The sequence below is a fragment of the Vidua macroura genome, chromosome 14 (genome assembly GCF_024509145.1).
Source record: "Vidua macroura isolate BioBank_ID:100142 chromosome 14, ASM2450914v1, whole genome shotgun sequence".
In the NCBI taxonomy this organism is placed as follows: domain Eukaryota; kingdom Metazoa; phylum Chordata; class Aves; order Passeriformes; family Viduidae; genus Vidua; species Vidua macroura.
In genome coordinates, this window is record NC_071584.1 from 11,991,064 (window position 1) to 12,513,571 (window position 522,508).

At 42.7% G+C, this 522,508-nt stretch overlaps 23 protein-coding genes, 1 long non-coding RNA gene and 1 other non-coding gene across 57 annotated transcripts; 13 read left to right on the forward strand and 12 right to left on the reverse strand.

The window, feature by feature from the left end:
* Positions 1-188,423: 188,423 nt before the first annotated feature.
* On the forward strand, positions 188,424-190,448 carry C1GALT1C1 (C1GALT1 specific chaperone 1). 3 transcript variants are annotated; one of them, XM_053990151.1, is made up of 2 exons: positions 188,424-188,468; positions 189,064-190,448. In XM_053990151.1, the coding sequence occupies exon 2, from the start codon at positions 189,069-189,071 to the stop codon at positions 190,023-190,025; it is 957 nt and encodes a 318-aa protein (XP_053846126.1). In that variant the 5' UTR covers positions 188,424-188,468; positions 189,064-189,068; the 3' UTR covers positions 190,026-190,448. The 3 variants fall into 3 exon arrangements, with proteins under 3 accessions (XP_053846126.1, XP_053846123.1, XP_053846124.1); XM_053990148.1 differs by lacking the exon at positions 188,424-188,468 and adding an exon at positions 188,583-188,637; XM_053990149.1 differs by lacking the exon at positions 188,424-188,468 and adding an exon at positions 188,748-188,946.
* Positions 190,449-192,808: 2,360 nt separating this feature from the next.
* On the reverse strand, positions 192,809-199,192 carry MCTS1 (MCTS1 re-initiation and release factor). The gene is made up of 6 exons (XM_053990152.1): positions 199,065-199,192; positions 198,292-198,444; positions 197,495-197,592; positions 196,308-196,441; positions 195,223-195,290; positions 192,809-193,257 (listed from the first exon to the last, which is right to left on the reverse strand). Exons 1-6 carry the CDS (start codon positions 199,073-199,075, stop codon positions 193,176-193,178), a joined length of 546 nt encoding a protein of 181 aa, XP_053846127.1. The 5' UTR covers positions 199,076-199,192; the 3' UTR covers positions 192,809-193,175.
* A 3,590-nt stretch (positions 199,193-202,782) lies between these two features.
* Positions 202,783-228,138, forward strand: CUL4B (cullin 4B). 3 transcript variants are annotated; one of them, XM_053990288.1, is made up of 20 exons: positions 202,788-203,745; positions 206,395-206,510; positions 211,007-211,125; positions 212,032-212,086; positions 212,579-212,652; positions 213,657-213,819; positions 213,920-214,009; positions 214,289-214,371; positions 215,539-215,606; positions 216,717-216,835; positions 217,678-217,870; positions 218,921-219,025; positions 219,326-219,436; positions 220,175-220,260; positions 220,805-220,912; positions 221,162-221,275; positions 222,237-222,342; positions 222,417-222,589; positions 223,127-223,279; positions 224,402-228,138. In XM_053990288.1, the coding sequence occupies exons 1-20, from the start codon at positions 203,214-203,216 to the stop codon at positions 224,495-224,497; spliced, it is 2,664 nt and encodes an 887-aa protein (XP_053846263.1). In that variant the 5' UTR covers positions 202,788-203,213; the 3' UTR covers positions 224,498-228,138. The 3 variants fall into 3 exon arrangements, 2 of the variants coding, with proteins under 2 accessions (XP_053846263.1, XP_053846262.1); XM_053990287.1 differs by having other exon boundaries at positions 211,007-211,110; positions 212,017-212,086; XR_008439380.1 differs by lacking the exons at positions 223,127-223,279; positions 224,402-228,138 and having other exon boundaries at positions 202,783-203,745; positions 211,007-211,110; positions 212,017-212,086; ... (1 more) ...; positions 222,247-222,342; positions 222,417-222,503.
* An 8,342-nt stretch (positions 228,139-236,480) lies between these two features.
* LAMP2 (lysosomal associated membrane protein 2) lies at positions 236,481-250,318 on the forward strand. Of its 4 annotated transcripts, none has more exons than XM_053990289.1 (9): positions 236,481-236,667; positions 237,685-237,803; positions 238,314-238,527; positions 239,153-239,314; positions 239,975-240,192; positions 240,713-240,832; positions 241,106-241,184; positions 241,969-242,136; positions 247,956-250,318. In XM_053990289.1, the coding sequence occupies exons 1-9, from the start codon at positions 236,496-236,498 to the stop codon at positions 248,096-248,098; spliced, it is 1,395 nt and encodes a 464-aa protein (XP_053846264.1). In that variant the 5' UTR covers positions 236,481-236,495; the 3' UTR covers positions 248,099-250,318. The 4 variants fall into 4 exon arrangements, with proteins under 4 accessions (XP_053846264.1, XP_053846265.1, XP_053846266.1 ...); XM_053990290.1 differs by lacking the exon at positions 247,956-250,318 and adding an exon at positions 243,317-247,391 and having other exon boundaries at positions 241,969-242,130; XM_053990291.1 differs by lacking the exon at positions 236,481-236,667 and adding an exon at positions 237,007-237,160.
* A 669-nt stretch (positions 250,319-250,987) lies between these two features.
* On the reverse strand, positions 250,988-261,406 carry ATP1B4 (ATPase Na+/K+ transporting family member beta 4). The gene is made up of 8 exons (XM_053990195.1): positions 261,329-261,406; positions 258,562-258,724; positions 255,783-255,911; positions 254,808-254,912; positions 254,366-254,562; positions 253,662-253,718; positions 252,904-252,999; positions 250,988-252,380 (listed from the first exon to the last, which is right to left on the reverse strand). The coding sequence occupies exons 1-8, from the start codon at positions 261,389-261,391 to the stop codon at positions 252,219-252,221; spliced, it is 972 nt and encodes a 323-aa protein (XP_053846170.1). The 5' UTR covers positions 261,392-261,406; the 3' UTR covers positions 250,988-252,218.
* A 2,203-nt stretch (positions 261,407-263,609) lies between these two features.
* TMEM255A (transmembrane protein 255A) lies at positions 263,610-289,313 on the forward strand. 3 transcript variants are annotated; one of them, XM_053989955.1, is made up of 9 exons: positions 263,610-263,731; positions 267,616-267,758; positions 272,322-272,384; positions 276,945-277,034; positions 278,792-278,854; positions 279,848-279,936; positions 283,126-283,288; positions 284,531-284,674; positions 286,657-289,313. In XM_053989955.1, the coding sequence occupies exons 1-9, from the start codon at positions 263,674-263,676 to the stop codon at positions 286,813-286,815; spliced, it is 972 nt and encodes a 323-aa protein (XP_053845930.1). In that variant the 5' UTR covers positions 263,610-263,673; the 3' UTR covers positions 286,816-289,313. The 3 variants fall into 3 exon arrangements, with proteins under 3 accessions (XP_053845930.1, XP_053845931.1, XP_053845932.1); XM_053989956.1 differs by having other exon boundaries at positions 283,129-283,288; XM_053989957.1 differs by lacking the exons at positions 263,610-263,731; positions 267,616-267,758 and adding an exon at positions 268,121-268,139.
* Positions 289,314-290,306: 993 nt separating this feature from the next.
* ZBTB33 (zinc finger and BTB domain containing 33) lies at positions 290,307-300,280 on the reverse strand. 2 transcript variants are annotated; one of them, XM_053989953.1, is made up of 2 exons: positions 300,214-300,280; positions 290,307-295,304 (listed from the first exon to the last, which is right to left on the reverse strand). In XM_053989953.1, the coding sequence occupies exons 1-2, from the start codon at positions 300,239-300,241 to the stop codon at positions 293,263-293,265; spliced, it is 2,070 nt and encodes a 689-aa protein (XP_053845928.1). In that variant the 5' UTR covers positions 300,242-300,280; the 3' UTR covers positions 290,307-293,262. The 2 variants fall into 2 exon arrangements, with proteins under 2 accessions (XP_053845928.1, XP_053845929.1); XM_053989954.1 differs by lacking the exon at positions 300,214-300,280 and adding an exon at positions 296,023-296,041.
* A 102-nt stretch (positions 300,281-300,382) lies between these two features.
* Positions 300,383-306,545, forward strand: NKAP (NFKB activating protein). Its single transcript, XM_053990342.1, has 9 exons — positions 300,383-300,662; positions 301,042-301,122; positions 301,490-301,563; positions 301,777-301,896; positions 302,659-302,704; positions 302,980-303,095; positions 303,245-303,320; positions 303,783-303,932; positions 305,228-306,545. The coding sequence occupies exons 1-9, from the start codon at positions 300,421-300,423 to the stop codon at positions 305,400-305,402; spliced, it is 1,080 nt and encodes a 359-aa protein (XP_053846317.1). The 5' UTR covers positions 300,383-300,420; the 3' UTR covers positions 305,403-306,545.
* A 223-nt stretch (positions 306,546-306,768) lies between these two features.
* On the reverse strand, positions 306,769-309,150 carry AKAP14 (A-kinase anchoring protein 14). The gene is made up of 6 exons (XM_053990344.1): positions 308,993-309,150; positions 308,745-308,865; positions 308,581-308,672; positions 308,245-308,424; positions 307,267-307,319; positions 306,769-306,924 (listed from the first exon to the last, which is right to left on the reverse strand). The coding sequence occupies exons 2-6, from the start codon at positions 308,854-308,856 to the stop codon at positions 306,837-306,839; spliced, it is 525 nt and encodes a 174-aa protein (XP_053846319.1). The 5' UTR covers positions 308,857-308,865; positions 308,993-309,150; the 3' UTR covers positions 306,769-306,836.
* A 1,206-nt stretch (positions 309,151-310,356) lies between these two features.
* NDUFA1 (NADH:ubiquinone oxidoreductase subunit A1) lies at positions 310,357-311,263 on the reverse strand. Its single transcript, XM_053990129.1, has 3 exons — positions 311,018-311,263; positions 310,742-310,831; positions 310,357-310,453 (listed from the first exon to the last, which is right to left on the reverse strand). The coding sequence occupies exons 1-3, from the start codon at positions 311,117-311,119 to the stop codon at positions 310,433-310,435; spliced, it is 213 nt and encodes a 70-aa protein (XP_053846104.1). The 5' UTR covers positions 311,120-311,263; the 3' UTR covers positions 310,357-310,432.
* A 17-nt stretch (positions 311,264-311,280) lies between these two features.
* UPF3B (UPF3B regulator of nonsense mediated mRNA decay) lies at positions 311,281-318,597 on the forward strand. Its single transcript, XM_053990128.1, has 10 exons — positions 311,281-311,720; positions 311,951-312,057; positions 312,170-312,276; positions 313,009-313,107; positions 313,446-313,556; positions 314,207-314,250; positions 314,830-315,018; positions 315,513-315,664; positions 316,374-316,686; positions 317,512-318,597. Exons 1-10 carry the CDS (start codon positions 311,541-311,543, stop codon positions 317,656-317,658), a joined length of 1,449 nt encoding a protein of 482 aa, XP_053846103.1. The 5' UTR covers positions 311,281-311,540; the 3' UTR covers positions 317,659-318,597.
* RPL39 (ribosomal protein L39) lies at positions 318,015-320,643 on the forward strand. Its single transcript, XM_053990517.1, has 4 exons — positions 318,015-318,029; positions 318,556-318,741; positions 318,958-319,061; positions 320,340-320,643. The coding sequence occupies exons 1-4, from the start codon at positions 318,015-318,017 to the stop codon at positions 320,386-320,388; spliced, it is 354 nt and encodes a 117-aa protein (XP_053846492.1). The 3' UTR covers positions 320,389-320,643.
* LOC128814655 (small nucleolar RNA SNORA69) lies at positions 320,092-320,223 on the forward strand. Its single transcript, XR_008439448.1, has one exon. It is a non-coding gene; the product is annotated as a small nucleolar RNA SNORA69 (small nucleolar RNA).
* A 3,463-nt stretch (positions 320,644-324,106) lies between the features above and the next one.
* Positions 324,107-326,025, reverse strand: SOWAHD (sosondowah ankyrin repeat domain family member D). Its single transcript, XM_053990208.1, has one exon. It carries the CDS (start codon positions 325,999-326,001, stop codon positions 324,991-324,993), a length of 1,011 nt encoding a protein of 336 aa, XP_053846183.1. The 5' UTR covers positions 326,002-326,025; the 3' UTR covers positions 324,107-324,990.
* A 2,833-nt stretch (positions 326,026-328,858) lies between these two features.
* On the forward strand, positions 328,859-355,688 carry SEPTIN6 (septin 6). Of its 5 annotated transcripts, none has more exons than XM_053989969.1 (11): positions 328,859-328,932; positions 335,104-335,218; positions 342,079-342,274; positions 343,411-343,597; positions 343,829-343,990; positions 346,311-346,407; positions 346,673-346,841; positions 347,741-347,873; positions 348,426-348,616; positions 350,526-350,569; positions 353,361-353,467. In XM_053989969.1, the coding sequence occupies exons 1-10, from the start codon at positions 328,906-328,908 to the stop codon at positions 350,527-350,529; spliced, it is 1,281 nt and encodes a 426-aa protein (XP_053845944.1). In that variant the 5' UTR covers positions 328,859-328,905; the 3' UTR covers positions 350,530-350,569; positions 353,361-353,467. The 5 variants fall into 5 exon arrangements, with proteins under 5 accessions (XP_053845944.1, XP_053845943.1, XP_053845942.1 ...); XM_053989968.1 differs by lacking the exon at positions 353,361-353,467 and adding an exon at positions 352,299-353,321; XM_053989967.1 differs by lacking the exons at positions 350,526-350,569; positions 353,361-353,467 and adding an exon at positions 354,808-355,688.
* A 566-nt stretch (positions 355,689-356,254) lies between these two features.
* NKRF (NFKB repressing factor) lies at positions 356,255-366,044 on the forward strand. The gene is made up of 3 exons (XM_053990306.1): positions 356,255-356,695; positions 361,041-361,162; positions 363,208-366,044. The coding sequence occupies exons 1-3, from the start codon at positions 356,493-356,495 to the stop codon at positions 365,193-365,195; spliced, it is 2,313 nt and encodes a 770-aa protein (XP_053846281.1). The 5' UTR covers positions 356,255-356,492; the 3' UTR covers positions 365,196-366,044.
* Positions 366,045-367,804: 1,760 nt separating this feature from the next.
* UBE2A (ubiquitin conjugating enzyme E2 A) lies at positions 367,805-376,605 on the reverse strand. Its single transcript, XM_053990232.1, has 6 exons — positions 376,399-376,605; positions 376,028-376,108; positions 375,893-375,918; positions 370,773-370,862; positions 369,647-369,735; positions 367,805-369,256 (listed from the first exon to the last, which is right to left on the reverse strand). The coding sequence occupies exons 1-6, from the start codon at positions 376,440-376,442 to the stop codon at positions 369,128-369,130; spliced, it is 459 nt and encodes a 152-aa protein (XP_053846207.1). The 5' UTR covers positions 376,443-376,605; the 3' UTR covers positions 367,805-369,127.
* Positions 376,606-377,710: 1,105 nt separating this feature from the next.
* STEEP1 (STING1 ER exit protein 1) lies at positions 377,711-380,613 on the forward strand. Its single transcript, XM_053990549.1, has 7 exons — positions 377,711-377,875; positions 378,062-378,179; positions 378,310-378,351; positions 378,463-378,601; positions 379,128-379,217; positions 379,345-379,437; positions 380,143-380,613. The coding sequence occupies exons 1-7, from the start codon at positions 377,752-377,754 to the stop codon at positions 380,203-380,205; spliced, it is 669 nt and encodes a 222-aa protein (XP_053846524.1). The 5' UTR covers positions 377,711-377,751; the 3' UTR covers positions 380,206-380,613.
* Positions 380,614-386,505: 5,892 nt separating this feature from the next.
* SLC25A5 (solute carrier family 25 member 5) lies at positions 386,506-388,546 on the reverse strand. The gene is made up of 4 exons (XM_053990039.1): positions 388,367-388,546; positions 387,764-388,250; positions 387,508-387,648; positions 386,506-386,901 (listed from the first exon to the last, which is right to left on the reverse strand). The coding sequence occupies exons 1-4, from the start codon at positions 388,475-388,477 to the stop codon at positions 386,744-386,746; spliced, it is 897 nt and encodes a 298-aa protein (XP_053846014.1). The 5' UTR covers positions 388,478-388,546; the 3' UTR covers positions 386,506-386,743.
* Positions 388,547-389,550: 1,004 nt separating this feature from the next.
* Positions 389,551-408,566, reverse strand: SLC25A43 (solute carrier family 25 member 43). Its single transcript, XM_053990037.1, has 5 exons — positions 408,228-408,566; positions 405,590-405,831; positions 404,465-404,637; positions 392,766-392,900; positions 389,551-391,727 (listed from the first exon to the last, which is right to left on the reverse strand). Exons 1-5 carry the CDS (start codon positions 408,497-408,499, stop codon positions 391,551-391,553), a joined length of 999 nt encoding a protein of 332 aa, XP_053846012.1. The 5' UTR covers positions 408,500-408,566; the 3' UTR covers positions 389,551-391,550.
* Positions 408,567-410,153: 1,587 nt separating this feature from the next.
* Positions 410,154-421,185, forward strand: LOC128814360 (A-kinase anchor protein 17B-like). 7 transcript variants are annotated; one of them, XM_053990138.1, is made up of 8 exons: positions 410,587-410,941; positions 411,525-411,621; positions 414,359-414,485; positions 415,994-416,064; positions 416,245-416,481; positions 417,323-418,332; positions 418,668-418,832; positions 419,353-421,185. In XM_053990138.1, exons 5-7 carry the CDS (start codon positions 416,392-416,394, stop codon positions 418,720-418,722), a joined length of 1,155 nt encoding a protein of 384 aa, XP_053846113.1. In that variant the 5' UTR covers positions 410,587-410,941; positions 411,525-411,621; positions 414,359-414,485; positions 415,994-416,064; positions 416,245-416,391; the 3' UTR covers positions 418,723-418,832; positions 419,353-421,185. The 7 variants fall into 7 exon arrangements, 5 of the variants coding, with proteins under 5 accessions (XP_053846109.1, XP_053846112.1, XP_053846113.1 ...); XM_053990137.1 differs by having other exon boundaries at positions 410,586-410,941; positions 417,323-418,885; XR_008439356.1 differs by lacking the exons at positions 411,525-411,621; positions 414,359-414,485; positions 415,994-416,064 and having other exon boundaries at positions 410,606-410,941; positions 417,323-417,449.
* Positions 421,186-423,270: 2,085 nt separating this feature from the next.
* On the reverse strand, positions 423,271-428,774 carry PGRMC1 (progesterone receptor membrane component 1). The gene is made up of 3 exons (XM_053990139.1): positions 428,374-428,774; positions 426,354-426,509; positions 423,271-425,223 (listed from the first exon to the last, which is right to left on the reverse strand). Exons 1-3 carry the CDS (start codon positions 428,693-428,695, stop codon positions 425,123-425,125), a joined length of 579 nt encoding a protein of 192 aa, XP_053846114.1. The 5' UTR covers positions 428,696-428,774; the 3' UTR covers positions 423,271-425,122.
* An 89-nt stretch (positions 428,775-428,863) lies between these two features.
* On the forward strand, positions 428,864-486,386 carry KIAA1210 (KIAA1210 ortholog). 7 transcript variants are annotated; one of them, XM_053990392.1, is made up of 12 exons: positions 428,864-429,314; positions 463,793-463,869; positions 468,765-468,933; positions 471,828-471,957; positions 474,388-474,546; positions 475,115-475,180; positions 476,636-476,848; positions 477,450-477,552; positions 478,314-479,912; positions 480,670-480,818; positions 481,294-481,393; positions 484,149-486,386. In XM_053990392.1, exons 2-12 carry the CDS (start codon positions 463,803-463,805, stop codon positions 484,319-484,321), a joined length of 2,928 nt encoding a protein of 975 aa, XP_053846367.1. In that variant the 5' UTR covers positions 428,864-429,314; positions 463,793-463,802; the 3' UTR covers positions 484,322-486,386. The 7 variants fall into 7 exon arrangements, 4 of the variants coding, with proteins under 4 accessions (XP_053846367.1, XP_053846368.1, XP_053846365.1 ...); XM_053990393.1 differs by lacking the exon at positions 428,864-429,314 and adding an exon at positions 433,942-434,025; XM_053990390.1 differs by lacking the exon at positions 428,864-429,314 and adding an exon at positions 448,224-448,286.
* LOC128814506 (uncharacterized) lies at positions 432,093-433,826 on the reverse strand. The gene is made up of 4 exons (XR_008439399.1): positions 433,460-433,826; positions 432,994-433,089; positions 432,741-432,871; positions 432,093-432,628 (listed from the first exon to the last, which is right to left on the reverse strand). It is a non-coding gene; the product is annotated as an uncharacterized LOC128814506 (long non-coding RNA).
* A 15,382-nt stretch (positions 486,387-501,768) lies between the features above and the next one.
* Positions 501,769-521,922, reverse strand: LONRF3 (LON peptidase N-terminal domain and ring finger 3). 7 transcript variants are annotated; one of them, XM_053989870.1, is made up of 13 exons: positions 521,292-521,922; positions 519,937-520,055; positions 519,268-519,390; positions 516,945-517,100; positions 515,322-515,565; positions 514,593-514,683; positions 511,337-511,451; positions 510,821-510,942; positions 509,982-510,140; positions 508,814-508,976; positions 507,837-507,986; positions 506,690-506,850; positions 501,769-504,240 (listed from the first exon to the last, which is right to left on the reverse strand). In XM_053989870.1, the coding sequence occupies exons 1-12, from the start codon at positions 521,911-521,913 to the stop codon at positions 506,692-506,694; spliced, it is 2,223 nt and encodes a 740-aa protein (XP_053845845.1). In that variant the 5' UTR covers positions 521,914-521,922; the 3' UTR covers positions 501,769-504,240; positions 506,690-506,691. The 7 variants fall into 7 exon arrangements, 6 of the variants coding, with proteins under 6 accessions (XP_053845845.1, XP_053845844.1, XP_053845847.1 ...); XM_053989869.1 differs by having other exon boundaries at positions 501,769-506,602; XR_008439313.1 differs by lacking the exon at positions 508,814-508,976.
* Between the last annotated feature and the right edge of the window lie 586 nt (positions 521,923-522,508).

Genomic DNA, 522,508 nt, shown 5'->3' on the forward strand with positions numbered 1-522,508 from the left:
GTGACTTTATGTGGCCCACAGATAGATGCTTCCATGATATGCTAGCATTACTCAAAAGCAGAATTATATACCTCTTCATGTTTATTCCTTATTTCACCTGTACCAAAAAGACAGGCATTCTTGTTGTTCATGCAATAGCCTCCAAATCTTTAACAAGCTCAGCCACAATCGGCTTCCTGTCAAAACCACTAGTTTTTACCTCAAGTTGTTTAGACTTCTTCTTTTTTCCCATTCATAACCCACCAGTTTCTGCCTCCCAGATGTATCTGGTGCAGTACCTTTTAGCTCCAGCCCTGGACTATAGGGTAGCCATAAATTTAGGCTTTGTACAAGAGCAGTAATATTATCTTAACTTTAACAAAACCCTTTGCAAATACTCTTCTTCTTGTCAGGATAAGTAATGACATTCCAAAATAAACCCCAACACAAACAAGTCAAACATATTTCAACTTTCTTATTGCTCAGACATACTTTATTGGCTAGGTACTAAAAGTTCCAGTCAGAGACTAAAAACTGCAATGGGAATTATCTCAGTGTGCATTGATTATAATCTAAAAATACATGTCTGTTTTCACTCTGTTTAATAATTCTAAAAGACAATTTCTAAGTAATGGATTTTATTACTATGAACCTCCATTCCTCATTATTCTATTCTGTGAGCATCTTCAGTCACATCTGAGTTGTTGAACCACTGATCCACATTTCTTAAGACTTTTGTCAACAGCAGAGGCCCACCCAGGGTAGGGCACGTGCTGAAATCAGCACATACAGATGAAATGCACTGCTTGTGCAGGACTGCAATCCATCATGCAAGCTGTGGCACCCTTAAACTCCTAAACTCACAAATGCAACAGAATTTGTATTTTAATCTTCTGAGTATTAGTAAATCAGTATCTGTTACAGTATCTGCTGACCTGCTGCACTATCCCAATTACACACAGCTACTCCTCACCTGAAGGGAGCATTCTTATCTCCTGCCAACACAACATTAATTCCACCTCTAGACAATAACCCTCTGTCAGAAGCATATTTTCCAGACTGAAATTTCTAGGGATTCAAATATTTTATTAAAGGCTTCACAGTCTAAATGCCAACAGTGCTAATTCTCTTCTCTGTTGAGGACCCCCAGGGAGGAATAAAAGAGTCAATTTAGCTGCCTGGCCTTTGTTTTCAGAAGCTGACGATATCAAAAAGAGCTTTTAGATAGAGCTATAATCCTACAATATTCGATTTTTTGATGTTCAGCTCAAAGTGAAGTGGATGCCAAAGTTACTAGTATACATAATAGTGGCCCCTTGAAACGAACTATGTAATTAATACAGAAATATGAACACATTAAGTTAAACGTTAAGTAGCACCAGCATAAAGCTTAATATCAATGTTGCTTTCATTAAACATCAAGAGGAAGAAAAAACATATAGCAAACCTTTGATTCTCTTTAACTGCTATAACTGCTATTATTCTCTTAGTGTCTCACAGGAGAGACATATGTTATTATGGAGTACTAACATATATGATCTGCTACACAATGCATTCACTATCCTTGTGTTATACACTTTAATATATTTCTATTAATATGATAAGCATCTGATTTGTTTCCAGTACCTTTGTAAATAGTAATACTGTTTGATAGATCCAAAGATATAGAAGAAATTATCTCAAACTGCATGAATTATCTTGCAATATACAGGCAAAGCCACACCCTATATGCAAATGTCTTGCAAATCCCATCTGAAAACACTCTGAAAATAGAAATTTATGTTTTATTACAAGGCTTTTCAATTTAATAAGTTCCCTTGCCTAATTAATCAAAAGATGTCTTATCCAACATCTTGAAATTAACCCCTTAGAGAATTTGAACAATTCACCAAGACCCAAAATGAAAATCTACTTGGATGCCAAACTTTGCATATTCAGGTTTGTGAAGAGAAATAGATTCGCGGGTGAAAGATCATTTCTCATTAAGAATGCCCTGAGAGAAGAATGAACCTTTTCTGAGCATCATTCATTATTCTCTACATGGGGTTGGCAGCACCAGCAGCCTAACTAGATTCACATCAGAACCTAAATTCATGGCACCTCTGCACAGAAATCTAGGGAGAAGCCAATGGGATGGCAATCAGGACTAGCTTTTGTGTATTAAATTTCAGGACAGAGTACCTAAAACTACAAAAAATAAAAGACAAGTCAGATGGCTATCTGCCCTGCTCCAGCCACCAGGTCAGTACAGTGCAAAAGGGGCATCTGCAAAACACAAGGGACACATCCAGGCATCTTCAATCTTGGCATCTCCATCCCGAGGATGAAGGATGTCACTGAAGATGAGTCTGGCAGAGGTAGACTTTTTTATTCCATCAGGATTGTCAAGGGTCTGTGAATTTTTAGCAGAATCTTTGAAAACTCAGACAATAAAGGCAAAAAAAAATCTAAAAATCTATCAGATATATAAAATATTGAATTACACTTATACGTAAATCTAAATACAATATATAAAATATAATATGTAAGCAGCCACCCATTACAGCATGGTGGGTGAGAACTCCAGTCAGAGAGCCCTTGGAGGTGGGCAGCAGGACTGGAACGTAATAAACAGGCAGACAGACTCATTTGGAAGAACAGAGGAGGAAGGATCTGCCTCTAATACACCAGTTTGATGAAATCACTACACTGAAGTTATTGTGCTGGCAGGCTCAACTCTGACAGTGGAGTAGCACTAACTGAGAACCAGTGAGTCATGAGGAAGCATCACCAAGAAGAGTCATTACATCTTCCAGGGCTCTAGAGATCCTTGTTTATTAAATTTCTTCCAAAATCTTACACTAAAGCAACTTTACAAAAATTAACACAGTAAATTTAAAACCTGCAACTTTTAAAGTGATTGTATTAAATGTCAAAAACAATGACTGAATTTAAATGCACAGATGTTTAATTAGACTTACATCTTTTAAGGTAGCATCTGCTAGTCTCTATCAACAGTATTTTATCTACTTCAGAGAACTCAGCAAAACCCATTTTCTTATTTTTACAGTAATAAGAAATATATTTTCTCTGTACGTCTAAGTGCAAACACTGGGCATTTATTTACCCTACCGTGCATTCCCTTCTCTTACAATTAGTCCTTTACTAGTAATTAGCAACTACTTTGCTCAGTTATGGAGCACTTGTATACTAAAGGAAACAAGGACTAGAACTCCATATTATATACTTCTACTGTATAGAATAATTAAAATATCAGACATAAAGTTTTCCTTTTGATTTATCTATTTACTAATACCGTGAATGATAGAGCAAGGAAACAACTCTTGCTTATTTCTGCTGTGTGCAAGGTGTTGTCATCCTGAAGTGCTGTCGTTAACACATTTCATAACACAGTATCTCATGGGATGAAACAGTTTCCCAAAATTAAAAAGGGAGGGGTGATTGTTTTAATTAACCTTCTGCTACTAAAAATCTAGGGATATTAATTCCACATTTCTAAATAGGTGTGAGATAAAATTTTTCTTGTTAACAGAAGAATTGTTCTTGATTTCCATTTTTAGGATGTATTCTTTGCCCACAGGACAGTTACAATCCTTTAATATAAGCAGACAGCTTTTCACAAAAATTCAGTCCCATAAATAAAATCAATGCAGCAAAACAAACAGAAACATTCAGACTGTTGCTTTCTTTCAATTAAAATAGAACAAAAGCCGTGCAACTTTAAAACACTGTGCAAAAGGGAAAAGCAGAGGAAGAGAAAATACACTGTTCATCTTGAAATGACCAGGTACCTGAGGGAAGTAGAAGAGTGAAAAATACATGATGCTCTATGTTCATGTGCTGACTTCAGAGAATGGGCACAGAGCCAATTTCAAAGTGAAAAACAGCTCTATGAAATTATTTAATCTATTCATCTAGATCTCTAAAACATCCAAAAGTGATCCTGCACATTCTCAGTTATAGAAAACTCCCAACTAATTTCAAATATTTAGCACAGCAAAGTCATGTCTTGAGAATGGTTAGGAAATTATTTTTTAAATGGTCTAGGATTTCAACTAAGAAGGTTTTTAAAAGTCAAATCCAGAAGGAGCTGGCATGCTTGCACCTGGAAGCTTGCAAAGCACCAGCCAATATAACACAGCTGTAACAAAAATTATTAATCTTTCACTTTTAAGAACACCAATTTAAGAGAAAACTTCTTAGTGAAAGGGAATTTAATATGCAACCCAGGATTTAAACAATATATAACCCACTCACTTTTTAGCTGTCTACAAGGAGACCTTTAACCCACTGTTTAAAAAGGAAGATAACAGATATATGCTGTAACACTAGATACCATAAATTACAGCTATGTACCATGAGTAACGTCTAATTTTACTCATTCTCTACTTGCAGCTTCTAGAGATGAATTCCAGCATGGCTGGGAACCTTGTCAGAAGAAGACAAAGATTTGACACGTCAGAGCTTGGGGATGGAATCAGCCAATTCAGTGAAAATGTGCAGCTCCAAAGGACGTGTAAAACACGAGGCACTTCCTGCTGAAGCTGAAGGACCACGCAGGAGCAGGGTTGAATATCAAATAGCCAGTTTTTGACTTTCTAACCTAATTTTTTTTCCTGATGTTCTTTGCCTTCCTTCTTGAAGTCTATTATAATGAAGCATTTTTAACCTGTTTCTTCAAGAAATGAGGCATATGTGGCTGCATTGCCTGGCCATCTGTCAGTTTGCTATTTTCCCTCAAGCACATTTTGAACCTGTTGAACAATTTCAGCCAATTTGACAGAAGACTAAAGGTTTCAGACATAGAAATTTTGGCATATTTCATCAAAAATCAAAGCTAAAGGAAGAGAAAAATCCAGTGTATTGCTGTGTATGTGGCTGGCAAGGTGGGTGGCACAGCACACAACACTTGGGGGTGGACAGGGAGGCTGGGGAGATGGAGCTGAGCTCCACTCATGCAATTCCATTGGAAACTGCTTCCTCAGCAGAGCTTTACATCAACCAATTACGACAGTGGTGTCTGCAGGTTTCAGCCAAAAATCAGGTAATATTACCAGAATAATATTTTGTTCTTTTGGTTTTGTTCACCTTTTTCCTCCAAGTAGCTTTCAAGCCAAGAAAACCACCAGAGGAATGGGGTATGTCAGTGAGAGAAATGGCAAGAAAGCCAGAGGTGGTGTGATCATTCCATATGCACGTACTGGAAATGAACACGTGTGACCAGGATGGTCAGGGTGTTGGAAATAATATAACTTCTAATTTTTTTAAAATTATTTCTCTAGTCAGGGTTGGTTTGCCCTTGCCTTGGGGAAAGAATTTTAAGGTTTTTTTAGAGGGATGTTGCACCACTCAACAGAGATGAGTTAAACCACACAACAGACTGGGAGTAGCCCAAAAGACAACCAAAAAGATAACAACCATCAGCAGATCATCAACAGCCATCAGCAAACATCAACAAACATCTACCCCTGACGTGGCTGGAGACACCTGCTCCAGAAAAAACTGATAAGGAAATCAAGGAGTGAGGACCTAATAAACAACAGAGGTGAAGAAATCCAGACCCAATAGGAAAACAAATACTAAGAATTATGCGACTTGGGACCAATGAACATTGAACCAATGGATTTCTATGGGGTTTGGATTGTATAAAGCTTGGGAAAAATCTAGTAAAACTCATGTGTGTATGGAATATTTTCTGTGGCACATCCTGGCCAGAATAAAGTAATGCCTGATTATCTATGACTTCAAATACAGTATTACAGGGTTTCTCTTTTCTTCCTGGATTTTGATGGCAAGAGGCCCAGAATAACCAGACACAGAATTTTCCATCCAGCTCATATAATCTCTGGGTTTGGTCCACAAACACTGGAGATTCTGAATTATTCAACAGCACATAAAAATCTGATAACGATCTTTAGTTATTACATGCTTGTGTCTCCAGGCTAGGCCTGAACAAATATTAGTTTGGTCTTAACTGTCTCCAGCTGTGACCAGGAGGGAAGGAGTATAAAACAAAAGGGAGTGATACTTCCATTGATGTCCATACTCATAGCTCCCAGGTATCAACAAATTAGGTTTTCCTGAGGCAAATAGCATCTGTTTCCAAGTAATCACATTTAATTATCATTGCTGTGTCTGTTCTCTAGCAAACTAATTTTTTTTATATCTATTTATGGTTTTAAAATCTTCCAGCAATAATGAATTATGCATGTGAGTATATACAAAAAACCCACCTTTTCATTTATTTAAATGTGCTTAACATCTTAAGAAACTTCAATTTTTTTTGTAATGGGAAATAGTACATATTTGTTATGTACCTGCCAGCTTCACATCATTTGTGATTTTATAGATTCCCATCATCTATTCCCTCAATCATCTCCCTTTCTAGATGGATGAATTCCAGTCCATTTAGTATCTTTTCCCTGAGAAACCTTTTAGAGCTTTTGACCATACTTGACCATCCATGTTACCGTTTTCCACGTATTTCCAATGCTGGGCATATCCTCCCTGAAAGGGCAGAGCCAGAACTGCACATTCAGCATGTGGACAAACAGGGAGTAAGTGATGGTGAAACAATGTCCTTAGCTGTGTTCTCATTTCCTTTACTAATAATGCTTCAGATTCTATTTTATTGCTAAGAAACAGATTAATTCTTTAGAGATGTCCAGAATGACTAAGATCTACTCCCTGAACAACAATAGAGGATTTAAGAGTTCATGTTTTAAATCTGTAGCTGTTTATTTTTTTCTTGTACATTAGTTTTTGGAACACTAAATTTTATATCATTTTTCTTTCACCCAGTCAGTATTAGGTTTCTGTTATTATTTCCCTCTTCTTTCCACTCCCCCATTTTTAACATCTGCATCTTATAAATCTTCTCTATTTCAAATTCCAAAGTATATAACCTTATCTTTATGTCTTTGTGACTTGCACCTACAGGTTCTACCAGCAATATAAAATAGATCATAACAGTGAAACTAGTTTGACATTACCAAGGAAAATGTTAAATGAGCTCTAATAAGATATATTTAAAGTCAAATTAACTTTGTAGATTTTCCTATTTAAGCATTCAATAACATTGTCGGTGCTTTCATCCACATCCCTCTACAGATTCTGGTGAGGGTTTTGTGTATCTCATAGATACAGGCAGAAATATATAGAGAGAGATATATATAGTGTCTATGTCTTTACATAATGTATATTTTTAAAAGACTTTCTGAAGTCTATGGCTCACTCTCAGCCATTCTCAGTAGAATTATCAACATTATTTGCAATGTGATTAGGAAGTCTTAAATACTGTTTTGTGCAATGAAGATACACTATGACAATATTTGAGGGGATTTGATGAGTCACCCAGAGTTTGATTTCATAAAGCAGGACTGCATAACAAAGTGTGAGGCAGCATCTCATCGGCAGTGCAGTCACACACCACTTCCCTCATTGAGAATTCACTCACGTGCCATTATGCTACTTTTTATACAATATGATATCTGCCTATTCTTAGCAAGCATTGCCTTGAATGCAAGTGGAATAAAGTATAGCATGACTGCCCCTTGTGCTATTTTAAACAAATACAGAGTGAAAGCCAAAGTGTTTTCACAGACAATGGGCTTAGGCAGAAGGGTATTACATTAGGATTCATAAGTACTCCACTTAACCTAGGCTGCATAGTTACCTAACAATGCAATAACCAGAGGTGCTCTGTTTAGTGATGCACATTTTTTCCATCCAGGAAAAAAAAAAAAAAAAAAAAAAAAAAAAAAAAAAAAAAAAAAAAAAGAGAAAAAGTCTATTTTTCAGCTCTTGATTGCAGCTTTTTTAGTGTCGGAGTTTTTGCTTCTGTGTTTTGCAAGACAGCTGACAATACTAATGTGGTTGAAAGAATTCTGACAAGTTGCAAGACATTATAGTAACTAATTTCACTAAAAGGCTATTTTAAAGGACTGGGAATGTACTGTCATGATCAATTAAAAAAAATTACTATATTTCTTAGAAGCAAATACTGTCTACATCGATGGAGTTATGCCTGGCAATATTTTAAGGATTTTGGGTGGAAGAAAAGACCATTCTTTACTTCAGTCCTAACAGTAATAAAAAGTTAGCATACAAAAGAATCCCTGTCTCTGCAGCACTTCAATAGAATACCCACTACCTTTATCTCTGAAGAGCTCCAATCCCCATCTGCAGGGGAAAAAAAAAAAGATATGGATCTGATACTTTGTGAAGGCAAGAGAAGTTGCATCTGTTTACCCAGTTATCAATTTAAAAAAATGATAGGGTTAGAAGGGATTCTTGGAGGTCATGAAGTCCATCTCCTTGCCTCAAAGAAGTTCAAATGCCTCTTATCCCACCTGACAGATGGTTGTTTAGGATGTCCAGAGATGAATATGGCATTAATTCTTAAGGAAATTTATTTCAGTGCTGGCACTAAAAATGGTTCTACAGGAATGTTTCTGAGTCAAAAAAATATCAAAGGAAGCTGGCAGGAGTAGAACATACAGTTCAAGATAACAATTCTCCCTGGAGGGAAATTATAACAGCTCTGTATCCTCCCACAAAGCATAGGACAAATATCAAAAAAATTCAAGTAGAAGCATCAAATAAAAATTGTAACAAAGTCCTAAAAATAAGCAATAAAAACAAATATATATACAAGCTTTTTACTAAAGAAAGTCCAGAATAAAACTTGATAAATAAATAAAATATGTCAAGGAGGAACAGAAACACTATCGACTGCAGCTCCAGTCATTGGTAACAAAATTGACTTTTATAGAAAGTATATATTACTGATTTACCAGAAAGGTGACAATGTCTGTTAAAAGCTTCTTTAAGGACAAAAACATTACAATAATGGAAGACTTCAACAGCACTCACATACCCTGGGTAGGTGTCAGTGTAGGTGATACTGAGACAAAGTCTTTGCAAAACATAAACATTTGGTTTTTGGAAAAATTTTTTAGGTACCAAAAGAAAAATCCTATCTTTTGACTTTGCACAAAAGGTGCCCTAATTCAGGATATTTGCTTTCAAAGGCAACTGTTTCTCCACACAACCAAATCATAAAATAGAGAGGAAAGGAAAGCATAGGTACAGGAACAAACCTGTCATATTAAAAACGAGTGAACACAGTTCTCATAGAGGTAAGTCACAGCACTGCAACTTGTTAGAATTATCTGTAGGGTAAGGACAAGGCAGTTTATAGGCTGTGCTTGAATTTTCTAAAGGCTTACAGGAAGATTTCTTAACCAAAAGATCATAAAATGTCATGGGAATGTCTTCCTATGGATCCATAACAGATTAAAAGGATAGGGAAGTAAAGTAGGAATAAACAGTAGGACTTCAAATGAAGCATTGGGCCTGAGGCTTCTGCTGTTTAGTATTTTTGCAAATGATCTGGAAAATGGGTGGTAGGGTAGCAACATTTGCTACTGGTGACAAATTATTCAGGGCAGTAAAAAGGCAAGCAAGCTGCAAAGACTTGCATAGGAATTTCATGATTCAAAAAGATTGGGCAATAAACGTAGAGAAAAAACTCAGTATAAATAAATGTAAAGTAACACACATGGAAAGGGAACTTTAACTGTAGATACTCAGTGACTGAGCCTAAAGTAGCTATTATCTTTCAGGAAAGCTATCTCACAATTATAACAGATAGCACCATGAAAACATCATCTTCATACCCAGGAGCCCTTAAAAAGTCAAATAAAACATTAGGAATTTTTAGAAAGGAAGAGAAAATGAGAGAGAAAACATGATTGTGCCATTTTATAGATCCAAAGCAAGACTGCTGCTGCATGAAATCCAATTTCCCCATCTTGGAAAGCATCAAAGACTAGAGAAGGTAGAGAGAGCTGCAGCAAGAGTGATCCAAACTCTACAGCACTCAGAGACAACAAGAGAGGAAATTCTGACATTTCAGGATCCCCATAAAGTGGAAATCTTAGGTTAGAGGCGAAACTCATTTTTGAAATGTCAGCATATGTTGATTCTGAAACACAATATGCTTCTGGGGGCTCTGACAGCTGTTGCTGGAATTACAGCTGAACTGCTGAAGTTTCAAGGCTCAAACACACTGAGGGCAGCCCTGTTACTCAGGGGATCTTAGTCCCTGAGAGCAAGAATTACTGCAGTCCTTTGTTCATAGCCTGCACAGCAGCCCCAGCCCTGGCTACCCTGGATGGATGTGATCTGTTCTGTGCAGAAGCCTGAGCCTAAAAAATCCCACTAAAGACTTGAATCAAGGTCCTGGAGAGCTCTCCACCTTGTTCTGGGGCTTCCAGAAATCCCACACTCTGGGACTTGGCTAGGAGAACTTATGGAAGCTCTCCTTGAAACTCAGACACTCATTTGTCAAGCAATTGTCATAAAAGAATTAAAGCTTCAAAATTATTATTGCCAACAAAATGGACAGTCTGAAAGATAAGACTACACAGAAACATGTAAGGTAGAAGTGCTCATGTATGCACAGCTAAGGACAGATTTAGAAAAGAAATTGAAGACCAGCTTCAAGTCTTTTCTACCATCTGAGAAGTATGTTTAAAGTAGGTAATATTGCTTAAGGTTTGAAAAAACACCAGCAGTACTGTTGGCCAGTCTTCCTGAGTCAACAAATGTGGTGATAGACAACTTCCCAGCTACACATGTTCCATTTCTCAAGTGTCTCTCCAAGGAAATTCAGAAGAAATTTTTAGTTGCAAAGACTCAGAGAAAATGAAAACCATTTTGTTCTACAATAAACTTTACAGTAATAACGTGACCTCAGTCCAGCAGATAAAGACAGGATAGGTTCCAAAATCAGACCAGAAGCATTTTTCACAGTGAGATTAGATACACTTGGTAGCAGCTCACCAAGAAGTCTTTAATAACTTTATATCCCCATTTCCTAGAAGACATGTTCTACTCAAACAGAAACTAGTACTGTAACCTGTGGTACACCAGAGCTCAGGCTGGACATTCCCAGTCCTCTCTTCTGCTTTTATAATCTCTGAAACTGCAAATGCCACAGAAAATATCTAATAAATTTCAAAGCAGTTTGTTAAAAAATATATATATTTTTATATATATCTCCCAAATTCTCATGGCTAATACACCACAACTCTAGACACTCAGTCTTTGCATAATTGTTTTTGTATCTTTTCAAATACATTAAATTCATGACTATGATCAATAACTTAACAAGCAAGACCATACAGGTAGAGAAACCTATAACTTTAATTTTTAAAAGTTTACAATTAATATGCTGCACTTATGTATCTTCTCATCTTTCATACATTTGCTTCCTTACCAATCCTTCAATTGAAATTAAAGGTTAATATGTACATCCTGCTTTTCTGAGAAGGAATAGAAGACATTGGCTCCTTATTTACTCTGCCATTTCTTTCTCTCACATATGCCTGTATCATAGCTTCACGATTTCATGCATTTCCAAAACAATGCCATTTCTGACCTTCTCAACACTCCTTTTGTTATAAAGAAAGCAAAACAACAATTTAGGAACTGTTATTGACAGGCAGCCACAGTAGCAATAGCATGGGATTTACTGGATGGAGATGTCTCAGCTTGAAAGAATCCAGGCAAAATTTCATTCAGTATCAGCTAACAGCTATCCTTTCTAGCTTTAATCAGTCTCAGATTGGAACAAGAAATTCAGCTGAAGCCATCAAGATCCTCCCATTTTGATCAAAGTCATTATGTATCTCATGGTTTCCAACCAAAGTCTCAACCAACCTGGCACTCTCAAAATTTATAAATTCCTTCTTTTATTTCTACCCTATTTTACTGAGATTAAGTAAATCAGCCTTAAATTTTACAGATTTCATGAAATGCTCACACAGCTTTAGAACAGATAGAGGCCAATTTGAAGCCCAGACTAACACAGCACTTCTTTGGACTGATCCCTAACCCTCAACATGCTGTGGCACAAGTTTGAAAAACTAGTATTTATAGCTGGTAAATTACTTACTGCAGTTGAAACTTCAGCCCATTTGAATTCAATGGGAATGCTGCCATGAGCTCAATTTGGACTACAGTTTCACCATTTTGGTGATATTGCATCAAAAGTTTAATATTTTTACAATTAAAAAAGCATTTTTTATTATTTATGTGGGTTAAATCTCTGTGTATATATATTAAAAACAACCTATTAAACATTTTTGAAGTAAAAACTCAAAGGAATAACTTTATCATGGGTACAGTAAACCATCCTTTTATATATAATTTGTAGCCACATTACTCTAAAGTTCAGAGCCCATCAATTAGTAATTATTTCAGTGTGTTACAGTCATTGGAGGAACAGAGAAGGCCCAAAAGCACAGCTGTTCTTCCTCTCCCTTAATTTGATTCAGTCAGGGGCTTGCCAATGAATCTGCTGCAGCTGGGTCTGTACACTCAGTTCTAGGTATATTTAACATATGGGAGAACAATTCATAGAGGCATACAGGACATGAACAACCAGCCCCTTACTCATAGGAATGACTGCTCAAGTGAGCTAGACACATGGAATAAACCTACCCACTCCCATAATCATCTTTTGATGATCAGAAATAATCTGAAGTTTCATAGATTAGTTTTTATAATCAGTTTTTAATATTCTGTTAAATGTAATGACTCAATCATTTTTGTTGCTATTGATGGGGAAAATTTCAAAGTACTCAGGTTAACCTTTTGTATGGGTACAAATTCAGACAAGTACACATATATTTCTTGAAAGAAAAGCTAAAAAGAATTGCAGAAGATTCTAGACAAACATACAAAGTAAACATGCCAGGGCTATAGGAGACATGTGATGACTCAAGATATCATGTGTGTAACTAAAAGCGTTATAACCATAATGAGTAATTTAAAGATGCATCATCAATGCTTATTTCTTGAGCAGCCAACAAGGATGGGTGTAGATGGGTGGCCATGGGGGCTGACAGATTTCAGTCAGTTCTTGACAAGTCTCTTGCCTATCTGCAATTGCAGTATTTGAGTGAACTTTCTGCTGTGCCAGCAGTAACCCAGGCATATAATTACAACATCTTTGAAAAAGCTCATCTGAGAAACAAATAAGCTTGCTTAAAAAAAAAAAAAATCATATTGCCCTGACTCATAAATCTATGATGCACTTAATTAAATTCAATAGGCAATTTTAGGGAGAGATAAACACATTAAAGAACCTCTACTAAATGACAGAAAGTTCCAAATAAACATAACCCATTTTGCATTTTAATTCCAGAGTTGTTTGTCGTTGTCAGGGCTGATACCTGCCTTATAAATACTCTTGAAAAGAGTTCTCACATAATGATATTAAAGAAACCTACAAAAAAATACTTTTTAAAATCAGATAACTCACTCCATCTTCCATGGACACATAAGAGAAAGCTGAAAAAGACAATGGCAATTTTTTTTATTATGCCAAGAAACTCTTCTTTAAAGATTCTTCTCCTCCTAAGTCCTCTGGAGAGCAGCAATTAGCATGCTGTTTGTCCAGATTCATCAACAATGGCATGTACAAAGCTGTAAATATGCCACGCATGTGTCAGATTTATTATGGTTCCCTCTGGTCTGACAGATTTATTCACTGTCTTTTTCTTGTAAAAGGTAGAACTGCTGTAGAAACAAAGAAAATAATTTGCAACCAGCAGTCATCAGCTATGTGTAAGAACCCATCTGAGTCTATCCAGACTCCATCACCTTGGAATCCCCATTTCCTGCACTCAGCTTCTCTCTCACCACCCCTAGAGAAGACCATGCCCTACTGTCATGTCTCACCATATGTGTTTGTCAGCTCCAGAATCCCGTTTAATGTACAATCAGGGAACAGAGAGCAGTGCAGGCAGAAGTTGTGAATTCTGCTCAGGAGAGATCTTTTCCATCTAGGTGTCATGGAAAGTTTTGTCTGGGCAGACTCAACCAGCCCTCAAGTCTCTCAAGCCTGAGAATCAGCAGACAGTTCCTACCTCCCCTTTTCCCCTGCCCACGTTGTTCTTCACAGATTGTTCTACCAAGCACCAAAAAGCCAAGTTCTGTCACTCCTGTCCCTGTCCCACTGCTGAGCACTGCAGACAAAGGTGTTCTGTGGGCAGGGGGGGATCTCTGTCAGGAAGTGCTACCCCAGGCCGTGCCTGTTCACTGTGGCTGCTGGGGGAGGCCAGGGCTGGGCAGAGAGAGACAGCAACAAATGACAGAGAGCATTTGTTTTCAAAAACTGAAAAAGTAACAGCAAAAAAACATCTAGAGGAACTGACAGGTGGTAAATCATGAAATGTTTCATATGGAATTTTTAAAGGATATAGGAAAGCACCATGTGTTGCTCCCACACACAGTTTTTTAATATATGTGTGTCTATCGATGAAACAGGGAGCAGAGAAGGTGTGCTCACTGCAGAGATGTTATATGAATGCTTCTCAGCTCCTTGTCACTGGGCTTCTTTCACTCCACCTACCCAACCTGGAATAGCATCCCAATTTCTCTAAGTCTGGCATCTTCCCTGTTCCTCTCCTCCCTTTATTCAGCTCATAGTCAACCACTCTTAATTTCTCAGCTTTTTGTTCTGCTCCTATTCAGGGGCTCTGTCTCCTCTAGAGACCCGGGGTAGTTTAAGACCCAATTAAACCCTGTACTAAGTAATTACTTCACACCCTCTTTCACGCTTTTTTTCATTAACTTCCTAGTTTGACTACATTTTGCACAGATTAAAACTTTCTTGATGCCTGTGACATAAGGTAGCTGAAAACAGAAATTATGGATATTTATAAATAATAATTTTGTTAAGTAAGGACAGGGCCTGCAATGTTTAAGAGGAAAGTCTATTTCTTGTTTAAATTGTGCATTTTCCAAAGTCTTTAAAACTCACAAGTGTGGATTTATATTTTCAATCAATTAGATCATTCCAAAGTGTCCGAATGTAAAACTGCTGCCTCCTGACACGCATGATGAACAGGAAGTTATAAGACTAGGCTGTGTTATTCATTAGACAATATGTTGCATTGTCAACCAACTGGAGCCCTTGCATTGTCATTTGAGCTACTGAAATTGCTCCTTCCCAAGGACATTTTGGTCATTTTTAGATACTTCATGGTGAACAGGTATTTCTCACACTTGAATTTAGCACTTGGATTTAGTAGCTGTTTTTTCATATAATAGGAGCTCAGGCTCTGCTGTTGCAAGGATCTTGGTGACTGTGAGATGCAAAGCTAAATGTCAGACATATAATATTTATCAGAAGCAGCAAAAGAAAAGGTTGCAGTCACCCTGTGTGAAATTCTGAACTGAATGAAAAGCACCATATCTCCCAGCGGCCAAAACGTCAATGTTACTTACTATAAAATTATAAATAAAATCCTTTAAAATACAAGAAATCCAGAACCTGGCTATGAAGGAGTTAAATTCCAAAGCTCCAAAGAGAATTAATAACTTCAGGCTGTTATTTGAGGATTCAGATAAACAATGCAGAGTGAAGTACAGCAAAACATCTACAAGAGCAGCACTGAGATGCTTCCTGCTTCCCAAACCAGGAATATCAGATCTACATCCTCTTCCATTGTGTTCTGCAGTAAAGGAAAATATAAAGGAAGGGAATCACAATTGTGATGAAAGTTAAGTGGCACCATGGGGTACATTTCATATTCCTGAACAACCCCCGTAACCCTCACGAGAGACCTACTGCAACAACACGACTGGATTGTGGCAGTGCAAAATAACCCAGCACCACACAGCTGCTACAAGGTCTCTAGGAGCGTCTGGAAGCCTTGAAAATGTATTTCATTCACTCCCAACGACGGTAAATCAGTGTTTGAATTAATGTTACAGAAATTTTGCAAATATTTTAGCACAAGTTATCCAGACCAGTAAAACTGATCCCTCCTTTTATTGTTTTCCATTCACAGTCAAAATTTTTGCGGCGTCTGATTAAGTTATTCGTATGTCCACATTTCACCTTGAAATGTCAGAGATGAAATTTTAAAAATTTAAATCAAAGATCCTTATTGTTGAGTGGAAAACTACTTTGAATTCTGCATTACTCTGCCTTCTGTTCCTTAGAATAACTTATTCTGTACAGTAATTGCTGCATGTGTGAAAAATAAATTTATCTCCCAAATGCACATATTTCCAATGATCGTAAAGAACAGTGATTCAGACAGATTAAAATATTCAGCAGCAGTAATACAGCAGTGATTGGGTAAAAATCCTATAGAATTCTGCTAAAAGCAGAAATATGTGGAACAATAATTGAATGCAAACAGTCCTTCCCATGTGAAGCATGCAGAAAGCTATTAGTGATGGAGAGAAATTTGCAGTGCATTTAGGTTCATTTAGGAAGCTTGCCAAAATAATTAGAAGAAATCCTACAAATTTTTCAACCCAGGTGGAATCCTTTCATTTAATGAGTTAAAGGAATGACAAATATCTTGAAGAATGTGAATACTAGACAGGTACTGTCTAGTACCTGCTCAAAGCCAGGACCCTCTTCTTGTGTGTGGTATCAAATTCCAAGCATCACACTGCCATTCCCACAGTAACCAACGGACCACCAAAATTTCAGGGAGCAAACAAACTACATACTCCTACTTGCACTAAGAAAGATAACTTTTTATTCCCACATTACAGTGGCATTGTGACAAAGCTGATGTGAAACACAGCCACTGCCATGTCCAAATGTTAAATAAATTCAAGACAACCACTAAGATCAATCATCCCTCGTAGAAAACATTGCTCTAGTTGGCAGTGGAGGCAGTATGTCTGGGAACACTGAGCTGGGAGACAAATAGCTTCTAAGAGTATTTTTAGCTATATTTGGAGCCTTAAATCAAGAGTCCAGAACAAGCAGGAGACAACCCTAACTGGTGAAGCTATAGCCCCGGTTACTCACTGGAGCAGGGCCATTTGCCTAGGTCCTTTCTTTGGCCCTCCATAGTTGCAGGCAGCATCTTTCTAGAGGCAGAACAACACTCATGTCAGAACTGCAGCTGAGGAGGAAATGTGAGGTAAAGTTACCCATATGTGTAATGCAGCAAAAGGTTTTTCCTCTAAAGAATGAATACTTATGCTAAATTTCATAAAAGACAATATAATGCTCATGACTGCTCTCAAGCAGCTGCCACTTGTGGGTCTGTTCTGTCTCTCCATAGGAATGGATCAGAGCTTTAAATGAGTTCAATCCCGAGGACTTAGTAACAAATCAGAGTTCACTATCAACAAGCATGAGTCAACCTTTCTGACTGACCAGGTAACCTACCCTGCCAAGATAGAGCTGTATCCCAGCCTGAACACCAGCAATGATGCCTGAGTACAGCAAATAGACTAAAGCTCTTATCTACGCCTCTAAATCCATTTATATTCTCACTTTATATTCTCATTTATATTCTCATATGACTTATGTTGGTTTCAGTGGGTGGCAATTCTACTTCTCTGACAGCATTTTATAATAAGAAATTTATCCAAAGTAAAGAGGGAAATACATTCTGATTCCAACAGTGCACTCAGGATGGAAGCAGACTTTCAGCTGAAGACATACTTGTAGATTTTATTAGTTTAATAGAGCATCAACAGTAAAATATGTGGAATTTATCAATTAACTTACATAAGCATAAGACAAATATTTAGCACCTCATGACAGGCTGCAGTGGCTGCTTCACCTGCAGTGCTGTTGGATGCACTCTACCAGCTCTACTAGCTCTTTTCCAGCAATTTTCATTTTTGTGACTGTAAATAGTTTTATTTTTTATTCTTATGTGAAAAGACTTTTAAGTGAGCAAAAGAAAAAACACATCTGGAAGTGATTGCATTATATCTCTATTTTTATAGCTTTTCCTTGTAATGCCAAAGTATGACACGTTTATTTGCTTTGACCTAATTAAGGGATACATGAAAACCTACTTTGTTAAAGTTCACTAATGCCAGCCAGCCACTGCAGCAAATGACAAACACAAGGACTTACTGGGCTACTGCTGCACACTGAAATGTAATCAAAGGCTGAAATGCAAAAACATACAATAAAAAATGCAACTGTCTTCGAAAAAGAATTCACTGCTAGTGAGGATTTATTCTATATTCCTCTAAATAAAAGCACAACATATTCTCTTGAGAAATTGTAAAAGGTAATGAGCTAAGTTACATAAATTCTTATACAATGAGGTTACATTGCTAATGTACAAGCCTTGGGAAAGGTATCTTAGAGTACTGACAGTAGAGTAGAAATTAGCAGAAACAATGAAACTATAATAGCAGCACCTAAACTATAATAGCAGGACCAAAGAGTAGCAATTGGCAGAAACAATGAAACTATTATAGCAGGGCCAACACCCAAATTCTGGTTAGCAGCATCAATGAATGTCTAAGGGCATCAATGAGAAAACTGCTGCTTTGTGGCTAGAAATTCATTCTGGAAAAGCCTCTCTTCCATTCCCTATTCTTTTTCACTATTTCTTGCTAGAAGACTGGCAAATAGAATATATATTCGTGGCACTTTAACATCTTTCTGTATAATTCACAGGTGCCATAAAGCTCATGTCCAAAAAACAGATGCAGCTGCATTTACCTGCATTTGTAAAATTGAAGCATGCATGGCAAACTGCTTACTTCCACACAAGTAAGCAGCTCTCTAAGCACCTTCTCTAAATGTCCTGTGCTGTGTCAACCCATGCCAAGCTCCACATTTGCTTTAGTTCTGTTCCTTTGCTCTCAGTTCAAAGGATGGTGCTAGGAGTGATTATGCTTGGTAACATGGGACACACAGTGACTCTGTCAACAGAGAAAATGCTAAACAGCACTGGAGAAGAAAAAAAAAAAAAAATTAGCTTGAAATAAACTACAAGACAATCAATCCTAATAGAACCAACCTATACTTTAGCCTTAGCTGTGTTTGTGCTGGAGATAAGCACAAATATCCCTTGCTAATGGCAACGGAAGACTTCCTGCTGTGTGAGCAGTGTGCTGGTGGTGGCAGGATGGGATGTTGAGCTGGAGTACTGCCCCTTATACCCCATCTCTCTGTTTGGCCAGCATAAAGAACACAGTCAAAAGACAAGGATCATCCCAGAGCATGGGATGCCAGAGCCCATTTTCACAAGAAGCTGTGGTTTGCTGCAGAGAACTGCACTTACCAAAATAGCCACAAAGAACTGCAAATACCATTATAGGAGCTACAGCTCTGGATGGGCTTTCATGTTTGAGCACAGTCTCATGGTCAGTCCCCTACAGCTCCCCAAAGGCATGAGACTGATACATTGCAACACTCCAGCAAAAACACAGTATTAAGAAACACAGCCTTAAGTTTGTTGTTCCTTCCCTTTCAAACGCTTAAACAGTTTAAGTAAAACTTGGGCTACTCTCTTCTGCTTCGCTTGAAATTCTTTGTCAGAAGCATAAACCACATGAGATAAAACAACCACCATATCTGGAGGAGTAGCTCTTGGCTTTCCAGCTCCAGCACAGAAGGTAAGGATAATATAGGCAAAGGCTACAAACAGGCTTTTGAGACTGTGAGTACTTCAACTTAAAATGGGATTAGTGCCTCTCTGTTCTCATCTCCTTTGTGTACATGTGGATTCATCACTTCTGAGGCCATACCCACTATCCAGCTGCTCCTGCTGTTCATGACAGAGTGGAAGTCAGTTCAGAGAAATATCTCAGAAGTTCTTCACAAATTGGTGGGGTCTTCCCAGGGGATATTAGGATACTACAGCATGATTGCTACAAAGCACCAGGGAGGTGCTCAGTGCTTTGCTTTCCCCAAAGGGCTTAGTCATACAGGATTGCAGGGAAGGAGAGCCCCGAGCCAGCCTCAGCTTGCTGAGTGTGCTACTTTGCTAATTGGGGTTGATGAAGATGAACTAGATGCTCTCTCTCTGTTGGTCAGCAGCAATGCTGTGGCCAACACACAGGAGCAGATATTGTGCATGCAACCCTACAGGTCACCTTTCTCTCCAAAGACACCCCAGACATTCATGCTGGAAGCTGTTTCTTTCACTATTCTAATTTTTGCTGCCTGCCTTTCAAAGCACCTCTAGGGATTGCTGAAATGAGTCACTGCTCTTGCACAGCAGCAAGAGTAACTAAAAACCCTAGAGGCAGCTCCCCACAAGAGTATCCATGCTGGGCTCCTGAGAAAGGATCCAACAAGAAGCAGTCAGATTGTGTGGTCCATGCAAACGTGTGGCCTCAGAGGGGAGGCATCCAGGTAAAATGATGCTTTCTTGGGCATACAGGAGAAAATTCTGGTTACTTGGATGTTTTTAGGTATTAGTGTCTAGGGAATTTTACTTCTGAGACAAGTGTGGTCAAACAATGTTTTTATAACTTCTCCTTGTAATGTCAAAGTTCCACACATTTATTTGGCTTGACTTAATTAAGAAATATATGAAAACCTACTGGGGTCACTCTATTCTTGAGCTCCTAAGGAATTACAAAGAGAGATTCCTGCACTTCTGAAAACATTTCAATCTTATTTTGGATGTTGTCATCATAGCAAAATTAGAGACTCTGACAAGTATTATCCATTTTTTCATCTCTATTTCTCTTTGTACTGGCATTCACATAGAAAATGTGCAATGACATTATACCCTTGTCTTCAGCTGAAAATCAACAAACACTTCACAGATATACAGCTGTCATTTTGTTCCTAGGATGCATGGCATATATTGAAACGGCATTACAGACTTTCAGAATTTTGAGTTTGATATATGTAAATATTTTTAAAGTTTTACTGACAAGGGAACTTCATTCTGAGGACTATACATCACTAAACTGATGTCAGAGAACATGATATTAACTTTCACTCATTTTGGCAGTCATCTTCTAGTGATGCAACAAAGAACTTGGGTAAGCAATCAAGCAGCTTCCACTTTAATTTACAACAGGTCCTTTGACACCACACCAAACTGAGCACATCCCAGTTAAAAAATAGTGCATGGAAGTTCATTTCTCAGTAACTTCAGTAACTTACAGGAGCACTAAAGAGCTGGTTTCCCAGTTCTGCTCTGGAATACATGTATAGATAAATTTCAATAGAAACAGTTTTGGGGAAGAAATTCAAAACCGCATATCCATGATCTACTTTTAGATTTGTTTAAAATGTGAGTCCTCACTTATTAACCTTTATATGACAGCACATCTTACTATTCTTCTCTGGCATAATAATCTTGTCAGCTGTGCAAATTTGAATACCTATCTTCAAGTGGCAGCTATATCAAAATTCACTATTTTCATCACCAAAACTAAAAGTCAGTAATTTCAGTCAATCTTTGCATTGTTCAAAGGCACACTGACCAATTACATGGCAGAGCTTTGTCCAGTGCTGATTAGAACTTTGTGTCTTCATTATGCAAAGTGGATCATTCAATAGTCATCAGTCACTTCTTTCCTGCTTCCCAATCCTCTCCTGAATGGTGTTAGGCAATTACCCTCCCATCATGCTTGCATTGTCTGACAGCGAAGCTTAAGTTCCAGTAGGTAAAAATGATAAAAAGCATCATTGCCTGGACCACATTTACAACTCTTTATAAATCCCCATGAAGAACAAATCACTGTCAACCAGAAGTGGAGCTGCTGTTTCCAGCTTCCACAGTGCTGCAGGACAAAAGCACACACACCCCTCCACAGCTCAGGCTGGAGCAGTAGGAAGAGACCTTCCCCTCTTCGAGTACTATCAGCATCATGGGAATAACTTCAGAGACTGACATCATGATGAAAACAGCTCAGTTTACATCAAGAGTTACACTCACCAAATCCAAACCTAAAATTAAAAGAAGCTTTTTTATGTGCTCTATGTACTTTAAAATCACTGTTCGGGAAACCAAACCCACTGCAAAATACAGTCTAAGTTTCAGAGAGATCTTTGGCAAAGCATCGGTAAATTTGAGGTAGGACATAAGCCCATTAGTGGGCCAGTTTCACACACACACTTAGATTTTTAGGCTGTAAATGTCACACAGCTCATGCAGTCATTAGTCATCCCTGTGCACAATACATACATACCGAGGCAAAATGAATGTGGTTGCTGACTTACAGCACAGAGTTCTTATGAACACCTATCTTGAATATAAATATTGATAAGAGTAACATGAATAATATGGGATAGCACAGTAAATTGGTTTCAGTATATAAAAGAACCTCTCAAACTTTTTCCTGTAGCTGGAGTAGAACCTCTGCTGGCATTTAAATAAATCCAACTCTTGTTGGTTTTTTTTTTGTTTGTTTTTTTTTTTTTTTATATCTTGGCAATTTCTCTTGAGTCTATACTTAAAGAGTCCGGATAAGCTGAAATATTTAGAGAAAAGCAACTAACATAAGGTTTCCAGCCCCAGGCTGAAGAAAGAAAAGGGCTGGAGAAGCTGATTAGGACCCAGAGTAATTCTATGCCCAAATATGTGAATGCAGTTCCACTGGGTGGAGTCCATTCCTGCAGCTGCTGATCCAAACTGAATCCATTCTCCTACAGTCTAGTGCAGAAAAGGCCTGACAGTACCTTGTGGTTGCTTTTACAAGCTCATAGCTAGAATGAGATAAAAGACCACACCAGAAACCTTCACATTCTGGTTTGTCTCCACAGTCAAATCTGCACTGGTCACTGCTACCTCTGTCTGCCATATCATATCATGTCCTCTCCCACAGTTCGTGCCTATTTGCCACGCTTTAAATGACTCATCTACTTCTCCATCAGGAGAGAACATCTCCTTCTTTGTATTCTTTTGAGGAGGGCTAATCAACTGCCTGAGTCATCACCATTTCTCACATGGTCTGGTCTCAATGTTTCAATACTCCAATTTAGACAATATCCACTTGGAGGAGTTCTTTGCTCAGCAGCAGGAAAGAAAATAACTTGACTCCCTAATGAAAAGCTCGAAAACATCCCAACTACTAAAGGGTAATGAGACATGGCCCTGATTGATTGCCTAATAACCTTTATCTAGATACTAATGAATGTAATAAATTGTGGGATTTATGGGCAGCCCCTGCTCAGAGACCATCTTTTAAAGTACATACTTGAAGAATGCTAAGTTGTGACATGACTTCCAGCTTCAGTTTCATCAGGGAAAAAAGGCCCGTGTAATGTGAAGATTTGAACTGACAATCAATCAGTTGAGATGCTAAAGTGAAATAGTCTAGGAGAATAAATTAGTATTAAGTAAAATTTGAATATTATTGAAAAAAAAACCCTGCAATAATAAGTTCAGGCACACTTTGGAGGTCACAAGGGCCAACCTGAATATTATTATTTTATCATTATGGTTATTTCTTACAATATTTAATAATTAATTAATATCTTGAAATCAAGTCCCAGTCAGAAAAATCCCTATAGCAGGCTAGATTGTAACATTTGCCAAAAAAAAACCTCAAAGCAACTTGGGATATTAAACCCCAGCTCCAAAAGTTACAATTTCATATACCCATATTTCAAAGATATTTACATATCTATCTCATACAAATCAATGTTCTGACTATAAGTCCTTGACATCAAAAGTGTTTTCAATAACACTCAGGATTTGGACTCTCAGGCTCACTAATTTTTGTTTGCCATTTAAACTCCCTCCCCTTGTACTTCTGTTTTAAAGGAGGAAAAATGAGTAAGAGATGAGGATAAAAGCAGCCTAAGACAGACTGGAGATTCCATTTGGATTGTCAGCTCTCATATTTGAGGGCAGAAAATGCCTTGTGATTTTTGGTGTTACTTGGCATTTCCAAGTCTATTTTGTTCCTCCACATCTTTTGAGCATGAACCTGTGGCCAGTTTCAAAGGGGTTTTTGTAGCTAGAGGAGTGCTGCTGGATCCAGGCATTCCTCCAGGGCAGGTAGTACAGGCAAATCTCAGTGTTGAACTGCAGCTGATATCACACATGTGCCAGGAATGTACAAAGAGTTCTGGCCCTTTCCCCTCCAGCTCAAGGACACTGGCCATGCCAGAGGAGCACCTGGCAGCTCCCCCCAGGCAATGGGCTCTGCTCCAGTCTCATTAAGAAAACCAGCGGGTAGGATGAATCCAGCAGGGCAGAACTGGGTCTAAAATGCTTGGGGGTAGACCAATGGTAGCAGAGCATCTCTCCGTGAGACAGAGCACAGCCCATAGCTCTTGGACACACCAAGAGTAAGCATTAGCCCATGATTGCTGTGAATAGATCCTCTGCATTTTGAGGAACAGTTTGAACATTAGCTACTTCCAAAAGAAAATGTTAACACTCAGGATGTTCATTGCAAAATCGTTGCAAAATTTTTCCTTGCTCTTTAGAAACCTAAGGGCTCTCAGTAAACTGAAACATCTCATAAGAAGGGAAGAACAGCAACATCAATAAAGCCTATTTACAACAGCACTTATGAATCATCAGTGCTTCATGCTCATTTTGATAGTGCAAATATTAAGAAGCCTTTTACTTCTCTTTATGCTAGCATTGCTTGCTACCCAAAAATCAATGTCAGTACAAATAGCAGTGTAGCAGAAAAAGTTCCAAAACTGTCTCCACTTAAAGATTTCAATGCTGACTTCCAACTTTCAGAAAGATTCAATATAAATTGGTAGTAACTTTGTGGCAATATTGATGCCCATGATTACAAATTTTCATTAAAAATTTGTAAGAGATAAAGCTTTATTTTCCCAAAGAAAATTGTCTCTCTTGTAGAATTTACTGATCTGTACTACAGACCATTTATTTTTATTCTTTGAGACAGAACATTTAACTCTTACCAGGCAATGGTCTCTGCATCACTACACATTCCCTGCATTGGGAAGAGCAGTGTTTCAGATACTTTGTGTGGTGTTAACAAACAAGGTCTGCTCAAGGCTGCAGGGAAAGCCGCAGTCGCTCTGCAGCGATGATTTATGAGCAATGTGCAGCCGCGCAGCCTCATCACAAAGCAGCTCCCAGCGTGCAGCTCTGGGACTTTTAGAAACACCTGTGCTCACACCCTGGTTTTCCTGGTGCCTAAAGAACTTAACCTACAACTACTCCTGGGCTCAGGTGCTGCCAGTGCAGATGCACCTCCAGGACAGGGCCCACAGGTGAGGCTGGCCCTGGCAGGATGGGAGAAACCCCAATGCAAGTGCCTGTCAGCAGAGTTACAAAGGAGAGCTTGCTGAGGAAGGCAAACCTCATTTATCACTTCTTTTAGCAAGCTGTCCCCAAAGGTTTAATTCTCTCCAACTTCCTTTTTCTTTTGAAATCTTGAATAGCAAATAATCTGCAAGCCCTGCAAAGTATGAAAATGTTTCCAAGAAGGAATCTCAGATACTAGTCAAAGTGAAAAATATTTTTGTTTTTTAAATCCCACATTAACAACTATTTCCAGAACACGAAACCTGAGGGGCTTGACAGGTTTATTTTCTGGAGACATGCATAAAGTACAAATTAAACAAGCATAGAACTTACATAAAATTTTCACTTGTAAAAACAGAGCTAAATTTCAATTGTTAAGACACACATACTGCCTTCTCAACACTGTATCATTCCAAAGTACAAAACTATATTGTAATTTTCTCACTATACAGAGGGGAAAGAAATAAGAAACCCATTTTGCATTTTATGGCATCTAAACACATGCTCCTCCTTCTAAACACAGATCATAAACATAAATGTACCACACACTATGATTTCAATTACATTGCAGCTCTGTGAAACAACAGAGCTTTAAAATAGTGACATAACTACCAGAATGTGCTCTAAATCACCATGAAATCCTATCATAAATACTATCTGCTTCATCTTCACTCACCTTGTTTGTTACATTTGACCACTATACTCAAAGCATATTCCACAATGTCACTTTCTAAGCTCAGGGCTTTGCCTTTCATTTCTCTTCAAAAATTCACTGACCAGGAAATTAAAATTATAATAGAAAACATAAAGAGGTATCACATTAACTAATTAGATAGTAAATCAACTGTTAGTAAGGGCATGGTGAATTTATTTTTATGTTGTTGCTAAATATCAGACAAACAGAACTACTAAAAATCTCTGCATTGCCATTAGTTAATGCTCTGGGAGCAAGGAGAGATAAAGGAAGTTACCCTGGTATCCTGGTATACAAATAAACTAAAGTTTGGCCTTTCTGCCTTCTAATACTTAAAATGATTGATATAACCTTAACAGCAACCACTAAAGACTGGGAAAGTGTTACAGCAACAAGGGAGATACATGTGGGTGCCACCAGTCCAGCAATAGCATGTGCCCTGTGTAAGTAATAGGCTCTGAGCTAGATTCTTCAAAGGGACCATAGAAAGGTGTCTTGAAAGGAAGAGAGGGAAAATGAATTTGATGAATCATCTAAGTGGCAGCCTACATCTTGAGGGAACAGTTCTACTGCCTGTGAGTGTGTTACGTACAGAGTTTCATTGGGAAATGCTGGAGAAAAGAGTTTAGAAACAACCTCCTGGTGGGCACAGCACTGGGGTGGCTTCAATGCAGGACCCATGAACTCTTCTGAACCAGGCTGCAGGGGCACCAGTGGGACTGAGACTCCCACAGTCTCCTCTGCAAGGCATCATCTCAGAGAAGGAAGTAAATCCAGGGCTACAGATGCTGTTTATAAGGGTTATTATTTTGCCCCAAAGCTCCTGTTGATCCCAGGTCAAAATGCAGCAGACAGTCCTTTGTGTAATTTATGGAAACTCTTTGCAGCTTCTTTCCCACTCAAATCTATAGGACAGTTAAGCATTTTCATTTTTGGACTAAAACTCACTGAATAATTTAGAGAACCAATGTCATGCAATATTTGTGAAAAATATGGTACTAGGCCAGTTAATACAAATGCTGACTGGACACAAGTTCATCTCTCTTTTTCCTCTTTCTTTGGAGGGAGGAAGAGAGTGGAAAAGAGCTGCAGTCTGCCATCCATCCCATAAGAACAATTCTTTCACTACCCAGGCTGGCTACCAGAGCCCACCATCTCCCTCTTTTTCAGCAGGCCCAGGCCTCCTTCAAGTACCAGTGCAGGTGCACAGCAGGTGGGTCTCTGCATCCACAGTCAGGTCCCACCTGGAGAAAGGAGCTAAAATTCACTCCCAGATCCTCCCCATTTAGGATTAGCCCATGGCCATTCACATTGAGAAAGTTATTTGGAAGCTCAAGAGCCACTGAGAGGCAGATGCAAAACCATCACATCACCGATTGCATCATATGATCAGCAAACGACACAGAGTGAGTCCCTGCTACAGATTGCAAAGCTGATCATTTATAAGCAACTCACAGGCTCAGTTGTAATTACATAGGCATTCACTGAATAATTTTAAATTAACGAACATGCTTAAAGCCCTTTCACAGATCATTCACACACAAAAAGGGCTTCAGAAGCCCCACAAGAACTTTTGGGAAAGAGGCTTTCACTGTGAATCTGATTTATAAGTTTAAATTCTCATTGATGCTATGTTAAATTGAGAGAAGGAAAGTTTCTCAGCTAGATTTAGGTTGCACATTATGCTAGATTATCAGAGGGTCTAAATGCAGCTCATGCTATTGGATTCAACAGAAGAAAACCCTGTTAGATACATTTAGCATCTAGCTCAGTAGTGTGAGCCATCTTCTCTAACACAGAGTCTCAGCTCTTAGGGGAAAAGGGTTTACAACCACCTCTCTCCACAAAACCCTGCTTAAGCAGCAGCAGCTGTTTTAGAAAACCATGTTCCATTTTGCCCTAACACTGCAGCTTAAAATGAGTTGGGACAAAACCAATTACCAATGAAGCCTAAATAGCATTTCAGGAACAGCCTTTGGCCTTGCAGCCATCTTATATTCTTTGCTGAGGTAGAAAATTAAATTCATTAGATATATCACAACCTTTTTCCACCACCAAACCTCTTCTTTCTGCTACCTGGCTGGAAGGCTCTGCCCCATGTTGTTAGATAAGCACCTAGTCAAAGAAATTTAATAATATGTAGTTTCTGGAATTGATTACGGCCAAGCGTTACAAGTGTTCCACTAAACAAGAAAAACTAAAGCTGTAGCTGGTGCCAAGACAGGAAATAGAAGCTCTGTCACTTTTATACTTCCTTCTATCCTCCAGCTATCCATGGGGAAGAACAATTTGAAGTCTTAAAAGAACTCTGAAACACTTTCAAAGCCCTCTCAGGTGTTTCCAGAGGCCACTTCTCTTTCAAATTGTGAAGCAGAGTTAGGCAGCATTAGAAAGGATCTTCCAGGTAATTAACTTTCTGACAGCAAAGGAACAATAGAAGTGCATACAAATTCACAGATCACAAGGCTTCAGCAAGTAGTTTTTTGAAGAATCAGAAGACAGGAAATAGGATGGCCAACATTTTTAAGAATGTCTTCATATCCATCTCAGGAAATTTGCATGCAGTAAATTTTAAGGCTGTACAAGTATTTAATTGCAGATAGTTCATAGCCTGCACAATGCATTGGAGGTTTGACAGATCATAGAGATTTTCCATGGGTAAAATAGTGGCTGCTGAAACCACAAGTGCAGCAGCTTTAATTTTCAACCATACATTTTTTCTCTTTAACCTGAACATCCCCTTTTAGTGCAAAATAAAAATATACTCTAAAACATAGTTGACCTATTTTTTATCATACTTTAGTGGGATATCTATCCAGTCTATGATGATTTACATTGGTTTGAAAAAAAAAAAAAAACCCAGAAGTTGAATTTGGACTTCCAGGGAAGAATACACTGTCTTGTAATACAACAAAATAGAAGACAAAACTATTTTTCAAAAAACATAGATGGCAGTATTTAGGATATACAAGAGATATTTGGTGAACCTAGCACTAAGTAAAACCAACAAGCTTAGCAAAATACAAATAAAAAATAAATATTTGTGTCATCATATATTCAACTATGTCACCTAAAACTGATTTAGCCAATATCTCTAAATTAATCACTTTGGCTTTGTTCACATTCAATATACTTTCCACATAAGAATACATTGCCCAAGGTTTCATAGGAATCACAAGCTGATCAACTGCTATCCCGGGTGTCTACAGAGGGCTGACAGAATTCCTGATTCACATTCGAGAATATTGCTAGATCAGGTCTAAGTTTACATTACAAAGAGATCCATGAGAACTGTAGTGTGAATCAGTGATAAGTAAATGGAAAAAGAAATTACATTTATCAGCACTTCTAAAAATAATAATGAAAAAAACATCTCAGAAGACAGTGACTATTTTAGCTTCCTTTCTTCAATTTTCCCTTTAAGCTGTTAACCCATCCCAACCTAGATGATGATATGCAAGCCCTACAAAAAAACTTAAGTATGGAAGGTGACAGCACTGTTCCATCTGGGGTAGAATTTCTCTCTGTGAGAGGCAGAGCAGGGGCAGCAGCTCACCTGGCTGACCTGATTATGCAGATGTGGTGGCTGCTGCCTTCTGCCTGCCACATGACTTGGAGCAGGAACATACCTAGGAACATTAACAAGGTGAGGGAAGGGGATCACATCCATGTTTCCTTCAGATATCTGTTTTGAGGCTCAGCAGGAGTGTTTACAAGGAGTCTTAAGACTTAACTGTTAGAGAGCAGTTTAGCTACATCCAGAAATAACCCCTGACCTGCAGGCTGGAGAGCCAGGTCCCTTTGGAATTCAATACCTTTGGATCCAAGCACTATGAAACATAGACTGCTGCCCAGCAGTAACCTTTCAATATCACAGAAAGAACAGAGAGAAAACATGCAATCACCTTTTCCACTTAAAATTCTTCTACAAGCTGTAATTTTGTTAGGAAAAATTACATATTTTTGGAAGCCGGGAAGAAAGCAGAAGAAAACCTATTACATAGATCCCATGATAACTACTCTCCAGTCATTTGGGAAACACAAGAACACTTGTCATATTTTTCCTTTTCATTTTACTGATCTTAGAGTACATAGGAAGAGAAACACCTGCAAAACCAAATGCAAGTGTGATTGCACATTCAGAAACAGTTATGTTTTGCCATCCAGCAAAATTGCTGATGAAAATTTCCAGCAGGAGGTTAGGCAGTGACAGCCACTGCTGTCGGATGGGCAGAGCCACTATTTCTGTAACACAGCAGAGACAGCTACACCTCTCAGACTAGAACTGACCACATCCTACAAATTCACCATATAATTTGGTAAATTAATCTTCTTGACTTCATATCCCTTGAAAAGGTGCCCTGAATCCCCCTTCACACATTCCTCTGTACAAATTTACTGTGTCCTCTCTGTGCTCTTCAAATCCCATCTTGGGGATGATTTGGTGGTGATGGTGAGAGAATGGCTTTAGAACACATCTCATCCTTGGCATACAGATGGGTACATAGATACAGTGATCAACTGATGTCTCAGCCCACACCCCTAAGCAAGGCCTTGATATGTCAAGAAAAAAAACGGGGAAAGAAAACGTAGTAACTTTACCTTCATACTAGCAAAATCCTATTCTAGAATTGCAAAAACTAATCAAAGAAGGTAAGCAATTTTGCAAAGCTCATATCCAATTCTATCATGTCTCCCTGGAAAAAGTGGCAGTAACTGTGCAGTCTGAATTTAAATGCTAAGCTCTTTTTGGAGCAAGTAACAATAACTGGCAAAACTTGATGTGTTTTAACAGGAAGACAAAGACAATAATTGAACAGCATCTAAATGTTCTTTAACATCTGTACAAATCTGTACATATCTGTACATATACATTATGTCTGTTACTTCCTCCTTCTTTAATTTTTTTACACCTATAAAGTAAGTCTTTCCAAGTCTTTTTGCTTTGCATTAGCTGAATTTATTTGTAAGTGCTGACAAGTCTTAGTCTCTCAGCTCATTAGTGAAATGCATCAAAAGAGTTAAGTAGACAACTGACATTTTATCATTTTTTACCTTTAAGCTTATTTTAATGAGAACAGATCCATTTTTTTAGTAAATTCATAAATAACTTTCCTCATAATGAATTGACTCTCCATAAAATTCTAAGATGGATTTGAATTTGCTAGGAGAAGGATGATTTCCTTCATAATTAACTAATGTATCAAAAGGGATCATTTATAATATCTGTGGTCAATCAGAGCTCTTACACAGCAGCACACTAAGGCATGACTAACAAGTACATGAGGGAATCAAAACTGATAGACAGAAGAGTCATAAATCTTTAGCTGACATCCTGAAATTCACATTTGAAATGGGCAGTTTTTATCAAAATGTGGTTTGTGGACCAGCTACAAGGTCGAAGTCAGTGTCAAATCTAGAATATGTAGCCAGCCTTTCCTCTCTTCAGAAAGTGGCTAGAGAACTGAGCAGTGGCTCAGTATCCTTAGGCACCCATGTGGACAGAAAGACACCAGAACCTAATAGACTTCCATCAGCAGATTTTCTAAAATGTTACGTTTCTCATGAGTGCCTCTGCAAATGGAAACATTGATTATGGAATAAAGAGGTGGGTACTCTATAAATACCTATGATCAATAGCATTCTTATCCTCCTATCCTGGACATCAACAGTCTGCATCTCCACTCTAAATAGTGACTCCCCTCATCTGAGCTTCTCTGTCTAACCCAATTTGTTCCACCCCAGAAACTTTTTTACCCAGTCCAAAACCAGTCTCAAAATAAGGCTGCTTGAGCACCCATCACTTATTCCTATGAAAGTCCCAGCAACTCCTCTCAGGGTCTCCCAGTCCTTCTGTGAATAGTTATGAACAGATTGTGTTATCCCTTGGAAAAGAAACTTTGCAGTGTTTGCTCATTTTTTAAACTTTAGTTCAAGGAAGTTTTGTTTAAACCTTTGGTCAGTGCTCTAGAGGATGTTGGCCTGAAAGATCATATCTGCCTTTATGACTATTCAATATAAAGCATTGGGAGAAGCATAATAGTCAGAAGAGGTGGGGTCAGACCTAAGGAGAGGCAAAAACAGTGACAGATTTGGTCTCATGTTGAAATCAAACCAAATAATTTTTTAAGGCCCAACTTCTCATGTGAGTTAGGTCTGAGGAAGTTCTACTGCACTGATTTTGTTTCTATGACAGAAAAGGACTATAAATTAATACAAGTACTGTAAAATCATCTCCACTATAATTCTTTATTGAATTTTCTTTCTAATATTTCTTTATCCTTGATCCAACCTGCCTACTCATTTCTGGTTTTTCAGTCTTGGCAGATAAAATTCACACTCAATATTACTATTAATAATAGTGTGATAATTTGTGTCTTTCTGGCATAAAGGCTTTCTCCAGGACCACATGGTGCTAGGCCTAACCTACAGCTCTAGAGGCAGGACAGAAATGCTCACAGTTTTGCACACCATATGGAAAGAGCAAAAAATAACCAGGAAGCACACAAAGGGACTGGGAACGTGCCAGTATTTAGCAAAAGCATTCCCTCAAGTTTGAGGTATGCAGCAGCTGAAGGAGAAAGGATATTTGGGTCAAGGCCTACTGTACTTTACAGCAAAGGTTCATTTTGGGGCTCCTTGCCTTAGAGGTAAAATCTTGATTATCAGCTGCCACTTTGTGTTTAAAAAGCAATCGTTCAAATTTGATTTCTACACAGGGATAGCTCACCCAACTAGAGAGTTAAATAAGACCTGTGATACAAGAATTCCACTTTGTCAGTGTCAGGAGAGCACCCTTAGTATTATAGCAAGGATTTACTCCTAATGAGAGCAACTTGTGTATACGTCAACATGCTGCACTTATGAAGCTCTTTCACAAATGTCCTCAATGGTTCCAAGCTGGGAACACTCTAACAGAAATGTATTCTACAATCTACATGCTAAATCATTCTTCTGAAGGTCATGTTTTTCCACCTCATTGTGTTTGAGTCAGCTCCTGGTAGACAGCCATATTTCCTGAGATGCAATGCCATAGAGAGCAAAATAAGGGAAACATTTTGGCCTCTATGCAGAACATTTTTGCTTTCAGGGATTTAAATGCTCTAATAGTTACTTGGAGTCTTGTATAGGGCAAGAAATAATGAGGTTTGTAAGGAGCAGTCAAATAAAGAAAAATAAAACCAGCTATATTTGTTGCATTACTCTTCAGTAGAAGACTTTTTCTACCTAGAATTTTTGGTAATGTGACGACTAGTTCAAGAACCACATTTTGAAGAAGTATATCTGTTTTTTCTATATCATCTTTATGAGCCTGCTGAGACACAAATAAGAAGGTGTTTTAAGTTCTTGCACTCAATACTCATTTCAGGACACGATACTTGAATATTCTGTACTTCAAAATCAAATATATGTCATCTTGGGTTTAAAATACCAGATTTTCATTTACAATGTCTGTATTTTTCACTGTATGATCTTTATAATCTGTTTACTATTGTCTCCAGAAGTATATAAAACTTTGTGTGGAAGACCAAAAAGACACACTGAGGCATTTTGGGGTTGTTTTTTTGTTGGGGTTTGTTTGTTTCTCTTTTTTGTTTTTTCATGTCTAAACACAATAGTGTTACATTAAAGCCAATTCAAAACCTCTGGTAATCAATAAATACTCCCTATTTATAATTAAATCAAATATAACTATTCACAAATCACAATTCACAAAACTGATCTGTTTCAATCTAAATCCAGACATCAATTTTTTAAAGTAAAAATATTATTTCTAGTAATTTCAAAAAGCAGCATTTCTTTTATTATGTATCAAAATTAGGTGATATTTAAGGTCCTTTCCAACCCAAACCATTCTATAATTCTATAAAATGAAGCCTACATTAAATTCTAGTGGGTTTTTCTATTAGCATTTTTTTCTGTATTTTAATCATTTTGCAAGCCAAACTATCAGTTGCTCAAGCAGCTCAGGGTACATCTTATCCTACACAAGCCCAAAAGAAAGATGTCATACTTCCCATGAGATAATGTCTCCTCCCAGAACCATAAGTACACGTGCATATGAATGTGTGATCACTAAATCTAACACAATCTGACTTAATCAATTCAGACAGCACCTAATACCATTCACTTCCACTCTGCTGAGCAATTATTCAAATTGTACATTAGAAAACATGCTCTCACAACCATGGAAATTTTGATTTGGCTGGGACCCTTGGAGGTCCACTCATCATGCCAGGAGTATCTGACAGACTGGCTCTCTTTAAATAAGATCTGAAAAATAATAACTGCCTGTGGAAAAATGCTCAACTCCCACATGGCATGGAAACTGGATCCTAAATAATTGTACTTAAAGGCTAAATTCGGTCAAACACCACTTCTGCCCACATGTACCTCCTGCTCTATTTGTCAATACATTTCTCTATGTATTTATCTACATATTTTTTAAACCCCAGCAATTATTCCAGTCTTTGCAGTGCAATAAATAATTGTCACTGCATTAATTATCATACTACAGCTCCTTAACCCTACACAAAGAGGGTTATCTGAGAAATCCACTCACACAAGCAAGAGGAGCTTAGTGATCTGTCAGGCTCTATCTCTAGGAACCATCCTTACCCCACCAGCCACCTGGGGATCTCCACTGAGCAGCAGCCTGCTCACTGCAACGAGGTGAACCACAGAGCCCAGCTGACCTTGGTCCAAAGCAGAGACAACAGTGAGGACAGCAAAGGGAGGTTACTACAAAAGGCTGCTAGGGAAACCTTGCTGTGAATGCAAAGCTCAGGAGAAGCATTTGTGTCACTGCAGAACAGTGTTCTGAAGGCACTCAGCTTCAGGACATATCTGTCCATTTTCCACTTTTGAGTGAGGATGCCATTCAGCATCTAATGGAATTCAGTGCCAGGATCCTGTCCTGGCAGGTTTTGTGTCATTCATATCATGGTGTTCCCTGCTCTGGAGAACCCATGGAACCTCAGGTGTGCCCTTAGTGCACCTGGACACACACACACCTCCCACTGACAGGGTAAGAGCAACACAGGCAAACTACATTTTGAGTAAAGACTACAATCTGTTATTACTACTAAATGTCCTACTTTTTCATTTCAAGAATTGTCATAAGCATTTTAGAGAAAAGTGCCTCCTGAAATCCATAAACAAATGACAAAATTTTGCACTCATCTCCAAAGTAATTTTACAATTCTGTTGCTAAGCTCTTTAATTGCAATTGATTATGTCCAATTTTCCCTGTGAATTTAATCCTACTATTCAGCTCAGTTACTCCATTTTGACTGACCTTGACTACATGAAATGTAACACATATTGTTGAAATGGAACAAAATTGGATCCCTCTTTTGAATGTTTGGAAAGATTAAGTGTGAAATTATGGATTGAATATCAACCAGAGTAATACCAAGGTCACACAAGTTAAATCAGTTGCATCTGAGCACTCAGGATGAAATTGCACATCAAAGGCTTTTTACTGTGTTTGCTTTGATGCACTAAGCACTTGACTTTTCTGAAGAAGAGGGGAACAGCACAGGGGTAGCAACACAAGCTGCATGAAGCTGTTAAGGCTACTCAATAACTGCAAACTGCCAAACATTCATGCCATAGATTAAAAACTAGTTAAAGAAAGTTGACCCTTCTTATGGCCAAACTGCTAGTTCTGATTAAAAAAAAAAAAAAAAAAAAAAGAAAATTATCACTCAGTAACAGCATAGGCAACAGCAGGAGCCAAATCCAAAACCTGCATTGCTGAGGCATGCTTTCACATGCACGTAACAGAGTTACAGTGGGGCACAGGGAAACAAAGGCATTTAAGGGATTAGCACAGAGGAAACCATAACCTTCACTTCAACACAGACATACCCATCAGCCTGTAAATTAACTAGTTGTGCCAGAGAAGCAATCTGATCACTGCAGCACAGAGCTGAGGGGAGCTGCTGCTTCACTCTGCCTTTTCAAGCCCTAAAGTCAAAAGGATTCAGGATAGGATGAGGATAGACTGTGCACAGAGCCCTTACACTGCCACACAACTTTTCTTGGATTTGGTCCTCCTGCATGTCAAGCTTTTTCCTACTACAACTGGCATCCTATTGATCTGTTTCTTTGCATGTTGAGTAAATCAAGGTTAAGACCACCTGTGAATCCCTAACCAGTGCAGTGCACGTCCTAAATCCTGTCCCTGTTTGCCCAAGTAACCCGCATGTCTTTCAAGCCTCACTGACAAAAGCACAGAGGTACAAAATAAAGAATTCTCCAAGGCACCACCTTTTTCATTCACCTTCCCTGAACATTAAATCCTCACCACCTGCCTCCTTTGCAGGTTTCCTGCAGTCTGCTGTTGTGTTTTATTTTGGGGAACTTCTTGAGCAGGATCCTTGAGCAGTGGGCCAGGGAGGTTTCCTGGTTGCCATGACAGTGAGTTTACAGCCACATCCTCAGTCAGGGGAGCATATGCTCTCTGTGGAAAGAAATCTAACCAGCTGCACCTTGCCTTTTCTTTCCTCACAAAAAAAATTCGGGGGGGGGAAGCTCCAAGGAAGGCAGGGCCACCTCTCCCATGCAGCTCTTGGGGGTGGTGGTGGCTCCGTGTCCCCCGAGCTGTCCCTCTGCCTTCAGCCAGGCTTGGCTGAATCAGCCTGTGTCGCTGTCCAAACTAACACATTCAAAATGCTAAACACTGGGAAAGTACTACACAGCTCAACTCAGAGATGTGCTTTGATAGCAAATAAAGCTTCTGCATTATCTGGATCAATAAAAGCAATACCAAAACACATAACTGATTTGTGCATCTCAATACTCTCAAGATTTATATTTTATGAAGTTCAAAATTTCCTGCTAGGTTTGTTCTTGCTTCTGACACTTTCTTCTTTCTCCCATCAAAACTGTAATGTAAAGCTCTATGGCTACTAACCCTGATACCAAAGAACATAAAGCTGGAAAAATTGCTCTGAAATCAATAACATTTGGTAAGGAATTGTAATCCTTCTTAAAGGCAATACAAATAGAGTGCAGCACTCTCCGTTTCTTCAGGTTTCTGCAGTTATTTAATCAAAGTCTTCTTACATTTAATTTCCACTACAGAATTTCTTGTACGACACAGTTCCATCAGTGTACATTCTGTCATTGGCAAACATAATTTCATTTTTGTAAATAGATTCTGTCTCATGTCCTTATAATTCTTCAACTCAAGCAATCCTATTCTGAAAATACAGATGGGTTATACTTTCAAAACTCAAAGACTACCAATATGTTCAGATGACAAGGCAAAAATGCTTGCATTTGCATATCACCCAGCTGATATCTTAATATTAAGGGCTGAAATTCCCAGCTGATGGACACTGGCAATTACATGGGGTTTGCCACCAAAATTCCTGAGCTGATCACTATCTTCATATATCTGTCCTCACAGTTAGCAATAAACTCTGGAGTCCTTGGGCCCCTCTTTACATCACTGCAACCTCATTGACTTAACTGAGCACCAACAAAGGAATTCAGCACAAAGTTTGGCATTACGAAGTTCAGCTGTGCTTTCAGTGCCAGGTAACCCTCTAAAAGTAGAGCCAACAATCCCACTAAGATATATTAAACATATTAAGAGGGGGGAAAAACTCTGACACATTTACTTACTACAACTTGTAGACCAAAAGGAGTTTCCAGAAATGACATGTGTATACAGATGATGTACAGAAAGAATTTGTTCAAGATATTTGTCTGACAAACACACTACTTTCTCTTAACCCTGATAAAATACCATCAGAAACAGAATTCTAAGCAACTCCTCCAAAACAAAGATTGTCTATTACAAATAGATCATATCCAGAAAGTGGACCAGGCTTTGTCTTTTTATTAATGAAAAATGCCAGTATGAAAAATATGGATTTCCAGGTAGACCAATTACTTAAAATACAAATAAAGGGTACTATTAAAGTGTTTATTATAGATCATCTATAGTGACTTTCAAAAAAGTTTTGAAAATTAGTATAAAAATTTGGTAATTTATATTTATTTATATATGCACACATACCTAGTTTTACTAGTTGGGGTTTTTCAATTTTTTTCTAATTAAAACTACATACAATATTTGTTAAAAGGAATATTACTTCATTTTTATAAACTCCTAGTAATTCTTTATTGGTATGTTCCTGTGTTAGGTTTTATGAATTACTAGCAATTTCCTTCTTGATCTCTTTAATTCAGCATGAGAAACACTCAGTTTCTGTAAAGACATTTTGACTCAAATTTATGTAAAGTAGTTCCTGTTTACTGGTTTAATGTTTTTATTTCATATCATTTATACTCTAATTAGATTTTTCCCCCTTTTGAAGAGGGTTTATGAATTCATCACAAGGACCAAGTTGTGATAACCGCCTTAAGATATGGGTTAATTAATATACACAGGTTAATTACCATTATAGACAAGCAAACAAGTATCAGAATATTTTCCACCTTCATCATGCTTGCTGAGAATTCAAATCTGACAGGTCACACGCTGGATTCTCCTTCTACCTAAACACTAGCTTTGAATTCTGGCAAAATTTAAACCCCAGAAGGAAAAAAGAGTCTTTCTTTGCCATATTGTCCTACAGCAAAGAATCAAGAAACAGCAAAACTCCTGCTACAACTCACTGCCCTGTTTGTTCTACATCACTGCAGTGTTTTATATAAGTGAACTGCCATTGAACAGGCTTGATATGAGTGCAACAGCTGAAATCAATGATATTAATGTCTGATTCTTATCAGGTAGCAGCCAGAGGGAAATTAACCTTGTAGCTGAGAAGTGCACGTAAATCTGATTTCCAAAACTTTACACTTGATGGACTACCTTGGGGGGAAATTTAGGTGGGTAAATGTACAACGTTTCCATTGCAAGTTTCCACTGACTTTAGCAGTACTGCACATAAAACATCTGCATAGAAATTAATCATGAATACAGATGTTGTAAATTAAACTCCCTCAGAGATTTTATTAGACAAACCAATGAATGATTTTCCCAGTATTCTTCAATAAAGCTCTAATTAGGAGTATATATCCCAAAAGATTTTCAGTGAAATGCCAGATAATGTGAAAATAGGAATCCAAGTTTTTTGAAAACATGGTAAGTACAGATTTCTTTCAGTAAAATCTTTTGCTAACTCTGAAAACTTCTTACCATCCAATATATTTGAGATCAATCGTGTTGGTGTGGATGACTAAAGAGAACTGGAAAATAAAAAATCACTAAGATTAGTGAAACTTTCACCCTGTTTTATGGTCATTGGCTGAAAGGAACTACTGCAATTATCCTTTACTGGTTCTCACATTTATAGGTGACTACGGTAGTTTTTCAGAGGAACTTTCCATAAAAGGAACTTTCTTTTATGACAGAATCAATAAAAAGGCCTTTTCATTCATAGCTAGAAAAAAGGATTTGGAATACAGCAATTTTGCCTGACTGCCATTTTGAAATGGAAAGCTCTTAGAGGGGCAGTTGTTGCATCCAATAATGAAACAGGCACACCACAATGTCTTTTATTCAATCTGCTAAAACTGGGCTGATGACTGTAATATGCTAGCACATGTTCAAATTCATTCCTGAGCACCATAAGTAAAGGAGAAAGTCAGAAGGAAGGCCATAAGTAACTGTATAAATTCCATTTCATATGGAGACTAAAATGTAAATTCTTCATTGTGCTACCTGTAATTCTAATAAAGACTATAGTTTCTTTAACTTCAAAGGTGCTTCAATGCTTCTTAGTACATTGCATTTTAATTTTTAGCATTTCAGAAAAAAAAACCTGTTTGGGTTAAAAATATTCAAGTTGGATTAGAAAGTCTTGAAGGAAAATGTCCAAATTTCTTCTCAGCTGTAAATAATTTTTACTAGGTTCCTTAAAAAATTAGACTTATTGTGTCTTGGTATTGCTAAATCTGCACTGAACTCTTAGCTGAAAGAATTTCTTTGGAAAGAAGAAGCAAATATTAATCTATACTGATAATTGAGAAAATCAAGAACAAAAATTTCTACTCAACATTTTACTTTTAAATTGATTAAAATATTGAATTATTTTTCTTTTAATTCAACTCAAGGTTGTATTTTCATTATTTTGATGAATATGTGGTCTCTACAACACAAGTGACCATCAGCCAAGTGACTTAAAACAGAAATCCAATTTCACTGCTTGTTGTCATTAGCTAAGAACATGAGTACATACTAAAATGCTTGGATGAATAAAAAATATTCTTGAATTCCCTACTAACTCAAAGCTCTAAAAGTAAAATCCTAACTGAAATAACAGAGATAACCTTTTTTCTCTTGTCAGTACTGGACAGTTGGACTACAGACATTGCTTCCTTGATATTTGGCATTTTAAAAAAGAAAACACAGAATAATTAACTATCATCTACCATAGGAAATAGTGGCAACTGTTTTTGCATTTCAACAAAAACATTCCAACTTGAAAGAAAACATTTAAAGGATTTTAAAATTATTTTTTTAACTAAGCAGGGGTTGCAGGGGTCACCCTGAGCGGCGCAGGCAAACATTGTATTGGCATTCAGGGCATTCATCACTGGTGCCATCAGACCATGACACAAACAGAACCTGCCCACCAGAGTGGGCTGAGCTCATGCTGATCACTGGAGAAATTGTAATTGGGAGTATAGATTTTCAGCAATACACACTCTCACTGTGAGAAGGTGACTGCATGCTTCATCACACTGACCTTTAGGAAAGGAAAGGCTTGGAAGGCTTATGGGAATAGTCCTGGGTCTGGTATTTAACTCCTCTAAACACATTCTTGTTAAGACATAATGACTTTAGATAAATTCATGGTGAGATTCCCTGGTTTCTAGTAGTGCCTATTCATTTCCTCTGCCTTGCTTTCATCTGTTATCATTCAGTGCTCTACTCATCTGATACTGTTGTTTTGCTTTTTCTACTGCCTTCTCTGACTTTTTGCACTTTTTTTAATGGTTTTCAGTAGCATAACCTTGAAGAGTCTCTTCATATTTAAGTTAACTAAAAATATTTTTCACACCCAGTAAGCAAGATGTGACTCCATATTATGTGTGCTTAATGGAAGAAATATGCTTTACATGCTTCATTAAGTTATTTGCGAAATTGCATTAGTGCCATTCCATTAGTGTACCTCTTTCAGCTACATCTGTGGTCTGCTTTTGACAGACAAATTACCAGTTTCATAAGTCTATTTTGCTTTAGTAATGATCTTCTAATATGTTGAAAAATATCCATCTTAATAGCAATGGGAAAAGAAAATAATAATGTATTTTTCAATATAACAGGAACAAAATTATCTGCTATGGGACAAAATAATTATCAAATTTCTTAAAACAAGCAATTACAGGTTATTTTGGATATTTCATTAAAATTACAACCTTACACAATAGAGGAACATTAACCTTGAAATAAGATGTCATAATGAAGTCAATATTGATTTGAAGAAGTGAAAGTGTTTACTGCATCAAAATATTTTCAGACACCTACAGAATTTTAAAACAATAAAAATGATGTTGCATTGACTATGCACTAAATTGTGAGAACATTTTGACTCCTTTTAAATCTGCACAGTAAAAATTCCTTTAGGAGAAGTAAAACATTACTGACCCTGGGTATGGGCATCAGTTAGAAGTTGGGATTTAACAAAGAGTGATTATTTTTTACTTTTTATCCACTGTTTCCTAGTGAGATCCTATTTTAAATCATACCGAGCTAGGTGTCTAAGTCACGAGATGCTATTTTACAGCTTCCAAGATTAATGACAATTTCCTGTTTGTTTTCAATTAGCTGTTCACTTAAGATCAAGGTCTCATTATGTTAAGCACCATAAACACAAGAAGTTACAGCCCCTGGCCTGCAGAACTTACAGTTAAAGAATTGTGAAAGAATTTGGACTGTACTCATCATGCTGTGCTCATCTGCTGTGCTGGTGTGGAAGTAATGATGCATAATAGGTATTTCAGAAGTGTTATTAAACAGGCCACATGTGGCCACAACCTGCCAGAGTGAACAGGGAAAAGAGGATGAGGACAGCTGGAAAACTCCTTTAATGTTCCTTTTGATAGCTCTTTATCAACAGATGATCAGGTGATGATGATTCTGATATAGTAACAGATACCTACATTAATCATTGCTCTGTCTAACATATTGACTATTCCTGTCTTTCCTCTTCTCTGGTTGGTGACCTTCTAAATTAACTTGGGACCTCATGTCAGGATCTAATTCAGTTATATTATGTGTGCTAAGATAGTGAGTAGATAGTAACTGTCTCACTACACTAACAAAAATAACCTGAAGGGGAAAAAGAACCTAAATTAATATTTATTAGAGTCATTCATAGTTGTACAATAAATCTGTATACCAAAACCCAAGTTTAGGAGCAGAAGTATGCTATGTCAATTTCCTGAGGGTATTCTGATATTCAGGGAATGTATACTGAGTGGAAAACATTCTACAGGGAAAAGTATCAATGACTGAGAAAACATGAACAATTACAGCATCAGTTGAAGGCAGCTGTCTCTAAACATGTTGATTTTACTCCAAAATGAAAGACTTGGCAGGATTCTATCAATAACAAAAATACAACAAGCTAGATAGCTGGATTAGAGCACTAAATAGCAAAGTAGGGCAATTAGGCACACCACAATTTAAATTGAATACTAAATAGGTCAGGCTTGTTTCACAGCTTCTCTGGACACTCTGCCTTTCAATGTCTAGTCGTACATGAAGCTGAGAAGCCTTTTAAGTTGATCAACTCACAACTCTGATTGTTCACTTACTAAATCTTGTTGCCATCATAGAAGAGCACAACATGTCTCACGTGGAGGAAAGAATATAAATAGTCTTGTTAAACTGAGCCTCTATATTTAAAATAATCTCATTTTAGCTCCCCATATGACAACTAGGACATCTGCATTTGGTATCATAAGGTTTCCAGACTCTGAAGCAAATCAGGCTGATCTACAATTTTGCACCCCCACCAGAAGGAGTTTCAGCTTTTGATTGCCTTGAGATATGTGGTACATATATATATGCATAATAAAAGCCAAGCAGTTTTTATGTGTGCCTGTAATACAAAACCTCCCTGTGCTCTACAATTCTTGCCAATATCTGACACCTCCTGTTCTTCAGCTTTTGCTACAAGTGCTGGACCCCAAGTGCTGTGAGAGCAGCCCCATTATAAAGGCATGAGTTCAGAATTCCTGCCATTCCCTAGTTTTACTCCTTGAACACTTTGTAACCTTTCATTAACTGACTTACTCTGAACTTATGGTCACTTACTTTTACTCATAAAATTAAAGACCGACACCTCAAATGGTATATATGAAATGCCTCAGTTATTTAGAGGTGTGAACCACATTCCTGATACATTCATGCAGCTTGGGCAGCTTTAAAGGGTTTCAGGTAAAGGCAGTGCCACTGAGAATTTCCTCATGAGAAGCCATATGTCAAGTTCATTAGTATATTTGCTTCTGCCATTTATAAGCACAACTGTAAATTGCATTCTTCCTGCCCTCATAGATTTTAGAGAATATTGACACAGGAGATTGTCTGGCCCAATAGCAGCTCACAAAAGTCAAAGCTACAAGACTCATAAACACCTGGGACAAATGAACCACAGGGAAAGAAAAGCGCCATTCAGGGAAGGCTGGAAATGACTATTAATAGCTACAGACTCGTGGCACTAGAAGAGCAGCACACATGGGTAGACAACAGTGCCCTACATTCACTAAAAGGTTACAGAGAGCACCAGCAGGCAATGAATCACACTCACAAATAGAAGAGCTGCTTCACAAATAAGTGGGTTTGGGGTTTTGCCTTTTTATTTTATTTCTTTGTGATAAAAATGCTGCTATTCTCTTCAACTATTGAACCTCAGAGTACTAAATGTTGCATCAGTAACACAGAAGCATAGAAATGTATAAAATTCAATATTTAAATGAGATACTGACTTACAGACAGTATATAAACTTTCATTCTCTTCTTGAATCTTACAGACAACTCCTCCATGAAATATGTTCATTTTTGTAATACAGGGTAAGATTTTATGTTTTAAAGAACAAACATTACTCATGACACTTGGGATGTGAACAAAAAGACATATGAAGGTGGGTGAAGAGGTGAGTCTGGCAAGGCAGTGTGGGGGTGACACCTGAAAATAGATACTCTTCTCCTTGCCTCTGTCTTCTTCAAGTCAGAACTATTCCTTATGTCACCCCCATAAAGGGTCCTCTGAAAAGCCTCCTAAGGACAGTAGGATCTGAAATGTAATTGTTTTTTACATAATAGAGTGCTTTTCAGTTTTGTGGATAGCTTTTTTCCTTCAAAGACTGAAGTAGACTTCAGTCAGAGAAGCAGGAATCACCCCACTGTTAATGTACAACATATTTTAATGCTCTGGCTCCACTCAGGTACTAGAATAATTATGTGTATTTATAGAAGCACTTATAAGAACCAGAGATTTGGATTTTGGCATGTGAGGAAAGTAATCCAATAAGAAGTGTTAAGGCCAGAATTTCTTGACCTTTATATTTGTCAAAGTTGTTGGTTCAATAAAGGTCAAGATGTGTGACAAAATTCAAGCCTGTCTAAGCCAATTAATGACAAGTAACCATACCATTAAAAATCTCATTTATGCTGAGCAGTCAAGTGGGTTATGTGAGGGCAGTCTGTACCTTAGATAGTCTAACACTTGGTTACAGGCTTGCTATAGGATAATAAAGGACAGAAGGCAGCAGAATGAGAGAATAGTTAAAATTTTAAGATTAATAGGATAATCTATCCAGCTTGCCCAGCAGAAAATCACAATTAAATAAAATAGTAACACTTCCTTATTTAATTGGAAATATTGGTACTTCACAAGAAAATTATGAGAACAAAAGTTGAACACTAAGAATTTGTGGAAATACTGCATTGATAAAATGCAGGGGAATAAACTCTTCAACACAGCTATATGCAGTCCATAAGAATAAGTGGTATGCACAAAGATACTAAAGAAATACTTTGAAAGCACTAAACTGCTCAGGGATCTCTTTCAAAGAGAGAGAACTGAACAAATAAAGTACATATTCTGGTTTTCTCTAGGATACAGTTCACTTTCTTTTTAGTAGCTGCTATCATGCTGTGTTTTGGGTTTAGTATGAGAACAATGTTGGTAACACACTGATGCTTTAGCTGTTGCTCAGTAGTGCTCACTCAGTCAAGGACTTCTCAGTGTCTCATGCTCTGCAGGGAGCAGGTGCACAGGGAGCCAGGAGAGAGCATGGCCAGGACAGCTGACCCAAACTGGCCAAGGATATTTGAAACCAGAGGACAAAATAACAAGCACATTTCTTTTAGACACTCTGAATTTTTCCATAGCAGCAAAATGGTTTCACTGGTTCAGACATCAGTTTCTCCTGCTAGTAGCAGCAATCTTCAGTTCATAAAAACATAATGTCTTGGGTTACAATGTAAGATGTAACCAAAATTACGTATTCTCTTACCATCTTCATAAGCTGTTAAAACAGGTGGGGCAGGGTTCTTTATCTTCTCCATGAGTCAGCCCTGATAACTCACCCCAGGGGCCCATCTTCACTAATGGAGCACCAAGGTCTCACAGCATGACTCACAGAATTACAGCATCCCATTGGGAGATGCCCCGCTCGAGGAGAGGAACCAAGTATTCCTACCTGTGTATAATCTGAATTTTGGAACACCAGGGCAGCACCTACCACTGGATTACCAGAGGACAAGAGCTAAAGAACCATCACTGGAGAAGGATCAGATCTTTCTACAGACTCACCACTTTGATAGAGCTACAACCATCACTCCAACAGGACTGCAGCCACCATTTAATCAGACTGCTACCACCACCCTGACCAACAGGGTGTCAGGTCATATTCTGACTGTCAGTTTAAGCCAGTGTTTCTGTATCATTGCCTTTATTTTAATTTTACTATTAAATTGTAGTTCTGACTTGGAATCTCTCACTGGTTTGCTTACAAACTAGCACAAATAAGAAATCCTGCTTTGCTAGACAAGGTGTGATGCTGGCGAAAGGAATATGTCCAATAATAAAAGCCAGCTTGTACATATTTTCTGTTAAATAGGGTCATATAAACTATGGCTTTTATTTCAACTTGCACATAACTCTGTTAAAACCAGCACTAAATACTGCGAAGTATCAGTTGTATTTTTAGTAAGATTGTGTTCCAAATGGGTATAATAAAAATTCCTTCCACCACCACCTCTGCAGGTAAACTCCTGCACTGCACTCCTGCTGTCCGTGAAGAGGGAGAATCTGTGTTGTGACACTCACAATCAAACAAAGCTGCCCTGGCAAGGACAGACTGCCATTATGTCCATACTGGCTGCACAGACATCAAACATGGCCTTAAACGCAGGCAGGACAGAGCATCTGCCAGGGGGCTGAGCTGCAGAGCTGGGAGAACAGCCAAGACATGCCACAGGGCTATGGGAGGCTTTGGGATGGAGGGCAAAGGATGGCTGGAGCCCACAGAAACCTCAATCCAAGGAGCTGCAGCCCCAGGTCAGCCCCTGCCCAAGCTCCACAATAGAGCAGGAGATAACCTCATGTTGGGATAAACAAAGCACCTGCCCACAGCAGCACAGCCCCTGGCAGCAAGGAAAGGCTCTGGAACAGAAAAGAGGCATCAGCGTTCTCTCACCCTCAAACACCAAAAAAGGACACATTAGCAGCATTTGGAAAAAAAAGGAAAAAAAAAAAAAAAAAGAAGCATTTTTTTCTCAAAGTTGCTTAAATTATCTGACAGTGCCCTTTTAATGGGTCATCATTACATCCCTGAAGGCATTTCATTAGCTCAGTAAATTCCAGATTGCAGTGCATTATTTTAAAGCAGACTGACAGACACCTTCACAGTAGGGTAAGTAGCTTTCAAGTTTCATACAGCAAACAAGTTTTCTGTTGGTAATTGAACACTCTGGATCACATCTGCAGTGCTTCTGTGACCAGAGGCAGCAGGGGTGGCAGGGCCGTGCCCCAGCCCCATGGAATTCATACATGGAACACAGGGTGCTGCATTGTCTTAGGCTTCAAATCCATTCATTTACTACTTCTCACACACAGAAACTTAAGCACATATGACTGTGCCTAATAAGTAAATATAATTATATATAATTCAATATGCAATTCAAATGTATAATGCTCAGTGCACTGGATGAGCAGCTACTGGTGTTGGGGCCAGGGATATGTCATAGCCTCCAGCTCTGGCACTTTCTGGAAAAGCCTGGCAAACAAAACTTAAAGGCACCTCCACATGAAGCAGATACTTACCTCACTTTCCTTCTTTCTTCTGGTCCCACACATCTCCACATAGCTGTTTTAGTGCTAAATCAGTAGCTCTTCTCCCTTCCCAGTGTGTTCCCTTCAATGTAAAATTTAGACCCGTTCCTCACCCACATCCTTGCAGCCTCTCCTCAGCCATGGCCAGCCCTTGCTGGCCCTTTTCTGTCCTGCTGCCTCCTCTCCCCCTTCTCCTCAGCTTTCTCTCATTAATAAAATAAGGAAGAATATTCTTTATGTATTTTTCCCTCTTTGCTAAAGCTGAATAAGTGGGATTTTAATCCTTGAAAATATTTGTCTCCCAATATTTGTAAGATTTATAAATTAGTGCTACACTTGCTATTTTGTGGTGGATACAATAGTTTTTTATCCTGCCTTCCATCTGTGACAGTAAAGCAATTCTTCACTAAGGAAAATACAGTCACCAAAACACGGGAATTTGAAATAAACACATGAAACTGTTCCTTTACAGCTGTTATTTTTGTGAGTGTTGCCAGACATGATACACCAAAACATGATATCTTTTCATGGCCTTCTGCCACACTTCCACTTTCCTTCAAATGAGACCCAGAGAGGAGAGTACATATAAATGCCCCCCAAGAATAAGATGCAATTCTGGAGTGAACTATTCTTTCACTTCTGCCTCTACCAGGAAAGCTGCGAGCAAATAATCAGCCCAAACTACTTACAGTGTTTCAGGGGTTTGGGAGGGAGGGCATTTCTTTTGTTGATTGGTTGGTAGGTGGGTGTGGTTTCTTGGTAGTAACACGTGGCAGCAATTACACTTGCAGGCTCTGAAAGTTAATTCTACAAAATCTCACGTCTGCTTTTTACAAGGCAGAGTTAGCCACAATCATGAACATACTTATGCCAATGAGATACTATTGGAAGAGAACATCTCAGAGTTAAAGAAAAATTAAGGGTTCTGAGCATGTTCCAAACTCCCCACACAACCCAACAGCTTCCTATTCACAAGATGCAAAATATATTTCTAGGGATGAAACAGAAATGAATTTATAGTGTAGAAAAGCCCTCGATAATTTCAAACTCTAGATAGCAGAGTTAAAATTCCATTTGGTAGGAGTTTTTTTCTAATCTGGAGAATCATAATGACAATACAACAATGCAATTTTTTTTTTTTTTTTTTTTTTTAACCCAGAAGACACGTTAAGTACTGGAGACTGCAACATCCAAAACAGAAGTTCTGCAGAATACCAGTCTATTCATAAAAACCTGATTTGCACATTCTCAGCACTTGGCTTCCTTTGAATGGTATGACTAAAGAAACTAAAAACTCTCTATTAGTATTTCTGTAATGCAATTTAATACATGACTCCTCTCTGCTTTTACAGGGATTAGATGGCACAATCTCTTTTCACAGTGCATGGAGCTGAAGCTCCTGCTTCACAAATAGATACAACCCTGAGCTTCCCAAAATGGAAGGTAATAATGTATTTGTATTTCTTTCCAAACTTAATTCTTTTACTCATCTAACTTCAGAATGATTGAGGAACAAACAAGCTGCAGGAAAGCTGGCAGTTTTTCAGATTAGAAGTGAATTGCACTTTTTGTATTCTTCACCTTACCTGGCATTTTATTTTGCTGACAGTTTCCTTTAACAGAATGCAACTTAATTATACTCAGCATTTCCTGATCAGCAGGAGTTTGCTTCTTTGAAACTTTTTTTTGTCCATTAAATGTATGAATTAAATCTGGCCCATAGCTACCTTTCCAGTCTGCAATGCTTAATTTAACAGCCCATATTACATTATGTTCATACTCAAAAGAAATGTAATCTCAAAATGATTCATAGATGCTCACAGTTGCCTACATAATGAGCACTCAGAAGACTAACAAAAATTGATTGTGCCCTGGGAATCAGTGTACAACATATAAACGATCTGTACAGCCTGAGTCAGAGCAAACTCCATACTTATGGCACAGCTCACCCTTTCCATTCCTTATTCTGAACCACTCTTCAAAAGATTTATAGGACAGGATCAACACAGAATGAACAGCTTTGAGTGTCTCTGTTGCAGCAGACACACACCTGGATCATCTCTCATCATAAGTAAATCTGTTTTCTGCTTAAAATTTGAGTTCTGTGTGGGATGGCAACTAAAACAAAGACCACCTGGCCAAAGAACTCATGAGAAGGGACAAGAGTAGATAGAAGAGAATGCCACAGGAACAAAGAAATAAAGCATTATAAATCAGCAGTCTCTTGGTACAAAGTTAAGCTGACTTGCAGCAAAAAGAGTCAGGCAAGACTCCGGTGCCTGAAGAAACACTGCACAAAAAGAAAGGAATGTTCCTGACCTTTCAGGGGACTTTGCCCTCAGTCTGGATGCTCCTGAAGAGTGGGGAGATCAAGGCAGCTCAATGCCCTGAATTGTCTCAAGCATTGCTGCTCTCTGTGTTCCCCAGAGCAGGAAGTAATTTGCTGTAGAATCTCTTTTTGACTAGCACTGCTTCAAAGCCAACAAGAGTTATTCCCAGAGCATGGATTTGAGCAGACTGTCAAACAGAGGCTAGCATTCCACTAAAGCCATAGCAGGGGTACAGGCTCACACAAGGAGGTAGGAAGGATCACAGAAGGAGGCAGGGAAGTTCAGAGCCTCCCTGTGCCCTCTTCACAGGAACACAGCACTCAGGTGGGACATGGTGAACTGGTTTCAGTTCCACCTCCTGATGCCAAGTCAGACATGCCTGCCTGCCTTCCAGAAAACACCTTTAATTGGAAGGTGGGACCTAAAGAACTCCTAAACTGTGTAGTCAGCCTTGTCATTTTGACCTTGATTTTATGCTTTGAAGAATCTCCCCATCACCTTCATTTTCCAAGCCCACCTTCCCACTGTGGGGCTGTAGCATATGATGGTGACATTTGCTTTGTGTTCCTTCTCTCAAAGCTGTTCCACTTTGTAGACCAGTTTTCAGAAGGAGAGAGAGCAGCATGGGGCACAGCTCTGCAGGCCTACAGCAGTAAGCACAGAGGGCTGTACTTTCCACACCCCACTCCAAGGCCACTTACAAATATCATACACTAAATTATATTTGGACAAAATAACATTTTCTCATATCTTAGAACAGAGCCATAATTGGCTCTAGAACTTTACCAAGCCCTGCAGGTCCTACCAGAGTATCAATTATAATAATAATGCCAGTAGTGGCTTCACAACTTCCAGTTCAGCCAAGCAGCATACACTTACAGCTTCCCAACACTCTTCTGAGGATTCCAGCTCCAGTGTGCATCAATTAAATTCCAGGCAGGATTGTGGTAGACAGTTCCAGATTCTCTTTCTAATAATTAAATCAAGATATGGTATTTTGCTGTTCTTGAGTATGTCAGACTTACTGGGAGTAGTTTCATCCAGGCTGCAGTAATGCTCTTGATTTCTTGCTAATCTGCCTCAAAGGACACATACCCATAATACCAGTGACTTCAGCATGCTCATATTAGAGCAGAGTTTAAGCATCTACTTATGTGGGAAGAGTTTCTTAAATCAGGGCCATATCTTTTATGATAAACATAGATTGAAGTCCTATTTCTGATAATGATTATGTCCTAAGCATGGAGGATTTAACTGCACATCAGAGTACTGCTGTGCTCAGAGGGAGTTTGTTTTCAGACATCATGTCCAGCAGTCCATACTCAGGAACAGAGCCACAGGTATAAGAGAAATCAGCCATCCTTTCCACAGGCTGCTGTACCATGTGCACAAACTCAATCCCACCACATCTGCCACACTCTGAGTATAATTGCTACAAATTGAAAATAACAGCATTTCCTTTCTACATTGTTTCAGCCTCAATAGCTGCACAGACACCCGAGATTGAAATCAAGAGTTGTAGATGAGAAATTTAGATATAATTGAGCGTGAAGCATCTCATTTCAGACAAATTGTTTTGCTTTAATACATACAAGTGTACTGGTAAAAGATGCTTTGAATTGCAAAATCCAATCAATGAAAGAGTAAAAGAAATTAGTTACATTTTGCAAAACACATAGGAAAAATGTTTTCTATTGAAGTAAAAAGAACATTTCCCCTCTCATGAAGAAGGAGATTTTTTTAGTAACTATTCTACAGTACATAAATCACGTTCAGGCTGAAAGTACATGTACTACAAGAAAGAATTTCAGTAGCCAGTAGAGCTCAAGAAGTTCTTACCTTTGCTGAATAGCTAATTAGAGCACTCATTTTTCATTCAAAAAGTCTCAGAAAAAGGATGAAAAGGGAGAAGAACAAAAGAAACAATAAATACATGTGGTGGTGAGACAGCTGAATAAGCTATATCCTCCCTTGAATTTAGTAAGTCTCAAAATTTAATGCCAAGGGAAACAGTGAAAAGACATTGCAGGGAGGTTCTGCAGTGTGGCTCAGGAGGTGCAGGCAGTCACTTGGGAGCTCATAAGCAGCCACTGTGCAAAAAGGCAGTCATTTCACTGAGTTTTACCTCTGCCATATTGAGACTGGCAGGATTTTGTGATAAGCTGATTAAATTAATGGACTGTTTTACCCAGGGCTCATTTCTTCTTGGACAACTATCCACTTAAAAGAAGAGCTCTATAACTGTTTGCAACAGTGGGGTTTTATAGAACTTACAGAAAGGCATATTCCTGTACAATCCTTTACTGAAAACTTAGAGAGTTGCTATGCCTAAAGTACAACACCCAATCCACAAGTGTTTATTGGTTTGAATCATCAAACCATCAGTGCCTTCACCTTCCCTTCTAGATTTTTCTGTAAGAAACATTGCCCAGAGAATCTTTTGGGGGAATTCGTTGTGCAAGATGCTCCAGTTTTGGTAGATAATAAAAATCAGTCAGTTCATAAAAACACATCTTTGAGATGCTCTAATCTCTCTGTAAAAGTCTACATAGAAGAAAGTGGTCAGAAGAAGCAGGAGGGAAGGAGTCAACACTGAAAAAATTCAGAGTCCTGGAGCAAGTAAATAAATAGAAATGAACTGAAAAGCAGAGAAGCTCATGAGCAACTGCCCCATTCCATTTTCTGATAAACTGTTCTGGTGGTGACACTGCTGGAGAGCACTGATCAAATCTGCAGGATTTGCAGGGCAGCCTGGCAAATTGTTCTCTGTAATAGAATCCATTAGAAAAAATATGTGCTCCTAAACATAAAATTCTGGCTATAACCAACAATCTTATATAGAAAAAAGTAGCATTGAGAATTTATTAACTAAAATAAGTAGCATACACACCTGCAAGCTGCTACAGCTACATAATCTATTGCACTGTAACTGAGGACTGTACAACAAGTGCTTGTTATCTCAAGCCATGTAAGTACTACAAATTCAAGACCCAAACCAGCCATTTGTATGGTATCAACATATTAAACTCAGGGCTGCTTCTGGAAATCCTTATTATAGAAAGACTGATTTATCTGGTGTGTAAGCAACAACTCAGTATAATGGCAAGCATAAAGCTAGCATATATTTTGCAAGATTCACTGTATGTATGACATGATATAGTTTTTAAACATGCTCACTACATTGTGGCTGCAACATAAAATTTAGACGATGGGTTGATTTTGTGAATGCAAAAATCTCCAGTTTTTCCCTTTCTTTTTCCTTTAAAAAGGCCAGATAACTTGTTAGCCAGTCACATCTCTAGGGAAAAAAGCTCTTGATTCATAAAACCTCTACCGATAATTGGATATCGTTTAGCAATTTCTGCTTATTGAAGGTGAATTAATTCACAAAGTACATGAATTACAACACTTGTTACTTGACCAGCAAATGTGCCCACACAATCACTACTGAGGTCACTGAAGGGACACTAACAGTGCCTACAAGTTATTCGTTTGTGCAAAAAAAATTGCCACCTCAGTTTCTTTAAGCCCCTGAGTGTAAGTATCTGAAATATATGGAAATAAAAAACAAATGTAAAATAAAATTATCAAGATGTAATGTCCCTAACTTTTCAGAAGTGAGGAGACAGTTAGTTTTGACTGAAAATAGAATTATTTTAGGGCATTATTCAATATGGAAGTTTTATTACTTTTTAGATGCACAAATACCCATGACTGTGGTATGGACCAAGTTTTCGAATGTCTCCCTCTAAACTATGAAGTTCTCTTGTCTCCTATCTCCTCCTTGATAAATTTCTGATTCCGATTCACAATATCCATGGAAAAATCATATTTGTGATGAAGGACTTTATCTTTCATATAACAATAGGATAAGGCAGACAACAGTGTCCCTTTAGAAAATGGCACTTAAGCACAAATTCCCTTCTATTGGTGTACACTTCAATTTTTTTTCTGTTAAAAACTTAGCACAAGTGATTTAACACTGCTTTTGATTACTTTAATTACTAAACTGTAAAATAAATTTATTTTGCACTTTTGTCCGAGCCTAACCTTCCCCACACATGGCAAACCTGCAAATTCTCTTTAGTTTATTTTTTAGTTCTAGATAGCTGTTACATCAATGAAAAATGACACTGTGAACTGAAAAGATTTTTGTTACTTTATAATAAACTATTCTTCTGTCTATAATGTGTTGCCTTTACAGCTACAGATTAGCACCTACTCATATCCACCCACATGCCAGGATGAAAAGGGAAGGAGAACAATGGATATTTTGGGTATTTGCCAACAATGGATATATTGCCAGCTAAGAAAATGTCATGAGCAGAAGGCAGAGCAGGAATCTCTCCTCCCATGTGAGGTTTGAGGCAAGATCAATCTGCTTCTTGAAGTACTGAGGCCTTTTGCAGAAATGAAAAAACAACATCAGCACACATCCCAGGAAAATTCCAGATAAAACCTCCCCACAGCATGGCAATGCTTAACACATCCTCAGCTGAAACAACTATTACATTGTGTCCCCGAGGCAACAAGAAGTCAGCAAAGATAAAACAATTCTTTTGTACACTGTATAGTTTTGCTGTGGGCTTGAGGATCCATCTGCCTAGAAGGTGTGTGAAAAATGAAAGGTGTTGTCTTGTTTTTAATTGTTATGAATGTTTTTGATCAAGCAGTTATTGAAGAAACACAGCTATTATCCTACAACACTAACACACAAAATACTCTCTTTTTTTAAGAATTTTAAAAGAAATATTTAAACCAAATGAGATGCAAAATTTCTCTGTTTAGTGCAAGCCCCCAGTTTCATATTGAAATGCATCAATTGTGGTGCACCAGGCACTAACTACCCTTTTCTTTAACAGCATCAACAGCAAAAACATGAGAAACATGCTCAAGTCTGGAGTGTTATAACTCAACAGCAAGCAATGTACCTTGGGCTGATACCATCAGGGGAGGTCATGGACTGGAAAGAATATTTTAAATAATCAATCCTCTAGGCAAGTTCAAGAGTGTAAGGCGAGTAATGTAAGAGCTTTAAAGTCTCCTAGATCTATAATGTTTGTGTAGTGAAGTGAAAGGGCAGGAAGGTAGATTAGGAGCCACAGAAGGGGAGTTTTATTTGGTTAAGAATTACCAAAATACTCCGTGTGAAAAGTATTGAGAATCTTAGCCAAGGAGCTAAAAAAAGCAAGGCAGCCATCACTCGATTTTTGGAGAGAGCTTCTCAAACTCTGAAGGGCAAGCAAGTCACCAGGTAAAGACAAAGCACAGCCATGACAATAGGCATTAAGTAAAGCTTACAATTGGATGGGGACTCAAAGGTGCCACAACCAGGCTCCCCCATTTTGTGCCCTACTACAAGGAGGTGTAGCAATACTGAGATTCTGCTGTCTCTCTAAAACCAGTTGAGCTGTCAGACACTGAGGGCCAAGGGGCTGGTACTCAAACATTCATTTCCCTTCCCTCACTGCAGCTGACCTGTGCTACACTTCCTTTTGTTTTACATCCCTTTCTGCCTGTCTGTTGGCAGATGAGGATTCCCTGTATCTGGAAAGACTCATCCACCATGTTAACACTAATAGGAACACCACTGATTTAAATCATGTCCTGTACAGAATATGATGCCTTAAGATTTCAGCCTTTATATTTTTAAATCCTGTACTGCATTAGTGCATAACTCTAAACTCCATATGAAGTGTTAGTTAACTGTCTTCACATTTTGGTCAGACAAAACAATCCCTCTGGGCCTGAGATCCAAGGACACCCTATAGCCTCAGGCCCTAAAATATATAAACAAAAGTGAATTGGGGAGGAGCAAGCTGGGGGTTTATGACTTCATTACCTGAAACCATAATTGAAGGATTAATGCCTGATATGTAAATAGACCAAACTTTTTTCAGACCATCTGTCTGAAAAACTCATGACCACTGTCCAGCTTGGGTGTAGCCTCTGAGACTTCTGACTGCCCAAGGTGTACCTTTTGAAGGCCTTTAATAAATATCTATGTTTATTCTCTTCACCTTGTCTAGCTTCTGTTCTAGGCAGCCACTCCAAGGCATCAAATGCACTCCCAGGCCTTGTGTTACACATCTCCATTTGGGGATATTTCTCCCTCTGTTTCCAACGCCTGGTGACAAAGAGGCCATTTAGAGCAAAGGCACAGGTGAGTATGGGGGGTTAATATACATATAAAATATTAGATCAAAATCTTTGAGATATATGACAAAAAAATTGTTGGGGAGCCTTTACTGTTCTTGATGCAATTCCTGCTACATTACTTGTTTTATTTATTTAAATAAAACAACACCTAGAGGGCAAATGAAATCATTTCCAGTCTTTATAGTGGAAGGTTTCTCCTCCATCTTTAATTCATGGGGTTTTATTCAGCATTGACTGTAACTTGAATCACTGCTCTCCATCATGTTACTTGGTGATCATCCACTCTCTACAACATGCAGGTACAATGGAGTAAGTCAAAGCCCAGGGACAGCCTCAATATGCTCTCACATTATTTCTCAGATTTTTTTTACCTCCATCTTTTTAACCCCAAATAAATGCTTCTCATGTGCACACTAAAGCACATAGCTCACCCTGACCACTTAATAAACCTCAGCAAAGCCCTATTGCTTTAGTGCTAAGAGATCCATACAGATTTAAAGCAGGTTTTTCTGAGCTTGTTTAATGACAAAGAGCCCACAGTAATCAGTTGGCCACAACAGCTACTCTGCACTCCACCCTCTTCCTATAGGTTGTGTTTTACCCTCAGTTTTGAGTTTGGAAATCCCCACCACACTAGGGAAGGGTTGTGGGAAAGCAAAGAGTTCCACTTAAAATATTAGAGGCAGATTGCCTTCAGTGCAGCACACCATTAGCAAGTTTTTAAAACCCAGATGTAGCCTCCTTTTAAGCAAATTAGACCTTCAGCAAGAGCAGGAGGAGATTATGATCCTCTTCATCTAAGTTTTGTGCCAGCCTTAAATATTATAAAAGAAATGTTGCTCTGATTATTTCACTCATTTTTTACCATTATACTTTTCTCCCCTTTCAGGAAAGGGTTTCAGTTTGTTGATTACATTTCTGTGCTGAGTTCCTGGAAATGTTTAATCTAAAATGACATTTTGACTAAATACAGTGGCTGCCATTTTATTTAGCCACAGGAGAGATGAAAAGTCAGTCTGCTGCTTCACCTTGTGAAATGGATAATGTAACTCAGAGAATAAACACATAACATTTTCTGTTTTTTCTGTCCACCAGTCTATGCTTTCATTTTACAGTTTTATCTGCTATCTAAAAGCTAGTTGTTTACCAAGTCACCCTTATCTTTCTTCTTTCTGAAGCTTCACTGCAATAAATAAAATGCCTTCTGTTTGCTATGCCTCCAGATAATTTTGATTTCAAACACACTCAAGATTTCATTTTGATTGCCCTTCCAAAAAATATATTTCATGTTATGTCATAACATCAAAATATTCCAATAGAGAATACTATTTCCAGGTTGGGATTTTTTTCCTGTTTGTTTCCCAAACAAAATTAAATAGGCCTACCTTACAAAATTTTCAGGGCATCTTCACTGAATTAAAATGAACTAGAATTTATGGAGCTGCAGAGGGTAGTTCCAAAAGTAAATAGAAAGATGACCATAAACTATGGTGACTACCAATAACTTCCTATAAGAGAAACTATTGTATTGATCAATCCACTAGTGAGACAGGTCTTAGAAAGATTATTTTCACTGTTCACTAAACCTCATACAATATTTAGATGAGCTCAGAACTTCAGCTGACAAATACACTGATAGCAATGAGAGAAGTTTTAGTCTGATACAATGATTCTAGAAATAAAAATTAAGAAGTTTGTCTATCATAGTGTTAGAAATTAGCTCCTTTGCATGAACCTAGGAATATAATTTAGCTTTTTCCATTCACATGCAAATAACACTATTCCTAGTGCACAAAAGATATCCCAGGGAAGAAATTAAAACATTATAGAATCTAATAGCAGGGTTATTACATGTCAACCAAGTTCTGTGCTATGCTTTGTTTCGGGTTCTGTGTGATATGACAGCTGCTTCTATTCAGATGTTATTTTAAAGGAAACATTTTCTGTAATTTCAGCTGACTCATTCAAACTAGCAATACTCCATTTTAAAATACCATTGAGAAAATGCAAAGCATTTCTTCACTGGAGACAACATTCACTGTTCTAATCTAATGCAAATGTTAGTTAGAATCAACAAGCTTGCACAAATGCCAAATCGCTTGTCCCCCTTTAGATGATTTCACACCTAACACAGCAACAGACAATTTGCCAGAAAACACATTAAAAAGCATTTTAAAATGTATCACTTTGTATTATCTCTATGGTAAATAACACAGTAAGTCCCAAATGGCTGTTCTAAACAAAGAAAAAATACAAAACCAATCCTGAAACACAACAAGGTCTGTGATACAAATTCAGCTGGGACTAATATTGCAAACCCTAATAGAGACAGCACTCTGACACGAATAAAAGTGTTTTTCTAGTAAGGGACAGCCAACAGATTGTCAAAGATGTCTTCCAAAGAGAAAAATGTTAATTTAAGTAGTAAGACTACATTTTCCAGCTACCCCTGCCTATGTCCCAGCCTATTTCACTACACAGAAGAGACATGTATGATAAAATTATTTATGTAAAAATGAGGAATACACAGATGTCTGAGGAAAGGACACAGTGCCAAGATCACTTTGCCTTGTCAGAAGTTGCTCCAGCCATATCCCCAGACAGGGCAAATAGCACTGTGTCAGTGAGAAACAGGCAGAAAAGCTTGTGGGCTCAGCAGTGCCAGAACTGTGGATGAGGCACTTAGGGCTGAGCCATATGGTGATAACAAAGTGGCAGCCATTTAGGTGGCCATAGGAGGATTATTTGTTTTGTGGGCAGTGATCAAAGCTAAAACAAAAAAAAGCAGGAAGACTGGGGAAAGCACCTGGTGCTGCCAACTGGAACAGCTGATGCCATAAACCAGGTTGGTGATTATGCAGATAGAATCCTTTATAAATCTGTCCCAGCATATGGTTGACAGGAGAACAAAGATGGCCAAAATACTGGAGTTTCTATCAGCACTCCTGGAAATATCCAAGAGCTGTGAAGGAGTAAGACCAGACATGACTCTAAAACTGGTGAATGTTCCTTCAAGATGAGGATGAGGAAGATCAAAACTGTTGCTCTCAGTGGGATACTGTTTATAAGACAGCAAACAAAAAGGAAAAATACCAATACCAAACTGAAGATCTACATTCATGTTAAGATGTGAGCCTGGGTACTGATGGGATTGTTTTCAGTTCCTCACAGCCAGGAAGGCCCCTCTCCATGCACTGGGCTTTGCACACCAATTTGACCCAGCTGAGACACATAAACCAGAATTGCACACAGCAAATACTGACATCACAGTCCTGGCACTTGTTTTCACCTAAGCTTCAGTACACCTTTCATCCCAGCATCCCCTGAGCCTTTTATTTTAACATGGCACTGCCCCTTGCCCTTTCATCCCTCCTGCCTACTTACAGGAATGTGACCCCAGCTGTTAACCCTCAATCCAGCTTTGTGCACTCCCCAGGCTCTCCTTCCACAAAACCACCCATCCTTTATTCATCTTGAGGCTCAGGACAGGTGCTGCAGCAAGAATGGCAAACTGCTAGCTCAGGAAGGTGAGCCCCCAATATACATGGCATGTCCTGGCCCGTCCCAGTGTCAGCTCTTTCTCCATCTAGCAGCAGAGATGCTGTGTGTCACACTGTCAAATACTGATCACATTAACCAAACTAGAACTTCCCAGCACATCAGCAGGTTACCAACCAGCACTTGGATGGCACTGAACTGAAGACACTCCTTGGGAAATCTTGCCTGAATTAAGTTTGCTTTGTTGGCTTCTACTTGTAATGTTTACCTTGTTTTATACTGTGCATAACTGTGCTTCCTAAAAGCATCAGGGTTTGTATTCTAGCCTTCCTAGAATAAACAAAAGCCAGTGTACCCAATAGGAACAAAAAACTTACTGACATGTGCCTGAACTTTCTGCACAGAGCAGATCATCAGTATGCACAGCAGTTAATACTGCAGGACACAAAAACACACTCCCAAGGCTGTGTCAAATCCATCACTGGCTCTGCTAATTGATAAAAGAATGTTTGAGGCTGAAAGCCAGTTCAGGTTCATGTCACATACCCCTCCCAGATGGCACTGAAACATGATACTGGGGCTTGGAGGAGCAACAGCACCATTCTCCTCAAAGACCTGTTGCCATCTGTTGCCAAACCACATCTGAAGGGGATGACAAGAACCTTTAGTCCATCACCCTCTCATGTGCTAAGCAGAGAGACAGAAAGCAGCCAAGACATTCACATACTGTCAGAAATTTCAGGAACAGATTAATTGAAGCTGGCAGAATGTGATTTGCTGATACAGACTGACTGGAGTGAAATTAGTCAAGATTTGGCCAATTCAAGTACATGCAATTTTCATAGAATGTTTTTGTAAGAACTTTTCATTGAGTTTTAATTATCCCAAAGAGATGAGATGGGTAAGGAAACAGGCAGAGAGGTAAAGCTACACACATAACACCAGTTTTGTGATATGTGCAGACCCTAAAGCAGAACCCAGGACATGAGTTCTGTGCCCTTTTCTCCAGGCTGGGACGTAAGAGATTCTTCCTCAAGTGAGCTCAGCACTCTAACATATTTCACAAGGAAACAAAAATCCATTAAGGACTATCCTTGGAGAGGAGAATGTCACTGTTTAATTCCACATTCTCATTATATTTTCTTCCACATCAGTTGATTTTTTTGTCATTTTTTCAGGTCTTAATAGAGCATAAAAGTTACAACTTGCCTCCAGTTTGATTTTTTTTCTACTCTATTATAAATATTTATCAGGCAAAAAAATACAAAGTAGTGAGAATGAAAAGAGGTAGTATTAAAGTACAGGATAAATCATTATGTCAAAAAGCTCACAAAAATAATCGAGTATTCAATTACTCCAGATGTCTGTTTGTCCCTTCTGACAACAGAGTTGCTTGACAGGCCTACATTTATAACAGGCACAAATTTAAGTGAGAAACACAAAAACAACTTCTGCAAGTGTTCAGATTATGGCTGGCCAAAAGCAGAAACACTCACTGGAGTTTCCGTCACATGACACTGAAAATTGATTACCAGAGCCATTACCACACCAAACAGTGCCTGTTAGATTGAAAACAAAAGCCAAAATGTAAAATCTTTATCCCGTCTCATTAAATGGCTATTAAATGACAGAAATGTGCCAGTAAGTATTTCAGAATGACATTCACAAATAATAAAGCACATAAGACAAGGCAGATTTTTTTCCCAAGTGTATTACTGTAACACAGAGATGGTTTTAGAAAGGGTCTAAGGGGCAACAGCAGGTCACTCCCAGAATCATGGGTTTTGCTATTTCTTACAGCTCCACTTTACATGGTTACTCTTCATACATGTTGTCACTCCAGACAAGAGTGACAGAGTGCCCAGACACAGATAACATCACACATTTACAGCCATAGAGCAGAAGGTCACCAACCAAATAGCTTCTGTCATTGCTGAAATGACCACCACCATATCTGCCCCAGTGTCCAGAGGCAGACTGGACATGGTGGTGGACACTGCTATCCCCTAGAAAGCACAAAATCCAGCAGATACTTAAGCAACTAGTAAGGAGGGTCACTCTGGGTGAGCTGTGCTGGGAAGCCCATCCAATCACATCTCTGGCATCTTTTCCCACATGAAGCTATTTTGAAGCAGCCCAGTTCACACATCCCAATCCAAGGCCACCTCCTCAGAGCCAGCTGCCCACCCCACCAGCAGCACCTCCCATAGGAGAGAAAAGGTGTACCAGCCAGATTAGAAATGAAGCCAGCTAGGAAACGAAAGGGAGAAGGCAGTAGATTGCAGAGGGGCCAAAGAGGCTTCTGCATCAAAACCAGCCCAGGAGCAGCAACAATCAAGGCAGGAAAATCAGCAGCTTCAGCCATTAGAGTTTTCTTGCCAGCACATGTGCTCTGGAAGCCACTCAACATTGCATGTCTGAGAGGCACCGAGCATTGTCCCCTATTCATTTATCCCAGGTGAATGAAACTTACTGAACATAGGGAAAATTCCCTCAGCTGAGAGAGTCCTTGGAGCAATGAAACAGAGATGCAGAACACTTGGGCCATGCTGCTGTGGCATTCCCTGCTGCTGTAGATGAACCTGCAGCAGTGCATTTCTGGGCTTTGCAGAGTGCCTGCCTGCTGAAGGCTTTGTTATCAGCTTGTAGTGAATGGCTCTTGTTAAACAGTGAGATATTTCCCTTTGTATTTGCAGCCGAACTGATACAAAGGAATGCAAGAAACAATACAGCACCACCAAAGCGAGCAAGGAAGTAAGCAGATGTGCCTCAGCAGCATACAAGCTTCCTGGCCATTTATTGTTTTCATTTACATGATGTTTTCAGCTACAGCTGAAAGCATGGAGAGCTTGAGTGTGTCGTTGCTTTGCAAATTAACTATGGCCCATTTTCCTTTGTATGATTTCTCTGGAATCACTCCCTCACTTGCTGCATCTCTAAAGACTGCCTTTGCTGAGCAAGCAGTATGAAGATTTTACTTGAGCATTCATACATGACTGAATTACTTCTTGGTCCTTGTCCCAAACACCATTTGCACTAACAGTTATGACACAAGGATTATCTGCAGAGGCTGAGATCTCTCCATGCATTGCCTTCCACTCAGCTTTATCCAGTGCCATAAAGCATTTCAGAATAGTAGGCTCATCACAGTCATCTTTCTGCAATAACCCTGGACCACCTCAGACCTCTTGGGCTCAGACTGCACAGAGAAACACCTGATCTCTGAGAAACAGCAGTATCTGACATTCAGCAGACACTAAACAGATGCAGATGCGCATGTACAGTGCCATGAGGTGTTGCTTCTCATGAATTACTTCCCAGATACTTGGCTGATCTGTTTTCTCTACAGCTATGCTACCTAGTTGATTCATTTTTCTTACTGGGTCCAATTCCAGAAGAGGCTAAAGCATGTCAGGACAGACAGAGCTTGAAGTCACATATGAGCTCATGAAGCTCTGGCTGATGGTTTAGCATCAACTCTGCCTTTGTTGTTGAGAGTGGTATGATGAGCTGGAAGCAACAGGGAGGGCTCCTGTTTGAACAATTTAGCAATTAAGAAACCAAAAGACACTCTGAAATATGCTCTGTATATAGATGTTTTCCACAGATTGTTGTTGCTGTCTTGTCTTGGAAGAAATGTGTCACAAAATTAGAATTATTTCCTTTTTCACTGTGGCATAGCCATCATTTGATATTTGTATCAGCAAGCAAAGCAAATACTTCATAAAAGCCTTTAACAGTGTAATTCAGCTAACAGTGGCAACAGTAATCAGCGGCTTGCTTCAGACACTGAGCAATCTGACAGCTTTGATTGCATCTCAATATTTTGCTAAAAGCAGGGGTTGGTGTAAAGGGGTGGATTCAAAGAGCAGCATGAGTGAACAGGTGTGTACAGGGGATGATCACAATCTCTATGAAGTATTCATACTGTGCAAGAGAAAACAAATGGGAAAGAAAAGGAAGAAAAATGAGGCTCTTCAAATGTTGTCCATATTAAATGAATATCAATTGCACCCACTTCAGTGAATAAGTTCTGCCAGTAAGTAGATTTATGTATGTATGCTTTGAGATGGTACTGAATAATCTTCTCATTAACAAAAATAGCTCAAACATTACAGACTTAACTTCTGGTTTAGGCACCACTAACCATAGTTTGCAGGTTTAGAAAATCAAACACATACATACTGGCTCTAACAGAGGAGGATATTTTAAAAAATAAAGTTAACAAAGTCAGGAGTAGCATTATTTATTCATTCATACTTTTAAAGGCAAACTGAGCAGTAAGTTGTTTTTCCACTTAGTTATCCCTCCTCTGGATTTAGCAAGGCATAACCCTAAAATATTTTCACAAAATATCTCCTGTGTTTTCCTAACCTAAAGCTTCACCAGTTCTGTAACACCCCTTAACTGTAATTATACTTCCTCTGGAATTGCACCCTAAATAGAAATTGAACTATTCATGCTGCAAATTGAAACTCTTCAATGCGAAGCCATACAAATAACTTGCATTAGCATTAACCTCCTCCCAAAATTTGATAAGATCACTCCTGTTTCTCAGAAAGATCCTACTAATCCCTGTTATTTTTATTAAGTCCAGGCAAACACATTCAAACCAACAAGTAAATGCTTGAATGACCCAGAAAAACTTCCCTTTAAGCTTTACAGTTAGTGGGTGACCTCGTGTGAAGACCCAGCAATCCACAGGCAGAGGTGCTGTCTGTATTTGGGAGCCCACAGAGTGAGAGCAGGCAGCATTTCACATGTTACAATCAGGGTTTGCACTTACAGAACAAAACAAAACACTTTGGGGATTGTACAGCAAACGAGGAAGAAACACACAAGGTACAAAGCCCACAGAGCAGTGATGCTAAGCTGCAATCCTGCTGCCTGGCTCCAGCCCTCTCGGAGCCCCTGACATGGGCTCACCCCTCACATGGGGCAGCTCCCCAGGAAGGGCTCCACCACCACCTGCCCCAGCCTCTCTGACAGCTTAGCCTTTATTAAAGGACACAGTTAATTGCTGTTTCATCCCCACTGTTTGTCTCTTATCTTCTGGTCTCTTGTGCCCTCCCTTCCACTTTTCTGCTAGCCCATGACACTGTAACTCATTAAATGACCCCTTGGGTTAGGCTCAGATCTTCCTCATCATCACAGCTACAACAGACATCTGTAGTAGTAATAATAGGAAAAAATACTAGATTCCCCTTTTCACCTAGAAAATATGACTGCTGTATGTTAATTAATTATTATTTTTCCTAAATACTGGTATCAACAGCAGATTTTGCTGGTCAGATGCTCAACTTATTGCCATGGGTGCTCAGGCAGCAGGACATGCAGAGACAGGACATGGTCCTTCTGCATTTCCATGCCCATTGGAATTTCCACAGGGAAGACACGCTCTCCCATCCCACTGCTCATCTAAGCCAGAGTAAGGAGAATTACCAATTCTTTGCTTGTTATGCTTAACATTATTGCTGATTATCTATGAAAGAAATCATCACTCAACAAAATGAAAACCTCTGATTTAAGTAGTGTCAGATTCTAATGCACTCTGTACAAAATAAATAGGAAAACTCCTTTGCAGTAAGAAAAACCAGCATATATTTTTAGAAGAACCAATCCTGCAAGGGAAAGGAGTGAGGTGCAGGAATAAGCACACACTTTTCACCTCTAACTTCTACAATTTCATTACAGAAAACTTTGGGATATTTACTTGGTGTAAATGTGTTGTTTCTGTGAACCAGCAGGGCTAGAATTAAATTATTTCAACAGAAAAATTGTATTAACATTTGTTCTTGAAATGCAGCACTATGATAACACACTTTACACTGGGAACATTTCTACAAACATTTTTTTTTTAAATAACAGTGCCAGTTCTCCTCCTCCTGAACAGGCTATTAATATCCTCAGGTAATTCATTACCAAGGGAGTCCAACTAATTAATTGTTGCAGGCCTAGTTACACTGTTATATTTGTTAAAGGGACATGGTCATGATAACATTCACTAACCAAATTCACATTGTTCATCTCTAGAAAGTGGTAGTTTTACAACAGAACCAATTTTAGCCTGAAAAAGAAAATCCAAAGAGATACCAATATGGTCTTACATCAGGGACATAATTTACTTCCTAAGCTAGGAGCAGAGTTGTCATCCATGAAATGGCTGGAAATGCCTTTCCTTGGCCAAGGAAGAAGACACAACCACTCTATAACTCCTTCTGAATATTTCTCAACCACAGAGCTTGATAATTAGGGATTATTTACATGTAAATTGTACGTGTTCATGGTATGCCTCTTAAAACCCAGCAACACATCTGCCACACATCGAGGTGTGGAGCCAGGTCTCTCCTACTTTATAAGGGACTCACTCATAGGGTCAGCAGGGCAAGGTGACTCCTGACATCAGCCCCAGGCAGGCAAGTGAGGCAGCTAGCAGTTGTACTGGCTGAAGAAAGGCAATTCATTTTGTCCTGCTTTGTGAGGGTGCTTTTGTTGTTTGAAACAATAAACAGGGCCTAGATGAAGAGCCTGAAAAGTGATCTGAGCATGTTGTTTAATCATTCCTGCCTGTTTCCCTAGCAGTCTATGCAAATCATGCCCAGCCCCATCTGAAATCTCAAGCACACAACTACCTGCCTGCCTTACTTCTATTTATTAGCTAAAACAGCCATCTGCAAAAAGATGGATCCTAACAGTACTGCACATAAGCCTAGGACAGAGCAGTACTCATACAGACATTTTGGGGTTAAATTCGAGCTATTTAATTAAGCAAAACACAAATAAGGAGAAGAACAAAAGGCTGTACCAAGTGTCTGTGGAATCAGCTCACGCTACCTTTCCTGCCAGTTGTACAGCTGAATTTTAATAGCTCATCCTGCTATTCTCTCTGCTCCAGTTCCAAAACCACATTACAGGCAAGTACAGTGTAAGGTTAGCATCTTCAAGAGTCCTTTACAACTTGTTTTTCAAGAAACAGCACCTGTGAATGTGATTGTTATCTAACCCCTTGTGTTACTCTACATCAGCTGTGAGACTGCTTATGCTGATTGGCAATAACAACATTTCCCTGCAGATTTGTGAGCCCAAACTCCACAGGCTGCCAATGGACCCTTCACACCCAGTCTTTTTTGTGAGCTATTTCATACAAAGGCATGAGAGCAGCAAGAGGACCCTAAAAGTAATCTCCATAAACTCCTATGCAGCAACACTGGGAAACTTTGCTTGTTTGAAGTGCACACTACTAATACCATTTGGAAAGAGAAAAATATCTGAAACATCCTTAACTGGGCTGAAGTATTCACTTGCTCAGAAACTGAGGTATGAAAAGAGTAATTTCCACTTATAATGATGTTACATGAGTTAAGATTTGAATGCAAGCCATGGGGAGTGAACATCTCTTATATAAAAGGAACTTAGAGGGATCTCTTTCACATCTTCAGGTAATCCAATTGAGGAAAACAGAATATTTCTATCACCATTTAAACTACGTTTTTTCCTTGCTCTGGCAACAACCCTACATGTCTGGATTCACACAACGTTAGAGAACACCCAGATAACTACAGTTCTACAACTGGTACCAAAAAACAGTGTTGGGAGGAAGATGAGCATCTTTGCAGAAGCTGCCTGGGTTAAAGTCACCCCACAGTGAATAGCAACTGAGATGAAACTTTAATGGGGGACAGATTGTTCTCACCTAATTCTTAAGAACAGCTCCTCATCTAAATGAAGGGGGCAAGTGCAGTTTGCTCCAAGGGCTGGAGAGCAATCCCAGCCTCCTGGCTCCCTCCAGCACAACAGGGAACCTGAGGCAGTGACCCAGTTTTTCAGACCTCTCCCCTCACTCTTCCTGCCCCACTTCTGCTTCCAACCCTCAGGCTAAGGCAGGAAAATATGGTTTTCCCTGCTCTGCTGAGATGCCTTGTACCAGTCTGAGAAACCTTACAGAGTTTTTGCACCTTGAGTTGCAACTTCTGGGCTATTTACTCAGTTTGTCAATGTGTGAGCAAAATGCCCAAGCAATAGACAGCCAAGGCTCCAGGACAGTGTAACTCAGCAGGTGGCTGGGCTAGGGATGGTCTGCACTGGCCTTTTGGGCTGCTAAACACACACTTGGGAAAATCAAGTCCTTAGCAACAAAACTCTGTCCCAGCTACTACCACAGCACAAAGTAATCAAATCCTCAGCACGTAAACAACTGGTTCTGAGACCCAATGGGTGCCCAGACTCCCCTGCCTGACCTGCATCTAGTCCTCACCTGTCCCCTGAGTAGATGGGACAGAAATCAGCCACAGAAGCTACAGAACAGACATCACTGGGGACAAAACTGGCCACCTCAATTCACCCAGCAATTTCATTGTGGAAAGCTGTGTTTCAGTACCAGAACCAATTTCTGCAATATAATCTGAACACACATTTCAGCCAAAGTAATGATGCCTCAAGAACAAAAAGAACAATTATCATTGAAAAGTAGTGGTTTATAACTGGGCTATAGAAGTTACTGGCCTCTTTTAATGGTGTGTTATACCATCTTATTTTTTCTTTTTTTATTAAAAGAAATAATTTTTGTTGCTTGTGTGTTTATAAAAGGATAAACAGGAATGGATTATTCAACATTTTCAGAGAATCACTGCACTGATAACATAGTATTGTGAAGCAGCAACTAAAAAGTTGTAACTAGGTGAATTTAGTCTTTTCTCTTTGCCCAGGTGTCAAAAAGACAATATTATGCCTTTTTTCTTCTCTTGGTTAATTATCATTGCCATCAACCCAGTGGATGGGGGTGTACTATAGATTTTATTCAAAGTGCCATTAGGCTATTAAATACATATACTCTATGACAAGTAATAATTTAAATTCACTTGAAGGCTTTTTTGTTTTTCACATAAGTTAATTCAGTTGTGAAAACAAATATGTAAAAATGTTGCCAGTGAACATTAACTACATGTCTCTGCTATTTTGTATTTTACCAGGTTGTCAAGCAACAGATTTACAACAGAATGCAAAAAATGAACACTTCTGATGTCCAAACATGTTTAGATAGTACTTTATCTGACACAAATAAGAAATGGTTCATAATTTGCATTTATAAGGCTCAGTGGGAGCAACGAAGACTTTATATGAATTTATATGCATCAAAAGCCTATTTTAGTATTTTGTGTGAGAAGCACTGTTTCATTACTGACAATTCCCTGGGTTTAATGGGTTCTTATACTCTATAAAAATGCATGTTCTGAATTTAATGGGAAAATGCACTACAGGATATGAATGTATCAACAGGAATACATCACTGTAAATTATTCTTAAATCAATCAGCACAACATTCTGGCTTTAGCCAGCCGCAGCAAAAAGGACAAGGATCGCCAGCAGCACACCTCAGTCAGCACCATGGCCAGTGCCTGGGGCTGCCTGGTCGCCGCGGGTGCTCGGACGGGGCAGCTCATCGCTGGCTGTGCCACATCTCCGTGTCACTGGGTGAATGCCACAGGCGGTTTGATTTTATTCTTCTTTAGAATAAAATTACTCTTCTTTGTGTTGTTATACAGTGTTTTCTGTGTCTGAACTCTACGGCTTGTCCTCTGTCTCATTCCCATGGGTGGTTTGCAGTTTTATTACAATCCCACTCTTTGGAATAATCTATATTAATTAGGAAATTAACACATTGCCAGTCCTCAAACTACTGTGATGACACATGACAACATAAGGACAAACAATGACTTCAGTTGAGTTTGTAGAAAATGAAAGTCAGTCAATGAAATTTTAAAGTTATGATCAAGTCATAAGTAAGAATGTGTTTTTAAAAAGGATTCCACTTTTTTCTGTATCACAAAATTATGATGGCAATATGTGCTAAAAAAAAAAAAAGAAAAGAAACAAAAAAAAAAATATCCCAGAGTAGTCAATTTCATATTGACATAAATTACTTTTAAGGCAAGAATTAGGTCTTAGTATGTATTTTCATGAAACATCTAGAACTGTTTGAAATATCTAATGAAAGGAAATCCAACAGAACAGAAGATCACTTTTTCTTCAGATTATTAAGTGTGCAAACAGGTTTATTGTCTTTTGAGGCAAAAATTAATGTATAGAGGGAAACACCAGCAGTTTGTTATTACAGGGACCTTCTGAAAGGAACAGAGTTACATATGGGCTGTATTCTGAAAATTGAGAGATATACTGTACTAAAACAAGATGTTTACCTTGGGTAACATGAATTTACAATACAGAGCACAGAGATGATTTAAAAGTTCTCCTCAGTGGCTTCATAAGCAGATATTCTACTACAACACTGGTCCAATGCTTCCTCTGGCAGGCCAATAAAAAACAAAAAGTGCAAAGTAAGCCTGAGTATTGGATGCTGAACATGCAGATGAGGTACTGAGAACTACACTGCAGAAATACAACAGTCCAACAGTGCTTAGAGAGCAAATTTATAAACAACCTTTATTGCTCTCCCCTGCTTCATTCTACACAATATATCACTACAGTACATCCTAACATCTGTGACCAACGTTCCTCAGAGAGCTCAGACAAGCATAACAAGGACAGATCTACCTGTACCAGTGAGAAAACAGCTACAGGTTCAGGTTGAGGTGTCAAAAAAAACCTGATATATTACTTAAATATCTCTTCCTACCTTTAAAAAGTCTTAGAGAATTGCATCACTGTGAACTATTTTCAGAGTCAATTCTTTCCCAGATATTTTCTCAGTGTAAGGAAATGAGCTCAAGACAGCAGGTGGATAGAAGGAGAACAGTTCAGGGCAATATGACCCATAATGTGCTCTGCAAGAAAAGAAATCAAAGTGTTTCACATAACACATCACAGCAGTCCCTCTGAAGGTCTGATCTTTCCATGTGCTAGAAAATCTCACTTCCCAAAACCTACAAGACAGAGAACACTAGTACTTCTACATGGAGCCCTTAGCATTTAAGGAGTTACAGGAAGGGGAAAAAATCCAGCTCTCCTAAACATGGCCTTCAAAGAGACAAAGTGGGAAGAAAAAGGCCATTCCTTATGGAAAACCTTAATGCAGTAGGGCAATAAATTCAAGCATCTGGTGTAGGATGTGCCAAGTGAGGGAGAAAAATTCCAGTGCAGGGAGCTCTGACCTGGCAGGTGGGTAGGATGGGACACAGAGTGAGCAGGAGCTGACCCAGAGAGTTCAAGCTTTGCCTTGTCTTGCAGGAAAGCAGGCATGGCCATCCCCATTTTAGTTGTGCAGAAAGAGATGGAGCACAATGCTTCTAGAAGCAACTAGGTCTGGCACAGAAGGAATTGCAAGAGGAAAGAATAAAACCACAAATCTTCTAGTGTGCAGCTTCAGTGAGAGGTTCCTGCTCATGGTAACAGCTGTCCCTTATCCCACTGAACTGGGTTATTTGAAAAATGCTGCTTTTTTTTTTTTTTTTTTTTAATTTCTTTTCCCAATAGAAAATAACTCAATTTGCTCTCCACATCACAACAAAACATGAACAACACTTTAGCAATCACTAGAGAAAAATGTCCTCCAAAATTAGCTCTGTATAAACCAAAAGTAGCTCTTGTTATGCATGAAGGAAGCCTAGATTTGGAAAAAACAAATCTCTGCTCCCTAAGCATTTAAAGTTACTCCCTTTTTCTTAAGGAACTGAAACATTTTTTCTCTAGGTTTTTCCTGAAAACCCCCATGCCTGCAAAGGAATGCCCATGGTAACTCTTTAAGCACAGCTCTGCAGTAAACCCTCACTGCCACCTTTCAGATTTTGATCACTTCTTAGCTCTGCAGCAAAGCTGCGGCACACACAGGTACCTCTCATGGTAATGGGTCCCTCTGGAAATGGCCATGCCAGGGAAATGAAAAGAAAACAGAGCAGGATTTACTACACAAACCCATTATCTGCTTCCTTGACTGACCTCCCCTTCAGTATGTGCTATTTTCCAGCCTCTGCAGCATCCAAAGCCCAAATATTGAAGGACCAGCCTCTCCTGCAAACAAAGGGAGACCAGATGGAGCAAGCTCCCATAACCCAAATGTGGTTTCTAGACAGAACTCTAGTGTTCCTGGCTCTGTGATGTATCACCTGAATGACCCCAGCTGCCAGGACTGAGGAAGGGCAGTTCTGACCCCACCAATGCCTGTGACCTGCAGCCCTCAGCTTCCCTCTGGCCCCCATGCCCCAGCACCGAGTTCCTGCCTTGGCAAGGGCAGGGAGGTGAGGGAACTTGAAGGTGAAAAAGGACATTGACATAGAGAGGGGATGAGGAAGGTATCATGAAGAAAGTGAAGTGAAATTACTAAAGCCAGAAATTCAACTTGCTACGTTTTGAATTCAGCTTGGTCTCAGTGTTTTCTTAAATCATGGTCCTTAAAAAAAACACTTAAATTCAGCTGACCTTTCCTGGTTGCACTCTCAGAATTTTTTTTTCAAACATAAACCAGTTTTTTCCACTTAGTAACCATCCAGGCACTTAATAACTAAACATTGCCTTTGCACTCTCTCTGACCCAACTTTTTAAGCCACCAAGAAGATATGCTATGTACACAGCACAGCATTTTGCAGCTTGACAGATATACTTATAGCACTTCTTCCCTCTCATTAGCAGAAAAATTGAGACTGTATCAGGGAGCTTTGAATGAAAACTGGAACTCAGTTCTTCCAGCGCTTTCTCTGTCTCCTCCTGCTGTGAGGGCAAAAGCACATGTTGTGACAGAAAGCCCAGAACAAGAAAGGGACATGAAGGAAGATGAAAAGGGACCAGGCTCCTTTTGGCAGGATGCAGAGCTGGAGTGGTGGATTTTCCTCCACCTTCACTTAAGGCCAGACCTGACAATCACACACTTTCCAGGCTTGCTTGTCCTTCTCAATGACAGCCATCTCAAGGAACCAATGGGTGAGATGTCTCAAACTCTTCCTGGATATTCTAAGCTAACCAATTGTAGAAACCAGCAACTCTGCCACATCATCTTGCTGGCAGAACGGTCTGTGTAAAGTCTTCATTAATATTCCTGCTTAGAGATTTTATACCTGGGTTTGATACCAACTCCCACAAATACTGAATAGGTGCCTTGTATTTCTCAAAGTGGTTCATACTCACACTTTTGGGTTTACATCTGCTCCACAGCTCTCCTTGGCTGCAGGCTTAGGGAAAAATAAGACAGAAAGAGCTCCCGCATTTTGCCCAGTGTGTTCTGTGTATTTTCTTGCAACATCTGAACTGCTGCACATGTTTTATTGGCAAAGGCAGATGGTCAAACTGGAGACATGAAAAATCTCCCAAATGCAATTACCTCAGTGTCCCTGAGCCACTGGGAAAAACTGAAGTGAAATCTCTGATCAAATCAGGGAAACCTCTAAATTCAACCAACTGTAAACTGCTTGTGCAGACTTTTGCAAAAAGAGACCAGTAAAAACTTCCCAGCATCATTCAAAGTCACCATGATACCCCCAGGCCTCTTTCATCCTTCAACTATTCTTTAATATGCTGAGAAATTTTTCAGTTGTTCCATTTTCTTCTTGCCCTCATTAGGCTGCAAGAGGAAACTGAATTTGTTTCTTTCAGGATGTACAGAACTTGAGCAGAGGGGGGTATGGGGGTGGTAAGGTAATCAGAGGATTAGATGTATTTCACCTCTTACCTCCCTAACAGATGGGCAGCTATTCTTCTACCCACAAATCTCTGTCTCCAAATGCAAATATGAGCCAAAGCCCTGAGGGAAATGGGCTTGAGGCATTGAGAGGGTTTTTTCCATATGTTTTTTGTGAGCTCAGGTAGAGGGAGAATAAACTTCTGTCTCCATGCATTCAACCACAACTTTGAATACAAATGCCCTGAAATAATTTCAAAAGTAGATGCTAAAAAAAAATCTTTTCTTACTCTGCACCAGCACAGGATTCCTCCCTGCCTGTCACAGAGATGTGGCTCTCTCTGGGATGGACACCCTTCTTTCAGGAGAGCCCTGAACCACAGGCTATGCTGACAGCTCCATCCTGCCAGTCACTTACAAGTTTTTGTCCATGTTTCCTCCCATTTCCTAGTCCTCAATGAGCCTTCAGGGAAAAATAATCAGGACTCCCCTTTTTAGCAAAAGACAGATATCACAGAAGAGCACTGTCTCCTGGCTGCCATAGTTGGAAGACAAGAGAAAGGATAAGCTCAAAGTCCTTAGGCTGCAGGAATGGTCCTACCCACAAATTCAGCTCTCCATCTGCCAAACTGGCCACAGGTCCAGCCAAATGGACAAAGATATTAATTTACCATGTTAAGCCTTAATCATGCCTGTCTCTTCCACCTCCATTTTGACTGCATAAAGACAGAAGTCAGGATCCTTACATTGGGAAATTATAAAGAACAGCACTTCAATATATATATATATATATATAAAATCCTTTTCCATCCACTGTTACAAATTGCAGCAGGGCACGAGCTGTTGTTCACACAAGAGAACAGCTCCTACCAACAGTGCTGCCATTAGGCTGAAGGGAACAAATATTACTCTTCTTTCAAAAAGAAACAGGCCAAGGTCAAAGCTTATGTCATCACAAACGCAAAACATGAGAAACCTACCCATTGCTTTCAGCAGGAGTACATTTTGCTGACATGCAGTTTTCTATTCATTTAGGACATTTCCATCTAAAATTAAAAGCCAGAGGGTACAGTCTGTGCTGACCTTCTTCTAACAATTAAATAGAACACAAAATCTTCAGGCTTGAGGGGAAAAATTGATGCCAATTTAGTCTTAGATAACACAGCATCAATGAGCCCAATCAATAGTGCACACAAGATAGTCAGCAATTTAGGCATCTTGTTCCATTTCTTTTTTGGAGGCATGCATACTAGCAAAGGAAAAAATTGCTATAAGGATTAAAGCATAGTAGACAAAAGCTGATAATTGACTACAATTGCAGCTCAGTATTACATTTCTAAAAAGATACTACCAGAGCAATTCACAGCATTCTCTGAGACTCATTTCCTCCACCAAGATCTTGAAAAAGTATTCTTCTTTTTTGGTTGGCTATTAATTGTACTGGGAACTTATTTATACTAAAGAATAGCCAATCCAGCACAAAAAGAGTTTATTGAATATTTTCATCTGAATAAAAAAAAAAACCATGGTTCTGTCTGGGAGCAGAGCTATGCTGGCTGCATTACATTATTCTCAAAGTCAAATTCAAAACATCAGTTTTCCAAGACTGTAAAAAATAAAGGGACAGAAATTGAAAGTACATTTAAGATCCTATAAAGTATGATTTATAAGGCAAATGCACATGATTACCCTGTATTAGAGCCATTTTATTTTATTATGTTTCATTTTCAGTAGATTTAGATTTTATTTTTCCTCTCCAGTAGGGGAAGTTCTGATTCATCACAATTTATGTGACTATTCTGACTGTTGCTTTATGGCTGCCTGACCCAGCTGTGTCTTGATGGAGGGTCAGCAGAGTTCTAGAATTTGGCTCTTTTGCTCTTTTATGCAGAGGGTCCCCAGTGTCAAGAAAATTCAGTGTCAGACCACAGTGGAAGCACCTGAAACACCTCTCCCATTACATCTAAATTACTTTTTTTTTGGAAGAGCTCTAGCTGACCAAATTTTCAAACCCTGGTTTGTCTTTTCTGAAAGCACCGGCCCCCACTAAATTTCTTTTAAGCAAATTGAAAGTTATCATACCAGGCCTTGAGCTACACTTTATTCTAAAACAAAACTTTCAAGCCAAGGCCTTTCAGTGCCAGGCACATGTGACAAAGCCTTAAAAAAGGACTGCAGCAGCTATAACAAATAACTCAAAACAAGCTGTTTAACAGGGAAGATGCAGCAGCAATCCTAGTGTCCACAGCCGAAAATGGCCAGGATGAGATCTAAAGCAGAACACAGACAGTCCAGGACTGGTATTCCAGTGTTAACCATTTAGACTCCTAGGTCCTAGGACTGAGACTTTAGCCTCTATGCAGGTGCTAACCCCACACAGTCCTGTAAGTCTAGAGGACTTCACAAACTGGATCCAAAGAAGGTTTCCTGAGAACAGGCACCTACTGTTTTTGTAAGTGAGGTGTCTCAAAATGTGTCTACCAGTACAGAATATATATTATCAAAGAGAGATAACAAATTCATCTAACCTGCTAATGAAGTTCTAGGTCCACACCTCAGGGTGTTCCTGTGCCCTCTGAAATAGGACATCACTTAAGTGGGCAGACACAGACCATTATTACAAGTTCCTGTTCCTGACAGCCCAGATAGGAAAAGAAGTATTTTGAGATCAAAACAGCTACCTCATTTCCCCAAGAAATGAGAGGCTTCACCTCTGAGTTGCTGCTTTGGTGGACTTAGGTGAGTAACAGGAAAGTGCAATCCCACAGAAACAAGATGTTGGCAAAACATGATGAACACAAATTTGTGTCCATCTTCCCTGCTTGTGCACCTGCAACATTTAATAAGAATTCTGCTTGCATTATGTACATTACATACATGCAAGAATAGTTCATTTTTTAAACATTTTAAAGTTACTGTCAAGGAATCAAATTAGGAAAAGTTACTAATTAAGAGACATTAATGTTGTCTAGTAGTTCTTTCTGGAAAGGTTATAACACAAACTAAAGCAAGCTGTCCCTGAAGTACAGAGTATTACTTAACATGGAGTAGCATCTCCTTGTTATTTAACATGGAGAAAGACAAGCTTATGACCTCAATTAAAAAAAAAAAAAAAAAAAAAAAAAAAAACACATGAGAGATATCTCTGACTACCTACTTGAGAAACAATTGAGAACTGGATCAGTAAGATCAGACTCCTTCCACATGTTTCAAGTATACATTGATTGGAAATGTCAAAGAATCAAAATCTCGTTAACAGGAATTTGTCCTGCATTGATCTGACCCTCCTTCCAGTCAGCAAAAGTGTTGGGTTGTGTTTCTGCAATGGAGAAATACCATAAATGGATGGTTAAGCAAAAGAGAAAAAATATATTAAGCAGGAAGATAAGACACGTTTTTAGCCTCAGACAATGCAACTGATCTATGATTATTTCATTATTGAAAGTTTAATTATCCAAACAGGTTGTGGGGTTGTTTGGGGGTTTTTTTAAGCTAAGAAGATGATTTATTAATCCTGTTACATTGTTCCCATCACAAACTGAAGAGCTATTGAGCCTGAGTCTACTCCCACTCAGACCTGGCAAAAAACTGAGGTGAAGATGAAAAGAAACAGGCTTTCAAATTACACCAGTCACATACTTGCCTCCAGTGGGAACACTATACATGGTAGCTCACCAACAGGTGAGGAGTTTAGGAGGCTGCAAAGCCCAGAGGCAGTCTTTAAACACTTCAAAAATAAAGAGCAGCTTATGCAAATCTACATAGCTCCCAATATCACCTCATGCCAATGGGAAATGTCACTAACTTTTTCTAAAAAGAAATGTATATTGAATAGCCAAACAAAATTGCAGACTGCAGTTAAAAGGAAAGTTTCTATTTCCCAAAACAGATGATTTAAATAATTTGCTGATATGAAAAAGAAGTAAAGCATAGAATTTCTTGACAGTCAGTTTAGGCACAGCCTGGTAATAGATATTGCCACAAGTATCGTGCCCTCCTTTGTCTAAGGAAGCAAATCTTTGTTGTTTTCTCCTGATCTCTACCACAGGCATCCCCAGCTGATGGGCTCAAGCCTCTCCAAAGAGCCCCTTTTCTTTTCTATTGAAAGGAAGCATCTGTACTGAAATTTGCTCCCCTGAAATATTGTCTCAGTCATGACTTCCCTGCGTGTCTCTAGGTGCTGCCTTTTTCCTGCTGCAACATCTCCCCGCCCCTTCCTTTTTAGCACACACACTTCTCAACCTAGACCATCTCTCAAAATCCCACACAGCCACATTTCCTGCTACTCATTTCTTATTCATTCCTCTGCTCCACCATCTTTTCTTCCAGGTTATTTTCTCCATCTTGTAAAGCTATCTGTTTTACATCTTTCAGCAGACAGTGTGTGTGCCTGATCTGAAGTTATTTAGTTATTTTACTAGAATACCACCCAGGTACTACCCCAAGCTCCCTGACTCTCATGAGCTGCAACTGCTGGAGCCAAAATCATCATTCACTTTGTTGGATGTGTCCATTTTTAAAATACTTCCACTAAAATTTTGTTGCTCTTGTTTCTAATGTGGCTCCTGCATCTGCATTGGGAGACTATTATAACCTTCCATTTCCTAATTTTTCTCCTCCTCCCATCTTGAATAATTATTTCCTGCTTGATGCTCATACCTTTAAGATACTTGTCTGATTATATCAAAGACCCATCATTGTCACTTAGCTAACTCATATGTCAGATTCTTCTTCCTTCCTGGTGTGAACTGTATTCCCAAGTGAGTTTATTTCTGAGATGGTCACTGTCTAGGAATGAATGCCACAGAAAGACTTTAATTGGGGGTTATGATAGTGCAATCACTAAAAAACATCTATGGCCACCCCTAGCAGTTAAAAATTATACAAGTCAAAAGGTTTATTTTCAGTCTTCAGAGCAAACCTGGTGTCTAGTTAACTCAGGCAGCCCGAATTCATGACCCACAGAGAGAGAAATATTTCCACACTCTCAACCTGCTGCTCTCTAGAATTTCTGCTAATGTTTGTTGCCAAGCACTGACTGACTGCTGCTCTGCTGTTTCCTTGTTTGTCAGTGCCTCCTAAGTCAGAAAGCTTATAAAACATTTAAATGCATGTTAGTGTGTCAAAAGTTTTACAGCATAAATAAGATAGTACACACAGAGTCAGAAGTCAAAGCCCACCCCTCATCCTTATAAACAGCTGTGGAGTCCCACTTTGCAGAAGATGCTACAATGACACAACCTGGAGTCCAACCACTTGCTCCATAACTTGATGGATTTGTCATTGACATTTGCCACCGACACTTATGCAATCACAGACAACACCAAAAGACTTGTTGCAAATTAATTTCCTAGTAATAAACAAAAGATAACAGGACTTCCTTCTTTCACAAGGGTTTAGAGAGTGTAACTACCTTGATGATGACAAGGTGCTCAAAAACTGTGGCAGTGGGCCAATATAAATGGCCAATATCACTGAAAATAGTGATACCATAAGGGGATATTCATTTTGCAAATGTGATCTTTTGTCATCAATCCTTCTTAAGCTAGAAAAGGCAGATCAGGATTTTTCAATTTACAAGCTTGAAAATTGCAGATTGGAAAGAATTCACTTCTGCCCTCTACTGTGAGACAACCAAGTATGAGTGACAAGAAAACATGTTCCAATTTTATTTTCCTTTGAAAGCCACATGCAAAAACTCCTGTTCTCTACAATTCTTACGGTGAATCACTGAGGTAGAAGACAAGCTCTCAATAGTGATATGAAGATGATGAGTAGACATGCATTGCCATCAAACACATTCTTCAAATATGGCATTTTGTAACAAAGCAATTGTTTAGTGATTTTCCAAGTTAATGAGCTAAAACAGAATAATTAATGTCAATGGTAGATGATGAACCCTTAGAGGTAGTAGGAAACTAGTTGCCATTAGCACACACTATTGCATCTAATGATTTTGATTTTAAAAAGCTCCTGTAAAGAAACCGCATGACCACAAGTAATTACTTGCATTTTCTACATAGCAAGAAACAATCAGTGACAAGACCTTTTATTCAGTGTATTTGATTTCTGACAGAATTAATGTTGTGGAATTGATGTTCAGTTCCATATACTTCTTTCTTTGATTTTCAAACTCACAAGCATTACTGCTTTTCAGGTTATGAAATACAGCTGGGTCTGACAGTGCAGGTTTAAATACTGTGGAAATATCAAATAGTCCTCCAACAATATTTTAGCAACTAGGATCCTACAGAACAATGCATATTTTCTCATAAACAATGGAAAATATTGTCTTGCCATGGACTCTACCCTAATTAGTGTGATCTAAACTTAGGCATAAATCACACTTTAGTGTATAAACTGACCTGTACTCAAAAGACAAACTTTAAAACCATCAAAGCTAAAATTCACTGTGGAGCTACAAGGCCCACATGCTCTCCCCACCCATCCCTACTCCATTGTTTATCTCACATTAAATCTTCCAAAACTAGTTCCTTTCTCAGTACTCCTACAAAGTGTTCAAGGTAGATCCTGTTATGCGCTCACAGACACATTGTTCTGTGGTGAAATTCTACCTTTCTTTAGTCTGAATTGAGATAAAATGGAAACATTCTCCCTGCTGCCAACTAGGTATGGAAATACCCATGGATGCTGCCTGTTTTCCTGACACAGTAAGTCATTCTTCATTACCTGACTGCACACAGCACTGTACAGAGACACCCAAGAGAGCTTCCGAAAGCCACAGGTCAGCTCAACATAGTGTCAAGTCAGGTACCATAAATACCACTATGTTCCTTCCTGTACCATTGCTGGCACAATGGGCACATATTCATTCATGGGGACCAAACCTACCAGCCATTGTCAACATAACAAATTTTACTCAGCAGACATAGAGACTCTGTGGTGAAAAATACATGAGGCAACTAAAATCCAGCTTTGCTCCTGGGACATCAGAAAGAAACAGCAAAGACAGGACTTCCCAACCATTCTGCAATTCTGTGACTTTTTTCCTAAAGTACAGGGATAAGTTTCACACTTGTTCTTGGAAAGTTCAGAATATATTATATGTTTTTGCTCAGTTACAGGCATCAGGTAGAGAGTAAAAGTTCACACGCACATTAAGTGGTACATCAGGCTACATTCAATAATTCAAAGTGCTCATGTGTCTAATATGCATGTTTCTGAAAAAAAATAGCAGCTGTTTGACTGTAATTAGCTGTAGGACTTTCAATAAATTGAAGATTAAGTGCAAGGGCAGAGAGAACAAATCTTCTGTAGGTCATTAGCAAGATCAAGCACAAAACTGTCAGCATTTATGCACTCAAGGTGTACAGGGAAAAATAACAGACTTTAGCAAATGGCAGCATTATCATTACTAAGGTCACTTCTTAAAAAGGACATCCTCACACAAACCCAGGACATTTCCCAGATAAATGCTACCCAGACCAGGTTAGGACAGTTGTATCAAGACAGATGTTCACAACTCCTCCACCTCCTTTCCACTCTTCACACCCAGGTTACAGGACAGGATGAGCAGGTCTCCCTACCTTTGCTGCAGAAAACTCCTAGGAAAGCCCAACTGGTACAAGACAGCAAATTTCAGCTTGCACCCCAAGATGTCCCAAGGCCACATAGACTGGACACAATGCTCATGTTTTGCACCCTTTTTTTAGCCATACTACATGGAACCCAACAGAAGCTCTCACAAGTCTACAGAGCACACAGCCTGAATTCACACAGTGCCAGAACTTGGATCCTCAACAAGGGCACAGTACCAATGTGCCAAGCAAGGGCAGCAGAGCAGGGCTGTGATGGCTGCAGGGATCACCAGAGGCAGGTCAGCAGGGCAAGCCAACAAATCAAGTCAGCAAGACAAGGTCAGGACCAGCAAGGCACCTGACAGGGCACAGGAATACCTACAGCACTGCTCAGACCAGAGCCAAAGGCAAGGTGTTTGAGCTGACAGACACCTCCTGATCCCTTTCATCTGATTCAATCTTTGTGCACGCATTGATCCCCCTAGCTTTGCATCCTGCAAATATCTTGACACACCCACACTCAAAGCATTCTCATTTGAGATTCTTAACCTTTCCAAAGAACAAATACCCTCCTGATATATTCATGTTGCATTCAACTCATTAATCTCCCTACTTGCCAAGGGCACTCAGAATTGAGCAATAGCACCAAAACCATCCATCCTTTTGTCATGAACTACCCCCTGGGATCAGCATAAATACCCACTCACAGCAAGAGGCCAAACCAGTGTTCACAGAAAACAGACCTGTGTGCTCCCAACACACCTACTTCTAACCTTTTTTGCAGAAATACAACAGGGAAATTGGCAGAAGAGATGCCCTTTGTATATTTCTATTCATTTTGGGGGAAACTGGCCGGTTGTTCTGTCTCCATTCATCTCTTCGTGCTCTTTTAAGTCTATAGAGGGAGATAATCTTTTTTCAGTGGGAACTGTAGCAGCATCTTATTTTTATGCTATCGATCATTGCAATGTCTGTGTGGAACACCTAATGTAACATAATTCAGTCTTGGAAAATATGAGGACTGTCAATCAATGGAGTCTCTGAAAGTTTTGATAGGAGCTTTGCCCCACAAAAGTAAGAAGAAAACAGTAAAAAAGGAGAAGCAAGGAGGAAATTTGAGCATTTTCAAATATGTGTCCTAGCTGCTTCCTAAAGACCTTGCAAAAGGCCAGGAGAAGGGAAGCAGTAAATGACAGGCAGGAGTAACCTTGCAAACAACGATGGCTCTTTCTGCAGCTAATTTCAATAGCAGACATGGCACTGGTCTGGGATTCAAGTGGCAGAAGTCTTTCCAAAACTACAGATCTCCCTGATGTTCTCAATCAAGTCCCTTTATCTCAATTCTTCTTCCCATCCTTGCCTGTTCTTTCCTTTCAAAATGAAAGCTTTTAAAAACAACAACAACAAAAAAGCTTTGAGAGCAAAGACTTGTTCACTACTCTTCATGTAACTACATCTTCAACTGAAGTAATAGCTTCAACATGTTACCACAACATATTTACTCAAAACATATGATAGTGGAGAAAATTAAAACTGAAGCTATTGTGACCACTAGAAGATCTGTTCAGTTATAACAGGAATTCCAGTATTCCTCATCTACCACTGTCTCCATGAAGAGCTCGAGAGAAGGGCAGCCTGCCAAAAGGCAGGCACCTCTCCTCTTCCGTGACAAAATCAATTTCTCACATCCCATGTGAGGTGTCATCTCTATAACACTTGGGGAAGCTCTCCTGGCAGGAAGATGCTATACAGGCAGAGTTGCTGCTAAGGCAAAATTGAGAGCAGTGTCTACACTACTGTCACTGCTGTGGTGACACCTAAGGCACTTCTGCTTGTAGGTACACATCCAGCCTAGGAAAGTAGCCCCAGTATCATGGAAAACTGATGTGACTTTAGTTTAAGACTGGCTTCTATGCATTTTTTGTCAATAAATGAAAAAAAAAATAGACTGTAAAAGCAAATAAGTATTTAGGGCTTGTTTGAGGAATTTTTAAAAATTCTTTTCTTCTACATCCTAGGTTCAAGAATAGCCTAAGAAATGTTCTTTAAAATTGTTTCAAGACTGATTAAAGCTGACAAGAAACTTCAGGTAGAGGAAATAATCCTAAACTCAGAAGTTAGTCAAAGGCTGTGTACATTGTATTTGAAATCAATAATCCTGCACAATTTGCAGCCTGAGCTCCCTCCTCTTCTCTCACAGCAACAAAATCACATTTGGGAGAATACTGTCAAGATCTATCCAGCATAACCAATAATAGCAGAACCCTGAGACAACTCCAGCTTTTGCAGATGCTTACAAACAGAGAACATACCATAATAAGCACTGACACCAAGCAGTCACCAGTGCTGGTGGGGTTGGCTGTCCTACTGAAGGCCAAGTTCACTCCAAGAACAGCTCATGTACCCAAACCACACCTACAGAGCTGCTTTCTTGCTCTCTTGGAAATTTGCTATCTTCTCCACCACTTCTGACCAAAACAGGCATTTGAGAATCTCAAATCCAGCCTTAGATGATACAAGGTGAACCTTGAGCCTTCCATGTCAAAAGATCTGTACTGCTTCAGTCAAGTGCTACATCTCTAGTCAGGTTACTTATGCTCAGTCAAGATGCAAAACTGCTGTTGCTAAGACTTGTCTGTCTCTTTGCTCCTTTCTTTGACAAATAAAATGCTTTTGGAATTATCTATTTTCATTTACATATCTATCTAACACATTTAGTGTTTGCATTCAGAAGAATACAAAAATGGAAAAGGTTCTGTGGATTTCTATGACACTATCACCTCACAATAAAAGTCTATAGAATATGAAAAGCCATATATTTTCCATTTCTTACTAGGGTACTTAGTAAAATAAGATGTTTTTAAATCTAAAATGATGCAAAAGTAACCCAAATAAACGTAAAAGAGTTTGTGGTGGTTTTACTTCTTATTTGACTAACTTGCTTCTAGCAGTTTCTGACCAAAGCCTTCTAAGTTTTCACAAAAGCAAAAACAAAGGTGAAGGATAAGACTGTCCCATGAACTGACGTTTGCACTCACACATAGACGTATTTAATTTAATTTCCAACTTCAGAAATTAATGACAGCATCTATTAAATTCACCTCATCAGAAAAACACAGTTAAGCAGAATAAAACTAGCAGATTCTAAAATATTTTACAAGTAACCCAATTTCAAGCTGGAATGAATTCAGGATCAAAATAGCAAGTGAAGTGGCAGCACAGAGCTGGACACTAGATCAAAGGCTTCTCTGCCTCCAGACCCATTTGAGATATATTTGCATTGCTACCAGCCAGACAACCATTTACTTGTCATTATTGTCACCAGGTCATAAAAGAAATTATTATCTTAACTGTAATACATATTATTTAGTAGGAGTCCTTGTGTGATTCTCTCACAATAATTCATGCTTAAATTTATGGGAGGCATAAAATTCCTGTGGCAGAGTGCCTGTAAGGGAACTAATGTATCTTGTATGACAGTTATTGACAGCAAAAAGGACTCTTAACTTGCAATACTTCCTTGTTAATTGCTACCTTTGGTCTCAAAGAAGACACATTAAATAAATGTTTTTCAGTAATTTCCCTTTGTTTGAAATCTACAGTGAAGTTGACAGTGATGTCATTTGGACTTCATCATCAGCTTTCTATAACAGATTCCTTTAATCTGCACTGGGTAGATTAGAATAGACTTTAGAAAAGATCACTTACGAAGTAGCATCTCCAAGCTTCCAGAGTCATTCAAAAATCAAATTTCTGCAGGTGCTCACTGTGGATTGAAGGTGGCTTCTTCTCTACATCTACATACAGGAACATGAAGGTAGAGCAGGAATAAACAATTTGACAATAAGAACATTGCCTTCACAAAGGAACCTGTAAGAACAAACAAATACGAAACCACTGCTGTGACTCATTATAGTGTCAGTCTAAGGGCGAAAGGAGAGAGTAATGTTTTTCTCTACTAGATTTGTGCAAGTCTTTTTACTCACAAATGCCAACTTCCATAAATGGAGATCCTGAATGATATGTTACAGAGACTACCGGAATCTTCTGCCCACATGCAGGTATATATTCAGTGGTGCTCCCTAGAGCCAGGGAAGACACACTAGATATGGTTAAGCACTGCGTTGACTTGGCTGGTTTTTGGTAGCAGGGGGGGCCACAGAAGTGGCTTCTGTGAGGAGCTGCTGGAAGCTTCCACCACGTCTGACAGAGCCGATCTCTGCTGGCTCTGAAGATGGACATGCTGCTGGCCCAGTTAGAGAGGTTGGTAACACCTCTGTGATGACACATTTAAGAGGAAAATCAAAAGAGCACACGGCAGTTTTTGTCCGGGCTGGCGAGGTGCCCCCGCCGGGGCCATCCCGGCCCAGCCCCGGCGATGTGCCGCCGCAGCCGCCGCCATCTCGGTGCGGCCTGCAGCGAGCCCTGCCTGCACGGCCGCCCCAGGCAGCCCCGCTGCGGGCACAAGGGCCGGGGCGGCAGCGGCTTCTCCTTCCCGGTGCCCTGCCCCGAGAGAGGCCTTAAACAGCGCCAGCGCCGCGGCCGCCACCGCCCACACCACGGCAGCGGGGCCACCTGGGCAGCAGGGAAAACATGGCCGGTGACTCCCCAACACCCAACCTAAACGAGATCAACCTCTCGGTGCTGCGGGGTCCTGTAGGAATCTTGGAATTGGTGGAACTGTCTCCTGTGGGAGGGACCCCACAGCACAGCAGAGGAAAGACTCCTCTCCCTGAGCAAACAGGAGGTCTCAGGTGATGAACTGACCAAAACCCCCATGCCCCATCTCCCTGCACTGTTGGTAGGAAAGAGGATGGGGCTGATGGGAAAAAAAGGTGTTTTAAAGGCTTATTTTATTTCTCATTATCCTCTTCTGACTCTATTAATAATAAATCTACTTTATCTCTTTAAATTTGAACCTGTTTTGCCCTTAGAGTGTTTTCTCCCAGTCCTCATCTCAACTCATGAGCCCTTTGTTAATATTTTTCCATCTCCTCTGCCCCACTGAGAGTGGGAGGGTGAGCGAATGGCTTTTGTGGGTACCTGGCATTTGGCCATTGTCAAAACATGACAAGCACATACAAAAATCTTTGCAGGATCAAGGAAACTGTTTAGTCTGTGTCAGTAAGTGCAACTTAATGTTTCCCAAATGTACATATAACATTTCCCTTAACATCTTGAGGAAGAATTAAGAGAAAACACAAAAATAGGCAGAAACCAAGTGAAGAACAACGGCTGGAAGCTGCAGACGCAACCTGAGTTTAGCATATCCACTTTGATATCTATAGTCACAACTTCCATTTCTGCAAAAGTTGAGGAACATGGTGTTCAGGCATGGGCCTCAGGAATACAGTGAAACTTGAAGCAAGATTTGGGCAAGATGAATGTGCAACTAGGGAGAAGAGGCCTGACTCCCTCTAGGAGAGAATGGCAGGAAAGGCATTTGTCCAGAGAAATGATGTGCAGCAAAGGCTGCAGTTTCAGTCCTGGAAAATGGTGATACCCATCCATCCAAGTATATCCACCTCTTTTTTTTTGTGTGTGTGTGCCAACATTTTATGCAAAAGTCACTTGGTGCTGACTTGAACCAGGAATTCCACAGACCTACTGAAGCCTCAAAGGCAGTGATAAAACTCAGCACCCTACAGGTGCTGGAAAGCTGAGCACAGAGCTGACAGCAAAGGGTGCTCAGAGTGGCCCCAAGGCCTTCTTTATGAACTCAGTGTTTGGCAACACGATCTAAAAAAGAAACAAACCACCCCAGCCAGCAACTATTTGGCCAATAGTTGCTTTATACCAATTGGTATAAAGTAGTTCTTTGAGAGCCATGAGTTTCCCAAGGAAGAGAACTCCCTTGTGCTGCAATCACTCCTCTGCATAGGTACAGAGATGCCATTGAAAGATGTGGTGAGAGCAACAGCCCCAGCTGACAAAGTTACAGCAGGAAAAACTGAAGACTAAAAAAACTCAAGCCTTAAAAGTGGATGTGGGCTCTAGACCTTTCTTCACCTACTTTAATAGAAAAGAAAAATTAAAGTGTGAAATAGAGATACTACACATAGGCTCAGATCCCATTCTGGACAAGGACTTATAGCCTTATTCCCCCCAGGCAGCTCCTTGAGGACTGGTGTGTTCTTCCCCTTGCTGTGGGGCCAAAGGCTTCCAATACCTCAGGGGGGAGCAGGCAGATGACATCTCACATGGGAAGTTTTAAAACTGGTGACAAAAAATAAAGAAGATGACCTAATAAAGCTTCACCCTCTGAGCTGGGTCTCACAGGGACTGAGGCAGATGTTAGAGACCACACAGTGTATCTGAGAAAGGACAAATGTAAAATAGGATAATCTGGCATTTCTGCTGAAGATCAGAAAAGTACCCTGTTCCAAGCACAGAAAGAGCTCTTACATTTTTAGGAAACATACCATTAGATCACTATAATATACATTATTATGCACTGCCTGCTATGAAAGGGCAAAGAATATGTGATTTGGCATAAAACTGGGACAGTGGAGAGAGACAAACCTTGAACTTGCACAAACCCCATCACTCTCATTTAAACCAGCAAAGCACTTAGAAGCAACAAAGTCACTGTGAATTGATGCTGAACCCACACACCTGTAGCACTTCTCAAATGGCTGCAACTTCAGAGAAGCTGGATTTATTGTACTATAAACCATACAGAACTAAAAGCTTATATAATGCATTGATATCCAAGGTTTGCACTTAACCAATCAACATTTGCAGGCTTTGGATTAACCTGTAACTAAACTGAAAGGAGTAATATCCCCAGGTCCCCTTCTGCTCATATACTGGTAGCCACATGTTATTCACACCTGTCCTTTCAGGACAGTCACAGCTGAGACACGTTTTCCTATCTTTGCATGATCTGCACCATGTATCAGAACTCTTCCCTTTCTTTAACTCACAAATGTTCTACAAACAGATCCTGGCTTTCAAGAGCTCCCTCATTACAGATGCAACTCTGATACCCTTTTGTACAAATTAAAAGAAAAAAACTTTTCAAAAGGATGAAGTCACTCCTAGTGGGAATACCTCAGAAATCTACACAAGTGTCCATGCTGCTTTTGTCTTCTGTGTTTTGTTCTTGTGAATAAGAATTAGCTGAACCAGATGTTCATAAGTGATTAAAATCTTAGGCAAGAGCAGCAAATCAAATCAGCAGGTTTTACAGGAATATTTGCAATACTTTATTGCTATATTCACTCAACTCCAATCTGATCTTCTTTGGCTCTACTTCCTTCTTCCACCAGCTACTTCTCTTGATAGCTTTTAACAGATTTGTTGAAATTTCACTCCTGCTGCAAGTCTCTGTTAAATCTAGTTCTGTGTTAACTGCATATTGAACATTTTCAAAGAAAATTCCTTTACACTTTAATCTTAATGTGTGTCTTAAGCACCCTTTACCTTCTGTAGCCAAATACTAGAAGTTCTGTCACCCAGTTCTCATTCTTTTCCCCTGCTATATTTTCAAACAAAACTGACTTCAGAAATGGGGGCTACAACATGGTGAAAAATATTAGCCAATGTGGAAACACAATACTTTTATCTCTGTATGAATCATCCAACAGAAGAAAACAAGGACACTAATTAGGATTTTTGTGATGTGAAGCAGGGTGAATGTTCTGCAGGTTACATCTAATGAGGATACAATTTCTCAATAGGCCCATTCTTTCCTGAGCACCTGGGTAATGTCAGTCAGGTGCTCAGCTGAGGGGATTGTGTGAACTTTACAACATAAATCAATGAAACAACACAGGATAGTGACTATGTAATGCTGCACTGCAGTATAGGCAGTGCCACCAAATTCACTGGTTTATTTTTGTGTGATAAATGGCTCTTGCTTCTGTCCCTGAGGAAAAATGACTCACTGGCTTCTTAGCTTCCTGCAGAGAAGTTTGCATTCTGCTCTGCTTCACACCCTTTGCTACTACGTTGTTTTCTTTAGGCTTCAGCTGTTGTCCAATATAAGCCTTCGGGAATAACATAAAACAGCAGGTTTTTTGTTATCCTTGAGCTATTTACGTCCTAAATCAAGGTGGGGTTTGTTTGTTTCTAAGTAAACCACCACAGCCCAGTATCTTCTCCAAGTCACAGCAGAAGGAAAAGCAAAGCCATAGTAATACTTGTGCAACTCTAGTGGCTTTTAGGTCACCAGATATGATGCAACATTTTGGGGAGAGACTTATACAAGAAGGGAGTGACAGAGAAAGAGAAAAATGGCTTGAAACAAGGTTGGCAGCCTGGTGATTTTTATATCAGCATTTTCTACAATAGCAGACTCCAAAGAAGAGTGTAAGAATGGGAAGACACAGGAAGGAGTGAGGAGAAAAAACTCAAAATATTTTATTCCTAACACACTCCCCCAGTCATTGATGGAGTATTTTCAAGCAGAATCCTCCTGACAGCTTGTAGTTTAACCCCACCTGGTAACTCAGCCCCACACAGACACTCCCTCCCCTCCCAGCAGGATCAGGGAGAGAAAAAGAAGAGTAAACATAAGAAAGCTTGTTGAGATAAAGACAGTTTAAGAAGTAAGAGATGAACAGACAAGCAAAGCAGAAAAAGGAATTCATTCCCCACTTCCCCAGGGCAGGCAGGTGTTCTGCATCCCTAGGACAGCAGGAATAACGGTGACTTGGGGAGACAAACACCATCACTCCAAATGCCCCCCCTTCCTCCTTCTCCCCCACTTTCCTGTGCTGAGGATGAGGCCCGATGGTCTGGGACATCCTCGGCTCAGTTGGGGTCAGCTGTCCTGGCTGGGTCCCCTCCCAGCTCCTTGCGCACCCCCAGCCTCTCGCTGCTGGGGTGGGCTGAGGAGCAGAGAAGGCCTCGGCTCAGGGTTAACCCTGCTCAGCAGTGACAAAAACATCTCTCAGTTATCAGCAGTTTCCAGTATAAATCCAAACTTCAGCCCCACACCAGCTACTGAGAAGAAAATTAACTTTTATCCAGAATTAGCACGCAGCCTCTTTCCAATAAGAGTGACCACAGGAGTAGCTCTTGGATGTTTGCAAGGTGCTCTAGCTCAAATGACTTAACATGTCAAGGTCTCCTGAGTATTGTTTATTTTTTAAAGACAATTTTCTAAAGGTTTTATTTGCAGCTTAAGGTTAAGAAACACTGAAAACTAATGATTTGCAACCAAAATGAAATACATGTCTCCTATTGATTTTGTTTTATTTACTTGGAAACAATATTGATTCCCAAGAGATACATCTAAACACGAAGGCTGAGGCCCAAAGAATTTCCATACCATTGATTAATAGATGCTATCTGTCACTTTCACTTTTAATGAGACGTTTTCTCTTCTATGAGATACTGTATTCTATCGAAAGGTCAAATGTGCATTCTGTACAAGAGAGAAACAACTCACAAATAGCCACAACTCCAGAACAGCTGATTGCTTTGCTTCTTTAATTAAATCAGGAATAATTGTTTTCCTTTCTATACCCAAAAGTTTTTTTTTGTTAATATGCTTTGTTCTTTTGATATTCAGTTCTGTTAACATTTAACCTATGCTTTGGTTGGAATTAGTTTAAAACTAAGACTTCTTTTGCCCTGTGGGTTTTATAGTACACAATAAAAGCCTGATTCATTACCAGGTCAGTGCATTACAAATAATAAAAAACCTCATTAAAGAAATCCCCATTACTTTTTGAGGCATCTTTCCTTTGGGCCAAATGCCATTATCTGTGCAATGCTCTTAAACAAAACCAGCAAAACCAAAAGTGTCAGTCGATACACAGACATTCAGAAAGGAAGATGATTTGCAACGATATCCACCAGCCCATTGGGAAACACATACCACTAGGAATTCAGTAGGTGATACAAGTGCTTATTATGTATTCAGCTTGGTAAATTATGAGAAAATTTCATCCAGGCCTCAGAGAGAACAGCTTTGAATAAATCCTTACAGATTACCAATACTTCCAGTAGTACTTGGCTGCACGAAGACAGAATGTACAAGTTATAACAGGAAGGCTGAAAAATAGGGAATTTTCATCCACAGAAGTTCAGGGTGACTGGGTAGCAGGGCCCAGACATTATCAGCTGGATGCAAACTCACAGACAGGAGCAGCAGAGCTTTATAACTACTGAAAGGAGAACCAGGCTGAAATAATTCAGATTGGGATGGTCCTTGGGAGGGCTCTACCCCAAAGACCTGCTGCCTCTTGCCCTTCAAGGAGCACCTCCAAGGTCCTGTTTCAAACTCCTCTGAGCCATCCCTTTGGGTGGCTGATTTTAGATTCTCCCCACCCCCTTGGGGGCCAACATCCCTCAGCAGACGCTCTACCGTGTGTCCAACAATTGTTGTTCCTGGAGCACCCCAACAAAAAGAAGTGACCTCAGTAAACATCAGCTCTGCTACACAGCAGGGGACTTGACATCTGCCTAACATTTATGCATGCATAAATGCCCCAATTTATGAGGAGGGAAATTTGATGCTCTGCATCAAACGGGAGATGAGCAAATCCTGACTGGAAACTGGCGAACTAATGACCAGCATTAACCAATTCAAGGGATTCTCCCACACCCCAACAATGATTAAGAGAAGCTGGTTTTATTTAAAAATATTTCAGTCTAAAATACACATTTTTTTTTCATAGTAAGCAATTTCAATATTTTATGAAAACATTCAACATCTAAAGTTACTGGACTTCTGAAGCAAAGTAACAAATTAAATGTTATCATGTCATAAATCAGTCCTGAGAGAATAAGTATATGTTTTCTAAATAGTATATCAGGTCAACTATCAGCAAAAAAATAAAAAGCGTGATAGTGACATGAACAATTGTATCTTGGCTGGGAAGACAAAGAATACAAGGCATCTCTTTAATTGTATCTTGGCAGTTCCATTCACACTGATATAATCAGGTTGCATCAGCAATTGGATCACGATCTCCCTTTAGAGGTTTATGATCAAAAAAGGCTTTCTAGCACTAATACGTGATATTTGAGGTGCACATTACCAGCCTTCCTGTTTGTGCAGTGAGAAGAATCACTGAACATTCAAAATCCCAGGCTCCCCTTGCTATTACATGCTTGCAGTTTTTTTTTCTCCTGTGCAGTTCTTTTACAGCACTACAAATGCAGGGAAGAGCTGGAAAGAGAAAATCATTGACTGGGCAGCAGCAGCCAATCCACCTGCAAAGCCCAGCTCACTCCCACAGGCACAAGGAAGCAGGGCTCCACCACATCAGCTGAGCCCGGGTTTAGAGCCCTGGTCTCAGCTGTTTGTAGGTGAGCACTTTACTAACAGGAGCCCAAAAAAATCCAATTACTCTCAAACTCTTAGGATGGGAATCATTACATACTTTTATAATGGTTATTATGGGTTTAGGGTAACTGTTAATCTAAATAAGGTACCACAGATCAAAACAAATGGGTTTCCAGGCATGGTGTTGAAAATAAATACTTTAATTAAATTCTCCTTGAAAGCAGTTTACCTTTAAAAGCTCATTCTTAAAGTTCTCCCTTAATTCATGCACCTGCCACATATCCCATGGTTTCTGCTGCCAACTCCTGTAATGTCATGGGCTAGATCCACTAGAATACAGGGCAAGTTACAAGGTACTCACAAAAGTTAACTGGACAAATCCCTGCTACCAAACAAAAACAAAGGAAAATGTTTTCCCTCTTATGTACAGACACACCAGAAAATTTGTCTTTAAAGAACAAAATGTTAATGACAAAATGCTATTATCAGACAGATTAAGCAATTGATATCAACCAACTAAAAATCATCATGTGCTATTAGAAAGGTAATTAAAGCCCAAGTTCCATCTCTGTATTGCAGAAATATACAGTGAAGGGAACCACCTGGAACCTGGGAATGACAGGAAATATTCCAGGCATACTTATCTGGAAGAAAAACTGAATAAACAGCTTATCTTACAAAGAAATTAGATGTTCTTACAGAGTCTTTCAAGACACAAATGCTCAAAATGTCTCCTCTAAAATCACATACTCTAGGAGCAAAAATTTATAGAAAACTTGTTTCAGAGCAGTTTTAGATAAAGGGTACTTAGCACTGCTGAAAAAACACCAATGGCATGAACTTTAATTTTCTCACAAATCCAAAAACTCATGCAAAACTTATAAGCCATTTAAATTGCTGTTTTGTGGAATTGTTTCCATGGATTAATTCAGATTTATACAGGACAGAGGCTGGTTAAGCAAGCTTAACACACAGACATTTCAGCATTCGTATTCTGTCAAGTACACAGAGGTTTTTAGAAGATTTTTCTTTCTCACTTAAAAAGAGACAAGAGGGGGCTTTGAGATATTTTTCTATTCAGATCATTAGGTTTGTCCCAGTTGGCAGGGCTTTTCTTATATCCAGAGGTCATCAGGATGCTAGGATACCTGAAGAGAGACACAAATGCATATGTGACCCTAATTCCAGAGTGTTAAGTGAAGTGCTTAAGATGTTATCAACCTGCATTTTGCTTCAGTTTCTATGGGTAACCAGGCAACTTCTCCAAAAGAATCAGATTAGGTATTCATACATGTTGTAGTTCTGCTACCTACCACACAGCTTGTATTTTGGCAAAAATTAGAAATACAGAAAAGACAAGAAATATTAGATATCTACAAGGGGGATTATGAAACAGTCCCTAGCCCTAATGTTACCTGGCACTCAGCCATTAACTGCTGAGGGACAGCCCACTGTCCTACCAACCTTGCCTTTTTGCAGTGACAGTAAGAAGTTTCAGCCATTTAAAACTTCAGCAGAATGAAGAAAGGAGAACAGACAGTTTCCAGTTACCTTCCCTGTAGTATGGGTGATATTGCCAAAAAGAAGGAAAAATGAATGCTGAAAAGACAGGTTAATTACCCTTTTAAAAGGGTGAGATATTTATGGCAGTCTTTATCCTCATGTCTGGAAAAATACATCTGCCATCAGATGGAACAAATGGCTTCCATTTGCTTAAGGGATATTGGTTGAAGTTAGACCTCTCCCCATATTATTTACTCTGTGTATGACTGTGAATCTCAGAGTTTCCAAAGGAAAACCTTGTGCTTGTTTATGCTTTTGCTCTTCTGTGGAAGCTGGTCATTAACAAAACACACACAGACATTTAATGTGATGCTTATCTCAGAAGGGTTTGCCAAGTGTCTTATATTTGCTTATATCAGGTTGGTTTGTTGGGTTTTTTTAGAGTGTGATCATAGCAAACTAAACTTTATACATTTTACCAACATTTACACCATATTTCTCTTAGCTTTCAATGTGCAAAGCCAAATTGCTCTGTTTTAAATATTCAGGAAGACACACAGAACAGCTACTGGACTGATGCCAAGAATGTTTCAATGCTTTTAGTTTATATTGTGATTCAGTTAGGAATTTCTAAAAAACAGGGGAGCAAGGATAGACAGTACTGGAGATCAGGGTTACACCCAACCATGGGCACAAAATGGGGATAGAGAGATGAGGAAAGGGAGACGTGGCCATGGCTGTCCCAGTAACGTCCTTTACCAGAGTCATCCTCCTCTGGAGAATGCCACAGGAGAGACCAGCTATTGCAGCCTAGGGACAGCTGTTAACAACCCTCAGAAAATGAGATACAAAGAGAGCAAAGGTAAGGCCTTCATCTTCTAATAACCTGCCTTGTTATTTTAACACTTTTTTTTAACCTTTATTCCACAAAAATTGGGGGTTGTATGCATCACCTCTATATTTGTTAGTGTACCCCAGTCCACCTTGGATCATCAAACCAAGGTACAGGAACCCATTTACAGTAACCAGCTCAGAAATTGTCCTCAGCACCCAAAGATGAGAGAGTGCACTCTGTAAGCTTCACAAATTCATCTGAGAGTTGTAAGGCACTATCTGGAATTGTATTTAGGGGCTGGTGCCCGTGCTTGGTGCTGCAGAACCTTGCAGAGCACCATGCAGGCTGCTCTGCTCACAGAAAACCAGAGCAATGAAGTCAGATGCAGCAGGAACCACTTAACCCTGCCTAGCATGAAAACATTCAGGTCCAGCTTGCTGGGTGTGCAACAAGTGTCTGGAGAGAGAGCATTGCATAACTACCAGCTCTCCTTGCTTCCAGAAAAGGCCTCCTCTGTGAGAATGAGTTGTGCTCTGACACTGAACTGGAGTGCAGCTCCCATCTAAAGAAATAGGCCTGTCCAAGGTTATCCATAGTGCTGCTCCTCTGCTACCAGAGGAAAAACATTAAAGATGCTCTGAAAAAAGGTGTTTGGATATAAGCTCTGCCTTGAAGTCTTCTACAGCTCCCATAGCACTAATGCAAGCCTGAAAAAGTCAGTAGTTTCCCACTGACTTTGATGGTATCTGGGCTTGGTCTTTGATGGGAAGAAAAACACAGTAATCAGCTTTTTAAAAGACCTCCAGTAAATACAGCTATTGCTACATTAAAGGACAAGTAAACAAAATCATTACAGGTAATTCATCCCTCTCCAAGAGAACTTCCCTTTAAGAACTACAGATCTGTGACAGAAAAAGAACATTATTATCCATTTCATTCCAGATCTTGGGAGAAGGAAATATGCCAGAAAAAGACAATTTATTTCCACTGGAAAAATGAAAGAATGACTCATCAAATGGCTGCTCTGAATAAAAAGTTCATGTTCACAGTAAAGGGGAAAAGTCCTACCCTGGGCTTAGGTGTCATATGGTGAAAAAAGACATTTACAGATATCCTTAATAAACTGATGAGTTACATCAGAGAAATATGAAATCCTAGTCAAAGATTTAAGTAAAAACAGATTTGAGAAAGGAATTCATGTTGTTTAAGGACTTTTGTTTGACTTTTAAATGCTTTCACACTTTTTAATACCCAAAAACTCATGACTCTTGTCAAGATAAAACCTCCAAAGCTTCCTTTTATAGAAGAGCCCTGTCCTTGATGTGCTCAGCGCTGCAAAGCCATTTGAGCACAGCACTCATTTCCACCTGCAGGAAGCAGAGCTCTACAGACTCTAAACAGCAACGGATTTCACAGACGTGAGGTATGAGAGAGGAGACACGTAAATATTGCTAAAACAACATCTCATCATTTTTATCTTCCTAAACAGCACTCTGACATGATGGATGTGCTTCTGACACCCAGTGCTATATTGGTTGCCACTTCTAAAGATCGTGTTTTAAATCTAAAGTGCAGATACAGCTACATTGTAGGTACTAATAAATAAAGGGCTTTTTGACAGTTATGGAAAGGGAGAAGTTAGACACATACTGTCAAGTTAAATTATACTCAAAATTCAAGGCTCATAACAAGTTGTAGCAAAAGCTAAGACAATCAAAAAGCTTCCAGGACATTATTTCTTTCATTTTAATGAAATCAGTGAACAAGCAGTTCTCTCAACATGCAAGTCCTGGATCTCTGGTCTACCAAGAACATCACTAAAAGTGGTGCTGCAGAAACAGGCCAGTGTTTTATATACAGCTGGTACTGAGGACAGGCTGGGTGAACTGTGCCATTTACCACAGACAGAATAAACCAAAACTTCAAGATTTTCACAGAAGTACCCAAGATTCCCATCTCAGCCATTGTGTACAATCATATCATCACTACCCTGGACCAGATTCAAAGGCAAGTATTGGGTTCCAAATGCCATAAACATGTCCCAATTCACATTGCTTTTCTCTGTTACAATAATTTACTGTTCATGCTCAGAATTTAACTGGATGGAATTTATAGGTTGGGAGAGGATGAATGCCTGTAGTACTTCCTAGAGTTATATATTTATACTAAAAATTGAAATACATTGGAAAACCTGCTTTGTTAAACAATATTTTGTGATGGGGCACATTTGACAGGCAGAACATTCAAATACTTATGCAGCAGTAGTTGAGGGCTGTTTAGATGGACAAAAAATATAAAGAGCATGAGTCAAGGCCATAAATTTTGATTTATAAGGGGATGTCATTGTATTAGCAAAAAGAAATTCAGTCAATATCCAGGAAACTTTGAACTAAATGTAACTTACAACTAAATAAGAACAGGCTGTGAAATTTTATGTACTCTGCCACTGAAAATCATAGAACAAAGCAACCATTCTTACAAGTGACATGATACAATAACTGAATGGTTAAATGGTTAATTCAGAGATGGGTTACAAATGCATATTGCTAAATACTGCTATCTCTGCTTATTCTTTCCACAGTGAACATATAAATTCTTTTCCCCAAAAACAATAACTTTGTCAGTACCAAGGAGCAGTGCAGAACTTGATGTGCACAGCTCAGGGACAGCAGCAGTCCAGCTCACAGGATGGGCATGACTGGAAAGCACAGAGACACAAAGCAAACACTTTCAAGAACAGTAGCTTTCTAAAGCTTCACAAGGCAGGAAAGCACCTCGGTGCAAGAAGCTAAGCTATAACAATATGATTTCACACAATTATCTATCACCATTAGAACTTTCCTGAATTCCTTGCAGGATGGGACTTTCCAGTACCATCTGATTAACCTACCTCTTGAATCTCCCTTCACTGTAGCAAGGCAGACTTGGTGACAGCAACACCTGCTGCCTCTGCCCTCTCCTTTTGTGCCTCCTCCTTCCCTGACACACAGCAAGTGTGGGCAGAGCCACACACTGCAGGAGCTGCAGCAGCCACCATCACCCTGCTGGAATAGTGACATGCTGGGGCTGAAAATGGGAATGAGGGCACATCTGCTGGAGCCCAAAGGCTCCAGCACCACAAGTCCATTCATCACAGCAGTACAGGGCAGCATCCCTGGACTGCAGCATGCTTCACTCCTCACATGGGGCTCTGTGCCTTGAGACTGACCTGCAGCAAACAAGGACTGAGCATCACCATCATGACATGAGCCACAGGTCTAGCTGTAAACTGCAATTAATTATTCTGGGGCCTCATAGCTGACACAGAATTAGCCACAGATACTAATATGATTCATGCTCTTGGGCATCTCATCCTATTCCTCCAAGTAAACAAATTCCTACTTTACAGACAGCAATATCACCTTGCAAACACGATCTAAAAAAAAAAAAAAAAAAATAAAAAAAAAAGTTATACAAATATGCCTGTTACTCTCTTTACTCTCTTCCAGGAGTGCCAATCCTTGACTTTGCAGCAAAGAGGATGTTGAAAATCCAGCCAGGCATCAAGAGTTATGGAGCTGCTTGTAATTTGTGTTTAACAGAAGCTGCAGCAGCACATGACAGATGGAGCCCAGAGGAACAAAGGAGGCGCAGGTTCTGCTCCTACATCTGCTGCTGGCCCATTAGGTGACCTTGAGCTAGTCCAGAAACTTCACATGTGTACAAAGCTAAGCCAGCACCTGATCTCCCTCAAGGTGTTCTTTGAGCCACACCCATGAAGAGCTCTGTGCAAGAGCACAGGAGTGTCTCGTTATTACTGCACAGACACATTGGCTCACACAGGCAGAGGAAAACAGCTCAAGCCAGCCCTACTGAAGGGACACTGTCAGAGCAGTTACAGAAGAAATGCCAGGTCTCTGAACCCAGGAGCCCAGAGCACTGGGCAGGGTTTGAAAGGACTCCGAGAGCAACTTCAGCACAGGCTCTATAGGAACAACAGTGGCAGTGTCATGAGATGAGCAGGATTTGATTTTCTGGGTTTTGAGCAGTGCAGAACCATCTTAGAGATCTTTGCCAACGTTAAGAATTTAATGACCAGTCTGACCAAAACGTTTCCAAGGGAAGTCCAAGAGAGCAATTAAGAGGTACCTATACCCACATAAGGTTTCACAGCACTGGCCAAGGCCAGGGTCCTGCCATTTGCCACACACACACAAGCTACACCTGCCCTTGAAAACAGAGCCAAGGAGCAAAGCACTCCCCAGGACTTTTCTTCACTTGGAGGTACAAGAAAGGCTTAAAGAAAGCCTAACTAAAACTTTGCATATTTCCACAGTATTAGAAATCATCACATTGAAAATTGCACAGGGAGAGGAAAAGTGTAGCGGGCTGAAGAAGTGACACCCCTGCAAGTGTCTTAGCTCAGTTACAAATCCTACATAACACACCCAAATCCATGGGCTTAGGGAGAACACACACTGCTGGAGGCTGCCCAGGGACAGGGTACCTGTTCCCTCCACTGCCATGGTCTGCTGCAAATATTCACTTTCAAGCTCAGGGCAAGGGGGGAATGCTACACCAGACAGCACCTTGGTCTCACCAGTGTATTTCTTCTTCTGGCTCTATACTCCCTTCAGCCCTAGAAAAGGGGTTCAAAGCAAGGTTTTGCAAACTAGATTAGAATATGTGAAGAAACTTGCTTACTTATGGAAAACTACATCCTTGGTTTCACTTTGACAGGAATCAGAATCCAGGGTAGGAGATCATTTTTGGAGGGAAATGCTCCCACACCACCTTGCCTCCCTCTGCAGCTGCTGATGCACCTGCACAGGCAGCCTGGAGGGTTGGCCTCCCACACAACCCTGACACTGCAACAGGGGCTTTGCACAGAAGTGAGCTTAAGAAAAAAAGCACTACTAAAGCTCCCTGATAAAGAACTACAGCAAAAACAGGATTCCTGGGTGCTTCTACATCCATTTGTGGATTTTTTATAAAAGATTGGGGAAAAAAAAAACTGTTGAGAACTTTTTGTATTAAAACCTGCTCAGCAGATATCAATTTAATTTGATGTTGTAACCAACTGCTTTTACTAACCGTAGGAAGAGACAAGTGTGAAAATTACAGTTATTTATATTCAGACAAACAGCTGACAAGACTGCACAACAGCCCAGTAGCACAACAATGGCTCAGAGTGAAACAAATTAGCCAGGCATTTTTAATTTAAAAAAATTTTCCCCTTCCTGGAATGCATCAATTTTCATCTCTTCCTCCATACCACACATTAACACAGTATCTTTAATTGCTTTTATGCAACAAACTATTCACATATTAAATGCAGAAAAATATTTAAATTAGTTGTTTTATCTGCAGAGGCTTTTCTTTGACATACATGCTGTAATTGAAATTTTGAATGTTGCATGCTACAATAAATTGAAGGGTGGGGAAGCTTGAAGCAGCCTTTGACAGGTAAATTGGGGGAGGTTGTTTCTTTTTCATTATTTTTAGAGTCTAGGTAGTCTAACTCACTTAGACCTCACTCTGCATTTCAGATAATGTTATGTTATTCCCTTACCAAGTTGTTTGGGTGCTGCATGATGAAATACTTGCAATGTGATAAAATGCTGCTAACTTGTGACCTCTGTTATTTTTCTTCAAGTTCCTGAGAGATTCTCAAGTTCCAGTTTGCTTTAAGAGTCCTTTCAGCTTTGGTGGCTTCAGAAAAAGGAGTTAACCATTAAGCAGTCCAAAACTGGAAAACAATCTTAAAATTTTGAGGACTCCCTTAAAACCTAAGCCAATGTTATAATTTTCTCAGTGCCTCATGCAGGAGTTTGCAATATTGCTACAAGTCCCAAAACATAAGAGTGCAGCGACTTTCTGAGCTTATCACAGTAATAACATCTTAATAAATACTAGAAAGTCTCATTCTTTGCAAAATTACAGTTGTCATCTGCCACAAATGAATCAATTATTTCTCAGTTTAGGGAAATTCTCACCTGCCATTTCTGTCCACTTTTGTTTAAACACAGGCCTCAGGGGATTTAATAAATTGAGGTAGCTCCATACTGAAACTCAACACATTCAGGTTGAGTTGGTGGGGAACAAAATTGTGCAGAAGCACAGTTCTCCTCTGGGAAAGTAAGCAATTTTTCTACATCTAACTCAACTTCCTGTCCTGAAAAAATATTATGAACATGCTGGTATTTCTATTTCTCATAGCCTATACAAAAACCCACACAAACTAAGGAAACTGTGCATTATCTTCCTTCCTCCCCATTTTAGCAGGGATCTGAGTATTTTTGGGTGTGAAAATTAAAGCACACATGTTGGGAAATATAGAACTTACTTGCTCTGAGACTGAACAAACAAAACGATTACTTAAATTGAGCTTAATTATTCCACTTTAATTCACTTTAAAAAAATATAGGATGTGTTGGCCTTTTTCTATCCCAAGAGAACAACAGAGATTTCTAACCTTCCACATCATCAAAATTAATTAAATATCATGCAGGATATCCCTGAGTACAGAATTATGCAGACTGGGAGGGACTTTCCATGCCTTTCAGCCCAGAACACACCTGAGGGGCTGTATGACACAAGGAACCTTAGCAAATACAGACAGAAAGCACCTGCACTTCCCAGTGCTCATGGATAAGCACACAAAACAGGGTGATGGACAGGGAAGGGAAAATTAAACAGAAAAAAAATACATACAGAAAAGCTATTTTTTCTTGTAAGGAGAATGCAAATCCACCATGGCAGTATTGCACAAACCAGTCCCACATGCATTTGAACATCTCCGAAAATTTAGCCAGTCCTTTGATTAAGAAATGTTGATCAAGTATATCCCTCCTGCAAGCTGGTGGAATGCACAAGGTTGCAACCTCTGCTGGCACTGACACAGGTTTGCTACTGGTGACTGGCCTTTCTTCTCAGGCAAGTTGTGGCTGCAAACTAAAGGCTGCAAAGTTTCTTATTAGCTGAGGAATTAGGCACTGGAACACTTTTTGGCATTTAGCATACTATCAAACCATCTATGAAATGTTTTCATGGAGCTGCACCAATTGTCTGATCCACTTAGTCCCCCCATTAATTTTTTATTAAATTTTGATATTATACAATGATAATGATATTACTGATTTTGATATTACACAATAAATTATGAACATTTTTTCTTACTGAGGCTTAATGCACAAAACTATCAAGTACAAATGAAATAAAGCAGTACAAATAAACATATCAAACACACATTGAGCTCTAACTCAAACATATCTACACATGATTTAAAGTGAGCCATGCTCACTCACTGCTCATGAATGGAGCAACTTTCCTTAAATCAAGCACTTCATCCTAATGAAAGCAGAGGAGAAGGAATAGAAGAAGGTCATATTTTTTTATCTCATTTGATACCATAAACACAAATTATTTTTATTTTTCTTACTGAGCAGCACTGTTACTTTAATATTACTTGGATCCTTTAATACTGTATTTCCACACTTTGAAGCATTAAGATTTCCTTTGACAGAAAATTATTTTTGATATGTAGTACTTGTATGGGGGATAACTAATGCTCCTCACTGAGAATTTTTTGCTCTTAAACAGCTACAAGCATGTCAGCCTTAACTCCATCTCACCACAGGGGTTTTATGTAACTGTGAGCAAAAACATTCAATTGAGTCCTCTGTTCTGATTTTTTTCTAGCAGGATTATTTTGATGAGGGTATTTGTTACTGAATTTTGGAACCATCAACAGTGGAATTTTTTTTTTTTTTTTTTTGGCATTGTCAATACCATGTTTTTGACTACAAAACATGAGGTTTTTTTTTTGTTTTTTTTTTTTTAATAGATGACAAGGAAACCAGGCATCGGCTGGAAAGGTAACATATCTTCAAGTTCAGAGCACTAATGAGTCCCAATTGTCCTGCAACACCATTCTGCTTGTTAGTCTTACCATTAAACAGTCTTGCTGGAAAGCCTGAATATTTGCTTCCAATTATCAACAGCATATGAAAAATATGCTCATATCCTTTTCATTATCTTCCAAGACACTGCTTCTCCACCAGCATCCCACACACAAGCTGAAGGATGGGGCAGACCCGAGGCAGAACCCTGCTCATTGACCAGTCCAGAGCATGACAAAACATCACACATCTCACCCCTTGAAATCTGAAGGTTTGTAGGAAACCTGGTGTTAATCATTTGCAGATGAACTGACTCTGCAACCCTTGTCCTGCCAGGAGAAGCTCAGACAGCTGAGCTCATTAAGCCTGGAAAACAGCTGCTCCAGATGTCAGTCCCTCATCCTCACACCAAGGTTGTTAAAGACATGAGCCAAGTTCTTCCAACACTATGTGCCTTTAGCAGTGCCTGAGATTGCATCATTAATTACCTCCATAAAAATAATCAACTTCATAAAAGTGTACCAACAGATTGTTCAGAGAACTGTACTTATAAATACCCCAGATAAGCAGACATGGCACAGGCCATGCCCAAAGTGTACGAGGGACAAAAACAGGGACAACAGTATTTAACTGCAGGCAATTTAGAGGCAGAGAAACAAGATGCCTTCAAGATCACAGCAGTGATTAACCAGGCTTAAGTATCACCAAGACTGCTGACATCTCCCCTGGTGCACTTCAGCACCCTCTTTCCTCAGTTGAGCACAGCTAGGAGATATTCCTAACAAACAGTATAAACCAGGCCACATTACTGGGCAAAAGAGAGGGAAGAGAAAATGTGTGCTGCTCTGTGCCATTTGATCTTAGTGCTAGAGAGTGGCCAATTTTATTTGCCATTACACCTGCTTTGCTTACTCCCCTGGGTCCAGGTTATCCACCAGCTCATCCAGCCTTTAAGTTCTGAGCATACTTTCTTCTCTACCCTGCTATCATAATTTTTTCTGCAGTGATTAGAGGAAGAATTATTGAAAGATACCTACAAATTAATTCAGTGAGCACATAAGATAGTAACACAACAATATTTAGTTTCCTCCCTACAATGAAGTTGTATTGCTTGCTGCTAATCTTCTGCAAACCTTGCTCACCATCCTCCAGTTAAATGCAAATCTTGGCTAACTTTTGTTTATAAAGAATTTGCTTTTACAAGAACTTTGCTATAATTCATATAGTGAAGTCTACATCACGATTTGCATGCAAGGCTCATAAGAACAGCATAACCTAGCTCTCGATGTCATTTTATCTCCTGAATCCAGCCTTCAACCTAACTCATGTTAGATGAAAACAAATCTTAAAATATTCCACCCAGTGCCAGCACAGCATCTTCAAGCAGCACCACATTTCTATCACACCTTATTTCTCTTTTCATTTAAGGTAGTACTGTCAGTAGTCATTCCAAATTTTCCTTTATTCCATCCTTTAAAAACAAACAAACAAACAAACAAACAACCACCAGCAAATTAAATAGAAGCAGAGTTGCCAGAAAAGAAGCAAAACAGCAAGTTTGACAAATAAATCATTATGTACTTAATCGAATGAAAACTACTTAGCTAATTCTGATAACCTTCATTTTATGCATGCTGGGTCACATTACAGCAAATTAAAACCTCTATATGGCAATATTAATGCAGTTACATCTATGTGAAAGATGAAGAGAGCAGTAGCTGTACAAATTAGAGATGGGTAAAGTAAAAACTTATACAGAACTCTCCAAAATGCATCTGAAGTCACAATAAAGAGAAAAATGTCTTGATGTTCCCAGTGTTCAATCCAAATAGTCTGAAAGCAGCACCAGTGATTGGTTTCACACAGAGGTGGGCCCAGATGGCAAACTGCCAGTTTGAATGTGGGTGTACTTGAATTCATAGCTTTGGCTTATGTTAATAAGCATTTTAACACTTAGACCTCCTGTCAGGAAAGGAAAAAGAAAATAACAGGCTGAGCTATTGCAGGAGAAAGAGGAACAAAGAAAGTAAGAACAGCAAAACTAAACAAATCTCAAAGAATGTTAGGGATGGGTTCAGCTGAGCTCCAAGCAGGGATGATAGTTTTTGCTATCCTCACACAGATTGTCTTCCTGGAGAGCTTAATGATGCCTTTACTAATTTGAGAAGGATCACCACTGAACTGACTCTTAGACCGAATACTAAGAGAAAAGCAAAAGCATCTTTATAAGTTGCCAGTTACCTATCAGAAAAACAGAAGCTGGATTTTTTTTTTTAATATTTTGCAACAATAAATTAAAGGCTTAAAATATTGAAAATATTCCCATATACAAGGTAGAGAGAGGAGGGGGGGAAAAAAAGGAGTTTATATTAACATCCGAACTCAGATGAGGATTGATAGCACCTTTGATTCTAGGAAGGATTAAGAAAGGAAGTCATATTCTGTTAAGAATGGCCTTAAACTGACTTTGTGTGCAGGCAAGTGACAGCAGCACAAGTAGTCAGGAACAAAGTATCACAGTTTGATTAATATGCAAACCTTTAGATCTTCTTTATCTTACATTCAAGGTTTCAGTTCACTCTGGGGTGGTTTCTATTAATTTATCTCCATTTGAAGTAAAACCAAATAATTTTTCATACTGACATGTCTTTGCCTTTGAAAATTACACCTGATTCAGCAAGAGGTACAAACAAATGTGAGTCCCATCCATACATTCCAAAATTGCATTTCTGCTCAGTTCATTTCTCTTGCAGAATTCTGGTGCTCTGTCCCACTAATTATGGACTACAGTGTCACAGAAAAAAAGCAGATGAGAATCACACTGACAAGAAAGATTTTTATGTGCAGAGATGAAGATATTTAACCCTTCTTTAGGAAGCCATTCCTTCTTTAGTCCACCAATTTGTCAAAGCTCTCATTCAATCATCTACCAAGTTTTTTTTCCAGTGTAAATTTGGACAAATGCATGTTTGTCAATCTCATAGTGCTCAGCAATACCTGCCCAGTCACTTCCACAGCTCTTCCCTCTTCTGAAAAGCATCTGATTTTTTTTTCCTTAGATGACTCCTGCATCTATTATAGTGGAGCCTCCTTGCTAAGGCCTCTATAACTTGCAGTTTTGTCTCAGGGCCCCCTCCCCCAGTAACTCTATCCATCATGTGCAATCACCTAGAAAACAATTTGATATGGCAATATTTAATCATTAAGCAATATATGAAACTTCAGTTTCATCAACAGTGAGTTTTCAACTTGTTTGTATATTTTATTCTTAATTTTTAATTGGTCTTAAGCATGTAGCACTGGTGATACCCTTTAAAATCTCAGGATCATTCACCTTTCTCTTCCTTTCCCCTTGCTCTCTTCTAACATCCCTTTACCTGCATCTGATGGCATTAACTGTACTCATCCAGCACAGGACATCAGGGAAAAAAATATTTGACTTATATTCCACATCACTGACAATCTTCAGTCCAAGAGTTAGGCTAAGCCTTTAACAAAAGGCTACAAACACAGCAAAAGATAAATAGCCATTTCTTATAAGCCACTTTTCCCTGCAAGATCCCTATCATCATTCTCCACCAGCAATAAATTTCTGTGAGAATTAAACATCTCTCACACTATGACATTGAGCAGTATAACAGGCAGATGCTGCTAAGTTCTGCCTCAAGGGAGAGTTCTGTATTTCCAAGGTCCTGTTATCACCAGGAACTGAAAAACCCTGCATTTCCAAGCAAGAGTGAACTTTGAGAAGAGCCACTGTGCCTCAGAGCCATATTATTTTACACTATATTAAAAGCAGCAATAGTTAATCTTCTTTTCTCTCAGTGCCTTTTTCTCCCCTTCCTATTACCTTGTGCACTTCACTATATATTAAACATTTTCAGACAGTTAATAGTCCAAGAAAGGTTTTTACCCCTCAAACACCAGAAAATCTAGACATGCTCTCTCAGTCTGGCAGCCTCTCTGATCTTTTAATACACTGAATTCAATAACTGACTTATCAGATCAGAGACCTCGGGGTTTTTTCATCATCATCCTAAAAATCCCATTTCTCTTCTCATAGGTCAGAGAGAGGTGCCCTGCATGGGAATTTCTGCCACCCAAATTTCAGTTCACTTTTTGCCATTTTACACCATGAAAAAATCTTGGCAAATCCTTTCTGACAATGACTGGATTTTCTTTGGGTTTTAATTTCGTTTTGGAGAACAGTTGTAGTCAGATACCCTCATTTCAAAGACTAGTGCAGATAATTAAAGAAAGGGCTCATTTACTCCTAAGTAGCTTGCAGAAAACTTTCTTCTCAATATGTGGCCTTTCTCTGCTTCCCCTCCTTTCTTCCATAATCACTATTTGTGATTTGTTATATGTGCCTAATTAAACGTGGGATGAAACAGATCTTAAGACTTAAATTTCAGCCTATCTTGGTATTTGTACAAGATGTTCTCATTTTATAAATTAACTGACCTAAAATATGGAGAAGATTATAAATCTTCTGCTGGTTAGTACAGCCTAATATAACTACTGTAGTATTCACTGTATTATAAGAGTATTTTCATTTAATAGCCATACTTCTAACATATGCCAGAGTGGGAAAAAAATAAATGACATGTTTGCCTCCCAAGCCACCAGGTAAGCCTAAGGTTAAAAGGCTTAGAGTGAAAAAAAAACCTAGCAAAATGAGATGAGAAACAGTATAACCATGGCTGCTTTGCCTGTTAAATGTTGTCTGCAGGGTGAACAAAAGGCAAGGAAAAAAAAAGAATGTTCCTGTTGTTTGTCTCTTCTGTACAACTTCCTTGTATCAGTTATGAAACACAAAATAGCTTCATATATAAAGGGCTGTTTTTCCAAAATTTTCAACATTTCATTGAAATGAAAAAGGGGAAACAAAAGATATTTAGTAGCAGCAGATTATTTAAAACGAGGCTCTCTTTAGGAACACACTGGCCTATAAAAGACAAGGAAGGTGTTGGGGCTGCCTCCCTCAAGCCTCCACACCCAGCAGCCAAGGAGCAGAGGATGGGCTGGTGAAACACTTGAGGAATGAGGTGATATTTTATAAATTGCTGTGTTAGACTTTAGCACCTATACTTGGTCCAAAAGGAAAAAAAAACAAACCCAAGTTTGTCTTTTTATGGATCTTGGGCTATAGTTTCTGAATTGAAAAGCCAGGCCTAAGAAGTGAGCTGTGCCTGCAGCACCAGCCTTGAAGTGTCTCTCTCAGCCAGCCTGAAGAAAGCATCGGTGCCCCTTGTGAGATGATCCATCGGTCTGGTGGCACCACACACCCTGAAGAATGGAGAGGCTGGAAAAGCCAAGCTAGACACGAAAGGGAAATAGACAAGTCTAGAGTCTACCCCCAAGCTGATGAGCTGACTGGCTTTGGAACAGCAGTGATTACTCCCTGGCTGTCCCTGAATACCCTCAGAGTTCCTGTGGTCTGGTGCCTGATTAGAAAGAGGAGGAAACCCCTCCATCCTGCAGCATAAATGTCAGGGCAGCAACTCCCACCGCTCAGTCACACGCTATTGTTTTATCAGATGCAAGGTTATTTCATCAGGGCAAAAGCATGCTCTGGCTGCTAGACAAAGTAACCCAGAGCTTTGCTGCACTTGCTGATAAATCCATAAGAAGTCTGTGCTGGGGAGGGGGAGCAGAGAGCAGGTGTAACAGCTCTGGATCGTCACCTATCCAACAACACCCTGCACTCTACAAGGAGTGGGAATGCTAACTCAGGGAAACACAATGTCTCAAATACATTAGCTGTAAAGGGCATACAGCAGGGAGGCAAATCAAATTAGAAATCGTTTTCTCCTCAAATTTCAGCCAGAACACTTGAAATCATTTTGAAAGATGATTCCCATTCAGATTTGCTTCACAGTCAGATTTGCTTTTGAATTCTACATACTGTGAAGTACCTGGAGTTTCTAACACTGGATTTAGCAGTTACAGACTTCATGGCAATAGATGCCAATATAAACAAATGATAATTTGGGAACCAACACAACACACCTACTTTGGAATAATATGTGAAATGGTATTTTGTCACACTTTAAGTCAATGATGAAGGTCTCACAGGCTGCAATAATGGGTCAACGACTTGCAAGCACACTCCGGTAAAAGCTATTATTGTTTTATAATTTAATAATATATTACAACATTGAAGACTACTCAGAAGCTTTAACAAATACACAGAGTAGTTATCTACTTATCTATTAGAAACACAAGAATTATTACAGTTACCCCCTGAAGTTTTCCCTACCTTACAATTTTCTACCAAGTGCTGTTCAGAGAGATAATTTTTATGCTTAAAATTCCCTCTGATTTGGTATAGATTCCTGGGGGACAAGAACGAATGTAATATGACCTCCTATAAGGGAATAATATATTCAGAAATTTTATTAATCCTGCATCTTTCTGGCCTTATTTTACTCCTTTTTACTTATTAAGGCAGGAGGCAACACTGTCCATCCAGCCCCACAGGGACATTGGCATTTCATTCACTTTCTCCCCCACTGAAATGCAGCAGCTAAAATGTAATTAAACTATAGGCAAGACTTTAGTTTTTGTCTAAGAAAAAAAAAAAAGAGGGGGAGAAAAATACTGCTGTGCATTCTTGTTGTAACCTTGCATTATCTCCTGCATTAGCAGAAAGGAAATCCTATTTGAACCATGAACTTACCAACTTTTAACAGGCAGACACAGGTTATCAGACTACATTAACTGTATTATTTTGGAGGTAAGTTTATGTAACAGAACTATTCCTGCCAAAACTAGCAGAGGAGCTGGTGAGCACTGTTGATTAAAGAGATTTTCAGCAGGATCTTTTCCCTGTTTGCAGCTGCCAAAAATAATTTCTGCTCTCTAGTCTGACTTACTTCTTTTGAACCTGTTTGATGTAGAGACTTAAAATGACCATTTTATTCATTATCCTCATGCCCTGGCAGCACAGACTGAGCTGAGCTGGGACAGCAGCAGTGTTGCATTGAAATCAGGACTCTAGGGGGAAAAAAGAAGTGATCAATTTTGGTTTTATCTTTCTATGATAATCTGTGAAGACAGACAAGATATCTTTATGACTGAAATCTAATTTTCCCCTCTAAAAGTAATGTCATGCATTTCATCTAGCAAGAAAAACCATATGCCTGTTAACAGATCTTGTAAATCCTGGTTCTAAGGAAGAATTCATCAAGTTATTGCCCCAACATAGCTGCACTAAAAGGCCAAACTGTCCACCAGCAACTACTCAAAGGAAGAAAAAAACCCCAAAGTTTTACCTAGATGCTTTGGCATCAGATTTAAATTCTGCTTCTGTCTGTATTGTTTCTCTTATTGTTCCACCTACAGTTATCAGTATAAATCTGCAGCAGCTCTAGCAGGAAGCTACAGCTAATAAAGCAATTCAGTTACAGAGTATCAGGAGTCCCCCTAAAACTTAATCATTCAGGACTGCATCAAAACTCAGTTCCTGCGCGGAACATATTCCCATATTGGTTCCCAAACAAGAAAAAGAAGCTTGTTGCTATGGTCTTGTGAGAGGAAGGAGAAACAGAATAATCCTCTGTGAGTCTAAAGAAATATGACCCAAGGTTCTCTCAGACCATGGTGTTTCAACAGATCAGATCTTCACAGCTGCCTGTCAGAAGTGCAGACCAGCAAGAACAAAGAAGCACCTGAACAGAAGAAATTACACCTGTTCTGTCATTCCTCCCATATTTAAATCAAATTAATTTAAGCAGTTTCATATTTTAGTTTAAGATGTTGAAATTCTTAGTAATTAAAAGATGCATTCAATCAATTATTCCCTGGCTGCAAGCAGAGATAAACATATTTAGATTCTGCTTTCCTGAATGGTGACAGGCACCATTCTCCAGACTTGTTACGTGCTCCCAGAATGCCTGTGCCCAGACCCCACAGCAGGAATCCCAAACGGGTTATCACTAATCCCAGGCAAAATGCACAGAGGACAATGGAAACTTCTGGAGAATAGGAACAGAACGTGTTAAAACTGGGAAGAAACCTGAGCATGAAAGGATACATTCTGGCTTCTTGCAGTAGGAATACTTGTTTTTTTTCAAAAAAAAAGTGCCAACCAGAAAGGGAACTGATGCCAGACAGGCATTGTTGTGCTCCTAAGCACTGATTTTCACAGGCCTGAGGATAACAAAACACCTGGGCAGAACTGGGATGCAAAGCTGATATGGTGCCACAATTTCACTTCGCATATTTTAAACATGTTTGCTTAGGCAAGATTTAGTTATTTCCAGGTTCTAAAATACAGTAAATCAATGGGAGGCAAGAGACTAATATTAAAAATAGAAACCCCAATAATACTCAAAATCAAAAGTAGTCTTATTCCTTTACATATAAATGTAAAGGCTACATATATAAATGTAAGAGGTACTGTTATGTTTCACCTTTGACAATTTCCCATCTTCCTTGGTCTTTAGGCATCTTCTTTCTGCTTTATTAACTGGGAAAGAGTCCAGAAGTACATTTTGTTGGGCACATTAAAAACTGAGCTATTTAAAGTATTAATTCAAAATTATTTAACTATGCAACCTTGTGGAAATGGTGTAAAACTTGGAAGTGTAAAACACATAGGGGAAAAATGATCATCCAGGTTCATTTGATTTAAAACCATTTCTTACTTCTCCAGAAGAAATTTATCATTGCAGTAATTTAATTTATTAAGGCAACACCTCTACTTGTAGAGTTTTTTCCAAAAAAAAAAAAAAAAAACCACAGGAAACACTCAGCATAAAAAAAATTAAGATTTCACTCATAATGGCAACCCATAGCCTGAATCTATAATGACTTTATTAATTATACATTGTTCTCAATGCATAATTATGTAAAGTGTAACAAATTTAGTCTGATTTAGTTTTCCCTTATGTAGCAAGAGTACATCCATATTTAATAAGACCACTGTAGCAAAAGTGAAAGTCTAAACATTCTGCACTGTCCACAGTTATGAAGACAGTAAATTAGAGCTCCAGCATGGGTCCTTTGAGAAAACGCAATAATTAAAAACTGTACCCAAAAATTACTTTTTCTAGTAGAGAAATAAAAATACTAAACACCACACTCCAACATTTTTGCTACAAAGCCAGTGATATTTTCAAATTTACATCAATGCCATTTATTATATATTACCTTTCAGGTAAAACACTAAAAACATAATATTGTTTCAATCTGCCTGCAATAGGCCATTCACTTTTTAAAGTATTCTACCCAATGCTTACAAGCATCCTTTCTAATGGCATTTCAGCTCCCTTCTCCCTGACATTTTAAACCACATCCAGATTTCTCCAGAACCTCTTTATTTAGACCCTCAGTTTGTCAGTTGTAGAGCTTTAGTCATTGTTTTTAGATAGAAAATCTAGAAGCCCGACACAAGGATAACAAAAAACAGCTCTGTAGGAAGGAAGCCCAGAAGCACAGCACTTCATAGCAGTTATTTTTTTCCATGATATCCAGTTTCCACAGATTTCCATTTTGAGTAGGCCCCAGAATAGGAGCAGAACAGAGAAGGACTCTGGTGGCTGATTTCTACTGGGCTCGCTGAGCAACAGCTGAGGTGGTCTAAGCTCCCACATGTAATATTCCTGTAATACTTGGGTTTTTCTGGATCCCTTCCACATTTTCTATATCCAATATCTTCATGAAAGCAAGTCTAGCAATAACAGACTCATGAGAATACAAATCTGTGCATTTGATTAAAGTCAGCCTGAGTACGTGAAAACAAACCAGAAATAACTCAGTCTGCTTCTGGTAAATGAGGCTTTGAAGCCATATTCCACCCATGCTTTTCTCTGCAACTTTCCAAACTAAAAGTTTATTCCTCTACCGCATGAAAAGTAAAATCCACTGTAGATTTTCTTCTCTTAAGATATTTCTCATTTTAAGCACTGCTGAGTGCATGAAATTTGGCACATGAAATATCTGAGTGCAAAATAGTCCTCAAGGCCCTCAGTATAAAAATCAAATCTAATATTTATAGCTGAAAAAAAATGGAGATGATGCATAAGGAAAACTCAGAAGAAACCTGAAAGTCTCAAAAATATTAAATTAAAACCATTTATCTGAAGCAGAAGATAAGTTGAATGAGTTTACAAAAGGAGGGAAAGCCGACAGTGATGAATATAGCAATTTGGAAACTGAGAAAGAAAGAAAAGCATGAGGAGGAAAAGTTATGGAGGAGGGAAGCAGGGAGGACTAATAAAATGAGAGACTTCAGAGGAAGGAAAGGAAACTCTGGGTAGCCTTGTATGCATCAAATTGCTTTCCATGGAAGTAAAACAGAAATGAGCAACCTCATCCCCCGTCTGACTTTAGTGACCTCACTAGAGCTAAAATGATAAAACAGGCTGCAAAATATTAAGCTGAAGTCTCTGCTCTAAAACCCTCTCAAACCACTGCACAAAAATAGCTCATCTCCCTCACAGAATTTTCTGTTCCATTATCTAAACACAGTTGACATACTTACATTTGATACTGAGGCAACAATCTGGATTGTTTAGGAAAGCCATGGGCTTCCAGGGACTGCAAGGTTGCAGTGGAGTTGGAGATGTCTTTCTCTTGTTTTCTCCTACTGCAGCATTTGATATACAGCATGTGAGACTTTTTGGTCTTTGTACTAAACAACCTCATTATTTTAATAAACATAGAAGTCATTTAATGATCGGCTTGCAGTGGCTTAGGAGACATTTAAGATGAATAGACATTACTGTGAAATTCTCTGAATTCAACATCTGCTCTATAGCTGCCTGTGACTGCAGCAGAATGCAGTCAACAATCCATGTGCTCCCTGGCTATTCTGTGGTTTCAGTCATTTCTTTCCTGCTGCAAGGTACAGAAAATGTAGACCTCAGACAGCAAAGAAACAAGATGCACAAAGCGCATGTTGAAGAATTTCTTCACAGCCCAAGGTTCTTTATTATCACAGGAAGTTTCTCAAAATCAGAAATTAATTGCTTAACAATGGCAATTACTGATAGAACAGATGTTAATGTTCATTACCATATTAAAAAACTGGCTAGACAGTTAAACAAGCTGGAAGCCATATGAACATTACCCCACAAAAATAATTTTAATTCAACTAAAATGTTCTTGAGTACTTGGGTTGCATCTTTGGAGTGCTGACAGTTGTGTCCAGCCTCCAGCCCATCTAATCAATACACTTTTTCCTGACAATTTATAGATGAGTTGGCTATTTACCCCAAGATTCCTTGGAAAATGGCAAAAGCAAGGCACTGTTGGAAGTATTTAACTTTGCAATTGGCTGAAGGACATCAAAGTGCTTTGCAAATTATCCTATTCAAATTTCTAGAGCTACAACTCTGGTTTTTTAATAACCTTGAATAGCACAATGAATTTGTTTCTTCACCCAACAGCTTCTCTGTACTGCTTATCCTGCACACTTCTACAAAAGCCACCCCCCACCTTCTTTCATCCTGGCCCATATACACCATGTGTTCTAGCTGAGTGTTTAAATAGAACCTTTTCATGCCACCAAACTGACCAAGGATACCTTCAAAAATGCAAAGACAAGTGCAATCCAAACCAGCAGTGCTCTGTCCCCATGGTTTTTCCAGTTGCTGGAGAAATCAGACAGAGCCTCAGCTGAAAACACAAGAACTGAGGCATACAATTGTAAGAGAATACATCATTTTTCTGCTGCTCTATATTCATAAATTAAGTTTTTTCACCTCCCTCCTTGGCTGTTTGGGGGTCATTTGTCATGGAGGAGGGTCAGGGTAGGCTTTTTGTTTCTGTACCTCCTATATTGTGCTCTCTTCACTTGGAGGGGTTCAATGCTTATCTCTACTTCCCTCTTATACACTGATTCTTCTCATGCTTTTCAATATTAACAGCAATGACCTGCAAAAACAAGTGGCTAACTTCTAGTTATATCATCTCAGTAAAATATTTTGTGCCAGACCAGATAACGGAAGTGATTATCCAGCACTTGGGAAACAGCACTGTTGGATTAGCCACCTCAGTCCTGGTCCCAGCAGACAAAAGGCTCCTTTGCAACTGCCATGAAACATGGGAACAATCAGGAGAATTTTAACCCATCCATCTTCTTACAGCCAAGCACAGACTGGAGATTCCTCTGTATGTAAAGTGAAAAGATCAGCATATAAAACTTATGAAAACTTTTACTTCCTTTTGTACCAAGGGCATTTATATAAGAACTCTGACTTCAAGCACATTCCAAATTCACCAGACACTTTGACCACATGCTGCTTCCTGCAAGCTCTGCTGGCTGGGGCAAAACACGTTCTTTTCCTTCCAGCCAAATTAATGCTGCATTTTGGATCCTTGGCTGAACAAAGAGTTGACACAGTGTCAACATGAAGATGCCAATTAGCACATTTTACCATGACAGCCACTACATCTTCCAAAGAACCTAGGGATGCTTAAACATCTTTTCTGGGAATTGAGGTGTTAGCAAATCCTGTGGGTTCATGTTCCTCTCAAGAAAAGCTAAATACTCTTCCACACCAGAGATGCAAAAGGGTGGAATCAGAAATGGGTCACAAAGCTATTTTAACACTAGGGTGAAACAAAAATTAGAAATGAGCAGAGAGCAAATTAAGTCCTTGTTGGAAATCAGCTCATTAATGAACACACAGAGTTTGCTGCTGTCATTTTTCTTTTTGGAGGATTTGGAACATGCTTGATGCAATCTACTTGTGACTGACAGACACCTATGCATGATTTGCACCTTTATGAGGAGGAAGAATAGCAACAATCCAGTAAAAAGCAGAGCAATGTGTCACTCTTTCCAACAGACATTCCACCAGGGACATTGCAAAGGATGATCTTAAAGTAGACTGTCACCAATCATTTGAGCAACTTGTTTTCTAGTTCACCAAGGTTTATAAACCCTAGGTCTAGAATGGAGGACAATATCTGGGAAAAGACAGGTATCACTTACATCTTCATCATAAAGTTACAGCATGGGGCTGAATGGCTTAAGAGAAAATAAAACAGAAATTTTCCTGCAGAGTTTTCTTAAAATCATTGAAAACATTCTGTCTTGGGGCATCCAAGCCAAGACAAACTGAAGGGCAAGCACCTTCTGTCTACTTTGAACCTGAGGCAACTCCACCAGGAGCTCCTGTGCTCAGCTACAGACATGCAGAACCTCTGTCCAGCTCATGGGGATTCCTGCAGTCTTGGGCTTTCCTTGGAGTAGTGCAAAAATTCATTCTGACACTTCAAGCGTACAATAAAAGAGAATAACGATGAGAAGATGTTACCATCTAACCAATCAGCAAATGGACTTTTCCATACTGCCAACTATAAACTCCTTTTCCAGGATTCAGTAGGACATAGAGAAACATCTCCAGAATCTTACAGGCAGTAAGAACTAGCAGCTATTGTTAAGCATCTATTAAATTCTGTATGTTTTCCTATAAGGGCTATGCTGTTTTGAGCTGAGTGGCTTGAGTTTAATTTTATCAGTCAGCCTGAGGCCACAGGAGTGCAAGAGCAATCTATTATGTGTCTAGAAGTCATTATAGGAACTGTTACCAATTTTTGAGCAGTTTTATTTAATGGCATCCATCACAGCCCTGCATCCCCTCATCAGTCCTGCCTCAGCACAGCCCTCTCTCAGGCAGGCTAACCAAGCCTTCAGACTCCAAAGGGCACTGGGAACATGTGCCCTGCAGCAGCACCTCAAAGGTCAAGGTTTAAAATTAGGTTTTGCTGTTTGACTTCATATGAGCAATTTTGGACTAATAGCTGTCCCATCTCTTACTCACTCTGAGTGGTAAGTCATACTGTGAAAGCCCTGCAAGGCACACCTAACAATGATTTCATTTTTTACTACTAACATGTTCAGGCATTCTCCTTGAGCCAGCACAAGAATATTACTTACATTGCAGTTAGGAAGCAGACAGATGCTGCATTTTGATTGGTTTCACATATTGTATTTCTAGGATTCAGAATTTGCACTCAGCCAAGTGGATGAATACCCCTGAGACTCGTTACTAAATACAGAGTGATCTAGACAAATGTTACTGTTCTAATCATTTGTACTCCTCAAAGGCATCAGCCATGCAACCGCAGAGCAGAAGTTTCAAGGTAGATTTAAAAGACTTTTCATGGTTATCAATTTGCATATTGGAAACAGCAATACTCTTCCTTACAGTTAACAAATTAGATGCTCAATTTACTGCTGATGTTTTTACAGGTTGGCATTTGCAATTCACTACATTCAAATCAAAATGTAGAGGATGGCCCTGTGACGTTTAGCAGAGAGGTTTCCAGCACTATATATCAGCAGTAATATCTTTCCACCCTAAATAACCACTGTCACTTGCAACAGTAGGCTCAATTCTGACTTCATCCAGATGCGTGGGAGTTTATGCATGAGCTCCTGATTATGCCTAGATTTTTCACTTCAAGCATAGAATGTGTGCACCTCCATATCATCAGACAGTGGCAGTCCTTGTAATTATCTTGTCTCTTTCGATTTTTCTTAGGCTTTCCAGAGATTACTCTCCCTCTCAGAAATTATTACACCCAAGAAAATTATATTCATTAAATACAACGAGGCAATGCTAATATCAAGGACAAGGAAGGAAAAGAGGTTGAGCTTTTATCCCTTTCATTCAGGAATGCTGGATGACATTATTTTTATTGTAATCCTGGAATGAGGAAAGAGTAGTCTCAAGTTTTAAATTCTATAAATCTCCAAAGCACTGTTTTTTCCACAGACTTCTTAAGCTTATCTTTAAGATTTCAAATTTCTTCACTGAAGGAAAATTTATCTCTGTCTTCCAAAAACATGATTCCTGGGCTAAACAAGTACCTATGTAATACCCACTCAATGCATTCAAATATCCAGTGAGATAATTCGTACTTCTCCCCTTTGCCATTTGCATTTAAATAGCCTGGCATTTTGCTGGGAGGAAAATTTCGTTTAAAAGGCTATAACCTGTATTAGTTATACTTTTGTGAACAGAAAATTCGAATTACTAAAATAATTATACAAAAGCTCTTGAGAAGCCACAAGACACCAACAAAGGCCAAAGCTGAGCTAATGCAAAGTTCTTTGACTCCCTAAGATCTACTCAGTATTATCTGCAACTTTGGAAGTGATGTTATTCCTCTCTAAGTCCAGTAGCTGTATTAAACTGATAACACATGTCTATATATCTTAGGGAAAAGCAATAAACCCTGCTGTGAAACACTATTTCCGTAGTATCTTGGAGGAAAGATAACTTTTTCCACAAACTCATTTTTCATTTCCACAGCATTGTCTTCTTTTTCAAACAGGATATAACATGATTCTACAGACAACTTCAAAAATGAGTGTTTATCGAAGTCCACTTTTTACACAAAAGCTGCCCACCTCAAGAAATTAATAAAAACAGAAATGCATTAGATTTCCCCAGAAAGTGAAAGACAACACTGAGATCAGCAGAGCTGGACTATTTCAAGTTATTTTCAAGGCAGAAAAACCATCTCCCATGGGTTAAAAGAAGACTCTAGCTGAGAAATGGAATTTTTACAAATAGATACTTTTATTCTCACTCTTCCCTTAGAAAAATAAATAATTTTAAATGCTAACTGCATCATAAGACCTCAGGAATGGAGACTTCCCACTTTTTCCCATAACAGTTGTCTTTCCACCATTGCTGAAACACAACTTTCTTGCTGCATTTTCTCTACCTTTTCTAGAAATATTGAGGAAAAGCTTTATATATGAGCTGTAATGGTGCAAAGACAAAGGCAGCAGGTTCCAAAATGCAGGGAACTCTTCAGTGCAGATGAGACCCTCCAGCCCTCTTCATGCTCTGAGCATCACTGACGTCCACAAGGACAACTGTTTACTGTACTTTTACAATTCCCTTTTTAATTTCCCACTGAAGATATTTTTCAAGTATTAACACTACTATAATGAGATAATATGTTATTATAATCCCATTGAAACAGAACAACTCCAAAATTATTGCTGTCAGCAGTACAACTGCAGAGGTAATACTACTCCTCAGCTGCTGGGGTGGGAGGGAAGCAGAGCCCCACTGCCCATCCAAACTTTTGCTCCAGCACAGAGAGGGACACACCAGACCTGGTTTGGGCTCCAACAAAAGCAATAAATAAGGCCTCCCCTAGCCCAGCAATTATCACCTTCTGCTCAGCACGTGCAGTCCTCACCAAAATCTGGGTCTGTGGTACTGCCTGCACACGGGGCACATGTCCTTGGATTTGCTACAAACCTGTCTGGAGACTGGGGAGGCTGGGGAAGGTCTGTGTCCTGCAGACTGAATACCAGGACAGCCCCACACAGTAAGTGAGGAAAAGGAAGAAGAGGAGGGAGTTCAAAGAAATTTCCAGAGTGAAGATAGTAAGGTCCCAGGTTAATCACTTAGTTCTAATAAAGCGAGAGACCAGGGAACTGCATAAAGCCAGGACTTAAACAAGGGATTCCTGAGTGTAAGCAGCGTCTGAGCTAAGCCTCTGCTGTGACTGGTTCAAGCTGGGGATTTGAATGTAGGCCTGGCACAATCCAGTAAGCAAAATAATCCAGTTATCAGTGCCTGACAGAGACAAGACTCCTTTGGAGCTGTGCTTCTTTTATAAATAAATGTTTGCTGCTGGCAAGATGCAAAGATAAGTCATGACTTAGAGGCAGTTTATGACGGACTACAAGGTTCAGTGTCCTTCCCACAAAGTTTTAATTTATTTACATGAAGAAGAGCTGCAGCTGCAGAGGTTGAGACCAAACCCTTAGAGAGTCAAAGAACACAGCCTTCCTTTATTTTTACCAAGAGTCTTAGTCAAAAAGGTATTGCAAAAAAACCTAATAAAAATGTATCTAGAGGGAAAATTGATAGCAAGCTCACAACCTCCCCAATATGCAAAGAGATAGCTAGTTTACAGGGGGACAAAATAAAGCACAGAGTTCCCAAAATTTCCCCAAATTTTTAAGCTGAATATCTTACAATGATTATAACTCTGAAAATTACTGTTAAAGCTTAAAAAATTTAGATATTGCTTTCTCTGAAGGTACTGCTGAAATAGAGTCCTGAGGTTCATAGCATGGCATGCTATGAAAATATACACATTTGCAAGCTACTGTATGCTCAAAACCTGGGTCAACCACAGATAGAACCAATACTCTTATTTTACAGTACCTGAAATAGTTTTATTACTGTATCCTGGAGTTTTGCTTTAGTCCACTCTCAAGGACACACTGGAACTCAGATGGCTGCTTTTCTCTTTTAAAATTGTAACACTTAGGCCAAACAAGAAGAGCTCTTAACACTGGAGATAAAAACTAATGCGTGTTTTTCAGCCCATTTTCCAGATCCCCTATAGGTACTGTTTAGGTCAGACCCAAAAGTCTTGGCTGAGTATTGTCCTTAGCCAGGTGCCACCAGCCGTGTGTGTCCAGCCTGGATGCAGGCACAGGTAGCAGGGTGCTCTGTCCTACATATACATTGAACAAGCAGGGAAGGACTGTCATGGATATAAATGGTACAGCCTTGTTGCAAGAAGCACCACAACACTCAACATTGACATAAGGGGGCAAAGTGGTCCTTGTTGCACTTGGGGAGATTAAATCACTTTTCTGCCTTGGGAAAAAAAAAATCACTGCCTCAAATCTCTTGACCCAGGCAGAGATTTATATTCTGTGGACTTCAGATATACTGTATATATTCAAGCATGTAATCTTCATTTCAGTAATTTACCATTTTACAAATCTTGCTACTGGAACAGAAGTCCTCAGATATAAATTATAATAAGAGAAGTAATAATTTGGAGAAAAAGCATTAATGTGCATGGAACAGCCTGTGACCAAGCCCAGTAACATGAAGTCTTTATGTGCTAGGAACTGGTTGTAGCAGTCTTAAGAGATAAGGGCACAGGGAATTGATGTAACACCTCAGTATACCTCTCACTTCTAATGGCTTCACCAGCCACGTTTTGAGCAGCTCTTCTCTCCTCTTCAACCAGTCTGCACTGTAGGCAGCACTGTGCCATTACCAGGATGAGCTTTCCTGCTGCCTCCCTGAGTCCCCAGTTTTATTTTTTCCAAGTAAAATGGAGATGGAATAAAAAAGGTTATTTCCATCTCTGTTTTAATACACTTCTTTTGCCAAGACCTCTCTTGCAGTCCAGCAAGTGAATGCAATAGAGCCACAAGACAGGAAATAATGTGTGTAAACGTGACCTGACACAGGCCAGTAACCTTCCAATTCAGAGCAACTGATTTCTAGCTCTTGCCATATTAAAGTACTAAACCTGCCTTAAAATTATTTATTTTCATACTATCTGCACTGGCAACCAACTCTTCCAAATGACAGCTTATCAGAGATGCATATTTTACCTTCTAGGCCGACTTTGCTTATAAACAAACCAAAAATCCCAACCTGTTGTATGAAGATAAACCTTATGCCTAAGTATCATGGAATGGTTTGCATTGGAAGGGACCTTTAAAGATCATCTAGTCCTACCCCCTGTAATCAGCAGGTACATTTTACAACTAGATGAGGTTGCTCAGAGTCCCATCCAACCTGACCTTGAATGTTTCCAGGAAAGGGGCACCTGCAACCTCCCTATGCAACCTGTGGCAGTGTTTCACTGCCCTTATCATAAAATTTCCTTCTGTATATCCTAAATCTAACCTCTTTTAGTATAAAACAATAAACCACTGTCTTATTCCTACAAGACCCACCTTTCTTATAAAGCTACTTTAAAGCTGCTACGAGGTGTCCCCCAAGCCTTTTCTTTTCCAGGCTGGACAGCCCCAGCTCTTTGTCTTCAGAGGAGAGGTGTTCCATCCCTTGATCATTTTCATGGTCTTCCTCTGGACTCACTCCAACAGAATAACACAATCCATTTCATTTTAAAGCATACCTTTATCAACTACAAAAAACTTAACATATATGCTGTAGAATGAAAAATAAGAACAAAAAAAAAGAGAATTTCACATAACAAAAGAGAAATACATATAAATGTCAGCCAAGAGATCATGCTAATAAACTGCATTGAGACAAGTTTGAAGTAGTCATTAAAAAAGTATGAGGGAAGACATAGGTGGTTCCACAGACTTGCATGCAAAGCCATCTTTGTAAAGCTTTGGCAACCCCTCTCTTGGCCAGAAACTAAGGATACATGCAAAGCCTGCAGATATATATAAGACAGCAGTTCATCAAGATTCCTGCAATGGTGACTAGCACTAGGAAAGTTAGCTCTGAGAAACCATCTGTGAAACACTACTGTACCTGCATGACTAACCCTAGCATCCCTTCCTTCCAGAGGATAGAGGGAAACAACCAAATAAACATCCCCTGCAGCAGTGGTTAACCTTAATCCTAACCCAAGACAGAAACTTTCACAGAGGGTGAAGGAAAGAGGAAGTGCAATTGTCATGGTTTGACACTGGCCAAATGCCAGGCACCCACAAAAGCCGTTCACTCACCTTCTCTTGCTCTCAGATTGCAGAGGAAAGGGAAAAAAGTTAACAAAGGGCTCATGAGTTGAGATGAGGACAGGGAGAAAACCCTCTAAGGGCAAAACAGGTTCAAATGTAAAGGTATAAAGTAAATTTATTATTTACAGAGTCAGAGGAGGGTAATGAGAAGTAAAAAAAGCCTTTAAAACACCTGTTTTCCCCTCAGCCCCTCCCTCCTTCCCACCAACAGTGCAGGGAGACAGGGCATGGGGGTTTGGTCAGTTCATCACTTGAGATGTTCTGTTCACTCTGGGAGAGGAGTCTTTCCTCTGCTGTGCCATGGGGTCCCTCCCATGGGCAGTCTTCCCAAAACTGTTGTGGCATGGGTCACTCATCCACACAGTGCTGTCCTCTAAGGACAGGCTGCTCTCATTTGGAAGCAAGGGCTCTCTCTCTGTCTCTGGCAGCAGGGGCCCTCTCTCTCCATTCGGGTCTCTCACTGGATCACAGCTTTCTCTGGCATCCTCCCACTCTGGTGTGAGCACTTTTCCCACGGGCTGTGAGTGGATCTCTGCATTCCCAGTTACAGTTTGTTTCACCATGCTCCTCACCATGGCCTGCAGAGGAATCTCAGCTCTGGCACTTGGAGCACCTCCTCCCCCTCCTTCTTCACTCACCTTGGTGCCACCATGTTGTTTCCCTCACATGTCCGCACTTCCTCCCCTTCTCTGACTAGAAGTAAAACTGCTGCCCGTGGGTACCATTGCCAACAAGTTCCACCAATTCCAAGATTCCTACAGGACCCCACAGCACCGAGAGGTTGATCTCGTTTAGGTTGGGTGTGGGGGAGTCACCGGCCATGTTTTCCCTGCTGCCCAGGTGGCCCCGCTGCCGTGGTGTGGGCGGTGGCGGCCGCGGCGCTGGCGCTGTTTAAGGCCTCTCTCGGGGCAGGGCACCGGGAAGGAGAAGCCGCTGCCGCCCCGGCCCTTGTGCCCGCAGCGGGGCTGCCTGGGGCGGCCGTGCAGGCAGGGCTCGCTGCAGGCCGCTCCGAGATGGCGGCGGCTGCGGCGGCACATCGCCGGGGCTGGGCCGGGATGGCCCCGGCGGGGGCACCTCGCCAGCCCGGACAAAAACTGCCGTGTGCTCTTTTGATTTTCCTCTTAAATGTGTCATCACAGAGGTGTTACCAACCTCTCTAACTGGGCCAGCAGCATGTCCATCTTCAGAGCCAGCAGAGATCGGCTCTGTCAGACGTGGTGGAAGCTTCCAGCAGCTCCTCACAGAAGCCACTTCCGTGGCCCCCCCTGCTACCAAAAACCAGGCCATGCCAAATCAACACAGTAATTTAGCAAAACATTCAAAACCAATCAAGACCATGACTGATTATGTCAAATGGGTAAAATATATCCCACTTAAAAAGCACAGTGGTGTATGGTGATGGCAAAAAAGAAAATCTCCAATAGGCTTACAGGTAAAATACCCCACTGAAAAACCTGGTTACCAACTCAAACAGCCTCTGCTAGAAATATCTGATGGTCATAACATTCAGAATGGACAGACTCACACTGAAATGGAGGAAAAAAGCACACAGCTCATTCAAGTCTGCTTGAAAAATGCACAACACAACATCCAGCTGTTTAAATTCAGCACCATATCCCTTTTGCTGCCTGATGCAATACTTTATGCAAAAACAGCACAGGGATACAATGAACAGTCCCTCAGGCAGGGCAGGTGGAAAGGATAAAATACTACAAAAAAAACACATATCACTTATTCAGGCTACTGGGACTGCAAAGGAGAGTAGCCTGTGACAGCAGCCTTGATGCCTGCAACACACCAAAGAGGCAGGATTATTTGAACCTTTTTCTTTCAGAGAAAATAACAGTCAATAAGCTTTATGGGGTGGGGAGGTTTGAGAGAAAAAGAGCAAATCCCTGAGATAAACAGAGAGACCTTTGCGCCTGTTCCCTTTCTCATAAAAAAAACCCAAAAACAAACAAATAAAAAAAAATAAATAAATAATAAAAAAAAACCAACCCACACCCACTAAAATACACCCCAATTCTTCTTATTTGAAAAGCCTAAGCTATATTTTGTGGTAGTGAGGACAGCTCATCTCCATTACAGGCAGTCAGAAGCTAGAACTTGCTGAAGCAGTGTGGTCCATCATACATGACCTTAATGTCTTCAAGAGCATTTGGTGTCCAGACACGCTGATATTGGCAGAGGCAGGGAACCCAGTTAACCCAAGACGAGTGTCCTACCTACACTTCTGGAAAAGCCAAAACCAGGAGACAGCCCGCTCCAGATGGTTGCCACTCCTTCCCATCCAAGATGTAGTGATAAACAGCAAGGAGGGTGTGGTGAAGCTGTCCAGGTCAGGGTTAAGAAACCAGCTGGAAGAGAAGCCTCTTGGGAGGGAGTGGTTCAGGGCTGCCTCTGATCATTAGCAGCACAGACTCCAAAACAGTCAACAAACTCCCATTTGTTATGAAATCTGTTTGCCCAACACATGTAGCACCAAGAAAGAGCACTGGATGCCCAGCTTTGCAAAGCAGACATGGCTTCAGACTTCCAGAGTTACACTTGAAATGAAAAAACTTGGGAATAGCCAAATGTGGTCAGAGCAAACACCTTCCTATGTCCTAAGAGGCATCATAAGCAGAGGTCACAGGGAAGATAGAACAGGATCAAATTTAATAACGCCTCCCTCAGGTCTCTCTTAACCTTTCAGATCCTGGCCCATACATTTAGTAATACTCTGGGTTTTTGTGTCTTCACCAGTGAACATGACTGCCTGGTCCAGACCTGAGGGATTCTTAAGAGTTTGGTCATACCTGTTGGCTACCACCAACAGGACCTTCAGGTAACTCTGATTCAAGAGCAAATCAGAGTTGAAAAACCTCACTGTACATCATGTAATGGACAGCCAGAAGTAATCTTCCCCTCTGATTTATTTGCTCAGATGCAGGATTGCCTATCTGAGGAGGTACAGGACATCCCTTTCCAGGTCACTCAACTCTTCTAACATGATCTGGATCAGCCCTATGAGATTATGGGACAGGGAATGCAAAACTCATTTACAGAACCCTGCAAGCAGCAGCCAATGGTGACAGCCTGTGTCCCTGCACTGTGATGCAGCTCCACTCTCACAGCCAGGCCCTGAGCAGAGCACACCAGTGATTCAACTCTGTGCTGCTGACTATCACCAGAGTTAGAACGGCTGGACCAGGAAGAGACCTCACTGGATGCTCACTCTTTTCTCTTGAGTCACTTCAGCAGTTTACAAGGTACAATCCAGGGGAGAAGGCAGTTTAGCTATAATGCTAATTTGGCAGAGAACACAAGACACTTGCTTTATCCTCACCAAAGGCAGCAAATACTTGCTTTGTTCAGTTTAATTGATAGCAGGTTCTACACACTGCAGATATAAGTGACTTTCCTGGACTTGGCTTAGCACCTAGAACAAAAAGACATCTGAAAGTAGAAGGCTATTATTTGTGAAACAATATTGCATCCTGTATTTATAAACTCCGTGTTGTGTCCATACTTCAGTGAGTTCAGTAATAAGCAGCCTTAGCTTCAAGTTTCTGCAACTTTGTTTTATTTACTTCTAGTTCACAGTGTTCTCTTAACAATATAAGCCCTAATTTTATCCTAAAGAATTAGAAACAAAGCCTGAAATAATATTTGCTTTTGTTGCCTAACCTATACAATTGTCCTCCCCTGCAACAACTGTCACCAGAGATTTTGATGTCCTGTACCACTGCAAATATAGCAGAAGAAAACTCCCCTCCCGCACAGTTTTCACTTTTCCAATAAACTAAGCATGAAAGGCAATCCATGTACCAAGCAGAGTTTTTTACCTGCAGCAGCCTCCCACTGCTTGATCTGGAAAACTTCACATCCTAACCATAAACCTCCCACCTACAGTAGAGCAAGATATAAAGGAAATGAGTCAGAAACATTTCTCAGGCTTAAGAACTTAAAGATGAATTCACACGGAGAGAAGAAATGTAGAAAACTGCATTTAGCTTGCAGAAACATCACTAAATTCTGTATGGCAAAACATTTGGTTTAGAGCATAAGAAACTACTAACGATCTAAATTTGTTCTCAAAATGTGAGACAGACTTCTTACTTTATAATTATTGTGCATCTACAAAATAGTAGTCCTGTCACAGGTACAGTACCAGTAAATACAAGAAAAGAAAAATCTATAATGACCAGCCTAGTCATCAGCCTATCACAAACTGAAGCAGGGGAAATTGAGTTTATAGACTAGAGCAAAAGGCAGCCCACTGAATATTGTGTCAAATTGACAAAAAATAAAACCAAAAGAGAAACTTTGTAAATGGTCAGAGCACAAGGACTCCAAGGGCTGATCCAAAAACTGTGTCACTAAGTCCATCATGAGGTAGGGAGAGACCAGATGGACCAACAGAAGATGTTCAATCAGATGGTCCCAGGTAATTATATAATCCACAGTTTAAAACACACCAGAAGTGATAGAGATCATCTTGCTTCTATTCCCATCTGTCCCTGGCTCACTCACACAAAGCTTCAGAGAGCCTCTTTCCAGTGGGAAATGCTGCTGTTCCCAGGCATACAGGAATGCATCAGATAATAAACCTGCACGGCTTGACTCACCACCACAAAATACTTTGAAATATCTCCGAATTCTTGAAATAGAAACTTTACACATACTGTCCCAAAAATTTGGGTTCTAACACCATTCCAGCCAAATGTAGATTTCAGGCACGACTGAAGGTCAGTGTAACGCTTACTAGCACACTCTGAATGGACAGAGCAAATGAGTCACTAGAAGTGGTTGTTTCCAGCCATTTCTTAAAAAAAAAAAAAAAGGCTACACTGGTTCTCCTATAGTTTTATTAGTCATTTTGTGCTCTACTCACATCTTCTATTGTATATCAGACACACCTAGTGGTACTCTTACTACTAACCCAGATAACCTGGACTACCTACACTACTAACCATCTGAAACCAACACCCATAAGCAGAGCAGGGCTCTGACATACACAAGAGAGTTTGCTTCCTGCCAGCCACAGACCACATAACTCATTTCTCAGCTCGCCCTCGGCATGCAGCCTCCCTTCCATAGACTTCACCTGTTGGCATCCAGTGCAGAATATAAAAGGTTACAGTCCTCTGCTCTAAGGAGCAAGCTGCTGGAAGGGAGATGAAAGAGACCAGAAAAGAAGCATCAGGATGACTGTCCTGCAAAGCTGTCTGCATCAACAGGGCTGGATAGAGAGTAGTCAGCTTTATCTAGAATATTTGCATGTGGACAGGGTACATAAGAGAATGATCACGCACATGGAGACAGTTACCTTTTTTCTTATGTCTCCAAAGTCTCAGATCAGTAGGAATGCAGCCTAAAACCAGTTCCTATACAAATGGGATATTTGAGGAGAGTGTTGATGAACAGGAATTTTATTTTGAGGGAGGCCATCATTGTACAGAGCATCCAACAATACATCCAGTACAGGTTTCCTTAATTTTTAAATAACTTGTGGTTTTTATTCCTGTCTCCTGCATTCAGAAGTCCCTTCCCTGCAGCAGTTACTGTGGCCAGGCTATACACAGTGGTACAAGATCCCTTCCTCCAGCTATACTGTCCTACTTCCTCGCAGACTGAGCTGCCTGACCTGCGACCGAGCCTTCCACTGTGATCAGCTTCATCAGGGATCCCGCTGCCTCGCTGTCTAATGAGCTTAGGGAAACCCTGAACATCTTGTCATGGTTTCACTTTAACAGATTATTTTTCCTTAACTGAGATGGGCAGGAGGCATTACCTCCCATAGCTGCCCTTCGGATGCCAAGGCTGAGCTGCTGAATTCAAAAGCAAGGTTGGGGTGGATCCCCCTCCCTTTCCATTTCTACTGCTCTGTTTGACATTTTGGAGTTCAGAGGGCTCTATATGCCAGCAAAAGAAATAATATCTCACATGGAACCAGCAGAAGATTCCTAACGAGAACAACAAATTAGCAGTAGTAATGGATTACAAGAAGTAAACTGGGTTTTGCTCATCTGCAGCAATGCTCTGCCCCCAAGGGACAATTTTTATAAATACAATATTGTTGATATTCAAATGTTTCCCCTCAAATCCAGACTCTCACCTCTTTATCAGTGGCAGGTACTATTGTCAGTATAAATGAACCATCACAATAATCCAACGGGGCAAAGAGCAGACTGGAATTGTAAACAGCTAGCACAGCAGCTCCAAAGCAGGCCTTATGTAATCTGCAAGTTTCCTATTCATCTTCATGAAATTCTGATTTTATACAGGAATAGTGAAAAGTCAGTTAAACACAAGAAAGGTTTCATAGGTTTCCAGAGAGTTGATGTCATTTGGGAACCATGTACTCCATTTATGCATTACATCTGAATAAAACAGATACAAATCACAAAGAAACACAGTGAGTGTTTTACAAGTTCATAAATTTAAGGGTATGGATATGCAGGGACCAAAATTTTAATCTTTAAGCACCATAATTTATGGACACACAAGAATCATTTTAACTTTTCAATATTTAGAATGTGAGCAAAACGAGCTGCAGCACAAATATATCATGCACTAAAATAGCATTAACTAAAAATATTTTATTATCATTGCTCCATTGCACAAGTTCAAAGGCAGTGGCCTGAGCATGTAACAATGCACATTAATAAGAGATGCTGTGAAAAGACACACAGCACGTTTACAGTCCCTAACATAGGCTCTAGTTTTGCTGATTATTCCATAAATTTCTCTTTTCTCTTCCCCCTTTTGCTCTCCATCAAGAAGGAGCAGGAAGAACAAATGCACAACACAGGGTACCAATTCCCAGCTGGTGAAATGCAGTGTTAAGTTCTTCATGACTGTACATGCCTCTGCTGCCTATCAACACAAGTGCTGCTCAAATGTGTAACAATAGAAGTTTAATCAGCACTCATCTGCAGACAGGAAGCTTGCAAGTACACAGAGCAGCAAAGATAATGTGCTCCCAAAAAGAAATTTTAAAAAACATAAAACCTGGATATAGTTTTACTTTTCTTAACCCAAATTTTATCACTGCTCCCCAGCTGCATCTGTCCTGCTGTAAAGCATCTCCATGTGACAGCAGCTGAAAGCTATGTCAGCCATGCTTCAGTGGGGTAGAAAAGTACCTTCTGTTTAAAAAAGCAAGACTTGAGTCATCTTAACAGGCAAGATTTGACACTGAATTGCCCACCAGCTTCCGGGGTGACACGGGCAACACCGTACGTGGAACTGTTGTCAATTATGGCTAAGGCTCAAGTACCAAAAGCACTCAGAGGTACTTGAGATATGGCATATCACAGGATTCCACACACACGTACCTGCACACCCATACACACAGAAAGAAGGCACCAGCCATGGTTTAGAGGAGATTCACACTATGGTCAGAGCACAGATCTCTGGTTAAACACAGCAAACACACCTAACATGAAGGTGTAGTGATCACAGAATTTTCTCAGTGCATCAAGTGGATGCTTAGGTGCTCTGCTGACTTTGGTTTAAACCCTAACCCCGTTTCAAACCTGAAGGCAGTGAGAACACAGAAGACACATTCAAGGCCTCATCATGCACCAGAACAAGGAATTTACCCCGTAAATCCCTCACCTTGGCCTTTGTCCCAGTCCCATTTCACTCATCACAAATGCTAACACTGCCTCACAAGCTTACTTTGAGAGAGGTCAAGAAACAATAATGTGTAATCACAGAACCCGCTGATCAGAAGCCATCCTTATTCAGCACTGCACCACTTGGAGCCAGCAACACCTGGGCATAGCTCCAGGCTTTCTGGGTCTGAACTGAACTTCACCAAAACACACAGAAAACTTTTTCCTATGGATCAACAAGATGAGGCCCAAGGTGTTATCACAAGTGGGCCTAATATCTGTTTTGTAAACAAGAAAAGTGAGACACAGATGGGTCCATGCTCATCTCACCTCAATGGTATCTCAAGTAGCACTTTCAACTGTGACTCCCAGCTGCTTGTTGTGGTCTTGCAGTGCAGTAAAGAACAAGTTCAAAGCCAGTTTCAAGTAAGGCAAAACACAGGGCCTTAGCTGGGACCAATTAGCAACGGCTCACTAGCTCTGTAATAACCAGGGATGTGCCACAACTGGCAATCCTCCATCTAAACAGAAGAATGTAGATATGATCTGGATAGTTTCAGCTTTTTCCCTCCTATTTCCCATCCTTGTATCTTTGTTACCAATTTGTACATATTGCTACCAATTTTGTTCGGTTTTAAGATGTCATTCACATTTTCCTCACTACCGCTTTCACTGTAATGCCTAATTAACAGCACTTGGACAGTCATAGTAGGTTTTCCAGATGAAAGATTTCCATCAGGAGATCACCAAGCTTCAAATGGCAGGAGATTTGCATAATCTCCTGTTTAGAGGTGGAGGAACAGATCCAGAAGAATAAAGTGACTCATGGACCATCCAGCAAACTAATAGCAGGACTAGATATAGAAACCTGATATTCCCAGTGCCCCTGTACTGTGCTCTCGGGCTGCTCTCCCAGTGAAGCAGCAGTTTGCTTTCTCTTCTCACAAATTAGACTGTCCCCAGGATGCAATAAAGAGTTTTCTCTGAACTGAAGCCTGTTCCAGTCACCATTGTTGCCTGTTTTGGCCCGGGCCTCCAGTAAGTTTGAAAAAGCAATTCACATAAGGAGTTTAAGAGTTAGCTAAGGACTGAAAACAAAGCAATATAAAGAAAATGCTAAAAATAAGATACAATTTTATTGGGATCTTGAGAGAAAGAAAACACACACAGAAGTAAATTTAAGGTGGAAGAAAACATACCTATATATCAAAAATATCAATGTGTGCAATCGTACATATCATTTATTTTAGCATTTGCCCAATGAAGTAGGGCATGAACCATTAAAACAATTACCCTTATTATTTCAAGGGCAATTTTGCTTTCCAAAGCAACGTCACAGAAATTTTGTGCAGCACATTCAAAGCTACTGTAGTTAAAACAAATTGCATGTTTGGATTCAATTATGAGACCCTGATGAGTCGCAGTTCTCACGTGCATTTACTTAGGGGAAAAAAAAAGTGTTGGAAGCCTCTAGGACCACAAAGAAAATTCAAGCATTTGAAATAAAATGAGAGGTGCATTAATCAGCAGGCTCAACCTCCCAAGGCAGGAAAAAAATTTATTGCTTGTCTCAGGCATCCTTCAATCTAACCTGCAAAGCAAGCAAATTTAAAGTAACATCCAGTGCATTACTGAGGCTCACAGGCTGTGAGCCAAAGACTCACAGGCTCTGAGTTTCCATTATTTGCATTTCCCACACACATATAGACAAGTGTCTTAACCACATCAAGGTCATTCAATACTGAGACCATTAAATTCAGTTTTCCTCCAAAATGGGGACTCATTACTAAGACTAATTAAGGGATGACAAATCCTTCCAAACAGTTCCAATCCTTAGCAAAGGCTTATTCATGACTACAGCATTCTTGAGAAATAAAGTTGAGTCAAATTATTAAAAGCTGTTTTAGTGTCTGTGTGTCTCTGACTCTCAACATTAGAACTGTATAAAAATGCTCAGACGTATGATTTTTCTATCTACAGTTCCACCTCGTGCTTTTTATTGATCTGGACTCACTAGTTCCCTGGTTGTGGCAATTATCCATCAATGTCTGGAAGTCAGAATGTATGGGGAAAAGGCAGGATGCTCCAATTCTTCCCCAGGGCCGCTGGGAAGTTCGCTGGGGCAGTCTGGACTACAGGAGCATTCATTAGGATTTTATATTTCTGAATCAGATTTGGTGTCAAAAACATGCTGAGTGGCTCTCAGTGCTAGAACAGAAACAAGCTAATTTCTCAGTGGCCTGTACAGGTAAGCATTATTTAGACAGCACCAAACACACAAGCAGTGTTTTGTGAGCGCATCCAAAATCTGAATCTCGCGTCAAAAGGACCTGATAGAACACAAAGAATGTAAAAAGACTTGGCATTCCTCTCCAGAGAGTCCACTGTTGGTCTTAGACCTCAGGAAGAAGTTTTGTATCCTATTTGTAGTCTCTATGTGAAATAGAAGCTGTTCCCCTTCCTCTTCTTATCCACAGTTCCACTAAAGAAATGTCTCCCATGCACTTCCCCTCCTCTGGGCCTCCCACCCATTACTCACCACAGAGATTTCCATCATGTGTTTGAAATGAGATTGAGAGTCCTGGACTGTAAAATCATTTTCAAGATACACAAAGCTAAGAAATTGGGATACTTAGGAAAGCTCTTAAAAGTTTCTTCCTTTCCAGAGCAAGAATGGATTATGGAATGCATTTACAAATAACAAAGAACCCACAAAGTCCCCTTCACACCAGGACTGTAAACAAGAATAACCAGCTCCCTCCTAGCTGAGGAATCGCATTCAGGCTTTTCACAAGCCCCACGTCCCAGAGGGCTCTCCCTCCATCTCCTGCCAGGGCTATGCTCACCACTGAGCTTCCTCTCCCCTACCCATGAGGCAGAACTCAGGCTGCTGCCCATCAGTCCTCTCAGTCTAATTCAATTAGCCTTGCCATATACACGGCCCCAGGCCTGAAACAGCAATTTTCCAGCACTTCCACCACCAAATGTGGGGTGAAATCACCTCATCCATTCAGGCTGAAGCAGGAAGGGCTATCACATCCATCTGCTCCAACCAGGCCTTGGAGGAGTGGCTACCATTAAGGCCTTTTGCCTGCAGACACACAGAACATTGCTCATTGCTTCTCACTTCTCAGCAGGAAACATTGGTGGAACATCCATGTAGCTCACAAGAGCATTTGCACTGTACCTGGGGAAGCTGAAAGCAGCTGGAAATGCTGCAAGACAACCTATGAAAGATTTCATGCTGCATTTCTCAGACCCATGTGAGGGGATGGATGTGGTCTGTTTTCCATGATCCGATACTCCCATTGCATTATCAAGAACACGGGGATAAATCAATTCAATTCTCAGAAATTTCAGAACAAATACAGTTTTCCAAATAAAGTACATCAATTGAGTAATAGCAATGGGGTTCTTAAGTAAGAAACCTGCCTGTGAGTGGGAAAAATGATGAGAAAGGAAGCTAATCCAGAGCAGCAGGCACAGGGATAATAAAGAACAGCATGCCCAGATATTTGTAAGGCACAGCCCTATAGTAGCAATTTGGAAAAAGGTGCAAAGCTACTAAGAGGGGATTTTTTCATTTGTTCTCCTTGAAGGGAGATGGTTCCAAGAATGAAAAGAGAGTTCTTAGGGTTCTGAAGAATGTGGAAAAGCCTGACTCCAGAACACCTTCTAGCATGTGAAAATTAAATTGATAAATTTGCCACCCAGGATACTCTCTGGAAGAGCCTCCTTTACTTCATCTTTTTCTTCTCTTCTGCTCTGCTGGATCTCTTCCAATCTCACATAAAACTCCCTCTCTGCCTGTCCCTAGGCTTTAATTCTTCTGATGAACTTCTCTTTGCCTAGCACTGACCTGCCTTTCTACCTTGGAGAAAAACATCCCATAGAGGTAAAACACAAAGAAAGGATAGTAATGGGCTGTCACTGTTAAATGTATTTACTCCATTCTCTATGCTTTACATCAAAAATTCACTCAAAATCCAAGTCATCAATCAATTCTCCATTATGGCAAAACATATTATAATCCACCTGTATGCTTTGCCAATCTTAAGATTAAAAATTACACTGCCAAGACATTTTTATGGCTTTTAATTTTTAGTCCGTTTTTTTAATACTTTCTCACTAAGCTTGAAAAGCAAATGTCTTTCCCTATTGATTCTGTTCTTTCCCTTTGGCAAACACCATTTTTTACAAATAAATCAAAAATTAACATGTCTGTTCTGTTCCATGATAACGGTTTCTCAGTATCAACTCTGCCCACCCCTCTCACCTTGCCAAAAACTTCATCATTCATGACTCAGCACTATAAAAGGTGGCTAAGCACCCCTTACAACACTACTTTTGCTATACAGACTGAACAAACCTACCATCTGAGACAGTTTATTAAAAAATTACCTAGTGTTTGCTTTAGTTAAAATTGTGATTGCCTAAAGAATCAAGAAGTTCTTTGAAAATCTACATGAGCTCCCAAGAAGTAGCAATAGGAGAGCAGTGCACAATCTGGATTGCCAAGCCTCACCTGAGACTATCCTTAAACATTAAAACCACACTGATCTCAAGGGCTGTGCATGGCAAGGGTGCACTGAACACAAGTGTGCACATATTCACATACACACCAAGGTCGGGTCAGGTCCCCACCTCTAGCGTGACAAGCAGCCCCCAGTGCTGTGCTCATCTGAGTAAGCCTCAGGACACTATAAGGAAAACAATCCCATGATGTTTTTCCTTGCCGTGGTTGCCCACAAGAAACAAGAGAAGACTCCAGACAACAAGAAAGGGAAAAAGTAAAATTAATATAGTCCCTCTCCTGTCATCCACTAGTTTGCCAGCATTAATTTTTGTTAATCAACTTGCTTTCAGGTTACATAGGGATCCAGAGTACTGACATTGTGGGGATATAGCTAACAAGTGAGGAATGAGGTGAAATTGGCCAGGTATTTATGAAGACTGAAAAGACATCAGGAATTTGCTAAAAAAAGCAAGGTACTGTATTGTCTTCAACAAAATCTTCAAGTGATCTTCTGTACCCCTACAGAATCCAGGAAGATAAGACTTGGCAGAAAAGTAGTAAGAAGAGAAAGCAGATATTAACATGCAGAGAAGGTTCTCTCCAAAGCATCTCAAGAGGTAAACAATGCTCTTTACCACACACAACAGCAACAACTTCCCCTAAAAGAGGCTGAGGGAGCAAGTCTTGAAAAGAATAATTATATCCTGAACATGTAAAGAAATCTCTGTGGAAGTGAGAGTTGGGGAAGATCAGAGACAACAGAGCAGGTGTGAATCCACCACGAGCAACTATCAGAGCTGATCCCCTTTGGATGCACATGGACAGATGGGTGACAACAGGGTAGGGTGAGGAAAGCACAGTGGGCTTCAGACAGGTACACAAACAGGCTGAGTCAAGCTCGGGGCAATGCAGTGGAGGAAAAGACAGGAGCTGAACAAGGATTTTTAGGTACTAAATTCTGTAGCTGAATGCATAATGCAGCACTTTGATGACCAAATCCCTTCAGAGTTCTGGGAATTTAGGGAGGATCAACTCCATCTACTTTCAGGTTACACTTGAAGCCTACAGAAATCACAAGCCATGCCTATCTGTCACTTTTCAATACAGGTATGAACTTTACCTGTTACAATCTCAAAAAACAGCCAGAATCCTGTTAGAAATGCTCAGAAACAGGCTCACTTTCTACTGTCTCCCTCAAACTGTGGCTTGATGGGAAACAGATCACATCCATCTGTAACTGTAAGAAGTACAGTTGTAACCTGGCTAAGCACAAAGAGAATAATTCAAGAAGGGATGATGGGGGGGTGGGGAGCTGCTTTCACTGGTCACTGCATGAGACAATTTCTTTACCTTGAATAAATATAGTGCCAGACTGTCAAAGCATGTCTGCCAGGGAGCCAGAATTCTTTCAGAATATATTAAACAGATGTTTATACAACACTTCATACCTGAGGTAAGACTAAGAGCCAACATTAATGCTTTTCATATGATGAACAGAAAAAAAAAACTCCAAAACACAAATTGCTGGAGGGAATAAAAACAGTGCTAGCATAACTGGTCACTGGCTTGCCTGCTGTTAAGAAAGACATCCTCACATATTTTGTACTACACTTTACATCTCTCTGGAATTTCTGAACATTTCACTCCCTAGGGCATCCAAGACTTCGAGATGTTTTACATCAGTATTTTAAGATTTTTTTTTCTTTTTTACCTGCTCTTTCACCAAAACCAATATGCTTTTTATCACCCATAGCAGCCCAGCTATCAAATTCTTCAGATAAGTAAATGCTGACAGGTATCACTAAGAAGCTAAGGAAGTAAAAGGTATGCGGGAAATAAACATGAAATACAAAGTCTTAGGTGAAATATAAAGTCTTAGTAAATATACCAAGAGCTAGTGGGGAAAAAAAAAAAAAAAAAAAAAAAAAAAAAAAAAAAGAAACCACATACACAACACCACACACCACTAGTTTGTGGCCTTCACTTTAGATGTTGAGGATAAACAGTGTTCAGATAATGTTCCAGTATTTCAGCAAATCACAGATCTTCCTCATAACATAATACAGCAAGTTTTACACCATCAGTCCACAGAGCAGAGTTCCACTTCTTTTAGGTAATTCCACTGCCTTTCCAGCTATCTTTCAGCTTCACAACAAGCACATCCTCCACTCTGAAAGGTCACACTGTATGTGGAAGTGTTGAAATGACAGGACTGTGCAAAGGATAAGGACACTGAAGCAGAAGTTTGGACAAATGAGCAGAGCAGCCATGGGGAAAAACAGCAACAAAGCCTGAGACAAACTGGGTCAAAATCTCATCTTTCATGCCACAGCACAATCATTCCCTAAGAAATGCCTGCTTTGACTGCAAAACCCACATAACCTTTCTCTGAATGACACCAGCCTGGTTTGGAGCTGTGTGAAAGCACAGTCTTTGTGCATGTGTGTCTTTCTGGCATGATCACATGCACACCTATTTTTTGATGGCATTCCACTTGGACAGAGGTCCTCAAATTTACTGTATGCCTCAACTTTCATGAAATATAAAAAATACATCAGCGGAAAAAAAAGTTTTTAAAAAAAGGTGTTCTGGTAAATAAAGAAGGTAAGATATCAGTATGAGCTCAGCCTTTATTAATTAAGAAACCTTCATGGAAAAATCTTGCTTTGAGTGTCCTAACTGCTGAAAAAGCATCTCTCAAAAACTTTGCAGTTTATGAGACATGAGAAATTCTAACTTTTTTACACTACTATGAGTCCTTCAAAGCTCACTCTTAGTTATAAACTCACTTCACTTCTTCCCATGGCCAAAATACTCTCTTCAACTCCTTGCCACTTTTTGTGAATTTTCTGACTTCTTATAAATCTTTACCTCGCTACTGTAGCTTTAGAATGATTTAGTTTAAAAGCCAATCATTCATGAGACACAAAGCCATAGGAAATGAGTTTTCATTAGTTCTGCTAGTGACAAAAGTACTTGGTTATTATTATAGAAGCAGCTGGAATATATTTGGTTTCTGTACAATGTCTCTCAAATTTTACTCTCAAAACCAAGAACAGCTGGGACAAAAGATTACTGACAGTTGCCTCCAACATTATTAGGAAAAGAATAGCATCAAAAGATAAAGCACCAATCTGTAGAGGAAAAGCACACTAGAGGTAAAGTAAGAAATCTGCCAAAAAGTAGGCTGTAATTTTGCAATCTTTGCTAGCACTCTAGAAAAATAATAGACATGTTAATGAAAGCAGGCAGGTGATGAGTGCCAGGGGCATGCTGTCAATGACAGAAAATTCCAGAGGAATCTCACAGCTGAGCAAGGAAAATGCTATGAGAAACTGTCCCAAGTTATATCTCATATCTTAAAAGTGAACTCCCTTTAATGTGGCTTTCTACATCGTACATGCTGGAAGGTTGAGCTTTGCATACAAGACTACCTGTCTACACTCTGCCATCATATGTGAAGCAATCTGTTCTACAGCAAATAACAAAATAAGACAAAAGAGCTTTCCAAGCCCCTTCCATCAGCCTGATGCATCAGCAAGTTAACCAGGACAGAGAGCAAGCAGTAGCAAAAACTTTATTACCAGACAGTCAGAAAATGTCTCTGCACAAACAAGCAAAGTCAGTATAGAAAATAGCTCCTCGAGGGCCAGAGACAGCCTGCATGGCTGAACAGGCTCTGGAGAAGGGAGGGTGGGCCACTGTGAAGACACCAACCCAGACTTGCTTAATGCCCTGCTCCAACCTAGATTTCTGCATAGCAGTGAACAACTCATCTCAGCACACAGACTTGCATTAAACAGACACCTAATTCCCTTGCAAGTCAACTGAAATGAAGGAGTTGATTACTTCAGAAATTCTCTCATAGTCAGACTGTCATCAGTGAAAGGGTCAGGTAATAAGGAGAGACAGCAAAAAGTCCAAGACATTCACTCACAGCAGCAGGTGATTGGGTCTTGTACACTTGAGGCTCCAAGATTTGGTGGAAGGACCTTCCAAGCTGCCACAGAAAAACAGACAGAGGGAACAGTGGGAGAACCTCTAGAGCACAGAAATTAAGAAAAGCAAGAGGCAGCAATTAATGCTCACATGCATTTCTGTTTCATTGTGGAAGACGTCGGAATTGAGAAACTCAGAACTGCCAGATTCCCTCTTCAGGGAGATGATAGTTCTCACAGTGAACTCTGGCCACAAAAAGACAAGGGATTATTACAGCTAACACTTTCCTCCCTCCTCCACAGACCTAAGGGTATATAACAACTTCAGGTGTATACAAAAGGCTAAGAAAACTCAAGTCTAAAGGGAACCACTTCACAGTGATAAAATCTGTCAGATGTATACAGTAATAACTACGATGATCTAAATATCCTTGGGACAAACTAGGCAAGTGCTATTCAGCCAAACCTGAACTTCAGCAAGGAAAAAGAGAAGAGAAGAGGAAGAGGAGAGGATATCTCAAGCTGCAATTGACCCATAAGGACTATCAAAGCCAATTCTTGCTCCTCACTGGATTTACCTAAAACCAAACCAGACGGCTAAAAGTGCCATTCAGATGCTCCTTGAACTCTGATAGTCTTGGTGCTATGACCTCTTCCCTGGGCAACCTGTTCTAGTGACCAACCTTCTTCTCAGAGAAGAGCTTTTTCCTACCACCTAATCTGGACTTGACCTGATGCAGCTTCATTCCATTTCCTCTCAAAGAGAAAAGATCAGCATCTTGCTCTCTTCTGTCCCCCCTGAGAAAGTTGCAGACTGCAATGAAGCTGCCCCTCACTCTTCTCTTCTCCAGGCTGGACAAGCCAAGTGACATCACCCACTCCTGAGAAGTCTTGCCCCTGGTGCTCTTCACCATCTGTGTTGCCCTTCCTCTGAACATACTCATAGTATGGTGCCCTTCTTATTTTGATGTACCCGAAACTGTCCCCAGGACTCTGAGGCCACCCCAGAGCAGAGTGGGACAATCCCCTCCCTTGCCCAGCTGGCAGTGCTGTGCCTGATGTCCCCAGGACAGGGATGTCCCCCTGGCTGCCAGGGCACTGCTGGCTCATGTTCAACTGGCCATTGACCAGGACTCCCCGATGCCTTTCCACAAGGCTGCACTCCAGCCCCCTGTCCCCCAGTTTGTATGAATAGCCAGGATTACCCCATCCTAGGACAAGATGGAATATTACAGCTGAGCCCATGTGAAGGTGGCAGCAATGTGGAGGGAAGCATCTCATAGCTTCCCAGAGCTTCATCTTCTCTCCCAAATCACAGAAAACAGGAACAAACACCACTATGTTTGTTGTTTAAGTTTGGGGAGGTTGTTTAAGGAGAGTGAAGCCAACACATTACACTACATCTTGGTAGAATTATCTGAAGTTGAAAACAGCCCAGGAAAAAAGTTTATTCTCATTATAACTAGGAAGTACAAGCTACTATTCATCCTCATCCAACAGAAACTAATAGCCACAGTTCCTAAGCAGGGGGGCTGTTCCTCATACTGTTTTCTTCTCTGAACAACAAGTCTTATTTTTCTCTGCCAAAGAAGTAGATTAATGAATTATTTTTACAGGACTACCCTAGCAAAGGGGGGAAAAAAAGCAAGAAGGAAAAGAAATGCCTTGAATGATAACATCCACAGCTCTCTTAAAAACCTGAGCAGCTTTGTGTCAACAGAGTCCCAACATCCCCTACAAATGAATTTTCTATTCCTGTATCCCATGAGATAGATGAAGCTATTGCTTTTGCAAATGAGAAATGAAGCAGTGACTTATTCCTAGAGGGCTGGCAAGTGCTCATACCTAAAATGCATTTTGCTGCAGGGTAGTCTGGCAGGACTATGAAGAGCAGGGAAATAATAAAGTCATCATTTTGAAAAATCCACTGAGCTCACAGCAGGGGCATGGAATAACTCAGCAGGCCTGAGGACAGCAGACAGAATGAGGCAGACACAAAAAGGGAAGAACTAGGAGGGACAGTTGTTGGGACCAGGAGGAACTAAAGCTTAAAGACCTGGATTTTTGGACTTTTGCAGAACAGCAGCACTGGTTTTGCACAGAACTTGAGCATCTCTTGTTCAGTCTTCCACATCTAAAGGAAAAGGGATTGTCCAAATATTCCTATCACTAAGGCTTTCTTCCTCTACTACTTCTCACAGCCCTTGTCTCACCAAGAGTTTAAGCATGAGAAATTAGGGCTAGAAACATTTAACTCATATTAAGGCAGGAAAAGTATTCTAGATAATAGTACTAGAAGCAAAAGAATTGCTTTAATTATTAATAAACCATACACCATTCAGGCAATAATAAATGCCTCCAGTTACTACTGCCCAGCTATAAGAACCACAAATCTCAGATCAATGTTACACAGTGGAAAAGCAAGTCACCAAATAAAAAAAAAAGAAAAAAAGTCTGTAAAACTGTGTTGTCTCTGGTTTGGTGTTTTTCTGCATTCTCCTTCCCCTGCTTCAGGAAAAACCAATAAGACTGCAGTTAAATTCTGTGCCTTTCAGGCAAAGGGGAAACTTAATTGCAGTCTTCAGGAGACTGAATTTCTATTGAATGAGATAATGAAGCATAACCAATAGCATTTCAGTGCTAAGGCTCAGAAGGCAATTTGCTAAGATGCAGAGGTCTGGAGCAACCTCCACAGCAGAGTGATTCACTGAAGCACCATAACTGGCAGAGACAATCAGTCCAGATAGAAGAGTTTCACGGATGACAGTAAGCTTGAAGCTTGTGAAAGGCTCCAGCTCAGGTAAACTGAGAAAGACACATTACCACTGAACAGGTAAGTAATAAAACATTACTGTTAAAATTAGCAACATGCAGGTATAGTACCTTCCCTAAGAACATTGAAGAAAAAATCTTTACTGTTAGCACAACCACTGTATTATTCATGCAGTCTCTACGTAGCCCCTGCTGTCAGCAGTACCTGGATTCAACAAAACAGGATGCTGCTCAGGACAGGAATGCCTAACTCTAGCCCTGAATAAATGGACTCTTAAAATACTTACTAACTCACTACACAATACCTAGTACTATATCATAGGAAACCTCATTTTCTACTGCTAGAAAAGACCAGTTGAACAGCTTTATTTTTCAGTGTATTTTTGAAATGTGCTTCTATGAGCTTAAATGATGGTATTGAGTCATAAAGCTCTGGGATTCATCTATTCTGCCCATGCTCAGCTATCTGGAATTCAAAAGGCTGGAAAAGAGATATGAGGTTTTGATTCTTTACCAATTCAGTATGTCCTATAGTCCACCATGTATATTCTCCCTCCAAAAGCAACTTACTGAATAACTTAAGCAATCCATAGAGATGCCCCTTCATCATATGTATTGCTGCAGAAACACCTGACATACTGAAAAACCCAAAATGAGCTCTACAAAGATAGCTGATCTCACAAAGGAAACCAATCCTTTTTTCTTTGGTGAAGAAAATACAGTTCTTCATTCAACTTGGAATCAGCTCCAAGTTGTGAGAATTTGGTGGTTCTATCACTCGGGATCACTTGCCCACTTAAATACCAGGTGAACTAAATGTTCACAAATAAAATCAAGAACAGAACCAGCACTGACAAACTTCTACTGACAAAGTGTGTAAAGAACCAGTCAACCTACCACCTAAATGTGACAGCTGCCCCTTCAAGAATACCCACCACATTTAAGTTCATCTGACACCACTACCTCACCAAAAAAAAAAAAAAAAAATCCTTGGCTGAAGGTAGGATGGACTACAGGAAAAAGAATTCACATTCTTCTGGACAGCTGTCTAGATAGACCCAGACAGTGTTGGATCACATACCCTTCTCTTACTAAATCAGAATGGGAAGAGGAGAAAGATCTGACACTTTTCTGACCTTATCTGTGCTAATTTCTTTCAAACTCTTCCTGGTACAAGACAATTTGACAGAGCAAAGTCTCAAACACATACTCCTCAGACTGACAAGATCTAAAGAAGACTTAAATTAGGCAAGATATTGTACAGCCTTAGCCTCAGCTGTAAGACCTCCAACACAATATCCATCATCCAGTAAAGACATTTATAAAATGGAATCTCAATGGATGTCAGGAAGAAAGGGCTTGGGATTTGTAGCAAAAGCCAATTAAACAGCTTCCATCTCAACTCTCCAAGCATCTGAGATTCCAGCCAGAAGAGGGTGTCTAACCACATCCACAACTATGACAAAACACATGAAGCAAAATATTCAATTACTGTAACTTCAACATGTTAACAGGAAAGGGAACCCAAATCTACACTTCTAGATTCTGGTAACTCTGGATTACAATATACAGAAGTTCACAGTCCATTCCTAACCAATTAAACAACAAAACCAAGACCTTAAACCAAGAACTATATATCACAATATTCCTTTGGGGAGCTTCTGTTAGAGATCTTGCCTGGCTTAGCTGTACAGATTTGGTACAGAGTAGCTACACAGAGCAAAAGATGGGTAAGGATCACACACTGTTGTCATTAACAAATTTCCATCAATTCAGTTTCTCTATACTTTTTAGACAGTGCTCTTTTCAAGACAGAATAGAGAGTTTCTGGACAGCATTATTTTATATGTTACAAAGCATTGGGGTTTTTTTAATTAATTAGAAAAACAGAACTTGTTGTTACTAACACTTTGCACACAACTAACACCACAGATTGTACAATGCCGTGTACTTGAAGCAGGATTTGTGGAGGATGGAAATGTGCCAAATTCCAGTGTCACAGGTGGAAAAATGACATTAACAAGGACTGAGAGTTTGTATTTTTTGCACCCACATTTCATCCACAAACAAACAACACAAATACTTAACATACTGCTGCCTTGGCACAAAAACCTACCTTTGCCTGCAAGTGGCCACAGGCCAAAGCATTCAGAGGCACTCCAGCCCTGGCACAAGCGTGTTTCCACTGAAATCAATGGGAATTTCCTCACTGAGCTAATGAGAGGAGAGCATAGCCAAAACCAGTCCCATCTGTACTGAGTGTAATCCATCATTCTAACAAACTAGAAAATTCGTTCATACACAAAACAAATGAATACTCAGCACAATGATACATGACATTGAGTCCAGCAGCATTATCAGCTCTATGACAGTCATAAGTGGAAAAAAACAACATTCTTGCAGGTCCTCACTAAATCTGAACAGGCAAAAGGTACATTATTCATTACCAGTCTCTGGCTCATGCAGTATCTTAACAGATGTTAAGTTTTTTAATTTCTTTTAAATCTCAGCTATTGTTTATCTGTCATCCCCATCTACTAAAACACTAGTTTGCTTCCCCCAGCTCTGCCTGAGAATGTTGCAACTTCTAATATCATTCTCTTAGCCCATTTTCTAGCTGGAAGATTCACCCCCCAGCATAACCGTTTTACAGAGAACTAAAGCATTATTTAATCTGTCAGATTCCTTGAACTATATTAAGGAATGTGTGCATTCCCATAGGGTCAAAAAGTCCTAAATTGTTGAATTGCTGAGAGTACTCATAATAGGCAGAAAACTGGTGTGCATTTACTTTGTTCCATGTATTCTTTCCATAGGCATCCTCTTTTGGCCACAGTCAGACTGCTGTGCTCAGTAGGAAATAGGATCTGTGTGGAAGTATCTATGTCCCACAATGAGTCTGAAATGAAAGGCAGCACATACACATTTGTTTATATTGCTCCTCTTCTGCAGTGACCAGGTACACCCTCTATTTTATCCTTCCACTCTGTTCACAGACATTATATTCACTGCCATGTAATTGACAGACAGAAATGTTATATATTAATATAAACCTACGTACTAATTTGAGATTGCACAGGACAAGCACCAGAAAACAGCATTAAACCTGCAAGCCTGCCAAAAACAATTATTTGCCTCTCTTTCCAGTGAAATTAATATAACAGTTCATCAACACCATTCAGGGAGAAAATTCTCAGAAAGGGAATAATCATTCTCCAATTTCAAATATTTTTTACTTAAACAGGTGGTAAAAAGCAAAGTCAAATCTGTCCACAGATCTCCAGAAAATCTCTCCTAGAAGAGATGTCACGCAATACTTGTCAACTCCCACCATTTCACAGCCAATATCTGCTTCAGCAAGAAATTCTCAGCCATACAACATCATCATTTCATCCTGGCTGAGTTCCCTGTGCTGTCCTTATCTCCAGCTGCTGAACCTGCCTCACCTTTTCAGAATCTATTTATATCACATGCCAGAAGGCAGCAGGGATTGTCAGCTCCCACCTGCATGGGACACAGCTCTGTAGAGACAGAGGACATGATTTTTACTATAGGAAAATTGTTTGCTCCTTCCAGAAGAAAAAGCAACAGAAAACTTTCATGTTAAAGGGCAAACCAAAGCAAGGAGCAGTTGCTGATGTAAGGTAGTGATACACACAGGGGAATACTTTTGCTAAGAGCACTGCAATGAAACTTAGGACAGTGAGAGTGCTGCAGGAAGCCTGCATGCCAGGAGCCACAGCAAGGGCTGTGCCACAGGTGGGCACACAGGGACCCACTGCAGAGCCACACATGCAGAGAGCAGCCTTTCCTCCCCTCCCTTCACACACAGGAGCTTGCCAGGGTGAAATGTGTCCGTGCCAGTCCTGGACAGTGTCCCAGGCACCATGCAAATCAAACTGCAGCAATATGAAGCTGTCTGTACCTTATACCTTTCCTCTTCCTAGCTAAGTAAAAAGTGATGAAGTTTATTGTTATTATGTCCTTTAAGTGGTTTGATACATGCCAAGTAACTGGTTAAACACAATAAGAAAATAGGTCTCATCAAAGCCTCAGAATCAATAATCAGAAAATAGGAGTGAAAACTAACTACCATGAAGTATCCAGCAGATTAGTCTCACTGCTTCAACATGACAAATAAATATTTTTCAGTGTCACCCACTCTTTCTAAGCACTGCAGAGTTTGCCACAGCTGCCAGTATGATGGCAACATTTTCTTCTCAACTGTATGATCCATTTGCAAAACTGTTGCTTGACAAACAGTGTTAAAGAAGTTAAAATGCACTTATAGTATATATTTTGGCTTGTGGTGTCCTTTGAATTGATAAGTCATCTATTATGCTTAGCGATGGTCTTATGTTAATGATGACTTTCAGAATAAATTTTAAAACAATCCAGTATAAATATCAAAAAAAAACCTCTGCTTTTGAACAGTTTCACTGGGATAAAACCATTTTCACAATTATGAAACTGACCCCGAGGCAACAAGAGATCATAAATGTTTTTGTGTTATGCCCGGAGCATCCTTAAGGGACTCCCCCACCTGATGGCTTATGAATGCCTTATTCCCATAGCAGGAGTGCTCCTATGGGAAGAGCAGCAAGTCAAACACGCTCAGGGGATGCAACCAAAACTCACCACAGGGGACTTTTCAGAGCAGACAAGAGCACAAATAGCTAAGAGATGCTGTGCTTGCAAGTGAAACACCCTGTGTTTGTCAGCAAGATTATCCTCTCTGAATCATCCATCTGCAAAACATGCTTTGTCCCACTCAAGCCACACACCACAATTTTGAAGTGGATGGTGAAGAACAGACTTTTTGGTTGAGCAATGCTCTGGATGAAAACCCATGGAGGAGACACATCCTGGGCAGATGCATGGTAGACAAAACAGGATTTTGCAAGAGTCACCGATGAACTCTGTAACAGCAAAAGCAACTCCTGACAGCTTTACTACATGGCACAGATCAGGAAAAGAACTGTGCACACCCTCCCTCACCTCACAGATCCAGCACCACGGGTGGCAGGAGCTCAGCTCTGTCCCAGCACTCTGTAGCTCCATTACTGAATTTGATCGAAGTATTCAATAGTACTTAAATTGATCTTGGAGCCAGCTCTGACCTGGTGCCAGGAAGCTCCATCAGGAAACAGTTTGGAAGTGTGGTCTGCTTAGTAATTAGGAAATCTCTTTTTTTTTTTCTATTTAATTCAAACAGTAGAAGTTAAATGTTGAAATTCAAAACAACAGTTTTACCTCCCCAAGGAAAAAGGTAGGAAAGACCTCTTAGGGGATCATTTTAAACATGTATGAATGTTTTTCCCTCTTTCCTGCTGTCAAACAATTTTGCTGCCCAATTTTGGGAGTTACTGTTACATTGATTTTCCATTAGTCAATGTCTGTCTTCATGAGCTGCAATTTTAATGATAGTAACAAAAATGCACAGATGATCTCCCTATTATACTTGTATTCCACTAGAATCCATCAGATTTTATGAATTTATGAGCTTCAATTGGCTACAAAAATATAGAAAGAAATCAGTGATATACAATATTATTTTTCTGTTGTCCTAGAACACAGCCATTGTAAGTAAGCAAACAATTCTAGGGAAATATCTCCTACATTAACAAGAAATATTCACTACCTTATTACTAACAATTCAAAAGCATAATTCATTTTCATATTCACATATCTGCCAGGAATATTCACTTGTTCTTTAATAACAAGAAGTCATTCAGCTGCTCCTGCTTTTTTCCCTAATTATGAAAAATGTCATCCTTCTAATTTTGAGTTATAATAAAAGGACTGCCCAGGGTAGTTCAAATTCCCATCTTTCTATTTGTGAATTGTCCTTGAACAAATGCAAAGTAGCTAATGCATCAGCTTGTGAAAAACTTTCCCAGGTAAGAACTGAGGAAGCACATCTGCACATGTCCTTGAGGCACACTGGGACACCACCTTTCAATGAGAAATCTGTTTGCAGCCTCAGCTGATGAGGCACAGAATGCATTTTAGTGTGTATTCTGCCCTAGTCACTTCCCCTTAATATCAGCAGAGAACACTCTCTGCAGATATTCCACTAACACTTCACACATTCTAAAGCATTTAACTTTTTCATACATGCTGCAGTTAATTAGGGAAACATCTAAAGCCTACAGCCTTATCACAGCCTGTGGTTGGGAAATTTCTCCTTGTATTAAGTGACTAATAAAGCACAGCTTCACATCACTGCTGCTTTGCATTGGACAGAGCTTCACATTTGGAATTATCTATACCACCACAAACCACAGCACTGAAACACTGATGAGTTTTACATCCATGACTGATCATCAAGGTATTTTCTCCCCCAAAACATCAAAGTTTTACACACATTTAATTCAAGAGGGTTCAAGTTTACTCTAAATTCAAGCTAATTACACTTCACAGCATTCTCATTTGGTGAATTCAGTGAAGGCTTCTTAAAAGTCTCAGGCCTGGATACTGAAGACATGTGGATGAAGAACACCCACTGCCACAAAGGATATTCTGAAGCAGGGAACACACTCTTCAAGAGATCATCGGTGAAAAGCAGATGTGTTGGGGTAAGAGGATGAAAAAGGAACAGAGACATGAATGGTTGTGACTGCCAACACAAAGGACAAAAAGAAAGTTGTATTTGTATTTAATTGCACAGAAAAATAATTTCATTATACCCAAAAGATAAAGTGCCTGGTTTTTTAATACTTACTGTGCGAGTTTAATAAAGCACAGGTGGACAGAGCCTCTTGGAGGCAGCCTCATGGCTGCCCCAGTATCCTGAGCTGCCCTGCACAGTGGTATTCCAGGGGAATGTTCATCCCAAATGGATATGCTCAAATCCAGGATAATATCCAGGGAACATCCACTTGATGCAGCCGAGCTCCAAGAAGGCCAAAACATATACAATTATATTCATGCATTGCTGAATCCAAGTTCTCTAAATTTTTGCCAATAAACATTTGTTCACCCACTTGTTAGAATTTGTTAGTGCAGCTGCAGCATGGTACCCGCCACAGCCAGGTGATTTTTTTGTTGGCACAAAGCCCAGAAGGGCTCCCATCCACAGTAGGTTTCTCCCTCACAGTACATTTATCAGAACAGTTTGCACCTCATAAAAAACAATTTCTAAGTTCATGTTGTTTTAACTTCACCTCACATTTCAGTGACCCAGCAGACATGCTCTGCTAAGTTAGAGAGGTGAGCCTCTGTCTTACTCCTTCCACAAGGATTTTTCCCTCTGCAGCTTGACTGTGATATTCACACCTGGCCATCACATGAAGCTGCTCACTTTGTCAAGAGAAAAGTCTCCAGGCAGATTGACCAAAGAGTGTGTCAGTCTCAGTGGTCTCATCTAAGGAAAATGTTGTACCTACAGAGCCATCCCCTTCTGCAGCAGGGTATGGATTTCTGCAGTCTCTCAAGTACAAGTGCTTAACTGGGATGCCCCTGTTTCTTTTGCCAATTCACAGCCTAGGACAGAATAGCTTCAGGCACTTGGAGATATCTGGGATTTTGCTCATGTTTGATTTTTGCCTCGTTTCTGACACAGGTTCACGCTCCCAGAAGCAAGTAATTTCATAAGCCCTTCTACAAGATAGTAAGTAAATACATTATGGTTCTGCATGAAGGAACTGCAATATATACTGAAAATCAATGCTTGCATAATTCTGAGGGCAAGAACTTAAAGATGTAATTTTACTTCAATATCTTATGTATTTACATGCTCTCACTGGGTACCAATAAAAGCTTAACAGCATTCAGTTTGAATACAGCTCTTCTAGGAGTGTGTACATTTGACAAAATGTGTACTATTAAAGCAGCTTTGATCTATTCACTGTGTGACTTGTTCTTGTTTTCTACTGAGGGAACAAAGTCAGAACCACAGAAAATTATAGTCAGCAGATTCAAAAATACAAGCAACTGTGAGATAGCAGGCAAGCAGCCTGTGGCTGGCACAGGAAATGAAGTGCCACTGGATTTTTATCAATCTACTCTATCTTCACGTGGTATCCAGCTCCCATGATGGTTTTGACCTATTGTATCACAGCAAGGTCCCTTGAAAGGGGTCCCCCAGTTGAAGAGCAATAGAGTTTCCATGCAGCAGAGAGGAAAAAGAGCAAATCAAGCAAGAGTAAAGGGCAGCAGGATCCTGAACAGTGCTCAGGGTGTGAAGCTGGAGCACACAGACCTTGCTGCCCAATAGCCCTGCAAGACAAAACCCAGGGACAGCACCACAGACAGAGAAGCAGCAGACAGCTTGAGCAGCCCTCCATGCCCTTACAAACATCCCTCTGATGTGAGGTGTACTACAATCCACTTTGCTCTTTCAGTTTTACTGCCTGTGTTTCGAAACAGGTACTGCAAAGCTCAGTTTCTCTGGCTAGGGTTATATGTAAGCAGCAGAGATGAGTCATTTTTCCCAGGAAGCACTTGCTTGATATATCTTTTATTTGAAATCAGATTCAAAAGCTTTGTCTTCAGCTTCAAAGATACTAGACAAGCAGCATAAGATTACATACAAGGCTTAGCTTACAAGAGACTGTGTACCTGTCAGCCATCTTTCACAGCAGATTCTCTCTAATGCAGCTAAACTAATATATCCAAGTGAAGGCTGAAAGAATGAAAAGCAATCTCTGCACTCACATGTCACTTGCTAATCAGTGCACCAGTCAGACTTCAGGAGAAACATCTCCATAATGAAAGGAGGTCCAATTTTAATATTCACAGATTTCACAATTAAGTCCACCTGATAAAATATCAGCAGGGAGAAAATTAACAAAGAAAACTAAGTATTGTATTGCTTCCTTTGAGTTTTATGAGATTTAGGAGCTTGTTTTATTTTAATTTTAAGTCTGAAGTTAAATAAGACCTGGAAATTCCTGATGGATTTTACTGTGATGAACTAAAGAGACAAAATCTTCTATGGTTTCACTGCAACTGATATAAGAACTATAGCACACTACTGGGTTACAGCACAGTTTTGCACATGTAACATGTATCTGGAATGTGCTGTGACTTGTCCTAGAGGATATTGCACAGAATTTATCCATAAACCCCTGAAATAAATGTAAAAAAATTTTAAAAAAACATTGGGAAAAGTAAATTTTAAAACATCGATATTTTTAGAAGATTTGGTTAAAAATACATCATTTTCCTTAAAATTACAAACTGATGATTTTTTACATTCTTCTCGTAGAAAAGCAACTGCTGCCTTCTCCTAAGCTTTGCACATTAGCCTTTGAAATCTCCCTGTTTGGCATCCTCTGAACACCAGGCAACTTTAAATACCTCATCAACTAGGAAATGCAGGTGGCAAAAGAGGGTTGATTGAGAACAGAGATTGAACTGTAACTCTGAACAGTTTCTCCTGTGAAGGAGACAGAAGAACAAATTGCAATACATTTCACATGAGTGAAGCTGTATAATTGCAAAATGCAATCTCTCTCCATGGATGAGAACAAAGTTTCCCTATCAATATTTATAAGCTTGGTATTTCTGAATCTCATTAGAACATGTCAGATACATCACAGGTTGCATAGAAAATAAAAATAATGGCATATTTGCCATGGTTTTTGAGAAATGCCAACTTCTTTTTAAATAAACACCATCCTGCATCCAGCACCCTGTGCTCACGAATGTTCTGTCTGATGTTCTGCTTTAGGGAGTGTTTGTTGCTGCGTGTAGCAGAGCATGTCACAGTAAAGTTCATCCTTCAAAAAAGTCAAGCCTGCCTAACATATGTTGTTCTCCAACCTAGTAGAAATAAATATTTTAGTTACTTCCCCTCTTCTGCAGTCAGGCTGATGCTTTTCTTCTGCTTCTAGACACAGTCTTTTCCTTTGGGCCTCTTTCATTTACACAACTTGATAAAACTCTTCCAAATAACTTCATTTAAATGAAAAGCTTGGTTGGCATTTCCTTCTCTTTTGTGCAAGATCACCAAAGCCACCGAGGAGATTTCAAATAAAAAAATTTTAAAAGGCATTTGAAACCATCCAAACTTTTGTACAACTCAGGGGGTTGGGGGGAAACAATCAACAAACACACACATTTTTCAGAGCTATAGAAGCCTCAGAGGCTCAGAGGGTCACAGATTCCTGAAATGGAAATGTACACAAGTGTATACTTGCCTTTGCACATAACAAATCAACTCTGCAGGAACAAAACACTCTCCTTACATCCCTGCATTAATTTAAGTGCAAATACTATAGTCCAATAACATGCACAAGGAACATTCTTGCACAAGGCAAAGCATCTTTACCCTCTATTATTCTCTTTATAACAGAAACATTTTTAAAGTTCATTTTGAGCCATAAGAGTGACAGAGAGTATATTAAAGGCACTAAAATAATGAAAATCCTGCATTATTAAAGCAGATATATCAATAGAGACAACGCCCAAAAATATATATCTCTATATATCACTCTTCCTTGAGCAGATCAGAACAAATATGAGCATTGCACATCATTCAGCATGAGGATATGGATCAGCATGTTCAAACCTGGGCAGGAACAGTAAGGAGAATAAGAGAACTCTTATGATAGAAAAGTCTTTACAACAAATTCCATGTTGAACTATTCCACTGTTAAAATAAATCTTGACACAGCTTTACATTTTCAACTTCATTCTAAAATCTTATCCCTGCTCTGCTAAACACCAAGAACTCCTCCCACTTGGATCTCCAGGACTACTTGGTATAAAATACACTCCTCTTCCAATTTTAAAAGCAAACACTCAACTACTGCTGAAGAAAAGAGAAATTAAGGATGAAATTCCTCTAAGAACAAATAGCACGAATCACCACTACTGAACAGAGAGAACCACTCCACTTGTTTGTAATGCAGTGACAGAAATATTTCACATCTCCCTGATATAAAAACAACAACATACAGCAACAATACTTTTTTCTCCTTTGACAGAAGTGCTTAGATATAAAAATCCCTAAAAGGCACAACAGAAATCTAAAACAACTCAAGAACAGCAAAATGAAAAGTAAATATGAAAAACTGTCATTTCGGAATGATCTTTCCTAATTATGAGTAAACAATAAAATGTTATGTAAAGAGCACTGTATTTTCCTTCTGTTAGTTCCACAGGAACTGAGCTGGAACAGGAATGTTTCAGTGACATGTCAGCTTCTTTCTTTCCTGTCTTGAGTTGCTCCAGGCAGTAATTAATGCTCCTGTAGGGACTCAGTCATTCCCTTTAACCAGTGAAGTCTCAGCAGCCATTCTCCTTTTGAGCCTCAGAATCAATCTCAATAAAGCACTTCAGGGATCCACAGCAATCAGAGGTCAAATCCCACCACATTAAGTGAAACTTGACTATATCGTAAGGAATCGTTTGCTTGTCTAAATTCACCTCCAGAACAAGATTAAAGCAATACTGTAATCAAAATCAAAAACTTCCTACCACTTTTAATATCACAGCGGCCTCACACCAAACTCTTTCAGAAAGCAGTAAAAAAAAAAAAAAAGTATACGTACAGACACAATTCCCCACCGTTACAATCAGGAGGTTTAAAAGACAAAGAGCTTACTTGGTCAAGAAAACAGCATATTAAGCTAGTACAATATTTAGTATTCATTATAGACAAAAGCATCCCTCAGCAGGTATGTGTGTTTTAGAGACATATGGCTGCTCTAAAAGGCATTTAACTGTTTTACTACCTCACTGAAATCAAATTACTCTCCATTATCATCAAATCAAGAAGAGTCCAGAAACTTCCAATAACATGTTTTCTTTATAAAAAATAGCACTCTCATGGGAAAAACTATGCATTTGCAACATTACCCATGCCAACACCAACAGCAGGATATTCACAGGGGCCTGAAAGCTAAAATGGTCCCAAAACCACACAACTGGCCTTCTCCCCCAGCAGGCTAACAAAGAGGTAGCAGAGTCCCAGAGGCTTGGAAAAGTGACAAAACAACTTTTTTTAAAGGCTTAAAGATCCTTTTTTTCTTTCCAGAATTTTCCACACAATTACTGAAGTCAGCAATGACCAAGAAATAATTAAATGCCTGTGGTGTGATAAAAGCCGGATTTGTAGGCACAGCAAGGTGGAAGAGAAGATGCCCAGATTGAGCACTAACCCACTGGGAGCCCCCAGTTTAAGGCCTTATGTCACTGGTGGGGTCACTTGGAGGACACAAGAGTTCCTCTGTGCAGCACTGCTCCACTCCTGGGGACAGCAGCAGCCCTGCTCCTTGCAGAGCACTTAGTAGATAAATATGTTGGGCACTGTGAAGAAATTCAATACAGCATCCACGGGGCACAGGAACCCCACACAAGGACAGATGCTGGAAGAAGTCAGGAGGTGGCATTTCATGAGGCAGCCTTTCATCCTGAAGTCAGAAGTCAAAAGACAGCTGAAGCCACAGCTGACAATATTTACCCTTTTTTCAACCTTTTTATTATGCCCACACTGAGTCATTCCCACACAAGCTTCTCAGCATGCAAGGTTTGCAGCAGAGAGGAGTTTGCCCTGAAAGCTCAGGGAGGTATAGTGGATGATGAAAATGTAGCTCTTTGCAAGTTGTATTTCTGCTTTACAGTAAGTATGGCCAGCCCCCAGGTGCCAGAAGGGGAAATTTGCCCTGGACTTTCAGGTACTTAACAAGAGGCACAGAATGAAGCCCTTCCAGCACAGCTCCCACTGCCTCTGGGTGCCCATGTTTCTCAAAGCCCAGTAATAGCTGTCATTTACAAACCAAAATATTGCTAGGCACTGCCCACATGTCTTGAACAGCACCTATGACATGAAACTGTTGTCAAAGTGGTTGTATCTGAAGAAGTGACAACATTTTGCCTCATTTTCCTTCCCAAAATTCAGGTAGCAAAGACAGGGACCAGTCACATAAACCCTGCTCTTACCATTTAAAAGCATACCAATAACATTGTTCTGTAAAAGATTACTTGGGCAAACTGCACGTCCAGTAAACAGCATCTTTATTTTTTGCTCCCTGGTAAAATAACTGCCTTGGAGAAGGCTCTGAATGCAGATCAAACTGAGGGAGCTGCAGGCAGGTCTCACATATGAGCTGTAGCAGGAGGAGAAGGACTGACTTTGCTGAGTCAGATACTCAGTAAACACCACACTGCAAACTCCTTCCACCCCTCAACACAGGCAGGGCTGAAAAGAAAAGGCTCACCATCAAAAAATACAAGCAGCTGAGACTAGTAATATATTCCTTTAAGTGCATAATCTCCACAAATTAGGCTTTTACTTTAGCACCTGCTAAGGACAGAGGTGTTAATCACCAACAAAGTTGCTCTCAACTGTCTATGCCACATGTGGCTTTCTGAGGTCTGGGAATGGTTTCCAAAAATTAAGGATGGATATGAAAGTTACATGAAAAAATTATTTATTTCTTCTCTGCAGCTTCATAGTGAACTCCTATATTCAAACTCCACTTACCAGCAAAAATAAATCCATCAGAATATTTAAATGCTCAAAAATATTCTCAAAAAAGCTGAAAGCTGAAGGGACAATCCATCAGAAGGACAGGTGTTTTGGATTTTCACTTTGGTGTGGAACAAAACTCTCATATCTTGAAACAGTGTGAAAACATTCTACACTTCTGTTCAGCCTCCAGAACTCCAGTTACTCACAGTGCTTGTGATGGAGACTGGCACTGTAGGCTGCTTCTCTCAAGGCCAAGCCTCCAACAAACCATTGCTCATGCTCTACTGCCAAAAGCTGTTTTTTGTGGCTGGCAAATAAAGCAGAGAATTTCTCGAGAATTACTGTGCTGGTGACCTGGCGAGTTCATAACTCCTGCTCTTGCACACCATGCTGATTAACAGTTCAGTCATTCCTAAACTGGATTGGTCTGCATGCACATCATCCTGCACCCTGATTATATCAGCATTTGTTCTCAGTCGTGGCAGCAATCATTGGAATACTAATGCATCCTGACACATACCCTCTCTATTGCCAGCTACAACTGCAGAGGAAAACAGGCAATATTATCACTCTTTGGAAATAAGTGGATGGTGAGACAACACTTGCATTATCTGAGCAAAAAGCTTTCCTGTACAGAACTTCTCATTTTATATCATTCCAAATATGACTGTATAACAGAAGGTGCAAGCTTCAATCTGTTTTAATTAACAGTTACAGGGTTTTATAATGGGCATACCACATTTGGGATGACTATCCTTCAAAAAAAGCACTTTAGTAGGAAAGTGTTATTGATCTAATAGAAAGAATGACTATCCCTAAGGATTACTGCAAGCAAATCTAATAATATTATATCAAATAAGATCCAACATAGTAAGGAAAAAACCTGAAGTACCTAGGAGCAAGCCACAAGAAATCGCTACATTTGTCTACAGGGTAAAACTAACATATTATTTCAAATTAACAATTCTTTTAATGAAAATCAGCACCATAGCTCTGAAGTTGTCCACTAGCTTAACTTTTAAAGTTATTGTTCCAGTTTTTTAGAGAGGTGGTAGGATTGTATGCAAGTATTTCAAGAGTATTTGCCCAGGCTTAGCCAAGACAAAAATGTTATGTAAGGTCAAGTCAACACTGATTTGCATCATACTGTCCTGCTTACCAGGGAGTTGACCCAGCAACACAAGTCAGGTTACAGCTGTATTTCAAGCCTGCCCCTATCACTTGATAAGGACAAACTGTCCTTGGGATTCAGAGAGAATAATTCCAGAGCAAGTTCTTCCCCCCACTAACAAGATCTTCAGGGTGAGGATAACCCAAACAAGGGCATAATTTCTTTACTGCAGATAAACTACCCAAAAACAGGCATCTATTGAGCTACCCAGAGGGCAGAGGTGCCTAGAAAAGAATGCTTTGAACAGACAGCCTGCCTGCCACTCTTACTGTCACCTGCTCAGGATGAAGCCCTTCACTACAGAAGCAGCTAAGCACTGGCACAAAACGTGCCAAGAGATTTGAGCGTACTTGTTGCAGCAGACAGTACCTGAACACAAAAGGAAAAGAGGACAACGAGTCCAGAGGCTCTTCTGCCTGCCCTTGGGACTGGTTATACTCCAGCAGATGACTGGAAAAGTCAAGAATATCTTCCAAGTTTCCAGCAATCCTAAGAATCCAGAAGATGAGATCCTGTTTCAGCTGAATCACAGCCATGGAGATTGTGCCAATGAAGGCCTGACCAGGTGTGATTGTAGGAGGTACTGAATCACAACCAGCTCTCACAGATGATTCACAAATGCAGAACAAATTCCTCAATGCAAACAGGATGCAATTAGTGTTTTGGGATCAAGCTATCTCTTCCAGCAATACAGTTAACTCAGCAGTGTTTTTGCAAAGGAAAAAGATAACTCCATAAGGTGCTGAAGTACCCATGATCTTCAGGCTAAAATTAAATTTCAATTCAACATGGAAAATTGGACATATCCTTCCTACAGGGAACAGGATCTACAGTGGTCCTGAGCTTGGCTATAGGCTAAAGCTTGGCTATAACCCAGAAAGTCTTTCCAGAGAGAGGACTTTTCTCTTTATTTTTCTCTTTGTTTATGAAGCATTTCCCTGGGAGTTGCTCTATACAGATCTCTAAGTCACCTTTCAATCAAAAGGGGCTCCTGGTGACAGAATCTTGGCCCAGGCAGAGTTCAGTGTCTGTATGCAGATACACTCACAGGGCAAAGCCACTCCACTTAAATTACTGGCAATTAATTAGTGGCATGGAAAGAGAACAGCCCCTGCACAGGGACTTTCCCATGGTCCATTTTGAAAGACCTGCTTCTGCTGTAGAAGTCCTTGAGCTGCCCATGTTTAGACAGCAAGACAGGACCCTACAAGTGTATTCCCTTTGTAAAAGACAGAAAGGTCCTTGTGCATCATAACCAGCCTGGGCAAAGGGCTGGTCTGCCCCCTCCCCTGAAACCTGCTCTAAAGGATCAGAGACCCCTTAATTTGTCAGTCCTTTGCTGACTGATCACCACCTTCAACATTGTGGTTCATGTGCCACCACTGCCCTAGGACAGCAACGCCAGGGCTTTTGCTTTCACAGCCAGGAAAACAATGGGGGTTTTATACCCCTGCAAAGGCAACAGCCCTTACCAAGGCACTAAGCTTTAGCTGTTCCCCAGCTGCAGCCTTCCCCCTGCCTGATATTTATCTCCTAGATATATTTACAGGCAAACATATCCCTCTCTTGGCCTTTGCAATACCATGCTAAGCAAACAAGCCAAGCTCTTCTAGTCTCCTCTCATAAAGTAAGGTCTCTGTTTTCCCTATGACATTGGCAAGCTTTCTTTGCACCAGTTTATTTTCCTTGGACACGGGTCATCAGATCTGTACACAATATTCCAGAAGAAATCAATTCAGGTCCTTGTTAAGTAGCATTTATGCTCCCCACTGGAAGCAAATTCCAACCACTCAGTCCCCTGCAGACACTCCATTCCCATTTTCTGCACTCCTGTCCCCACAAATGCAGAGCCCAGAGCCCATTTCCATACTCAAGGCACAAGTCTCCAGAGAGCAAAGTGAAGATGTCAGGGAAGGCAATACCCAGCTGACATTCCCTATTCTCCAACAGTCAGGGATATTAGGACACAGACGGTAAAGTCCTGTCCCAGCTGGAATTTTGCAGTGTTTGAGAGCACAGTCTGGCCAAATTTGGATGAATCTCCACCAGCTAGGAGCCTTGACATAAAAATTGCAACCAGATGAATTTGGTTTTTCTACATTTCCTCCACACCAGGCATAGAAATACAAAGACAAGGTAAAGGGCCACCCTACCTGTCTCACCTATAGCATTTTCAGAGTTTCTTATGGGGAATATTACCAACACATTTCTTTCACAAAAATCTTCTCTGTAATTCTTTTTACTGCATTTCTTCATCTCTTTCAGTTTCAACTGACAATATTATTGAGCTGTTTAAATTTTAACTAGAATGCTGGGGGAAAAAAGAAAAACCCCTGGAGTATACAGTGCAAACCTCGCAACAAGCAGTCTGCAAGGTTTTACTTCTGGCATTGGGCAGTCAGAGCATGTTGCATTCAAGTCCTATTTACACCTTATTCCATTAACTGAAAGATTTCACTGGATGGATGCAGTTGCCTGGAAGCCCAGTATAAAATGCAATGCCTGCTATCTAGAAAAAAAATCAGATATAGGAGCATCAATTAACTGTGTTTCACATTGTAATACACACAGCATACCTATTTTGGAAAGAACACATACTTGTTACATATATTTTAACCAGTAGCCTTCACATAATTCCTCTCCACAACTGGTCATATGCTCCTAAATTTGATGATTTTAACCCACCTTTATTTTCAAAACATATTTTGGGTTTAGCAAAGGAGAATCTAATTAGAATGCTGAGTGCCCTTCAAATTGGACTTTTAAAAATTCAGCACGTAATGAGATTATACAATTAAATATACATATATTGCTCAAAAATAATCATGTTCTACAGTTATAGCCTTCTGCTATTAACAGGAGCCTTCTCTGACCTTCAGTTATCCCATCAAGAAACTTTAATTGAACTATACAAGTCCTCGGTCAAAATACTATTTACAAACTCAAGAAATACTAGAAGCACAGAACTATTCCATGCTTCTCATTAATATAATTTGGCAATACAGTATGACCACAAGTCAAAAAGAACCAGCATTTCAAATCTATAGCAGGTATTTACAAGCCTGTAATTGAATTTGGAGGGTTTTTTGTGGGAAGATACAAGGCCACAGAGGGAATTTTGCTAAGAATAAGGAAAAAACTGGCTATTAAATCAAGCACTATTTCATTGTAGTATACAATATGTCTCTTTTCAGACACCAAGCCCCAATTTGGAAAGCACATTTCTCCCCTTGCAGTGAAAAGCCAGAATCAAAGGTTGACTGAAGCTCTCTGAGCAGGACAGTCAGTAGCACTGTGCTAGTTAAACACTGACATCTACAGTCGTGTCTTGGGAAAAGGAGTAGGATCTGGAGCAGGATCCAACAAAACCATCACCCCGTACTCACCCTCAGCAGGCACCTCCCGTTCATCACTGCCTGGTGTGAAACTGCACCCAGGGTGAGGTCACACTGTGACATCAGCCCTGCCACCCTCACTGTTTGTAGTAACAGTGGAAGGACAGAGATGCACAACACCACACGCAGGAGGCAGGAAAAACACACACAGCTGAAAGCCAGGCCCACAGCTTGGTGTTTCAGTGCTTGAACTTCCATCATTTCAACTGATGCTCATTGTGTGATGAGCATCAGGTGTTTCCTACCAAGAGGAGGAAACACCTTGCAGTTTCTACTGCTCCAAATGTGGGGGGAGGTGGGGGTTAACCATACTGTTGATTAGACCAGTAATTGCAATTAAAAGGAAAAATAGTCAATTTGATAAATTATATAGAAGCAGAACCCCATACTACCAACAGACCTGTATGAGAGGTACAAGTTTAATAATATTTCATATTGAAAAAAGAAAAAAAACAACATTCAGAGCCAGTTTGCATCTTTAAATTAGATAACTAACACTAGCTTGACCTTGAATTTTCCTCAGGTAAGACCAAATGCCTGGATTCACACAAACCCTTCCCAGGTACATGTCTTTTGTTCTAACTGCTACAGAACCAGCTCTCAGCTTTTTAAATTATCAAGGAAAAATAAAGCTCTAAGAAGTCCAGGGCAACAGTTATTCCCAGGCTTTCTTCATCCCATGCCATATTTTCACTCCATTGTCAACACACCATTCCTTGCTTTGTCACTCCAGCACACCACTGGAAGGATCATAGAAGCATCTCAAAAGTTCACTCCTGCTAAATTCTGGTAGCTGACAAAGTTGTTTTAAATATCTCTAAAAGCCAGAAAATAATGCTGGATAAAGGACTATTGTTGATGTTATCTTAATACATCGTGTCAGAGGCCTTGCTGCTTAAACAAAAATTCCCAAGATGCTCCAGGATGCTCTGCAGGCACCACCACTCACTTGACCGTTAGGTCAGGATTTGGGAGTGGGAGTAATTTACTGGGGGGGTGGCACTTGTAGCTTGACCAAAGTCCTTGCTTTTGACTTTCATGTCTTATATCACAGCTAAATCTTCCCCCTGAATTGTTTTCTAGCTCTGTTTATTGTCTCTTGATTTCTTGCCATTAACAAGGCTTCCTCCTATCGCCAGGTTTCTTACCTGCCCAGCACTGTGTCTCTCCACAGACACCTCCCTTACCACCTCAAAAAGTAGTCAAAGGAGCAGGAAACACAAATATCCTTTCACAGATCGTACAAAGGAGGCACAACATTACTGACAAAAATTAACACTAACACTTCCATTTGATTTGAAGACTTGCATTGCCAAGTACCTTGGCATGTGCCAAACAAGCTCCTTGCTGGGATACTTTGAAAGCACAGAGTGCTGACATGCAGACAGGACACACCTGGAGGTGTTCACCTTTGCTACACACACAGCAGGCAGCATTATCTGGCCCAGATATTTGCATCTCCTACGATTTGTCAGGCAGTGATTGCTGCAGCCTCTGTATCAGCCTCTCCAACTGCTTCCTTCAGCACCCTCTTGGGGGTTACATGGTCAGACACAGCACACGGGAAAGCTGTTATCACTGGGAATGCTTTAGGGGAAACACATTAAATTTGGTCCAAAAAACAAATCCAAAGAAGGGTTACCAGGTAGGGTCTTGCTCAAGATACCAGCCTGAGAAACATTCTCTACCCACACCTAACTTTAGAAACATGTGAATCCAGCACAAGGGTCTAATCAGCAGTCAGGATATCATCCCAGAAGCCAACATGAGCCACAACAGTGCAGCCAAACTTGCAACAGATGTGACAAAAACCATTCCAGCCACCAAAGTAACACAACACTGTGATCTGCCAGCAAATGGATAGCGCTTCTATTAAGATACCATAGTATATTTCATATCCCACTGTTATTTTAATAGCATTTATTAAATACAGAGCTCAACATCCATGACAAAAACAAAATACAGCTTTGCTGTGGGCTGTAGGATACTTTTTATTGTTTTAAACAAAATTTATCTATTGCTGGTTTTTTTAAATTCCTGAAAATACAAACACTGAGATTACTGGAACTCTAAAGATGCCCAAGTCCCTCCCATTCTCTCTGGAAATGTGCCCAGGGCTGGTCAGTGGAGCTGCCCAGCCCAGCCCCCCAGTTCTGAGCAACAGCCACACCTGCTAGAGTTCACCTCACCAAAAGCAGCAAAAATCTCCCAATTTTTGCTGACATTGGAATAGTAACTTACCCTAGTATTAATTTTTTTTAACAGTGCCATTAAAAAGCCTATTCTTTACTATAACCTCATATAGCTTCTTTATCTCAATTAAACAGTTTCAGTATAATGGAAACTCATCCACTGGTTCTTACGTGTATTTAAGAGACCAAATCAGGCACATTTGGCAATAATACCCCCATTACTATTTTCACCATGACTGCTGCATATAGTCAAAAGATATCTTTGAGGCTGCATCAATTTTTAGTTTCCATCAACTATGAGAACAAGAGGTTAATCCTGGGACACAGGACCCTTTTTTTTTTTTGGTCAAGTGCTACGACTACAGCTCATAACATACAAATGACCTTATTAATGCTAAATTCTAAATAGAATTATAATATTATTAATAATCTTAGAACTGCAAAGGAAATGTTTCCAAAGGAGAACCAATATTGTATGCACCAAGGAAGATCTAGAGCACAGCATTATGCCAAGATCTAGAGGATTGTGAGAACACTCACAAAATTAGCACTGTCAACAGGTTGGATAGGGAAAAGCAGAGAGTAAACCACTCTCTGAATAACCAAATCTCATTCCTCCCTGTCCAAGTACAAGCACCCATCCCAGCAGTGGGACTCTACTGCAATACTGGCTTTTCCAGAAGTCCTGGAAGCATTGTAGCTCCTTGAGACAGGCTATTCTCTTCCAGCCAGCTTCTACTGCCTCTTTCTTCTCACTTCTTTCCAGTAACAGCTCCAGGCTTTTTACATCATCCACCTCGGACTCTTATCCATACACTGAGGTGAGAAATGCAGAAAAAGGCAAAAAAGCAAAACATCCTTAAAATAGTTTTGAGGGGATAAGAAAAACTGTTATCACAAATGATGTAGGATCCAGGGGAGTCAGCTTAGAAACCATTACTCTCTGAGCAAGTCTCCAGATGTATGAGGACGCCAGGCACTTATGTTCAGTTCCTGACTGATGAAATTGGTATGCACTGGAAACCCACAAGACAAACTACAGGCAAAGTTCTAATTGCCCTGATTACACAGCTCTGCAAGAAGCTTCCAACAAAATAACACACAGCAGTTTTCCTTTATTTATATCCAACACTGAAGAACATCACAGGCAATCCATTTTTAAAATCTCCCCTGAAAAAGCTATCGGCAGAAGCAAAGAGTAATAAAAAACAGGAGATGAAAAAGCAGTGATCTAGTCACTACCTTGAAGTATATCTTGCCTGCTTTAATGCTGCTATTTTGCTTTATTTATGAATGTGTAGGTTTCCTAAAAAATGCATAACAGTTTTAATGACAAAATAGCAATTTATGATATAATTTCTCAATGACATAACGTAGCATGAAAACCTTTCTTGAGATATAAAGAAATGTTTTCTCTTGCTAAATAGGTTCACAAAGCAGGTATGCAGAACAAACATTACCTCTAACTTGAACTGAATTTCCCCCACTAATTCTGACATAAATGTCAACTTATTCAAAAGCTTATGCTGAATTGTCAAAGTCTTTTCCACATTTACTTTTCCTTCCTCCCTGAACAATTGAAGAGCTAGAAATCATACGAGCTACCTAAGCTAACATAAAGCCAAATATTAGAGAGGAGCATGGGGGAAAAAAGCACCTTCTAGAACCTTCAAAGATGAAATTCTCTCCCAGCTCTCTTCATGCTGTTGTGCAAAGAAGTGTGCAGGGCAGCAGCACTTTGACCCCAGTCCCACACGCTTCCAGCAAAAGCAGGACACAATGTTATGTCTTACACTAAGAAAATCCTTCCTCTACCACAAAGGCCTGTTTCATCTCTGGCTCACAAGGTGTCTGCATGAAGGAATTCATATGTGCACATGGACCAGAACAAGTACATAGAAAGCACTGACTCTTTCAATTTTCAAAACTATTATTCATGTATCCCATTTGCCAGGTATCCTACAACACAAATGGGAATGTATTGTCCTAAGAGTCAGTTTTGTCCTGCCACTTCAGGAGGTTACCAGTTCAAGTACTGACCACTCCTCTCACCAATAACAATGGGTGGACTTCTCCTTTTTTTCAGGTATTTGTGATCTTCATATTGAATTATGTATCATACTTGCCAACAGCATTACTCAGCCTGTGTAATCAGTAGTCATTAAACAACATCACTTTTACCACTTTAACAGACTGACCAGTGAAATACAGCCTGACACATGCTACTCATTTGGAAGCAAATAAAAGACTAAAAGAGACCTTGATCAATATGCAAATTATGACCCCAAATTAGCAAGCCAGAGCTGGCACAGCCTGGCCTCCAAATGGAGGAAGTCCCCAGCTGGAACACAGAAATCTAGGTGGAAATTCCTGCTCCATTACAGCTTCTGTGTGATTTGGAAAAATGCATCTAGCCCATAGATGATTTTACCAAATGGTACTTGGAACTTCTTGCAGCTTTCAGGCAGGTCACTCCCTCCCAAAGCCCATGGCAAGGAAACACAACTTCCTTAGACATTTGTAAATCCACGTGGGTATTGATCTGCACAACTAAGTATCTGAAAACAGATAGTCCTTCGTTTCCCTGCCTTGAGTGTCTCCCACTGAAATGAGAGACTGAATCAGAAGCTCTGCTGGCATAAGCCTGGCACACATTTATTTGGCATAAACTTGGTCCAGCAGATTTGTTGTCTCAAAGTTTAAAATAAACTAAAAACAAAGCTGCTGAGTCAAAGCTTCATACTTCATTCTTGGAAGCCTGAGATAGTTCTGGAGAATAACTGTGAAAACTATAAATGGCAATAATACATTTTTAATAAAATCGCTGGTTTAAATAATTTGCTTTTAAAATCTATTTTGCAAGTCTCAAAGGAAACCAAAAGCCATTTTGTGGCAGCTTCCTCATTTTTATATATTATGAAAAATCTCCAGCTATAAATATATGTTATGAACGGAGTTTGGTACTGAGGACAATAGCTGGAAAATAATGCCTGGGAGAATGAAAAAATATACAGAGGCTTTGATATAATGCTGACAGGAAAAGGCCCAATGCATTATTTCAGCATCAAGGTAAATTTTCAGTCCCAAGGACAATATTTTACACAGTGATTGCTTAAAAAAAAACACCAATATTTCTTTTATTACACTTGTTGGTATTTTTCCCCCCACACATGCATATTGAAATTGCTATAAATCCTATTTGCTCTGGGGAACATTACACATTTAATTCACTTGAAATGTTATTCATTTGAATATTTTTTCTGCTCTTCTTCCCAAGTTTTCAAGAAAAATCTGCATATTGAGTTGTTTTTGCCAGTTAAGGTAGGGGGGGGAGAAATAAGATGCTGTCAACACAGTTGTAGTGATCCTGACCCCCAAAGAGATGACACATTTAATGCACAGCACATTAAATCAATACTCTCCCCAACCACAGACACCAATTCTGCATGTGATACAGGTCCTGTGGAAATTGCCAGCTGCAAACATTGTGCAGCACAGATTCAAGACACAGGCAGAAATTCTTGTATTTCAGGAGACACTGGGGAAAAAAAATACTTACATATTCTTGAAGCACAGCACCTCAGCAGTGCTGTGATTCCCCACAACATGACACCACTAAAAGCAGCTTGCTCTGTGCCCCAGAAGGAAACCTTTCAGACACATGCAAGGAGTTCCTCCTTGCAAAGCTGCACGTTGAACAGATGCTTTTACACAATTTTCCAAATGCAAGAGGCATTAAGGGAAGCCTGGTCAGCACAGGATTTCTGCCAACAAAGCAGAGATCACACTGGAACACAGTGCCAGCTGGACATGAGCTGTAGCCTGCACTCTCCAGCTGCACAGCAGAAGGCTCCTGGGCTCAACCCCATTCTCCTCTCACCCTTTCTCAGTTCAGGAGCTGTAGATAACCTTGGAAAGTTTTCCTCTTGTGGTATTTCCATTCATGAAGACTTTTCCCAACTGAGCACTTTTCTAACTATAAATCCATTTTGTCTGATTCCCTCATACCAACACTGAAACATGCAGACATGAAGAACATACAGCAGGTCTAAGGGGCACTTTCAGAACTGCAGATTCCTCTGAAAGGAGGTTAGAGAATTTATATTTGCCAATGTTTCTTATAATTCTGACTCTATTCCAACCAGGAAGTACAAATTCCCTTGACTACGTTTTTCAAAGTTGCTGCAACTTGAGTTTTAGTCACTGTCATCTGTGGGTCTTTGTCATTTCCATCACCTGCAGAGTAATGTCTGTCTGAATAGGCAGAAATGACAGCAACCCTGGTAAATGTCACTGGAACTTCCCTGCTTCAATCCAGAAAGAAGTTTCCCTGCTCACTCTTGCTTGCAGTGACACAGTGACCAATAAAACAAATTGGGACAAGGAAGACTGAGTGCTTTTTGTGATCAAATTACAAAAAACAAATCAACAGTAGCTGAAGGGAACACAGGAGATGCAATATCTTGACTTTCATCAAACAACCACTACAATGCCTCACAAATTGCTTGAATCAAATTGGCTTGGACAGAAGCATTGTCAGATGGCTGGAAAGTTAACTGGAAATCATAAGCAGTGAGCAACATTGGGCAGCAGTGTTTTGAGCAAGAATAGCATTTATAAGTGTGCTTCCACAAAGATTAACATTAGACTCCATTTTATATAACATTTCTACCGAAGCATCTGGAAAACAAACAAGTAGCATATTAAATTTCTGAATAGTAACTGCATAGAATGAACAGGAGCCAGTTTGAATTGAAAGTATGACCACACAACTACTTACAATGCAACAAAACCATACTATTTTAACAAGCATGAAAACATTACAGCAAGAAAAATAGCACAAAAGCAGTAAAAGCAAGAGATGCCTCATCGTTTGGCCAGCAGAGTAGCAGAACCATGACTAAGGCCATCTGTTTTCCAAATATGCTGCCATCTTCCTGAGCAGAGCAGATCAGATCACAGTAGACATGACAGCTATTTATGAGATGTACCATCATTTGGTAATATCTGAAGACTAGACAGCTCTCAGTAAAGCTGAAGGTTTTAAAGAAAGGTCTCTATGTTTATTACATGTTGAGAGATTTTTCTTGTTAATTAGCAAGCAATTTTCCCTGAGCAGCAAGGAAGATGGAATGCAATAAAAGCTGACACTTGCCAACACTAGGCAAGAACCAGATGGTCAGAGGGACCAGGCTACAGGTTTGGTCTCTTGATGTGTAAAAACTATCCCCTTTCTTTTGCATTGTATTAATCTGGAAATAAGGTTCCATAATATAGTCTAGACATCATGCTCAAGCTGGGTTTACTGCCCTCAAATTCACCTTCTGTCAAGTCTGTAGCTGAAACACACAAATTTTCCTTTGATTTCTGTCTGCTATCAACATATCTCAGGTTTTACCCATATCAGAGAAATTGTCATTAACAGCCTGTGATCCGTTTTGCACAGCCAGTCTCACAACTGATTAAGTCACTAGATAAAACACACTAAATTTCAAGTCCTAATTCCTTTTATCAACCATAAGAAAACACTCCATGTGATAAAATAACAAGTTTTACAGTTAATCTTCAGTAGCACCTACAAAGTTTCAGATGTTGGAGAGATTCACACCTCCTGTAATATCCAAATGTTCTGCAACCTCTCCCTGTCAGGGTTTGACTACTCAAGGCTTGCTCTGCCCTGGCACAGTGACCCCAGCAGCCAGATCTCAGGGTAAAAGCCACATGGGGAAAAGCCACAGGAAATGTCTCACTCACCCTTGGTTTGGGAGGTCATTGTTCTGCCAGGCTCAGCATCCCCCTTGGCCCCCAGCTCACCTGCCCTTGCGGAGCAGTCTGACCTCACTGCTCCCTGACATCTCACTTGTTCACCCACCACTGGGGTAGAGCACCTGGTATCCAAAACAATTAACAGGAACTAAGTAACCTCAATTTCTTTGTACTAAACCATTCCCAAACCTTGCTTTTTAACCAATCCTGACCCTCAGGTCATCATCAGTAATTGAACACAGGCAGGAGAAAGTCAAAGCAATGAATCTGAACAAAGAGAGCTATGGTGGATATTACTGCTGATATTCTGGGCACTTTCCTCACACTTGTCCAACCCTCATCCTGACCCACTGGTCCTCTACACACCACAAAGCACCAGCCTAGTGACACTTTGCTCCCAAACCCATAAAAGCTGGAGTTGCTGAGGATCTGCTCCCAAATTACAAGCCATACAATGCACACAATGGCCTGTTCTCACAGGTGCTCTGCAAAGGAAGGGGGGAGAGGGGAAAAAAAAGGAAAAGGGACCCTCAGGCTGGTAGTGTTAAACTCCAGAGGCTGCTCACCAAGATATATTTCAATGTCAGTTATAACAAAGTGACATACTGGTCACACGGCTCACTTGCTTTGTTTTCCAGAGGGGAGGGCACAGTGGATGTCAAACAAGAGCAGGAAATACATCCAGGCATGCTACACGCAACAGGGTGAAATGTGCAAGTCATCACCTCCTGCCCCATTCCTAGAAACATATCAGACTGGCTTAATTGAAAAGCCCCAATCTTGTGATCAACAGCACCACATCCAACTGGTGCCTCTAGTGACATTCCTGAGACAGATATTAGAGTCAATGCTATTTGAAGTCTTTTTCAAATAAATGGGACAACACTCTCCACAAGTTTGCAGACACCAAATTAAGACCAGTGCCTAAAATTCTGATTAGTATGTGCATGTTTGGTTGTTTCTTTTTTTTTTCACCTAAGGGAAGCCTTATCCTTGGTGATACCTAAAACTCAACTGGATAGGCCCTGTGTTTTTTATATACTCTCTAAGTGATATTACTACAGTGGGTTATAGAAGCCTGGACATCCAGAGCAACACCTTACCTTCAGGCTTCCTTTTGGTTGAAGTATCTGGCTTCTAACACAAAGTAAATTAGATTTTACTCAACACTAAGCTGCAGTGCCCAGACTGTCTAGTGGGTACAGACACCCTCAAACCACATTGCCTCTCCTTGATGGCAATTGTTACAACAGGACATTCGTGTTCAGCAGCCACTTTCAGGGCAAGTTATGCAAACTACACAGATTCTCCTCAGAGTGAGGTACAAACCTTAGGTCAGCTATTTTATGGATTAAAAAGAAAAGATAATGCACAATAAAACTCCTGATGGCCAATGTAAGTAACTGCTTATCTAACCAAAAGCACATTATTCCCGCCCCCCCCGGAGATTGCCTGCCCATGAGTTTTGTGAGCAGAGCAATTCTCAGCCTGCTGTTCTTTGTCTACACTAGCTCACACTGCTGTGATAAGTTGTTACCTGTAGATTCACTGAATCTGCAGGAATTAAAAAAAAAAAAAAGAAAACCAAACCTCTACTTATAGTAACACTGCTAGAAAAGAGCAAATCACAAAAGCATTCATTTTAGCCTTAGTGCAATGAGTAATGACAGAATTAGAATGTATTAAATTATTGATGTCTGTCATTACGGAATCTACTCGCTCAGTAGATGTTTTGTTCTTGCAGCTATTTGTGATGTGTGGGTGGAGCACAGGAAGAGGGTGATACATTTGCAGCTGTATTTGGATAGCATCGTTTGCAGCCATTCAGTATTCTACCTAGGTTTGAAAGTTGTTGTCTGTGACATTCACATTCTCTGGACAGAAACACATAATTCTGTCTCTCAGGAGAAGCACAGAGAGAAGAAGAGAAAACAATCTTTATCTCTGCTCCTTTGTTTTCCCCATGTGGAATGTGGTATGGAGATTGTTTACCTGAAGTGATTACTGGATTGGATTCTGGTGAAGGTTGTTTGGGTTCAGTGACCAATCGGATCCAGCTGTGGCTCGGACTCTCAGCAGAGTCACAAGTTTGTTAGTTGATAGGTAAGTAAGTATGTAGAATAGGATAGTATTTCTTTAAATAGTATATTAATGTAATATACTATCTGGAGCCAGACATCATCATCATTTCTTCCATCTGGGGTCACCTGACTTTACAATAGCTGACCTTACCAGCAAATAGCAATTACAAGTTCAGTAGGGTCTGACTGTCCTAAAGTCTCGCTTCAAGGAAGCCTTCAGCTTATTAACATGATACCAGTTTTCAAAATAAGTACTGAGGGATCTCCTTGCTTATAAGTACATAGCAGCATTATATGTACTGCAGCCTGAGACCCACAGAGCATTTTTCTGGTTAGTTGGCATTTTTCTTTATACTTGTGGTACTAATGATTCTATTAAGCAAATAATGCTGAGAAACGCTGAGGAAATTTGTTCTGTGTAATGGACTGTTTCTCCTTAAGGATGAGATTCTATGGAAGTACAGACCATAAACCTTCCCTTTTGATAGAAAAATACCATGCTTTGCAGGATATTAAGGCTTAAGCCGTTATCAGAAAAATAAGGCCCTGTTATAAATAGAGGCGAATAATTTGTTAAGCCTTTCAAGAGTCAATCAGAAATTTATTGATTACAGCAAGCGATGGCAAGCAAACAGCGCTGGGTGCAGCCGGGGAGTCCCCGCTCCGCCAGCGGCTCACCCTGTTTCCCCCTTCCCGCAGTCTTTTTATACTCTCTTTCTTCCATGTCCACGGTATCTCTGGGTGTACTCTGCGCTTGCGCCCTCTGTTGCTAGGGGGTCTTCTTCTACTCTCTGGTGGTCGTTTGACGAAGGCTCCTCTCTTCTTCCTTGGTGAAAGTCCACGGCCCTGTAATGGTCTTTTCCATATAAGGTTATATGTTATATGCACCTAAGTTCTAATTACACAACCAGCTTAAGTAATCAACATACTAACTAGTTTCTGTCTGGCGGTTTTCTGTTATCTACACAAGGCTTCTCCTTTGGTTTTCTGTTATCTACACAAGGCTTCTCCTTTGGTTTTCTGTTATCTTACACAAGGCTTCTCCTTTCTGTCTTGATGAACTAAGAGTCTTCTCTAACTTATCACAGCCCAACTAATGACAATACTGTGTTCTTTCAGCACCACATTAAAATGCACCAATTCAAAAGAAATGAAAGCTGCAGCCACAAAACATCACCACAGAGTTTTGTGGTTCCCCTCATTTTGGTGTTGTCTTGCCTTGTGAAGGAGCATGTGGCACCTGAACAACACTCCCAGGGTCCCTACACACCACACAGACCTTGGTGTCCTGCACCAGGGGAACCACAACAGCCCATTCACTGAATACAGAGCCCTGGGTGAGGCCTCAGCTGAAGCATAACCCAATTACTGTAACACACAGTAGGACCAGGGCCACCACTCACTGCAGAGTCCAGGAAGAAAATAACTAAAAACCACGGCAGGAGACACGTGGGAGGGAGTGGTGGTGTTATCTGTGATGTTCAGGGTTCTCAATCATTACAAGTCTGACACCTGTGGTAAGTATTGGGAACTTCCAAGAGCACAACAGGTCTCCTAAGGCTAGCAGTGGGGAGGGCTAATGGCACAGAAAGCCCATTTCTCCAAAGTGCTTTCTTTTTCAGGTGCAGACAAGGACTTCTACACAAGTCAAAAGGTCTCACTAACTTCTTCAATGAAAAGAAGCATCACTTCTTCCTTTTTGATTGTTCTCTGAACACCCTTCCCCCAGCTATTGTTGCAAACTGCAATGGTTTCTACTAACACACAAAAAGCTGCTGACCTGGCCAGAAAAGAGCAATTACAGAGTCACTGGGAACTTAAAACTCTGCCATAAAGATGCTCAACTAACCCCCTGATCAAGTACACAGAAAGTCATAGGTTCAGACTCCTCTTTGCCAGAGGAAACTCAAGCACACTCTTTCAAGGATGATGTTTCAGCAACAGGCTGCTTGGGGCAAAAAAGCAAAAGCATTGCTTGCTCTCTTACAAACTGAGGCAGATCTACTCCATGTTGAGTAGACAATCACTGACCAGAGAGCAGCACAGTACACTAGCAGAAGAAACAAACTTAGATTACAGTCCTTTCCTTCCTCTGTCACTCCCTCAACTTATTTCTATTCTATATATAGCTTAAGGTTCCCTGTTTCTCCCTATCCCAACGTGCCCAAATCCCAAAGTGAAAACATTGTACTCACTCTGACTTCTCTCAGCAGCTACTGGCTGGGAACCATCTGTTCCCTTCTCCAAAGGAGAGTGGTTCAGCACTCAGAACACTCACCCACAAGCTGGGTCAATTCATTAATATTAATTCTTCCTTAATACCACTGTCCCTTTCTACAGGGCAGTAGAGAACCCATACCCAGGCTCTAACAAATACCTATTAGATCAGTGGCCCCAATAGAGCCACCCAGCACAGGTGGAATTGATCTCTGAGACAAGCAGCAGAATTTAGGGCACCTGTGGCACTTCAGTAACAAAACCCAGATACACCTGAAGACATGAGCTCTTCCAGGGTTAATAGTTATAAGGATTTTAGCTTTGGACTTTCAGGTTTCAAAGGTAACTGCCTTCTTGAGGATCTAAGCCCTAATAAATTCAGAAAGAAGGAAATAAGCCTTTGCTAGACACCACTGCCTCCCTTTAAGTATTATTCATTTAGGGCTTGGTGTGAATGTCCAGACCCTCAAGGAATAACCACCATCAGCCCTGTCCTGTATGCGGTGACCTTGACAACTTTACACCACCAGTGATGGACTAATGAAGACTGATTAGAACCAGCTGCACTCCATCTGAGTATTTGCTCTGATCTTCATGCTAGCATAACTTTCCATTTTAACTGATTCTGCCAAGGATGAGGCTGTTAAGGCAACAAAGCACTTTGCCAAAAAAAAAAAAAGTGCTAAATTTCACTACTACTATTAAGGTATTTTTCACAATAGTGAGAAGACTGACATGACATAACTAACTTTCTGCCAAATGCTTGCATGTGCACATGTTATTGAGGCTTCAAAAAATGAACTAAAATTTTAGGGTCAGCAGACTAGGCAATACAAGGAGAGGCTTATGCCACAAACAAACTCACATCCATGAAATATTTTTGACAAGTTTCCCAGCTCTTTCTGTGCAACTTAGAGCTTGCTGTCTTCCAAGGAAAAAATTTAGTACTGCCCCAGGCTGCATCATGTACCATAATAGTTGCCATAGAAATGCATCTCACTGCTTATCTGCCACAAAGAGCACATTTTGTGGAGGTTTGTATGTCCACAAAGCCAAATCTAAAGCTGGTGCTGGATTCTGCTCTCCAGTTCCCAGCACGTATGTGCACACAAGGACAGGCTTGCCTGCCAAATCCAGATTTAGATTAACACAGTCTCATGCAAAATGTACTGGATTTAGTGAGGACAGTGGAGTAGTGTGCAGCCAAGATCCAGGAGGGATGAACCTGGCATACCAGCCACTGGGTCACAGGCTCTGATTACAGCCTGCACTCTCACCCAGAGGGAAGGAACTGCAGATCACTTGCCAGACAGCCACATCAGCTGCTGTTCCATGGTCTCAGACAGTTCCTTTATTAACTCTGACTAAAGTTACTCACTTTCCCCTTGCCTGGGTAAACAGAAATCCCAAAGCATCAGAAATTATTATCTGTTTCAGATTTTAGTTGCAGGGACCCTGCTGTCATACAGGGAACAACAGTTTCAGATGCAAGAGATGATCTCTGGTGTCTCCTCCTCCCCAGTGTGCCACCCAGCATTGGACACGCTCCTGTTGCTGCTTGCTGGCATCCTGCTTCTTTTAAATATGCTTTTATTTCTCACACCAGGTTTAGCACACAACAGACCATTTTGCATTACAATCCAGCCTCTCATTCACCTGCCTGCTGCTGTCCACTCAAAAAATACCTGAGATCACAAATATCTCTTTGTTTCCAGGTACAGCAACACTGACAGTAAACTGAGGGTTAAGAGTAATTTCACTGACACAGGTGCTTAGAGAATTAGATCCTGGAAGGATCAGGGAAATCAGCAATACTTACCATCCACTAAATTAAACTGCCTATGGCCTCCTTGCACAGGCCCTAATTCATGCTGTTCTCTGCAGGGTAGCACATAAAGGAGTATCAGCTCTGGAGCTGTCAGGGACTCAGCACTGCTAAAGCACCTGCAGCACCACTGACTCCAAGAGAGTGCCTCTGTGTCACTCAGTGGATAATCTCAGCACCTTTCCTGAGCTGAACATGGACCTGTCCAACAGATCCCAGTACATATTCCTATACCCACGGGTCAACAAATCTGCCTGACCAGATTCACTGACTTTATTTCAGTTTAAATATTGGAGTGCATAATTACAAGAAAAAAGAGTTTAGGCCCTCTGTAGCCAACCCTTTTCAACTTTCCCAGTTCCTCTGAGAACTTTGAAAATCTGAAGACCATGCAGACAAACATTATTATAAATAATACCAAAGCAAAACCACAGTAGCTACTCAAAGAAACTTACTGAGACATAATCAGCAGTATACAACAAGAGAGAATATAGTAAGACTGCTCCATTCAAATGCTACAGTAAAAGAAGCCAGTCTGAAACATGCAATCCTAACAATGCCAGAGCCATGAGGGAACACTGGGAGACCTATTAGAAAGAAATATCATCAAATGATAACCTCCACCAGGTGACTGAATGATGGGGCAGCACAGATCAGCTGCAAGAGACAGCTCTTCCCTCTGTGACCCAGGCAAGGATCAGCATGGAAAGAAAGGGAATTCATATATAACCAATACCCATTCCCTCTGATGCAGGAGGTGTGATAAGTACAGTCTCTTCTAGCACATTAATGTGCCCACCCTGCTCTCTTCTTGCCCCATTTGACTGGAGGAGAAACATTTCCTGGGCAGCATCCAAGTCTTCATGACACTGTTTTGAACAAACCCATCACAGGAGAAATACCTTCAGTCCAATCCTCTCTAATACTTATGTCAGGAATAAAGCATTTATTACATGCACATCATGATTTGGATATTAACTTCCAAGCCAGAAGGAGCAGAGACATTTAAATTGAAATAAGAGCATAGCTTTTAGGACACAAAATAGTAGCTTCCAGCAGAAAGGAAAAAAACTTTACCCGGCCTGTACTGTGTCCCAGATTGGTCCTTGGACCTAGTGCTGAAAGCCAACATCTGAGCAAATGCTGCAATCCCAGCAGCCATATGAATCAAGACAAGTAACTTAATCATGCTGTGCCTCCATCCTCTCATAGGAATAATGCACAGCTGCTTCACTGGGGTAATGCAAAGCTGATTTCATTAGCATTCACAAACTGCTTTCTGCCCAGCAGAGGAAAGTATTAGGGAAATGTTAAGAATCTCTACTGCTGGGCTTCTCTTCTAAACTAGCTCTTTTCATAAGTTATGTTTTACCAAGCATACAAAAATTTCTTAGAACCTTCTTAATCAAGAAAGCAAACATACCCTCATTTGCCAAATGCAGCCTTGTAATTATGTGGAAATGAGGCAGAAACAGCACATACATGCATTAACATTGACATGATCAAGAGATAACAACACCATTAATACATCCTTTTGGAAATGACAGTTTTCAGCCAAACAGTTGGAAAATTACAAGTGGGGCTCATTAAATTTTCTTTTTCAAAATTAATTAAACAAAAAAAGAGAAAATTCTGAAGTAACTCAAGGGAGAAAAGGAGCCATGGTTCTTAAATGCATTAAATACATTCTAAGCTGTCCATCCAAATGGACCTACAGATCCTATGTAGCCAGAGCAGACATTTAAGGGACTGTTGAACAGCTATATCAGGTGACCTTGTACAAGCTCCTTCACCTGCTTCAGACAGGAAAAAATCTCGTTAAAAGTCAATAAAGAAAAAAAACACAGGCACCTGAATAATCAATGCTTGCACCAAGGAATGGTATGGGATCAGGAAGGCAAGCAGTGAACTGGGCATAGAAACAGAGCAGTACATAAAACATTTGCCATTACAACACCGGTTACCTGAAGGAAAACACTGTGGAAACACCTGAATCTGTGTTGGAATCCATTTAAAAGTCAGGATAAAATATAATCCATTCTCAGTTTGTAACATTAAAGATATTCCTATTTATACCACAGCAGAGACATCCATACAAATTCATAATGTAGTGCCATATGCTGAATTAATTTCTTTTTCTTCTTGTTGTGGTATTTTTTTAAATTAGAACAGGTTTATCTTTCCAATTATCATCTTTCAGCATCACAAGTCACCATTCTAACTCTCATTATTTTCAGATATGTTGACATTGAGAAATAGAGAAACAGTCCCTCTGTTATTTCTTTACTTCCAAATTCCATTGTATTGTATTTTTGTCCAAAAGTTACATATTTGGTAGATCTTTCTCTGTGCAACACAGAAGACAAAGAACTTTCATTTTAGCAATGTTTAAGATTGCATTAGGTTAAACAAATGCAAAGCACTTGGATCATTTTCTAAAACAAATTAAGGATCCAATATACTTTATTAGATCTGAGAAATACCAGATATTTCTCTAGACTAAAAGCTATATTGCTTCTGTTGGGTGATGTTGGTACAGCTCAAGTGCTCAGCATTTGTATTAGCACCTTCCAATATCTTTAAAGTTCCAGCATGTTGTGAAGCTTTAATTATCTTTTTGCCATTTTATCATTGAAGATCTGCTACATGTATCACTGTACTAAGTCACAGAACAGAAATGTGACATGGGCAAATAGTACTGATGGGGAGTTCTGGCAAAAAAAAATATCTCCTTAGTTACATTAATAAGCTTTCCCCACAAGGCAAACTCAGCTCAAGCTGCTGCAGTCTTGATTTCTAAATTGTTTGGAATCTGTTTTGATTTTCTGTCTCCTGTTAAATATAATTCTCTTCTGGGCTCTGTTTTATGCATTGATTTTGGCAATTGCATCCATATTACATTGGGACCCAAATTCACGGTTCTCAAATTCAGGTTACACAGAAAAATTTAGGCAAATAATCACAATTTTTTTAATTAGACAGATACTTTGCCTCGTTGAGCAAGGATGGGACTCAGAGTAGTTACAGCACCATTTTTCTCCACAGTCAAGGATATACACGAGTAAGCAATGGACTGTTGACTTCTTAAGAGTATACTAAAAACTTCTCTGTAGGCTGTACTTCATATGGGAGAAACTTACAGTTTAATGAAGTGAAAGTATTATTTTAAATCACTGTGCTCCAGAGTAGCAATCAGTACTGGCCTGAGAATACAGAGAATCTCCTAAAACTCTCTGCACAGGCTGCATCACTAACGCAGCACATGGTGACTATTTCCATTTAAATAATCACAAATGGGGCTGACATTTTTATTTCAAAAAAGTAATTTTTACTGATTTTTATGGCTACTAGGTAAATTTTAACATGTGTTGATCTCAAAAATACAAGCAGAGAAGAGAAACATCATTACCACAGCACAGATCTGGTTTCTATTCCTAGCAAGCCATTTAGGTTTTTTTTGGGAAATGTAGGTGCAGACAGAGTCAGTCTCCTATTCCTGCTCTCAGCTGTGTTACTTGTGCCAGCAAAGCACCATACCCAACCTAACCCAGTTGAAACCTCTCTTAGGAAAAGTTTCTCCAGCTACCCTTGTCTTCAACTGGAATGTAAGAAGGCAACAGCTCTGATGATTACAGTTCAAAATTAACTGAGCTTGAGACCCTCCCATTTGTAAGGGGCAAATATTAATAACTACTTTTTGGTAGTTTGCCAGCTGAAGTCACTTGGAGCTTATAGAATTACTTTGTGAGTATGAAATAGAGAATGATATATAAAAGCTGAGAACCATGAAAGTGGATTTTGGTTTTAGATATTTTGTCTGTTTTACATAAAAGCAATTAAGAATTCTGACTAGCAGCTGACAATTTCTGCTGCTAGAAAATACTATTTCAAAGGCAATGAAATCTTTGTACCTATACACCCTTTCTTCACCCCCTTTACTCAAAGGGTGTCATCTCCTCAGTTCAAATAAATATTTTCAAACTGATCTTATGTAGACAATGAGAATATTGACAAGAGTCTCCTTTCTCTTTCTCCTCTCAGCTCCAGTTTCTTACTGCAATGAAATATGCCACAAGATAGATATCAATGGCACTATTCCACTAATACTAAGAAATTTGGTTTCCTTTCTCTCAAAAACCAGCTGATTAGAGCTAATTGCATGACAGACAGTTTGCTTTCAAATCAGTCAAGAAATGGCCTGACTGTTTGGGGCTTGGTTTTGGTGGACTTGGGGAGAATGAGGAAGAGCTCCCTTCTCACTCCTCTTCAAGTAGAGCATAATGAAATATGGTTTTCTGATATACTGCTCCCTGTCTAAGTTTATTCATCACATTGACTAAGGAGCCTGGAGTGCTTTAAGTACCTTTACTGTGTTCTCATTTTCATTTCAGTGCCTTCCCCATCATCTCAGATGGAAGAAAGCAGAGGAGTCTCTGTGATGTGCTGCTCTGCCATTGTGCTGGCCACTTTGTACATAGGAAGACAGAGTTTTCTATTGCTCCAGCAGAGTGATCATTTCTGTGCCTCATTATTTCAAACCCTTTCCAATTCATTATAAAAACACCATTTGCTAGAGCTAAGGTAAGTAGCACAATAGCATTTCAAGGCAGCATGAATTAATCAATACAGCCTGTACAGCTGAGAAGTACAATGTCACTCGCACTGGAAGGTGTAGATTTCATTTCAAGCTGCTCTCCATCCTTCTAATTAAGTACTTTATAACTCATCTTCTACAAAAAGTCTCAGCTCCCAAGTATAAAAACAAACATCTCTCTTGAGAAACAGATGTGAATATAACTAAAGTAGAAACAAAATAACCCATCTGTAGGAAGAACAAAAAAGAGAAAAACAAAAAATTTGAGTTGTGTTAGTCTCTACTCCATCTAGAATAGTTAGGCTTGACCCATATACACCTGCTATTTTACAGTGTTCTCAAGCCTCAGGGTCACTTATTTGATCTGGCAAGAAGAAAGGAAGCAAGGGCCAAGAGAGCTTTCCTACCCATCCTTTTCAGTGCCTAACACCTCATCTCATTGTCAAAGAGCACATTTAGCTTGCAGCCTGGCACTCACTAGAACTCAGACAGATTTTTATTTCTAGGGCCACTATTGAACCAGGAAGCTGTCAGGGTTTAAGGCTCATGATGCTATTTCAGCTTCACTGAGTGACCCATGTGGGCTCTACATTCAACATTCAGTCCATTAGCTGTACTTAGAAAAATTTGACTTTTGTTCTTGAAAGAGGCTACGGTGCTCCACTGTGTATTGTGAGTGGAGATAATTTCCACCACCCACCCAGAGCAAACCAGACCAGTAGGACCCAGCAGAGCCCGGGGTTAATTGCTGTAGGAGCTGCCTACCAAAATCCTGTACAGCCCCACTAACACAGTCATCCTTTGTCATTCACAGCCCCTCTATCCATGCAACTTGTAACTCAGCCTCTTGAGTTAAGAGAAATGTTTTACAGCAAAAAGTCAGCCCTGCTCCTTTCTACTTTCAAGACATTATTTTAAGATGCAGAAGAAGCCAGGTTCAGGGACTGTAGTCAAATAGTAGATCTTTCTAATTGTATGACTAGGAAATGGGAGGAGTAGCACCAGTCCTTCAGAGCAGGAGGAGTTCATCCCTTCCTGCAGTACAGCAGTGCTGTCATCTTCTCCTTCAGAAGGCTCAGAGGCACTAACTAGGGGTTAGCACTCACCTGTTTGCACCTTACCATGCTGAGGTGGATCCAGCACACACTTTTACCTCCACTGATCATACAGAAAAAAGCAGAAAAATGGGAAAACATCGATGCCCCTGTTACTCCCAAATCTTTTATCTGTTCTGCAGTCAAGCTATAAAGCAAAGACTTTAAAGCAATAGCCAGTTTGTTCATTAACCTGCAGTCAACCATTAAATATTGCACAATAAAACTGCCCCATACTGAAAGTTTTGCCCAAGCCTTAAAGGCCAACCATTCTCTAAAGAAGCATTTCCATTCAGCAGAATTACAGGACCACGACAGACAAATAAAACAAATCTGTTAGCAGAGAGTTAGGTGACCTTCATGAGAACATCATCTTCTAAGAAACTTACAGATCTAAAACTCAAAATTAGTGGGGTAAAAAGGCCTCACAGGCTTTTGTGTCCTTGATTGCTTCCTTTGAGCCAAGTCATGCATGGAGATGAAGCACTGGGCATATTAATTTCCATGAAACTCACTGTCCTGGCTGTATTTCTTACTAATTTGAGTTATTTCTTAGAACTGTTACTCTTTTAGTGATTACAATCTTGCAGGTACCCTGGCCATAGGGTAGAAGGAACCTCATGGATGACTGAAACCAGCCTCCTTTGCTTGAAATAGTGCCATATAGTCCCACTCATGAGATTTGCCAACCCAGGTTTTAAATTAGTAAGGCATCCTGTTCCCCGTGCTCTGTGGATATGGGTTTCCAACATAGTGCCCTGATGCTTAACTGGTTCTGTTGTGGTTTTAGCAAGTTTTATAGAACACTTACAGTCTTCACAGCTCTACCTGCAAAGCACTTCAAAAGATTCTGTTAAGACTTACCACAGTAAACCTGCTGACTCCATAATACAAATTCAAAGTAATTCCAGGTCAAACCTTTAATCAGAGAGACCTCTGTAAGCTGCTTCTCACCCTTATTAAAGAGATTTAGGAAACCATGAAGGAGGTCGGAGAGTTACTGCTGTGCCATTTAAAAAGGCTCCGTTAAGATTTGGGTATTTTTATCTTTTAGAAAAAAGCATTTGCAGATTATAACTCTAAGGAGACAATTATAAGAGCATTCTGAGAGTCTTTTCACTTTAACTATATGGGGAGAAATGGTACAGCAAAGTATGGGAAAGAAAATACATTGCCTAAGCCTTTTTCTTGAATAGGATCCTAACTAGCCATGTCACAGCTGCAGTGAAGTGTCTCATGTTCCTGTGATTTATTACGATGAGGACCACATCATCTGCCAAAGTGTGCTTGTAAGAAATTAAATGGTTTCCAAAGGAAACTTTCAAATAAGACAGATTTTAGATTTGCATTTTCACCCTGATTAGTGTCTGTGAAGCTCCTTTGAAAACTTTTGTATCAAGCACAAATACAAAATTATTTCCAAATGCAGTTTGAATTGGGGAAGGTTTCAGGAAGGAAGCCCAGTTACCCACAGAAAGGGATGAAGAGACTGTTTACAGGACTGAGAAGGCAGAACAGAGAAAGGAAGTGGCAAAGTTCCAACATGCTGCGCCTTGGACCCAATTGCTTTCTGTCTAACATGATGAGTCCTTCACGGGCCTGAGTTACTCTGTTACCCTTTTCGCTTGACCGTGGACAATAAGCCTCAAATCAAGTGTAAGTAACAAATTAAGGGCTTAATTCTACACTCCCAGTTCCCTTTCACTTCAAGCTGAGGAGGGAGAATGGTATTAAGACCTATATTAATGTTGATCATGGTGGGGCATCCATCCAGAAAAATCCCAGAAAACTCCCACAATTAGCCTAGCTACTGCAGACAGACAATTCCAGACCACAGCAGAAAATGAAGCAGCAATATTTCCATTGATCACAACAGCATCAGAGAATCTCAGAGTCAACCTTTCAAGACTCTTGTTTGCATATGAGTGTTTCTGCCAACTTGTATCAAGTTCTCATTTTCAAAGGGAAATAAATTTAACCTCACAATATTTGTCCATTGCTGTAAGACTGCTCTGTTTTCTTGATGTAGGTCAGCAAAACTGAGTACATCTGTAAAGAAGTCCCAATACTTTCATCAGAAAGACCTTGGAAACATAAAATATTAATCTATTACACCTTTTTTGTCATTAAGGTATGGAAAGAGCCAAAACAAAACACAAATACATGGAAGAGGAAAAAGTATGTAATAAACAGATTGGCAAACTGTAACACTGGGTGTTCTCTGTAAAATGCCCAGAAGTTTACTACTTTAGTAAGAGGCCAAACAACCATCTTGGTCACTTTCAACTTGACTTATGTTATATAAATTACCAAAACAGCAGCAGTGAGGAAGGACTGACATCTTGCTGGCCTAAAGAGGTGACTTGATTTACAGATGTGCTGGGAAGTTGCTGATGGTAAATTACTGTTGTGTCAAATAACATGCACTCTGTAGAATAAATGCTTTAAATAAATAATTTTAGTTCTCTAGCATCAGAATCAAAAAGCACAGATAGTTGCCATGAGACACTGGGAACAAAGCAGCTTTGGTAGTTAACACCAAGGAGGAGATTCTCCCCTGAGTTACAGAGTCTTCAGAGGGGATGTGACCAGATGACAGGAATAACCAGATGCATCAATAGATGAAAATACGTGGCTAAGAATAAAAACAGAAGGGTTTTTTGAACTTGGTCTTCCTACCTTTATCTGTACTCCTCCTAGAAAGGTTTTGCAGAGCTTCTGTAAGAGATTATTTCTGATTTTGAATTTGCAACAGCAGTTGCCCCAGTAGCACCTCCCTACAAACTATGAATACATATTCAAGGAGACAAGTTACACCACCACAATACCTCAATCCATTTGCTTTAGCATCAACCTGTTAAAGGATGACACACAACTGTTCAGTCTTCTACTTGCTCCCTTTTCTTCCTTCAAAGATAAAACAAGCATTTCGCCTAAACTACTGCAAATTTCCTTGGGGAGACAGGATCGCATTATGATGAAGCCCATCAACTTTGTTTTAGAACTATAAAATGCTGGGATCAGGCCAAAAGAATCCCTCCAGGCATATGGCATATTTCTCTTCCTATGCATTATATCTACAGTCTCATTCCAATACCATGTACCAAAGCCTTTTCCTCAATGCAGAGAAGCCAGGTAACACATAACAACCCACAGAGAACATTTCTGACAGATTCTTTGACAGGTGCTCAAGACATGCTGTTGACACTATATTTTTAACCTGGCTCAGATTAATAATTAAAACTGATTCAGCACTGAGAATCTTCTGACTTTGTACTTATCAGGGAAAAACATGTTCAACTATGAGATGACTAGAATTATTAAAATTCTATTTCAGAGAACTGCTGTTAAGTGATAATTTTGCTCTTCAAATTGGAAGAGAGAATTAATAATTGAATCCAAAGACTTAGTTATACATATTTGGTGGGTTTGTTTCATAATAGAAAAAACAACTTGAGCAGAAATCCATTACAATTTTTTGTATTCCCATGCTAGTCTGATTCTAAGACTGTACTTTCCATTAAGCAGCAGAGTTATAATGGCATTAAACTACTTAAGCAGCAAAAACAGCATATAATTATCACTTTTAATTCAGTCTTTTAGCGTGTGAATAGATCACTGACAATTCACATTCCTAAAGAGATTTTTCTATTCTGTCATAGAAGCTTCACCTCCTCTTGTACTGATATAACTGATCCAAGCATGTATAATTTTTTCCTCAATGAAAATTCCTCAGATTAATGAGATAGCAAATTTAAACCCAAAGGTGTAGCAATCAGCTACTGCTTTATTTACCTTAAAATAGATGTTTAGATATGAGCAGGAACCAGGACACAATTGCCCATGTACCAGCATATCAGCGTCTTAAACCATGTGCATACTCTCCAAATTATGAGTGTTAGATATTGCACATGTTAAAAACAAAAGTCCCACATAAAGAGCATGGAAGCTCTAGAGAAATTAGGGGAGAAGAGAAGACTATGCAGCACATAACATCCCTCCCCTGCCTCTCAGAAAAACCCACTATTTACTGCCTTGGGACCTCCTTTTCTTGGGAATTAGGAAGTGTGACATATTTGTACCTGCAGCCCCATCCAGCAGTGGCAATGGCTTGCTCCCTGCCCTCACAAGACTGCTGGGAGGTGTTGCTGGTGCAAACAAACCAAAATTCACTTCCCATCACTGCCATCCTCAGTGCCAGCCCTGAAGGGAGCCAGGAGTAGTAGTGAGTATTGTAGGCTCAGGGATCTCCAGGGGTGCCCTGGTGCCCCCCTCATACAACTGTCCCTCTTTCACACCGTAGATACTACCATCGAGCTAAGGAGCAGTGGCACCTTTGCATTTTTATATATTTGTGAAAGGACTCCATAAAGGCAAGAAAAGGCAGAGCACAGGAGTCCTGTGGTTTAGTTGTCAACAGTACTGCTTTTGCAAAAAGCTGCAGCACAGCAGCTGTGCAAGTGACAAGTTTAAATACAACCCACTATTTCCAAACCAAACTGAAAGAAACCAAGCAGTCTTTGTGAAGCAACACAGCACTGTCAACATCTCAACCTTTTTTTTCCTTTGGGATCTTGAAAATAAGATTTCCCTATCTTTGCCTTTTTTTTTTTTTTTTTTTGGTCTGATTATATTTGATCAATGATGATTCATTTTTTCCTGTGCTTCTAAGAGAGTTGACATTAAAATGCCTAGTTTATATTCTCTTTCTGTTGTACTTTTGCACTGGAGCCACTCACAATGATGTCAGTTCAGCTCTAGGCATTGTCTCTGATAGTTCAATTCCAGCTGAATTGCTGGAGCCAGCAGGACATTAGCATTCACTTGATTGATTTAGCATACTCAGACAATAAGATGGGTTTTGTATTCAACGACACACATGAAAAACTGAAGAAATTATAACACAGTCCAAAGTTCTTTTGGAGTCACATATCTTTTCCTTCTCACATACCTTCCTGTGCTTGACAGCACCATCTAAATAACGGCCATTTCAATGTCAAGCTGTTCTGGTTTGAAAGCAAAACCAGTGAGAGACTCCAAGCCAGAAATACAATTTATTAGGAAAAGGGAAAAGAAGCAAAATACATGCAATAATACAAAAGAAAAACCACTGACAGAATCAGAATACAGCCTGACACCCTTTTGGCCAGTGTGTTGGTAGCAGTCCAAATTGGAATGGCTGCAGCCCTCCTGGAGTGGCAGATGTGGTTCTGTCGGAGCAGTGATCCTGTAGAAGGGTGTGGTCTTCCTCTGAAGGTCCAGTGGAAAACCCCAGCTGTTCCTCTTGGGAACCAGTGGAAAGGCTGAGTCTGGTGTCCCAAAACCCAGATTATATCCAGTTAGGAATGCTTGGCTCCTCCCTCTGGGCGGAGCATCTCACAATGGGATGTTACAGTTCTTACCAGTCTCGCAGTGACATTCAATGGCCCATTATCAGCAGATGTCTCCCGGAGAGAGGATTGGTTGTGAAAGAGATAAGGAAAACTGCCCACTTAACAGAAGACAACTGCCATACAGATGGCAAATGGAATACATCTTGCCTTTCAATCTGGGACACAAGCCCTTCCTTCACAGTGCTCATTATTGATTTCTCAAGGTCAGGATTGAAGGCACTTGAGACGGTATTTCATGTTCAGACTCAGGTGTTTATTATTTCTTATCGATATTACAGTCTCACTACCGTGAGTTCAGCAACTTTTTCATCAGCAAGGCACAAAATGGCTAACTAACTCTTGCTACAAGGTCTTTTAAAACTAAACTATCCAATTAAGAAATGACACCTAGATTTTCCCTTGTAACTCAATAACTGATCCCCTGAAGTCCACAATGCGGAATTTTCTGTCCAATCACAAAACATCACCCAAACCCATGAAGAAGAAGGAAGAAGGTAAAGAAGAACAACCTGCCTCCACCCTAAAACCTCCATCTTGCTTCATATTTATTTCTATATTCTAAAATCCCAAGCTCTAAGTTTTCCTCCCTGTGATATTACAGACTTCTAACCAACTACACACCCGTAATCCCAGTGCTATTAATCAATTGTAAAAGCTTGTTCCATGACCTCAGGTAAAATGCAGTGTTCTCTTGTGGGTCTGTGCCTTTAAGCACAGAAAGTTTAAAATTCTCAGCATCTAGGATTCCAACACTCATGGAAGAAAGAGGAGAGAAAAGCAATTTAAAACTTGCTTAACATAGTTCACCAATTTAACAGATTTCAAGGCTAAAAGATCATATTATGCATTACCTCCTATAAATACAGGAGAATTTCAACTATAATTTTCACATTTTGTCCAACAATTGGAGAGAACACTTTTTCAAAGGTAAATACTTCAATCTGAGTTCTGAAATAAGTATTAAAAATATAACACTTGATGGCTTTTAAATTTTCTTCCCTTGTCCAGTGCCTACCCTTATGACAAGGTTTTGGTATTGTATGACTCAAGATGCACATGACCTACAAAAATTTTGTGTCTTTTCAGATTCCAGATTCTTAAAAGTAAAACTGAAGTGAAGGAAATGGAGGGGAAAATTTTTCAGAAGAGGTGGCTAAAGTGTGGCTCAGGAATCCATCTGCCTCCAAAAGAAATGCTGAGCCGAGCAGGTGCCTGTGAACTGAATGAAGAAATATGGCTTTATTTTCCTGCAAAATAGAATCTCCACCTCACTATTTTTGACTTCAAAACAGGGATTCCCAAACTTTTCAACAGTAGGACTGAAGACCTGAGCAGATATGTTTGTTCCATTATACACTTTATAGGCTGCATGAAACAATTGGAAGGACCATACTATAAGGCCAACATAGTTGGCCTCTTCTTAAAAGCCCTTTTCTTGCACCATCTCTGTTGGCTCCAGTGGGTGTTCAGCTACTCAAGGTGAGTTTGCAGCCTTCAGACCATAACCACACTTGACCCCTGTGACAGGACCTTTCACCTCCTGATACAGCAAAAGCTTATCTCTACTTCCCCCATGGCTAAGCTAGACCAGAATGGTTTGTCTTGGGATTAATTATCTCAGCTGAAAACACCTTCAGCCAGCAATAAACATCCTTTCTTGAGTGGTGGGAAAGGATAAGCCAGAAATAAGCAACTGACAGACAAGCACTTTTTACAACTATAAAAGACCACTATGATTTTCATGAAACCAAAAATCTCCTATACACTCTCTGAGTGTGTAGAGAGTTCTCCTCGATGTGGTGACATTCACACCAAGATACTTCCCTGGGACTCAGAGAAATTAGGAGACTCTTTGCACAGCACCATCATTTGTTGGTAAGTGACACTGGCTCCTAATCTATACTATTTCTTTGCTAGCTATAACAAAGGTACCTTTATTATTGTGCACTGTATTTCTATCTAGTAGTAGTGCTTTTGTTTATCCTGTGTTGTAAGTAAGACAGTTAAAGCCTTATGTCTGTTTTCCTTATGTCTATTCAATAAATAATTCATGTTGTAATAGGTGATTGGTCATTATTAAGGACTTGCAAGTGAGAGTGGGTTTTGGGGTGCTGGCTGCCTCAATAAAGCTTCTGTCTAGTGCCAGAGGCCTGACTAAAGGCAGGGACTTGTCTAAGCTCTCCCCTTTCATTCGTAACAACCTCCCACTTCTGATGCAGTCAAATGGACAGGTAGAATTTGTGCGTTTTCCAGTAGATTCAGCATTATAAATATATGGATGATGTCTCAATGTCAGCTGTCCCAGTTCAACTTAACCTTTGCATTTCTCTTAATTCCAACAGTATCTCCTAATTAGGGGTTCTTTCTATATGACATGTAGCTCAACTGGTGTTTTAACTGCTCAGAAACATCTGCAATAGCTCTCCCTGGCTTCAGCTACTTGTTCTGAGTACAACTGCAGGCTCCAGCCCAGCCTCCCCGCTGCACACACACATAACAGGAAGACAGATAGGTCTGGACACTCATTTGTGATCATTAACAAGCAATGCCTGTAAAAGATGACAACTCATGTGTCAACTGAAACATTTCACATTAATTGGAACAAAGTTCCTAACAAATATATTTTGATAATAGCCAATCTCTCAAGGATATTTTGCACCACACAGTGAGAATATGTTTGATGTCTTTCCTAGGAGGCAAGAAAGAGAAGCAGAAGGCAAATGCAGCTACAGCCAGTGAAGAAAGACAAACAGAAAATAACTAAGAAACTGTTCTGTCTGTGGAGATAAGCAATGAACCATGGAGCCTATCAGCTCTGTCAGCAATGTAGACCCTGACACAGGTCCGTAGGTTCCAAAGGCTGCTACTGTTCCAGAGGGTGTACAGACACTATGAAGGATCAGTAGGAAGTAGGAATGAAGTTGCAGCTAACAAACATGGACAGCGAGTCAGTAATCAAAGCTGAAATCTGGCAATACTCTCTATGAATACAGGAGTGCATGTTTTAATACAAAACTAATGCAAGGCCATTTGCAGTGATCTTAAAGGAGTCAGTTCTCCTGGTTCATTCCCACAATGTGACTGAGCATTTCCCTTGACTTTCCTCACTTAACTTCCATCTTAGGGCTGGCCCTTTCTCTGTTGCAAGATTTGGTTGGTTCCCAGCCAATGGCAGAGTGACTTCAAATACTTATCCCCTGAAGTTCTTCAGAATAGTTTATTGTAGTAATTTGAGATGGATAGTTAACAGGAGTACTTGTGTGTCTAAATGAGCTCCAAAATACTTAACAATCGCTGTTGTGAGACCTTATGCATTGTGATGCCACTTTAGTCTTTTTAACACCAAGCAACTTCAGAAGCCAGAGAGTCTCTCTGGGTTTATAGCATGCTTTCCATGCTGCTTAGACTTTCTCTTCACTGATCTACTGCTGGATAAAAACAATGTTGAAAAGACTTTAAAGCAACAGTCAAGATCTGTAGCTACATTAGTCATTCTGTCAGAGACCTGGAAAGAACCTCACTGAAGTAAAGCAGGAAAACAATTTGCTGAAGCATCTGCTGAAGCAGTGAGTCGCAACTCATTCAAATCTCTCTACATGATCAAGCAACTGCTGAAGCCCTGAAAGCCACAATTGATTCTGCAAACAGCAGATATTAAAAAAAAGCTTTGAACTCATCTCCGGTCTCTAGTATGTGATAAAAACCTGACTGTCCACATATTTATTCCTTTAAAGCAGTCAGGTGGGAAAATACAGGATGAGTGATGCTCCCCTAGTGCAGCAACAGAAGTACCTGTACAAGCTGACAGTACTCTCCTATCACTGCATGTAATTGGTTTTTAGTTCCACTGAACTGAGCCATTTTGGGCATGCACTGACCTAACCAAAGGAATTCTTTTGTAACATTTTTACCTGAACCTCAACCAATTGTTCCCCAGGCTCAGAAGAGCTAAGAAATCAATCGTCTTACAGGTCTTTTTGCCAAATAAGCATTGAATTCTACAGTACAAACTAAAAAAAAAAAAAAAAAAACAAAACCCTACCAAATAACTGAGCCATCTGAGGCACCCAGACAGGTGCCATAAAATCCAGAGCACCTCAGTTGTAAATTGACTAATATAAAACCTGCTAAATTCATCCAACCAGGATATACCTAACAATATAGGGAAAACCTGCATAGGGCTTTATTGTAATCAATGTCTTGGCCTCAAGGTACAGTTTGATCTGCTAAAAAAGAGAAAAAACTTGTAAAACCTCTCTTTTTTTCCCAATAGGCAGGTGGGAAAAGGGAGCAAACTGTTGTTCTGTGATGCTCATTCAAATCAGGCGTCAACTCCAAGTTCTTGAGAGTTGATGAAAGAGAGTCTGACAATCTGGAGATCAGAACAATTATCACTGAAGGGAAGAAAAAGTTATATTAGTTGAAAATAAGGTTTTGGGATTATTCTAAATATTAACTGAATTTGTGTGTGTTGTGCTGTCTGCCAGAGAGGCAGAGGAACAAGCAAAATGTACCATGCTTTAAGTATAGTTTATTGTGTTGGTTATGAAATTTATGGCAGTATCTCCATGGATATACCTGAAATACTGATATTCTTGATAGATATTTGATCCTAGATATACTTGGATATATTTGAGTTGATCCTGGATACAGTTTAAGGCCAGTTCTGCCTTTCCTTTACTATTCTGTCCCCATTCATATACCCTCTCATTTAAAAGCAGAGTTTGTGCTGAAAAGTTGAACTTTTCCTGAAAGATACGGGGTTGCAATGCAGATTGAGCTCTGGGTGGGAGCCCGAGGTGAGTTCTGAACTGCCAATCTTTGGGATAACAAAGGGCATAAAGATGGCTGATGCCAGCCAGGCCAATGGAAAGAGAGATATAGCAGGAGCCGAGAACTGCCCATCTTTTTGGATAATAAAGGACGGCCGCCAGTGAGGAGGGAGAGTGACATTTGTGGGAGGGGACCCTGTGAGGCGATAAAAGCCCAGGGGTTGCTTAATTGGGATTCTCCTCGGAGGCACCGACTCGAGCTGTTTATGTGTTGCTGTAAAGAAATAAATCCCTTTATGGGACGAGACATCTGAGACTCAGCTATGGGAAACCTGGTCTGACTGTGTGAGTGCAGTGTGTGGGGAGCCAAGCGGGGGACCCGTCGTGTCACTGAGGCCGCCGTGAAGAGGCTTCTGTCCCAGCAGCGACTGTCTCTGGCGCTGGGAGCGTGACTGCCAGGGGTCTCGTGAACGGTCGGAGTGGGAAGGTTCTTTAAGAGCTGCGCTGGCACAGCGGGGCCCGCGGCCGTCCCCGCAGCGCTCTGCGAGCGGCCGCTCCGCGCCCTGAGGGGAGCGCGGGGCGGGCGGGGCGTGAGGGAGGCAGGGCCGCGCGCGCACCGCCAGGCGGCGCCCCCGCCCCACCGAGCGCGCGGAGCCCGGGGCGGCCGCGCGGCGCTTCCGGCGGCGCAGGAAGGGGCGGCGCGCGCGGCTCCGGTGAGCGGCGGGGCCGCCGGAGCTGCGGGTCGGGGAGCCCAGGGAGCTGCGGCGGGAGCGGCGGTACCGCTGGGGCCGCGGGTCGGGGAGCCCAGGGAGCTGCGGCGGGAGCGGCGGTACCGCTGGGGCCGCGGGTCGGGGAGCCCAGGGAGCTGCGGCGGGAGCGGCGGTACCGCTGGGGCCGCGGGTCGGGGAGCTTGGAGAGCTGCGGCGGTACCGGCACCGAGCGCCGTGGAGTGGGGCAGGCGGGGACCGGGCTCCGGGAGGGCTCCCCGCGAAACGCCGCCGCCCGCGGGCCGCGTCAGCGCCCGAGCCCGTCCCGCGGCCTCTCGGTGCTGCGGGCGAGGAGACGGCGGGGCCGGGGCCGTGCGGTCACGGCAGAGGAGAGGGGCCGAGGCACTGGGCTCGTGTCCTGCCGTTACCGAGAGCCGCGACCGAGAACCTGGATATCGCCACCGCTTTCACCAGCCTTGTCCTGGTGCGGGAGATAAGGAACTGCAGCTGGGTTTAGAAATTGAGGGCTGCATTAGAACCATATGGAACCTGCACTAGTGCACTTATTCCTGTAAGCTCTTACACTGCGTCTGTTTTCTAGGAAAAATGATTTCTGAAAGCAGCTCCTTCATCAAGGGTGTGGTGCTTGGAGGAGCCTTCTGCATGCTGGTTACGCTCCTCGGACACATTAAGGTGGGCCACGGGACCAAAGCACATCACCACGAGCATCATCACATCCAGGCTCCCAACAAGGAAGATGTTTTAAACCTTTCAGAAGGTGAACGTGTGGAGCTTAGTAAAAACATTCATGTTTACTGTATCATCCTTGTCAAACCAAAAGATCTGGGGCACTGGGCTGCAGCAAGGGAGACCTGGAGCAAGCACTGCGACAAGGCAGAATTCTACAGCTCGGAAAAGGTCAAAGTGTTCGATTCTGTAGCCGTCAACACGAACGATATGTGGGCGATGATGCGGAAAGCTTACAAGATAGCGTATGAACGCTATAAGGATGAATTCAGCTGGTTCTTCCTTGCATATCCAACAACATTTGCTATAATTGAAAATCTCAAGTATTTCTTACTGAAAAAAGACCCCTCGCAGCCTTTTTACATAGGTCACACTGTGAAATCTGGTGACCTTGAGTATGTAGATGGCGAGGGAGGAATCGTCTTAAGCATTGAGTCGCTAAGACGACTCTCCCGTGTTCTTGAAGACCCTGACAAGTGTCCAGAGCAGGGAGGTATGATTTGGAAACTCGCAGAGGACAAACAGCTGGCAATCTGCCTGAAGTACACCGGCGTGTTTGCCGAAAACGCTGAAGATTCAGAAGGAAAAGATGTCTTTAACACTAAATCCGTCGGGGCCCTCATCAAGGAGGCCATGTCCACTCACCCGCAGCAGGTGGTGGACGGCTGCTGCTCCGACATGGCCATCACCTTCAGTGGGCTGGCTCCCAACCACATGCACGTGATGATGTACGGGGTGTACAGGCTCAGGCCCTACGGCCACTCGTACAACGACGCCCTGGTCTTCCTGCCCCCACCGGGCTCGGACAATGACTGACGTGTCCTCAGGGAAGGCCTCAGCCGTGGAGTCGGCTCTTCTCACAACACACAGTTGTACTGACCATTCTGGTACTGGTGTACAGGTTCTTTTGCACACTGAGGTTTGGTAAAGCTCTTAATTTTAAAAGTGGAAGGAGAATTTTTTTTCTAAATCTTTTATAGATAAATGCTTCTGGCTTTTGACAGTGCTGGAATGAAATGTTAAAAAGATGTTAATGTTTATTATAAAAGGAAATTAAGTTTATAGGGGGGGTTTGTACATGTAAATATTTATTAATGAAAACTCAAATGAACTTTAGTCTACTCTCACAAATATATTTTTGCAAGACTTTGATTATTTCAGTTCTTCCAGGCATTTCTAGAATGTCTTTATATCTTTCTAAGATGTACCAATAAAACTGACTACAGATTCAGTCTCAAAGACTGTAACTTTAAGCTATTTCTTCTACACTGAATACACAATAGCTTGAGCTTATACTGCACCTGCCACCTCATGTACAGCCTTCTAACAGCAGGAAGCAGGGTGACAAGAAATCTTGCAGCAGAATAGTATCAAGTGCCCTTTGGACTACTGTTTCTGAGCAGACAAAAGATAAACTCTGTTTGAATAGGTATTAACATGGTCAGGGAGTGTTAGCACAAGATTAATTGCTCATTTAAAATTTCACTCCATCTATAAGCATCTTAGAACAAACACTCAGTATTATTTTTACTTCTGTTAGTGGACGCTAATAAGTGTTTACAAGGAAGAAGTTGGTTGTCAGTGCAATTTGGTGTTTGGTTTGGGTTTTTTTTGATTTTTTTTTTCTTTACAATAGAGTGTACTCAGTTTTATACAAGTTCCTGGGTCACACTCCTATCCACCCCACAGCCTGTGCAGACAAACAGCACTTCAGTACTTACTCCATTTAGAATTCAATGACCTGACATGGGTGTTTCAAGACTACTACAGATGGTAGTATTACTATTCTCAAGATGGTACAAAATCCATCTGTAACATCTGTGACTGTCATAGGCTTTGTTGGTACTATGATATTCATAAAACATAGGAACAGACTCTGTTATCTCACCTTTAACCAACCAGTTGTAACACCCTAGCCTGAGCTGCAAGTGGGCAGGTGGGGAAGTGAAACAGCTGCTTCAAAGCTGATCAGACTGTCCACATCTTGGGTTTTTTAAGCATCAGGTTTTTGACAAGGTAAGACAACTGCTCAGACCCCCATACATTAATGCTCCCACAGCTCAGCTGCTTTTTGAAAGGTGAGACAAGATGCACCTGCTCATCCTCCCTGTCAGTCAGCTCAGCTGACAGCAACACAAACACACATGATTGCTGCCAAAACCTAGGTAAAACTTGCACCTTTGATGTTTTGCTAAACTGGTATATAAATTAAGCCTGATTTGACTGGTATCTTCTTACAGAGTAACACCGCTGCAAAAACTTTGACAAAACTAGATAAAGCAAGCAAAACTCTCTTTTCAGTGTTTCTGATTATTAAAAACAGTTCTGACCCTCCTGCAGCAACAGCAGTTATAGGAGAATGAGAGTGAACAATTCCAACAAGAAAAAAAATCTCATTTGTCACAGATTTGAGGTGCTGTAGGACAAAAGGAAGAGATGAAATGAAGGGTTAAAAGCAAACCACAAAAGGCAAGATTAGCTCATTTTACGCACAAAAAAAATCAAAAAACACCAACACTGAAGCATAAACTGATTTCTCATAATACTAACCAGAAATCAGCACATTTACAATGAAATCTTTTAAGATGCACAGAAAGTTCACCAGTATTCTGAAGTTCGGAGGTGTGATCAGAACTCTCTGCAACACTGCTTAAATTTTGTCTTCCTACAATGATAAATAGTTTTAGATTTACCCTGTCATTTTCAGAAGTACAGTCTTGTAAATAATTTTACAGAATTTTAAAAGCAGCATTCCTTCTGCCATGTCTTAACTTGGCTTTAGAATCAGATGGAGAATACCTTGGCTATTACCATCTGTAAAGGTCCCAGGGTGGGGAAACCAAGCCTGCAGAACATCACCACAGGCACTGGCACACGAAGTTACATTCTGCTGTTGTAAAATGCATGTATTAGAATAAAGACTTGAAATATTAATAAATGCTTCCAGAGACAGTTATGAGTGATGGACCTTAAAAGTTTCCTTAATTTATTACAGTATTTCATTTTTCCATAGGCATAGCTTTGGGTGTGCTGAACAAAGGACTGGGTTATCCAGACAGATGCAGTGCTCCTGAACCCGTTCTGTAGCTGTACAGAGACATGTGGCAGTGTGCACAAGCCGAGAGCTCTTCAAGTTCCACCTGAGAAAGCTGCTCCTGGCCACACTGAAAAACACGTTTTGCTGTCATGCCTTTGTTTAACAGTGACTTTGTTTCTGCTCCTAAAATAAAGCGTCACACAGGGAGTAGAGAGCGTCAGGCACCAGGGTGGCACACACTTCACTGGCAGTGTGCCCACCATTACTGCAAACTCCTCTAGGAGAGCAGTATCAAAGTGTTGGCAGGTAGAAATCTGAACATACATACAGTCTTCAGATATGAGCCACCATAAAAGAATTTCTAATCCACATATCAGTCTGAGTTCATAAATCTTATACAGATAAATGCGTATTAAAAAGAGAAAATCCTTTCCTTAAGTAAAATGGAGTTAATGCTCTTAATAAGTTAAAAAATAATGTCAAAAAACCTGATTTCTCCACATTCAAGAAACTAGGTAGACTAACAAGATGTCAAGCAGAAGAAAAAATCTGAAATGCTTCAGAGGTTTTATAAACTATATTTATATTTCACACACACTTTATATTACTCTTTTAGAAGAGCACAAAAATGTAAACATTTCTTGACTTTTTCCTCCTTTCCATTTGAAATAATCTACTCACAGTCCATGCAGAATCTTTCACCAAATATCTTCAGTCACTGAAGACTCAGGTTTAAGACAAAATAACTGTAATAAAAAGAAATCTAGAAAACTATTGTAGCCTAACAGTACTTTTGCATTCAACTGATTTATTTAGCATAGCCACAGAACAAAATAATTTGTACATTCAGTCACATTAAAAACAAGGAATTACAAAGCAGTCCACATTTAATCTAAGTGCATTCCTTTGGAGTAACAGTTCCTGTTGTTTCACTTGTATGTCTTCATATGCCAAAGGCCATCATTTAAATAGTGGATATTTTCAATACCAATCCCTTTGTTGACCTTCTCACTGTAGGAGGAAAAATGTACAGAAGTATTAGCTAGGTTAAATAGGAGAACACTACAAACTATATTATTTCAAGTAGAAACTGCAACATTTGTCAACTGGAAGGGGAAAGCTATCAACCACAAAGTCATTATCTTCCACAGCAGGTGGACAAGAAACATGTATTTGTTACTACATGTGCCCACATTGCTGACTGGTAACAGGACAGTATTTGCCTTCCACGTTTTTTCAACTGCTTTCCACAGTATTTTTACTACTTCTTTGTGGGATACAGTTCTTCAGACAATACTTCTGCTACTTTTCTTAATTTTATCATTTCTCTATCAAAGTAGCACAGCAGTTGTGAGCCTACCCCTCCCAGCACAGGATGTGGTACAAGACAAATGGAATGTGGAATCTAACAAGTTCTGGTTCCAAGTGTGCCAGTGACACAATCAAATGCAGGTGAGCTGCCTCACTTCTAGTTGCAGGTCATCTACCCACTTAATAAAGAATTAAAGATGCTAAATTTATGTGCCAAGAACTTTCAGCTTGTTAGAGACATGCTATCCTCTATAGTAAATATTGAGACATGCTATCCTCTATAGTATTGACTATCTTTTGAGTCATGTAATCTAAAAATTACTGGTTTGTGTCTGCACTGGATATGTTGTTTTTTTTTTTAAACAGGAAAAATAAACACCAACGAAGTAATTTTGCCACAATAAACAAGACAAATCTCTTTCTGGGAGTGAGAACAAGTTTAATTCCCCTGGAGAATATAATTTACTCTATTTACACCAAGTGTTCTATTACTTACACAACCTGTCCAAAAATAATCAGGAAGGGAAATGCTGCTAACACAATATTAAGAAATTATATGTAGTAATCACATCAAGAGATTGAAATCCCACTGCCTAAACCAGAAAATTGTGGAACAATGTCACACATACACAAAAAAAAAAAAAAAAAAAAAAAAAAAAAACACCCAACAGAAAAACACCCAACAGCTAACAGGCTGCAGAGAGGAGTATCATTTCATTTTCTTTTCCAGTTCATGTTGCTTCTCACAGGAACAGGATATTCAGCTGCAAGGCTGGTGGATTTGAAGTTAGGTACACAAAGGACCTTGGTTTGCAATGATGACAGTGTGTCACTGCTCTCTTAGGACTGGGACACGGGTAGCTTTTCTTTCCACTTACTCTTGGAGTCTTTTGAAGTAACACAAAGAATCCTGAAGAATGTAATTCCTCAACAGCTACAGCAGGTCCAAATCCAGGTTTCTGCAGTCCCACTCTATCCCTGTCCTCTAAGACATTCCCCCATCTCTACCTTGTGCTATTATTTCAACTTAGGACAGGCTTGTTGAGAATTAACCACACAAAAAAGAGTGACTTGTTTTCACCAAGAATGCTTCCTCACTGCCCCAAGTGACAAACAGGTCTGGAAACCAACACAGCCCAAACCTGTTGGGTGCACATCACATCCTGCAAGACGTTAATATAACTTAAAATGACAAAGTGATTTAGCTACTTAGCACTGTCTGAAAGCCAAGAAAACTAACATCCATTTCCATTTTCTGCATCTCTTTTCCTTCTCAAATAGTTTTCAGTTTATCCAGAGCAGACCTCTAAATTTCACAAGAGGCTCAGCTAAGTTAGTCAGCACATCAAGCAGGAATGCTGGGCTGCATGTGGGTACACCCTGAAGAAAAAGAGCAGGCCACAGAGAAAAATAAAAGGCCTGGATAGGCAACCAAGATCCATCAGGACTAGAGTCTCTGCTGTCCCTGCAGACAAAAATCTCTTCAATGTTTTCAATCTTCTCAAATCCAAATTACATCTCTTGCCTAGCCCAGGTAGTACTCTGTATTTGAACAACATATGCTGCAACAGCAATGCAGTAACCTTGACAGTGGTGCTTATACTCCAAACTAACATAAGAATAATGACATGGAACAGGTTATATTCCAGCTTTTAAAACACTTACATGTCCTCAGCTGACATCTTCATTACTCCCACACATAATGCATGTTGTTTTCCCTCTGCCATAATTGCCTACAAATTACTGCTAAGGAAAACAGAGTTCTTTTTAAACTATTTCAGAAAAGTAAAAGCAATATGAAGAAATTACTTCCAAAAACTCATTCAAAAGCCAGTGTTGAACTTTTAACCTTTTAGTAATTCTAGAGTTAGAGTTTTTAAAGATAAGCAAAACAATGCACTGAATTTAACAATTGAATCAGTGTGTAGAACAAAGCATGTATTTATGAACTTGGAACAGCAATTACAGAAAAAATCTCCCAGTGCTAAATTTCTTCCTTTGTGCCTAACACAGAGATGACAGTCTCTGCCTTCCTGGAACAAAACAGCACATGTTTGTAGGGCCATTTTAGATTCCAAGGCACAGAAAACTGAGACACCAATTTAAACACCACAAGTACTGAAATCACATGTGTCCTTTTCTGAGCTTAGCAACACGTGATGTTAACTGCTGATCTTTTCCCATAGCATCTAACCAACAACAAAAGCAGCACAGCTTGGTGTTATAAATGCTGTATTTGTTCAGGGTTCTTTTGTTAGTAATATAATGAGTGAATTAGCACACTTTCCTCATTTTCCATATGTTAACTTAATCAGACAGAGCAAGTCCTGACTCCAGTAAAGCTGATCCTAAACATCTTTCCTAATTCCTCAGGAACAAGAGAGAATTCTTCTGAAGGCAATACAAGATTGACTAAGGAGGCAGGGGACAAATTACACTGCATCTCATCTACTTTTACCATTCTGCATAAAATCACTAAGGAGCTCCACTTACCAATGAGATTAATGGAACAGCAGCCCACCCAACAGTACAGCAGGAATAGTTATGTGGTTTGGAACATACAGTAAGTGAAAAATTATGAACAACTTTAACCTTGCCAAGCAATATCTAAACCTCTGCAGGTCCTTTCTGATTACTAGTTATTTCAGGAAATCCAATTAAAATCCAAAGTAATACAGATAATGATCAACTGAGAACACAAGAACAGAAATTTAACTCATCTCACAGTGAGCAATAATTAAGAAGGATACAACAACAGTGTCAACAGCAGCAGGGTAAAGCTTTGCTCCAGGAGACGTCAGGCCAGGGCACATTATATTAGCTCCACTCAGGACGAATTTAATGGCGCCTTTATCAACCTGCTGATGCGGGAGAATAAATGGGTCTAGGAGGGGAAAGACACAGCATTGCAATTAATACAGCACCATGACAACATGAATAGCTCATTATAAACTCAGTTTAAACGAGATAATTAGACTTAGAGTGTCCTGCAAGGGTAGGAAGTTTGAGAAGCAATTACCAGAGCTCTTGCTGGGTGGTACCATCCCAAAAGGACACAAATACTGACCCAAAAGGACACAGGTACTGTCCTCCCAGACCACATCTCTTATCTGAGAACTAAAGGTAATCCAGCACTTCAGGCTACAGCTCGTGAAAACTCACAGACCCATAGACTGAGCAACAACTGTCCCCTAGGGAAAACAACCACACAAGTGCCCATTCTAAGAGATCTTAAAACCAAAGGGTCTTAAATTGTGCAAACTCCATGTACTCTTACAAATTACTCCAACATGAAAGAAAACCAGTTTAACACAACAAAAAGGCAAACATGGACAAAATTCATGAAAGCTGTCAGCTCTCCAAGCACAGGCACCCTCTTGAAGTATTTCCAACACTGAGATCTGACTGAATAACGTTCTTTGGGATTCAAAACAGAGTAACACAATCAAGGAGAACAGCAAGAAAAAAATTGCAAGAGTAAATTGTGAAAAGTAAAAAGCACGCAGCCTAAGTTCCTATAGGAGACAGATATACATCATTAAACTCAGGAAGAGAGAGTATTTTTCTACTAAGAACTTACACAAGTATTTGTATAACAACAAGACTTGAAAAAAAGATAGGGACCAACAATAGCAAATTTATATCTCTGTCCTAAGGGAGCCTCTCAAGATTTTTTACAGAGCTTTACACAATTTAATTCTTACTTATCAAAGTTCAGACTGCTTAACACATAGCATGGAAGCAACTAACATAGACATGTGAAATAGAAGATTAATAAATTCCAGTTAAGAAAGTATACTGTATCTTTAAGATCTATTCTGGAATGTGCATATGCATGGAATATATGGAAGATCTTTTTAATTTGGTTCTACAGATGTCCTATGGAATCACACTGTCACCCTTCTCTTCCCAGCATGACCACCCTCAGGAAACTTACATTTGTGAAGCAACCTTAGCGTTGGGTAAAAAATCCCTTCTCTTTGCCTGAAGAACAGCAACTCCCCATTCACAGTGAGGATTTCTATATGCTCGTGACTGCAAGATTAAAAAAAAAATTCCAAGAGCTACTTTAAATACAGGATTTTACTTTATGAAGTCCGGTCTATCTTAGCACCTGAGAATAAAAAGTCAATTAGCAACAAAATTTAAAATTAAAACTATTATCTTTTTGTATGACTTGTTCTTCAGCAGTGGTCTCCTGTTCACTTCTTCCCCCTTTGAGAAAAAAGAAACCTACTAACAAAATACACAAACTGCATTTCCTTGGCGTTGCTTTTTGAACGCAATACAAAGAGTGAATAAGGAGAAGGACACAACAAAAATGTACCACCCTCTATTAAAAAAAAAAAAAGGGAAAATAATCAAGATAATACATGGAAGCCCAAAAATAGTACAGAATGTTACTGACAGGAATCTGAACAATTCTGAGCTTCCATGTCCATAAAGCTGAATGCTTCCCTTCAACAACAGGCTGATCCTTGGAGAGACCCTGAATACACTGCACATTAGCTACTAGGAAGCATTTTTAAGTTCCTCAAGCATCCTACTAGCATGTGCCTTTAAGACAAAATGAGCACTGCCAACTTTCTGGTTTGGCCATAACATGGACTACTAGCTATTAAGAGATGATGGATGCCTATCAAAAGTGCTAGGTTTATCTACTGTACAAAGAACACAAACAAAGGAAGCAATCCTAGCACCTTGAAAGCGAAGTTTAAGAGAACAGATACTTACCATCTTACTATTTTAACTGGATCTTTCTTTGGCATTATTTGGTTTAGCCATGGTTCAATAACAGGAAATTGGTCTATCAGTTGATTCTTGATACCTTTAATAACTGAAGTCTTCAGCTGGATACAGTTTGATACATTCTCCTTTTCATCAAATCTGTCAAGCGAAAGTATTTTAGAAATGCACAATTTTCTGCACAAAATAGGCATTTTTCAGCAGCTGTCTTCAGAAATGTTTATAAATTTACTATGAAAGTCTAATAGCAGACTGACTGTCCAACTTCCAAATGCAAGATTTCATGAAGCTTAAATTTGTCCCCTGGGAACACTTGGCCTGGGGGAAGGCGGGGGGTCCCCCCCTTAATAGCCTATCTTCATCCCTAAACTTTTTGTACGGCCACAGTACGTGTTTAGTCTCACAGATAAACCCTGGCACACAGCGCTATTTTATTCAACTCCAAGAGTACTCTGCTGGTACCACAAACACCCACAGCCCTGTTCCGATGCGAATCCTTCACGTCCATCACGGAAATACGAACGGCGCTCTCTACCACCCGAAGTTGGGATAAGTTAATGACTCAGCCCCATTGAACGAGCGAGCGCCCAAGGCAAAGCCGAGGGCTGCGGGCGGCGCTGCCCGAGGAGGCCGCGGGGCCGCTCCCGCCAGGGCAGCGCCGAGCCCGGGGCCGAGGGGGCGCCGGGCCCGCCCGGCCCCTTCCCTTCCCTTCCCTTCCCTTCCCCCGCGCCTCCCACGCCCCCGGGCCCGGCCACACTCACTTCTTGAACATCCTGCGGGCGGGGGGCGCCGGGCGGGCAGGCCGGGGCCGGCGGCGGGCGGGCACCCACAGCCTCGGCGCTGCTCACACGCGGCTCCGGCCGGGCCGTCCCTCCCTCCGCGCCCGCCGGAAGCGCCGCTCCATCCCCGCGGAACGGGCGGGGCCAGCCGGCGGCACAGCCTGCGCCGGGGCGGTGCCTGCCCGAGCCGGGGCGGTGCCCGAGCCGGGGCGGTGCCCGAGCCGGGGCGGTGCCCGAGCCGGGGCGGTGCCCGAGCCGGGGCGGTGCCCGAGCCGGGGCGGTGCCCGAGCCGGGGCGGTGCCCGAGCCGGGGCGGTGCCCGAGCCGGGGCGGTGCCCGAGCCGGGGCGGTGCCCGAGCCGGGGCGGTGCCCGAGCCGGGGCGGTGCCCGCCTGCGCCGCTAGCTTCGGTATCAGCCCACCCGCTTGCACAACAGCGGCGTTATTAGGCTTTCACAACAACGCGATGTCTGGTACTTAAAGGCATGGCGCTGTTTATATATCGCTTTTCGGTAAAATAAGAAGAGCTAAGTGCTAATAGCTACTGACATCATTTAAACATAAAATACGATTAACTGGAAAAAACACAGCCACTTTCAAACTAGCCGAGCAGAGGCTATCGTCACGGCAGCTTCCGAGCAGGACACAGGATACTATCAACAGCATTCTGGGGGGAAAAAAAATAGAGTTCTAGTCAAACAGCAGATACTGGAGCCGGCCAGGGAATCAGTCCCAGGTGACAGTGCCACATCTTCAAGGTGGGGAGGGAGCAGAAGCCTGGCTTGCAGAGATCTCAGCTGCCAGGCAGACAGACGGATTCTGGTGGAGAGGGCCATCCATAGTGTTTATCAGAATCAAATTAGGTTTTGCTTGGTGATGGCTGCAGCAATTGTGAATAGAAAACCGTAGGCAAGACAGAATTTAGCACACTGCTTTTTCACTCTTCGAGGAGCAGACCTGTGTTTGTTCTTTAGGCTGGTGGCTGCTATATAAACAGACATACAGGTGATCACCCAGTTTCTTTTTAGTCATGGAAATGCCACCACTGGCATAAAGGGGAGGGAGGAGAGGACATAAAACACCAGGTTACCATTATGCTAACAACTAAGTTTCTTTTTTTCCATACAAAACAATTTCAACACCTTTGATATTATAACAGGTAATTAAAACCTAATACTTAAAAGTTATATCAGCCAAACAAAGCAAAATCAAGCTTTATACATGGTATCATTCAAATAGTGCAGTACAGCTTTGGGAACAAACACTATAATAACTTCTAAAAAGTATAGGAATGAACTATGGCATTACATAAATAGTCAAGCATTTCACTCATGAATGCCACCTTCACCTACTTTGTAGCATCCCCAAAAATACTGAGTGATGATCAAGAATTCAATTTTAACTGAAACACAATGACACTGCTCATCCCCAGGATTAGAAAATGAGAATAGAAGTTCAATGAGAATAGGAGTTAATCACACTGACAAACTGGTGATCCTCAGAAAAAAAATTAATCAAATAATACTTTGCCATGCAAACAACCACATTTTTTAAAACTGTAATGAAAAATTCATCATATTCTAGCTCAAGTGACAGAAACACAAGGTAAACTTCTACCCTTCTTGAGAAAGACAGCACATCTCACTGAAGTCACCTGAGCTACTGGTTTCATGCCTGCCTAAAACAGCAAGATTAGGCCCAAATTTTCAAAAATTGCCTTGGTCAAGAGGAAGGTTTTACCTCTACACTTCTACTACCTTAAAGCAGTTGGACCACTGGTTCCCTTCAGGGCTGAGCTAACCTTGAGTCTGGTCTCAACCTCTCCATCTTCTCTTCCAAATGCTTTTTGCTGGGGTAGCTGCAGACTTCAGGGCCAGGTAACTGCTCAGTCAATGTAGACATCCTTGTACAGAGGACTTTTGAAGAAGGCTCCAAGGACCTAGGCTGGACTTCATTAACACAACTCTCAGTGTTACTGTTCAGCCTCAACACCAAAAAGCTGGAGACATTTGCTCTGGTTGTAGAGTCACTTAAAAGTACCAAAATTTTAAAAGCATGGTACCTGGACAAGACTGACAAAGCAGGGGGAACATCCAGCAACTGCTCTGACAGAAACCACCCCTGAGGATCACATGCTAAATAGAAAAGACTTAGGATTTTATCCCCCATAGGTTTTGTAGAAAAGGGGGAAAATCCATCATACTTCTTCCTGGATCCCCAGAACTTTACCTTGCCTCCACCTGCTCTCTCATATCCAAAAGCTGAATATTCTAACTGATGGGACAAAGCCATTGACTGTCCCACCCCTGAACGATTGCATAGACAGCAACTTCAGGAAAAAGGACTCTTAGTCATGTCTTTTTTATAAATCCAAGCCTTTCAATGAACCAAGAATGTGTACAAATTTGGCATCTCTTACATCTCTAGACATCTTATCTAATTTGGCTTAAGTGAACATGACAGTTACTGGGGAACAGAGGAAAACTTTACAGCATACTCACGTAAGTTTTATTTACTTTGCAAACCTGTTTATTTCTGTTACATCTGACTTGGAACGTAATTTAGTAGCCTTGGGAACCATACAACCACAATGCCACTCAAAGCCAGACTGAAGCTTTGTTTTGCTGGGGTTTTTTCAACTGGAAAAAGTGCTTTTCTACACATCACAAGCATGACATTCCAGGCCTCAGGAGTTGTCTGACAGTGACTCAGCCATAAAACATACTCCAGAAGAGCCTTAGTGACATTACATTCCTATCTTATGTACCAGTTTCTGTCAAGACAAGTCAGTCCATCTTTTCCTAGCCAACATAAAAGTGCCACGTATGCTCTCGGCTGAAGGCCATGGAGAATCTCCCAGAACAAAACCTCATCACTTGGTTTGTTACTTTTTCCACAGCCACTTCTCAACAGTGTTTGAATCCTAACAACGTTCCTCAGGAGTTTACGGTCCCTTTGGTAACAGATCCACAAATATCAAAAAAAGAGACTCTAAAGGCCCACGACTTCTGTTCTTGTTTCTAAAGTTACAAAATAAATAAACAAAACAAAAACAAACCATAGCCCAGTTCAAGTCGTAGGTATTAAAATAATATCAAAAAGCTGACGCTAAATTATTGTTTATAAATAAGTGTAACAAAAAATCATTTCCAAACCAAGCTAACAGGCCTCGGCCTAGGCCGCAGGCCCCGGGGGAACGAGCTCCCGCGAACGCCGCCGCACACCGCGCCCGGAGCCCGCGCCAGCCTGAGGCGGGGACGGGCCGGGCGAGGCCGCTTGAGGCAGGGCGGGACCCGGGAACGGGACCCGGGAACGGGCCCCCGGAACGGAACTCCCGGCCCCGCACTCCCGCCCCAGGGGGCGGCCCCACGCCGGCGCGGCGGGCACCGAGCCACGATCAGTTCCGGTGAGGCCGAGGGCGCCGGCGGGGCCGGAGGCGGGTCCCGGGGAGGATCCCGGGGCGGTCCCACCGCCGCCCGGCCGCGCTTCCGTGCGCCGCGCCCCGTCATGCACGGCGGGCGGATGCGCCGCCATTTTTGCGCTCCCTCTGCCGTGCAGTGACAATAACAACCCGGCCGGGCCGTCCCCCCTCAGGGAGCGCGGGCACAGGCGGAGAGGGGGGAGCGGGGCCCGAGCGGAGCGGCCGCGGGGCGGAGCGGGAGGCCTGTGGGGCGAGGGGCTGGAGCCGAGGCGAGAGAGAGCCGCGCTCAGCCCTCCCCGCTGCTGCTCGGCGGAGACGAGGCGGCCGGAGCAGGAGGGGAGCGCAAGGAGAAGCCGGGGGAGCGGGCAGCCGTGGGGAGCTCTGCTGCTGGAGAGGAGAATTGGAAGGAACTGGTGGGCGGCAGGAACGGAAACGCTCCGCTGGGAAGGGAGTAAAAGCAGAAAGGCAGCGACAAACTACGAGAAGAACCAAAGTAATAAAGAAAAGGGGAAGAGGAGATAAAGTGATTCCTCCGATAAAGAAGAACGCGAAGAAGAAGGAATACGGGAGGACTCCACTGATGAGAAGGAGGAGTTGAAAGACCCCCCCCTCCCCCAGAGACAACGAACAGAGACTGACTCTAAAACTCTCCCCCTCTCTTTGTCACACCACAAGGATTTGATGCCCCTCAGCCTGTTCACTTCTGTGTGTTCATGTTTCCCACAGGTTTCTCTTCCCCCAACCCCCCAGCTGCAGCCCAGGAGGTCAGACCTGCCACTGATGGTAACACTAGCAGCAGCTCCTCCTGCAAGAAGAGAAAGCTAAATAACAGCAGCAACAGTAATTCCGAAAAAGAAGAATTTGATTCCATTTCCTCCTGCACCTCTTCTCCTTCCAAAAACACCTCCTCATCATCTTCCTCTGTCATCACCACTTCCTCGTGCTCCTCCTCAGGGGTTGCTTCCTCCAACCATCACCTCCAGAAGAAGCTGCGCTTTGAGGACTCCGTGGATTTTATTGGACTCGATGTGAAGATGGCTGAAGAGTCTTCTTCCTCCTCCTCTCCTGCTGCCTCTTCTCAGCAGCAGCACCAGCAACAGCTTAAAAATAAAAGCCTTTTAATTTCGTCAGTGGCTGTGGGGCACCATGCAAATGGCCTGACCAAAGCTGCCTCCTCTACTGTTTCCAGTTTCGCCAACAGTAAACCTGGCTCTGCCAAGAAATTAGTGATCAAGAACTTTAAAGGTAACAGGCCATAATTTGTCACAACCTGTGGGGAGCTGACACTCTACTTTGTGTTTTGTTTTCAGCCTGAAAACCCAAATAGCCCCAGGTTTTGCGGGAATTGCTTTTCTGTGGTGAACATTTCTATGTTTATGTAAAGGGGAATCATGATTTCTGATGTGTGCTTGCCTGGCCATGTACACATCCTGAGCTACACTTTGCTGCTTGGAATTATTTTTCAGACTCCCCTTGTTCTGTCGCTTGAGAAGGCCTTAATTTGTATGTTAGGTGTAAGGTTTTACTGCCTAAGTGTGTAAATCGCCTTTGCTTAAACTTTTAACGTTTGATACCTCTTTTCTAGTAATTCTGATTCAGAGCTCAGTGTATATTTTAGCCCAGTTTATGATAAGTCTTTGCATAGAATGTGTTTTTTTTTTTAAATTGGCCTTGAATCTGCATGTCTTATCTCTATCCATGTTGTCTGTTTATAGGATAATCTTCCTGTGCTTAGTTTTAAATGTTGAAACTAAGGTGATTATCGGGCTATTATGGTGGATTTCCTTTCTGGTTTCCCCACTTGCCTTTAAAGTAGATAGTTCAGATTTTTGCAGAGTTTTTTCCTTGTAATGGAAAGCTGTAATTTTTAATTGTAGTATCTTTTCTCTGTCTTAGCTTATTCTTACTTTACAAGTTTACATTATTTTATAAATTCTCTCCAAACATGTGTTTGAGATTTTTTAGTAATGTTAGTAGAGACCAAGATGAAGTAGAGAAATTAAACTTTTCTGATGTGATGCTGCTTTATTTTCTAGTAAACAAAACTACAAATAGGTAGGCAGAAGGCTTAGTTAAAATGCTGCCATTTTTTCCCTATAAAGATGAGGCTATCATGGGCTTTTCTTATTTCCTGCTTCTTGCTGGCTTCCAAAATAGTCCACTACCTTGCTTTCCTGGGTTGTTTCTTTCTCCTCATGCGTTTCAGTTTGTGGAGGGGTAAAAGATATTACCGATATGAAAATTAATTCTGAAATACACAGTTGACACAAATCTCCTGTAGGCATATTGCATTAGGTAAGGATTAGTTTTGCAGGAATTCATGATCACACTGTAACTCTTTGCTTTAAGGTTCCAGTTCTCAAAAATGTTCTCCGCCCATCAAAGCATCATCATTTAATTTGAATGATTATTTTAAAATACAAAACTATGATGCATTATAGGCTGCTCTTCAGTTCCTTGTGCACTGTTATCTTTAAGGGAAGTTAACCTCTCACGTTTAAAATACCTGTTAAATGTCATGGATTGCACGGTGCTGTGATCATCACTGATTATGAATTGGTATTTGAACCACTTGTTTAAAAAGGATGTCTTGGTATTCTGACAGCCTTGCTTTTTATTTACTCTCATATGCTAAACTGAATAATAATATTAAGATTTTTGTCTTTATCATAGTGTGACAGCATTAACGTCCTTTACAACTTAAATACCTTCCTAAAATCCATAGCCTTGGTGTTGACTGCTGAGCAGCACAGTCAGGAGTTGCTAGTGAAAATAGGCAAGTCCATAGTCAGTTGTCTCTAGATCCAGATCAGGCAGCTAATGTTGGGATATTGCCAAAATTGTAGGCAAATGATTGGAAGAACAAAATAATTACTTCTCTCTGGTACTTATTTCTATGGAAATCATAAAGCTTTAAAATTTGTTTTTTACTTTCAGGTGTGTAAAAGCCAATTTTAATAGAGTATAAACTCTGGGCCAGTTTCACCTGTTGATAGCATGGATGTGCGTGTGTCATCTTCCTCCTCAGATTTTCTTCTTCTGTCTTCTCCGTTTAGGAATGTCCTGATCAGAACAAAAATGGTCACTTTAGGTAGTTACAAGAACATAAAATTTTTAAATAGTTCTTATATTCTGAGGTGTGACTTAGGGAATATCTTAGCATGTTGTAAATGCTTTAGTCTTGCCGAAGTTGCTGCAAAGCAGGGGCATCTGTAGAAAAGAGCCAGAAAAATTAATGGAGAGGGTCAGATCTGAAGCTCTTTGAACATTAAAAGAGGCTTAACTCTAAAAAATATCCTCTGGCCAAACCCAAGAGAGATATAAATGGATTCCTTTAAAATTGGAAGGTTTTCCTTGGGACCACAAAGCCTATACAATAATTACAGTGTTTCCATGAGTGTTTCTTGAGGAGTTCTTTCCAGATGTTAATATGGAGTAGAATTAATGAGCAGTAAATGAAAAGCAGAGATGCACATGACTGTGTATTTTTAATGCATCATTTTTGCCTTTTATGTTACTTTCTTTTGTCTCTGCTGTCCTAGCAATGAGAGTATAAGGAAGGTATAGATCATTCTTGCTGGTTTTAGCCCTTCTTGAGCTGCTCAGGCCCAAGATTGTAGGATTGTGGTTTTTGTAAACCACAGGTACTGTTTGGGCTACAAGTGCTGTGGTGTGTATATGAAGAGCAATGCTGAATTTCTTCAATATGTTACTCTTTCAAATGTGAATAAGATACTGCTTTTACACAAATGCTTTCTTTCCATGTAAGTATAAAATGAAAGCTGGACCATCAGCGCATACCTCTTTCCCCTCAAAGCTACATCTTTTTCATTTCTGTAAAAGGTTCTGCTTTATCTAAATACATTCTCAAACTTTATATCATTTATTTTAAAGATAAACCCAAATTGCCTGAAAACTACACAGATGAAACCTGGCAAAAACTGAAAGAAGCTGTAGAAGCTATCCAGAACAGTACTTCAATTAAGTACAATTTAGAAGAGCTCTATCAGGTAAGTGCATTAAGTAAAAATAATGGGTTAGGGCTTTTCTGTTTTGTTCTCAGATTTCTTTGCTTAAAACACTTGATGTGGTGGTAAGAATATGGCATTTTGCTTGATAGCTGATTTTGTCATTGAAAAACTTGTCACTAAATAGTTTCTTCATTTTACAATCATGAGTTAAAATTTCTCAAGATCTAACACTGACCTCAGATATTTTTTTATTTGCCTCAACAAAACCCAAGGTATGGTTTCCCTTGCAGCAATTCATGAGAATTAAGTAAGGCAAGGAGCTATAGTCTATTTTCTGTCTAGGGGATTTTGGTGTTTATCTGCTAAAGGAGAAATGTGAAATCCTCAAATATTGGTGTTTAAGAATAAGGTGATTTATATTAAAATATAATTTCTTTTCTGAAGAAAGTATCTGTTCACAATCAAGTATCACAAATCACTTAAAAACTGAAACTTTCTGTTGACTTCTATTAGGTAAATAGAACACAATTTTTCCTTCATGAATTGTATTATTTTGGTTTGATTGTAATTTTCAGGCATTGCCACATTATTTTTATTCTAACAATTGAAAATCCAACTTTATTGCCAGCAACAGCTCTGATTGTGTTTTCTTAAATACTTGAGGAAGTGATCAGATTGAACTGCATTTCCTAATGTATTTTTATAAGCTCCACTTCTGCTTTTTTAGCTGAGTGTTCTGGGGAGATTTCCCCCTGCTTACCTTTTCCCTACTAACGTCACTTGTGGTTTTAGCAGCATAGCAATGGTGCTGCTTTAGCTGGGTATTAGGAAGCACTTGAACTTTTTACTCTACTTCTAAAGCCTTTATTACCTCGTTAGTTGTTTAATTTGTTCCTCTCTGTGTGTATATAGCCTTCTCACCATTATTTTTAGTGTCTCTTCTTCCCCTGCCCTCCTCTTTTCAACAAAAGGTGCATTTGTATATGAGGAAAAATTCCTGTTTGTACAAGGCTTGGGGACAGATTTAAGGAAGACTTAATTGCTGTTCTTCAGTCCACAGCATTCTTAAGATCACTGTAGTTTTTTGTAATGTTCAATTAATTAACTAAAAATACTGGTTTTTAACAGTTTGTCAGAATAATAGATAGTATTGTTATTTTTGCAAAACTTGGTGGATGTGATAGCAAATTACAACCAATTTTACTGGGTGGTATTGTAAATTACTTAGTGTAGACTGAATAACGGTGCAAATAACTGTTAAGTGCTTGAAGGCTATCCAAAATTGTTTAAAAATAGAGTTCTATTGAAATACTTGCTTCTGTTTAAAAGTGTTGCTTAAATTTCTGCCCAGTCTTACCACAAGCTTAATTTAATGTTGCTTGTGATGAGAAAACAAAAAATAAGCTTTTTTGTTTTAAATCTCAGTGATTCAATATTGTTATTACTTTGGTACTTCTCAGTGAAATAGAGTGCAATCAAATATGATTTTTTTTTTAAAATATAAATCTAAAAATAAATGTCTTGATTTAAAAATAGTAATAGGAATCACTAGTGTTTTTAGATGCTAACTAAACTAATGTCATTTCTGAACAGCTGCTTGGTAAAAGGATCTGATCCCAAATATGCCTTGGCAGACACCATTATCCAACATAGAGGGGAATTATAAAAGAGTCTGCAAAAGTTCTGCTGCACACCTCAAAAGAAGACAATTCTTTTTTTAATGGAGTTACACTTCTTGCATTTGCTTTAATGCTTGTCTGTGCTAGAAAAATCCCACTGGGCAAACATTTTGAAGCTTTATTTCTTTGTAGGATCTGAGCTTGGTAAACAAAATTATTCCTGTCCTTGAGTGGCTGAAGTGCTACAGAATTGAATGCTTCTTACATAGAATAATTTTCCTTATATTAGTGCCTTAAAGTAGAGATCTATGTCTTTGGTACCTGATACATAGATAATTTTTTTTTTTTAATCAATCAGAGTTAAGTGCTTCAGGAAAGTTCTGATTTTCTCTCATCAGAGTTGTGTTCAGTTCTTTTTCCTTGCCAAACAAACCCAGGTGTGGATGCTGCAGTTAAAAGGAAAAAAAAAAAACAGAAAACCACATCTAACTGCATATGTGTTACACAAAGGAAATAGGGCTCTTCAGATTTTCTCACCATCATTAGGGCACAGATTCCCTGAAAAGAAACATTTTTTTTCACTAATTCAGAACAAGATAATTTTGTGAACTAGAGGCCCTAAAGTTTTCACATGTATTGATGTTGATACATTTACATACATCAGTATTGCCTAGCACTAGTAATTAAGCAAAGCATAATATTGCAGTAGGGGGTTAATCTCTTAAAAATTTAAGTATTTCTGTGCATGTCATCAACAAAGATGCAGAAGTTTTGTACTTTGTTCAAACACCCAATCGTAGCAGACATGTTTAACACTTTGGAATTATTGATAGACAAATGTAAAAGCTGAGCTTTATATGAACACTCCATAAAAGTAGGTGTATGTTAATACATGCTTATTTCACTAAGAGTTGATTGTATGCATTTGTCCATCTACAGTGCAGAAGCTAATTTTTTTTAAGGATTTAGAGCAGCAGTACTTGTTTGATAGACAGCAGTTGTAACAGTGTTGGGATGAGGTGACTGGAAGTTCAGGACAGAGGCTGCTGCTGTCCTGAGTTAGTGGGTTGAAGCAAGAGTAGCAGTGGTTCTGCAGGTGACAGGCAAGTTCCATCCAAAACATTCACCTTCCCAGCTCTCTGTGACTTCTCCAAAGTGGAAGAAATTAAGAAACCTAGGGGGGTTGCACTTGCTGAAGTTCTAATCAGGCTCTTCAAGCTGAGTGTTTTCCATCCCCTTGTTCTAGTGAATCAAGTATCAGGTTATATCCTGGTTTCTTACTTGCTGCCTGTACCTGGTTGTCCAATAGCAGAAGAGAGTTGAGCAGTGCTCATAACCTCCTCTGAGCTGTGAACTATAGAACACATTTTCCTATCACTTTATTCTATGTTTGGTGTTTCTTAAGTGTTGAGGCTGAGAGTCAAACCTGTTGCTATTTCCAAATATTAAGATATGTATACTTGGGTGATCATTTTGGCTTTCCTTACAGTCTTCATTCAGACCTGTTTTGGTTAATTGGCACATTCACTCTCTTGCTATACCTGTTTACTTCTGACACTGAGCTCGTGCAAGTTTGGGGAGTTTTGCGGTTATTGTGTGGGATGGTTTTGTTGTGGGATTTTGGTTTTCATGGAGGTTTAGTTTGTGTTTGGTTGATGGTTTTTTTTAACTCCTGTGTGTGCTAGAGCCAGTATTAGATGTAGTGCACTTGCACTCAGAATGATTCCTGTTGATATCCTGGAATGGACCAAAGAACTCTTGTTTAGCTATTTTGATTGTTGCTGTGCTTTTAGTGGTGAGTGCTGAAAAGAGAAATTTGTGTTAGATTTGCAGCAAGTCTGCTTCCATTTGGACTGTTGGGGAATTTCAGTGTAATAGCACAGATCTCCTCTGTGCACTTTGAGCTATGCAGTCCCTCCCCAGTTGCCTGCAGGTGCTGGGGAACAAACTTTACCTTCCAGTCCTTTTTTTCCCCAAGGAGTTGGTTGTACTAGCAACTGAAGTCTTTTGCAATAAGTAAATAATACCACAAAGCATTAATTCAAAATCAAATATGCTTCTCCTCTAGCTTCTACAGGTGTTTTACAGAATAATCACTTACTGTGTCTTTCACCAGCCTGCAAAGAGTTAAAGTTGTTTAGTAGCTTTAGAATTCTGGGCAATGGGTATGAATTTCAGAAGTCTTGAGATACACTAATAAACTTAAGAATGATTGTTTGCTTGATCAGTCTCCAAGACATAGGCCCATTAAATTTCTTTTCACTTCTTACTGCGAGCACAGTGGTAATTCTTCTAATACTTGATGAGATCTAGAAATCTGGGATTGTCACTGTAAATGTAGTCATGCTACTAATATTCAGGATTATAATTAAACTTATTCAGGCAGGGAGTTGGTGGATGGATAGATAAGATAGATAACATATGTATATATATATATATATATATATATATATATATATATATATATATATGTACTTTTGGGGATGAGGGAAGCTTAATCAAGGAAAGGACTGCAAAAGGAAATTAATCTGGCAGTGCTTTTCCATTAATATCAGTGTGACTTGCAGAGCACAGCAGTTAATAAAATTAATACCTTAAGTGACTGCTTTGAGGTATGAAGCCCAGCAAGCTACTGGAAGATATTAAAGTACCATCCTTGTTTTTAGAGATGCCAGTCCTGCAGTTCCACGTGAGAAATTGACACTCCGGCTAAATTGATAGTCTGTGAGCTGTTCAGGGCATGGCCTGCCTTTATCTTGTGCCATGTCTGTCTCTGGTGTTTTGCATGCAGCAGTTAAGTGTGTTAAAAGCTGTGGGAAGCAGAATTCTTGTCTGGGAAGGGATGTCCTCCTTTCTTGTAAAATCACATGTAAGAATATAGCTAGATTTCTTTGTTTCTCTTTTTCTTTACTTCAGGCTGTTGAAAATCTCTGCTCCTACAAGATCTCTGCAAATTTGTACAAACAACTGAGGCAGATCTGTGAAGACCACATTAAAGCACAAATTCACCAATTCAGAGAATATCCTTTTCTTAGGTGTTGACAAGCCAAAATTGTTTTACCTGCAAGTATATAGTGATGGATTTCTTTGATTAGTTCATGACATTAGGCCATGGTAATTTGAATTCCTAGGTTTTGTGTAATTGGTTTTGCTTTGATTTCTTTGTGGCACCTAGGAGAACACTACTGGTTCCTTTATGCCTGTAACCATTGAAAAGTTTCTGAGAAAGTTTCACTTGTATTTCTGAAACACTTCGACATCTTACAGAAATTTGTGTTAGATTTGCAGCAAGGCTTAAAAAGCCTTTATTGGCTGTATTATGTCAGTGTTTTTTATATTAAACTTGCCAAGCTTAGATAAAGTGAAAAGTCATCCAACAAGTAGCTGTTGGTTTTTTTGGAAAAGTAATGGTGATGTGGCAGCATGTCAGGTTCTGAGGATCAGGATGGTTTATTTTCAGAAGTATGGAGTTGCATCAGGTTGACATCCTGTGACGTGGATATTAATTAGTACCAGAACTACGCAGTGAGCTGAATAAAAGATATATTTGAAGGACAGAATTTATTTCTTAAGGTTAACTCTTAACATGAGCATAAATTACAGTGTAGTGGTGAACTCTTGCATGTATTGGTTTTTGAGGTATGGGGATATCTATGTTCCATTCCCCAGGGATGGGGATTAAACAAAATATTCAAAACTATTGAGATATTTTTTTAAAATTTGTTCAGATAATTTTGATTTCTCATTATTAACACAAAGACCCTCATTAAAAAATAAAAAATAAATGTGTTGCAAGGAATTACCTGGTTCTGAGAGTAGGTGAGTTTGCTGTGCTCTCTGCTAAGTGTCTTTAAAAAATAATACAGTTGGTTCATTTCATTGCTTACACCATCTATTAATCATGAGTTTCTTAATGATTTCTTCACGGATTCATTGGATAGTGTCCTTTTTCTGAAGAAAATAGACAAATGTTGGCAAGATCACTGCAGACAAATGGTAAGTTTGTCTTTTTAAGGAAAATCAGTTGCTTTGTCAGCCTGTTTTGCTTAACTTTGGAGGTTTTTTTTTCCAAACTTCTGTATGGTCTTAAATTTATGTAAGGTTTCTTTGTGATATACAGCTCACAAATATGCATCTACATTGTTAGAAATCAAGCCTTGAAAATACTTGCCTGTAGTGTATTTCTTGGCATATGGGTCTGATCTTGGACACACACACCCCCCTAACTCCTCATTGTCAGTTTTATGCAAACCTTTCTCCTTTACACCTATTTTTAAAGGAGCTGTTCTGTTATACAAAAATATGCAAAGTGTCACATTGAGCACCTTGCAGGAATTGGCAGAAGATGTTAAATAAATCAGCAGTGTCCAAGAAAGAATTTTCTGAAACTGATTGGTGGGATTTCTTGTTGTTGTTGAGCATAATTGGTGTTGCTCTTCAGTTTCAAGAGTAAAATGATTGTGGCTGTTTTATTCCTTCTTGTGACAGATTATGATTAGAAGTATCTTTCTATTCTTGGATCGAACTTATGTACTTCAGAATTCAATGCTGCCATCTATCTGGTAAGGGCACAAAGAATTAAATTATTTGTGGGGCAGAAATAAAATTATTTGGGGGTGTATTTTAACTATTGCTTATATATTGCTGATTTTCAGATGGCTTTTTTTCAATATAAACCTCATAGTGACCTGTAAATTACATGGTGAATGTATGAGTGCTTGTTGAAAAGAAAGACTTCTAATTTATTTGCCATAAATTATAGGATTGTTCTGGAATAGCTGTGATCCCAAATTTCAGTGAAGTTGATATCAGCCTCCAGCTTGCACAGTTAAAGGAAGGGGTCTGGTCAACAACTGAAGTGCAAGGGTTTGGGGTGCCCAGTAAGTGCCTTAGCAGGCACAGTATTTCAAGTTGGAAAGAGTTACTTAAAATAAAAGTAAGATAGGCTTTTTTGGACTTCAACTTCTGCTCTTCATATTATTAATAATTACTATATGCCTTATGTTCTTTAGTACCTGAATTACTTTGCAAGAGATTGATGGAGGGCCTGACTTTTCCTAAGACTGACCATACCCATAGTTCCAAATTCATGGAAGGTTTTAACTGGGACAGTTATTGCAGAGATCCTTGTCTGTCACATAACTGAGTTCTTCTAAGCTGTGCCTAAGAATTAGAGATGAGTAAGTGATGCACAAAAAAGGAATATTGTCCAACACCATAACCATAGAATTGGAACCCAGGGTGATGTTTTTTTCTCATGAAGGCTGGTGTTCCAACATCCTGTCAACCAACTGAAAAATAAAGATGTTGCAAAAGTTACATGGTTATTATTTAGGAAAAATATCTGCATTGGTGTTTAAAATTTGTAGCTTCATGTTGGCGCAGTGTCATGGTTTATTCTAGTGTTCATATATTTGTTCATCCTGAGTGATTTGGAGGCAGAGGAATGAGGAATTGAAAGAATGCTGGTATTGGCCTCTCTATTAGATCTAGATCATGTTTTAATAAGAGATATCTGGGGTTTACTCTTAAACAATTTATTCAGCAGTCTTTGCTTTCTTTGTAGGGATATGGGACTAGAATTGTTCAGAACTCATATAATCAGTGATCAGAAGGTTCAGAACAAAACTATTGATGGCATTCTTCTGCTGATCGAGAGGGAAAGAAATGGTGAGGCTATCGACAGGAGTTTGCTGCGAAGCCTTCTGAGCATGCTTTCTGACTTGCAGGTGAGTAAACCTGTTTCATCTGTAAACCAGGAAATAGCTTAAATTCTTACTTAGTGCTCAGGAAGCTTTACCCTGGGTTGCTGTCATGTTGTTTCCCCAGATTTATCAGGACTCTTTCGAACATAGATTCTTGGAAGAGACTAATCGCCTGTATGCAGCAGAGGGACAGAGGCTTATGCAGGAACGAGAGGTATTTTGGATGTTTAACAATATTTGTTGTGCCTAATCTCAAAGCACGTGTCAGGGAGTAGAAATAATATTCTGCTGCCTTAGGGTACAAGGCAGAAATGTGACCTTTGTTTTATAGTATTCTGAAAAAGGAAATGCACATGCAGTTGCCTTCACTCGCAGTGCCAATGATTTTTGCTTAAAGCTGGAGCTGCTACTTCTGTCAGACCAGTACTGTCTCTCTTTTTCCCTTCTTGTTGTTTGTTTTCTTTAACATACAAAACTACTCTGGCATTTTCAGGTTCCAGAATATCTTCACCATGTCAACAAGCGCTTGGAAGAAGAAGCAGACAGAATAATCACTTATTTAGATCAGAGCACACAGTAAGTGCAATCTCTCTTTGCCTGGTGGTGTGAGAGTAACCTGGTGGTATGATTGCACACAGTAAGTGCAGTCTCTCTTTGCCTGGTGGTGTGAGAGTAACCTGGTGGTATGATTGCACACAGTAAGTGCAGTCTCTCTTTGCCTGGTGGTATGAGCTGTTTGGCTCCTCTTCTGTTGAGGGCCATTTAAGTAGCTGCAATTTATTCCTGTTATTGACTGACCATCAAATGCTTTTCACTTCCCACGGTTCCATGTTTACAATGAAGCACTGTTTTGGCTCACACAGCTGATAGCCTTTTCTTCTAAGTCACAGTTATTTTCGCATAAATGTTGTTAAGTATTTGCTTGAAGAAGAAAAGGCTGCCTCTCCCAGCCCAGATGTCTCTTTCCTGCTGAAATGTAATTAATCGACTGTTGTCCTACTTGAAAATGATAAGACCCAGAATAGATTATTCTTAAGCTAAAACCTCTGAATATTTGCAAAAAATATTTGCAAATGGAGTCTGGAAAATTATTGAATAATGTCATTCTTCAATCTTTTCTACTTAGAGGCAGGATTTTCTCCAACACAGTCAAGCGGAGGCCTTCTAACATAGAGCTACAGCTGTTGTGTCTGAGAGAAAATGTAGGTCACTGATATCAAGACCTTTCTGAGAAAGAGGTGTTTTATTGCTACTGTCATACGTTTTGATTTCCTTCCTCTTTCAGCTGTTAAAAGCATTTAGTGTGTTTAGTGGCTTCCTTCTTCCATGCCACTATTAGTGGCCAATTCCCTGTTTTGTTTTAATACCTCTTGACTTGAGGTCTGTTTTTATTTCTCCTTGGTTTGTCTCCCAAGACATGAATGTCCTCCCACAACACAGGATTAGGCATATTATTTGATGAATTTTCCCCAGCTTCTTCACTGATGGAATCATTGTCCAGCTGCCTACAGGTCATGTACAACAGGCTTATTGTGTGAATTAAAATCATCAGTCAGCAAACAGAAAAAAAATATTGTTTACTGGGGAGAAAAAGGATAAATATGTGTATAATCATTTTAGGTCTTTGGCCACAGATAATTAGAGCACTCCCAATGATAATGTAATTAACATAATCTCAAAAGAAGGATTTAAAACTGTCAGTAATGGAAAAAGGAAAAGTAATTCTAAACATTTCTTCTGTAGGAAGCCACTAATTGCTACTGTAGAAAAGCAACTTCTAGGTGAACATTTAACAGCCATTCTTCAGAAAGGTAATCTTTCTTCTTTATAGAAATGTTTCTAATTACTGCTTCGGGGCTTTCAGTTCCTCCTGAAAGAAAGCAATGGATTCAGGCGCTGGGGGAGGACAAGCTGCATCATTCCTTAACTCCCTTTGCTCCTCAGTTCCCAAAATAGCACTGGCCATTCTCCTGGTTGGAGATAAGGGGACACTGTGGTGTCTTCTGGTAACACAGCAAAGCACAAGGAAAATTAGAACAGGAGACTCAAGCTCAGTGTGTTAAGTGGCATTTTGAAGACTTGGAGGTAAAGAAAGGAGAACACTTTGAATTATTGCTGTAACAGAAAAGGGAGATACTGAGTGCTTGCTGCTGATAAAAAGCAGCTTGTTTTTAAAATGTAGTATAATTTGAGCTATGGAATACATTGCCTCAGTTCTACAATAGTCTCCGTGGAGTCAAGTGACCCTCTGTTGATCTCAGAAGTAATCTGGAAATACAAACAGATGCAGCAAGAGTTCAGTAATAAACAATCAGGTCCTTAGCAGCCAGATTCTGAATGAAACAGGCATGTGAGCATCTTCCTGCACATGTGTAACAAACTCTTCATTGAGTAGAGTATCAGTGTTACCCATCTATATTATTAGAACCTTGCTGTAGATCATCAGACCTTCTCCTGAAAGTTAGAAAGTGAATGGTGAAGATACTTCTTGAAGCTGATTGCCTTCAAGCATCTGTAAGATTTATTTTACAGCTGGAGTTGAGAATCAGAGCTGTCTTGCCAAGGAACTTTTCCTACAGATCAGTACAGTGCAAACTTTTCAAATCTTTAGGCAGTAGTAAAGCAGAAGTAAGCAAAGATGTTGTGATAAGATTGTTATGTAAAGTACATGTATCCTAAGTGCAATAAAATCATGTGCAGTAATAAGATTTTTAAGGGTTCAGCCAGATATTTTGTGTTTCACTGTTAAATCAGGTACTTTAAAATAAAATAAAAACCAAAAAAAAAGCACACCGCTAATGGTTTGATTTTAAAAAATTGATTAAAAATACTATTTTTGAAGAGGCCTCAATGTAGTAATAAGCTGTGCTTTCTTTGGGTCACTCTGGTTTTAATTTCTATTGAAATTCTCACATTTGCAGGTCTAAATCACCTTCTTGATGAAAACCGAATTCAAGACCTGTCTCTTCTGTATCAGTTATTCAGTCGTGTGAGAGGTGGAGTTCAGGTTCTCTTGCAGCACTGGATTGAATACATAAAGGTACTGTTCCTAGAACTCTGGAACAGATGGCACTGTTGTATCAGTGGGGTTTATACACAGACACTTGTGTCATCTCTGTAAACTACTGCATTTTTCTAAAAACTGCTTAAATTTGCTTATAAACATGTATTTAATAGACAGCTTTTGAAACATCCCAGGAAAGGTACAGTAACTGTTCTAGCTCTATTGAAGAAAACAGTGAACATTCAGTTGAATTATTGAACTCCAAATAAATTTGGATTTTATAATCTTGATTATAGTTAGTTTGTGGGACAGCCATATTTCTGCAGTAGTTATTTGGGTAATGGCAGAATGTTTGTTTTCATACTAATAAAATTTCCTGTGAGAATGAGTGGTAGTTAAGTTACCAATCAGTTGAGGTTCAAAAAGCACTTGAATATCAGTTAGGACGACTCATTTTATTTCTCAGTGAAAATGTCACAGAAAATATGGTTGTTGTGAAAGAAGGCTTTGGAGTGGCATAAGAGTACTATTAAATAAAACTTAATTTAGTGGGAGCATTACATGTGTAAAACCTGAGCATAGAGATGATTAAAAAGGGTGTGTTAATTTGTCATGCAAAACTTCATTTCTTCAGACAGAAGTTTTGAATCCATTCAGTTTTTCATCAGTTGGTTTTGAATCAATATGCAAGGCCTAGGGATGATTATATAGTAAATACTTCATAATACAGTAATACATAATAAAGTAATACTTTTGTTGTTAGTGAAACTAATATGAGTACCAGAAACAGCACATTAAAAATGTAATTTAAGATATTATAAGTCTTGTCATTTAAATTAATTACTCAGGCTAATGGAAAGATGTGTTTTATTTTGCAGGCATTTGGTAGCACCATAGTAATTAATCCTGAAAAAGACAAAACTATGGTCCAAGAACTTCTTGATTTTAAAGACAAAGTTGACCATATTATTGATGTTTGCTTTCTCAAGAATGAGAAGTTTGTAAATGCCATGAAAGAAGCCTTTGAAACATTCATTAACAAAAGACCAAATAAGCCAGCTGAACTCATAGGTATTTTCCTTCAATTTCTTTCATGTGAGAATTTGGGTGCTGAGTTGCTGATGCACTTACAGATGGGATATGCTGGAATTGTGTGTTAATACATGCACACTGCACAACAGACTGGGGATCTGCTGTGCCACCTGATGCAAGGGAACTGTTTGGTTCGGTAGCATCAAACATTAAAAGCAAACTGATCATCACTTAACTGGCTAGGCTATAAAAAAGTGCAGAACAACAGAATATGGGCATTACAGCAATTGGCTGGTGTCCAGACATGAGAATACTGCTAATAATAACACTTTTTCAGAAGCTTACATAACTGTGCCACCAGCACATGTGCAAAGAGCTGTTAGGGGTTTAATATGTGAAGGGAAGAGAGCTGAGGATGCACTGAACCTCTCATGGTGTGGGGACAGAGTCTCTGGTTTGCAAAGAATGTTACTTACAGATTTGTGCATTAAATGCCTGGTACTCTGCACTTTGGAATCACTTCCCCACACAGTGAGTAATACCTGCTTTGCAATTGGTTCTGCTGTTAGGCTTGTGGAGTGATACTTTCTGCCCTCCTTTTTTGTGTTAATTCCCTAACTGTAATGTGCTTACCAGCCCATTTGAAATTAAAACAAACAATCTAGTTTGATTGAAAGTGGAAATTAAAACAAAATAATGATATGCTAGAGAAATTCAGCAGTATAGTCAACACATTTAAATAACTGATTTACATATTTTCGTCTGATCTTTTTGCTTCTATTACAGCCATGTCAATCTGCAACAGCAGTGACTTTACTTTGAGATCACAACATAAACCAAGATTTTTTTTTCGTAGGCAAATGTTTTTAGTTAAGATGCAGTCATTGCTTATCTGAACAAAGATACTAGGCTATAATAGCCTTTTTTATAGCCTCTATGAAAATGTATCAAGGTAGCTGTTATGAGGCTGATAGAAAGTGATTTCAGGATCCTTTCCATTTTCAAGATTTCATAATACTAGATTTCGAAGTTTTCGTTTCACTGTGGTATTAAGCATGTGCTAAACTCAATTCTTCAACACTCTTTTAGCTAAATATGTAGATTCAAAGCTTCGTGCAGGCAACAAAGAAGCTACTGATGAAGAACTTGAAAAAATGCTGGATAAAATTATGATCATATTTAGATTCATATATGGTAAGTATTGGGGTTTTTTTTTTGTGGGCATACAGTTGTTTAACCAGTAACATAAAGGTACTTTGAAATTATTTTTGCAGTCTGGTTACATTTTCAGGTGTTTGTTCTCTGTGGATATGTTTTGTTGGTTTAGTGCTGTTTAACTACTTTGCCTGTCAAATTGCAAATAACAAAAGCTGTGGAAATCTTCATATGAAGGCCCTTTTTGTTTTTCTGAGCTTTGAATTGGGTCTTTCGTAGGTAATGTTTGTTTAAAACCAGCAGTGCTTTCTGATCACTTTCAAATCTCATCTCTTACAGGAAAAGATGTCTTTGAGGCCTTTTATAAAAAGGATCTAGCAAAGAGACTATTAGTTGGGAAGAGTGCATCAGTAGATGCTGAAAAATCTATGCTTTCCAAACTCAAACATGGTAAATATCTATCTGTCATTTCTATCCATCAGCTTTCTTTTAAAAGTAGTTGTTTTAACAAGCCTTCACAGAAGTGCTGTTGGTATTTCCCCTTTCCATGAGGGCAAAAGCTTCTGTGCAGGTCCTGAATGACTGGTGGGTTTTGAGGAGATTACAAAGCTACAAAACTAAAAGCAAATTAATTATAACAGGAAAAGCCAAAACTCAGGAACGTAGAAGTGCACAGTGTATCTTGGCCTGTGGGACAGAGTTGAGGTTCCCTGCTGAGTAAATCCGTGATGTGCTCAGAGAAAAGATTACTTCCAATTGTTATTCACTGCCAGCTAGTCATTCTCTAGTCTGGTCTTCATTGTTTCACTGGATGGAGCCTTTGGGTGGTAAGGGTAAGATTTTTAGAGCTTGATCTTGTTCTGCCATCAGGAGACAGTTTGAAAGGCAGCTGATAGGGATTAGAATTGTCATCTGAGTGACCAGTGGCCACCATAGTCAAAGGAATGAACAGTCAGGTCCATGTGGAAAAACAACTGGGTTGCAAAATAGCTGCCACATCAAAACATCTTCCTTTTTCTTGGTTGTAACCTTATTCTGTTCCTTAATTAGAATCCAGGTCTTTATGTAAGAAAATCTGGTGAAAAACATCATTTTGCTTAGAAGTACATTCTGGCACTTAGAATAACTACTCTTAGGTGTTGAAAATAAACAGATTAATTTCTAATATTTACATTTTCTCTTTTATAGAATGTGGAGCTGCTTTCACCAGCAAACTTGAAGGAATGTTTAAAGATATGGAGCTTTCAAAAGACATAATGATACAATTCAAACAGGTACTGAGGGAAAGCCCTGTCTGTCCTGTCTGTGCTTTTGAAAATTTTACTGAATTTATTAAAGGTTTTTCCTGAGCAAAAAAACTGAGACAAGCTTCTTCAAACAAACAACCCACAGCAATAAGAGAATTGTAAACTTACTAAACATTTTAGCACCAGCTCTAAGACATTTTTAACACCACTGTATTCTGATGCCTGGATTGGAAGTTTTCGCACATTTAGTTCTGGTGATTTTGTGATGTTTTGATTACAAACAATTTTTAACATTCTTTCCTCCATTCACACTTAATTAGATCTTCACCTCAGCCTGCTAAAACACTATATTTGCTGTTTTCTTCCTGTATGGAAGTGCCTTTTGGACTTCAGAGAAGTGCTTGTTCTTACCTTAATTTTCTTGTATGTAACTTGCAGTGTATACAACAAACACTTCATGTGGTCACTTGTCTTTTCTGCTCTTGCAATGCCTGTTCTAACTTTTCAGTTCTACCTGAAATATGTATAATTAACATAGCTCTATTTCAATTTATTTTGTTTCTCTTTGCAGTATATGCAAAATCAGAATGTCCCTGGCAACATTGAGCTAACAGTGAATATTCTGACTATGGGTTATTGGCCAACCTACGTGCCTATGGAGGTCCACCTGCCCCCAGAGGTAATGAACATCATGGGTTATGCAAGTATTGGCCAGTCAGAAATGCAACTTGGGATCCACTGACACTTGGTTTTCAATATGCATAGAGAGGGAAATGCAAAATTCATCTTTTTAACATGAAATTTGTTTTCTTGCAATTCCCTTTATCATTCTAAGCCTTGATTTAAGGCTTAATTGATTGTGGAGGAGGGAAGGATGCTTTTAAAGTAGAAATTGTGTTTCAGTGTTTTGGGGTTTTTCTTTCTTTAGATGGTAAAACTGCAGGAGATTTTCAAGACCTTTTATTTAGGAAAACACAGTGGTAGGAAACTTCAGTGGCAGTCAACACTAGGACACTGTGTACTAAAAGCAGAATTTAAAGAGGTGAGTCTATTGTTTCTATTACTCCTGTTGTGTTGTTGATTCCAAGTCTGGGTTGTACCTTAGGGATATATGGGGAAGCTTTTTTGTGCTGTAATGGAAAACTAAATACTGTTTTTGCAATTACTTTTAACCTCCTGCTATCTTTTCCAGATATTGGTAGTTTCTGAACTACCAGAGTTGGTAGTTTCTGAAACAGATGTGTTAATGTCTAAGAATATGCACCCAGTTTCTGTATTGGTGGAGAAAGAAAAGCCTGTTGGGGAAAATATCCACTGGTTTTAGCTCCAGATTAAAAAATGGCCCTCATTCTTATAGTGAGGAGAAAAAAAAAAGGGGCCGGTTTCTTCTATGGCCTTACTTCATCTGATAGCGTTAAGGACTGTCACAAGAAGCTTTTCACTACTGAAATAAAAAAAATTCTGGATTGGACAAGAACACAACTGTTTTGAAAGGGTTTCCAGTTATTCCCCTTCACCATATCTTCATGGACACAAGATTTTCTCATGAAATATAAATGCTTACCACTTAAATTTTCAGAAAAAGTTAATGGTAAAACAAGTATTATCAAACTTGATTGTTTCAAAGATTCTATGGTTCTTTATACTGTGTTCCTTAAACTAATGTTTGTGTTAGATTTTGACTTAAAGGTCTTCCAAATTGTAATTTTAAGCACTCAGTGCTTTAAGACTTTTCTGGAGTCATCTGATGCATATCTTGGGTGAGTTTTGTCCCTGGATAGAATAGTCCAGCCTTGTGGCCTCAAGCTTGTGCTGCATTTCATAGTAAATAAAAGTGACCAATAACTTCCATTCTTCCATATTCTCAAGTGAATAAAATAACATCCTGTTAGTGAAATAACTGACATACAAGAGTGACTTATTTCTCATGTTCCCCTCATTCCTTTCCCTTCACCACCCAGAAAAAACAGCCTGGTGATGTTTGTTTATTTCCCTTGTGACAGGGCAAAAAAGAACTTCAGGTCTCCTTGTTCCAGACACTGGTGCTGCTTATGTTTAATGAAGGAGAGGAGTTCAGTTTAGAGGAGATAAAGCAAGCCACTGGGATAGGTTGGTATCGAAAACAACTGAGTACTTCCAAGTGTTCTTACTAAAAAAACCTAAACAACTTGTTTCTGCTTTAGAGGATGGAGAGCTGAGAAGGACACTTCAATCTCTGGCTTGTGGCAAAGCCAGAGTACTGACTAAAAGCCCCAAAGGCAAAGATGTGGAAGATGGTGATAAATTCACATGTAATGATGATTTCAGACATAAGCTCTTCAGGATAAAAATCAACCAAATTCAGATGAAAGAAACGGTATATTTTTTTTTAATCCTCTGGGGTTAGATCCTTGGGTTAAGAGCTTTGTTGCCTGCCCTTTTACAAGCTTTTTTCCTCCTGGTTGTCATGTACATACTGATATCTCTGTCAGAGTTACATGTGTAATTTGGATGGCAGCACATACCTAACAGTGGTGATTTAAATGTGTGCCTCTGTACTAAGACACCAGTGATGCTGGATGTCTCTAAGAAATGTTAAGAGAAGTTCCAATTCTGAAATGCTCTTTTTGCCCTTTATCATTCCATGGAGCTTTACTGACTGTTTGTGAATGTGGAAAATTCCCTGTGGACTTGTTTCTCTGACAGCCACACAATGTAAAATCTGAGCAAAGGTTTTAAATCTTTGTACAAGTGTGTTTTTCAATAGACAATCAGGCTTCGTATTTGCAAAGGCTTTATGTCAGGTATTTGACAGCAAGCATTTCACTGTCTTACACTGAGAATTGTCTTGGACACAGAATTGTTTTGACAGTGCTGGTATTCTCATTAAAACTCTTGTAAATGGGTCCTTCAGGTGGAGGAACAGGCAAGCACTACAGAGAGGGTGTTCCAGGACCGGCAGTACCAGATCGATGCCGCCATTGTGCGCATCATGAAGATGCGCAAGACGCTGAGTCACAACCTGCTCGTGTCAGAGGTCTACAACCAGCTGAAATTCCCAGTCAAGGTGCTGTGCTGATTTGTTTACTTCTAAAACTTTTAGTTCTTTTTATCTTCCTTGGCCTGCCCTCGGTTGAACAGTGCTTCTGCATCTTTTTAGTATTAGAAAGGACAAATACTCACTTTCAGGAATTTTTAAAGTGCCAGCTGTTGTTACTAAAACGTATTTTCAAAGGATTTCAGCCCTGGCGTTTGTTAGCAGTAAGGGAGCAGCTGGCTGTCCTTGGATGCTGGTGTTCCACTGTTTGCAGTGCTCTGGCAAGGCATTCTTGGGCAAAGGAGAAAATGCTTCAGATCTCAAAACCAATTCTGCATTACAATATTAACTTGGTTGATACTTTTGAAGTACAGTGATTTTTTTCTGGATGGATTATACTGCTTAATATATATACACATATCTATAGGAATAAAAATAAAATATTGGTGAATGTCTCAAAGCTGAAGAAGCCCACAGTTGCAATATAAAATGACTGGCTTATTGTGTACAAATGGAAATGGGTTTTCAAACAGACAGTGATGCATTGTTGGAATTCAAATATATGGTGCTTTCTGTCAATGGAATTGTAAAACAAAAGGTCCTGCTATTTCGTTCCATTGTATTACCACATTGAGTACCTGCAGGTCTGTAAGTATTGCATAAACTGCAGTTGAGCTTTGTAAGATCACAGCAGATCTTTTAAATAATTTTCCTCACTTGTTATCATGAGGCGTTTTTATAAAGTTCCTCACCCAACAAAATCACAGGGCACACAAACTATTGCACAACTCATTTGCTTCAAGAGGAAACGAAACTTGTACTTTTACTGGCTAAAAGTCAGAAATAGAAACACTTTGGTACATGATGCACAAACTGCACTTCTTTAGAGTTCAGTTCAAACAGCAGCAAATATCTTTCCTTTCTGTAAAAATTTGTTTAGCTGTAGGTGATGAGCTAACTTTGTAACTTTTACTTCTATCAGTTATACATTGCAGACTTTAGAAGCTCTGATACTTTAAAGGACTTTTTTAAAGTGGGATTTCTGTTTCCTCAGCCATCTCAAACAATATAGATATTTGGCTCAAGTGGAAAGAAAGAACCAAGAAGCATTGACTGCAAAGTAATAATGCTGACATGTGCTTTATTTTACAGCCTGCTGACCTTAAGAAGAGAATAGAATCCTTGATTGACAGGGACTACATGGAAAGAGATAAAGAAAACCCAAATCAGTACAACTATATTGCATAAACATATGTTGGCCTTTGTTTTACTGCACACTTGGTGTCCCACACAGTTGCCAGTGGATAAACTAGCCTCTTGATCCTGTTAATTGACTTTTTATACTACCGATGATTGAATGAAAGCAGTGTAATGGAAAAGTATAGTAGAGTGGACTTCTTTCAGTGGTTAACATGCCCATTTAAAGAGTAATATTTACATTTTAAGAAGAATGCTGTTGAACTCTTTGCATGTTATTTAGTAAGATGTGCAGAAAGCTGAAAGAAAGTACCTGGTCTTTCTGATTCCATTTGTCTCTGGGTCTGAAGAGGAGTCCCTTGATATATGACAGATATCTTTCACATCTTTAAATGGAAACAGAAGGTTCATTAATATAAGAAAATAGCCTTTAAAATGCTTAAACTGCATGCAAACTTTTAATTTACTGTACAGAATGCATTTCAGTTATACATACCATTGGTTTGGTTGATGCCCACACTTGGATTTTTTTCTCTTGGGGGGGGGAATGGGGAATAAGCCAAGCTATGCTTATTGCTGATCTAATGGAAAATATTCTTGGTTGCAATTAAGACAAAATGGTGCCATTATAAAAGGATGTATAAAGTTTGCAGTGTGGACATATATACTGTATATACAAACACCATTCTTAAATAACTGCTACAACAAAACAAGTTCAGATTAGACTTATATGGCTTGCCTATGAGACTTGGTGTTCACCTTTGGGAATTTTAAGCATAAAACAGCCATAATGGAAGAAGTGACAGTTTTTACTAGTCATGGGTAGGAGGCCTTCACCTCTTGGCAGCAATACTCTAGAATAAAGAGAATCTATTAACAGATGAAAAGCCACACTGTTATTGTGGTAAAGCTGTAAGAACAGAAATTGCAAGTGGATTTTAATACTTGTTTTGCTTTGCAACATTCTAAACTTGAACTAACCTCAAGGTTTAGACAGGGCAGCTCTTCTAAGACTGCCCTGCTTTGGATTGCTTTAACTTAAAGCTTTAAGAACTCAGCCCTAGAGCCTAGCAGGCCTCCTAGAACCCAGAAGCCTACCTCTCATATAGTAAGTTAAGTATTGCTACAAGGCATCTAAAATATATTTTCTTAGATGACCAGAGAGCATTCTTTGCATCTTTATAAGACATGGGAGAGTAAGTCACTTGAATGTAGAGCTTTGTTTCAACAAAATACATTTTTTATTGCTTATAGCAGTATGTGCCAGGAATATATGGGAAAAAAAAAGGTGTCAGCAGAAAAGGAACTCCTCCACGTACCAGTTCTTCCTTACCCAGCCAGGCTTTATACCTATGATCAGCTGTGTTGCAGAGCACAATGAAAAACCTCATCCTCTTTCAGGCACTGATAGTCCTGGGGAATACCAGATACTCTTGAAAGCAAGATGTTACTTTTGTTTAATGGCAGTATAACTTAGCTCTCTATGACTAACTTCTATCACTGTGATCCCACATTCAGGGGTGTGCATGTGTGAGAGTGTGTGTGTGTTTTCTATCTGACACATCCCATCCTTAGTGCTTTTTTTTATCTACTGTTTAATTCCATATATTCTCCAGCCATGTTTTCTCTCAGGCTCTTTTGTATGCAGTCCTCAGCTGACAGATGAAACAAATGTGGGTGGTATTTTTCCTACTAAATTATTTGCAGTCACCCTCAACTAACAGCTCTTTGTGATGTGCAGAAAAGCTACCTTGCCCCTTGACACTACTGCAGCACAACCACTGGTAGACATCCAGGGCCACCCCTGCCTCTGTGAGACAAATACTGACAGTAGAGTTATGTGGGAAGAACCTTGAAGACTCCTCCTGCAAATCTTCAAGTATTAGCTCAAATAGAGATCCACTGGGGAGGAAAGAATGCCTCCCCCCATAAAAAATACATATGTGTTTCACATTCAGTGTTCCTTTTCTTGTATGTGTTTTGTATCTTCAGCCAATAAAAGATTCCTTTTAAAGAGAAATGGAGAAGAAGTATAAGACTTAACTCTTTGGGAGACAGGAGCTGATGCATTGAGCTGGTTCCATTCAGTCTGTTGTAGCATATAAATCTTACACCACTACATGTGCAAACACCCATTGTGGCAAAACCCTCCCTCATTTTACACAAGTGTCACATTCAGTCAAACAAACTGCAGAGGACTGTAGGTTTATTTCATTTTTATCCTGTCTAATGCAGAAAATATTATACAGAAAATGTCCTCAAATCTCATCAGAATTCACAATCTGAGGCAGACCCTAAGCGCAATCCAGTTAAAGCAACCCAAAGAATGGACTTTGAGAACCCTGGCTAGACCAGGAGAGGGGTGAGCGAGGGGAGGGGAGAAGGCTTCTCTTGTAGCTTCACTGGGTTTTCCCCAAGAACTTGTTCATCTCTTCTGCTAAGGTCTCGCTCATTCCTGGTTAATGACAAAGCTGCAGCCAAGATTTGTCATCGTACAACTCCGCAAATTCTTGCTGGGATCATGTGCCTGCTTATTGAGCCATATATATCTCTGTAAGAAAAAACTGAAATGGGCTTGGACCACAACTCATCTGGCTAGAACACAGCTTGTCTTTTTGGCCACACATTTTTAATCTTGAATCTTGCATGCAGTTTATAGCACCTTGTTCATAAGAAATTGCAGTTTATTCTTAGAAATATATATATTTTAGGTTTTTTAATCTTTATACCCATAAATGGACTATTTTTTTGTCTTGGCTGGTTTCAAAAGTGACCATTTTGTTTAAATGCTGTAATTGCAAATGTGTTGTAAACGTTGTTTTGTTCTATAGTTTACACAAAGGTGCCAAAGTAAATAGTTAATTAAAAAAAAAAAAAAAAACCCTAGCAAATTGTTAAGTTGCTGTAGCTGTTCTTCATATTTTGGTCTCAGCTTTTTTTTTTTTTTTTTTTTTTTTTTTTTTTTTTTTTTTTTGGTCAGCCTTTCATTTTTTCCCAGACATATCATTTGCCCTAATGCTTTCTTTTAAAACAAAAAAAAAAAAAAGTGCATCTAAAAAAATGTTCAAATACCACTCTTTTTTTAGTGCTCTCATATAGTAGGAAGAACATTTTCTTTGAAACGTTACACTAAAATTGTAAGAGTACAGCAGCATTCAAAAATGTAATATACTTTTTGTATAACAGTCTTGAGAGTGTGTCTGGAGTGGGGGGGAAAAACTAACCCTGTTACTTTTCAGAAGCCTCTTCCCTCAGCTACCAGAATATGAAAATGTGCTTTTTCACAGCATCAAAAACTTATAGTTTATGCAGACTTGCAAACAGGGCATGTATCACCGTTGCATCCTTCGATGCAAAAAGCAGCAGAACCTTTTTTATGTTTCGTAAGTCTGATATGGGTACAGAGAGTCTTTCTTAAGTTGGTAAATAATGTAAATACATGTCCTTTCAGAGAGTGAGTCTGTTATCTAGGTATTTTGTGTCATTTAATAAATATTAAACAGTTTTGTGTTGATAAACTCTTGTGTGTAAAATGCCTTCTTACTCCAAGTTCTGTATGTTGGGCTTACTAATGTTTATGGCTTCTTTAAATTCTTTAGCTTGTGCTTTGATAGCAAAATACTTGTCTGCTACTTAAATATAATAAGTAGTTCCTTATTCATTCAGTCATTAAAATCCCTTGAGTTTTCTAAGTGGCTTCCATTCCTGAATTATTGTTATTTTGGGTTTTTTGCTAAGTCTTCTATGGTTCTTGGAGGGGAAGGAAATAAGCGTCCTCATAGACCCTGAATTGGGATTAGAATGTGTACAAGTGGCAGAAATATGCAAAAATACCAGCGGTGGTGCCTTGCTGCTCCTGAGGGAGGCACATCTCCTGCTGTGTGAATATTCCTTGTCTCCCACTTTATCATTATTTTAATGACTCTGGAATGATTATTGAAGTATGAAGGACAGAGCTATATAGGGAATTTGCTCCTCTTATTAAGAATGGCCAGTTGGCCATTTCTTGATTTTTCTTCTTCACCCTGAACAGCTGGGTTAAATCTGAGCAGAAGGACTGTGTCCAGCCTGGCCCTTCCCAGCTCAGGAGCACTGAGGACTTGGTGGAGAGGGGAGATGGAGTGTTTTGGATTTCCTTTTTGAATTGTGGAAACTGGGATAGCTGTAGCAGGACAGGTGCTGATCCTGTGAGCTGTTCTGGGAAGGCTGGCGTGGGCTGCAGGGGGGCTGGCCCTGCACTGCTGAACCACACAACAGTCCTGGGCCAGGTGGGCTTGGGCAGGTCTGGGAAGCATCTGCCACCAATCCTGCTCAGTTGCTTCCTTCCTGTCTTACAGCTTGGAGGCATCTAAATGCATGGGATGTTTTTTCCACCAACACTTTCTCCTTAAAGAGAGTATTTCCTACATTCTTCAACAACAACAAAACAAAACAAAACAAAACAAAAAAAAAAAAATGTCCTACAGAAACAGATGACTGTTTGGAGACTGACAGATTATCTGTCTGCTCTGAGAAAAAACAGAGACAATAAATTCTTTCATTCCTGTTCCTGTGTGAAGTGCAATATATGCCACTGTACTTTCTCCTGATTGAGAAAAACTGATGACATATCAAATTTAAGATGGTAGCTTTGGATTTGCCTTTTTTCTTTCCCCTTAAAGAGGCCAGGGTCTGTGGACATACTGTGGCATTTAAACAATGAACACCTCAAAACTTACTGGAGTGGTTGGGAGGCATTGAACTTTGTGCAAAGTGTATCTTGTAATACATGGAGTTAACTGGGAAGAGAAACAATGGATGTTGGTTAATCTACAAAGAAGCAGGTTTTTCTCCTGGTTAAGTAATTGTTTCCTGGTACAAGGTCACCTTTCAAATGACTCACAGCTTGTCTTGCTGCTGCTTATAGAAAATTAGCATTAGGATATAAATTAAACAAAAAAAGTAACTTTGAATTTTCTAGAATCAGTAGGACATTGCAGCTCTGCAAATAAACCTCTTGGGCTGAGGTAAAGTAGTTCACATCCAGCAAATACTAATTTTTTATCAATTGCTAGAGATTTACACAGCCTAGCCACAGTAACTGTGTCTGACCCTAGGACCTCACTAAGAATGCCAAGTCCAAGTGAGTGTTTCCAATTAGTCTCCTGTTGGTTCTTTGGTTGCAGCTTGAACTGGTGCCTCTGGAGAAGGACCCCTACCCCAATTCACACCTCTCAGTTATACCCCCTGACATTCATCACCCAAGCCAAGTCAAACATAAAATTCTGGCTGGTGGACTCTTGATTTCCTGCTGGGTTCCATTGTTGCTGGGCTGGCCGCCTTCTCGTGTAGCTTTTTCTCTTGGAATTGTCTCCTTATCATGTCCCTTCTGCTTGTATCTACTGAATTCCACGAGTTCTTTTGCTACCAGCATTGTTACATTTGTTAGATCAAAAGTTTGGTCAGTTCTTGCAGCCTAAGGAGACTATTCAGACAGGAGAATACAAGTAACCTAATTTTCTCTACAACTGTTGATAGTTCTTTATCTTACTGCTTAAAACAATCAGTTGTTTGTCTGCTTGCAACACCTGTATTTTAGACCTGGAGGGAAACGGGGATGTCACTCAGTACTTCTGTGTTAAAATGCCTGAGTAATCATAACTTGCTATGAAATTTTGTCTTTTCAAAAAGGTAAGTCTACAGATTCTGTTCTATCTAATGATATTTGCAGTAACAAGGAAGTTGCAGTAACTGCTTTCAGTAGATCCAACATTTAGATGTGTTATGCAATTAAGGAGTGTAGAGGGTCACTGCCCAGGCCTTTGCAGGGCTCAAGGGCTCCTATGATTCTTTGCAAAGCTTAGTCACTATGACTTTGCAGAAAGGGGCTAGCATGCAAGTAAACTGCATCTGAAACGATAAGGAATAGATTGCTTGTTACTATTTGGAGCAGTAGTAGTTTTAATTCAATGTGAAATATCAATGCTGGATTATTAGCAACATGTTCACTTAATGTACAGCTTTATTTTCCCCTTCTGGACTGAACCTCCTAGAAAATTATCACAGTGCCTGTTCTGTTTTACCCTTGTGTAATCTCTGAAGCTTGAGGTATAGCTAAAAAACATTCATTATCATGGCCAAAAGCAGATACCTTTCTCAAAAGCAGGCCCTTAATGACATCCACAAAGCCCTTCAGCTGGTGCTAGTTTTAGGCTCAAGGCAAAGCTGCTCTTTCATTAATTAATTTTCAGTGAAGGCTGGGCAGGGCACTACACAGGCCAAGTTCTGCCACGTGCATGCTGGGGAGAAGGTGCAGCTCTCAAGCATGAGATAGGAACAATAATTACAAAACAGCCTCTGCAGAGGTGAGCTGAAGCCTGGTCATTGCACAGGTAAAGCTGGTTTGTAGGATGTGGCTGGGGAGTAGGTCAGAACTGGTTCTGCAACCACAGGCCTGCAATCCTGTCACTTGCAGAACTGGCACTGTGTGTGTATCCCTTCAGTTTCTCCCTTTTTATTCCTATAGTAGCAGTTGTTGCTTCAAATCCTAGCTCTAAAACCACAAACCAAACACACAACCTCACACTGGAGAGAGATCATTGCCCAAAGAGCTCTGTTTCAGGACAACGCAGTGAACAGGCATTAGCCTGGTGTTTGTCAGACCTGGTTTCTGATCTCTGTCACAGCTGGAAACTATAGACTAGTTACAAATATCATTATGTTCTCTGTAAAAGGGATGTAATGTTATTCTGGGTCACAAGGGATCCTGTAGCACTGAAGTCCTGCAGTTAAAATATCCAGTTTTGAGAATGACTGTATAATACCCAGTTTCCCTCCCTGCCTTGTATTTTAGATGTAACTTCTTTTCCTCCTGAAATCTCTCAGAATATGTTACAGCCAACACATCTTTCATAAGAGCTGGAAGTGGGCGGTGCCTTCTGTGCAGAGCCATTTTCACACAATGAATTCTGCTTTGAAGCTGACAGATGTATCTCCAGCAAGTTAGCGCTGTACGTCGATCAAACCACAAAAGCCAGAGTATTGACACACCTCTGCTTTGCTGGAACAAGCCCAAAGAATATGTTGTCAGTCAAACAAGTTTTTTTTCACATTAAACACAGCTACATCTACAAGCAGCTTGGTCTGACTCACCAAATGCATAAATCTCATCTGCTGCCACATGTTAACCCAGCTGCCGGGTGCTGCAGCACACATCACATCCAGCGGCAGCTGCAAACGCTCTGAGCCCCGCGGGGCGCCCCAGCACGGCCGGCACCCCGCAGCACCGAGGGGCAGCAGTGCCCCAGCACCGTGCCAAGGCCCGGCTCCTGCCCTGCCTTCAGCCCTGCGGCTCCAGCCGGCCATGGCCCCGAGCTGGGTTTGTGCAAGAGGCTGGGACCCAGCGCCGCTGCCGCCCTCCCAGCCCGCGCCGGGAATGTTTTTCCAGCTGCGTCGCGACACGAGGGTTTACAGGAAGTTTCGCAGCTCTCTGCTGCAACCTGCTCTCTGATCTCTTCACCTCCCCACCAAGCTTTCTTTTTTTGGCTTTTCACGTGATTTCCCCAGTCTTGACTCAGCAGTTTCCCGCAGCGGCGTTTATTGGTTTGGTTTCCTACCGCCACCTCCCCCAGAAAGCGGCAGCTCAGGAGCGCTGCCGCCCGCTCGGAGCCTGCGCACGGACTCCGCGAGAAGGGTTTTTTCGGAGCTGTCCCTGCCCCGAGCAGACTCACACACGCAGCTGAGGCCCTGCAGATGTCACCCTGTGCTGGACACTCCATGGTCTTCACTGCGGTGGCCGGACCCCGAATGCCCAGTCCACAGGCTACAAACTGGGGCTGCGTGAGAAGGAAAACTCGTGAACAGCTGTGGCTCTCAGTTGCTGGCACAGTCCCAAGAAGGTCCCTGTGGTTCATCCCCCTCTGCCAAGTGAATCTGGGACCTCTCTGGCCAGCACTCATACATTTCTCTTTCCACCTCTTCCACGTGAAATGGAATCAAATCCTTTCTCTGCCTCCTGGGAAGGAATAATTGGTTCTGCCATAATCTTTTCCCCGAAAAAAAAAAGCGCAGGAATTGCCCTTTTGTTTAGAGATATCTAAAAGAATAAATAAAAATACATTAAAGTCATGATTACTGTATGTCCTAGGGATTATCTCTTTCTTCTTTTTATCACAACCTCTACTCTTCTGCACCAGGAATCAGAAATATTAAGTTACTCAGTGCTTCATTAAACAGTGGACACTTTGCTTCTGACCACACACATCCAGCAACTTTGGCAAGTCCCAGGGCTAAGAAAAGTTTGATTACAGAAATAGTATCTAAACTGCTGAAACTGCTAAAGGATTCACAAAGGATTAAGCATATGATGCAAATGAAATTAGGCATGAAATTATATTCCTCAATGAACTAAAGCTTAAAAAAGAAATTATAATGTTTTGATATTTGCTCTCAGTACATGTCAATACCATCTTAAAACAACTGATGTCAGGCAGTATAACATGCAGTAATACTGTAATGCTGTACAGAAACATTACAGTCCTCCTTCTCACATCCAGCAATAAACATAAGGAATGTGAATGTCTTAGAAAACCAGGATCAGCTTGCCATCCATCAGTGGCTCCCAGAATCGTGTCAACTGCAAAATCATTTCTCTCTACTAAGCAAGAGGGTAAGGCATTTTCTCTGCATTATGGTAACAATCATTCACTCTTCTCTCATTAAAGGAAAACAGCTGAGAATGTGAGTTTGAGCTTATGTTACTGAAGTACAACTATCACCTAAATTTTATTGTTAAGACTGCCACAATCAATAAAGAATTTATTCATGATAAATAATATGCAGTGGATATTTGTTAGAGGTTGAATCCCACAAGCACTGAATATAATAACTTCTGGAATTAAGGAGGAATCAGACAACATCTGGCCCTAACTACTAAACTTTTTGTTAAGGACAGCTGAAAGATTTGTTAAACATGAGAGGAACAGAGCTTCATTTTGCTCCCTCCAGAGCTACAAAGAAGAGATAGGCCTTGGGAACTGCCAAAAATTTCTCTGTTTAGGGAGAACAGTGCCAAAATCAAGCTTCTGTCAGTTGAGTGAGAAGAGGAGAATATCACTGAAAACGCAAGAGTACATTGCTTTTAACAACCTTTTATCACATCCAGATGGCTGGAGCACGTGAGCTTTGAGAGACAAAGAGACAAACTTCTTCCTGTACACAAACACGAGGTGTTTGTACCAACTCCTCGGAGGTGGAATTTGATCTTTTGGTCTCCCCAAGGATTCCCCACAGGGCAGAAACCCCTTGGGCAGCCTTTGTGCTTGTCCCATCACTTCCTGCACCCGCAGGTGCATCAGTCCCCCTGTGACTGTGTGACAATGACAGTAAACCACCAGCTCAGTCCACCAAGATCGTGTAAAATGATGTCACACCCCCACATGCCTGTGGCAGGCTGTTATATGGCAGGGATGGAGTGCAGGGAGGGTGAAGTAACCAGATGCAAACAGAGAAATAATCTGTTTTCTGGTATTAATGATGATATTTCTGGTGCAAAGCAAGGTATTTTCCATTCTGCTAAATAATCTATACTGTTCTTTTAATCCCACACTGCTTGCTATTTTTCCTGTGTTATTACACAGAAAAGGATTTGCTTGTTATGATTGCTGCCATTAGATTTCATTTCAAGCTTCACTAAATTGGCATAAAGGAAACAAGTTAATCAGCCTTCCCGTTATGTCTGCAGAACATCCACTTGGTTCAGAGCCCATTTCCTACCATGCAAGCAAGAGATCCAAATATTCAGAATCCTTCACTCAGAACAAGGGAGTGTTGGAACATATCAATGTAAATTCATAAGTCCTGAAGTAAATATTGCAGCAGATACAAAGGACAAATGCATGAACAACCTGAAAAGATCAAACATTTTCTCCTCTTCCAATTAATTAAAGCTTAATTCAATGTCTATCTCCTAATAGTCAATCCTCCTAATGTGATTGCTCCTAACTCCTTGTGAGATCACTTTTTAAAAACAGAATTTTGTTCTAAAGGAGTGAAGCCTGAGGAAATACAAAATCCCCAGAGCAGGACTCTCCCTAGCCTCTGAAATGCCCCATTCATTGTGGTGGAGCTGAGAAAGACTTGCTGCTTTCAGAATTCATGGTTTCATCTGTCTGCCATTACTGACATTTCCCTCCAGCCTACAGCAAGCCAGTTATTAAATATAAAGTTTATTTCTTCAAATAAACTTTTGGTAATTAAGCCCAAAGGATAAATATAAATTTACTCTGTTTTGAAATTATGTGAATTTGAGAGTCACATGCAACCATGCTTAGACAAGTGCAGGTATGTAACACACGAGGTGAGGGGGCTCTAGGTGTGATTACTAAGCACAAAAAGAAATGCAAAGAAGCAGTGAACTTCTCTGACCACAAAAGCTCCTGCATCTGGGACCCTCATTTCATCGATGCCCTGGTTTCTGTGGTGGCCCTGACATGCCAGCTTTGGTTTTGTGACACTCTGTGGGAAAGTACAGGACTGCAAGCACACAACTGAGAGAAACTAACTGCCCTTTGATAACAAATTGCATTATTTCCACTTCCTCCAGACGGCAGAACTGCTTTCCTATCAACACCATCTACACTCCAACTGTCTCGTTATCAGGTCAATGCGTTTTATCGTCCTCTTCAGACTTCATCTGTGGATATTCTCAGCTCAGTCAGAGAGAAAGAGAAAGGTTTTCTAACCAGGCAAGAGCCTGGGAAACAGTTGGGAAAGAATGTAAATAATTCTCTAATCTATCTTGTTATTCACATTGTTTATAGATATGCTCTGCCACTGTGCGTCATTCACTGTACACCAATGGTGTGACATGTTTTTACTCTAAGACCAATGAAATTAGTCTGCATGATGTCCTCTATATATAGAGCGGTACATTTGAAATAAATCAGAGCTCATTTTCTTTGCCTTCTGATCTGGAGTTCTCTGTTCCCGTCCTGCTCGACAGCGACATTCATCTTCTTCTCCCATGGCTGGGGATGTCTCCTAGAACCCGACCATTCAAAATCCTCAGTTCTTCCACAGCATCACAGGCAGGAATACGCCATTCCAGAAAGGCCTTTCCTCGCCGAGCGCAGAGCTCCTGTCTCCTCAGGCCATCTTCTGGCTGTCTCCCAGCCTCAATGCCTTCCTCCATTTCCCCTTTCTCTGCCAAGCCAGCCTTTCTGACTTATTTTGGTTGGCTGTAGGGTTATTCGGTTTTTTCCCCCTAATCAACAGTGTCAGGGTGCAATCCAGCATCCATCACACTTTACACCACCTTTCAGACCCAAATCCGCCGAGTGTTTTGTCCAGCCGTCTTCTCCCCGCTTCACACCGCAGGTTCTTCTCTCCCTGATTTGCGCCAAACTCCTGTCTTCTCCCATCGTTTTCTGCTCCACTTTCTGCCTTTCAGCACCAGCAAAAACCGCACTGAAGCTCCGGGCGCTGGTGCCAATCCCCCCCGCCGCAGGGGCCGTGTGTGGAGGGGGTTTCTGCCCAGTCACCGGAGGCACCGAGCCCCGGCGAGCCCGGGCCGTCCCCCGTGGGAGGGTGGCTGGACAGCAGCGACAGCCACGTCGGGACAGGTGCGCTGAGAGCCCACTAACCCTTCGTATTTATTGCAAACACGGGCAATACCTTCAGTCTTTATTTTTTTTCCTCAGTGAAAGCCTCTCTATTAAACTTCCCTGGATGTGCATCTCTTGTAAGCTACCCCTTCTCAGACTAGAGCAGCGCCAGCGCACACCGCAAACACTGCCGAGGGCCAGAACAAGCCGCCGCTACCCTGCCCCTGCAGAGGCCACCGCGGCGCAGCCCCGGTCCGGCGGCCGCTGCTGTCGCCGCTGCTGTCGCCGCTGCTGTCGCCCTGCCGGTGCCACCGCCGGACCGGGACAGGAGCGGAGCAGACCGGACCAGACCAGACCCGCCCGCCCGAGGCGGCGCGCGACGAGCGGCCCGTCCGCGACCCACGGAATCGAGCGGCGGCGCCGAGCAGCGATTGGCGGCGCGCGGGCGGCCCCGCCCCGCCCCTCACATGACCGCTAGCGAGGTTTTTGTCGCGCCCGCTCGCTCCGGCCGCTCGCCGTGCCCCGGTGTCCCCGCCGCCGCCGGCAGCAGCAGCACCGCCGCCGCCATGGGCCCGCGCCGCTCCGCCGCCTCCTCGTGCGGCCGCCTCCTCCTGCCGCTGCTGCTGCTCGGCGTCTCTGGTGAGCGGGGCAGCGCCGGGGCCCGGGGGAGGGGAGTGGGTGACGGTGTCCCCGCGGGCTCGTGCCGCTCCCCGCCCCGTCACGCACGTGACGCGGCGCGCGGGCACCGGGGGTCCCGGGGAGGGGGGTCCCGGAGCCGCCCCGGCCCCGCGGCGCCCTCAGGGGGCGGCCCCGGGGCGGAGGCGCCGCCGCTGCCGCCCCCCCCCCCCCCCCCCCCCCACGCCGCCACCCACGGGAGGGGAGGGGACAGCGGCGGGGCCGGGAGCCTCGGGCTGCTTCCGCCGCGGGCCCACCCGCGCGGCCCGGCCAGCGCTGTCAGCGCTTCTCGGCGTGGGGCCGCGGGCACGGCGGCGTCTGTGCCGGGAGTCCCCGCGTCGGGAATACAGCAGCTGGGAAAAGTTCTCTTAGAACGCAGAGGGAATTTAACAGCCGTGTCTCTGGAGCTGGGAATCGTGCGAGCACAATGAAGGCGTGCCGATCCCATCTCTTAGGGGTCAGCTTGAGTCGTAATCACTGATACAACACGTAAAGTAATAGACGCTGCTCTACAAGCAGCGCATTGTTCAAGTGCTGTGTCCATGCCCTTCGATTTACCCACTGTGGCACCAGAAAGCTGATGCTTATTTCAGACAGTCAGAATTCTAGGTTGGAAGGGACCTCAAGAATTGTCTGGTCCGGTCTTTCTTGGCAAAGACACGGTCTAGACAAGATGGCCCAACACCCTGTACAGCCAAATTTTAAAAGCGTCCAGTGTTGGGCAGTCAACACTTTGAGAATATTAGTTTGTGTCAGGTAAACAGACTATAAAACATTTTCTTGATTTTTGCCAGCTTTGACAGTTTTGTGGCGTGCTTCCTATTTTTGATACTTTTTAGAAATCTAGCTATTCTTTCACTGTCTGGTAAATTGAATATGGTTCTCACATAATTTACTGCTTTGTGATGAGCTGTCCTCTTAAGTGGTTCTGGAAAATGAAGAAAAAACAATGTCTTAATAGCTAATAATCATATCTTACAGGTTTTTTCCAGTCCTATGCAATTGAAGTAGATATAAAGGATGCTTCTAATGCTACATGCCTGTATGCAGATTGGATGATGAGGTTCTTGATAACATATGAATCAAACAATGGTGATTATGTAAGTATTTGGGAGTAACTCTTGCTGAGAACTGGATTTTGACCTGGATAAAAGTTTAAGCTCTTTTACCTAGGGTGTTTGATTTCTTACTTTTTTTTACTAAGTTAGTTGAAAAGAATATTTCTATATAGTCTTTATAAAATAAAGAATAAGTTCTCAGACATGCAGGTGACTGAAAGTACCCTGTTGCTCTTACTTAAATGATGTACACAAAACTCACCGAGTCTAACCAGTATCAGTGTAGTTATGTTCTTAGCCCAAGTAGTAAATGTAATTACAGCTCAGCATGATCAAGGTTTACAGCCAGGTTGGAGTTGTACTTTTGTACTTGAATCTGATGCAGCTCCTTTCTCAGGCAGGTGTCAAGGAGCCTTTATCATAATTTTCCAGAATAACCTAAAGTAATCTCACTTATCTTGTGCAAGGTTTCAGCTAACTCTAGCAAGTTTATAGTGTTGTCATGGGGAAGAGCTGCATGTGAATGCATTTTAAATTCCCCTTTTCTTCTAGAAAACCACAACCCTGAACTTGTCATCGAGTGTGACACACAATGGAAGCGTCTGTGGCAATGACACACAAGCTGCCCTTGTGGCAGTGCAGTTTGGAGAAGGTCATTCTTGGAGCATTAACATCACAAAAAACAATGAAACTTACCAGAGAGACTTCATCACACTGACCTACAACACCAATGACACAGCTGTATTTCCTGATGCTAAAAGAAAAGGTAACATTCAGTGCAGAATCTGACTTGCAAAGCAATCTCAGCCAGAAGTGTCAGACCTTGTGTACCTGACCTGGCTTGGCTTCTTCGAAGTAAGGAGGAATACAGGAGTTAGCAGTGAATGTAATGAGTTCTGTACCACGTGCTGCCAACTGCTGTTCCTTGTACCTGCCTGCTGGGTAACAATGCAGGCCTAATGGCTTCACTGAATGTGTAATTCCTGGAAGTGGAAGAGAAGGGAAGGATAAACAGCTTTGATCAGTGAGGTAGACAGCAGGCACATGGAAGATTAATTTTAGTGGGCACTGCTTGACCTTCTACCTTGCCAAGCAATACAGTGTTGGGCTGACTGTGTACTAATGCCTACTAATAATAGAATTATTTTCTCCTTACAAACTTAAGTAAAAGAGTTCACCTTTCTAATGGCTTGTCTAGCTCTGTAAGCTTAGTTACTCCTACATTACCTAGCACTTCAGGTCAGCACATACAGGGAGAACATTCAAGAGAGCTTAAAATTGTTAAACTTAATTATCGCTTAGTCTTTGTCTTATGAAATTATATAAAATATAACACTACCTCTAAGTTCCTGTAGTTCATAAGGCATTAAAACATTTGTGCTTATTTGTAGGACCAGTTACTGTTCTTGTGAAGGATCCTTCACGTCCAATTCAACTGAATACTGTCTTCGTGTGTCATAATTCCTTGGTTATTGAAGCAGAAAATACAACACAGATTTTCTGGAATGTTACTATGCAGGCTTTTGTTCAGAATGGCACAGTCAGTAAAAAAGGTGAGCATTTCAGTTTGTGAAAGAGCTTTTTTGTATTCCACCTTAGTGCAGGGAGCAAAGTCCCATAATAAAAAAATCCACCAATTCTAAGATGTTTTGTGTTTAATAATATCCATGTAAATATCCTCCAGTATTTCTTTTCTTGTTCCTGGAAAAATAGCTTAGGAGAGCGGATTTAGTAGTGTGCTGTACTGTCGATTGTTTGTGTGCCAAGGTGGGATTCTTCTCAAGAGTGTATTCCAGTAATTGGGGTATTAAGAATAAGCACTTCAGAACTGCTGTTGCTGAGTAAATCATTTTGAGTTTGAGGGATTTTAGCTGACTGCCTTCCACATCCAGTGGTGGCCTCTGCTGTTGAATTTGAGTAGTCCAGAGCCTGTTGTCTCATCTCATAGCTCAGGAGAGAGACAAGCACAGCATCCTGCTGCATGTAGCCTAATAGGGTCACTAACTTGGTCTACAGCAAGTACATGTCACACTTTTAAAACAATTTAACTGTCTTTGTGTGTTTTGCTTTCATGTGTCAGAGGCAGGTGGTACTGAGTGTGGATTTAAAACTGAGTGTTATGGGATTTCTGAGAGTAAGTGGCAGCAGTACTTTGAGTAATAAGGCTTCAATAGAATTTCAGTAATTAAATGGTGATTACAATGTCTTTTCAGAGTCTAGATGTCCTGCTGATACACCTACTTCTGCACCTACTGTTCCACCTACTATTGCCAATGTAACTACTGCATTTACCACTACTTCGTCTCCTGCTCCAACAACTGCTCCCAACCCTGTGGAGAATCCAGACACAGGCAATTATTCTCTTAAAAGTGGAAATAAAACTTGTTTCCTGGCAACTGTGGGGCTGCAACTGAATGTTTCCCAAGAAAAGGTGCTTCTTTTATCTTTTGAAAAGTAACAGTTGCTGTAGTTATTTGGTGTGAAATCTGAATGCAGGGTATTGCTTTATACACTGCTGGCTGTCCAGAAGTGCTTCTAAGTATTGTACGTAGCACCTCTCTGACATCAGAATAGTTTTGTTGCATAATACGTGTCTTCAAAAACCTTACATGGATTCAACAGAATTTTTTATTGGGAATACTTCTAACATGATTAAAAGTCTGGAACTTTCTTAGCTGTTATGGCTGTTGTTCCCTGCAGATATTGTCTTTCCCCTCGGAGGCTAGCCTGTTGTATTAGGGAACAAAGTAACACTTCTCTAGCAATTTTTTCGCTTCAGTACTGCCAGCATGTAAATTTAACTCAAACAGCCTTGGTTCCATAGCAGCCAAGCTCAGCTCTTCCTGCTGTCATATTTATGACAAGCTCTTCTAACCCAAGACTGTTCCTGACTGGGACAATGTATTCCAAAGGCAGCTGAATGTCTTTGGTGTTCTTTGTCTGTATTTCAGCCTCTTCTGATCAACATCAATCCAAAGACAACTGTTGCAGATGGTGCCTGTGGTAACACAACAGCCACTCTGAAACTGAATGATGGAAATAGCACACTGATTGGTTTCACATTTGGTGTTGTAAGTAACTTCTTTTATTTTAAACTAACATATCATTTAACAGCATGCATGGTGATCACTTATAGTAAAATCCTCCTGTTGCTTGCTGGTGGTGGGCTGTTCCCATATGGGAAGTGGAACTGGCCAGCTGAGTGCCTCAAGACAAATGGAGAACTGGGTTAAAGTTGTAGAAAATGTAAGACTGGTAAATATGTTGGCTTTTGTAAAGCATGTGTTCTCAAAGCTACAAATGCAGAATTGCAAACTGACACTTGGTTCTTTCTTCTTGAACAGAAAAATACAAGTGCAAGTGTACAAAAATTTTATCTGAGGGAGGTGAATGTTACTCTGCTCAACCGTCTGAATGGTTCTGGTAAGAAACAGTATCTGCCTTAAACAAGGGTAATATTTTATTCCATGTATGCGTCAAATACTTCTGGGTTTTTTTTTCAGTGTTGTTCATGCTTACTGTTGGCTCCTACTCTATGTCTAGAAGTTGGTATGAACAAAAATAAAAAGCAGAAATGGCTGTAAGAGTTACTTTAAACAGCAGTGTGAGACCACTCTACGATTCCTGAAACTTTTGCTAATGGAATCACTGTAAATTAAGAGGGCTTCTTTATAACTCTTTTCAGTAATGTAATTTTTTGTGGTGTGAAATACAGTTGTACCAAATTTGAAGCTTTTTTCCTAAACCAGCTGTTGCCTTCTTTGTTTGAAGATGCTACTGTATCGTCCAATTAACTCTCACTATAAAAAGGCCAGTCCTTCAAAAACTCAAGTATACTTTTTCCCAACAAACATATGTTTTCTCTTTTTTTTTTTTTTTAATTGCTTGTCATACCTACAGCAATTAAAGAGCATTAAAGCTAAAACACTTGCAACTCTGCAGCACTGAGACGAGCAGAGGTATAAGGAAAGCCTGATGTCATGTACATATGAAAGAGAGGTTACTGCAAAGTACTGTAATAACTTCAGTTTCTGATTTCTGGTTAAGCTGATCAATCCTACTTTGCACTACTTTGTTTTTCTGACTAATCAGTGTTGAAGTGTTGGCCCCTCTAGATTCAGCTACTCAGTCTCATTGTATTAGCAACTGTCTTGCATTTTAAGTGAACATACAAATTACCTTTCTTTTTTTTTCCTTCTTTGTTTAGTCATTTCAAGTGCAGACAACAGCAACTTAAGCAAGTGGGATGCTTTCCTTGGTAGCTCTTACATGTGCCGAAAAGAGCAAACCCTTCAGATTAATGAAAATGTTCAAGTGCATACTTTTAATCTATGGATTCAGCCATTCCTTGTGGAGGCAAATAAGTTTGCTACAGGTAAGAGTTAGGTTTTTGTTTTTAGTGATGCTTGCAAAATTCTCACTTGCTGAAAAGTACCAACATTAGGTACAAGCACTTTATCTCAGAAGCTCTTGTTCCAATTTTTTGAAATATGCTTAGATATACATGGAATGAAGAGGAGTTCTGAGAGTGCCATTCAAGTTCAAGCAAAGCTTTGTTCTCACTTTAAAAATGTCTGCTAAGTGCGTGGTTCTTCTTCACAAAACTTAAATTAACTAGAGACGCTGAATAGGGACTTAAGTGTTGCTGTACAGAATAGGTTAGAAGTTACATGACAGCCTCTAGATATGCAGCATTTGTAGCTCAGATATGTAAGAAAATTGGACAGAACCTTTGTAGAAGTGGACTTTGGGGGTACTGTTAGGTGTTTTGTTTCTTTTTACCTGTCAGTCTGAGGAATAGGAGTGTTGGGGAAGAATGAACTGTCAGGGCTTCCTTCAGAGGCAGAACAAAAGAGATTCTGAAATGTTTGTTTGCTGCATTATCTTGATCTTGTCTGGAGAAAACTGAAATGTCATAAATTACCTCTTAATATTTAGTGCAGACTGGTCTTTGTGCTTAATGCTAATACTTGCAGCACAGTCTTATTGGACTAGACTGATCTGTAGACACATAGATTGAAAAGTTCTGGTTTTAGACAGAAGTAAGATAACTCCAGATGTGTGTAGGGTAAACAGTTTAGTCTTTTTCTAAAGAGTTAGGGATCCATTTCACTCTGTAGTTAAAGTTGCAGCTAGCTTTCTTCTAATTATAGTTATTTTATCTGTGTAACATGTCTTTGTTTTGGATAGATTCTTGATACCAAATCTAGGTCACTTTTTATCCTTAATGAGTGAAAGTACCAACCAGGCTTGCCTTAAGTATGAAATAGATAAGCCTGGTTTGTGAATGTAGAAAAATGGCTGCTCCCTTGCCTAATGCAGATCTTGTGCACAGGAAAACTTGTACACTCAACTTGCTATAGGTTATCAATGTTTAAATTAATTTAAATGCTTAATTACATTAAATGTATTGATGAGACCTCTGCAGTTCTTTCTCTCTTAGTTTAAATAATACTTGATTTTTTAACAACTTCATATTAAGGAAAACAGATTTTTATACCGCACTTGGCAAGTATTCTGTCTTTATTTATTCCTTATTGCAACCTTTCTCTCACCTACAGCCCAGGAGTGTTCGCTGGATGATGACAGCATTCTAATCCCAATTGTAGTTGGTGCTGCACTTGCTGTCTTGATTGCCATTATAGTGGTTGCTTACATAATTGGCAGAAGAAAAAGCTATGCTGGATATCAAACTTTGTGAATCTAAGTGTGATTCCTGTTATGATTTCACTCTAAACAAAGCAAGTGCAAGTTCTGAAGTCCAGAAAAGACCCAAAACTTAGGAGTAATTACTAGCCACAGCTAATTGGAGTTGAGAAACAAAGGGAGAATGTTTATCTCAGATGAAGCAGAATTACACTTTGTTTTCCTGCCCTAAGAAGACAATGTGGGTTTCATAGCTGTTTTGAAGATGTCAAATCCTGGATGAATTGCTAGGCTAAGGATTTTATCTTGCAAAAGTCCTAAAGCGTTTAGGATTTATTTCTGCTTTTTACAAATACTAGCCTGAAACAATAACACTTTCTGAACTGATGTGCATTGGGCATCTCCCAGAATAGCATAGAATTTGTACTTGCTTCTCTCCTCTGCGTTCTTTAGTTGTTGTTGTAATTGTGGGTTAAGCTGGCAGCATTAGTCACTCTGTTGACTTGTATAGTATTTAACAAGGATTGTCTAATGCCCAATAGCAACTTTGTTTTCCATAGGATTGAACTTCAGGCTGGTGATTAAGTGATCTCTGGAAGTGGCAGCAGTAACTTACTTGCCTTTGTTAGGATTTCAGTAATTTACTCCTGCCTTGGTGTAATTTCAGGAATCATTCCTATACCATGGCTGTACAAACAAAATGAGTAACTTGCCAAATGGTGAATATATGGGAAGACTTCAGTGCCGTTTCCAGATGCTTTCAAAAAAAAAAAAAAAAACCTGTTGGGCACTGAATTCTTTATTATATCTTGGCAGTCATCTAAAATACTCACCTAAGGCAGACTTCTGCTAAATTAATGCAAGCTTTTTTTTTGCTGGCATCAGTTTAAAGGGAATAATCTTTCTAAATATTCCAGAACTTAAAGTGCACTTAACTTCATACCATACTCTGCACAGAACTGGTCTGTCTTGTTGCTTTGAATGACCTTGTTTAAAGATGCTTTCATTTAATGAGCCAGTATCTGTTGTTGCAGCTTGAGCTGTTTTTAAATCTTCATCTTGAATGGTTCTCTGCCAGTCAAAGTTCACATTATAACTGCCTGCCATTGGCACTCTGAATGTTGAACGTTTGTGTTGGGTTGTTTGCAGTGTAGCATTTATTAACGTTAAGAATGCAAAAGCCAAACAAGTCTGAGATGCATCCACAACACCTGTTTTTCCTTGCTGTATGAAAAGAATAAGTAGCTTAAAAAAAGTGCAGTGCAACTGGACTGTTCTTAAACTGCAGCTCTGCAGAGACTAACCCTTGATGCACAACTTTTCTCTGGGCTCCTTGTGCATATTCTTACTGCATGGAAAAAAAAAGAAGCCTTTTAGACTTCTAGATAATTGTGGCTTTTTTGCATATGTCATAACATGAACTGCCTAAGCTAGTTATTTAATGAACATAACATTGTCTCCCCATTTAGAATGAGTTTAGCCTGCATCAAAGCTGCTCTAGTGTTATATTAGTGTTCTCTAGGGTTGTAGAGATGTCTGTGGCATGTTTGTATACAAATCATAAAATGCACTTCTTTCAGTAATGGTTTGATTTGTTTTTTTTTTCTTTTTTTTGTAAAGACAGTTTACTCTTGACACTAGCCAAGGAAGCATGTATGGGTGGATAATGCTTACTATAGCTTGCAGTCTACAGCTTGAATTTTGCATCAGTTACTGAAATGCATTTTAATGACAGTGGGAAACTGCTATAAGTTTAATCATGAAACAAACTTCAAGACTTACCATTTTAATTTTAAAAAATGGATCTAATGACTTTCATATTAATATATCCTCAAATACAAAGTTCATATAGATTTTTTTTTAGCTCTTTTTTTTTTTTTGTGAGTGATGTTCAGTAGCACCAGTTAACATGCATCTCTGTTAAGGAGTAATCATCACACTATCCTTCTGACCATGCAAATTTTTGAACACAGTTTCCAAGTCATAAAATAGAAGATTCATGCAAACTGCTTCCTAAAATCAACACTAGAAATACCATTGCAAAAACCTGTAAGTATATTGGCTCAGAGGTTTAAGTACTCCTAGACTGATGTGCAGGTAACTGGTTCAAAAAACATCAGTTTCACCTGACTTCCTGTTGTTATAAAACCACTAGTTTTCCTGTATGTATTGCTCCATAGGGAACTGTCAATCTGTTTAACCTGTGCTCTAAAAATAAAGATTGTTCTATTTCTTGAGGAAACTTGTTCACATTTTTAAACTGATTTGAAAACAGACGTCTTGTATTGTCTTTTTTTTAAGAAAATAAACTTAATGAGTAAGGTGAACTCTAACCAGTCTGTATCTGAGATTCTGTTACATAGCTGGTTTTGTTCTGGTCTCTGGAAACAGCATTTAAATTGTGGATGTATTTAACACCTGTGGATGTGGAATATTAATGTGTATAACCTGTTACGGAGTGTGGTTGGTTTAGTTCCTTATACACAGTTTACTAAGTGTTGTATTCTAATGTCAGGGTTTCTGATATTTTAGGTTAAAGATGTCATGCTAATAGTCCTCAAAAGAAGCATTTCTAGCCAGTGAATGATGATTTGGGTTTTGGAAGGGGCATTTTGTTTGTTAACTTGTTCCTTGTTTTGGTTTTTTGTTTGGCTGGCTTTTTAAATTTTTTTAACTTACCACAGTGTTCTCTCTTCCTTATCATATGTTAATGAAACACAAACTTTGGGGCTATTGGTTGAATCTCATGATTGGAATTAAAAGGGAAGGCAGCTTTTATACTGGGGCTAAAAAAGTTTTGGGTCAAAATTTCTGACTTTTTTGAATGGAAACACATTCAGCCACGTCATTTGAAAATGCTGTTCCTGCTGGCCCTGCTGTGTGTTGGGCTGTAGTTACCAATTCTGCACTTGAAGACACCTCTCTGAAGCTTCTAACCACTGTGCAGTAGCCATACCTGGATAGATGTGTGCCAGCAAGGATGGAATGTTCCTGGTATGAAACCTTAACCTCTTCTTCACCCTGGGAATTGCCTGTAACGGTGCCATAGTGTGATGTGTACTGCAGCCATCTCCTTCCTTTGAAGAAGACAGGGAATTTCTGTCACTGCCTGCTGGGCACCTTCATCCTTAGCAAATCCATTCATATTTAGTGTTGGTGTTTAGTGATTCGTTACCCAGCATCTAGCAAATTGTCTATGTTGGTATTTAATGAACAAGATGACTAAATATCAAATGCCTGTCTCTCTTTAAGATGTTTAAATATTTTCTCAGTCAGAATATTTTGAAATAGCTGTATAAGGTGTATAGTTCCTTTCCTCTTGTTTTTTCCTTCTAAGTGTTGCTCTATTTGGCAGTAGGTGCCTTCAGATAATATGAGTTCAGTATTTTCAGCTGTTGAGCCTCCACGTGTTGTTCTCCTTGCTCTTAGTCAAAGGCTTTGTATAGTATTTCAGGGAGGGGCCATGGCAAGTGTGTGCTGACTGTCATAAGCTAAAGCGAGACAATACATTTCCCGTAATTAATGCTGATTCGGTGAAAAACAGCAGCCAACTTTTGAGGAAGCGTTGACTCTGTGTGTGGTGCTCTGTCCTACTTAAAAACTCAAACAACGCAGTTTTACCAGGAGTCTGCTTTACGAAACGCAGGCACTGTTCCAGTGCTGGAGAGCCCAGGCACGGCCTCCTGCCTTACCAAACCTCTCCTGGCACAGGCAGGTGGAGCTCTGCTCTCCTTGCAAACAGCTTACAGCGCCGAGCCCTGCCCCCGCGTTTGAAACAGTTCCCAGCGTGGTTTGCTAATCATTGATGATTGTTTTTGCCAGCAAGGAGCTCCTCATGTTTTACAACCTGTATGTTAAAAACCACTGTAGTGTTGGAGATGTCTATTCTGTTCTTCCCTCTGGTGTGGATTTCAGTGGGGTCTGTGTAGTTCTCAGCTGAAACTAATAATCCTTTTGTATGGAAAATAAAGTTACCCACCCCAACGGAGTCTTTCAGTGTTTTCCATGCAGTGCCTGGAGGCATATTTATTTGGCTGTGTCTTGTAGGACTTAGTAAGTTTCTGTTTTGTTACTTGGGTTGTCCCTTATGTCTTCATGTCTAGAACCCAGAGGAGTGCTGGTGAGTTGAGGGTTGGGCAGACCCCTGGACAAGGCAGCACTACACCAGTGTGGGGTTTTTGTTGATTTATTGCTGCTAACTCTGAGGTGTGATCAGCTAATGCATGCTCAGACTGCTGGTTTGTCCTCACATTTCTAATCTATCCTCTGCTTGCTAGAGGAAGCTGAAATTAAATGTATAACTTGAATGTAAAAATCAGAAGTATTTTACCAATATAAAGGATGTGTGGAGTAAATGTGTTTAAAGAAATCAATCTTTCCATCAATTCTTTACTCAATACTGATTTTGCTTTACATCTATTATTGTATTTAGTACAATGTAATTTCTCAGTAATGCCTGTTTGCTCCTTGCTTTCTTTGGTTCTAATGCTTGATTTCCCTTACTAATTTATTCTCCCTTGCTTTTTTTTGTTTTTCTTCTTTCTGCAGCTGAAGAATGCATTGCTGATTCTGACCTGAACTTTCTTATTCCCATCGCAGTGGGTGTGGCGCTTGGATTCCTTATCATTCTTGTCTTTATATCTTACATCATTGGAAGAAGAAAAAGTCGTACTGGCTATCAGTCTGTATAATCTCTTAATTCCATCTCTGTTGCCCAGCTTCCCTGTTCTTTTCCCTTTCCCAGACTTCTTGGCCTGCTCCTTAAAAAAAAAAAAAAACCAAATTAATTCAAGGTTTCTTTATTTTAAAAAGTTCAAATCACTTTATGGCAGAATAACAATCACTTCATGACAGAATAACATGCCATGAGTGTGAAGATGAGTCACAGAAGTTACTGTATGGCTTTGGAGAAAGTGTTCTGAGGACCAGAGAATTGAGCAGAGTTGGTGTGTCCCTGTGGGAAATGTGATTATTTTTAGTAAAGAAGACATCTACAAAACTTTGTTGTTTAATCTTTTTGTACAAGAAAATTTCTAGAAGCCTACAGCTTGTCTTCGTTAATGCTAGAGCTAAAACTATAATTATAAAGTGTGAATGCTGTGTCAAAAGGGACGTGCAGTGGGAAAATGAATACCCAGCTCTCAACAGACTTCTCTTGGGAGCCTGGCATATGGCTGTTCTTGTGAATCAGTCTGAATTTCCTGTTCCTTCTGAATGTAAAAGTAGTACCTGATCTCACTAATACCCTGACATAATATGAGAAGAACATCTGATTCTTCTAGTGAATTAATATGGAGAAGCTGACTGCTAATGTAGGTTGAATAGCTTTGCACTACCCTCGTGTCTAATTTGCCAAGATAAGGTTCAGGTCTGGAGAACTTTGGCTACTCGGAAAAGGCAACAGTCTGCTGAAGGAAATGTTTCCTGTGCTATTTTGTTGAACTGCATTCTTCCTTTTGTTCTGAGCTCAAATGCAAAATGAGGGTGGGAGGCTGGAATTTCACTGGCTGCAGTTTCTCTCAGCTTTGATTCTGAGCATAAAAGAAGCTACACAGCATTGGTCCATGGGAGGACCAAAAGTATTTTGAGAGCACTCAGACTGACTGAGAACAGGTTGCTCAGAGATTCCTGCAGTTCCTTTGGACAGCTTGCTTCGGTTAACAGGGCATCAGTTGAAAAGCTGTGATCTCTGAAAGCAAGTGGAGATATATAACCTTTCAGGTTTGATAGAATTAATCTGCTTTTAACCTCCTCATTATTGCTGTCTCCGTGTAAGAGCACAAAATGTCTAGCATGAGGAATGCTGATCATAAAGGAGAAATGAATATATGTATAGTGAAGAAAGTGACTTCCAAAGGAATAAGAGCATCTTACCTGTTTGAAGATGCTTTCTTTGTTATTAGTGCCATACCTTTGCAATTCTGTGTTCCATATCTAAACTGAATCAAAATCCAATTTAGTAGTTTGTGGTTGTGTTCTGCTTCATTCCTATTGGGTTCATGTTGATGGAATGAAAGAAGCCTTTTGCTCTTCTTCAAACCTTTTGGTCCATCTTGGCAAAAGCCTTTTGCAGCCAATAAACCCTGAGGGCACACAAAGTTTTGTCCTCTGCAGCAAGTGTTTACTAAAGCTGCTTCAATATTTAATCTCTTTGTGCTCTGACGCTGTATTCATGTTGTGGAGAAAGCACCTTCAGTAATTCACGTACACAAAGGTGACAGTCAACACTGATGTTTAAGCAGCTCACAATAGCTGTGTATTCAGGGAAGGGAGTTATCCAAAGAGTTTGTTTTGATGGTTGAGGAATACCTGTACATTCAATTATTCTTATCCTCACAGTGACCAAAGATACACTCTACCTGATTCTGCCAAAAGTGATTCCATAGTACAAATGGGCTCTTGGACCAAGTCCTTTTTTTTTTCTTTAGGAATGGAATTCAATGCTGCTGAGTTGGACTGTATGCTTTAGGTTTGGTTGTCTTGGTCTCTTGTATTGTACCTTTGCTCTTGCAATACTTGATTTCCCTGCCAGTGTTAAATGGAATTATTTCAGGTGGCATTTTATGAGTACACCCACTTGTCAGTGTGGTGCTTCTCTGCTGCCAGCAGATGGATCACAGCTATGTTTTCATGCTGAGATTGCAGACTGAAGTATTTAATATCACTTTTGCTAGGCTATCTTAGTGAAATGTGGTCATTTCCCAGATGCAAACACATACATGTATATATATATATTGTATATACATAGAAAGTATTATTTTGAGCTTCAACAGAAGTCAAAAATTGATCTGGCACTTTAAGGGTTGTTGCAGCATGAAGAGTGGTGTGTACAATTTTCCAGATCTTAAAATGACTGTACAAATATGCTGACAGCAGAATATGTGTATGGAAAATAAAGTTTATAAAGCTTTGTTTCAGTGTAAATAGACATGAATGCCATTTCTGAGAGCTTTCCCAGAGGGATGTCAATGTGCTTGGATCTGGATGTTTGTGAGAAAACAGAAGCTTTTGCTTCTAAGCTATTCACACATTTACATCCAAACCAGTTGATTTTTGTGTTGATTTGGTCAAAGCATGGGTCCAGCATCTGCTAAAGGACCTTCTCTTCCATCAGAATCCTTCCAGCAGACAGACAGGGAATGGATATCAAAGTTTTATCTTGTTGTTAGTGTGAAGGCTGTTAATTTTATAGCATGAGACTCAATGAGTTTGGTTTCCTTTCAAGACCCCACAAATACAAATACTTTAAAAGAGCTAAAGCAATTGGCAGACAGAGAATGAGTATGTTGCCCTGATTCTATCACTGCCATCCAGATAATGACAACTGAGCAGAATTAGTTCCTAAACTACCTCTGGTTCAGGTATTTAATAATTCTTAATAAATACTTTTTGCCAGATGGTTGGTTGTGATGCTTGGTGACGAGTGAGTCTTACTGTACTGAATTCTTTGGCCTGGGGAAGTTTTATCAAGTGCTCAGAATTCCAGGATGTTGTTATATACTGCTTGGAAATTCAGTCCCTAACTGGCATCACAAACTGCATTTCTTAACACCAATGTTTCAAGAATGCCACCATAGAGCTAATTTTACTGTAGTCACTTTATTTTAAATAGAAAAAAATCACTTCTTAGAGACTGATATAGATCAGGAAATGACAGCAGATGAAGTTCCTTGGCTATGGATGTAGGACAAAGATACCATAATGCCCCTGTTCAGGCAGTAATTTTAGTAAGTGTGCTTTCTAAGTAGTACTTTGTCCCAAGGTGTCCTGTCCTGCTGTGTTTTGTAGCTCTCAGCAAGCAGAGTGCAGCTGGTCTGTCACATCCCAGGGAGGCTCGGGCTGCTCAGGGCAGCACACTCTGTATTTCATCAGATTTGGGGGTGATAAACTGATGCCTTCACTCATCCCAACACTGACCCCTTAACTGTGAAAGGACTGAGCATTTCCCTGCATTTTGCTGCAGCATTACGGCTGTGACCTCTCTGGAACAGGGAAGAACAGGTCTGAGAGCTTTGGGCACTTCTGTGCAGGAGGCACTGCCAACCTGAGAACCGTGACAGGAGAGGAGCTCCTCTCACTCATCCCTATCCAAGAGACTGCCTGAGGATTCCTGGGGCAGAGAGAAGTACTGGAGTGAGGAGGAGGGAGGGAGAAATGCATTAATCTTCCCACTTTAGAAAGGAACAGCTGGAAGGGTTCAAGGGCAAACGATTTTCTGTGGCCCTTGCTCAACACCTTTGGTGTGATCAACAAGCTGTGTAAAATGCTGCAGTCAAGATGCTTCTGGGGCTGGAGATCCTAGAAAGCATTTTGAGAGCTGCCATTTTCACTTTTCCACTCAGTTATTGCAGGAATAATCCAGAATTTTTGCTGTTTATTATTTTAACAAGAATAGTGCTAATAAATTACCTCATTTTTAGCTTTTGCCTGAGAAATGCACATAAAACTATGCTAAAAAATAAAATTTAAAGCCAGGAAAGATGCATTCCACAGGGATCTCTCATAAAAGACCTTATGAAAATAGCATTTGGATACCAGAGGGGGTTTTTCAATCAAAAGTGAAATCTTTAGCAGGTTCTGTCCTCAGGGGAAAACTTCTAATTTTTACTATTAATAATTTACATCAGAAGATGAAAAATGTGGATCCATGCTCCATTGTATCTCATTGGTTTCCTAACTACAAACAAAAATAAATTAACAATAATATCTATGTGCCTGCTTTTCCTAGCAGAAAAAAAAATGCTGGCTTGATGCTTTAAAAAGGAAGAAGCCTCTGATTGACTTAACCTAAGTGCCTGGTGTTGGCAGGGGCTACTTCCCAATGCTGAGTGTGAAGATGATTCGGCCCAGGAAGCGGTCGCTGTTCAGGTCGTTGATAATTCCTTTCCCATTCAGACTGCACTGGATGGGGACCGAGTAATCCTTCTGCACATCTGTGAAGTGCATAGCCACCAGTGGGGAGGTGTAGTTGACCTGGAAAGAAGGGAGATTTAAGTGTAATCTTTGAGGGAGCAGAAAAGCAAGCAGGGCTTTTATGTTCAGGAAGATAATTTTTAAATTGGTCATGGCTCCAGGCATCTGAGAGTGCCTGCCTGATGTCCATCAGGGTCCCTCAGCATACTGAGCCTTCCTGTGTCTGTGCCTTAGCAAAAAGGGATCACTGCACTTTGCCTCTTGGGGTCATTGCCCAGGACAACACCAGACCATGGGACTCACAAATGCTTTCTGCTGTCCTAAAAACCACACCTACTCACATACACTCACACACACACTCACACACACACTCACACACACAGTTACACACTCACACGCTGCTACAAATACACACACACAGTTTGTCAGACACAGAAATAGAGCTCTTTAATCCCAGTGCCTGTGGCCTCTGTCCTGCCCACATCTGCCCAAAATAGCCTGACAGCACATCTGGACCCTGTGCAGCAGCTGCTGCCCTCCCATTCCCAAGGAAGTTTAACAGAGATGCCAGACCCTCACTCACATGGGTGAACTTGCCATAGTAGGGGTAATACATGAGGTCAAACGTCCCATTCCCAGGGTAGAAGTCCACTGACCTGAGGTGACTCTCATTGCCTTTCTGTGATCAGAAAAAAAAACAGAGGCACACACACACACATAGGACATGGGACACAAAATACAGCTTCCCTCAGAGCTTGTCTCAGAGTAAATGTGCCTTGCCAGCCCCTGGCTGAGCTCAGCTGTGCTGTGTTTGCTGTGAACAGTCACTGCCCTGCTTCCAGCCAGGGGAGAGTGGAGCTATGGAGGCATGGGCAGGGTTGCAGTTTTGCTGCCTGTTGATTCCCTGCTGCGCCTTTGCTCTCTAAGTGTGATCCAGCAGCTGCCTGGGCAGTGAGAGCCCTTCCTTCACCCCATTGCTGTTGGCTTGCAGGGTGCCCCCAGGACTGAGGATGCTGCAGAGCAGCTGGAGATGGGTGTGAGGGGTTCCTACATCTTCCCACTGAGCTCCAGGCTCCAGCTGGGACCTGGCACCCAGGCCCACAGGCTGCCCCAGGGGCTGAGCATGGTGGTGCCCGTGAGGCTGCAGGAGCAACTTGGGAAGTGGGAGACTGGTGACCTCTGCCACTCTCAGCAGATTGGCCTCCAATTGTGCCCACATGGGCAGCATTGGGTCCTGTGAGTGTTTGGGGCTAAAATGAGGACAAATTGTGCTGAGGTCCATCAGGAGGAGATGTTAGGCCTTGTCCCCACCACGCTGCCGGGCACAGAGGAGAGCAGTACCTGCACTTTGCAGTCCACGCTCACGGGGACCCCGGCGCCAGGGCGGTAGCCTATGATCTGCAAAAAACATCCATGCTTGTATGAAATGCAGCGCCAAGCACATGCTGCCTCCCTTCTCCAGAGCTTAAACCTTTCTGGGTGCCAGTCACACTGCTCAGGACAGGAGCTGTGTGTCCCTGCAGCAGGGTCTGCCACCCCACACCGTGCAACCTGCCCATGGCTGAGTGCCAGATTGCTGCCTGAGAGCAGGGGCAGAGCAGAGAACACAGAGAGGGTCCAGACACCCTGCAGTAACACAGCCTCTTCCCCACACAGTTCACACCCTCCCCATGCTTATTTTCCCAGCAGTGAGCACTGAACCACCATGCTATTAGACTTCAAAGAAATTAAATTCCAAGAAAACTCCCATTGTAAAGCATCTAGGGTCTGGGGTGTTCCCCTAAAGCTCAGTTCCTCATGAAGAAGGGTCTGGCAGAAGATTCTTGAAGCACTAAGGCCTCAGCAAATCAAATGGAGCAAGTTTTATAGAGTTGGGTTGTTTTGGTTTTTTTAATGTGTTCTAGTAGATATGGCCTGCAGGTTTGGGGATTCTAGTTCCCTTTTTCTCTGGGCCTGAGAAGTGAAGGAGTTTCAATGCCTGTGTGGTCTTCATCACACTGGGATGCCCCAAAGGAAGGAATTAAAACAAGCAGCTTTCTCTGTACCCGGTTCATCTTCAGCAGGATGCAGGGCTGGCCTTTGGAGTAGCCAAACGTTGGGTCCTCGATGCCAGAGCAGTTCTGCAGCAGCGAGCGTTTGAACTGGCAGGCCTTCTTCTCCTCACTGTCATTCCCCCCTTGGATGAAGTACTGACCTGGGACACACTCGATATTCTTCTCCTCCTGAACTTTGTCATCATAAGCTGGTGAGGACCAAGAGACTTGTTAAAATCCCCCGAGACCTGCACAGACCCAAACTCTCAGAGAACATCCGCACGTCAAGGGCATTAGGAAGTCAGACCTGGAAAGGCAAAGCTCCCATGACCTTGTGAGCCTCCCTTTCCAGATGTGGCTCATGAGGTGCCCAGGAGGAGACCCCTGCACCACATGCATGTATCCATGGATAAAAACAACCTCACCATGGCTCCCAGGGTGACAAAGAGCTCACCTGCTAGGAAGTGGTGCATGCTGTCCACGTAGGGCTGCCACGTGTTGGGCTGGGAGACATTGAAGGCAATGGTGAACCCATTCAAGTATGGTCTGATCATCACTCCTGAAGAAGGAGACAGACCCTGGTAAGGCAAATGTAGGTGGAGCAGCCACGGGCTTGGGCTGTGTGCTGCAGGGCTGGTGCATTGTGACTGGGCTTGGGCCGGGCACAGGCGTGAGAGGCAGCACCCGCTCACAGATCAACTCTCTCCTCAACCTACTGATCCCTCACCTTCATTTCACCCCTGGAGAGCACCATACACATCAAAATACCCCAGAAAACATGGGAGATATGGAGAGCTTCAGTGGTGTTGTGGGTTAGTGATGGGCTTGGGGTTGCACAGAGTGGCTGCAGGTCCCCCGTGTTGCCAGCTGTGTGGGTAGTTCCAGAAAGGGATCAGGGCAAGGGGCCCTTCTGTTACCCACCAACATAAAAACACAGGGAAAATGCTGTGTCTCAGACAGCATTAGGGAATTAGGAATTGGGACAGCATCTCACACATAGGGAAAGGATTTTCTGAACATTTTCTTGCCAGAACACCCCCAAATAGTAATGCATAAAAGCGACTCTTGATTTGCATTTTATTTTGAAGGCATGAGGTGTAAAGGGCTAGCAGCTGAAATGCATCAGCATCACCTATGAAATACTTAACTTGGCTTTTGCTTTGAGAATACTGATAACAATAAACAGTGCAATGAGAATAACAATTAGTATCATCAGGGTGAATGCTTCTCATGGGGCTTTTTAAGATGTCTGCTCCTCTGCAGAGAACCTGCAGCTCTGCCAGTGCCCTGAGGTGAGAACACCCCGTCTTAGGGAGGGCTGGGTGACTGTAGGAGTGCACAGCTCCAGCAGAGCTTTGCCTGAGGTGCCAGCCATGCTATTTTGGTAGGACACTGATGGGCAGAGGTGCCATCTGGCTGGGGAACGTACCTGGTGGAGACACACGGTCCCGGAACCTGGGCGTGTAGGGGCTCAGCGTGAGCAGCATCACATACAGGCAAAAGGCAAACATTCCCGCCAGGCACGTGTAGAAAATGAAGTAAAACAGTAAGATCAAGCCTACAAAACAGACAGGCATGTCGCTGTTAAGGCAACCAGAGCATATCCCGTGGGATGTGTCCCGCAGGGATGCACAGACGTGCTCAGCACGGCGTCCTCTGCAGCTCTGAGTCCGTGGTGGAGGTGGGAGCTTGCAGCCCAGCCCTGCACAGACTCTGGTGTTTGTGGGTGCAGGACTCAGCTGCGCCAGTGCTGGGGTAGCTGCTGTTTGGTTCTGTATCCCTTTGGCTGCATGGCCCTTCCCAGAGCTGTGTCAGGACCAGGTCTGTGTGTCCACCTGCTTCAGCTCTCTCCAACAGACAGACCCAACATTCCCTCCTGCCCTTCCCACCTCCTCCTGGCATGGTAACATGCAAAGGTACCCAGTGGCTTCAGCCAAACTCCTGATGGGGCTGTGGGGCAGTGCTCCTGCCCTGGTTCCTGTCCCCTGCATGGGAGGGACCCTGGTGCTGGGACTGAGCAAGCAGCATCGCTCAGGGCTGCAGCACCACTCACTGTTTCATAGCCCAGACATTCAGGGAATGGGTTTGTTTTTCCTCTGGACCAGGCTGATGGCTGAGGATGTCTCAAGAGGCCACAGCCTATGAATAAAACCCAGCAGCTCAGAAAGCAAAGCGAAACCCTAACCCAAATATTTCCCAGGAGAAACGTTCCGGCAGCATGGAGGGAGCCCTGGGAACACAGATGTGCTCTCCTGCCGAGCTTCTGCCAGGGCCACCGTGCTGGGAACTGCTGTGGGGCTGTGTCCTGCTGAGGGCTGAGCCGGGGCAGATGGGACCATCACTGTGCTGGTGGCACAGAAGGGACAATGTCCAGCCCTGCCAGAGCGATGCTGGATGGTGCCTCTGGCCCAGCCTGGCAGAGCTGGAGCTGCTGCTGGAGCACCAAGTTGGTGCTTGTTGGGACATCTTCCACTCCTGCTGCCATTTTTGTGTTTCCTCAGTGCAGCGAGGAGTGTTGTCACCAGCAGAGAGGGGGGTGCAGCCTTTCCCAGGGGCTGGGGCCTCCACTGATGACCTTGTGGCCAGTTGTCACCCTGCATTTGGTGAGTGCAAGTCCCATTTCAGGGGACACCTTTAGAGCCAGCACAGGGCAGCAGCCCCAGGCTGGGCAAATTCCCTCCTCCCCACCCATGAGCTGAGAGTGGGAAAGTTCAGCTCCACTCGCCTCCAAATGTTCTCACTTTAAAATACATTTTGATTTTAAAATAAATTTTGATAGTAGCTTCTCCTGCCCCCACGTGAGCACACGTGTGTGCACCAAGAGCACATGTGTTCATGGGCAGGGGGGTCACATAGTGACCCCAGGGGACAGGAGGATGCTGCCCCCACCCCAGTGCTGCCAGCACTGCCAGCAGTAGCCTGCCAGGGTCACATCCACAGCACACTGAGCAAATCCTCTCACAAGGATCTTCTCAGGACCTGGAGGAGCCTCCAGAAAACCAAACCTACATCACTAAGGTCTCGCCCTACTGCTCACACACTTTGGTCTGTGCCTTCCCATCCAGGAAAGAAGCAGAAAAACTGATCTGCCTCTGTGGCCAGCAAAGGGCACAGGAGTGTAAACATGAATGTCAAGGTCTGTCCCAGACTCATGCTGGCAGGTTTTCAGACTCCTCTGGTGCTGGTGGGCAGCTTCCTTTGTTCCTCCCAGCTGCCACCACAGGCTTTGCAGAAGACCCAGAGCTCTTGGCAGGGGCATGGGGGGGCTGTGGGTCTTGTGGTGCATTGCCAGTGCCAGCCAAGAGCTGCAAACACCGAGCAGCAGCCCCTGCTAGCTCACAGCCTTACACTGATGGACGTGCAGGTGGCTCTGGATCAGGCTGGGATTTTCATTCTGCCAAGGGTGCTGGATGCTGGCAGAACAGAGCTGCAAAGATGGGTGGCATCCCGTGTGCTTGTGGCACCTTGATGTTGGACAAGCCTGCAGCAGCAGTCACCCCACAGGCTGCTCTTAACCACCCAGGCACCTCCAGATTCAGCAATAATTTTTGAAGGGCACATGGGTGTGGATAAAGCAGACAGGGCACTCAGAACCATCAGAACTGGCACATCCCAGTCCACTGGCTCTGAGAGCACTGTGGGTCCTGCTGTGGGCACCCTGTCACTACCTGGAAGCCGTGGGGTGACAGTGCTGACCAGCCCTTCCCTTCCCTTTCTAGAGCCAGGGCTCATTGAGGCAGGGAGGGCTGCTCTGCCCCATGGTGTGCACCCTCCACAAAACACCTGCCCACAGCCCGGGCACTCTTCTCCCACCAGCCTGATGACACCAAAGCCACTGTCCCAGGCGTCCCTGACCTACACAGGCAGGGGCAGGAGTGCTGGTGGCAGCAGGGGTGCACAGCTACAGCAGAATGACCTGCAGCTCCCATGCTTGCCCAGGCTTTAAACTTCTTTCTGGGACACAGTCTGGGCAGCCTTTGCTTTCACACTCTCCCTCAACATTAACCTCCAGACCGAAGGTAACTTTTACATGGTTTTCTGCTTGTCCTCCTCACTAGTTATTTATTGCACTAGTTAGAAACATTAACACTAAAGAAATGGGCAGGGGTGGCCAGTCCAAGCTATCAAGGACATTCACAGGCAAGTGAATCTCTTGTGAAGCAGAAAAGGCAACAACCCCCAAAAGTGGGACTTGAGCAAGGACCTACCCCAGCTCTTGGCTGTTCTCCCCAAGCATGTTCTCTCCTCCGGGTTCCACAAGAATATCTTCATCTCCCCAGCCAGGTCTGCCCAGGTTTTGCTCCCCATGTCTGCCTTAGGCTCGTCCTTCTCTCTGTCAGGATCCTGGACCTTCTCCTCATGCTTATTTTCCTGGAAGAGTTGCAGAACACAACCCCCACAGGCAAGCTGAACTTCTCATTGGCCAAAAATAAATGCAAAAGCACTTAATATCTGGAAATGTTTCAAATTTCCATTTTCCCATCATCACTCTTGAGTTAAAGAGAGGCAGTTTTGGCTGTTCCAACTTAAGATCACATAGAACCCAGCATCCATTTTTCCATTACATGTACGTCACTGCTGTCACACTGGGTACTGTCTCCTTGCGCTGGCATTTACAGAAAGTCATCTTTTTCCACCTGCATGAACATGACCAGAGAAAAACTGTGATCTGGGAAGGCTGGGACTGTTCCCACACTTCTGCAACATCTCTGAGTTCAAGTGCACATTTTCTGTGCTGCCACAGATGACAGCAGGCAGCAGTATTTAAGAGAAAACCAGCTTGTTTTCCTTGGCGTGTGAGCAAGTATTCAGTCTTTGAAGAAATCCCTGTGTTGTTGCTTTTTTAATTACACCGAGTTCCAGGGAAAAGCATCTCCCCAGGTTGCAAGAGTTTGTATTTTGCCTAAGGGGTGAAAACTTGTTTGTCCAGAACTCAGGAACACAAATCCTGTGTCTGGGCAAGAGCCACTTGAGACACGGAAGCCGTCCTTAATTCCCCTTGGGTGCGGGCAGGTCTCCAAAGGCGGGCTGGTGGGAGAAGGTGCTGACCTTGCTTTCAGCTCGGGGCAGGGCCGGGCCAGGCACCGCCGGGGGAAGGGCGGTGCTGTCACCTGCATGGCTCCGTCGCCTCCGGCACTCCGGTGCAAACGCTGCCGCGGGGCTCAGGCGGCCCGGGTGGGTCAGAGCCGCGCTCGCCGGGACCAGCGGCGGCTCCCGGGGCTGCTGTGCCCGCTCGGGCACGGAGCCACGGCAGTGCAGGGACCGCCGCTGCGTGTCTGCGCTCAGGGAGACCGGCCGGCCACGGGCCCTCCCGGAGCCAGGACCCACGCATGAGATATTTGCAAGCCGTGGGTTGCCCCGGGCGAGCCGGGACGTGGCCGACAGCTCGGCGAAAGCCTCGCTTGGAAACTCCTTTGAATTGGGGACGAGAAATTGAACTCTGCTCAGACACACAAATACTGCAACCCAGTGAGAACGGGGGGAGAATACTGCCTCCAAAGCCTGAACGTGTCCCCTGGGGAGCCTGGGCAGAGCGGGGGCTGTAAACCACCCCTGCCCTGCTGGGCTCTGAGGAGGCCCCGCTGGGGCTCTCTGGCAGCGCCGCTGTGTCAGAGCGCTGCTGCCAGAAAATGCCCCCGGCTGCCTGCGCGGCCGAGACCGCGTTTGGCACGGGTCCCACACCCCAGGCTGGAGCCCGTCCTGAGCCAGCTCCTGCCTGGCCTGAGGAGCAGGGTACACAGGGTACAGGGCTGACGAGAGCAGCGGATTTTGGAGCCGGGAAGCAGCAGCCCCAGCACGAGGACGTGGGACAGGAGGTGTGGGGGCTGTACCCTGCCAGGACACTCACCAGGAACAAGTGACCGACGAAGAGGGGGAAGAGGAGGTGTTCTTCTTCCCACTATCCCTATTAAATAAAAGAGCTACCAGGAGATGTTTTGGAAACATTTCCTCGGACTGCCAGAGTAGGGGACACTGCCCAGGTGAACTCCACACTGGTGCTTAGTGGTGCACTGGGGAAAGCCCTTTGAACCTCACACTGACTTCTGCTGGAGGCAGCAAGAGCCCACACTCAGAAGTTGCTGCCAATGCTTAGAGCTGGGGAAGGATATGGGGACAGGTTCCCCTGTCATGGGACCTCACCCTGGGAACTGAAGGAGGCTTTTGCAAGGGGAGAAGTATCCAGCTCTCCTGCCTCTATGCTCTGTGACCCTTCACTTAGTGAAGGGTCGTGTCCTGCGGGTTGGGAAAGGCCACGAGGGCTCCATGGCAGCCCAGGGAGGCTGAGGAAGCCCCAGGCTCACCCCGTGGGTCTCTGTGGGGCAGCTGGGCAGGATGGGATGATGCCAGTACCAGGTCCCTGGCAGATGTCACTCAGCTAGGGAGCTAGGTCAGGTCTGGAATGAAGCATAGGTGGTTTATCTTTGCAGCCCAAGACAGAGATGGTCTTGGAATAGTCCCTTGCACCTGGACAAGGGGCAGAAGGAGTGGCAGGAGCTGGGACAGGAGTGCAGTGGGGCAGGGAGAAGGCAGAGCCACAGCAGGGTGTGTTGGGACACTGGACAGCCCTGAGTCACTGCGTGCTGTGACAGCTTGGGAAGCAAGCTGGGGTTCATCTCTGGCAAAATCATTCTGTGCTGACTGTTGTGGGTGTCCTGGGGGAGGCCAGGAGCTTTTCCCCATTCTCATCTCAGACCAGGTAGGCTCTCAGTGTTGGATTCCTCCTGCTGAAATCCAGGTATACAGAGGCTCACCCTGCCCAAGTGTTCCTGTCCCTTCTAGTCCCCCTCACCACCCAGCACCACTGGCCAGACCTGCCACTGCCCTCCCCCCCCCCATACAAAATGCTTTGCCTAAGAGACAAAGCAGCATTTCTTAAAGCAAAGTAGTTATAAATCTATCAGCCACAAAGCAGGTCCTTGCAGCAGCTTCCACCTCACCTTGTGAAATGAGGCTAGTAGCCCCCAAAATACTCACCACCTTCTGGCTGGGGCTCCTTAGCTGGCCCTCCATGCCACTGGTGCTGGTGTTCCTGGCCATTCTTGGGTGGGAAACACAAAAAAAAATGTGAGTGTTAGCACAGCAGGACTGGCTGCCGTGTGTGTGCCGTGTCGTGCTGGCTCTCAGAGGCTCACAGACAGACAGAGCCCCCTCCCAGCACTGCTTGCCGCCCCACAGCACCCCCTAAAACAGCAGCTATGCCGAGACTGTGGGAGCAAGGCTGCTTTCCCTCCCTGCCCTGCAGAACCTTGCTGTTCAGGAGTGGATCAAAAAATAACTTGCTTTCCTAACGGGGGTAAGCTCAAGGCAGCAGGATCCTATCTTGAGTCCTCTGGCATCTGGTGCCCTTTGCAGCACCCTCACTGCATCCTGCCTCATATTTGAGCTTCCATCACTGCCAGCCAACGCCCTACATGGGGAAGCCAGGCTCTTCCCCCAGGAGACCGTGTAGCTGTGAATAAACATGAACAAATCGCTGGGGTTTCCAATGCCGAGAAGTGTCGGTCAATGTGTGCTTGTCAGTCACAGCGGGGCCAGGGTTAAATTGCGAAATCTCTTCTGCGGTGAAAGGGGTAGAGAGGGGGGCAGGCAGGTCTATATTTATCCCCGAGAGCAGACAGGAATTCACAGCACCGGTTTACTCGCCCCAGGTTTAAGAGCTACCCACAGCCTCTCAGACAAAATCCAGAGGCACACCTTGCCGTGCCACCCTGCAGGCCGAGGCTGGGCAGACTCAGATTTTCCTTCGTCAGTGAATTACAGGCAGGAGATGATGCACTGGGGCATCCGGGGTGCGTGCGGCGCTCCTGCTGCTGGAGCAGCTCCAGCGCTGTGATGGCAGCGTGCGGGGGCTGCCCGTCCCTGGCTGTGTCCACGCAGCTCTCGAGGAACAGTGGGGCTCGTTTTACACCTCTGTCCCAGCCTGAGTTCGGCACCATCCACCTGCTCATTCTCTTGGCCCCTGTCCAAGGGGAGCGGTGCTTCCTTTCGCCAGAGAGCCAGGCCATGTCCAAGGGTGGGGAAAGGCTGCCCTGCCCCAGGCTGGGACTGTGCCCGAAGGCACGGGGACATGTGTCCAGGCTCCCGCAGGGCTGCACGGTGCCGTCCCAGCCGGTAAAGCACCATTTCTCCCTTTCCTCTCCTGAGCGTGGCTGAAAGCCGCTCACCGGCTGTGCTAATAAATGGGCGCAGCAGGAAACAAAGAGGTCTGGCAGCTGCCCCGGGCTGCGCGGGGCTGGCCGGGGCTGCCGCTCGCCTGCCGCTCGGTACCGGTGCCGGTGCCTGCCCGCAGCCAGCCCGCGGGCAGCTGTGCCCACAGCTGTGCCCACAGCTGGATCCCCTGGCCAGGCTGGCGCCGTGGAGCAAGGGTTGTCGTCCCGAAGCTCGGGAGGCGGAATGGGATGCAGGCTCTCGCATCGCTGTCAGTGTACACTTTCCCTTTTCCCCTGGGAGAAGCTGGTCATTAGGCTCTTAGCCAGTGAAAGTGTGGCGGTTTTAAAGCAGAGATAGTGTTCGTTTCCTTTAAGTCTATGAAATATGCTTGAAATAATTACATTATTTGTACTTAGCACCTCTCAGCCCAGGGCATTGGAGTGATTTACAAGCAATTATGAAGCCTGCTGGGAAGATGCTTTTATCCCCACTTTGCAGATAGGATGTGGAAAACAGAGGTTGAGGGCCTGTTCTTGCTCCTTGGCCATGGACACGGAGATTGCAGATGATTGCCATCTCCATGGAATAGGGCACAGGCAGCAACAGGCATTGCCACCGGAGCGGAGATCTCGGAGTGCCGAGAAGTGAAACACTGGGCCGGGGGCGGTGTCGGGGTGCCTGCCCGGGACTGTCATTTGCACCTCGGGGAGGAGGGAGATGGGGAGAACGGGGCAACAGAGAGGTGCCCCGTTGTGACAAAGGACAGAATGTCCTGGAGCGGCTGGACTGGAGGAGGGTGGGAGCTGCTGAAGGCAAGGGGATGGAGAAAGATGGGGAGAGAGGTGGGGAGCCCCTCTGGCCAAGCTGCCGCTGAGTGCGCCGAGATCTCCCAGAGGCGGGACAGGACCTCTGTCCTCCCCGGAGACGGGGCGGGAGCTCCGTCCGTCCCTCCCCGAGCCCCCCCTGGGGAAAGGCCTCTGCGCTGGCTCCGGCGAGGTGGCCCCGGTGCCAAGCAGCCGCTCTGGCCGGAGCCGCACGTCGCCGATCGCTCGCGGGGAGCCGGGGCGGCCGCGGGCGGAGCGGAGCGAGGCGCAGGCGCGGGGCCGGTGCCGGTGCCGGGGCTGTGCCGCCGCCGTGGCCCGGCGGGCTGCGGCGGGAGCGGCGGCAGCATGCGGCAGTCCCTGACTCAGCAGCGCCCGGCCGGCGTGGCCCTGCCCGACTCCGTGGGTGAGTGCCGGACCGGGGGGGGGATCCCGCCGGCCCGGGGGAGGCGGCGCGGGCTTGGCCGCGGGGCCGTGCGGGGCGCTGGGTCCCCGGGGACCCCGCCGGGGCTGCGGCGGCCGGGCCGCTGCCGCCGTTCCCCCCGCCCGCCCCGCCGGCGGCCGAGCGCGGCTCCGGCCGTGTGTCCCCGCAGCCCCCGGTGCCGCTGTGCGGGACCCCGCGGCCGGGTCATCCCGGACGGAGGCGGCTGCGGCCCCGCGGCAGCGGCAGCATCCTTCGGAGCGGGGCGGAGCGCGGCCGCTGCCCTCCCGCACCGCCAGTGAGGTCGGGGACCCCTCGTACCTACTCGCGATTTGCCCTCCCTCCCTTTATTGCCCCGCCGGCCGTGAGCCCCGCTGCCCCCGCCCGTGCGCGCCGGGCCCGCAGTCGGAGCCGTGGGGTCACGGCTCCCACGGTGACGCGTTTTTAGCAGAAAAATGGGACCAAAGGACAGGGGCTGGGAAGAGGGAGGCTCGGTGCCATCTGCCCCCGGTTCTCCCGGGGTAAAAGTTAGAGCTGGCTTCTTCCTCGAGCTGCTACACTGTGCCTATTCTTCGCTTCTGGTTTTTCCCCCAAAGAACAAGATGGAGAAGTCGGTCGTGTTTCTGTGCCATCTTGTCCATTTTCTTCTAATAATCGTGGGGAAAAAAAAAAAAAGTGAATCAAGGGCAGTTCAAAGATATGCATTATTGCAAACTTTTAAAGTAATCTGTAAAAACCTGCTACAGCCTTGTCTTTAGAGTGGCTTATAGGGCAAATATAACAAGAGAATGTTTCTGATGCTTAAAAGAAAAACAATCATTCTAAAACCAGTGCCCGTTTGGAGTGCCATTTTAGCAAAAGCAATAGCCAGGCTATGGATAGCATAAATTTCTTTATAGCTCCCTAAGAGAGTCAGGCACAGTGTTTTGGATCACCTCGTCTACTCATGCTGTGGTAAGCACTGCAAGTTTTGGGGTATCTATTTGGGATAAATCACAGAGAAAAGGCTATTGCAATCTCTCAAAAGCAGAGATAGCAAAGCTGCTGTAGCTCAGCTTCTGTGCATAGAACTATACCAAGCTCAGGAGCACACAGGGAAATGATCTGATGGGGAATACTTTCAGCAGAAATTAATGTTGAGGGAGAGGATTTTGTCAGAGCAGCCCTTCAGCAGCTGTTAGGGAGATACTGGGTTATGAGTCCGTCTATGCTGAAGCAGCTGCAGGCATCCTTACAGAAGTACAAAACCACTTTCTCTCTACACACATAGCAAGGTGTTTTCAGAGAAGGAATAAATGTAATTAATATCCCAATATAGAGCTGAAGTGAAGGTAGTCACATTATCTCCTCAGTTTCCATCTCTTTTCAATATCAAGTTAGAAGGCTATGGCTGGTTTTCTCTGAACTTGAAATAAAAGCTTTTATTTTTTTTTTTTTAATCTTATGAGGAATACTGAAAAGCTTTGAGAAATTTTCCAGTTGAAACCTTATGTTTCTGTTCTCTATTGAATGATGGCGTGTGCCAGTCCTAAGCTGGGAAACAGCATAGAAATTGAGTGAAAAACACGGTGGTGCTGAAACAAATAAAGTATTTGTAAATGGTGTTTCGAGATGCCCCTTTTAGAGTGGTTTTCATGGTAAGTTTTTGCAGCATTTGTGATGGCAGTGCAGGAGCATTGGCTGGGGTGTGTAAGTGCTGTGCCCGTGTGCCCACGGCACCCACCCAGCCATGCCCTGCAGACATCTGCACCCCCACAGCCCGACCCTGCGCACTGCGAGCTGTGTAAGGAACACGTGGCTGGGCTTATTTACCCTCTGCTCATTTGCCAGCCAAGCCATGGCAGTAAGCAGAAGTTTGGTAATTCTGTGGAAGCAAGATGGATTCATCCTTTCTCCCCTTTCAGGACTAATCTATGTAAGGAATGACAAATTTTCTCCAGTTTTGGTCCCACTGTTACGGATTTTTTAAGACCTGTTATGGATTTTTTAAGACTTTTATGGGACACTTGCATTTAAATGGTTGCATTGAAACTGAAGTGTGGCACAATGATAGTGAGGCAGTACATACAGAATGGCTTCATCTCTTAATGATTTTTGAATGATTTAGAAGCCTAGATTTTCTATTATTAACTTATTTGGCAGATGTAGGAGAAAATAACCCTAAATGCGACCTACAGCAAACAGTCACGTACCTTTAGCCTGTAAAACATGGCTTGAAAGACTAAGGATCATTGGTAAAATATCCAGCCTGAATCTTGGGGCTCTCTAGCAGTTATTTAATATGTTTTTGTCTGAAATGAGCAACTATCTAGCTATTTATTCCAGCTAAGGACTAACCAGTTGTCAGGCTCCTTGCTCTTAGGAGCAGTGATGTCCCAGTGGTGCAGTCAGACCTGTGCTCTGGAACATGAGCAGGAGGTTTGTGGGTGGAGAGCTTTCCTTCCAGAGACAGCAGGTCAGTCAGAAAGGATGGTGCTTTTTTTTATAAACCTCTCTTGCCTTTCATGTTGGACTAAATGACCTCCAGTGGTCTTTTCCAGCCTTACCCTTCTGTGATTTTGTGCTCTCCTTCTGTTGGGCTTTTAAGCCCCAAGTTTAGCCCTTGTCTGTGATTCCAAGCTCATCTGTGGGTGAAATGATCCAGCCCCGTGCCCATGGCAGCTGTGCCAGCCCAGAGCATGGAGAGGGAGCCCTGCTGCCAGCTGCACAGCTCCTGGGTCGGGCTGGAGCGGGTGTGGAGGAGCAGGGGGGAGCTGCTGTGCTTTTCCCTGTGGAGAGCTGTCCCTGTGGAAGAAGGGAGATCATTTGTAGCAGCGTGTGTGGGTTGGTATGGCTGCATCATTGCTGGGGTGAAAGGATCTCTTTATCTGCTGGGCATAAATACACAGATCCTACAGAAGGGCCTGTGGGCACCTGGGGCGTGCATCTGTGAGACTGACGGCGCCCAGCAGGGCTCAGTGTGCTCCTCTTTCTGGGGAATTTGGACAAGGAGGTGGGAATACCCTTACCTGCTCCCAGGGCCTGTTGGAGAGCCCCAGGCTGTGGGAATGGGATTCAGGTTAGCCCTAGCAGCCCACAGGCAGGGGCCCCTACAATCCATTATCCTACCAGCCATTCTTACAGGTGTTGGGTTGTATCTACATAATATATGAAATATGATCAAAAGGATTGTTCCACAGAGTGACACAAAGATGGCAAAGCACATGCAGACCAAACACACCCCTAAAGATGTTGCTGAGCGTAGTGACACAGCCAGCTTTCCTCTTGGCTGGTGGAATCACTCTTTTATGTTTATGCTCATTTGGGAGAGCTATAAATATAGAAAAGGAAAAAAAAAAACAACTTCATCATCAGGCAGCTGTAGATGAGTTTTACTAATCCACAAATTCATTATTCAAGCATCTAAAAATACCTGGTCCTTGCTGAAAGTAGAGGAGAAGTGGCTGTTACTGGTGATGTCTTATTTGCATGGAAAACTGTGGATGCCTTATGATTACAGTCAAATTTCCCCTCTCAGAACAAGCAGCATGCAGTGGGGTTATTTAGCTTGATGCAAGTAGACAGATCAGAAAGTATATAAATGTCTAATGTGAATATTTCTCATTAGCTCAATTGCCCCAGGCTAGAGGGGCTGGGAGACTCCAATGTATCTAAATGAGCTTTGCAGAGTTGCAGTTCTTAAGGCTCTCTTCATCTACGTCAGAGCAATGTTAGTGAAGGTGAAAAGTGACAGGCAAACCCAAAAATATTCTCAAGTCAGAAGAAGGGAAATTCGCCATGGTGTGGTTGGCTGTGGGAGGAGAAATTTGTGGTGCTGTGACTCTCCCCAGATGGAATCAGCAAATTCTGTTGTGTGTGTGTGTTTTTAGGGTCGTTCAATAGAAGAAAAAGAAATTCCCTCTACGTAACTGTGACTCTCCTCATTGTGTCAGTATTAATTCTAACGGTGGGCCTAGCTGCTACAACAAGAACCCAAAATGTGACTGTTGGAGGTTATTACCCAGGGGTTATTGTAAGTATAGAACTCCTAGGTAGGTCTAGAAAACTTATTGCCTACAAAGTCCCTTGTAATGCTGAAAATGTTATAAAGGGTGATTTTGTCCTAAATATTTTGCTCAGCTACTTCATTACCATTTGATTTATTTGTTTTATTATTATTTTGCACCTGCTGCACATCCCCATGCAAAAATCCCATCCAAGTGGCAACTTCCTCTGAGATTAGATAAATAACTTGCTTTTGAGCTAGTGGTGAGACAGATAAATAGATTTTATGTCAGTTGAAGAAACTTTTGAACTTCTTTGTTTTTGTAGATCACACTAAGCCCAGGCAGAAGTAAGGCAAAGAAGGACCTTACTGCCAAAAGCAGTTGCGACACCAGGTTTTGAAATACTGGTAACGTGAACTTGTGGTCATAAAGTTTACTTGCAGAAGTGTTTAACAAATGGGAGTCCCTGGATGAGGAGCTGTGGCAGCTTGCCAGGGGATCATGTACATCAAAGCCAATAGCACATCCATTTCTTCTTCTTTTTTTTTTGGGGTTTTTTTGGTTTTTTTTTTTTGTTTTTTTTTTTTTTTTTTGTTATCAGCAGCTGAAAATGGGAAAGAACCATCTTTTAGCTTCACATGGCTTAATTTAGAGAAGACCACTGGTGTCCAACCTTCCTGCCATTAGATGTATACTCTCTTGCAGAAGCATGAGGGGCAAGTATGTCATGACCCTCCTGGCATGAGCAGAGGTCTAACATGAGCTGGACAGCAAGTCCTGCTCTGTTCCTGTGCATGTCTAAGACATGCTGAAAAAGAAGCACTGAACTGCAATCAAATCAGGTGTCTCAGTAGATTAAATGCATCCAGTAGCCCCAGCTAGAGGCTCCTGGTGTAACATCTGTAGGATGCTGCACATTTGAATTGGAGCCTTGAATTTGGAGGCTTGAAACCATTCCAGATAACCAGGTGGAGACTTGTTCTTGTCTTACTGCTGTTTGATTTATTTGCCATGCATTGATCTCAGAGAGGTTTATACTTTCTGTGTCCAAGTTGACCTCAGAGAGGTTTATACTTTCTGTGTCCAAGTTCTTCTACAGCTGAAGAAAGCCCCTTTACAGCCATTACAGTGTGGAACATTGTTACAGATTATGTCTGGCCTCTTTGGTTTAGGTTTTCTGGCTTGTCCCAGTATCTCCTGCATTTAGCCCTGATCTTTTTTAAAGAGAAGTCTAGGAGGAAGGTGTTGAGAAAGATGACAGACTGGCTCCAGACTCTCCACACTTACTCTGCACTGTGCCAGCCTGAGTTGAACCTCGTGCTTCAGAGCAGGTCCTGCAGACTGGTGCAAATGGGCAGAGTCTGCTGTTCACGTCCCCTTGACATCTCCCGAGCTATTTATGGCCCAGGAACGTCAGCATCGCTTACGCTTTTTTAAGGCTTAGTCTACTCAAGGAATTAATGCAGTCCTGGGCTTGGGAAGGGCGTTGAGTTACTTTATTCAGAGGCACCCTGACAATTTGTTTTTGTCACCAAATTCCCCACCTATGTTATTAATCTGCTCTGTGGAAATGTGTGATGACCTCACCTGTCTCGCTGCACAGGAAAACATTTCAGTGTGCTGCTGGATGCTTCAGAAGGTGCTTAAAATAGCTGATGTTTCATAACAAGCTGGGATTTCTCCCTTTACTGGGGAGAAAGGGCTGGCTGCAATGAATGAGTGTTCCATGAGTTGTCCTCAAGCAGATAGAGCCAGAAGTCTCTTTGTATGCTGGGTGACTTCTCTGTGTGTGGAGCAGCTCCATGGCTGGAGTCATCTTATGGAACATAGAAACGTAAAGTCATAGGATACTCTGAGTTGGAAAACACCTCTCAGAACCATCAAGTCCAACTCCAGGACAACCCCAATAATCACACCATGTGCTTGAGGGCATTGTCCAAATTCTTCTTGAACTCAGACATCAGATGTCTCATTGCTGCCATGCCTAAACCACCCTTCTTTCCTCCTTCAACTCGTGTTTCTTGGGCAAGCACCTCCTGTGGGAGGAGGAAGCATGCAAAGATGTTTGCTTCAATGCAGGGGATTATCTTCCCAGGCCTCTGCTTCCAAGGAAGGACAGAATTGGGCACTGGAGACTTTCCACACATCAGTAGGATTTTGTTTGCTTGGGGTTTTTTGAGGGTTTGAAGTTGTTTTTTTTCTCCAGCAGCTCAGTTCCTCATTGAGACAACTGGAGAAGCTGAAGCAGAGGGTTCAGTGACATCCTATAGCCAGGGTGCCTTCACCCTCCTCCATGACCACCCACACCTTCACAACTGCATCAGTGAATACCTTAGCTGTGTCCCTGTGGGAAATGTCCTCACCTGTGGCTGGATGACAGACCTGGGACAGGGAAGCCCAGAGCACAGCAGTGATGTTCAGCAGGCAAGAGTAATGCTCAGGTGCAGAAGACAAGGAGCCCTGTGGAAGTGAGACTGAGATACGTGTGTTGCCTCCAAGTTACAACAGCTGCCAGAATCTGTGTAAATTACTGACCTTTCTTAGGCTTTCACTGCCAAACCTCTTCTGTAATGGTTCCTTGCCAAGGATGTTGGCTTGGGGCTTTACTCTGGAAAAGCACATTCACTTTGTGTCCCATCCTCCTTTCAGACAGACATCCCAGGGGATCACATCCACCAGCAAATAAACGATGTAACTGAGGAACATTACTAAGATCTCTTTGTCCCATCCATAAATGAATGAGTAGTTCTTCCATTACTGCAATGAGAATTTCTGTTAATGAGAATCCACCAATTTATTTGGTCTTCACCTGCTGGATGTACAGACTTGCTCTAATTTCTTCTTTTTGAATTATCTTAAATTATCCAAAGCATTTCACCTTTTGTTTTGAGGCTGCTCTGAAACACCATGTGGATATTTCTCTTAAAGCTCAAAGGACACAAAACATTTTTCTTAAGCATTTGCCTTAGGTGTGTGTTACCACACGAGTTCCTTCTGCTAAATATCACCAGATTGAAAATTACACCTGGATCCACATCACTGTTAATGCCTGGATCTCCGAATTTTTTTTTGCTTGGACTTGAACTATAAATCTGGTACTTCAGGAAGGTGGGGGTGTTGTTTGCCTAAGCTAAACAATAAGCCCAGAAGCACGGCAGGTCAGTGTGGGGCAGTTCAGCAGTGCCCTAGGTCTCTGCCCTGCCTGTCTGCCACCCCAGTGGTTAGCAGACCCTGGCTTCACTGCAGTGCTTCCCACCATGGCAGTGTGTGCCTGATGTGGGGACAGTGGTCTGCAGGAGCTCGGAGTGCCAGCCAGGCAGTGGAGAAGCAGCAGCCTGATCAGCTGCTCCACTTTAATCCCTGCTGCCTGAGCCCTCCCTGCCTGCAGCACTGCACCAAAGGTTGCTGGGCTTAAGCAGGGCAAGGGAAGATTGGAGCCCAAGTTTACATCACATTTGTGTCTGCTGATCTCTGCACATGCCTCTGCCTGTTAGTATTGGGTTCATTACACCTTTGTTTTCTATTCCTGGATCTCAAAGTATCAATTCCAGGTTAGTTGACTCATTTTTGAATCACTACAGCTTGTCTCATGCCTTGTTTTTCTTCCTGGGGAGTTGGCCAGTTATTGGGCATTCTCACATGGATCTTTACTGGCCCTTGGTCTGTTGTCTGGATTTGCACCTCCTTAATATGACAGATCCAGCTGTAGGACTTTTCCAGCGTTTCTCATTTTTCCAACCCATTGAAGTGGGGTTGGATATGCTCTACACCAACCAAAGGCCTTTCTCAGTGTGACACAATTCTATTTTTGCATCTCCGCTCTTGGTCCATGGTTCCTGCTTGAAGTCCCTGTTTCTGTCCTGGCTGAGGTGTGCTCTGTCCTAGAAACTTCTTCTTAGTGTGGCTTAAGGCTATGGAGAAAGGAGGTGGGAAATTGCTCTGCTGGCTGATTTCACTGAGCTGAAATAAATGTTGTCAGTTACAGCAGCAAGAAAAGATGCTTTTGCTGCAGTGGCTTATTCTGTTGGGCCAGTGTGAGCTCTTCTGGTAGAGCACCCTGGTTGATGCATCCTCACCCCTGGAAATGAGGGAAGAGTAAGAGAAGACAGAAAACTGCTAAATGTTCCAAAGTATAAATCTCCCTTATTTCATGCTTCACATTGAGGAACTCTCTGAGTTGAAAACTCAGATGGTTGCTCACGTGCTCAGTGAGGTCACAGAAACCTGGTCCTGGAGGTTTTAGTGCATTGGTCCTGCTAGGTTTGCATCTGGAGGCTCCTGAGTGTTTGTAGGGCTGTTCCAAGACAGCAATGCATATCCTCATCCACCAGCCATTTCTCAGCATCACTGGGGGGGTGGAATTCAGAACTCATCCTTTTGGTTTCTACACACGCTTTTAGTGTCATATGTGGGATACACCTGATAGTTCCTGCTAGTGAGAGACTCCACTGGTTTCTTGCTGAAGGAAGAGAGCTCACACATCAGCAGAATGTTCTTTTGCTGCTTCTGGATTTAATTGTGTTCTGTCTGTTTGTAAAATATGTTGGGTATCATCCTGAACTAAATGCTAACAATACATTGTTTTTCAGCTTGGTTTTGGGTCCTTCCTTGGAATAATCGGATCAAACTTGATAGAAAACAAAAGACAAATGGTAAGTTCTTTATCAACACTTTCTAAAAAAGTGACAGTAACTCAAATACTGTGTGTAAAGAGTATTATTTGAGGTTTTCCTGACTCTTCCAGGGTAGTGTTGCATACCTCTTGAGAACTGGAGATGGTTTCTGGCAGCCTAGGAGCAGCACCCTGTGGCACTGTGCCTCCTGCCTCGCTCGTCTCACTCAGGGGAGCGGCTGCAATCCCCTGGCCGTGGCTGCCCCCGGCTCTGGCAGCGAGATCCCTGCAGCCTGGCCTGCTGGGCTGCTGCCTGCTTTGGCAGGGATGGAGGGGGCTCAGAGGTCAGGTTAGCAGTGTGTGCTGCTGACCAAGGCTAAGGCAGGTTCTGCAAAGGCAGATGGGAGAGATTCCTGTCCAAATCCAGAGTCTGCCTTTGTGCTGCCTTTGCTTTGCAAATAGCATGCTCCCTGCAGAGCAGGAGGAGAGGGTGAGGCAGACCCTGCAGGAGATGACATTTGCTTTTCCCACAGTCAGACAGGGTGCAGGGGAGGTGAGTTTTCCAGTGGATATTTTTTGTTGTTTTCACCCTGGCTCTGCAAGAGCAACATATCCTTGTTCTTTCTGTCCTAGCAGGGTTTCAGCCTCTTGCTCATCATGCATTAGCAGCATGTCAGTGTCTGCTTGAGCAATGACCATGTTGTGCCAGTCCTGGACTCTTCACAGGAGTGCCCACAAGTGACAGTGTGGCCCTTACTTGTTTGATTACTCTGAAGAGCCCTGGGTAGCCTGAGCTTATTCTTTTTGTCTCTCTGTCATTTTGTGTCCTAAAAAACATTCATGACCCAGCTTTGCAGGGATTGCATCACTGCTGCCTGGGCTGGCAGCAGGCATGTCTCCACTCTGATGGCAGAGAGGACATGCAGTAGCTGTCACTTATTGTCCCCGTGCTTTAGTCACATGTCCTCCTTACCCAGGAGCACTGCAGAGTGGCAGCTTTGTCCATTGCATGTTTCTGTGATACCACTGGCCATGGAGGATTTATTTTTTTCAACTTCTCTGAACTTCCCCTCTGTCCTAGTTTGCTGAAAGGCAGCCTTGCTCTGGCTTGTTGTGCAGCTGAAGGCAGAAAAAGCCAAAAGGAGCTTGTGCAGCCGTGTTCTGGTGCCTGTTTCTGTCTGTGAGGTGACTGGTGAGTGTGAGGACTGGAGCGAGCCAGTGTGGCTGATGGGCAGAGCTAACCTGAAGGAGCACTTCTCACTTCCTCCAGACTGCTGACAGGAACAGACCTCTCTGGCTTTTCCCACCAGGTGTATTGACTTCCATGCCATCCCTCTAGAAGGGAAGGGAGAGCTTTTGTGCCCACAGGGAGGGCCAGCTGCCCAGGCAGCTCTGGCACACACCCCACTGCCCACTCAGCAGCTTCCAAGTGAGGAGTCAGCAGTTTACACGCCTTTATGACAGTCATCTGTGCCATGGAAAAGTAAGAACCAGCACCTTCACAGCCCATCTGGGGCTGCACCATCACCTAAAGGGAACCTCAGCCCAGGACACTCCTGCCCTACCCAAACCAAGTTTGTCTTTTGTTGTCTGAATGCTGCTTGGTGTGGCTGACTTCATCTGGAGTTACATGAGTGAAGTTCAGTCAATGATATCACACAGCTCTAGAGAGGAACTTCTGCTTGCTACAGTAACAGTATTATCAACCCCAAATCAAAACTAATCTTGTTGGCAAGTTGAAAACTGGGATTTTTAAAATTAATTTTGTCAAGAAAATTAATCCACAAACACCAGAGGTTTATGTCCAAAAAGGAGACAGAGGAGTCCTGTAACTTAATTCAGATAAAAGGAGAGGCCATGGGTCATTTCCCTTGGGGTCTCTCAGAATTTTTAGAGGATGCAGCCTCTTTTTTATCCTCATTTCCCTCTCTCTTTCCCCATTGGCTGAGGTACATGAGAGGTGTAGATACCCTGAAACACTTAATACCCCCTTTTAATGTATACCCACCCTGTTTTTCTTCTTCCTTGTGTGTCTGTTCTTTTTCTCTAAATCCAGAGATTTAGCACAGTCTCGAGTGAGTAACAGTCTGTGTCAGGTAGAGGAATTCCTATGGAATTTATGGTTCCCCCATTGCTTCTTTCACGTCTCCATATCTGGCCTTATCTACCATCAGGCCCACAGTTTGTTTGTAAAGACATTCTTTTAAAAGTGATTTCTTCTTTTTCATTCCTTTCCATTTGTATGTTTCTATTTGCTGTTTGATTTTTTTCTCTACCGTAAATTCGCAGTGTTTGGTTTTCAGACTTTTCTTTCTACATCCGAGAGGGAGAAAACTGTATGTAAATAAAGTGAGCATCAGATACTTACCTCTTGGTAGGGCTGTTATGAAAGTATCATTAACTTTGTATTTATTTTAAACCACCATATTAGCAGCTCCTATCTGTGAGCAGAGATGACTGACAAATTCCCTAATTGTATATATTTAGTGTTTGGCTCACTTCCCATCTCTAAGGCTCATGCTATTCAGGGCGAATATCCTCTTTCACGTGTATATGAAACAAAAGACAGTACTGAGAAAAACTAAACTTGCTACAAAATAATCTGAGCCATAAACCCCGTGTCTTCCACCAAAACTGGACTTTCTCCCCTTGTGTGGGTTCACTGGTTTGGTAGTGAAACACTGTGACCTTGTAATGGAGAGTGTGAGTTGGGACATGCAAAGGGTGAGGCTGAGTGGGGAAGAAATGCAGGAGTTTACAGCTGACAGAAACAGGGCCAGTGTAGGATCTGGTCCTGGAAAACTTGTCACCTGCTGCCATCTGCAAGTACTTTGTGGTGCAGCATCTAAGATTCCAGTAACAGCTTGTTGTGATCATGACACCTTCACGTGGTCACTGGGATCCTTTCACAGCCTGCCCTCTGCTGCTGCAGGTCTAATGCCTAAGCCTTGAATGCTTGCCTCATCTAGAAAACCATTTTATTTTCTCTCATTTTTAAGTAAACCATTTCCACTGCCCCAGGTGAGCCCTCTGGCATCTCCATTGTTCAAGCTGATGTGGTCTGTACATGGAGGTTACTGGAACAGGATCTTTTTTCACCTAGGGAGATGTAGATAACACTAGTGTGATTAACCTAAAAATCCTGAGGTGCTTTTAAAACACACATAGGATCCTTCTGGATTGTATTTGTCTGGGGGGTTGGCTTGTCTTTCTGAGAACTGGAGCCTTGTGCAGTGGCAGGAGCCGAGGTTTTCAAGCAAACTTAGTACCTGGATCTTTAAAACATCCCCAAGTCAGGAGATCTGAGGTATCTGTCAGTGCTGGCCAGGATAACTGTTAGCTTTCTGTTTGGGCTGTAGAGATTTTTACTATTGCTTACAGCTCCCCCATGACCAGAGTCACCTGTGTACTTGTGGAGAAACAGTTTTTACAGCTGCCAGCAACTGACACTTGAAGGTTTTGGTCACCAGAGTTGGGAAACCACTGGGGAGCTTCCCGTTCTTTACACTGAAATACTGTCAATATATTGAAATAACGTATTTCAATATATATGAAGTAATATTGAAAGTTGTTTCCCAAGCTGCATTTTGTGAACCTGGCTGTCTGAATGCTGTGCTTGCCCTTCCTCTGCAGCCCTGCTGATATCCCCAGTGTGCTTTGGCAGAGCAGATTGGGATCAGTGTTGGGAGCTCTGTGTGTGAGGAGCTGGTCAGGAGCCCACTGGCAGCAGCTGAGCTGAGTTCAGGTGTGAGAGGGGCTGTGTCAGCACTGGTGCACGGCTTCCCCAGCTGAGCACTGGCTCTTTGGCAGAGGTGATGTTTGAAGTGGCATAGTGGGAATAGACACTGTTTCTCATACCTGGATTGGAGATTATTTCTGCTTTACCTGCTGAATGCTTTCACCCTAATTTTAAGAACAGGGAGGTTGGGGCCAGTGGAAAAGGATCATGCCTGTGTGACTGCCCTTCTCAAGCTACAGGTGGAGGGAAGTCTCTCTCCTTGCAGCTCTCCAGTGGGAGCTGGATGGACTGTGCTTGCCACAGCCTGGCACCAAGAGCCCAGCCAGGCTGCTGTGAGGGTGTACAGCGCCCATGGCATCAGCTGGTCACTGCCTTCTGCTCTCATGGCTTTGTGCTTGTGCCTGCATCCCAGTGTTGTTCCCTGAAGGCATAGTCCCAGCAGAGAGGTTCACACACTGCAGTCTCCTGCCTCCTCACAGCTCAGGAAGTGTTCACAGGAGCAGCTCCCCACAGCGCTCCAGGGTGAGAAGAAATCCTCTATCTCTCCAGGGGAGAGTTAAGGACTGCAGCCGCCAGAAGAGGAGGTGCACTTTCAGCCCAAGTTTAGCCTATTGGAGTCATGAAAACTTGATAAATTCCCCAGAGAACCAGTCTGGCACAATGCTCCTACTCCTGCCACTCTGCCAGAGCAGCCGCATCCCACTGCCTTCAGCCAGAGCAGTCTGTGCAGCCCGGGCAAACATTTGGGTCATTGATTGCTCGAGGGCTTATCGACTGTGCTTTACAGATCCTGGTGGAGAGGGCACTGATCACTTGGTGGTGGAGAGGCAGATGATACTTTGCTTTGTTTTCCTTTCTCAGCTGGTTGCATCGATCGTCTTCATCAGCTTTGGTGTCATCGCTGCGTTCTGCTGTGCCATAGTAGACGGTGTCTTTGCTGCCAGACACATAGTAAGTGCTTCCAGGAAAACACAGCTCCTGCAATGCTTTTACCCTAAGAAAACAAGTGATGGTGTCTGCAAGCCTGTATCAGGCCACATCAAACCATGTAAATATATATCATGTGCTGAACGCTGCTTTAAATCACAAGCTTTAGAAAAATGTTATCATTTTTTAAAAACTTTTTTAAAATGAGTGGAAAGCACTAAGATCTTAAAGCTTTGCTTTGTGTTTTTTTTGGTGTTATGTGTTTATTGAGTATCAGAACACTTAAGGTGTAATGTGAATTACAGCTGTTGCCAAGGGACAAGATATGAGCAGTAGCCTGTATTTTGTTTTAAATGTAGGCAGAGCTGGTTCTTAATGCAGAGTGAATCACTGGATGCTGTAGTAGAATGAAGCAATTTGATACGAAGCTCACTGAAGCGTTGCAGTATAAACAGGAAACATTTGCAGTAGGCTCTCAGTTTCCATTTGGTGACTTAAAAAATTATGAGCTACCGCTGTCATGACCAATCACTAGAATCACTAGTACAGTGGGATGTGCAGAAGCTTTAGTTATTATTATAGAAATAAAAAGACACAATTAAATTTCAGCTTTTTGATTGAAATTTGTAACTGCAACCAGTTTTTGTCCTCCAACACTGCAGTTTGATGAATTTTTTTGAAATTTTTGGCAAAAAGGGATTAAAAAGACAGATTTGGAGTTTATTTGTATCAGAATGGAAAGGAGTTTCAGAAAGTCAGAATTATCCATGAAATGGAACTGCCTGTGTTAGCTGGCTAGTTATGCTCCTTGTGAAGCTGGCCCTTCTTTCCTGCCCCTGAGTATTCCAGAGGTGGAAAGGTGGTTGGATGGCAGGATTTGCTGGCAGAGCAAAGGGCAGCTCCTCTCACTTGTGTGATGGGTGTCCGTCTGTCTGGACAAAACCAGCAAGTCTGAGCCATCTCTGACCCCCTTTGGAAGGGTGTGACCTCATGGGTTGGGTTGTGGCATGAGCTGGCAGCTCCTCCCAGCTGCTCTGGCAGTGGCTGCGTGTCTGAGGCAACCAGAGCTCAGCAGTTGTGATGACAGAGGCTTTGGTTTCTGCCTCTCGATGAACAGATGGGCTTTTGGCCTCACTTTACCACCTGAGAGTCCAAAAATGTCACCACCTTGCTGGAAACGTGCTCCTGCCATGCCAGCACAAAGCATTCTTCCTGTTGCCAGCTGCTGCCACTGCCCTGCCACCCCGAGCTTTGGATCAGACACCTGGAGAGCCAGTCTGGCTGCTCCTGGGAAGGGCTCGCTGGTGTGGATACATGTCTGGCATTGCCTTCCCTGAGCTGCCACAAAGGGAGGCATTAATGCATGCTTGCAGGCTGGAATGCTGATGATCCTCCAGAGCTTTCCCACAAGACACTGAAGAGCACAGGAAGGACAAATTTGTGAAAAATTAATGAAAAAATGCTATGATTCAGCAAGAAGAACCTTCAGAAATAGGTCAAGCAGACCTGGTCTGTGTCTGTTCAGTTCAGGATGGCCACTATCACCCAAAGAGCCCAGCTTAAAGAGACTGCTCCTCCCATGCTGCCTGCAGCAATTTCATGCCTCCAAGGACCAGGGTTAAACATCACCCAGGGGGCTGGGGTGGGGGCTGCAGGGCTGTTGCTGTATTAAGGAGCTGGTGTGAGATCAGGGCCTCTCCAAAGTGTGTTCCCTTTCCCCAGCCCCTTTGGGTGAGTTTGGTTTAGCTGCAGGGCTAAGCCTGGTGCTTTCTCTCTGGCAGGACCTGCGGCCGCTGTACGCGGGGCGATGTCAGTACTACTCCAAGAGTGCGACCCCACCGGAGGTGAGAGCAGGTCCTGCTGTGTCCTGTTAGGGGCCCAGCTTCTTGGTGCAGGTGGAGGAACCTGCTGCCAGGCGGCTGCTCCAGTGTCCCAGAGGTCTGCAAAGTGAGGAGGGGGTGGGAGGCTGGGAGCAGGGTGCTGGGAGCACTCGGGACGTGGGTTCCTCTGTGTGCTGCCTCAGTGAAGGAGAGGATGGAGAGAAGGGGATGCAGGATAGGAACATTCACCAGTTTCTCTAGGTCTTCAGCTGTGCATTCATGGGAGCTGGGTGGTGGGTTAAGGTTTCAGACAGCAGTAATTTCTGTGTATATGAGCAACAAGTACCAGCCTCTGCACCTCTCCTATTGTCTTCTCTCAAGAGAAGCCTGTTGGGGCTGGATGATCCTGACACATACTGATAGTGTGTGTGGATGTCTGTCTATCTTTGCTGAGCACTGATTGTCTCTCAGAGCTTTCCTCACAAGTCCACAGGTAGTTCTGAATAACCATTATATACCAAATTAGAAGGCCTGCCTGAGGTGCATGGGAGTGGTCCACTCTCTTTTCTGGCCGAGGACTGTCCCTGTGGACTCGGGTGTTACCACCCACAGGCACACACAATGAACCACTTTGGTCAGTTCTGCACCACTGTGGGGATCTTGCTCTCGGTTTGGGCCATGCTATTGACAGCTCTCTGCTCTGCGTGTCCCTGGGGTGAGGTGGGTTAGTTCAGCAAGGCCCTGGCTGCTTGCAGGAGTTGCAAAACCTCCTTCCTCTGCAGGCACCTGCTTGTCTGTGAGCTCCCCACAGCGAGAGGAAATGCTGCTTGGTCCTAGCCTAGCGCATCTCTCTTCCAGTAATGGAGGGCAAGATAAGGAAAGAAAAATCTGCCTGGGGCTAATGTGGAGATCACTGAGAATTCTACATGTAGAGCAGGCCAAACAGCAGCAGAAACTGTGTTTGGGGATTGTGTCGTTCTGTGCTTTATGTATTTTTTTTTTTCTGTATTCACGCAGGCGGTCTGTCACCCGCAGCGCCGTGCCCCCTGCACACCGAAAATAAAAACCAATACCTGCTTCTGCTGTGACCTGTACAACTGTGGGAAGTAAGCCAAAAATGCCACAAATTCCTGGCCATGGGAAGGGCGAGCAGTGGTCATGCTCTTTGGCAAGAGCTGGCAGCTCGTGTGCAGGGTAGTTAATGGCAGTTGTGGGAAGGGAACTTAAGCTGTGTTTGTTAGCAAGGAGGAGTCCCAGACAAAAGTTAGCCAAGTAAAGGTGGGTGTGAAATAGACCGAGGCCATCCCAGCTATGGGTGACCATGCTCTGGGCCAGCCCAGCTGGAAAAATGAGAGCACAGGAGTTTCCATTACTTCCATGCTTGGTGTCCTCCTCAGGTTTTATTGAGTGTTGCTTATGTTAACACCTTCCTTCTCTGTTGGCACTGGGTTTTGTTTTTTCCTTTGAGAATACTGAAGATGCAAAAAAACTGGGACACTGTTCTTCTTCACCTTGCCACCATTCCATTCCCCAGCCTGCTAGCAGAGAGGAGAGTTAACAGGCTGGTGCCATCTGTGCCTTCATAAACCAGTGTCCTCTCTGCCCAGTGAATGTCTTTCATGCTCACACGGGGTTGGAAGGTGAACCAGCACTGTGCAATGAGTCAGAAGGTGGTTACCAATCCAGAACCACTGCAGAGAGATCACACCACTGAGATCTGGCTACTGTGCCTAAGCCAGCTTCATTTACAGCATGCACTGCTTACACCTTGTGGAGTGTCCAATGCATGTCAGCAAGGCATTAATAAATTGATTTTTTACTGCTGGCTCTTGCCTAGGGCTGTTTCAGGCTTAGCATTTCTCACAGTACTTACTTGGGCTGGCCTTCACTTAAATCATTGACTGTGGTGGAGGAAGATCAAAGCTGCTGTTGGGAGAGGGTGGGTGGTTCCCTGTGCTGGGAAGTGTGATCCCTGGTCTCTGTAGGACTCTGTGTGTGTGAAAGAGGCATGAAGCTCATGCTTTCCTTGGGCAGTTTACAGAACACAATCCCTTTTTACTAGCTGAAGAGAGCGATACAGAGAGAACTGATTGGAATGGAAAAGCTTGAAACTTTTCTGTATTTCTTTTTCTTTTGGTTTTGTTGGTATTTTGTTTTTTCCCCAGTCCTGGTTCTGGGACCTGCCCCTGACTCATTTTCCCCTCTACCGATGAAAGATATCAGTTGTTGCTATTTTAGTCTTGCTTAGTACCACACAAACATCCTGCACTGAGGAGGTGCTGGATGGTGCCTCAGTAAGAGAGGCACGGACACTCAAGACTGGTTAGAGCACATGTAAAGGATGGAAATCATGGCAAACGTGACAGCAATCTTGCATTCTTCCTGATGCTGGGAACCCTGGCTCTGGCAGCACGGGACAAGCCCCTTCCCGCTGATCAGGACATGCTGAACAAGGTGGGATGTTGTCACTGAGAGATCCGTGCTCTCACACATCTCCATAGGAACGAGCGCTTGCAAACAGCACATACAGGTGTCATCGTTAGAGGGTCACAGGAGGGCTCAGGTTACAGAGGTGGTGCCAGCCAGCACAGGTTTTTGTAACCCCATTGAAATCCCCATCTCCTCGTTGTGATGTCTCCTGCAGTGGCCTGCTAAAATGAAATGTGGGAGTAAAAAGGGCAAAGATGTAGAAGTTGAGTAATCAGCAGAGGAGGGTGACTCTTGTGAAACGGGGCAGTTTCCTACAGGCCTTGTGGAGTCTGCTGAGGAGATGACCCTGATCTTCTGCTTCTTGGCCTTAAATATGAGCCAGTTCTTCCCCCTTTCCTCAAAGCTGTCATGTGCTCTGAGCCTAACCCTGTGTGTGAGCTGGGAGAGAAGTCATTCATAAGCTCTTGGTACTGTTTGTCACTGATAAATATGTTTTCTGAGGGGGTATTTGCTGTAGGCCACTACGTCTGGTAAGCTGTGCTGAAGGTCAGCCTGTTCCCCGCCCAGCAGTCAGAGACGTCATTCCTGAAGAATTCTGCTGCAAGACTTCACCCCACGTGTTGCAGGAGTTGCTTGTCCTTTTCCAAAATGTTATAAATGAATGCTCCGATTTAATAATTAATAAATTTCATAAAGAAATTTATTAAATGATCAAAGTATAAATTTGGAAAAAAAGAAAGCCACGAGCGATTCAGCTCTGAGCCAGGCGATCAGTGTCGGGGAGACTTAGGACTTGGCCTCTATCGCACCAAAATCCCTGTAGGTCTCCAAATATCATTTCTAAAGAATTCATTTTATACAGTCTTTTGGGCTTAAAAAGGGGGGTTCTTCTTTAGCATATTATCATGGGTTTTCTTTCTTGCTGCTGTGTTTCTCGGAACTGGTGAATAATTGTTGGAACCTTGTCAGGTGAAAATCTTCTGGGATAAACTTCTGGCGACAAATATTATCTTATCAATGATGCCTATCAAATGCATTCTGCTGGGGTCTTGTCAGATGAACAAATCCCTTGAAATATACATCTCTGGAGACAGTCGTCCCCCTGGTGTTTGAATCCCCGCTCTTATCATTTAGCATAATGTTGCCCTTTGCCCAACACTGGCTTTGTTACACAAAATGTTGTAGTTTTAATTTCTTTTAGCTCTAATTATTTTATAACATATGTTACACAAAACAATGACCTAAGCAGATTTGAGCGAGTTTTCTCTCTCTCTCTTTTCTGCGTGTGGAAAAGGTTCAGAGTGTGAGCAGAAAGACGAGGTGCCAGGGCTCCAGCCAGCTCAGGCCGCTGTAGAGCTGTGAGGGGCCAGCAGCAGGAGTGGGGCACGCAGCTGGAGCTGCTTGGTGGCCAAGCCCTGGGAGCCAGGCAGGAGCTGTGCTGGCCCCTACCCATCCCACCCAGCTGCCCTGTGCCTCTGGGGAGCAGCCAGCACTGCCTGGGAGGCAGCTGCTGCTCCTCGGGGCACAGTCTGATTTCCCAGGGTAATTCCAAGACCGGTTTGTCCTTGGTAAGCCTCCAGGACCTCTGTGGAGATTTTGGATGAAAGAAATAACCAGCAGGTTCAGACACAAAGTCATTTGTTTCAGAACAGAGCAAGTAATTTGTTTCAGAACTCCCTTGGTGCAGGGAGATCATGGATGCCACAAGCATGGGATCCAGGAGGCTTTATCCCCACTCCCTCCGTAGTAAGGTCCAGGTTATCACTGAGTTGCAGAATGCATTTTACTGTCCAGCAGTACTGCTTAGGTTTTATGATATGTGGTGCATTTTTTTATCATTACTGTTGTTTTTTCCCCTAATCTAGCAGAGTAGAGATTTCTGGAGGGTACTATGAATACATTGATGTCAGCAGCTGCCAGGACATCATCCACCTTTACCACTTGCTCTGGTCGGCAACAATTCTGAACATAGTTGGGCTATTCCTAGGGATCATTACAGCAGCAATACTTGGAGGCTTTAAAGACATGGTAAGAGGATATCAATTTCTCGGTGCATTAAAGAAAACAAATCAGGCACATTGACGTTAAAAATAATAATGGAGACTATTGGTGTTTCAGTGCAAATGATCTATGCATTACTTCAATCAGGGTGGGAAGAAGGGCAAGAAATAACTACAATGAATAAGTGGAAGTGATTCACTTTTCTCATCTTGTTGTCACCACCTGAGCACAGTTAGGAAATATTAACAGAATTGAAAGACTGTATTTTCAAAAGGAACCATCAGAGAGGCATTGGCAATACCAGGATGATTGAAAATAAGCTCTTTCTTAAAAAAATTGATGTTCCTTTTCATAGTGTTCACATTCTACAAGGAAAAGTGTGGTGGTTGCTCATTAATTGTTGATTTTATAGTAGCAGTCTGAGCTTTACAGACTGTTCAAGCAGCTGTGTCAGGCTGAAACTCTCCCTCTAATTTCATCATGGTGCAGAACCTGAGAGGGTGAACTGGGGATCAAAACCAAACTTCAGATAATGAAAAAAATACTGTTCTAACAATGTGAGCTTTGAAATACCTTCACTTAACCAGGCTGCCTGTTACCTTCCATTCAGTTTTGTTCTAAACAGCACAAATTAAGGGATAGAACTGAATGTTTAACTGATACATTTGGGGCTTTTTCAATCACTTGTGACTCATTTGGAATAACATAAAAACAGTCACACAGAAAAGAAATTTCAGGCTGTATGTTTTTCTTACAAAAAAATCTTGGGCCCTGCATTAAGGGTGCATTGTTTCAGAACTCTGAACTCTTTTCAGACTCACCAATATCTTCCCAAATAAAACAGGAGACACATTCCCAGCTGTGCATCACAGCCCTTTGAGATTTGATCCACACCAAAGAGCCTCTGCAAACAAAAATATATAGAAATGAACAGCAATGCACAAAATGCACCAAATAACAGAGTAATTTGGAAGTAATGAATAATTTCTCCTACTTGAGAAGAAGTAAATCTGTCTTGTGTGAGTACTGGTGTGCACTGGGCTACTGCCAAATGTTGTTTGGAATCTGAAACAATAAATGGCTGTGGAACAAAGTGACCTTGGAACGTAGCTGCTGCCTGAGAGGGAACTGGATTGCCAGTTGCTAACTCAACAGAGCTGACGTCTAAAGACACACATTGCTCCTTTAAAGAATTTCTGCTTTCATTCAGCTGTCAGCTTTCTGTGACTGGGTTTGCAGCCTCATACTCTCTTCTTTTTGTTTTGATAGACTCCTTCCCTCCCTACGCTGAACTGCACTGTTGAAAATGCACACCCTTCAGTGACCTACTACTCCAGGCCACAAGTGACATCTTACAACTCCTACTACCACAGCACTCCTCACCTGCCTCCCTACTCTGCTTATGACTTTCAGGTGGGCAACATTACAGGATGTTTCCTTGTTTAGCAGCAAGGTTAAATCCAGGCAGTCTGCAGGACTCTGGGGGCCTGTCTTCCTGTCATTCGCACAGTTTAATTTTCTTGTTCCTGCAGAAAACACCAAATTTTTCCTACTAGGCACTGGTCCTTGGCAGTGTTCTCTCTTACTAAGGCAGTGTTTTCCTGAAAGCTGTCCTTGAAGTGAAGCCAAGAGACAGGACCTGCTGCCTGCCTGCCTCCCCATCACTTACTAGTAGAGATCACGTTAAAAATAAGCACTGCCTCTGGCACTGCAATGTTCTGAGGAGAGAGGCAAAGCCAGGTGTTCGGGTACTAGATTTTATTAGGCCAGCTACTGTGTCTGAGAAAAATAGAAGAGCTTTTGGAAACAAGCTATTTGAGCTCCTGAAGACACATGATGCCTGAAAAGCTATTTTGTTGTGGTTATTTTCCACATGCTTCAGCTAGCCTAAGAGGGGTCCCTGCAAACATTCCCTTTGCTGTAATGCATCCCTTCCTCTCTGAGCTATGGAGCTGTGCTGTTGGAAACGGAGATTTCATGTGAACCTTGCTGTCAACATCAGCTTTCACTTGTTGAAGCAGATGAGGACATTTCCTACTCTGCTCTTCTGGCAGGTGGATGTTACCACAGGGGTGATGTTAATTAACACATCACACAACCACCAGGACTAGAGACATTTTTTTTTATTATTAACAAGAGTTTAAGATCTTGGTCATCAACAAAGAGGTGTGCTCTGTGATAGCCACCATGTCCCTCATCTGAGCCATGCATTAGGGATAAGATGAATCTAAACCTTCCTGGGTCTGCTGCCAGTGCCACTGGACAATGCAGTTGTCAGGGCTCCTAAACATAATTGAACACTTAAATCAGAACTTCTAGGATGTATTTGTGACTCATTTTTGAAATTAATGGAACCTGGGAGAATCACAGGTGTTGTGTAACTTCCTGCAGTTACAAAAATGCCAACCTCAGTGCATGCCAAACCAAGCTCTGCTACAAAGTCCTTTCCTCAGTTTCTCAGCAGTTCTAAGCACTGTGTGACCCAGAGCTTGCCAGTGTGGCAGCCCCAGTACCTGCAGAGAGCTCAGCATGGGTGACTTCCCTGCTTTGTAACTGCAAGTACACCTGGGCTCTGCTAAAACAGCTCAGCCAGACAGATCAAAGGGTCTGGGTCTCACTGCTGTGAGCACAGGGGTTGGCTTAGGAGACAGCACAAAAGCTGGGCATAAATTCAATTCATCTGAATTTAATATAGCCAAGTCCTTCTTTAACATGAAATTCCAAGTCTGAGCCTTGCAAATCTTCCAGAGAATTTGGTGCCTGCATGGGAACATTAGCTGAGCCTCTGGCTGTGGAGACTCTCTTGCCTTGCACCCTACTCTACTCCAAGCAGTGACCATCCCACCCTGACCCCTCTCCCCTGACATCCTACAGCACGTGGAGCAAGCCCAGCCTCTCATATCCCTTCCAAAGGATGCACTCCCTCTGGTGCAAGAATGCTTCCCACTCATTCCACACATTTTTCACAGGAGAAAAACAACACACCAGAATTCCTAAGGAAGCCTGGGCCCTTGCAGAAACCTGGCTTTCACCCACAACTCTAAAATGGCAGACCCAGTTCTCTGGTTTTTGGAGCAGCTCGTTCACTGTTGCTATTGGCTGGTGTGTGACACCCAAGATTTGAGAGGAACACGTCAGTTTCCAGTTGTCCAGTCCTTGTGAAATGCAGCAGGCACACAGAAGTGATAAGAATTTTTTTAAAATATCTTCTGTTTTGGATCTAAGGAGTCTCATTTTTCAAAACAAGTTATCTGAATTGTTACTTGTATGTACACGATTCGCTGAGGTGAACATAGCAATGTTACTTTTGAGCTGTTTGGTAATGAAATATCACTTTGATGAAGTAATTTCCATTAGGAAATGGTTACATTACAGCCTTTGCTGTCTCCCTGCAGCATTCCAGCGTGTTTCCAGCCTCCACTCCTTCTGGCCTCTCCGATGACCCCCAGTCCCTGTCTCCATCTCCCAGCTATATGTGGGCCTCTAATGCACCACCTCGTTACTCACCACCCTATTTCCCACCTTTTGAAAAGCCACCACCTTACACGCCATAAAGAACATGAGAAAGAAGAAAAAAAATATTTGCCATCAAAATAAGTGTGAACATTTTGTATTTGTATTTTACTGTGGGAGGGAGCAGGAGAATACAGAAGATAATTGCAAATAAAAATATTCGATTGGACTGTCCTTTTTTGCGAGACTTATTTCAGAAGTTTTAACGATGGCCTGTAACAAAGGGGACAGACTTCTGATGTTTTAATGAGTCACTGAGTAGCAGGTGACCTAAATTTCAGCCTCTTTGGTTCATGTAGTCCTTGATTTTTAATCAAGTGATCCAACACAGATGACAGATTCTGGTCTGCCTTACTCCATCTTGTGCCAAGCTGAAGTAAGGGTAGCCAAGATCAATAGTTGCTAGAGATTATCAATCTGTTTGAGGTGAGGGTGCTTGCACACAACACAACACTGGTTTTGTTTGGCCTTTGGGCTCCAGTTGCTGGGATTTTGACTGGGAGGGCACAGGACCTAGCTCATACCACCTGTTGGCCCAACACACTGGAAAATTTGGGGGGGAACATGACAGTGCCTCAAAATGTAACCCTGTTGAAAAGGATAGCATCATAGGATAGCCTCATGCATGTGTAGCAAAATAATCAGAATATTGCTTTTTTGAGGGGAGGCAAGCTGTTTTTACTTCAGGTTGCTTCTTAAGATAAGATGAAATGGAGTTGTCTCTCTCTGAATTCTGTGTAAGTAATGCTGAAGTCAAACAGTTTGGGTGGTTGCACTGCCTAAATTGTCCTTGTATTCCTATAGAAAACATCAGGAACCGTCTACAAGTTACCTTTTCTGTGGTTGGGAATTTCTTTTTAAGCTTGTACTTTTAACTTTTTTAATGGACTGAATCAGCACCCTGGATAAGCACTGGTTTAGTAGCTGTATTATGGGCTGCACATAAGGAATATCCACTACTAGTTCTCCAAGATGTAAGTCTCACACAGATTAAATTCAACACCCTGTAATATAGGACACAACTGAGGAATTTGCAATTACTGTTGTGACTTTCATTTAATCTTCAGCTGATGACTGTGCTGATTGATCTAGATTCCAGCAGATTTTGCATGCATCTTGCATAACAAAAGGTCAGCTTTGATATGTGACACACTGACCTCTAAAGTGTGGTTCTACTCCAGGAAGTGATTTCAGATGACGGTGTTTGGATCTGACCTGCTCAACCTGAGCGTTCTCAACTGCTTACTTCAGGGATAAAAACAACATTAACATTTTACTCCTTATTTCCTAAAGATATAATTTCCTTGGCATGGGTTTGTTGACCCTAATCTTCAGTTGCCTTCCTTTACTTGCAACTGATGCAGACAAAAAGGTACCTAAAAGTTAAATCTGGCTTTCAGAATCAAAATGGAATACATGCTGGTGGGTTGGGGGAGAATCCAGTTGGATTTTAAATTGTGGCACCTACTTTTAATCTATAAAAAAAAAATTAAAATGCTGTCAACATGGAAAACAAACACTGAAGTCTCTGATCTCACTTTTCAAAGTACACCCACACTTTATAATGCTGTTTTTAATCCTATGCATTTGCAAAGCCTTTAGGCTAGACTATGTATTAACTTTATCATTTCCACTGTCAAGTACTAATCAGTATATTAGTTCATTAAAGGATGACACTTTATCCAGAAGCAAGCATGACGTTTCTCCAGTAAGAAGAGAAAATAAACAACTGGAGAAAGGAATACAGCTTACAGGATTTAAAGCAGTAGTGTATGTAGAACATATTCTGGTGGCATTTTGTTTTACTATAGAATGTTGAAGTGCAGCTCCCATAAATTTGCCTACTGGAAATAAATTTATATACTGGGGCATCCTCCATTTTATATTATATTTTACTGAATTAAAGAGATATAAAGAATCTCTTGATAAAGAGATCATGGGCAATTTCAAAACAGACAGTACTTCTCTTGATAAAACTCTCCACAAAACTAGAATCAGAAGGGCACATTAATTTAGTATCAGATAATATTTTATTGCTTTATCTTTGAAATAAAAGCTAAGAGTCCTGTCCCACTCTGATAAAACACTGTACCATTTGTGCCTGTCAACTAAATAGGGCTAGAAGGACTAGGGGACACCACAGGACAGGACTGAACATCCTGAAGAGAACATAACTTAGTGACAAAGAAACAATTAGGAGATGAATTGTGTCATTGGTTTTGAGTTGAAAAATACTAACCTTAGGAAATTATCCAAATTCTCATTTTTTTCTAAGGAATATTTTAGCAAAAATTACATTGCTGCTTTAAATTCACTATAAAAGGACAAGTACATTTTCACATTTAGAAACTTACTGGTGGTATTTTCTGTTGAATTACCTGTTTCATTCTGCTTGAGTAAAACAAAGCATTTAATGTAACTGCAACATTCTGCACTGTATTTGTCATTTCTTATGAGAATGTCAAGTTTGTGACTCATATGTACCCTTTTATTACTTTGCCAAAGTTAAATAAAATTGTGTGACTTTTGTAAACAATTACCAATTCTATTTTACATTTTAGCAACCTTCCTCTTTTACAAGCATCTTTAAGGTTATTTTTAAAAAGTGAGTAAAATTTACATTTAAAAAAATCAAAGCAAAAAACACCCATCTCTATTAACTATATTTGAGACATATTTCTACCAGGATTAGCCAAAAACTCCTTCAGTTCTGTTTTTGAAGGTGCTCGTGCCCCTGCACTTGATAATTCTGCAGTTTTACCATAACACGATGCCCTGACCTCAAGCCCTGTAAAATTATTGCTGCTGATTTTTCACTTAACACACATCTGAATAATCCAACCATTGGAGTCTTGGTGTCTCCTTTGCTTACTTTGGGCATATTCTGTCCTGATGATGTCAGCTGCTCCTTGATGTCAGCAGAGCAAGGCACAAGCCCTATGCCAAGGAGAAAAAGGCATCTAGAACATAATTTGGTATGTTACTTATTAAATTGCATTCCTTATATATAATAAGAATTCTGCACAAAGTAAGCAACTATTTCCTGTTGTCCCCAGGTCACCAAGAACGGAATTCTTACAAATGATAACCAGTCAGCAAATGGTGAGAAGAGCCCAAAGCACGAGTGAGCTGAAAGCACTGCCCTGGCCACTGTGTATGTTTTACTGGTCACTAGGTGGGGGTTTTGTTGACTTTGAGCTCACTTGCTATGCCAGCACTTGGTCAGACTGTTCCACAGTCTCAGGACAGCTCTGCCTGTCCTGGGAGTTCCCATCCACCCCATCTATGGCAGCATTCAGCTCACAGCACACTGGGGTTGTTGAGCTAATCTGCTTTCTTGGAAAGTGTTCAACAAAACCAATTAAACAGCATCAAAACAAACAAACAGAACTAAGGCCCAAATAAAAACACCTCTCCCTGTTCCCTCCCCAGTGGGTTCCCTGCTATTCCCAAAGACATGGAAAAGGAAGCTACAAACATGTTAGACTATAGAAACTGAGTTGTCATCAAAAAGAAACATACTACACTCACCTTGAGAATTAAACTTTTTTATTTTTGCCATAGAAAGCTCTAAAAACTAATACCATGTGTTGATTAATGAAAAGTAGAACACAATTTAAAAAAGTATGTTAAGGAAAGACTGTACAACTATATACATCACAGACTGTGGAAAACCAAGGAATGTTTCACACAGAACATTTCCTAGGCAATAGCTGTAGATCTCAGAATTCAATGTATATAGTTGTCAGCTTCTGCACCTTTTTATAAGCTGCATGCCTTAACAGAACAAAATAAATAAGCAGTAGATGTTATTCAATATTTATTGAGTTCACATAGTGGAATGTTATGGTATGTATCCCCAGAGAAGCCAGACAGTGAGGATGCAGCCACCATTACCATATTCTGCAGCAGATCTGTTAATGGTTTTATATGCATAATAAATGACTGTGAGGTTTTCTACCTTAGTCTGATGAAATTTTTCATTTCTATATAAATGTTTTGTCAGATTCAACTTTTTCCTTCCGTTATCCCAAAGCCAATTTCTTAATATTTACATAAGTCTTTTCATTAAGTTAAACTGGAAGTTAAATGCTTACAAAACAAACAAAAACACAAATATAAGTGCAATAGCCAGAAATCTAAATATAAAAGCTTACTCATGGCCCCATAAAAAGTTTTCAAATAATGGATTTAACGTGTTTCCAAACCAATAAATACTGGAAGTGAAATTTAAAAAATGCTTTACATACCTCTGGACTTTGGATATCAAAATCACTTCCAAGGAAAACTGAAGACCCTGAGACACATGCAAGCACGAGTCTTCTAGCAAAAATAGTTACAAAGCCCTAATTTTCCAGTTTTCCTCCAAAAAGAGACCTTTACTAGGCACAGTTTAATTTAAGGTTTTAAATATATCAGCAGCAAATAGTGATAGCCATTATGTTTAATTTTGCACTTTGTAAAGTATGCTTAATTCCAGATCCCAACACAGGCCATTTACTTAAGAGCTGGGCTTGATGATCCTTGTGGGTCCCTTCCAACTCAAGACTATTCTGTGATAAAATATGTGTCATGTCAATAACAAAAATAACATTGCATTTGTCTCGTCACAAAGTTCAGGAATTCGCACTGCAGCACCAGCCAGCTGTGCCAACACAGGCAATCCACACTCATGTCCCATGAGGATAATGTGTGACTGCAGAAATGCCACCTCAGTTACATTGACACTTAAAGCATGACCCATTGTATTCAAAGAGGTCTGCAATATGACCTGGAAATAATCAGGTATATCATGTTCTTGGCTGACAAAGGAGAAGTGCTGAGCATTACATGCACCACGTAAACAAATCCTCCTCCCATCACTGCTCATGTGGATTTCTGGTGTCGTTTTTGTAGCTCAACTTAGATTTGAGCCATTTAAGTGCCTTTCTGTGAAGAGTACTGTATATCTAAAACCTTTGAGAGTCATAAAATCAAGATACTAACTTAAAACGTGAAAAAGAAAAGAGAAACCTGTAACTGCAATTTAAGCAATTAAAGGTTTCCATAACTAGTACTATGCACAACAGTCTTTCCCAGTCACCTCTAGAACTTGAGGAGTTTTCATATTACCATTTACAAAAATTCAACAAGTCACTAACTCTGAAATGCTAAACTAGGACTCCAGTAAACAGCTGTTTTTCTCTACCATCTCCCGATCAAGCTGGACATCTAATTCATCTTTTAACTGTTAAAACAGGCACCAATTGCAAGGAGAGTAAAACGGTAACATAATAAACCCAAACCTGGAAACAGCTGACAACTAGACAACTGCAGAGAAATTATACTTTGGGTCATGGTGAATAAAGGGTATTTTCTGGTTGTTGGTTTAGTCCTCATCCTCCAAAATGTATAAATGGGGCCAAGTATGGGGGAAAATCCAAATCCCTGTTACACTTGAAGATCTAGCCAAACAGGCATACAAGATCTTCAGCAGTCTCAGTGCTAAACCAATACAGTACTTACATGAATTCATAGTTTTGAGAAGCCTTCAGCTAAAAACAAATAATATTTTTATAATTTCAAAATTCTGGACTGAAGCCCTTCTTCTTGAAGTGGAAAAAAAAAAGGAACAGCACATTATATCAAACTAATTACTGGCATTTTTTCCAGTAGTAAGAAAACGCAACAATATTCCTCAAGCTGTAAGAAGGTAAAATTATCCCCTTCCTAAGTATTCTAAGTTTCTTCACCATTCAGCTTTGTAGGGTTTGGTTTTTTCACATTGCAAAATGAGTAAAATACCAAGGTCCAGGACACTGAATACTTAGCTCACCATACTGCCAAGTGTAAGTAAAGTTTGTTCAAGTTAGCCCTAACTGAGTATTGCTTGTTGACAAGACTTTTTGCATGAAGACAGATGATTCATAATATTTATAAAAGCAGAATTAGGATGGTAGCTCAAAAACAGGGTACTCCAGTGTAGTAGGGGATCATGTATTTTGGCCCCTGGTTCACAAATGTGAGTTGTGGGATTATTTTTTTAAATGGTTCCATGACCAAGAGACTATGATGAACAAATCTTACTGTTTTCTTGGTTAACATCTAAACAGAATTCAGCATTAAAGTGCTAACATGAAAGAAAGGGTTTACATGGTAAGTATGGGTACAGGAAATACCTCAATTAGTTTAGAAATATTTCTAGCTCTTTAGAATAAATTGTACATTTTCAAGCCACAAATCCTCATGTTTTGATCAAATTTAACATATCAGAAACCTCTGGTGCGCCTTAGAATGTCTTACTCTCTATTCAAGTAAATTTTCTGATTAATTGCTTCCACAAATCACTGCCGTTAACACGGTCCATCTAAGTGTTACCATTTGGTTACTTGGTAGAACAAGTTAACTTCTTTTGACTTCAACCTTTGATTTTACAGCAATTTTAACAGTTCAGTTGAAACAGTTGCAATACTCTTGCACTGAATTCTTTTTCCAGCATTTCAAACATCTCAGTAAGATTCTGGTATCACAAACTCAAATTCAGTACTTCCCTCTGACGGGTTTTGTTTAAAAATTGTTTCATTTCCCTGCGGAACGAAAATGTCATCCCAGGTGATTTGTTTGGCTGGAGAGTTGGATGTGGTTCCTTCAGTGCCATCCTTCCCTGAGCCAACACGATAGACAACTCCCCCCTCGTTTATCCCCGGGACACTGCTGGGGCGGTCACTAATGTAGGCGTACTGTCTGATCTGCAGGGACCTGCAGGGGTGCAGCCGGTACAGCTTGGTGTCTCCGGAAGGGTCTTGGCTGTGAACTGATCTTATGTGGGAGACGGTGATCTGGTAGTTGATGAAAGATTTGCCGCACGTCAAGCACTGGTACCTTCGCTCCCCGGTGTGGTGGAGTTCATGCTTGGTACGATATTCTGCAAGAGCAAAGACTTTGTCACAGTAGCGACACGGGTACTTCTTCTCCCAGGAGTGGACGTTGAAATGTCTCCGCAAGCTCGTCAGACACGCGTACGACCTCTTGCACACGATACAAATGTAGTAGACTCTGCCATCCACTATGAGCTCGTAGTGGTCATCGTGCTTTACTTTCATGCGTTTCCCCTTTGGAGATTCATCACCAGACTTTTTGGGTGTGTCATCAGGCTTGGCTTCCCCTTCCTCAGAGTCACCCTTCACAGGGATGACTATGTCATAGGTATCCTCACCGATATTTGCATAAACCTTACAGCCTGTGGATAAGCCTCCTATTTCAGTTGCTGTATCTAGTGTTATGATTTTCTGCCCATCTGCCACATTCTTTGATGTTAGACTCGAACTCAATTCCTTGTTGTTTCCAGAAAGGACATCTGAGATTTTTATTTTAAATTCTCCAGCTTTAGCAGATGGCTCTTGTGAAAATGCAGCAACCTGTTTTTTCTCTACACCTGATCCTTCGGTGCTCCCTGCCTTAGGAACAGAAGACTGCTGAACCAAAGAGCTGCTGCTGACCGAACCAGGACTAGAGGAGCTAATGATATCGACATCATCTTCAACAACCTCTTCATCATCAACAGCAGTTGCTTCCACTTCAGTTACGGAGCCATTATTGGATGGCTGCTGGTTCTCCTCAAGTAAATTAATTGTAGGAGTCACATGTGTTTGATGCAAGGAGCTGGCACCAAGTGATGAGTTAAGCAGAGGCTTGTTTAGCACAATGATATTAGGAGTAAAATGCTGTGGCGTTGCCGAGACAAATGATTCAGCACCTGACTGTGTTTGACTTGGGCTTAGCTGAGAGGCAGACAAAGTGAGGTTCTGAGCTGCTGTGGTGTTTGTCAAATGGGGAGAGACACCACTGCCACAGGATTTTTGGTCAGAAGCTCCAGCTGGACTTGAGCAAGGCTGGTTCTGGCTTGCAGTATTTTTGTCTTTAGTACATTCTTTTGGAGGAACAATCTCAGAACAAAAAATTACATCATCATCCTCATCATCCGAATCGCTCACTGTAATTTTTGTAGTCTCATATTCTATGCCATGTAAGGAGAATGACTGTGTTATAACTGGCATCCCATCTGCAGCCTCTTGACCCTCTGGCCTGATTACAGTTACCTGTGTTTCAGCATCTCTTTGATTTGGACTAGAAGCTGAAGTTCCTGAAGCACTGTCTTTGACCTCGCTTGGCACATTTTTGCCTTCAGCCGGAGATATGCCCAGATCCGCTATGAATTTTACACCCAGCTCCTGCCCTGATTTAATCAGTTCATCAAGTAAATCAGATCGGACACTGATTATTTTAGAACTATAAATATAATTAAGAATTTCTGCAAAAATTTCTGCTCTTACAAAGCTCAGTTCAACCACTTGACCAGCCACTGAGAAAAGCTGGTGAAAATATGTGCTTGAGGCTGAAAGGATGTTTCTGTGAGCTCGAAATTTCCGGTCCTCCACAATGACTGTAACATCACAAAAAAGTCCATGGCCACGTTGCTCATTCAAAGACTGAAGGAGCACACTAGAATATTGTGTGTCTGTTGCAGAAATAAGTTTTTTCCCCTCCATTCCTACAAAGGGAAAGCAAAAGATATCAAATTAGTAAAAACACAGATATACGGTTTTAACAGCATGACAACATTCACATATTTACTGTCTACTCCTTCTTTAGGAAAAAACAAATCTGAGATACTGTTCAGAAGATTATGTGCTCCTGCACCCTGCAAATTTGTTTCTTATTGTTGTTTGTCCTTTCCTCTTCTCCACAAGGTTAAGTGGAATTCTGAATATATCCTCTGTTCTTACAAGGTTCTTACAAGGTGAGGAAAACAGAAACAACACCTCAACTTAAGCAACAGCAAGTACGGTTAATTACAAAACCAAGAAAATGGAAGTTTTGGGTCCCAAAAACAGCTTTAAACATTATTAATAATTTCTTTTTAATTGTGAAATATTCCATAGATTGTTATGAGGAAGCCCAATAGCATGAAGTTATTTATGGCCAGACACCAGAATCTGTGTGTCAACATATTAGCAATCAACTGAGTTAATGAAAACGCTATGGATAGTGCACTTACTTCCCCAGAAAAATAAACTTTTTTTAAACCCCATGCCATATATTTGCAAGGCTTTGTATTTCAAACCGAGACTCGGAAGCAGCACCTTAGAAAAACAGATCTGCTAAGTCAAAGTAAGCTCTCTGTCAGCACTGCCCATTCAAAGCCCCCCAGTAAGCGGCAAAAAGCAACACCCAAATACAGAGCAGCGAGTCATGGGCTCTAATTTTACCCGTAAAACTTTTATTTCCGCAGGCCGGGCCGGGCCGGATGAGACGCCGAGGCCGGAGTCCCGCGGCCAGCCCGGGGAGCGCGTCCTGGCCGACTCCCCCCGCGACCCCGGGGCCCGGCCGTGAGAACCGCGCTCCGAGCGGGGCCGCCGCCGAGGCAGCAGCGGCCGGTCCGCGGCCGGAGGCCGAGCGGGAGCGGCGGCGCTGACAGCGGTGGGCCCGGGGAGAGGCCCGGCAGCACCAGGCCCGGGTTGACGGGCGGCCCCTCCGCCGCTCCCCGCTGGCTGAGCCGTGCTGAGCCCCCAGCCGGGCGAGAGGGGCAGCCGAGCCCGCCGAGCCCGCGCTCCCCGCGTTACCTGCGCCGCGCTCCGGCCGCGGCCCCGCCGCCGCCCGCACCACCGGACCCGCCGCACCGCCGCCGGGGGGCGCTGCCGGCGCTGCCCTCGGCTCTGACCCGAGCGGCCTCGGGAACCTTCGGACCGGGGCGGGGCCGCGCTCCCGCCGCTCCCGCCCGGGCCGGGCCCGCCCCGCGCTCTCCGCCGCCGGCAGCCCCGAGGCCGCGGGGCTCGGCGCTTCGGGGGCTCCGGACGCTGCGTGGGACGCACTGCCCGCGTCACCGCCCCCCGCCTGCAGGAGGCCGCCTGCGGACCCCGAGGTGCCGAGCGTGTGGCCCCGACCCTGCTTCAGCGCAGGCCGCGGGACGCTCGGGTCCCGCACACGGGCCTTGCTGCGGCCTTGGCAATTCCCGCCTGGCTCCCGGCTCCCCCGCGCTCCGTGCGGAGGCGGCAGTAAACCCCGACACCTGCCTTACGGCTGACCGTGTGGATAAGGCCGTGGAGACGCTATTTCCCGCTGAGTCTCATTTCCTTCCCGGGGGCATTGGCGCTGCTCTGCCAACGCTGACGCAGCCGGCACCTCCGCCCAGCACCGAGGGGAGCTCAAACCCACACCTGAGCACCCTTGCTCCTGCTGCGGGAGCATTTATTTGGAATTCTTTAAGCCACAGGGACACGTGTTAGGCTCTGGCAGCAGCTGTACAGACGTACGGCTTTGGCACAAAGTGCCTTTGACCAAATGCGACTCTCGGCACATTCGACATGTGGCCACTGGAGTGACACATCCACAGTACGGCCTCTGGGAAACTGTTGCTGTTCAGGAATGCTCGAAGAACACCGAGATCATAAAAGATATTTTTCATCTGTGGTTACTGATCTGTTCCTTCCCCCCCCCCCCCCCCCCCATGCATTCTGTGGACTTGAACCACAGGGGTTCCTGTTTTTTTTTTTTTAAAGATTCAAAAACTTTGACAAGAACAAATGTCCTGTCAAGTTCGATGAAAAACGTAACAGGCCATAGTCACTGGCAGACATGACTGCAATCCTTCACCTCATAAATCAGCAATGAAATGGTCCTGCCCAGGTTTATGAGCAAGAAATAAATAATAATCTTTCCTCTAGCAAGAATAATATTTCTTCCAGCAAGAAAATCACCTGCCAGGCTCCCTGGTTTTGTATAGTTAGGAACACAAGTGCCTTTCTGAAGTGAGCCTTCAGATTTTAAATGTTACAAATGTTCTGTTTATTTATAGGTTTTACCAGAGAGTCAACTGAATGAGGATAAATAATAGAAAATACTCATCAGGGAAAACATAAGCTTTTCTTCCTCATATGACTCTTCAATTCTTTTCTTCTTTGATACAGGCTCTTCGTAATTTTTACCCATGAGGCTATATTAAATGAAAATAATACTATAATTGTTTTAATACTTAATCCAGTGCTTTTTTTGTCCTCCAAAAAAGTGTGATGGCCCAAATTAAACAATTTCTTAGCCTTTCATCCTCCAGCTTTAAGGACTTCTATTCTCACTGCCTCGTCCAATACTAAATAACTAACGGAAAATTTACAGCTACAGATGAGCACTTGGAAGGATCCCTGCTCCTGAGGCATCACCAGATCTCAAAAATCAGGTTTAAACCACTTATTCTTAGGCACAGAAATGCTGCCTGATTTAAAAGCTGCTGGGAGAACTGCACCATCTCCTTGACTTTTACCTTTCTCTGAGCAGCTTTTCTCCATGGCAAGTCGTTCTGTCAGATATAAAATCTGAACCCCACTGTCACCCTGCTGCAGTCAGGACAGAGTTAATGCTCTCCCCACTCAGCCAATTTGACTGAAGCTGCCACCATCTTGCTGCACCTAAAAGCTGAATTTCAATGTGCTTTTTTTTTTTTTTGTCAGCATGCATCTCCTATTTTAGGGGTTGTTCTTTCCACTTTTATATTCAGATAAGCCTAGAAAGTGTTTGGTGATTCAAGTCACATAAAACCTTACAATATAAATAACAATATAAAAGAACCGTTTTATCTAAGACAAGAAACATCCAGGATATAGAACTACATGTGGTTGTCTTGGAACTGAAAAAATTACGTAAGAGACCCAATAGCAACTTTTATCTTAATGTATAGAAGTGATCAAAAAAAACTTTAGGATGGAGGCTCTGAAAATATGAAGTACAAATTTAAAGAAATTTATGTGCAGGCTTTTGCAAGAAGACAAAACCGCATGCAATTCAGTAACGAGTTATCAATTAAGCAATTTGAGAAGCTCTTTTGTTTTTGAAAAATCCACTTTGTGAGAATAGAAAATTCTTTTAAAGACCTGACAAATTTGAGATACAAAGTAACACTCTACATTATGAAAACATGTATTTTACATTAAAGTAAATGAAATTTAATAAGCAGAACAGTTAAAGGTTTTCAATAAAAATTGAAATTCAACAGTTATACTACCTAAGACTACCTTTAAGGACAGAAATATTCTTCCACTGTGGGAATTTCAAATAAAACATCACTGCTTCTGAAAGACTCTAAAATACAAACTTCCACTGTTCGTGCCTTGAAGAAATCTCTGAGAGTATTTCTCCTGCCAATCCCATTATATAAAGCCTCATATATCTGAATTAAGAGTCCAGTGATCTTTTTATTGACATTAGCAGTTGTTGTAGATGCTGTCATGTACTGCATTACATTGTAACTTGTGTACGAAAGCACTTCAAGTCACCTAATGATATTGGGTAACACAGGTGCAGAGTGCTCCTGAGGCAGATGTTTTAGTCACCATTTAGTCAGATCTAAAATTATCCAAAATTAGTTTGCCAAAATAATCAAAAGAATGGAGAAACTGGGCTGTCCTCACATAGACACAGGTGACATGGGCAATCTCTGGTAAATCTTTTCCCTCCCTCTTCTGCACATGGTTCCTTGCACCCAAATAAATACACAATTTAAATAGGCTTCCTCCATCTTACAGATTTTTTTATGCTGCTTATGGTAGGTTTGGGAGCTAAAATCCTGCTTCATTTGTGAAAAAGAGACTGGCATACCCTGACATAATTTCTAGACAGCATAAACCAGCATGGGCTTCCCAGGGTGGAGCACTGTCTGAAATGCCCTGTTTACACAGAGCTGGCCAGACCCAGCGGTATTACACTGCACTTCCCAGAGCTGAGCTGAAACTCGGGGTTTATTTAAGAAAGCTCCGTGGCAGTGTGGTCAAACCTGAGGGGGAAGGGCTCTCACAGAAGAGTGGGTGTCTTATCTGAATACATAATTTGTATAATCTTTATAGATAAAGGTTAAGGTTGGAAAAGACTTAAGATCGTCAACTCCAACCGTGAACCCGGCGCCAGCACCACGTTCACCATTAAACCTTGTCCTTAAGTGCCATCTCCACACGGTTCTTAGCATTTTCGGGGATGGTGACTCCACCACTTTGCTGGGCAGCCTATTCCTGTGCTTGATAACCTTTCCCATGAAAAAAATTTCCTAATACCCAATCGAAACCTCCCCTGAGGCAACTGGGGCCATGTCCTCTCGTCCTGTCAGTTTTGCCCTCAGACGCTGCACCGGAGCGGCGGCCAGCGCCGTGTCAGGCCGCGCTGGGAGGCGCCGGGCGGCCGAACATCCGAGACCGGGCCTTGCCCGGGCCGGGCCGTGTCAGGCGGCGCCGGGCCCGGGCAGGAAGGGAGAACCCCGCCGGGGCACGCTGAGCTGTCCGCGGGGCAGTGCTGCTCCCGGGCCGCCCTGGACAGCTCCCGGGGCCGCGGCCCCGCGCCGGTGCCCGCGGAGCGGGGCGGAGCCGGGCCCGCGCCGCCACCGCCCCCCGCCCGCGGCTCGCGCCCCGTCGGCGCCTCACCTTCCGCCGCCGCCGTGCGCGCGTCCATCGCTGCCGGGCGGCCGCCGCGGGGCACAAAAGGAGCCGCCGCCGCCGCCGCCGCCGCCGCCGCGTCGCCGGCCGGGCGGGTGGGGCGGTGACCCCGCGGGCGGGGCCGCCCCGCTCCCGCCCCGCTCCCGCCCGGCCAGGAGGGCACCGGAAGCCGCCGGAAGCGCCTCCGCTTCCGCCATGGCGCCCGCGTCCCGCTCCCGCTCCCCGCCCGCCGCCAGCTCCGAGCGCCGCGGCCGCCGCTCCCGGTCCCGCTCCCGCTCCCGCGAGCGCAATGGCCCGAGGCGCCTGAGCCACCGGCGGAGCCGCAGCCGGTCCCGGAGCCCCGGCGCGCCGCGCTCCTCCGCGCACCACGGGCACCACCACCACGGCAAATGGCCCGAGTACTACGAGAAGGAGAAGGAGGAGATCCTGCGGCAGAGGTGAGCGCCGGCGAGGGGCCGGGCCCGCCCTGCCGGCCCCGCTCCGCGCGGAAGGGACGGCGCTCCCGGGAGGGGCGGGGGCGGCGGGGCCGGGTTCTCTACGGCCTGTCACGGGCTCTCCGTGCGTTCCCCGCGGGCAGGGCCGCCCGGGGGAGACGGGACGGAGCTCGGCTGGAAGAGGGTAACAGCTCCTACCGCCGATCCTCTGCAGTGTGCGGAGCTCTGCTGCCAGACTGCCCCTGCGAGCTTGCTCCTTGCTCCGAGTTGTTTCTTATCCTTACTCTAGCTGCTTCAGGCGATTAGAAACACTAACGTGTAGGACTTAAATGTGTGCTGGGTGTTGCAAACTAGGCGTCAGTGTCAGTGTTTTCCTTTACAGGAGACTCAATGAGAGAGAGAGAATTGGAGAACTGGGGGCACCTGAAGTCTGGGGGCTGTCACCAAAAGTTCCTGACCCAGAGTAAGGCATATTCTTTCTTCATGTTTTTTATAATATTAATTACATATCAGTTCAGTTTATAAAAATGCTTTATCCCTGGATTAGTCGTGGTGCCACAATACTTATTGTATCAGTTCCTTTCTGAAGCAGCATAATGAGATTACTATTTTTTCAACCAAATAATTCCAACATACCAATTAGGCAATATGTGATTTATTGTAGATCAGGTGACGTGTTGTGGTTCTGACAGCAGTTCCCAGGCTAAGTTAGCTCTTTGATATTTTACTCCCTTGCAAGGATTGACTCAAAATGTCTTTGGTCAAATGTATACCTTTGATCTTGAGTACAACAAAACAGAGTTTAAGTAGGAAACTGTTATTTTATTCAGTTCCGATGAGCACACACCGGTAGAAGATGAAGAGGCAAAATCTAAGAGTAGTTCTTCAGATTCCAGCTCAGAAGGTATTTTGTTTGGCTTGCACAGCTTTTTTGAAAATGGGAAGCTACTGCGGCTTAGAATCTGCTGCTGCTTGCAGGAGGTTCCCTGGCTTAGATGGGTGGAAGTGGTTGGGGTGGGCTCCAGCTCAAAGGAGAGCATTGCTTTGGGAAGATCAGGGAATACATATGGAACCAGATGTTCTTTGTTCTCTAATGTTATGTTTAAAAACATTCCAGAGGAAAAGAAGAAAAAGAAGAAGAAAAAACAAAAGAAAAAACGTAAAGCATCCAAAAGAAAGCGCAGGAAACATTCTGAGGACAGCGACAGTGACTCAGAGTCTGAGCAGAACTCCAGTGGTAAGACAAGAGGGTCTCAGCTTGCAGTCTGGCCTCAGGAAATGGGATTTCTGAATTTAGCATCCACTGGGCCTCTCATGCCAGACATCTGTTTGATATGTTCTCATATCGACCAGTACTACAGGGACCTTTCTACTAACACTTTCCCAGTATAAGCAAGTCCCATCAGGATGTGTACTAGGGCATTCTGGTGGAGGCACTTAGTGCTGGGAATAGGCTCAGGGTTAGGGTAGTGGTTCGGTTAATGGGTGGGGGTAGTGGTTAGTGTAATTCTTAGCAGTAGGGTTAGGGGAGTGGCTCAGCTTAGGGTTGAGAGAGTAAAAGAGCCTATGGCTCCAGGAGTACTGGGACTGGAAAAAGCATGTCAAGGCAATACCAGCAAGGCCCCAACATTGCTGTTCCTTCATCTTTCTGACCTCAAAAACCCATATTATTGAGTTTGGGTTAGGGTTAGGGCTAGGGCTTAGGGTTAGGGTTGAGCGAGTCACAGAGCCTACAGCTCCAGGAACATTGGGGCTGGAAAAGGCGTTCCAAGGTAATCCCAGCAAGGCCCCAACTGTGCTGCTCCTAGATCTTTCTGATCTTGACCACCACCCCTGGTGATGGGGTTAGGGTTAGGGTTAGGGTTGAGAGAGTCAAAGAGCCCACAGCTCCGTGAATACTGAGGCTGTAAAAGGTATCCCATGTTATTCACAGGGCAGTAAACTACTTAGTTATAACTAATAATTTCTTTTTGATAATACATACATTTTCTTTTTTCAGATGAAGATAAAAAGAAAAGCAAGAAGAGGAAAAAGAAGAACAAGAAGTAAGTGTTGTGGTTGCTGTGTCATGTTGGCTGTCAGTTTTCTTCGCTGGCCCTGAGGGAGCCTGAGGACCTTAGGTCATTTGCAAGAGCTGGCAAATAATATTAATTTGATGGATTTTATTTAAATCTACACAATTGTGCAGCACAAACAACTCCCTGTAGGGCCACTTTCTAACAGAAGTTGCCTTGAGAAACTAATTATTTGAGTATTATTCCAAGCACCTTCTTTAATCTTAAATTTTGATAAATAGCATGTGTGTCTGGCTTTATCACAGGAAGAAGTATAAGAAAAAGAAAGCTAAGAAGAGCAGGAGGGAATCCAGTGATTCAAGTAGCGAAGATTCCGATGATGAAATGCTTCAAGGGGACGATCTCTGGATAGAGAGATCAAGTAGGTTCACCTGCCTTTAAACTTGGATGGAAACTTCTTGATGTCCTTTTTGTGAATTTGTTGTTAGGTGTCACTGACCTGTATAATCCTTCTGATAACAAAGAACAATGGACACAAGATTAATCTTCCTCATTATTTGATTGTTGCAGAAAATACTGAAGCTGATAGTTTGATTGGACCAGAGGCTCCCAAAACTCATGCATCTCAGGACGATAGGCCTTTGAAGTGAGTAACCAGCTCTAATGGTACTTTGATTAAATCAAGGAAATCAAGTGTGAAAGTTACTGTTCAAAAGGGCTGTTGCAACAATAAAGCATGCAGAGGGAGAAATGCTGTGCCATAAGCTCACAGACAGAACTTCCAGTGGTGCTAGCTTTCCTCTGGCCTGAATTTGGGTAGAAGAGTCTGGTTTATGCTTTTTAGCCTTGATTCCTAGAAAAATCAATTTTAAGTGCCTTTATTCTAAAGACCTGCAATATTGTGACTTCATAGTGTCATTAGAATGAACTCAGTTGATAATTTAAGATGTTGTTGCTAGTGTTGCCATTAAGGAAGAAACAGGCCAATATGTGGGAAAGAATAAGTGTTCAAAACCACAGATGTGTATAGTAGTGAAGAGGGAAGTTGGATGTTTAGCTCAGGCTCTCTCTATCTGAAACTACTGAAGTCACCACTTTTGTTTTTTAGCTATGGACATGCCCTCCTGCCCGGTGAAGGTGCAGCCATGGCAGAGTACGTAAAGGCAGGGAAACGCATTCCCCGCAGAGGTGAAATCGGCTTGACAAGTGAAGAGATCGCTTCGTTTGAGAGCTCTGGTTATGTCATGAGTGGCAGCAGGTATGGTTTTGATGATGGCAGTGGTTCAGTGGAATTTTCAAGAGCTGCTTTCTCTGCTGGCTGAACAGAAGACTGCTTCCAAGCTCTACTTGCAGGCATGGAGGAGAAGGTGCTCTGCTTGCAATAATCTACACTGAACTCCCCATTGCTAGAGATGGATAGTGAGTTTTTCAAGGACACTTTCTCCTCAAGAGCAAAAGTTCTTCACAGGCAATACTCTTCTAATTATTTCAAATGAAGAGGTGCTTGTGTCAGGTGGCTCAAAGGTGGTCTGTTTGGACAGCCCTGGGGATGTGCTGTCCCTTCAGCAGGAGATAGAACAATGTGTGAGAGGTTGGCTGCATGTTCTTCTCTATGATAACAGGAATCTCACTTAAATTTTGGTGAGCCAGCAGCTGACACCCTGGGGGTAGGGGAGGCTTTTGGCTGACTGCCTGAAAACAGACACCCTCAGAAATCAGTTCCTTGCTCTGCCACACTCCTTCCTGGGAAGGTTAGTGTGCAGTTTGGATTATCTAGTTTAGGTATCTCTTTTGCCAGTTGGCAGGGTCAGCACAAAAGATTCAGATACCAACTTTAAGGACTAATTATAATTTGCTACAGTGCAAAACTGCAAAGAATTACAAAGGATAAGCTAAGTAATGCACCTAATCATTACTGCAAAAGATTGCCTAGAGTGATTAAGAAAGATAAATCCCCAGTTACCCTGATGGTTTACCATTATCCAGATCTGCATATCAGCTGGGGAGCCCCAGTCACAGCAAAGGACTGGAGAACCATTCCTGGGAATTCCTGTGTGGTGTGTCCACCTGTAGATGAGGCCTCCATCTTCACTGTGAGAGGGCCCAGCTTTTAGACTGTAGAATAAACAAGCTTACACAACTTCTAGTGCAGGAACATCTGGTTTCATCCTCCTCTTGGGTTCCACCCAAAGCCTGGGCAGGGCTCAAGGAGGAACCAAGGGAGCTGGATTTGATCATATACCTTCAAACAAGGCCAGGTGTCTGATTTCATGCCTTTGTCTGGCTTCGAAATGTAGAAAGATAAATATATTCTTATCCCACATTTCACTAATGGTCATGGCTATTACCTTAATGAGTGGATACAAATTATCATTTTGTAGGAAGGTTCATTTAGAGGTCAGCTTTGGCTCAGGACCTGTTGTTCAGGCCTTGGTACTTCAGTGCATTTATTTAAAGCCCCTGAACACGTTCAGGCCAGTTGATGGCTGGAGGCTGTGCCAGGGCCCTGACACCCCCTGCCCATGCTGATGTACCCCGTGCTCTCCCCCACAGACACCGGCGCATGGAAGCTGTGCGTCTGCGGAAAGAGAACCAGATCTACAGCGCGGATGAAAAGAGAGCTCTGGCATCCTTCAACCAGGAGGAGAGGAGGAAACGAGAGAATAAGATCCTTGCAAGCTTTCGAGAGATGGTCTACAGAAAGACTAAAGGCAAAGAGGAAAAATAATGCTTCATTTGAGCTGTACACCATAGCTTGCACTACGTGGCAGCTCACGCAATCCAGTTGTGATTTGAAGAAAGCTGCAGGTGCTGCAGCACCTTTCACCCAACAGGGCCAAGCCTCAGGAGTGGATTACTTGTGTCAAGGAAACAGAGTTATTTTCATCAGATTTTCTTGGATGGTTTGTTCACCATCTACAAGGAATCCCGGTAAAGAGAAAGGCTACAAGGCAGGCACAGGCAGGGAAGATTAGAGGTGTCAGTGTTCTGCACTTGCTTTCAATCTGACAAGCCAAAGGATCCCGTGGGAAGGTTTTGTTACCTAATGACAATAAGTGTGGGGTTTTTATTCCATTTATTTTTATTAATCATAGGCTCATTTAGCTTGGGAAAGACCTTTAACAAGCTACTAGCACCAGTATCAAAAATGAAGGAACTCCCGAGTTCCTGTTTTAAGATCCAGGACAGTCCACTATTTTTTCACGTCTTTTAAATTCAGGTTTTTCCTCCAAACACTTGAGTTTGGTTTGTGATGCAAACCAGACATGTATATATTTTGTAAATGAGTTTGTAATTTATATACAGATGGGCTTCAGTTACTTTAGAGCAAGCAGATGGCAACTGAGGTGTAAAGTAACAGTAATAGGAGGGTCTGATCTTCAACCACTGAAACACATGGTGAAGAACTAAGTTGCTTGCTTCTTTTTCTCCTATGTTATACATAGGCATCAGTGCAGTGGGGTGCAGTGATTGGAACCCCTGGATGCACACAGGTGGTAACAAGGATGTACTTTCCAATTTCTTTGAAATGCTTTTGTTTATGGAATTGTTCTAGATTAAACCCTTGTTTTAACTCCTGTAGTATTTTAGTTTGGTCTGTTTCAGCAGCATTACATGGCTTGCTTTAAACTCTGTGCTTGGAGGATTTGCTCAGGCAGTACTTATGTGGTGGTTATCTTTGATTCAACTGCATATTTCCAAACTTATCTCCTGGAACTTCTTTTTCTCAAATGTTTTTTAAAACAAAATGGTTTTGAGAAATGGGTTGTTTCTTTTTTGTTCTCCTAATTTTTTTTTTTTGTTCCTCTAAGCCTAGCAGCAGAGATGTCTTGTATATTTGTATCAAGAAAATAAAAGTCCTAAAGTCCTATCATGTTTTCCCTGGAGTTCCACAGACCTGGCATTCACAAACAGGAAATCCTGCCCAGCTGCCTCTTCCCATTTACACTCTGGAACCTGGTTCCATCCTGCTGTCCCCACCTGTACCTCCCAGGGACTGTCACACACAGGCAGCTGCCATGGCAGGACATAGCTGATTTTGCACAGGTTCAATGCTTTTTATCTATTCACAAAGTTGAAATCTGCTAAGGAAGAACTTTTTTTCCTTCATGTTTATTTGGTTCTCCACAACAGAGTATTGGTAATGGTGAATTGGAGCTGCTCATCGGGAAGCAAGTCTTTCTGCACACAGGATTTTATTTTCAGTTATGTCCTGAAGCCACTTTTCTCTAAATTGACACTGTTCTGGCCTGGAGAATGGAATAAAAAGAAGGTAGATTGTAAGCATAATGCTGAATCCAAGTTTGGCCAGGTGAGAGCTGGCCTTTATCCACCACGGAAGGCTATCTGCTGCAAAAAAAGTCCCCCACCTAGACCCATGTAAAGCAGGAGAAATTTCTGAGACTGCAGATGCCCACAGGGTGGTTATTCATGCCTCTGGGGGTGAAGCTAGTGATACACAGGTTCATTTCACAGAGCAAGATTTTGACAACTTCCACTCCTCTGCTATTATTGCAAACTTATTTGCATCAAGCTCCCTGTTTGGTTTGGAATGGAAAAACTTGCTAAAACAGAAGAGTAATAACAATTACCTCCGAATCAGCCTGCTGGACTCCAGTCTGTAGAACACCTCCACAGGTGCAGTCTGCAACACAGCAGAGACAGGGCAGAGGCCACGTACAGCCCCTCAAAAAGCAGAAATTGTAATTAAGTGAGAGCTACTATTTACTTTAAAAATTACCTGGATATTTGGTTGGGGCAGAAGGGAAGATGCTGCTTAGGGACTGGCTGGACATTGGTTGGCAAGTGGTGAGTAATTGTTTTCATTTGCACCCCTTGTCTTTCATAGGGTTTTTTCCTCAGTTTCTTTTTATTTTCCCCAATTTGATACTATTGTTCTATTTATTTTTTAATATTATTACACTTTTTCTACACTTTAAATTCTCTCCCCCATCCCATGGTGGTGGGGAAGGAGTGAACAAGCAGGTCTGTGATGCTTAGTCACCAGCTGGAGGTTAAACCACAGAATATTATTTGGGGATCCATAGCTATTAAGTAGAAACACTAAGGTTCAGTATGACTTAAGCCTGGAGGTAAGAAGTTTACTCAGTGTAATTTATTTCATTTTTTTCTCTTGGGTTGCAAGAGTTCATTGTACAGGTGCAAACTTCAAGCTGATAAGGAAAGGGATTTTGAGACAGCTTGAAGAGCAAAGTGTCACTTCCTCTCTACTGGCCTCTCATTCTGTAACTCACCTCTCCTCAGCCCTTCTTACAGCTGCCCAAAGCAATTGTTGCTTGAAAGGGAAGATGGTAAGAGCAGGAAGGCAGATGTAGGATCCTGCCAGATTCTGTCTGTCGAGTTCTGTTAGTCAATGATATGTTTCTATTAGGCCACATCTAAATCTCCTGCCATTTTCTGGACACGTCCAGGCCTTGTCAGCATCTTCACAAGAGCTGCTGGCTCCTTGCCAGCCTCTCCACTGTCCTGGCACTTTCCTGCCTCAGGAATGCCACTGTACTCTTGTCCCTTAAAGGACTAGTCCATCCACACCATTTCTGAGTACTTACGTCAGGTTTGAAATTGGAGATCACTATAACGAAGTAGACACTCGCTGTTGCTTGTGGGATGGGTTTTCTGCGTGTTGGGAGAGCCCAGCAAGCTCTGTAATGGTACCTCTTGCTGTCCTTAAGTTCTTCTTCCTCGAGAAATTCTGAGTGGTGACGCCAGCTTTCATGAATGTCCCATGTCTGTTGAACAAGCACATCACACTAAGACTCCCTATGTCTAGTAGAGCTGACTTGAGGGTGGTGCTAAAAAGGAACAGAGGTGCTCTCCTTTAATTTTTCATACTTCTTAACAGTGAGAAAGTGTGGCCTTCCTGAGTGGATGGAACTGTGACTCACAGAAATTAGTTCTTCAATTTGCTGCTGTCCTCTCTCTACTGTGAAGTTCTTGGCTGTGGTCCACGGGATATTTTTGATGACATGCTTGCTTTCTAAAACAGATAAAATGCTGACAAATCCTCCTGAAAAGGCTCCAGCACATTCTAGTAGAGCAAACACAATACCTTTCTCTTTTTCCTTGGCCTCTGGAAGACATTCCTCTGTACTGCTTCTCTCATCTTCCTGGGGGATGTGATCTTTTTCCTCATTGGCAGCTTCTTCCTTTTCCTCATCCATTGGCTTCACCTTTAGAGAGATAAGCGCACAAACATTGAGCGAGCACTGGTCTGAGAGCCGCAGGCCCCGTCTGAGGAACACGGGGAGCAGCGGGCAGTCCCTCACCGCCCCTGCTTCGCAACCCGGCCCTGCTCACCCCGCTGGGCGCTCCCGGGGCGGCGGCTGCTTCTCGCCCGCTGCCCCGGCCAGGCCGGGGGTCCCCAGGCGCGGCGGGGGCCGCCCGGGGCGCTCCGGTCCCGGGGGGTTGTGTCGGAGCCCGGGGAGCTGCGCCCGGGCCCGGCGCTGTCCCCGCCGCGCTGCGGGGCCCCGCGGGCGCGAGCGGCGCGCGGTCACCATGGCGAGGCCGGGCCGCTCCCGGCAGCCCCGCGGAAACCGCCCAGCAGCCGCTGGCTGCCGCGCAGGGACGACGGTATGAGCAAGAGAACAGCTGTGGGATCCAGGCAGATTCTCTGCTTGTCGTATTTTTGCCATTCTGGACAATTCGGGAGCGAAAGCAGCCTCCAGTCTGTGCTCTGCCGGGCAGAGCTCTGTCCAGCCCGGTGCACCGAGGATGCGCTGCAGGCTCCGAGCAGCAGCGCTGGCAACACGCAGAGCTTCAGAGGGAAGGGATCACGGGTACTGTACGGGAGAAGCCAGAAATGTTTTAGCAGATCACAGGGTACCGAATTCCCAGCAGCTCCTCTTCCAGCATGACAAGAGGCCGTGGAGCAGGGGGTAGGAGCAGAGATTGCCCTGCAGCCCGTGTTGTAAGACCACGCTGAGCTGTGCCCCTGCAGGTCCATGAGGGAGCAGAGATCCACCTGCACCCCAGGAACGACCCATGCTGGAGCAGGTGGATGTGCCCCGTGGGAAGCTCATGCTGGAGAAGGCTCTGGCAGGACTCTTGTGCCCATGGAGTGCGTAGCCCACTGGAGCAGGTTTGCTGGCAGGAAATGTGACCCTGCTGGAACAGCTGAAGGACTGCACCTTATGCGTGGGACCCATGCTGGAGCACTTCATGAAGAACTGCAGCCCATGGGAAGCACTCACAATGGAGAAGTTAGTGAAGGAGTCTCTCATGGGAGGGACCCCATGCTGGAGCAGGGGAAGAGTGTGAGTTCTCCCCAGAGGAGGAAGGAGCAACAGAGACATGGGATGACATTGACCACAACCCCCCTTCTCCATCACCCTGTGCAGCTCAGCAGGGAGGAGGTAGAAAATATCATGAGTGAAACTGAATGCGGGAAGGAGGGAGGAGTGGGGGGAAGGTGTTTTATGACTTAACTTCTCATTACCTTGCTGTTATCTGACAATACATTAAATTAATTTCTCCAAGTCAAGTCTCATTTGCCTGTGACAGTAACTGATGAATGGTCTCTCTCTCTCTCCTTGTCTCAACTCACAAGCCTTTCAATATATTTTCTCTCCCTGTCCAGCTGAGGCCAGGAGTGACAGAGTGGCCTTGGTGGGCACCTGGTGTCCAGCAAGGGTCACCCCACCACAGCAACACAAATACAAGGGTTGAACACATGTATAGCTTTATTTAAGAGTTAAATCATTTTCTATAGATACAAGAATTTTTCAAAGCGTTGACACCTTAGTCTATGTTCTCCAGACCCTGAAAAAGAAAAAATAACAGCTATATTTGTGTCATTCTTGCCACTAATGTGCAACAGGGCATATCTGAAAATGCAGATTTTCAAACTACATTTAATTACCCAGGTCTTAATTAGAACAAAATTAAAATGCACATCCCCAGAGGCAGGCCAGCTGCAGGCACCGAGTGAGATCTGACAAGAGCGACCAGTGCCCACCTCAGCGGCTGTCCCAGAGCTCAGGGATCGGGGAGCAGCGCCTGGGTCCCGCTTCCCCCCGCCGGTACCTGCCCAGCGCCCCCAAGACCTGCCTTGGACACATAGTGCTTGTTGACTCCCGACAGCCGCCGGTCCCTTTCCATCAGGGTCCACTCGTAGGGATAGCGGGCGATCCTCTTCTCCTGCAGGCACAGAAGTGCCTGTTAAGGCCTCGGGCAGGGCTCCGGAGGGAAGGCGGGGTAAGGGGAGCCCCGGGAGGAAGGGGTCCCAGAGGGATGCAGGGGACTGGGGGATAAGGGCGGCTCCGGTGGGGAAGCGGAGCCTCAGGGTTCCGGATCCCAGGACCTGCCGCCCCGCCCCACGCTGACCTTGCCGCCGTGACACAAGCGGTGCATGAAGATGGTGGCCATGCCGGGGATGCTGAGGCAGACGCCCATGATGGCCATGCCGGGCAGGATCTCGTACCACATCCTGCCGGTGCCGGTGCCGGTGCCGGTGCCGCGGCCTCTGCGCCGTGTGGCGGGGCACTCCCGGCCTGCCCCGCGCCCTTCCCGGCCTGCCCCGCGCTCTCTCGCAGCCTAGCGGGCCCGAGCGGACAGCGGAAGAGACAGCGCTGCCGGGGAACAGTCGCTGGCAAGAAATGAGGCCGTGCCCGTGTCCCAGTTCGCCCGATACCGCTCTCGGTCCCGGTCCCGGTCCCGGTCCCGGCCGCTGACCCCACCGGGATCAGCGGTGGCGGCCGCGGTGCACGCTGGGAGTGGTAGTCCGGCGAAGGCAGCGGCACCTTTAAGGCACAGTCTCGCGAGAGGCGGCGGTCATTGGGTGCGCGCGGCGCTGCCCGGGCCCGGAGTCAGGATCGGGATCGGGATCGGGATCGGGATCGGGATCGGGATGAAGGAGGACAAGGAGAACGCCAGGCCCAAGGAGCGGCGCGGGGCCTCCGCCGGGCCGGGGGTTCTGCTGGCCGCGGGACCAGGCTCGGGCCCCGCCGCCGGCACGGACGGCAGAGCCGGCGCCGCCGAGCTCGATCGCCTGGAGCGGCCCAAGGACAAGAAGGAGACGCTCAGCAAGGTGGGGCCTCCGCGCCGCCAGGAACGGCGCCCTCCCCGGTAACGGGGCTCACCCTCTGTAACGGGCCCCTCCTCCCTCCGGTAACAGGGCTCCCCCTCTGTAACGGGACCTTCCCCCGCTAACGGGCCGCTTGCGGGGCCCTCCTGGGACGGGACGTGTCGGGGGAGGCGCGGTAATGACTCGTCCCCGGCGCTGCCGCCGCCCTGAGCGCCGGTCCTGCCGTGCCGCAGGTGGTGATCCGCCGGCTGCCGCCCAGCCTGACCAAGGAGCAGCTGGAGGAGCACCTGCAGCCTCTGCCCGAGCACGACTACTTCGAGTTCTTCGCGAACGACTCCAGGTACGGCCGCCTGCGCAATCCGGGCGCTCCCGGGAGCCGCCGCTACCGCCAGCCGGGCCCCAGCGGCGCCGCCGCCTCGTCAGCCCAGCGCTCTCGGTTTGTGTCTCTGCAGCTTGTACCCGCACATGTTCTCGAGAGCCTACATCAACTTCAAGAACCAGGAAGACATAGTCCTCTTCAGGGATCGCTTCGACGGCTACGTTTTTGTGGATCACAAAGGTAGGTGAACGGCACTCAATGGATGTTGTTGCTTCCCTGCTGTCTGTGCCGTGTGCTGGCTGAGTTTTGGAGGGGTGGGTGTGAGCAGCCACGTCTGACTTCTTTGGGTTTAGTGCCTCAAAAAGAGTTCCAATACCTCTAGAACAACATACGTATATAGATCCGATGACATCTAAGTCCTTTAAATGAGCTGGTTTGCAGTGTAACAGCACACCGTGTTTGCCATACCCAGCTGGATTCGTGCAGCTATAAATGTAGTGTTCTTGTCAGAAGATAAAGCTGTAAAGCCTGCTTGTCATGTGTTGTATTCTACTATATCTTGTCAAAAGTTGAGATTTGCCTCAGTTGTACTAACTTAAAGTATTCTTTCTTGCACGGTGTGCACAGAGTCTGTAGCATGAGGCCATTATGCAGTGTGGTGCCGCTGAGGTGGCAGAACCAACAGTCGTGGGCAGTCTTAAATCTAGCATGTCCTTCTTGTCAGCCTGTGAATTGGCTGGTTTGTTAGTATAGTGAGAGTGTTAAGGTCATGAGCTCTGCTGTCTCCAGAGTGTTTTTTTTTTTTCTTATTAAATGGTTTTCCAATACATTAATTTTTTTATGTGGTGTAAATAGTCTGTTCTAGTATTGCATATTTCTTGTGAGACTTACCTTCCTGCTTTAGATGTGGATGATATAATCTATTTTATATCCATTTCATCTTTATTTTAATGTATTTTTTTCTCTCAACAGGTCAGGAATATGCTGCTATAGTTGAGTTTGCACCTTTCCAAAAAGCTGCAAAAAAGAAGAGTAAGAAAAAGGATGCCAAAACTGGAACTATTGAAGATGGTATAACAGCAAGCTAGTTTGTTTTTGCATGTGTAGACTTGAAACTCTTAGCAGTAATTTGATGTAATGTTTTTACTGTGACACTATAGTTCCACCAATAGGATGTTTGCTTAGTTATATGTGAAGTTTATGAGCGCTACTTTGTCAACTGGAAATCTATTAAATATGATTGTCCCAGACAAACATAATACAGCAGCTCATTTGAGAGCTGCTAACTTATGAAAAGGTGGCATATAAAAACCCAACTGAAGTAAATGTAACTGAGCAGTGCATGATGCAAATACTTTTCATGCTACAGTATCTCTTCTTCCCCCCCCTTTCCCTTTTCTTCTGTGTAGATCCAGAATACAAGAAGTTTTTGGAAAGTTACAGTGCAGATGATGAAAAATTAACCTCCACTCCTGAAACTTTGTTGGAGGAAATAGAGGCAAGAAACAAAGAGCTAATAGGTATGGAAATCTGTGTGCTATACTTACATTTTCCTAGATCACAAAGAAACAAGTATGTTTTGTAATTTGAAGCTCAACCTGAAGGAGACTGAATTCTTTTGTGTGCCTGCTTACTATTTGTTAAACATTTAGGCTAATATTATTCAGTGTGTTTTGTTTTGTTCCCATGCTCTAAATTCTTCTGTAAGTATAGGTTTTAGATGACAAAGTTCCTTCCTGTTGCAGATGTTTGTTAGCCAGACCAGGCTGTGGAGTGGCTGCATTTCAGTGAGATACAGGGGTGTTTAATGCACAGTGCTGTGATCTGTGATGTTCCATGCAGGCACAAGCTGAGATTGTGTGATTGGGTAAAATACCACCAAAATGACCAGATTGCTCTTTTTAAGCATCTTACAGGGATCTCTTTAAAAATGAGAGTGTCTGGGAAAACCCTAATGCAGACTGAATGTAGAGATAGGTGTAATGGATGTCCTGTTAGTATCCTAATGAAGTTTATAGAATCCTAATAGTTGCCACTGTTTGGAGATAGGTTTGGAATACTTGTTTCACTGCAGTATATGAGAGGAGACAGGCTGCTTCACTTCCTATAGAGCTCTCTTGTAGGTATTGGATAAGGCAAGATAGTTACATTTGTTTTATCTGTTCTCCAGCTAAAAAGACTACTCCTTTATTGAACTTCTTGAAAAATAAACAGGTAAGACTTACCTCCAGAATTTTCTTGTTGTTTGCAAGTACAATTGGCTCATTGTATATTGATACATTTCTGCCCTTCCTTTGAAGAAGAAGCTTTTGACCCAACTTGTCAACTTCTGGTTCATATGTTTTAAAGGAGTAGAGTGTTGGAATGGTGGTGATTTGTGTACATTCTGGTCACAGCAAAACACCTCTTTTTGCATTGACAAAACAGATTCCATTTTAGTGCTTCCATTTTTAGTGCAGTATGGCTGAGGTCCTTGTAGATGATCTTTCTCCTAGCACATCGTGTTATTTTAATTCTAGCAATTGAGAAAATCAGAGGTGGGGCAGATTTAATTAAAATGTTATTGATAAAGGCTGAGGCTAGTGATGTATTTGAGTTTTTTAAGACAGTACAAATTAAGGCTTATGAGTAAAAATATTGCTGCAACATGTTCAGGTTCACAACAACAGAGGTGACAAGACTTTTTTTTTTTCTTTTATAATAGAGGCAGCTTTGAGGTGAGTTGTTTGATGGCTTAAAGAGATGTTTTTTTCTGTGGACGGACACTATTTCTCTTTGTTTTTAAATACACAGAGACTGAGAGAAGAAAAAAGAGAGGAGAGAAGGAGGAGAGAATTAGAAAGAAAAAGACAAAGAGAAGAAGAAAGAAGAAAATGGAAAGAAGAGGAGAGGAGGAAGAGAAAAGAAGCAGAAAAATTGAAGAAAGTAGACAGATGCCCAGAAAAAGAAAGAGACAGATCAAAAGAAGAACCAAAGATTAAGGTCTAGAACAGTTCTTTATTATAAACTGTTACACTCCCTTTCCCTTATTATTTGTATATCAGTCTCAAAATGTACTTTGGGTATTGTGTGAAGAATCATATGAGTTTGGTGTTAGTAAATGACCAATTTTTTTGTAATATTCAGTAGTAGGCATTGTAAAGGTTTACATGCTGTAATGTTTCATAGTAATATTTAAAGTTTTTGTCATGTGACTGTTGTACATGCTGCGGTAAACAGGATTGTGAATTCACTGTGGAATGGAGACTATTTTCAAGCTTTCTAAAACAGCCTGGTTTAGGAGAAAAATTCTAGTCTGCTGTGTGAATAATGCTTACTCATACACTCCAGCTTTTAGAAATACTGTGATTTGCAGTAATATTTCTTTAATGTTTACTTCTTACTGGACTGTGGTTCCTTTGATGCAATTTCGGTGTTGTGCCAGACAATATGTGTTAGAGTGAGCTTTTTAGTTGAGACTTCTGTTTTCTTTGTAGCTACTTAAGAAGCCTGAAAAAGATGAAAAAGACTTGGAGAGAAAAGAAAAATCCAAGAAACTGGAAAGAGAGACTCTGAGGGAGGAAAAAAATGCGAGTAGTGCATCTGCCAAACGATCTGATGGGGAGACAAAAGAAGAGAAGGCAAAAAAGTATTCTAGTACTTGCTATAAATATATATGTATCTATAACTTGTTTCCTGATTGTACTGAGGCTTAGGCTGCTCTACCATGACCATGTTTTGAAATTCCTTTCAAATGCTTTTTCTCATATAAGGCATGAGCTGTGTTCTCTGTGCCAGTGCACATCCCCATGATTACAGAAAGCTCTGTGAATCACCTGGAAATTCTTCATTAGTGGACAGATTTTAATATTTTTACAACTCATTATAGGAACTCCACTAAGGAAGCCCATACATAGGTGAATGCAGCAGGCTGTGAGCACTGTCCTTGCAATGAGATAATTATTATAACCATGGCAAGAGGAGAGGTGTTCTCCAGTTACCAGTTCCTCTAGGTCTTGTAAAATGTCAAAGTGGAAAATGTAATTCTCAACAGCTCCATGATCTGTTAGAAGTTCAGTTCTGCCATGTGAGAAATACAGATAAGACAGACAAATTCAGATGTTTTTTCAAAGCCAGAAGAGACTCAGCCAGCTATGCAAGTAGGAGGCTGGGAAACTAGTGGTCAGTGTCCTCTCTGGCTGTCATGCATGACTTGGGCTATCACAGCCTCCCAAGAGCTCCCTAGTACCTGCCAGTGTGTCATCTTCCTATTGCACATTTACACCACTATTACATTGATCTCCCAACTCTGTTTGATGAATCTTTTGAGCTTAATTTTCAGTTTTGTTTTCATACAGATCAGAAGATGAGTGTGTAAAGGACTACAGGGACCGAGATAGAGATTTTGACAGAGACAGAGAATATGAGAGAGCACAGAGAGAGAAACTGAGACGCCAAGAAGAGGAGCGTCGGAGGCAGAAAGAGCGCTATGAGAAAGAGAAGGTTTTTAGAAGAAAAGAGGAAGAGGTGAAAAAGGAGAGAGACTTACTCAGAGAAAAGGGAAAGAAAAGTGATCTTACAGACTTTACCAGCAGCATGGACAAATCTGAGAAAGTAACCAAAGACGATAAAAAAGAGGATACAATTAAGAGGGATCGTATCAGAAACAAGGTGCTGGATTTCTTTAAATTCATGTGTTGATTCACAGCGATCTGTGGTTTTTAGGATGAAAGCACTTCAAGGAAAATGTGGTTTCTCTGTTGAAGTTCTCCCTGTTCTGCAACAAACTCTGCCATTGCTAGAAATGTCCACTAAAATTTGCTTAACAGTGGTATTTCTTGTCACTGTGTAAGAACTAATCCAAGAAAACATGGATTAAATTGTAAGACACTGATCCCTTTTTGTTTGCTGGCTTGTGCCATGGGCTATCTCTTTAAGGTGTTGGTAGAGTATCAGTAATCTGTTTGTGTCTGCTGATCTTACAGGTGCCTGAAAATGCATCTCAGTGTGGGAGTGTGATCGAACAGGTTCCTTAAAATAGGAAACTGCAACTTGCAGAATATGACTTGTCCTCTAGGCTCAAGAAATAATGTCTTGAGTGTCGTTTTATGTACTCTGCAAAATCTGTTTTTGCAGTATCACTGTGCTTGTTTTCTGTATCACTTAAGACATTGTCAGGTACAAATGAAACTCAGGGTTTTGAAACTTTGAAGTTTGCCTCTCTTCTGAGAGACTGTGAGCTGAACTCAGCAGGACTCGTTACAAATAACCTCAACTATGAGCAGTGTTCTTTGTGGTTTGAACAGGGATGTTGCTTTACAACAGAGAAAACCTCAATTTGGGACAATTGAAGTTACTTTGCCACCACTGTGGAATAATTAAACTTAGCCTGAAAAGTTTGAATTTGAGCCATTTCTAATACCATAGAAGTGATGCCATAAGAACCCTGAGAGCAGGGAGTTATGAAAGAATCTAAATAGTTTTGATTTATTTCAGGATCGCCCAGCAATGCAGCTGTACCAGCCCGGAGCCCGAAGCCGGAGCAGATTGTGTCAGTATGAAGACAGTGCTGCAAAGCCTCCAGATCAGGGAGTGGATAAGAAACAAGAGGGTGAGACCAGTCACACGAAGGAAGAGGAGTGACTGATGTGCCAGCCTTATGTGTTCTGACTGTGTGTGCAGCCAAAGAGCACGTACTACGCAATCCAGAAGTGCCTTCGGAGCGAAAAAGGATCAAAGGAAGAAAAGGGGGCATTGTGCTGTTGGATGTTTCTGGTTAAAGAACCTCAGTTGTAGATTACGAATTTGAAATGTGTTCTCATTGTAATATTTTCAGTTATTGGAACTTATTTTCCCAGCATCTAACTACAGCAGAGAAGAGAATCTGCGAAATAGAAAGACTTTATGGCCTTAAGTTTGATAATAAATCAGTTCCTGTCAGGAGGGAATGACACCTGGATCAAAAGCCAGAACTCTAAGGCAATTAGAGCCGGTGTTGGATGCACTTAAGCAGAGTGAGCTTGGAGTTGCCTGGAGTTAACACAGATGTTGCTGTTTTGTGTGGTGCTCCTACGTGAGGCAGTGAAAGCTAAAGTGTGTCAGTTTAGCACTGAGACACATACTCAGGCTGGGGTTGTTGAGGTACCAGTGGATAGGGGTCTTTTGGCACACAAGGAGCAGAACATCTCGCAGTGCAGTAACCGTGTTAGGGAGGGAGAGACCGTCCTCTTCAGTGGTTCTCTGGATAAAGTAACTTAAGTTGGAGTGTATGAATAAGCTGGCTTAATAGTTGAATATGACTTGATAAATTCTCATGTAAAGTCTCCCTACATTGAAATGCTTATTTTTAATCAAATGTAGCTGGTTTGGGCATCCTGTTCTTTTCCAGCATCTTCCCTTCTCTCAAGTCTGAAACATTTCCGAACTCCTGCCCTCTTGGAACTGCTTCCTCTTCCCTCATAACTTGAAGTATTGTTTTACAGCCCAGAACGAGACTTCGCCAGTAGCAGGTCCTCCCAAGCTAGCGAATTTTAGCCATAGCTGTTTTTTGTACTAAACCCAAATAAACTCGCACAAACTCTCTCGGCCGCCGCCGTCCCTCACTGCGTGCGGGGCCGCCGGGCCGCCAGGGGGCGCTGCGCCCGCTCGGCCATCGCCGCTCCGCCCTCCCCTTTCCGCCTCCTCGGACGCCGCCATCGCCGGGACGCCGCGCCGCTCCGCGCCATGGTGAGCCATCCGCAGCCATCCGCGCCCTCCCGCCGCGCCCCGAGCCCTCTCCCCGAGGCCGCCGCGCTCGGGGGTCCTGGCGGGCGGGCCGCCGGGCGGAGCGGGCGCGGGGGAGCGGGAGGGAGCCGGGTGCGGCTTTCCCGGCTGGCCGAGGCCTGGCGGGGCCGCGGCTGTGGCGGGGCCGGGTGAGGGACTGACCGCTGCGCTCTCTTGCAGTCGTCGCACAAGACGTTCAAGATCAAACGCTTCCTCGCCAAGAAGCAGAAGCAGAACCGGCCCATCCCGCAGTGGATTCGCATGAAAACCGGCAATAAGATCAGGTAACGAGCTCCTGAGGAGCTGCGGCCGCGCAGGCTTAGTCAGGCGGCCTGGGCGGTACGGGCCGAAGGCGGGGGCTGATGGCGTTTATGCCAGCCAAAGCGCCGTTTTGTGGCCGTGAGGGCCATGCAGGGATGGTAGGGCAGGTGAGGCAGTGTGAGGCTTCCGTGCCATTTTTTTCTGTAGTGGTTTTGCACCAGTGCTCTGCAAGTGTCCACAGACGTTCATGTACCACGTCAGTGGTACATGTAAAGTGAAAACCTGAACTGTACGTGTGGATTATTTATTCCAGATTCTTTTCTCTGGTAGCTTCTCTGTTCCTGACGTTCCCCTTCCCAATACCTGTCTTCTCTAATAGCTGCCCCTTTGGGCTCCTGCATTTTCAAGGAATGGTTCCTGAGCATGGGTGCTCTGAGGATCAGGGAGCACAGGATTTGTTGGATGTATGGGAAGTCAGATTGATAGTATGAAATGCTTGGCACATGACTGTAGAATTAATTTGTCATAGTTCCTTGCTTTCCTCTTGTGTTTGTTCTCGAGCACTGTGCTTCAGGAAATGCTGAGTGCTGTGAGACACTGGGTGCACTGGGAGTGGATAAGAGTAAGGTGGTGGTGGGTGTGGATAAGAACAGGGTGGTGCCTGTCCAAGCCCTCCGGTTGAAAACTGCAGCATAGTTTTTTATCTCATACACTCCTTCGTCTGGGCTTTTTAAGGCAACAGAATTCCCTGTCTCTTTCTCTCTTTGTCCTAAGCAGTGAGGAGAGAAACAGCAGCACTGGCTGGCTCAGGCAGTGACCCAGCACAACACTGCTAGGTTCTGTTCCTGTAGCTGCTCCCAGCTTGTTTCTAGGCAGGATCAGTGGTGTGTGCACTCAGCTGGATCCTTGTCTTCCACGTGCCAGGTTACAACTGGGTTCTGTTTTAGCTAAATTGCAGTACTCTGAAATATTTGACCACAGGGACAAAATCTTGGAGTTTGGTCTCCTGGCACTTGAGTAGCTGGGCCATGGGTTCTGTCCAAGCTTTGTGTTAAAGCAGGCTGCAATTGCGGTGCTTCCTGCTGTGGGAGTGCTGCCATTTTCCTGCTGAGAGCAACCTTGTTAACACTGCCTGTGGTTTCACCCACACCATGGTGAAAGCATTTATTCTTAATGTGGACAAGTACATGCTCACAAGTTAATGTGCTTTCATGGAAAAGACTTTTTCCATGTGCTGTTCTGCTTTCATGTTTAACAAATGTGTGTGTGCACTTTGCTAATTCGCTCTGCTTTTGTCTTAGGTACAACTCCAAAAGGAGACACTGGAGGAGGACCAAACTGGGCTTGTAAAGAGAGACTGTCCCGGGAGCTCTAAGGAACATTGGTCTTTCTGTGTCAGATCGATAACACCCTCAAGTCATTCCTTCTGTGGTGCTGGAGTGCAGTCCCCAGTGTGGGGTTTTTATAAGCTGGTCTGGGATGTTGATGTTAACTGGGAAAATCTTTGTATCTGAAACATGGAGACTGTGTTCTATAGTGTTCTTTCCAGCATCACCGTGAGCATTCACACTGCACAGGCTTGCTAATAAATATGGACCTGAATGACTTTAGTTTTGAAAATTATTTCACATGCATGTGGTGGGATTGTAACAATCAAATTAATGGTCATGTTAGTTATATTCTCACTTAATATGAGGAGCCTTGGCAGCTCTTTTCAGGTAGAGTAGGCTGTGTCTTCCTTTCTACTGACTGTAAACCTTCAGGAGCAAAGTACCAATTTTTAGAAAAGTCAAAATCAGACCTGAAGAAAATCTCTTACAAAATGCAGTACTGTAAAGTGCAGCACATAATGTCTCTGTACCCCCTAGAACATTAAATGAGTTTTGTTGGAGTGTCTGTGTTGGTTTGATAAATCAACACCAACCACAGATGCAGCTTAGTATAAAACATTTTCAGCAGACAGGCAGAAATTTAAAATGGGGCTCAAAGGGAGAGTTGGCAGCTATTCCAAAAAGGGGAGAGGAAAAAAGGTGATTAAGGGTGGTTAAGGGTCTCTGGGCAGCTCCCCTGTGCTGGTCTTCTCTGCTGGGGCCTGTGAAACCAATTTACTGCAGGGAAGTGGAGGAGGCTGTGGCTCTGCAGCCAGTGCTTTCTGTTCACAGCTCTGAGCTGGGGTCGCTGCTTTGGTCAGCAGGAAATCCCTGTTGGTGTGAGCCTGTTCTGGGCTGTGGCCAAGCCCATCCTGACACTGAGGGCTGCCAAGGTGCTGCTTCATTCCTGGGTTCAGCCTCGGGTCGTGGGTCTGTTCCTGAGAGGCAGCTTCCTGAGGAAGCTTCAGGCTGCCATACCTTCTGTGTTGCTGCTTTTCATGCTGAAGGTAAATAGATTTGTCTCCTTTGTATTGCAACTCAGAGCAAATAATGCTGGGTACAGCATGTGCCAAACAGGTAAATGCTGAGAAATACACATCTCACTCAGGTCATGAGGTCTCTCCTTCCTAAGGTGTGCTGCAGGGTTCTGTAAGTCGGGGTGAGCAAGGCTGGGATTTTTACCAGCTTCAGGATATTTCAGAGGTATCCTCTAGCTCCTTATCCTGGTAAGAGTCTGGACTCTAGTTCATCATCAGGGGGAAGCAGTAAGTCACTGCAACAGGAAAGCAGCAAACAGCATTGCCAGAGATGTTTGAACAGAGGCTTGCATGCTGCAGCTACTTTGACCTCAATGATTTTTAAAGCTTTTCTGCACTCTTTTTGAAGTGAGTGTTCAGGAAATAGCAGCACTGCTGAGGATTGGAATTCTGCCTTGGCATCCAGCTTACCTCCTCCAGCCTCTCCACATCACTGCTGGCAGGCAAAGCTGCTCATAAGAGTTTCTCTGTAATTATGTCTATGGGGATCTGGCTGAGGAGGAAAACAGCAATTTTATGGACTTGAGAATGGAAGGAGACAGTTTTTTCCATGGTATTTGTGGGAAAACTTTCCTGAGCAACAGATTGGACAATTTATTACTATTTATTAGAAAGTCTCCCCATTACTATAATGACTAATATTTTTATTAGATGGAAGTAGCTTCTACTAAGGAAAATATTCTGGAAAATAACCCCTTGTATTATTTTCCCTGATTGACTAAATCTGCTTTTCAAATTGGACATTACAGGATAACACAAAGTAAATTTAGTACACATTAAACTTGGGTTAAACTTAATCCTCTGCAGAACCTTAACCAAACAAATATTGTCTGAGTTTGAATGGGCAGCACAAGTTCCAGGTGGTGGCAGGCTGGGTCTGGGACACATCCTTCACCGTTGGGATTTTTTGGAGGTGGCCGCCCACTCAGGGCCACAGGCCCCTGACCTCGAACACCAGCCCCTTTCCCTGTGAAACAAAACTCACCACCCCAGGTTTCTGATGTCAGTTTGCAGGATGCAAACTGTTGTCCGTGGCAGCTCTCTTTGCCTTTCCTCCCTGTGAGAGGGGATCAAGATCTCTGCAGAACTGGGCTAACACATGATAACTGAGACATCAACAGAAGCTTTAAAGAAAAAATATTTGGATAGTCTAGTCCATTTATTTTCATGGATATGTTTTGTTTTCTGAGTGAAAAGCAAAGTTAGAGGTGATTGTGTACTTGAGGAGTATTTTTCTAAACATGTCTCTATATCCAAATTAGCTGCCTTTCTGTAGGTATGAAAATGAGCCGAGCGAGACAAAGGGGTGGGTCACTGGAAGAAAATATTTTCTTTTTTGCTCAGTGGAAAGGGACCCACCCAGGGCAGGGGGTGACATGGTGAGGATGTTGTAACACATTTAGAGAAGCAGAGTTCTGGTCCTGCTCTGAAGTCCCCACCTAATTTGTCTCAGCACAAAATACTGGGTCAAACCCATGACCAAAAGACAGGCAAAAGCTGTCTTCAGAGGGTTTTGGTTATCTCTCAAGAGGAGGTAATAACTGAAAAACATTTTGTTGTATTTAGGTGCAGCATTTCTCAGCCAAATTTTACTTTCAAATTGAACGTTTAAGTCCACGTTTCCGGGTGGAGCATGACTGAGCCGCAGGTACTATTGCCAAGGAAATGGCTCCTTCAAGGAAATTCTCAATTCCACTGTTTACTCTGTGCCTTACTCAGAGGAGGATGTAAGAGCCATCCTGTGCCCCCTCCCTATCAGCTGTAAAAAGGTGACAGAAGACTAATAGGTAAAAAAATATTTTGTTAGTCCTGTCTGTCTTATCAACAGCACTTTGGTTACCAGAACTTGACTCCAGTGCTGTTCATGGAGTTTGTGCTGGCATGAGCAGAATTGTGAGAAGCCAGCCTGCTCTCCCATGGCATGGACATGGCCACAGCAGTTCCAGAAGGAACTGCATTGCCAATATCTTCAATGCATTAGAGCTAAAGCATTATAAGACTGTTGTAGATCAGGCATTAAATCTAGCTCTAGTGTGTTTTGTATGTATCTGCTGCTGACCTCAGGGATTAAAAAGATATCCAGATACATCTGTATATCCACCCATGTACCTGGACTGGGAATTATCCAGTCACTGGATCCCTGTTCACTCATGTGGAGGCTGCTCTTCCACGTCATTACTGCAGACTGGGTTATTTTGGTGTCCAAGCAGTCTGAATATAACTGGAGTTTGCTCAGGATCTGTGAAACCCCCCTCTAGTTCCCCGGAGGAAGTTACCTGTGTGTCTTTGTGTATCTTTCTGCATCAAGATGCAAACGTACCTTGTGTAGCTGGGCCAGATCACCTTGAGTCCCTCGGTCACCCCTGCAGGCCCCCTTAAAGGCAGCTGGAAAGAAAACCACAACTGCCCTCCTAAAGCAGTTGTCCCTGCAAGGGCTGCCCTGGGGAACAGAAACTCCCCAGTTCCTGATTGAGAAGCACTTCTCAAACGGGACTGCTATTTCAGGGCGTAGGAATAGTCTCATGCTGATGAGAAAGAGGAAGGGGCTGTTGTTTTTCTGAAGATATTTTGAAGCAGTATTGGCCTTTGAGAATGTAAAAAGCAAGTTGAAATCATCAGAGCAGAACTCCACTTGATGAACAAAACACAAACAGGCGAGCGGAGGCTTTGCCCTTTTAATGCAGTGACGAGACATACATGCACTGTTACGCTGCTGCAGTGATGTTCATCAGTTTCATTTTTGAGCATGACCTCAGTAGCAATAAAAATAATCTCAATCTCACAGCCTTCACATACCTTTTCCACAGTTTCTGAGAATGAATCATCTTTCCAGAGCTGTTCCTGAACTCTAATCCCCACAGGAGCCACCACATGCTGCCCCCCCCTTGTGTCCTTCCTGCCTCCTTTGCTCTGGCCTCCATTCCTAATGAAGTTGAGCATCTCAGGCTTCCAGGGATGGGGATCTCAAGGGAAGGACTGCCAGTGTGAGCTGTTTTACACTTTTAAAGGCTTCTCTTGGCCTGGACTCTTCTGACAAACAGGGCCATTAGCTCTTACTCTACTGAGAAACAGCTTTATAATCAGCTGTCATAAACAAACATCAACCCAGAGAAGGTGCATATGACAGAGATCAGGGGATCTCACAGGCAGCTGGAAGGTGTTTGCAGCATGAGATCCACACATGGTGGGTCAGCATCCTCCTGTGGGCATGCAGGGTGTTGGGGCAGCTCCCCACAGCAGAGCTGACACGTGAGCCCCAACCATGGCGATGTGTTGGGATGCGTCCACGGGGGCAGAGGGCATAACCCCCTCTGCAGACAGGCAGTTCTTTGGAAGGGCTGTCCCAAGGTACTGCTCCCAATGGCCATGGTGCTCCATACACGCACCAGAATAGCCCCAGAAGACCACGAGACCCAGGGTGGCCATGGTGCCATGGTTTAACCCTCACTTGGCCAGGATTTTGAGTAGCCAAGTTCCCAGCTCCCTGCAGGCTTTTCTGGCTGCTATCCAGCATGGGTTTACCAGTGAATGGAGCCAGGAGAGCTTCAGCGCTCATGGAAGAAAGCAAAGGCCTGTCTAACAAAGCCTCGGAGGGTCGACAGGCTCCAGGAGTGCTGGGCTTTTCCCTCGGCCCCAGAGTCCACACAGTCCTGCCCTGCCCCAGCCTCTCTGGATGACTTACAGTTGTTGTTGGTGTTGTGAGAGTGCAGCTGGACCAAGTCCTCCTCCAAGGCCCCTGCCAGCTCCTTCAGGTCCCTGGAGGTGTCTGCTGGCAGGTACTGCCAAGCCTTGCGCCCATTGTGGTCCCTGCAGGTGGTGTCTGCCCCGTAAGCTCCCACCAGCACCTTGATGAGCACCTCGTGTCCCTGCAAGGCAGCCAGGTGCAAAGGGGTGAGCCCACCGCTGGCTGTGGGGATGTTCATGTTGACAGGGTAGCCTTTCTTCTGGGCATGGGAGATGACCTGGATGAAGCTCTCATGGTGGCCATGCTTGGCAAGCCAGTGCAGAGCGGTGAAGCCTGTCACAAAGTCTCTCCTGGTCAGCAGGCTGGGATCCAGGTCCAGCAGCTTGATGATGCTGTCCGCATCACCCTCGGCCACCGTCAGCAGCCATGCGTGCTCCAGGGGATCAAGGACAAGGGGCAGCAGATCAGGGCTCTGCTCAGGCTTCTGCTCTTGGTGCAGCCCTGCTGGAAGACTGCTGCTGCTGGATGTCTTCTGAGCAGTGGCAAACCTTATGGTGCTGCCGGGGCTGTTGCTCTGCAGGAGGATTTCCTTCAGCTCCTTCCTCCGGGTACTGCTGGGGCTGACGGAGAACCTGCCTGAAGTCCTACCCCAGCTCCCCAGGCTGTGCCTGCCCCAGCTGATGCTTTTGTTGGTGTCCATCTTCTGCAGCGTATGGAAACGCTCCCTGCTCCCCAGGGTGGCTGGCCAGAGATGGGAGCTGCGGGCCAGGCCGCCCGCGAGGGGCTGGGCGGCATCCAGGAGAGAGAACGTCCGGGAGATGCCAGCTACCTTCTGCTCTGCCTCGCTCTTCTCCCGCTCCTGCCGGGCCATGGCGGCGCCTCTCGCAGGGCTGTCCCCAGCAGGGCACAGCTCAGGCTCCCCTGCACTCACGCCGCGCTTCCCCTCCCGGCCTTGGCGAAGGAGGAACCGATTCCGCACGGCGGCACGGCATGGCGGCGGAGCCGCGGCGCTGCGGGGCGGCGCGGGTGACCTTTGGTCACGCCGTGGCCATGGCTGCCGCCGGTGCCGGGCACGGCCTCACACACGGCTGGCTCTGCCCCCGCCACACGCGCCTGAGGGAGCGCGGCCGGGCGTGCGGGAGCACAGGGAAAGTATGGGAACACAGGGAGCGTCTGGGAATACAGGGAAAGTATGGGAACACAGGGAAAGTATGGGAACACAGGGAAAATATGGGAACACAGGGAGCGTCTGGGAATACAGGGAAAGTATGGGAACACAGGGAACGTGTGGGAATACAGGGAGCGTGTGGGAATACAGGGAGAGTATGGGAATACAGGGAGCATGTGGGAATACAGGGAAAGTATGGGAATACAGGGAACGTATGGGAACACAGGGAAAATATGGGAACACAGGGAGCGTGTGGGAACACAGGGAGCGTCTGGGAATACAGGGAGCATGTGGGAATACAGGGAAAGTATGGGAACACAGGGAACGTGTGGGAATACAGGGAGTGTGTGGGAATACAGGGAAAGTATGGGAATGCAGGGAATATCTGGGAATACAGGGAAAGTATGGGAACACAGGGAAAGTGTGAGAATACAGGGAAAGTGTGGGAATACAGGGAAAGTATGGGAATACAGGGAACGTGTGGGAATACAGGGAAAGTATGGGAATGCAGGGAATATCTGGGAATACAGGGAAAGTATGAGAATGCAGGGAAAATATGGGAACACAGGGAACGTCTGGGAATACAGGGAGTGTGTGGGAATACAGGAAGAGTATGGGAATACAGGGAGAGTGTGGGAATACACGGAAAGTGTGAGAATACAGGGAAAGTGTAGGAATACAGGGAACATATGGGAATACAGGGAACGTGTGGGAATACAGGGAAAGTATGGGAATGCAGGGAATATCTGTGAATACAGGGAAAGTATGGGAATGCAGGGAGCGTGTGGGAATACAGGGAGCGTGCAGAACCGTGGGACCGGATGGAGGCGCAGGGGTTCTGGGCAGCTACAGGAGACTGATGCTACAGCAGAAACCGATGAACTGTAGTCTCCTGCCCGAGTAGTCTCGTTTAGCACTGCTGGCTCAGCATTAGCACCTGAAGTAGCCAAAGCCTTAGGCTGTAACAGCTGACCAAACATAAACTTTTCATAAAACGATGCTGCTAACAAAGCACTCCTGGAATTCAGCAGATATGAGCAGAAAGGAGATTATAAGGGCCAAGGAGACAATCCCAGGAGAATAAAGTAACATCAGAAGGCAGCTCAGCTCAGCTCCAGTGAAACCCAACAAGAAATCAAGACACTGCCAACCAGAATTTAGTGATTGACTTGGATTGGGTGATGAGTGTCAGGGGTATAACTGAGAGGTGTGAATTGGGATAGGGGCTCCTCTCTGGAAGCACCAGCCCCCTGAACCTTTTTTCTTTGCTTTCCCTAAGTTTTAGCTTTGCTCTGACTTGCCCTGAGCTGGTCGTCAGTCCTTGAGGGCCTTTGCCTTTTTCCAACCACTTGGACCAGTTTTTCTGGGATGTGTGGAGAGTTGGCATAATCTCAAACCCCAAACAAAAAGTGGTGAAAGCATAATTGCCCCCTTGTTCCCTTTCTGTAGCTGCCTGATTTTGTCACTGGGTTTTGGTGGTTTCTGTGGGCTCAGAGAGGCAAAGAACTTGAACCACACAGCCATGAGATCCTGGTGAACAGTTGAAAACACTTGGGTGGCATCTGGGGAAAACAAGGAGCTGCTCTTGGGGAATGAAGGCATTAATGGTGCAAAGCAAACCTCTCATTTAAGACCACCATGGTCATGCCTGCATTAGGGACTGGACACACTGGTGAGCTCTGATCATGATAAAACCAGGGTGACAACCTTGGGGACTTCACTCGGGAGCCCAGGGGCCAGGAGAGTTACTTTGGAGAAGGACTGAGCTTCCTCTCCCTCAGCCTCATTTGGTGCTTGTGCTGCCTTCAAATGAAGGGAAAGCCAAGCGGCACCAGCTGCACCCTCGCAGCTGCAGCTGTGCTCCTGATACGCCGGGAGCTGAGGCTGCACCGCCGGGACGAGCGCGGCCGGGAAGGAGCGGTGGTGCCACAAGGAGGGAACCGGGCACAGCCGCACTCAGCCCGGTGCCCGGGCGGGCCCGAACCGTCCAGCGGAGCTGGGACCGGGCAAGTGCGCGAACCGCACGGACATTCCGCTTGAAACAGCAACTCATCTGCTGAGGCTGGGGGGCCTGATCGGACCCAAACCGCGAACGCCAGCCCAGCCTCGGGGCTGCACGGCTCGGCCCCGGCCCGGCCCGTGTTACCGCAGGGCACCGGGACGGGTCCCCCCGGGCCTTCCCGAGGAGGCGGCGGGGAACCCCTCCCCGCGCTGGGAGCGGGCAGGGGCCGGGGTGCCGCGGGGGCAGCCGGGCAGCCCGCGGGGCAGGGGACGCGCTGGATCGGGCTCGGGAACCCCGGCCGGAGCTCCGCGCTCCTCCATCCGCCGGCCCGAACCTCCGCCCGCCCCGCCCGCAGCCCGGGCTGCACCATCGCGGGCTGCTGCGGGGAGGGACCGGCGGCCCCGCTGCTCACAGAACGCGGCGGCGGCGGCGGCGGGACCGGCGGGACCGGTGGGGCCGAGCAGGGCAGGGCGGCAGCGGGGCGGGGCGGGGAGCGCGGGCAGGGCGGGCTCGGGGGCGCGGCGGGGCCCCCCCGCGCGGTGCCGCGGTGGGCGCGCCCGGAGCCGCCCGCAGGCCGGGGCGGAACGTGCGGCGGGCGGGCAGCGATGGCGGCGGCCGAGGTGGCGCGGCAGGTGCGGGTGGGCGCGGGGCCGCTGCACCGCGGGGGCTGGGCGGCACCGGGGCCGGGACCGGGCAGCGCCGGGGCGGCGGGCGGGAGAGCCGGGCATGGCCGCGGCGGCGGGGCCGGATCAGGGGGCGCCGGGCGGGCTGCGAGGACACCGGCCTGGGGCCTCCCGCGGGTTGCGAAACTCGGTTCGGAGCGGCCGCGGCTCCCGGAGGGTCGGGCTTTGGGGGCCGACCCGAGGCGAGCTGAGGTTACCTGGGGTAGAGGATGTTGGGGTCCCTCCCGCTGCAGCCCGGCCCGGCGACCTTGGTCTGCCCGCACCGCGGCGGGCCGGGGGTCCTGCCCCGCCGGTGCCCCGGGCCCCGGCCCGGCCAGGGCCGGACCTGCCGCGCTGCGCGGGGCTGGCCGGGCTGCAGCGCTGGGGAGGCCTGGCCGTGGCCATGCATCCCTTACCCAGGTCTGGGGGCCCCTCGGCGGGTCAGGGCACGGCAATGGCATCCCTGTCTCTCCAGGGATGCTGATCTCCTCCCAGAGAAACCCTCAGCCCCTGTTCGGTAGTAAGTGATGCGGGAAAGGAAGGTCTCCAGCCTGGCACCGTGTGCCGCGGAGGAGCTGTGGGAGCCAAACACCAGCACCGTGTCCCCGCTGTGCTTTGTCCCCGAGGGTCCCCGGTAGTGCCAGCGGCCACTGCCGGGCTCGCCCGCCTGCCTAGCGCGGCACAAGATCCCTGCGTGCCTGCGGAGAATTATCCAGAAGAGGAGCAGAGGGAGTTGAGCCACCTCTGCGTTTGTCAGAGAAATGCTGAGGAGGCATCTGTAACGCGTTTGCATGTGGAAAGGTTTTGTCTGTGGTTTGATGGGCTTCCAACTTTCATGTCCACGTGTTAATACAGAAGTAACACTTGAGGTGAATGTGTTCCAGTTTCGTCTTCAAAGCAGTATGTTTTAGCATGGACCCAATCTTGCTGAACGAGTAGATGTAACCATTCCTTGCCAGTTTGTGATGTTATTTCCTCCTGGACATACCCATTGCCTTGTATGTGACTGCCAAAATATGTGAAGTGACTCAGTTGCTCCCCTGTCTTTTAAAGAAATTGAGTGTTATGCTTTCCTAAGATAATGTGCAGGAGTTTGAGACATCTGCTTGTGGCCTGGAATGAATTTATAATACCGCAGAGCCTCGCTTTGGAGGCAAAAGGGAAAGCTGGCTGTGAGACAGACTTAAAATTAGTGTGCTGCAAATTGAAAATGTCCTTTTACAAGCAGGTAACTTGTCAGCCAAGGTCTTGGGCATCTGGTCTTGTGTGGTTCGTGGAGCAGTCAGCTGTAATGTCCTGGTGGTGCAGAGGGCTCTGTGTGTGCCAGCAGGGTTAAAGGGGTGACGCTGGGGCTGGGTTTGGGGAGGAGCTGGGGTTACAACCTGCCATTGTCCCAGAGAACCCTTGATCAAGCCCACACTTACTGCAGGGATAGTCGGTGAAAGCCCCTTATCCCCAGGTGGGCAGGGTGGCCTTGTCACCACCAAGCTGAGCCCCTTCTCCTGTCCTCTGCCAGCGGGGAGGATGGGTGCAGGGCACCGTCTTGCCAGACCCTGTCCAGCTCTCCGTATCCAGCTGAGGTCAGAAACATTATTGCGACTGCTGATAGTGATGTGTATCTTCTAACTGCTGACTTCTCCTGGGAATGTATCCAAACTGCTTGGCATTTCTGCAGCCTTTTGTCAGGGGCATAAAGAAGCGCAATCTTAAGAGCTGTCAGAATTTGAGATTTCGGAAGCACTTGACTGTTTGTGAGTGTTGAATGGCCGAGTGATGCGGAGCGTCTGGAGAGGGTGGTTGATGGTCAGGACCTTTGGTGAGACACTTCTTGCTTTTCATGGGGCCTGATTCAAAACTATTTCCCTCCCACTTTTCTGGTGTTTTTCTTTTACATTCTTGATGATGTTTTATCAGCTAAGCAACGAAAAATAATACAAAGACTTTATCTAAGACTTTTACATTCCTGATTTACATTTATCTTGTGGAGGATGTTTATACTGTCTGCTGGATAATTCTTTCATTACATAGGAGAAATGCATACTTGTACAAGTGAGAAATAATTGGTACAAGTGTTGCTCTAATTTGCTGTTTAATCAGAACCAAATGCAGTCTGGGGAAGTGAGTGCCATAACTCCAAGGTCACGAGAAGGGATCTGGTGTTGTTCTGGCTTAAAGACGATGTGAAAAACTGTGATGTGGAAACCTGAGTTCAGGTTCTGCCTTGCTTTGCCATTTGACTTCTCGTGCAAGAGTTGTCTCAGGTTTGGGGGTTGAGCCCCCAGGTTTCAGCATTAAGGGCAGCAGAGGGGCAGGAGGTGGCTGCTGTGAGCTCTGGCAGCAGTGGTGGAGCTCTGTGAGTGTTGCTTTATTTGGTTTCGTTGGCAGGATGGTGCTGCTGTGTTTGTTGTAGCAGTTTGGAAGTCTTTCTAAGGGAGTCTCCAAGGCCTCAGGGTTTGAAGTGGGAAGAGGTGAGAAATTGTGTCAGAAGCACTAAGTGTCAGTTGTGAGGTCCTGAACAGAAACACTCAACTAGATGAAGTATTGTCTGCAGCCTCTGAGGGCAGTTCTGTGCTCTGTTGGCCTCATTTGGGCACTGGGTCCCTTGGGTTCAGAGCTGTAACATTCTTTATTTTCTTTGCTGTGCTCTGCCTGAATATCACCAAGTGGAGGCTTTGCCTTTGCCGTGGAATCCTTTCTCATCGTGGCCACGGGCACAGTCCCGAATACGCGGCGCTGACATCTGCAGTGAGCAGCACCACTGCGTGTGCCCTGCTTCAGCTCCACAAAGAGGCAGCGGCCTCGCAGGGCTCGGGGACGTCGGGAGGTGACAGTGCTGTACCTGCTCGTCGTGCTAAGTAGATCAGAGCACAGATGTGCATTCAGCAAGATTTTCTTCTAATCATATTTTCATCCCAGGGACCCTGGAGTGATTCAAATACCTGAAGACTAAATCTTGCCCCTTTTATGTAAACTAATAGTTAATGGATGGTGCTTTCAGGCTTGGGGTCATTCATTATAGCATCTTTGTATTTTCCATATGATTCGGATAGTTTTCTGTAAGAATTAGAGTAGGTGGTGGTGGCTTCTGTGGCATGGAGAAGTCTTTACAAAAGGCTGTATAAATCCTTCTAAGAAAGAAAGAAGTGGCTGCTCCTTACTCTCCTTACTTTTACTCTGCAATAGCCCTGCCTGATAATACAGCAAGGGAGTGTTGCTCTTTTTTTTTCTTTTGATCTTGTTTGTGACAAACGCTCTTTACTTCCTCCCAAGCGACAACAGCCCATTCTGTCTAGGCAGGGGGCACTCTGTGTATGTGGGGAAAAAAAAAAGGCATCTGGTATCTTGGTGTGGTGCCAGTGTTCACTGTGGCTTTCCAGAGATTCCATCTTTGTCTTCATTCCAAGAAGATGTAACCTTAAAATAGAGAGCACAAAGGACTCTCAGCCATCCAGCACTCACTGATGCTCCTGGAAAAAGCCTTCATGCATGCAGTAGTAAAACTTTGCTTACCTTGTTGGTACCTCTTTATATGTTTAAAATTTGATCTGGCTTGGAAGATGAATGATGGAAGACAGTCTTGAACACCTTATCAGCAAAAAACTTATAAGCTTAACATATTCTCCTCCAGTGTTGAACAAGGGGATCCAAACCTACATTTAATATACACCCTGGATGACTAATCAGTGTGTTCATATGTTGTTTATGGTGGTGCCGTTTATATATAGCAGTGCTCCGGTACAGAGACACCACTTGGTGCTTGAAGACTGGTGACTTGCACTGTTTCTTGGTGGATCAGACAGAAAGTGTTTCTTTTCTCTCCACTGGTTTGTTAATTGCTGTCAGCTTTCTGATAAGTGTCAAAACCAGGCTGATCTTAAAATGTTATTTCTTTCTATTTTTTTTTTCCACTGCATCCAGTCTCTTGATGCCTTGGCCAAGGAGGCTGTAGATTTTTAGGCAGAGTAGCACAATATACCTTATGGCTGTGTACTTAACATGGAGACTTAGCTGCTGTGACTGGAAATCCCATCTTGCAGTAGTTGTTTCCTGGCCTGTACCAGATGTGAAGTGTGGTTTAACTGCGTTGTAAAACCACAGGTGACTAGAAAAAGAACCTACAGGAAATGACTTGCAGGCTGAATTCTGTGTGATGGTAAATGCCTCCTCTTAGCTGAGAGCAGCTTAACTTCTACCATTTATTTTGTTCCATCTGGATCACACTTATATTTAGGGATGAGGGGATGATTTGTTCTTAATGAGAGCCCACACTCCTGCCCACGCTTCCTGGGGAGAGTAGTGTTCAAGCAGTCTTCCAGTGGTGTGGTTTTGGGGCTGAGTATTAAAAATACACTTGATATTTCTCCTTCCCCAGGAGGTGTCTTGGGTCATTCTCTCTCGCCCCTTCGTGGGCTCTGTCCCCTCCTCTATTCTTCACCAGGATCTGGGGCTGTTGCTGCAGATCCAACACTGCCATGAGATTCCCCAGGACTGGGGTTTTATTTTGGTGAATGCAGTTTAGGAGGGTTTAGAGTGTGTTGTCACAAAATCTGTGTGTCTGACACTCTCACTTTCTTCTGCTTTAGCTGGTTCTGCATTACTGGACCTCACAGCTGCATTGTCAGTAGGCAAAACCAGAATCTGCTGGGGAGCCTGAGTGCCTTCCTCATGAACGTGTCATTTGGAGGGAAGGTGCTCAGGAATTAATGAAGCGCCATATTTGGTGAACATCTTGTCAAGAAGAGTCAGACTAATACACAAAATATGGCTAAGGGGAAACATATTTACACATCACGGACTGGTAAATATGGTTAATGATCAAAGTGTATTTGGAGTCTCATATCTGAAAAAAAAACCAAACAAAAAACAATCCAAATCCACAACAGCAAAACAGTAACAAGACAAGAAAACATACTGACAGGCTACTGTAGTAAATGTACTCCTTGGGGATGTTTTCCCAGCCTAAAGTACCAGTGCCATTAGCAGAAGAGGGAAAACCAGTATTCCTGTCCCTATAAACAGGCTTTCAAGATATGTGAAAGCATGATTGTGAAAATAAATTCAAAGTCACACCCTGTAAACTACTGCCTTTTGGCTGTAGTATTTTTACTATTTTTACTACAAACTGATGGAAGGCTAGAGGGGAATTTTCTGATTTTCACACTAAAATACATTTTTAAGAAAAGCCTTTGCTTCAGAGAAGGAAATATCTTTTTAGGGCTGCAGGAGGACAACTCTCCAGTGCTCACCAATACAGGGGTGCAGAACTGGCTCTTTGTTTTGCCTGGTGCCATTTCTGAGGCTGAGCCTCTGTGTGTTGTGTTTTACTGTCAGCTGGGTAGGGCTGGGACCCAGGGTGCCTTGGCACAGACTGGCCAGGTGATCCCCTCCCAAACCTCGTGGCTGTTCTGGGCATGGAGCACCACGTGCTCTGCTTGGCTGGGGAGACCAGATTAGTGGTGTTGAGCACAGGAGAGAGCAGGGTGCAGGAGCAGCTTCTTGGGAAGTCCTTTGGGTGGCTGGGCAGGAGCAGCCCTTGCCCCCCCAGCAGGAGGTTTGAGTACCTCCACTCCCAAACTCTCTTTGCAGGCTCCTTCAGGCCTGTGGGATTATGAGCAGCTCAGTTCTGGACACTCTCTCTGCTTTGTTTTCCTGTAGGTACAGTTTCCTTTACTGTTTCTAGCTAACTTCTATAATTGCAGCTGTGAATGGGAATTACATGTGAGTTCCAATTCACATAAAGTGAATGGTAATAGGCTTGCAGAAGGAGGTGTCATTAATACATTGCTTTGCACAGAGGATTCCTTTTGTTTTCAGTATTAGGTGAGACTTGAGTTTCTGCATATTTTTTTGAAGAAACAAGTGTTTTTCACCTCTTCATTTCAGCAGCTGTGTTTGTGTACATGCTTTGCCCATTTTAGTGTTATTCTGTCAGGGCTACCTTCAAACGTTTGACAAATGAAATGTTCTATTTGTGCCTTCTGGAATTGTTTTAGAGAAGAGTGAAGCATGCTGACATGATTGATAAATCTGTGCAAATCTCTGCTTGGACTGTGCAGTTGATTCCACTTGGGAGGTCTTAAGGATTTATACAGAAAAGAGTATTTTGCTTGCATGTGACACAGCTATTTCATTGTATTTCAGGGTGAAGGCTGTCGTACTGTCCCGCTTTCTGGACACGTCGGATTTGATAGTTTGCCTGACCAGCTGGTTAATAAGTCAGTTAATCATGGGTTTTGTTTCAACATCCTTTGTGTGGGTGAGTATTTCCATTTTGGGAAGTTCTGTTGCTGAAGTTTTCAGCTGGATGTAGCTTGTAGCTTACAGCACTAACAAGGTAGCTTTGATTTAAATTTCCCCAACTGTTCTATTTTCAGTAACAAGATTTTCTGGTGCTCTGGGAAATCCCCACTGGGGTTCTGCAGTATGGCTTTCTACCAAGCAGTGAAATAAAATGCCTAAAATCACAGGCTGTTATTATGATCTTTCTTTTCCTCATATGTTTGAATTTGACCTTTTTAAAAGAAAATACGTACTCATGCCAGAGTACTTTGTTATAAGGTCTTGCTTGGTTAAGTATTGAATTATTATTATAATTATTATAATTATTTTAACAAAATACTAGTCACGCTTCTCTTAAATCACTAAAAGCTATTTTTTCCTCCTCCCTTCTGTGCATACTTGAATTAAGATAGTGTCTGGCCAAGCCTTAACTCTTCTGACAATTATCCAAGCTGCCCTGTGGTGTGGATCACAGCTGGGGCCTGGCACTGTAGCAGGACTTGGTGTCTGTCCCTGCGGCCCATCTCATGGGGTTAGGATCCCAAATAATCCCTTCTCTTAGGTAACAGAAGTAAAACCCTGTATGGCTTTGGTACATAGTTTAGGAAGGTTAAAGAGGAAGTTAAAAATGGAGAATTAATAATTGACGGTGCCCTGCCCTGGGGAGCAGGAGGTTGTATGGCCATGGCTGCTCGGGCTGAGCCCTGTCTGCAGCTGATCCCAGCAGTGCCTGGAGTGGCAGGGGGGAGGGCAGCAGCTGTGGATGCCTCCTGGGAACTCAGTTGGTGGTCAGCCCTGCATCCACACAGAGGTTTTCTGTCCCCTCCCATGAGAGAGGCAGCTCATGGAATGGACCTGGTCTTTGCCCAGAACAGGGTTAAGTCTGAAATGAGAGTAGTAGAGCAAGGAGAGGAGAGCTGAGCCCTGTTAAATGGAGCTGAGAAGACAATTTTCCTTACAACCACATCTTACATTCCTGTGAGATGATAAACTTTGCTGACAAGTGGAGGTCACTGTCAGGCTGAGCTCTAGGTGATTTCCTGAGTACATGAATGTGATATGACCTAAGGAAACTCCTGTCTCCATGACTGAAGTCTAAAAGTGTTTCCTTTTCCACTTACTGGGCTGCAGTGGTTTTTTACAGGTTCTAGGTGTAAGAGGGGTGCCTCCTGTAGTTATATCTTCACTTTGATGTGTGGAAAGGAGCTGAATGCCTGTGCTTTCTTCTTTGCAGAGCAGAAATGGAATGCATTAATCACTTGTTGAAGTGAATAACAAGGACTCACCAAGATCAATGTACATTAGTTACTGATGTCAGTTTTTTATGAATAGTAATAACACAATATTGAAATAAACTTTATATAGAAAAATATAATAAACTTAATTAGAAAAAGATTTACAAATCTTTGCCCCCACACTTAAACATCCTGGAAAAAGAAAACAAAAATTCTCAGTGTTCATCTGTCATTTATTCTGTTGGATTTCACTTGTACAGCAAAGTTTGGGATGAAAAGTTGAAAGAACAAGAAAGCAAGTGAAGATTGGATGAGAATCCCATAGACAGCCCACAAAGCATGACAGAAAGGGACTTTTTTCCCCCCATTTTTCAGCTCTGTGTGGCATCTGTTGGAGGAGAAATCCAGTGATACTTCTACTCTGTGTCATACTGGATCTGAGCCACCGATTCCTGCAGCTCTTGCTGGAGTAGCCAAAGAAAGCTTCAGAAATGACTCTCAGCAGCATGTCCAGAGTGGAGCAGTTTTTAGCTCTTATGCTGAAAGCAGTCTCCCCTGTGAAACTAGAGCCAAAGCCAGAATGAATGAGAAAACCTCTCATTAGATGTTAGGGGTTGCAGATGGTTTCTCTGATCTTTTATTTCTCAGCACAACCATTTTCTTCCTAAACCTTACATGATAATTTTTTAGTTGCCTCTTAGTTCAGTGCAAAGACTGGAGAAGTGTTTAATGGCTGAGACTTTCTGTGCTGACTGTATTTCTCATTGAGATGGGGAAAAAGAAGAGGAACAGGCTGCTGGTTTTTGATGTAAACTTTCTCAGTTTTTGCCAGGGTAGATTGTAGTTGCATTAAACCAGTATCCCAATTTAAGCAGGATTTTTCCCCTTCCTCTCTCCCAGGAGTTGCAGGGAATTTGTTCTAACTGGCCTATTCAGTGCAATAAGAAAGGCTGTTTTGTGGCAGAAATACTTCTCTCTCCCCCGGGACTGTACCAAGGCTGTTTGAGGGCTGTCACTCCAAAGGAGTGAGCCTGTGCTGTGCAGGATCCCTCATCCTGGGGGAGGGAGGGATGTGCACAGGATTCCTGGTGCTCTCCAGCAGGCAGCTCTCTGGGGTGATGAGCTGTACAGCCTGGAATTTATCCAGTGGTTGTTCCTGTGGTCACTGGTGCAACCAGCTGAGGAGAGAACAGTTTCTCTAATCAAAAAGCCATCTGTCTCCTCAGCCTTCTCCTGCCCTGCACTGCTGGTGCCCTGGGGTGGATGCCAGGAGCTGGGTGCTCCTCTGAGGTGGTGTTTTAGTGTATTTTGTGAGCCCTTGTTGCCCTCCTTGCCCCTGCAGCCCAGCCTCTGCCTGGCTGTGGTGAATTGTGTGGTGTGTCTGCATGCCTCTCAGATAAAACTATTTTCCCCTCTCTCTTTGAGACATGGCCTTATCAGTCTGAGTTGCCTCAGGGCTTGTCTCCACAAACCTGCTACATTGGATTAGCTCCCATTTCTACACATGAAAAGGCTGTGCATGCATATACATTTTCTTTAAAATTGAATTATTTGATATCTGGAGCCATGGTTGTTAATCTTGTGAAGGGCAGGTGCTGCTCTCTCGTGAAAGGAAGCTCTTGTGAAAGCTGCTCCCTGCCTTTGAACAGGGAAATGCTCCAAGGACTCCTCTGTCCTCCCACAGAGTCAATTGATGATGATGTGATTGGGGCCTCTTAAATCCTGAGTGTTGTGGGAAAGGGAGGCAGTGAGCAGTTGCTTGTTTCACTTAGCACATGCTAGGGGAAAGCAAATTAAATTTCCAGGCACAAAAGGAGGAGGTACAGCTTTTGTGGTGTATAATTCAGCTCACTGCTGCAGCTGCTTAGGCTGCTAAAATTTCTGTGAAAAGAAGCCAGAATGACAGTTCATTCAGCACGAAGATGACTGCCTTGGTTTGGAAAGTTAGGAGCTTGTCCCAGCTGTAGGTGTGCAAGTGGTGCCACCACTGTTCCATCCCTGTGAGATTTGGTGAAGCTTCCACAGAGCAGTGCAGGTGCAGTTGGAGCAGGGAACATGACTCAGGAGAGCAAGAGGCTGTGTGGGGAGCCCAGCACAGCCAGGCTGTTGGGCATTAAGGGTGGATGGTGCTTTCTGAGCACTGATGTAGGGCTGCTGCATGTCCAGAACCTGCAGTGGTGGCTCTGGCCATTTTTTTTTCAAATGTCCTTGAAAATTGTCAGACTTAACAGCAAAACTCCATCCCATGATGAAAGGTACAACACTCAAGCTTTTCCATTGCTGTCACATCTTCCTGGTGCAGAACTCTACCTGTAAAGGTCACTCTCTCTGCCCTGTCCTCCCCAGAGAGCTTTGTCAGCCCTGTTTTGGGACAGCAGACCGCTGTCAAGTTGCATAATCCCTAAGTATGGTTTTGGAGATCAAATCACATGTGTCCATAAGCCTGACATCAGGAAATAATCTTCCTGCCAGGGATGCCTTTCACTCAGTTTGTGTACACTGCTGCTTTTTTCAAAGTAATTCTGCCTCTTTTAATCCCTGTTCATAATTTTTGGTTTTTGGGGGAGATTCCAGTGCCATTGGCTGCAACAAGCACAGACCACTTGTCCTTTTTATCAGTCCATCTGTTCCATCTGGACTCCTGTCCTTACAAGAAGCAGTTGGCAACATTCACATCTTTCAGCCAGCAGAAAGTTGCCTCTGTGTGAGGCAGAAACTCCCAGAAGATTCAGAAATTCTTCCTTCTGTTGTTTTGGCCTTCAAAATAGCACTGCTCCCTATCTCTGCTCATATTTAACACAGCAGAACACTTTATTAGTGTCTTTAGTCTTTTGCCATTTCATGTTACTCTGTCAGTGTTAACATTCTTTCAGCTGAGACAATCTTTCCTCTACTCTGCCTTCCCTGGCAGGCTTTAATTCTGTGTCAAGTCAGTGGGATTACACAGTGCAGGGACAGTGCTGGCTCAATGTAAATTTGGGAGTGCAGACTTCATATGAGATGCCATGTTAGTGCCTGGATGTTTTAACCATGAAGGTGTTTGGATGGGCAAACTCCCACCTGTGGAAAAATGCCACAGTTTCGATCTTCCCCTTCCAAAAGGAAAAACTCAGTGTTTGAGTTCAAAGTTGCCTTTGCTGGCCCTGTGTAGCTGGCATGATGTGGAGTGTAAAAACATATTCTGCATCTCTTAAACACTTCTCCTAGCCCCCCTGACAGTTAAAAGTCCTGCTGGAAAAAACACTTGAGATGGATTTAAAGTAAGCAATGATTAACAGGTTCAGGATGTGCTTAAACAATAGTCTTGGCCTCATATGAACATCTTTCACCCAAAAGGAGAGGGGCAGAAATGAGAGGTGACTTACAGGGTGCTGCCTGCCCAGAAGCCAGTGTGGTTTACAGATGACCTTTTGTGCTCAAGTGCAGAGAGCAGCTCCCTGCCCTGTCACTGCTGCTGCTCCCCTGTCACCCTGTCCTGTAGCCTTGGAGCTGCTCCAGGGCCTGCCAGGCTGTGGGGCAGTGCCACAGGAGGAGGCTTTGCAGGACTGTGTGTGGGTGATGCTCCTGCACTGCAAGGCTGAGGGACTCCCCTATCCTGAGATGTCCCATCAGGGTTCCTGGCATTCACAGGCAAGCAGCCAGCTCACTGCTCTGTCCCACCCATCCCTTGGCAGGGGCTTTGGAAATGCTGCAGCCCTCTCGGGCTGTTTAGATTTTTGTCTGGTTTTACACTGCTGTTTTCCTGGAATCCCTGAGAACAGCCTGGGAGTCATACAGGCTGTTGGCTGTTAACTCTCATAATCTCTATCCAAACCATGGCAATGCTCTGGTCTGATTTGTGCACCTGCTCAGTTTTGGAGGCCAATGCTCCCTAACAAGTCCGGGCAATGAGATTCCAAGTCAGTGAAGAGCTTTTTGGACCAGCTTATTCTTCCAGTGACAGAAGTAACCTTGTACTTTGCTGGGTCCCCCTCCCTTGCTCTGGCCAGTGCTGGCTCCTTCTCCCCTTTGGATTGAAAACTAGATGGGTGCAAGGAGCACCTGCACTGGTGACTGTTCTGGCTGTAGTTGGTGTTGGTTGGTGATGGAGCACAAGCTCTCAGCTGGCTCCCAGGCAGCTCTGCAGCTCAAGGTGTACATTGACTTTGAAATGTTAATGGATCTTGCTGCCTCTGGAAAGACACTGGATATGTCATCCAGGCAATCAGGGACTGCTCAGCTCCCAGAGCAGAGGATTTGGGGCTTGGAACTAGACAATCTTCCTTGCAGCCCAAACCATTCTATGGTTTTATGATTCTGTGTTTGCCTTGCTCTGCCATGTACTTCAGTCCTGAGTGAGGAAAATCCCTTCTGAGGCCAAAAGAGGAATTTGCCTGCTTGCAGGGGTGAGGCTTGGAGATTTGGACATTTGGACGGGGGAGGATGGGGAGGAGTTTCCCCTTCTTGAATTGGGCATTTCATGCAAGTTTGGATCTGCTACAGAGCTCTAAACCTACAAAAATAAGAAGCTCTTTTATTCTGAGCAAAGTGGGAAAATGGTGAAGTTGTTTTGGTTGGGAGCTGAGGGCTGGGGGAAGGAGGGGAATGCTCTTGCAGCCAGACACAGTCTCCCTGTGGTCCCACAGCAGGCTGGAGGAGCAGCCTTCACAGAGGGTGGAGTTCAGCTGCTCCTGAAGTTTCTCCAAAAGCCGGCTGGGCAGCTCAGAAATTGCTGTTTCCCCAAAAACAGCAGCCCTCACAAGGCAGCAGACCAGACTGTGTAGGAAGTCAGGTCCTGTGAGCTCTGAGAGCTGGCTCTGTTGTCAGAGCCTGGTAAGGGAGGCTGCCCTGTGGAATGTGGAATGTGTGCACAGAGGGATTTGTTTTATTCTTCCTGGGATGTATCTAAAACAAATTCAAGACTGGTCTCTGGGATTTGTCTTTTCCTTCCAGACAAGGGAATAGTTGCCCATTGATAAATGAAATCCAAATAGCAGTTCAATACTGATAGAATACTAGCAGAATACTGACAATAATAGCAGAACTTTTGGAAGCAGATTTTGTAATATTTTACAGCTTGTGGAGCCCCTAAGGTACAAAACCAGATATTACAGAAAATAATCCAGTGTAGAAGGCTGATTCTCCAACTCGTTGTGAGAAACCAACTGCACAACTTGCAGTGGGACCCGAACCAGCTCTCAGGGTTTCTGCACGGAAGGAAGTTATTTCTATGGCTGCTTATTAGAGACATTGATCTGGAGCAGCTTTTTTTGGAAATGGCAGTGAGCCCCATTTCCTCTCCTGTTTTTTAATGAAAATAGCATCTTCTGTAGTGTAGTTGTGGGTTTAAGCAGGATCTAAACGATGCTTTCCCCTTCGCCTTTTCACCTCTTGCTTTTCATCTCTATTTTCTAATGACATTAATGGCCATTAGACTGTGAAATGTAATTTGCCCAGAATACAGACCTCCCATTGTTCATGGCTTTCTGTTTACCAGACGCTCCCTTGGGAGCATGAGATCTGCTTTCATCTGCTACAATTTCACCCCTGTTAATGTTTGGAAACTCAGAGGCCAACCCATATTAATATTCAGCAGAACGTTTCAACTCTTTTTCTCCAACAGGGGAAACTGGCCTTGGTAAGTCCACCCTCATGGACACCCTTTTCAACACCAAGTTTGAAGGTGACCCAGCATCTCACTCACAGCCTGGGGTCCAGCTGAAGTCCAGTACCTATGACCTGCAGGAGAGCAATGTCAACCTCAAGCTGACTATTGTGAGCACAGTGGGCTTTGGGGATCAGATCAACAAAGAGGACAGGTGAGTGTGGGGGAGAGAGGCTATACTGTGACATGGCTTTTCATTGTCCCTGTGCCCTAGGGCCTGACTGCACTGCAGTTTTCCTTCTTGTTTCTTAGGAGTTGTCCTTGTCACCTCTTTGGGATGGGACATGTAGGAGAGAGGACAAAGGCTCTGGAGTGTCAGCACTGCTTCAGCTGTAAAGCAGCTTTTCTCATGCTGTCAGAGCAATTTCTGCCCTGCTGGCAAGCTTCTGCCCAAATTCATCTGGTGGGGAGACTGAAATGCTCCAGGGCATCTGGGCTTGTTTTGGTTTGTGCTGACCTCAAGCTGCTGACCAAACCAGTAGTGTGGTGTAGTGTCTGCTTGGCTTAATATCCACTTTTGGCGGGGCTCTTCCATGGGAAGAGCCAAAGGAAGCACACTAAATGAGCAGTGAGATACCCTGGGGGAGTGTCTCTGGCAGCTCACATCCCAGAGTGGCTGGAGTGTGTTGGTTAAGGGATGTGCAGTTACACCAGACAGTCTCCAAGGTGTATCTCTCCAGAGACATTGCTGATGGGATTTGCTTTTTTGTGGGTCCGTTAGATATTTCTTTAAGTTTGTTTAAAATGCATGGATGTCCTTTGGATTATGGCTCTGGCAGGCTCTGTATTTCAGAAGGCCTTGCAAGGGAGTTGAAGGAATTTCCTGCCTCAGAGCACTGGGCAAAGGTGGTTGTGTCTTCCACTAGCAGCACTCAGGGCTGTGAGAACAGCAAGCCATTCACTCCCTGAGTGCAAGCAAGGGTTACACAGTGCTGCAAATGGGTCTCCATTAGCCTTGCTTTAGAAAGTCTCTCACCCTCACATTTGAAAATATGAGAGTCTGCTTTCCCTGGAGAGGATGGTGCATCTGCTAAATCCCAGTGCTGTGTTTTGACAAACAGGCTGCTAGAGTCTGATGTAGGACTATGTCTCCTTGTCAGCAGTGCAACTTTAAAATTTCTTACAGGTGGGGAGCAAGGGAGGTAGAGAGAATTGGTCTCAGAAAGTGGAAAATGGAAAGTGAAATCTGTCAATAGCTTGTTTCTTACAAGCAAGCCAAGGGGCATTGTCCTGTTTGTTTAGCTCTCTGACTGTGACATGTATAGCTTTTTTTTTTTCCTTTCACCAAAGCTATAAGCCCATTGTTGAGTTCATTGATGCTCAGTTTGAAGCCTACTTGCAAGAAGAACTGAAGATAAAAAGAGTCTTGCACAACTACCATGACACCCGGATCCACGCTTGCTTGTACTTCATTGCTCCGACCGGCCATTCCCTGAAATCCCTGGACTTGGTAACGATGAAGAAGCTCGACAGCAAGGTTGGCACAAGTAACTCTTACTGGGCAGATTTGCTGTTTGCATTGTGGAAAGGCTGCTGCTTTTCCAGAGAACCTTCCCACCTTGAATAGCCCTTCTGCTGGAAATGACTGAGTTGGCAGATAATTCTATAGATTTATTGAGCACTTACAAGTTTTTGAAGGTTGTATTGCAGAATTAGAGAAACTCCCAGGAGCGAAGTTGATTTCTTCATACCTCTTATTTTTTTCTAGGTGAACATCATTCCTATCATTGCCAAATCTGATGCCATTTCCAAGAGTGAGCTGACCAAGTTTAAAATTAAAATCACAAGCGAACTGGTCAGTAATGGGGTGCAGATCTACCAGTTCCCGACAGATGATGAATCAGTGGCGGAGATAAATGGGACAATGAATGTAAGTGACTCAATTCTTCCTCCTCTCCCAGAGCAGCACTGTCAGTGTAGGGGTTGGTGGCCCATATTGGGATGTTCCTTAAATCTACCTTCCCTTTCATTTTGTTTCTTAAAAACAGAGGATTTCACAAGAATCTCATCCTTGTAGTTGCATCCTAGGCTAAGAGAGCTCTGTGGTAGGCTGCTACCTCTCTGGTGGGCTTTTCTAGTCAGAAAACAGACTTTTAATATCCTCCTTGTCCTCGTGCATATCTGTTGAGGGATGTATAAGAAATCAGTGTTTAAACCCTTTTCAGCTCGAGGATTTGTCATTATTCCTGTTCTATACATCACCTGATGGCCTCCCACCAGTAAACTTCCAGCTTAACCAGCAAGGTGTGAAATACAGTACACAACTTGGGCCAGACGTGCCTCAAGGTGCCTGCAGGTTCCCAATCTGGCTCTGGCCTTACTACCAGTCTGTGGCTCCTTGAGGATGAAACAAACTGTCCCTTGCCTTTCTGGCAGCACATCCTGACCATGATCCCATTTTCCAGAAGGCTTTTCACAGGAAATCTAGTAGGGGAAGTTGGTTGCTTTACTGCTGTGGGTGTAGTAAGGTCTAGCTGATGTGCATTTGTGCCACCTCTTGATTTAGTATTAATAGTTGTAGAGTGTTCTGGAGAGGCCTGAAAGAAACATGAAATTTGTCCTGACGTAGGAGCTGTCAGTGATGGTTTCCTGGTCAGAGCAGTTCAGTGTTAGCCCTTCTGAGGGTGGAAGTGAACCTCTGCTTGTCTTTCCTTTCAGCCATTTACTTGTCTCCTGGGAGGGAACTGCTGTCTTGGGTTGCAGCTGTTCTGGGTTGTGTCAGTCGCTGCACAGACAAATCAATTCTTACATCCTCTATAGAATTACCAGGTTTATGGGGACTAAGCAGGCCAGAATTTGACCAAGGCAATTTTGCAGGTCTGGAAAACTTGTATCCAAATACTGATATTATTAGAAACATAAGACAAAGATTACTCTTACTCTGTGTGGGTCCCATGTGAGAGCAGGGGGCCGAGGAATACAGGGTGAAGTGCTTGCTGGCAGTTTTGCTTTGTTTGCAGTTTGACTGTATGAGCCACACTCTGAAAGCAAAAACATCATATCTGAAATCTTCTGCTTGTACCAGCTGTCATAAACTTGTCCAAGTTTTTGGATAACATGTGGAATTCACTACCTACTCCTGAGAGCAATCCTGGGTCACTGATCTTCCATGTAGTTGGCTTCCTGAGGCCCTTTCAGTTGTCCAGAATTTGGTGCAGCTTTGCCTAACAAATGTCACTTCACAAAACTCAGAAGAAAGGGTTGGTGCAAGGAGCTGGGAACTCAAAGTGCTGAAACTTTGCACTTGACTTCCTTGCAGCTTGGCAGAATGCAGTATAGTTCCCAGGAGCAAGGGAGGTGGGGAGAAATCTCACTCACAGAAAAATGCAGCAAAGTATGATGGCAGTGTCTGGGGGGGTTTGTTTGGCTGCCTGAGTTTTGGAAATGAGCAGACTGTAAGGTGAGATCTGCAGAGCCTAGATAAGTGTTGGGAGGGTTTCAGTTCCAATTTTGCTGAGCTTGCACTGGGCAAGTCTCTTTTTGCCTTCTGCAAGAGAGACCATCTTTACTAAGTGACCATTTCTGATTTCTGAGTCTTTGAAAAGCAAATCCCTCTTGTTCTTAGTCAGCCTTTGGGTAATATGGAGTGCATATCTCAACTTGAAGAGTGTGACCTTGGGTCACACCAGACACAAGTGGCTGGGGACATGTTCAGCCCTTCCTCACCAGGGCAGAAGCAAGCAGGGAGAAAGGAGCTGTTAACTCTGGGGGTGAAGGATGGACTTTCATCTCATGGTCTGATGGAGCAGGGTGTCTTGTGCTCCAGCATGAGCTGAAGGAGTGGTGGGGGGATAAAATCAAGAAGGCTCCAAGACCTCTTACTGCTTCTGTGCTTGTGCAGATGTTCTCCTCAGGCACGGCAAGCCCTGGGACAGCACCGCAGTCCGAGCCGCAGCACTTTGTTCCAGCTGTCACTCTGATGCCAGTCTTGCACTGGCTTATCTCACCTGAGACTCTGTGGCTGGGAGGATCAGCCAGGTAGAGGCTATAGAGTGGTAGCACTAACAAGGTTTCCAAAAAAGGACCCACCCTGCTACCCCTTGTCTTGGGCTAGTGGCCAGTGACTAGACTCCCTGAGATTAGCGTGTGCATAATGACTGTCTTGCTCAGTGGCTGTGCTCATCCCTGTGTGCTGGCAGGTCAGCCAGCTCTGAGAGGGACTAACGTGGATATCATTAAATGTGTTCCAGGCCCATTTGCCATTTGCAGTGATCGGGAGTACGGAGGAGCTGAAAATAGGAAACAAAATGATGAAAGCTCGTCAGTACCCTTGGGGCACAGTGCAGGGTGAGTTGAGCCCTGGGATTTTCATGGCATGAATGGTGACACTTGTGCAAGGAGGCAGTGGGCTTTCATAAAAAGAGCAAGGGCCTGCTGGACTTGATTATCCATGGGGAATTATCCTTTGTTAAATCCTTGTGTCAGGCCTATAATGCCAGTTTTCTCTGCTTGGAAGGGCTGTTAAACCTGTTGGAGGAGTAGACAATTGAGGAATGTGGGAAGAGATCTTAGTTTCTGTCCCCATTTTCCTCCTTACCATGTCTTCCTACAGTGGAGAACGAAGCTCACTGTGACTTTGTGAAGCTGCGGGAGATGCTGATCCGCGTGAACATGGAAGACCTTCGTGAGCAGACCCACACACGCCACTATGAGCTCTACAGGCGATGTAAACTGGAAGAGATGGGTTTCAAGGACACTGATCCAGACAGCAAACCCTTCAGGTGAGATCCCTGGAAGAGACAGGAGGGCTTGAGAGAGGCATTGTTGGATGTGCTGTGTGCCTGTGTGTGTGTGTGTCCTTGGGGGAGCATGGAAAAAACCAATGCAGCAAGAAAAACTGCCAGGTCAGATAAATCCAGACTTCAGCAAAGGTCTGACTGGGAGAAAGTGAAAATACAGGGAGGATCTGCAGGACTGACTGTGAATATGCAAGTATGGGAGTAGAAATGTCTGTGCTGCAGAGAGACAGTGATGCCTATTTTGAGCTTACCTAGAAACAGAAGCCAGACAAAAGAGTAAAAGGGGATATATTTAATGAAGGGCCTCCAGGTACATTAAGGGCAGACAAAGCCTCCCCAAGAGGCTACACCCAAAATGGACAACAGTCACGAGTTTTTCAGACAGGTGTAAGTTTGGTCTATTTACATATCAGGCATTAATCCTTCAATTACGGCTTCAGGTAATGAAGTCATAAACCCCCAGTTTGCTCCTCCCCAATTTACTTTTGTTTATACATTTTGGAGCGAGAGGCTGTAGGATCTCAGGCCCAGAGGGATTGTTTTGCCTGACCAAAATGTGAAGACAGTTAACTAACACTTTAAATGGAGTTTAGAATTATGCACTAATGCAGTACAGGATTTAAAAAACATAAAGGCTGAAATCTTAAGACATCAACAGCAGTGTTCCTCTGAACTGGTGTTTGTTGCCAGCTGGTCTCTTTGAATTGCCCAACATTCAACATACAGAGAAGTGACAAAAATCACTGGATAAAGAAGACCTTGGGCACATGTGGATGAGTGAGTAGCAAATGTGTTGTGTGCAAAGCATAGTCATGGTGAGGGCCTCATTTCAGAGGGTCAAGGTAAGCAGTTTGTCCCAAGTCTTATCACTTCCTTTTCAGCTTACAAGAAACTTATGAAGCCAAAAGAAACGAGTTTCTGGGAGAACTGCAGAAAAAGGAAGAGGCAATGAGACAGATGTTTGTCCAGAGGGTCAAGGAAAAAGAAGCTGAGTTGAAAGAGGCTGAAAAAGAGGTAAAGACTGCAGTCTTACTTGTGTCTTCATGGCTGTGAGTGATGGATTCACTCCCAAGTAGGTAGCTGTTGCCAAAGCACTTTCTGCAGAGTGTGGTTTAAGACTTTCTTACCAAGAAGTCTAAGGTTTAACTTGGATGGGAATGTTAAGGTGTTCAGTCTGTAGGACAAAACTGCATCACAGTGCTTGTTCTGTACAACTTACTGCACCAGGAAAGGGACAGAGTCTTGATTCTGATGGAGAGGTGCAGTGTGTAAAAGTCAAGGAGAGAAGCAGCCCTTGAGATTGTTTTACAAAAAATACACCCATGCAACTTTCTTAGCATTGTGAAAAATCCATGCATTTGCTGGCCTTTAAAGAGGAATAAAGCAGAGACCCCTGAAGATGGGTTAGGGGTTTTTTTTGCACTTATGCTCTTCCAGTCCTCTGTTCTTAGTCTGCACAATGATGCATTACTACAACACTGCCTGTAAGTTGTTGTGGAAGGAGGCTGTTCCCTGCCCTTTGTCTGGTAGTGCCGCCTCCTCCTCACCTCTCTCCTTTCCCTTTAGCTGCATGAAAAGTTTGATCGCCTGAAGAAATTGCATCAGGATGAAAAGAAGAAGCTAGAGGATAAGAAGAAGTCTCTGGATGATGAAGTAAATGCATTTAAACAAAGGAAGACAGCAGCTGAATTGCTTCAGTCCCAGGCTCAGCAGGCTGGAGGATCGCAAACTCTTAAAAGGGATAAGGAAAGGAAAAAGTAAGTTGCTAACCCAGAGGTATTTGCTTTTTGGTAATGGTTCTCCTTTACTATTTTTCTGGCTGTTCATATCTCCCTCCAACATAGCCAGTCCTTATCAGAGAAAGGTTTGCAGCCAGATTTAAACCCTAGTGAGGCTGAGCAGTATCTGGAAGCATGTAACATTTGCTGTCATCCTGAAGAGCAGGAGCAGTACTAACCTCCCTCTTTGCTTTCTGACAGCATGGGAGAGGATGAACTTGTTTTTATTCTCCAAGATTCCCTGCTCCTCCCTTGGTCTCTCAGTGCTTGTAAAGAAGTGGAACCATACTAGCTGCCAAGGCTAGGGTGTGGGTAGCAGGGATGTCCCATTACCCTCAGAGAGGATTGTGTTTTAGCTCAGGTTCTTACTTTTTTAGCTTGAGAAAATTGTGGAAATTATTCAGGGAGACTAACAATCTTGAATCCTGGAATCTGCAGAATGAAAGACTGTAAAATGAGGGGACAGGTCATAGCACCTTGTTAGCACTAGTACTCTCCTCCTGTCCTAAATCAGCTTTTTACCCTCCACAGAAACAGTGGGAGATACTGCATGGCTGTAGCAGGGATTCCCAGTGCCAGGGGCTGGTGTGACAGGATCCAGCCCCTTGTCAGGGTCTGGGACCTGGGCTGTCTGCAGTGCCTGTGCTAGGCTCCTGAGGCTCTGCTCAAGAGCAACCAGCTGTACAGTGAAACAGATCTCCCAGTTATCCCAGCACTGAGCAGTTCCCTTCCTTCTCACTGTGGTAGATTTCTCAAAAGGAGCACTGTGCCACCTGTGCAGGTGTGCAGACAAACAGGGGCCTGGTTTTGTACCACTGCCATAATCCCCCCTCTGCACAGCCCTGGGGCAATCCTCACCTGCACTGTGCAGTCTTTAGTTCATGAAGATGTGCTCTTAAACTGGACAGTATGGGGCATGCCCAAAGTGCCGACAGCACTTTGTCAGGGAAAAAAACTGTGACTGTTAAGCCTGGGATCAAGTGAGACAGAGGAGGAAAGACCCAATTACAAGAATGAGATCCTGGTTTAGTCTTGTAGTTTAAAGCTGAAGCTGCTTCAACATGAATGTTCTTTTGTGATAAGCAATTAGTGCTGCACTTTTCTCACTCGCCCATTCCTTTTCCCACTGCCTGATTTGATTTGTTCATTTGAATTATCTTCAGGGGGTTTTGATATCTTTTCATACTGAGGAGTCTGAGACTGACTGTGGACAGACTTCTCTCTCCAACCTGGACTGTGTGAGGAATACCCACCTGAGTTCTTTCATGCTTAGAGCCCTTAGACATCTGCTCACTCAGGACTGCAGACTTCAGCCTTGAGATCAGTCAGGGTCAGGAATGCAGAAAAGAGAGCCAACAGTTCTATAGTGTCAGCATTTAGTTGCTGTGGCCCAAGTCAAACTCTTGGTCCTTTAAGTGGTTCTCATCTCAGAACATCTCCTTGACACCAAGCATGGTGATATGGAAAAGCTTTGGTACTGTCCTTTTCATTTAAGGGCACAGAAAACTCCATGGCAGAGAGAGATAGGTCAGTGCTTCAGTAAGGCTTGGGAAGATAATAGGAAGCCTCTTTAGCCTCCAGGAAAATTGCTGTGCTAGAAATGGCGCTGCTTTCTTTGCTCTGTAACTGCTCCGAGTGTCCTTAATAATGGATTTCAGTACTTAGATCATAATTTTTTCTTAACAATCCATGAATTTTGCAAGCTGGAGCTTAATTGTAGCTTGTTTACTACTGGCTGGCAGTACAATAAACCTTTTTCTTTCACAGGTGACTTGTTTAAACCCAAGCTCTGTAATTTGCACTAATCATGACTCAGTTGATTTTTTTTTGTTGTTGTTGTTACATCATTATCATCATTATTAGGCCTTACATGTGTGCTGTTTTACAGTTAGCTGCTGTTTGGCTGCATGGTGCATGAGGCACATTGTCCTGGTAAGCGTCATTAACTAATAGAGCCTCGCAGTGGGATCAGTTACCTTTCCTAAAAAAGCAGACCGTGTGCAAGTCCTGAAGCTTACAAGTATTATCTCTGTCTTCCCCTGCTTTCACCCCCACTGTATGTGCTCTACCAGTCACTGTCTATATGTGCAGTTGTAGAAAAAAGTATGTAATTATCTTTAAAGATTCTGCAAAGTTTAATTCAGAGTCTCAGGATAATAGAAAATTAAGGATTACATCCTCTTCCTTTTGAAGTTTCCCAGCACTTCATTGGCTCTGTTCTCTTTATTCCACCTCTCTTAAAAATAAATTCTATTCTTTAATCACACAGGCCATGTTGATACTATGGCAACAATTGCTATGGAGATGTGGTGCTGATGATACAGCCCAGCTAGCCATGAAAATGTCTCCGTCTTTCCTTTCTCCTCCTTCCCTCCCACTCCTCCAAGCTGTAATGTCAACTTGTGGTTACAGTGAAGGTGAAGGTAGATGCAATGCAAGACTAGTTTCTGTCATCCTCATTAGGGTTATTAGTTAAACTACTAATGACAGTGGTTTACTTAAGCTAGGTTGAGTGGGTTTAATTGAGCATTTTTAATTTGCTGATGATTCTCTGGTGAGAGGAAGAGGAAACCTCCCACAGGAATGTCTTGCTTCTTGACAGAGCAGCAATACTCATTATCCAAGGCAAGCATGACAGTGCTCCAGGGGCTGAGGTGCACAGGCTTCTCAGAGAAGGGACCCTGTTGGAAATAAAACACCCTAAAATCTCATCCTTGAGTCCACCCTTCCCTGCAGAGCTAAGACTTACATTCTCTCCTGGCTCGTCCAAACTAAATTACGGTCTGCCCTTAAACTGGGTGAAGCTGATTCCAGGATTCCTTCCCTCTTAACTCCACAAAGGGAAATGGAAAAGCAAGTAAACATTATGCTGCCAGTGAGAGGCATTTGAATGTAATTTAAATGGGGCCTTCCAATTAACGGAAGAGCTTCATAAGGATCTTGCACTGACTTGAACTGGTGCTTGCAGTTGTATTGAGCTGTCCAGTTGAATGTCTCTGCTGCCAGCGGTAACTGTAGAACAATGGAAAGAACAATTCTCTGCTTATCAGGCTCTGAATGTGGAAAAATAAGCTCAAAGAGTAACAGTGTTCATTCTGGTGCTGAGTACGAAGGCACAGCTAAAGTGCAGCTAGAGTGAACATTACTGATTTTTGTTGGTTTTGGATTGCTTTTGGCAGTCCTTATAACTGTACACTGTTGTGTGCTGGGCTTTGAATCCAATGAAGTTCTTTGTTCCCACTAGGCAAATGCAGACAGTGCCTTTCTCAATGGGCATTTGTCATTGCTAAATTAAATATGTATATGCGGTACTTTTCCAGGATTTAGAAAAACACTCTCCATATTGATCCATAAAGTGTTGCAGGGCTTCACTGTTTTGCAAGGATACAAACAAGCCACAGTTGATGGGTCCTGTAGCTTGCAAAACTGTGAAAGGATTGTTTTAGGAAATAAATTTGGTTCATCCCACTGCTGAGTGTGTGTGTGTGTGTGTGTGTGTGTCTGCATAAAGCATGTTTTGTAGTCAGATTAAACCTTATTAACACTTAGCAACATTTTCTTTTTTGTGTGTGTGTGCGCATTAGAAAAACTTGTATTTTTATTTTGGTTTTTTGTCATTAATCCATAAAACCATTAACCTGCCTTTTTCTTTCATTTTCAGTTCGGGTTTCCTGTAGAACCTTTCCCTTGGCCCCAGAGGCGAATGCCCCACCCTCGGCTGTGCCATTGTGCCTGTTCGCTCACCTTTCCCACTGCTCCCCTCCCTGCTCACCACTGGGGTCAAACCAGAGCCCTTGGCTGCTGGGGTCGTTCTTGTGAGGGGCCAGAGGGGCTCGTGCCAGGCTCCTCCTGCCCCTTGGGCAGCAGCAGGATGCCCACTGCTCCTGGGCGAGGCTCCCCTGTCCCATTGCTCCGCTTTTCCCTGCTCCGTGCTGTCAGAGCTGCTTGGGGGGTGCGTTTAGCTCCTGCTGTGGGTGCAGCCTGGTGCTGCCATGGGGTGGGATGTGCTCTCTCCAGAGACTGGCTGCCCTCTCCCCGTGTTAATTTGCTGTTCCTAAGCCCTCATACCCCCTGTGCTGCCATGTGTGACTCAAATAACTTTCAAGGACTTTTTGCAAAACTTGACATCCTCACAGGCATGGGCCTGAGTCCAAACCTCTAGTTCCCAGGCTTGAGGAAATCTCAAATTTGGATCCATGGTTTGCAACTAAGTGTTCTCTGAATGCTGCAGGGGTCATGAAGGATCTCTTGCCTGGTCTCCCTCTCAGTGTGCTGACCTGGATGCACATCCTGGATCCAATCTCAGGGAAAGCTGGTCACCTTGCTGTACATATCAGTGTTTCTGAAGAAAGACGATGCTGTTTCATTGACTTTCTTCTCAGTGATTCCAACAATTTCTGGTTTTAATGCAAAAAAATACTACCTTTATTATTTTTTTATTTGACATCTCTTTAGAACTGTACAGATGTTGACAGGTTTCTTCTCATATTTTCTATTCAGCAAAAGCCTTGTTTTTATTGCAAGATTTGCACTAAAAAGGAGGGTGTTTTGCTCACTGGGCCAGGAGCTCACTCTGGCTAAGTGCAACTGTGGTTTGCCTGCAAGTGTCTTCTCTCTGTATTTCTGGCTGAGTTTTGTTTTTAAATAAAGAGTTCATCGGACAGTGAATTCTGGTTAACATTTACTTCTTTTGTTTTTTGTTTTTTTTGCCCTTCTTTTACAGTAACCCATGGCTCTGTACTGAGTAATTACCCCTGAATACAATGGCCTGGAATGGACCTTCATTTACTTGTTAAATCGGAGGGTCTAATAAAACATGACAGCATTTCAGCTGTGACCTTTCCAGGGTGTTGTCCTTGCTCTCTCTTATATCCTCGTTGTGATTCTGTCTTTACTATGTACTGGTGGTTATTGCTTTTATTAAACAATGTAAAATTAGTCATAACAAGGTTCTGGATGCTACAACTTTAAATCCTACCATTTTTTCCCCCTACAATTAATGGATTCCCCTTTTTCCTGGTCTCGTTCCACCCAGCTAAATAAGGGATATGGAAATAAGTTCTGTGAGTTATTTTTGCTGGCGAAAAAACAACGCAGTTTAAATATATTTATTGATGACATTAAAATGACAACACCATCTTAGTTTAATTATCACATAGTTCAGAGATAAAACAGTCTCATTCTCTTTGTTGTCATTTTCCTGACATCATCTGTCTTTTTTAATTTGCTTTTTTTTTTTCCTTTGCTAATTTATGCTATCTGAAGACTAGCATGTAAATCCTCGTTTCCATTTCAGACTTGCTTGTTGTGGCTCCGATCCTTCAGTGCTCAGGGCTCTGTGTGTGGTGAATCCACACGTCCTGCCCCTGCTGAAAGATCAGATGTGTGCTGCCAGCCAGCCTCCACAAACCCCCCCAGATGCTGGGCTTTTAGAAGATCAGCACACTCAGGCCCAGCCCTGATGGTGATGCTGTTCAGTGCCAGCTGCTGCTGAGGTTTTACCTGCTGAGGTTTTACCTGCTGAGGTTTTACCCGAGCAGTGCTCTGCGTGGTGCCAAGGCTCAGGAGCAGTTTCAGCACAGGGTCAGCCTGGCTCCTGCTCACAGCAGCAGCCCCGGGTCAAACCATGGTTCCTCCGTTCCCAGCAGTCAGGGCAGCCCAAACTCTTGATTGCAATGTGTTTTCTCAGGTATCCTGTTTCACCATAAATACAATTTCATTTCCCATAGTGCTCTTTGATTGCGTTGTGGTTTGTTTGGGATTTTTTTAGCAAGTTGAAATAATTTGAATATTTTCTTCCTCCTCTACTTTTGAATGTCTCCCTGCTCTCAAAACCAGTCAATATTAATCTGTCAATGATTTCTAGATCATCTGCTAAAAGGACAATTGAATGTGACATTTTTTTACCATACTGCAGGTCACTGTCTGTTCTTCCTGACCATTTGCTTTATTAGAATGTTATTTAGAGTTATGTGAAATCTTTTTAAAGACTACAAAGAAAGGTTTTTACTTGTGTGATTTCCCTGAAGTACTTGAGATACCACAAGAGGTTCTATCTCTCCTCTGTCAGCTGTTTCCATGTTGCATCTCTTTTTCTTGCTTTTTGAATGTCTTTCCCTTTTTTGCTAATCTTCTGTTTTTTCTCTTTTTCCCCTTTTCTCTCTCTGTAGCTTTTTTTAATCTGTCTTCGCCAGCTGCACTGTGTCTGAGGGAGAAGACTGCCACTTCTAGAAGAGTTTAAGGGTCTTATGTCTGGGGAGGGGGGAACAAATCTTCAGTGTTAGTGTCTTGGAAAGAAGCTCTTTTACTGACTTGCATGATACTTAAAATTGAAGCGTCTTGTAATTTGTGTGACAAGACAGGGCGATGCGGGGGGAACTGGAATTTTGAAGAGCGACAGAAAAATGTGATGTTGGGACTAATGATGTAGCGAATACATTTTCAAACGTTGTTATGGGCATATGTTTTTTCTAATGTTGTCTTTAATAATATAAATGTCATGGGCTTCCCTGAGGTGTGAAGCCTAAGGAATATTTTCAATATGCTGGTGGTTTGATTGGTTTTGGAAACCGTGCATTCGGAGTCAAAGGAAATACAAACATGGTGCAACTTGCTCTGTTGGCAGCCACGAAATATTTAATTTTATCAAAGAAATAAAGTAAGAACTGTGTGTTCTCACTGGCGTCCTCCTGTGTCTCACCATCCTGTTAGAAGAGCCCCATTGGCTGGTGGACGTGAGTCAAGTGGTACTTTCTCCTTCCTAACTCCACCTCCTCTTGTTTAAAGTTAGGGGAAGCTGGCGGTGGCAGGGCGAGGCGGTGCCGGGCGGTGTTCGGCTGAGCTCCGTGCCCGCCGGGAGCGGGGGCCGTGTCCCGGCGGTGCCGGAGCCGCCCGGGCCCCGCACGCTGCCCGAGCCCCGTCCCGGCCGTGCAAGTGCGTGAGAACGGCACCGCCTTCTGTATCCACACGGCAAACGCTGAGGAACCGGCACTGTTCCGCCTGTTACCTTTCTAACTTTCATGTACATTTTAAATAAAAAACACGAAAGCCAGCGCGGCTGCTGTGGTGTGTGTGTGTGTGCTGCTCGCTGGGCCCGGCGCTCCGGACGGTCCCGGGGAAGCCGAAGCCCGGTGGGGATGGCGGTTCCTGGCCCATTGGGGCAACCGCGCCTGTTCGGCAAGGCGTGGGCAGATCCCCGGGGAGGGCGGGCGGGGAGCGGGACCGCGGAGCCCGTGAGGGGCAGGGCAGCCCCGGGCCCGTGAAGGGCAGGGCAGCCCGCGGGGCCCGTGAAGGGCAGGGCAGCCCGCGGGGCCCGTGAGGAGCAGGGCAGCCCCGGGCCCGTGAGGGGCAGCGCTGCCCCGGGGCCCGTGAAGGGCAGGGCTGCCCCGGGCCCGTGAGGAGCAGGGCAGCCCCGGGCCCGTGAGGGGCAGCGCTGCCCCGGGGCTGCCCCGGGACCGCTCCCGTGTGTGGCAGCCGCCGCCAGGGGGCGCTGAGGCCCGCCGCGCTGGCCCCGCCATGGCGGCTGTTTCTCGCGGCGTCTCGCGCGATCGTGACGCGCGGCCACGTGACGCGGCGCCGGCCGGGCCGCGCCGTTCGGCCCCGCGCGAGTGACGGGAGCGGAACCGGGAGTGGGGCCGGGAGCGCGACGGCACCTGCGGGGCGGGGCCGCCAGGGAACGGGGCCGGGGGTGGGGGGCAGGTGGCGGGGGAGCTGAGGCTGGGCCGGGCCGGCGCCTCCCCGTGGCCCGCAGCGAGCCGCGGCCTGGTCCACACGTGGGGCCTGGTCCCGCCGTACGCGCCCGGGCCCGGTGGGTCCGCGCCCCCGGCGGGGTTCGGCCCCGCGGCCTTTGCCCACCATGCCGCCGCCGGCAGAGCCGCAGCCGGAGGCGGTGGCCGAGCCGATGCTGGAGCAGTGGCGGCAGTACAACGAGACCGACCGGCAATGGGCGCTGCGCCGCCGCTTCATCCTCCGCCACCTCCCCGCGTACCCCGGCGCCGCCATCGACCAGCTGCTGGCGCTCTCCGTGCTCTGGACCAACCACGTCTTCATGGGCTGCAGGTGAGGCGCGGGGGTCCCACGGGGCGGCGGGCGGTCTCCCGGCTCTCGCTGTCAGCCGGGGGTGCCCCGCAGGACGGAGGTCCCGGGGCTCACTCAGCGGGACGAGCCGTGCTGCCGGCAGGAGTCGGGGTGGAAGTCAAGCGGGACGGGAGCCCCGCGGGGAGAAGGGGCGCAGGCTCCCGTCGTGGCCAAATCTCGGCCCCAGATGCGTTTTGGAAAGTTGCCGCAGAAGAGCTGGGATGAAAGGGGCTGAGACAAGAGCGCTTCTGTCCCTGGCCGGTTTTGTTTGCTCGAGTATGGCGGTGTTTGTATGTGGAGGGGAGCAAGCCACTGGAAAAGTTTATGTGTGTTTTGCAAGGAGTTCTTGATGTCCCGCCCCCAGGACTCGTTTAGCTTTGCGGTGCTGTGCTGTGTCATTTAAGTGAGGAGAGAGTTTCCCTCTGGGCACAAAGCAGCCTGTACAAGTCCCCTGAAGGCTCAGCTTTTCTGGGAGAAATAAGCGTGGAGAAGGGAAGGGGCATCCTTTCATCCAGCCGTACTGACCATAGCCAGGTTGTGGAGATGTGCAGAAACGTCACCCAGGTCTCAGGCCCCTTTAATGATGTGATTGTTTTTATCTGGACGGAAGCAGTTGCTTAACGACCGACTTCTGCAAACTGCAGTGACAGAGGAGTTTGTGAGCACTGAGAGCACATAGATGGACTTTGAATAGTGTTCCATCCCGCAGCCTTGTGCGGGAATACTTTGTGTCATTTCTACAGAGCAAAATCGATATCTTTAAATACAGATCTGCCTGTTTCCTTTTTTTTTTTTCCCCTGGGTCAAGTACTAAACTCTTCTGCCCTGCAAGCACCAAAATTTAACATAGATTTTAAACAGTTTCAAATTGCAAAGCTTGAGCAATATGTTAAAATTGAAAATATACATATATTCTTCATATACAGTCTGTGTGGTCCATCTTAATGTGTTTGTGTGCTGTCTTAATGGGGACCTTCCCTGTGCCAGGGCTTCTGGGAATGGGGCAATAAACAGTTACAGGGTGCTGCTAATAGGAGTGAACAACTGTGTGGGAAGGTTTCAACTTCCCAAAACGGATGCAGTTTAAGCCTGTCATACTTTCTGTGATGGACCCCTTCACCTGCAGCTCTCAGGGGAGATGAGGTTTGGGCAGGACGCAGTCTGGAGCCATTACCTGGAGATGTTTCCCCAGAGCTGGCGTGCCTGGCTGGGAGCACTGCATGGGAATGTTCTGTACTGTTAAAACAATGCTAGCTTTACTTACAGTTGCCTGGGGAAAGAAGGGACCTGCAGTATTCCATGGAACTGTCTTTGGTGTTTGGGAAGAGCTGTTGTTGATTTATCAAGCAAGTAGCTTCAGAGTTTGAGGGATTTTTGTTGTTTTCTCATTAAGTTTGACTGGTGTTTGGTTTGGGGTTTTGTTTTGTTTCGTTTTCCTAATGCTGATTTCTAGTCAGCTGTTTGTCAGAGCAGCTCAGCTGGTTAGAGCAGGGTGCTGATAATGACAGTGATGTGGGCTCAGTCCCCATATGGGCCATTCACCCAAGACTTGGACTCGATAATCCTTGTGGGTCCTTTCCAACTCAGACTGTTCTGTGGTTCTGTGAAGAACTGAGCAGAGGCTTTGCTATGAAATCTGAGTGTTCTGCTGAGAGATGATGTGGACAGCATCCAGAAAGCTCAGAAAACATGGTCTGTGAGGAAGGGGTTAAGTAAAAGGCTTCATTTAGTTCAGGTGTGGATGAGAGGAGGCGCTCCTGTTCCCAGGTATGTTAAAGGTGGCTGAGAATGGGGCAGTGGTGCAGGAAAGCATTATGCTCTGAAGTTACAGGGATCAGGATAAGGGACAACCTCTTAAAGTCACAGCAGGGAGACTTCAGTTAGGTACTGGAGGCGCTGGGTTCCTCTGGCCAGATTAAACACATGTTGAGACTGGTTGATCTCCTCCCCACCCCCAGCAGAAATATGAGCCCCAAAGGTCTCCATCCTTTGTGAAGAATGACAAGTGTCAAATCTGACAATGTTCTTGCACCCTGCTGGAAAGGGACATTGTCCATCACAGGTAATGTCATCTTGTCCCTGTAAGTCAGGGAGAAAAACAGATTCCCACTCCTCTCCCCTTTGGCTGCGAGAGGACGGGGGCATGTCCCGGTTTGAAGGACAGGTGTGTCTGCCAAGGAAGGCGGGAACCTCCCTTGGAATGGAAAATGTGACCCCCTTCCCTCTGAATTATTACAGCTTTGAAATTACGGGGCTTTCAGGCAAAGGTATAGGGAAAGAGCAGCAGTTCTTTTCTAGCACGTACACGTGTAACAGGGCGAGCAGCGGCGCCGGCAGCCCCCGCGAGCAGAGCACAAACCCAGCCCCAGCTCCCCTTGGCTGCAGTTCCGGGCACGGCCAGCAGGGGCGCTGCTGGCTCCCGGCCAGGCAGAGGGGCGATGATTCTCCCAGGGTGGCAAACAAAACAAAACAAACAAAACAAAACAAAATGTAACAGAAACTGCACAGCCCTAGCAGGAGCTTCAGGCTCAGGTGGACACAGAGTGCAGGGTTAAAGTGTAGCAAAAAATCCGGAGGCAGCAGAAAACACCGGGGCTGGGCAGTGGCAGCCCGGCTTCTGTGAGCAGCTGGGGAGTGCCCTCCGGGAAGGGGGAGGGGCTCGGGTCCCTGGATTTTTCCCCTGAGAAACCCAAATAGATGGTGAGGGTCCTTTCCAGTGATGTAGGGTGTTAATAAGGTCCCAGTTCAGTGTCTGGTCTTATGAGCAAGGGCTCACCCACCTTTGCTCACCCACGGTAGAAGGAGCAGAGGGCTGGGCTCTGGCGGCGGTAATGAATTCTCCCCGCAGTAAAGCTTGACTGTCCTCCTCCCATGCCAGCAGGAGAGAGGGAGAGGAGCTGAGCCTAGCCCCTCACCCCCTGGCCAGAATCTCACAGTGTCTTTGCCCTTCAAAAGAGAAAACCCCCCACGTAAGAGAGTAGCAAGCTGCACACTTCCCCCACCTTGGCCATTTCTTTAGTCTCTCTTAAGTACTGGACTTTATTTTCTCTTAGTAACAGATGGGACAAAATTCCATGAGAGAAAGAAAAGGAAAAATCCTAACCCCCAACAGGGTATCACCACTATCTCATCTCCCTTTGATCCCTCTTGGAATTTTCTTCCCATTCCCGGTTCCACTGTCTCCACTGAGGACTGAGCTGTGTTGGTGAAGCAGGGACTGCAGTAGTCTGTGCTCAGAGTTCTCCCAGGAGTTTATATAGATCTAATTTCTGCCCGGTCCTCTAAATCAGGAGCAGGAAAAACCCTTCTTGAGTGGAGCTTGAGTAGATTTCCAGAGTCCATGGAACAGCAGCATTTAGAAGCTGGTGCAAATCACTGCAGCCCTGGCTGTTGGGTCAGTTGTGGGCTCGTGTCTGTGGGCAGTGCCCTGATGCTTTCTGACTTTAGAAGGTGAGCATACCATGGAACAGGTGCAGCATTGCTCTTTCCTCCTCTCTGACGCTGTGAAGCTGTCAGAGCCTGGTGTCAGGCTGTTTTTGTAGGCTCTCCTTGGATAGAAAGGTTTGGGTTTCTTTCCTATTCAGCCTCAGCATGCAAATGGCTCGAAATCATGTGACAGATCCCCAGAGCAATGGAAAACTGAGCTGGTGGGGGATGTAAGGCCTAGAGGGATGGGACATGTGCCATGCACGTCCTGCTTGTGTGGAACTGTGGGTGCTGCAGCAGGGTCAGGGTTTGCTCAGAGCTTGCCTCACATCTTTAGGTTCAGGAACCTAAAACATGTCAGTTACAGCACCCAGCTAGAATTCAGTTTGGCTTTTTAAAGAGTGGTCAATGAAGGCTGATGAGTGCCTTTGTCACCTGACATGGCAATTGTGGTGTTGGTGACGTGCAGGCTCTGGCTGCTGCCCCACACAGGACTCCAGTGCCAGTCTGAGTTCTGTGTTTGATTCACTGAAGCTGCTGCTCCCCCTTCACATGCCAGTGTTCATTAGTGCTCCTGGCAGCTCTGCCAAATACTGTATTTTGTCTGATAATGTATTTAAATTTCAGTTCAGAACACTGTCAGTGTGATGGCTGCATGGTTTAATCAGAAGTGGGTTCATGCAGAGCCAGGTGAGCTGGTGTGTGGCTGTGTGCCCGTGCCAGAGCAGCTGTGGCAGGGGGACAGTGCTGTGCTCTGCTCCAGCAGGATCAGAGGAGCATCTCCCTTGCACCAGCTGCTGTGTCTCAGGCAGCTTTAGTTGTTTTACATAATAGAAGCTTGTGTGTGCATGTGTGCTGCCCCTGGGGCTGGCTCTGAGGTGTTCTGCTGTTGACCCCACAGATACGGTGTGCAGGTCATGGAGAAGGTTCTCAAGATGGCTGAAGGCATCGACATTGGGGAAACGAGGTCGTACGAGTTGGTGCCCAACAGGAAGCTGAAGAGATACCGCTCTCCGTCAGACAGTGAGTACATCTGCCGTGTTAATGAGCCTTCCCTTCCCTGTTTGGGGGGCAGCCCTGGCAGCATGGTGCCAGTGTGCCACCGGGCCATCTCTGGGACAGCCAGCACAGCAAACTGGAGGGAAGTGCCCGTGCTGTGCTCTGCTGGACTGCAGAGCAGTTCCCCCTCCTCTGCCGTGTGCATGATTCACGCACAGTTCTGTCTTTGCTTAAGAAAATACCATTTTTCATTTCAATTATCAGGTAATTGGTTTCCCCTAGGGATGGTGTTTGGAATTAAATACCTGTCTGGCTTTGTCTGCTGTGGTGAGGTGTGATGTTCTGACCCAAGGAAGGGTTGTTTATGTACACAGTGATGTTCAGTTCGTTGATTTTGAGTTACAACCTGCTTGGAGCTTTGAGGGGATGGGGAGTAGACATGATGTGTAGTTTTGGAGTTTTTTCCCCCCCTGCTGGACCTGGAAGAGTGCTGTAGTCCCATGGTCTCAGGGATCAGTGTTCCAGCTGTAGCTTTTCCAGTGGAGGAAATGCAGCAGGCAGAGAGGGCTGGCAGATGGATGGCTCCGTCTGCTGGCTGCTGCATGGCACTTCCGAGCTGCCTGCCCTCCCTCTGGAGAGGGGCGGGAATTGTGCCCGGCTGCAGGCAGGCCCCTGTGTCAGTCAGCACTGTGGCTGTGTGAGGCACAAATGGCCAGACAGCACAGGACTCCTCTGGCCTTGGGTATAATTTCTAGCTCTGACAAAGTTGCTTCCCTTTTGACAGCCAGCGGTCTTTCTGTGCTTCCATGGGCCAGCTGCAAAACTGAGGAGATACTGTTCTTCTCCCGTGTTTTGTCTGTCACAGCAGCAGCCCTGAGGGTTCTCCAGGGCTTGTTGCACAGACGGCATAATGAACTCTTCTGCTGGCAAGAGCCTTTAGGTGCTGCTGCAGTGCAGCCATCAAAAACAGACGGAGGAAGAAATGCAAACCTTGCCATAATTCATCAAAACTGATGGGCAAAGGATTTAATGCGTAAGAGCTTTGTCACCGGATTTCAGTAGGAAGGAAGGGCTGTTTGTGCTGCGTGCAGGTGTTGTTTTCACCTGCAGCGAGCTGGGTGGCGATACCTGTGCTGTGGTGGTTGATGTCTAGACAGTCTGACCTACAGCAAGGCCACACACACTGGCACTGGATTAGGCAGCATTTCCCAGCGCTGAGCTGGCCTTTTGCTCCTCCGATGAAATTACACACATGTACCACGTCAGCATGTGGGTGCTGAATCTTCCACAGGAGAAGTCTTGTGTAACAATCTCTTAGATGTAACATATTTGCTTGTCAGCTATTTGATTCTCCCCTTCTGCAGTAGCTGTGCACGCCAGGATAGTCTGTCTAATTTGCATTTCTTCTGGTGAAGAAACAAGAGGTCTGTCAGTAATGGGGCCCTCAGTCACTGCAGCTGTCCCTTGAGGCTCAGGCCTCAAACATTTCTTCATGTTTGCTGCCCTTTAGCCCAAAGCAATTACCCTGAGAGAAAATGTGCTTCTATTAAGTCAGTAACAGCCCTGTGTGTTTTGGAAAGGAGGGTTTGGTACCACTGTGTTCCACCTCACATGAGGAGACCTGATGATAAAGTAGTTTTATCTCACATCATCCTGCAACCCTGCAGCAGAGTCAGAGCTGAGGTTCTAGTCCTGCTCTGGTGTTCTGTCTTGTTGACCATAGTTTTACTTACTAATTATTTTAGTAGATTTGAAGGGATTAACTTCAGAAATGACCAGATGGGTCAGTGGGCAATGCTGGAAGGCAGCGTCACGTGACTAAATATGTAGAGATTTTTGTGTAGTAGCTGTGAAAGTGGAAACACCACTGTAGTGACCTGCACAAGAATGAATGGTTGTCTTTGATGAATTGTGAATGTCTTTTGGAAGGAAACCTTTTGGGTTTTGGCTAAGGAATGCAAATCCTGTGTTCAGAGCCTGCAGGCTCCTCTTGAAGATCACTTTCTGAAAACAGTGTCTCCCTGTCATAGCACATATTGGTAATTGTGTAATATTCTTCCATCTCATAGGTCCAGAGCCAGAAGAGGTTCCTGAGCCACCCAAAAAGGTGGTCCCCAGGTTCCGAGTGCGACCACGCTTTGAGCCCATACATTTTGTCACCAGTGCTGAGAAGGATGGCAAGAAGGACAATTCTCTGGATAACCAAAGGCAGGAGGTGAACCAGGAGGCAAATACAAACAGCATGGCACAGCCAGCTGAAAACTGTACAAATTCTTTTGTGAATGCACGAGAGGTGAATCCCCAGCTCTCCAGCTCAGCTGGGCTTGGCTTTGCAGGCCCAGCAGCAGCAGCCAAGAAGGCTGTGAATAGTGTGGACTCCACCACAAGCAATGCTGTGCCGGTTTCTGTTTCCCCTTCAACTGCCCCGTCTGCATCAGAGACTTTCCCTCCATCAGCAATAATGCTGAAGCAGAGCTTTATGGAGAAACTGTCAGCAGCTGTCTGGAAAAATCTTACTAATCCAGATGCAAACACTGGGACGGATAAAATTAACTTCACGTATCTTTTGACACGTTCAATTCAGGCATGCAAGACAAACCCTGAATATATTTATGTTCCTCTGAAAGAGATCGCCCCCGCTGACCTGCCCAAGAGCAAGAAGCTCCTGACAGATGGCTTCGCTTGTGAGGTGCGATGTCAGAACGTCTACCTGGCCACGGGCTACGCCGGCAGCAAGAACGGATCCCGGGATCGAGCCGCGGAGCAGGCAGTGAAGCTGCTGAAGAAATCCGTGGAAGTTCGAGTTGTTCAGCGGAAGTTCAAGCACACCTACCACGAGGACCTGGTGGTGTGTGAGGCAGGTGTGTGTCGCCCAGATTTCCCTCCCGCTCTCAAACCTCATGAGGAGTTCGTAGTTGCCAACAGGGACTGTGTCCCAATGCAGCCCGGTACTGAATCCATGAAGGGTTCCACGAATACCAACAAAGACTGGACTAGTTTTGTCCTCACAGAGAATGCCAGCGATGCAATAGGAATACTTAACAATTCTGCCTCATATAACAAAATGTCTGTTGAATATAAGTATGAATTAATGCCCAACCGCTCGTGGCGTTGTCAGGTGTATCTCCAAGATCACTGCCTGGCCGAGGGATTTGGCACAAAAAAGACCAGCAAGCACGCGGCAGCTGAGGAGGCACTGAAAATCCTGCAGAAGATGCAGTCAAATATAGCATCCATCAAAGTGACCCAGGTGCAGAAAGTGGGCTGCTCATCACGGGGCTCTGGGAGGAAGAAGGACCTGAAGGACCTGGTGATCTACGAGAACTCCAGTAACCCGGTGTGTACCCTGAACGACACCGCCCAGTTCAACAAGATGATGGTGGAGTACGTCTTTGAGAGGATGACAGGCATGCGATGGAAATGCAAGGTGATGCTTGAAGATGAATTCATCGCAGAAGCAGTTGGAGTGAAGAAATCTGTCAAGCATGAGGCAGCAGAGGAAGCCGTGAAAATCCTCAAAAAGACTCAGCCAACTGTTGTTAATAACCTGAAGAAAGGCACTGTTGAAGACGTCATCTCCAGAAATGAGATTCGAGGTCGATCAGCAGAAGAGGCTTTCAAACAGAAGATCAAAGAAGACAACATTGGGAACCAAATTTTAAGAAAGATGGGCTGGACAGGTGGTGGCCTAGGGAAAGATGGTGAAGGAATTAGGGAGCCTATTTCAGTAAAGGAGCAGTTCAAAAGGGAGGGACTTGGGCTTGATGTGGAAAGGGTGAACAGAATCGCTAAGAGAGATATTGAAGAGATCATTCGAAACTATGCACGTTCAGACAGTCACATTGACTTGACTTTCTCTAGAGAACTGACCATGGATGAGCGGAAGCAGATACATCAAATTGCTCAAAAATATGGTCTTAAAAGTAAATCCCATGGGCAGGGACACAACAGGTACTTGGTGGTGAGCAGGAAGCGGCGCAAGGAAGATCTGTTAGACCAGCTGAAGCAGGAAGGCCAGGTTGGGCATTATGAGCTTATCATGCCCCAAGCAAACTGAGGTGAGGTGTCCCCTTTGACGAGAGACTGAGTTTCCTGGACACTCGACTAAAGAAAGAGATGCTGCATTTTTCTCGTGGGTAATAATGACATTAAAGTCTTTTACTTTGGCAATATAATTTCTAAAACGTTGTTAGGTGTTTAGAACCAACCGAATTATGTTCAAACGCATTAGCACAACCCAAAAGCAGTAGTGCTGTTACTGTATGTGTCTTTGATATTACTTGTTCCTTCACATTTTAATAGTTTTGTAATAGCAAACACACATGTCCAATGAGAAGGAATTTGACATCATTTAAAATTATAGGTCCCTTACTCTTCTTGAGCAAGGAAGGAAAAAAAAAACCTTTTTAAAAAAAAAAAAGCAAAGGAAATGCAGTCTGGGGGCATAAACTTGTATGTAAAATTGGTATTAATGACAACAAAAATAAAGTTTTATTTCTGGAAAAAAAAAAGGTTTTGTCACACTTGTATTAAAAAAAGTGTGAAAACTTCATTATTCTTGAGAAATACATATATCCAGGTCTTGTCTCTGCTGTGTGTGTATGTACAGTATGTAAACCTTAACCAGTTTAGTGGTAGTTTTATTCATAGATTTCTACCTTGAGTCTCCCATTCTGAGAATCACTGAAGGCGCCTTCATTGCCAGCAAACAGGACTGAGAGAATTCCAGCGTTTCTACCTTGGAGAACGGTTGACATGTGCAGATGCCATGGTGAAGTGTGAAATATAAAAACTGGAGGTAAATGCAGAGCCCACGCTCAAAGATGCTCTTGTAGCTTGTGGGGATTGTTATATAACTTATTTTTTTACTTGGAATATCAGCTCTTTAATCCTGAACAAAACTGAATCTGTGCCTGGTTATTTCTCTGCTCCATCCCTGTACCAGTGTTTGTGTCTGGTGAGGGCCATTCCCTAGGGAAGCTCTCCAGGGCCAGCTTATGCCACTGGGAGGCCGGGGTGCTCCCCTCCCTTATGCGCTGCTCTGCCAGCAGGGTTACAGGACACAGTGCTCTGAGCCTTGGAGAACACTCACTTCATGCTTAGGAAGCTTAAGGGATAGCAACTGGCCTTGGAAGAGCCAGGAGTGAGGTATGCCTAGAGATGCTGGTTGTTCTGTCAGCAGTGGGGTCTGCAGATGCTTCTGTAGCACTAATTCAGTCCTAATGCAGCGTTTTTGTCAGGTCTCTTGTTGCCATGTCTCAGCCACCACCTGCAGTTTTCTGCTACTTACATTTGCTTCTCCAAATCATGACACCCTCCTCTACCTTTTTTCCCACCTCTTGTTCTGTTCTGTTTTTAAATGCTCTCAGGGCTGAGGTGAGGATGCCTAACCTCAGAATGTTGTGGTGGTGAGCAGTTAGAGGGATTTTGGTCCCTGAAGGGTGATGAGGGAGAGGAGAGACTGCCCTGGCAGGTGAGACTCAGGAGCAAGAGTCTTCACCTCTCTGCCTGGCTGCAGCGCAGCTTCTGCCTGCTTGGTCTGCTGAGTAACAACTTGCTGCTGCTGTGAAAAAATAGCATAACAGTAAATTCTGAAAGTAGATTTTTTTCCATTTTGTTTGGGGTTGGTTTTTGTGCATTTCTTCTCCATATGTCTGAATTCTGCTGTCAAGAACACTGGAGTGTAGCAGATGGTGCTGTAGGAGTGGAAGAAGCCTGGTACTTTCTAGGGAAAGGAGTGAAGCTCCTCCTCCCTAGCTTGGGTATGCAGCAGGTTGTTAGAGCTTGGTGATGCCAAGGAAGGCAGTAAGAGTTCCACTGGTATTCAAGATGAAAAATGCCTCTTTTGGGAGAGGTGGGGCCTAGCTGTAGTCATTGTAGCTCAGCAGGGGCAGCTGGCACCGTCAGTCTGTGCAGGATGTTGCCTTTCCTGTCCTGGGTCGTGGCTGTGACCCCTCTGACCGCACGGGGCCCGTGCAGGACTGGTGGGGAGAAGGGCAGCATCGCTGTGCCCAGGGGGCTGCGGAGCCTCAGCCTTCAGGAGAGGCACCACGGGGCCATGGTGGAGTCTGTGGATAAAGGCCTTGCCTGAGCAAGGCAGGATTTTCTTTGGCAGCCCTTTGCCACTCATTTCTGGCTGCTGTCAGAGTGCACTCGTTGTTTTGGTTTTTTTTTAACTAGTGAAACAAACACAAGAATGGTGGGACTGCTACAAGGGCCTCTGTGGCCTTAGAGAGACTTGGCTCCCTCAGAAAGGGTTGTGGCATTACAGCTGCTCCAGGCAGCACAAGGCTGTTCCAGGGTACAAGCTGTCACTGCAGGTACAAATCTGCATTAAATTTTTTGAAAGAGCCCAGCTACTTGTACAGAAACCCGCTTTTATTATCTGCCACTCATCGTAAATCCTGTTCTCCACTGCTAAGACAGGAGGAAAGTAAATGCAATTCCTGTATCAACTGAGCTCATGAATTTGCTGTAGCTAACTCAGGTCCCAGGTTCCGTTCTGTGCACAGCCCAGTCCCAGCCCTGTCTCTGTCTCTCCCTCACTGCTCCTCCCCTGCACTACCCCAGGCACACCTCTCCCCACTGCTGGGAGGAAGTATCACAGTACCCCACACCCAACTGCTGGCAGCCCAGTTAAATAAGCACAGTTATACACTTCTTGCCTATTTATACAATAAGCACTAAGGTTACACTTTATTTACAACTTTTGAAAAATGTACAGTTTCTTACATGGGTTACTTGTGCAAAGTTATACTTTTCAACTAACAGACCAATGTGCACACAAAAGACACTGGAACAGTGGACAACACAATTGCAGGTTCCATCCCACACTGCTGCTTAAGGTTCTGTATCCAAAGGTACAAACTTGCCTTACAAAAAAAGTGACTGGACTTACAAATGTTTTTTTTCAGAATTGAAAAAATACTTCCATAAAACTGAAGGGAACAAACTCAAGCATGCAGCAGTAGCTCACACAAACCATGCCGTCATCTATGAGGAGCAAAAACTGCAGAGACTCGAGTGCCTACCCTGGACTTAATTCAAACTTTCCACAAGACAAAGTTAGATCCCAAACAATTTATCTTTCTCAGCTAAAGATAAGGGGCAGGAAAAAGACACCGAAGGAGAGTAATTCCATCACTGGAACAGGTGAGGTTTTACCTCTTCCTTAATGTGGAAGGCCTTTTGCTGAGTACCACAGCTCTGCCTGCTTTTGTCCAGTAATGCCTCGGTGACAGGACTATAGAAACCTACTGACAGTTTCTGTAGGCATGTCCTTTAAAACAGTAATAATAATAATAATAAAAAAAAAAAAGGCTTGTTTCTCACTCTCAGCAAAGATCCAAGTACCACAGCCGTAGTGATTTATGTAGATCTGTACATAAATCTTGCATGTGAAGTGCAGAAGTAACAAGCATTCCAGGGTCTTATTAATTCTTTGAATTGGAATCAATTGAAGAGTTGATTTTTTTAACATGAGTAAAGGAGTGGATAAACCAATACAAAAGGGAAACAAAAGATGATTTCTTCATCCAGTACTTAGAAATGCAGTGGGGTCTAAACCAATAGTAGAGGTAAGTGACCAGCCCGGACACATCAGCACTTTAGTTAATATCAGTTAAAAAATGTGTATGTATATAAACATCCCTTTTATCAAGCTACACATAAGCATCACTGTGTATAACACAATTACAATTAAAAGCTTAGTGTACACTACAGAAATGCACAATACTGCCCTAAGACTGGAGAGGGACCACAGAAAATGAATTCAGCATCAGTAACTCTTTTGCAAGTAACCCAAGTACAGAACGTTTGACTTCAAAGTGGGTGGGTTCTGATGTCCAAGGAGAAGAAGCTTCAGCAAGGGAGGGTGGCAACAGCACAACAGCTATTTTGCTTGCAAAGTAAATGCTAGGAGGAAAAAGATGACTCGGACACTTTGTTTATTTTCCTCATCAACAGAGTGTTCATTTGCATCATCCTGGGTCAACAGTCACGCCAGCTCTGTTCTACTATTGCAGAAACCCGTTTTTCATATTCCCGCTTATTCTCTTGGTATAGCTGAGCTGCCTGGCTGTTTGCTGGACTGTTCGGATTTGGCTCATCCAATAGGGACTGTGCAAAGAGACAAAGATCCTTAGGCACTGCAAAGTACAGTTTTCCAACACATTCTCTAATCTAGCCACAGTAGTCAGAGCAGAGATGTTAGTCCAGGTGCAGCACACTGCATCCCTGCAGCTGCAAGGCTTTAGAGGCTTTGGCCACCAGTGGCACCCCTGCCCAGTGCAGGTGACTGACTTGCTGTGACAGCCAAGCATTGCTGGTGAGCCCCTGCAGTGCCCACGTGTGCCGCAGCCTGGCCAGTTTACACCTGGGAAGGATTCACACTTTGCCAATATCATAGCTGCTATACTGGCTCTTAGGAGAGGGGACAATAAGTTTCCTGAGCTGTTTTTGTCAAAGCATCCTAATGTAAATCTGTCTCTTCATGCAGAGTTCTTTTACCTGTATGGATGTTAAGATGGAGGAGACATCATAAGTGGGGCTCCAGCGATTCTGAAGGATATCCAGACATATACTACCATCTGCATAGACTGGAAAGGGTCAAAAAAACCAGCTTAAAACACAACTTGTACAGCTACTGGCTTTTCTCCCTAGTATTGCCCAGTCCTGAAAACCTATGTACAGACACACTGCAACAGTCCATAGTGTCTGACAGGCTGGAATCCTGCAAACAGGCCTGTAGGTAGGAAGCAGCGAAGCTCCTCACCAACAGAAGCCTGATGTATTTAAACTCAACCCCTGGTTATTCTCTCACAAACTTCTCTGTGTCTTTGCAACTACCACTGTGGAAAATCATGAACAGATTTTAAGGCAAAAAAATTTTAGCTACCCAGAAGTGAACCAAACAAAGAACACCCACAAACAGTTGTTCACACTCAAGTTTTCCCCATGAAGTCTCTACAGCAGAGTCCAGTCACCTTACTCACAGCAGCTACATGAGAACCTTCCCTCCCTGCACTGTACCCACACTTGCCATGTTGGAAGGTTTCTGGTATTTTTGCACAAAGCTCCACATTTGTTTGGAGGCAAGGAATACCCCTCCAGCCTTTAGTTACCAAGGAAGGGGATTAATTAAACAATCTTACTGTCACTGGCTATAGCTGGACTACACTTCATGGTATATGATTCTTACAGGCATTTTGGGGAAGAAAAGTGATAGATGACAGCTGCATTCACCGGTGTCACTATGCTATGTCTACAATACATACAGACAGAAGTCCAAAGCACTGCTATTTAAGTACAAAACATTCTTCTGTAAGGCTTAACAGGCAGTTGAGTGTCTCATCAGCACTGTGCTGTAACACCTGAAAGGTAAGAGGCTCCTTTTATTGCCCCTTTCTTTTCAAGTCTGAGCACTGCTCACATATCCATCCTCACCAAAACTACACAACCACGCTGGAATTTTGCTGCCTTATCAGGTAGTGGAAACTTTTATAATAAATAGACCTTTTATAAAGAAACCTATAACAAAAAAAAAAAAAAAAAAAAAAACCAGCCCTCTCTTCCCCCTCCACCAAACCTCCAACAAAACAGCAAAAGTAAACCCGAGCATTGTTTAAGTACTTACCATTTGGATGAAACATTTTAGAGACAAATCTGACAGTAGGTGGCTTATTTGGGTATTCTTCTGTGAATTCTATTGTAAGTTTGAAAGTTCCTGGAGTTAAAAGAGAGATAAGCAACCTTTATTCAGCATATTTACACAAGGGATGAGTAAGTAGCATTCCCCCACAATACACACTGACACTACTGTGCTCACACAGGCTTGATGGATATGGAACACACATTGTGCAATCCCACAGCAATTCCTTTACTCTCATGGAGTTAATAATTAACGCTGAAGTCCCAGACAGTACTGGTACAAGAGTATTTCCTGTGACTTACTTTTATTAAACCAGTTAAAAGGTTTGTGTAGGGAAATAAATCTGCCCTTGGGGTTTTCTTCCAGAGAGCTTAATCCCAGTACACTGTACAAACAACAGCAGTGGGTGTAGAACCATCTGTGTAACATAACGTCATTCAGTGAGTCCTATCTATGGAATATGCTGTCATAGCAAGGACCTTGTAATTTATTTCCTCTAAATTAAAAAAAAAAAAAAGCATATTTCTCAACAACTGTAAGGTAATCAGGTCTTGCAGAAAAGTAATATTGAATGCAGCATCCAAATCTGACACTTTAAAATATAAACCTGACTATTTACTTCACACTAACTGGTCATCCTTAGAGAAAGAGTGATTGAACAGAAACAGAAAACTGTAGCGGAGTCTCAATCCAAACATTTTAACAGCCTGCACCAACGTAAGTTATTTTAGCCCTTCTCCTCAGGCTATGATAATTTGAGAATAAGAAGTCTGTCAACTAAGCTGCACATATGGGTTCAGGGGATTAAGGACTACTCCTGATTCAGCTCGGTAACCAAGGAACTCTACCTACTCCGCTGCAGACCACGCAAGCTCCTCCCAACCACGCTGCCACCAAGAGCAACCAGCCCCAGAGGCAGCCTGGGATGTTCCTGGGTATGCCCAGAGAGAACATCTGAAGCACCTGGATATAAATATAAGCTCACCTGTGGGAGGACTGCACCTGACACTAACAGCTGGAACAAGCTGCTGGGGGGGGCATATTGCCTTTTTTGAAAGGGCATCCTTATGTATCAGAGATGGATGAGTCACGTTCCCTCCATCCCCCCTATGCTCAGTGTCCTTGCTTCCTATTGTGAGGGAGTTTGGCAGCCCTAATATAATGAAGTTATTCATTTGTTTGGCTGGCAAACATGTGCCAATAACTGGTAAGCTAGAGAACAGCTTTTTGGTTTTCCTTTTTTTTTTTTTTTTTCCCCGGATCATCAAGGACCTACAAGATTACAGGAGATAAACTGTAACACTGAGTTGCAAGAAATGAAGGTCATTGCTTTGACGTTCCAGTTATGATATGAAGACACAGCACAGATGCTTTAGCACTTTCTCTACAGCAGTGGGAAGTCTCAACACCCTAAAAATAAGTTTATGCATGTTTGGGTTTTTTATTAGCAGCCTAACAATGTAACAGCAGAGAGCCAACACTATGCTATCTCACTGTGAAACAAACGAGCCAGAACAGTAGAGGTAGGATTGTTCAAATTAGTGGAAGTCTGCAGTGGGGTTTTCAAGTTTACTCCAGCTTAGTCCAGTGGCACAGAGCCAGGTCTGAGATCAGCTTGAAACCCAGGACTGGGAAGTTAGGAACAACTTCTAGCAGCTGCAAACATCAGCTCCTTAGAAACAAATGCTTAGAGATTTGATTCCAGATATTCTCAGCTCTCCCTGCCCCAGTTCTGGTTCTCAGTAGCCTCCTCCTGAGGAAGGAGTGACTAAGCAAGCAGTAGGCTGAAAACCAAGCACAAATCATCACACAGATTTGACAGTAGGAGCGGTAGTTTGGTCTTAGAATCTTTTTAAAACTACTGAAAGAAAGGGAAGCTATTGTCCCACCAGAGACAGGACAGTGCTACTTTAACACAAATCTGAGCACGGGGCTCATGTGGAGCAATATCCAGCTGGAGTATCTACCTACTCAGATTTCCAAGTCAGGGCCCAGAGTGGCAATGGCTCTTTGGAAATGCTCCACAGTATGCAAACCCTCACTATTGAGCCTTATTAAAGGGCAAATCCAGAGATCTGACGCACCAAAGTCCAAGGGTCACTCACACTGAAAGCCCACAACAGGTATCACAACACACTGCTGGGGATGAGGCCTTCAGGGTCCAGTCCCTTCTGTCACTAATTTTAATGCTTTCAACTGGTATTTCTCACTACTTACCCTAGACAGACATTTTTTTAAACCATGAATTATCATATTTACTGTCATTATTGATATTGGGATCACCACTAATCTTAGGCAAACATTTTCTTTTCTGCCCTGTACTTACCCTGTTGCTCACTTCTACCTCAGGATTTGAGACCCTGACACAGCCAAGAGAGGCTTCTGCACAGTCTGTGCACCAGCCCCAGCTACTCCAGAGAGCAGAGCCCGTGTCCCTGCAGGGCCCCCTCACTGCAGCTCCCAAGAGCAACCCCTCCATTCCACTGCCCCAAAAGCAGGGACGAGCTCTTTCACTCCTCCTCGAGGATACAGGATCCATATTCCATGAGCAAGGCATAAACCACACACAAGACAAATGCCCTGTGTTCTCTGTTCAAGCCTCCTGCACAATCACAGCAAGGCAGGAGGATACAATAACTGAGCTACTTAAATCTCTCTGAGCCAGGAATCCTACACTAACCACAGTGTCATCATCCAGCTTCAGAGAAATGGGTCTACAGGACTGGGACAGCCTGGATTTCCATTGCTGTGCCAGCATTACCACTTTAGATGCCACACACAAAGATTCTTAGAAATATGGTGAAGGGCAGGATAAATATCCCCAGGGTCCTACTGCAGACACCTGCAATTGAATCCTCTTAAACCAGAAGATGGAAGTTATGCTGCTGATCTAAATTAGTGCTTAGGTTGCTCCTAAGCTGAGCCAGCCTGCACACTGAGTTGTGAAAACACCCTCCAAAGTCTGGGGGAGGAGGAGGAGGGATATCAGCTGCAGAATGCTGCACAGCAAGTAAACAAATGTGTTTCAACTTCAGGTTTGCATCCCAGACAAACTATGACACCTCAGAAGCTGCAAGTAGAAGGCCCTCACCAGAACGAGGATAAAGAACAGTAACTCTCATGATGTTGGCATTATTGTACCTCTAGAATAACAAACCCCTCCGAATTTCACAGACTGCTTTTACAAGAACTAAGCTATCTGAAATTTTACAGTATCACCACAGACTGAAAGAGCCTAAAAATGAAAAACAACACTGACCTGCAAAGACTTCATGAGAAAGACTGCAGAGTTTCAGTATCTTTAAGAACCTGTGCAGTTGCAAAGCAAGTCCAAACTAACATGCTGTTACATTAAAATTTCCTTACTCTTACCTACATGAAGCTGAACTGCATTTGGACTGCACTAGCATTATCTGAACCGAGCTACTCCACTCACTGAATGGGAAAGCACAGCTGAGGCACCAACAAGCCCTATCTGCAGGCTCCACTTAGTCCTCTGTTATCTAGGAAAGTAAGATACATCCAGAGGGGAGGAGATAAGCAGATATCCTGCAACACAAGACACATCTGTTTTCCTGAGCATACAGTGTGAAAACACAGGCTTTGCTAAGAAAAGAGCAATCCATCACACCTTGAGATTACATTATGACATCAACCAAAGCAGGAGGACAGCAGCAGCAGCCTCAGCATCTGCCTGAACCGCAAAGTGCTGCGAGTGCAACACATCCAAGATAAAGACACAATGCTGCCTCAGAAAGCACACAGGAAATCAATACGTCAGGGCTCTCAAAAGCAGTCCTCAACCTTCTGCAACTAAATGGAAATACATGGAAAAAAAAAACCCTTATAGCATCTGTTAACCACATGCTGAGCTGGAAGAGCCTGAGCATGGAAGAACCTGCATTTTAGCACACTGCAAGGAGACAGCTTTCTGCTCCAAACAGTGAATCACTCTATTAGCAGCAGTGCTCCAAGAGCCTAAAGCAGCTCTAGCAACCCCCACAGAAGTTTAAGTGAGCCCTTCTTTACGAGTTACCAGATGAGGCAGCAAAATACATTTAGTCTAGCTGTTCTATTATGCAATGTTTTAAGTCCAAGTTCTAAACATCAGACTGCTGAAGCAGCTACTCCAGCAAATTTCTTAACTAATGAAATACATTAAAAAGAAGTGAGTTTTCAGAGTTTTCTTAGGCTTGAAATATTTAGTCTTCAAAATCTTCACAGAGAAATACAGTCTGCAATTTAGAGGCACATTCACAGGTGCTACCTCCATGGATAAACAAAGTCAAGGGAGTTAGCCAAGAACAACATAAGAGTTAAGGAATTTTTCCTATGCTTTTGTCATGAGTCATGGAGATCTAAGATTAATTATAGCCTACACTGAAAGTACTTTAAAAAATGCATCACTGATTTCAGTTAGACAGTATTTCATGTCTAACAGGTTTTCACAATACTTAAGTACTCATACAGCATCAGTAAACCCATCAAAGTCAGGAAGACCAGAGGGAAACTAGAGGTATGTCAGCAGGACCTATTTAGTCAGCTTTTAAACTTAAAAAGTCTTTTCAGTCTTAATCCCTGAATTACATCAACTGGAGCAGAGCAAAATAAATGACAAGAAAAAGCCACTCTTCTGAACTTCCTCAAACATTCAGCTGGCTCACATTGGAACTTGCTCACAAAACACTTCCAGCATCAGGAAAAAACAGAACTCAGAGAAAAGACAACAGTTCTATACCAAGTTCTTGATGGTTACCCAAACATGAATGTCCCTAAAAACATGATCCAGAGTTCAAGAGAAAAGTTTGTAGAGGTCCTTAAAATGACTTATAATAGATATAGCGACTACACACAACACTGTACAAGCTAATTTATACGTTTTTGTAAGTCAACACAGCAATCTAAATCTACAACACTTAGAATAGGATTAGAAAAATAATATTTACATCAATCAGGCACACGTGTGTGGTCAGGTGAACATGCACCCACGTCCCCCCGCCACCTCCAGGCCCACACCTGTTGCAGGAGTCTACGGTAGTGACACCAAGGCCGTGTCAAACCGCAGCAGTTTACCCCGAGACACCCGCCCCGCACGCCGCACTTACCGTCCTCGAAAGGGGTCCCCTCGGGCCTGGAGAAGGGAAAGCAAAGCACAGCGTTACCCCGCTGGCAGCCCGGCTCCGGCCCCGCGGCGGCTGAGCGGCCCCCGCGGCCCGCCGCCCCCTTCCCTGCCGACTCACCCGAAGATGACGGCGTTCCACACCATGATGTTGTTCTCAGAGGGGGCCCCGCTCACCCCGGCCGGGGGATCCTCCTGCAGCCTGCGGGGCACAGCGACGGTGAGCGCGGCCTGCGCCCCCCGCGCCGCGCAAACGGCGTAACCCGGCCCGGCAGCGCCCGCGCCGCGCAAACGGCGTAACCCGGCCCGGCAGCCGCCGCCTGCGCAAGCGGCGTAACCCGCGGCAGGCAGCGCCGCCCGCGCTACGCAATCAGCGGAGCGCGCCTTGCCCCGCCGCCATGTTGTGCTGCCCCCTCCTCCCCCGGTAGCGCTCGGCCCTTCGTTCTCCTCCCCCCCGCCTACCCCTTTACCCTCGGCCCGCGGCCTCGGTACCTCTTGAAGTCCCGCATGAGGCGCCTACGGGCCGGAGTGGACATGGCGGGCTGAGGGTTATAGCTCAGGCATACACTGCCGGAGGGAGCGCCGGGCGCGGCCGAGGTTCGAGCTCCGACTGAGGCGGCGGCGGCGCTGACGGACAGGAGCGATCGCGGCCTCTACCACTACGGCGGGCGCGGGGGGGGGGGAGGGGGGGGGAGCGTGGGCTGCACCGACTCCTGCGCCGGCAGCCGGACGGTCCCGGGATGTACCAACGGCGCAGGGAGAGGGGGGCGGAGCCGGATGTGGCTGAGCCCCCGGCCCAGCCTCTACCACCACGGCGGGGGGCGGTGCCTGGGGGCGGTACCAACGGCGGCGGAGGGCGGGGGTGTGACGGCAGCAGTGGCGTCACGGAGGGGGCGGCGCGGCGGGGCCGCTGCGGGTCGGGAGCGAAACAGTTCAAGAGGAGAGCAAAGGCCGGGCGCACGGGCGAGCCGGAGCTGGGAGCTCGTTCCGCGCTTCCCCGGGGCAGGCAGGGCTCCGTCACACCTGACGGTGACTTAGGGAGACAAACACCATCACTCCAAATGCCCCCCCTTCCTCCTTCTCCCCCACTTTCCTGTGCTGAGGATGAGGCCCGATGGTCTGGGATATCCTCGGCTCAGTTGGGGTCAGCTGTCCTGGCTGGGTCCCCTCCCAGCTCCTTGTGCACCCCCAGCCTCTCGCTGCTGGGGTGGGCTGAGGAGCAGAGAAGGCCTCGGCTCAGGGTAAACCCTGCTCAGCAGTGACAAAAACATCTCTCAGTTATCAGCAGTTTCCAGCAGAAATCCAAACCTCAGCCCCACACCAGCTACTGAGAAGAAAATTAACTGCATCGCTGTCAAAAACAGCACAACCTGCTACACTGCATTTTCTGCTTCCCTGGAGAGTGTTTTCAAGGGAAAAATAAGCTATTTTCTAAGTTTCTTTAACAGCTTTTGGAAATAAAGAATCTCTCAGCTGTCGTGTAAAGCAGGCTGGCTGGGCTCCGTTTCTCGAGTTTATCCTCACTTGTAATTTCATATAATCCAGCTGTGTGGGGAGGCACCTGAAGAAAGAGACACGGGAGAAAACCCAGAAAAAAGAAAGCTAACATCGTAGTCACGGCCGCACTGCGAGCCTGCCGTTCCGGACCTTTCCCGCTGTACCGGGCTGTGCAGTAAGAACCGTGTGAGCTCTTGTCCAGCCCGGCCCTCAGAGGCACAGCAGCTCCGGGAGCCGCCGGGCCCGGCGCTCCCCGGAGCCCGAGGAGCCGCCCCGGCGGGCGGGGCCGGGCGCGCGGGGGCCGGGCCGGGCGGGGCCGGGCCGGGCGGCTCCGAGCCCGCCGCCGCCATGCCCAAGGTGGTGTCGCGGTCCGTGGTGTGCTCCGACACCCGCGACCGCGAGGAGTACGACGATGGGGAGAAGCCGCTGCACGTCTACTACTGCCTGTGCGGGCAGATGGTGCTGGTGCTCGGTGAGCCGGGGCAGGGGCAGGCCGGGGAGGGGCAGGCCGCGGCCCGGCGGCGCAGAGGGCCCGGGAAGGCGGCGGCGGCGGGGTGCGGGTCCGGGATGTGGGATACGGGTGTGCGTTGGGGATGCGGGGTGCGGATTCCGGGTGCCCGCCCGGCCCGCCGCCAGCCCGGCCCCTCGCTCCCCGCAGATTGCCAGCTGGAGAAGCTGCCGATGCGGCCGCGGGACCGCGCCCGCGTGATGGACGCGGCCAAGCACGCCCACAAGTTCTGCAACGCCGAGGAGGAGGAGAGCGTCTTCCTGCGCAGGTGGGCCCGGCCTCTGCAGCCCCCGTCCCTCCGAGCCCTGGCTGCCCTCCCCGCCCAGCTGGGAGCCGCCAGCCAGGCACGGAGACCCTGTGTCCGTGTGCTCTGCTCAAGCGCTGCCTCTCTCCCCCAGACCCGAAGGCATAGAGCGGCAGTTCAGGAAGAAGTGTGGCAAGTGAGTGACGTTTTTAAGTCTTTTGAATTACTTTTAGAATCTTTTTTATGAGGAAACCATAGGAACCCAGAATCTGTGTTTCCTCTCAGCTGTGCGTATTTCTGTTTCCAGGTGTGGACTGCTGCTCTTTTATCAACACCAACAGAAAAATGCTCCTGTGACATTCATTGTTGATGGTGCTGTGGTCAAATTTGGCCAGGGTTTTGGGAAAACAAACATATATACTCAGAAACAAGAACCTCCTAAAAAGGTGACTGGCTTTAGAGAACAAGGATACCTTTGTTTTTCTAAAGGTGTTGTGTATAAAATAACTTAATGGTGAGGGAAAAGGGGAGAGAAAAGAAAAAGAAAAGGAGCTCTGAACAATAACTCAATTTAGTGTCTTGTCCATGTCTCCCTGAAGTTTTCCTTGGCAGTGATCATTGCAGCTTGAAGTCCTAGCACTAAAGGAGAGCAAAATCACCTCTAAAATCTAGACTGTTCCTGATGTTTAAGCTCAGTTAACAGAAAGTTTTGAATTGTAAGTAGGTCAGGTTGGTAGTCTGCACAGTGACAGTCAAAGTCTGGCTCATCTATTGCAAATCAGTGAGCTTACTTCTAGTAATGACACCTCTAAGCCCAGAAATCACTGAGCATAATTCCCCTTTGCCACCCACAGAGTTCAGGTAATCTTGATGGCTTGCATAAGAAGTCTTGAAACCTTTGGATGGAGGAAGCAATCCCTACTGGCACAATTGTTGCCAAGGTTTAACAAAATATTCTTGTTTTTCACCCAGGTGATGATGACCAAACGGACCAAAGACATGGGCAAGTTCAGTTCTGTCACAGTCTCCACAATTGATGAAGAGGAGGAGGAGATTGAAGCGGTGAGTTTTGGATGCCCTTAGTGGCAGCCACATCTGAGCAGGGCAGAGCCAGTAATGGTCTCTCTGTTTGGATGAGATGTTGTTACTCTGGGGTTTGCTGTTGCAAAGTGACCTGTGTGTATTTCAGAGGGAGATCGCAGACTCGTATGCACAGAATGCAAAAGTGATTGAGAAGCAGCTGGAACGCAAAGGCATGAGCAAGAAAAGGCTACAAGAGTTGGTGAGTTTTTCTTTGGTGCTGAACACAAAGCTCTGAGATGTGTTGGCTTTGTACACAAAAGCTGTCTTGCAGATCAAACTGGTATAGTCACAGGCAACTTGCAGCTTTGTGAGGATGAGATTTCCTTTACAAGTTTTATAAAGATGTTCTAGTCCCCCTGAACTTAAAATTGCTTGCCATTGCCTGGAGAGCTAACTGAGAGCAGCCAGCAGAGTGCTTGCAGGGAGGCTTTCTGTGACCTGTTGGACGAGGAACAAGGGAAGGAGAAGTCAGGCCATGGCTTTGCCAGCCTGTGATCTCATGCCTGCTTGGCAGAGCAGGTCATTGCCATGGGGGCACAGCAAGGCTCTTGTGGAGGATCTGCAGCTCAGCTGCTACTGCAAGGGGCACTTGAAGAATAAATGGCAAGATCACAACTGATCTTACCTCCTGTGACAGGAGGGTAGTAGATGTAAAGGGGAAGGAAATGTGCAGCTTCCACCTGAGGACAGAAAGTATGAAATTGCCTCTTGGGCAGTTGGTCTTGGGCTTTTTACGATTTTAAAGATGGTCCTCGTTTTGTACATCAGCAAACACTTCAGCTACTCTTGCTGGTTTTGGAACTGCAAAGTTTGCTTGGTCAGACAAGAAGAGCAAGTTTAATTGGAGCACTGAAGGGAAAATTATCCAGACATTCTTTAATTCTACCCTAATTTTCCTATTCAGGCTGAGTTGGAAGCCAAGAAAGCCAAGATGAAGGGAACCCTGATTGATAACCAGTTCAAATGAAATGCTGTGTATCTGCTGGGTATTCGGAGACAGGAGAAAACTACCAAGAGCTATCACAGTTCTGTCAACAAAGCAGAAGTAACAGACAACGTTCAAGAGTTGCACTCTGCTGCAGCCACCTTGGAGGATGAGAACCTCTCTGGATCCCTCTGTATAAGTGATACTCTGGGTACCAGTCTTAACTCCAACGGCACTGGAGACTTTGCTCAAGCTGCAGTTCTCTACAGACCCAGTGTTATGAGCAGGCTGTTCCAGGTAGAATATTTACTTTCAAGAAAATCTCTGCTGGGTGCCTTCCCAAGTTCACCTTTAGATACCTGTCTTTTTATTTGTAGTTTTCAAGCATGTTTCCTTGAATACATTAGGACGATGGGTAACTGTACAACAAAGAAATCCTTACAAAAGTAAGCTCTATGCCTGTTGTTCATTTTTTTTTATTTTAAACATGTCCAAAAAGTGCAGCAGCCTGAGCCATACCATTCCAAGATGGTCTGGAATGACTGGCATGCAAGGCTTGGGCATGGTGCTGCTGCTCACCCTGAGTGCCAGAGGCAGCCAGCACAGACTGAGCTGCTACACTGCAGTCTCAGCTCCTGCTGAACATCACAAGGCTGCAGTTGTAGAGAATTACACTGTCACAAAAGACACATACCAGAGTGTAAAATCCAAGCCTGTTTTAGACTACTGTAAATAAAAACTGCTATTAATGAGTTCAAATACATGGTTGGAAGTTACTGATACAGCCAGTGATCATTAAATAATACAGCTGCACATCTGAACTAAGCCACTGGGCAAAACAGTATCAGTATCTGGAGTTGTGAAATGTGAAGGAAAAATTGTTTTGAACGTACTGACCACTAATGCCTTGGATAGACAACATTACACACCAGTTTTTAAAGTACCTTGTTTGGGTAATAGTACTTTGTGCCTCCTGCATGATGTAATAACAGGGCTCTCTAGCCCATGTCTTCAGTGCTATACATTGGATTAAATATCATGTTACAGATTTGAACTAAAATATCTCTCCTGAGATGTTCTTGCTCAACCAAGTAAATGCATCATAAAATGTGAGCAATGAATAAGATGCTTCCATCTCCCACAATTATTATGGAAAACTTCCTGTAATGGATAAAGATTTTCCATCTGGCTTTATAGCCCTGACTGGGAAAACTCAGATCTGTGTACCTAAGGATCTATCCTCTCTTTCTTGGGAAAACAAAGAGTAAAAGAGGGAGTGAACTCTGCCCAGAGCTAGCAGAGATGGGTTGGTGGATCCTGTGACAATTTAATGCTGGGATGGTAAGCAGGTGTTCATGTTAACTCACGCAGTGCTGATCTTGTTCCCTGCTCATCACCTGCTAATCTGAAGCCTGTTTCCAGAGGCCCATGGTGGTGTGCAGTACTTGGGAAGGGCAGGAGATGTGTGTGGGTACACAAACCCCTTTCCCAGTGTGGTAGCACAGCCCAGCCAGGCGAGGGCCTCAGGGTTCCTCTGGGAGTGATCCAAGCCTGGGGTAACTGCAGGTCACTCTCTCTAAAAATTCAGACTTTTTTCCCAAGCAAGCATAAAAGACTTTGACATCTGAAAATAGGTTTTGAACCATGTGAGAGGTGCTGGGATGCAGATGCTGAGTCTCCAGTTGTCCAGGGATGAAGTGTGGTCTTGCTTCAAGTGACACCAGAACAACAAGTGGACTTGGGGATGGTGGGATTTATTGTCAGGGTTAAGGCTGGGAGTGACAAAAGGTTTCAGCTGAGGACAGACTGTGAAGGGGCTGCCAGGTGGGGATAGGACCATCTTTGCAGTTTGGTGAGGCACAAAGAAAATCTGCTGAGTGTTTCAGCTCAGCACAAGTTGTCCAACGTAGCTGTTACCAACTGCCATCAACTTCCTCAGCTGCCACCTGGAGCCTTGTGACAGCACAGCACAGGCTTTTGGAAGGCCAGTCCATGTTCAATCAGTGTGTGGTGTTCTTGTTGTTGGAAATCAACCTAGTTTGGCTCAGGACTTGTCCATGGACCCAGTCAGAAAGGGGAATGCTTTGTATCTTCTGAGGTGCTTTTGATATACTCTAGTTACACAGGCCATGGCTGAAACAACTCCAACACAGAGAATCTGATCCAATACGTTATTATGTATTGCTTACTTCAACTGGAGATAGTTCACAACAGTGTAAATCAAGTTGGGTTTTTCATTTCTAGAGCTAAATGAATTAAAATATATTAGATGACTGTAGCAACAGGAAGCAGGGTCACAAAGTTCAAACAATTGATGAAATGTCCTGTTAAAATAGATTAAACCAGCTGTCCTGCAGGGTTTCCCATACCCGGGTAGCAAATGGGCAGTCTGTAGCAGAGTTCAGACCAAAGAAAAGTCAGATTTCATGTTACAGTCAGACATGTAAAAGACAACATTTGTTTTTATAAATCTGTAGATAGTGATAGATCTGTAGGTAAGTGATAGATTTGTTTGTTTAACTGAGCACCATATTGTATGTAAGAACTTGTCTAGACGCAGAAGTATCACAAAATGTGAAATAAAAGTGAAGGAGGGAGTCTGTTCCAAAAGTAATGGCACACGTGGACAGACTTACCTTACTCTATTTCATTACTTAGTTCAGACCAGTTTCCAAGCACCTTCACAAAACTCTAGTGTGATTTACCATGTCAGAACAGCTCTGGATTTAACTGGTTCCCCACAACCTGTACAAAACCTCCCCACAATTTGTAAACACTCAAGAGAGGTGGTAACAGTGAATCCAACCTCCTCCCTGTTAATCACAGCTGTCCTGGGGAGCAGCACGGATTCCTCCTTGCCTGCCCCCTGAGGGGAAGTTTCAGGTCAGCTCTTACAGCTCTCCTTGTGCTCCATGCCTGTGCTATTTTACTCAGCGCAGAGGGCTTGCTCCGACTCCCTAGACTGTTGTATTGATAAATGCACATTGCTAAATGCACATAATGTGTATGACAAAGTGATCAGCTTGGGAGCAGCACTTACTGATCAGCCTGAATCAAAGTAGTCTCAGCTTTTGCTGGTGCTATCCTAAAGAGGCCATGGGGCTTTGCCACATCCAGGCATTTAAAAGTATAAAATTATAGGCTTGTTTAAAAGGCTCCAGGGCTGGGCTCCAAGGGCAGAATGGAAGCCTTGTAACTCCCTGCTGAGGAATCCTTATGACTCTAGCTGGCCACAGCATACTGGGGTTTTGGGTAGATTTCAAGGCACAAGTGGCCAATCTCTCTTTTGTTGTCAGCCAGAAAAACTCCATCCCCACGCCAGCAGTCAGCGCTGTAACTCCTGTCAATCCCAGCAGGATCAGAAAGCAACAACCAGCAAACCACTGGTGGGATGACACCTCCCAGAACATCCCTGATGCTGCCAGTCTTGGTGTGGGGTCTTGGCAGGTCCTGAGGACTCCTTATTCCCAAAAACACCACCCCCAGCAGCTTGGTATGGCTCCAGGGTGTGCAGAACTGGGCCTGTGTCCTTGCAGGCATGTGAGCTTAGCTCTGTCCCCACAGCCCAGCCCACCTTGCATGTGCTTTGGGCAGCTGATGGGGCCACCTTGCATGGCTGGGCAGCAGCAGGAACAATCCCCACTGGGAACAACTGATTTCACCCTGCATGACAAAGCATTGCCTCTTCCCCTGCCCTCTGCACCAGATGCTGCCTGTCATGCAGGCAGCACGTGAAAGATGCAGGGGCAATGCCTGCCAAGGGTGACAAGGACAAAGAGGCAGGGGCACTCCTGGCTCCATCCAAATCCAGAGACACAGCCTGGAGTGACCCAACAATTGCTGAAGGGGACAGTGGAGTGGATGAGCTGGCACTCTGGTCTTTTACAAGTCAAGTCCTTGGGGTGGGATGTTCTCCACTGCAAGACTCAGCACAGAGCCAGGCACAGCCCAGCTGGGGCAGGCTGGTGCACACTGAGCCATTCCAACCATCCCACACCAATCACCACCTGCCCCAGCCACTGACAAGCTGTCACACGATCCCCTGTGCAGCTGTGCTGTGTCAACACCTCCTAAGCCTGGGATTTATGGCTGCTGGGCCAGGGGCTGAGACAAAGGCAGCATTACAGGCATTCACCCATCCCTTCCCACCAGCAAAGGAGCTGATGCGCCAGGCTGGACACAGCTCCTGTGGAGGAAATCATGACATGTGTGATGTTCAGCCCCTCCCACAGGAGAATCACACTTAAAAGGAAAATCCACCCCCAACCATGCCATTCTTGGGGCAGCACAGCCCAGGGGGCAAAATGCTGTGTTGGAGCGACTGCACTCAGCTTGCTGCCTTGCCACTGGCAGGCCCCAGTCCTTTTCTCACGCCTCAGTTTCCCCAAAAGAACAAAGCCCTTAATCCCTGTACAGTGTGCTCCTGTGGCAGGCAACAGCAGCAGCTGAACCCCCAGCCTGGTCCCCAGATAAAGCTGCTCCCAGGGAGCTGCCAGGAGGGGGGCAGTTAAAACCCTGGGCAGCCTACCAGCCTGTAGTACCCAACAGGAATGCAGGAAAAACCCCTTGTGGGCTCTGCCCTGCATCTCCCACCTGCCAGAGCTAAAAAGAGCTGTGAAACACATTCTTGTTTCCTGAATCCCCAAAGCAGTCAATAGGGCAGGTAGCTAAAACCCATTTCACTCAGTGCCAGCCCTGCATCCCAAGTCCAGTGCACAATCTGTAGGTCTTAACTTAGGGATGCCCCTGCTCAGCTCCTTTGCAGTCTGGCACAACAGCCCAGCTCAGTGCCTCAGTCACCCACCACTGTGTGCAGGAAGAAATGATGCACTTACCTTAATGTGCCAATGGCCTGGCCATGCAAACCCTGTAGAGGAAAGGACAGGAAGGGATGTCCCATGCTCAGCAACCAGCAGCATTTCGGAACAGGCCCTTGAAATCCAGGAGAGCTCAGCAGCAGGAGGCTGAGAGCCCTTACTTAATAAGCTGGCACTTGTACAACAGGAGAGGGCTCCCTGGTAAAGCTGCCCCATGGCACAGTCCCCTGCCAAGCTGCCACTTGTGCCCCCAGCAGTGCCCACTGCTTGTGGCATTGCTTCATATCTCACCTTGACAGCCCATTTCATTTCCACAGCAGGCAGTGGGGGATCTCACACTGCAGCAGCCTGGGGGCAGTTGAAAATCATCAGCATGGACAGTTGGCTCAGCTGTGAGGCACAAGACTGTCTCCTATCAGGAAGGCCCGTGCCCACTCACAGGGACCTTGGCAAAGCCAACACCACCTGCAGCAGGAAGGTGCTGCACTCTCATGCCTGGCTGCCCTGCTTGTATTCCAGCAATAGAAACAATTCTTGCCCTTTGCAACACAAGGTCTTGTTTAGCTGCCTTGGGCAGTGGCTGAGATTGGTTTCAGTGATTGAAATCAACTGCTTTGAGCAGGCCTGGGCAGCCAGAAAGGACCAAAGGCATGGGGGAAGTGGGGAGACTTGCTGATCTGAAGGGCAGAAGACCAGGAAAGCATCCCCTCACCACTCCAGATCTCCAGGCAGAAACCAGGCAGCTTCGCTGAGGTGACTCACAGACCTACAGAGATTCTGGGTAAAGGCCACACACCTTGCTCCATCTTGCAGTTTTCCCCAAATTGTCCCCTTCCCCTGGAATTTTGAAGCTTAAGTTCCAGGGGTAAGGAATGAGTCTGGAAACACATCTCCCTGCCTAGCAAGCACAGCTGGTACAGAAGCTGTCTCTGCTCCCCGCAGCACAGCACCCTCTGTGAGAGCAAGGCTAGCCAGGGAAACTACAGAACAGCAGCAATTAACTGCACTTGTGTCCTCTGGCTACCTACATGCCCAATTGGGTAGCTCAGTTTCTAAGGGAGAGAACATGACACCAAGCTCTGCCCCTCCAGGGAGCAGCAAACACTCCCTTACACATTCTTCCAGCCTCCCAGACATTCAGTGCCATAAGGAGTGCTGTGCTTTTAAGACAGTTTAGGCACTTGGCACCATCAAAATCGGGTTTCATGAGCTCCAAGGAGCAGACAGGCCAGAGGCAGGACTGTGGCACACACTCAACCCATCATCTCTGGTTAGCAGAGTCTCAGGGAGGTCAGCTGGGTGAGCCCTTCAGAGCTGCCAGTCCCCATTCAAGCCTACACCACTGGCTTCCCCTGGGGAGGAAACACTATCTAGCTTCCTTGGCAGCCTGCACTGTGTTTACCTGCCAGTACTTAGCAGGTACCAAGGATAGAGGTGGCTCATCTTCCTCCTTCTCTACAACTGCTGAGACTCCCAACCCCCTCATACTTCAACTGCTGTAAGAACAAACATGAGAGGAGGAAAATTGGTTTCAGATTTTTATTTCTCTGTACTCTTTAAGCAGGAGTGACTGAAATAGAAACCATCATGAGTCCCATCAGGGGGAATAGTCTGATCAAGACAGGGCAGGCAGTCACCTCTGCCCCATGCCAACCTGTACAAACATCAGCCGCCACTGTTTAGTAACTAGATGGTTTTCAAACAAGTCCATGAACAGTCATAGACTACACAGAACAACATGCCAGTTCACAACAGGAAACAACTTATGTATACTTCTTGATTTCATCATACAGGACTAAGACAAAAGCACCACCCATTCCTCGGAGTACATTTGACCATGCACCTTTGAAAAAGGCCTTGGAGCCCTCATCCCGGGCAATCTTCCGCCAGCAGTCAAGAGTGCCGGAGTACATTATGTCAGCTGCAGGAGACAGACAGCTTTAGGAACTGGATGCCCATGACCCCCAACATCCAAGTCAGAAACAGCCTCATCTATCTACTAGCTTTACAGCCTCAAGTGCATCCCATTTCTTGGCCGACTTTCTCCAATACTAGCACATTAGAGGACAAGACTGCCCAGGAGAGATGGTGCTGCTGCTGCTACATTGTCTCTGGGAGACACTGGAAGGACCAGTTCAAGCAGAAGGCAGCAACTCCTTGCTTTGACACCAACACTTCCAAACCCAAAAGCTATTGCACAGTTGGCCAGGCTGTGCCTGTTATGGAGGCTGTCTTTTGTTCCAGAGACACTGGCTTGCAACATCCAAGGGTGAGTTCTGCTGCTCCTACCTACTGACATATACCTAATATGTGCCTCCCACCTTATAGGTGTGCTGCACAGGCCGACCCATTAGTGCCCCTTCCTGTCACCTGCTCCTGCAGCCCCTCCTACATCCCTGCTTACAAGAGATGAGGATATCTACATAGGCTGATGAAAGCCAAGCCACTCTGCCTTCACTTCAGCTCCACCACCAGCTATTGATTCAGGGATGCCCAATAACTCTTATACAGCGAGGAAGAAACGTACCTCCTTTCCGGCCAGACTGCATCATCATGCGACGACGAACCGTATCAAAAGGGTAGGAGACCAAACCAGCGACAGCAGTGACGCTCTGAGCAATCATCCAGCTGACAACAATGTGGGTGTTCTTTGGGTCTGGAAGCATGCCTGCAGGAGAGAGGCTTTGATAAGAATGGAAGGTAAGCCACCAGCATTATTGAAATGCACTTCAGGCCTGCCGCAGCCCAGCATCTCTGTTTTTGTGCCGTCTGGGTCAACCTACCCTTTGCGGTGTCGTAGATGCCAAAGTAGGCGGCTCTGTAGATGATGATGCCCTGGACAGAGACACTGAAGCCCTGGTACAGGCCCCGAAGGCCATCTGAGCGGAAGATTTTGACCAGGCAGTCACCGAGCCCACTGAACTCCCGGTCGGCCCCGGCTTTACCCACATCCGCTGCCAGGCGGGTTCGGGCAAAGTCAAGGGGGTAGACGAAGCAAAGGGAAGTCGCGCCGGCGGCACCCCCGGATGCCAGGTTACCGGCGAAGTACCGCCAGAACTGGGTTCGCTTGTCCACGCCGCCCAGGAAGATCTGCTTGTACTTATCCTTGAAAGCGAAGTTGAGGGCCTGGGTGGGGAAGTACCGGATCACATTGGCCAGGTTGCCGCGCCAGAAGGAGAGGATGCCCTGCTCCCGCGGGATGCGCACCACGCAGTCGATGATGCCCTTGTATTGCTTGTCGGCGGAGATCTGCTTGCTGGCGTGCTGCACCTGCAGGGGCCGAGATGCCGCTGTCAGCGCCGCTCCCCCGCGAGCCCCCGGCCCACCGCCGCCGCCCCCCCTCTCCTTGCGGCGACCTTGGGACGGCCCCGGCCGCCGGCGCTCACCTGCAGCAGTAGCTTGACCCTCTCAATGGGGGCGACAGCGGTCTTGGAGATGGCGGCCGCCACCCCGCCGGCAAGGAAATCCTTGGCGAAGGACACGGCCGCATCGGTCATGGCGGGAGCGGCGCGAGCGGGAGGCGATGCCGGGCGAAGGAGGCGGGAGGCGGCGCTGAGGGGGCGCCGCAATGGCCGTTAATATAGGGGCTGCGGAGCGCGCGTGGGCGGGGCGCACGTCCCGCCCGCCCATTGGCTGCGGCAGGGGGCGTGGCCGCCGCAGGGGGACGGGGCCGCCGGTGGAAGCGGTGGGGGGCACATGGCCGCGGTGAGGGCACGGAGCTCCCCGGGACACGACATCCCGGCATGAGCACACCGGGACGGGGCACCGCGGAACGGGAGGTACCGGGATAAAGCACGCCGGGACGGGACATCTCGGCGTGGAGGATCCCACCAGCACCGCGGGCAGGACATAAATGCGGCCCTGGCCCGGTCACAGCGCCTATCCCTACCCCGGGCACACCACACGGCGGTGACGGGGCCATCCGTGACCACGAGCCCCGGCCCCTCTGCGCCATCCCGATGCCATGGCGGGAGCGGGCGGGCACAGCACAGCCGCGGCGCAGGCTGGAACGGGGCGGGCTCTGAGGCTGCTTCATCTACGGACACGTTCAGCCCCCCCCCCCTCAGCTGCCGAGAGCCGCGCTCGCAGACCCCTCGGGATACGGTCACCCGCACCCAGCAGTGACCGAGCCCCTGTGCAGTCACAGTGCTGAGCTCAGCTGAGATGCTCAGACACATGCTCAGCACAGCCCAGCAGGTACAACCCGCCCCCCATCACACAGCGGCATCCAAACGTCACTCGAGTAGAACTTCACCTGTCCAAGAGTTTAGCCTTGCTATTGACTGGTTCTTCATGGTCATACACCATTGCACATGTTAGTGCTCCACTGACAAAGGGCTTTCTTTCAGTGACATCTTAAATATTTTAGTGCTGCCTTTTGGGGATTTATCACGTGTATTTGTGGTTACAAAGGACAGGCTTGGTTGATAAAAGGTTAGTGCTTGATAGGTTGTAGGAGTGCACTATGATACAAAGGTGGTAGTAGCACATCAGAAACAATTAGAGGTAACTTTAACTCACTTGACACTTAAAAGGTTTGAAGAATTGATCAGACATTCATATGTACCCATTCAATCTTTCAAATCTATTTAGAAATACAGTGTTAGTAAAAACCATACAGGTATTCTTGGACAAGGCAAGAAATCCTTTCCTCCCCAACATGCTTACAATTCACATCTCCATATCCATACATGTCCAGTAAGTCTCAGTATTATTACCTGCACTGTGCCCATGGGAAAACTGAGGCACAGAGAAAGAAACATGGTCACTAGGCAGGTTGATTAGAATCAAAAGCACTTACAGCCTCAGTGTGATACATGAGACACCAGATCTGCTCTCTACCATCTCAACTTTTTGCTTTCTATACCTGCATTTCTTTGCTGAGAAAAAAAATCAGTATGAAGCACCACTGCAGCAGAACAGAGCAAGTCCATTAAGAGAGATACTGCAAGACTTCAGCTGTAAGATACATCAACAATTAGTTCTAGGTGTAAGGCAGGCCTTACAGTTATCCCAAATCTTTCTGCAAGTTTCTCTCCACAGTTACAGACTGTTCCTGCATGGATTTGCCAATGCCTCATCCTGCTGTGACATGTTCTAACCAAGCAGTTTCTGAGATTTACTTATTTTCACCCATCAGGGGTTATAAACAGTGCAAAACCACAGATGAGGAGCTGTGTAAAGCAGCAAATGCTGTGCCAAGCCCAGGCTGCTGCAGCTCAGGCTGGAGCCAGTGTGCACACGCCTGTGTGAGCTGCTGTAACTCCCATGCTGCCAGGGTATGGGAATTCCAGCCAGCTTCCCACATGGACATGGGGTTTGGGTTTTCTATCAGAAGGCACTGGGATGGGGCTGTTCCATAGTTGAATTTCTACAAAGGAACTGGAGCAACACCACAGCTCCTCAGATATAACACAAGATGATCTTTTGTTGTCCCAAAGCTCCCAAGAGGCCCATCTGTGGCAGTGGCACTGGCAGTAACCTGGTGCTCTTGCAGAGGTTCCTGTCCTACCTACAGGACCTGTCTGCAGCCCCTGGAGCACAGGGTTCAAGTGGATCAATCACAGGTGGTGTGCACAGTGCTATTCCCTGTGCAAGTTCAGAGCAGCATAGTAGGCCTAGGTCTGTGCACTGGAACTAAAAAGTGCTCTAATAAAAAAATAGAACTTTAAAAGTACCTAAACAACATGATAGAGTTTGTGGCTCTGAAATACCCAACACATTTGAGAACGGCATTTTCCAGGAAATATTTCAGTTAGAGGACTTCAGGAAGATTATTTTTCAAAGTGTGAAGTAATTCACATACATGCAGTAACAATGCGTGAGAAAGGGAGGAATATTTCTGAGTATGCACTTAAGTTTGCAAGATTGCCATTCCAGTGCATTACAGTCCACTGCATTGCAGTTCTGTCTTAGCAAAAGCACAGTTGCAGCAGCATACTTTCATCTTTATGCTGGAGATTCAGACAAAAATATTATTCTCAAGTACATCTCAAAAACTAAGGGGTGGATTTGGGAGTGTGACTGAACTAAGACTAATTCTGACTCTGTAGAATGCCACATCCACACAGTATCACTAAACAACCTGGAGATTTCAGTAGAAATTCTTGCATGTTGCATGTATTTTATTATTTTTTATTATTTTTGGCTGACTTGCTATCTCAGATTGCTTTAAGAAAATCCATTTTCTTAATGTTTTTGGAGACAACTTATACTCTCATCTCTATTCTCTTGCCTTTCTACACCTGGTTTAATCTCAAATGGCTATTCAGTTTTTAAAAGCACCTAAAATAATGCCATTTCAAGTTCCAGTAGTATAGAGTTTTTAAACTAGTTGCATCTTTCCTCTTCAGTATGTGCTTGCCAGACATTTTCTTTATATCCATTCAGCAAATACAATACAGATTTATTCTTTCCTGTCACAGGTGTCTCACTACAAGAACCATGCAGTCCACTGAAATGTCAGTACCTGTAGCTCAGCATGTCTTTCTTGCAAAGTTCCTTAAGAAAGTTTTTGTATATCTGCAGTGGACACGCTGATGTCAGTTTTCAAGTGCTGATTTCCTTGGCTCAAAATTTTTCCCTCCGGAGGAGCTTTAATTCTCTCAGTTCTTGTGGGTGTAAGCTCTGGTCAACGCCAGGTGTTAGCTTGTAATTTAAAGGAGATTCAATATAACCATTTCTGTAGAGACAAACCCGCTTGCAGAATTCAAAGGTGCTGAACATAACACCGAAGTATGGCACAATCTGATAAAAAAGCAATATAAGAAAAAAAATTAGATTCACTTAAAACATCCATAGCTTAGATGTTTTAAGAAAAGGGAACTTCTAGGACTTCAGGTCTGACCTTGTCCTCATTTATATAAAATCAGTCTCATCTCAAGCTATGCTGGCAGCTGCAGTGTGCTAAAAGTAGGAGTTTATTGTTGTTACATAACTAATTTATAGCAATATTGTGAGGAAGAAGGTCTGTGCTACCCTATAGATCACCAGAACTTGTCAAATACCCAAGCATATCCTAGCAATCTCAGCAAATCCTGGCAGAAAATGTGGAATTTATTCTACATACACTGGAGTGACTCCACAATTTTCTTCTTTTGCCCTATGCAGAACCAGCAGCTCCAGGGCCACTGGCTTTGTATCAGCTAAGGTAAGGCAGTCACAGGCAGGCCATTACAATCAATCCTACTGTCACTCATTAGCACTCATTAGCTGACTTGTAGTACTCTATGTAGGTAATCCTCATCACAGCACTATAAAACGTATTTATGTAAATTAAATTAAACCTTCTGTTTAAGCTACCATTCTTCATTTCATGCTTTCAACTCAGCAAAGGCTGCAGTAACTGCTACACATGCATTAAATAGCTGGCTGAAAGCACTGCTCTGGACTTCTGGGCAAGTGGCTTATACAAGCACACTTTTTTACAGCTTACTACAACATGTCAAATTACTGAAGCTCGGGTCAGGAGGAGAACTAGTTTAGCTTTCCTAAGTGGATTGCTTGCAATCCCTCATCCATTCCACACCTTGTGTGTTAGGAGCACCCCCTTCAAAGATGTTGAAATGAACTTTCAAGTGGTGACATCTAGAAACCAAGCTTGCATTTGGAGAAATACAACCAAACCAAGTTCCAAGGCTGGTTTATAACCTGTTTTGTCACTGATTCTGTCATCTACAAGCTACTAAGTACAAAGGTATGTCATAAGCTTTCTATCCCCAACTGCCCAAAACTGTCTTGATTCTTTCAGGATAGTATTTGATTGGGATGAAAGCAAAACCTCACCTTGAGCAGACTGGGTGTGAGTCCACTCCAAAGTCCAAGCACACCTTTGTTCTTCACAGTTTGCCGGAAGCAGTCAGCCATGCCAGTAAAATGGACATCAACTCCTCCATAGTGGGGAAGCCAAGGACTCTGAGCCTGTCAAGAGACACCCAGAGGGATTTAGAACAAGCAGAGAAAACCAAAGTAATTAATTATTTTCTCCATCCTTGTATATAAGGAACAGTCAACACCAGGTTTCAATAGACATATCTGGATTCCTCCCAACAGTATCTAATTTGCATTAAAATATAAAGGGAAAGAACTCACTCTTTGATAGGAATGAAAGCGAACAGTAATTTCACACAGCCACCTCCTTTTGTACCATGTCACTACTAGAAATATTTCACACTCCTGGCAGTGGAACACTATGAGAGGGAAGGTTGGAGCCACACTGCCTTCCTGTAACCCTGATCAAACCAGCTGACTTGTCTCTGGCTGCTGAGGCTGTGCCTGCACTGCTGTGAGAAGCACAAACTGCACTACAGGCTGAGGAGCAGCAGCACAGCAGAAATGGAAGGATGGAGATTTCAGACCAGGCTGTTCAGGCCCACCAAGGGCTGAGGTGAGCAGTTGGTGCCCATGCTCCCATATCAATTTGCTCAGTTGATAGGGACTACTTAAAGTTACCTGGGGAGAATCCTGTTGGCTGGCAGCTGAACTTCCAACTGCACTACAGTGTCTGTTCACATGGAAGAAGTGTAGTTGGTCATTTTTAACAGCTAAATCCTTCTTCATTAATCTCCTGCTGCGTTAGCAGACAGGATAACCTGACCTTGAATAATCCCATCCTCATCCATCTGTGCCCATGCAGCCATGGATTTATTTTGCATCAACAAATCAGGGTTTCACTCAAGCACATGGCAAGTGATACTTCGGTGTCAGGGGCCTCAGGACACAGATTGATGACTTGCAAACTGATCATCCTAAGGTAGAAGTTTGATAAAAATGGGGCTTGTACAGTTAAGTGGTGGATGAATATGGGTATCATGATCTGAAACACCACACAGTGTAGCGATTTGTCACTCCTTGTCCAGACTAACCTGCAGCTTCTCAGAGCTGCTAAGCCTATGACAAGCCTCATCAACTGACAAGTGGTGATGAGATTTTCTAGGTGCCTTAGCCATAGCATTTCAAATACTTGGCAACTGAGATGCTGGAAAGGCAAACAGATCAAAACACACGCTCTGTGTATATAAGAGAGATTGCTAATCAAATAATTACTGGCAAGTCTACTGTTAAAATTTAAAGGCTGAAAAAAAACCCCTGATAACCCCCACACTAAGGGCATGTCTTCTTTGTTTAAAAAACCACAGATCATAATTTTTTCTCTTTTTTTTTTCCTGCCTGATTGAAATGCATGTGAATACCTCTTATGGCAGATAACAGGTAAAAACCTTCTGCACAAAGATTTTCATGTCTGTACTGCAGAAGATGCTGAGTGCTCAAAATGAGACTTCAGAAACCAGTTCCATAAGAATGGTGATATTAGCACCAGTAATGCTTATAAGAAAACTAAAATTATTAAATTATCCCTAAAAATGCAACAGCAGTCACAGGAGAACTGGATTCAAAACCCTACTCTGCTTTCTGGACTGTCAGTCAGGTTCCAAAAGGTTGTTTTTTGGTTTTTTTTTTGGTAAATGAATTTATAAGCAGGCAAGCAGTAAAGAAAGACAGGTTTCTGAAATGTTTCAAGAACACAAGAATGCTACTAACATGTGATTCCCTTCCTTTTTCAGTCCCTTTGTGGTAGGCAGGGCATGGCCTGCCAGAATTTAACTGCGTGAGTTTGACTTAATCCCCTTCATTACTGTACACATTGCAAAGGCACAGATCAAAGGTTTGATTACAGTACTCTTGCCTGCAACACCAAAAGAAGTGACAAGCACAGTGCAGATTTCAGTAACACAGTAAACACCTCCAGAAGGCAGTTTAAAAGGAACAGGTAAGTCAAGCCTCTAGATTTCCAATCTGCCCATAGATACTGACCTTGAGAAGTTTACTGAAATTATTTATAGTACCATTCCCCATAGACAGAGCTGTTTCTAAGATTTCAGTCTGTGAAGTAAAGTATGTGTTGCCAGCCTTTCTGCTTCTTTTCTGTATGCTTCTAGGATCCTACACACAGTCAATAAATAACAATTGTCCACAGAATCTCAGAATCACTTACTGCAAGAGGAAAACTAAAAACTGTATCAGTGTGTAATTAAAACTTCAATATTTTGGAACATATCTAAATGAAGTTAAAACGTATTAATAAAAGAATAATACTGCAAATGTGTTTCATTTGGCACCGTTGTTCATGAAAAAGAGTAGCTGTGGGTTTTGGTGGTTTTTCATCTAAGCATATCCACCACACTGCAACCCTCACAACCACCCTATGGCACCAGAGCCAGAAAATGGAAGGAACAAAAGAGACCAAACTGGTTTTTCTACCTCTTTTGCAGAAACCTACCATGACATACAAATCAAACAGCTAATCTCATCCCCAAAAGGTCAGGTTTATGACACAGAATTTCATGCACCTCAAAGCAGCTGGAATTCCTTGCTTTTGACACCCCTTTACAGTATGGGCTGCTGCATGGAAACCTGTTTCTTTTGAAGACTTCCTTCCTCCCAGTTACAGCTGTCTCAAACTGCAGGAGGCTGGGGATAAAGCTCCTTGTGCTGATAAAAGAGAGCCAAGGTGTTACTCATAGTAGTAGCAGGGCTAAGTTGCTTCTCTTTTTACCTCTGATGGACAGTGGGCTCTCTAAATGATTAAAGCACATCAAATGCAGAATTGCCTCCACTTGCTCTCTCACAAACACAGTATTTTTATATCCAGAGCCCTCCAATTTGATTATGTCACTGCAACACATCCACAGAGGTAGCACTGCTCTACTGCTACACTCAAAACCCAAGAGAGATGTACAAAAAAATGCTCAACTACCTGCATGCAATATTCTTTTAAAAGAAACAAAATACTTAAATAAGGGTGCAGTGTCATGACTGCAGGTTAATTGCTATAGGTAATTGTTACCTGAAGACTCTCAGACACTGTCTTCCCATTGTCTGCATTATGAGGTGACTGCCACAACAACATAATCCCATTCTGGGAACTGATCTCACAGACCTTTTCAATGACCTCCATCAGCCCCACACCTGCGCAAATAAAAACTTTTCACTTGCTTTTTGGGACATTTTGGTTTGCAATTATTTGTATTCACATGTATCAGAGACTATGAATTAATGTATTTAATTCATGTACTTCCCCCCTTTTCCCTGTTCATAAAGTCCGTTGGTACAAATATTTACTATTTATTTTTTGAGTATGCATTACTCTTGCACAGAGTATGGAAGGTAACTAACAGTTAATAGCTGTCATCAGTGGTATGCCACCCTGATGGTGGAGAGAGTAAAACTGCTTGTTATTTACATATTTTCAACAGATTCAGGTGTCCTACATTTCTGATCACTTAAAAAAAAAAAAGTACAGGAAGATAATTTACACACAGCTCAAGAGTTCACACTCTTAATCTGGAAGCTAAAAAAAGAAATCTTTGTAGTCTGGGTTAATAAGGGCACATGCAGCAGGCAAGTGCAGCTGTAGTTCAAAGGAAACTGAAGGTCAAGGATTGCAGTTTTCATTCAAGTTAGTACCACTCCAGTCAACAGGAATTTTACTCAAGTGAAGACTGGATGCTTGAAAGAGCGTTTCATTCCACTACAATGAAAAAAAAATTGAAGTGTAAATACATGTTAATATTTTGGGGAAAAAGCATCCTCTTGGGCTTAATAAATTCTTCCTCCTAAAGGTCAGCCTTACCCAACAGTCATTCCCTGTCAGTGGTTTAATAATGCTGACTTACCCCTGGTTAAAGTCCACCCAAAGGTATTTAGGCACAGAGGAAGGTAAACCATGGCAAGCTATCAGGATACAGTCAGTTCAGAGCAGCACAGCACAGCTGACCTCCAGCGTCCTGCATTCCAGGAACACCTTGTCCCTTCCTCTGTAACCTGAACTGGGAACAAATCATGCCTTTCTGGGAAGAATGGCACCAAGTGAGCAAAACAGCTTCATGCTTGGTCAAAAGCTTGATTCTTTGCTTTAAATATATATCACCAGGCCTGTTGTACCCTGAGGCTTCACAGTTTGTTGCAGAATCCCTCCTTTGCTGCTGAGCCTAAGCTTCCTCTGCTTTAACACTGCCATATGAAGAAGTCTTTAATACAGAAGTCTTTTTCCTCAAGGCAGTGCAAACCCCTTGCATGGGCAGCTCTGGGTGGCTTCCAAATGCCTCACAATGGTTCAGCTAAAGCCCTACAAATAGGTGCATCGTTTTCATGCACATTAACACTGATTTATTTAATGGTGCAAAACCTTAGGCAGACTGGCTTGGTCCCACACTTCACACAGTGGATGGCAATGCTAGTTCCTGCATCTCCTGCTGCCTATCTAGGAACTGAGGAGAAAACTAATTTTTAACAGGACTGGGGCTTTTCACAGGTCATACTTCCATTTGCCTTATGTGGATGAGTTAAGGATTTACACAAAATCAAAATAAATCGCCTATAAAAGAATCACAGAATCACAGAACGAACTAGGTTGGAAAAGACCTTTTGAGATCATCAAGTCCAACCTATGATCTAATACCTCCTCATCAATTAAATCATGGCACCAAGTGCCACATCCAGTCTTTTTTTAAAAATGTCCAGGGATGGTGATTCCACCATCTCCTTGGGCAGATGATTCCACTGCCCAATCACTCTTTCAGTGAAGAATTTTTTTCTAACCTAAATTTCCCACGGCATAGGGGAAGTTTAACTCATCTTAAGACCGTGTCCTCTTGTTCTGTCAGTTGTTGCCTGCAAGAAGAGACCAACTCCCATCTGACTACAACTTTCAGGAAGTTGTAGAGAGTGATAAGGTCACCTCTGAGTCTCCTTTTTTCCAGGCTGAACAACCCCAGCTCCCTCAGCTGTTCCTCACAGGGCTTGTGTTCCAAGCCCCTCACCAGTTTTGTTGCCCACCTCTGGATCTGTTTGAGCATCTCAATATCCTTCCCAAACTGAGGGACCCAGAACTGGACACAGCACTCGAGGTGTGGCCTCACCAGTGCTGAATACAGGGGAAGGATGACCTCCCTGCTCCTGGTGGCCACACTATTCCTGATACAGGCCAGGATGTCACTGGCCTTCTTGGCCACCTGGGCACACTGCTGCTCATGTTCAGTTGACCAGTCCCCCCAGGTCCCTTTCTGCCTGGGCACTGTCCAGCCACTCTGTCCCCTGAGCACCTGTAGCACTGCAGGGGGTTGTTGTGGCCATCAAGAGCGTGTTAATCAAGTTTTAGCTCCTGTTTATGGAGTGTTTTCCATAATTAGTCACCTCACATGTCACAGGTACATCACTCTCTGCACAGACAAGTGGATACAAGGCTGTCCTGTATAACTGGGGGGTAACAGTACTAGCTGTACCTCCAGAGACGGTATTGCATTAAAGTTATGGCTGTAATAGCTGTGTGTGAGCAGCAGCAAACCCAGCCTGTGTCAGGTCCTGTCTGCTGGGTGAGCTTATGGAGTTTAAAAAGGTGGGCTGAGTTACCCCATCTGATCTGTCCCAAAGCAGATTAAAGAGCTCTCACTCACACCACACTGATGACAAAGCTGAGGCACTGTAAGAGGCTGGCAGACATGATCAGCTGGCACTACCAAATCTCATGGGGAGCATGGTGGCCACTTTAGTGGCTGGGGAGATCATTTGGAGAGAATTGCATTCTTGCCATCCTTCAGACTTGCTGCATTTCAAACAGGTGCAATGTGTTTTCCTGCTTTTCTTCAGCAGGCCACTGTGTTGCAATGCAAAGCTAATCTACCTCACGGTATTACATAATCATCACACCACAGCTTCTGGGGTGAACAGGTTTAGAGTCAAGGCAGATCTCACAGTTAAAGCAGCCCAGTCCTGCTTCCAATTCTTGATCTACAATTTCTTCCTCTTATCCAGTTCTCCTGCTAACACTGTTCAGTGTTCCAACTTGACAGAGAGTCAGTCCTCATGCTTTTCTCCTATGGAAGTCTGGGGATCTAAGAGAAATGCTGCTTCTGAGATTTGTTCAGATTCATAAAAGCTGATCTAGGCTGTTACAGAAGGCAAAGCCTACGTTATGCTCCATAGCTTTTTTCAGGCATTGTCTCGACCATTTAGCAGACCAAATAATTCCCTAAGCAGCAGAGCAGCATTCTGCAATAGCTTAAGAAAGTGGTATAAAATATCTTTTTAGCAACATCAATGAAACAACAAAAATTGCAGGTAGCTCAAAGTATTCAGATATAGTAAAAAAGAGAAGGAAAGAAGGGATTTTACCACAACCAGAATCTGTCATCTATTATCTATTTGCTGATAACCAGAGGAACCAGGCTGGTCTTACCCAGGGCATGGGAACCTGGCTGATGCCTGAATCCCAGCAACAAGAAGAAGGTGAGCGTGAGATCAAAAAGAGAAGTAAGGAAAGTAAGAACACTGCACCTCCCCCTTAGAGGTGAGACTAAATATTTCACCTATCTGTGCACTTGTTTTCACAACACTTGATGGAGGTTCCTGTCTCTGAAATCTCCACTCTTGTCAAGTTTACTTGAAGCTGCATAGCAGAATCAAAAGTTATTGGGGGGGCAAGGACTAGGACAGACAGCTAGCAACCATATAAGCCTCCTTATATGAGGAAATCATATTAGAAGTAGTAATATTGCTCCTTATTTGCTTCCACACGATGGAATTTGTGTGGTCAAATGGCTCGATTTCTGAAAACTTTTGTTTCCTGCTGTTTCCTATTAAAAGGTCTTCCTGCCCAAAGTCTCAGAGCATGTACACTTTTGAGATCTTGTGTGAACCACATGATCCAAAATGGATTTCTTAGTTTTAAACCAGCTCATGACTCCAATAACTTTCATATTCCCAGTTGAGAAGAACACAGATCTCACCACCAGCAGTGACACTACAGCTTGTGAGCTTCCAGAGGCTGCACGCCACCCAGTGACTGTCCCAATGACAGAACTCTTTGCAAGTCACTCATGCTTAAGCAAAGCAGGAGCACTGCTCGTCATCTCAGCAGAGAGAAGGAACATTTATCATTCTTTTTCAAAACTCTTTAACCCTGCCACTGGGTTCCTGCTAGACTGACTTTTACCGTGCAAGGGGACTATTTTAAAACGAATACTTAAATAACAGTATTCCTTTTAAAAGAGAGGTTTTACTTTAAACAGGGTACCTCACAAAGGAAATGACTGCTTAGTTTTTTTCATGTTATTAACACATAGCATTTACATAACTTACATCTGATTTCACATTGGCAGAGCATCTTGTGTTCCAAAGAACAAAAAAATCCAACAAAAATCCCAAAACACGTTGCAGATTTACAGGCAGTCAGGCCAAACTGATTGAATTTGAAAAGAGGCCACTTCTTGGGTGATGCATGGCAACAATCTACACTAACCAAAACCAGTAAGCCTGCTTCACTCCTGCAAACAAACAAAGTCAAAGCCTGCATTTTGAACCAGAAAGATCAGCACTGAACAATGCCTTCCCCACAGAGATGTCCTCACAGCTTAAGGATGCAGTGCAGTCAACACCAAAAATGTGCTGAACCCTGCACTTTACTGACAGTATGATTTATTCTGTATTACATGGGTTTGATGGCAAAGCTATACCTGAGTAGCATTTACCAGTGAAGGAGAGTTTAAGAAAGGTTTTAGTCAAAGATATTAAAGACAGGGCTAAGCTTCTGAAAACAATGCAAAGTTTTTTCATGCAAGCAGGTGAGGAGTAACTGTGGAGTATCTATGAAGCTTTAAGGACATCTTTGTGCATTTTACTTAAAAAACTACCAAGGTCACAGATCAGTCTGGGATGGAGGCTGAGAAGTGCCACTCTGGGGTGTCTGAGCCCACCTCTGCACACTCTGAGCACAGAGGGAAGTGCCAAACTTGGCTGTTGGGTTTGCATTGACCATTTGTGTGTTTGTATGTTTTCAGTTCCATACATAGCCTGGCATGGATGCCATTCTAATAATAATCTTCTGTACAGCCTGGAACAGCTTTAAATTCATCTTCCCTTACTGAAATGCCACAGCTCAGTCCAATAGGCAATTATGAAGGTTATCATTGGCCAAAAAAAGACGTGGGAAAGTAGAAACATGACCAGTACTTCCTCAGACCCAGACTCATTCAAAGTAAAAGTTACATGCAAAAGGTAGAAAAAAAACTGAAAAAGAAAAAAGTGTTCTTGTATGCAAGTCTGCAAGGTAAAAAGGGCAGTACTTGAATATGGCTTAGAAACTGGATTTAACAAAGAACCTCACCTATTGTGAGGTAAGGAAGGAAAGCCAAGAATAACAGTCAGAATAATATAAAGATGAGTAAGTTTTTGTTCAGAAACTGAAACATCATAAAAGTAAGTCAGGAAAACACTTACTTATAGAGCATTCCCCTCTCTTTCATGAATCCCCTTCTACAGTTGCACAACAAAAGCCATATTTCCATGCTGAAACATGCATACAGTACCTCTGAATTCTCTAACATGCCAATCAGGAGCAAAGTGAAAAAAGGAAGACAAAGGAATAAAATTAGGATAAGCATAACATAGAGGACTCAAATATTCAGTAAGATTTACTCATATTAATTAACATTTATTTTAAGAAAAACATTCAAGCATCTTAAAAAAAAATAAACTTGATAAAGCTAATTCTAACAGCAAAGGTGGAAGAAGCCATGATTACAGAGCAAATCTGACATCCTAAAGCATCACCAAAACACAATTCTTCCTCAAGACTTGTTCACTGACAGTCAGCTCCTACTCCCACAGCTGTCAGTGACAGAAGCAGCCAACGTCAGAAGTGTAGGATTCAGATATTTAAAGTAAGAAAGGAGGAAGCAAGATTATTACAATGGAGATTAAAAATAGCATCTTATCCTTCCTCCCATAGCAGAATTCATTTCCTAGTCTATGCAAACAATTCAAGCACTGTCCAGATGAATTGAATGGAGGTAACTCTTCTAAGACTGCCTAGCACATCAGGTAAAGATCTGAACGGGATGTCCTGGTCTCATGCTTGTACTCTACCCCAGAATCTATGGAGACAGCCTTCTGTCCTATTTTCTAAGTTTCTGAAGCTCCTGAGATTGTCTTACAACTCTCTGGCTCCCCATCACCATCAGCTTCATTGGAAAAATCTTCTTTAGCAACATACTCCTTCCATCTGTCAGGCTGGTGGGACAAAAGGTAGGGAAAAGGAATTTCATACTGACTTCCACAGTAGGCTGGGTTCCTCTTCATAGACCATAAACCCAGCATTCACCGCTTCAAAAACAGCCCAGCACTTCTCCACGTGCACTGCAGAGCACACACCAGGCCCAGAGGTAGCTGAAGGCTTTGGTAGCCCCCTCTTTCTATTGGCCAGAAAACCAAATCACTAAACAGAGGTGGCTCAGAATAAGATGTGTGAGAAAAACTGATCAGAAGTATCTGCTCCCCCATTTTCTACAGAAATCTGAGATGTCTTGAAGTTCTTTTCCTTTTCTTTATTCTCCCCCTTTCTAGGTCCATCCCTTTCCATGACACTTTTCCTGGTGCTGTACTAGGCATTTCTCTCTTCTGACCAGCACCCTACAAACTGCACAGACCAGCAAGCACAAAGCAGAGCTGATCTCTGCAAAGCTGGGCCATACCCTGGTGCTAATTGGAAAACCCAAACTTCTTGGATAACCTTGCAGGAGTTCCAGTGCGCTCTTGGTATCAGTGTGGGTTGCAATTTTCAACAGGTCTCTTTTCTGGACAATTCTACATGAATTAAATAATTTCTAGTACCCAACAAATTACAGGACTTCACACCTAGGGAGCTTGCTCTTTTGAAATATCCTTGCTTTCTCCCATGCCTTCAGAATAAATCACTGAACAGGAGGTGTTTCTCTAAGCTCAGAGAATCACTATTCGGTGTTGCAATGCACTTAAGAGGAAGAAACCCTCTCTGTTGATGAGCCTTTTGTTTTCATGCAAAGTATTTTTAGCCTCTCCAAGTCCTACATATTTAGGCAATAAATCCAGTTCTCGTGTTGCTGGAAGAGCCGAGCAGATGATTTAGCCTCCCCTCGGTGAAGAGCACGGCCTAGTGGCAGGAAGATGGAACGCGTGCCTGTCCCACTTCTCCACGTGCCTGTCACGACACAGCCCGACACAAAACATCGCACCACTTACAGCCAAAACCTACTTCTGAACTGATTACAAAATCTGAGAGTTCAAGTAAGTGCTTCATCGACAGAAAATATTAAAAGGGAAACAGCACAGTAAATGCCTTTATTTTCTTTTATTCTTCAGGGCAAGAGTATTGCAGTGAGCCTAAGGATATAAAGCAATAGAAGGCTTATAAGGAGTATTTGCTTTTCTTAGACCCACTGGTACAGCTGGATAAAATGATCAAGTTTTCCTGCTCAGAATCTTTCTTGTCTGAAATATTTTATAAGATACCTGATGGAAGCACTCAATTTAAACCTTGACTTCTGGACACATCAGCTACATGAGCTGGTCTGATAAAAGCCCCTTTCTCCTCCTGCTGAGGTTCTCTACTACAAGATGGAGAGAGGGCAGTGAAGGCTCTGTGACACAGCATCTGAGCCCTGAAAAGGGGAACTCGGGGAGCAGGAGAGGGAAATGCCCAGTTTCACTGATCTTTTGCTACCTTGTGACTTGCCAACCAGGCTAGCACTTGACGAAGGGGGCAAGGACCTATATAAGGCTGCCACAATTAGTGACTGTTTTTCTAATAAGATCATAAAAGCTTCCCATAAATCTACATTCCCAGGAACTAGGCTGAAAATCCAAATTCATATGCCCCTGCCAGAGAATGACCATATGATGAAAGCTATTCACTATCTCTCTACTGATGAAGTTCTAATGAAAACTCAACATCAGCAAGTGAATTATGTCAGCGAGATGGAAGCTGTGGGATAGTGGCTGTTTTGTGGGGTTTGGGTCTTTTTTAGATCATTATTGTTAAAGTTCTGGAGAAAAGATCAGGAAGTAACTCTCGTTTTGTTGATGCTCCAGGAAAACAGCAGCATCTGCAGCTGGTAAGTCACTTGTTAACCAGAGGAGTCAGAAATAAGAACAAGAACAATGATCCTTCAGCAGGCTTAATACTGAGCAAGTTTGTTTTGTGGTGAGGCATAAATGGCAGACACGTAAGCTCTGAAAATCACATGGATCTCATTCATCCTGCCTACCACCAAGGGGACTGAATTTCTTCAGCTGGCAAACTTTCAAACTTTCACTGAAGGTTTGCCAATTCTGAATTTTGAGAATTTGATGGAACTCCTATGAAAAAGGAAAGAAATAAAGCTACAGCGGTGGAGTCTGAGAGCGTAAACATATCCCATGATAGTACTTGAACTGAAATTAAAGGTATAACAGCCCATTCGTAGCAATGATTCCCAGAGTTTAAAAACAAAACAACAAACAAACAAAAACCCACTAACGAGCAAAAAAAAACCAACAAAACCAAAACCAAAGTCTCTGTAGCCTATTGGTAAGGGAAATAAAGTGGCACCCATGATCACCTGGCTAGTCTTGTCCCAAGTTCTTGCACCGAGTACCTACGACAAAGTACTGGTAACATGAATGTTCTGTACCTGCATCTTCCTCTTGACAGTCTCAAAGGGGAAAGAAAGTGTCTGTGCCACAGCAGCTGCTACACAGCCATTTACAAAGTTCTGAAGAGGAGTGAAACGGACGATGGGTTCTTGCCAGATTGTGTCCAGACTGATGTAAACAAAGAATGAGCCTGCAGAAAATGGGACAGCACCTAGAAAGCAAACCAGACAGGATTAAATCAACACACTGTACACTAAGAGAGGAGCTGCTGCCAATTTACACCTCACATTCCACAAACCCAATCCAGATTTTGAAGAACTTTAGTCCCTGGTTTACCACCAAACATCCATATTGTACCATCTAGATATGCTGACAGGGGCATACATTTACCTATTAGACTGTTCATGTTGTCAGAATTATTAACTGCTATAGTCTCATGACAGGTCAGGTGTCCAGGTTCTCTCTTCTGAGAAGCTCTTTCCCACTCCAACCCAACCCTAGCATTTGCACAGGTAAACAGAGCTGTGTCTTCAGTTAGGCTCATGAGGGATATTTCTGGCCTCTTTTGCTTGCTTCATGCTCTCATCAGTTTTATAGTGGGATTATACGTTTATTATTATTGCTGTTACACATTTTATATAATGTCATATTGTGAAAAAGTGGACTCAGTTAAATGGCATTTTTAAAGGCTATGCAGAGTAAATAGATAATTAAAAATAATTTCAAGTAAAGGGAGAATATAATTAATCTTCATTTTTCACACCTTCTATACACTACAGCTCACACTGGTTTCACTGAACAGCTCAGGAGACACTCTCACACTCAACAGGAATTACAGGCACTCTGTGTGCGTGTGTATAAATGTGTTTTAAGAGTTTAATGGTGAAAATTGTGCATCCAAGCACAATTAGATCATCTATAAAAGAAGGAAAAGAGTATTTTGCTAAACTCTTAACCATACATAAAATGCTACACACTTGGTCCTAATTTGAAGAAATAAAGCTGCAACAAAGGTTATCAGTACTGCAGTGCTTTGAAAATCTCCACATCTTCTACAAGAAAACATTCTTATTTGCTTTTGAAATCAAGTGAGCAAATGAACACACTGCACAGCTGCAACAAAAGCCAGGCAGTGAGGTGATTTCACCCCACTATTGCTTTACCTAATATTGCTGGTGAAACACCATGGTAGAGCGCACGGAGCCCCTCTTGATGATAGATCTTGTAGAAAGCATGAAGAATTCCTTGGTAAGATGGTTCCAGCCGGTTCTGCACGATGAGCCGTGTTTTAATCACGTCAGTGGGGTACGTCACGATGGTGGCAACCATGCCAGCCAGGCTTCCTGCCATGATGGCTCTCCAGTGGGAAATATGGCCCTGCTCATCCATGAAAAGGGCTACAAGTCTAAAGCAAACACATAAAAGAAGTACTATTAATGACACTATGAAGAAAACACATGAAAAATTAAGGCAGATGATTCTTGATGCAAATGTTTTTCCAACAAGCCACTTCAGCAGCAGGAATTGAAATTTTAGCATGTGATTCATCCAAGATCTTATTATATGTAACACCACACAGGCATCCATCTACAAGATGAAAATCTTTTGTATTTCCATATAGAGGATGAAAATTACCATGATTCAAAACACATCTGCAATAAATTATCTGATCATCAGTTAAAGACACTGGTCCAGCCTGCCAGTTAAGGTTATCACGTAAGAGGAAATATGTAGATAATGACATCACAGGCCTTCTGAGAGCAACTGAATCTTCTTCTGTTGCTTATCTGGGGACAGGAAGGTTCACAGGGACACGCCTCCAGAGAATACTTATGTCCAGCCACGATTATGCTCAGGAGTTTAAGTCTCAATTTGAAAATTTGAAATTGAAGCACAGTTTTAAAAGCTACACACAAATCATACATTTGTGGTGCATTGAAGGACTTTTCTATCACAGGAAACTCCTACATCAGGGAGTAATGTCCTGGAGGCAGCAAGAAGCAAGTAAAAACACTTCAGAGTTTTAGCTGGAGGTAAAGAAATGTATTATTCTATTTTGGCAGCATTAACTAAAACATCTAAACAGCACATCTACATTTAACCCGCATGGCGTAACCATGTCCGGAACAAAATAATTTGCAAATATTCACAAGTCACTGCTCACTCAGTCGATGTTTTTTCACTTGAATGTGCATTTTCTATTGCATGACAAATCCCTGCATCTACTTGTCTCAAGACCTGGGAGTGCCCAGGGCAGAAAGCCCAGCCAAGCAGAAGCAAAAGGGCATAAACCTTTTTTCCTGTGTGTCTTATGCAGTCCCTAAACCCACACAGCCTGATTTTCCTGCATGTGGACAAATGCGTGGGGAAGGTGGAGGGGTGTCTCTAGGCACTACCTGATAACAAAACTGCCATGGAAAGACAAAAGTCTGTGCAAACTGTGCTCAGTGCTGCTTCTCCTGGGACTGTTTACCTAAGCTGCCCTATAACATTTCTCTTTTTGTGCTTCTTGCCTTTATGCACACCATTCTCCCAGTAGAAAAGACTTTTCAAAACCCCCAAATAGTGTATCAAGGACTAAGCATAGGCACTTTGAATTTAATTTCCTGGCAGCCACTTCCACCCATAATTCAGAACACCCTGTACAAACTAGACACAAACTTTAGCCTTGCAAAAGGAATACACTGTTTCAAGCTGAACAAACAATGAAGTTATTTTGCTCAAAATCAACTGCTGTATGTTGGTGCAACACACTGTCTTTTCTGTGAATTTTAAATTGCATTTAAATTACTGTTTGTACCTTCCAACTTGCATTATGTTGCTCCTTGTTTGACCACTGTGTCTATTATGGCACAAAAAAGCTGCCCAGTTTTAGGGTCACTTCATTTGTGGTCTCCTGAAGGGCGCAGGCAGTCATGGGCGGATGACTTGCTGAGACAGATGAGTGACAAACCCAGCAGGCTGGCAGCACCAGCAGGGCTGTGCTGCTGCCCAGAACAGAACAACTCAGCAGCCAGCTGGGTGGAAATGTCATGTGCTACCATGAACAGCTGACTGCAATAAAAAAAAAAAAAAAGCCCAGCCTCCAGAGTGGCAAAATATTCTGATGTGTGCAAACAGTCAGGCACTCCCTGCAAAGGCTGAGAGATACTGGCAGCAGAAGGGAATCCTAGGAAACAACATGGTTGGCAGAGCTCCATCAGCACCGCTCCATGTTCATCCCGCTGCAGTCCTTCCAGCACTTACCTTAGTTTAAAAGCTGTGTATTATCAAAAACAAGGTCTTTAAACAAACAATGTCACATATCAACATCAAAACAGATCAAATTTGCTTAACAACTCCTGCATGACAGGGTAAAAATATCTGACTTGTGATTTTGTTATTTTCTTTGATACAACAGAAATACTTGAGTGTGCCAATTAATTAAAGAAACTGGCTGCAAAGAACAGATGTGACAACCACACCCGCAAGTTGCACTGTAACTTAATTTCTAAATGAACCGGAGCAAAAGAATTTTAACAGACTATTCACCCTTCATCATGTGAAGAATACCTATGATTTTATAAGCAATTGCTGGCATATCACCAGGCCCTAACAATCGCTACGCGCTGAACAAATTAGGTAAATACAATTACAAGCAAGGGTCCGCGCCTTGGGGGAGAAGGGGCGCGCACCCAGCTGACCAGCCGGCAGAGACAGAGCCACCAGGCGAAACTCGGCACTCTCCATCCGCTGCCCCGCTGTTAGGAAGGCCGGCGCGGGAGCGCAGCCCCCGGAGCCCCGCGCGGGCCGGTCGCTTACCGGCGGGAGGCGGCGAGCTGCAGGGCGCTGTAGGGGCAGAGGCGCAGGCAGGCCGTGAGGTTCCCCTTCCAGAGGCTCCGCACGCCCTCGGCGCGGCACAGGCTGCGCCCGGCGTCGCGCAGCCCCCGCCGGCAGTGCCAGGTGCCCACCTGCGCCAGCACCGTCAGCAGCTCCAGCGGCGCCGTCAGGCTGAGGCTCAGCGCGCCCGCCAGCCCGGCGCAGCCCAGGCGCTGCAGGGCGGTGACCCGGCCGTCCCGGCGCAGGGTGGCCATGGCCCCGCCGTTCCGCCGGAGCGGAGCGGAGCGGAGCGGAGCGCACCGAGCGGCGCGGCCCGGCCCGGCCCGGCCCGGCCCGGCCACAGCGGGGGCGGCGCCGCCCGCCTCCGCCGCCGGGGGGCGCTGTGGCGCGGGGCTCCGCGCGCCCCCGGGCGCGCGCTGTGGAGGCGGAAGGAAAACCCGGAGCGGAGCGGCCGGAGCGGAACGGCGTGAGCCCGGGCGGCGCTCCCAGCCCCGTTTGCTCTGAATTCATGGATTAGTACATTATTGCCATTTATGCAGCTGGAAAAAAGCGCCCTCGCTACAGTGACCCAGCTGCACCCAGGACACACTCCTTTCTCCTTACAATTAAATGTATTTCCACAGGAGCGAATGCAGCAACGGCACGACTACACAAAAACACCGCGTTCTGCCCCTGAAGCACTCTGTGCTGCTGCTGGAACTGAGTAACTGAGTGATCATCATTAATAAGATTTACGAGGTCAATTAGTTCAGGTTTTCTTGACGTGCTGCCAGAGAAAAGAAAAAAAGGCACAGGGAGGGGTGAGACGAAAGTGGAAAGGAGATAGAAGTTGAGACCAGAATCTGTGGAGTGAGGAGATAACAGCCAGTACGGAGGTAGTAGCAGAGATTTGCTCCAAAACAGGATGTTCTGTTTCTTGTAACAAAAAAACCCCAAACAAACAAAACAGAACAAAAACCCTCCCCTCAAAAAAAAAAAAAAAAAAACAAAAAAAACAAAAACAAAAAAAAACACAAAAAAAAAAAAAAAACAACAAAAAAAACAAAACAAAACAAAAAAAACCGCAAACCAACAAGCCGAAAAATTCCACTCAAACTGAAAGCTATGTTCAGTATCTTCTTACAGCGCATCCAACCAACAGAACAGTGCCGGGTGACTCAGTCTGCCTCTGGCAAGAATGCTCTGCTGCTGATCCAACGGACTATTCCTAGATCAATAAAAGAGCTAAAAGACATCTCTCTAGAATTACATCTCTCTCCAGGAACTCAGCTACTTATGGTGTTGTCTTTTCTTGGTGAGAAGAAAACATTTAACCACCAAGGAGGAGAAAAACAACAATAAATGTGTATAACTTGTTATGCATGATTAGTGCTTGGAAACAGAAGATTTCAAACCTTACTTCAAGAATTCAAAGAAAAGGGTGATATTTCTTCCAGGGTTTTTCTTTTGTTGCTCATCTGCACAAGACAAACCTCAACTTAAGATTCTTACTGAGCACTGGTATTTTCCATACAGTCTTCCCATTTCCATTAATAATTTTGGGACAGGTTTTCCCATACTTTTTCTGGCTGATAAAATGAATCACCAGATAACCTCGGCCTCCCACGGCAATCCTTGGAGAAGAAGGTGGTTGGTGCGAGTCTCTTGTTATTTTTAATCCTTTGTAAAGGGACCTGCACACACACGGTGCCCACAGGCCGAAGATGCCGGCAGCAGGCGGCTGCAGCCGAGGCCGGCCGTGCAGGTCACGGGCGAAGGGCCGGGCAGGAAGAGCAGCCACCGGCACCTCCTGGCACTCGCCTCGTGAATCCTTGCTCCAGAACACCCGAGAAAGCCCCCAGACCGAGCGGCGTGCGGCCGCGCTGCGGCGGGCGAGGCGGGCGGAGCGGAGGAGCCGCGCCCCGGGGGCGGGCCCATGGGCGCGGCCGCGCTCCGCCCCGGGTGGCGGCCGAAGGCCGGCGGTGCCGCGGCGGCCGGACGGTAAGAGCGGCCGGCCCGGGGGAGCGGGCGCTGCCGGCGGAGGGCGCTGCGGGGCCGGGTGGGGCGAGCCGGGCCGCGGTGCCCGCTCCGCCAGGGAAAGTTGTCGCGGCTGCTGGGGCGGCTCCCGGCGGCTCCGCTGGGGCTGCCCGGAGCCCGCAGGCCTGCCGGGACGGGCGGATCGACCCTCCCCGTGCTCCGGCGCCGCGGGGTCGGCGGCGGGCCGGGCCGGAGGAGCCCGGCCGGTGCGGAGGGCGCGGCGGGCCTGGGCCCGGGGGATCCCGGCGCTGGGGATTGCCCGGCCCGGCTCGGTTTGTGCGGCGCTCGGGCAGCCCGAGCCGGCTCCGCACCTGCCCGGGGCTGGCAGCCGGGGCGGGGCAGCGGGACCCCCGGGTCGCGGTTCCGCGGCTCCCGCTGAAGCCGCCGAGGGCTGGGCCCTGCCCGCCGGGCTGCCCTCGGCCGGCGCTGCCGGAGCTCGGGGACGCGGCCTGCAGTGGCTGCATCCATTGGGCTGGGCTGGCGGTGTGTGTTATCCTCACCTCAGACAGCGTGGAGCACAACGGGGCTGGCTGGCAGTGTTCGCTTCAAAACGCTCCTTTATCGCAATATTCGTGAGAGCAGCGGCACTTCAGTTAATTTTGCACAGAGCAGGCTGGATAAACTAATTTGTTAAAAATCAGTTTAAAGCTCTTCTTTAAACTTCTCCAAGTGACTTTCTGGTAAGTGCTTGTCATAGGATCGCTAGGGTTGGAAAAGCCCTCTAAGATCACAGAGTCTAACCAGTAACATTTACCATATTTACTGCTAAACGATGTCTCCAAATGCCGTAGCCACAAACCATTTGTAGGCTTCCAGGGGTCGTGTTTCCAGCCTCTTCCAATGCCTGATTACCATTTCAGTGGAGAAGTTTTTCCTAATATCCAATCTAAACCTCCTCTCATGTGATGTGAAGCCATTTCCTCTCTCATTACTTGGGAGAGGTGACCAACCCCCACCTGGATCCAGCCTCATTTTCAGGTGATTGTAGAGAGCCATAAGGTCCCCCTGAGTCTCTTTTTTTCCAGGCAAACAACTCCAGTTTTTTTCCCCGCATGATAAACTCTGCTGCTGGGGATCAATACATAGAGTTGCCACATTGCATTAGCTTATAGTGCTCCTACATACTCACCTCTGCAGAATTAAAATTTTTCCTCTTCCTTGAGCTTGCCTTCACCTCTGCTGGTGGGACTGCTTAGGAGCTACACTGTCCGTGAGAGCATGAAAAGTAACCTGGGAAATTATGATTTTTTTTTTCTCTTTAAGATCATCTTTTATCCTGACCTGGTTGATGGTATGGTCTCTGAAATGGTTGTGATGGCCCAGGGCCTGGCATGAGTGACCAGCTGGGAAACTGGGGATGGTAAGAGCTGTTTGAGACAGCAGTACAGTGAGCAAATGTGAGGGGTGCCTTTGGAACAATTATTCCAAATACTTGCATATTGCTCATATGGACTGTGTGAGTGTTTCAGGTTAGATATTGCCAGGTTGTTAATTTTTCCCAGAAGTGTAAGTTTGTTTTAAAGGATGAACTTAGGTGACACAATTTAGGGTGTTGTAAGATAAGGACAGTTCAGCCTTCAGTTATTGCAGGAAATCCTAGTGTAAGGGCAGATGTGTTCCAAATGTTTTTACCATGGCAGAGCGGCCAAAAGGAAATAATAATTTGAAAAAGGGCTTGAAAGTCAAATTCCTTGTAATTTGTCAGTTGCAGCAGTTAAGGTAGTGGCTTATTAATATGTCAGGGTTGATTCCAAAAGGTCATGCTGCTGAGCAGCAATTCAGTGAATCAGCCAGTAAATAATTCTATGCCTTGTTCACAGTTATGTAGAGAGAAATAAATTTATGATGCTTGAAGAGCTCCTGGCTATGAGCACAAGTGGGGAAGAGCAAGGGTAATGGTGTGCACTAGCAAACCACTATAGCTTACTCAGCTCTATGAAGAGAGTTTAGGGCTTTTAGGTGATTTATTGCAGTAGTAGGAAGATGGTTGCAGCTGTGATGGTGTAAGGCTATAAGTGAAAGAAGATTTGCAAGGGCAGGATAATATATCAGTTGGTTTAATAGAAGATGTTCTTGCAAAACAGAGCAAGATTTTGTGTACACCAGGTGGTCTGCAGGCTTGACATTCATATCTCTACAGGTTGTAACAACAGAGTCCTGGGTGTTTTAACCTGCTGCACAACAAATCCTAATGGGGTGGCAGAAGTTTGGTTGGCACTACCTTGGTGGAAAGCTTTAGGAAGCTCTTTATCTGAATGCACAGTGGGCAGAAAGGACTCTAGAGATTACTCACTGCTTCAGTCTTGTAGAAAGTGCTTTGTGTATCTGTTTTGCTTAGATGAGACACTGAAGGTGTGTCTGTATACATACACAGCTGTGTGCAGAGGTTAATCCTGAGAGATTCAGCCTTGCCTGACAAAGTTACAATTAATTCTGACTGCATTTGGCTGCAGTTCCCTAAGAGGAGCGATTCAGTGTTGCAGTCTGTACTGTAGCTGCTGCTTCCAGAGATTCCTGGTTATTTTATATTAACAGCACCAGCTTTTTCTCCAGTACCTATGTGTTTTTTTTTTTTTTGTCATTCTCAATAAAATGTAGTCACCCTCTTTTCTCAAACAGTTTCTGTGCTTGTCTTCCCTTGTACATTCCCATGTTGAAAGCAAACAGGCATTTTTCAACTAATAACAGTATAGTGTATGATCTGTGAAAACCCTCTTACAAACTTTTTTGTCATGTTCCTTTAGTGGAAGCTTTTATGTGGCACTCTTGCAGTTCTCTTTGTATATGTATCTTTTTTTCTCCATGTGATTTAGTCTGTATTTATGCTAAAATTGTGTCTATAAAATAAAGAAAAATATAGCATATGGACAGCATTAAAATACACAAAGCTTTACTTGTAATTAGGTGCTGAGATTTTGTGGAAAAAACGGGCACAGATGGTGGTTTGCCAACTTCTGTTTCTTTTTCCTTGGATTTAGGCCTGAAAAGTCCTTGATAACCAGTGGAAGCCTCTCTGTAAACTTTTTGTACAATTAAGCATATGAGGGCAAAAAAAAAACCCTGTGTGACTATCCTGTTTGTACTAAATGTACGTATACTTACATATGGAGTTCAGGTATCTGAACTTAACTCCTTTAATCAAAATCCAGCATTATACTGTTTTGATTTCCTGAAAAATTTCTCTGGTAAGCTAAAGGTTGTCAATATTTTCAGTGTAGTTGGCACTGAAACAGAGAGGTGATGTCAGGAACTGATGAGACTCTGAAAGATACTTAGTTTCTTATTGTTAAATATGAAGTAGGTGTAGCAGCTGCCTGGTGATTATTGGCTAGAAAAGGGTACCTTTTTGTTTTAAGTATGTTGAGAGATAAATCCTCTGAAGTGTTATGCCTAGTGTGGCATTATAAAAGAAGATGTCCAACCTGTAAGCTTAATTTCAGCAGCCTATTGATTTACCTCCATAAGCACTTATTAGGGAATACCCTGTTTCATTTTTTTCTCCCAGCTGATAATTTCTAAACTGTGACCCTGAAATATCCCTCTGTGCTGGAAATAATGCTTCCTATTACTTATTTTTTTTTTGTAGAGACAGACCTTGATGCAACTTACTTGAGCGTTTTCTTTTAATGTGCTCACATCTGGGCATTTGAAGCTGATGAAATGCAGCACACATCAACAGAATCCATAAATTTTTAAGCAACCAAACAAGCATTTGACCCAAAATACATTGTTCTAAGAGTCAGTGAACTCTAGTTTTGCAGAACTGCATGACTCCTGCAACTAGGAATGCTGTGCTGAACTTTGAGTCCCCAGAAGAGCCTACCAGGAAGGGGTTTGCTCAAAGGTATGATGGCAGATTGTGAGCCCTGATGTCACAGCAGGAGGAGACATTTGAGAGAGGGGTGTTTGAGCTGGGTTGACAACCCAGAATGAACTTCAGAAGTTCTGGTATGTCAGGGTAGAGAGAGGCATTCTCACGAGTGTAGTGGTATTTTGGTGTCACCTGGGGTCTCTCATTTGCTCATCAGGTTGTCTGTGTTTGTATAAATACACAGCAAACTGGGCTGCTAAGTCTGATTCTGCTTCTTCTGTGACAGGTGGCTTTTAAAACAAACCAGACATTTTTAGTGAAGGAACCATAAGACAGAGAAGCCTGGAAAGACTAAAGCTGCAAGAACAGGAGCATGTTTGAAAAAGGGGGAAAAAAAGAGAGGGGGTTGAAAGGTGACAGTATATTTTTAGAGAATGTCCCATTTTCTTGATAGTTGTTACACTTCCTCATACAGAGTAAAATACAGGAAGGGTGGCTGTGTAAAAATCCAGGCTTTGAGGAAACAGGAATTGAAGAAATTGAAACAGTACTATGTAGTTGTTAATTTATATATTGGAGAGAAAACCATTATGATAATTCTGCATGTAAGGCATCCCATGCAGGGGTCTGGATTATGAGAAAGGCTAGATTGGAGATATGCCAAGGCCCCTTTGAGATTGGATTATTCTATGATTCTGTGGGCCTACAGTGAAATCAGAGAGCTGTTACTCTCAAATTTGTTCTGAAGATTGATTCCTTAAGGTTCTGCATGTGGGCTTTTTGTTTTGCTCTATGCTGCATCATCTTAAATCAATGTCCTTATGCCCTGAAATAAAATTAATGTGATGTACATTTCTCAGTACCTCCCAGCTGACTGGACAGTCCACAGCTATGAAATGAATACTTTTCTGTCTTTATCCATTTTAACAGTGATATCTTTAGTGCAGTGTTCTTAAATTTGCATATGAGTAATAGTAGTATATTGAAGTTTTAATTCTTTAGATACTGTGTTTGGATGGTGTCCTAAACTGTCGTTAGTAATCAATCATGTTATGCACCTTCTTGAAAAAAAGAGACACTTAGAATGCAGAGCATAGTGAATCTAATGCTAGGTCTCTAAAAACGCTGCTATGCTTCCATTGCTAATTCTTCCTTATTCAAATACTTCTTAAAAAAACACTCATATGTGTGAACACTGTTCCTTGAATTTTCTGGAGGTTTTTGTGATGTGTCATGTTGATTATTTGGTAGAGCTACTTCCTACAGGGCAAAGTTTCCAAAAAGTGGTAATAGCCTGTTGAGGTTTAAGCCCAGCTGGTAATTAAGTCCTACAACAGATGCTCACTCCCTCCCCCTCTCCCCAGTGGGATGGGAGAAGAATCACAAAGGTAAAAGTGAGAAAACTGAGGGTTGAGATCAAGACAGTTTCATAGGTAAAGCAAAGGCCATGTACACAAGGGAAGCAAACCAAGGAATTTATTCCCCACTTCCCCAGGGCAGGCAGGTGCTCAGCATCCCCAGGACAGCAGGGCTCCACCCCATATAAGTGACTTGGGAAAACAAACACCATCACTCCAAATGCCCCCCCTTCCTCCTCCAGCTTTATTGCTGAGCATGAGGCCAGATGGTCTGGGATATTCTTTGGGTCAGCTGGGATCAGCTGTCCTGGCTGTGTCCCCTCCCATTTCCTTGTTCATCCCCAGCCTCCTCACTGGTGGGGTGGGTGAGGAGCAAAAAAAGCCTTGGCTCTGGGTAAGCCTTGCTCAGTGATAACCCCTGAATTACTCTTGTAATACCTCTTAAATGGAACCCTCATGCTAATCTGTAGGGGAGATTTGTTAATTTAAGAATTAGATCCAAATGATTAGTCTCTAGTTGTGTCCTTGGGGAAAACAATCATGTGATGCTGTTGTCTTGGCAGTGCTTATAAAGAAAACCCAAGAGTACAGACCGTTTGAGGAGACAACTTTCTAACTGTGGGGATCAGTTTGGGTGTGTGTAATTTACGTTTTTTTAAAAGTTGTTATTTAAGCAAACGACATTCCCTGTTAGCCACATGTGATTCTTGATGACTGCTTATTATTAGCACTTCAAAGACTTACATCCAATTCCCCAGGATGCACAATGTAAAACAAGTGTCATCTAAATTGTCCCATATTGATAATTACCTAGAAAAAGACGTGGTGATGAAAAGAAGTTCAAGAGAGAAAAAGGAAAGCTAAGCGCGAGAGGAGAGAAGAGAGGCAGATAGATGGAGATGAGGAACATCCCCCAAAGCAGCAGAAAGTACCGGCTGAAGAACAGCAGTGGACAGAGAATATGCCTGAATGGGAAGAAAGGAAATCCCTGCTAGCTCAGAGAAGAGTGGAGTCTGTCAGACTGCTTACAGTGCTGTTAAATCGTGTGAAAGTAAGACTATTTTAAAACGTATTTTAAACTTTTAAGGATACCTATTAGAGCTTGAATAATTCACTAGACATTTGATATCTTGATGCTATTCAGAAGACTGCTTTGGGGCTGACTGAACACTGAGAAAGTCTGAGATCTGTGTCATGGGATAATCTGCTCTCAGTCTTGCCCTGAGAGCAAACATAGTGCATTTTCACCCAGAAACTTTGCCTTTGGTGCTTTTTCAAGACCTTGTCTTTACTGAGTAAAAAATAGGGCTGGAAAGGCTGTTTTAGCTCTATTAGACTTGATCCAGTGTTGCAAGCAAGGAATTTTGGAGTGGGGACATAAGTGATGTTCTCTCTGCTTGTTTTGGTCTCAGGTCTACAAGTGACTGAACTAAATTGGCAAAGATTATACCTGTTGGATTTCTAATAGCCTCTTATTTTTCTTGGCCAGCACTCATTACCAGGCTTATTTCTGTTTGATTCAGATAATGTCTTGAGAAAGTCAACAGAGAAGTGATAAAAATTTGTGTGTTTTGCACACAGATTAATGTTTGCAGGTTTAATTTAGTGCTTTGGGCAAAAAAGGTTTCAAATGAAAACAGTGGTTTTAATTTCTAATATGGCTTTGTCTCCACTATTTGCAAAGAAAAATTTGCTTGCAGCTTTTAACAAGTGTGTATTTTTCTCAATCCTTAATGTAAAAGATTCCTAAGGGACTGTAATTTACTATGACTTGAAGTCAGAGGCCACCCTTGCCATTCTGCCTGAATTTTAGAGCCCCATTACATCTGACATTGCCTTCTTAATTACGAACATGATGTGTTAAATAAATTTCTATTTTCTTGGTTTCGCAGTTGGCAAGTCAAAAAGCGGATCCTTCACTGGGTGTAAAGAAGGACAATTCATTTTCTGAAACAGCAATTAAAGACATACAGCAGGAGCTGATTAACTCCCTTTATCGTACGCACAAAGAGCTGAAACGTAAGGAGTTTAAGTGCCCGTTAACCCAAAAAGGTAGTGGTTTATGCTGTGAGGAAGGAGATGTGAGTAACTTCCATGCACCTGCTTGTCACTTAGTCAGGACAATTTTAAATGATCCCTCTCCAGCCCCAAGCTCTGACGGACTGCCTGGCAGAGATGTGGGCACCTCCTCCACCGAAGGCTGCGGGCCTTTGCTGATCACGGTTACCCAGCACGGCAGGGTCATCGAACCTCTCCCTGGAAGGCACCACCCACCACTGGATGTAGTTCACACACAGACAGTGTCTGAGGAAGATGATTGCAGAAAGCAAAAGGTTTATGAGACTGATGAATTCATCCATTATTTATTAAACTACTATCAGACACCACGTTATGCACGTGTTTGCTTAGAGCCAAAAACCATTGCAAACAAGTCCCGGTGGAAGCGAGTGGTGTCTGATGATGGTAGTGGGTTTGACACCAGCTTGAGTAACAAACATGGTCAGCATTTCAGAGACTTGAGTCCTGTACAAAACCTCCACAAGAGAAATTGTAGTAGTGATAGTAATTACAGGCTGGTGATCACTCTTGGGGAGCTTGAGTCAACAGACAAAGTGTTAGAAAGCAAGGTCCATGGGGGCAAGCTTGCAAAAAAGCTGCAGGTGCAGAGGAATGACTCACTCACTGTTGATCATGTACCACATGCTGGACTGAATCATTCTTTGGAGTGCACTACTGTTACTCATAATGAGGAATTCAAACAAGAAGATGGTAGAGATGAAGGCACTGTACCATATGGAACATGTAGATCTGCTTGCAGATTAAAGGATTTGTTGGAAGAGATCAGTGATTCTGAGTACCTTAGAGAGGCATGTGGCGGCTCAGTGAAGAGAGCAGAAAGAAGGTATGAAGAAATTTACAGCAGTTGTAATAAAGGGTACTTGTCTGCAAGAGCCGGGGAAAGAAAATTACTGGTTTACCATAAAAATGTAGCTCTGGAAGGTCAAGAGAAGGAAATCAGCCAATGTAGCTCCTGTTCTAATTCTGTCCATGAGGGCTTGGCAAGGCAGTGTGAACGTAAACTTAAAAAGTCATGCAAGAGGTCTAGTAGTAAATTAAGATATGAAGGAAAGAAAAGTGAGAGACAATCCAGGGAAAAGGAGAAAAATGCTCATAAAATGAAGAAAAAGCGAAAAAAGCTTTCTTCTAATCTTTTATCTGATGAATGTGGCTTTTCAGAGACGGACAGTTGCATGCAGCTGGAGTCGCTCAGAAAGATACAGAGAAAATGTAAGAAAATGTTGCACAAAAAAGTGAAATTCAAGACACATCACATCTCTATGGCAGCACCAGATGTTACCCCTCATGACAGCTCACCCCTTCAGGAGACCCTCCAGAGGAGAGGTGAGAGAGGGACAGCACAGCTAAGGGGACTGAATTTGACAGGTCTGTGGCAGGTGAGGTTGCCACAGTTCTTACAGTGATGAATGGTTTTTGGTTTTAAAAGGTATAAGCATGGCATAAAAAAAACCAGTGCAACTTCTCTGCAATTAAGGGTTTGTTCCGTTTAGCTCTGAAACACACAGCTGCAGCTCAAGAGTAATATTTGTCTACTTAATGGGGTAGCACAGTATCTGTCCTGGGCACTAGCAGATGGTGGTTATTCTGTTAACAACATACATGGTAACAACATGCTGTAGACAACTAAAACACTGATAGACAATTCAGTGTGTGGCACAGCTGTGTGAGAAGTACTGTCTCAGGTGAGTAAATTTTTACATAGCTAAAATACATCTGATGTTCATACAGGATTGCTACTGGCTGTTCTTACAGCCTTTTTTACAATTTACTGTGCTTCCAGTTGGTTGGTGGATATCCTTACAGCCTGACAAACTCATTTCAAGTTACTTTTTCTTATCTACAGGAGATGAGAGGAAATTAATGTTCAGAAGAGAGATGGATGCAGATGCCAGAGGATGCCCTCTATTTCCTCTTGAAATAATTCAGACAAACCCCTTCTCAGATACTTTCTGTGGAGGAGAGCCCAGAAGAGGATGCTGAACAGTTACTGTATTATAACTCTGAAGTTTTTGTAAAGTAGTGGGAGAAGAAAGCCCTTTGATCATTAAAAGGTATATGAACTACTGGGTTGATTTTTGATTTTTTTTTCTTGCTTACGTAATTTCTTTGGTTAGAATATCTAACTCATGTAGTTTGGCACAGAAGCAGAATCTGTGTTTGCCTTTTGAATAACAGGACCAAAATTTTCCCCAGAGCCAGAACAAACTTCCATGGACTAGTGGCTAAAGAACTTGAAAGGGCACAGACTGAGATCTTGGAGCATTACACTTTGATTGAATGCAGAGAATCATGTAAATTCTAACATTTACAAATAATGAGTAATTGGGAAAGAACCTAATTGTCAGTCCTAGAGCAAGCATATGAAGTGCCTCCTCTATCAGATTGTTATATTGATGGGACTGGAAGGTGTGGGGGACATTGATACTCAATTTTGAGAAGTAATAGATTTCCAAATGTGAAAAAAGTCCCATCTTCTGTAAAACCCACACTAGAAGAATCCTTGTTTTCTATTCACAATTCTAGAAGTGTTTCTGAAAACTTGCTGGCTTTTGGGAGGATTTCACTGAACTTTTGCTCAGTGTAGTGCTTCCAGGAATCTGAATGGTTGTCTAAAGCAAAGCTCTGAGTGTTAGATAATGAAAGGGCAGTGCATCTCAGCCTGCTGACAGTCCCCATGTAAAGGCAGGTTGACAGTTCACAGGATTTTGAAGGCACGTATAGTGAGGTAGCTGTTTAGTATGAGTTTGCCTACAAATGCTTTCCAGAGGAATTGTGAAATGTTGTCAGAGTTGTGCTGCATGTAGATAAAAATGGGAAAATGCAGTCTAGGAGCTTGAATTATATCCATATTTATTCATCTGGCTATATCTAGAAGACAGCCACAATTGCTTTTGGACAAAGTCCCTTAGCAAGGTACAGAGTTTGAAGTTCAATACACTGATTATTACAGCTTTCATTTTATTATGCTTTATTTATTACATGTCAGTAGATGAAGTTAATGTGAAAATGTTGCCTTCATTAGATAAGATCTTACCCATGTTTGTAACTTCTGCTCTAATAAATAGTAATAAAAAAGGAGTAATTGTAATTGTTTGTGGTAGATAGGTTTTCCCCCAGTCTTCAATACTGGTGATTCCTCTAGGCTTCTAAGCTAGGTTTTATCAGTCTTTCTGTTCATATGTTTAGACATTGAGTGCCTTTTCAGGGTCATGAATGACAAATGGTTGTTACTCAAAGTACTGTTAATCTATTACTTTTATCTAAAAAATGTTATTTTCCTGACAGAAATATTTTCTGACTATTTTGGAGAACATTTATGCCCCTCTTAAGTCTCCCCTTTAGTATTTTATACAATTATAATGAAGAGGGACTATTGTATTTGGTGACTGTGTAAAATGTTTTCAGTTGCACTGATGTGACATACCAAGGGTGTTTTTTCTCTATGCAATATTTGCAGATTAAAGACAAAAAACTTCCCTCTCTGTCAATCTATACAGTTTTGTGTCCATGAGTACCCATTTCCCATGAGACAGACCTTTTGGTGACAGGTGAGGAAATACTGCTTTTTGTTAATCTGGGGGAGAAGAAACTAAAGATTTCCTTCAGTGTAAATTTCCAGTTTTTATCAACATGCTGTCACAATAACCAGTAACAAATAAATACTCAATTTCTGTAATTGCTTCATGCGTTCACCTGTATTGACTGAAATTGATAGAGGATTTGCTTTATCTCCCAAGTCCTCATTCCATGTAAAACATTGTTAGTTAATAAAATACGCATGCACTTTAAAATGTGAGACATCATTGTAATCTTCATACCGAAAGAGAACTTCTGTGTTTCCTATTTGTCATTATTTAGAACCTGATTTCAGGTGTTTAAATAATAATTTTGCTTTTCACAAAATCATAGAATGGTTTGGAATGGGACCTTAAAAACCATCTTGTTCCAACCCCCATGCCAAGGGAATGGGCACCTTCCACCTGTTCCAAGCAGTGTCCAACCTGGCCTTGAACACTTCCAGGGATGGGGCATCCAGTTTCTTCTGGCAACCTCTGCCACAGAATTTCCTGTCAGCACATTTAATAGGACCCCCACCTTTTCATACACTGGACTGATTAATATGATCTTATTATCCTGAAGGCTAATCTTTAAAGATACATGTAACAGATTGCTTTAAAACTTTTAAAATGCATGGCTTTGTAGATTGGATTTTAGTTGTTACAGATATAAATGTCACATCCCACATATGAAAGTTACAGAATGTTTTAGCAATTAAAACATTTAGTAAATGAAAAGATGCATTTATATAGTTAATCAGTGGAAATGTAGAACACTTCTGGCTTAATTTCACAACTTTCAGTTTGAACCTGATGTGTTCCAGCTGCTGTTCCAAGAGGCTGGGTGCTTTTTATGGAAACACTGTTTACTCTGACATGTATGAAGTTGGGCCCTGAGACTGCAGATCTTGCTATCAAATCTAATTTTCTGTACAGAACTAGTGAAAATGCCTCCTCAAAGAGCTGGTATGAAGAGAAGTGGACTGAACAATGCTTTGTTACTGAAAATATGTGAGCTGTGGGTTGTACCTTGTGCTGAATGCTGAAGTCAAAATCCTACAGGCTGCTTTTAAAGCAGAAGTACCCAAGGCCCATTATTAAATCAGTCCATCTGCCTGAAATACAATACAGCAATTATGATATAAAGCCCTTTCTTCTTAATCCAGGGATTGCAGGCAATGCATAGAAATGCCTCACCTTTCATAAAACCCCTTACGTAATTTTCAACAGAAGCATTCAATACTGATTTTTTTAACTGAAACAGCAGGAAGTAAGAGCTAATAAAGGTGATTGCAGACAGGTGAAGTCCAGGTGAAAGAATATCTGAATTTTACAAAGCAGCTAACTTTGGTTGAAAATAAGATACGACTCAATTGTTTTGATTTGTCCTGGAGTAGATCTTTGTGAGAGGTGTTGGACATGTCAGATGAGGGAGATTAGTGATGTTCACTGCAATTAATTGGTTGTCATCTCCTACCTGGTTAATGTACAGCCTGATAAGCTGCCTGGCATGGTTCTTTGTGCACAGTCATTGCTGCCAGTCACTGTTGAAGGAAGGGTTCAAGTTGTAATGAACAGACTAAAAAAGAAGCTAAAACCCATCCATTTTCTTCAGCACTTTGGAAGGAAATAAAACCCATTCCTGCTGCTTTATGAGCAGCTTTTGTGACACACTTCTTCTTTCACAAGAAATTCTCTGTTTTCCTTGAAAAAGTAACAGTCTTACCAAAGTGTCATACCTCCTCCCCAAGAAGTATTAACAATGAGCTTTGTCTTGTGTTAGCATAATTTTTGTTACTATTTTGATTTGTGATGCATAACGTTCTGATGTACTGATTAATCCTTAAAATAGTGTTCAGTTCCTTGGAAAATGCTATGGAGTAACTTTAGAGTCAAGTGATTGGGTCCACTTAAGGGTAGGTTACAGCCTTTCAAAGCTCCAGCTTTTGCTCAGTATTAACAATTACTTGGAGGTTTTTTTCTGCCTAACACTGTTTTTGCAATAGAGCGCATTCTCTATTTAATATTCTGGTAAAGTTTTAGTAGCAAAATGCATTTACAGTTTTTAAGCATTCCATTAGAATATATTTTAATCTATGCATTGGATAATGTGACAGATCAGAGAAAGACAATCTAAAACTCGAAACATTAGGGGAGTATTAAATATAATATTTGGTTGCAGTAAATAAAAACAATCTCCACCATTATGCAAGAGTATTTTATTTTCTGCCTTAAACAAATAAAAGCACATTTCCAAATTGAGGTAAACCATTAGTAGTAGTTTGCAAAGAGTATAAATGTCTCTAAAAATAAAACAGCAACACAAAGGTCATGACAAGGTCTATGTGTGTCTCTAGACCTTCGTCAGGTAGTTCATACAGTACCACTTTACACAACCCTGGCTCAAACAACCTTGCTCTTCATTGGAAGGCCCAGTGCAACCAAAAGAAAATCCCAGGACAGTGTTGGGACTGAGGGAGAGTCAGTTGCCCTCACCACAGATGATCTCAGGCACTTTAATATGTTGTGTCAACTTGTTTATGAAAGCTGCTGCAGTGCAACATGCTCTACTTAGGAACACTTTTGCCTAGTTTACACCTTCCCACTCAGGACTCAGTTCATAATTTTGGACATGTTGCCAAATTGAAACAACCAGACAGTCGAGTCAGAGAAATGAAACAGAGGGAATTAAACCAGACAGGCACCCTGGATATTCTGCACTAGCAGAATCACCTGGACAAGAAACAAGTTCACAAGTAATCAGCAAATCATTACTTATCTTGGAATTTATGAGAAACTTTTACAGAAGTGTTTTGGATGATGAACATTTACATTTTTCCTTGGTCATATCTATTTACCCAGCCCTCTCTGGTAGGACGCAGGTCACTTAGGAAAAAACTAGTAATTAAGCACAGAGGTAAGCCAAGAGAGCAAATATGTAAAAAGCAACTCAAAGGTCAGGTCTGCAAGTATAGCACTGCTGGTTATGCATGAGATTGTGTCATTTCTTTTAATGGCAACATTCCAAACCAACAAAGGCCTCAATGCAGAAACAGCTTACACTGTTTTATTTTGTACAGGAAACTTATTGTATGTGATGTTGACTAGTAATGTTTTTGTACTAGGTAAAGGTGTATGTACAAGAGCACTTGCTAATCATGCCATACCAGCAACTTCTTTTTTAGGCCTAGGAATCAAGAGCAGCTGATCTTCCATGTTTAATATAATTCCATTAACATTCACAAGAGTGCTTTTTACTAAGAAGAAAATCAAATGAACAATAATCAAGTCACACTCCATGGTGTACCTTTAGGGATGCCTAGTTCCACTCAATATCTAAACTTCTGTAACACTGTAGATGTGCTTTGAAAGTGAACAGAGAATATTAGTCTATGCAGAATTATGCATGTTGAATACATCAAGCATTCATCAGTCTTTATTAAATACTTAAAAGTGATTTAACCTCTCAAAAAGTCTTAATCTTTTTCAAAAGCAGTTAGTGTTTCATCTGTAAGTTGCTAATGCAATGCCTTGAAAGCTAAATTATCTTACATAATAATGCATTACACTGCACAACAAATGAGTATGATGCTTTGTGGACAAACAAAATATAGTCCCTTTTCTAAAGGAATTACAACCCAGGGGCCAGATCCTGCAGAAGCTAACACAAAAGAAGATTTAGTGGTCTTTGTGTTGCATATGTGAAGTGAGTCATGTGCTTATCTCCACAGTGATAGGTTGGTAATGAAAAACTTGATTTCAACCTACTTTGCACTAAATGGTGATAGCAGGAAAACAGTCCTTTATTGCCAAAATTGCAGTTTACTTTTGCACAGACATTTGTCATGCATACTTATTATGTGGGTTTAAAGGAAGACATAATAGACCTTCAGAAGCTTCCCACTGAATTTGAAAAGGAAATATTTGAAAAGAAACCATTCACTGTACCTCTGGACCTTTTGTAAGTCTGGCTGCTGCTGCACCTTCTGAAACAGAAGTGGAATGTTACAAATGGTCCTTTATGTTTCAAAAATAGATTGTTCTTCACTGCAGTATCTACTCTTTCTTTGCATCCTGGGCATCTTTTTCCTCTTCATCAGAGTACACAGTGGGTTCCTCCCCCTCCTTCAGCAGCTTACCAACATGATGATACTTAACTGGGGAAAAAAAAAATCCAAGTAATTTTTCTGCCCTGAAGAGACATCTTTTTAAACTCCTCCAACTGTTTTCTGAACGAGCAGGATAACTATATTTCAATAAAACAGCTCTGAGTAACTTGTTCCAAACACTGGGGGAAAGGAGAAAAGCTAAAATTAACTACTACTACTGTTGTAAGAATCATGTGAAGTGAATGTAACTCTCATTTTATTGCCTAAATCAAAAGATGAATAAACACAAACCGAGGGACTCACGCAGCCAAAGAAACAGAATCCTGGATTAGATTATTTCTCTTGCCAATGTTAAAACCAAAAGCATTGTTAGACTACTTACATCTATTAAACATGCACATACATATGTGCACACATAGACACAACTTGGAAGGGGTTTTATTTTTTGTAATGTGCATTACAAATATTCAGTAGGACAAAAGGGAGATAATTTCTCCCAAAGACAGAGATGGGTCTACTATCTGATTATGTGATTAAGCCTCTGATTTATTTTATATCTCCTTTTGAGCACATAAAAATGCCAAGACACGTAAGGGCTGAGAGCTATACTATGTTGCCTATCTGTCAACTTCAACAAAGCAAAAGAACCCCCTGATTACAGGTGTGTCAGACTAGCAGTGTGGTTACAACAATTTAAAGCAACTATTTGACATATTTAATAGGAACACAGTAATAAAAACAGTGGATTTCACTGTCAGTCCTGATGCTCAACACTTGTAAAGGTAGGTTTTAACACTAGTTCAAGTCATATATTTGATAGCATAGTTCTGGTTTCTGCTACAAGCTTGTTAGCATAATAAAACAGCCATTCAGTGTGGCATGATTAACAGTCTTAATTAAAACAGGAAGAGGGCCAAAATAGTAGGGGCACATCAGGTCAGGACTGAGATTTCTAATGACATCATGTGGAGAAAACTCCATTGTAGCTGGTTATAGTAAATCTTTCAACACTAGATTTAAAAACAAAACACATTTTATTTCCACTATACTAGTTACTGGTGTATGCAATTTCCATAATTTATATATATATATGATGGTTCCAGCTGGCTACAGCCTTTTAACTATTGCTTCCCCTATTACCAGTTAACTACTTTGTAAATAGGTTTAAAATTGCTTACAAGTGAATTGTGACTCCCAGTCCCTCAAGGTCTCTTGCTGTGTAGCGTTGAGATCAGAGAGGTCATCATATGTATCCCTCAGTGCCTCCTTATCCAGGCAGAAAGTGGCAAGACCTCGGGATGCATCTCTTCCAGCAAAAATCCCATACGGGCCCTCTTTAAAATAAAAACATAAGCAGCATTATTGCAGAGGTAATGGAAGCTACGTTATCTTCATGGATCACAGTCCCCAAACTAAAACAGATGATGAGTTTCTACCCTGAGTCATGCATCAGGTGCCTCAAGTTTCTGAAATGCTTTTAAGTTTTATTCTAATTGGTAATAAGAGAAAACAGAGGAAGAGGACAAGAAACAAAATAATGGAGAAAGATACTGAGGTTTGCTGAAACATCAGGACAATGAACCACACAGTGGTGCATGGCATATATAAACAGGGTAAGCATATAGACTGGGATGCACATCCTTAGGAACAGAGGAAGGATTTCTATGTCTGGGGTGAAATGGATACTTCTAACTTGAGATGAAAGGATGTCTTGACAGAAAATACAGTAGAGCTACTAGAAATTATCAAGTTGGAGGAAACGCCTATTAAAACAAAATCCAAGATGAACTCAAATGATCAAAAAATTCAACTCACACCAAAAAAGAGACATCAAGATAAACTCTTGCTAAACTTAATTAATGATTAGCTTGCTTGCAAGACAAGCCAAAAATTGAGATACGGCATGTTCAACTAGACATTCAAAGTTCTTCTAAAAAGAGCTTAAAGAAGTTAGATGTGAACTCTGGTTATTGTAGAGCACATGCCAACTTTCAGAGCGTGCTTTTTCCTAAATTAATCAAAATTAATTTAATTCCAATTAAATTAAATAAAAAATTTAATTTTCCATTAAAATAAAAATCAAACTAGCCAGACGTTGTGGCAAACCATTCAGCAATTACAAAATCAGATGCAACAGGCAGCTTTTACTGCCATCAAGGAATGCAGCATCTAAAGCTTGGACCTTATGTCAAGTGAGTTTTAGGTTGTGCAAATACAGAACTGCACATCTAACTTGCTGTACATATCATCCTGACTGCTGCAGAATGCAAAGTTACAGCCTGGCATCATTCAGTGACAGTCCTGTCTATGTTTGGCCCAAAAGCAGTAACTGATAATGCTTCCAAAAACATGGTGTCTCCTGCATTTTTCTCCTTGTCTCTTAAGTAGCACTGGCAGCTTGCTGCTGCAGCTACCAGGCTGTCTGGACAGCTCAAGAGTGGTTATGCCAGGCAGATCCTGGTACAAATCAGCAAGCCTCAGTGAGCCGTTTTAACAGGCAGCCTTTGGTAAAAATAAAACCCCACGGCCTCGTGGAGGTGATAAAACTCTTTCACCTGGGTGCACACAGTCCTACCCACCTCATCCCTGGCTGCTCTATGAGCATAGGTTATTCAATCTTTGCACGTTTGAACTATGCTCCTGGTAGAAAGCTGGTTTAATCTCAATTGCCAAGTATTTAGTATAAATATTATGCAATAGAGTGATACCAACTAAAAGTTGGGAATGGAATGTCAACACTGAGAGAATGCTTCGCCTCTGCTGCCTGCCATCAGGCAAAGTTAACCCAGGCCGACAAAGCTGCCCAACCTCTTATGGTACGTGTAGCCTGCCATGGGAAAACACCGAGAACAATGAAACAACGTAAACCGGCAAAGCCGGAGTTTCTACAACACCGGGGCCCGTCTCCGGAGCCCGGGCGGCAGCAGTCGCCCTGCCCGCCGGCTCACCGGCACGGAGCTCTCCCAGCGCTGCAGGGGCGCGCAGCCAACCCGGCGGCAAGCACGCCGAGCCCTTCCCAAACCTCCGCATGGGGACCAGGGCCGGGATGGGGTCAGGCGAGAGCACTGATCCCTGCCGAGGGTATCTCCGCTCCCGGCAGCACCGGCCCTGACCCGCCCCGCGCTTCCCCGGCCGGTGGTCCCGGGCACAACGCGCGGAGTGCCCGGGCTGGGCCCGTCTCGCAGCCCCCGCCCTCACCGGGCCCGTAGAACTTCCTGGCGCGGGTCACGTCGAAGACTTTGCCGTTGACGGCCATGAGGATGCGCGGGTCGCTCACGCCGTCGAAGGGCCGCAGCTGCTCCAGCGTGAAGTCGCGGCGCTTCATCTTGGGCAGCGGCGGCGGGTCCGCGTCGCCCGCGGGTGCCGCGGGCCGCTCGCCCCGCAGGATCTGGTAGAGCAGGAAGAGGCAGAGGCCCAGCAGGCTCAGGTTGAGCGGGGAGCCTACGATCTCCAGCAGCAGCCCGCCGCCCTCGCCCGCCGCCGCCTCCTCGCCGGCCACCGCCACCTCCTCGCGGGCCATGGCGCTGGACTGAGCGGCGGCTCCGCGGGCTGCGAGCGCGCAGCGGCGGCACGGGGCACACCCGGCCCGGCGGGGCGGGCCGAGGGGCGGCGGCAGGAAGCGAGGGGCGGGCGGTGGGCGCGGCGGGGCCGAGGCGCGGGCGCGGGGCCGCCCCCAGGCCGGGCGGGCTCGGCGGCGCCGCGGCGGCCGCCGGCGCTAGGTGGTGGTGCGGGATCGGCCGTGGCCGCGGCTCCCCGGCGCACGGTCCCCAGGTCGGGTCAGGCCAGGCCGCTGCGGCGGCACTCGGTTCCACAGAAATTCCGGAAAAAACAACCTCGGGGTGGCGTAAGACCCGTGTCAGGGCTGCCGCGATGGACTGTGCGAACCACCCTGCTGGATGGAGGGTGGAGCCGGGCTCAGCTCCGTGGTGCCAAACGCTGAGACAAGAGGCAGCGGGCAGAAACTGATGCGCAGGAAGTTCCACCTGAACGTGAGGAAGAACTTCTTTACTGTGCAGTGACTACACAATGGAACTGATTGTCCTGAGAGTTCGTGGAGTGTCCCTCACTGGAGAGATTCGGGAACCGTCCGGATGCAATCCTGTACCTCTGGGCTGACCTGAGCAGGGAGGTTGGACCAGGTGACCCACTGTGGTCCCTTCCAACCTGACCCATTCTGTGATTCCCTACACTCGCTCCGCCTGTGCTACTGCACATCTTCGCTTTCTTGGCAAGGCAGTGACTTTTCCAAGTGCTCTAGAAATGTTGTCAAACAACATAGTAGAAAAGGGAAGAAATTACCAAACTTCTGGGGTTTTCTCATTCAGGTATTACCTCCAGGCCCCACAAAACTACAGAAGCAGCAACCACGATATAACATGCACTAATATAACATGAAAAAGAAAATTTTCCTGCCACAGAGTTCTGTATTCATGTTTCTTCAAAGTGGAGGCTTTGGTGAATTAAAACTTAAGCTGAAGGAAATACTAACTTGGATGTATCTACTTGGTATGGTGTTCATATGGTGGAGCAAATGGAGCCCCAAATACAGGTACAATACAAGTGGTGACTTCTGCTCCTTGGTATCAAGTGTGAGAAAGCACAAAGTGATGCTTTGGGTCTGAGTAGTCACCTGTGCAAATTGTGTCCCTCAAAAAGAACACAAACCAATGCCCTGGCAGAGAATCATCATTCTCTCTACACGAGTCAGTACCTCAGGGTACACGTAGAGAAGAAATGCAGTGTACCAGCCTTGATCACAGAATCATTAAGGTTGGAAAAGATCACTGAGATCCCCAAGTCCAAGTGTTAACCTGATCTCACATTATAGCTTGGCAGATGGTTCATATTGCTGCTTCAGGGGAAACAGGCAGCTTTTACCGAACCTAGCCCTGGGACATGTAGTTACAGAAAACTGCAAGAAGTGCATTTCGTTTACTTTCTAATCCTCAGTGTTAGGAATATTTTTAACTCTTTGGGTCACTGCAGATATGGATGAAGTTTTGCCTTTTGGGATACACGCAAGGACTTTGAGTGCTAAGATGTTTAGACGCGTTGGCTCTTGCAAGGGAGGGTGGGTGTTTGGTTCCACCTGCTGTCTCCTTTGGGAAGCTCCTTGTTTTATGGATCAGCACTGGAACTTGGATCTCTCCTGTCACGTATGCACTGACTTTTGCTTCCACCTGCTGTGTAACTTGAAAAACTCCTTGTTTCTTTGATCTGACAGCTGAGATTTGTACTTGATAATAAAGTAGCTCTGCATTTTGACCCTATTTCAGATACTAGAGAGATCTCTGAAACTTCAGAATTATTCAAACTGTATTATCTAGTTAATTCTGCCCAGTGTAAACATGACACTGTTTAACTTCATTGTGTTGATATTATGTTGTAGAGGAATAGATGTAGAAAAAAAGCAGAAATTGGGAGGGATATTTTACATTTTTTTTCAACAGCGAGGAAAAAACCCCAAGACTCCAAAACAACCCCAACCCTGAATCTGACCTTGAACCAGACACTAAGACAGGGAAATGAAGCTTTGTTTATGCCTAATATCCAAGAGAAACTATTCAAGACAGTTCATTCTTAGATTAAGAAGGGCCAGGAAACATTGCCAAGATTGATATCATCTCAAGTAATTTGCCATGTGAGCGCTGGTACTGGAAGTTACAGTGGCCCAACTTTTCGGCTCTTTAGAAAAAAATATTCATATGCCTTAGAATGCATCTTAAGCAAAAAATAAGAACAGATGTTTCGAGATAAAAGGGTATGAATAAAATTATAATACATCAGCTGGAGATACTTAAATTCATGAACCTTTTGTTATACACTTCCCTCTAGCAAGCCTACTTGGCAATTCCTTTAAACAGAACTGAGGTTCTAGTCAGAGAGGGGTTGGCCCCAGGTCTAGTTAAACACCACTGGCATTAGCTATGCTCCCACACAGGTTTCCCTCTCCATTCTGTAGGCAACAATAGCTTTCTCCTTTAAACTATTCTGTTTGCATCTATGAGATGGGTTGATAGCCTCCAGCGCAGTGTTCTAGTATAATGCTCTCTTCCTATTAATTGAAGAAAACACTGGAACTCAGACAACTTTCATATCCTTGCAAGTCAGGATAGTTCAGACAGTTTTAAAATACTCATACTTTTATTTTTTAATAAGCAGCATTGATCTGTTAGAGATGAAGAAAAATTAGCTCTGCTACACCTCATCATTCTTCCTACTGTGCTATTTCCCCTTTGTATCTTGTCTGGTAGATTTAATGCATCTTTTAGAGCAAATTTAATGATTCTAAACAAAGTGTGCTTTGCCTGGATTCCCCCATGATTCTGTTGTTGCCATGTGGTTTTGGGCCTCACGTTCTCTCATTGTTCCTGTGGAAGCCCTTCGCAGGAATTCCTTTCTCTGACTTACCTGATTAATCATTTTAATTTAAGCTAAGGCTGCAGGTTTGCACAGATGCTAATGCCTCATTTGTATTACTTGTGATTCCCAGAAGTGCTGGTCACCTGGAATTATTGCTGGTTTTATTTGACCTGCAAGGACCCAGGGTTTCCAAAGTAGAGAGAAAGTATCTCAGTCTTTTGAGTTACTGAGAACTGGTGATGAATAAAACCACTGGCAAGTTAGATCTTTGCTGCCCAGACTGAAGTCTGATTTGTAACTCCTCTTTGAGAATTTGAGACTTCAGGAAGGGGTGGTAGGATTGCATTACAAACAGCTTGTGATACCATGTAGCCAAAGAGAGAAGATTTTTGCCTTGTGGTCCAATGGCGTTCTTATTTGAAGTGGGTCTGTTCCAGGTGTGGAACAGGTGCCTGACTCAAGGATGCCCTGAATTACACCTAGTCCTCAGATCAAAAGCACAGACCATCTTTTGGCTGGACTTGTGTTTTCAATTAGTTTTATTTCCATCCCCATCACACTTCTGTTTCTGTTTTCAGTTGCATCTTCTGACTTTCTAGCTGTGCTCTCCATCCAGTAATGTGCAAGGAGAAAGGACTGTGGAATGTGAAGAAGACACTATGCTGAAGGCTATCAAGATCCTGTCATTCCTAGAGATAAATGTGTAAACATCTGCAGCATAAAACAGCTCCAGATGGGACTTTTTACCAAGTTTTAGAAAATGTGTCTGAGAGGGGTATTGGAAAGACAGACTGGGGAATTGCTTTCTTCCAGAATATCCTGTTGTGAACTTGCAGCTAAGATCTTTCCCTCACTGGCTTCATCTTCCCTCTTTCCAGGACTATAGGTTTCAGTTCAGTCATGTAGAACAGGACTGACAGTCACTGTGACAAGAAAGCTTGCTTGATCAGTATGCACAGCAACTACACTAGGAAGTTTTGGAGGTGTCTTTTAACTAGAGATGAAAATCCAGGTGTGAATTCTCAGTATTGGCTCCTTTTTTTGAAAGGCAGCAGATGTCAAAACCAATCTGCACAAGCTGCAGATACTTCTGGAAGAGGCAAAGAAAAAAGAAAACATAAATACACGAGATTCTTGCAATGTAAGAGTCTTAGTATCCCTAGGAAGGACACTCATTGACACTGAAAGAGTAAATTAAATACCTGGCTTCCTGAAAATAACAACTTGGATTTCCTTCCAGGTCTAATGAGCCAGAAGCATTTTATATATCAGAAATAACTGGATGATGTGAAGGAAAATTGGTGCATGCCCAGATCAGGTCAAACCAGTAGCACTGTTAGAGGGATTAGGAAATGTTATCTCTGCTCCATTAGTGTTGGATGTGGAAATGCTATTCATGGCATGTACACATGTTGTTCACAAGGACTTATTTTTACTTACACTGGAGATACTCACTTTGCATTTTGCAACACATGAGCTGTGTTCACTCGTGTCACTGCATCCCTGAAGGAGGGCCTGTTACTTCTCTGCCAATGTGATGCAGTGCCAGTTCTGCAACAGAGCAGGTCAGTCTGTTTCACTGGGAATTGGTAACCAACTCCAGCATTAATAGATTCAAAGATTAGAAAGTGGGAGTTGTCAATAAACTCTGCATTTTCCCAGGTGTAGCCTTGCAACATTTTAGTTGCAGAAATGCAACAAGATGGATGGATTCTCATCTCAGTTTATTTAGCTGAGATCGGTTCAGTCACTGAACTTGATTTGACACAAACGAAGACACTACATAGTGACCCAGTAGAATCCAGTTTTCAACAGGCTAAGGAAGCAATTTCCCAGCCTGATGCATTTCTAGTTATACAGTGCCCTCAAAGGGAAAATGTTTCAGACCCTCAAAGTCATCCCTCAGCCTGAACAATGTTACCTGAATCATGTTGCTGAGAGGATGCCTCTCACTGTGCCTTGAGCCCTCCAGGTAATGTGCCGAGTGCTGACTTAGGCCAAGCTGAATGTCTTCCCTGAGACATTGTGTCTCAGGAGCTGAGGCCCAAAAACTGTCACTACCATCACATGAAGCTGTGTCAGGGAAGGTTTAGGTTAGATACCAGGAAAAGGTTTTTCAAACAGAGAGTGCTTGGGCACTGGAACAGGCTCTCCAAGGAAGTGGTTACAGGACCAAGCCTCTCTGAGCTTAGGGAGTGTTTGGACAATGCTCTCAGGCACATCATGTGATTCTTGGAGTGTCTTGTGCAGGGCCAGGAGTTGGAGCCGATGATCTTGATGGGTCCCTTCCAACTCAGCATATTCTGTGATTTTCACGCCACGGTTGTGCCGTCACAGCTGAATTGTTACAGGTTTCTCAGGCTGGAGTCTGTACGATTCCACGGACAACAAACCAGTAGGAAGCCTTGAAGACAGCAGGGACTTCCCAGGCCACAGAGGCTTGAGAAAGAGCCAAAATTCCCTCAGTGTCAAAGCAAGGTGTTTTGTGTAAGGTGCTCTCCCAGGCCACGCGCGGGCTTCGGGCGGAGGCAGCGCGTCCCGGCGGTGGTGCCCACCGGGCTGAGCCTCTCTCCCGCGGGGCTCGGCCCGCCCCGGGGTGTGTGCGCTCCCGCGGTGCGCGGGAGGTGGGGCCGATGCCCCGTGCCCGGTGCCCGCTGGGCGGCGGCGGGCGGGGCCGCCGGGGGCGGCGGGCGCGGAGCGGCGCGGGGCGCGGGCGGCGGCCGGTGAGTGGCGGGGGCCGGGCGGTCACCGGGACGGGCACGGCCTCAGCTGTCGGCACGGGAAAGGCTCCAGCCCGGCCGCCCCCCCGGCAGCCGCCGTGCCGGGGCAGCTCCTCGGGCGGGCGCTGCCCACGCGGAGCCCCCGGCCGGCGGCGGGGCCGGGGTGACGCCGGCGGGCGTTCCCGGCGGAGGCGAGCGGCTGAGCTTTCCGTGAGGCGCTCTTGGTTCCAATGCTCTATTCTCGGCTTCCTACGGCTGCGAGCGCAGAGGCTGGCGGGCTACATGGGCATCCTCATCCCGAACTTCCAGGCTTGCAGTCTTCCAGTGTCGGACCTCTACGTTTTATGCTCCAAATCAGGTTTTTAACCTATGTTAGGTAGCTGGAGTTAGGTAGCTGGTTGTTAATATGAACTGGACTTTTTTTTTGTCCCTTACGTCGTTAGTGGAATTGCTGGAATTGGTGGCTGTCTCCCAGGTGTGAGGTCTTAGCACTGGTGTGGGGGACTGGGAGAATCCCTGTGATCTCAGAGCTTCTGTGCAGGAGTGACGTGAGAGAAGCTGTAGGGTCTTGTAAAGGGTCAGATCCACAAAGTGCTGTAGAATGCAAAGACATTGTGTCATTTCTTCATGATTATTTTGCTGATACACGTAATTGCTTGATCTTAACGAACAGCTGTATGCAGGAATAAAGCTTTAATCGCATAACAACTTTGATGAATTTTCCATGATAACTGTGCTTGTACAAGTCAGAATGGCTTATGTCAGGGCAAGTGCTTTCACCCAGGTGACAAGCTGCAGACAGGCTACGAGCACAAAATATCCAAGAACCCCAGCAAACCACCTTCAGTCTTTTCCATTTTCTAATTCAACTCCTCTTTTGAAAATGGCATTCAAAGTGACCCTTTTCCCTTCCAGCCCTTGTGCTGTCCTTACACCACATCCTATGGAGAGCTGTCTGAGTGGACTTCTCTGCCTGGAGCTATGTACTGAGCAGAGCTTGTCTGATGCACATTTGGATGGGGTCCTACTCATTTCAGACCTAGTGTAGCAGACTGCAGAAATTTAGAATTAGCCTAGTACACACACATTCTGATCCACTTGGGATTACAGTTACTGTGGATCTTTTATACTTCATGCTGTCTTTCTGGTATTTGACAGAAACTGAAAGCAGTTACAGGTAACTTGAAGTGTACTGTTTGAAACCTTTAAAACAGAAAGGCAAGCTTGGTGGCCTTATCTTTTATTAACAGCTTCATGAATGTGAGTTTTCTTTTTCTCTCAGACAATATAATAAATGATAATTAGGACTCCAATACCTTTGCAGATCCCTTGTAAGATAGGAAATTCAAATATATATTTATCTTGCTGCTGTACAACAAATACAATGAAAACTTAATCCAGCAATTTATTCCATGCCATTTCATAGGCATGGAATACATTTTTGCACTGCTTGCTCAATTGGTTGTTTATAGTTTGGACCTCTAGCTCTATAATACATGGACCAGTACATTGCTAATGGTTCACGCCAATTCCTGAAGAATATTGTACCAGAAAATTTATGTTGAGTTAGTGAAATTGCTCATCTGTTTCCAAAGCATGTCAGTAGATGTCTTATCATAAGTAGATGACTTATCAAGAACACACTACATAAAAGCAGCTACACTTCTCCAGTGAGGTTTGCAAGGATTCCAGAACTATCCAGTTCAATGTAGAATTTTGGAACATATCTGCAAAATTAAAAGTTGATTTGGTTCTCACTATAGTATAAGAAAGTGCAAAGCACTTCTTACCTTGGACTTGACCTGACTTGACTCAAGTTTAGAATATATTTAGATATTTAAGGGACTTATTTATGTATATAAATGCTTTTCCTAATATGCAAACTCAAATTACTTGGATGTTATATTAACAAAAAATAAATCCCTCAATTTTTTTCATATCACTGTGACTTGGAAGGCTTTTCCACATAAGCTATTTGCTTATGATTCTGTCAAAGATTTGATGGAAGTTTTCAGAAAATGAAATGTCAGATTCCTGTGACCACGGAGATGGAGACATGCCTAATGCAGATTTGATGATTCAAAATCTTTGTCCTTTGGAACCCACAGTACAGGGATTTTGACTGTATTCAGACATTTGGGAAGTAGATCCCCTTTTAGACTTCTTTTTAGTTTTTCTGGGAGCAATTAAGTGCAGACAACTATCAAAAGTTAAATTTTATCACTTAAGAAGTGAAATTTAAGAAGTTTTACTGGCACTGGTTTCTGTTTCAAAGTTACTATTTTTGCCACTTGTAATGGTTCTTAATTTGTTGGTCAGGGAATTTGCTTCAGACAAATGCACAGCTATGTTTTCTTTCTCCAGAAGATGATGTATGGCAGCCAGAGAAGAAACAAGAAGTTGTACTTGGTCCAAAGACTTGCTCAATACATGCCCATTTATTTAAATCCTAAATACATTTATTTAGAGATCAGTGGGTACTTAGAATATTTCACAAGAAAGCAGTAGCTGCAAGTGCAAATACTGGAATCTTGCATAAGCATTAAGAAGAGGGCTAAGATGTTACTCAGTTTTGAACAGCTGTGAAAATGGCTACTCAGGGAACAATAATTTGTGTGGATGTGAGTCTGATACATTTAATACAAACAAACACATCTTTAGTTGTTCCTGGTTAATATCTGCTAAAATCCTCTACAACTTTGACTGAAATGTTTCCTGTATCTGATACTGTTGAAGTGTGTTAGGCATTCATTAATAGGGATTTATTGATTTATATGAAGTTTCTTTATATATAAATGAAAAGAAACTACACACAATATATTAAACTGGGGAGTTGATTTTTTTTTCTGATGAGGATTTTCAGTAATCCTTATGTTTGTGCTGTGGACAGTGTGCGTGGTGTGGCTGGTCTCAATATCTTTAGTTATGTAACATAAACATCAAGCTGTGCTGTAAGTCAAACAGGGGACAAAGCAGTGTGACTGCAGCCTCTGTGGTACATCAGTCTGCAAGCTGACTGCTATGATCTGAGGAGTTGAATTTAGTGGAAAGGCTGTCATTGATTTTAATGAGCTCTGGAAATGGCCCAAACTCAGGAATCGGTGGCTTGGTTTTATTGGAGTGGCACCAGCATCATGTTGAGTCATGTGTGCACAGATACATAGGCATCCTCTTGAAGTTTAAAAGGAGTGCCAATGCCACAAGCAGAGATGCCATTTGTATTTCATCATTTTCTTCTAAATGAATTCAAACACATTGCATGAGATTTTGGTACCTGACACTGGTTTTAGTGGAAATGCAGTTCTCATCCTTCCCTCAGATGAGTTTCCATGCCAGTTCTTCTGTCTAAGTTCAATCTATTGTGTAGTTTAAACATAAATAGATTTCTCTCCATTTGGAGAGGTTTATCTCTGTGTCTTCAGCTGACAGCTTCTATGTGTAATGGGAAGGAGTGCTACAGGTTAGAACTTGAAACCACCTCTTTGGTGAGCAGCAGACACTCGCTGATGTTATTAACAGGGATTGTTTCAACTGCTACTCATCCCTGACTCCTGCTGACTATTGCAGTTCTCCCCCAAAATCTCTTAAGATCTCATCAGGTCATAGCTCACACGGCCAAGTGACCGTGCAAGGCTCTGAACATTATTCTGAGTAACCAAAAGTGCAGCAAAACTGCCAAAATACATGCTTGGTCACAAAGCTTGAAAGCAGGATCTTTAATGATTCAGAAGCTCAAAATGAGGAGAGCACCAAATATTATTTCCAATATACCCACTTGTTTAAGCTGTCTCCTAGTTTAGCTGCCTCAGGAATGCTGAATTTGGGGTGGCTGCACTATTCTAAGCTCTTAAAACTGCAGGAAGTAATGAGGATCTTACTTGTTGAAATTGCTGCTTAAAAGCCTGTGGGGGGAAATGGAGCTTAGTGTGCATACTCGTTTTGCTTACAACTTTGACAGCCTCTTTGGGGCTAACCTCAGCACAGTGGCATGTCAAGGAATCACACAGCCCATCCTGGCATTTCACTGCCATTCTTTTCATCTGCTGTTCCACTAGTTTTTCTTTCTGCTGAACATGCATTTCTTGGAATTAACTGATATTTGACCATAAAAAAGGCTGCCATCATTCATAGGAATCTGTCAAATATTATTGGTACAATTTGCAGCAAGTTACATTATAGTGCCTTGTGGTCAAATGTGTCCTTTCTTTTCTCCCAGTTAATGCTTCATGAGATCATTTTTGTATACCACTAGGTTAAGTGGGAAGGGTATTTGCCAGCAAAGAGAGGGTTAATGCTGCTGTATTTGGCTGGCTCTTTGCCAGTCTTTGCTCTTTTGAGTGCCAAGACTTTTTTTTTTGTGACTTTTTTTCCTTTTTAAAATATGTGTAGCTTAGTAGAGTTGAGCTGCAGCCTTACCAGGCAATATGGGGACATTTGTGTCTCCCAAACTGACCTTTTTTCCCAGTTCTGTCACTCACTGCACATGGCTGCAGCCAGGTAGCAGAGATCTAAGGCTCTTCCTCACAATGTCAGGATACATTTGATCCCATTGTTCAAGAAGTTATTTGTATTTTCCTAAACACTGGTAATGACTGGAGGGGATGCATTCTCTGATCCTGTTGTCTCTCCAAGGGTGTCAGGATCTCTGAGCTCTCCTGAATTTCTCCTGTTTTTTATATTTATTATATTATGATTTCATTATCTCAGGAGGAGGAAGTGAAAGGACAAGCGAAAGAAAACAGGAGAGGTAGGCTGTGTGGTTTGCTTGACATTTGAGAAATGATCCAAGAGTTTCTCTATAAATTTAAACTAGACCCATAGTATAACTTCCCAGAAACCTGTTAGGAGCAGGGAGTGTTTATGAATGGTGCTTGTTTGATTTTCTTGCTTTTTCCATCTATATGTTATGTTTGAGTCTGCCTTCAAATGTTTTAACGTGTCATAGAGAACTTCTAGATTTATTTAATGGACTCTTTAAATCTGAATTTTAAAGGCAGAGATGTCAACACAATGTTATAGAGAATGAGGCATAGAAAACCTCCTGTGCGTTAGCAGACTAAACTTGGCTGGAGAGGCCATTTCAGAATTGCCTTGTGTCCAATAGTAATGAAAGTTTTTCTAAAACCCTTTGTTCTTTGTTTGTAGATTAAGGAAGACCTTATTTACAGATGTATAAAGCTTTAATTTTTAAAAGATTTTTGTACTTTGAAAGAGACATAGCATGCAGCACATCAAAGTAAACTTCAAAACCACAATGCAACCTGTTTGTGGGGTCTTAACGGCTCACGAGCAGTACAGTGAGCAGAAGAACATGAGAATGTTTAAACACCTGTTGTTAACTACCAGAATGTACTTCTTTGAGCATTTTTAGTGCTTATTTTCTTTTTTTAATCTATCATCTGTACATTAATACTATGTTGCTACTGAAGACTATGTGCTGACTGAGGAGTGAATTTAATGAGTTGAACTCCAAAAGCTGTGGGTTCTGCAATAATTAAAAGTGATATCTTATTGTATAAGAAAATACATTAAAATGTTAAGGTTCTTGCAATAAATCAGCTTAAAGCAAGAAATCTGAGCCAAAGAAAGACTATCATTTATCTCAGTTCTTCCCTTAGCTGATTTGTCAAGCTTCTAGGCTATGCAAAAGGTTTTATATTATCTTTTTAATTCATATCAATGTCAGATCATGTGAAGTAGAGGAAAGAGGAAAGAAATGAGCGAACCAGCCATAATTATTGTGATGAGTCTGAAGAAACTGTGTTATATCAGTATTACCACAACTTTTGTGTATTGGATAGAGGAAAAAAAGAAATACAAGCAATTTACTTGCTCTGATTCTGAGGATCACATTTCTTCTGCTCTATTGGCCCTCAAACTATGGCCATTGCATCTTCTCTTCATTCTGTAGTTTTAAGAGGGTTAAAAATGGTGGTAGGGTGTGACTTAGATTTTATTGTATCTGCCATTACTCAGCATCAGCACAATCATGAGTCCTCATTCCTGCAAAGGAAATATATTGCAGATTTTGAACAGGTTTTCATTTTGGTGGAATGGGTGTTACATTTGTGTGGTGCATGGGACTCTTCAGAGATAAGGTATTTGCTGGTTTTGTAGTGGATTCTGATCAAAAGAAAAGCTTAATCATGTCATCACTAATACCATTTTAACTGGTGACCAGTTCTGCAACAGTCAGTGATATTTCCTTTAGATGGTTTTGACTAGCATCCCTTTGTATTTAGCAGCTACATGGTGAGAAAACTTTGCACAAGCCAAGAAAATTATCTGAAAGTCTTATTATTGTTTAGCATTTGTACATGGTTGTATTTGCCTTTGTGAAAAATTAAATCTCTCTTATCTGTGGTGAGAAAATATTACAATATCAGTTTCGTAATCAGGAAAGCACTGCAAATCCATCTTGTTAAGTTAGCTCATAAATCTTCAGTGGCTTCTAAATCCAAGGAGGGCTTGATTAGTATTCCCATGACCAAAAGGGAGCTCTCAGAGTGCAGAACAAGCAGAGTTAATATTTGGGCTTCACAATAGCTGATCTCCAGGCAATATATAGAGTCCCTTGAGGACTCAGTACCATGCCAGGAAGTATCAGTTAAATTGGCCTCTGTGTTATATCCAAAGCAACTGTTTCATGAAAGAAGCTGAGTCCGTGTTCTTGGGTGGGTGTTAAAATCTGTAGAAGGGGAAGGTGTCAGCTCCATGGTGCATGGTGACAACTGCTCCACTTTTTGTTTGGACCTGCAGTGTTGCCTGCATGAATACCTGGGTGGAAGGATCCACTTAGTAGCAAGGATGATTTAACACCTGATGCCAATACCAGTGGATCTCAGGTATGTTCTGTTTAAAGGTTAGCTACAGGGGCTGGAGTGGTGAGGCTGAGAGTGGCATTTATCCTAGGAAAGCCGTAGGTGTTTCCTGACCTCCATGGTAAAGCAGAAATATACTACAACAATGAACTTAAGTTTGACATGGCTCTTAACTGCAGCTTTTTTGGCTACCACTGATCCTGGATGACAGACACACCCATCAGCTCAGCAAATAGCTAAAGTGTGTGCCAGGCTCTGTGGTTGGGAAGGACCAGGCAGAGATTCAGTTAAAACATCTGATGATGTGACTTAGTGACACAGAACTGTGGTTTATTCAACAGTTTTAGGTAAAATTCTTCTGCAATTAGCTTATTTCCTGCCTCTGGGTATATATTAGATATTTTCCCTTCCCACTACTGTGGGAACAGTGCCAGCATATTTAAGAGACAATTGAGAGCACACTGGGATATTTAAAGATTGCCAGAACTTGTCTGAGTAATGTGTTAGGCTGCTGTGTAAGGACTCTGATGTGCTATGTGTCTACTCTGGTGAAATTGGCCCAGTATGAGGTATTTTTTATTATGTGATGATTTTAAAACTCTTGACATGTGGGGCCAAACCATGTTGTGCAGTCAATGATTTCTGATTTAACTCAGCATTTTGATGCCAGTATTCTTGTACGAGTTCCCATGGCTGAAGTCTGGCTAGTGAACTTAAAGTTATCTTGGATATTTATAGGGTGCCTATTCTTGTAGGGTCTTTCTGGCTGTCCTTATTGAGCAGGGAAGCATGGAGGGAGGCTCTAAAATACAGTTTCAGTCACCAGGAATTTTGAGTTCAGTTGCAGTTTATGGATTCTGGAGCAGTCACTGAATTACTTGTCCTCAGTTCTCCCCTCTGTATCTGCACTGTGGAATAATACATTCTGTACAGAGGGGCACCGGTCTGATATCTCACAGATATCAAGTGGTAGGAATAAATTTATTGTTACTCAATATTTTCACTTGTTTTGCTGACTGGGGAGTGAACCAGGTACTGTATTCATGCCTTTATACAGAGGAAAGGTAACAGAGAAATCACCATATTACCATTCCATACTTATTTGAGTTAAATGTCAGGAATATGCAGTTCTGAGTTTTATTTTTCTGTTTATTTCCCCTTGGAGAAATAAAGCCTGCAGGCAGGACATTCTGGGACTTCCCTGCCTTTCTCTGAAGGTTAATGGTCACCTTATCTTTAGCCTTGTGTTTGCAGGCACTGGAGTCAGACAGCCTTTTCCCCAGAGCTGTGCTTCCGTGCTTTCCTGTATTATTGCTCCAGTCGACAGCCACTGAGATGGTATCAGAGATGACCTTTGCTTTTGAAGTTTCATTTCAGCTGCAGCTGGAATCCAGGATGTTGATGGTTTTAGGAATATTATTCCAGATGTGTGAGTCCCTGGTTCTCCTCTTGCTTCTACCTGTACAAACAAATCAGAAGTGACTCTGTTGAAGAGGTGGGCCTACATTAGTGTTAAACTAATATACATGGGAAGTCATTAAACCTGATTGCTGCTCACAGCACAGGCATTAGTGGCAGCCTTGGTCTGGTCTGTCTCCAAGGGAGCTTGGCGAGAGTGTTTGAGGGACATTAACTGGATCTATCCCTAGAGGGGAATTCGGGAAGAATGGCTCGTAGAAAACCCAATTCATTATTCACATCATCTCAGGATATTTGTTTAGACTCAGTAACTGTTACCTCTGATGTTCCACACTCAGACCAGGCACTGGTCCATGTGCCTGTAGCTACATACTGTGTTCTCACATTTCTTTCCAGATGGTCTTGTGTGTTGGTGCCTGCCTGGACACCGAGAAGGAAAAGTTGTGTTGTTGGAACTTAATATTCTCTAACATGGTATTTTCTTAAGTCAGAATGTGCAGAAATAGAGCTCCTTTGTTCAACTTCTGCACTAACCCCACCAGGACAAAAGAACCACAGTTTCCCAGTATATAAAATATTGACCATGCTAGTATTTTCACAGGAAATACCAGCTCTTCCACTGTGTCAAAAATAATCTGTTTTTCATTTAGATTCTTTAAAATCTTAGATTTTAGATTTTTGGTCCTGGATGAAAAAAGCAAAGATGTGAGAGGCAGCACATCCTGGTCTGTATATACAGGGATACTGTTACTTTTCTAAAAATAAATTACATATTTATATGCAAATAAATCATTGTATATCATAAAATGTCAAACAAGCAATTCTATCTCTGGATCTGTATTATTTGTTAGGCAATTGATGTTTTCTGTCACTGAAGTCTGAGGTTACATCTGTGATCCTGTTGCAAATCTAGGGGAAATTACCTTTTGAATGACACATGGCCTGACCTTCATCTCCAGTTAATCCAGGAAGAGTTCACATTTGGCTGGGGGGACATAAAGGATAGATTTAGAGTGCCAGTATTTTTCTGGCCATATTTTAGAATTCAGTAATGGATATCACATACCAAAGTTTTTCTTCACTTTTTCCTCAGAGGACAAGACAGTGTGTTTGTGATAAACTGCAAGAAACAATGAAGACTCAAAATTACCAAACACTGGAATCAAAGAGATTAAATTATTGCTGCGGTCTTTGAAATATTCTTATTATTGAAGGAGATTGCAGGAAGTCCCTCTAACAGGGAATGACAACGACAAAAATCCCCCAAATCCCACACATTGTACACAAACTGTGAAAACACGCATAATTAAAGCAGCATAGAGGAATTAGACCCCAGAGCAAGTATCATGGCAAATTCTGGCATGAAGAATTGATTTGTACATATATAAATTAATGCATGAATAAAAAACTGAAATAGTGCATATTTGGATGCCTCTGACTACACTCTCTACTTTCAGTTTCAGAGATAGGCTTTGACCCTCATTTTCCTCATAATATTAATCACAGATGGATGTACAAACTCTGCAAGGCAGAAATCCTCTTATCTCCACTTCTTTGTTGTCAGCAGACTACTGTGCTGTTTCTAACCCTGTTTGTTTAAAGCTCTGATAGTGCAGCTTTTAACAGTGATGTGTGTTTAGTTGTTTCTTTAGAACTGGAGAGTTTTCACAGAAAATTTCTCAGCCTGGCCAATTTGCCAGCCTGGAAATTTCACTTGAAGGAAAGCTGAATCCCTTTCTTTTTCAGCAAAGTGTTTCTTGAGAGCCGCATTTTTGTTGTCACATTGTTGCAAAGTGTTGCTAGGGGTACAAATGCAACTTGGTTGTAAGGAGCACACAGAATCTTCACGCCACAAACCCCAAGTGGCTCAGAGATTAGTATGAGATGGCTCATCCTATCACAATGTGACATTTACCTCGCCAAGAAGTCAGTTCAGAGACATCAAAATATACTGGAAATCTGAAATGCTACAGTCTATCACTTTGGTGTAGGATTTTTACTCCTACCTCTAAATTTGTTTAGTGAAACGCTCAGATGAAACTTTTGTCCCTTTCTGAAAATAAATTTTAAAAATGTAAACCAAACACCCCTGCTTAAACACAGTTTGTGAAACGCACGATTTCCTAACTGTGTGACATCTGTCCCTTCCTGCTGCTCTGTGTCCTGCTGCCATGCAAGCTTTGGATGAGCACTTTGCAAAATGTGAGGTGTTTGCAGTCAGGGAGCTGGGGCGGGGGTTGCCCTTAGAGATCCAGAGGCAAGAGGCTGCAAGAAACACAGCAGCTCTGTTGGACACAAAACCTATTCAGGATTGCTGGCTGCGTGTGTAGCTCCTAAACACCTCAGCTCTCAGGCTGCTGGCATGTACCCTGGCTATTTTTCATATATGTGTATTTGAGTTTCCTCCATTGGATTAGTAGTTGCTGTTGGTTACTTAAGTTGAAGAGGCCCTTTTTGCAATGACTCAAGTGTGTGTGAAATAAATAGCTTGATGATTTTAGGAGCTGTATTTTGGTGCAAGGATTTCCTAATGGTTGGCTGGGTGGACCTTGCTCAGTCTTGCCTCCCTTGTTCCCTCTGGAGAAATGAAGAAACTTGTTGGGAAGTTTACCAGGTGCTGGGAGCTTGCTGCTGGTACCACTGTGGGAGGGCAGGTTGCCCCTGGGACTGTTTATTCTCCCTGCAGGGGAAATGAGGCAGATTTGGATGTGCAGGGGGCTGGTGCAATGTTGGGCTGTTGAGGGAAAGCCACGACAGTGAGTTTGAAGAAAGCCATGATTTTCAAATGAAAGTAGGCCTAGACTGGGCTATTTCAATCAAGTCAAACCACAAACTTCAGAGGAAATCCAGATCTGATTGAAATTTCAGCTGTTTAAACTTGCTGTCTTCCCTATCTTTGAAGAACCATCTTTACTCTGCTGAAGTCTGTGGTTATTTGGTGTTTGTCTACCTCCCAGCTGAAAACAGTTTAAATTAATTAACTGGCAGTAGAGCAGCCCATTCACTTGAGCACTTGACAAGTGAGGAGCAAATGTCAGTGCGGTGATGTCTGGCTGTCAGAGCAGGTACAGCTCATACCTGCTGGCTTGCACTGATTTGCCTGTGGACATAGAGCTGTGATGTTTATCAACATCTAAGATTTCAGGGCTGTACCCAAAATGCTCACTGTGTAGCCATTTGAAGCCGTGCAGGTGATAAAGAGGCAGAGGAGTTAATAATAAATCTAGCATGATGTGCCTTTGAGGGTGATATGAAGATAGAGAATCAAAAAGTATTAAATCCTGAGGTGGGATAATTATTTTTAATAACTGTTTACTAGTCTGCTTCTTGGAAAGTAAGGGGGTTTTGAGATGGTGCAATGTGTGTTGCTAGCTGCTGGTTGCTGAGAACAGGACTATGTTTGACCTAAATGGAAGCCAACAGATGAAGTTCTGCATGTTCAGGTAAGTAACTTCAAGACAAAAATGCATGAAAGAAAAAAAAAAACAATATTGAAAGGAAGCATATTCTGAAGGCAAGCCATCTGAGGAGGTTTGGAGACAGGAAATCTGCTTTATGTTAGCAAAAATGCTGATTTTTTTTAAACTTCCAGGCTGTGTTCTATGCCAGTTAAAGTGATGAAATTCTTCCAAAGTCATCAGGATTACACCCTTCCACTAGCTTTAGGGACTGTGCTTTCCCACTGGAAGGCCATTTGATCTTTCTTGATTTTAAAAATAAATGTGAATTTCTCATGAGGTCTCCTTCATTTCTTACTCTAATATAAATGTTTCTGTTGGCAGCCTTTTTCTGAACAAAATGCCAGGCAGATTTCAGATGCAGTCCTACATCCAAGGTTTTGTGCATTAAGCCAGTCACAATGTTTCTCCAGTAATCTCCAGGAATGCCTTCCTGGTGGTGGTTGCCCAATAACTGAAGCCTTGATTTTGGAATTTTTTTTTCCCCTATGAGCTTTGTCTGATGGATGGAGATTAATGCTCTCTAGTGGTCCTTTTTCTGCTGGTATTAAGAGTTCAGCGTGAAGTCATCGTGACAAGTGCAGTGATTCCCAACAGTGAAACTTGTTCAGGTTAGACTTTCACTAGTGCTACTGTATTTTTACTGCTTTGTGTTTTCCCAAGAGACAGAAAATGTGTTATATCTGCTTGAGGTCAGCTTTGATCTGCAAATGCAAATGCACTCTGTGGATGGCATTGAAGCTGTCTGCTTGTAGAGGCTTTTGCTTTCCAGCGAAGTGGGAAACTGGACTAGAGTATGATTTGTTTCCTGTTTGTGATGGTCCTGGCACTTGTCATCTGGTACTTGTGTGACAGCTTTCCTTTATGTAGGGACCTTTATAGAAAATTGGGAAATGGAGTTGTCCCTTCACAGATGTCAAACTTCTGCACTGTTAGAAAACTGCTGTAGCTGAGCCACTTATGGGACTCCTCACCAGAAGTCCATTTCTCAAACCACATGTGACTCTCATGAGAAAGATATTAAAATAAAGTATTTTTTCCAAGTATTCAAAGAGGACTTCTCCACTAAATGTCTTTAAGAAACTCATATAAAAATACTTAACAATACTCCCTCCTACTGGCTTGTCAGACCCAAGTATTCAAACACTGTGTACCAGCTGAGAAATACAAATAAATGTGGTTTTCTTCTGATCTTCTAGGAATGTCTGTAAATCTTTGCTATTATGAGAGTTATGAACCTCCTACTTTTAAATATCCATGCAATTTTTAATTAGGAGCTGATATTCTTAGCAAGCCATGTGAGTGCAGGAGCAGGCTCAGGCTGTGGCAGTGGCTGCTGCTGCTCCCTCCCTGTGTGCAGGCAGCACCAGCAATGTCTTGCCTCTTCTCTGCTTTTACCTCAACAGAGGCCATTGATAGCCACAATGCAAGTTCATTTCCATATGAATTTAATGCAATGTAATGCCAGAAATGTGTGGCACAGCTGTATCGTCCCCAGGACTTGGGTCACCCCTGTTAATGAGGCTCCTTGAGGTTTATGTTCCCCAGCATTTACCTGTTTCCACACCCAGTGAGTGCCTTCTTAGCTGTGACAGTGAGGAGCAATGGTTAGTATATTGTCAGAGGTCATCACCAGGCAGTAATTCTGCCATATGGGTGTGCTGGCTAATTTAAACTCTAGAGCTTTTTGCCTGACCTTGCAATATTGCAGGGATGCAATATGTTTGGTTATTTTTCCTGTTATTGTGCAGAATATCTTGTTAGAATAGATTGTGATTTACAGTGAATTGGGATAATGCCTGTTTTGAAAGATCCTGTGCTCCCCTTTTGAGCTGGAGAATAACTACAGCTTTTAGTCGTTATTTCAAAGATGTTGCAAGTATTTTCTGTAGCTTTCCTCTGTCTAAAAAATAACAATAACAATCTCCCTGAAGGGCTTCTTCACATCCTAATTATAACCAAGCCCCTTATTAGTCCCACAGGGAGACGGAATCAAATGCCATATGGCATTTTACACTTCGGATGCTGTGCGTACCAATAGCTGGAAAGAGACAGGAAAAGGGGGAGTTAACAATTCATATCCATTTATGGAGCAGGCACAGCCCTCCTTGGACCCAGTTCAGCAGAGTCTGAGTGCCTCAGATCAGGAACTTTATCTGGCCAGGAGTTGCCGCGGCACGCCGGGGCTCTCGTGTGCGCGTGGGCGAGTGGGGAGCGCTGCGCGCTGGCAGAACCCCGGTGCTGGCATCCCCACACAGGAATGAATTAAATGCACACAGCCTCCCTGGGAGCACCATGGCTGGGTTCTACGGGTGCCTGAAAAGTAAAAAGTAAGTGCCATGCTGAGCCCTCCCCTCCACCTTTCCAAAGGGAGCTGAGTCTAGTGGGTACTTTGAAATTCTGTCTTTGTTGTATTGCAGCTGCAGCATTGAACAAAGTGGTTTTGCCTTGGGTGTGAAGTGCCAGCCTGAGCACAAAAGTGCAAAAATAAGTCCTGACTAAAGTATTCGTTTGGTGAAAATTGGTCATTTTTTTTTCTCCTTCAGAGGTATAAACATGGAACATTGAAAAAGGCATTAAGAACCTTTCCTGTTTAATTATAGCAAGAGGGAAAATGCCCTCTTCCCTAGTGATTAGCTGTATTGTTTCTATATTAACACATAAAAAGGAGAAATACAGAAATTCACATTGGCTTTTAAAAAATGTTTAGCTAGAAGTCTGGCAGTAAATGCTGTTTAAGAACATGATGAGCTCAGTTTTTCTATAAGCAATCTGAGGTTTGTTTCTGTAATTGCTCCCTGTTGAGAGATTTGGTTGTATTTTAAAAAATTATTTTTTTGTTGCTTTGCTGGCATGTTCTGTTGGAGTAGACTATCAAGGGAAAAGAGAATGAGAGAATGCATGTTAGTATTTGTGCTTTAAACCACCATGAAGATGCATTCTGTTTTTCCTTTGACATTCTCCCTGCTGAGGAATGGAACAAAATTTCCTGCTGCCAAACCTGAGGAGTGGTTTGGTCGTGTTTTGCACCAGCAGACTGCAGAGGGCTCTATTCTTGCACCCGCTGAGAGATTACAGACAGGGAACATGCACAGTGGAAGGCAAGAGAAATTGTGTCTTGAGGCTTAAGATGTGAATACTGATAGTTAAGTGTGTGGGTAAGTCCTGGATAGCAGAGGGAGGAAAATAGCTCAAAAGTGGAGCTGGCAACTGACTCCTTTTCCTTCTCCCAAAGGTTGTATCCCTCACACCAACAGTTTGTCTCACATTACTCTGGTGGAAATGTGCATTTTCAAAAGCACACAACTCCTACTGGATTTCTGTTAGCATTTCCATCCCGTATTGACTCCTTTCGTCCTCTGAAATTTGTAACAGGAAATTAATATTTGGCAGAGAATTTTGCTTTAGATAAAGGGAGAGTGTGCCATCAGAACTAGAAAAGGGCTGTGAGTGAGTCCTGATGAAGGCAGGTGGATTGGCACTTGAATTGATAAAAAGTAGTAAATTTACATTGTTTGATTCCCCCCCTCCAAATCCTTCAGAATCTAATGCACTTAAATCTGAAATTCAGAGAGAGGCTATAAAGTTTGGACAGATGAAGCTTTTTTAACATGTGGTAAACCATCTCTTCTTTCCTGGTCAATCTCCACCTGACTTATGAGGAACAGGATTTTTTTTATTCAACAGATTATTCTTTTTTGATATTCTTCAGTTAGGTCTCTACACTTGATATATATGCACAGGTTGTATTCCTCAGCCTGTTATTTCAGCCCTGTGAAGTGTTCCGAGGTGAATTAATGCAACTATTAACCCTTTGCAGTCTTCACAAATTTTGTATGCTGATTTGGCTGTGGTTATTGGCAGTTAAAAAGAGTTCAAGACACCAGTTGCAGAAATAGTGATGTTTTTAGCCTGAGATTAGTTTTCAATGAAATTTGTTTGGAGTTTAACATGAAGTATTTGTCTTTCTGGACAAATGTGTCATTGAAACAACTTCCCCAAATTTTCACATGGTCATTTAACCTGTAGGAGTTAATTTGCTTTCTGAATGAAAGCTCTTTTGGAATGAAATTACTTTTATGCTTTAAGCAATTGGTTTGGATACCAGTAGGAATTTGGCCAAAGTGACTTAGAGTTCAGTACCTGCCAAGAAACCTGCCATGGACTTTGGGGAAGGGTTCCCTCCAGGGTTTTGAGCTGCTGAGTCCAGCTAAAGCACCTGGAGTGTTTTAAAAGCAGCTTTAGGGAGTGCTCTCCTGTGCTGCTGTCACATTTATTCCCACTCCCCCACATTTTACAAGAGGAAGCAAAGGCTCTGCCTTGGTACACTGCAATAATGTGTGGCTGAATCTGATTTTGTACATATAGTCTTGTCCCTGTGCTTTGTTAATGACCTCTTCTGAAATGAAAAAAAGAACCCAAAGCCTAATCCAGGTAATTCTTGGCTGCTATTTCACTGAAATAAAACTTCTAGATTGCTTTCATATTTCTCTTTAACCAGCATATGCAACCTGAGTAATCTTGAATTGTTCTGCTAAGTTTATCATCACCCTTGTTGCAGAGTTCTGTTTCTTTCTTGCTCCAAGCATGGTGCCAGGAAAAAAATATTATACCTAAACAGATATGATAAAGTTTCCTAAAGCCTGTGGAGGAATCTTTTCATATGCTCCTCAGTTTTTGGGACTGGCCAAGTATGTTGTTATGAGCTGAAAATGTGGTTGCTTGAATAGTAAGGTTCGCTGATGGTCAATGCAAACTGCCAATTTCCAAAGACAAATATAGTGTGTTAGAAGCTATATAAAATATTTGGCTGAAGAGTTTATGTGCCAGCTCAGACCGGTTTCTATAGCAGACTATAAGAAAATGTATTTAACTGTGTTTAATGTGGTCACTCAGGATTTCATGGTGCCTTTCACAAACAATCCCAGAATTATGGATTGGATGTCTTCTGCTTTGCCAAGCTTTGCACTTCCAGTGGGGTATTGTGTTCTTTTCTTATATACCATAATTGTCAAAAATCCTGATGTGCACTTTTATCTTGCAAAGAAGTTCAGCATTTGGGTAAAGCAAGTTGATCAAGGAATGCATCAGTAGAATTTTCAATATCTTTCTAGATAGTTTGAGATGAAAGCAATTGCCAATCTAAAATGATGTTATGACCATGAAATTGAGTAAAATATATTTTCTGGGGTAGGTGCTGTTGCTGTATTTTGTGTTGTTGCCTGTTCAGACAAGTGTCAGGAGTAGATTGTGGTGATTGCTGGGTTTATTCCAAAGATGGTACAGAGCTGCCCACCTGATGGATAGGCTGTGTGTTCACTGCCCCTGCACCTTCACCCCAGCTTTCTTGTTGAAGAGGCTCATAGAGGACGGTGGAAATCCCAAAAATCCCTTTGTCCTTGCGGCTAGTTACACTTTTTACAAACTTTTATGTGTTTGTGTGGTCCTTTGAGCCTTTGGCTCCCCATCCACAGCAAGCAGCTGCTGTTTTAGCTTGGACAGTGACAAGTGGATTGGAAGTGGTTTAAAGCTCCACCAACTGCTACTGGAGTAGCAACTTGACACGGGGGGCCAGGGCAGGTTGAGCCTGTTGGTTCCTCTCTGTCAGCAGCTCGTTGGCCTCCCGTGGCCTCTCTCCCTTCCTGGAGGCTGTGATTGCCGGGGGGCTGCTGTGAATGATGCTTCCACTGGCTGACTGCAGTGAATGATGCTTTGCTCTTTGGCACTGCTTTACACATGAAGCATCTCTCCAAGGCTCCAGGGCTGTTTAAAGTGAGACACCGAGTTCCCTGGCCATCCCTGCCTGTGCCTTCCTCCAGCATCATCCCGGCTCAGCGTGGCCCATGGGCTCAGTTGGCAGCTGTCAGAAGGCTGTGCAGCTTTGGAATCAGTGCAGGCTTCCTGGGAGCTGTGGCAATCACTGCCCCTGTGATGATCTGGGATCTGTCTGTGTGGCTGATGAATTCAGGAGAGGTGAAATGCTTCCCAAAAACATTTTGGTATTCTGAAATATGTCTGTTTACATGGATTTTTATTGTACATCACTTTAGCATATTATTTCACAAGAGCAAGAATCACTGATTAACAGCTTTTCAGTGTTGGGAGATTTTGAGATGAAAATATCTGAGTATGATACGTGCTTTCTGCCCAGCAAAGCAAGTTCACCTGTGCAGAGACAAACCTTGGATGAGTTTCAAGAAACAGCTTTTATGGAACTTAAGAGATCTCCCCACTGAGGCCAAATCAGAGAGTGTGAGCTCAGGTAGAAAGACTCCTCAGGGGTTGTGAGTCTCTTGGAGGAATCTTTCAATACACAAACTATGACCATGTTCCTCTATTAGGCAACTGTACAGTGTTTGGATATTTGTGAGCATTTTGCCTTCAACCCACAGGAGTCATTCAGTGCTCTGCCTGGTATTAAATGTATAGAGACTTAAGTCCTGATCTCTTATTCAAAAATAGCAGAGAGGGTGCACAAAAGCAGTTAGGAGGTGTCAGACCCATGGCATTGCAGGCAGTTGGGCACTGTTAGTACAATGTTGCTATATTATTAATGAAAAATCTCCTATTTCTCTTTGTGATTCATTCTGTTTGACTCATCTTTGTGCAAGAAGTTCAATTCTGGCTTAATACACCAGTGAGTCACTCCCATCTCCTCATTCTGTTCGTGCTTCTCTCTGGATGGTGTTTGTTTTTGCAGCCACACTGGTACAGTGTGTTTGCTGGCTGTAGGCAGAGGAATTCCAAGCAGGCCTGTTTATTTGGTTTCACTAGAACAGCCCTTTTGCTATCTCCAAAGTTCTGAGTATTTGGCAGATATGCTGTCAAATTGACCTTTAGTGCTTGTCCTACATCACTTGCAGTGGAGCAGAAGCTTGGGTTGGGACAATCTGCTAAATGTGATTCTCACTCTTCTGCATCATTTGACCATCAGGTTTTTTGTCAACATAATTTTGCCAGACTGAGCCGTGAAAACATCCTGTCATAATTTTCCCTTGTGTTCTCTTCTTAGACAGAAATTTCTGCTGCTGCAAGTGTCTAGCTTTGTACACCTAGAGCCAACTGGAGAGATTAATTTGTCATTTCCTTCTTGTGCAGAGGTCTACAAAGTTTTAGGCTTTCACATCTGCTGTGATGTGAAGGCCTAGAATTGGATGTAAAAGCTGAAATCTGATAATATATGGAAAAAAAAAATGCAGTGAGTTCAAGTTGTACTTCCAGTAGATAACCTACCTGAGCTGGTGTAGGGCAGCTAGAGCTGACTACTAGCCAGATTTGAGAAAATCTGAGATAAGTCTGTCCATGGGGAAACAGGAAAAAACCCAAGGTAATTCCAAGGTTGATTTCCTTCCACCCCCTATATTTCTCCTGCTGTAAGAAAACAGTTGAGCACAAGGTGTTCTACACTAACATGATTCAAGCTTATAGCTCTGCATTACATCTGTTATAGTCTCAAAGTTTGTAAAACTATTATGGATTAAGAAGTTTTAAATACTATTTTGAATACAGCAAATACTAACTGCAAACTCTCTTATTTTATTTTGTTTATCTTATTATTTTATTCATAATTATTTTTTCAAGTTTGCAGGTGACCTCCCACTCCATTGCGGGAGTCACTGTATAAACAAAGAAAAAAAGCCCAGTCAGTTGACATCCTGTCTGATTCTGCTTGCAGATGCTGAGCTGTCACTGCTCATCACTGTGCCAAGTCAAGGCTGTGCCAACAGCCCAAGGTTTCCAGCACTGTGTGTGTGAAAAAGGCCACACACATCATTATTCATTTCTTTAGCTGTATTGTTTTACCTGTGTGTGCTGCTGCATTTGGAGAAGTGTACAGGTGCCAAGACATTCTGTGCTCTGTTGTGTCATGTGCTATAGCATGTTGGAATCTTTGTGACTGTTGTGCTTCAACCCCAGCAATTCAGCCCTACAACAGCCACTCACTCACTCTCCCCTGCTGGGATTGGAGAGAGAATCCCAAGGTAAATGTGAGAAAACTCGTGGGTTGAGATCAAGACAATTTAATAGATAAAGCAAATGTCATGTGCACAAGCAAAGCAAAACAAGGAATTTATTCCCCACTTCCCAGGGTAGGCAGGTGTTTAGCATCCCCAGAACAGCAGGGCTCTGTCACATTAATGGTGACAAGAAGACAAAAACCATCCCTCCTAAAGTCCCCCTTTCCTCCTTCTCCAGATTTCTATGCTGAGGATGAGGCCCGATGGTCTGGGATATCCTCGGCTCAGTTGGGGTCAGCTGTCCTGGCTCTGTCCCCTCCCAGCTCCTTGTGCACCCCCAGCCTCCTCACTGGTGGGGTGGGCTGAGGAGCAGAGAAGGCTCTGGGTAAAACCTGCTTAGTGATAAAGGAAGCATCTCAGAGTTATCAGCACTGTTTCAAGCACAAATCCAAACCACAGCTCTATGCCAGCTGCTAGAATGAAAATTAACTCTACTCAGCCCAGACCAAGGTGCTCTCAGAGGGAATTGTAGTGCTCTGAGTCAGAGCAGGGAAACTTGGCTGTGCAGACAAAGCTGCCTGATCCTGCTTTCTAACCATCCATTCAGAGCCAAGGTAGCATTCCAGCTTCAACATTTTGTGGTGGTTGTTCCTTTTGGCCTGTGAGATTCGAGGATCTGGTGTTAATTAGAACTAAATATTTGACTTCTATTCATGATAAATTAATTTATGCTTCTACATTCTCAGGAATATGTAATTGTGCACTTCTGCTGGGGCTTTTCACTCATCTAACAAAGCACTTGGAATCCACACAGTAGTTCTGATGCAAATGAGATGTATTTGAGTGGTCTAGCTCAGAGTTAGGATGGAGACATTGTGGTAACCATCAAGCTATCTATGTACGTGGGAAAATACAGACCTGTCAGAGGTGTGGAGGAATTGTTTGCTGGTTCACTCTAGCAGTCAAACTGCTTTCCATCATTTCAGTTTAGTGAAAAGAATGTTTCAAAAGCTTAAATTAAAAGGATGCAAATTGTCTCATTGCTTCCTTTCTTGCAGCCTTGGCCTGTGAAGACCTTACAGAATGTCTGTCCCCATCTGATTCTCTCCCCCATGTGCCTGCTTGTCACTACCCCATCTTGCAGTTCTTCTTGTCTTTGGTGTCAGTTTCTTTGTCTGAATTCAGCTGAATTCAGCTTGATACTCCATTGGTGCAAAACAGCATTAGCTCAGATAATCTTATTTTAGATGATCCTGTTTTAGAGAGGTATTTGTGTCTGGAATCCCAGAGAAGTAGGATCCCTTTTTAGTAGTTTGCTCATACTAGAGCAAAAGGTCAGGAGTTGCCCTTGGGACAGAACTGGCTCAGGAACTGCTTTGAGCACATGGATGATCTCCCTTGGCTCCAAGAGTTCTCCATGTGCTTCAAGACCAATTGTACTTCAGGAGCTGCCTAACTCGAGGCTCTAGAGAGAGCAGAGCAGGGACAGCAGGAATAGAAGAAGGGAGGGAAACCATCAAACTTCACACAGAGCTGCAGAAGAGCCCCTCTGCAAGCACGGGGCTGCCTCTGGCCTCCCTTCTCAGCAGTCAGAACGGGCTCTGAATTGCAGGAATGCCCAGGGGCAGTGGGAACTCGGGGTTAGCCAGCCAGCCACTGTGTGTTTCAACTGGCAAGGAGCTGGCCTTCTTTTTATTTGTTGTGTGTACAGGCAGTAGATACTGACAAATACGTTTGGGGACTTCACATGAAGAGAGATTTCCTGAGCTTCCTGCCAAAGGCAGCTTCTGAGACCACAAAGCCTGTGTTTTATTTGCTTCTTTATAGCCCAAAGATGGCTGGCTGGTTTTATGGCATTTTGATCTTCAGAGTGAAAATTTGTAGCAGTTTGTCCCAGAATTTTCTGTTTGCCTCCCAATTTTTTAAGTGCACTTTGAGTTCTAGGCCATTAAATGTCTTTATTATCTCTTGTCTGAGAAGTTTCATAGTATCTGAAGATCACCCCTCCCCCCCCCCCCCCCAGCTTTAAGCTGCTCTTTAACCCAAAGTTGAGGGATAAGTGACTTTAAAAAAAGAGAAAGCTTTAGATATAACCTAAAGTTCCATGTTTCAATGCTGGTGTTCAGTTCTCTGTTGTTTCAGCCTCATTTTTCCTGCAATAGTGAGACAGCTTAGTTTGGTAAAAATGCCTCCAGACTCTTTTCTTTCAGGGAAAATCCAAAAATCCAGGATGTAATGATTCTTCCCAGTTTCTGAGAATAACATAATGGAAATAACTGTCACTCAAATATGAGGGCAAGGCAGATATGCAGATTACTCTTGTGAAATTTTATGGGTTTTTTTGTTATTTACCTTTTGTGTGGCTCTAGCACTTGTGTCAGTCCATACAGCTCCAGCTTGCTGCTCTCCTGCAGCAGAGGTGACCCTTAACTCTCCCATAGGGCCCATTAAGCTTTCCAGGAGTTCAGTGTGACCATGGTGATTCCACAGATAAAGAAGCTCATGGCTGAGTGATAAAAAACTTGGCTGTTAGAAATCCAGTAATTTGCCCTGCTGTTCAATGATAGAGCCAGAAAAACCAGTGAATTTACCCAAATCCCAGCCCAATAGTCTCCATCTGCTAGAATACATTTAAAAGACAAGCTCTGTCTCATAGATTTTGCTGTGTAAACTAATACTTGTCACCTTCACAGTTTGCAAATGCTGGCAATTTCCATGAAGTTTTCTCAGGCTCACAGTCTTTCAAGCCCCTGTGGAGCATGTTGAAGCCAGCTGATGGCAAACCTCTTTCCTTTGCCACCTTTTGCTGATCCCTACAAAGCCCACAGACTCCCAGGGCTCTGCACACCACAGGTCAGATCCAGTCCTCTAACTTTATGCTTGAAGAATCCAGGTGAAACAAAATTAATTAGGAATTTGGAGAGGGGGTAAAAAGCACATACACAAGCTAGAAAACAGTGGAGAGGCAGACACAGTGAGCTTGACTTTTATTCCCATACTTGACTCTCTGACACCTTGACTCTGCTGGCATGAGGCATGTCTGCTGTTCAGTGATAGTGGCTTGACATTTCCTGTTGCTTTGCCTTGAAACCATTTCCAAAGGCAGTAAATGCACACTGGGAGTAGCTCCCTAGCTGGCAAAAGCAGCCTTTGGTTACATCCCTGATGATTTTTAAATGCCTGTTCCTCCTCCTCTGCAACTACTTCAAATGTATCCATGTCAAGCGGATCTGAGAGTGTCTCCTGCTGCTGGCAGCTGGTTCCTTTAGTGTGGTTGCTGGAAGACTTTGCTATTCTTTTTCTTCTTTTTAGGAAGACTGGGAGAAGATCCTCATTCCAGCTGTTTCCTGAAATTTCTCCAGTGTGTTAGTGTGAAGGAAAAAAATTACTACATGGGAAAAGCTTACTCCTATGCTAATGCCAAACTGTGGAATTTAATTGGGTCATTTAATGACCATTCCTTTAAAATGGAGACAGTCTGGGGCCAAAATCTTGCTGTGGCATAGATCATGACTAGGTTAGAGCCAGTCTTGATTTGGGCAAATTTCTGTCACATTTCTCTTGATTGGTACTGACCTGCAAATGCACTGTAAAATCTGTGATAAATTTTTATTAGGGATGGGCTATCAAGAACCATTTTCTGTGGCTTTTGGCTAACAGGTAGATATTTGCTGTATTGTCTGAGCTGATGCAGAGATCTTGCACAGACAGCAGCTACCCAAGATCATGCTAATAAGCACAGCAGAGTAATTAGGTGCATGAGGACAGCTTGAAGTGGCACCAAACCAAGTTAATCTGTCTGGCGTGGGTGCCAAGGCTTGCAAAGCTCTGGGACTTCAGTTTGGCCTCCTGAGCTGGGTACAAAGCAAAGCTGCCCTGCTGCTGGTGCCTGCCTCGGGTTTAAGGCACCAGGTCTGGGCTGCAGTCAGTGCCCCCATGCAGGGACACAGTTCCCTAGTGCTAAATCAACAAATGGCAGGAGTGCAGGGAGGGAGTCTGGGGATGTGCAGCAGCAGTGCAGGGGCAGAGGCATTGACTCTCAGTTTCTGGATTGGTAACAGAGTGCTTATGAATTTTTCCCATTTACCCTTCCCCCTTCTTATCCTCTTGGCTTCTCACACAATTACAGAATGAGTCTGTGTGACTGTATGAAAGGCATTTCCTCCCCTTACTTTTTTTTTTTTTTAAAGTCTGCTTCAGCCCACCAGCTGCTTTCCATTAGTGTTGCACACACACTCACTAGGAGGGCAGGACATAATGCTTCAGGCACTGTTGAACAGCAGAAATCCTTCAGAATTGCTGTCAGGCAGAGGCTTCTCAAAGCAGATTGTAGCAAACAAGAGTCCAGCACATTGGAACCTGTCTTCTGGAGAGCATTCACGGAGGAGCCAAGGTGTGGGGACAGAGGGGGGTCGGGGGCATTGTCTGAATGCAAAGTCTGAATGCAAACCCTCCATGTGGAGGGTTGTTTGCTCTGGATTATCTTCTCAAGGTTAGGAGCTGAATGTTGTCTGTTGCTATGGGGAATTATGACCCCCTGCTTGAGTCTGAGAGAATATTTTATTGATATTAAATATTATCTAGATGCTTATCCAGACTTCCTGGTGGGTACTACTGCTGTATTTCTTAATTGTGATCCTTGGAAAAGGACCTTAAACTTTCTTGAACTATCCCTCCTTCAGTGAAAATTACAAGATCAATATTCTTTAATTTTATAAACTCTTCCCCTCCCCATTACCAGTGGAGAGAGTAGCAAGGATCCTGGTGTAAACTGTTGTTTGTGTTATTCTTTTATACCTATATTAAACAGTCATGGAAGGGACCCCATGGGAGATACCAGCTAGGGGCTGGCAAAAAAAACCCTGGGAATTTCATCCTAGAAACACTACATTGTAGAAGAGCACAAAGGGATCAGCCGTAGAAGGCCAAATCCTGGTTGCCCCTCTCATGCTGGATTGTACCCTGTTTCAGCAAAGCTGTTTTGTTGAATCCCACACTGTTCAGCATATTCTGTGACCATGGGCCTTGAAGTGCAGGTCACTCAACTCGCGGAGAGCAAAGGGAGCTTTGGTTGCTGAGCTTCCAATATGCTCAAGGGATGTGAAAATTGAATAGAAATCTTGCTGGCTTTGCTATTGCTATGATTGACTCTGAAATCCTTCAGTGAAGTTGCAGAGGGTAAACTTTACTTCACTTAGCTGTTATTGGATTAATGAGTTCATTGATAGCTTGTTGGGCTCCCAGAGAGAAAAGCCATCAACCACATTTTGTCAGAGCAAAGTCCTCTAATCTGCTTTAATAAGAGAGAAGAAAATTTACCTCTCATTCACCTTTTGCTGCAGAATGTAATCTGAATATTAAACCATCCTGCCTTCCGTGTTTTTTTGAACCTTGGTTTTCAGGAGAAATAGAGGGGCTTTCTCTGAGGTCCTGCAGTAGCTTGAAGGGTGTTCTGGGGGAGGCTGGCTGCAGGGTGGTGACCTGGAGGACCAGATGAGGTCCACAGGCTCCATTTTCCTGTGCTGATGCACCTTGCTGTGGAAAGTGTGTGTCCTGAAATCTGGAGCATAAGCTTGATTTCAAATAATATTTGTAGCAAGGAGGAAATTGGTCTTTAAAACCTCCAGGCAAAAATTTCACCTCTTTCTCTTGGCTGCTTGCCACTGTCTGTCTTCTATAGGCTATGAAGATGCTAACTGAATGCAGTGCCTCGCATTCTTGAGGCTTTATTTCCTCAAGCATTTATTTGATAAGAAAGAGGCTGTTCAGGGTTCAGCATCTCCTTTGAGCTCTCTGTCATAAGGCCTTCTGGGATGCTTATGCAGAACCATGGACTGAAGCTGAAGAAGCACTAAAGGTGGGTTAGGAGCTTGCTGTGCAGTTTCCAAGCCTTCTGCTCCACTGGAGGCTGTGTCCCTTTTCTGAGGCTGAGCAGAGAGCATTTGTCTTGGACCTTTGTTGAATGCAGGAAACTTGAGTCCTGTACAAAGCTAACTTCCCAGGAGTCCTTAAATACACAAACCAAGCAGTGAAAGGGAATTGTCTTTTATTCATTTAGCATTCTCCCACCCCTCTACCCCCCATGTACATATTAAGTCATGTGTTCAGCTCAGCAGAGCAAATGGTCAGAACAGCATCCTGGAACTTTATTTCTTTTGCACTATCACTGCCCTCCCATAGAGTACTCCAAATATTTGTCCAGTTGGTTCAGTTTGCAAAGGGGAGACAAGGACGTTTCTCATGTTCCTGGAGATTTCTTATTACTTTTCAGACTGATTAGTTTCTGTAATGAGTTGAAGAGCTCCAAGTGAATGCAACACAGTGGGGTTATCAATGGAAATTTTATGTGGGATAGCAGATATAGCCTAGATCTAAAGGTAAAACCAAGTGAGGGTAGTGGTGTCTGCTAAGTTCCATTGTCTGTTTTGAACATAAAACAAACCCTGCAACTTTGTAGGAATTTAATTGCTTTAAAGTACACCTTAGCAATGCAAATAGAGTCTAATAATGCCACTATTATTGTTGTGATTGCATCTACATAGGAAGGCACTCTTTGCAAGTAATTAATTAATTCACATTTGTGGTAATCCAGCCCATCATGCTGTGCAGGGAGGGGCAAATGCTGTGCTTTAGGCAAACTTTCAGTCTTTTCCATGGCCCTACATAGGAATTGATGCAGTGGACTTACTGGCCATGCTGAGTCTGGCTTTTGAGGGGTGTGGCAGATTGAACATCTTGTGTGCCCTGTACCTCTGCAGCAGGAGGTCTGTGCATATGCAGGGATTGCAAATACTGTTTGAGAGAGGATTAAGAGCATATTAGGAAGCTGTAGACTGGGGAAATGCACCCACTGTTCCACTTCTAGTGAGAAGCAAACAGTAGCTGTGGCTTGGGAGCTCTCCTGTCTTGGCTGGCCATGTCTGTCCCTGCTCCCACACTGAGGTGAAGTCTCCTGCATCCTTCTGCAAGCATCTCCTCCCAGCTGTCCTGTAGCACCTCAAGAGTATGAGAAATACTGCTCTAAAGGGCCATTTATTTAACCTGATATTTTTATCACTGAAAATCAATACACAGACAGTGTTTGTTAAAAACTTTGTCTCTAATGGTGTAATGCTCTGGGAGAGCTCACAGGGTGTTAGTACAGCTGATTGAACTGGATGTACATGGTATTGATACAGCTGACACTGTGTCTGTCTGCTGTTATTAAGGCCTGGAAGTGGTGAATGTCTGGAGGTTCGATTAGTTAATGCCTGTGCACTCATGTGTATTTGTATTGATGGGGTTTTGTCCTCTTTTTCTCCATTACACTGACCTCCAGGCTAGGGTTTGTGGCTCAGAACATTTGCTAACTGTTCTCTGTAAAGTACAACTCACTGCCACCAGAATTTGAAGTTTAAATGTCATCTAATTGCTAACTTTCCTCCAGGTATGCCACTAAGTTTTTAATGATGGAACCTCCACTTTGTTGGTAGAATATATACATCAGATATTATATAGGTTTTTTCCTGTAATTCAGCTACTTCAACTAACTCAAAGCTTGAGAAAATCTGTGATGTTCAGTTCACTGGAAAAAGATGATGAGGTATACAAAGGCACTAAACCATTTGGTCCTAAATGGGGCACCCTTGTAGTTGACACTTGAGCCCCATGTGCCCCAGAGATCTCAACCATAAAATTGAGTTAATGCTGGAGCTGATTTGACTGAAGAAACTGCCTCAGAGCTGAACTGCTTTGCAGTTGTAGCTCTACTTGTATAAAAGATACACCAGTTGGAAGTATATGCTTGCAGTTACAATAAACACTGCAGTCAAAACATCTTCAAAGGCTGGAATGATTCTGAGTGAGCAGCTGAGATGATTGAGTGAGCTAAATAAACATTGAACTGATGCAAACAAAGCTGGATCTGAAAGCATCAATTTTCTCTTGCTTTGATTTAGTTGAAGGTGGGTAAAGCAGAAGTTAGAGGTCTAGATGAGCCATATTCCAGGTCCACTCACATTCTGTGAAAATAAACTCGAGTCTGGAGATTTGTCAGTTTGTCCTTGTAAATTTGTTGAATGCTTTCTCAATATTTTATTTCAAATGCATTTCCTTTTACCTCAGAAAAATCTAATACAGTGTGCAGGGTGTATAAATTTGAAAGGAAAAATTTGAACCAAATTTCTTTTTAATATAAAGAAAGAGTCTATAAGAAAGTCTACTTATGACTGCTTTAAAGAAAGCATGCAGGAAATGCAAACATTTTCATAGATAATTGATGAGACAAGGGGAAAAAAGGATAAAAGTTGAATGGTTATGGTCACCCCGAAGGAAACTTAGAAATCTTATTTTTTATTGCTTGTCAATATTGTCTGACAATTGTTTCAAGAACATTTTGTTTGTCAAGAACAATTGTTTGTATCTCAGTTAGGAAAGGTGCAATCAGTCCTGGTTGTTGCAATGACTTTTTCATTGGTTTTTAACAAGCAGAAGTGAGATTATTTGGAACTAGATTGTGTTGATGCTCCCCTGTGCCCAGTGCTCCCAAGGGATATGTTTGACTGCACTTTGCTTCTCTTTTATACCTCCCCAGAGTTCAGCAGCTTTACAGTTTCCATGTCTGTGTGGCCAGTGCAGGGAATGTTTAACTCCCTGGCGTCTTTTTTCACAGGAGCTCTGCCTGTTTTACCTCCATGAGCTGCTCCTTTCTTTTCTCTGACAGACACCTCTGCCTCTGAGTTTGTGCACTTTATCTTTTAAGGCTGTCTGAGGATGTGGGCTCATAGAAAGGTCCCAGTGCTTTTGGGCATGACAGATTTTAGAGTATGTGGGTGACACAGAAGAAATGGAAGAGTTTAGTGATTGGCCAAATTAGTCCAGAATCACAGACTTGTTTGCTGTTGAGATACTTGACTTAGCTGTATTGTTACACCACTTAAATGTGGAAAATCATTAGATGTGATATATGCAGAAGAGAGAGCAGGATTTGGCTGTAAAGATTCTTACTCTTTGAGTCCTGACAGATTATGGGAACCTCTACTTATATAAAAGTATCACTGAGGTACCTTCCATAACACAGGACAGTATTTATGAGCTGTCCTGCTAAACTGTCACATTTCCACTGTTGCTTGACATTTGTACTGTAACTCTTGTGGTCTGCTGCTTCATTCCTTTGTCTGGACAGACACCCATTTGGAAAATACAAAGTGGAGCCAGTTAACACTGAATGATCTTAAAACTAGGCTGAACTTCTGTTTTCATCAGGGAGGAAGATGATGCCATCAGCTAATTTGGTTGATCAATAGCCCTGCTGGCAATAAGGTTTCAGAGCTTGTGGTTAAAAGCTGATTGCACTGGATCCAAAATAAATTTGATCTATTGGTTTCCACAAATGTAGCATAGCCTGGAATGATGTTTCAGTGCTGATGCTTAACTGGTTTTAATAATGATGACAGACTAGACTGGTGCCTGCTGTGAGGACACTGTAATGCATGAACCCTGGGCAGCTGAGCACTTATGTTTTTTACAGTAGTGTGGAGCTGTCACTCCCTAGCAAAGGTTCATTATTCTAAGACTGGGAAGCATTACAATGTTTGCTGAGCAAGTGTAATGACATCTTTCCTGAAAGCAAGCTTTGATTCTGGTCTCCTAGCAAGGCAGAGGTGCTGGCAATGGTTAGACTGGATTGTTAGTTGTGGCTGGAGAAGTAAGTGTCACTGAAAAATGAAAAGTTCTGTGGCCAAAGTGCACAAAGGCCTGCAAGGCATGTTTGTGATAGCCATCTGGGCTATCACAGTTTTAGAAAATATTCAGCTGTGTTCTTTCTTCATGCTGGGTGGGACCATATTCTGCTGGGGAGGTGGACTAAAATTTAACTGATGCTTTCATCTCTGTTTCAGTGACTATATAATGGCTACGAGACCCACAGAGGTCACACAATCGCCAGAAACTGGAGACACAGTCGAAGAGTGCACAGGTAAGCAGTTGTTCTCTGAATGTAGAGCTGATTTGGAAAATTTGTTTTCTTCAATTAGTCAGGTCTGTAGTAACCTGTTTTGCAGTGTTGTTTTTTTGGGGCTTCTTTTGTAGTGTAAAGAAAATTCTGTGTGTCTTTGTCAGCTGTCAGTATTATGGGAAAGATTATTTAATGTGCAATGCTGGAGCGACATATCCTGTTGGAGGATATTCCTTTTGATTCTGACTTGGATTTTAAAAGCAGGATGTTAGAGCTTGAAGGGCTGATTGTTGTGCCTGCATTGATGGACCCTGCAGAGGTGGGAGCTGAGCCTGGTGACGAGGCTCTGTCTGTGGGAGCTGTATCAGTACCCCCAGCAGCCTCTCTCTTTCTCTGTTTCTGGCCACAGGCAGCCATTTGTTACTTATTCTTTAATCTGGTGGCATGGTCTGATGCAGTGTGAGGGGATGGAATAATAGGTAAAAAAGGAAAATATCTTTCTTATGCCAGACTTCTCTACATTAAAGGATATCCCCTTTGCCAATATGAATATGAGGAATAGCATCATGGCTGAAGCATCTCTGGAGAAGTGGCTGACACATCATTTGATTTTTCTCTCTTTTCTTTGGCTAATGTTTTGCAATCATCTTAAATGTTTGTGTTTTAAAGGTCATCTTGCTTTTTCCTTTAGAAATATATTTGTCACTATCAAAATATTGTTAGAAGAGATAAGCAAATGGCAGAAACTGTTGCACTCTGCTTGGCAGATGGATAGAGGTGAAGAAAGTGTAATGATAGATGCTCAGCACTCTGGTTTCTTAGATTTACTAGTTTGTCACACAGTCTAGTGCTATCCCAGCAATCTGCTAAGCTTGTGTGGAGCCCATGCATGAAAATTTTGTACTCAGGTTCACTAGAAGATTCAGGAAAGAGATCAAATTCTGGCCTGGGTGATAGGAAAAGCAGGATATGGCTCATGATCTGAAGTGTTGACTTTAAATCCACCAGGAATATTTCTGACCCTAAATGAACAAAATTTTAAATAGTTAAAGGCTGCTGTGCTGTTGCCAAGGAGTTCAGGAGACACTTGGCTGGACCTGGATAAAGCATTTTAGAATATTCTGTTTACTTCCAAAGGTAATGAAGGATTGCCTCACCTCCCCCTCTTCATAATTAGCTCATGATGTAGAGGCTGTAGGAGGCTAAAACCCCCACCCTTCACAGTCCAGTCAGTTAGACTGAATTCTTGATGTCTGCCTTATTGTCTGTAGTGCAAGGCTTCCAGTGCATGCTGCTCCTTCTTTGTGGTAGGAACCAGGTTGCTGTCCAAAAACTGTCAGCACCCAATGTTGGTGGTACTGAATTCCATGATTTTATTGCTGTCTGCCAATATCTGGTATTTTTACGAAGCTAGAATCATGACACTTCCTGAGAATCTTGTCTATGGGTTGGGATTTTTTTCTAGGTGTTTTTAATGTTGAAACTAGTCCTTGGATTTGAGGGGAAAAAATATAGAAAATACTTCCTGACTGCACCCTAGGAAGTCAGAAACCATAGAAGGTCCCCAAATGAATGGTTTAATTTGAATATGATCATTGACCTCCCAAATCAGATGTTCCCCATGCTTTTTGCAGTTTCAATTTTTGCACTGGAAGAAGCCACCTTTTCTATTTTGTTATAGGGAAGAACTATTCAAAGAGCAGAAAGTCCTGAGTTAATTCTCTCTGTGCACAGCAGACACAATGAAATAGGCAGTACACATACAGGAAAAAGTACAGAATTCACAAACTTTACAGAGAAAGGAAAATGCTTACTCCTGCTTCTTTGCTGTTATAGTTGGCTAAAACATAGCATAAGCAACTAATTTTTGGGAAGGCTTCTCCTTTTTAGGGCAGTAACCTAGAAATTTAGTATTTTATTTTTAATGCCATAAAACTGAAGATTGGCAACCATAAGATTTCAAAAATCACCAGTGGATGAAAGGGAAATAGGCATAGTTGTTTGAGCTTGGATTTTTGTTATGCAATGATTTTTTTTTTCCATTTTAAGTATTAAGGTCCTCTTGTATTTTACTAGTTCAGGTATCAAGTACCAATTTATTGTTACACTGGGCTGCTTCACAGTGCACTGAGATGTAGGCACCTTTAGCTTAAAGGTGGCATCCTTTTAGTGGTGTGCAAAACCAGAGCACAGCTGTTCCCAGCAGGAAGCAAACAAGAATATTGTCTTTCTGAACCGTGTCTTTTTTGCTAAGTGAACCATGTCTTTTTATGCTCTCTCATAGAACAGCCCCACAGTCTTCATCTGCATCCAGCACTAAGTGCCTAGTAGTGATTTTATCTTTTTTTTTTACATAATAATATGTAAAAAAAGTGCCAGTCTCTGGAACTGCAGGGAAACTTACTGTCTTCTCATTCATCTGAGGCAACAGAATGTTTGCAGCTGAGCAAAGCCTGGTTGAAGAGGAGTTATTGCTGGAGGGGATGTACCCCACACATCAGTAATAAATTAGAGTCAAGAGGAGGCACTGAAGTGACTGATGTGTCTGCATCAGATACTCTCTGTTGCACAATGGTACAAGTGTTGTCCCATGCCAGCTAGGGATTGCTCATTGGCAGTGTTTGGAAATCCTTTCTGTAGCCTCCATTCTAAAGTTAGCACCACTTCTGATCTAGGCAAGTATTTGGAGTAGTACCTTGGCAATGGTTGCTTTTGTGGCAAGACTTATGTCTGCTTCTCCCAAATATCCTTAGGATCACTTGTTATTGTGTGGTGGATTTTTTGGTGTGGGTTTTTGTTTTGCTTTGTTTTTTTTTAACACTCTCCTGGTTCTCTGGAAATACCAGCATCTTATTAAGCTCATCAATAATCCTGCACTAGAATCCAGCTTGCTTTCTGTCTGTACAACTGACACTTCACCAGTGTAAATGACCAATGTACATGTCCTTGTTTCTCATTTAGATACCTTTTGAGTTGCAGAGCTCTTTGCCTGTCTCAAAGTTTGCCATTTCATTTTTTGAGTCATTGACTGTGTTAGCAGACACTGCAGAACTGATAATTTTGGGGAACTGCTTTCATTAAACTCATTAAACTTTTGTTTTGCCTATCTGAGATAAACCAGATCAGCTTTGACAAATTTCCTGGAAGAATACCATACACATTGTCTAGTTGCTGATAGGAAAGACAGGAATGGTCAGGATGTGTTTCTAAAGGCTCTGAAGAACACTCATCATGCTTGTTTTACTGGAGAAGCTCTGTGTGCTTGCTGTGTCACCTGTGTTCTCTTGCCAGTTCTTGCTACAGGTGCAGCATGAAGCTCATTGAGCCCTGTGGGAGTCTTAACAAATCCCAAACCCTTGGGATTAGCTCTGTTGTCTGGGCCACAGCAATACAACCTGTGTGTTTTCTGTGACTGTCTCATTCACTCGTTGCCTGATAAGCAGCAGTGGAAGATAAAAAGGCCTTTCACTGATAAACCCTCCCTAAGAGCAGCCACATCCCATTGTTCTTTGTGGGACTGCAGTGAGAGTTCACTTTCCATGGTTTGAAAGATACTTTGGGCTCAGAAGCAGCCCAGGTCACTTGGACAGCAGCTGCAGGGCTTTGGGGGCTCTGCACAGGGGCAGCCGTGTCACCAGGCCATGGGGACACTGTGGCAGCGTCCTTGTGTGTCCTGACACGTGGTGCTGGCACTGGGCTGAGGAGCAGGGAGGAGACAGGGGGAGTAGATCTCAGTATCATTGTTTATTTCTCAAAGTGGCCACTGTCTGATGCAGCTGTGTGGTGGCAGTTCCAGCCCAGATAAGGCCCATTGGCAGAGATCCCTGCACGTACAGGGCACACGTTGAGACAGAGCATCACCAACTAAATCACTGCTGGGAGAAGACAATAATTGTCTTGAAATAATGCCTTGCTTATGAAGGAATCCTCCAGCTGTGGGCATGTATTATGCCAACTGCTGTAAAGTATTAATTGAACAATGAAGTTGGCTCAGATATGCAATGATGTTATTGCTCTGAGTATGTATTTAAGTCAATCTCAAGGGTCTTAGTACAATAGTTTGGCCCAAACCACTCAAAGTGACCCCTCAGTGTAAGGGTCAGGGACAAAATGCAGGACTTGTGTGCTGAAAGAAAATATACATAAGAATGTTCAAGTATCTTAGATCTTATTAAAAATAAAAGATCAGTGATGTTTCATGGTGTTTCTTTTTTTTTTTTTTTTTTTTGTTCTTTTTGTATTTTCATTTGGACTATGAAAAATCTGAAACCAAATTAACAGTTTTCCAATTGTGTTCTTAAGGAGGCTGCTCTGTTTGGGGCTTTTGTGTCCTGCAAGACAATGTCTTAATTTAAGTTTGCTTCTTCGTCTCTGGAGGACAAAGAAGGACAGTTGGGACAGTCTTGGGACAGTTGTTTAATGTGGAAACAGATATTTTGTTTTTGGAGTTGATTAATTCTTTTTCCAGTTTCATTCTTTCTGCCAATGTTGAATGTCCTTCAGGTGTTGTCTCCTTAGAGAACTGAATAAAGAATAAGGAGTAAGTAAAGAACATCAATACCTAAAGACATTGACAGCAATTTTTATTGAAAATACACCAAGCATGATCACTGTTCAATTGTAGATAGATACATTCTCTAGATAAGATACTTTTTTTTGCAGAGACTGGAACCTAGGTAGGCGCCACTATTGTCAGCTTAATGCCAGTGTTGCTTTATAGGAACCAAATGTAAGAATTGAAGCTTCACCTTTCACTGGACTCCAGCACTGAATTATTTACAAAGGAGCTGACTGAAACTGAATGGGCTGCTCTAGCTTTGAGGCTTCCTCCAGAATTTAAGAGATAACATTACCCAAGCTAAGCAATACCACCAACTTTCATAAATTTTCTTTTTTTTTTTTTTTTCATGTTGCAGGAAAGAAAAAATCCAAATTTCAGACTTTCAAGAACTTCTTTGCCAAGAAGAAAAGGAAAGAACCTCCACCTCCCAGGGGAGAGAGTAATTTAAAACCTTGCCAGTCCAGCAGCGATGTCAGCATCGCTGTGCTCAACACTACTGCACTTCATTCACCGAGGGAGGCTGGGTAAGCTGGCAGGGAAGGAAAATAAATAAAAGTGGACCTCTCACAGCAGTAGGATGAAAGCATGAGTTGGCCCCTTAGGAGCAGCCTCTGTCCAAATTTGTGCAAAACAAGCCCTAATGCTGATGAAGGAATTCCAGGAATTTCCTCTTTCTTTGCTAGTGCTTGAAGAGTCAGCCTGGAAAGGAGGGGGAGGGCAGCCGGGGCAGGGGTGATCCAACCTCTTAGTCTAAGACTGCAGATAGCCCAGATTGCTTTGATTGTTTTTAGTGTTTGAAATCTGTCTAGGAGGGTCTGATCAGCAGCAGTTTTACAAGAAGAGGATGATGACTGAGTACTGCTAGTACAGAGAAGACGTGTGAAGCTGTGTGGGTGTTTTTCAGCATCAGTGATGCCCTCTGTCATGGCTGCAGTAAAGAGAAAAGTATTTCTGGTATATTATCAGTGTGTGATTGCTTCTTCAACTGTCTTACCTAGCCCTTTGGGCATAGATAACAGCTGCAGGCCCCTGGTTTTGTGTCAGCCACCCCTGGAGGGCTGTGCCTGTAAGTGGGGTTTGCAAGCCCATAAGAACATTTCTCAGCTCTCTGAATGGTGTTAGTGCAAAACGATGTCCTTTTCTCAGTCAGTGGGATACAAGCTGTCAGCTTGCACTGCAAACACTGCTTCACTAATAATCTTTAGACCATCAAACTACACAACTACTGCCCATAGAGTCCCATCATTTCCTCTGGTTTGGTGGGCAGCTTGAATGTCAATACACATGAATGAATTGAGCATTTGTATAGGGAAATCAGTGTGGACAGGCAATGGCTGAAACATCTGGGCTTTAGTTAGTGCATCTTTAGCTTCAGCAGAAATATACATATACATATATATGGAATTACATGTACCTATATAATATTTACAAATACATATATATGGAATATATGCCTGGAATTACAGTTGAATGTAGATTTGCACATAAGAGACTGATCTATACTAAAGCTGCAGTTAATTCTATATTTAATCCTATGCTTTTTTGATGACTGCCAGAAGAAAATACAGTCATTCTCTTGCCAACACATCTGATACATATACAGAGAGAGGAAAAAAAGACAGAGATCTTGTACTGGCAGTCTCAAGAACAAGGAGACCTCAGCCCTTATGGGTAAAGAATTCCCCAGATGGAAAGGCAAATACATCCTAATGCACATGCATTCTTTGAAATAAATAAAATATGCCAACTAATAGTGAACATATATTGCAGTAAATAAAAGCTGCATGACTGTTTTTCTTAATGCAGTAAAATTATGTCTTGCCTATATGGAGTACCTCTCATGCTGAAAAGGACTATAAAATCAAACACAAAAGGATGGGATAGCTTCATTCATGATGAAATAAGGCAAGTGCCTTGCTTGTGTGTTGAGCTGCTGTCCTGTAGATTAACACAGACATGAACCATGATATATAAGGGGAGGAAGCAAAAACTCTGACCTGTGCTATGAGAGAAACAGCTCTGATTGCCTTTGACACAACATAAACTTAGAGCAAATTTATTTTGCCCTGCTGTGAGGCTGTGTGTACCTGTAGACTGACTGACTACACCTTTGGGGCAACAGAAGGGTTAGTCCAGCAGCTAGAGGAGGTGTCTCTGGAGATGTAAAGAAGGGGAATGCAGGAGGAAAAAGTCATTTGTTTGGGTTTTTTGTTTTTTTCATAGTGTATTTACTTAATGAATGTTCACAGTCTTTCTTGGCTCTCTTCTAAATAAAGAGAGACTCTATGGTTAGGCAAATAGCAGAGACCTCTTCTATCTGATTTCCTTGCAGTACAGCTTTGACATACTGAGTTTCTCTTGTCAGAGTTGTGTTCCTAATCATCCTCTGTTCCCCAGAGTCAAACTTTCAGAGGCAAAGCATTGCCTGTGCAGCATCTGAGCCAAGGAATCCTTGTAATTTGTATTTGTTAATAGTCTCATGGCCAACAATGAGAGAGTATTCTATGATGCTTTCCAATTCAAGACTAGGATGAAATCCTGGTAGAGGCTATCCTTGTTGCTTTTGGACAAAGTAATGTACAAATAGTACCTGCCTATGCTGGTGGAACTTGATTAATAAATTATTTGGAGCCTTCCTTGTTGTGCCACTCAAGTGCAAAATTTGCTCTGCATAACTTAATAGCCCAAGCCCAATCAATCTCAGTTAATTACAACTCAGTTAACAGCTGCTGTGGAAACTCATCATTGCTTCACTGGGCTGAACACCCCATGAGCACAGAAACAGAGCAGGAATGTCTTACCCAGGCACTTTAACCTGGCCATTGATAGGTCTGTAACTGTAGCCATGGGCACTTGTCCCATCTACATTTTTAATACACTTGGGATCTGGTCATATCTAGGATATGGGTGAATGCAACTGGTTTTACTGCTGGACATGAGAGGATTTGAGTCAAGTTTGTTAACATATCAAAGTTAAATTTTCTGCCCATATTTACAAGAAGGGAAAAAACAATCCATCATCTTTGGCAGGTATGACACACACCAGGCTGCAGAAGCTGTAGCCTGAATGTCTCATGCTAGGCACACTGGCACTGTTGTCCCTTTCTGCTCTGTAGACCTTTCTTAGGGTGGTTTGCATCCACCTAACTCCTAACATGGGACTCCCTCTCTAGTCAGCAAACTGACCTGTCTGTTCAGTGCAGAGCCTGAGTGCATTGCAAAGGGACACCTGCCTTTGATCAAATGTGTTTCTCCTCTCTTCTGAGTATAAAGGAAGCAAACAGTGACTGTCTTAAACATGCACGAATCTGAAGTTAAGCATGATGCATCCCACTCTGGCCTCTTTATCATCCTCCTGCCCTGGTGGTGTGGGGAATGTACCCAGTGCACTGACCACTCATTCTTCCTTCCCCTCCAGGCCCAAGGGTAGCATGGGAAACAAAGCCTTGTCCCACGACAGTGTCTTTATTTTTGAGTCTGCACCAGGAAATGTGACAGGTGACGTCTTGTCTCAGGAAAACATACCTGGAAGAGTGAAAACTTTGCAGGTGAGAACATTGTCCCCTTATCAGTAGTGCTGCTTTTTGTCAGCTGTCTCCCAGGAAAGTCTGTTGCTTGATTCCTTTTGCTGTGTGCCTTAGGATTTTGCTGACTGAAGCGTCTAAAGCCAAATTTGCTACTTTTGGATCTATTCTGCTTCTTGGAAGCCGAATTTTTGAGCAGTCCTGGAGCTTTCAGCCTTGCTCAGGTCTCATAGTGAATGATGTGAATCCAGTTCATGAACTCTTGGAAACTTTCCTTATTAAGTGTGTCCTCTTCCAATTGGATTTATGTTCTTTACTTCATAGCTACTGCTTTTGGGTTAAGGCCATTTATTTATACTGTAGTGTGTCCCTTACACTGTTATTATTTAAATATTATTTGTGTTACTCTTTTTGGTAGTTCTGGCTCAGATGTTTTCACTATACATGGTAGTGCCAGTGGCTGTGTAAGTGTGTGGGATGATGGATATGTCAGGATGCTCTGACAGCTTTATTCATATAATTATTCTTTTGATTCTGCCAGCAAAAAATACTGTATTCTGCTGGGTCATTTCCTTCTTCCAAGGCAATACTGAACCCTCCTTGACAGCTCCCTTATGAACTGTTGATTATATTAATTGCATTTCACTAACTGCCCAGCTTGGAACACTCAGATAAAAGTTTAAGGTTTTTCCAGAGACTGAATACAAATGGTTGATAAAGGAGCCAAAGGTCATTGAAATTCCTCCTTTGCTCAGCGTGAGCTTCATGTTGCAAAAGACAATTGAGTCACATGTTAAGTAATAGAAGATGCACAGGGGGACTTGTTTCTCTCTAGGACTGCAAAATAGGCAAAGCTGTTTTTTTGTATAACTAAAGGAGTAGCAGAAGAAAACATGTTTGTGTATTACAGAACATTGTTAGGGGGAAAAGCTCTTTTCATGCTGTTTGCAGTTCACTGTGGCCTCTCCCCATCCATCATCCTGCACAGTAATGTAATACTGCCAGCACTATTTTTGTAGCTCTGACAGACAGGCTTTTTCTGTGAGTTTGACTCTTGTCAGAATAAAAGCCAAGCACTAATAAAAGCAATTACTTTCTTAGCAATGCAAATTAACTTCTACCGGTAGAAGACGGAATGCAAATTCAGTTTCCCCCACACCAGTTTGCCGTCTGCATGGAATAAATTTAATAAATCTAAGACAGGAAGTTGTGAAAAGAGACCAAAGCAAAACTGACTTTCTGTCTCTTCCTTCCCATTAAGTGCACACTTATGTTGTATGCCTCGTGTTGCCCATATATCACAGTATTGCAATATATTGCCCATAAATTGCAGAAGAAAGCTGTTTGAACTGGGGGTGGTGTTCTAGACATTGTGTACCCCGTGTGGCAGCTAGATCTCTAGGAATTACATTGCAAATGAATCTTGCTGAATAAGAATTGCAGCTTTTTGGGTCTATTTTACAGAGGTGTAAATGACTGCACAGATTGCAGGGAAGCACAAAACTAGGCTTAACATTTCCCAATATGGTTTAATAAGCAAAGAAACAGAAAAATTAAGTCTGCATGTTTATCTTGGGAATATTCTGTTGAGATGTTTTCAATTGAAGGACAAAGTTTGTGTTCAGACCTTGTTTCTATTCCAGCTTTGTCACAGCTGACAGACTTAAGCCAAGAATTTTAGTAATGGTGTTTCCTGAGATCTGAACATTTTTAGTTTGAGGGAACATCTGGCTGCTTGTGAGTTTGCAGACTTTGTTGTATTTTTCTAGGGTCAGGGCCTGCCAGAGCATTCTTTTGTGCAATCCTGGAAAAGAATCCCCACACTCTTTTACAAACAAAGTTGTTCCTGGCTGCTGTTACCACTCTTGCTGTAGACATGACCAGGATGTGATGGTGGGGGAAATTAACAAGCAATTCATTAGGGTGGACCAGAAATGAAATTAATTTGGAATTGTATAAAAATCGTGACTCAGCTACTTGTGTGGGAGAGGGCTGTAACAAGCTCTCAAATTTGGAAGAGCTTTGTGAGGGAAAGGTGACTACATAAACCTGGGATTGGGAATGCTGACTGGCAATACTTTGTGTGACTAAATACCTAAATTTGTGTGACTAAAGAATCAAATCTAGAATTTTGAAAGTTTTTAATTTAAATGAAGTTAAACTGTAGTAATTTTTCTGGAATCATGAAATTCCTGTCTTTTTTTGTGAAATTACTGAATAAAACTGATTTTAATTTTAGTTTTATACCAATGCCAGTTTTAATGATGGGTCCTTGATGAATGTAGCTGGATAAAATTTTATTCATGGCTCTTTTCTATGAATGGTCTGTTACTTCAAGTTTTTCTGCTAACTAAAAGATTCTGCATATCTAATAGAAGCATCTGGGTTACAATGTCCAGAACATCTTCTTTAAATTGTACCACTGAAAGTTTATATTTTATATTTCAACTACAGCTTCAGCTGCAGCAGAATGTCAAACTTGGATCACCTCCTCTTGTTATAACTGGGAAAAAAATGGAAGATGCAGGTGCTGTTTCTGAAGATGATGGCTTACCTAGAAGCCCTCCTGAAATTTCAACCCTTCATGAAGTTCTGACAGATTCGGCAAACAAGGTATAATTGTCATCTCACCTTAGTGACCATCCATACAGAAAAGATAACATCTGCCTAGAGAAGGGGGAGACCATTTTGTTTGTTTGTACATGATGGTACAGATCAGTTAGAACCAGAAGAAATTACCTAGATGGATTGTGGACTTTTCACTCTGAGGTATACCTAGAAATTTACTCTACAAATACCCTTTCTGTGTGCAATTTTCCATGCTTTAATCTAGACCAGGACTCTGACCTCTATCATTAGCAAATGCATGATTTTAGACTTGAGTGAACTTGTGAGAATTTGTAAATCTGATTGTTTTAAAACAATAACCTGAAATAACTTTATAAAATGTACTGCCTCCTGTGGTCAGCCTTCCTGGTGTATCTCAGTGCAGGAGAAATCTCCCCTGCTTCATGCTTGATGCCAATGAAGAAATCAAACCCACTGTGTAAGGCAGGAACCCAGTGACCCTTCCTATATTTTTCCTCTTGTGTTTTCTCATAATTAGCACTGGATATCCAGCTCAAGATAATTCAGTGTGATACTTCCCTTGACTTACCCTCTTCCTCATTTTATCCCACAGTCCTCCAACCCTGTTCAGCGTCATAGCTCTTTGAGTTTAGGAGGGACAGACAGTGAAGATGAACAGGTAAACAGCTCCTTTTCCTGCTAATAAATTTCCCTGAGATGGCATATGTGGAGTCTGTATTGAGCCAGTACAGTAATTTTATTTTTTAAAATTTATTCTGGGTACAGTGTATCCTAGGAAACAATTCTTTAAGAGTCCAGAGTGAGACAAACGATACTTAAAATGTACGTCTCAGGGTTTTCAATAAGAAATAAAGACAGGCAGAAATCTACTGGTAAGTGAGTTGTGTGAACAGCACAGAGGCTGCTCTGTGACATGGTATGAATCTATAAAGTTACACAAAACATTGGACCAGGCAAAGCACTTCAGTTCTGCTCCCATATCCCAGGGTCCCCATTCCAAATAATCACACCTTGCCATCAGCAGTGGCTTGTGAGCAATGCCCTACATCTCTCTTATCATGGGAAATGATTGCAGGACCAGCCTTTCCTGATGGCAGGTATTCCACAGGAAAGGGTGTGTTTTAATTTGCAATTTTCTTTGGGTGATAAATGACCATGAGAAGCAGCAGATTCTGCTCTCAGAACAGCACAGTCCTTGACCACATTGGAAAAATTTGCAAAGGTCTTGTTTTCTGATGTGCCTTGACAGTTTTTGTAGATGAGATGTGAAGATGTTTTCATGATCTTTAAAACTCCATCAGCATACGTGTTTGAAATGCTGTGTTATATCCTGAGCTTAAACAAAACTAAACTGCAAATGCCAGTGCAATGGCTGTGTGTCACCCAGCTTTATGAATGAAGCTTCTTTGGCATGTCTGTGACATTTTGCAAGTGTTGCAGGAAGTTTGGTCTGCATTTCAAAACAGTAGCAAAACCACTCAAACTTCACGTTTAGGGGGCTTTTGTACAAACATTTCTGTAAACCCTTTATTTTGATGGCACAATCCTAGGTTACTGCTGTTCAGTTCCCCAGAGCAGCATTGCTGTGAGGATGAAATCCACATCACTGCCTGGAAGATGCTTCTGATATACTGAGAAGCATTTGATTTTCTTGAAAGTTGATATTGAACGAGAAAAGTGGCTATGGCAGCTTTCTTAGAGATAATGAGGAGCAAGCATCCGTGCTACTTCTGTGGTTTTAAATAATGTATTTCTGCAGTGGGTCACGTTACTGGCATGAAAAGGCAGCTGTACAAACGGCAGCAGTGTCTCCTGCTGGTGTGTGCATAAACTGCAAAGGGCTCTGCAGGTAAGAGCTGGGCTGGGGACCAGCGGAGGCTCTCCCTGTGGCAGAGGCAGGTATTTCTCCTTCTGTGTTACATACAGTTGAACACACAGAATCGAGTAATCTCTCTGCTGAGATGACTTTAGGCATGCATTTTAAAATGAGGATTTATGTCCAAAACCACAGCCATTTCAAGCTTCTGAAATGGAATGAGCTAGCAAAGGAAATGTTCCAGAGACACGGGGAAGTAAAGCAAAATATATACAGCATTGTATTTCTGTTTTACAGATACCTTCTGGAGCTTCCTCCAGACCCATCAGTCCTTTATCCTCTGCCCCTCAGGGGACCCCCATCTCACGAGGCAGCAGCTTCCTTCCTGTTGATTTTACCATCCCTGCCAGCCCCCTTGGCTGCCTGGACACCTCAGCAGCCAGGCACAGGATTGCCATCAACCCTCGGAAACAGAAAGGCTTTACCAACAAGCATCAGCTGCCCCTCCAGGTGGGTGTCTTCTGCAAAAGAATCACTGAGCAGAAGGAAATGAGTGTGAGTTTTTGATTATTATTTTAAGTATTTTAGTTTCTTTTTTCTTTCCTATCCACGTGACACAGTATGAACCTATAAAGTTACACAAAACACTGGACTAGGCAAAGCACTTCAGTTCTGCTCCCATATCCCAGGGTCCCCATACTTCTTCCCTTACTTCTTCCACTGGAAGAAAGGAAAACACCTCTTTTGCACCAACCAACCAACCAACCAACCAATCAACCAACCAAACAAAAAAGACTCTGAAAATTTAAATATCATGGAAACTGAAAAAAAAAAAGCAATTTTTGGTTTTCATTGTTTAGCCAAAAATTGTGGGTTATGCTTCATTTGTAAAAACACTTCTGGTGTTTGAAAAGCTACATGTCAGTTTTAAAGAGGCCTAAGTCTATTTTTACAAATCTAGCTCTTAACTGGAATAGTACATTACTCACAGTGTTGGTAAATTACAGGATGGAGGTTTTGTTTCTATGGTTTGAGTATTCATAGAAATGCATGTGTATAAACTACAATTTTTGTGCATGATTCTCTAATTAAAGCATCTTCACTTCTTTAGGTGGAGCAGCTGGAAAATGAAACATGTCTTCCTGCAACTCCAGAAAGGAAGGGAAATTCAACAGAATTACTTGAGAGTGACAAACAAAAAAGTGATTGGGAAGGTAATGAAGACATAGATATTGCTGCTTTGGGTGCTTGAACTCTTCTGCATAACACTGACAGGACCTGTTTGAATTGTTAGTCCTTCCAAACTAGGCATCTTTTGGTCCTATAACATAAAACCAATCCTGGCTGCTGAATTGTTGTGATGGAAAAAGTCAAGTACACTCAACAAACTGATGCTGAGCTTTGAGGGCAGCACTAAAAAAAAAAAACATGAGCTGAAAGCACCATGTTCAGAAACACCTGTCCTACACAGCTGGCTGGACTTCAGTGTGTGAAACTGAGTTCCTTGACACTCAGAAAAACCTTAACCTCAGCATTATATGTTGTGTGTGTCAGGTGACTTTGACTGGCTTCTATTTACTGGATCTTCCTTTGCCACTCACCCAGAGGGAATTTTCCCAGTCATTGTAGATGGCTTTTCTAGGCACTCACATGCAGAGGTGCCTAGGGAAATCTGGCTAGTAGTCTTAGAGCTAAGGGTATGCACAGGACACATCTAAACAGCAACTAATGTGTACACCTGAAACAGACAGCAACTTTCAGTCACTCCCTGGATTAGGTATGCTCAAACTCAAACTTTATTAGTCCCTCACTTGGACAGCCCATTTCTAAATAGGCTCTGAACAAGCTTATTTATGAGTCAGCAGTGCCCAGACATGGGGCATTCCTGTTAAAGGACTGCACTATCTGGAATGCATACAGATGGTGTCTGAATTGCAACCTTTAAGTGCACACTCTTTTTCTCTGTTTAATACAGGATTATCAGCCCATGTGGGACACTCTGCAAAGGGAGGTGGTTTTAAGGAGACACTAGGTGTAAAAACTCCCACTGATGCTGCCCCTGACTCTTGTGATTCCACGCTTGTGGTAGAAGAGCCCTGTGCTTTGCTGCAAGAGGATGGGTGCCTTCCTGGTGGGGGCCATCACTATAAAGGAGCCACACTTCTCCTGAGGCCTGAGCCTTCTCCAGTGAACCTGCAAGAACAGCACAGTGCAAGAGTGTTGTACTCTGCAGATGGGTCTGCTAAAGAATCAAAAGTACATCCTCAAAGTACCAGTGCTGAAGTACCTGAACTTGCAGAATTGCAGCAACTTGAAGGAGAAGCTGTTGTGTCTCCAGACATACCAGCAGCTGACTTGTTTAGCAGTGCTGTGGAAACAGTGGGCATGGATGTATTGGCAGATGTTGCACAAAGTTCCTCAGTAAATTCTGTGGATCCAAGAATTAAAGCCCAGGAAAAGAGGGATCCACTGTTTAGTGGCAAAGAAGAGCTCTGCTTTGGTACCACTGGGAATCATTCCAACCTTGCTGTCTCAGATACTGCACTGAGTACTCCACAAGCTGCAGTGGCTGACTCAGAGTCTTGTACTGACTTCAAGACAGTGGCTGATTTGAGGTCTGAAAAGAGTTCAGTAGCAAAAAATAACAAAGAAACTTGTGAAGTTATGGAATTTCAGTTATCCAAGGACAGTGTAGGAAAAAAAATAGACTCTGCTGCATCTGTGTCAGAAGCAGTTAGTGTGGTACCTTGCAGTAAATTGGAAGTATGTTTTAAAGCAGAAATTGCTCCTGTTTCAAAGGGTAACCAAGGCAGTCAACAGGCCAACACATCATGCATTTCTGAAAAACTTTCCATTGGGTGTCTTGCCTCTTCAAGTTTGGCTGGCTTGAAGAGTAATATATCTTCTGATGCTGACAGTAAGGAGTATCAGGTAAGCACTACAGCTTCTCACAGAAAAACAGCAGAAGGCAGTCAATCATCAGATGAAAATGTAAAAAGTCCACTGAAGACTGCTTCTGCTAAACCAGTCAGATTTACCATTGCACCAGCATGGCAAAGGTCTCTCTCAGGGGGTTCAAATTCAAAGGAAGATTCCTATTCCAGAAGTTCTCCAACATCCCCTATAAGACCGGAGTTCTTTGAAGGAATGACAAAAGAACACACGCGTTTTGATGCAGTTATGCAGGAATCAGCAAAAGCCAACTCAGATAGATTGGATCGAGATTGTAAGGACAGAGATCTGCATTTGAATTCTTTTATGGAGTGGGCTGACCATGAAACACAAAACTTTGAGAGCCCATTTGGGGTCAGACTAAGAAGAACATCATCTTTACTAAAATACCAGAACGAAAGCCGTGTAGAGCCTCCAAAGCTGATCCCCTCAGCTGCTCCAGTTGCTTCTTCTGCTTCAGTCAAGGAGGATCAGAAATTGATGGGCACTGGGAAGTCACCTCTAAGCCTTCCTGTCAACACAAAATCAGTTGTTAAAAAACCAGATCACCTAGAAGACAAAAATCCTGCCAAGGCAAGATCAGAAGAAGTGGCAAAGAAACAAAATGGTTATAAACCTTCAGGTATTTATGCTGTATTTATACAAACATTATAGAAAACAATGGTCATGTAAAGAGCCTTGGCAGAGCAGCACAAAAAAAAAAAAATTTAAAATCCTCTTGGCTAAGAACCAAATTCAGCCTTGAGTTCATCACCACTATAATTTAATTGGCTTGATGATTTGGCCAGTCAAGAGAATTCTTGGCTTATCTTAATGAAGGGTGTGTTCCAGCAGGAAGAACAACAGAATAAACGCTTAATGCCTCTGGAACATTTCTGGTATGAGGTATTTGTGCATATAGTTGGAGTTTTAACATAGCTTTTTAAAACTTGCTGCAGTTTTAGTTAAAAATTCAGACTGCAGCTGCTCAAACCATAATTAGGAGTTGCATTAGGTGAGATTTTTTTTTTAACAATTATTTAATTTAAAATATTTTAAAAGTGACAAGGAAGCTTGTATTTTACTGCCTACATGAAAAAATCATTACTGTAGTACCCATTTAATCTGCAATGGAAGGATGTTGTTTCAAAGGCAAAATCCAGTTCGCAGTGATCTCAGTGGGACATCTGCCATTAGACAGAAGCACAGTTGAGTCAAAAACTGGAGAATAAACAGAAAAAAACAGTTATTGCCAAGGACAAAATCATCAGGGAAGGTAATTTTATCTCCACCATGTTCAAAGGCTATTACAGATGCTGAAGGATTTAAAATGTGAAGCACTAGCTTTAGGCTGACTTGACCTAAATCCCTTCTTTACTTCAAAAATGCTTCTTTTGTAGAAAAAGTCTCTCCATATTTGGAAACTGCTTCCTCTGAACCAGCTTGGGTCTCCATGGCAAAGCTGAAACAAAAGGGGTTCCAGGACCATCCTCTTGCCAAAGAACATAAAGATGAAGACAAAGCTTTGACCAAAGTGGATCAAGGGGAGGTAGAGTACCAAGTAATGTTGCATGGGTGTGAATCCTGCCCCAGGTCACCTGGGTACTTCTGCAAACTGCTCAATATTCTTCATGGGAGGTGTGTTGTGAGCACCACTCAAAGAGAGCTTTGCAGGCCTGGCCTCTAAAGCACCGAGACAGACAAGTGATGCAAGGATGCAAATGCCTGTGACTGCACTGTCACAGGGATTAGTTTCACAGCTGGATTTTCCTATATGTTCCTCTGCACTCAAACCTGAACCTTTTCAGAGCTTTCTTATTGCCCAGAGCATATTTATGTAGCTGCTTTGAGCTGCATTGTCTTCCTCACTGCCTTCTCCCTCCCTCCTACAGGATATTCCCAACCATCCTTGCCTGGGTTTTGCTGCGTTTCCACAGGCAGGTGTGAGAGGTGCCAGGGTGAGCTTTATGAGTGCCCATGGCTGGCAGTCAGTTGCATTCTTTTCTTCTCTCCTCATGCTGCAGCCAGAGGTGTGTGCTAGTGAGGACCCTCTGAAGAAGAACATGCCTTCCAGCTCTCAGGACAAGAAAACACAAACCAAGGCCGGTGTGTCTGCAGCAGCAGGTATTCTTTTTCTTTACATAGTGGCTACAGTTTGCACCAGTGAGTGGTGTGGGTGGCAGGGGATGGGGGAAGAGAGACACCATTTTTATAATCAGCACACTTTATATAAGGCCTATTCAGACCATGTTTTTTGTGTAAGTCAACATAATGGCTTGTTTGCTCAGCAGAGAAAGCAAGTGAGGAACTCTTATCTCCACTGCCAGTTCATGAAATGGCATATAAACAGTCTGGTGATTTATTACTGGCCAAGATCAGTATTAAAGAATAGCAGTTGAAGTTGGAGAGTGTCCAGAAGAGAGAAGCAAAAAAGGTCAGGTCTTCTAGATATCCAGTCAGCCAGGAAATGCTGATAGGAGTGGAGTTGTTTAGTCTAGAAAAGACAACTAAATTTTCTGCAGAGGACAAGACTTTGCACTCTTTATGGCCAGCATGAACTTAAAATGCACCAGGGGATGTTTACCTTGGATGTTAGGAAATACTTTCTAACAATAAGAGCACACTAAGAGCAGAGAGGTGCAGAAGAGCGTGGCTTGCATATGGAGAGTGTGCAGTTTCCATGGCCGGATGTGTTGGATAGATAAACATGTATCAAGAATCATTTATGTAGAGTCAGTTTCACCCTCAGGTGAGCACAGAGGCTGGATGGCCCCTCTCCTGAACACTTAGCTATGTTTCTTTATATTAAAGATGCAGGGGAAGAGCGTGACTCACTTGGTGACTCACATTACCTCTTCCAAGGCTTCTGCTGGGCTGCAGCTTCTCCCCCCCTGCTTACTCAGTGTGGTGCCAAACCTCAGTGACACGCTCCAGCTAGATACAGAGAAGCCAGTCCTTCAGCTGTAAAAGCACACTGTGCTAGCTGGAAGCCACTGATTGCAGGTACTGCCTAAGTAGGTAAGAAATGCACCACTGTGCCAGAGCTGTGGCTGTTCCATTGCAGATCCCTGTAGCTGACAGAGTAAGAGATGCTGTCTGGAAAGAGCCCATGCCCCTGGCCCCTTTCTTTAATCCAGCATCTGTAATCCAGCAGCTCCCAGAGTTGTTGTACTAGAGATATTTGGCAGTACCTCTGTGCTGCTCCCTGTAGTAGTTATTGCTAGAGCTGTCAACCATTTCGAATCTACAGAAGCTTTCTCCCTTACCACAGTAGGTGACTGGCTCAGGGTGTTTGCACCAACACAGGAACTCTGATGTTGGTTGCAGCTAATTTTGTGTGTGTGTATGTGATTGAAATACCACACCTTTTAAAAAGGATTCTGCTACAGGCCTGCCTTGTCTTATGGTTTTAGGTGCAAAGCGAGAGCTGAAACATAAACAGGCCAGAGGTCTTCCTTTGAAAGGCTGACTGGATTTCTGTATATTGCATCATCCTAACCTTGGAAGCCCAGCAGTCTTTGGTCAAAATTCAGAACTTCACAAATTGCTCTGCTATGTTTTTACTAGAACTTGCAGTCTTTGTGGTGCTTACAGCAGAATTACAAGTTCTCTGATTTGGTTCCCATTAGTCCAACCAGGACTTTGTCTACTTGAAAGTGCTGGTGGTGGAAAGGATGTAGAGTTAATATCCAGAGGAGTTATTTATTTGGATTGTTGTGCTTATTATAAAGAAGGTTCTCTCCCAAAATGGGGAAATTATTTTCAAAATCAAAATTTCAGTAACACTTGAATTCCTACCTTGTCTTAGAGACTTCTGAAAATTTCTTGTGTATGTAGAGCTGCAGCCTGTTTAATGGACAGTATCCTACCTTCAGTAATCCTAAGTATAGTTTGCCTCCTGCAAGAACTACCAACCAGCCAGAAAAGACCAGAGACCTCCTGAGTGAAAGTAGGGAACTACTCATGGAGCATGACTAATGGAGCTGATGGACATTTTCCATTGATTTCAGTGCAAGCAAGATCAAGCTTCTTTTACTTAACGTGGCTTAGACATTAATTTTGAAAAATTTCAGACAAGGTGAATGGAGCAGGCCTTTGCTAAATAGGAACTCAAAGCCATCAAAGAAGCATTGTCTGTGTTCCTACATCCTTTGTGACTATGACAGGCGTCTGTTAGGCTGCACCAAGAGGAACACCTAGTGCCATCAATATCCTACCATCACAGCTTACAAGTCAAAGTACATAAAGCAGTGGTTTGATTCCTGCCTGGTATTTAATAATATTGCTGGAGCAATATTTGTGTTGGCAGTGAAGACTAAAAAAAATCTTTAAGTCTTCTTAGTATTGGAAAACATAAACTTTTAACTCCACAGCAAGCCTCGGGTAATCTTTATCCTGCAGCTATTTTGTTTCTGTTTTCCTGCATACTCAGAAATCTTACTCCAAGATTTTCTTGCTCTCACAGAGAATAATTAGCCCGTGGAACTCCTTGCTGTGCAGTTTAATAGAAATCAAAAGTTTGAAAATTTAAGAGATTAATTAACCAAGAATCTGAATTAGACAAATAACTGGAGCTATAGTCTTCACATGCTTGAAGAATTTTGAAAAAGTCCTTCATTTATCCGGGTTTAGACACTTGCTATTTGGACTGAGGAGCCAATTTTTTTATGGGCACATTACTCACTGTTTAGTATCAATTTTCCTGTTGCAATAGCTGGTTCTCACCATTGCTGTAGCTGGAACAGAGAGTGCCAGCAATAGCCAATTAATAATTCCTTTGTCTTATTGGTGAGTCACAAGCATTTTGGGCTGTAAAACAGTTTCTTTTGAGAGAAGAAAACAGACTTCTGATGAGTGATGTGTATTCTCTCATGGGCAGGTAAAGTTGGACCAATTTCTCAGGAAGCATCTGTGGTTCCTGCTGTTGAAAAGGAAGCAAGGCACTCCTCTAACCTGCCAATGACACCCTGCAGTCCTGCTGAACCGCCCTGGCTGTCCCTGGCCAAGAAGAAAGCCAAAGCATGGAGTGAAATGCCCCAGATCGTACAATAGCAAATGACATGACCATCCTTCTTTGCATTGCCAATAGCTGTGTTAACTCCATTTAATCCCTTCTTTACTGTGACCATTTTTTTTCTTTTGAGAAATAAGAGCCTTAAAACTTTTGATCAGACTGTTGTACATAAAGACATAATGAAGAAATGTCTTTGTGGGTTTAATCTGATGTATTAGGAAGCTGAGCATTTCCTACTACCAAACACTAGGAAAATTTGATTCATTTTTATATGCTTACACATCTGATGGTGATGTTCTAAAAAGACATGCTTCAGGCTATTGAAACATTTCTCTAGCAAAATATGTCTTTGAAGTTTCTTTTAAAGAAACTTGTTCTTTTAAAAAGACTGTACAGCATTTTGTACGGTTTGGCTTTGAGCTAAGAAATGAACGTATGCTTTAAAATATTCACAATGCTGGGCACTGACACACTGTGAGTCGTGGACATTGATGTAATTACACTTCTTTCTCTAGAGCTCTACCATGGGCAGCCTGACTCTGCTTCAGATTGTTCATGATCTGTTTTGTGATAGCTGTAAGATCTAAGCACGTTGTGAGTTGGAGTGGTTCTGGCTTTTGTGGGAAGTCTCAGTGCTGTTGTTCTTGTGCTTTGCTCACAGATACCCACTGGAATGCTCAGAGCTGCACACCTGTTCTCTCCCATGCACTGGAAAACCACCACACTGTAGCACATGTCTGCTTTTAGTTGTACCTTTAGAAATCTGGGTAAATTAAACATTCTACTAAAAAAATCCTTCTTTCTTTAATTATGGCAAATAGTGATTTTTTTTTTTCGTGAGATTCCTCAGCCAATTGTCTCTCTTAAAGAGTGTGTTGGGGTGAGAACTTGCTCCTTAGAAAATGGCATCTTCTTTTCAAGAAATGCCACTCTCCATGTTCATAAGGTTGTATATTTAGTCAATGGCATGTAATGTTAGTCATAAAAGGGGCATCTGCTTTCCTTCTGGTCTCATCAGTCTTTAACCATTAACTCAACATCAGTCTGAGGATGTGCAGCTGGAGCAGGATTATTCTCTCAGGGCCTGGCCTTGCATTCACTCAAACTCACAAAAGTTTTCCTATTGACTTTGAAGGATGCAGACATTTGAAAAATAAGCTTTGTGAAATTCTGTTGGTGGCTTAAGAGAGAGTGGCACTTACTGGTCCTTCCAGTTCTTGCAGAATTGCACGTTTATGTAGTTTTTGTTTACAGTCAGTGCAAAATCTGAAGGCTGATAGACTGTTTTTAGCTGGAAAGTTGGTTGGAATTTTTAAAGGAAAATATTATCTATTGATAGGATTAACTGCAAACCAAAGAAAATTGGTTTCAGATCAGCTCAAGCAAGACTTTAATCTTCCAGTTTTGGCCTGAATTTAATATGTAGTTTTTGCAATTTGAAAACAGTATTATAACTAGGAGCTAGACTGTGATTTTTTTTTATAAAGGTGAAAACTTATTTGCCCAGAAAGGCTCAGAATCTATAGATACTATTTATTCTGGATTAACACCAGAAAGAGTAGGAGTTTCACTTGATAAGGAAACAAGGAGTGGCTTGGTAATCGATGCCTATGTTGTAACTTCTTTTTCTCTGCTTTAGCAAGCATATATTTCCTTACAAAGAACAGAAATGTTTGTATTTCTCTGAAACTTTTGAGTGTAATGTAAAAGAATTTACTCAGCTTTGATTCCTGGAGTTTTGTACAGTTGTCATCTCACCACAAGCTTACCAACCCTGTGTAAAATACAGGCCTTTCTGTATTTAGCAAACTCTCTTCTCATTCTGTTAATGTGGATTGTGGTTCTTCACCCAAAGTACTGCAATGGATACTATAATCTCTCTTTCCCTGTGTTTCCTTTTGATCTTAATATTGTTCCTGTCTTTTATGTTTGGTATGTATATATGTTTTTGTAATCTTTGTCTTGAAGGAACCCCTTTTGTATTCCACTCCCCTATTTGGTTTACTATTAAATGCTGTTGCCAGCGATGATGATACCATTTCTGGGAAGAGGGATGGATAGCCCTCATTCATTCAGGAAGAAATAAAAACAGGTCTTTGGTCAATATTGACTCTGTACATGGATAAACTGCATAGATTTTGGTTTGGGGTCATTTTTTATGACTTAAGATTGATCAGCACAGCTGGTCAGGCTAAGGAACTTTTCTAAATCTAAGTTTAAAACATCATGAGAGTGCTGATGGAGTTATTGCTCCTTCAGTGAAGGGTTGGTTGGAGGGCAGGCACTCGTGGTCGTAGGAAGCCTTGAAAATACTTTTTGTGTGTGTTCAAAGAAGCTGCTCTAGGAGATTTTTGGAGTGCTTTAACAAAGAAGGAAAACACTAGAGAATCATGTGATGTACATTTGAAATTCACTTGCATTCTGGATTTCTGCAGTTAATGTTTTCAAGTTTCTGCAGCTAACAGAACAAAAAGCACGTAGAGAAAACACCAAAACTGAGTCTCATGTAATCACAGGAGGTCAAAAGATGGGAATATTAGATAAATGTTGAAAGACCAGTGATTTATTGTTGCATTTACAGAAGTTCGTTACTCTATTAGCATGGTTTTGATTTCTTGTTCTAGTGTAGTTTTTAAGTGTTCAGTGAGTAAAAATAACTAATATAATAAGCTCACTTTGGGTGATTTTTTCTAGACACAATCACTGTCTTTGAAAATAAGCTATGTTGAAGTGCAGAATTCGTTGCAGAATGTCTCTGTGAGGTTTTGTGGCTCGGAATCTGTAGTGGAGGATGCAGGAAGCTGTCTCTGAATTCCCTGTGCCTGCGACTTGGCTCTGTGTGACAGCAGAGGGTGCTGGTGCCATCCCTGAGCAGATCAGGGGGAGGGTTTCAGTGTATGTTTGTCTGTGCCTGCTACAGTGAGAAGAAAGCACTAAACTCCAGCCTGCTCATGTAGAAGTTTGGATAGAGAGGGCCCCTCAAATGTATTATGTTATGTCTTTTTAAGGGCTGTTGTCTGAAATAAAAGATGTAATTTGTTTTGAAGTATTACAGTAGAAATTCTCAGCCCAGAAAAGCTGCAGTTCCTGAGTGTGTGCCACCTGCTCTCCTAAGTGCTTTTCAGATCAATACAGGAAAGATATTAGCCTGTGAGTGTACTCTGTCCTTTAGAACTGCTCCTGGAAGAGGATAGACCTGAAGGATACAGGTAATGAGAGATGTGATTAGCAGCCTAAAAAAAGGGCAAACCTTTCTCTTTGTCTTTTCCTCTGGTGTTTGATAGCCTACCTACAATTTTGTTAGAGATTTATCCTGGTTATAACATTCGACAAATTTGTCACATCAGTCATCACCAAAATATTAGTAATGATGATGTGGAACCTCTTGGGGAATCTGAGCATCTGTTTAAGATTCTGATCTTGATTTTGCTGATTTTGTTGATTTGCTTGCTATACTATAGAATTCTATCTCCTCTATGTTGTCAGGAAATGTTGCACCCAAAGTATCAATATTTGTTACAGGCTACAGGCTGGGATAGTTCTTGGTGCAGAGGTTCACTGAAACCTCTGTTTGTCATTGAAAACAACTTTTTTGTCTTTTGTGGAAGTAGGCAGATAAATAAACTGTAATTCTGGTTTTGGAACACAAACCCATTCATCTGCCCAGAACAAAAAGGTTACTCAGGTATTTCCAGCTGGGTAGCTGAAGGGGCATGGCTTGATGATGAGTGAAAGTTCAGCTTGAGAAATGAAAGGCTTAGAGTGGGAAGCTGCAATTCAAATTACTCTTCCACAGTGGGATTGATCTAAGCCCAAGGAAGGGCATTGAAAGGAACCTTTAAATAGTGTTTTTTTCCTGCATTTCTCTCTGCATGTAAGGGATACCAGACCTCGTTGCTTTGAACCACATTAAGTAGGTGAGCACCATGACTGCCCTGCAAATCAAAACCTGTTGTGAGCTGCTGATCAAGTCCACAGCAGAGCAGCACTTTAAAAGGAATTGCTGTATGATCTGTGCATTAAAATGCAACTTCTCAGGAGTGAGCTAAGCCAAACTTTAGCAGCTTCCTCTGACTTCAGGGGCAGATTATTGACTATGGAAAATGTGAGATGCTATTTTTATTCTCATTGTGCTAGGAGTGATTTTAAAAGAAGCTATTTTAATAGCTGTTTATTTTTTAGAGGCAGTTCAAAGAAGAAGAATCTAGAGGCAGATTATCTAAACAGGATTATTAACTGTCAAGTCTTGGACTGATCTGTAAGCCAAGTTAGTCATTAAACGAGAAGCAGGTATGGAAATGGGTGAAGCATGGAGTATTTAATTTATATAATTTTGTATGATGTAGAAATAGAAAGACAGAGGAAGAGATTCATTGACGTAAATAACCTACATGGAAAAGGTTGTTTGGTACCTGGAAGCCTCATTCCAGCCTTTCTTCTCTCTGCCTCAGAATATATCACTTCTCTCTCTAAGCATTCTTTCTTTTCATTTGGGGGATCAAACCCAATTTTTACTTAACTTTTTGTTGTTGTTGTTGTTGTTTTGGTGGGGGCTTTTTTGTTTGTTTTTTTTGGTTTGTTTTGCTTTGTTTTTGATTTGTAGTCAGTCCTATTTTACGGAATTTGGATGAAAAGCTAACAAATGCAAGATCACCTGTCGATAGTGCCAACCCTTGTTCAAAGTTCACCCTAATCTATGTGGTTAAACTAATACTTCATTGCATTTTCTCTATTATACCATTCTGACTCCAAATTAGTTTTGATTTACAGGTATTTTTCCAACACAGAAGGGTGGGATTAACTGCTTTAAAATTAGAGCCTTTCCACATTACTTAGGAATATGTTTCTGTGGCATTGAGGTAACTTCTTCCAAGTTACACAATAAGTTCACCGTAACAACTGCAGCAATGTATGGGAAAAGGTCGAAGTCCCGAGGCTGTGTTGTGTTTCCATAGAGTTGAAATTCCATGCAGCAGCCTCCCCTGATGGTGTCACTGGCAGTGCTGGGAGCTGACAAAGCAGGAGGGGATGTTGCTGGTTGGCTCCTCGCGGGTGACACTCAGGCTGTGCTGAATGTCTACGTCACTGGTGACGTGGGCAAGGGGTAAAGTGACAGTCACTGAGCAGCAGTGCAGGGGTGACTTGCACCCCAAAGGTGCAAATTTACCAGTTGTGCCTGTGGGATGAAATAACTTCACTGGACTTTGTGAGCTGTAGAAATATGCTTTATTCATACGGGAGTAAATAAAGTGGCATTTCTGTCACGGCTAGATGTACAAATTAGGATATATCTGCATTAAACTAGAGCTGTGTTTTAAACACAAGAGGCATTTACTCAGTTTGGATCCTGAGTCATACATATTTCAAAGAGCAGGAATAAGTATATGTTTTAATACAGCATTTAATTCATAAAGGGAGTTCTGCCCAAAGATGAGTGACCTCATCTGTAGTTGCATGAAAAGAAATCAGAACAGATCCTCATTTTGTGGAGGTTTTTCTTCCACTTTGACAGAACAATTTATTACATAAGCATCCATAATATTATGATACCTATAAAAAAATAACTGTCTCCTTACTTTGCATTGTTTATAAAATAAGAGCTTTGGCTGTGAGATGTACTTCATACTGTGGTAGAATAATCACAAAATAATTGTGTGTAAAATGCTAGAAAAATCAGTATCAGTTCTTATTTGCTATTTATTTAATAATTTCAAAACATTACTTGCTACTAAAGCCCAAATTCTGCAAAGTACTCCATCATGGTTTGGTTTGGGCTGAGGCTTGGACTGACCCTGTGGGGCCTGTCCAAAGGCAGACTGTGGGTTTAGTCCTGCTCTTCACTGGACAAATTGGATTAGGCCTCTTTTAAGAGATGTTTAAGTGAAGTGGAACAAAAGCTTTCAGGAAAGTGTGTTATTTTTTTAACAGCAAACCATGTAATGCAAATTCAAACTATATAACTCAGGGGTTGATATGGCATGGGCTGATGTAACAAAGTGTAATGTTGCAATCTAGAGTCCAACCATACTTGGGTGGGAGAAAAGTTGGGTCTTACCACTTACTCCTGGGAATCCAAGGCTGGTAACCAGGCTGGTGAGGTTCTGGGGCTGCGCTCAGTCTCATGCCTCTGGGACATGTGTTTGCCTTAGACTTGCTGGGTGTGAAGGTCTTCACTTATTCCTAGGTAATGCACCCCAAAATGGTATCTGAAGTGCTCACAAGTTCCAAGCAAATGCGTCTTCACCAAAGCCATGTTCTCAGTCACCCCTGAGAGTCCTTAAATCCCAATGGGCAGCAGCAGCAGCTCCGTGCAGTGCGTCTGCACCCACGCCCAGAGAGGCCCTGCCCGTTTGGCTTTGCATTCGGACAGCAGCTCCCTCCTGCCACACAGCAGCAGGAGTGTTGGTGCAGTGTCAGTTTTGGGGCTCTCTTGAGAGAGCTGTGGCCTGACAGGTGTGTTCCATGGCATGTTTGATTAATCTGGCTCAGTGGGTTTCCTGCAGTACAGGTGGCTTTATGGCTGCAAGCCACTGCTTTGGCCCAGTGCACTCAGTTCACACACAGCAACAGTCTCCTTTGCAACTTCACCAAAGTCGCTGGAATTGACAGGAATTGAGTGAATGTAATTTTTTAATGTTGGTTTTTATCTTATTCCATCCTTTACTTATGGATTTCACCTTTGAAGGCAGCAGGTCAAAAGTGAGAGAATACAGACACACTGATCTGACTGATTTTTAGAGCATGCCACTCCTTTAAAAGGGCAGCTTGTATCTCTCAAAAGCTAATATCATAGCAGAAGGAGCTGGGATGGCATGGTGGGATGCCTGGACCCCTCTGTGGAGACTTGCAGTGTGGCACAGCGTATCCCTTTCCCTGCTCGACCTTCTGTGCCCGGGTCACAGCCCGAGCCCTGGCTCGGGGCAGTGGGGCGGAGCAGGGGCCGGGAGCGTCCGGCCCGTCCCCGTCGGGCTCGGCAGCCGGGCCGGGGCTGCCCGCAGCCGCTGCCGCTCTGCCCGCCGGATCGCTCCGCAGGCGCCTGGGCTCGCAGGCCAAAGCCCTGGCGTTTATTTGCTCTCCCCTAGAGTTTCCCTCGCTGTGCTGATGTAACCAAGGCCGTTGCATAATAACCCAGTCCTCAAAATTACTTTCTCTTCGCTTTTGCCGTGTGAGAGGAGCGGAGCCAGCAATGCCGGCGGTGTGCAGAGCCAGAGCTGCTGGAGTCTGACTCCTTTGCTCGGACAAGCAGCGTGTCAGTCTTGTCACTCTAAGAATGGGAATTTCAGAAGTGTGTGCACACACTTTCGTATTGACTGAGCAGAAAGAAACAACAATTTTCCGGACAGAACTCATACTTTTCCTAGACTTTTGCATTTGTTATTATTAACAGTATGGGCCTGTGACCACAGTACCGCAGTAAAGATTTTTTATTTTAGGGAGTGACCTAAATGGCAACAGTCTTTATGCAATTTTCCAAAGAAATGTAAAATAACAACAAGGATTTCAGTGTTAAGTGGCACTTCGGGCTTTCTTTCAGATCTGAGGAACAGCTCTGTCAGACAGGAACAAATCTGCTAAAGCCAATGGAATTAGTTTGGTCTAAATAAGATTATAATTGGGCCTTTCTGTTTCTGCATTGCTCAAAAATAAATACCAGTAAACAACTTGAGGTCAAGTCTCCTCCTAGCTATGCAAGAACTATGTTGAAATTGAGGGAATTTGCCCCAAATTCACATTGCCTGATAGCCTACAGCATAAAAATGGTTGAATATATATCTGTGTTTCCTAGGCAGCCCTTTCAGAACTTGGCTTGTAATTAACAGTTCTAGTCTTTTACTGGAAATACTGTTTTCTTGGCTTCTTTGACTTCCTCAAGTTTACATACAGCAACAGCCTCCTTTGCAACTTCACCAAAGTCACTGGAATTGACAGGAATTGAGTGAATATCACTTGTTTATGTTGTCTTTTACTGCAAACATTCCTTCCCCTGAGCTGTCCATAGGTAGGAGATTTCACAGGCTGACCACAGCCAAGTTGAGGTTTTGGTTCTGTGTGTTGTGGAATTGTAATGTAGAGATGATCTGGACTGAGTTTGGATCTGAACTCTCTCAAAGCATGGAGATATTTGGAGAATTGTTTTTGTTTTTAAACCCATTTTCTTGTTCTTATAAACAGTGTTAATTTTAGAGTCACTATATTAATATACAACCTAATAGCAGAATAGCTGCTACTATCAACACATAATCATAAATATTTCTACTAATAGCCCAAGCCTGATGTTCTGACTCTAATTAATCTGATTATGCTTAATAATAAATTGTATTCATGCTTTGGACATATTTTTTAACTGGTGAGGCTGCTAATCAGTTTTGCTAAAGTGGCATTTCTCTGGGCTAGGGATTTACCTTGCTTGAAGGCAGTATTAATCCCTGGCTAAAAAGATGACTGTCTTTGTACTTCTGGAATCATCAAACTAACTTTTTTTTCCCCCTTTATTCTTTGTAGTCCAGCGATGTGCATTGAAAGAAATCAATTTATGGGAAACTCTGTCTACAGCATGAAAAATAGTTTTGGGGTAGGTCTTAGTTTATTTTTGCTTTCTGAAGTCTTTGATGAGTTAACAGCTGTGTGCTTAAAGCACAGAAATGAGAGTTAACTGAACGACCTGTGACCATTTATTGTCACAGAAGCAGTGAAGTGCCTGTGTCTAATGCAGACCTATGTTTGGAGGCAAATTTTCTCTAGCTAGGAAGGGCTGAAAATAGGAAGCAGGTTTCCATTCTGCTTTTCCAGAAGAGTGTGTGTGTTTTGGCTCCAAAGAAGGCAGGGAGTAGACATAGAGGTTTTGCCTGTTTTCTACAGGATATCCCACTTCACTCTTGCCTGATACCTATTTTGTGGAATATGTTCTGAAAATTTGCCTTCTAGCACTGGTTTGCTATGGAAGCTTGTCCAGCATTTTTTATGCTCTGGTGAGACAAGGCTTTGTGAGACCTGCAGGTCTTGTGGATGGTTGGCTTTGACCAATGTGAAATGATGGTTTCACCTTCCTTCAGTGCCTTCGCTGAACTACCACTGATGCAAACTGCCTCCACAGAATAAACCCAGTGTAAACTTTTCTTAAAGGATTGAGGAAAAAGTTGGTCTCTGGCAATGAAATGCTGTTTTTATTTTAGGCATCTCAATGTATGAGTGAGGAAGTAATCTGATTAGCACATTTGCTGGAGAAATGAACAAATGGGAAGGTGAAAATATTAATAAAAGATAGAGTTGATTTATACTCAAACTGGCCTTTAAATTTGCAATATATGCTGTAAGAACATGCTTATATAACCTCTATTTCTATTCATAAAGGTTTATGTGGGTCTATATTGAATTATGCATTTAAAATTAATCCACTGAGGCAGCCCACTGAGATGCCACTTCTCATTTAGTAACTGCATTAAGGACTTTGTGCTTCATTTAGAAACTGTGAGAATCTTGCTTTGTGCTGTGGAGAGGAACTGGCCTGCCAGATTCAGACTGGCTATTATAGGGTCTTTAAAACAACCATCTCTCTGTCTCTCTCTCTCTCTCCAAGTTACCAGTAAAACTCTATTCTTGACTCGTGTGACGTGACTCGTGCAGCTTGGCTGAACCTGACAGACCCAACCGACCCGTGTCAGATTCCTAGAAAAGATTAATGGAGGTTTTCTTCAGGGCTTGGGAACAGCTGATTCTGCCTTTGCAAGGCTCTGGGGACCTAGAATGAGCAGACACACACATTAGGGGTTTTTACCAGCAGCTGTAATTCAGATTAATTAAGTGTTTTGTTTGTGTAGCTTTCCAGTTTCTCAGACATTGCAGAAGGGTCAAGAGCTCTTCTAGATGTTTACATGGACTTTATTCTAAGAAATCTTAGACTCTTAGTTTGCCCGATTTGCATTCTTCAGAGTGCAATTATGCTGCAAAAATGGCATTGTGAGGCTCTGGGTTGTGTCTGAACTAAACTTCTTTGGTTTAAAAATAAAAGCTTACTAGTTCTGCATATCCACACTAGTGTAAAATACAGATTGACATATCTACAAAGGCTATCTTGTTGATCACAAAACATGCCTTCTTGTGGGAATGAGTGCCTTAATTGACTCTGGGCAGACCTGTTGTCTTCTTATTCTGCTTTTGGTTGTTATTATTATTAAGATAGTCCTTTTTGGCGTTAGTTTAAAAAACTTGTGAAATACCTGGCAAGGCTCAGTTTGTATTTCTCATTCTGGGAACTCATACTGCTAAAATATGCAAGTGTCTTCTGAATAATTAAGAAGTTAATTCTGTGAATATTGACACTGAAGAAGTTTTCTCTTATACAGAGTTGTGTATCTTCTCTTCCATATTTCCCACCTCATTGTTCCCTGTCCCTTGTATTCTCCACTCCACCTTGCAGACAGTCCAGAGCCACCTGGAAGTTCACCATGTTCTCTCTGTGTGCATCTGCATGTTGGGTGATTGGCTGTCAGGCTGAAATGCTAAAGGAGGTGGTAGAAATATAAAAAAAAAATTGCTTAAAAGTCAGCCACCTTGTTCAGAACTTCTCAGAAATGATGGACATGCAGGACCATATTGTAAGTGAAGTTCTGTATAAACCCAGGCTAAAAGTAGAAATATTTGTAAGAACATTCTCTCATTTTTGCATTGTCTCCACTTACCAAACATGTTTTGTTTGGTGCTTTATTTCTGTGTGAGAGAATTAATATATGTGATTTACTAGAGGGAAGCTAAGTTGGAAAAAGGGATTTTTATGTAAGTACAGAAAGTGCTTATTCCCCTGATCATTTTTATCTGCTAGAGGATTAAATTCCATAGTCTAGATTCAGCTGCTATAAAAAAAATTGCCTCTTGCATGTGTGACTGTGCTCTCCTAGATGAAGGTTTCACTGCTGCAGGGTGTCACGCAGCCAGTCCCAGAGAGGACTTTGACTACCAGGGTAGATACTTTAAGTAAAATGCAGTAGGCAAGGTAAATAACATCTATATAATAGACATCATTTTAAAACAGTCTAGCCTTTGACAGATAAGTGACAAAAATAAGACTGAAATCCTCAAAGTTATTTAGGTGTCTCATTAATGCAATGGAGAACTGGATGTCTGAATATTTAGGAACCTGAAGTTAAATCAGAAAATAATTAATGTCTTGAGGAAAGTATTATCAAAGATTAAAATAGATCAGAAACATCTTCCATTAAGTCTCACAATTTTAAGCACTCCTTACAGGTTTATTTGTGTTTAGATTAAGGGTAAATAAGATCATAAAATTAAATGTTCATTTTTATATGTGAAAAGCAACTGGTTGCATAACTGCCAAGTTATGAAACCTATATTTTTGTCTTCTGCATTCTGAACATCTGTGGCCTATATTTAATTGTAGTTTTCATCTTCAGTTTGAAGAAACAATGTTTAGCCTGAAGACAAAAGTGATCAGTGTAGTGAAATCAGCTAAATAGTGTGGCTGAGTCTCACTTGCTGATGGAAAAGGCATTTTTATACATGTTCTAACTTAGAAATTTTATTCATTTGATAGCTTAAATACAGTTAAGACTACTCTGCTATTCTGAACAATGTGAAGAATGAAGGTATTAAGACATGGAGGGATTGTACCTTAGGAGGAACAGGTGCATAAGGATAGAAACATGGGGCCATATTGCAGCATCAATTTTTAAGCAGAAATCTGTACTGATTCCAGCAGGAAGTAATTCTGGTAAAATATTGATGAAATGATGTGATATGACCCAAGGGCAGGAAACAAGGAAATGTGCAAAGTACAGCAAGCCAGTAGAAGAAGGGAAAATAGTATGAAATGAAGAAACAAAAGGAATGAGCAACTTCAGAAGTAATACTCCTGTAAAGTCTGGAGAATGATACAGGAAGAAGGTTTTACATAGGGTGGTAACATGATAATGTCATCACCTTTCCCTCAGCAGTCCATACAGCCAGAGAGCTTCAGCCCAGATTTGCAGCTGTGATCTGTGTTTTGCAGTTGGTCCATATAATGGACTGGATGAAGTTTCTGTTTCAGTCAGCCTCCTTTTTTGACATGTAATTCAAATCCAAATGCTAATCTGCATTTGTGACTCAGAAATCTCTGAGTGACATCCTTACCAAAGAAAGAAAAGATGGAGCCTTCATGTAGAAATAGAAAGGTGATGTTTGAAGGATGTTTCTTAGTTTTTAAAATGCAGGTAGTTGAGAACTTCTGAGATGTTTGTGTTCAATTTGCTTCCACATTATTGTAGCTGTTAAATTCAAGGTCTCTGTAGACTTCTTAGCCCATGTCTGAGTTGCAAATCAAGCTATCTGCAAATATACACTGCTGAAAACAAAGCAGGTTAGGAAGTTTTAATTTTAAAACAAATTCTGTTGTTAGATGTAAATCTCAGGTTTCCCAGGTGCAATCTTGAGGAGAGATCTTGAGGTAAAATTACAGTTTTCTCCAAACACAATAGGATTTATTTCCACAGAGGTAAGGAATTCTAAACTCCTTACCTGTTTCTGCCTGCACATCTCAGGAAACAGACAGTTGGTTTGTCTGGCTTGGGATGGGCTGTTCAGTAATGAGGTCTTGCTCATAGCCATGGCATTAAAGAGCCTTATCAATGAGATGTCCCAGTTAACTGAATTGAAGGTGGAAATATTACCATCTGCTATTAAAATGTAACGTCTCATATTCTGCCAGAGACATAATAAGCATTTTGAGAGTTTTCTAACACATTGCTATTCATTTCCCCACATTGGATTTGTAGATTGAAAAGAACACAAAAAAGGAATCCTCAAACATATGCCAATAACACATGCATATTTATGCAGCCAGCAGTTCCCTTGTTTAAGAAGAATACTCAAAAAATTAAATTTCATAATTTTCTGAAATAGCAAGGACATTTAAAGAGCATCTGTGGATTAGTCTGAGTAAGTTTGTTCTGTGAATTGCTTGAAAAGAAAACAGACTCTTCCTAGGTATTGCAACAAATTGTTCCCAGCACTTCAGCTTAACACAGTAAATGAAAATTCAGAGGAAGCAGCACAATATTGGATGAACCTGCTTCAGAACATTGGCTCAGGCCACAAAGCAAGTAATTAACAAGCTGAATGAAGCATTTAAGCCCACGCCTTATCATTTATGTAACTAACCTTTGAGTTTTGGACGCACTGGTATGCTGCAGTGAAGCCTACACAGTGTTTCTTTTATGTGTGTGTATTGAGCAAATGGGAAATGCATACCCTGCCATTTGTTTTTCACATTTTCAGCACTTATCAGAGTTCTCTGGCTGAGTGATCTTATATTGCAAAAATGTACGCCTCTTGGTCCTTTTTTCTGTAGTGCAGTATGAATCTAGACAAGCCTCAGCCTTGTTGTGTGTGGGGGGATGTATTCTACTTTTAAGGGTGCTTTTGAGCTTGTTTAAAGCATCATTAGTAGCACTAGAAAAGAATTAATTGAATGTCACTTTTCACCAAAGAAGTGAGCAACAAAAAGAGTGACGGAGATTCTGCAAAATCCTTGTTTGTGGAGGCAGCATTCAAAAACAGCTTTGAAAACAAATCAGGAATGCTGTGAACCAATGAGGTCTCAAAAGATCTAGTGTCCATCCTTGTCACACATCTGTTTTTCCCATCCTGAGAAATACTGGGCATGTTAGGAATGGTGAGACTGCTGATGACAACATTAGTTTCCTACAGAGCTTGTGAGATAGAAGTGGAGTGTAACATCACCTCTGCACTTGGGAAATGAGTCATTTTGCTTATTAATGCTCTCACTTTTGTCTCTCCCTCCTGTTCTTTTCCCCATCACTTTATAACCAGACTTATTTGGAACTCTTGTGAGACAAATACCATTTCTCCTTGGCGGGAGGAAAATAAAATAGCATACTTAACATGGTTATATAATACACTGCTACGCATGCCTAAAATGAGGTCATTTTGATTAATATATTTATCTGGTGTGCAGCTGTAACAGCACATGTAATTGTGATTAAAAGACCACTGTTTTTAGTCTCTTTGCAATGGCCTTTGGTTTTTGTAACTAATATCCCTGAACCTGATGGGAGTTAGTTGCTGGTTATGTCATAATATGTGCCCTTGGGCTATGGTCCTAGCCTTCCAAACCCTGGAAAATTGTAGTGTGGAAACACAATTTCCTTCCTCTCTTCTTTCCTCTGTCAGAAGTTAGGTAAGAATTCTGCACTAATTATGTTTATTAGAAGTAATCCAGCAAAATACGCATAGAAGGAGGAAAGAGAACGGGGCAAACTGTGGAATTCTTTAAAGCAGGAAATGTTGCTGGATGATGGAGAAAGTAAAAAGATGAGTGATAAAGCCAGTTACAGTGAGCCAGGAGAAAAAGTGGAGCAGCATGCTGCAAATGTCTCTAGTATCATCTGTGGGAAAGAGAGAACCGGTAGAATCTGCTTTTGGAATACAAGCAGATGTATTTTTCTTTTGGGATGTTGAACTGCCATTCTTCAAAGTTCTGACGCATCCGGTTCTATTTCGGTTTGATGACTCCTAACGAGACACGTTAGGCGGCTGCTGCTCAGAAGCCAGCATTTAAAAACACTGTTTTTCTGTTCCACTCTTTCTGGCAAAAAGCTCGTTATTCAAGTACTTGCTCTAACCTTTAGTTACCCTGGTTGCATAACTGGAAAGCAGCATCCCACCATGCACTTCTGTGACCCAGTTGTGCCTTTCCAGTAGTGACTTTATGAGTTATGAAAGGTGTGTCTGCCACATTGCTACAGAAGCATTTACTCTACTGACCCTGATTTCCTAAATGTTATATAGTCATTGTTCACTAAGGAGTAAAAACAATGTAAAAGCATGTGAAAAAAAAAAACCCTAATTCCACTATGCTGAAAATCCCTGTGTTATGCTCTTTAGCCTTGATAGTGTTTGGACTTCTCATTGATAAAAACATACTTGTAGAACCAATTTTAATATCATTAATGCTTCAGTAATCTTTCAAAATGAATTTTAGATGGTACATTCAGTACTAATAGTCACAGTACAAATCATTGACTCATCCAAGGAAGAGCCTGAATAACAATTGCTTTGTTGAACTGATTTGCAGTCTAAATTGTGATGTGCAGCTTTCACATTTTCTAGACTGTCTGCAGACTTGCTAAAATCCTTCCACATTATCGTATCATCTATTACCCTGTATTCTACTCATGATAAAACCTCCCTGTGGATGAGAATGAATTTCTCATGTCTCCTAGAGAAAACTGTTTATTGCTAGCATTACTTCTACAAAATCTTTCTGTAGCTCATAGAAAACACAAAAGAGACGTGCTTGGTTTTTTTGCCATCACATAATACAGCATAAGTCAGTTATATAAATGTCTCTTACATAAATAGCTTAATTCTACTTTCATTTATATGGAATTATAAATCAAGAGCAGATCTACTGAAACAAAAGATGTTACACTGGCATAAAACAGGTATTGACAGCATGTGCATACTTTCATTATATAGATTCTTCCAGCCAGTGATTTTTGGGCTTTAGCAACTTGAAAATGATCCTGTCCTGAGAAGTAAAGTACTTAGTATGTGTCAGCTGAAGGCTGGTCTTCATAGCAAAGCTTGTCCTTTCCATCAGTTTTCTAGTAGCCTCTGTATATTAATTTTTGGTATCAATATACAATTTTTCTGTGTAGTTAAAATATAACATTACTCTTGTCTAGTAAGCATGACTTAGCCAGTTCTTCTGTTGTGTAGGTTTTAGAGAACTTGGTATTAGTGATTGATGATAAAAGCCTGTTTGAAAATCCGGAAGACCTTTAAAAACCCATCCTAGCCCTACAATAGTTTAGTAAAGCAGTTTGTAGTCTTCTTTCACCTGTACATATGGCTTAGAGGCTGACAGGTGGCATTCCTTACCTTATCCTTGGTTGTGAGTAGCATGGAGCAAAGACCAGGCAATCCATAATTCCTACAGTAGAGGCTAAAGAACTGTTGAAATTAAGAAGTTAGCAGCTCTTTGGAAGTTAAAAACTGTTGCCATTGTACCTTTCACCCAGTCACACAGAGAACCATGGCACATTAAGAGAAGTTCCAGGATTTCGTGGCATCTCATTTACAGATTAAAAGCATGTTACTGACAGCATTTGGAAGCTGTGGCAGGTCCCAGCCAGGTCCCATGTCCCTTTGCCCAGTATGGCACAGGGTCCTGATCCCATGCACAGCAAAGTCAGCACAGGCTCTTGTGTCAGGGAACTGGGAGCAAAGGCTGACTGGAAGCAGTGGCTTTCCTTTAACTGCTTTGCAGGATGAAAATCATCCAAAATTGCTAATGATCATTTTAATATGAAGCCTTATGTAAGTGTGGATGACTTTAGCATATTTCAAATACCATTTGAATCAATCTGTGTAGGTACAGTTATAAAACGAGGACATAGTGAGAAAGTAGTTGGGAAATATTTTGCTATCCTATATTTGGGTTAAATTCTGTTTCATATTGCATCTAAACCCCTTTTTTATAACCACTCTTAAAGCTTTCAAAACTAAAGTTATGACTTCAAAACAATAGTTTAAATCAACATGCTCCCAAGAAAAGGTCCAGTTTTGACTATTTACTATTTCCTGATGAAGATGCACTTCAACCAAAACTTCCTCGGATCAGACACAAATATATTTTGTTGTAGATAACAGAGGCCTTGACATAATGAGTTGTAGGCTCACCTTAGCCTATGCCCTGGATTCTAAAGGAAATGCAGAGCCTGAACAAGCTTACATAAGAGGCCAGCAAGGCAACCTCTGACCCCAGCAGTGGCTGGGGCTTAGACAGCAAGTCACAAGCATGCCACAACTTGCTTAAATGACAAGGCAAATGAAGCAGCCCATACATATGTAAAACTTGCAAAAAATGTTCAAATCTTCATATTTTTTGTAGAAGAAACTCTTAGGTTTATGAATAAAGGTGTTCTCTAGCTTTCTCTGTGAAGTTGGGTTTGATAGCCCTGTGGAACTTCTGAAGTGCTCATCACTGAAAACAATCCTTCCATCACCACACAGACACAGTTTAAAGGTGGCTGGGATGCACCCGTGCCTGAGACAGTAAATGAAAAGGTATCCTGGTCATAGGTTTAAATCACAGCAACCTGTAAAGCAAATAGTAATGCAGCAGAGGAACCAAAGCCCACAGAAGTGCAGGGTGGTGCAGTGAGCCAGGCCTTCTTCAGCTCCCATCCTTTTTACTTTACCACAGCAACAAAGGAAGAGAGGAGGAGAAATAAAGCCAAGCCCAAAAATCCCCCCAAAAAACCAGCAGCGCCTGCTGTCCTCTTTTACAACATCTGACATTTGAACAGCTTAATTTCTATGGTTTAACTTCTTGACTTCAGAATATAGGAGTGTGACTGCAGGATATAGGAGTTGTTCTTTGTTCCTTTATCTAAAACACCTGCAAAAAGCAGCTCCTGTGTAATATCTGTTTGCCTCTGTAGTTGTTATGCAAGCCAAAGAGTAAAGAAGACAAAAATTTTAATTAGGAAACAACTCTCCACACAGACTTTGTTGGTACAACATAGTTATAAGTACATCTACAAACACATACAGGTTCTTTGGACTATGATTTTTTAAAATATATTTTATATGACAATGCAAACAAATCTGGAAAAAAAACAAATTACTTCAAACTTATGTAGAGGTAGCTGAACAGTATTCTGCCCAGTGATATGAGAGTATAACTTAAGTTTCATTTCAAGTTCATTACAGTGCACAAAAGGATGTTTTACAAACAAATGGAATATACAAGTCCACAAAACATTTTATTTAAAATGGCTTGATAGATATATTTCTGGCACTCTTGTAACCACATAGCTTGATGTAATTAAATTGGACAAGTATATGGTTCCAAATTAAGACATCTTACACAGATAGTCTTCTGCTCCTCATTTTTTTACTTCTCCGTTCCTTATCAGGGAATTATAGAAGCTATTACATTGTTTTTGCTACACTTCTGCTCTGTAAACCTTTGTTCTGCAAACTGAATGTAAAGATTAAAAGCTGCATATGTTTTATATTTATAAAATATATGGCTATGACTATTAAAAAGCTCAAGAATGGCAATAACAGAATACAGGCACTTCTATGTGAGGGTTACTTTAGACCTTATGAAAATCCAACATCAGTAAGCACTTCACATGATACCTGGATGAGTAAGTCAATGTAATAGTTCAGGTTTTTATTACCCACCATTTTAATCCTGTCTAAGCAGATTAGTTTCTTTCTTCTTTCAGACAATATTTATTTAGCAAAGTGTTTCAAGAGAGTGACTTTCTTCAAACTACCATTTTGCTATTGCCATAAGACTTTCAGTGATTTACTGGGCTTTGGAAATGAACCCAGCTCCTAAACTACATGCTGCACTAGTTACAGTTTCAGTTATGAATTAAATGAGAACTAAGCAGGGGTTGAAAAGAGGGATTGTGTTCATCTGATGTAGGACTTGGGGGAAATGGGGAGCACTACCCTAAGTGCATATAGGTCCATGGGGTTTTTATGTACAAAACCCCTATAGTTAAAATTAACTTCCTTTTTTAAATAAGTGTTTGTGAACATGTTCTCCATTCCTAAACATTGCATTTAAATACAACTCCTGTCATTAATTTAAACACCAGTAAAACTTCAGCACCAAGTAGAAATCATTAAAAATAAACATTTTCACAATGAGAACAATCAGCCATTGGAGTAATCTTCCCAGGGAAGTGTTGGATTTCCCGACATTGGACACTTGTAAGATTTGGCTGGACAGCCTGCTGGACCACCTTGTCTAGACCATGCTTTTGCCAAGAAAAGTTGGACCAGCTGATCCTTGAGGTCCCTTCCAACCTGGGATTCTGTGAAAAGACCATCTAAACCAGAACTCAACGCTAGGAAGCTCTTTCTCTACAGCACAGATTAAGACAGACCTGCTACATCCAAATCCACTTTTTTTTTTTTAGATTAAAACAATCTTTGGACTAATAAATCCATGGTTGAGGTGTTCTGGCAGTGAGCAGTCGTGCAGGACAGAAGGACAGGCGAGCCACACGTCTGACAGCTGCTATCTCTTATTGCTACATTGTCATGGAAGATAGCAGCACTTCGAGGAATTACAGAAAAAAAGCAAGAGGAACTTTTACAGCTAACACCAGAATATCACTTAAGACTTAGCATAAAGGCCTATCACACCATTTTATCATTTAATTTTAAAACTACTGAACTACTGTCTAAGCAGCCTATGCATTACCTATGCCCCCACAATGATTAATCAATACTTCAGACCACACAGGAAATGCAAGTTTGAATCATGATTTGGTCTGTTGGACTTTTTGTTTTTAGCAGATGAGCAAGACTGGTTATAAAACTGGGTTTGGTGTCTAGAAAAATGTGAGCAGCTTAAATAAAATATTCCCCCAATTAGTGTTGTATCTGATCAATGCTATTTCTATAATTAAACTGAAGGTATTTTTAAATCTGTTCAGCTGTTTATTCATGCCTGTGATAAATGTTGCATTTACATCCTTGTACTTATTTATGCAACTGAAAAAAAATCAGTGGTAGTGTAGCAAACCTAGATTTTTTTATTTTAAACATCGCTACTGAAACTTTACCATCTCAACATAATGAAGGCTAAGGGTATTCCTTGTCCAGTTTTTCCTGGACAGGTTTGTGTTCTCTAGCATATATCTTTCTCAGTATTGATTTTCATTTCTAATGGAATTTGCAGGCTTGAGCCATTAATCTAGGACGTGTGGCCATAGAGCAGCCCCAGCAAGAATGCTACTGTACCTGTACAGATGGAATTTTGATTTGTTGTGCATATGCAGATCACCTGTTTGCATTACATGCAGTAGGTCCAGTGTTTCCAGGCTGCAACAAATGCACTGGGTGTTCACGATGCAGGGCATGTACACAAGTCTCTGCTTGGAAATTCTGGCAGCTTTACTCAAGGCTAACAGAAAAGACAATATTCATCTTTAAAATCAAGGATTCTTTCCATGACATCTTCTCTAAAACAACAAATTAGGCAGAATGAGTATGTAGGAGACATAGCGTGCAGGATAAAAAAATAATTACATCAGTGAGAAAACAGATTAAATTAGCTATTTAAGCTCCTTTTCTCACAGATAGGAGTAACAAAAGTGGAAGCTTTTTTTCCTGTGGGAGCAATATGAAACACTTATGCTCTGCAACAGTACATAATGGTTTGTGGAAGAATTGCATTTAATGCAGCTTCACTTCCAAACAAGTAGAAATCACTTTGTTGACTTATGAACACAAAATGTCATAGCAAATATCAGCCACCATCACTTGGTACTGTTCAGAACATGTAGGTGTTTTTATACATTGTTTTCAGCATACCAAATACCACTCGTGGAGGAAGTGCAGCAATCCAGCAGTATGGAAGGAAGTTACAGCATTTCCAAAGCAGCTCAATGCAAACAGGATACAGAGTCCATGTGCACCACAAGGGTGAAACATGCTTGTCTTCCATTTGTTTCTTTGGTACCCTTATTAAAAATGTCAACAGAATTTAACAAAAGGGGAACAAAGGTAGCTTTATGGAAACTACTTTTAACTAACAAATATTTCTGATGAGATAATGGAAAAACATGCAGAAAAATTACATTAAATTCTACTGCATTTTTTTCATAAAGGCATGAAATGGCAGTGCTATCCTGTATAAAAAACCCAAAGAAATTTATAGCATTCCATAACATTCTCACTTCATTCTAGTTTTTGCCACTGAAAAAGAAAACAGTAGCTTAGAATAAAAGGCCCAGTTTTGCTCACACTGAAATCAGTGAAAGTCAAAATCAGATGGAGGGAGCAGTCCCAGAAAGTGGTACACTGTAAGCAATACAAGCAGTAAAACAAGTATATGAACTGTTGATTAAAAAAAAAACAAAAAAAAAACAACAACAACAAAACCAAGACACTTCCTGTTCTCATTTCTGCCCTATTTTTACCTGCTTTATAGCTAGAAGTAATCATGCTAAAATTCACTTGCCTTCCTTGGGAGATAACTATTTTTAGCAACACTACCCAATCTCTTAAGAGAAAAGCAAAGGCTGGGTAGAGATTTGAAGCTAACAGAAACCTGAAGATTGGAGTGAAATAAATAGCATTTATTACAACATATTCCTTCTTATGTGACAATCTACCCTCTGAGTCCTACAGTTCAAAATAACTCCCCCCTCCCCCTCCCATACACACACTCCAAAGCCAAATCCCACCAAACAATTAAAAGAAATAAAACTCATATTAACAGCAACAAGAGTTGATGGGAAAAAAAAAAAATCTATGTATTAACCTACAATGAAATGACACCAGTACTTCCAGTTTTCTCTAGGATAAGCCACTTTCCATATATTGCAGCTCTTTCTTCGCAGTTGTTTGTAGCCATTGTCCATTTTTGCAAGAAAGAGTTCAGATATAAATTCAACTTCAAGTTATTCTGTTCTGTGAAATATTAGGGGTTAGATCCTTCTGTCACCACTATGGTCAATTCCCACTGACATCAACCATCAGCACTTGAATTTACTCAAGCACATAAACTCATGCTTAAGCAGGTGCTTGACTGTTTGGTTGTATCAGGAACCTTGCCACAAGCATAGGATGAACCTTCAACAGCTGTGCTTGAATTAACTCAGACAATCTGTGTATTCAAAGACTTCAAGGCAGGATGTTTTGGGGGCGTTCTTAAGCTACAGCAGAACTGGGGATGAGTAGAAAAACATTCAAAGTATTTGAACACAAATAACTGAAAAAATCATCAAAGCAGTTGCTTGTGCACTGCAAAAATCATCATTTTTGCCCCCAGTCATAAATACAGGGTAAAAACACTATAAATAGAGCAGCTCACTTTCCTTTAGTGAATGAACACATAAATAATATACATTTTGAAACAAAAAAAATCATAGTGCAAAAATAAATTATCAAACAGAAGTTGTGAACATTATTTTACACAATGCTATATAAAACCTGAACCATTTGAATAAAAGACTTTGCAGTTCACTGAAATAATGCATTAACCTTATTATTTCTGCTTCACATTAAACTGCACAGTTTATCCTTTATCCACTAAAAAATAAAAATAAAATAAATTAAAAAAACCCTTAAGATTTTTAAAAGGTTTATGGCAAACAAGATCACTTTTTGTTCTATCACATTTGTTATTAATTTAGCAGTGCAGTGATTGAATACTCGTCTCAGTTCCAAATGGAAACTATTGAAGTATCCATAAACATCCCCTGCTCTTTTATAAGTCATCCTCTTTGAAATTCAGGCTGGAAACATCCTGACACTCAAATCTGTAAGACATTATTGCAGTTAGATGAAGTTACAAGAGGCAGTCTGCAGTCAAGGACTGCGGGAGCCGCCCCAGCTCTGCTCCTCACCATCACCGCGACCTCGCTCGCGACATGAACGTCAGGACGCGTCTGATGCCGTTCAGGCGGTCTTTGAGGGACTTCATGGCGAGGAAGGGCAGCTGAGCTCTGTTCTCCAGGGGGAGCACAGCCAGGACCCACCAGCACCAGGCTGGCCCATTGGGGTTCGCCTGCAGTTGGGGGGGAAAAAATAAATTAGAAGTCAGGATTCATACAGCTGGTAAGGTCCTGGTTTTGAGGATTTAGCTCTGAAAAGACAGGTTTTGATAGCAATGCAGCAAGTAGATCATTTCATTGCCAGCCTAATGGCTTGTGACTACTGGTTGGCCTGAAACAGGTTACAAACAAGTGGCACCTTTCCTAAAAATAGGATGTTAAAGGCATTTCTATTACTAGCAATTGTTAGTTACTACTACCAATTTATAAATTTATAACTATAAACATATAGTTATAAATGTACAACTATAAATTTATAACTATAAACATATAAATTTACAACTATAATTTTATAACTATAAACATACTGTTTATATAATATAGTTATATTATATATTATATATATAATATATATAATAGTTATATAACTATAAACATATAGTTATAAATTTACAACTAACAATTTATAAATTTAAATTTATAAATTTAAATTGTTAAAAAAAACAATTTATAAATTGTTAGTTGCTACTAACTTCTGGTTTGTTTTCAGTCTATTTTCTTCCCATGTTATTACTGACCCAGATCTTCGGGATTCCTTCTCCGTACTTTATAGCACTACCTCACATTTAGCTCTTGCTGTTATATTCTGTTATTTTAGGGCCCCACCATTTGCAGTCCTTTAACAAAAGTAAAAAGTTTCCAGTTGCCTGTTTACTCTCAGTCATTTAACTGGGGAAGTAGAGCAGGCAAAAAGGCAGTTCAGTCTCCTGGGATTAATGCAGTGAGATAAATAGTCTCAAAGTTATCAACATTAAATATGAACTCTTTCTTTCCAACTGTGCTACCACTGGTGTGTGGCAACAGAATTTAGAGACTCAGCTTACATGGGGTAAATGCAGAGTATTCATATTTTCATCTTAAAACACAATGCCTGCCAGCTTATCGGATATCCCTGCTATTTCTGTCTCTAAAAGTTACATAAGCCACTGATTGTGGGTACCTGTGGGTCAGGATCCTTGGCTGGCATTGGACCAAAATGACTGAGAATTCTACTTTTGAGCGCTTGCTTGAGGGAGTTAAACCACGTATAGGCCTGATCATAGACAGAGTCATGGAGAACAAGTAATGCAGCATACTCTTGTCCTTGCACCTGGAATGAGAAATGAGAGGGGCAAGGTTACTGTTAGTGCAGTCTGCATGTTGGGGAAGGCACAGGATTTTCAGGGTTGGATAGGGGAAAGGAAAAGAGAAAAAAACATGCCAAAAGAGTTCTGGACTAGTGAGAGCTCATTTGGTACTTCCCCTTCTGATGACCCTCCCCTATCCAAATTCTTCACTTTGCCTGTATTCTAATCAAAAATATCTATTTGTAGAATTGGCAGCTTCTGGATTGTTGCATGAAAAAAGCTTTACACAAATATTGCACAAAAACAGGAAAAAAAGATTGTGCAAAGCTTTAAAAAAAAAAAATCAGTAGATCCTCAGAGTAGACATTTTATTGTCCCATTACATACCAAAAGCTCTTAAGAATTAATGCAAGCAATTTTGAAGGTTGTGGTGCACCCAATTCTGCTGCTTCTTACCTGAGTGGGGATTTTTAAACTGGCTTCCATACAAATGGTGTAATGTTCCCCCTCCACCCTCTTCTAAACTGCAGTTATTCTGTCTACAAGAGCAGTAAGATCTCATCCTGGATTCACTTAGTCTGGTCCTCTGATAAAGACCAGAAGCACTCTTCAGTACATGGGCAGTGTGTGTGCATGCTTGTGCTAACTAGTATGTGTCCCACCTTAACCATGAGCAGTTATTAAATACCACAAATTTGTTTTATTAGAAACTGCTACCAAAAAAAACTCACTAAAAACATGCTTAGAACATGCTTCTAAAAAAAAAAAAAAACAAACCAAAAAAACTCACTAAATACATGCTTAGAATTTCACATGTAATACAGTTTAAATGAAACATTTCTAAATCTACCTTTTGATCCTCAATGTACTCAATATCTGCTGTATTATATCCATCGCGCTGGCTGTGCTGGATCACCTTAAATCTCCTCTTGCCAATGCTGTCTACAACAGAGCGACCATCAGCAAAGAATTCAACATTTCTTATCTCCAGAATGCAGCCATAATCTGCAAACCTATTGAAATCAGAACAAAAGCAAGTAAACAAATCTTATTCTCTCCACCCTGAGTTCCACAGAGCTGCCATACAGCCAGTCCCTACCACAAAGGTATTTACCAATGTCAGCTCATTTCTATTGTTCATAGCACTGACCTGCTGTAGTTCAAATTATTCCACAATTGTTTGCAAGACTATCAGGAAGATTCAGACTGTCTAATCTGATTAATGCTAACTGGGTGTTTTGGAATACAGGAAGCATCTTATGAAACAAAAAGATACACAGATCAGAAGCAAACTTTCTCCATAATCCTAATATGTTCAGTCAATTTGTACAGAAGGACAAGTGTAATTCAGAATATGAGCATTATGGAAGGACTAGGAAATCTATGAAGAAAGAAGTTTTTGCACAATTTCAGCAGATTTTACTTTGCAGGTGGGTATTTTCTGCCAATCATACTTTTCACAGAGTATGCAAACCCATAAGTTTACAGCATAAAAAGAAGGAAGAAAAGCTAAACAGAGAGTCAAACACTGAAGCCAAATTACCAAAGACTGACTGTAAATGGCTCAATGTAAATGCTCAGCCAGTCCTTGTGAAGGGCCTGCTTTACTTCTGCAGCCTCCACTAGAAATATATAAAGGATAAACATATCCCATAATTTAACGAAATTTAGCCCAAGAACACACCTTACTGCCATTTTGATTTCTTGTGCCAAGACAGCAGATTTAAAAGCAGGAGAAAGATACACTTTCTTTTCATGTATCACAGGAGGTCTGCAGCTCAGTCACACATGTTACACACATTCAGTTATGAGCATTTTGAGAGAACAGATCATCACATTAGAATCCAAGTGCTCAAGAGAGAAACTTCTGTCTTCTCACTGTCTTTAACCTGCATGATCAGGGAGAAACTTTCTCTACTGGAAAACTACCACAGGTATTACAGCCATGGACCTTTCTGCACCTCTCCACTGGCTCCAGACTAAGTGGGTACCTCACATGGTCCAAGCTCTTCACTCACCCTTTGACAGGGTCGCTGATGCACATCCCAAACTGCTTGGTGCCAGTCTCCATGCACCTCCGGATCATCAGCCGGTAGCAGGGCTCAAAGATGTGCAAAGGACATGGGACTGTAGGATAAGCCATTGTGCACACAAATATGGGAACATTCTTATTTAGGCTGTAAGAAGGAAAGGAAAAATCAGATATGACGTTTTACCAAACTACTGATACAAGTCTCATATTGTTTAAAATTATGACATCTTTAAATAGAAATTATAGCATCTTTAGAATAAAATTCTTAATGGAATAAAGAAAGTTTAAATTATTGTTAAAAGCTTAATTCCATTCTTACTGGAATGGTAAAAGCTAAAATTATTTTCCCCTTAACTGACTAAATAATCTAGAAAATTATATACCACTTAATAGCAGACAAATATTTCATTAAGCATTCTGGATTTGCTTGTGAAAGCATTCCTGGATCTCTACTACTACTTTTATTTCTTTTATTTCCCTTAATCCCATTTCTTCCCTATCCAGTATATTCCAAACCCCATCCTGTCAGACTACTTCTCACTCTGCACCTTTCATAGAGGCCCACTGAAAGCAGACACATTGCTTTGTACTTTGTTTATAAAGCAACCTTCTGGATTTCTTCTACTTCTCTTTATTCTTTAGTACAGTGTCTAGTTTTTATGCTCACTCAAGCACAGTTTCCCCTGGACCCTGTTCTCTGAAATCACATGGTACAGAGAAGGAAGCTCCATCAGCATCTCAGCTCGTGCTCCACAGCAGCCAGAGCCACTCACAGCCAACAGCAGCAGAATTAGAGATGGGATTTTACATAAATGGATTACGTACTTGGAAAGCTCTGCTATTTCCTCTTCATAAATCTTTCTCCTTTCAGTGAGTTCTTCTGGAAGATATCTGGCTATTAGCTCCTCCATTAGCACTGTTTTACAGTATTTCCTCATAGCCAAGCACTGCAGTAAGAACACCCACAAGCAGTTAGGAACATCCAGCACTTCACAGAGTATGGTGCCTGTGCAAAGGGCATCACCCCATTTTCTGATGTCTGTGATTCTATCATCTGTCAAACTTGCCACTGAAGAGTTGTTTTTTTAACTATTCCCTGTGTTACAGACATTCACTTAGGAAATCTGGAAAGCAAAAATCACCTACAGATTTCTTAAGTACAGGCCTGGTCCTAAGGTTTGAACAGAGACTAGCCATGCTTGGCAACTCAGAAGAGCATTTTAAAAGTCACATTCTTCCTGAGTTATATAATTTTGTGTTGGGAAATACCAAGGCTGTCTGAAGGTGAAGTGGTTCCTATCACTTGTACTTGAACTTACACTGAAAAAATCCAAGTATTACCTCTGAGAGCCCTTCCTTGCACAGGGGACATTTTGGGTTGTGATCCAGGCATCTCTCCAGACATTTGAGACAGAAGGTGTGCCCACAAGGTGTAGTGACAGGTTCATAGAAGAGCCTAGATTGGAAAATCCAAGAGCAAAAAGACAACAATATCATGTACTAAAGTAAAAGCAAAAGGTTGCTACCAAAAAAAAGCTGAATTCATTCACTAACTTAACTACTTAACTACTTAACTTACTAGTCAGTAACTACAGGGGTAAAGTCACTTCTTGCTTTTCATTTCCTCAACCAACTTTTGTATTTATTCAGCCTAAAGACTTTGTTATTGCCAGCCAACATGAAAGGCAGCCCATGAACTCTGACTTCAGTGAACATGAGGGACAATATCGCACAAGCTTCCAACAAGCCAGCATTTCATTTTCCTCTGTGTGAGCAACAAACAGACCCAGAAGTTGGATCATCTGACTTCACTAATGAAATTGAGCAATACTTGCACAACTATTACTGAATTTTTGCGACTATTTGTATGTGTACAGCTAAGCACAAAATACCCATTTGCAGTAATAGCCCACATGAGTAATTACAATAAACAGGGACTTGGCATGATTCTATTATTGCCAGCTCTAATAGGTATTTTTTTTTAATAGAGTTTTTAACCTTCAAGGGACTGCTTTTCTGGAAAATGAGTGACAGGAGGTTCATGTTTTATCTGGAAGAATATTTAAATATATAAGGCCAGGTCTTCAAAGTATCATGGTACCTCTTCTTTACCCATTTCAAGGACCTCTATGACACTTATTTTCATGTAAAGATTTTTTCCTTATTATGTAATATTGCAAAGTCATGTTTCCTTGTCAATAAAGACCATAAGAAGATATAAATAATACAGAAGGTTTTTTTTTTAAATAGAAACAATTCAAATCTAGAAACTAAATTGTCTGGAATATACTGTATTTTATAACATACTGTCTAAACATTTTAAGGTCTTAAATACTACTCTCATCATTTAAGTGAATTAACATTTTTTCTTAAAAGTATTAGTTTATCAAAACAGTACACTGTGTTTTGTTAAACATGTGGAAGTTAAAATATGTAAACCCATGTTAATTAGCATCTTTGACAAGATGAGTATTTAAGAATGCAATTGGCTTTTAACAAGACTGCCATAGAGAACTCATTAAATGTCATTAGTTACTAAAAACATTGACATTTAAGCAATGGAACACATGAAATAGTATCTAAAATGCCACACCTATCTTATTGCAACTTGATGGTGTAATTGAAAACACTTGTTAACTGTTTCATGAATAGAAACCTCACTTAAACTACGTGAAACACTGAATTCTACCCTGTTTTCCAGTAAGCACTGCATTGCATACATAATTATTTGGTAGGGACTGACTTCATCTGAAATGTAGCATAAAGACAAGATACTCCTGTTAAGATTCCTGAGTCTGCCCTAGCTCCAACAAAAGCAGCAGCAGCTTTTCCTAGCAACTGTAAGAGGACCTGGACAAGCTCCATGACTTGCAGAAAGAAACACTACACACCAAGACTTGTCATGACACTATTTTGAGTACTCCAACACAGAAACTAAGATGCTGTGGAATAATGCTTCTTCTTTTCTCACTAGTACCTTGCTTTGACTACTTTGTGTTTTCTGCTTGCTGCTGGAGCAAAGGTAGGTCAATAACATTTTTGCCACTCCATCAGACAAACAGGTTAATAACAGCTCCTGCAGTTAATTGTGAACAGGGCAGTAGGTTACTAGGTAATTAGTCCAGAGCATCTCAGGTGCTTCTGAAGAACATGTCAGGAAGTAATTATAATGGGTCTGCATAAATAACCAGAAAGATCTTAGGAGAGCTTTCCTGAGCACAAGCCCTCCTTGTGCAGTGATGTTACAAAGCTAACATCCTTCTGAAGGCAAGGCCTGCATTTGGGACTACAATTCCAGGCACAGAACTTACACCATCCTCTATTCTATAAGGGAAACAGTAATCCTTGAGCTAATTCCTTTACAAATGTATTGTTGTCTGGCTGTTTCTGATTTAACATAGAAGATGAGAAAGTAGGATGAATTAATTTTATTTAAAACATCTGAAAAATGCTTTGTGGACACAATGATAAACAAGCAGCATCACTAAACCATCTAAGACTAATTGTGTGGCTTTCTGCTAGAGGAAAGTTTTGCTCTTTGCACTATTGAGTGTTTTGACAGCTGCACAAACGTTTGGAACATATTTCAGCTGTAGACAGGCAGAGAGAGAGGGGGCAGATCTGATTTATTCCAAGCAGATGTAAATCAGACAATACAGCAGTTGGTCCTCAAACTCAGTTTGTCTGAAACAAATTGAAGCCTCCTCTTCTGTATACAAACAACAAAAATCCAGATTTCTCAAAACACAGGCCTTCAGAAGTAAATCCCTAAAGAGGCTATCTGCTATTTAAGAATTAAAAAATATTGTGCAAAACTAACCCCAACATGAATTATAGATAAATCTGGGTAATTAAAAAAACCAAACAACCTAAGCAATACCCACTGCAGCAAGTGAAACACCTTCCCAATATTTCTAAGTCACTAAAAACCCTCCACATAATGTATTTGACACAGTGAAAATGTTTTGTACAAAACAAGTAGTAAAATAAATGCAGTTGACAACTCCTACTTGTTTTACTAAGCCATTGCTGTTCCCAAGAACAACTGTTGTTTAACTGGAAGAAGAAATCTTCAAGCAAATGGAGTGACTGCCTCAGTAAAGTGAGGAACACATCTCTTAAGCAAGAGAGAGTTAAAACATACTCTTGCTTACTTGCAAGATCCTCCTGTTGCAATAGCAGCAACACAGTACTTCACATGCAAACTCATGGGATGGGATCCCTTTAGGTATTTTGTGCTTTTCTGACAAACAGCTCCACAAATCCCCAGGTTTGTGCACTGTGTCAGTGGCTGGGTGGGTGTCAGTGATGAGAGCAAATCTTTCAGACACCTTCACTAACACACTTAACCCCCATGTGACTTTGTGTGCCCTTTCCAAAGCCATCACCAGCCCAGAGAAGATCAAAGAGTCCCCATTCATCAACAGTGCCCAGAGCCAAAGGTCTAGAAATGCATCACTGGAGTAGCAATCACACTAAAAGCTAATTTCATGTCACAGGCAAAAATAAGTACCAAGTAAGCTAGAAAATCTCTAGGTCATAAAAGGGCTGAAGGTACAGCTGAAAAGCTATAGATATCTGTGAGAAAAGAACACACCTCATACACAGGGAGCAGTCCAAATCTGATGGATCCACAACTTCAAATGGAATATGTTGTCCAGTACTATTTTCCCTAATATCAACTATGTCTATCAATAAAAAGAAAAAATAAATGTAATTGAGCAGAACCATGCAAACACCTCATGTATTTACACTAGCATCTGATATTTAAATGTCTGTTGTATATACTTGCAACTTACTGAACCATGAAGCTCATTTCCAGGCAAATTTTCAAATTCAGCCTTGGCACAAACCAGCACATCTCCCCTTAATTTTGGTCACATTATACCCACTTACAGAGGGATCAATCCAGCCTTGCATTGGCAATCAATGTCAAAACACTTTTTGTTAGTACTGAAAATCTAAACTGAGACAAATTCTTCTCTCGTACCATTGTAAATACATCCCACAGCATGAAAACAAGGCCAGATACCAAGAACAAATAGAGTTTGTACTTTTAAGCTTTTAAAATTATTATAGAAAATGCTAAGACCATGTGCAACACTGATGTTCTTTAAAAGACTGAGAGCTCTGCTGAGAAAAGCACATGACCCAACCTTCTTTGCCCCTATTTAGCCTTTTTCTCTCTACACACAGTAAAGCTTCCACAACATGCATGCCTTGATTAGGCAAAAGGGAAAATATAAAAGATAAAGTGTAATTTGGTCCCTCTTTGTCTGAAGACACGGGTGGCATGCCACGGAACCTGTCCTATAATTAAACATACCTTTCTTCATCAGTTTGCAGGGCACCTCAGCATTTCGCATCTCCTCTGAGCAGCACTTCCTTTTCAGGAGGCTGCATTTCTCAGAGAGGAGAAAAGTAGACTCTGGCAAGGAGGTGAATTTGTTCTCCTCCTCTGAGCAGTCCTTTCTGCTCTCTGTAATTTGTATAGATTTCCTCAAACTACCAGAAGTAGTTACATTTGGTTCCTCTTGAATGGAAAAACCCTTTTTCTGTTCCACATTGACCTGTGTGAAAAGAGGACTGACATTAGACCAATCTTCCAACAACTTGGTAAGGAAAAAACTCAACCTGTCAAAAATCTTTAATATTATAGATCACCAGGAAGGACATTGCAGGTCAAGAAGCAAGGGTTTGAGATTTGCTAATCCTAATTAAAAAAACTTAAATCCCAAAAAGCAAACAAACAAGAAACTTGATTTCCCCTCCCCACCACTGAGGGTTTTTAGACCATTTGTGTGGCTTTAAAATTCAAAGGTTGTGAAACTGGATTCAGGCAGAAATGTGGCTAGATCTCATGTTAAATATATTGTTATCACTGAACTATAGGAAAATGCATATTGCTTGCATCATGGTGATGGTATCAACCAACAGAAAAACCAAAACAATTCAGTTTATTTTAAGGAAGCAGTAAAAACACAAAAAAAATTTATGAGAGAGAAAATGTCCAGAGCTTCCTCTTGCAAGGCAGATTCCTTTCTCAGAGGATAAACCATTCAGGGTTTATCCTGCTATGGCCACAGGACATCCTGTGAGCAGCCACTGCACAGGACATCACCCATCAGCTTTGTACCATCACCTCCCTGCATGGACCCAAAAACAGACACTGTGGATTGTGATGTGTAACATGCAGAAAGATGAGTAAACTGTCCCTTGAATGGCTTTGTGAAAGTCATGCAAAAGGGTTTCTTGTCAGAATATCCTAACAGCCTTTCCATGGTGCAATGTCACTGATTGTTTCTTATCAGTCTCAACAAGGCAGCTCAAAACCTCCACCTCTCTTTGTAAGGACTAGCCACGTTTTCTCCTAAATATACAATATATGCAAACCCCATCCCAAAGTTCAGGTCCCAGTGAAGCAGAAGTGATCCTTACCAACCTATGAATGTAAATTTCTGCAGCCCTTTACAAAGCTACAGCTGCAAAACCAAAGTTATGAAGTAGCTAACATATCTTATGTAGCTCTACAATAGCCTCTAAGTATTGCACAGACTGAGTATAGAATGACTTTGTTACTGGCATCACCAGCTATAGCTCAAGTTGAAGCTCTAGATTTTAGCATTTCACAGCTTTTGAGGGTATCTAAATCCAATCTACAGAAGCCCCTTTCAACTACCAACTACTTGAAAGACCTAAAGACAATTACAGGAGTAGAACCCACGCAATTCTGACATAAAATTTATCAGAACAGAGGACTTCTATTAAAGAAAAAAGCCAAATAAGGAGACAACAGTAAGTTAACACTGTTTTGTATGTTCTGAAACTGAATAAAATTTTGAGAAAATGTATCCTCCTATCTCCCAGAGGCAAAAAGGACAGAAGGCTTCCCAATGTGAACACAAAACACACAACAAATTAAGAACCACACATCAGACTTGATCTTTACCTTGAGCAACCTTTGTAGGTTATGGCTGGTGCCTCCAGATCCCACTGAATTTAGGAGATTCCCCTTTAATCTAGAGTGATGTGACAACAGCTGCAGGATATCGGGTAAGTGTTCCTGAGCATTTCCCGGGATGAGTGAAAACAAACTAAGTAGAAGCTGTGATATAAAACAGAACACTTCACTGCTTAGTTCCTTCCTTGCAACCTCTAAATGAAAAAGCAAGTAAGGGAATAGCTAAAAGAAGCATCCAGGATTTTATTAAAACGATTTAAAGAGCCCTTTAAAGTAGGGTAGGAACAAGAAGTGCAAGAGCGAATGCAACACAGGCCAAACAGACAGCAAGAAACATTTGCAGAGTTAAACAAGCCCACAGAGTTATTAACCATTCTCTGTGATGTGACACACACATGCCCTTGTCCTGTTTGTCCTGCAGTTCAGGGCTCACCAGAAATTATTAACATCTTTCTTAAATGTTTTTGGTTTGTTTTTTTTTTTTTTTTTTTTTTTGCTGCATCATCTTTCAGTGGAGTTTACTAGTACAGAAAGCACTCATCTCACAGGCTTAATCCAAGATCAGTTGGGTAAATGTGTCTGATATTGTAAACTGTAGCTATTTTTAATTCAATTATGTGAGACTAGAAAAAAGGTAGGCAGTAGAAAAATGCCATTTTTTTATTTGCTCTAAGAAAATAAGTGAATCTGTTTCAAGTAGCAGCTTGAAGCCTCTTGTATGGCATAGATTATCAGATGAATATTTAAGGAAAGAAACAGACCTGAATAGAAGATTCACACTTCAAAAACTAATTTCAACATACTACTGAGGTGATCCTGCTGATGCCTGAGGAAGCCACATGACAGCTGAGATTTCTATTTAAAGCCAAAAAGGATTTCACAGGATCACACTATGTCCAAACTAACACAGGCAGACAGTTAGTACAAGCAGAACATCACAACTGCACCCAAAGAATTTGGTAAAACATAGTATGTCACTGTTATATGAACAGCCTTGGAACTGACCCAGTAAAATATTGCATCATGGATGAACTCTGTGTCTGATGAGTGCACAAGTAATTCTTTCAGTCATAAGAAGTCTAGTTTTTCTCAGAACCCCACTGCTCAGAAATTAAATGTCTTGGAAACAGCTATTTGGAGTCAGAATTTAGAGACATATCTGTTTGTTTCTGGTCTTTTTGCTCTAGTGCACAGAAAGTCTTCCAGCATGACTGTGAGCACAAACCATGACATAATGACAATGAAAGACTGCATGGAACCCACTGGGGAAAAAAGTAAACAAAACCCTCAAACATCAGTGACAAAAAAATCCTCAGAGGCTGAAATCTCAGCCATATATAAAATGAGATAGAAATTTGATTTCACTACAACCATTCAGGTTATACTCTTACTTTTGTGAATAGAGTTTTACTGTAAGAATTCTACTGTGCTTAGAAAGCCTTATGTGCTACAAAATATAGAAATCCTAATGTTCCTATCCCACCAGTGATTGAGAATGGCACAAATACACTGCCATAGAGGAAAATAAAACTATTGTATTTTTATTGCCATAAGTAATCACTGCAACACTGAGCCTTTTAACTATGACAAAAACAACAAAAAATTATCAAATGTCAAAATACTGATTCACAGGATATCAGAGATTTGAGGGGTGGGAAGAACAGCAGTATTCACAAAAGCCATATAAGAATTCACACACATTGTAGGTTGCATCTGAAAGAAGCCTCACTGCAGATCCATTTTTTTTTGCTTATTTAGCATTAATTATTAGCAACCCTAAAAAACTATTTTAAAACTGCTCTTCTTTTATTGACTACTTCTTATTTCACACCTCCTGCACACACTGACACTTGGGCAGCATGACTGGCAGTAGGAAGAAAGCTGCTGCTCCCAAGTGGAGTTTGATGAGTGCTGCGTGTTGTGCTCTGCCAGTCACTGGCCTGATACATCATTCAATAGCAACTCCCCCTCTTCTGCACTCCAGCACTGGGAACAGATTGCCAGGCTAGGAATCAATTAGAAAATTGAGAATCACAATAGTCTGTGGGGGGCAATTATTAACAATTCAGTTTTCCTTCAAATTTTTTGATGCTAACACTGTAACTGTTTCCACTGAATGGCTGCTGAGTATATTTTCCTGCTATCTTCAGATCAGCAATACACGACTCAAATGTGAACAACAGTCTGGATTTGTATCTCCATCCAGCTCTCTGCAGTAATGAGAGAGAGGAAAAAGAAAAAAAAATGTATCCTCCTTTATGAGAGGCCCCTGAAAACCATTGTGCAGTTCCAGATGATTTAGGGAACTCACCTTTTGTGCCTCAGACTTGGCTGTCTTGTTCCCAGTATCTAGAGCAAGGCAGAATAGAAACTCCCTTAAAGCTTCTTCTGTTTTCCCCAGATTAGCTAATGCTTGTCCTTTCCTTAGGTGACCCTGCAAGGAAACACATCCACAGCTGCAGCTTTTGTCAAGAGAGTATGCAATAAAACCACGATGAAAGTACAAAAGATCTTTCTGAAGAAGGAAAAACTAGACAGGAAAAATCACTATAACCATGTCTTACACCTAGACACCACCAGTGCCTGGGATTCTAAACACAACAGTCCTGAAAACTACAAGCATAAACAGGATATTCTTCCACTCATGCAAGTATGATTCTCACAGCACCTGAGCCCAGCTGATATTGGAAACATCTACTTCCAAACAGTCATTTTGTCCTTAGCATTCAATTTTTAGAGAGTTCACAAAATTTATATTCATCCAAGCCAAAGATAGGAGCCATAGCTCATTCTCCAGGACTAGCACTCTCTTTCTTCACCCCAGGAAGCTCAAGAATATAATGGTTAAATGTCTGTAAATTACAGGAGTCCAAGAAGTTACAGGACTTAGAGCCTCCCTCAGATTCCACTGTCTGACCATTGTAACCATTTCAGGGCACTATCAAGGTTTTAGAAAAGTACAACTGGAGTCAGAACTTACTTTCAACCAGTATGGCTGGAGCCTGCACGCTGTTTCTGCATCGTGCAACGCATCTTCACAAGCTTTCAAAGTGGAGTTAATCTGGGACCGGTTGCTATATAGCAAGTGGTCATTTGGAGCTGTAGCAAATAGAAAAAGTGGTTGATTAGTTAAAAATAAATAAGTTACATAAGCTTTATTCCTTAATTTTTATTTTTTTTAAACACATGTTGGTGCTTCCAAGTTGCACAAACCCACAAAACATTCAGTTTTTAAATAACTATGTACTAAATTAAGTCTGGAAACCTCTTTGGGCAACTCCAGACAAAATGCCAGCTATGTCTTATATAACTGCAGAGAACATTGCATAAATAAATGCTGAGACACTCACACAATAAATTACCAGCACTGACTGAGGATCAGATGGTTGGTAGAGACATACAGGAGGCTTTTAAGATAACAGGAGGAATGCTATCATACTGTAGGGAGGAGTTTCAAAATTGGTAGCATCCAAGTTTTTCAGTGACAAATAAGGGTCTTTTCATGCCACAGCTCAAAACACAGGAAAATAAGGGACAGCATGAAGAATCAGCTAGCGTTACAATGATCACCGAGTCACACCCTCTGCAGCATTGAGACACACCGTGTGCTGCGGGAGGGCTGGGCACTTTTCTTCGGAGCACTTTCATTTGAGAAAAGCGCTTCCCTATAATTCCGTGCCTTTAACTTCTACGTAGTACTTGCAGCGTGAGTCACTTTTCCTCAAACTGCATGAAAAGAGTTCTCCCTGCGCAGCCCCGCAGGCGCTTCGCGGCGATGGGGAGGGAGCGCGGGGCCGGGCCGGCCGGGGGTGCGGGACGCGCCCGCCGCCCGGACCCGCATGCCCGGCGCTGCCTCCGCGCTCGGCTGCGAGCGGCTGCTCCGCGCACGGGGGTGGTCGGCGGGGATCCCCCGCGCCCAGAGCCCTTCCCGGGGCGCGGCGGGATGCCCAGGGCGCGGCGCTCCGCTCCCCCCGGGCTCCGCCGGTTACACAACGGCGCCGGCCGGGGGGAGCCCAGCCGGACCGCAGGCTCGGGCTTACGCAACCGCTGCTCTCCTGACCCAGTTTCACCGCGGGCCGAAGAGCCGAGACCCCTCCCTGGGGTTCCCCCTCCAGGGCTCTCCGGACGCCCGCCCCAGAACCCGGCCCCGGCAGCCGGCGGCGAGCGGGAGTGCGGCCCCGGCACATTCCCGGACACCGGGGTATCCCCGGCCGAGCCCAGGGCTCGGCGGGACCCGAGGCGCCGGAGAGGCCGGCAGCGAGCCCCGGCCGGTGGAAAGTTATCTCTCCCCCGGCACGGAGCCGGGGACCAGCATCGGGGAGAGGGAGCCCTTACCTAGGCTGACCGCTTCGTTGTACTTCTGCAGGGCGGCTTGGAGCTTCTTCTCCTTGTAGAGGAGGTTCCCTTCGTGCCGGAGCTGCGAAGCCTTCACTTGGCAGGGGAACCACTTGGTCAGCAGGTTGCTGAGGATGACATTGACCCGCAGGAGCTGCCCGGCCGCCGCGCCGCCCGCCTCCTTGCACAGGACGCAGCGCGGTTCGGGCGCCCGGTCCCTCTCCAGGCACTTTTTGCAGAACGTGTGTCCGCAAGGCAAGGAAACGGGCTCGAAGAGGAAGCCCTGGCATTTGCGGCACCTGAAGACGTCCCACTCGCGGGGTGCCGCGGGCTGCCCGGCGGCGGGCAGTCCCTCTTTGATCCGGACGCTCTGCGCCAGGCACTCCACCAGCTTCTCCAGCTGCTCGGCGCGCAGCTGCTGGTGGCGGGACGCCAGCTGGTACAGCGGCAGCGCCTCGTGCAGCCGCCCGCCGAAGGCCAGCGCGTCCGCCCGCCCGAGCAGCACCTGCCACTCGGGCCCCAGGCCGCCGCCCGGCGCCTCCAAGTTCTGCGCCTGCAGAGCCCCGGCCGCCAGCTGCAGCACCAGCTGGGGCTCGGGGCGCGGCGGCAGGTGCGAGCCCATGGCGGCGGCTCTAGCGCGGCGGGCGGCGCGGGACGCCGGGAGGCGCGGGCGCGGCGCGGCCCCGCCGGCCCATGGTGGTGCTGCCGCCCCGCGCCGGGAGCGCCCCGCGCCGTCGCCGCCGCTTATATAAAGGCGGGCACGTGACGGCGGCGGCGGCGCTCATTGGGCAGCGCCCGCAGGTTGTTACAAAACCAGGCGGTTTTGTAACGCGCCGGGCCCGGCCCGCGCCGGGAGGGGCCGCCCCGCGCCGGCCCCGGGGCTCGCCGCCCCCCGGGAGGGCTCCTCGGACGCCCCGTCCCGGCGGCGCTTCCCCCGGCGCGGCGGGGTTTGAGCCGCGCGGAGAGCTGAGGCGCCGGGCTGTGCAGCGCTGCCCACCGGGCACACCGGGCGCGGAGTTCGGTTTGACCCGCTGCTCTGCACGGGCGCCGCGGTGAGACGCGGAATTCGCTCCAGGGTTCGGTGTTTTGGTACCTCCGGTAATGCGAAAGAAGCACCGGCTCGAAGTGATTTTGAAAAGCGAGAATGCCGTTTCCTGCTGGAACTGGAATCGCGAAGCTTTGTAGCTACACAGTTAATCATTCCCTTTAAGGGAATC

Coding starts and splice junctions, on each gene's coding strand:
- C1GALT1C1 (XM_053990151.1), top strand. CDS start 189,069: ATGATTTCTGAAAGCAGCTCCTTCATCAAGGGTGTGGTGCTTGGAGGA.
- MCTS1 (XM_053990152.1), bottom strand. Junction 197,593..198,291: donor CCAGTTAAAATAGTAAGATG/GTAAGTATCTGT, acceptor TTAATCTTGCAG/TCACGAGCATATAGAAATCC. Junction 195,291..196,307: donor CTGCTGTTGACACTGTTGTT/GTATCCTTCTTA, acceptor AGTAATTTGTAG/GCAATTATGGCAGAGGGAAA.
- CUL4B (XM_053990288.1), top strand. CDS start 203,214: ATGTTTCCCACAGGTTTCTCTTCCCCCAACCCCCCAGCTGCAGCCCAG. Junction 213,820..213,919: donor GCATGCTTTCTGACTTGCAG/GTGAGTAAACCT, acceptor TTGTTTCCCCAG/ATTTATCAGGACTCTTTCGA. Junction 223,280..224,401: donor AGCTGAAATTCCCAGTCAAG/GTGCTGTGCTGA, acceptor TTTATTTTACAG/CCTGCTGACCTTAAGAAGAG.
- LAMP2 (XM_053990289.1), top strand. CDS start 236,496: ATGACCGCTAGCGAGGTTTTTGTCGCGCCCGCTCGCTCCGGCCGCTCG. Junction 240,193..240,712: donor TGAATGTTTCCCAAGAAAAG/GTGCTTCTTTTA, acceptor TCTGTATTTCAG/CCTCTTCTGATCAACATCAA. Junction 241,185..241,968: donor CAACCGTCTGAATGGTTCTG/GTAAGAAACAGT, acceptor TTCTTTGTTTAG/TCATTTCAAGTGCAGACAAC.
- ATP1B4 (XM_053990195.1), bottom strand. CDS start 261,391: ATGGCCAGGAACACCAGCACCAGTGGCATGGAGGGCCAGCTAAGGAGC. Junction 258,725..261,328: donor GGAGCCCCAGCCAGAAGGTG/GTGAGTATTTTG, acceptor CAACTCTTCCAG/GAAAATAAGCATGAGGAGAA. Junction 253,719..254,365: donor TCCTGCTGAAGATGAACCGG/GTACAGAGAAAG, acceptor TGTTTTTTGCAG/ATCATAGGCTACCGCCCTGG.
- TMEM255A (XM_053989955.1), top strand. CDS start 263,674: ATGCGGCAGTCCCTGACTCAGCAGCGCCCGGCCGGCGTGGCCCTGCCC. Junction 263,732..267,615: donor GGCCCTGCCCGACTCCGTGG/GTGAGTGCCGGA, acceptor GTGTGTTTTTAG/GGTCGTTCAATAGAAGAAAA. Junction 284,675..286,656: donor ACTCTGCTTATGACTTTCAG/GTGGGCAACATT, acceptor GTCTCCCTGCAG/CATTCCAGCGTGTTTCCAGC.
- ZBTB33 (XM_053989953.1), bottom strand. CDS start 300,241: ATGGACGCGCGCACGGCGGCGGCGGAAG. Junction 295,305..300,213: donor GCGCACGGCGGCGGCGGAAG/GTGAGGCGCCGA, acceptor TTCCCTTTGTAG/GAATGGAGGGGAAAAAACTT.
- NKAP (XM_053990342.1), top strand. CDS start 300,421: ATGGCGCCCGCGTCCCGCTCCCGCTCCCCGCCCGCCGCCAGCTCCGAG. Junction 301,564..301,776: donor TTCAGATTCCAGCTCAGAAG/GTATTTTGTTTG, acceptor AAAACATTCCAG/AGGAAAAGAAGAAAAAGAAG. Junction 303,933..305,227: donor TATGTCATGAGTGGCAGCAG/GTATGGTTTTGA, acceptor TCTCCCCCACAG/ACACCGGCGCATGGAAGCTG.
- AKAP14 (XM_053990344.1), bottom strand. CDS start 308,856: ATGGATGAGGAAAAGGAAGAAGCTGCCAATGAGGAAAAAGATCACATC. Junction 308,673..308,744: donor GGCCAAGGAAAAAGAGAAAG/GTATTGTGTTTG, acceptor TATCTGTTTTAG/AAAGCAAGCATGTCATCAAA. Junction 308,425..308,580: donor AAATTGAAGAACTAATTTCT/GTGAGTCACAGT, acceptor CTTGTTCAACAG/ACATGGGACATTCATGAAAG.
- NDUFA1 (XM_053990129.1), bottom strand. CDS start 311,119: ATGTGGTACGAGATCCTGCCCGGCATGGCCATCATGGGCGTCTGCCTC. Junction 310,832..311,017: donor GCTTGTGTCACGGCGGCAAG/GTCAGCGTGGGG, acceptor CTGTGCCTGCAG/GAGAAGAGGATCGCCCGCTA. Junction 310,454..310,741: donor ACAAGCACTATGTGTCCAAG/GCAGGTCTTGGG, acceptor TTTCTTTTTCAG/GGTCTGGAGAACATAGACTA.
- UPF3B (XM_053990128.1), top strand. CDS start 311,541: ATGAAGGAGGACAAGGAGAACGCCAGGCCCAAGGAGCGGCGCGGGGCC. Junction 315,019..315,512: donor AAGAAGAACCAAAGATTAAG/GTCTAGAACAGT, acceptor TTTTCTTTGTAG/CTACTTAAGAAGCCTGAAAA. Junction 315,665..316,373: donor AAAGAAGAGAAGGCAAAAAA/GTATTCTAGTAC, acceptor GTTTTCATACAG/ATCAGAAGATGAGTGTGTAA.
- RPL39 (XM_053990517.1), top strand. Junction 318,742..318,957: donor CCGCGCCGCTCCGCGCCATG/GTGAGCCATCCG, acceptor GCTCTCTTGCAG/TCGTCGCACAAGACGTTCAA. Junction 319,062..320,339: donor AAAACCGGCAATAAGATCAG/GTAACGAGCTCC, acceptor CTTTTGTCTTAG/GTACAACTCCAAAAGGAGAC.
- SOWAHD (XM_053990208.1), bottom strand. CDS start 326,001: ATGGCCCGGCAGGAGCGGGAGAAGAGCGAGGCAGAGCAGAAGGTAGCT.
- SEPTIN6 (XM_053989965.1), top strand. CDS start 328,906: ATGGCGGCGGCCGAGGTGGCGCGGCAG. Junction 347,874..348,425: donor TGAAAGAGGCTGAAAAAGAG/GTAAAGACTGCA, acceptor CTTTCCCTTTAG/CTGCATGAAAAGTTTGATCG. Junction 348,617..353,360: donor AGGGATAAGGAAAGGAAAAA/GTAAGTTGCTAA, acceptor CTTCTTTTACAG/TAACCCATGGCTCTGTACTG.
- NKRF (XM_053990306.1), top strand. CDS start 356,493: ATGCCGCCGCCGGCAGAGCCGCAGCCGGAGGCGGTGGCCGAGCCGATG. Junction 356,696..361,040: donor CACGTCTTCATGGGCTGCAG/GTGAGGCGCGGG, acceptor TTGACCCCACAG/ATACGGTGTGCAGGTCATGG. Junction 361,163..363,207: donor ATACCGCTCTCCGTCAGACA/GTGAGTACATCT, acceptor TCCATCTCATAG/GTCCAGAGCCAGAAGAGGTT.
- UBE2A (XM_053990232.1), bottom strand. CDS start 376,442: ATGTCCACTCCGGCCCGTAGGCGCCTCATGCGGGACTTCAAGAG. Junction 375,919..376,027: donor TGGAACGCCGTCATCTTCGG/GTGAGTCGGCAG, acceptor TCCCTTCTCCAG/GCCCGAGGGGACCCCTTTCG. Junction 369,257..369,646: donor CCATCTTAACATCCATACAG/GTAAAAGAACTC, acceptor CTCTTTGCACAG/TCCCTATTGGATGAGCCAAA.
- STEEP1 (XM_053990549.1), top strand. CDS start 377,752: ATGCCCAAGGTGGTGTCGCGGTCCGTGGTGTGCTCCGACACCCGCGAC. Junction 378,180..378,309: donor GAGAGCGTCTTCCTGCGCAG/GTGGGCCCGGCC, acceptor TCTCTCCCCCAG/ACCCGAAGGCATAGAGCGGC. Junction 378,352..378,462: donor TTCAGGAAGAAGTGTGGCAA/GTGAGTGACGTT, acceptor TTCTGTTTCCAG/GTGTGGACTGCTGCTCTTTT.
- SLC25A5 (XM_053990039.1), bottom strand. CDS start 388,477: ATGACCGATGCGGCCGTGTCCTTCGCCAAGGATTTCCTTGCCGGCGGG. Junction 387,649..387,763: donor CATCTACGACACCGCAAAGG/GTAGGTTGACCC, acceptor TCTCTCCTGCAG/GCATGCTTCCAGACCCAAAG. Junction 386,902..387,507: donor GCAGTCTGGCCGGAAAGGAG/GTACGTTTCTTC, acceptor TGTCTCCTGCAG/CTGACATAATGTACTCCGGC.
- SLC25A43 (XM_053990037.1), bottom strand. CDS start 408,499: ATGGCCACCCTGCGCCGGGACGGCCGGGTCACCGCCCTGCAGCGCCTG. Junction 392,901..404,464: donor CTGTCAAGAGGAAGATGCAG/GTACAGAACATT, acceptor GTCTCTTGACAG/GCTCAGAGTCCTTGGCTTCC. Junction 391,728..392,765: donor TCACACCCAGTCTGCTCAAG/GTGAGGTTTTGC, acceptor CTTTTTTATCAG/ATTGTGCCATACTTCGGTGT.
- LOC128814360 (XM_053990134.1), top strand. CDS start 416,392: ATGCCTGAATGGGAAGAAAGGAAATCCCTGCTAGCTCAGAGAAGAGTG. Junction 416,482..417,322: donor TGCTGTTAAATCGTGTGAAA/GTAAGACTATTT, acceptor TTGGTTTCGCAG/TTGGCAAGTCAAAAAGCGGA. Junction 418,833..419,352: donor GGAGACCCTCCAGAGGAGAG/GTGAGAGAGGGA, acceptor TCTTATCTACAG/GAGATGAGAGGAAATTAATG.
- PGRMC1 (XM_053990139.1), bottom strand. CDS start 428,695: ATGGCCCGCGAGGAGGTGGCGGTGGCCGGCGAGGAGGCGGCGGCGGGC. Junction 426,510..428,373: donor CAGGAAGTTCTACGGGCCCG/GTGAGGGCGGGG, acceptor TTTATTTTAAAG/AGGGCCCGTATGGGATTTTT. Junction 425,224..426,353: donor CTGGGAGTCACAATTCACTT/GTAAGCAATTTT, acceptor TTTTTTCCCCAG/TTAAGTATCATCATGTTGGT.
- KIAA1210 (XM_053990390.1), top strand. CDS start 448,252: ATGGCTGGGTTCTACGGGTGCCTGAAAAGTAAAAA. Junction 468,934..471,827: donor CATTCACCGAGGGAGGCTGG/GTAAGCTGGCAG, acceptor CTTCCCCTCCAG/GCCCAAGGGTAGCATGGGAA. Junction 481,394..484,148: donor CGGTGTGTCTGCAGCAGCAG/GTATTCTTTTTC, acceptor TCTCATGGGCAG/GTAAAGTTGGACCAATTTCT.
- LONRF3 (XM_053989870.1), bottom strand. CDS start 521,913: ATGGGCTCGCACCTGCCGCCGCGCCCCGAGCCCCAGCTGGTGCTGCAG. Junction 520,056..521,291: donor CAACGAAGCGGTCAGCCTAG/GTAAGGGCTCCC, acceptor TATTTGCTACAG/CTCCAAATGACCACTTGCTA. Junction 510,943..511,336: donor GCAAGGAAGGGCTCTCAGAG/GTAATACTTGGA, acceptor TTCTTACTGCAG/TGCTTGGCTATGAGGAAATA.